General features: G+C 40.4%; 13 protein-coding genes and 2 long non-coding RNA genes across 38 annotated transcripts; 10 read left to right on the top strand and 5 right to left on the bottom strand.

Moving 5' to 3' along the window:
- Positions 1-3,959: 3,959 nt before the first annotated feature.
- LOC139471786 (uncharacterized) lies at positions 3,960-6,262 on the bottom strand. Its single transcript, XR_011653865.1, has 3 exons — positions 6,060-6,262; positions 5,300-5,390; positions 3,960-4,615 (listed from the first exon to the last, which is right to left on the bottom strand). It is a non-coding gene; the product is annotated as an uncharacterized lncRNA (long non-coding RNA).
- An 803-nt stretch (positions 6,263-7,065) lies between these two features.
- Positions 7,066-12,199, top strand: LOC139471768 (uncharacterized). Its single transcript, XR_011653864.1, has 3 exons — positions 7,066-7,187; positions 7,487-7,570; positions 11,101-12,199. It is a non-coding gene; the product is annotated as an uncharacterized lncRNA (long non-coding RNA).
- Positions 12,200-14,294: 2,095 nt separating this feature from the next.
- LOC139471615 (flavin-containing monooxygenase 5-like) lies at positions 14,295-61,120 on the top strand. 5 transcript variants are annotated; one of them, XM_071253994.1, is made up of 9 exons: positions 14,295-14,462; positions 16,163-16,228; positions 21,658-21,798; positions 51,538-51,660; positions 53,266-53,721; positions 54,742-54,797; positions 58,159-58,549; positions 60,174-60,412; positions 60,650-61,120. In XM_071253994.1, the coding sequence occupies exons 1-9, from the start codon at positions 14,360-14,362 to the stop codon at positions 60,965-60,967; spliced, it is 1,893 nt and encodes a 630-aa protein (XP_071110095.1). In that variant the 5' UTR covers positions 14,295-14,359; the 3' UTR covers positions 60,968-61,120. The 5 variants fall into 5 exon arrangements, with proteins under 5 accessions (XP_071110095.1, XP_071110094.1, XP_071110099.1 ...); XM_071253993.1 differs by having other exon boundaries at positions 21,655-21,798; XM_071253998.1 differs by lacking the exon at positions 14,295-14,462 and adding an exon at positions 16,021-16,040 and having other exon boundaries at positions 21,655-21,798.
- Positions 34,409-38,739, top strand: LOC139471616 (dimethylaniline monooxygenase [N-oxide-forming] 2-like). The gene is made up of 5 exons (XM_071253999.1): positions 34,409-34,864; positions 35,364-35,419; positions 37,092-37,488; positions 37,676-37,914; positions 38,160-38,739. The coding sequence occupies exons 1-5, from the start codon at positions 34,495-34,497 to the stop codon at positions 38,475-38,477; spliced, it is 1,380 nt and encodes a 459-aa protein (XP_071110100.1). The 5' UTR covers positions 34,409-34,494; the 3' UTR covers positions 38,478-38,739.
- Positions 61,121-68,843: 7,723 nt separating the features above from the next.
- Positions 68,844-74,643, top strand: LOC139471790 (flavin-containing monooxygenase 5-like). Its single transcript, XM_071254282.1, has 6 exons — positions 68,844-68,961; positions 70,100-70,555; positions 71,453-71,508; positions 73,091-73,481; positions 73,837-74,075; positions 74,326-74,643. Exons 1-6 carry the CDS (start codon positions 68,844-68,846, stop codon positions 74,641-74,643), a joined length of 1,578 nt encoding a protein of 525 aa, XP_071110383.1.
- A 5,559-nt stretch (positions 74,644-80,202) lies between these two features.
- LOC139471763 (putative ankyrin repeat protein RF_0381) lies at positions 80,203-84,709 on the top strand. Its single transcript, XM_071254249.1, has 3 exons — positions 80,203-80,371; positions 82,037-82,178; positions 83,156-84,709. Exons 2-3 carry the CDS (start codon positions 82,064-82,066, stop codon positions 84,622-84,624), a joined length of 1,584 nt encoding a protein of 527 aa, XP_071110350.1. The 5' UTR covers positions 80,203-80,371; positions 82,037-82,063; the 3' UTR covers positions 84,625-84,709.
- A 10,939-nt stretch (positions 84,710-95,648) lies between these two features.
- Positions 95,649-102,278, top strand: LOC139471583 (dimethylaniline monooxygenase [N-oxide-forming] 2-like). Its single transcript, XM_071253961.1, has 6 exons — positions 95,649-95,766; positions 97,343-97,798; positions 98,784-98,839; positions 99,303-99,693; positions 100,566-100,807; positions 102,024-102,278. The coding sequence occupies exons 1-6, from the start codon at positions 95,649-95,651 to the stop codon at positions 102,276-102,278; spliced, it is 1,518 nt and encodes a 505-aa protein (XP_071110062.1).
- Positions 102,279-107,365: 5,087 nt separating this feature from the next.
- On the top strand, positions 107,366-113,408 carry LOC139471829 (flavin-containing monooxygenase 5-like). The gene is made up of 6 exons (XM_071254330.1): positions 107,366-107,483; positions 108,854-109,312; positions 110,118-110,173; positions 110,755-111,145; positions 111,748-111,989; positions 113,076-113,408. The coding sequence occupies exons 1-6, from the start codon at positions 107,366-107,368 to the stop codon at positions 113,406-113,408; spliced, it is 1,599 nt and encodes a 532-aa protein (XP_071110431.1).
- A 4,394-nt stretch (positions 113,409-117,802) lies between these two features.
- On the top strand, positions 117,803-124,555 carry LOC139471897 (flavin-containing monooxygenase 5-like). Its single transcript, XM_071254409.1, has 6 exons — positions 117,803-117,920; positions 119,242-119,697; positions 120,906-120,961; positions 121,573-121,963; positions 122,525-122,766; positions 124,208-124,555. The coding sequence occupies exons 1-6, from the start codon at positions 117,803-117,805 to the stop codon at positions 124,553-124,555; spliced, it is 1,611 nt and encodes a 536-aa protein (XP_071110510.1).
- Positions 124,556-126,803: 2,248 nt separating this feature from the next.
- LOC139471765 (flavin-containing monooxygenase 5-like) lies at positions 126,804-141,912 on the bottom strand. 3 transcript variants are annotated; one of them, XM_071254252.1, is made up of 8 exons: positions 141,866-141,912; positions 141,050-141,282; positions 136,290-136,458; positions 134,644-135,099; positions 132,555-132,610; positions 131,465-131,861; positions 130,697-130,938; positions 126,804-129,500 (listed from the first exon to the last, which is right to left on the bottom strand). In XM_071254252.1, exons 3-8 carry the CDS (start codon positions 136,402-136,404, stop codon positions 129,192-129,194), a joined length of 1,575 nt encoding a protein of 524 aa, XP_071110353.1. In that variant the 5' UTR covers positions 136,405-136,458; positions 141,050-141,282; positions 141,866-141,912; the 3' UTR covers positions 126,804-129,191. The 3 variants fall into 3 exon arrangements, with proteins under 3 accessions (XP_071110353.1, XP_071110354.1, XP_071110355.1); XM_071254253.1 differs by having other exon boundaries at positions 141,803-141,866; XM_071254254.1 differs by lacking the exons at positions 141,050-141,282; positions 141,866-141,912 and adding an exon at positions 138,509-138,572.
- A 5,343-nt stretch (positions 141,913-147,255) lies between these two features.
- LOC139471642 (activated Cdc42 kinase-like) lies at positions 147,256-309,237 on the top strand. 10 transcript variants are annotated; one of them, XM_071254046.1, is made up of 19 exons: positions 147,256-147,406; positions 252,050-252,288; positions 275,289-275,492; positions 277,288-277,440; positions 281,114-281,305; positions 282,423-282,520; positions 283,264-283,390; positions 285,083-285,097; positions 288,502-288,651; positions 289,255-289,361; positions 290,460-290,605; positions 292,178-292,330; positions 293,017-293,122; positions 293,877-293,979; positions 294,860-295,075; positions 297,201-298,407; positions 302,142-302,173; positions 307,943-307,994; positions 309,126-309,237. In XM_071254046.1, the coding sequence occupies exons 1-19, from the start codon at positions 147,334-147,336 to the stop codon at positions 309,137-309,139; spliced, it is 3,387 nt and encodes a 1,128-aa protein (XP_071110147.1). In that variant the 5' UTR covers positions 147,256-147,333; the 3' UTR covers positions 309,140-309,237. The 10 variants fall into 10 exon arrangements, 9 of the variants coding, with proteins under 9 accessions (XP_071110147.1, XP_071110152.1, XP_071110153.1 ...); XM_071254051.1 differs by lacking the exon at positions 147,256-147,406 and adding an exon at positions 148,289-148,301; XM_071254052.1 differs by lacking the exon at positions 147,256-147,406 and adding an exon at positions 187,584-187,708.
- A 4,923-nt stretch (positions 309,238-314,160) lies between these two features.
- LOC139471896 (laminin subunit alpha-3-like) lies at positions 314,161-316,866 on the bottom strand. Its single transcript, XM_071254408.1, has 2 exons — positions 316,799-316,866; positions 314,161-315,256 (listed from the first exon to the last, which is right to left on the bottom strand). Exons 1-2 carry the CDS (start codon positions 316,864-316,866, stop codon positions 314,161-314,163), a joined length of 1,164 nt encoding a protein of 387 aa, XP_071110509.1.
- LOC139471618 (echinoderm microtubule-associated protein-like CG42247) lies at positions 316,595-412,541 on the bottom strand. 6 transcript variants are annotated; one of them, XM_071254006.1, is made up of 31 exons: positions 412,370-412,541; positions 385,102-386,367; positions 366,761-366,790; positions 363,798-363,827; positions 362,133-362,168; positions 361,407-361,436; positions 358,631-358,660; positions 357,711-357,731; positions 357,306-357,335; positions 356,937-356,966; positions 338,011-338,730; positions 337,712-337,874; positions 336,973-337,137; positions 335,820-335,892; positions 334,916-335,065; positions 333,712-333,781; positions 333,186-333,287; positions 332,520-332,627; positions 331,481-331,495; positions 329,891-330,052; positions 327,813-327,830; positions 325,915-326,067; positions 325,119-325,232; positions 324,280-324,414; positions 323,764-323,919; positions 323,101-323,263; positions 322,165-322,259; positions 321,342-321,429; positions 320,851-320,946; positions 319,861-319,997; positions 316,595-319,095 (listed from the first exon to the last, which is right to left on the bottom strand). In XM_071254006.1, the coding sequence occupies exons 1-31, from the start codon at positions 412,391-412,393 to the stop codon at positions 318,802-318,804; spliced, it is 4,704 nt and encodes a 1,567-aa protein (XP_071110107.1). In that variant the 5' UTR covers positions 412,394-412,541; the 3' UTR covers positions 316,595-318,801. The 6 variants fall into 6 exon arrangements, with proteins under 6 accessions (XP_071110107.1, XP_071110106.1, XP_071110102.1 ...); XM_071254005.1 differs by lacking the exons at positions 356,937-356,966; positions 357,306-357,335; positions 357,711-357,731; ... (3 more) ...; positions 363,798-363,827; positions 366,761-366,790; XM_071254001.1 differs by lacking the exons at positions 356,937-356,966; positions 357,306-357,335; positions 357,711-357,731; ... (5 more) ...; positions 385,102-386,367; positions 412,370-412,541 and adding an exon at positions 342,699-344,282.
- Positions 412,542-418,260: 5,719 nt separating this feature from the next.
- On the top strand, positions 418,261-471,441 carry LOC139471655 (pleckstrin homology domain-containing family M member 1-like). Of its 4 annotated transcripts, XM_071254081.1 has the most exons (18): positions 418,261-418,351; positions 419,785-419,911; positions 421,132-421,252; positions 422,496-422,549; positions 423,137-423,232; positions 423,979-424,058; positions 434,116-434,186; positions 434,402-434,536; positions 435,387-436,529; positions 439,182-439,342; positions 440,928-440,999; positions 445,079-445,181; positions 446,906-447,028; positions 448,000-448,112; positions 450,920-451,051; positions 452,846-453,016; positions 460,818-460,855; positions 468,572-468,699. In XM_071254081.1, the coding sequence occupies exons 1-18, from the start codon at positions 418,318-418,320 to the stop codon at positions 468,609-468,611; spliced, it is 2,814 nt and encodes a 937-aa protein (XP_071110182.1). In that variant the 5' UTR covers positions 418,261-418,317; the 3' UTR covers positions 468,612-468,699. The 4 variants fall into 4 exon arrangements, with proteins under 4 accessions (XP_071110182.1, XP_071110181.1, XP_071110180.1 ...); XM_071254080.1 differs by lacking the exon at positions 460,818-460,855 and having other exon boundaries at positions 421,132-421,210; positions 468,572-471,441; XM_071254079.1 differs by lacking the exon at positions 460,818-460,855 and having other exon boundaries at positions 468,572-471,441.
- LOC139471731 (golgin subfamily A member 6-like protein 22) lies at positions 455,408-458,333 on the bottom strand. The gene is made up of 3 exons (XM_071254212.1): positions 458,229-458,333; positions 456,672-456,926; positions 455,408-456,601 (listed from the first exon to the last, which is right to left on the bottom strand). The coding sequence occupies exons 1-3, from the start codon at positions 458,331-458,333 to the stop codon at positions 455,408-455,410; spliced, it is 1,554 nt and encodes a 517-aa protein (XP_071110313.1).
- Positions 471,442-528,174: the final 56,733 nt, after the last annotated feature.

Below are 528,174 nucleotides of genomic sequence, written 5' to 3'. Positions count from 1 at the left end.
CTCTCCCGACAAACGTAGACGCCTTTTGCGGCAAGCATGGATCTTCAGAAAGAAACTGGAATGTTGGGAATACCTTGGTTGGGATGTAACTATTTTTGGATTAAATTGTCGTTGCTCGACTTTTGAGTGAATGAGTTAAAGTTTAGGTCACATCGGCAATTTTTCAGCCATATCGTGACGAGACAAAATTTGACATTAACATTATATATTTAAACTGAATAAAATTCTGTCGTCCAAGGACATTATAATAACTAGTTTGAGAGCATGTATGAAAAAATACGCATTCAACAACACAAAAAAAACGGGCTGTAGATCGCCAGCATTTGAAAGTAGATCACCACACAAGGGACCATGGGCTAGACTTTTGAACCATTGGTTTCACAACGCAAACTTAGCGCTACAGTTTGTTTGTTTGTTTGTTTGTTTAACCATGCCACGCTCTCACTTGCGGAACGTCACTCGGGCGTATATGTCACAACAGTACTTTGTAGCCGGTGTCGCTGTGACTTTCGATGAAAATATCGCGCCTTTTGACCGAAACTGGACTTACAGAACTTTAACAAGATTAATCGTGAAATTTACGTGATGACGACACCAGAACAAAATGGATATTTTGAGATTGCCGACTGTTGACATAACTCATGGACCGCAATGCATCACGGGAGTTTAACGAACAAATGAAGCTTTTATTGGGTTCAGTGCGTTTCTTGAAATTAGTTGGCATATTCACAGATATGGCATTGTGCGTTCACAGCTTTCTGCCATTGGAGCCATGCCAATCTACACTTGTCGGAGGGGCTTGTGATCTAGACTACCAGTTGTCGGACTTTCATTTCTATGGTAGCCTCGGTGGCTAAGTTGGTTAGATCGCTGACTTTGTGTGCGGGCGTTTAGGTGCCTCACTCTGGCAGCGTGAGTTCGAATCTCGGACTGAACTCAAACTTCAGCATTGTGGTGTGCTCGCTCTATGATTGTTTCGTTTCAGTGATTTAAGAGTGCACAAGCGAGTGAATTCGTGAGTATGGTTTTACGCCGCTTTTTAGCAATATTTCAGCAATATCACGGCGGGGGACATCAGAAATGGGCTTCACACATTGTTCCCACGTCGGGATTTGAACCCGGATCTTCGACGTGACGAGCGAATGCTTTAACCACCAGGCTACCCGATAGACATTAGAAGTCCACTCGGTTTCACACATTTAGCAAAAAAGTTCAACTACCGAACAAGTGCCGTTCAGATGCCTTACGTTGACCTGACCAATCACTCGGTTCCACCTGAAGGTTATGTCAGCGTTGAGCGGTAACCTCAAAATGCCCATCTACTACTATACCAAGAAATATCATTTTTGTGGTGGGAGTCACCACTTTGGTCCCAAGATTCTACAATGCCTTGTTCATTAAATGTCTCAGCCTATCAAAAGCCTTCCAAGCTAGGCCAGGTTTCTCAACACCGCCAATATCAATGACATTCACAACTATAAAGTAGTCCTGCTCCTGTTGGTTGGTTTGTTGTTTCACGCCGCACTCAGCAATAGTTCAGCTGTATGACGGCGGTCTGTAATTAATCGAGTCTGGACCAGACAATCCAGTGCAAACCCATCGGCTGTTGGGTACTGTAAACCATAGTCCTCCTTTAAATAAATGTAATTAAGACTTGACTGAATATTTAGCCGAAAAGAACCAAATCAATAACAGTGCTTATACATGCGGTTTACTCTCCTTTTTCGGAACACTCTGGTGAAATAATCATTTTGCCAGGAAATGGGTCCCTCAGAAAATGTGCCTCAAACTTCCTTCTCAATATGGTGTCATGTGTCTTGAGAAAACAACAGGGCTGGTGTGGGGTTCTGTAAAGTTTGTTTGTTTGTTTCATAATCCTAAGTAAGAAGGCATCTTTTTCAGGTACATGTTTGTTTGTTGTTTAACACCGCACTCAGTAATATTCCAGCCATATGACGGCGGTCTATAAATAATCGAGTCTGGACCAGACAATCCAGAGATGGACATCATGAGCATCGATCCACGCATTTTGGATACGATGACATGCATCAACCAAGTCAGAGAGCCTGACCCCCCGATACCGTTAGTCGCTCCTTACAACAAGATTGAACAAGACCTACTATCCACAGCAAAAAAAATGCAGTTTCCGGTATCCGGATACCTGCCGGATACCACCGGACACTTACCCAAAACGCGTCCGGGTATCCGGTGGCAGATACCAAGCCGGATACCAGATCCGTGGTATCCGGCATGGACACCTCACCTGAAAGTATGCCACCTGGAATCCGGGTATCCGGCAGCGGATACCTCACCGGATACCTCAATCTGGGTGTCCAAGGATCCGGCACCGGATACCAAGGATCCGGCACCGGATACCTCATTCTGAGTTTCCAAAAACGTGTCACAATTTGGGGGTGCATTTTGTTCAATTAAGTGTGAAACACCTAAATATATATTGGAAACTAGCCATGAAAATTGAACATTGCTGAAGGAATCCGGCAGGTATCCGGATGCAATCCTGGTAAATGATGTTAGCCTGGGCATATCAGATAGCTGTAGTAACATTCTGTGTCATTTTAGTTGTAAATATCCCCTTAAAGTTGAGATCTATGGGCATGTACTTTTGGAGAAGACAATTTTTTCAATCTTTTTAGATGTTAAGCTGTTTAATGAACAAACATCAGTTCTAATACGTGTATGATGATATCCTTAAATTTCATGTTCAGACTTCCAGATTGTTCTGAGTGAAAGTATAAACTCATCGACTGTGTGCTCACTTGGGCCTTTGGTCCTAGTGAGATGATAATATGATTATTTGTAAAGGTACAAGTACTTGTTACGAGCATACCAGCTTCATTTAAGTTTGAAACACAATATGCCTCACTCTGAGGGTGACATGTACCAGATTTCATCACACTACAGAGAGCTGTTCCTCAGTTACTGTGAACATTTTTACTGAAAGACATTGAAAGCTAATCTGACCTTCAATATCAGTTGCGACTATTTCAAAAACAATTGTAAATTGCTTCATTCAGTATAACATTGACAAACATATGACAATGATATACAACTATATGAGTAAGAGTTATTTAGACTTCTGCAGGAAAAGGCACATTAGAGAACAAGAGTCATCAGAAAGATGACATAACCCCCCGGCAGATGTCTGTAAAGTAACCACTAGTAAATGTGCATTTCTGTATGTAATGAGTCAACAGTTTAAAGTTCTTTAAGAAGCATACATTGTTTATCCACAAAAGATCCACCATGGTCGCATCCATATGAATGCCAAGTTTTGATCAAATACATTGAATGGTTTTCGAATTCTGCCCCAGAAACGAACCTCATCCCCAATTGAGTCTATGTCCAACTTCATTCCATAAAAATTTAAAAAAATAAAAATTAGAAAAATCCCAAAATATCAAAAGGCAACACTTCAGTATGTGCCTGATAGCTTTGCCAAGTTTCGATCAAATACACTGAATGGTTTTTGAATTCTGCCCCGGAAACGAACCCCATCCCCAATTGAGTCTATGTCCAACGTCATTCCATAAAAAAAAAATTATTTTTTTTTTAGAAAAATCCCAAAATACCAAAAGGCACCACTTCAGTATGTGCCTGATAGATTTGCCAAGTTTCGATCAAATACACTGAATGGTTTGGGAATCCTTCCCCTGGAAAAGGAAATGATTACGGATGGACAGACAGACTGGCTGATCGCTATATCACCCCGTATTATATGCCGGTGGGGGGGGGGGGGGGGGGGGGGGTAAAAAGTAAGTGTATGACCTGTTGCCAACTTCTATCCCTGCCCTAAGGAAGAGTTTGGCCATTAACAATTTTTTTGTCTGGCTATGACATTGACCTTTGACATAGCAGATCAATGTGTTATTCCAAAGATGTCCAAGCAATGCATGGTTTCATCCGATAACTGTGGCTATCAAACTGAGGCAAAATATTGGAAAATCCCCATTTACACACCTGGCTAAAGAAACATAAACAACAAACAAATTATCAATTTCTTTTATTTATATGCCTATATCACACACTGAACATTGTTCACATGATGGTTCCTGATGCAGTATGCAATTTCCTCCTATTCTTCAATACTCATAACAGAGTGGGATAACTGTTCGCTTGAAAGCATAAGCAGACCATGCTCACCAGTTCAGAGTTACTTGCCCTCAAATATCCTTTCCCTTCTATATTGCCATGGAAAAACAGGAACCAGGATGAGGGGAGGCCAGATCGGCTCTATCCCTGTTGCATTGTGTTAGTAGAATTGTGAACATTCTATTTGGTGTTTGGGTCCACATTTATAGACAAGTAGTCGCAAACATCATTCCTTTCAAGTGATTACCACATGGCCAAAGACAATAATTTCTTCAACGTCCTTGAAGGGTCCCACTCCGACTTGGCATTGGTTGGTCTTCTCACATTAGCCAGACCAGCCTTTGTGAGTGTGTCCCAGTGTCAATTGGGATATAACTTCTTGGTAGGCCCCCATTGAAATAACAGGATTCTCCTCATCACTGTCTGCCTATCACTTCTGATATCTGGAAGGGTCCTTCCAGACTGTCAACCAGTCATCCGGGTATCTCAAGCTGGACTTCAGTTTCTGCAAAATTATGTATAAAGATTGTAGCAATAGAAAAGAATTGTTGCAACATGTACTTACAGATAAAAGGCAGCAAATTCACTTAATTTATCATCTTTGAGTTTTGTTATATACCAAACATTTGAGATATATATTGTTCCATGCTGATGAGTTGAAACAATCATTAACTGACATCTCTTAAAAATGCTTCCCATACAAGCCAAAGTAATAGATGAGGTAGCAAGTGGGCTCATTGATCGCTCGTAATCGTACCCAATAACGTGGGATGTTGTCCATAACAGTCATCATCGGTGCGTCTGGATCGAGCTCATAACATTACTCACTGGTTTGCCTAGTTGGGATTTGAGATTTGATTATTTATAATCCTTGTCATTTAGCTGAAGTATTGTTGGATGTGGTGTTAAATGAGTGAAATGGGAAGAGAGCCCGAAGTGATGCAGGTCTTACATGTTTACCACTTTGATGAAACCCACAAGCAAGTGTATGATGCTACCCTCGATTCAAACCCACGACCATTGGTTTCTGTCAAGCCCAAGAGATGCAACTATGCACAGCAAGTTGTGGTGCCTTTGATAATTAGGCCATCCATGCCAACAGGTGATAAAGAACAAGCAAACTGAAAAAATATTTGCAGAATAGCTACATGAACATGATGAACCAAACAGAATAATTTCAAATATTTACCACTCACTGCTACTCTTCTCTTGTTCCTCATTGCTTCCCTTTTTCCATTGATGCTGTGCAGATGACTGACTCATTCATTCATCCAGACATTCTGCAAAAATAAGTAGCATTCACATTACAGAATTATCCAAACTGTACATGCTGTACATTGAATTCAATTGAAAAGGCCCCAGTTGAGTTTCCAACTTAGAACTGTCCTTATTAAAATATTTCATCCCAAACATTCAGAGATAAAACATAATCCCATATTTAACAACTGTCAAACAATTATTGGGTCATTCAACATACACTTTACATAGGGAATCACTTGTTGCAAAAAAGATCCTCGCCAAGGTCAGAGTCATTCCATGAAATATTGAATTATTTAGTTATGAAGCTTATACAAAACAAGGACATAACAGTGTAATTATAAAAATATGTTAAGCGTAAAAAAAGTAAAGTCTTTGGTGGCCATTATTGTAAATTATAGTCTGTATTAGCATCCCACAAAAGTTTAGAGTTAATAATCGTTCCTAGATCTTTGTACATTTCTTCATTATCTATAAAAAGCGGATCTAATTTGGATCATCTTGTTTTGACCACAAATCCATTACGCCCCTTATGCAAATCCTTGTCGTCATAACAAACAGTTGACCATAATACTAAAAAAAGGACCCTTGGCGTTTACGGTAAAGCATGTAGAGCAGGAAAATATCAAAATCAATCCGTTCCATAAGATCTCTGCACGGAAATCATAAGGTCACGAAGCCCTGCTACGTACCTGGCATCCGCATTTGCTGCCAATCGCCTTTCCAAATACTGTTGACTTCCGCGTTGTGGATGGCTCAGAGGAACTTCGGCCGGCATTTCCGTGGTGGAGGTGAATGAGAACAATGTATCGATACACGAGGTAAGCTTATCGTAATCAAGCATGACAGTGTATATCGATACACGAGGTTTGTTTACGTCCATGTTCTAAAATGGCGCCCTGGACCGCAGGGGAATATGGGTAAATTGGCTTGTTCCGGAGGCGTGTTCAGGAGGGCGGGCGCTCGTGATAACACGCGAGCGCGCGCTGTTGAACACGGCTTACCGCGCGAGCGCACGGGAGTACTCGCGATCGAGCCCGAGAGGTAGCTCCCTCGAAATCCAAGATGGCGTCGCACATTCAACAAATGTTTGCCTTTGGCGAGAATGGAACCGATGTCAATAGAATAATCTTTTAGACTAGATCTACCATCAAAAAGTTATTTTTGCATTTTCAATATATTGACCCGTGATGATCAGGGAAGACAATAGGTCTTCCGCAACCCATATGTTTGCCGTAAGGATCGAGTAATAAGACTCGCTGACTTGAGTGATGCATGTCATCGTATCCCCATTGCACAGACCGATGCTCATGTCGATTGCTGGATTGTCTGGTCCAGCACAGGGACATGTAACTAATAATCAAAGTATGAAGCCATCAAACTTGTGATGAAATTAAATGTGTGAATCTATGACACTTGTGGACAGGGCTGTTTTGATTCCCGGTGACGCCATTTTGGATGCTGTGCCGCGAGAGCGAGTACGCGCCTCTCGTTCAGAAAGGCATGATATTGCCTCACTGTACTCTCCCGCGGTCGCTCGCCCTCCTGAACACGCCTCTGGTTAACACAAAGCTGGGCCCCCGTCTCTAATATCACAATATTGTTTGGCGCAAGTTGGCGATGCGCATAGGGAGCCCGGAACCAGTTTAACACGACATAAGCTGGTTCCCGGCTCTCTATGCGCGTCGTCAACTTGCGCCAAGTTATATTAAAGACGAGGCCCAGCTTATACACTGAAAACGATCGGTCATTTCGTCAAAATTGGCCAAATATTGAGATTGCAGCTGAGGTAATGCTGGCAGCTGAAGTGACACATTAAGGTAAGGAATATGTGAATATTACAATGATCACGTATTAAAGTAATTTACCACATGTAAGCCTGTCACATGTGACACATTAACTTTCATAGCCAACATGTAAGTAAATGTATCAGGATATAATTATATTTTTTAATATAACAAGTAGCCTGTCTATCATATGTTAGTATTTGCTTATGTATATAATGAAGACATATGTTTACTTTAACTGGATAATTTGTATGCTAATGTGACTCACTGTCTTATTTCATATACTCCCTTTACTCTGTGAGATGATTAATAGCCTCAACATATTTTTCCAGATGTGAAGAATCAAGAACAGCTTTAATGACAGGGAAGTTTTGCATCAGAGATCATCGTGATGTGGAAGATAAGACATTTTAAGGGTATGAACATTTTCACTTGAACTAGCTGAACAATAACCATGATGACAACTTTATCATGGGGGAATTTTGGGTGGTGGGGTAGCCTAGTGGTTGAAGCGTTCACTCTTCGTGCTGAAGACCCATGCAGGTTTGATTCCTGCCACATAGCTGCGATATTGCTGAGTGTGGCGTTAAACATCAAACAAAGCTAACAGCCGCATACATACTCACATGGGGATTCCAGGTTGAAGTTAGTCCCCATCAACATGATCAACCTATGCTAGTTGTAAGAGATAACTTAATGGATCGGCTGATCAGGCTCGCTGACTTGGTTGATCCATGTCATTGTATCCCAATTGTGTGGATGGATGCTCATGATGTCAATCACTGGATAGTCTGGTCCAGACTTGATTATTTACAGACCACCGTCATTTAGCTGGAATATGGCTGAGTGCAGAGTTAAACAACAAACACCAACATGATTCTACAACCTGCTCTTGTGGATACCATTTTGAGGATCCTACACATAACTTCTTTTCGGGTCTTAACTATTGCAATATGTTCTACTACATGTGTTTTAAACATATATTTTTTTCATTGGCTTATCTAAATGATGCTCAAATACAAAATAATTAATAATATAATACTAATTCTATACTATTGCAAACTATCAGTTGAGCAATAATGTAATCATCTGATTATAATTAGATAATGAAGGAGAAGTCCATATTGATTAAATCTATTCTGAGATAAATGCATGTATTGATTGATTTATTTCAATGTTTTCCTGTACATAATTTTCAACAATTCCATATAAAGCTTTCTTATATCCATGCTGTATAGGTGCCACACATGCGGGATAGGTCATTTCACATGAATCATTTTTATGTGAATTTAAATCACTAATATCCATGCTGTATAATAATAATACCTATTATTTCTAATAATAGCATAATTTGTCACACACATATAAGTAATGAATGGTATTTTTATAACAGGTGCCACACATGCGGGATAGGTCATTTCACATGAATCATTTTTATGTGAATTTAAATCACTACAAGCTGATCTGAGTCCTGAAAGGATATGCCTTCGATTCTGTGAAAATGGAAATGCTTAAACATCTCCCAATATTAACCATGCTATTACAGAATCTGTTCACTTGTTTGTGTATGTAAAATATTTTTGAACCATTACATCCATCTAATGATTGTTTGTATGTGTGATGTGCCAGTAGAGGTATATATGTACAAGCATGTGCATACGCGTATAAAAAATATGTATGTTTGGCTAGGTACCAGTATAGGAATTAGTTGTTTTGTGCGACTTGTATATTAGCATCATCATAGTTTCAACAGACAGTTTATGTATATCAAATGTTAAATGTCTTTGAAGGGAGAATTGCATATCAAAACTGACATTATTTTATTACTTATGAGTAGAACTTTTTAAGTATCTGGCAAGATACATTTCCTTGGTCCACAGAAACATGTTACTAGTAAACTGTAAACTGACTTGTCAGTGTGGTTGGAAACTAACTAAGCTGTCACTACTCAATTAAGTAATTAACAGATAATTGCAAGTGATAATACCCACCTGACACTAATTGCCCTGTTAATCCCTAATCCACCATGAGTTGACATTGAGTTCATCTTGCTAATGAGCTGTTGTGAGCGTAACAAGATGATAAACATCAAAGGTGGGGCAGGCTTTGATCAAGTGTTCTGTAGAAGAGATTATGTCATTTGTTTAATGTTTATTTAGGATTAGCTACATCCCTTGATCCTACCAAGACCATACTTGAGATTATCAGACAGTTTTTCTGGATACAACCTGATGTCTCAACTGTATTGGATTCTGCCTTGTAGCAAACTATGTGTGTGACAAGGACTTTGACCACTCTGTGCAGATGCATAACAATGCACTTGGGGTATGATTCAATTGGGGTATGATTCAATTATGTCACACAAGTCAAAGATGGGTTCCACTGTATTTAGAAACAGACGATAGATGCAATACTGTGTAACTTTATAACAATCAAACGAGTATTCAAATAGGAATACACATATTTTTACAATGACCCTTGAAAAGTTCCAAAACCAAATAGAACTACTTAAATAATGATTACACTTGACCAATATATTTGGCAGTTTTTCCCGTTATTGTTAATCTTAATTAAAGATAGGATAAATGATAAAAATATGATAATGATTTTACTCATGACTAATCATGGGCAGATACAGCTTTTTTTACAGCTACAGTATTTATTGTCTTTGGTGGTAATTTATACAGAAATAAAGATTTATTTTCGAAATAAAAAGGGGGGTGCGCACCACAGCACCCCCCCTCTGTATCCGCCCATGCTATTGCCAGCAAGGTCCCCAAAATGTAATATACATAGTTTTTAGTCGATTGTTCAGGTGGTTCTTTTCAGTTGATTTTTTTGCATCAGTGTCTATTTTGGCCTACCAATTAATGGTAGATATTAATTATCAATAATAAGTGAGATAATTATTTTCAATGTGGCTCCCATTGCAACTGAAGCAAGGAACGATTCAAATTAAGCCTGATTCAGCTGCTACATTTATATGTTCTTGCTTCTCTAATCAGTAATTCAATCAGTTGTATAGTGACTTGATATTTGGTGAAAATATCTGTTGTATGAAATCCTAATGTTACTTACTTTTGTATTTGAGATGATATTTGTATTTGGTAGCCTAGTGGGTAATGCGTTCTCCCAAGCACTGGGTTCTGTTCCCCACATGGGTACTGTGTGAAAAGCCCATTTCTGGTGTCCCCGCAGATATATTGCTGGAATATTGCTAAAAGCTGTGTGAAACTATACTAACTTGCACACTCATTATATAATATTTTGAGATCACTTACATGACTTGTGTGATTGAAAGTTTTGATAATTATGAATACCGTATTCGACAGAATAAGCGCCCAGGCGCTCTCAAAATTTTGTGCTTTATGCTGGCAGCCTGAAATGTTAATGTACGACAAATATATTTTTCCAGAATGAAATTCCCCATAATTAAGGGTGCATATCACACACGAATGTGTATTATATGCAAATAAATAAGCGTTGTATACATTGATCAATTGGAAAGGGTGCTAATTGGGATTGTTAACTAGCCAATATATTAGCAAATATTCCCGTGGGCGCTTATTAGAGCGAGGCACTTATTACATCAAATACGGTAGTTCTGTTTTTATGTATAAGAACCTATTTTATGCAATTTGCATTGCCTTGTTTACCCTTCCTTATGTTTTGATGTAATGCAAACATTTGAGAAAAATTCAGGGGAGCCTGCCTTATGGCACTACAGGAATTGTTTTCAGAAGATCAATTACAATTTTGTATTTTCTGTAAAATTTACTGTTTGCTATGGCTTTTTTACATTGGTTAACATGGTTTGGTTAACAGTTGCTTGATAAACTGTCATTACCTTACTCATTGAGAAACCAACTTTTTACCCTTTGTCAATATATGTGTGTTTCTTATATTTTTAATAACAAGATTTTAAAGATGTTATAAATTGTTTCAGGCACCTGGATTTCACAATGACACCAAATCAGACAAGTCATACAAAGGACTCTCAGGGTGATGAATAATCCTCCCCAGAACAACTAGCAGGTTCACCTCAGAAAGTGATGATTCTGAATGAATAATGCCACATCAGTGTGATTCTGTAGGTTGTTTTATTACGACATTAATCAAGTCTAAAGGAATTAATACCACAGCAGTGAGACTATGTTTATGTGGTGTACACTGACGCTGACTATACACATCTGAATGACTTTTGTGGTTTACTGCACAAACATAATTGACTTTAGATATTCTTCTCCCTTGAAATTCTTCTGAGATTTGACCGATTTGTTTATTTAGAAAATGGCATTGAAGCATCTGTTTCTGTTTTTGAATGTTCTTGCAAACACCTTTGGTTACTGAACCAATGAAATGTCATAAAATCAATAAATATGATTTGTTATCTTAACAACTTTTTTTGTTTTGCTTCTTTAAAGAAATATGATATTGATCATTCATAACATAGGTGCTAACATATATCAAATATACTAATGCCCTGAATGTTTTCCTACAATTAATACAGCTCACTGAATGAAGTTTTTAGTTCCATGTCAGTAGAAAAATTACATTGATATTTTTATGTACCGGTACTTTATTAGGTGTTTTCTGTGGATGCACCCATTTGGGTTAATGATATTCTGTTTCAAACTTCAATGAAACTCGTCTGTCAAGATGTAACAAGTACTGATACAGTTCCAAAATAATCTTTTAATCTCACCAGGAACAAATGCCCAAGTGAGCACATAGCCAATGACTTTCATTTGTTTTGTCAGAGTGAATATGGTGTTATGTCACTTTATGAGCAAAATTCCAACAATATAATGATGGGTGACACCAAGCAATGTACCGATGTGGTGAATCGAGCGCTTCAACCACGAGAAGCTAGAACAAACTGGGAATATGAAGATGAAATGTAAGGATACCATCATACCAGGACTGAATGCTTTTCATTTAATACGCTGAACATCTAAAATGAAATATATATGAATTTGAAAAATGTTTTCACCAAAAGTACCTGCCCATAGATCTCAACTTTAAGGGGATATTTACAACCCAAATAACACAGAATATACACTACAGCTATCTACTATGCCCAGGCTAACATTATTTACTAGGAGAAAGACATCTCGAAAAATTGCATCCGGATACCTGCCGGATACCTGCCGGATACCTTCAGCAATGTTCAATTTTCATGGTTAGTTTCCAATATATTTTTAGGTGTTTCACACTTAATTGAACAAAATGCACCCCCCAAATTGTGACATGTTTTGGGAAACTCAGAATGAGGTATCCGGTGCCGGATCCCTCGACACCCAGATTGAGGTATCCGGTGAGGTATCCGGTGCCGGATACCCGGATTCCAGGTGACATACTTTCAGGTGAGGTGTCCATGCCGGATACCACAGATCTGGTATCCGGCAAGGTTTCTGCCACCGGATACCCGGACGCGTTTTGGGTGAGTGTCCGGTGGTATCCGGCAGGTATCCGGATACCGGAAACTGCATTTTTTTTGCTGTGATCACCTGTATAATTCACTGGCCAACCAAATACTAGCTAATCACAAATAACCTTATCCTGATAGTTACATAAATAATCATGCCACAGCATAATATTCGGTCTGACAGGTACGGGTATTTTCTGTTCCCCAAACTTACACCTTCCTGATTCCAGGACCAAAATGTGCATATTAATAAGTGAAAGTCATTAGATAAGATCACACTTGAAGTATGTTTCATAACATTCATACACAACAGTCTAGCATCTTGTCTGGTCTTCGAACACTCGAACTTAGCCTTTTGCATGTGAAAGAACCCGCTCCTCGCACAAGACGCACAAGTATGCAGTTTCTCGCAAACCATGCCCCCTTTGAAAACCTGCTATGTCCCCGTCCACTCTCATTGTTGTGAGTATTATCTGTTCCAAGTTCCGGAATCTGGGACTTGAATCCTTCCTGAATGGATGACATCAGCATCTTTCTCCTCGCCATATGATATTGACCCACTTCCGGTACCCTTCTGTAATGCTGCCCACGCCATACCTTCTATGACAGGTTTATCGTCCTAACTCAAGTACCCTTTTCCAATGGCACGTAAGGCAGAGTGATAATAATCTCTAGCCTTGCGGAAACCATGTGAAACATTGAATCTCATCAGGCTCTGTGAGTAAAAAGGTCTGTACTCCACATGTTGTGTGAGGGGGCACGGGTGGCCCAGTCGGCTAAGGCGCCGCCATTCGCTGGGCAGAGTTGCGTCCCTTGGGCAGGCCAGAAACCTATGATTGTGGGTTCGAATTCCGATTCGCCACGATTATGTTTCTAGGTTCGTCAGCACCATACCCGTGCTCGTGGGTTTCAACGAAGTGGTAAACGTCTGAGACCTGCATCACTTCGGGCTTTCCTTCCACATTAAGCTGACACGCCGTGATATAACTGGAATGCTGTTAAAAGCGGCGTTAACCCCGCTCACTCACCCATGGTGTGTGATCTTGCACAGTACAATCCTTGCAAATCAAGTACAAATGCAAATACAAGTACAAATGATTCCAGTGAAAGTTTGTCTGGGTGAATGCAAGTCCAAATACCACATCAGAAACAAATGCATGTGTCCAAAATGTCTCATTCATGATGATTTAGTTTCTCTTGCTCCAGTTCAGCAATAATAAGGTTCGTTTTCGGGTTTTCCTGTTGTTGACGCCGACGCCGACAGTGCACATGATTCTGATGCCAAATCTTCCCCACGTTTGTCAGGAGAATTCCCATTCATCCTGGTACTAACAGTGGGTGGAATGTGGATATCTGCACGAAGTAAACAAGAGTATGTCAAAAGGCATATTGTCGAATGCAGATTGTAAACTTCTGCGTGTTGAACTAACTAATGTCAACACTGACCGGTAAGCGATACCGTCCAAAACGCAATGTAGATATCCTTTGAAAGTGTTCTGTCACAAATATCTTGCAATAAGCACATCGTCAAGGCATACTGTATCATATAACTGCCCATTGGCCAGAAGAAGCACACAACCCGACATGGGGTCATGTGACACTTAATTATGACGTCAACATAAATTGTGCAATGAAGTTTTTGTGCAACAGAACAAGCGGAGCGGGAGGCTGGGTGGTTTTAATAATGCGTAGCCACGAGTGAAAATGTCTCCTTTCCTCCGTCACGAGATGAGAGAAACATGATATCTCACTTGACACTTTCTGTGGCTTACTTTGCATGGAAGACGGAGTACACAAAAAGTCTTCTTGCAGGTTACGGAAAGGGGCGAGTGGTGACGAATGCACTCTTCCCGTCAACACGGTGACATCAGCATTACCTGGTGAGTGTTCGAAAGTTCACAGTAGTTAGTTATGTTGATAACACAGCTATGTTCTTGGTTACTTACTTACTTATATTGGAGATTTAACGTGCGCTTTCCGACTGCAAGCGTATGTCGCACACGAGCCCGGCCAGGCCATTTAATGTGTTTCCAAAAAGGGGAAAAGTGAGTTTGTGCAACCCAGGAGGGGGGCTTTAGGGGTTGCTTATATAGTAATTTTGAAATTTTGAGATTTGGAAAGAATGCCAAGAGTGGGTGGGGGACGAACTAAGGGAGCTGTGTGTGTTGGGTGGTTATCAAATAAGGTAGTTTTGGATTTAATATTTTATTTGGGGTTTAAATGCGGCTAATTAGTCCTGTTTTTATTAGGTATATGCCTAAGGCTTTGAATTTTTCTAATTTATTTTGTGGATTTAGGATTGATTCTAGTGTAAGTCCGGTTTTAAGATTTAGGGTAGTCTGTAGTGTTGTTCGGTGTGTTTGGTAGTGTGTGCAGTGAATGAGTACGTGTTCTGGTGTTTCTTGTTGTTTGCAATGTGGGCAGTTTCCTGTTGTGTGTAGTTTAGCTATTTTACGGTGATTATTTAGTTTGGTATGGCCTGTTTGTAGTTTGGTAATTATTCTGTCGATTTTTTTGGATGGGTGTAGTATTTTGGGTTTATTTAGGATTTTTTTGAGTACTTTCCTGATTTGGCTATTTGAGTTTTGGTATATATTTTGCCATTTTTGGTTGATTTTTTGTTTAGTGACACTTTTGATTTCTAATTTTGAGCTGGGTAAGTTTAAGCTTATTTCTGGGAGTTTAAGGGATAATTTTGCTGCTTTATCTGCCTTTTCATTTCCAAAGATTCCTACGTGGGCGGGGATCCAAATGAACTTGGTCCCTGTCCCGAGCTATTTAAGATGTTGAACGTTACAGTTACGATATACTCTACACTTTATTGTATAGCGAGTGACTGTGACCTAGATAGATAAATATGTATTGTAAAGAGGTAAATGTTCATTATGTCGGGGCTAATTATGTAGCTGGCTTCCATGTGCCTATTGCTATTTCTGTTCTTTAACCTTTTATCAGTGCTAATTATCCCCGGCCTCCCCTTTGCCCATTGTCAATCATTAATAATTTAATTCCTGGCTTCAAGTTGTCCATAACTATCAGCGCTAATGACTGTAAAGTGTTGGCTTCCATTGTCTATTGCTAATCACCCATCAGCGCCAATTACCTGTTGGCTTCCTTTGTTAAGTTTCCACCTTTTGTTATCTTATTACTTGTGTTGTTCTTACATGTACATATACATGCTATCTGCCTAAAAGCATTCATTCACCTGATGGAGTAAGTTAATACTCCGAAACGTTATGTTCCTCATAATAAAGAAGTTGACATCCATAAATTATGTTCCTTACGTGTATCGCTTCTAAATGTCTTACAAAGACTTGATTATCTACGTACGTTTGGGAAAATGCTTTGAATAAAATATATCCTATCAGAGAGGAGATGCACTTTTCCTGTGCGGCGTATCACGTAAACTTCAGTTGGTGTCCATTTTCACGATCAGTGGTGGGGGGTTTGTATAACCTGTGAGTATCGTCGGTTGAGACGCTGGGATATTTTTAGCATACAAACTGTCGTAGATATTTCAACAGTCCTTGTTCGTTTTTATTCAATGTTTGTTTTTTTCATCTTTCGGGTGTAATCTCAGTTTTGACGATCCCTGAAGATATTGTTCACTCTTCCCGAGTCAACACGGTGACATCAGCACAACCTGGTGAGTGTTGGAAAGTTCATAGTAGTTAGTTATGTTGATAACACAGCTATGTTCTTGGTCCCTGTCCCGAGCTATTTGAGATGTCGAACGTTAGTTGAGCGTTACAGTTACGCTATACATTACACGTTATTATACAGCGAGTGACTGTGACCTAGATAGATATGTGATGTTAACAGATAAATGTTCATTAATCTGGCATTGTGTTACCGAATGTTTATGTGCATTATCATGTCAGTTTATCTCTAGTTTTGATCACATCTCATCGTACTTCACGGGGATTAGGTCAAGGGTAAGGTGTCATGGTGGTTGTGGTGTTATTTGTTTCAGTGTTGTGAAAGACGGATCAACCTGAATATAACAGTATTTACAAATTATCATGCATGTGGTGTAGGGAAATACCTTCTTTGTATAGTTGCAGTTATTATGGGGAAAAAACTGTGGAATGTATGAATATAACCATCGGTTATGCTGTGTTTCAATATTGTGTATGTCAAGTTAACCCGCAGTGACACATATTGTCAGTCATGCATGGAAACACACTGCTGATTCAAAGTTATTCAGGCTAGAAAAGAAGTTTTTTTGCTTGATCTGCGATTTTACTTCAGAAATTTGATACAAGGCAGGCGGCGCTGTGTGGAGTGTCTGGCCTTGTGTGAAGGTGCATTTCAGACACTCGTGGAATTAATGGATCTAGACATATTAAGGGAACGACACGAGGGGATGTGCTGATGAATGGGTTACCGGATCATCGAGGTTAAATCGTAATGTTCGGATGGTATTTTACAACATGCACGACCATCCAGTCAACCTACACACAAAGAAAACTACAAGAAGTCATTACTTACTTACTTACTTATATTGGAGATTTAACGTGCGCTTTCCGACTGCAAGCGTATGTCGCACACGGGCCCGGCCAGGCCATTTAATGTGTTTCCAAAACGGGGAAAAGTGAGTTTGTGCAACCCAGGAGGGGGCTTTAGGGGTTACTTATATAGTAATTTTGAAATTTTGAGATTTGGAAAAAATGCCAAGTCATTGACATCAGGACCGTGATAAGGGAACCTATCTGCCCAGTGCTTGGGACTTATTGCTTTGATCTTTGTCGGGGCTAATTATGTAGCTGGCTTCCATGTGCCTATTGCTATTTCTGTTCTTTAACCTTTTATCAGTGCTAATTATCCCCGACCTCCCCTTTGCCCATTGTCAATCATTAATAATTTAATTCCTGGCTTCAAGTTGTCCATAACTATCAGCGCTAATGACTGTAAAGTGTTGGCTTCCATTGTCTATTGCTAATCACCCATCAGCGCCAATTACCTGTTGGCTTCCTTTGTTAAGTTTCCACCTTTTATCTTATTACTTTGTTGTTCTTACATGTACATATATATGCTATCTGCCTAAAAGCATACCGAAAACAAGAAGAGCCGCAGGAGGACTAATCATATTTATCAGGGAAGATATAAATTACGAAGAAATAAAAATAGACACGCCAAACCTAGAAGCCAACGGCATTAAAATCACATTAAATAACCGAAACATAAACATCATAAATATTTACCACTGGGCGGAACAAAAAGTCCAACCTGAGGATCTAAACAAACTACTCAAAATAAGCGATAAATCTACCATATTCCTAGGAGACTTTAACGCTCACCATCCTACATGGAGCATAGATGATAAAATAGATAATCATGGCAAATTAATCTCCGAATGGATAGAAACAAATGACCTAGTACTCCTTAATAGCAACCAACCCACGAGGTACGATAAGATAAACCAAAAAATGTCGGCTATCGACCTAACCATATGCACCGCAGATCTAGCCCAAAGCACTCAATGGGAAGTGCACGACGTCCCGCTAGGTAGCGACCACTTCCCCATAAACATAACCATAGGAAATACAAACGTACCAATCCAAACAGAAAACCAAGAACCAAAATTCCATTACAACAAAGCTAACTGGGACCAATTCCAAGATATCTGCAACGAAGCTAACTTAAACGAAATAGAAAATAATGATCCAGAAACCTATTGTAAAAACCTAACAGACTATATAATAAACGCAGCCAAAACCTCCATCCCCTTCAAAGTAACTAAGACAGGCAAACCGACGGTACCATGGTGGAATGAGGAAATAGAACAGACTAGACGAAAACGTAAATCAGCCTTCAATAAAGCAAAACGCGACTACAAATATTTAAACATAGCCCACGAACTAAACCACCAGGTTAAAAAACTAGTCCAAATAGCCAAAAGTAGAGACTGGAAAAAATTCTGCGAAGGTATAAATAATCCACGCGCAAAATCCACGCCATTAGAGGCTTAAAACGACATAAAAAAAACCCCTAACATTAACAACTCAACCAACCCCGCCCAAAAAGCAAATAATCTCGCCAACCACTTTTCGGCCGTTAGCAGTAACAGCAACTTCAGCCAAAAATTCCAAGATAAACTTAAAACAGAAAACAAACCCACAAAAGAACCAAACAATAACAATCTAGAAATAAATCAACCCTACACAATGGAGGAGCTCCTCTACGTAATCCAAAACAGGAAAAAGGGCACAGCCCCAGGATTAGACCTAACCTCTTACCAAATAATTAAAAAACTCCCCCTAAAACTGCTCCAGGCACTACTCAAACTATACAATCTCATCTACCTAAACGGACAGGTTCCTACACCCTGGAAACAGGCCCTAGTCATACCAATCCCTAAACCTAATAAACCAGCTAATCAAGCTAACTCATATAGACCAATATCCCTAACTTCAAACTTATGTAAAGTAATGGAATCAATGGCTAAAAATAGATTACAACATTACTTAACCCAAAATAACACCATAAACCCAGATCAAAGCGGTTTCACTCCTGGCCGCTCAACCCTAGATAACCTCGCCCGACTAGAACAAGATATTAAGACAGGACAACTAAATAAACAATATACCACAGGCATCTTCTTAGACTTCTCTAAAGCTTTCGACATGGTATGGCACGATGGGCTAATACAAAAACTTAAAAAAATAGGACTCAAAGGTCAGATAATAAACTACATCCAGGACTTCTTAAACAATCGTAAAATAACCGTGGGTATAGACCAAACTCTATCGGACCAATGTCCCCTAGAAAATGGCACTCCACAGGGCAGTATCCTCAGCCCCACCCTCTTCAATATAATGATAAACGATCTATTCGAGGGTCTATCCCCTAAAGTAAACACATCAAAATTCGCGGATGATGGAGCCATCTGGATCCGCACTAAAAGCATGAAAATGGCCACAAATCTACTCCAAAAATCTCTTAATAAAATACAACAATGGGCTGACAAATGGGGCTTCTCCCTTAACTCAGAAAAAACAACAGGAATAGTATTCAAACATAAAAACATGAAACCCGCCTCCCCAATCCTCCAGCTAAACAACCAAACAATCAAATTTCAAAAACAAACCAAATTCTTAGGACTTATTTTCGATGAACATCTCACCTGGGATGCTCACATCCAAAACCTAACAACTAAATGCAGTAAAGACCTAAACACCCTAAGATGCCTAACTGGCTCTAACTGGGGAGCCTCCAAAGATACTCTCCTCTCTCTCTACATATCCCTAATTAGATCAAAACTAGACTACGGCTGCGCCATATACAACACCCTAAACAACTCTCTATCCAAAAAACTTGACTCAATACAATATCAGGCTCTCAAACTCATTACACGCACCCAACATGGCACCTCCTACACCTCACTTCAGGCCTTAACAGGAGAAATGCCACTAAGTCTACGCAGGGAACAGCTAAGCTTAAATTTCTGGGCCGCGTCCCAATCAAACCCTCTCATCCAAAACTTAATAAACCAAAACATCAGCCCTAAAAACCAAGCTCTAGCTCGTAAACACCCCTTACTTACCCCAATATCCCAAAGAATAACAAACTACCTAAATGAACACCAAATTAAAAATCTTAAACAAAACTGCAAACAATCAAATATCTTCACCCCTAAACTTAAAATACCCAAAATAGACACAACACTAGCTAGCCAAATAAATAAACAAACCGACCCAAACATAGCTAAAACTACCACACTAGCATACATACACAAAAATTGGCCAAATTGGTGTCACATTTACACGGACGGATCCTCAGATCCGACCTCCAAACACACGGGTTTCGGAGTCCATACCACACAACCAACTAAAACCACACAATCCTTCCGACTCCCAAATAACCAATCAATATTCACGGCCGAACTAATGGGCATGGCCTCAGCCCTCCACAATCAAGAATCCAAAAACAACCAAAAAATCCTAATACTTACTGACTCCCTAAGTGGACTACAAGCCCTCCAAAACAAAAATACCAAAAACCGACCTAAATTAATAAATCAAATACTTAAAAGCTCCAACGACCTAACAAAAGCAGGCAAACAAATAACCTTCTTGTGGATACCCGCCCACGTAGGAATATACGGTAATGAAAACGCCGATAAAGCAGCTAAACTATCCCTTAAAATCCCAGAAATAAGCTTAAACTTACCCATCTCAAAATCAGAAATTAAAAGTGTAAACAAACAAAAAATCACAAAAAAATGGCATAACCTATATCTAAACTCAAATAGCCAAATCAAAAGAGTGCTCAGCAAACCACTAACCAAACCAAAAATTCTCCATCCATCAAAAAAAATCGACAGAGTAATCACTAAACTCCAAACAGGACACACCAACCTAAATAACCACCTAAAAATTTTTAAAAAACACACTACAGGTAACTGCCCACACTGCAAACAACCAGAAACCCCAGAACACGCACTCATCCACTGCACACACTACCTAACACATCGAACCGCATTACAAACCACCCTCAATCTAAACAAGGCTCTCACTCTAGAAGCAATACTAAACCCACAAAATAAACTAGAAAACTTCAAGGCCTTAGGCGTATTCTTAATAAAAACGGAACTAATAAAACGCATCTAAAACCATAATAACCTACCAAATCAAAATCACATAAACAAACAATCATCCACCATACCCAGCTCCCTTAGTTCTCCTCCCCAACCCCATCAGCATCTATTCCAAATCTCAAAATTCCCAAATTCTATATAAGCAACCCCTAAAGCCCCCTCTTGGGTTGCACAGACCACCCTCGCCCCTTTCGGAAACACATTAAATGGCCTGGCCGGGCCCGTGTGCGAAATACGCATCAGTCGGAAAGCGCACGTTAAATCTCCAAAGTAAGTAAGTAAGTAAGTAAGCATTCGGTTGCAGTTTGTACCCCAAGCGAGCAACACCTCCCAAGCCAGCACAGAGCATTGCCTGATAGCCAGCCAAGGAGAACTCCAACATCGGTAATTATCACGTCATCCTTTCAGCCTTATTCACATACTCTTACAATCACTCTCACCGTTTGTTTGTTTGTTGTTTAACGCCAACCTAGCAGTGTTCCAGCTACAGGACAGCGGTTTGAAAATAAACGAGTCTTGGCCAGACAATCAGTTGCAGTTTGTACTCCCAGCGAGCAACACTCCCCAAGCCAGCACAGAGCATTGCCTGATAGCCAGCCAAGGAAACTCCATCATCGGTAATTATCACGTTATCCTTATTCACATACTCTTAAAATCACTCTCACCGAATTAATCATAAAACCCCTAAATCCTTAAAAAACAACAACACTAAATAACCAACACCTTATCCTACCCAATCTCCCTAACACAGCTCGCACTCATTTCTACTCACACCAACGCCCACCACTCAAACACACCCTTTGACCCAACTCCTAAAAACAAAAAACACCTAATCCCCCCTTCTCCTAAACACAACGCTCGCTCTTTCCTACTCACCACCCACGCCCACCACTCACATACCTCCACTCCTTCGACTAAATATCTCTTAATCCCCGCTTTCCACTTGTCTCACCTTATCCCAGCCTTCCAGAATCAAACTTAATCTTCAATAAATAATCCATTTCCCAAACCCTCCTACTAAAACCAACAACAAATAACCACCGCAACCTCCTCCGCCTCCTAAACACAACTCACCAAGTAAAAACAACAAACCAACTCACCTCCCCAAAAAACTCCACCACCGCTCACCACTACACACGCTCTCCAACACAACACCCAAACAATATGACTGACACCCGCAACGCCACACTCGCAGACATTCCAGCTCCTTACTCACCCACGCCTGCGGAAGCGCACAACACTTCTGGGAGGTCACTCGAAAACATCGTCCCGACCGAGTATGGCGAAAACACGACATACACCACCCCAACCAAACCAGCTAACTCGCCACCACAAAACACCAAAAAACGCAAACTCGACACATCCACTCCACCTCCATCGCCAACACCCTCCCCGGCCGCCTTCCTCACCACCTTCGCCCTCTACTTCTTCTCAGCAGGCTCAGGCACCACTCTCTCACTAGAACTTTCGGCAGACAAAATAGGACTTTGGTTCAAAAGACAAAAAATAAATTACAACAATATTAAAAAAGCCAACAAAGGATACCAGATAATCTTCCCTAACCGAGAATCTTACAACGCAGCAAATAAAATAACTCAAATATTCCACGTCACGGTAATCAAACAAACACCTAATTGGCAACAATATACACGAGGCGTAATTAGGGTTAACCCCAGGGAAACAACTGAGGACTTACAATTATACTCTCTAGAAGCTAACATAAACCAAGACCAAAACCCTCAACCCCTCATCACCAGCACGCGCAGAATAACCTCAACTAGAAACGGAAAAACGGTCCCAACCTCCATTGTCATAATCAACTTTAAAAAAACCGCTAAATTCCCTGAAGCCCCCAAACACATATCCTTCGGAGCCCACACCAACTTAGAAGTCAAACCCTATATAAAGCAGGTTAAGCAATGTTCAAAGTGCCTCAAATACAACCACACTGCTTCCCAATGCACCTACCCTAAAACTAAATGTAAAAAATGCGCACAAACAGACTGCCCAGGCACATGCACACCCTGGTGCATCCACTGCAAATCCACCCAACACACCTCACTTTCAAACCAATGCCCACACAGACACACACTCACCCAGCAGGCCAACAAACACATAAACATAGAAACGGCTAAAATCCAAACACGAAAATTTGCTACACCTGCATCTAAACCACTCCTCCCTACACCACACCCAAACACCATCCCACAAACAAACACCACACCCATAACCGACAGCTCTGTCTGGGACCCCTACCGAGAAACCGCACCCACCTCACACACACAAGCAGCCACTCAACCAACCACGAACCCTCCCAAAACATCAACCCCCGCATGCAAAACAAACCTCAAAATGACCACCACAACACGACCCTCATCCAAGCACCCTACAGCCCATATGGCAACAACGCTCTCCCACAAGCAAGCACAACAACAAAACACAAACACTAAGAAAACATCAGCTACACCCATCCCGCCAACACCTTCACAACCCTCCACATCACATGCCTCCCCCATGGAAACTCAACCATCTAAACCTAATCCAACCCATGACGAAGATTTCTCCACTACTGAGGAAACAATAGACACTACTCCAACTAAAACAAACCAAACTTCCCAACCAGCCAACACCCCAAACCTAAATAACCTCACCTTACTCCTAGCATATATGCATAGTCAAAACTCACCAAAAGCTAGTATGGAATCCTTCCACAAAGTAGCTTTCAATCTAAAATTAACCGATCTTCCCTTCTTCCTCTTTAACCTCCATCTAAAAGAACTCACCGAATAAAATAAAAACTAAAAACTAAATCACCAATCACCCGAAACCAATAATGGAAGGACTAAATATTTTTCAGTGGAACGCCAACGGACTCACCTCCCACGGCCATGAACTAAAAACTAAATTTAAACTAAATAAAGGCCCTCACATTGCTTGTATACAGGAAACCAAATTCTAAAAAAAATCGAAATTCACACTACCTAACTACAACTCAGTTAGAACTGACAGAGCTAAACCGAAAACAAGAAGAGCCGCAGGAGGACTAATCATATTTATCAGGGAAGATATAAATTACGAAGAAATAAAAATAGACACGCCAAACCTAGAAGCCAACGGCATTAAAATCACATTAAATAACCGAAACATAAACATCATAAATATTTACCACTGGGCGGAACAAAAAGTCCAACCTGAGGATCTAAACAAACTACTCAAAATAAGCGATAAATCTACTATATTCCTAGGAGACTTTAACGCTCACCATCCTACATGGAGCATAGATGATAAAATAGATAATCATGGCAAATTAATCTCCGAATGGATAGAAACAAACGACCTAGTACTCCTTAATAGCAACCAACCCACGAGGTACGATAAGATAAACCAAAAAATGTCGGCTATCGACCTAACCATATGCACCGCAGATCTAGCCCAAAGCACTCAATGGGAAGTGCACGACGTCCCGCTAGGTAGCGACCACTTCCCCATAAACATAACCATAGGAAATACAAACGTACCAAACCAAACAGAAAACCAAGAACCAAAATTCCATTACAATAAAGCTAACTGGGACCAATTCCAAGATATCTGCAACGAAGCTAACTTAAACGAAATAGAAAATAATGATCCAGAAACCTATTGTAAAAACCTAACAGACTATATAATAAACGCAGCCAAAACCTCCATCCCCTTCAAAACATCTAAGACAGGCAAACCGACGGTACCATGGTGGAATGAGGAAATAGAACAGACCAGACGAAAACGTAAATCAGCCTTCAATAAAGCAAAACGCGACTACAAATATTTAAACATAGCCCACGAACTAAACCACCAGGTTCAAAAACTAGTCCAAATAGCCAAAAGTAGAGAATGGAAAAAATTCTGCGAAGGTATAAATAACCGTACAGATGCCAGAACGGTCTGGCGCAAAATCCACGCCATTAGAGGCTTAAAACGACATAAAAAAAACCCTAACATTAACAACTCAACCAACCCCGCCCAAAAAGCAAATAATCTCGCCAACCACTTTTCGGCCGTTAGCAGTAACAGCAACTTCAGCCTAAAATTCCAAGATAAACTTAAAACAGAAAACAAACCCACAAAAGAACCAAACAATAACAATCTAGAAATAAATCAACCCTACACAATGGAGGAGCTCCTCTACGTAATCCAAAACAGGAAAAAGGGCACAGCCCCAGGATTAGACCTAACCTCTTACCAAATAATTAAAAAACTCCCCCTAAAACTACTCCAGGCACTACTCAAACTATACAATCTCATCTACCTAAACGGACAGGTTCCTACTCCCTGGAAACAGGCCCTAGTCATACCAATCCCTAAACCTAATAAACCAGCTAATCAAGCTAACTCATATAGACCAATATCCCTAACTTCAAACTTATGTAAAGTAATGGAATCAATGGCTAAAAATAGATTACAACATTACCTAACCCAAAATAAAATCATAAACCCAGATCAAAGCGGTTTCACTCCTGGCCGCTCAACCCTAGATAACCTCGCCCGACTAGAACAAGATATTAAGACAGGACAACTAAATAAACAATATACCACAGGCATCTTCTTAGACTTCTCTAAAGCTTTCGACATGGTATGGCACGATGGGCTAATACAAAAACTTAAAAAAATAGGACTCAAAGGTCAGATAATAAACTACATCCAGGACTTCTTAAACAATCGTAAAATAACCGTGGGTATAGACCAAACTCTATCGGACCAATGTCCCCTAGAAAATGGCACTCCACAGGGCAGTATCCTCAGCCCCACCCTCTTCAATATAATGATAAACGATCTATTCGAGGGTCTATCCCCTAAAGTAAACACATCAAAATTCGCGGATGATGGAGCCATCTGGATCCGCACTAAAAGCATGAAAATGGCCAAAAATCTACTCCAAAAATCACTTAATAAAATACAACAATGGGCTGACAAATGGGGCTTCTCCCTTAACACAGAAAAAACAACAGGAATAGTATTCAAACATAAAAACATGAAACCCGCCTCCCCAATCCTCCAGCTAAACAATCAAACAATCAAATTTCAAAAACAAACCAAATTCTTAGGACTTATTTTCGATGAACATCTCACCTGGGATGCTCACATCCAAAACCTAACAACTAAATGCAGTAAAGACCTAAACACCCTAAGATGCCTAACTGGCTCTAACTGGGGAGCCTCCAAAGATACTCTCCTCTCTCTCTACATATCCCTAATTAGATCAAAACTAGACTACGGCTGCGCCATATACAACACCCTAAACAACTCTCTATCCAAAAAACTTGACTCAATACAATATCAGGCTCTCAAACTCATTACACGCACCCAACATGGCACCTCCTACACCTCACTTCAGGCCTTAACAGGAGAAATGCCACTAAGTCTACGCAGGGAACAGCTAAGCTTAAATTTCTGGGCCGCGTCCCAATCAAACCCTCTCATCCAAAACTTAATAAACCAAAACATCAGCCCTAAAAACCAAGCTCTAGCTCGTAAACACCCCTTACTTACCCCAATATCCCAAAGAATAACAAACTACCTAAATGAACACCAAATTAAAAATCTTAAACAAAACTGCAAACAATCAAATATCTTCACCCCTAAACTTAAAATACCCAAAATAGACACAACACTAGCTAGCCAAATAAATAAACAAACCGACCCAAACATAGCTAAAACTACCACACTAGCATACATACACAAAAATTGGCCAAATTGGTGTCACATTTACACGGACGGATCCTCAGATCCGACCTCCAAACAGACGGGTTTCGGAGTCCATACCACACAACCAACTAAAACCACACAATCCTTCCGACTCCCAAATAACCAATCAATATTCATGGCCGAACTAATGGGCATGGCCTCAGCCCTCCACAATCAAGAATCCAAAAACAACCAAAAAATCCTAATACTTACTGACTCCCTAAGTGGACTACAAGCCCTCCAAAACATAAATACCAAAAACCGACCTAAATTAATAAATCAAATACTTAAAAGCTCCAACGACCTAACAAAAGCAGGCAAACAAATAACCTTCTTGTGGATACCCGCCCACGTAGGAATATACGGTAATGAAAACGCCGATAAAGCAGCTAAACTATCCCTTAAAATCCCAGAAATAAGCTTAAACTTACCCATCTCAAAATCAGAAATTAAAAGTGTAAACAAACAAAAAATCACAAAAAAATGGCATAACCTATATCTAAACTCAAATAGCCAAATCAAAAGAGTGCTCAGCAAACCACTAACCAAACCAAAAATTCTCCATCCATCAAAAAAAATCGACAGAGTAATCACTAAACTCCAAACAGGACACACCAACCTAAATAACCACCTAAAAAAACTTAAAAAACACACTACAGGTAACTGCCCACACTGCAAACAACCAGAAACCCGAGAACACGCACTCATCCACTGCACACACTACCTAACACATCGAACCGCATTACAAACCACCCTCAATCTAAACAAGGCTCTCACTCTAGAAGCAATACTAAACCCACAAAATAAACTAGAAAACTTCAAGGCCTTAGGCGTATTCTTAATAAAAACGGAACTAATAAAACGCATCTAAAACCATAATAACCTACCAAATCAAAATCACATAAACAAACAAACATCCACCATACCCAGCTCCCTTAGTTCTCCTCCCCAACCCCATCGGCATCTATTCCAAATCTCAAAATTCCCAAATTCTATATAAGCAACCCCTAAAGCCCCCTCTTGGGTTGCACAGACCACCCTCGCCCCTCTCGGAAACACATTAAATGGCCTGGCCGGGCCCGTGTGCGAAATACGCATCAGTCGGAAAGCGCACGTTAAATCTCCAAAGTAAGTAAGTAAGTAAGTAAAAGCATTCATTCACCTGATGAAGGAGTAAGTATATACTCGGTTGTGTTCCTCACAAGAAAGAAGTTGACATCTATAAATTCTGTTCCTTATGTGTATCGCTTCTAAATGCCTTTCGGGGCGGTCTGGTAGCCTAATGGTTAAAGCGTTCGCTCGTCACGCCGAAGACCCGGGTTCGATTCCCGACATGGGTACAATGTGTTAAGCCCATTTCTGGTGTCCCGCGACGTGATATTGCTGGAATATTGCTAAAAGCGGCGTAAAACCATACTCATTCACTCACTCACTAAATGCCTTTCAAAGACTTGATTATCTACGTACGTTTTGGAAAGTGCTTTGAATAAAATATCATATCAGAGGGGAGATGCGCTTTTCCTGTGCATAACTTCAACTTGTTTCAATTTTCACGATCAGTGGTGGCAGGTTTGTATAACCTGTGAGTATCGATGGTTGAGACACAGGGGTATTTTTAACATACAAACTATCGCAGATATATCAACAGCCGAGTAACGTGACAATATAAGGCATCCCCAAATTGGATTGAAATTACCATCACGGTGTATAATTTCATGATTGCTAGATGACATGTAAGAAAAAATGAATAACCTGGGATGCTTAAATTTCAGAATTGCTAGGTTTGGGCTCAACACAAGCTAAAATATACCAATGTGTAAACACTATGACATCAGTGTTTCATGTACGATTAAAGATCAATCACATTTCATAACGACTAGAACCTGTGAATATAAGTTGATTCTTTTTATTTTTCTCTCTTAATTCAACGCCCACAGAAGTAAAACGTATGTGTATAATCGACAAATATATTCTTGAAATTTACCTTTCACAGTAAACATGGACGCAAAGAAGAGAGTCGCCATTGTTGGGGCAGGCATTTCCGGTTTGGCAGCCATCAAGTCATGTTTGGAAGAAGGATTGGAGCCTGTGTGTTTCGAACAATATGACAACCTTGGTAAGTTGGTGCAAGTATGTGAATATGGATTCAAGTGTGGATATGGAAATGTGGGTTCAAGTTTGTTTTAACCCCCTGGATGACACAGGGACCTATATGTCTTCAACCCTCACTTTGAAGCCGAAAACATTCAAAATATACTGGCGGAAAAAGGTAACTGTGCTTCATGTGAAGTGTTGTGAATGTTATGTTATTCGTCTGATCAATGTTTTATGATAACAAATACCTGGTAGTAGGAGACAGAACGCCCTGAAAGAGGGGGCTGGTGTGACAACTCAATCAACAATGTCAACAAGTGAGATTGTTCTATGGATGACGCCGTTATTGAGCAAGTTAGCCTCTACACCGAAACGTAACATTCATTGTAATACAGAAGTTGTATATCCAGAGAACTATCGCCCTTGTTCAACATACCAACTTGTAATATAAATGGCACTTAAAGAAGTTAACAATATCAATATCGGATGAGATCACCATTTGCGTTAACACATACGAAGCTGCGGCGGTGCATTTAAGACACCAGAATGTGACCAGATTGTTGAGCGTTGGATGATCATTACCGTAGTCCATGAATTGTAATGCCACCCCAAGCCATTACACTTCCACCCTCAAACTGACGAACTAAACGTTCTCCTGGACGCCTGTAGACCGTGCACGGCCATCAGAGCTGTTCAGGTGAACCTGGACTCTATGGAATAACTGGGCGTGTAGCTGGGTTTTGGGCCGAATGTTGTGCTCCCTCAACCGGTTGTGTACGGTTCTGTCACTAACCGGTCTGAAAACAGGAAACATTCGAGCTGTTAATGTGGCTGTTTGGTATCAATTCCGTAGATGCACCAACCGAATGTGGTTGTCTTGTTGACGTGATGTCTCATGTGCACGACCGGCCCGTGGCAAGTCACGAATGTTCCCTGCTGTAGACGTTGTATTTAAGCAAATCGTAGCATTGTGTATTCGTGCTTAATGGTTTTAAAAACATCTCATTTCCTCCGTCACGAGATGAGAGAAAAATTATATCTCACGAGACACTTCCTGTGGTCTACCTATCACACAAGGACTCAACACCCGAAAACTCTAACGCATGCGCAAATTTATACTCGTTCCGTACGCAAAATAACAGCGATAACCACATTCGGCTGATAATACTTGCTCGTTTTGTTTTGTACTGTCGGTTTCTTGAAGAAATATAATTGATGACTTTTTGGTTCGAAGGAAATTAAACATATCTTTTCGTTTATTGTCATATGTTTGGTGGCCCCGAGCATTCATTGACAAAATTGTAAAATCAGACATTGATGTTAATTCTTTCATACACGTTTTTACATGTCAATGGGTCTAGTGTGAGTGCATATGTTTGTGAGGTGAGGTGAAATGGGGTTTAGCGTCGCGTCCAAGATTATTGCACTTATATAGCGACGTGCATGCACGTGTGTGTGTGGCTGCTTGTACTATTCCGGACTGATGCTGATTTATAGTGCTAGCTCACTGAGATATCATGCCGCAGTTTAACATGAATACCCTACTCAGACACAGTATACTGACTCCGAGCCGACCAGTCCTTGCTTTAGCCCCTTTATGCCGAGCGCCAGACAGGGTAACAACAAGTACCATCTTTTGACGTCTTTTGGTATGACGCGGCTTGGGATCGAACCCCGGACCTTCCGCTCTCCGGGCGGACGCTCTAGACCACGGAGGCGGTGCATTTGTAGGAAAGTTGTGAATAGATGAAGAGAGATTGGAAAAAAGATTGAGGATAGAAAGACTAAAATATACATGTAAGGGATGGAGAGAGAAAAGAGGAGAGAGAGATAAAAGTAAAATAAATACCTGAATAATCGTGAATGTCCGCAAATCGCATTATGTAGTCACGACCACAATACATAGATACATTTGTAAACCTTCACATTACAAACAAGAAAATGTTGATGCAGATCATCAAAGTTCCCCACCATATATGATGCCTCACAAACGCATAATTATGATGTTACTGAAAGGCACGAAGGAGCATAATAATATTAACCACAAATAAGACAGCGCTGGAAAGAAATATTATTTATTTTGAGTATTGGGCAATACAGTTGATACATTTGCATAGGGTAGGTCTATTTAAAACAGTTAACATGTTTAACGCCCAATCAGCATTATTCAAGCTATTTGACGGTGGACTGTAAATAATCGAGTCTGGACCAGACAATCCAGTGATTGACATCAAGAGCATCGAACTACGCAATTGGAATATGATGTCATGCATCAACCAAATCAGCGACCCTAACTACCCAATCCTGTCCGTGGCCTCTTACGGCAAGCATGGCTCCGGGTTGCTGAACCTGGGTCTTTATTAAAAAAAGTAGATCTAAGGAAATGAAAGCAATTTCTGGCACAAATGTAAACATGTGGAAACAGTCTCAATCTGTCAATAATACATACTCAAATAAAAGATTATTTTTTTACTCTAGGCAAAATGAAGCATTTGGTTATAATAACGAAAATGGAAATAATAAGGACTCCATATGGCAAAAAAGTCATACTAGACGAGATCTTTTTGTCACAACCACAGATGCATTCACTCAAATATGATCACGAAGTTGGAGAAATTTCAGTACCAGAACTAATCAATAACAGAGATTCCTCGTCTCTTGTTTTACGTTTTTTGGTCAGTTTCCTTTTTGTATTTCTTTCCTTCAAAGAATAGTAAATATGATCTTGATGAGTTACTTGTTTTTTTTCTATGTACTGTTTTTTGTCCAGTGTCAGTTACTGTTGTGGAATGTGATTTACTTGTAACAATGACTGGTGTGAGTTCATGTGATGATGATATATATACTGTTAAGATGATACATAACAATTCATCCATTCTACTGAACAGAAGTGACACTGCTTGTCCATTCGGATCAATCTCACCCAAACCATTCCGCTGATGAGAGTCAAATGATGCATACGAATCAAAATCCGTTAAAATTACAATGGAGACATCATTAAAAGTTACCAAATGTGACTGGTATATCAATATTGCTTGTTGAAATAATTGCAGGAAATTTGTTTCCCCTGCTTCAATACTTGGAGCACCTGTGACGGGGCCATAAAACTGATCTGTTTTGTCGACAATATCGCTTGAGGCACAGGCTGCTGGGAGCTGATTATGACCTAAATACCCCTCATAGACCGTAGAGAGCTGTGCATTCATGCAACAGATTGTCGAGGTCAGTGGAACACGGTACAGACGCAAATAGATTTGAGGCCCGGGACACATAATATATGATAGCGACCAGAGCTACGGCTGTACATTGAATTCCATTAAACGGTTGAAAAATACTATAGCCTTGATGCAAATTTGCCGATACACTAGTCACTATTTTGCTTTGACTTTGCAACCAAACGTTTCACACGTGGCGTTGTGCGGTGCACTGATAAAGAAAAATACGGGGGACTGGGAATACGGAATATAACTATTCCAAATATTTCCAGTGAACATGAGCATCTAAACAAAATAACTTCAGATGTCGTCGTTCACGAATAAGCATATTCAGAACATATTTTATATAATGCTGTTATTTACGATGTCCGGAGTACACTTCTTCATTCGTATACACCGTGCACATCACAAAATTAGTCCTTGAGGAAAAAAGGACATCGGATTATATATGGGTGGTTTAAGCATTTCAGCTTCTGACAAGAAAAGGTCAGATGCATCAATTAATTGCATAAAGACGATTTTGAAGAAACTCTTAGTGCTGGAAAAGAATAGCATCACCATTTTAAGCACATGATTTGTATGTTTCGTTTCGGTAACTGCGTGGCTTGAATTCCAAAATAAACAAACATGTCGACATACATGCTATAAAACTAACCTTTCCCGTATACTTCCCCGCCCTGAAGAATAACAGTGCCAAAAGAATCATTGTTACATCAGTAGATGGTGGATGAAAACAAACCAAGGGAGGTAAGCGTGCAGTTCACTCAAAGTATTTTATGATATATTACGGCGCTTCAACTGTTACAGTTACTGGTGCTCCTCTGAGAGAAACTGTGCATTGTGATTCTGTTATTTCAGCCTTTTTTTCGGACCCATACTTTTTGAATACAGTTCTGTGCAAAGTCAGAAGTTTCGAAAATAGTTCACAGGATGCACGGGCTAACCTTTGACCTCCGTTGATTACACTACAGGTGTTTTGAAATTGTTGAGGCAAGAGTCACACAAATATCACATATGTGCAAACAGTTTTAACACAGCACAATGCTGATGCAATAAACGTAAAGCATACCCGGAAAGAAAGTCCTTATGTGTTGTTTGGGAAGTGTTTTTTTTCTTCAGGAAAACCTGTTTCACACCTGCCTTACCATACCTGATCAAGGGAGGCAATCTAAACAAGATATTTGAGGTTAATAAAATTATTTGTCATATATTTAGATATGATTAAATATAAAATCAACTTCAACCAAAATACACATTAAATCTACGAGACCGTTGTTGGAGGTGGAAGAATACACGCTGGTCAAGTAAATAAATATGCGCTTTGCGAAACGAAGTCTCGATTTAGGAGTTAAATGTGAAATTTACAGTTCATAACGAAACATTTTCAAGAAAATAGCAAACGCCAAGAAGCGGTACAAATGACCGTCTGACATTATTTACCGATAATGGGGAGATAATTTGTGGGGAGGAATAGTTAAGTTAATAGTTCCGTCAAGGCATGTTCATTGCAGTGAAATATCAAGTGTTATGTTCATCGCAGTGAAAATATCCCCTTTCACAACTTCAGAAAAGTCAGTGTTTCACGCTTATGTTCATTGTTTATAATAAAAGTGTATTTTACACTGGCGATAAACATTATGTTTTAACATTTTCAGATATTTGGATGTTATTGAGTATTTTATGCGCGAAAAAGGTGAGCGCTTTTGAACCTCTGACTAACGCCAGACACATGCACATCTGACAGGTGTATAATAAGTTTCTCCAAAATAGAAAATGTTATAAAGATGAGAAATTGACAGTTAATAACGAAACATTTTCAACAGAATAACGAACAGCAAGAAGCCATATTAACTCTATTATTGACCATCTGTCATTATTTGGCGATACAGGGAAGACAATTTGCGGGGAGGTATCTCTTGTAAGACAACAGTTCCATCAAAGTTTTCTGTTCACTACAGAGAAATATCAAGTGTTGTGTTCACAACTTCACGCTTGCACGCTCAAGTATATACTAAAAGTGTATCATGTAACATTTTCAGATATGAGGATGTTATTTAGTATTTGATGAGCATTTGAACCTCTGTCTGATGCTGCACAGAGAATACTCAATGACACCCGCATATATGACATACTAAGTGGTATATATAATTTGTGTCTCCTAAATAGAAAATGTTTATAAACGCATTGAATTGTTTAGGAGGTATTTGGCACTACACGGAGGAATACAGGGAAGGTCAGGGCGCAAGAGCCTTTGACAATCTGACAACCAATGTCAGCAAGGAGATGTTCAGCTTCAGTGACTTCCCCTTCCCTTCCCACTTTCCGCCATTTCTGACGTGCAGTATGGTCCACGACTACCTCCAGAGCTACTGTGAGAATTTTGGACTCGGCAAACACATCCACCTCAACACCAAAATCATCAACATCAGGCAGTCACCTGACTACAACGTTACCGGAAGATGGGAGGTAGAAACGGAGGATCCCCAGAAGACTCAAAGGGATATCTTTGATTTTGTCATGATCTGCTCAGGTTTCTACAAGAAGCCTCGATTCCCTGACGTTGAAGGAATGGATACTTTCAGAGGAAGCATTGAGCACTCCATGAAGTTCAAAGATGCTGCGAGATACAAGGGCATGAACGTACTTGTTGTTGGTGAGGAATGTGTGTTGCAATTGTAGAGCATGATCAATCTAAGGGTCAATTGAAATATCCCCACCTATGGAATCTTAGAAGGGATATTGTCCCACTGTCACCCTTTACAAAAACGCGCAAAAAGTGTTAAAATTAACAAAGCATGACAATGCAGGAATGTGACATGTTGACCAATTGTAGCACTTTTACACATTTTGCTTGTCTTTCTAAAGGCAACAAAGTGACAATGCGACAATGTCCCTTCTAGGTGATTCAGTGGTGCCCCCAGCACAGCATTCCTATTGCTAGAGCAATCTGATCAGGTTACATTCACTCTCACACATAAACAGAGTTGTTCCAAGCTCTTTTACGCGTTACTGTAATTCATTATGATAGAAATGTAGATTGGTTCACATAAATGTGATCACTCAAGACCTTTGAAGGGAAGCACATAATGGTTACAGTTATCGAAACCTTTGAAAATAGTTATTCTGTCTTAATGTATATTTTAAATTTTCAGGAAACTCAAATTCCTCTGGAGATTTGGCTGCCGAGTCTGCTCGCTTCGCACATCAGGTATGTTGCATTCAAACGTAATGTAGTTAGTTATCCGCATGTGAAAATAGGGTTCCGTAAGTTGTCAAGGTCAAATATGTTATCATTTCACCACTTTGTAATGCTCAGACTACATGTATAATTCCCAAATATCTAAAAGTATACTTGAGTTGCCATTTGTAATACTGTCCCTGAATCACAGCAATATGCCACCAAAAGCAAAGCAGTAAAGATGGAAACCGTGGTCTGACGATGCAACCATGTGTCTATTTGGAATTTGGTCAGAGTTACATATCCACACACAGCTGGACAGTCTGCCCAAAGAAGACACTGCCGTTTATGATAAAGTCAGCAAATGAATGAAATGCAAGGGCTAGGATAAAACGGCTATTCAATGCAAAGAACATACCAAGATGGAGTGCAGCGATAAACGTAAAACTAGTGGCCAGTCTTGGAAACTATGCAAGTTTAATACTGAGCTGAATGCTTATTTATTGGAAATGATGACCAACACTTCCAACATTACCAGGAAGAAGATGATGATGGACTGGATGTGGAAACCTTCCACGATAACACTGCGTCTTGCAGTGGAAATGATGCTGCTGACAATATGACGATGCTGATAACCAAATAACAATAACACGTTATGATGACGACTTATCATCACACAATTACGATTTACCCGGTTCTAGATCCAAAGCCCTATTTCTATGCAACCATTTATCCTTGACTGACAGCACCAAAATGTCACCGAAACCAAAGTGGCAAAGGGGAAATTTATGGTCAGATGATCCAAACATGTGCCTGCTTAGCATTTGGCCAGGGTTATATATCCACGCACAGCTGTAAAGTCCGTCCTAAGCAGACAATTATGATGATTTTCTGTTGCTGTGTGGTTTCAGAGCCAAGTAGACATCAGATAGCTTTGATCACCGATCATCACAATAGGCATATCGACTTCGCTATCAGGGATACCAACTGGTACATTCCACTTGTAGGATTGTGGGAGAACATGTTCAGTGTCTGCAGCAGCCCGTAAAGCAACTACATATCTGTAAAAAATATATTTTGTAATGACACACAGGCTGGAGTATAATTGAATGCCATCCTTTTCCGTTCACAATCAGAGTGATAATGGTGTGGCACAATCATTAGGACATGATCCGCATCTATTGCCCCAACACAGTTAGGGAGTGAGTGAATATAGTTTTACGCCACTTTTAGCAATATTCCAGAAATATCATGGTGGGGGACACCAGAAATGGGCAATCGAACCCGGGTCTTAGGCGTGACGAGCGAACACTTTAACCACTAGGCTACTCGACCGCCCCTAACACAGGTAGGAAAATTCCATTTGTTCTGAAAGTCTTCACAATGACCGGACGTTTTATTCCTTTTGAATATTTGGAGGACAAAGACGATCGAATATGGCTCTGGACATTCGATCGTGCTCTCTCCACAGAGAATCATCGAAATTTGCAAAACAATTACACCAATTCCTACTTCTATGTTTTGTCCATAGGATACGTTTTCGCAACAATGAGCATCCAACACGAAAAATCGTAAAATGAGTCGACGTCTTTGGCCTATCTGAAAAGACGTCTGTATTTGGTCATTACTTATTTGAAAATGGAGCTCAGCTCTCCATATTACAGGATATTTAATCTGTACCTCTTTTTTAATATTCATGTAGGTGTATTACAGTGTAGGAGAAGGTATGTGGATGGTACCATCGATTGTGAAAAACGGGATGCCATACGATTTAGTTCTTCTCAAGAGGTCCAACATGTGGAATACTTCAAAGCTTTCAAAGGTGGTGGCAAACATGTGCAACGACCGACTTGATCATGTTCTTGGCGGAATAGGCCCGTCTACTCCCCCTTCAAGGAGCAGAATAATGGTGAACGATAAAGTCCAGTATAATATCATGAATGGAAGGATTAAAGTTGTCAAAACACTCACTCGTCTTGGACCCCATGAAGCTGAATTTGACGATGGCACTATCCTCAAGAACTTGGATGCCATTTTATTTGCAACCGGATATGAGCTCTCAGTTGACTTCCTTGATCACGAGGAACCATATAAAGGGGGTAAGAACGATAATATGCTATGTAAATCATATATTTTACCACTTGCGCGTAATTAAAGATACAAAGTCTGGAAAGTGGTTTTAATAGAAAACCTTAATATGTCGATACAATGTTTCAATCTGTTAATACCTGACGATATTTTGTGCAAATGTTACAAGCTACTACTATGTTACACTCCTATCTGCAGATAATGGCAAGCTGAATCTCTACAAGATGATGTTCCCATTATGGCACCATCACACATTGTCGCTGGTAGGCTGTGTTGACACCAATGGTTCCTTTCCACCATTAACTGAGCTGCAAGGTCGTCTCGCTGCCAGAGTATTTGCTGGCTATCACAGACTGCCTTCTATTGAAGTCATGGCGGATGATGTGGAAAAGACAAATTCATTTGTTCTTCAGAGATTTGGACGCTACAAATATCTGGTTGGTATTATATTGACGTCACATTAGCCAGACAAAAAAGTCCCTGAAACAGTTTTAAAATAATATTATCGTGAGTAATAAAGATAATACAAAATATGTTCCCCTCATACAAATTCTGACTGCTCACTACGCACCTTACCATGGCTTTGCCAATTGAAAGACTGGATTTTTTACACCTGGCTGTTTTTCGAACCTGTCTGTACATTGAAATAATTGTACAGTAAAACATATATTCTACCTTCCAGATGCCAGCTATTATCTATTGGGATGAACTGGCAGCGGAACTGGGTGTGGCCCCCTCCTGGTGGGACCTGTTCAAGGCCGGACCCCGACTCGCCTACCTGTACTACTATGGGCCTGCCTTCCCCTATTACTACCGACTGTGGGGGCCTCATCCGTGGCGTGGTGCTAGGGATGCCATCGACCATGCACTAGAACATGGTCACTATGCCAAGCAAGTGAGGCATGTCCAAGGACCGGACCTCGAGGGTTCGAGCTTCATGCTTAGATTCATTATTGTGTCTGTCCTCGCGGTCTTGCTGACTATGATGTACAATGGCTGAACGTATTCCTTTTAATCATCACTGTCAGATGCTAAACATCATGACAAAGTACAACAAGAATTTAAAACATTTATTCCAGATAGTACTGAATATGTGCGCTCCATTTGATGGTAACCTGACAAGATTTGGCTTACAGACAAAACGGCGACCCTTCGTTGAGCTACCATGATAAATATTAACTCACAGTTCCGTATATCAGGTGATATCTCGATATGTGTATGAACTTTACATCGGCCAAGTACCTGCTTGTGACAGAATGGGGGTTAGGATAGTGTGTCCTGCATCCCGTTACTAGCTAGTAAAGAGAGAAATATTATATGCATGTGTGTATAGCCACCAATCTTAACTGTGGTACAATAATCTGTCAAATAGCTGTAAGATAATTTGTTATTCATGCCATCTATATGTCGAAGCATATATCACTACCTTATTAGGACAGCATCCTTAAATACTTGGAGGTTATGATGAAAACATGTGGAATACTTTGTTGAATAGTTTCAGCATGGAAGGATTTTCTGTAGATTCAACTATAAATAGATTTGGTAAATGCTTCTTAGATATTTGCATATCTTTTCGATATCCTAACGTCCAGGTTGTGAATGGGGGATGTGGATCAGACGCATATGTTGGGGATTTCGCTTTTATGGGGGATTAAGGCACTAGCGTGTATTATAATATATTATGTTCATCTGAGTTATTTGATAAATGATGTAGTTTTGACATTGAGTCGCCACATCTTCCTCTCACAATGGATTGACCTACGTTGATGCAACTGGACAGGATAAAAGTGATCCAACTATTAATGAATCGTTCAATGTGTTAACTTGTTTCTTGTTTAATGCCGCACTTAGCAATATGGCAGCGGTCTGTCAATAATCGACTCTGCATCAACCAAGTCTTCCAGCCTGACCACCTGATCACCTGAATCTTTCAGATTTGCATGGACCAGCGATGGAGATGATAACTTGAGATACAATTTGTCATCAGATGAAGAATCTTATTTACTTGAAAAGGCAACAGATGCAGCATTCGTTAACATCAATGCTAGTGTTAAAAATATAACTGAAGCCTTATGTGTGGCTGCATTAGATATGAAGATAAAAGTCTGTTTTAACAAAATGTATCGTCAGTGGTATGATAGTTCCTGTGAGTTATTAAAGAAAGTAAGATGCAAATGTTTGAATCTTTTTAGAGGGAGAAAAGACTTGGTTTCATTGGGAAATTGTCGCCTGATCCGGAATCAGTATAATGTAACATGTAGACAAAAGAAAGTTGAATACTATGACATGAAACAAGAGTTTCATGAGTAAAACATTGCTGTTTCAAAAGTCTTTCAAATTTCAAAAATCCGGAGACAACTCCACGCAGTCAGAAAAGTATTAGTGAGTGAGTGAGTTGGGTTTAACGACGCTTTTAACAGTATTCCAGTTTTTTCACGGCGTGTCAGCTTAATGTGGGAGGAAAGCCTGAAGTGATACAGGTCTCAGACGTTTACCACTTCGGTGAAACCCACGAGCACGGGTATGGTGCTGAAAAACCTAGAATATAATCGGGGCGAACCGGGATTCGAACCCACAATCATAGGTTTCTGGCGTGCCCAAGGGACGCAACTCTGCACAGCGAATTGCGGCGCCATAGACGACTGGGCCACCCGTGCTCCCCAGAAAAGTATTAATATCGAATATTTGTCTGATCATTTCAAAAACAAGTTATATACATCCAATGTTGACAAAGATGATGACTTTTCCTTGGATTTGAAGATGATCCTATATTGCATATACTGATACCCAATTATGATGAGATATACACGAGTCTCCGATTACAAGTGATAAAATAAGGGAAAGCATTTCTCATCTCAACGTAAATCAGCTGCATATGACAAAATAATTTTAGAGTTTTGAAACATTTTATAAATATCCTTGTACTATTTCTACAGTTAAATTTTAATTTTATGCTGGAAGCATCATACTATCCTTAAAACTGATAATTTCAAAAACAAGTTACCGCCTATGATTTAACGGATTTGAAGAAGATCACGTAGGAAGACTACGTGCAGCATGCACGCAACTGAAGTCCATGACATGCAAAATTGAACAACCTTTCATCAACCTGCCCTGGTGGCTCATTAGGAAAACGGTGGGTTTCAAAATTCAACATGATGTTGCAGGTTCGATTCACGTCATGTTCATGTGAAAAAACATTTGTGACTTTTAACCAATCTAAAATCAACAATATATTCACATCAAAATGACAGTTAATAAAACTTCAATCGTAAGACTCTGAGCAGCTCAATTGGCAATAGTGGCAGTATTATTAAAATAAACTGAAACTCTGTTCAACAACAGTCATATACCAAATCAATTAAATTAACAGGTAAAACTATTAATGCTTCTGAAAATGGTGCTGAAAAGATTCAGCTGTTTTAGCAAAGACACGTTCCATCTCAAAATTAATATAATCGGAACATATAAGTAAGGTACCACGACACCTATACCAAATGTTGATACATCTTTAAATGAAAATGAGACAATTGATAGTCATTAAAGAGTTTCTAAATGCTGCTGTACTGGTCATGTTTGAAATTAAAATTAGATCGGATTTCTGTGAGTAAAATCATAGACATAACAAGTAGAATCATTCATACAAAATTTCAGCTAAATATTATCTCAATACATTTCTTGTCAAAGTTAATTTAAATCCACCAACACAGGTATGTTGTTGACAAACAATAACAAGAGCAAGGCTCATCAGTGCCTCAGGGATGCATACCATATGGCAACAGCAAACCCCCCACACGCATCTACAACCAACATCTAATTATTTAAGCCGTGACCTGATATTGATCAATTTGGTGAGGAACAATAGTCAATGAATGTTTGTACTTCATGTGTCAATAAACTGAATTTGGCTGAAATCTTTCAAATTCAACAACTATGGAAGAACATGTGTTTTAATAATTAAATGAAACCATAATGACATAATTGACAGAACAGGACAGATATACCAGATCATTTCGTACATGTTTTTTACTCATATCAAGTAATTCCAACCTTTCTGAAGAGAGACATATGTATTTGATGTAACACTAAAACATTATGGAATAGAACTTGCAAGATTAAGACAAGAACTTGCGATTTAACAAGAAAATGAATATATCATTCTTTACCAATATTAATACGTCCGTTGTATGATAATGTATAAAAACAGTTCATTGATTAATATGATATTCATTTCCCTAGTTTACTGACATTTGTTTCATTAATGTCAAGTAACAATGTAGTAATAATGAAACAACTGTCAATGCTGTGAATCTAAGAAATTTCAAATATGTCACTTTATAATTACTGTACAACTTGTACACGACCCATGGCCCTTTCAGTATAATACTGGCAGTGAGTGAGTAAGTATGGATTTACGCCGCTTTTAGCAACATTCCAGCAATATCACGGCGGGGGACACCAGATTGTGAGTATCTGTGATCAGACACCTTTCACAAATGCAATGACGACAGTATTGAATTCATACGTGACTTGTGTGTCTACACCTGTTCACTGCAGGCGCCAGGTAACACGGATGAATAAAGGGCTTGTCTTGCTATGGTTAAACTTCTGAAGCGTCGAGGGAATGTGTTCCTGTAACCTATACCAATAATGTTCTTCAACGTTGTATCTATTTGGGGAATCGAACCGAGGTATCTGTCGTGACGAGCGAGTTCGTATTGTTGTACAATAGGTTTCGGCATATTCTTGAAAGATCATATATTGTACAAATTTGGAGAATCGAAACCTGGTCATCCAAGTGACACGCGAACACTTTAACCACTATGCTACCCAACCCGTAACCGTTCAGGGTGTCGAAGGTCAAGGACAAGTAGGCAGGCTCGGGCTAAAACGGCGAAAAGGTTTGCTGCAAACTTTTATTACGCTATTGAGTATTGGGAGTTACGGGAGAGACGATAAGAAATCATCTACATCTCACCTTCTTGCTCAACGGCCACATGTGTTGCCTCTGACAAACAGTCATATTGCCAACAGACGTCAAATGTTTACACAACATCGAAACTGGGGTAATCGGAGCTGGCCTCTGGTAAATCAAGCTTAAACGACGGATCAAATTGCTGTTGACTTTCATGAGGGTCAGTTAGAAATCGTCCACATGCAGTTCATCTCCATGCTCGACGGCCATACGTTGTGCCACCCGTTACAAATCGTCCTAATGTCAAGTGAACAGACGTCAATGGTGTACACAACGTCTAAACGGTCGCTGGTCAAGTGTCCTGTTTTCAGATGAGTCTCGATTCGCCTTGCACTTCCGTATTTGGTGACATCAAAATGAACGTCAAGCCAATGTCAACCTGAGACCTCATGACAGATTTGGTAGTGGATCGGTAATGGAGGTGGTCCTTCCCTCCATTTAACACGTATGGGGCATGATCGAGAGACGTGTGCGTCAACGTCAAAGGCCGCCGACTACTTCCGCCGAACTCGGCAAGGCGCTGCAGGATTAAAGGGACAGACAGCCTCAAATCGCCATTTGGAAACTCTACCGTAGTATGATGCGTGGAGTGGATGAATGTTTGATGTATCGTGGTGGTATTTTGCGCTACTGATGCTGTCACTTCTGGTTGCTATGTGTTCCTAATTTGTTGATTATCATCATACAACTATCACTTGAAACCAATAACTCTTACATTATTTGTTTTATATCTAAAGGTATTTCCGAGTATTCCCTACTTATTTTCGGTATACTATTTTTCATAATCTGGATTTAGCAATAGTTAACACAATTTCTTTTAACTGGGTGTGTGGGAGAGTGAGTTGGGTTTAAGCCGCTTTGAACATCATTCCAGTTATTTAACGGGGCGTGTCAGTTTGATGTGGGATGAAAGTGATGCAGGTCTTCGACGTTTCCCATTTGGTGAAACCGAGTCATAAAGACATGTCGTGTTGGGCAAGTGTTACAAGTACGTCACATCGGATTTTGCGTATGGCAAAATAAAGTATCTTACACGTGTTTCAAGGATCATTCATACAAAGTGTCTCTCTACCTAGGCATTCCACTAAAAGACTGTCCACATCGCATCTATGACGTAGATGTAGTGGAGCAGCAGACCCCACCCTGCATTGTGTTATCATACCACGCCATGCCGTATGCCGTCACCAAGCCCAAGTCAAATACCAGGACCATACTCGACTGAAGGGACACAAGGGAAAACGAATGCGTGAGGAGCCTGGAGCGGCAGGAACAGTCTCTGATTCCGAACACCACTTTCTGAAACACGCTGTGGCTGCGTCTAATGATCGTCCTATTCTCATTCTTTACGATGAACATAGGCCTCATGAATCTCTACCATTTATTAACTGCGCGTATCAACATGATATTATTCTGTTTGTCTTGCTAGCACATACATCCCACTTGTAACCTATGGATGTAGGATATTTCAGTCCGCTTTGCAGGGTTTACAACAACCATAGACACAAGTTCATGCGGCCATGCTAGTGGATCTATAAGCAGATATTCAGTGTGTCATTTGGCCTGTCAAGCCTATTCAGTGTAACTGACTCCAACGAATCTACACGCCTCTCTCATGACACGCTGGCTGCTATGACCAGAATTAACTTTGCCCTTTCAATTGTTTTTCAAGATGACAAATGTCAGTTATATAAGACCACAGTGTGGCATTTTTTAGCAGAAAACCATATGTTCTAATGGAGAAACCACAAAGAAACAAAAAAAGAAAAACCCACAAAGAAAAGAAAAGTCTTCAGAGCAATGGTTGGGGACAAGGAGAAGTTGACTCTTGAGAAACCAGGTAAACCACCCTCCATTCAAAAATGGAAAGGTTGGAAAGAGGCAGAATAAACGTGAGCACATCGAAGTTACTCTTGCATCGTCCCGACATCGAATCGTCTGATTCAAATGACGAAGTCGACTCAGACGAACTTTGCTGCCAGTGCCACAAATTCCATCCCGGGGAACTCCGAGTATTTGCGTCCATGGTGTTTGTGCGGTGGGCCCAGTGCACTTCTTGTGATCATTGGGTACATTTAAAAGTGTGTACCCCTGCGAGGGTAGTACGTGTGCACGTGTGCACAGTCGCTTCGTTGTTACAAAAGAATAAAACGACCACGATTTGTGCAAAATATAAATAGTGAGTGAGTATGGTTTTACGCCGCTTTTAGCAATATTCCAGCAATATCACGGCGGCAAAATATAAATAAATGTCGGGGACCGCCTGAATCGTCAGTATACTGTGTCAGAGTGTGGATAAGTACAAACAGCCATTCTCACACGCGCACGCGAATACACACACGTGTACGCAAGTGCAATAATCTTCTTGGACGCGACGTTAAACCCCATTTCACCTCACCTAACATCAATAAAAGTAAAGTTAGCAGGTGACGTAACACTGAGTTCCATCTTTATTCATGTATTGGGTGCGGCAATTGCGGTGTTTCTCATTTGACCGAAAGCCGATTACACAAGGATAATTGCGTTTAACTGCGCCAGAACCAGCAGTGACATTATAAAGCCGTGACATTTCGATGAGTGACTCACTGTTGATTTTTACCAAGAAAGTGCAGCTCAAGGTATGTACATGGTACTGTTCCTTCAACCGTGTGATAAACGGGAATACTTGGGTTTCATTTCTGTTCAGCTGTTTCGACTGTTGCGTACATGTGAATATCACATCCAATGTGTTTTGAGTTACGCTTCTGTAGGACTGTACATTCAATTGTTCAGTTTGTTTCCTGTACCCTTAGGCATTCTATGTGTTAGTGAGTGAGTATGATTTTACGCCGCTTTTAGCAATATTCCAGCAATATCACGGCGGGGAACACCAGAAATGGGCTTCACACATTGTACCCATGTCGGGAATCGAACCCGGGTCTTCGGCGTGACGAGCGAACGCTTTAACCACGAGGCTACCCGACCGCCCCTTCTATGTGTTAACTTCAACCACAAAGGCGCGGCAATCTTAGTCTATTTAGCATCGATGTGAAGACATTTTGGGGAGATATGTCCTTTTCTGTGTTGTGTATTTGCAGGAACGGCACATTTAGATACCCTAGTTTTATACACTTAATACAACCAAGGAAGGTAGTGTTGAGGTTCTCACGACGTAATGTCATCATGATAATTCCGGTCGACGTATATTATGACCAGACAGGAGCTCACCGACACTGTAGCAACAGATGGATTTTGATAAATACCAATAATCTTTGTTTGGTTTATTTCGTGGTGACGAAAAATTAGGAAATAATAATACACGTTGTATAATTACATATATGGAATCATAATGTCTTTTTTGCCTGATATGTACATTTTTATTTTATATTTTGAACTAAGAACACACATGCTCCCAAAATATTATAGTATGCATCCTGTGTGTCATAAATTTAAAAGTTCCTTGCATCACAGGATGTGGGTTCAGTTGTGGCAGGTGTGTGTTAAATCACCAGGACATTGTCGTACTGAGATCAACAATGTTAAGCGGGAGTACCACACGTTGAGAGAATATGCCATGTGTTCAGACATGTGACTTTCATGTTTCAGTGACGTGGTTTATCAGTACAAAGCTATAAATACAAAATGTTTCGTGGAGTTGATTATGTCTCTAGGCTTGATAAATCTCTTATTTATTGTTATTATGTAATAGCTGAGGACAGTACTTGAAGCAAAAAAAGCAAACTAGCTGCATTCAAAAAATGATATGAAACATTATATACAAAAGTTTAGTTTGCATTGTTGAGGACACACAAATGAAGAGAAACGAAATAAACATTGAACTATTTTAAACAAAATACTTTTAATTCAGAGACTGCTTGCAGTCTACACCAATCTCTATCTCCGTGCCACATTTACAGACGTGCACCTGTCACATTCCTCCAACACTCCAACACTGCAACGGTGAGTTGTTGCACTTTAGATAGAGAACCATGGTTAAAACGCGCTCAGACTTTTAACAATATCTTCATGTCTCCACTGCTCAAAATAATTCTGCAACAATAAAGCTATTACTTTGTAAAGATAAATTAAGAAAACCTATGGATAACTTTACCACTGTAGATATATCAATGTCAACAGTATCATGTATACAACAATGTTTGTGTCCACCTAATACCTCTTGTTCCTTGAAACAATAACAAATGTTTCAGGAAATCATTAATGTGAAAACATATTACCAGTTTTGTTTTCATAATATGTTTGTTTTCTCCTTTTATATTACGTAAATATTTAAACCGAAATGTGCCATATTCTCATTCAAGATTCGACTTATTTCGATAGAACCACATGCAAATGCTAATTTGTTTTACGAGTTACACGTGCGCTTTATCACAGTTCAGGTTACTTACTTCAATAGGTAGTGGGCACGGGTGGCCCAGTAGTCTGAAGCGCCGTTCCGTCCCTTGGGCACACCAGAAACCTATGATTGTGGGTTCGAATCCCGGTTCGCCTCGATTATGTTTCTAGGTTTGTCAGCACCATACCCGTGATCGTGGGTTTCACCGAAGTGGTAAACATCTGAGACCTACATCACTTCGGGCTTTCCTCCCACATTAAGCTGACACGCCCTGATATAACTGGAATAATGTTAAAAGCGGCGTTAAACCCAACTCACTCACTCACTACAAACTTTCCTTGCGCCGTGTTGATCCACTGGATCGATCATAATGGCTACATAATGATGTAAGAAAAATCTATTCCGTTTTTATTATACTTTAGTTGCTTCATTTTTCGGGTGTAATCTCCGGTCCAAGTTTTCGACGATACCCAAGGACATTGTTTACTCTTCCCGCGTCACCATACCCTCCTGAGTGTTCTAAAGTTCATAGTAGTTAGTTATGTTGATAACATAGCTATGTTCTTCGTCCCTGTTCAGAGCTATTTGAGATGTTGAACGTTAGTTGAGCGTTACAGTTAGGACAGATGTGAACAAAGTGAGAAATTTCCTGTCGAGCGTACAAACGTTTCCGGATGGTTATAATTAATGTTGTTGATTATGACACGCATTGTAAAAATAGATCTACTGTCACTGTGTGATTACTCGTGTAAACATAGCATACACTACAAGTTGTCTAGCCACATAATTGACAACTTACTTCCGTGTTGTCAGAACATGAGGTACACGGTATTGTATAGCCAGTGACTGTGACCTAGATAGCGAAGAAATGTTTGGAGATAAATGTTCATTCATCTGGCATTTTGCGACCGAATGTTGATGTGGATTATCTTGCGAGAATACTCATGCCAGTTTATCTCTAGTTTTGATCATATCACATCGTATTTCATGGGAATTATAGGCCTAAATTGCCATGTTGTTTGGAGCGGTTGGAGGTCAAGGGTAAGGTTTCGTCAAAGTTATGTCATTATGTTGTGTTTCAATGTTGTGCGAGCCAAATAAGCCTGTATGTAACAGAACTTGCCAATTTTCATGCTTGGATACCTTGTTTGTATTGTTACAGTTATTTAAGGAAATAACTGTGGAATGAATAAATCTTAACAATGGTTATGCTCTGTTTCAATATTGTGTTAGTCAAGTTAACCCACAGTTAACACATATTGTGAGTTATGTATGGAAACACACTGTTGTGTTAAAGTTGTTCAGGGAAATAAAATAGAATATGTAGAATAGAATATAGATACAGGTATTTCATCCGTTAAAGTCTGCTTAAAAATTGTCATGTATCATGTTTGCGGGTGGGTGGTGGGTGGTGTTGTAACAAGTACAAGGTCAATAACAGTTGCATGAACGGATGGTATGATATAAGTTGTACAGGAGCACGACGGGTACATGGAGCTTTATGTGTCCCGCGTAAGAGTTTATACCACGAGCCGGAGGTTTCATACCACGATCCAGAGAATCAACACGGGGCACGAGAAATGTTATAGCATGCCTCCTGGATCCTGCATCGTCGGCTGCGACGTCAATGGTGTCAAGGTCCCAGAGTATGGCCACAACCGCGAGCCACAACTGCGTAGAGGACGTCGTGTTTACAGGCATCGCGGATGGAGGACGTCGTGTTTACAGGCATCGCGGATGGAGGACGTCGTGTTTACAGGCATCGCGGATGCAGGACGTCCTGTTTACAGGCATCGCGGGGAACGTTATGCAACGTTGTTCTACCATAACGACAACTGATATTTAATTCCTATCACACACCTTTGTTGTCATTACAATTTAAGTTGACTTATTCAGTATTTTAAAGAATACAATATGTGAATCTGTGTCAGATGTTGTTATTCTAGACCCGTGAATATCTGGTTTAGAAATGATCTTCAGCAATCAATGATTGTCGTAAGCAGTGATAATCGGGAGCGGGTGGTCAGGGAAGGTGACATCGTATCCCAATTGAGATAGATAGATGCTCATGAGATCAGTCACTGAATTGACGGGTCCAGACTCGTTTAATAAGAGACCGCCGTCGTGTAGCTGGAATAGTGCTGATTGCGGTGTTAAACAACAAACAAACAAATGTTATTAAGCAGAGACTTGAATTTCTTCATACATAAACTTGTCCGTTTTGAAAAATGCTTTGAATAAAATATCATATCAGAGAGGAGATGCGCTTTTCCTGTACATGACGACTTGAAATAAAAAGAGACTTGAAATTCTTCATACAGAATCTAGTCCGTTTTGGAAAATGCTTTGAATAAAATATCATATCAGAGAGGAGATGCGCTTTTCCTGTACATGACGACTTGAAATAAAAAGAGACTTGAAATTCTTCATACAGAATCTAGTCCGTTTTGGAAAATGCTTTGAATAAAATATCATATCAGAGGGGAGATGCGCTTTTCCTGGGCATAACTTCAGCTTTTTTCAATTTTCACGATCAGTGGTGGCAGGTTTGTATAACCTGTGAGTGTCGTCGGTTGAGACACAGGGGTACTTTTAACATACAAACTATCGTAGATATATCAACAGCCGAGTAACGTGACAATATAAGTGAGTGTGTGAGGTGGGTTTAACGCCGCTTTTAACAGTATTCAAGTTATATAACGGCGTGTCAGCTTAATGTGGGAGGAAAGCCCGAAGTGATGCAGATCTCAGACGTTTACCACTTCGGTGAAACCCACGAGCACGGGTATGGTGCTGACAAACCTAGAAACATAATCGGGGCGAACCGGGATTCGAACCCACAATCATAGATTTCTGTCGTGTCCAAGGGACGCAACTCTGCACAGCGAATCGCGGGGCCTTAGACGACTGGGCCACCCGTGCCCCCTGGCAATATAAGGCATCCCCAAATTGAATTGGAATTACCATAACGGTGTATGATTTTATGATTGCTAGATGATATGTAAGAAAAAATGAATAACCTGGGATGCTTAAATTTCAAAATTGCTAGGTTTGGGCTAAACACAAGCTAAAATATACCAACGTGTAAATGAACTGACGTCCAAAAGAAACTTTACCAGAGTTTGAAATCACTCTTGCTCAAAAACAAGAAAACATACATGCATGAAGTAAAGTGTATTGAGAAGATCAATATATCAACATAATCAACTCTGAAAATGACAATCATACCGCGAACGAAAATGACGTCAGAGCCCCCCAAAGTTGGGTGTGGTACAAAACTCGAGCTTTCAGAATAATGGACAATAGGCAGAGTACATAAACAATCGCTCACGTTCAATAACAAGTCATTAGTAGCGTGTGTGACCACCAAATGCCTCAATACACGCAAAAACTCTTCGACGCACAGAAAAAGTCAGTCGTCTGATGAGGTCACGTGGGATTTGACGCCATTTTTCTTGGAGGGACAAGATCAGTTCTTGCCGGTTGGCTGGAGAGTGTGGTCGTTGTCGAACACGACGATCCATCAAGTCCCAGGGGTGTTCTATGGGGGACATGTCGGGTGAGCGTGCAGGCCACGGCAGGTCGTTGACGTTGTTGGCTGCGAGGAAGTTAGTGGGAAGTATGGGCTCTAGCGTTGTCATGCTGATAAATGACACCACGTGGCTGCTGTTGGAGAATTGGTAGGACAACTGGACGAAGAATGTTATCCATGTAACGCTGAGCTGTCAAGTTTCCGTCAACGATGACCAGCGGTGTCCTCTCCTGCCCACAGATCCCTCCCCACACCATGACACTCCCTCCACCACATGGTACGACCTCCTGCACGCAACACGCCGCCGTTCGTTCACCCCTACGGCGGCGGAAAACACGTCTTCCATCAGCCCTAAACATACAGAATCGACTTTCGTCAGTGAAGACAACCCTCTGCCAGTCACGTCGTTGCCAACGTCGTACAGTCCGGGCCCATCTAACTCGTAGACGACGATGTTGCGCTCTCAATAGCTGTCGTCTGTATGGTCTTAAAGCCCTGATTCCATGAGCCCTGGATCTCCTGGCCACTGTCTGTCGACTAACCCTGTGACCTAAGGCATTTGTCGCCGATGACGTCACTGTCAGGAAGCGATTTCGGAGGTGCAAGGTACGCAAGTACCGGTCATCATGGGGCGTGTTCACCCTGGGTCTGCCTGTTCTTGGCGGTCAGCGGTCCGCCCTGTCTGTCTGTAACGTTGCATCAAGTTGGTAACGGCAACACGGGAGCAACCGAAGGTTCGTGCAATATGGGCGTGGGTGGCTCCCATCTGTACCATACCCAAGGCTCGTTCACGTTGTTCGACTGTGAGTCGTGGCATTTCTTTTGTGTTTTTTTTATCACTGTGGATATCTGACTTGCCGTTGCAATCGTTTTATCCCCTTTTGCCCACACGTGCATTTGCAGTTGTCCGTGGTGCACGTGTTTTTCACTTTTTCGCGTGTTATCGTTTTTCGCAAACATGTAACAGACGATTAACATTTTCTGCATACACTATTTTCATCGAATTTTTTTTTATATTTTCAGTTGGTAAAGTTTCTTTTGGACGTCTGTTTACTATGACATCAGTGTTTCCTCTACGATTAAAGATCATTCATATTTCATAACGACTAGAACCTGTGAATAGCAGTTGATTTTTTAAATTTTTCTCTCTTAATTCAACGCCAACAGAAGTAAAACGTATGTGTATAATCGACAAATATATTCTTGAAATTTACCTTTCACAGTAAACATGGACGCAAAGAAGAGAGTCGCCATTGTTGGGGCAGGCATTTCCGGTTTGGCAGCCATCAAGTCATGTTTGGAAGAAGGATTGGAGCCTGTGTGTTTCGAACAATATGACAACCTTGGTAAGTTAGTGCAAGTATGTGAATGTGGATTCAAGTGTGGATATGGGAATGTGAGAATATGGGTTCAAATTTTGTGACTTTGAAGACAAAAACATTCAAAATATACTGGCGGCTAAAGTTGCAAAACTGTGCTTCACGTGAAGTGTTGTAAATGTTATGTTATTCGTCTGATCAATGTTTTATCATGACAAATTGACTGACAAACCCCATCCTTGATTTTGGGAGACAGAGCGACACGCCCTGAAAGATAGGTGGTGTAACAACTCAATTAACAATGTCTACTTAGGATAGAGTTCCATAGATATATCTCCCTTGTTCATCAGACAACTTTTAAATGCCACTTAAAAGAAATTATCAATATCAATATCGTGTGACCATCATTTGCGTTGATACACGCGAGGCAGCAGTGGTGCATTGAAGACACCCGAATGTGACTAGATGGTTGGGCCTTGGAGGAGTGTTAACAACTGACTTTGGACCATGAGTCGTGCTGCCACCCCATATCATTAAACATCCACCCTCAAACTAACGAACTAAACTGTTCTCCTGGACGCCCGTTGACCCTTTAACGACCATCAGAGCTGTTCAGATGAAACCTTGACTCATCTGTGAACAATTGGGCGTGAGCTGGACTTCGGGGCCGAATACTATGCTCCCTCAACCGGTTCCTAAGGTTCTGCCACTTACTGGTCTCAACAAAGTAATTGTCCGAGCTGTTAATGAGGCTGTTTGGTATTAATTCCTCAGATGCCACAACCGAATATGGTTGTCTTGTTCACGCGATGTGTACGACCGGCCCGTGGCAAGTCATGAGTGTTTCCTACGGTAAATAACGTCTCCTGTTTTGAGCACACCAAAGGGGTGCATGGAGGTTGATTTTCAGCTAACTGTATCATTGCGTAATCGTTAATTGCGGTTTAAGTGCAGCCACGAGTGAAAATATCTCACGAGATGAGAGAAACATGATATTTCACAAGACACATGAAATATCCAGTTTATTATATACTTTCTGTATAGTTGTCAACCGGAAAATAAAATTATTTCATGACAAATGTAAAACCATGAAATGTAAATTCTTCCTACCTATTACGTAAAGACGATTCATCACACCCTGTAATTGCAGCTTAAACAAAATCTCGATTGACGAGTTAAATATGAAATTTACAGTTCATAACGAAACATTTTCAAGAGAATAGAACATGTATTTAAGCCATAAACGACCATTTGAAATTATTTTTCGATAATGGGCAGATAATTTGCGGAGAAGAAACTCTGGTAAGACAATAGTTCCGTCAAAGTGTTATGTTCGCTGCAGTGAAATATTAAGTGTTATGTTCACTGCAGTGATTATATCACTTTTCACAACTTCAGAAAAGTCAGTGTTTCATGCTTATGTACATTGTATATAATAAAAGTGTAATTTACTCTGGCGATAAACATTATCTTTTAACATATTCAGACATGTGGATGTTATTGTGTATTTGACGAGTGCAAAAGGTAAGCGCATTTGAATATCTGTCTGACCCCGGACACCCTCACATCTGACCGGTATATAATGTGTATCTCCAAATTAGAAAATGTTTATAAACGCATTGAATTGTTTAGGAGGTGTTTGGTACTACACGGAGGAATACAGGGAAGGTCAGGGCGCAAGAGCCTTTGACAATCTGACAACAAATATCAGCAAGGAGATGTTCAGCTTCAGTGACTTCCCCTACCCTTCCCACTTCCCGCCATTTCTGACGTGCAGTATGGTTCACGACTACCTCCAGAGCTACTGTGAGAATTTTGGACTCGGCAAACACATCCACCTCAACACCAAAATCATCAACATCAGGAAGTCACCTGACTACAACGTTACCGGAAGATGGGAGGTAGAAACGGAGGATCCCCAGAAGACTCAAAGGGATATCTTTGATTTTGTCATGATCTGCTCAGGTTTCTACAAGAAGCCTCGATTCCCTGACGTTGAAGGAATGGATACTTTCAGAGGAAGCATTGAGCACTCCATGAAGTTCAAAGATGCTGCGAAATACAAGGGCATGAACGTACTTGTTGTTGGTGAGGAATGTGTGTTGCAATTGTAAAGCATATATATCAGTATGATCTTAACACAAGATGATCAATCTGAACTATTCCCCGTCTATGGGATCATTGTCGTACTGCCACTCTGTCCCCCTTTACAAAAACAAGCAAGAGGAGTCAAAATTAACCAAAGCATGACAATGCAACAACGCAACATTTTGACCATTTGTCGCATTGTCCTTGCTTTGGTTAATATTGACCCATTTTTGGCTGTTTTTTTATGGCAACAATGCTAAAATGTGACAATGTCCCTTCCAGGATTCCGTACCCATCGGTGATTCAGGGGTGTCCCCAGTACATCATGACTATCGCTAGAGCCATCTTATTAGGTTCTGGTGGTTACACTGTGTGAGCACGTTGTTTTGGCTTCTAAAGCATACCAGCACGATCTTAACCTACCAGATAATCAATCTTGAAATACTAGTATCCCCATCTATGATATTTCAGAAGGGACATTGTTGCATTGTTGCATTGTGTCTCGCTCTCACAAAATCAAGCAATAAGTATCAAAATTAACCAAAGCGTCACAATGCAAGAGCGTGATATTTTCACCTTTTGTCGCATTGTTCTGATTTGATTAATTATGACCCATTTTGATTGCTTTTGTGAGGGCGATGACAAAACAATTTTCCTTCTAGGATTCCAAACCCATCGGCTATTCCAGGGTGTGACCAGTACATCATGCCTGTTGCTGGAGCCATTTTATGAGGTTCTGGTTGTTACACTGTGTGAGCAAGATGATGTACCACTGTGTTGGTTTGCCTGGGCAAGATTTGATCACTATGACCGACTTTGGTTTAAAACAACATGTCCTCTCTCAAAAACAAATCTTCATAACATGTTACTGTGAATGTAGTTTGTTTGTCTATAGAAATGCCGATTGGTTCACGTACATGAGATCATTCTTGGAAAAAGAAGGGGAAGCATGTAATGGCTATAGTTATCGAAACCTTTGAAAATAGTTATTCTGTCTTTTTCCATGTTTTAAATTTTAAGGAAACTCCAATTCCTCTGGAGATTTGGCCGCTGAGTCTGCACGCTACGCAAATCAGGTACGCTGTGTTCCAACGTAATGTAGTTAGTTATCCCCATGTGAAAATAAGGTTCCGTAAATTATATTGTAATTATGGCTTTGCAATCTCATAAGGAATTCAAATGTATTGTGTAATTAAGACTAAAGTATCTCATTATCATGACATAACATGTATTATTAGTATCTTTGACTGAAATATCTGCAATTAACATTTAGCCTTCATAATTACGTCTTTGCTTTCTCGTAATTATCACATACAACATTAGAATTACAATAGTATTTCCTAGAAACGAGTTATCATCGCACAATTCCGATTAAACACATGTAATGTAACCCTTCACTCCAGGGCGAAAATTTGCCCTTGAGAGTAAAATTACCTGTGGAGCTTTGCCCACTACGACATTTATACCCCTGGGTAGAAATTTTCCCAAGTTTACCCATCAGGGCAAAGATACCACAGTGGGCAGTGGATGAAAGCTTATTTCTTAAATTGTACACCAAGGCTATTTTATGATATCGTTTCACCACTTTTTAACAATGAGACTGTCCTGCCAAGATATCTAAATCTATACTTTACGCAAGATCTTGACTTGGCATTACTGTCCCTGACTGACTGCAGCCAAATGCCATCAAAACAAAAGCAGCAAAGAGGGAATATGTGGTCTGATGATGGAACCATGTGTCTACTTTGGAAATGAAACTCTGACCAAATCCGGAAACAGCTGGAAAGTGCATCCGAACCAGACATGGCTGATGGAAAAGTCAACATGACAGTGAAAGACAAGCGCTATGATAGAACAGCTATTCAATGCAAAGAACGTACAAATATTGGATTCGAGACCTGCAACATCAGCTTGAAAGCTCATTTAAAGTCTGATCAGGCAACAGGGGCCATCAACCATTGATAATTCATCTGATAATGAGGATCAGGCCAACATTGAAGAAGATGACCATCAACATGACCAGGAAGAAGATGACGATGGGCTGGATGTTCCCTGATAACACTGCTTCTCGAAGTGAGTGAGTGAGTGAGTGAGTGAGTGAGTACGGTTTATTGCCGCGTTAAGCAATATTCCAGCAATATCACGGCGTGGCACACCAGAAATGGGCTTCACACATTGTACCCATGTCGGGGAAACAAACCAGGGTCTTCGGCATGACGAGTGAATGCTTTAACCACTTGGCTACCCGACCACACCTGCTTCTCGAAGTTGAAATGATGAGCATACTATTGATGCTGACTATGATTGAACATGAGTACAGATAGGCTTGGACCAGGGAACTTTAAGAAACTGAAACAAAGGAAAGAAAAGAAAAAAATCGTTTAGAGAGATAAGACTCAAGTTGGTGATGGATTAATTGAGTTAAATCAGAATTGGAGAGAAAATGCTTCCAACATGAAGCGAGCAATAGGGATGACGATTGTGAGAACTTGACAAAAAAGAAAAATAGCACTGCTGACAGAGAACACCTGTTGCTAATGTTGGAGATGTTTATGAACAGTCTACAGGATATTTACTCCAATGTCATCACGACTATGTCAACTCCCGTAAAATTGATCCAGGGCATTGTGCATATCCCAACACTACTCACAGTACAAATGCGGGAATCTCTTCACAGGACATCACCAAGGATAGGTGACATAACGTCTAGGGATCAGTCACACGATGTATTTGTTTTAATGAGGTAAGGGTACCACAATCTTCAAATAATTGAGCATCTTTAATGATTTCAAGAGTACACTGGATTTTTCATCGTTTATGGATGTACTAGACTTTTATATGTCAATTCAAGACATATGCGACGATGTCATTCTATTGTTTGAACCTCTATTACTTTTCAGGAATGGACAATTTGCTTGTTAAACCAACATTTCAATCAATTTACACTTCACAGACGGAAGTATATTTTTCTAGGTGACATGTAAATGATTTTAAATTTTCTCAGAACATGTGTCGCCAATGGGGTTTGAACCCATATTTAATTGTCAACATCAGATAAGCTGACACTTTGCAGTACGATGTGAAATAAAGAATTAAATATTTTCAAACACTTGCCTAATTCTTCATGAATGCTTACAAAATAATTTGTATGTAATGTTCTGTTGCAGCTAGTTACCTGTAAACAATGATTATATATAAAGTAATGAAATAACCTGTTGACGAAAAATACACAGATAAGACACATATTCTCGATCAGGGCAATATATTTCCTATTATCCACGTCAGCATGTATTTTCCACGTGCAAGCAATTGATAAAATACCAGTTTAGGACGCCACGAAAATATGAAGAGTCGTGTACCATGTATTGAAAAATATGAAGGGAAATATCCTCGTCACTCCATTTCTTGAAAATAATGGTCTTCGGATCCATTACTTTTAAGGAATGTAGGGTTACTTGGACATTCCTCTTTACAGGAAACAGTTGACTTCATAAAAAAAAATCAGAATGCGCGGCAACACCGATGTACACTGACCCTTTTCACTAGATACTATTGGCAGCAAACTGGAGAGTAAGTGCTTTAAGTGTAGCTGCTCCACTGGTACCACAACGTCTGTGAAGCTCGCATGGTTGATCAACAAGCAATGCAAGGACTTCTTTCAGCCAGTTGGCATCAAATACTTAATTCACAGTTTCGTGAAAATATGCTCAGTGCTCCAGCAGGTGTAGTTAGTTTCAGGACAATGTTGACATCAAATCAATAGAGACGTCTCCATCACCCTTTGAAACGGTCAAATTTGTTCTCACTGTCATATGTGCCCTGCTCAGCCTGTAATTGAAGTAAACTTGATCAGCTGACAGGCTCTAAGGATGTCTGGACAGTCTGGTTCACCTAAGACCACAACAGGCATATCAACTTCCCCGACAGGATTATCAACTGGTATTGTTCGAATCGTGGGACTGTGGGAGAACATGTCGTATTGTCGCGCTTTGATTGATCAACCTTGCATCTTGACCAGGCAACCCAACATCTATTGTCCTGTCTGAAAAGACGTCAATATTTTCCCCCTTACTGTAGGATGTAAAATGCAACATCGTTTTCTCCCTTCGCCCCCATTGGAAACTTTATCGCCACAAGGAAAGGTGTGAATATAAACATGGCTTTAGATTGACAATTTAATACATTACATTATGGGGTGGTGGGATAGCGTAGTGGTTAAAGCATTCGCTCATCGCGCTGAAGATGCGGGTTCGATTTCCCACATGGGCACAAAGTGTGAAGTGCATTTCTGGTGACCCCATCACAATGTTGCTGGAATAAAGCTAAAAGTGGTGTGAAACCATACTCACTCACCTACACTCATGTTCGTAACGTTTAATTACACGTGAACAATATTCAGTGACTCAAATCTGTATCTCTTGTTTAATCTTTATGTAGGTGTACTACAGTGTAGGAGAAGGTATGTGGATGGTACCATCGTGTGTGAAAAACGGGATTCCATACGATTTAGTTCTTCTCAAGAGGTCCAACATGTGGAATGCTTCAAAGCTTTCAAGGATGACGGCAAACATGTGCAACGACCGACTTGATCATGTTCTTGGCGGACTAGGCCCGTCTACTCCCCCTTCAAGGAGCAGAGTAATGGTGAACGATAAAGTCCAGTATAACATCATGAGTGGAAGGATTAAAGTTGTCAAAAAACTCACTCGTCTTGGACCCCATGAAGCTGAATTTGACGATGGCACTATCCTCAAGAACTTGGATGCCATTTTATTTGCAACCGGATATCACCTTGCCATGGACTTCCTTCAGGAATCGTATAAAGAGGGTAAGAACAGTACAATTATAACACGTATGTTAATACTTGAACCTGTGTACATGTCATCATAACTATAGCCAGCTTGTTGTCCTGTTTACCATGATCCTGGGTTGAAAAAGACATTGCCTCTCCTCCAAGAATAAAAAAGTATGTCTTGAAGCAGAGACAGTAAATTTCCTTCCATCTTTAATATTTCATCCCCTTTAGACGCGGATTATATATGCTATGTAAATCAAACATTTTGTTATTTTCACTTAATCACAGCTACAAAATATGGTAAGTGTTTTTAATAGAAGAATAGTAACATATATACTGAACCGCAAAAGAAACGTCACCATGGATAGATATATGAGAAACCTTTTTTGTCCAAACACTGTAAACATACTTTGAGACATATTAGAAAGATGAAACTTGGCAAAACTGATCATCAAGGTTGAAATGAATGTGTCAAATGTTCTATAAGTGAAACACAACACTAGTCTCTGAGAAAATGGCATCACAAGTCAGTATCTCATGTGTCCGCCATGTGCATTGATGACTGCCGTGCAACGTCGATACATGGAATTGATGAGGCGGTTGATGAAGGCCATAGGCACTTGAGCCCACACTCTGAGGAACGTTTGACGCAGTTCAGCTGCAGTTGTCTGCCTTGGTCGGACGTCATTCAGCCGTCTTTGAATCTCGTCCCACAGGTGCTCAATGGGATTTAAATCGGGACTGAGGGCATCGTTCTGATGTCATTCTGCTGGAGGAAGTCTCTTTTTGCTCTCGCAGTGTGGGCACGGGCGTTATCATGCTGAAACTCGTGGTAGTGGCGACGTGCCAATGTCGTCTCAAGACTTGATCAATACTGGTGCCAATACTGGTGCTGTGTTGCCCACTGAAGATGGTCCCGGTGATGACGTGGTGTCAAAATGAGTCCTCAGTCTGGCCTGTGACAGTGGAGGTGTCTGCTCATCAATCGTCGACGCACAGTGTCCGCACTAATGTGTCGCTGGTGTGTCCCGATGGTCTGTCGAGCAGTTTCCGCAGCAGTAACAAAGCGATCTTGAAGATGCTGTCGCACAATCTGACGATCCTGACGTCGGGGGTGACCCTTGGTCTTCCACTACATGGTCGGTCATCTGTAGTGTTGGTGGTCGGGAGCCTGTATATGGTCCTTACGTGGACTTAAAATGCATTGGCTACTTGCCGGGCGGTTTGTCCAGCTTGCAATCTCCAAGGGCTTGGTGTCGCTGATTTGGCATGTGGTAGCAATTCAAAAACGAATGAATGTTATACGATCTGAGTGGAAAGAAATGGGGGAACGGAAGAGCATTTCAATTTGCAAGGAACTCACGTCCAACGGGTTACCATGGACGTTGCTGTGATGCGTTTGGGCGATCGGTTTTATTGTTATTTGCTTTGTTTGTTTATCATCAAATTTCATTTTTCAGGGTCAAGGTAATGTTTAATTTTAGAAACTTTGACAAAAATTAACCAGATATTTCAATGACAACTTCTCATGCAATGTTACTTGAGGTGACGTTTCTTTTGCGGCTCATCATATATGCAATGTTTAAATCTATTAATCATTGACAAAACTTTTGTGCTAATATTACAAGCCACCACTATGGTATACTCCCATCTGCAGACAATGGCAAGCTGAATCTGTACAAGATGATGTTCCCATTATGGCAACATCACACATTGTCGCTGGTCGGCTGTTTTGACAATGATGGTTCCTTTCCGCCAATAACTGAGCTACAGGGTCGTCTGGTCGCCAGGGTATTTGCTGGCTCTCACAGACTGCCTTCCTTGGAAGTCATGGCGGATGATGTGGAAAAGACAAATTCATTTGTTCTTCAGAGATTTGGGCGCTACAAATATCTGGTAGGTAATATATGTAAGTGATGTCACATTAACCAGGCAAAAAAAAGACCTAAAACGGTTATTTTAAAAATATCCTGGTCGTGAGTAATTGAGTTAATACAACATATGTTCCTTTGTATAACCTGTTCACTGCACACATAACCATGACTTTGCCAATTGAACGATGTCTGTAATTTCGAACCTGTCCTCACATTGAATTTTTTTATGACCCAGTAAAATATATATTCTACCTTCCAGATGCCATGTATTATCTATAGGGATGAACTGGCAGCGGAACTGGGTGTGGCCCCATCCTGGTGGGACCTGGTCAAGGCCGGACCCCGACTCGCCTACCTGTACTACTATGGGCCTGCCTTCCCCTATTACCACCGTCTGTGGGGGCCTCATCCGTGGCATGGTGCTAGGGATGCCATCAATAATGCACTAGAACATGGTCACTATGCCAAGCAAGTGAGGCATGTCCAAGGACCGGACCTTGAGGGTTCCAGCTTCATGCTAAGATTCATTATTGTGTCTGTCCTCGCTGTCTTGCTGGCTATGATGTACAATGGTTGAACTTATTCCTTTTAAAGATGCTCAACGTCACGACAAAGGACACCAAGAACTTAACACATTTATTCCAGATGATACTGAATATTTGCGCTCCATTCAGTGATCAGCTCACAAGGTTAGACGAAAGGACAAAATGACCATCCATTGAGGTTAAGCTGTCTGCTTCAGAATGGAGATCATTTTGAGGATAGTGTGTCCTGTGTGTCATGATTAGCAGCTGTCTGTTCCCTTTTACCGGGTATGTATTTTAAAGAAAGCCTGGTATATGGTATAACCTGGTGTATAGTCATCATATCTTCTTTTCACAATATATTTACGTACGTTTCATGCAACTGAAAATATTGAAAGTCATCAAATTATCACTGAATCTTTCAAATTGTTTGTTTCTTGTTTAACACTACACTCAGCAATATTCCAGCTGAATGGCCGTGGTCTGTAAATGTTAATTTGGGCCGGACAATGCAGTGATTGAGCATCGATCGACGCAATTGGAATACCATGGCATGCGTCAACCAATTCAGCGAGCCTGCAATTGAGCCACTTTCTCTGACAGCCAGTCTTGACCATTCGACCGCTAATTCTTCTAATAACGTCTTATTTCAAAATGATATAGATGACCATCTGAAAAATTTGGACAATTTTCGCAACGTTTATGATTTACTGTTATTAAATAAATACATATTTTGGTTTCCTTAATGAAGTGGATGTACATTTTGTTTATTGTGGTTCGAAATATTCGCAGATGAACAGTTAACTGTAACCAGTATCATACAGGTCACATATTGGTCGATTCCTAATTCTACTTATTCCATATGGAAGCATACCTTTAGAGATACAATTTCCGCATGCAATATATTTGGTTCTTGTGTTGATTTAAATAAGTTTTCAAATGTCATTCAAATTCAAATGGTAGTTCGTGACTGATGTCGCCAAATATGTCCTTTTTATCTTTACTTTCTGATACAAATTCAGTTTTAACAATGTTGAAGAATATACCTTTAATATAGCTGTCACCGTATCAAGTTTATATTTGTTGAATCAGCTAGTTGCAATAACATTCCAGTTCAAGAACTGGGTTGTTTTATATTCTGCAACAAAAGTAGGGGCTACTCGGAAAAATTTAAGAGATATTAGTTCCAAGTATCAGTTGGTTTGTTGTTTAACGCCGCACTCAGCAATATTCCAGCTATATGACGGCGGTCTGTAAATAATCGAGTCTGGACCAGCCAATCCAGTGATTAATATCATGAGCATCGATCCACGCAATTGGGATCGATGGCATGCATCAACCAAGTCAGCGAGCCTGACCACCCGATCCCGTTAGTCGCCTTTTACGACAAGCATAGTCGCCTTTTACGGCAAGCGTTGGTTGCTGAAGACCTATTCTACCCCGGAATCTTCATGGGTCTCCCAGTATTAGTTGTATGATAATTTGGAACACATTGCAACCGATAGTGAAGTACAGCAGTAGATTTTATGACCGCCAACGATCTTAAAGGACGATAGGGGTCAGATGAGAAATTTCAAAGTTGACGTTTTAGGATCAGAAGCTCACAGTCCTTCACCCAACGAAGTATATGCGTATGATGAGTCTCCCAATGGCGATTTGAGGGATGCGTGGTCGGTGGCCTATGACGTTGATGCACACGTCTGTATCATTTCCCACACGTTTTCAATCACGGAAAGGTTTGGGCTCATTGCTGGCCATCAAATTCTTTGTATGTTGTGCTGCTGCCGTTAAGCATTGATGATTTGTGCACGGTAAGCACGGGAATTGTCGTCCTGAAAGACAAAACGTCGACCCACGTGGCTTGCAATATGAACAACAAAGGGTGTCCGTATGTTGCCCCGATAGTACATTCCAGTGACCCTTCCTATATGGAGAGGGGTTCGCTCAGTCATCCTGATGCCACCCAACACTATAACCATCCACTGCTAAATCTGTCATGAGGTCTCGGGATGACATTGGCTCACCGTTCATTTCGACATTGCCAAACACGAGCACGCCTATCAAGGAAGTGCAATGTGACTCAGGACTTATCTGAAAACATGACACATGACCAGCGACCGTTTATACGTTGTGAACACCATTGACGTCTGTTCACTTGGCATTATGACGATTTGGAAGGATGGCACAACGTATGGCCATCGAGTATGTAGGTGAACGGCTTGAAGACGACCGTTAGCAGCAATTTGATTCGCCGTTTAAGCTTGATTTCGTAGAGCCTGGTTTCGGATCAATCGATCCTGTGCTCTTGTCACTGACCTGGGACGCACTGAACGGGCTCGATCGTCCACATTTTTGGGTTTGGCACCTGTCCAATAATTTGCTGACCATAGACTGTGTAACATTGGACGTATTGGTCACTGCACGCTGACTTCTGCCAGTTTTCAGCATACCAGTAGCCCATAGACGCTGCTCATTTTAGATGTAACTTTGTTAACATGAATAAATTGTGTATATATCAAGGTCGCTATATTGCTGAAATAATGCTGATGGACGTAAATTATAACTCACTCACTGCTCACTGCTGCATCGCTAGTTCATACACTGAATGAAATCAAGTAAATCACAACTGTATGATAAGCAGAATCAATCAGATTGACAGAAATAATTAATCGACCTTCCTTAAAAGTGTCGATATCAGGAATGACATCCTTCGCACGTCTGTGCTACTGCGTGCGTCACTTGTAAACTGTCGGTTGTGTTTTGTTGTTATGTTTTACAGACATGAACGTTCTTGGACATGATTTGGAATTAACATTTATATTTCATGATCCTCTACTTTTCAAAGATAACATATATTATGTTCATGCTTTCCGCATGTGTTTATGCTTACATGCATATGAATAGCTATTAGATTACAGAATTCATAAACAAACGACATCCAATGTAGCGGTTGTATTCGAATAATACCCGTTTTCTAGAGGTTTCTTGACTCATTATACATGCACTTATTTTGCTTACCAGTTCCGACTAAAACAGTTTCTGCATCCAGGAACATGCACATCTTATAAATTCTGCTTTCCTGTCTGTCCTACACCAATCCAGGAACATGCATATGCATATTTTATGAATTCTGCTTCGCTGCTTTTCACTCCCACACCAATCAAGGAACATTCACACTTTATAAATTCTTCTTACCCGCTTCCCTATCCCACACCAATCAGGAACATGCATTTTGAAAAAATTCTGCAACCCTTCATCCCTGTCCAACACCAATCAGGAACATGCATTTTGAAAAATTTCTGCTTTCCCGCTTCCCTGTCCCACACCAATCAGGAACATGCATTTTGAACTGTCCAACATCTCCAATGACGCCTGCCATTATGGAAAAGCACTGACTGTATTCACGTATAGAAAGTTTTATCCTCGTCGCCACTGTTGTGTATGTATTATGTTATTTGTCCGACCCGCACATTGGAGGAACATCAAATCTTCAGTACATAACAAAATCGCAGTTGGCTCAATCACTGTTTAATGTGGAACTGGCACTGCCTCACACAGCTGCCCAGGTTACAACAACATAATGACGTCACACCTAAAGTGACGTCACTGCACGTGCGCATTGGCGCACTTACAATGTAAACATACCTAACATGCACAACACCCTTCATCCCTGTCCAACACCAATCAGGAACATGCATTTTGAAAAATTTCTGCTTTCCCGCTTCCCTGTCCCACACCAATCAGGAACATGCATTTTGAAAAAATTCTGCTTCCCCTCATCTCTGTCCAACACCAATCGAGGTTCATGTGCATTTTATGAATTCTACTGTCAAAACATGCACATTTAATAAATTCTTCTTTCCTGTCCGACACCAATCCAGGAACACGTACGTTTGATCAATACTGCTTCCCGGCTTCTATGCTTCCATGTATTGTATAATTTTCATTTTCAAAATCTTCCTTTATCAAACAACAACAGGTGCGCAGGTTGTTGTCACAACAACATTCCCAGAGGAAACGAAAACGTATAACGGGAAAATATATTAACTGGCAATGGGCGATCTTTTTGTTCCAAAGTGAGATATAACCGACGTTCTAACCTGTAGCGTCTGGTCTCGTTCCCGGATCAATGTCCACTGAGACAACTTGTGACATGTGGAGAAGGCGCCAAACTTAAACGTTACCCGGTTGAACTGCACCTTCATTCGAATACGGTCGTTTACAACTGAATAGTTTTCAAACACATATTTTTTTAGTGATTATTAGTTTAGAATATCAACATTTGTTCAGTCGTCAAATGAAACGCGAATTGACACGAAGGGACATAGCGGAAAAAAACACCATGAAAAACTGAACATTTACACCGCATTTTCTAGGTAAAAAAAGCAAGGCATTCCGTCAGTCTGGGGTTACATATCACATAGATGTAATATTAAATACATTCATTACATTTATCAGCCTTTGTGTTATTTTCCACGACAAGTCCTGAACTATTACAGAAAGGAAATCTTAAAAAATAGTTTTCAAACTACCACGGACTTCATTGTAATACGACTGGAGATGTGCCTACAGTTGCAGCACACGGATATCTTTGGCAGGCCTACCATTGATCTATAAGTATTCTGCATCCGTGCCTTTACAAATACTTGAAGAAGAAATAACATACAAATAAAACAACTGATTTTAAATGTTATTACCATATTAACATTTCCTCTTACATCTGTGGGGCGGTCGGGTAGCCTAGTGGTTAAAGCGTTCGCTCGTCACGCCGAAGACCCGGCTTCGATTCCCGACATGGGTACAATGTGTGAAGCCCATTTCTGGAATATTGCTAAAAGCGGCGTAAAAACCATACTTACTTACTCACTCACTCACTCACTCACTCACTGTTACATCTGCTGTCATTTTGTCTTATTCGGATATATTGTTTAGAAATCTACCACGTAGAAATCTACCAAGCATTTTTCAACCAATCAGTTACTCGGATGCAATTTACAAACCAGTCATCACAGTTTGAAATTAAATATTCACTCATATTTTTCGGCCCCTTATAAATGTGTCATGACAGATGTTAATTTATTGATCAATTTCTTCAAAATTCTGATATACAACCACGAAAAATAGTAATAAATACAACAAAAAGTGAGCAAGGATCACTTATACCCCGACCTCGACTTCAACATATCAAAGTTCAAAACATGACAAAAAGCAATATTTGCTCATAAAATCCACTTATCGAAATCACTCATTGATTGGCAGGAAATAGAATCCGTTTATGGTTTTCTTGAGACAGCTGCAGCAAAGGTGATAGCAGAGAGCCCAGAGAGAGCGCACAATGAGTCTCGGTAATTATATCCTTTTTCAGCTTCAAGGAAAGAAATATTGTTTTCATGTTTTAATTTGATGACTTCTTCTTTTATCTGGCAGTCAAGGCAAAATCTTGAGGACTACAGATGGGCACCATCACCATTTGCACATTAACGACACGCCAGAAACCTATGGTCGTGGGTTCCAATCCCGGTTCGCCCCAATCATGTTTGTAGGGTTGTCAGCATGATACTGTACTCGTTTGTTTCACCATTGTTGTAGACGTCTGAGGCATGCATCATGTCGGGCTTTCCACCCTCAGTGAGCTATGATGACCTGACATAACTGAAATACTGTTCAAAGAGGCGTTTAACCAAACACATTCACAGGCATACATTTAGTTCCAAGTAAATCACATTAACATATCCCATGATCGTGTTGGAGCACTTTGAATTGATTCATGACAACTCCTTTTACGGGTTTCTGCATAAGCTATCATGCAGACTTTGGTCGCAATCTACGGAAAATGTATTACACTGAATTTCATAACAAATAAACTACAGACTCGCATGGCCCTTATGGCACGACTTCTATGAGCTGATAGTATCATGGTGCCTATTAAAAGGTGGCTTTCCTGTTAAATGCAGATGTTTCTAAATGGGCCATTTTTTAATCTGCATCTCACCCTTTCTCATAATCGATGTCGGAGACAGCTGTGCACTTTATCATCAGATCACAATAAAGAGAACAGTATATGGTCGCATCATCATCTACGAATATTGATTATATGCAACCCTATAACAAGCGACGTTTGTTTTCAACGTTGAATTCAGATAATGTGCAAATTTACGTGAGCAATAAATAAATTACTACACTCTTCCCAATTATATCTCGTTTCTATTACAACTCGTAATTTCAGATCTACTGACAGTGTGAATTTACAGTCTTGCATGGCACAATGCAAATATTCATTTTAATGGAATCGGTCCTACTTTTAGATTTAGGCGTGTATCTTTGGAACATTAGCATCAGCCACTGTCAGCACTGAAACCTGAGGCCTACAGTACATGTTACATAGTAATGGGTGTATATATATTTATTAGGTAACACTTTTGGAGCTTCTTAGCTTCATAGCATACAATATGTACATTGACAGCTTTTTCGTTTTTACTACATTCTTACTTGACATTAATGAAACAAATTTCTGTAGACTTGGATAACAGTTATAATATTTATCAATGAACTGTTTTCTCAGTTCAGCATACAACGGACAAAGTAGTAAGAATGAGTGAGTATGGTTTTACGCCGCTTTAAGCAATATTCCAGCAATATCACGGCGGGGGACACCAGAAATGGGCTTCACACATTGTACCTATGTCGGGAATCGAACCCGGGTCTTCGCCGTTACGAGCAAACGCTTTACTACTGGGTTACGCGACCGCCCCCCAAAGTGGTAAGAAGTGGTATTCATTTTTTACAGAGTTTAAATCACAAAACTGACAAATTCTGTGCTCTCTCACGATCCCATATATCTTCCCGTCTCGATAAAGAGTTCGTGCGAACCACATCTGAATCTTGCAAGTGCAATTCGAAATGTTTTTAGAGTCACATCTAATAAGTATTGCTCTCCACAGAAGCTGTTTTTAAAGAGGGAATAATTTGATAGTTTCTTTGATACTAATAAGGAAAAATGCATATTTTGAATGTACATATCTTTGTTCCTCAAACAGCTTGGGTCGTCAAGGAGGCACCGTTGTCAAACTGTTGCATTGCTAATGGTGGTGTTACCTGATACTCACTTGTGAACTGACTCCACGCCACTTTCAGCCTGAGATGACGTATACAGATGATATGTGTTGGCACTGTCATAAAAATCTCGTTGACATCAAAATACTGTTCTGTTTTAAAATAGTTCTTTTGTTTGCTCTTATTTATCATAGTGATGCACAGGAACATTTTTCCCGCTAGTATCCATGGACTTTTGTCCTCACGAGCGGGCACACACGTTGTGGTACGTCTCATCCATCTGAACAGCTTTGTCCAGTTACCTCATATGTATTCTGATAATTAACATCGCTACATATCGGTCAACAATGACTAATACAAGTGTTCTGCCTTTCAATATTGTATTTACAAATCCCCATCATGTAGTGGAATATTGCTGAGTGCGGCGTTAAACAACACACAATCAAATGTTATTGCTGCAACGATTTCAAATTTTCCATACATTAACTAGTATGTTGAGACGCAGGGACAATTCAAACATAAAAAAACTATCAAGTTCGATCCCTGCAATCGTAGATACATCGACAGTCGATTGTGATGTCAATACAAGGTATCCCCCACATTATATTTCAAAATTGCTATGTTTGGGCCCAAATTATAACACAACAGGCTAAAACAACATTATCCATTAACGTTCAAATACATCTGTGTTTCCCGTATGATTAATGATCCATCACATAAAACATGCTGCAGCCACATTCAAGCTGCAATCCAAGTAGCATCTGTGACTATCAATTGATTCTGTGTATATATTTATTTATTCACCACCCATGGAAATTGAATATATGTGTGAGCTCGACTGATTCATTCTCTAAACCTATCTTTCCCAGTACAGACATGGGCGTAAAAAAGAGAGTCGCCATTGTTGGGGCAGGCATATCCGGTTTGGCGGCCATCAAGTCGTGTTTAGAAGAAGGGTTGGAGCCTATGTGTTTCGAACAATATGACAACATTGGTAAGATGGTGCAAGTATGTGAATGTGGATTTAAGCGTGGATATGGCTTTGAGTTCAACTGTGAGCATATGTTTTTGGGTTCAAGAGTGATTTAGTGAATTTCGGATCAAGGTATGTTTGTTGTTTCAAGCCACACTCATCAATTTTCCAGCGATATGTCGGCGGTCTGTAAATAATCGAGCCAGTGATTGGCATCATGAGCATCGACCCACGCAATTGGGATACGATGACATGCATCAACCAAGTCAGCGAGCCTCACCACCCGATCCCGTTAGTCGTGAATGTGGGTGCAAGTGTGAGTATGCGAAATGGATTCAAGTGTGTCTTCAGCACGACATGCAGGGTGGCTTTACGTCATGGTGCCCGTGTTGATTCTTATGATCTGTGGTCTGCCAGTACCATACTCATGCTTACGACTAAGATCTGCCTCATTCGGGTGTTTTCTTAAAAAATTTAAGCTGACGTGCCGTTATCAATTAATTACAGTTCAAAGCAGCGTTAGCCAAACTTGTGTATACAATTGGTTTTGAAAATGTTTGTTTCTATCTGATTTGTACCAAAAAGCTGTTTGCCCATTAAAATAAAATGGCCGACTGTTTAAAAGAAGGATCAGATGAAAAAAAAATTTTTTATTCGTCTAATGGGTAGGAGAGTGGATTTGGAACTTACGCTGTTCCCTATGCGCATTGTCAACATGCGGCAAAACATATATAATCCGAACTTGGAATATTAATAAGTTTATTGAATCAAGGCATTTGAAAGGCAAAAAGTATCCAACATTTATGACATATTAAAGTTGGTCAATATTGATTGAGAGCAACGTCGATGTTGTTCTCCTCCACATTCTGTTAAACAGTCGAGTGTAGTTGTTGCGGAAGCATATGACGTCATATTATTGTGATGTGACGTCATGTCTTTGCAATATGAGTGTGTGTTCAGGAAGAAAGAGCTCAAGACAATCTGAATCTTTTTACAATGTTGATAAACAGTATGTGTTTTAAGATATGCGGTTGTTATTACATATTTGATGCGCACAATGTCCTTCCGCAAACATGGAATACTCAACAGCACCTGCACATCTGGAATACATATACCTTTCTCCTAAATAGAAAACATTTACAAAAGTATTCACTTTTAGGAGGTGTTTGGTACTACACGGAGGAATACAGGGAAGGTCAGGGCGCAAGAGCCTTTGACAATCTGACAACAAATATCAGCAGGGAGATGTTCAGCTTCAGTGACTTCCCCTTCCCTTCCCACTTTCCGCCATTTCTGACGTGCAGTATGGTCCACGACTACCTCCAGAGCTACTGTGAGAAGTTTGGACTCGGCAAACACATCCACCTCAACACCAAAGTCATCAACATCAGCAAGTCACCTGACTACAACGTTACCGGAAGATGGGAGGTAGAAACGGAGGATCCCCAGAAGACTCAAAGGGATATCTTTGATTTTGTCATGATCTGCTCAGGTTTCTACAAGAAGCCTCGATTCCCTGACATTGAAGGAATGGATACTTTCAGAGGAAGCATTGAGCACTCCATGAAGTTCAAAGATGCTGTGAAATACAAGGGCATGAACGTACTTGTTGTTGGTGAGGAATGTGTGTTGCAATTGTAAAGCATATATATATAAATCAGTACGACCTTAACACAAAATAATCAATCTGAAATATCCCCCGTCTGTGGGATCTTGGAAGGGTCATTGTCGTACTGTCGTGCTGTCCCCCTTTACAAAAACAAGCGAGAGGTGTCAAAATTAACCAAAGCATTACAATACAATCATGCAACATTTTGACCATTTGTTGCATTGTCCTTGCTTTGGTAAATAATGACACATTTTTGGCGTTTTTTATGAAGGCAACAATGCGAAAACGCGACAATGTCCCTTTCAGGATTCCGTACCTATCGGTGATTCAGGGATGTCTCCCGTACATCATGACCATCGCTAGGGCCATCTTATTAGGTTCTGGAGGTTACACTGTGTGAGCATGTTGTTTGTGTGCCATCGTTTTGGCTTGCCTGGGCCAGACTCGATCATTTGCAGGTCAGCGTGATGTAGCACTAATACCACTGAACATAGACTCTCACAAAAAGCACATAATGGTTTAGTTATCGAAATTCTGTCTTACTCTATATTTTGAATTTTAAGGAAACCCAATTCCTCTGGAGATTTGGAGTCTTCTGGTGGTTACACTGTGTGAACATGTTGTTTGTGTGCCGTTGTGTTGGTTTGCCTGGGTCAGACTCGATCATTTACAGGCCAGCGTGATGTAGCATTACTATGACTGACTTTGGTTTAAAACAACATGCACCCTCACAAAAACAAATCTACATAACATGTTACTGTGAAGGTAGTTTGTTTGAAGAATTAAATGGTTCACGTACATGAGATCATTCGTGGAAAAAAGAAGGGGAAGCATGTAATGGCTATAGTTATCGAAACCTTTGAAAATAGTTATTCTATCTTATTTCTTGTTTTAAATTTCAAGGAAACTCAAATTCCTCTGGAGATTTGGCCGCTGAGTCTGCTCGCTTCGCACATCAGGTACGTTGCATTCCAACCTTATGTAGTTAGTTATCCGCATGTGAAAATAGGGTTCCCTAAATTGTCATTATGGCAATCTCGTGATAACGAAATATTTATTGTGTAATTAAGGCTTAAATATCTGATTATAATGACATGTATTTGTAATATTTTTGACTGAACTATCTGGAATTAACATTTATGCTGCGAAATTAGGTCTTTGCTTTCTCGTAATTATTACATAGGAATACTTTATAATAACTACTATTCATCGCAGGATTAGGATGAAATACAGCTTTAGATCCAAGGCACTGTTTCGATGCAACCATTTACTCAAGCGGCTAAATATAATACAGGAGGTAAATGTCATCATGTAAGCACTTTTGCCCCCTTGGTGTGTTCACCCCTGGTAAGTTTGCCCCATATCTTGAGGTTGGGCAAATCATTTTACCAATTAGGGCAAAGATAAGAAAGTGGGCAAATATATCAAGGTTAAATATGTTATCATTTCACCACTTCGGGACTATAATGCCCGGATATATAAAAATATACTTGAGTTGCCATTTGTAAAACTGTCCCTGAACCACAACAATATGCCACCAAAACCAAAGCAGTTAAGAGGGAAGTCGTGGTCTGACGATGCAACCATGTGTCTACTTGGAACCTGGTCAGAGTTACATGTCTACACACAGCTGGACAGTGTGCCCAAAGAAGACACTGCCGTTTATGATAAAGTCAGTAAATGAATGAAATGCAAGGCCTGGGATAAAACTTCTAGAACATATCAAGACATCAATTCCCTTGAAAGGGTCAAACGTTTTCTCCTATGTCCTATTGGCACTGCTGAGTCTTTAATTGAAGTAAGCCTGATCAGCTGACAGGGTCACCCTGTTGCTGTATTGTTTCAAGACAATCGGACATGGCTCTTGACATTCTAAAGTAATCTCTCCTTCAGATTCATCAACGTTACAATACAATAACATTCCGCCAATTTCTACTTTCATGTGTTGTCCACAGGATACGTTTCATCAAGAAAGAGAAGGCAACACGAGAATTCAATCTTTGAATGAATCAACGATTTGTGTCACTGATGAAAAACGTCTGCATTCGCCCATGATATATGAAACCCAAATGAAACCCATCTCCCCACACTGCAGGATATTTAAACGCTCCATCGTCTTTGCCCTTAGGCCCCAGTTGTAATTTTACCCCCAAATTAAGAGTTCAGAGTGAAACCTTTACATAGTAACGTTAACAACGTCCAACTGCACGTGAAGAAAGACACCATGATTTATAAATGGGGACTGCCGGCGAGAATAGGTCTCAGCTACTTCAAGCATGGCAAAAGGTTTGAGAAAACATCGGAAAAAGTTGATCAGGCTAAGTGACTTGGGAGACGCCATCATCGTACCCCAGTAGAATGGATCATTGCCCATACTTTCAGTAGAAGATGCCTATTCACAACTTGATTATCTATCGATTGATGTGATATGGCATGACTATTGTTGTCTACAAGGTAAAACAACATTCACTGTACATGTATTCAAAACTAAGTGTCGGTTTACAGGCTCAAAACTGTACCTCTTCTTTAATGTTTATGTAGGTGTATTACAGTGTAGGAGAAGGTATGTGGATGATGCCATCGTGTTCGAAAAACGGGATGCCATATGATTTAGTTCTCCTCAAGAGGTCAAATTTGTGGAATACTTCAAGGCTTTCAAAGATGGTTGCACGCATGTGCAACGCCAGACTTGATCATGTTCTTGGCGGAATAGGCCCGTCTACTCCCCCTTCAAAGAGCAGAGTAATGGTGAACGATAAAGTCCAGTATAACATCATGAGTGGAAGGATTAGAGTTGTCAAAACACTCACTCGTCTTGGTCCCCATGAAGCTGAATTTGACGATGGCACTATCCTCAAGAACTTGGATGCCATTTTATTTGCAACCGGATATCACCTCGCCATAGACTCCCTTCAGGAATCGTATAAAGATGGTAAGAACAGTACAATTATAACACGTATGTTAATACTTATTGAACCTGTGAACATGTCATCATAACTATAGCCAGCTTGTTGTCCTGTTGACCATGATCCTGGGTTGAAAAAGACATTGCCTCTACTCAAGGAATTAAATGGTATGTAAGAGTGATCGTTAAATCTCCTCCTTCTTTTCGCGCCCTCTTCAGCCACTAATTATATATGCAGTGTTAATTATCTACTTTGCTATTGTACCACAGATACCAAATATGGAAAGTGTTCAAATGGAAAAATATTTTCAATCGATTGATAAATTATGATACTCTTATGCAAATGTTACCAGCTACTTCTATGTTACATTCCTATCTCTAGATGATGGCAAGCTGAATCTGTACAAGATGACGTTCCCTTTATGGCAACATCCCACATTGTCGCTGGTGGGCTGTGTTAACATCAGTGAATCCTTTCCGCCAATAACTGAGCTACAATGTCGTCTGGTCGCCAGGGTATTTGCTGGCTCCCACAAACTGCCTTCCATGGAAGTCATGGCAAATGATGTCAAAAAGAAAAATTCATTTTTTCTTAAGAAATTTGGACGATACAAATATCTGGTTGGTAATATATCAGTGATGTCACATTAGCTAGACAAAATAATTGACCTAAAACATTTATTTTTAAGATATCCTGATCGTGAGTAAATGAGTTGATACAACATATGTTCTCTCGTGTGACCTGGTCACTGCGCACCAGGACTTTGCCAATTGAATTATATGTTGTTTCAGAATCGTCTGTAACTTCGAACATGATGTTCCCACATTGAATTTATTTATGACCCAGTAAAGTATATATTCTACCTTCCAGATGCCAGCTATTATCTATTGGGATGAACTGGCAGCGGATCTGGGTGTGGCCCCCTCCTGGTGGGACCTGATCAAGGCCGGACCCCGACTCGCCTACCTGTACTACTATGGGCCTGCCTTCCCCTATTACTACCGCCTGTGGGGGCCTCATCCGTGGCGTGGTGCTAGGGATGCCATCAACAATGCACTAGAACATGGTCACTATGCCAAGCAAGTGAGGCATGTCCAGGGACCGGACCTTGAGGGTTCCAGCTTCATGCTAAGATTCATTATTGTGTCTGTCCTCGCTCTCTTGCTGACTATGATGTTCACTGGCTGAACGTATTCTTTTTAATCGCCACTGTCAGATGCTAAACATCATGACAGAGGACACCAAGAATTTAAAACATTTATTCCAGATAAAACTGAATATCTGGGCTCCATTTGGTGATCCATCGCCTGACAAGAATGGGCTAACGGACAAAACGGCGACCCTTTGTTGAGCTACCAAGATAAATATTAACTCACAGTTCCGTATATCAGGTAACATCTCGATAAGTGTAGAAAGTTTTATCAAGACCGATTACCTGCTTGTTACAGAATGAGGTTAAGCTGTCTGCTTCAGAATGAAGGACATTTTGTTAGGATACTGTGTCCTGTATCGTGTATCGATCTCGTGTACCGGATATATTTGGTTTAAAGAAAGCATGTGTGTATATTCAGCAAGTCTTCAACCTGGCATTATAATCTGTTAAATCCATGAAAACACGGTATACTATTGTCATACAAGGGGATCTGCTGTACGTACCACTTAAATGTGACTGTGCATATAATCATCGGAAGCACACTGCCTGATTGAGGACGCCATCCTTGAATACTTGGAAGGTTATGATAACAGCATGTGGGATTTATTGGTGGGTAGTTTTAGCAGGAAACGATTTTCTGTAGATTCAGCTGAACCCAGATTTGGTAAATGCTTTTCAGATGTGTGCCGTGTTCTTAACACCCATGTTGTGAATGCGTGTGTGTGTGTGAGTTGGGTTTAACCCGCTTTTAACAATATTCCAGTTGTATCGCGACGTGTCAGCTTAATGTGGGAGGAAAGCCCGAAGTGATGCAGGTCTCAGACGTTTACCACTTCGGTGAAACCCACGAGCACGGGTATGGTGCTGACACCATGTTGTGAATGAAAGACGGGGATCAGACGCAGGTGTTGGGGATATCACTTCAAATGGAAACCAATCTTGGGTGGTCGATTAAAAAATATGTTCATTTGAGTAACTTGACATATGTAGTAGCTTTCACAGCGAGACCCCCCTTCTTCCTCTCAGTGGATTTACGTACGTTTCTTGCAACTGAAAAGATTGAAAGTGATCCAATTATTAATGAATCTTTCAATTTGATTGTTTGTTTCTTGTTTAACGCCGCACTCAGCAATATCCCAGCGATATGACGACGGTCTGTAAATACGCAAGTTTGGACCAGAAGCCAATCCACTGATTGACATCATGAGCATCGATCTACGCAAATGGGGTACGATGACATGCATCAACCAAGTCAGCGAGCCTGACCACCCGATCTCTGATAGTCCCCTCTTACGACAAGCATGGGTTTCTGAAGAATGAATCTTTCAGATTTGCATGGACCCACGACAGAGATGAAGAATCTTGTTTTCTTGAAAAGGCAAAGGATACAGCATTCGTTAACATCGATGGTAGTGTTAAATAGATAACTGAAGCCATGTGTATGGCTGCATCAGATATAAAGAGAACAGTTTGCATTAACGGACCATGTCGTTAGTGGTATGAGATCTGCAGTGAGATATTAATGAAAGAAAGATGTGGATGTTTGAATATATTTAGTTGGAGAAAAGTCTTGGTTTCATTGGAAAATTATCACCTGATCTGGAATCACTATAATGCAACATGCAGAAAAAGAAAGTTAAATACGAGTTGAGCGACACATTCATATATCAAAAGTCTTTCAACTTTTAATAATCTAGAGACAAGTAAAAAATAAGTATTAATATCGAATATTTGTCTGATAATTCCCAAAAAGTTTTAAACATACCATGATGACAAGGATGATGACTTTTCCTTGGATTTGAAGATGCTCATTTATTGCATATGCAGATATCACGCGACAATTGACTCTGATTAAGAGTGATAAAATAAGGGAAGGCATTTCTCATCTCAAGAAGGTAAATCAGCTGCATATGACAAAATTATTTAATTTAATTAGTTTTTGAAACATTCTATAGATATCCTTGTACTATTTCTACATGCAATTTGATATTATGCTGGAAACATCAAACTTTCCTGAAGACTGGGCACATAGTATTATCGTCCGTCTCCACAAACAAGGTACAGCGAATGATAACAAATCACTACAGAGGCATTGCATTATCGAGCATTGTTAGCAAAGTGTTCATATTTATCATTAACAAGATATAATTATTCTGGGATTAGAGAGGCACAATCTAGCTGCAGGCAAGGACAGGGTTGTACATTATATGCAATTGTTGTAGATTCTTACAAGGCCTTTGATTCTGTGACAATACATAATTGTCATGTTTCAAAACACATAGTCTTTGAAGTGCAATTGGAAAGTTCATGCGCAGTATGTATCAGAATTTAAACGTGTGTGTGCGAAATAACTGTGAAAGCGATATTGGCGTTAAACAAGGATGAATGTTAAGTCAATTTCTTTTTTTCTTCTTGGTCAAAGAGTTAGCTCAACAAATTCAGCAAAACTGTTCTTATGCCATCCAAATTCACACGGAAACTATAAGCTTAATTCTTCATTTGTTTGCCGATGATACAGGAATGTTTTGAAGTTCAGTATCTGGACTACAAAACCAAATTAATCAGTTTGAATGTTATTGTAGACAATCGAATTTGTCTGACAACAAGAATAAGACAAATGTTACTGTTTTATAAAATGATGGAACACTTGCTAGAATAGAGAAATGACTTTATCAAGAGCATTCATAAGATGTTGTGTCATTCTTTATCCACGTAGGTTCATAATTGGGAGTCATGGAAGATGTATGCTAACCAAACTGTTGTACAAGCTAAGAAGATCTTAATAGGAATTCTTCAAAATATGAAAGTCCTTGGAAATATATCCTATAATACATTCCTTAAGATTTACGATGCCAAAATAAGTCGCATTTTGTTATATGGTGTGGTCGTTTGGGGATTAGAAAAAGGTTAATGAATAGAAAAGTAATAGATGATAAGACACTGGATTAAATTAGTCAAATAATTGTAACAAGATATCCAGAGCAATGTTATAACAAGCTATCACACTATGATCAACAACCACTGACTTACTGGGCATGATATGTTGAACAACAGCTTTTTGGTAAAGGTAATAATTAGGAAGAACAGGACACGGATATTCCAGGAAATTTCCTAGGTGCTTTTCGAACCGGGTATTTGTCGTGAAGAGCGGGGTCGTATTGTTTTACGGTACGTTTAGGCATATTCTAGAAAAATCACAGCACGACGTTCCAAGAAGGTTCTTCATATATTGTACACTTTTTGGGAATTGAAACCTGGTCTTCCAAGTGACGCGTGAACACTTTAACCACAAGGCTACCCCCATCATCGCATGATCAGATAGGCACAATAGACCTTTCAACGTGTCAAATGTCAGATTGTGGAGTTTTAAACACAACATTACAATATTCTGAAATAGTCCCTGGCCTCTGTTCGTTATTATTTTGTCAATAAAGTGAGGGATTGATGAACACCATTTCAATAGAATTTCAATATCACGTGACAGGGAATAGAACACGGGTGTGGTGATGACAAATCATAAGCAGGCCGAATGTTGTACAATTGTAACGTATCAAGGCATCGGAACTGGGATGCTCATGTGCTCCTTCACTTCCCTTCACTCATCCTCAGCAGAGGATTAACGGAAAATACATTCATTAATTTAATCACTGTTATCTGGCACAGTGAATTTATAAGAAGTAAGTGTTTTCCATTTTTTGGTTCACAAAAGCAGACGGAAGATAACCTTGTTAAAGTGCTTATGTAAAACAACATACTTTGTTCAAAGGTTTAGCCGATAATACGTTGATTACTCGTTGTTTCTAGTATCTAACTTTTTTTTAAGAACCGTGGACATCATGAAAACAGTTTTCACGTGTGCTATCTCAGCCGACCTATGAGACTTGACACCTATGTGAAACACCTGAAACCTGAAACAAACTAACGATATCAGTAGAGAAACCATGTTTCAGTAATAACGAGTTATAATATCCCGAAACGCTATAAATATTCTAAAATATTAGATTGTTACAGACACGTGACATCGAACGAGTTTCTTTGCACAGCTGCAGATGTATAGGATATTGTGTCTTTATGTTGACAGTTACAGACACTTTCCTCGAACAAGGTAACTGCCTAATTTTACACATATAATTTTGGTCGGTTGTAATTAGGATATGTTTGTTTTCATACATTTGCTGCGAGATAGACTACACGAAATCGTTGTTTTTACTAGTCTTTTCGATTGTAGACGTATATATGTTACAGTCAATGTGATTCACTTGGGCAATTAATAAAATGTCTGACATTTTACAAATTGACTGAAAAGTCGGTCCATATATAACAGATTGACTTAAAATTATTAAGAAGTTCAAAAACTTAAAACGTCACAATAGACTAATAATGTTAGTATTAGAAGCCAAAAATATAGAAATGTATTTTAACTTTCCTTTTCTTTCTGTGCCAAACTAAGTGTATCAAACTAAGTGTATCAAATACCGTATAGTGCAAAGTTTGCCGACGACGCACCGGTGAATCGCGACATCACTTGTCCGCTTCTAATTGCTAAGGAAGTGTACTTAAATGACGTATACACTTTGTTTACAGTTGTTCACTGTCAGTTAACAGTTTCATGTTGTCTAACGCCGCACTCTACAATATTCCAGCTGTATGCCTGCGGTCTGTAAATAATCGAGTTTGGATCGATGATATGAATTCTTACAGATTTCTGGGTCAACTAATTATTTCAATTTGGAAGTCGTGACATTAGATCCAACATGACTGGAGATACAGCACGTACATGTTCATACAGGTGTCGGCCCGGGGGTGGCATATTTGCAGAGCTCAAGATAACTTTTTGAGCAATTGAGTTTTTTACTCTAGGATTTCTGTTTTAATGACTAAAACAATCTTGTTTCCAACGTTAAATCGCAGCTACAAGTCAGGTTTTAGATACATAATATGTATAAGAATAAAGATCAGGCCAAGATGTATTTATTACCTTAGTCTTTCGGGGCATACAAGTACTGGTCGGCTCGGAGTCAAGCAAGCACTATAAAAGCGCCGGACTCGTACAAGCAGTCGCATACCCGTGTGGAGGCACGCGATATGTAACTGCAATAATCTTGAACGCGACGATAAACCCCATTTTACGTCACCTCATTGAACATAGAAGTAAAGAGTTTCAAGAACTGCGTTCGCTCGGTGCAAGCAGGCCTGGTGCAGCTAAGGGACACAACTCTGCAAAGCGCATTCATGAGTTTCCCGCCTGAGGCCAGTGATCGACCAATGTCCTCTGCCCTACTGACAAACCGCAAAGCTCCACCCTTTGTAAACAAAACACATTCACCCAATTTCAACTAATCCTTTTGAGTAGCATAGCAAAACATAACGAACGAGTTAAGCTTGTTTCCATAATGCACACAGCCACGTAACCCGATTGGCATACTGACAAAACCTGCCAACACAAGAGTCTCATCCATATATATATATATATATATATATATATATATATATATATATATCACGTCACAAGTGTCTCGCTACTGTCTTCAACCTGCACACGCCTAACCTCGGGTCCGCGAGGAGAGCACGTTTCATTCAAGAGCACAAATACATTGTGGCTGTTTCACCTGACAGAACACACCCAATGAGGACGCCTTTGAAGCGGCTATGTTTAGCCTGGTAACACGTTGTGTACTGCACACAGCCACGCACAACCGACCGGTATAATGTTGCCCCACATCTTCTCCCAGTGCTGACGTCAGGACGTTCACAGTCCAGGAGGTATTTATTTGAGAGAATTGCAACGTTTTAACATTATGTTCACCATTTTCGTCTACATCGTATTCAGTTGTCGGATGTATGTGGCCACAGCTGTCATGGCGTGTCGCCGATCGAAGTCCATGTCAAGTCGATGTGTAAAACTGTCATGAGTGGTAGTTGTCAGCTCGTTGTAATTGCGTAATGCATGTTTGAAGAGTAGAGTTCAGGGGTACACCAAGTCAGTTACACTACCCAGGCCATATTTATGGAGGGAGTCAAAATCTGCATTGAATTATGCTTCTAATGTGTAGCTTCCGGGTCTATCTATATGTCAATACAGGTCTACCAGCCGCTGCATACTGTGTCGCTGGTCGGACACGTACGTCACTGCAGGTGACTGATCTTCAAGGGCTGTTTGTGACATAGATTAATTACACGGGGACGAACGAGGACCCATTACATCCAACCTGTTTTACCTTTTCGCATGTGATGTATGTGTATGTTTTGTCCTTGATCAATCTCACACGCTGTTTTTCACCACACTGCACGCCACAACGACTCATTAAAATCTGTACATCTATCTGATCGCATTCAACTGTTGATGTGTGTTCATAACTATATCAGTGTGTATTTGTGGTCTCTTTGGACCCGTGAAGATCCGGGTTGACCCATGTTTGCCGTAAGAGGCGACTAAGGGATAAGGTTGATGCATGTCATCGTATCCCAATTGAGTGGGTTCATGATGTCAATCACTGGATTGTCTGGCCCAGACTCTATTATTTACACACCGCCGTCATACAGCTCGAATATTGCCGAGTGCTGGCGTTAAAACACCTAACAAACAAATGTGTGGTCTTTGGCTGGTTTGATTTATGAATATAGCTAATGATCCTAATATGGCTAACCTGGCCATGTGTTGGTCACAAGTTGTCCTGAGGTCCCTGACTGCAAGTATTTAGAAATGTCCCTTTTTAACACGCTCTACTTAATGTTTGTCGTCATGTGCGAGTGAAAGAGGATGTCAGTCTTTCTTTGTTCGGTCAGCCAAAGCGAATACACCAGGACACGCATCGATGGACAAAAGCTCCGGACAAACAGCAAGGTCAAGCGTGGACATGATTCTGCTTTGATGTCAGTGTCGGATGTTAATTATTATAATATAGATAATAATCATTTTGCACCGTGGGTAATTTGATAGACGCCGGTCTGTTATTAAATAGTAACCAAATGAAAAGCTCAAGCGACTTCCAAACTAGTGCATTCCAATGTGTGCAAGAAGGAATGTCATGTATGCATTGCTGGTATTTGGGGTATTAGGTCATTTTAATGCCCCTCGGTTATGGAGTGAGTGAGTGAGTGAGTTGGGTTTAACGCCGCTTTTAACAGTATTCCAGTTATATCGCGGCGTGTCAGCTTAATGTGGGAGGAAAGCCCGAAGTGATGCAGGTCCCAGACGTTTACCACTTCGGTGTAACCCTCGAGAACGGGTATGGTGCTGACAAACCTAGAAACATAATCGGGGCGAACCGGGATTCGAACCCACAATCATAGGTTTCTGGTGTGCCCAAGGGACGCAACTCTGCCCAGCGAATCGCGACGCCTTAGACGACTGCTGTTTGTTTATCAACTCGAGGTGGGGTAGGATTCTGCTCAACTGTGTTAACTGACATATTTCTACCTACCCAGGTGCACAGTGCCACAACAGTAATCGCCATGCACCACCACGACATCCCCTTCATCGACGATGACCCTTCACAGACCGGGCCAACCGAGAACCACGTCCACCAAAACAATTCCTCTCAAACTAACAGTACGCAACCACGCACAAGTAAGTTCAGGAAAGATGACAGTTATTCTATTGTATGACTCAACAATGCTAGTGGCGGAGTGGTTTTACTACTTATAGACACGAAAATGGCTGACGATAATGAGGACGTATTTGTTCCGAATTTCCAATATTTGGTCCATTGAAATGGCAATCGTAGTTTGTTTGTTCGTTTGTTGCCGCAATCAGCAATATTCCAGCTATATGACGGCGGTCTGTAAATAATCGACTCTGGAACAGACAATCCAGTGATTGACATCAGTAATCCCGTCAGTCGCCTCTAACGGCGAGCATGGGTTGTCGAAGACCCATTCGTTTACTCACAGGTGGGCAATAGTAGTTGTGCGACTCGGGGAACAGGAGTACCCAAGAAGAAGTTCCATAACATATTCGATGAGTGAGTGAGTGAGTTTGGCTTTACGCCGCTTTTAGCAATATTCCAGCAATGTCACGGATTTGGACACCAGAGTGAGTGAGTGAGTTAATGCTTTACGTCACATCGGCAATATTTCAGCTATATCGTGACGAGTTGGACACCAGAAATGGGCTTCACACATTGTACCCATGAGGGGAATCGCACCCGGGTCTTCGGTGTGACGAGCCTTAACGCCTTAACCCCTAAACTACACCACCGCCCCCATATATGAATTCATTCATTGTTATGTTCAATGTGTCTGCATACGATACGTACTGTGTTTGATATAGTTTATAGCAGGGAGATGCGTTTAAACCATCAGTTCACCCTTGCATCATAAAATAATTGGAATTAGATACGACATGCACATATCAACTTTTCTTGATCGTTTCTAGTTTTTTTGCTGTTCATCAACCTTGACAAATAATTGATAAATATGTAGTTATTAGCGATACAATTCGAAATTAGTTTTATCTTGTCAGGGGTAACCAGAGTAGGTGTTGGGGGTCATCCTTCACATGGCAGGACTGGTCATCGTCGCTAATGTGTGTATGTTTTCTAACAGATGATGTGCCCCCCTGCTCTGAGAATTGCCTACAAATCGTGCCTTACGTTCGGCCGAGGACGCGGGGCTTCACCAATCTTCAATACGCTGCAAAAGAGGGGAACTTGCAACTCGTGAAGAAATTGTTATCAGAGGGTCGAACTGACATAGAAAGCATAGGTGAATATGGGCGAACTGCAGTGATGCTGGCAGCGGAGAAGGGGCATAGAATCGTGTTTGACGTCCTTGTTAACGCAGGAGGTGACATGACAGTGGTGGACGATGACGGCAACAACATCCTTCACTTAGCTTGTCTTGGAGGTAATGTGGACATGGTGAGGGGTGTTCTCTCGAGAAACGCTGTTGACATTAACAGCAGAGGCCAGTTTGGACGGACGCCTGTGATGGTTGCAGCAGAGAAGGGTTGTAAAGGAATGTATAACATGCTGGTCAGTTTCGGTGGAAATGAAACACTGGTTGATGAGGATGGTAACAACATCCTTCACGTCGCCTGTCTTGGAGGTAAAGACGACATGGTGAGATATATCATTGCAAAGAACATTGTGGATGTCAACAGTAGAGGCCAGTGTGGGAGCACTCCTCTGATGCTGGCCTCGGAGAAAGGTCATAAAGGAATATTTGAATTAATTGTGAAGAGGGGCGGCAATGTGCGGGCACTGGATGACTATGGAAACACCATTCTCCACATGGCCTGTTGTGGAGGCAATGTGAGGATGGTGCGGTATTTGATTTCTAAACGTTTCATTGACATCAACAGTAAAGGACAGGATGGAGGAACGCCTTTGATGTGTGCTGCAGAGATGGGACACAGAGTAGTATTTGACATACTTGTTAGAAAAGGAGGCAATGTTTCATTGTTGGACGATAAGGGAGATGATATCCTCCATGCGGCCTGTTTAGGAGGTAACATTGACATGGTCAGGTACATCCTGTCGAAATATAGGATTCCTGTTAACACTAGGGGACAGTTCGGGAGAAACCCTGTCATGGCGGCAACGCAGCAGGGTTGTAAAGAACTGTTTGACTATCTTGTACGAAAAGGAGGCAATGTGACGCATATAGACAATGACGGTAACAACATTCTTCATGTGGCATGCATAGGAGGCCACGTTCAGATGGTACAACATGTCCTCTCGATGGGGTTTGGCATTGACATCAACAGTAGGGGCCAACAGGGGAAGACACCGGTATGGGTTGCAGCACAGATGGGACCCAGAGATGTGTTTGACTTTCTGGTAGGTGAAGGGGCCGACATTTCTCAAGCGGATGATGACGGAAACAATATACTACATGCTGCATGTCTTGGGGGTAATATAGAGATGGTGAGGCACATACTCGCTAGGAACATTATGGATATCAATGCCAGGAATAAATTCAACTCGACGGCAGCAATGCTCGCCAACACAGATGGGCAACGGTTAATATTCGATATTCTTGTTGCACACGGATGTACAGTAGATCTAGAGTAATACATAGCGTGTCCCAAGCGGGTTTGAATGTTTACATGTTGTAATATTAAATAACATGATATATGTAATACCAACATATGACACATGGAACGTATTTGTGCAGCCGAGATGGAGCGATCGGTTATGGTCGTTAAGCAAAAGTAAGCAACACTCCAGCAATGTCAGGGCAGCCTGCCTATATTCTTCATTCTAACCTGGTGATGCAAATCGCAAGTATCGATCTGTCTGGATGGATATTGTACGACTGGTAAACACAAGTGACTCACATATAATTACAAACTCTGTGGCTTTTAGTGACAAAACGCCATCTGTTGTTTGAAACACTCTACATTCTACATGGCAAAACTATATCCATGGCTAAAGAATATCCATCGGAGACTGATACTCCGCTTGGCGAAGAATATGTCTTGTGATGTGTAAAAAAAATAGTAACGATTAGCCATCGGGAAATATAAACTGACAGATCCAAAAATCAACAAAAACATTCAGTACCCAATCAGGTATCTACAAATAGAATTAAGCATTAGTCCGGTGTTGAACCGTGATTCAAAGTAAAGCGCATGCGATGTCTCCTTAGGCAAGTGACCTTATTCGAATCATGCCTCTGTTCACCCAGCAGTGAATCGGAACCCGGTAGGATGAGATGGTAATGAGTGAGTGAGTGAATGAGTGACTTTGGTTTAACGCCACTTTTAACAGTATTCCAGTTATATCACGACGTGTCAGCTTAATATGGGAGGAAAGCCCGAAGTGATGCAGGTCTCAGACGTTTACCACTCCGGTGAAACCCACGAGCACGGGTATGGTGCTGACAAACCTAGAAACATAATCGGGGCGAACCGGGATTCGAACCCACAATCACAGGTTTCAGGCCTGCGCATGGGACGCAACTCTGCCCAGCGAATCGCGGCGCCTTAGAAGTCTGGGCAACCCGTGCCCCCAGATGGTAATGTGTTAAGCTTACTTCGCCTCACAGACAGCGTGGGTTGTATACTCCCCAGGGAGCTGAGAATGAGTGCAGACTGATCAACTGGCTGGGGAAATAATAACGTAGTGCCATGAACATTCACTTGGTGAATGAAATGAATTCGAAGGTTGGACTAAGGTAAAAAACAAACATTCCTCAATTAATACAAAAAAGCGTCTCGCCATTTGGGCCAAGCCAGGATGTCACTCGTGATGCTAATGCGTGCACTCCAGAGACTGGGTCACTCCCGCCAGCTCTGACAAACCTACAGAACGACGTCCAAGCAACATAGTGAGAAATGAATTAAACCTGTCCCCGACACTGACATTGTGATTTATACCCTTGACTACCAAAGGCCATGAAGAGCACACGGTCGGATCTTCTCCGTTCACTTAGCACATTCCTAACCGTCAACGACAGCTGTGCATATTGAAAACGTCGTATCATACCAGAGTATAATGTCATGTAGTGTCAACGCTGTATGCATAATGCGCTTGTCACAGGTGAATCGTATCTATTCATACCACACATTAATGTTCATCTATAGACAGGTGTGATAAGAGCGTATATTATACCATCACTAGACTAACATCTAGTCTCTGAAAATAATACATTGTACAGAAAAAAACGTTGTTAAATTATCTTCATAATATATAATATAAAAAGGAGCCCGAGACTCTTCATAAACTGCAGTAATCTAGACTTGACCACTATTATAGACTTGCATAGGCTTTATTGGATATATTTGTTTAAGGGTCTGTATGACAGAATACGCCATCACAAATATGGGTAAATGTATCATATACTGCTCAAAGGAAATTCAAGATGACTTGACAGATTAACCATTGTAATATGAAAGAATTTGGTGTTCTTAACTTCTTTTGAGTAGTATATATATTATGACTAACAACTTAGGATACGTGGGTGGGGGTCACCTCAAATGTAATACCGATTCAAACGGGTCAATGCTTATCAAAGATAGGTTAGAGAGGAACGTTACAATCATGTGTTAAATAACAGAGCAAGCATGGCCAACTCGAGGTGTTGTATTCTCAACTCTGTATACCTAGAGCGCCATATCATATTAGGCAATGGGAGTCGTATATAATTTAGAGGTGAGGGATTTTATGCCGCTTTGTTCAATGACAAGTGATATTATAATACAAGAGATTGTTTCCAATGTTTACTGTTTTTCTTATTTTAAGCCAATAACGATTTTAAGTGTGTACCGAAATTGAAATGAGAGACGATTTTTTAATCATTTCTTGGAGTATGATACGAGAAAGTATCGAAAAGGCAAACGAGTTTTGTACACAGAAGCTGACGAACAGATAGTCTCCCTGCATGAAAGCTGTGATTAATATCTTTGTTTTCCGTAAAGTACCCACGACCCGTGATATCGACCTATTTATTAAAAATAAAAAAAAATGATTTTGGCGTTTTGCTGTTTGTTTTTTTACCGCCGCACTCAGTAATATTTTTGCCATATGACGGCGGTCGGTAAAAAATCGAGTTTGGAACAGACATTCCAGTGATTGATATCATGAGCATCGATATCTACGCAGTTGGGATACATTGACATGCATCAACCAAGTCGGCTGAAGACCCATTCTCACACACACACACACACACGTGCATGCACGTCGGTACATAAGTGCAATAATCTTGAACGCGACGTTAAACCCCATTTCACGTCATAGTGTTACTAAGAAGTTTCTTAACGGAAATAACGATTCTCCTGGCGTCAACGTGTTAAAGTGGGCCTTTGGCACAATGCGACAACACACTACACGTCTTCATTTGACCGGATGTTTTTAGTTCTTTTGTATCGTAATACTCTCGGCATCTAGTACTACATAGTCTTTTTCAAACAACAACTGGCTAACAGGTGCATCCTGTGGTCTGTCCTCTGCGACTCCTGTCACAGAGCTGCCTAGCCAATGAAAATGATATTACCAATCAGCCGTTGATGTAATTCATTATCATAATTACACGGCCTGGGTGAGGAAAAATCGATCCGTAAATTCACACCCTTGTTATACTACTACAGCTTCAAAATGTCCAACATTTATGCCTAATACTCTATTGATGAACAATTCTAACACACCACCATGTACGTCTTGTCGGGTTTGCTCCAAAACGACTCCATAAATCAGTTACAGGTTAATGGGACCAGTGAAGATCCAGGGTAAATAGGTCTCCAGCAACCCATGCTTGCCGTAAAAAGGCGACTATGCCTGTTGTCAGCGGCGATTAACGGGATCGGGTGATCAGGTTCGCTGACTTGCTTGATGTATGTCATCGTATCCCGTGGACCCGTGAAGATCCGGGGTAGAATAGGTCTTCAGCAACCCATGCTTGCCGTAAAAAGGCTACTATGTTTGTTGTCAGAGGCGACTAACGGGATCGTGTGGTCGGGCTCGCTGACTTGGTTGATGCATGTCATCGATCCCAATTGCGTGGCTCGATGCTCATGATATCAGTCACTGGATTGTCTGGTCCAGACTCGATTATTTACAGACCGCCGTCATACAGCTGGAATATTGCTGAGCGCGGCGTTAAACAACAAACAAACAAAGCAAACAAAACAGTTTAATGGGTGTGCATCAGCGGGTGGTAAGGCATTGGATTCTTGTCTTATTCTATAATAGATGGGTTTCCACTTACCTGAAACGCCAGATCTTTTATTCCAATTTGAATATCCTCAGTTATAGTTTGGATAAACACAGTCTCTCTGTCGAGGGGTAAATTATCCCATTCTTTGCTCGATCGTCTGTCTGTTTGTAAACATGCACTTCACTATCTACTGTTACTTTTCGCTGTAATATCCATCCAAATCCTGGCTCAAAAGACTAACAGAACACAAATTCTAATGTTTCCATATTCCATTTGAATATCATAATTAAGTTTTGGCCATAAACTCTCACACATAATGATATATCTGGCTTTGGTGTTCAATGTTCCACCGAATCACATCTTGACAACATTTTGAGTGTGCCCTTGTCGAATGACCTCTTGGATCACTGCGATGAACCACTGGAGGGGGTGGGTGTGGGGGTGTTGGGAGGGGGGGGGGGGGGGGGGGGGGGTGTGTGAGGTGGTTTGCTTTAGGGGGGGGGGGGGGGGGGTTGCTTTAGGGGTGGTCTGATAGTATGCGTCTCTGATATACTCAGTTCCAAACGTTGATCTGACCTAAAAGTTACTGATTCAGAAAACCATGGGGTTCGTCGACGGCACACAGGCACATTTGGAAAATCCCAATACTTTCAACAGATCGCTAGCTTTGCACGCAGAGCACGTGCCTAAAATACCCGCCTGGATGTCACGTGCAGCAGTTTACCCAGGTGACCGTGCTACTCACAGAGTGAGTTGGGTTTAACGCCGCTTTTAACAGTATTCCAGTTATATCACGGCGTGTCAGCTTAATGTGGGAGGAAAGCCCGAAGTGATGCAGGTCTCAGACGTTTAACACTTGGTTAAAACCCACGAGGTGCTGACAAACCTAGAAACAAAATCGGGGCGACTGGGCCATCCGTTATTTTTCGAGATGACACCATGACAAATGGAACTGTCGGTAGATACACATTGATCTTTGACCTGTACAGGTCACACGACGAATGTCATGAGGTGAGGTGAAATGCGAGGTTGAACCCCATTTCGAGGCGGCGGAGAAGCCTTGTGCTTAAAATTTTCGCTCGTCACGCCGAAGACCTGGGTTCGATTCCCCACATGGGTACAATGTGTGGATTCCATTTCTGGTGTCCCCCGCCGTGATATTGCTGTAATATTGCTAAAAGTGGCGTAAAACCATACTCACTCACTCAAAGTGAAACCTGATTAGTTCGATCCAGAAGGCCGCTCTCCAAACGATTCTTTTAAGGTGCGTCTAAATACATTTATATTCTTTATAAACCATGTAAGCTTACAACACAAAGACGTGTTTGTCACTGGTGCTCGTTCACAAACAACGGACTAACATGGGTTTCTTTTGAAGAGTGGACCTTTTTATTCTTTTTGCGCGAAGTTTCGGGACAGATGTTCGTTGTTTTGTCAAGCAAAGTATGAACTAGTCCAGGATTCGAATCCGGATTTATGATGTTTTGATATTTGATAGTCATCTGCGACACAAAGCATTACGTAGATGTAAATACGAAATAACAAAACAACTGGAAAAGTACTAGTCTGGATTTGCTCTTTTTATCTCAGTGCGCAATACAAAATGTACTTTACAGGAGGTAATTTGTAGGCACTTTCAACATTCAAAAATAAAAATAAGTCCAAATTGACATGGCAGAAACAGGCTACAGGCATTGTGCAAATTAGCCCTGGAAAAAAGTTATCAAAACAACAATAAAAATAACAGCTTTGTTTATGTACATAATAATAATGACATGTAAGTTGTTGTTTGAGAAGGGAATATGTTACTTTTACGTTCTGATATTTTGACGATGATTCACTATCCCACAATGCCACTCACAAATCACTAACCACTGACAAATCACATGCACGTGGGTTTCAAGCACCTGTTTTCACCTGTCGTCAAGGTGTCATAGGTCATGGACATTCACCTTGATCTACTAACACCTGGTTATGCTCAGTTTCACAATAGTCTGTTTTGTTCATATTTTTACACACTTTTACGTGTAAAAAGACATAAAAACCTTTGATACGCTGTATTTGTGCCAAGGCCCAATTAGTACTAATTGAGTCGTTTGAATATTTATATATTTTGTATATCAACTGCATTTATGTAAAATCTGAGATCGAAAAAACAGTTTTTTTCAAGCCCCGAGCGTGGTTAAACCACGCCCACATTGCAAGAGACTTATTACCCCTCAATGACACATTGATCAAAGGTTTCTATGTATTGAAATTATCAAAGGATCAAGGGCTGAATGTTTGTTTTAGAAAATATACTTTGTTGAATGCGCATAGATAGTTTACCGTTAGTCTTATCCCTTGGCATAATTTTTTCGATTATTCTTCCCCTTCAAACGCGCTATTCGCATTCAATTAGATATACCATTACATCAGGCTGGTTAAATTTTTCATGAAAACGGATAATACTCTCATTATAATGAACATTTTTCTTTGGAAATATAATAAAATACATTTCTGTTCAAATTTATATTTCTCATCGGATATATAACGTTCTTCAGTGAAACAGTGTAACGGCGTTTTATTTCAGTGAGGGCAGTTATGCGCTCAGATTTTCAGTCATTTCCTACCATCCATAAATTGGGTGCAGCACGAACAGTGAGTTATAGACCCAGGAAGTTCCAGGTAGAGAATAGGTCTTCAGCAACACATGCTTGCCGTAAGAGGCGACTATGTTGTCGTAAGAGGCAACTAACGGTACGGGTGGTCAGGCTTGGTTGATGCATGTCATCGTATCGAAATTGCGTTGATCGATGCTCATGATGTCTGTGCTGTTACAGCGTAACAGTTTCCCGCTATGTATGCTCCCTGACTGTCGGAACTCTCCTGTGCGCGAGTCAAATTTGTCGTTGTGGAAAGGTAAGCGAGACAAACCACGCCGTTCGTTCTCGCAATTAGGAAAATTAGGTTTTGACCACTTGTGACACACCAGTTTATTTATGATAGTATGGTTAAGATTGTTTGTGTACAGAGTTTAATTGGGCTGTCATAGGATAATATGTCGTGAATTCGCTTTGACAAGCCTTGTAATGCGACTAAGTTTTCGCGCGTATTTTGAATATGCTGACGCATTCAATTTATGTGTTTGATTTCCCTTATAATTTATTGTCGCATAAGGTTATACGTAAATGGATATTTCTTACGTTGTTTAGGTGTGTCTTTAAACTCTGTTTAAGGCATTTTGGACTAAAAGTTGTTATTTTTGTTGTATAGCAAATTACCGTAATGATCTGAAGATATGGACACTTTTTGTTAAACACATGATATTATATGCTAGCGACCAGGTTAAGTAATAATTTGTGTTTGTATTTCTTACAGCTTTTTAGCCTTTATGAGAACCTCCATCTACAGAATAAACACCTTCAAATCTGATGACACTTGTACCATCATTTCTTGAATGGAAGAGGTTCGGGGTTATCTGACTTGTAGCTCGCAAGGGTGATGCAAGTACAATGTCAATTTCGGGATTGACTGGTGCAGACTCGATTATTAATATTCCGTCACATAGCTGTGATATTTATGCAAGAGGCGTTAAACAACAAATAATTTCATTGAAGAGAACGAACGATGGAGTGTTACATTCCGACCCGTAAGTGCACAGCAATGAAATAAGCATCTCATTTGGGAACGTTAAACGATAGTAACATTATCGGAAGCGCCAGTAAAATATCTATTTTAAAAATTACGGGGAATATTCCTTTTTCTTCAGTGTAGATAGATTACGATGCTACGTTCGCAATAAACGTCATGCAACAAGTATGACAATTAAGATTTGACATTTGTGAACATATCTGAGTATTGTTTTACAAAGTTATATTTCAGTATTAGTGTAAGTAAAGGTCATCTTGTCGCCGACTGCTAAATTCTATTCCCCCATCCCTTCCTAACGTATGACTGGAAGATGTGGGGTACCTCACTTGTGCAGGTTACACCGACTGAGGGCATTTAAATAGACTCGTATCGCGTAGCCATCGCTCCACATTATAGAACATGTTGTTTGGTGTTTTACGCCGCACGCAGCAATATTCCAGCTATATGACAACGTTTTGGGAACAATCAAGTCTGAACCAAATAATTCCGTGATTGACATCATGAGCATCGACCTACGCAATTGGCATACGATGACATGCATCAACCAAGTCTTACCCCTCGATCCCGTTAGTCGCCTCATATAATCTTGGGTTGCCGTAGACCAAATCTAACCCGGATCTCCACAGAACAATTAGAACAGAATGTCTATACACGGTAAAGGGATATTATCTGAAACCGATGTTAGTTTAATTAGTGCAAGTTTGTTTGCGAATGTTTTGATATGGACTCTAAACTTTATGGTGAGTTCAAGCGACTTCAAAACAAGGAATGTGTGATTTGGTTGGATTGTGAAATGCAACCTCACTGTCGACATTAACACCGTAAACTTCATAACAGTACTAAAACTGGCGTCACTAGTTTCATTGTGTGTTTGTGTGTGTGTGTGTGTGTGTGGGGGGGGGGGTTATTCGATTCGATAAAATGTGTGAAGATCATTTCTTGTGTTCCCCGACGTGATATTGCTGAAATATTGATAAAAGCTGCGTAAAACCATACGCACTGACTCACACAGTAAATGCAGAGATTAGTAATCTGATGTAATTTATGCATGGATTTTTTTTATTCTTATACGTTTAATGGAAAGCACCGCGGGCGGTGATTTCAATTGTCATGGCGACACAATATGCTGACCTGAGGACCAGTAGATATACAGACAGATACAACAATACTGTAACACATCGTGAAAACGGCATCCAACTCATAACATTGACAAGCTTATCAACATTTGGCAAAAAAAAAAGTGAATAGAAAATATTTTTTCAAATAATATAATAATATAAATTTCTCTTCGTCGCTTAGATATATTCACCATTCATACAACGGACAGCAAAACAGAAATCATACAGAATAAATATTATGTCAATCAAGCCAGTTGCAATCGCTATATCAATATGCCTTTCGGTTTAAAATGGTTATTGCGACTGTAAATAGCATGTGGTATTGTGCAGATATTTTAAGAGTCAATCATTTCTACCAGAATCATGACTTGATATTATGGTATGTAGGTGAATTGAGTTTAACACCGCTTTGAACAGTATTCCAGTGATATCACGATGTGCCAACTGACCAGGGGGGGGGGGGAAACAGGAGATGATGGAGGAATTATTAACCACTTCGGGGAAACCCACGAGCAGGATATGGTGCTGGAAGAACTAGAAACATAATCGGAGCACACCGGGATTCGAACTCATGATCATAGGTTTCTTGCGTGCCAAAGGGACACCACTCTGCACAGCGGGTTGTGGCCCCTTGGACGACCGGGCCACCCGTGTCCCTGTGTGGTACGCCCAGACGTTCAATTGTTAAATTACTAAAGACAGGGAGCGCGAAAGTTGTCATGTATACCCGATATTTCACAACTACACACAGGGGCATCCACTCGTCGGAGGCGCAGGTGTTCACTATACAGAGTTACATCCCTTGTTCGTGCATTGGTTATTGATTATTGAATTATGTTTTATTCGCGCGTTTCATAACCCCTGTTAATCCATGCATCCATGCTCCAATGTTTTATTAAAGTGGTAATTTCTACGACCTGTGTCACTTTGTGCTGAAAAATATTGTTCAAAGCGGCGTAAGCCCCAACTAGTGTGAGTGAGTGAGTGAGTGAGTGAGTATGGCTTTACGCCGCTTTTTGCAATATTCCAGCAATATCACGGCGGGGGACACCAGTAATGGTCTTCATACATTGAACCCATGTCGGGAATCGAACCCGGGTCCTCGGCGCGACGGACGAACGCTTCAACCACTAGGCTACCCGACCGCCCCTAAGCCCAATCTAACTCAATGTGTTCATGTCGTCAGATGAGCGGTGGTTGGAGCATGTACATTTGGTTGACGCACGCTCCAGATGACTCCTGACTTCCCTGACGAACCCGCCGAAATAATCTATATCACCACACATTGATTTCCGATACATTGATGGATGCGTCTTCTTAATAACTGTAAATAATATTTCGGTGTAAATTCTTAATTGTACCATCAACGACGTGTGGGGGTTGTTTTTATATAAAACGTCAATGACAGAGAATAACCAGTCTCGATTGTCCACCAAAACAGATTCCGTTCGCCGTAAAAGGCTAAATAGCGGTGAAATATATGAAGGGTCATTGAAAATCATTGACACCAGGTGTTCGCGAAAACGGTAAGCATGTCCTGCACCCTCCGGTCACAATTTGCATAAAGATAGCCAATCTACGCAAAACGTCGCTTCTTGGTATTATTATGTATATGTTTTGGCCAGTCCAAGTGACAGATTCTGCATCGTTATCAGTATCTGACATTGTCACATTTGTGACAACCAATACAAGTGTTTAATCTTCTGGCTTATCAACCGTTCATTGTTAATATGCATAAAGCACTGGCAACATCCAGTCCCCGAGTGAGCTGAATACTCTGCAGGCACCTGTTGTTGACGATAATAGATGCAATCAGGTGTGGTGGTGATAGATGCAACATTGCGTGGAAGCCGGGTGTTTGTTTACTTACTTGCAGTTATTATGGACACATAGATTTATTTATTTACTGCAGATTTTACAGTTATTATATGTTAAAATAAACTGCAAAAACAGTGGGATATCCTCGGAAATAACTTAAAATTTCCAACATGCATTTTATTTAATTTTAATCTGCAAATAATAACAATGGGTGGGTTCGACTAGGCAGCGCTTCCTTCGAGAAGTCCCATCCGCTGTCTTGTCTGTGTGGAGAGGGGGCAAGGGCCCTGAGCTGATGATAGCCAAACCAACCTGACTGAGCCAGGATCACCCACAATGAGCCTTATTTCTCTTGGAAGAAAATCACCTTGCAACAATGTAATTTTTGCTGCAAACAATTTTCCTTTTTTTCCAACAATCTGAAGCATAAATAATTTTTCAAAGAATTTTCGGGGGCAATTTTTTTTTTCGAAAAATTACCCCCGACCCCTCCCCACTCCTAAGAAACTCTCAGGAGCCAAGCTCTCGAGGGAGATACTTTGTTTTTGTTGTTTCTGGACAGAGTCCTACAATTGCTGTATAAACCTTTCGTTGCAAGAATTCTACTCATTTGTTAATTGACAAGCACCAAAGTGTCACCCCTCACTGATACTAATTGTTCCACATTGTTCCCACTGTTAAGAAACAGCAGAGCATTAGTTAAAGGTTTTATTTGACTTAGACAGGATTTATTATCGACCTTTTATCGACTTCGTGACATCTCTTTCTAATTTACATCTGATAACAACCTTACAGTGTTGGATTTTGTATAAAATGATCCCTCGGACTCGATCCTCCTTCATTCAACATTGGTTTTAGACGCCTGATCCGAGATGGGCCCGGGGACGAAGGTTGCCATCATTGGTGCAGGTGTATCAGGTCTCGTTGCGGTGAAGTCTTGCCTGGAGGGAGACCTCCAACCCTTTTGCTATGAACAGTTTGACAACATCGGTGAGAATACACGTTACGGTGTCTGCAGTGAGTGGGTATGGTTACACCCGGCATTTAGCAATATTCCAGTAATAGCACGGCGGGACACACCGGAAATTGGCTTCACATTGTAGCCATATGGGGAATCGAACCCGGGGCTTCGGCGTGACGAGGGAACGTTATATTTGGTTGGTTGGTTTGTTGTTTAACGCCGCATCAGCAATATTCCAGCTATATGACGGCGGTCTGTAAATAATCGAGTATGGACCAGACAACCCAGTGATTAATATCATGAGCATCGATCCACGCAATTGGGATCGATGATATGCATCAACCAAGTCAGCGAGCCCGACAACCCGATCCTGTTAGTCGCCTCTTACGACAAGCATGGGTTGCTGAAGATCTATTCTACCCCGGATCTTCACGGGTCAGGGAACCACTTAGCTACCCCACCGCCCCCCAGGGAACCACTTAGCTACCCCACCGCCCCATACGGAGTCCGTAAACTCGATAAATTCAGATAAGGAGTAACGCAACCTGCAAGACACTCAAAAAATATTACTTGACAAACAAATTTAAAGCGTGAGACCTTTCAGTATACCGCTCAAAAGAAGTTAAAGAACACGCATCTGTAGTTAAGCTTTACCGAATTTTGAATTATGTACCACTGATCAAACATCTTTTGAGCAAGAGTCTTGTGATGCTCTTGGTAGAAAGAGCATGCCCGATTGAACCTCAGAAGTTGTGAAATGTCATTATCAATACAATTGAACATAAATATATATATATGTAACAAAACTGTATCCACGCATGGCAGTGCTGACTAGATTAACAGTGAATCATGTGTCTCCCTGCTTCTTTTGACCCTTGAGGATCCGAGGTAGAATAGGTCTACAGCAACCTATGCTTGCAGTAAAAGGTGACTATTTTTGTCGTGAGACGCGGCTAACGGGATCGGGTGTTGATTCATGTCATCGTATCCAAATTGCGTGGATCGATGCTCATGATGTCAAAAACCGTCGTCATATAGGTGGAATATTGCTGAGTGCGGCTTTAAACAAACAAACTTGTTTCGACAAATTGTCGCTTCCAAAAACTTTGGATACTTTTCTTTCCCTCGTGACAAGCTACGAATTTGGATATTCGTTTGAAAGCATTATGTGCTAACTATTTAAAATATGGTGTGAATATCACTTTAAAGTCACACGTAAAGTGTCTAACTGTCTTAAAAAAATGTTACAGACAGAGAACAATACTAATTTCTCAGATTATAAACTGCCGGACAAAAGAAAGTATAAACTTGAAAATCGAATTTGACCAAGACATTAGAAATGTTATCAAAAAGTTACTAGGCTTGAAACAGTCGCCGAAACGCTGCAAACTTAAGGTTCAAAACATATCTCTGATACCCGCATCAAATACATCACCATCAAAAAAGAATTTCTTTTTTAGCCACAATCAAACATGGGTGTGTAGTTTCTTTTCCCGGCAATATATAATGCACCTTCTTTTAAAGTTTAAAGACTCGACGTCATGTTCTTGTGTTACTGTTGAGGACTTACAAATTCAATAATGGCGATCGATCATTTTTTCAAAGGAGGTTTATGGAGCCCCACAGAAAAGTACAGAGAAGGCCAGGGTGCAAGGGCCTATGAGAACCTCGTCTCCATCTTCTCCAAGGACATGTTCGCCTTCAGTGACTTTCCATTCTCCCAGGACACACCTCCTTGTCTAACAAACGCCACAATATTCAAATACCTCCAACGTTACTGTGATGAAAACAACCTCAGAAAGCATATAAGACTTGGAACGAAAGTTAAGAAAATCCGAAGGTCTGGTGATTATGAGTTAAGCGGAAAATGGGTAGTGGAGGCGGAAGATAGTGAAGGGGTGGACACTTCTACCTATGACTACCTGTTAATCTGTTCTGGCTTCTTCAAGAATGGCCGAATACCAGATATTGATGGACTAGCTACCTTTCTTGGACCCATAGATCATTCCAAGACATTTTGGAACGGTCAGAAGTACAGAGAGAAAACTGTGCTGGTTGTTGGTAGGTAATGTTTCTTTCCGTGATCATAGAGATTATCATCATATTCTAATGACAAAACGTTATTTGGATATTTTTGAAAATATTAACCTAACACTATCAAACAAATGAGTGAGTATTTTTTACGCCGCATTTAGCAATGTTCCATCACTATCTCGGCGGGGGACACCAGAAATGTGCTTCACACATTGTACCCACGTGGGGGCGCGAACCCGTGTCTTCGGCGTAACCCACCGCTCCAATCAAACTGGTGACGCCAGTTTTAGTACTGTAATGAAGTTTGTCGCAATACGGTGTGAATCTCGAAAGTGAGGTTGCATTACACAATACAACCACATCACACATGCCTTGTTTTGAGTTCGCTTGAACTCACCACAAAGATTAGAGTCCATATCAAAACATTCGAAAACAAACTTGCACCAATTAAACTAACACTGGTTTCAGATAATATCCCTTTATCATATAATGGGCAGGTTTATCGGCAGGATAATGCCAACGGATATCCGTTGGGGTCATACGCGGATGGAGATGCAAATATCAAAGGTCAAGTAGGGACTACTTTCACTGTTTACAAACAAACATGGCGTCGCCCTTGTCATTCGGCGATTGAGTCAGAATTAACCATCGGGAATCTGGAGAAACGACTGGGATAATTGCTATCATTATCAAAGAGGGAGAGACGGGTAGCCCAGTGGTTAAAGCGTTCGCGCTTCATCCCGAAGACCCGGGTTCGATTCCCGACATGGGTACAATATGTGAAGCCAATTTTTGGTGTCCCCCGCCGTGATATTGCTGGAATATTGCTAAAAGCGGCGTAAAACTATACTCACTGACACTGTATTAGTCCAGTTTAGCTGCTGTTATGCACTAACTAAAAAACATCAAAATAACATTAAATATTACACGTTGAGGGTTGGGCAGATGGATCAAGGGGATCCATACATTCTCTTCTTTATGTATTAATGTGATATTTCTTACTTCCTATCAGGTAACTCTAACTCAGCAGGAGAAATTGCAGTAGAAATATCAAAGTACGCAAAAAAAGTGAGTAGACCACCCACACCCGCCACCATCACCCATCCCTACCCCCACCCCCCACAAACAATTGTGTGTAAATATGGAAACCTATGATTGTGGGTTCGAATCCCGGTTCGCTCCGATTATGTTCCTAGGTTTGTCAGCACCGTGCTCGTGGGTTTCACCGAAGTGGAAAACGTCTGAGACCTGCATCACTTTGGGTTTGCCTCCCACATTAAGCTGACACGCCGAGATATAACTGGAATACTGTAAAAAGCGGTGTTAAACCCAAATCAGTCACTCACTGTCTTTCTGAATACTGACTCCGTTCACCGTGGGTACTGCCTGTATTTTAAAGTATCGATATTTCTATCAAGTAGTATCTTTGATCGTACTTGAAGACCGCAATTACGTCAAAGGCGCTGCCATTTTATGGTTACGGGAGTTATATATCTGATACAGTTACATTGAGTAATAATACTATCTACAGGTGTACCTGAGCGTTGGACAAGGGACATGGGTATTGCCCCGTGTGGCAACAGGAGGCAGGCCTCTAGACCAGCTGCTGTACCGAAGGTCCAACTACAAGAGTCTGGCAAAACTGGACGGTCTTATGTGTAGCATCGCCAACTCCCGCATCAACCACAACACATCTGGGCTGGCCCCACCCCGACCGCCATCTCAGGGCAGAACCATGATCAATGATGATATCCAGCTGCACATCTTATGTGGTAAAATCGTCATTGTTGGACAGTTAATACGCCTTGGTGAACAAGAGGCTGAATTTGATGACAGAGCTCTGGTAAAGAGCGTGGATGCCATTTTGTTTGCGACCGGATACGACTGGAACTTAGAGTTTCTGGATGAGAACATTGATGGGGGTAAGAATACTTTCTACAACCACTGCTACTGCTGCTACTACTACTGCTGCTTCTACTCAGGAACCGTTTATTGTGGTTTCGCTTTGATTTTGTTTCTAGGCTTGTCAGCACCATACCCGTGCTCGTGGGTTTCACCGAAGTGGTAAACGTCTGAGACCTGCACCACTTCGGGCTTTCCTCCCACATTAAGCTGACGCGCCGCGATATAACTGGGATACTGTTAAAAGCGACGTTAAACCCAACTCACTCACTCATGATCACTCTCTACTACTTCTCCTGCTGCTTGTACTCCTGATGCTTATACCCGTTCTGCTACAACTATTTCTACGACTACTACTACGACTACATCTACAGATGATGCTGCTACTCCTTATACGGCGACTTCTTCTACTACTACTACTACTACTACTACGACTACTACTGCTACTGCAAATACTACTGCGACTGCTACCGCTGCTAAACTATAGCTGATACGACCTTTGATATTAACTCACCAACAAACGCAACGACAACTAATATTCTGCGACTTCGACATTTTCTACTAATACTACAACTACTATCGCTGTTATTACTTTCATTCCACCAAGCATATACCTTTCCCATAGTGTTCATCTACACTTCTGTCGTCGTCTCCTTCGTCGTGTTGCTAGGCAACGTCACACATTCCCAATCCCCGTGAAGATCTGGGTTAAAATTAGTCTCCAGCAACCCATGCTTGTCAAGTCATAATCAATCTCCACACTCCCAACTGCAACCAATCATAACAATACTGTGAGTGGAAGTCTAATTAAAAGTATGTTTTAAACACCTTCGATAGTTCTACATGCATTTAATCAAACTGACGTGGATTGTATTATTCTTTTTCATTTCAGACAAAGGAAACCTTCCATTTTATAAGATGATGTTCCCCGTTTCGTTGCCCAAACAGAGCCTTGCGGTGATTGGGTGCGTGGACCCAGAGGGACCCATCCCCCCGGTAACAGAGCTGCAGTGCCGACTGGCTGTCCGAGTGTTCAACGGGAAACACAAGCTGCCCCGCCTCAAGGTCATGCTGAAAGATATCAAAAAGTGGGATGACTACGTTCTGGAGAAATTTGGCCGTTTTAAATACAGGGTATGTACTTTGATGTCCATCTCCCCGAGGCAAGAGAGTTAACTGACTATGAAAGTCCAGTTTCCACCCTTGCCGAACTAGGCAAGAATTATGGAGTTACAGTTTGGCTGGACTAACGAGTCTATGCATAGTCCAATCAAAATCGCGCACCGATTTCGAATTTCCGGTTCGTAAACTGTCGTGCAGATTTCGGTCGATTGCAGGATTTGCAAAGCATGTGCACCGCCAACTCGTTGTCAGCAGATATTTTCCCAATCTTATCATGTTTTTAATCAAGGTGCTCACGTGATTTGATGCATTTCGCGATGTAAGACCCGTGTTATCACAATATAGATCTTGATAATCGATCAGATCGTCCTGACTCGGCGGCACCATTTTGTGTGAAGCAAACGCAAGTGATACGAGAGGTGGAATCTGATTGATCCATAGGAGAGGCTCAGAAGGGACATAACTGGTAATAGCCACTAGTGGCGCTACGATCGAGCCCAGTAATTCCAGCCTAGTTCGGCAAGGGTGGAAACTGGACTTTTAAAGTCAGTTTACTCTCTTGCCTCGGGAAGATGCTTGATGTCCTGTCTGTTAACAAACCTCCTATCGTTTGGCACAGGGTTGAGCCAGTCGTGTGATTGGAGGGTGCAGGGGTGGTTTAATGTGACATAATTTGATGTGCAGAGTTGTGTCCCTTACGCGTGGCAGGGGCCGATGAAAGTGGTAAACGACTACGACTTGAATTATATCTTTCCACATTATGCCGAAAACCATCAATACTGAGTGTTTCTAAAATATTGCTACTGCGTCGTAAAATATACTACTCCACTTTAGATAGGGATATTTTATTATCTGTCCATGATACGCAAACTGATTCTCATAATATTTCATGCGCATGTTTAAATTATCTGATATAACTGATTATCCCTATCAAACGGTGAACAGTATATGCCATGACGGTCTTCAGCAACCCATGCTTGACCTATGCTTGTCGTAAGAGGCGACTCGCGTGATCGGGTGGTCAGGCTCGCTGACTTTGTTGATGTCATCGTATCCCAGTTGCGTAGATCGATGCTCATTATGTCAATCATTGATTGTCTGGTCCAGACACGATTACTTACAGCCCGCCGTCATATAGCTGGAATATTGCTGAGTGCGGCGTTAAACAACAAACAAACAAACTGTTAAAACAACAAATATTACAAGATCAATGTATTTTGTGTTGTAGCTTCCCCATATTCCCTACCGTGACGAGTTGGCCCAGGAACTGGGCGTCACCCCTTCCTGGGGGGATCTGATAAGGGCCGGGCCCTGGCTGGCCTACCAGTACTTCTTTGGTCCTGCCTTCTCTTATTTCCACCGTATCTGGGGTCCAAACACATGGCCGGGCGCAAAATCAGCGATCTTCAGCGCTTTAGATAACGGACTTAACACTCGACAAACCGTGAAGGTGCAAAGTCAAACAGACAGAAACAGACTTTAGCTTACATTTTTATGGATGTTCACATAAAAATCTTTTTGTTTTTCTCTGATGAATGGCGGGGAGTCGAACCCAGGTCTTCCACGTGGCAAGCGAGCTGCCAGGCTTCAACAACCGCAAACTGTTTAACTGCAGTATATTTAATGAATCAATAAATATTTGCCGAGTATTCGTGTTCAAAGTTTCCACGTAATAAACTTGACTCCGTAATAAGATTCGCCATCAATAACATTTCGTTATACAAGATGCAGATTATTTCGTTTACGTGAGGAAGGTCGGGTAGCCTAGTGGTCAAAGCGTTCGCTCGTCACGCCCAAGACCCGGGTTCGATTCTCCACATGGCAACAATGTGTGAAACCCGTTTATCTTGTCCCCTGCCTTGATATTGTTGGAATATTGCTAAAAGCAATTCACTCACTGATGCAACTGGAGCATCGCGGAGTGTAAGACGCCTCTTCATATTTTCTGCAGGTAGGGATGCCTTCATTTGAAACATACATTTCGCAAGGACGTTTTTATCCATAAATGTTGCAGTTGGGACAGCAGAGTGTCTCTTTAAATGTGCTACTTTTCGTGGACCATTATATAACTAAATCTTATTTAAACCACTAATCTTACTTAATTATCTACACCTTTTTTGTTTGTTTGTTTGTTGTTTTACGCCGCAATCAGCAATATTCCAGCTATATGACGGCGGTCTGTAAAATAATCGAGTCTGGACCAGACAATCCAGTGATTGACATCATGAACACCGATCCAGGCAATTGGGATCGATGACATGTATCAACCAAGTCAGCGAGCCTGACCACCCGATCCCGTTAGTCGCCTTTTACGACAAGCATAGTCGCCTTTTACGGCAAGTATGGGTTGCTGAAGACCTATTCTACCCCGCAATCTTCACGGGTCCTGTTTGAGTGTTGAGCTTTGACGTTGTTCACCTGCAGTGTTCCACAAAGAGTTGTGTCTTTACGGTTTGTGTGGTCTTCTTCTTTTTTATTTTGTTTGATTTCATGCACCTTCTGTTTGAGGCAACGAGATCGGGCACAAGTGGGGACAACTCTTATGAACTTTGCTCCCCACCCTGAAAAGACGTTGCCAAGGTTACCATACTTCTCCAGATTGAGCACGTGTCGTTTGTTTCAGCGTCAAGTGCACGAGGAGTGCGTGCACGTGTTAATGTCACTAAGTTGATAGTTGAGGCTGCTAGTTTGACAACGGTTTATACTGCGTTTTAAATGCACTATGAGCGTCTGTTTGTATGTCACAAACGAACCTAATAAACAAAGCGTTATCCTTCCGTCTTTTCACGGATGCAAAGGTATAAGATGTAATTTGAAAAGACACCCTTATCACAGGCCAACCTACTTCCTATGTTTACAAAAGAATCGCACAATGAGAGCAATATTGGTTGCAGACACTCACTCACGGAAACACGGCGTCACGCATGTCAGAAAGAGCGGTCCCAGTATTTATTTATAGGTACAGTAGAACACGTTCAAACGAACAGTTTGCAGTTTCCTGTAGAGCACGTGCGCGATGTTCAAAGCACCGTGCGCGGTTCTGTCACAGGCGTCAGCGCTGCTTTCGGGTGAGGACTGCAACTGTACAAATTGTTCCAGGTTAGTATCACTGTTTCTGCATCCATAATACTGATGGCCGCGTTCACGCTCGTTCTTCATAAGCATTGCGAGAGCATCATACTCCTAGAGTTCAACGACATACATTCACAATCCCCGCAAACATGTTGACAGTTCCACCCATGCAAATTGATTCAGTCCCAGAGCAGGTCTCGTCTCGTTTCGTGTGTAAAAGTAGTCGTACAGGTAACAGCTTTTGATCGGTGCGGTCTGAAATGTTGTGCTGTTGTCTCAAGTATCAACAAGGAGAGAACTATTGGAGAAGTCAAACTTGAACGTATATCTAAATCTGGTTTTGCGCTTATGATGGATTCGGAATTGGAGAGGGCGACAATAGTTTGTTGTTACAAAGGGGGGAAGGGCATCGCAAATGTTAAAAGTATTTTTGCTCTGTCGTAAAATGACTATTTACTATGTCAATAACATGAGGTATCTGATTACTTACAAATTCAAAGCATTTGACAGACGTGTGAGTGGAATCAACCCTGTTTTGGCCACTTTGAAGATTTCAGTTATAGGGTCGTCATCGCAGGGAAACCGAGTATCACCTGACACACGTGTAGGAACAATACTGTTCCCGTGAAGACCAGTGTTGCAATTGGTCAGCACCATGCTTGTCGTAATGGGCGTCTAACGGCATCAGGTGGTCAGGCTCCTGACTTGGTTGAAGCATGTCATCTATCCCAATTGCGTGGATCGATGCTCATGATATCAATCACTGGATTGTCTGGTCCAGACTCGATTATTTACAGACCGCCGTCATATACCTAGAATATTGCTGAGTGCGGCGTTAAATAACAAAGGAACAACTACCACGAGCAGGAACAATAACATATGTAAGAAAGACACTGCCACACGTGCAGGAACAATAGATTACTGAGTCATGACTTATGATGAGGATTACTGTTGATCATTGACAGGATCGTCAGTACTTTATACATGAATTGCTTATTTCAGTTCATGCAAAACACGACCGCCCTCGTGGTCTTGTGGCAGAGCGTTCGCCCGGAGAGCGGAAGGTCCGGGGTCCGACCCTACGTCATACAAAAACACGTGAAAAGATGGTACTTCTTGGTACCTTTGCTAGCGTTCTGCATTAAGGGGCTAAAACAAGGAATGGTCAGCTCGGAGTGGGGTATTCATGTTAAACTGTAGCATGGTATCTCAGTGGGCTAGCACCGTAAAATCAGGATTAGTCTGGACAAGTTAAAGCAGCCACACACACACACGTGCATGCACGTTGCTATACAAGTGCCATAATCTTCATTTCATTTCACCTCACCTCACCTCACCTCACCTCACCTCATGTAAAACACTCCGGACACAATGAACGTAAGCTCAAATCACACTCCTTTTTTTAAGTTTATATGTTCCTCCCCGGCAACTAGGCTGCAGGGACCTCGTCCCCGCGTTATTCCGCAGACAAAAAATATAAATTCTGCGATCAATTTGTGTAAATTCTGCAACCACATTTTGATAATTCTGCACACAATTTTACAAACTTTAAAGCGTCGGTTTTGTAAATTTCGTAGTTTTGTACCTGTTTGACTTGTGGTAGGTGTTTCAATGATGAACACATCCACGGCTAGAATATCTAGTTGATGTGAATCTGGAGATCACGAGTGTAAGTACACCGATACGCACTTGCGATAATAATACAAAAGTCAACTTCACTACAAAACGATATAAATATCCGGTTTCACGTTTAAAACCAGCATTTTCTCACATGTTAAAACTCTGCAGTGTATTTGATGACGAATTCTGCGGAAGATAAATGTGAAATTCTACACGAGTTCTGCACAAAATGTGGTTTTCTGCGAGATATAGACATTTCTGCACTGAGTGGTCATTTCCGCAAAATACTCCGCGATTCTGCGGGATCGCAGAAAACAGCAGGGTCTGGTTCTATTGTTCCCCGAGACAGACATATCTATTCAGTAATTATCCGCAATACATGAGCATCCATATAGTTGTATCAGAGCTTCGTGCATATAATATATAATATAGCGATACGAACCTTTATTAAATTTATGATATATTGTAATAATATTACATTATTAAATTTCTTCTCTCAGCTTTTAACTCTGACTAAAAAATCCTTATGACATGATACGTTTTGTTGTGTTGATGATATTATTCGGATTCTGTTTTCAGAATTTAAGTTATTTGTGATATATTGTGTAAAATACTCACGCCTATTGGTCATGCATCGTTCGCAAATAAAATCATGATATTCGTATTCAACAAAATATCTGTCGTGATCGAGAGTGACTGTATGCAAAGTCTGTTTTTATATGGAATGTTTAAATGTTCACAGTTTTAACAGCCAAACTAATGCTGTTACAACAGTTAGTGAAGTACTTCAAAACAGCTGGCTAAATAAACAGGTACATATGTCAAGTGACACTGCCAGTGTCTGTGGGAGATGAATTTCACTATTTATTTCGATGTGAAGCTTTTCACCAACAGCGATATGAACTCTAAAATAAGCAACATCTGAAGTTTCCAAACCAGTCCCAATTTAAGAAACTGATGACCGCTGATATTGTTAGAGATCGAAAAAGGCCTATCTCAATTCCTTAACAATGTGTGCAATACAATTGGTAAATTGTGTTAGTATCCAGTCATCAATTCTATGAAGTGATTTGACGCGGAAAGACATGGAATGTTTGCGAACCCCCGCGCGCTCACCCCTGTTCGTTGATAATGACGCTTTGTTATTTGGCCGTGTGCGCGGAGTCAGTATACTGTGTCTGAGTGGGGTATTCATGTTAAACTGCGGTATTGTATCTCAGTGTGCTAGCACTATAAATCGGCATCGGGCCAGACGAACTGAATCGTTTGATCGTTTCCTTCGACCAGCACAGGTTACTGGAGACCAAACCCAATGGGGTTTCTCCAATGGGTACAGCAGATCTCGTTCTTGGGCGTGCCGGACAGGCAAACCGGCTTTAAACCCCAACTCACTCGTTCACTCATTCGTCACTAACCCTTTATTTTTCTGGATAATTCAACAGTATCTCACCCCCTGCTGACACAGCCAGCTATCAGATCTTTATCGATATTATCATTGAAACAGCAGTACCTTGAGTTTTTATTTCTAACGATCTCCATTTTAGACAAACGAAATCTCGCATGTTGCTGTTTTCGGTCCGGTAAATCGATATTACATTAACATAGTAATGACAGTACTTTTTGACACATTCGCATGGTTTTCGGATTTATATAAATATTTGATGCGTTGCCGGGAATATAGTATCACTCTGACGAGACTCCAGCATGAACACACCTGCTGTTTGAGAAGTCGTGTGTTCACTATAATAGATTTACATTGTGTGTGATGTAAAACATCAACGTTTGTACGACAATATTCTGACACGTTTCTGAATTATATGTTGTAATTGCAACAATATTATTTGTAGTTTGTAAAAACCGATTGGAGCCAAGGCGAAAATGGAGCCAAAGAAGCGAGCAGCGATTATTGGAGCCGGGATCTCGGGTTTAGCGGCCATCAAGTCCTGTTTAGAAGAAGGATTGGAGCCGGTGTGTCTGGAACAGTTCGATGATATCGGTAAGAAAATAGTTCATCAACTTGTCTTACTTGGTGTAAACAATCAGAATTGTTTATGACATGTCTTTTTCTCACATACATATAATTATTCAACAACAGTGAAGTCATTCATTAAGAGATGGAATTAGGCTTACAAATCGACACAGTGTTCATTTTCAAAACAATTCATAAACATGTTAAAGTTTAAAGATTTCATGAGCAAATGATAGTAATAATTAGAGAAACTGACTGGCTTTTTAGGCTCATTAGGCTCATAAATATATGGGCGGAGGGGTATCCAAGTGGTTAAAGCGTTCGCTCGTCACGTCGAAGACCCGGGTTCAATTCCCCTTGTGGGTACAATGTGTGAAGCCCATTTCTGGTGTCTGGATGTTGCCGGAATAATGCTAAATGTGGCGTAAAACCATACTAACTCACTCATTATGTATAACTTTTATAAGAACGTCAATCGATCATATATAAATATTGGATGGGACGTCAATTGAAACAGTTGGTATGTTGAAGATTGATAAAGCTCTCCCTTTATCTATAACTAAACATCAGCAAGGGCGGGCACAGCATTTTTAAAAGGGAGGGGTCCAAAATATCAGAATCCTCTCTCATATAATTTACTGCCTGCAACATACTACATTTGGTTTTTAAAAGGGGGGGGGGGGGGGGGTCCGGATCCCTCTCACATCTTACGATTCTTCACATCTCTTCTGCTTCGTTCAGATATGGTACAGTGAACAGTGAACACCAGTGCAACAAATATTATTTATTCTGCTGATATATAACTGCGAAGTGTTGAAAACGAACCATCTCACATCATTGGTCTACTATAAAACTCACCAAATTGTGTGTGTCTCTCCTTGAGTTTGTGTGTGTGTATGTCAGTGTGTGTGTCTCAGGGGGTGGGGGCGGGTAGATAGGTCCCAAGTAAGGATAAAAAAGGGTCGCGTTTCTCTGGATTCGGCGGCTCACCGCGAGTATTTACATGAATCAGAAACTGCAGGCCACGCTTGACCACTGACATTGTATTTAAGAGCCGTGGTCACTGTCTGTCCAGTTATGTTTGTTGGAATTATTGGGAGAAGAAACATTTAATTTATTTATGCAGCCTAGCCCACACCAAAATGGATCGGGTGATCAGGCTCGGTTCCCGTACGAAGTATGTTTACATGTTCCCCTTCAAGAGACTGCCTCCGTGGACTAGTGGATAGGGTGTCTGCTCAGAGGCATGCACACGCACGCACGCACGCACACGCACACGCACACGCACTCGCACTCGCATACACACAAATAATCATAAACCCCATTTCACCTCACCTCCTACTCGACATGGAACGGTACTGTTCTGTTCTTATCATTAGTTATAATTGCTTTTGTAGGTGGATTTTGGTCCCACTCTGGGGCCTTCCAAGATGGACAGGGAGCTATGGCTTTCGACAACTTAACAGCCAACACACCTAAAGACATGTTCTGCTACAGCGACTTCCCGTACGAGGATGATGTCCCGCCCTACCCGACACGCCCCTATGTGCACGAGTACCTCAACAGTTACTGCGACAAATTTGACCTCCGGAAGTACATCCATTTTAAAACTGTAACCCGGGACATCCGGGAGTCTGAAGACTATGACGTCACGGGGAAATGGGAAGTTGAGACAACAGATGGTTCCGAGGCCGTTCACATCCACATCTATGATTTTGTTTTTGTCTGTTCGGGGTATTGTTCAGATGCAAAGTTTCCCCTCATCAATGGACTTGAAACCTTTAGGGGATCAACTGAACACTCGAAGACCTTTAAGGATGGATCGAAATATGCTGACAAACGGGTTCTCGTAATTGGTAAGTAGCATTGAGTTTGCTTATGCACTTCATAGCAGAGTGAGAGAGAGAGAGAGACCTAAATTCTCTCCACATTTTAAAAGGAACACCAACCCTCGTTTTTTGTTATCACCCTGGCTGTCATTTTTATATTTTTGTTGCGTTTTGTATAGACATTTCCAGTTTGTTTATACAATTTAACAATACAAGTTGAGTTTACAACAATATCAATAGGACAAAGTGAATAAATTAAACAATAAATGGCAATAAAAGCATATCTCAAACGAGTCTATAAATGTTGCACATTTTGTAATGATAAAGTGATGATACAATTTCCGCTGTAGGAACTGGAAAGTTTGAATTCTGTGTATTTAATATTTGAATATCAGTTGCGTGAAGAGTATAAGGCCCATAGTTAAAGGGTCGGTGTTTCTTTCGGGGAATCCAAGCATTGTGTTGTTTGGTGTGTTGTACTTGCTGTCTTCAACCTTGGCAATGTGGTTGAATGGTTGAATTGGGGGTGAATGTTTTCTCTGATGTTTGTTTTCAGTTTGGATGAGTTGCGTCCCTTGGGCACGCCAGAAACCTATGATTGTGGGTTCGAATCCCGGTTTGCCCCGATTATGTTTCTAGGTTTGTCAGCACCATACCCGTGCTCGCGGATTTCACCGAAGTGGTAAACGTCTGAGACCTGCATCACTTTGCTCCCACATTGAGCTGACACGCCGTGATATAACTGTAATACTGTTAAAAGCGGCGTAAAACCCAACTCACTGACTCACTCACTCTAACATGGGAATATAATTGCTCATTGTCCACGTCACAGGTACTGGTAATTCAGCCGGAGATCTGGCAGTGACGGTATCTCACGTAGCAAAACAGGTGAGCGACAGTGTGTGGTTATTATAATATAGACTTGAAGGGGATGTGTGATGTACATTCACAGCATATCAAACAATTTTCAATTTTGAGAGTTGCAGTTTTTTGTGGGATGAAATGCTTCAGTCACGGACCAATAAATATTCAGTGATGCGTGCGTGCGTGCGTGCGTGGGAGAGTGTAAAAGATTTTTTTCTTATTATTTTATTAATTAGTATTAATTAAGTATATTTCGTGAAGAAATGACAGTAACAGACACTTAATTCAACTGACTTGTCTGTGTTCATGGGTTGATTGCAAATTCCTAAAGTTTGTCCATTTCCAAAGGATGACTGACTTGTCACAGTGAAACAGTTTGCTAAATTGATTCACGTTGTTGTGGATATGCCGCCATGACATATTGTGATATCCACAACAAAATATGTCACTCTGACGCAATTCCCTCCATGTACGACATAGAACTTATCAATCAACACTCGTATACGTGCTTAATGCCATAAGAATGTGTAGATCTAATTCTGATTCAAATTGTGTCAGATGCACGATGCTCTTCTAGTTATGACACGTGACTGTATATGTTCCAGGTTTATATGACTGTGGGGAGAGGATCCTTCATAGTGCCCCGATTGGTGGAAGGTGGCATCCCATGGAGTTATGCGACACAACGGAGAGCATTGTTACAAAATAAAAATAATTTTGCCAACATTGTTCGCGCCACAGCTAATTCCCGATTGAATCACGTCGCAACAGGAATCAACCTCACTAATTCTCTTAAGTCCTCTGCGTTGATAATTAACGATTTCTTACACATTCAAATTGTCTGTGGTCGCGTGAAGATCGTTGGCAATTTGATCCGTGTTGGTGACCATGAAGCGCAGTTTAAAGACGGCACAGTTCTGAGGGATCTTGACGCCATCTTGTTTGCAACAGGATATTTGCCTGGGTTGAAGTTTCTTTCAGACAAAGCAAAGGGAGGTAAGTGCTAAAGAACAAAACACATGTTGATATTGAATTTATGTGTGTGCAAAGACGTATTTATGCGTCTTTTGTTTGTGTGGGTGAGTTTGGTTTAAGGTATATAAAGGCTTTTGCAAACTTAATGTGGGAGGAAAGCCCGAAGTGGTGCAGACGTTAAGCAGTTTGTGAGTGGGTGAGTTGGGTTTAACGCCGCTTTTAACAGTATTCCAGTTATATCACGGCGTGTCAGCTTAAAGTGGGAGGGAAGCCGGAAGTGATGCAGGTCTCAGACGTTTACCACGGTGAAACCCACGAGCGCGTGTATGGTGCTTACAAACCTAGAAACATAATCGGGGCGAACCGGGATTCGAACCCACAATCATAGGTTTCCGGCGTGCCCAAGGGACGCAACTCTGGACAGCGAATCGCGGCGACTGGGTCACCGGTGCCCCCAGTTTGGTGAAACCAACGAACGCTGGTATGGTTCTGACAAATCTAGATACAAAATTAGGGAAAATCCCACATGCCTAAGAGACGCAACTCTGCACAGCGAATTTCAGCATTTCAGAAGAAGGTCGAGCTCCGCTTGTATCGTTCATTATGTTTTATACTTTATAAAGGGACAGACAAGCAGTACCGGTACAAGATGACCTTCCCCCTCACCTTGACGCACAACACCCTGGCCCTGATCGGCTGTTTTGAGTCCGGGTCCACAGTTATCGCGGTGACGGAGATGCAGGCGAGATGGGCGGCCAGGGTCTTTTCCGGAAGATGTCAACTTCCGGCACGAGAAACAATGATGGCGGACGTGGACAAGTGGAACAAGTTCGTCGTCAGAAAGTTTGGACGCTACAAATACAAGGTAACCCGGTATGCTTGGGTAATGACCCCCATGGACACTATTTGTCTTGTCGAATAAAACTCAAAATTGAATATTTGGAAGACCGTTTGGTCGTGGGTTGGAAAGGAATTGTCATCTAGGAAATTGAGCACAAATCAAGCGCGAATGCACCTGTTTGGGATTGGGGCTGGTGTACTTCACATGACACGCCAGAGAATAGCAATTCCAATTGTCGTAAATGGTAAAATAACGGTAAAATATATATGAATTGATCACTAAAAATCAATGATGTCACCAGGTGTTCGAGAAAAACGGGAATCATGTTCGCTCCAAGAAGTACCTGTCACCAACACAATTTGCATACAGTGCAAAAGTACAGTAAACTTCGTTTACAACGAACACGCGTATAGCGAACCGACCAATTTCGGTATATATGATGTATATGTGCTTATTACGAACTTCGACCGCCTCCGTGGTCTATTGGAAGAGCGTCCGCCCGGAGAGCGGAAGGTCCGGGGTTCGATCCCCGACCGCGTCATACCAAAAGACGTTAAAAGATGGTACTTGTTGTAACCCTGTCTGGCGCTCGGCATTAAGGGGCTAAAACAAGGACTGGTCGGCTCGGAGTCAGTATACTGTGTCTGAGTGGGGTATTCATGTTGAACTGCGGCATGGTATCTCAGTGAGCTAGCACTATAAATCGGCATCAGTCCGGACTAGTACAATAGTGCAATAATCTTGGACGCGACGTTAAACCCAAGTTCACCTCACCTCACATATTACGAACAAACATAAGTGGTCCCTTTGAGTTCGTTATAACCGTAGTTTACTGTATGTGTTTATTGTCAGACGCAGCACATCAGTTCGCCCCTTAATGGACGTGCTTATTAGTCCCTCCTTGGCCGTGTGAACCTCAAAGAGATGCGATCGTCAATGTTCTAAATGACACTACACATCAGTTTTCAGATCTGTCCAAACGGAGTTGGAATTAATCTTTTCCTTTAACCATGGATCATTTAAACTCCAGATTTGTCTTTACATGTAATAAGAAAATATATCGCTGTTATTTTGCATAATATAACGGTATCAGATGTTTATCGTCAACAGGTCCCGAATCTCATAATCCGAGACGAGATGGCAGCAGAACTGGGTGTGGCCCCCTCTTGGTGGGACCTGATCAAGGCCGGACCCCGACTCGCCTACCAGTACTACTATGGGCCTGCCTTCCCCTATTACTACCGTCTGTGGGGGCCTCATTCGTGGTGTGGAGCTGAGAAGGCCATCTACAATGCACTGGAACATGGCTACATTCCCAAACCTGTCATGACATTGAAGCCAGCCGTTTCTCAGAAGTCGAGTTCGGTTAATTTAGCGTTGACTGGCGCCGCTTTGGCGGGTGCTGTGATGTTTGGATCCTACCAGTGGAAACTTCTACAATGAAAGTCAAGATGTGAAATCCAGGTTCATATCTGTATGCTCAAAACTGTGTCTGTAAATACCTTGTTATCCACATCAAAGAAGGAACTGTTCGAAAGATGTTAATTGTACTGGCGTTGATCTATGTACTAGCTGTAGGAAATATTTTGTGAATATTTGTCCCTTTTTCTTGTGACATATATCTTGCATATTTCCTGATGGATATTTTTCTATGCTAATCCTGATGGATATGTTTCTATGAAAATCCTGATGTACAGGCGAACCTACTGACAACAAATTTGGATGTGTCGAATTCCCTATTGTCTCGAACTAATTTGGGAGACCGAAATATCCAAATTAAGCATAAAATTCCCCTGATGTATCAAGCAACGGAAAAGTCGAAATTTCTGCCAGGTCTCCACGAGTTCGAAGTATATGTTGCTAATCGTGATGGATATGTTTCTATGACAATCCTAATGAATGTGTTTCCATGATAATCCTTTTGGAGTTGCTTGTATGATTGAATATCCTTGCGGATATGCTTCTGTGATAATCCTGATTGATGTGTTTCTACGATAATCCTTATGGATATGTTTCTTGGCAATTCCTGGTGGGTGTGTTTCTATGATAACCATTGTGACAACATTTATGTATCTGGTGGCCATGTTCCACTTCAAATCTGGAAAGTGAAACTTGGCAATATAAAACAAACGAAAGGCCATACAACAACCAGTCGTCAATATCTCCCGGGTTTGAATTAACTATGTTTCTCCTTCACCCGAAAATACATATGGCTGAAATGAGGTGTAATACTGACATGTTTCAATTGTAAGTCGTGGAATGAAATGAAAAACACACGGAAGTCAAATGTGCCCAACTCCGTGCATGGATTTGTGGGAACCCTGCTGTTGTCTGATATTGTTTGTTTGTTTATTTGTTGTTTAACGCCGCACTTAGCAATATTCCAGCTATATGACGGCGGCCTGTAAATAATGGAGTGTGGACCAGACAATCAAGTGACTGATATCATGAGCATCGATCCACGAAATTAGGATACGATGAAATGAATCAACCAAGTCAGTGAGCCAGAATCCGTAAGTCTCTTAAGAGACGCATAGCCGCCTCTTACGACCAGCCTCGCCGACGCTTACGACCAACATAGCCGCCCCTTACGACCAGCATAGCTGCCTCTTACGACCAGCATAGCCGCCTCTTACGACCGGCATAGCAGCCTAGCCGCCTCTTACGACCAGCATAGCCGCCTCTTACGACCAGCATAGCAGCCTAGCCGCCTCTTACGACCAGCATAGCCGCTTCTTACGACCAGCATAACCGCCTCCTACGACCAGCATAGCCGCCTCATACGACCAGCATAGCCGCCTAGCCGCCTGTTACGACCAGCACAGCTGCCTCTTACGACCGGCATAGCCGCCTCTTACGACCAGCATAGCCGCCTCTTACGACCAGCATAGCCGCCTCTTACGACCAGCATAGCCGCCTCTTACGACCAGCATAGCCGCCTCTTACGACCAACATAGCCGCCCCTTACGACCAGCATAGCCGCCTCTTACGACCAGCATAGCCGCCTCTTACGACCAGCATAGCCAGCATGGGTTGTTGTAGGCCTATTCTAACCCGAATCCTCACGGGTCTTGTCTGATATTAAAGAAAGAACGATGGAGGAACGTATAAAATGCAGACCAAGCAAGTACTGACAAAGAAATACGACTACCAATAATATCTTCATGGAAGCAGTATTAACATTTTGTCAATGCTAGCGATCCAGAAACTGTTCAAGAGCTATACATGTGGTAATATACCCAATTGGAACAGCTGATGCTATTGGAAATGTATCGTTGATTCGTCTTTTGGCCCAAGCGAATGCATCCCTCCACCCATCCCAAATTGTGAAGAGAGCGTAGGTATCTGTTACGTCCTTTGAAGCTGTACTACAGTAATGGTCCACAAAATGGTATCTGGACGATCTATATGTGTTCAGAAGGTCATGGCTGAACGTTCTGGAACTCACCTTTTCCTGCATTTTTGGTGTTCCTGTGTTTTTGTGACAGGATGATAAGTACATATGACGGGTTGGTGTTTTGAATTTACTTCTTTCGAACTTCAGTAAGTTTAAAATACCCATATATGTGAGCTACATATTATATGGATCTTTTTGCGCGATGAATATTGTTGACTCACAGTACCAGCTGTTGCACAGTGTCAGACAGCGACAGAGTTGATGTCACATGTGGCAATGGTAGTTTGACATGACGTGTGTGTCAGACAGCTGCTGTCGTCTCTACCTCATGATATACGCTCCATACAGTGTACTGCCAACTTATATCGCACTTTATATTTATTTATAGAGTGTATTAATATATTATTAAAAGAATATATTCATCATTGTCGTTCTTATCACCATGGTCATCGCATGACACAGGAACTATCACACAGATATAACCTCAACTAAATGGCCATTATGCATGCACATATTTTGTCGCTGTTGATATGTTTCACTTTGATGGAAATTATTTCTTATCTGTTCTGCAGATACCACAGCATGGGTTGTTGGTATGTCCTAGACTTGAAGCAACCTGTTTCCAATATCAGTTTTCAAAAATAAAACATATGTTTCCCTCTCTTCACAAGTATGTTTCGAATGCTTAAACCAACCACATGTACTTCATATTGTTTTCAAATGAATATTTTGTTGCCGTGATTGTGTCCTTGTTTAGTGTTATGTTAAGGGCATTATGTATAATAGTCAAATGGAGATTGTTCCAGTCTAGTGTGTAGGACAAAAAGAGGTTACGTAATAGGCAATGGCGGGTTGGCAATAATTGCAAACACATCACCTCAAGTCCATCTGTACACAAAGTTGTTGATACCCTGCCTGGCGCTCGGCATTAAGGGGCTAAAACAAGGACTGGTCGGCTCATAGTCGGTATCCTTTGTCTGAGTGAGGTATTCATGTTAAACTGCGGCATGGTATCTATGTGTGCCTATAAATCGGCATCAGTCCGGACTAGTACACGCAGCCACATACACGTCGCTATATAAGTGCAATCATCTTGGACGCGACAATGACTGGCAGAGGTAATATTGAAATTGTGACAGAGGATCTGTTTCTATAAATAAGACAATCACTTGTAAATATAATGATATTTGTAATTCATCCCTCACGCTGCTTCATTAATACATTAATAATTCCTTCTTAAAGACACATGTTTTCTGTCTCAATTCGGGGCGGTCGGGTAGCCTATTGGTTAAAGCGTTCGCTCGTCACGCAGAAGACCCGGGTTCGGTTCCCGACATGGGTACAATGTGTGAAGCCCATTTCTGATGTCCCCCGCCGTGATATTGCTAAAAGCGGCGTAAAACCATACTCACTCGCTCACTTTAAAGTTTGTAGAATTGTGTGCAGAATTATCAAAATGTGGTTGCAGAATTTACACAAATTGATCGCAGAATTTATATTTTTTGTCTGCGGAATAACGCGGGGACGAGGTCCCTGCAGCCGCGTTGCCGGGTAGGAATATATAAACTTAAAAAAAGGAGTGTGATTTGAGCTAACGTTCATTGAGTCACTCACTGTCTCAATCCCTCGAAACGCCTATATTAGGCAGACCTCGATCCTACCGTGGAGTAAACATGGGTTGTTTTTGACTGACCATACCATCGCGCAGTTGGAGTGTGGCTTGCATGAATGGTTGTTTTTTGTACTTTTAATGATACACACAGCATTATTACTTTTACAGTGGATGTATTTGATGTTTGATTTCACAATCAGTGGGTAAGGTTGAATGAAGTTGTTGATGTTTGGGATCACTGTATATTAAGACTATATTCTTCGACCCGGGCTACAAACTTTGTTGTTGGTGGATTAATATAGACTGCTATATCTATCAATAATACACTCTCGTATGATACACATGCCATTTATGCTGATTTGAGATAGACACGTCATTTAGCAGTCCCATCATACAATAACAATTCAGATTTCTGTTCATATTGTGTTCAAAATCATATATTTTTTATTGTTTTCTGATGACTTCGCTAAGGACCAGGTAACACGTCTGGTATCAAAGAGGATATTAGATGAAAATCCTATACATTTATTAAAATATGTTCATTACGAAGAGTTTCTAAAACATATAATCTCACATTTAGTATACACGCTTATGAAGTTTAGATATTAAAAATAACTATTCTGCATTTAAGGTATACAATGTGTTATTACTATATGTACATCGATATGTTTGTTTATATACCATATGTTGAAACAACACACAAAACACATGAACATACATTTTAGTCATATCTTTTCATAGAGACAGAATAGTGTTCGGGATAGATTTAATGAAAACATCGCACGGTTCATATAAAGCTACGGACATGAAAATAGTTCAGTCATAACTATGGGCTCCAGGAAGAGAGTGGTTATCCTTGGAGCCGGGATCTCGGGTTTAGCGGCCATCAAGTCCTGTTTAGAAGAAGGCTTGGAGCCGGTGTGTCTGGAACAGTTCGATGATATCGGTAAGAAAAAAGTTCATCAACTTGTCTCAGTTGGTGTAAACAATCATAAATTGTTTATGAAATGTCTTTTTCTCAAATATATATAATAATTCAACAACAGTGATGTCATTCATTTAGGGATGAAATTGACACAATGTTTCTTTTTGAAAACAATTCATAAACATTTAACCCACCTGTTCGTAAAATGGACTTTTCCGAGGTAGGATTCTATTTAGGGAGTCATCATTATTAAAATGTGGGTAATTATTATTAAAGCGCATTTTAGCAGCATCCTTAATGCTGTCATCAAATATAAGAAATAAACAACTCGTGGTCGTTGTTTTTCGTAGAATACAATGTCGCTGAGCCCCTCATGGTTTATTCTCCCAGCAGTGTTTTAGTGTACGATAAACAACGACCACGAGTCGTTTATTACCTAAATAAACCACGTTTCGTTCTTCATTGTTCTAACGCTTCGTTCTTCATTCTCTTTATATTTACATGGGAACAATATGCGGTGTCCCCCGCCGTGATATTGTTGGAATATTGCTAAAGCGGCGTAAAACAATACTCAATCACTATTTCGCACTATAGTTGTAGGGGTATGAATAAACCCAAAGCCATACTTCCTACTTCTATTCAAAACCACATTTCCTTTCATCCCTTAGAATGCGACGTTAAACCTCCTTTCACCTCGCCACCCTTTTAATTCTCTGGACCAAGACATTAAATTGTCCTCAAAAGTTGGTAATTGTGTATAGTTGTAAGCTTGAATAGCAATTTTATCCTTTTGGCAACATCACGGCGACGAGACATCCGAACCCGGGCCTTCGGCGTGACGGGCAAACACCTTCGCCACTCCACTACCCTTGTCCTTGAGACCGAAGCTTGGGTGTATGGTGTATAGACGTAAACATTCTTACAACCGGTTTATTGTCCGATATTAATTTCCCACAAAATGTCATGTGTTTCCATAAAGATATAGAAAGTAATTTATATGTAAGACCCGTGAAGATCCGGGTTCTTTTAAGTCTTCCGCAACCCATGCTTGCCGTAAAAAGCGACCATACTTGTAGTAAGAGGTGACAAACTGGATCGGGTGGTGAGGCTCGCTGACTTGGTTTGATGCATGTCATCGTATCGCGTGGATCGATGCTGGATTGTCTGGTCCAGACTCGATTATTTACAGACCGCCATCATACGGCTGGAATATTGCTGAGTGCGGCGTTAAAACACAAACAAACAAACAAACAAATCATATAGCTAGAATATTGCTGTGTGCGGCGTTAAACAACAAACAAACAAAACGCTTACATCCAAAACTACTGTTGTGATGTTGTAGGCGGAATATGGTACTACACAGAGAGATACAGAGATGGCCAGGGTGCGCGGGCATTCGACACTCTGACCACCAACTCACCCAAAGACCTGTTCTGCTTCAGTGACTTTCCATACCCAAGAGACTTCCCGCCCTTTCCGACCCACGAAATGGTTCACAAATATCTCAACCTCTACTGCGAGAAGTTTCATCTCCGGAAGTACATCCATTTTAAAACCAAAGTTCTCCACATCCGGAAGTCCGGTGACTATGAGGTCACAGGTAGATGGGAAGTTGAAATGACAGATGCATCAAAGGCGATTTATCGGGATGTTTATGACTGTGTGATCGTGTGCTCCGGGTTCTGTGAAGCATGGATACCTGAAGTTAAAGGACTCGAGACATTTAAAGGATCCAAAGAACACTCAAAAACATTCAAGGATGGGGCAAAATACAAGGCCAAGCGAGTGCTGGTTGTTGGTATGTTACACAGTGAGAGGCTGATTTAGATTGGATGCCGTTTGACCAATACTCAGTAGAATCATTGTGTTAAGCATAAAATAGGGGGTGAAGACAACGCGACCAAGTTTGCCCCTTTGGTGAAACCCATGACCACGCCTATGGTGCTGACAGCCAAAGGGTCATTATCGGGGCGAATCTCACCACAAACAGTTCCAAGGTCGACAATGGGTCGCAACTTAACGCAGAGATTTGCATCGTAATACTTCAAATGAGCGCTACACCGTGCATGAATATTTGAGAACCCTTCCATTATAGGTTGTAGCAGTATCACTCGGAGTATATGTGGTTTTATGGGTCCCTCGTCAGGTTTTATATCACTCGCCTCGACTGATAAAACCTACACAAAACCACATATACCCCGAGTGATACTGCTACAACGAATTTATCTTATCTACCTTAATGTGCCATTGTTAAAGAATTAAAATAAATCAAAATTGATGGAAAACATATGTTCGATTGAGCTGAGGTTAACTTGTGCTTCGTCACTTGAATTTCACCGAGTCAGAAAAAGCGTGCGGCCTTTTGCCTCGAAGCGGGTATAAGGGATTCATTCTCCCGCTCAGAAATCCACGTGGAGCCTGTCTTCTTCGTGGCGGTGTATACGGTATTTTATTCTCCCGGAATTATATTAATGGTATTGTATCTAGATCACGTGAACCAATCAGATCTCATCACTCTGACATGGAGGTATGATAATGCCTTAGATTGCAGTAATGTGGGGTGTAGATGGCGGCACGGCTGTAGCACGTGTTGCACGAGGAATATTTGAAGTTTGTAACCTGTGCGTTCGTTGGTCATCGCGCTCGCTGGAACCAAACCGTTGCTAGATATGTCGGTTCAAAATAGCCGTTAACACCGCAAAGAAGGGCGAACGTTTTCACGGATGATAGAGAAACGTATTGTATTATTCCGTGACGTAATGCTCAAAGTAACGCAACTTTCCGCTTATAACTGTCTCCTGGAGCCATGTGAGCCCTTTAAGGTGTCCTAATAAAGGCTGACCTCCGTGATCTGGGCCTTTGTCAGGACCATGTTTAATAAATGATCTCAGACATTGGCAGTAAAATATGAAAATAAGCAGAAGAGTATAATCCGTGGGGTTGTTTATTTTGTGACACCGAGTCCCTGTTGAAAGATACAGGCCCATATCTTATGTCTCTTTTTAGGCACTGGGAATTCTGCGGGTGATATGGCTGTGATAGTTTCCCAAGTAGCAAAACAGGTATGCTGAAAGTGAATGATATGCGTTGACAAACGCATGGTAGCTAAGAGACAATTTGAAATGAGTATCATTATGCAGTGTTAATCACTTGTTTTGAAAAAAAGGTTACCCATGAAGGTTTCAGACACTGCATGAGATCAAACAAAAAGGAGTCAGACACAGTTTCCAAAATCATAAGAAACATCAGTTGTAAGATTCAGACCATTTTACATGCATGCCAAATATTGATAATGATTTTTTTTAGGGTATTGGGATCTCCTTGGAAGAATTCTGGAAAAAATCAATATGACCTCAGAATTTACACCGTAAATAAATGTGTTCACTGGACATGAAATGAGAAAAAATGTGCTCATCAAAAATGATTGACTGCCTCGCAAATTCGACAGTTTCTCCTCACGGCTACTCCAGCGTCATTTCTAAAATGTCCCCGTACAGTTCCTCTTTATCATGAACTGTTGCTGTCACGTCGTTGTTTTCTGTTCGACATAACCACGACAAACTCGGATTTTAAAGGTTTCCAAATTCGTGGATTCGATTCTTCTAAAATATTTACATTTGAAATACAAAACTGTCCCCCATGTGCCTGTGCTGTTCTCTTCTTTCTCTTGCAGGTCTACTTGAGTGTCGGTAAAGGAACCTACATAGTCCCTCGCCTGCTGGAAGGAGGTCAGCCCCTTGGATACGTCACACAAAGGAGGTCTAATATCAGGAATAAAAAAACGTTAGGCAACGTTGTTTGTGCAATAGCTAATTCACGCTTAAATCACTCAGCCGCTGGTATAACCAGCGCTGACAAAGTCCCAGATCTTACACAGATGATAAATGATCTAATATACCATCAAATTGCTTGTGGTCGTGTGAAGATAGCAGGCAGGTTGGTGAGTGTGGGTGAAAACGAGGCTGAGTTAGAGGACGGTACAGTTCTCAAGGACATTGATGCCATTTTGTTTGCAACGGGTTATCGACGAGGACAAAGCTTCCTGTCCGACGAAGCAAGAGGAGGTAAGTGAGTGAGGCACTTGAGAACAACATAAAACTATGAAACACAGTTATGGAGCTTTGTAGACCTGCGACACCAGCGAGTCCGGGTATATGCTAAGGGACGCAACTCTGCATAAGAAGTTTATACCTCTGGGTACCTGTGCCCTAGTAGAGTGAGTGACACATCTGTTTCACATGGGCAAAGCAGGATCTGACCCAACAATACTTTAACAGCACCTTTTGCAGAAGAGATCTTGCCGCTTTATAAACTACCGTTAGAACATTTTTAACATAGATTTCGCTGAGATCGCTTTGTAAAAGTAGGCCAAGAAATAGGACGAATGGGCAAATAAACAGGAACTCTGGTAATTGGAAATTAAAGTGCTCAGAAAGGAAGACAAATTCTGATTTAGGGCTGCCTGGTTGTAAGATATCATCCACATCGATGGCAAGGATATCAGGTATTCCAAACTACAGACCACTGTTGTCGACATAGCTGCATCAGTATAATTGTTCATATTTACAAGGAAAATATACATTTTGCTGATGACCTTCACCTTGACCCTAAATGCATGTTGCCAGGTAAAGACAAGCTGTACCTGTATAAGATGACGTTTCCACTGACGCTGCCTCATCAAACCCTTGCACTGATCGGATGCTTTCAATCAGCTGCCACAGTTTCGGCCTTGGTCGAAGTTCAAGGCCGACTAGCAGCGCGAGTGTTCTCGGGAAGACACAAACTCCCGCCCTACAACGTCATGATGAAGGATGTGGAACGATGGAACCAAAGCATCTTGCAGAACTTTGGATGTTATAAATATAAGGCAAGAATCAATTGTCACGCATCTCAAGGTTACGACTTGCGTCATACGACGTCATGCTGTAATGTAACGTTGTTCAAAGTGGCGTTACGACCAAAGTAGTTACTTCAATATGACCATAGGATTCCGAAGATCTGATTAAAATAATTAATGTTATGTCAACTCCATTGCTCCTTCTTGTCTTCGTGGCATTGCTTATAGTGAAGAACACTTATGTAAAGGCACATACATGTATGCGGTATGGAGTGCGTTTAAACCAACAACTACAAGTCAAATTTAAACTGAGACTGTATCACCCTAAAATTCCAGATTGTTTTGATTTTTTTTTATGGGTGACACGATATTGGCGATTCGGTTGCAATTTTCGTGATCGCTTTTCACTCCTGGTGTTTTTATATTGTGAGTGTTAGATGGTAAAAACACAATATTTTCATAATATTAATCTGAACTTCGGGTTCCTGTGGTATATCTTCAGCCTCTTCGTTGTTCCGTAGCCACATAATCCACAATTGGATGGCTGTCATAGTCGAGCTTGTGCCTTTCTCTAAAGTCGTTGTCATCTATAACATGCGATTATCTATGTACCTCTTAAACATCTGAACGTCATTAAGCTAAAACAATCCTTTGTGTCGAATATATGTATCGCAATAAGGTTTCTTGGAATAGGTTAAGAAATCTAAGATGCTTCGATGGGTGTGTAGTGTTCAGCTTCATCGTAATACCCGCTACATCAGGTGGGGCTATAGCAGATTCTTCGAGACATTTGAGGCTGGACCAGACAAGCCAGTCGATGGTGGGGACCAGTTAAACCATATCTCCTCTTTACAATAATTAATATCCAAGCTTTCTCATTCAACTGACACACAGCTATCATACATCGAATGTAAATTGGCTTAAATTGGAAATCGCGACATTGATTGAAACGTCTGAAACTGGGTTCCTGTCTACAGATGTCTGTAAAATCGCACAGCGGCACCACGTGACAACAGTAGAGACAGTTAGATACCACAGCCCTTCGTCGCACCTTGAGTAATATACACAGGGTTGCAATACAATTACAGGAAAATATTTGTGTGATGTTTGGTAACGTTTGATTATACATTCCAAATGAATTCAATTATCAAAGTACATACAAAATATGCTCGCTGTAACACGTAACAGAAATGCATGCCTTTATAGTTGGACGGTATACGTTCGGGTCAACCATTGAACACAACTGCGAGTGTGGGCGAGTTATTTCTCTTAACTCTTTTCCAATAGCCAAGCCTTATCACGGGGACATTTAGCGAATCGGATCCTGTTCTTCCTCGTGTCAACGCTTTAACCACGCTTTAACCACTAGGATCCCCTACCACCCCATGCAGAACCCTGACATATACCAGATTTTTGTAAAACTTAATACAGCGTCTAATTACTTTAATATTATCATTATTTTTTTAAATAGATCCCAAATCTCGTCATCCGAGACGAGATGGCAGCGGAACTGGGTGTGGCCCCGTCCTGGTGGGACCTGATCAAGGCCGGACCCCGACTCGCCTACCTGTACTACTATGGGCCTGCCTTCCCCTATTACTACCGTCTGTGGGGGCCTCATACCTGGTGTGGAGCTAAAAAGGCCATTGATGCGGCTCTGGGAGATGGGTACATGCCTACACCTGTTGGGAGGAATAAACCCCTTTCCCCCAAATCTGTGTCTTCATATGCGAATGTTGGATTGTCTTTTTTGGTTGTCATGGTGATTGCAGCCCTTGGGAAATACCTTGGAATGAATTTTTGGTTGTCGAGTTTCTAACGAGTTGACTACATCAAGAGACCGACAATTTGTTTTGTATGGAAACTAGATTTTTTTCAGCTATATTTGCAAATGAGAGATATGTTCTTAATTAAACTATGAACCAAATTTTTTTTTTAAATAAATCATTTTGAAACGAAATTTTGGAAGCACACAATTTCTTCTTTTTTCAATAATCTGAAACATAATTATTTTTTTCAAGCATTTTCTGGGACAATTTATGTTTTTCGATAAAATCACCCCCTCTCCTAAATCGGTCCCAAAGAGGTATCTTATACGTCCATTTATGAAACCGTGAACGTGTTTAATTTGCTTGTTGGTTATTAAAGACATATATATATTTTGAAAGTATTTTATATTTTCAGGTGACCAAGTTTTATTTACATCTTATTTGTGTTCTTTAAGGTTGATACGCCATCCATTGACATGTCAAACACTATTGTCGTTTGTGAAAACAGAGTTATGATTAAGAATTTGTGAATAAATTACATCATATATCACGAGCCCACAGTTAATACACTATGTGTAGTTCTGTCGGAGTATTTTTGCATGTGCCTGTTTTTCCACCATAAAGATACGGGGTAGACTACGTCTTCAACAACCCATGTTTGACGTAAAAGGTGACTATGCGTGTCGTAAAAGGCGGCTAACGGGATCGGGCGGTCAGGCTCGCTGACTTGGTTGGTGCATGTCATCGTATCCCAATTGCGTGGATCGATGCTCATGATGTCAATCACTGGATGGTCTAGTCCAGATTCGATTATTTACAAAGCTGGAATATTTCTGAGTGGGGCGTTTAACAACAAACAGAAATTTCACATTCTAGTCCATGAAAACATAAAGGGTCACAACGGTCCGACCATTCCATGCACCCGTCACAGACACGAGCTTCTCACAAGATAAAACAATTTACTGCATTACCCATCATTGGCTCAGTCCTCACTACAGAACATATCCCCACAAATATTCCTGATCCTTAACTTCTTTTGTTCAGTATACATCTCATGCTCACACCATGCATGATAAAGCGCCTGTTAATCAAACATACCAACACAACAAATATATATTAATAAAAATATCCTGACAACACAAATGTATCTGCCAGCTGTTCCTATTGGTTAGTCTTTAGCATCCCGCTACATCGTGTACAGCGTAATGCAATTATGTCGTACAATTTAGTCTGGCACTATAGGAATGATAATAATCATAGAAAGTGTCATTTTAAATATTAAAAATGTTATTGAAATATATCACGCTATGTATTGCTTTCAGTGCTATGAAGGACATCGGAGATACATACAACTAAACCCATGGCTGTCAGCAAACTAAAGCATGGATTTTCGAAAATGTTACAATCGATGGTTTTCTCGTTCTGTTTTTAGCATTCGTCTGTAGCTTCCTGTCGTGTGAAATACATGTATCAAACATTCAATAAACATGGGCATTTTGTCATGAATATTTATTATTTGTTATTTCATGATTACAATCTCATACAAATATGATAAATTAATATGATTGACACAGGTGACAAGTGTATTACGTATTTAAACCATAAACAGCCCCAAGGTGGTAACCATCTCAGACCTGCATTACTTGGGCTTTCCTCCCACATTAAGCTGAGACGCCGTGTATATAACCGGAATACTGTTCAAAGCGGCGTTAAACCCAACTCACTCACTCACTCACGACCAGAGATCCCGTCCAAAGTATGTCACTCACAAACATCACTTATATAGAAGGCTTTGCACGTGAAGAATCTATCTGTATGAATAACATAATAAAAAATGTTCACAATATACACGTTATATGACATATAGTATTGGCTGATCTGGTTGGGTTGAAATCGATTGTTCCTCAATCGTCGAACACGAGTCTTTACGTATTAACTATGTAGTCAATCAAAGCACGAAATGTACCTATTTCCCTGCCTGTTTCAGAGTGTCATTCACGTATGAAACCTGTGGGACATGCGAATACCCAAAATTCTTTATTGACACTCTTTATGTTTTTCATGAATGTACAACACAACCTAGAACACAAGATTCTTGATCTTCGGATGTATCAGCTTAAACCGTTTATTTTGACAAAAGTACACAAAAGGATTGGATAAAGTGATCCAATTCGTGACCCTCTCCTGATTGAAATATTAAAATATTGACATCGATGAAACGTTCACGCTCCGCTTTATAACATCAATATCAATGTGCAAATATGTAACAAGGTGATAGCTACAGCAGTGATAGTTTGACGAACAAACACTAAATGAATAAATAAATACTTTATCTGTTGAAAATGTTAATAAACACGTACGTAGAAACAGAAACATTGGAGTTCAACTTTGTTATTACAGTATACGAAATGATTATTGGAATCGTTCGGTTGCTTGAATGCATTTCTGAACAGAACTAAAAATCGAAATGATATGAAAAAATCTAAGAGCATGAAATATGATCAGATTAGTGTACAAATCAGCACGGAGGTTACCACAGATAGCGTCTGAGCCTTGTCTGTAGTACATGTCTGTTGTTAACTGCTAATTCATCACAGTCGAAGTAGTCAGGCGCTTTTACTGGTTTTATTTATTAAGTTTTTAAAATGCGACTTCACTTCATTATCAGGAACGAAAAACAGTTGGAATAAAGGAGTCTTGAAAAGTGGTTGTGCGTACTAAAGGAACAACAATATTGTTTCTTGACGCAAATTATCGTCAGTAACAGAAGAAGTGTCTGGAGATAATAAGTCTTTGATGGACATTGATTGTGGGCAACTTAATGCAGCAATAGCTGTTTTTAAGGAAAAAAAGAAACTTATTTTATCAAGTCTACACCTTTCCAGGTCGTGCCCAGTTTCGATTTATACTCTCGCGGGATGTGTAGGGTCAGTCACTTCCTTGCTGCTTCTGGTAGAAATCGTTCAAGTCGGTTATTTTATTAAGGGGGTACCGTTATCCAAGACTAATATTCTAGTATTGGTCTTGTGAAGGAAGTACTGATTCTTGATAGTGTTGACTTCTTCACTTCAAGTAACCCTAATTGAGGCTGATTGTAAAATATCAATAATTTGTTGAGACCATGAGTGTTAGGGATTAGAACAGGATCTGTGTCACACTCTGTCGAAAGTTTTTGACACGCCGCAAAAAATCACGCAAACAAACATTTATGATCATCAAGCGATTAACATATTTGGTGAAATATTTGAACCAAATGGTAAGTTGTGGAACAGCTCGCCACACAGCTGGTACTTATTTAATATATCCATGAAATAGTTGTACATTCTTTTAAAAACTAGGCATCTTTCCAAAATAAGAACATGACAATTGCTGTTTCCAGTTCGATGGGTACCTGTCGGTGCCTAATGACATATTGAGAATAAAAACAGTGATGCTGAAATTGATAACCCAATGGGTTTTAGTAGCCTGTGCTAAACATTACCTGGTTCACTACTTTTATTTCTAGATAATGACTTTATGAGATTTCATCCCTGCATATAATTAAACGTCCTTTTTCATTATTACAGCTTTTATCAAATCGTGGTAGAAATGCCCATTCCGGAGCAACGTGTGAAACTGATACAAAATAACCGTGGATAATGGTCTGAAAATGTACTTGGAATACCCGCATCATAAGTGACCAAAGGGGGAATAGAGTTGATGAACTTTAGGAACTCTCCAGTAGGCATGTGGCTCACCTTGTGTGCTCAGTAACCCCTTAAAGTTCGTATAAAAATATAATTAGCCGTTTTCTGTTTTTGTTATCTTATTTCTGGATTTTTTACTGTATCAAATCATTTTTTCCTGAATTTTTATATGAAACGATTTACATTCGGGTATATTCTTTTATACTATTACAGTAATCGTCATTGCACTCTGACGCCAAGTGTTTCCGCCACAATGAAAACGCCAACAGAGCATCACGTACATCAATATGAAAATGGTTAGAACGACATATCTATAGTGAGTGAGTGAGTTTGATTTTACACCCCTTTTAGCAATATTCCAGCAATACCACGGCGGGGTCACCAGAAATGGGCTTCACACATTGTAACTATGTGGAGCATCGAACCCGGGACTTCAGCGTGACGACGCTTTCAACACTGACTACCCCACCACCCACATAGTATTAGGAATAGAACCGAATCTCATATTCAGGAGGTGTTCAACAGCTGTGAACAGCGAGACCCCTATATAGAGTCAAGTGAATGCGACTAGTCACTCACTGTGTAGGGGCGGTCGGGTAGCCTAGTGGTTAAAGCGTTCCCTCGTCACGCCGAAGACCCGGGTTCGATTCCCGACATGGGTACAATGTGTGAAGCACATTTGTGGTGTCCCCCGTCGTGATATTGCTGGAATATTTCTAAAAGCGGCGTAAAACCTCACTCACTCACTCACTCACTCACTGTCTAATATTTAGTGAGGGGGTGAATCATGTCAAACGCTGTTTCAGCAACCCAACATCTATTTGAGGTGAGCTTTGATGAGGATTTATGAGTATCACGTCACGTGAAAGCTGTCATTGTATATGATGCATAAATACTGAATACTGTCTCTCTTTGAAGAAATGTCAAAATCTCAGGCTAAAAATACTGTGCGGTAAAACAGAAACACGTACTGTCTCTCTTTGAAGAAACACTATGTTCCCTACAAGATAAATGCCCACAATATTCCAAACAAAACAGGTAAAATAATTAGTCCCAACAGAAAATGCTTATTTGTTTTAATCTCCGGCACTTTACGAGGCTGTTTTGCAAAGCCGCCAAGCTGTGCCTCTGCGCATGCTCGTGTTGCTCCGTCCCAAGCTCCGGGGCCAGTGAGGCGATGCTGCACGGTGAAGGCAGGGCCGAAGTAATACTGAAATGCAACAGTTGGTCCAAGCCTCAAGACCTCCAACAATGATGGCTTCACCCCAAGTTCCGCAGCTATTTCGTCCCTTAACTGAACATTCGGAAACTGGAAAAGAGGAGGGAAAAATGAGGGTTAACGGTGCAAGGTTGTTTCAGTTGCATCACGACGTGACAAAAAGTGACACTGATCGGAGACCTTTACTATTTTTGGTGACGCGGGAATGCGTCAGTAATTCCTTCAATAAGGACACATACATAGATTGTGTTTTTGGCCGTCAAAAGCCTATGGCCAAAGGTGATACTTTCTATATTTTTCGTGACATTTCTTCGCCAAAAAAAGCTTCACAAAAGTTTCAGTTTGTAGAAATATTCCAGCTATATCAAAGGCGAGGTTGGGGTGGGGGTCACCAAGATTAATGCCTTATATCTATGTGGGAATCGAACCCAAGGTCTACTGGGTGACGAGCCAACGCCATAATCACTGGGTTGATCCACCACCCCTGAGTGAGTGAGTTTGGTTTAACGCCGCTTTTAACAGTATTCCAGTTATATCACGGCGTGTCAGCTTAATGTGGGAGGAAAGCCCGAAGTGATGCAGGTCACAGACGTTTACCACTTCGGTGAAACCAACGAGCACGGGTATGGTGCTGACAAACCTAGAAACATAATCGGGACGAACCGGGATTCGAACCCACAATCCTAGGTTTCTGGCGTGCCCAAGGGACGCAACTCTGCACAGCAAATCGCGGTGCCTCAGACGACTGGGCCCGTGCCCCGTCACGAAAAGAAATCAGTTCCTTACATCAAAATTATTTTTATGCTTTCAGTTGATATCAATATACTCAAACCCCGTCCTGCACCATGACTGTGGAATATATGTATTTTATGAAAACAACCCAATCTAGATTTATATAAAAGCAAGTGTAGCCAGCTAAGTTAGCTCTATTCAACAAATCGTCATCAGGAAAATTAATTGTTTTAATTTAAGAGGAGAGAAATGTGTTGTGTGATACAAGATTTCATAGACGATACGTTTGTTTAACCTGGTGTGGATCCCAGGACCCCAGTAACCTTTGTCTTAAAAGGGTTAAAAAAGAATTGGTTGTCAGGCTCGGTGACTTGGTTGATCGCATATCACCGTAGGCCGATGGCGAGTGACGTTGCCTTTAACATCAATCACTGGTGAGTCCTGACGAATATTTACAACCCGTCGTCACACAGCTGGAATATTGCTGGACGCGGCTTGAAACAACTTACAAATAAACAACATACGGACTGAGCATAACGTAACGCGTAACCTACCGAATATTTGTAGTATCCATATGTTCGCAGGAAGCTATTATTCCATCGATCAATATTTTTCAGCATCACAGATTTAGTTGGAAGTTTGTGTTTCTTGGAGACCACTCTCGCCGCGAGCCGTGCTTGAAGCTCAGCAACAGGTACCAAGGAGCCATGGGTTCTGAGAAATCCAATCATGGCCAAAGTCGCGTGTGGAAGATGAACTGGAAACACCATCTGGTACCATTCCAGTTTCTCCTCACCTGAAAGAAGTCAGTCACTCAGTTTGGTTTGATGCTGAATTGTAAACCTATAGAAAGTGTGTTCTGTGTTGTTATTGGCTATTTTGGGTCACATGACCAAATGTCAAAGGGTGAAAATATGATTTGCATTCCCTGAAGCAAGACACCGAATCACTGTGTAGGAATTCATACATAATTTTCATTCGAGCCCCTCAAGCTAACGCTTTCGGGTCTCGAGATGAATTTCCAAGATGCAAATACTCGATAAAATCCCGGAAATAGACACACACATAGTATTTATTTTCTAATTCAACAGTAGATCAATTTTATCTTGGCGTGCCATGTGAGTGGAAAGCCCGAAGTCTTAGACGCTTAGGACTTCGGTGACACCATCCAGCATAGGAATGGTGCTAACATACATCGAATATAATCAATAACGAATCTCGAATCTGAACCAACGATCACATGTTTCTGTCACGCCTTAAGGACGCAACTCTGCACCTACTACAAGATATGGTATACTACTACCAGGGTATTATCTACGTACTTGCTCCCACGACAGGGTCGAGAAATGGTAGATTCCGTTGCAATCCTGTTGCAAATATTACACCATCAAGGTCCGAGACCGTTGTCCCATCGTCGAATTCCGCATGTCTCTCACCAAGTCTTGCGAGATTTCCCACGATTTTAACTTTCCCGCAAACAATCCTCATTTGAAGTTCATCATTAATCATGACAGCGCCGACAGGGGCGGGTATCCCCGAGAACAGCTTGTATTTCACATGATCAAGTCTTGCGTTAGCTTTTCTCATGATGGCCTGGCCAAATAAGGATTCCGGAAGTGGTAATATAGTGAAAATACGCCTAAGCATAAAGTCCAACGGAACACCACCGTCCTGACATCGACTCAGTATCCACGTTCCTCCCCCAACAGATAAATAGACCTGTTGGACAGATGGGTACATATCGACATGAAATATGGAATACAATGTTAACATTGTACATAGAACATAGATTGGTCATTTTCAAATATCGTCAAATATATAAAGATAATCTGGCACTTGAGCAAACAAGCCGGTAGCAAACAGAAATTAGCTTATACAGCGCAAAAGTTTCTTTGCTATTTTTGATGGACAATATGAAGCTGTTTATGAAAGCGTTCGCTCGTCAGACTCAGTCGAGATATTGCTGAAATTTGCTAAAACCAGTTCCAAGAGCAATCAATCATTGAGAATATTTTACTCCAATTCGATACTCAAGATCAGTCAAGCCTCCTCATGGAGGTAACCTCGCGTAGTCTTGGAAATGGAATCACGTGGAGGTTTCTAAATTCTACAGTTAGAGAGAGAGAAGCATTCGAAGCAATATATCTGATTTTTCAAAAAACGAACGTTAACGGGCGGTTCCGAAAGGAGATTAATAAAACAAATCAAAATTCTGTGAGATGTTTTTCTGAGATCTCAATGTTGAGAGGTATCGAATTTGAGTGTAAGATCTGATTTTAATGAGATCGACCAATCAATCAGATTGTCTGATACACCTTCAGAACCTGAGATTAGGAAGCCATACTTGATATGGAAAGCCCTTGTAAATTTACGTGCGTTAACACTAAGGGGACTACAATCACAATAACGTACTTGCTGAGCGTGTCTACTGGTATCGGTGGCCACGTCCCCAGCTGAGTGGGCATTACCTGTAGACAAAGGAAACCTAGATAGGGCAGTAGTCAGTAGTGCGTTGTTAGTTAGTACGGAATAGCCGCGGCTGGGAAGGTGAGGTGAGGTGAAATGGGGTTTAACGTCGCGTCCAAGATTATTGCACTTATATAGCGACGTGCATGCACGTGTATGTATGTGTGAGGCTGCTTCTACTAGTCCGGACTGATGCCGATTTATGGTGTTAGCTCACTGAGATACCATGCCGCAGTTTAACATGAATACCCCACTCAGACACAGTATACTGACTCCGAGCCGACCAGTCCTTGTTTTAGCCCCTTAATGCCGAGCGCCAGACAGGGTAACAACAAGTACCACCTTTTAACGTCTTTTGGTATGACGCGGCCGGGGATCGAACCTCGGACCTTCCGCTCTCCGGCGGCTGGGAAGGGATGGTGACACATTGTTTGTAGTGGTTATCGGCCACAGTGGTAGTGAGTAAATGGTGGGTGGTTATTGCAACAGTTATTAAACAAGTGGGGACATGGGTGGCCCAGTCGTCTAAGGCGCCGTAATCCGCTGTGCAAAGTTGCATTCCTTTGGCGCGCCAGAATCCCATGATTGTGGGTTCGAATCCCTGGTCGCCAACATTATGTTTCTAGGTTTGTCAGCATTATACCCAGGCTCGTGGGTTTCACCAAAGTGGTAAACGTCCGCATCACTTCAGGCTTTCCTCCCACAGGAAGCTGACACGCCATGATATAACAGGAATATTGTTATCAGCGGCGTCAAACCCAACTCATATATAGTTTAGTGTATTTGTCAAAGCTGTGTTTTGACTGATGAAGCAGTGCCAAGGGATGAACTGTAGGAGCGACGAGGAGCCTGTTCTAAGAATCGGGGTTCAGTTACCCACATGTGTCCATGTGTGAAGCCCTTTCTTTTGCGTGTTTGTTTGTTGTTAAACGCCGCATTCAGCAATATTCCAGAGTTATATGACGACAGTCTGTAAATAATCGAGTCTGCACCATACAATCCAGTGACTGACATCATGAGCATCGATCCACGCAATTGGAATACGATGACATGCATCAACCACGTCAGCAAGTCTGACCATCCGATCCAGTTAATCGCCTCTTACGACAAGCACAGTCGCCTTTTAAGGCAAGCATGGGTTGCTGAAGACGTATTCTACCCCGGATCTTCACGGGTTGAATCCCTTTCTTGATGACCCCTGCCATGATGCTGGTGGAATATTGTTCAAAGCGACGTATAACCCAAATCACTCACTGAACGTAATGATTTTAGAGCCTGTAGCTGCAGGTGTGGAAACAGCAATAGATGTAGTGTTAGTGCAAGAATTAGTGCAGCTGTAGATGCACGATAATGCAGCAGGAGAAGAAGCAGTAAATAGTGGTTAATTATGATTATTAATATTGAGTGTAATTTGCATTATATCCAAAAGATAAAAAGCAAACTGGTACTTACCTCCTTATAATAATCACTTTAAGATTATACTTAATTAATTTACATAATATAATCATTTATCCAAACAGACAAAAATATAAAGTATAACACATATCTATGTCGAGGTCCTTCTCATCCATGTCATTACAGTTAGAGAGCAATATCAATTTATGTTAATGATGTCACCTGAAGTGAAAACTATCATCATATTAATCCCAATTCGTTCAGTAATGGTGAGGAGTATGCATATATTTAAGTAACAGAATGTTGACAAACTTCCACAGAGGTGGTCTGATGCTGCACAGGTGGAATTGCCAGCTTGGGATAGAGGTAGATTCTTCCAGGACTAACCCTGTGTGCGTTCAACAGTATAATAGATACCCAGTGTTTGTCGTTAGAGCTGACTAAAATGAGGGTCGGGTGTTGCAGTTTCTGACATGAGTGACTTGGGAGTTTTCAACCATCGTGCCCTGACAGTGTGGACCGTTGCTCATACTATCAATCTTCGGTTTATCAGTCCAGGATCGATTACCAATAGGTGAGACGAAATTGTTTTAAACATTGCGTTTAAACTATTAAGGAAGGATATTAACGACTGTCTTACCTACAACAAGTAGCCTCTGGTTCTGATATTTGGACCCTGATTTGAATGTCTGAGAATGTTCAACAGTTCCTGCAAACTTCTCAACTCCTTCGATGTTGGGAGTATAAGCCTGGGCGTTGACACCAGTGCAGACAAACACCGCAGCGAATGTCGTCCACTTCCGGTCGCCATTTACTTCCGTCTCAACGTCCCAACTTCCGGTGGTTTCATAATCGTTGCTTCTAGTTACAGTATGGATCTTTGTATTAAACTGAATGTATTTCTCCAGCCCAAATTTCTCCGCGTAGCTTTTCAGGTACGGATACATATGTTGTCCTGTTGGGAATGGCGGAGCATCCTCAGGAAAAGGGAAGTCACTGTAACACGTCAGTCCCTTGTTCGTGTTGAGTATAAGCGAATCGTACGCCCTTGCACCCTGACCTGGCCTGAACTCTTCAGTGACGTACCATGTTCCGCCTGCAAAATATGGACAGTTAATGTTCAACAGTATTTTGGTTATAAAACGGAAGTGATGCAGGTCTCAGACCAATCTCATTAAACTCTGATCTTAGTTCTCGCTATCGCTGAACAAAGATCTGAGGATATCCCATTATGGGTCAAGTCAGAACGACCTTTCATCCAACCAATCAGAGCGTCGCTTACCAGATCATGAAAGTGACAGTCGGTATGTGTTTTCTAATCATGAAACGACGAAATATTAAACACGGGGTATTCCGAACAACAGTAACGGGTTTTACAATTATATCCATACAATCTAGGCCATCTATAAGCCATTCCAGAACGTTCTTCGTATCAGTTTTAATTTTTTTTAATCGAGAATACGACAAATATGTTTCGAAGCGTAGTCGCCAGTCTGAAACTAGTGTCGTAAAGCTCGAGAAAGCTGCCTTCTGATTGGCTAATGTCGATTTCTTGTCAGTCATTTCATTGGTCGGTCAAAATTCGCGAAAGGTCGTTCTGACATGACCCGTAATGGGATGTCCTCAGATCTTTGTTTAGCGGTAGCGAAAACTAAAATCTGATTTTAATGAGATTGGTCTCAGACATTAACCACTTTGGTGAAAACACCAAGCACAGGTATGGTGATAACAAACCTTGAAACATAATCAGGGCGAATCTGTGTTTCGAACCAATGGTCAAAGGTTTCTGGCACGCCAAGGGGACGCGACTCAGCACAGCGAAATGCGGCCCTTGAGATTGGGCCACCCGCGCACCCGAACAACAAAGTGCTATATCAGTTCGTTGCATCCGAAATAGTCATTGCCCGGAGTAGTAATGTTCATGAAATATCCAACGGGAATTGTTGTGTGTTCGTAATATCCGATAGTTTTTCGCTACATCCAACTTCGACTTAATGATACATGAAAGTATTATATGAGTGCACAGTATTTCTATCCATCATTATTCAATATGTGTTTGCACATTTAGGACATGGATATCTATCTATGCACTAAACAAAGATCGATCGCAGACGGGTTTTGGTTTCAGGTACCAGCAGTAAACCTCGAGTTCCCCGAATTTCGAGACAAGCGGAGTGCCTTAACAAGTACCCGTGGCCCACTGCATGGGGATCCGCCGAACCATTCATTAAATGAGTGTAGGCGTGTCGGCGTTACTTCAGGGCGGACAGAGTAAGGACTACTCACCAATGTCACTGTGTTGTTCAAAACAGACAGGTTCCAGTCCCTCCTCCAGACAGGACTTGACAGACGCCAGACCCGCAACCCCGGAACCGATTACAGCCACACGTAGACCCGCCATGTCAGGGATCCCTGTTCGTCAAGACACCTCTACTTCTCGACTTCTTAATGTCACCTGAAAAGAAATATAGAATTTCTAGATATCCAACCGACTTGACGCCATTTCCCAGAGTCTAATCTGTTTCTGCTGACCTTGAGTTTTTGTGCAGGATGCTTAATTTGACTAAGTTACAACTATGCATCCAACAGAAGTTGTGTCGTTTTAGTTTATACAGGTGTCCTGTTTTCAAGCATTAGCCTCTGTTTAAGAAACATCACTACAGACAAGGGGGATAACTGGAACCCTTCCTTCAGTCAACAGGGGGGATAACTTGAAATGTCCCATACACTGAACGATCATGAAAACATATAGAACAGAAAAATAGTAGATCTTTTATTGAAGATGAATCCCATGTACTGCGTGTATGTGAACGTATCAAGTCTCAAATTGTAACAGCTTTTGAAAACTTTGGAAACTTTGATGTTGTATATAACACATGTTAATATTTCTATAAACCCTCACGGCTAAGAGAAACTAAATTGATGACTTCATTGTCACGCTGCTGTTCATGCAATCAATAGAGGTTATCACGCGAGTGTGTTTGGGGATGGTAAATATCCTGCATTTGGAATAAATATTGTATTTAGCGAGCCCTGGCGACCTAAAAACATAGTGTTTATTCCTAAAACAGGATATTTACCATCCCCGAACACACAAGCGTGATAACCTCTTTATCATATAATGTCATTCTTTAATTCTGTGCTTTAAAATCGCTTTCCCTCTCTCACAAACATTACCGAAATATTGCGAGTTTTCCTGGAATGCGCGCATTAATATTTATTACGTCACAGGGTAAGTGATGTGACAGTGACAGTAGCCAATATAGTTCCAACTGAAATTTGTTTCTTATACAGTGGCGAAGCAACATATACGCAAAACAACAGTTGTTTTTAATTGTCTTTCGCGGCAATCCATCAGTCTGTCCAGTAGAGTAACTGCCCTTTGTCAAAGGAAAGCTACTCTAACCCTAGTCTATGAGACGTCACGGCCACGGTCAGACGTTGTTGACAGTCGGTCTGTCCTGTCATAACGTTAGAAGTGTAGTCAGATGTACACACAGCGACAAAACGAAACAAAGGTAACGATTCAAACATATTTCGGCCAAATCCAACTATTTTTATTTGTGGAGAAGGTTTCAAGCCGCAGAGGTCTACAAGCCCAGATATGGCTACTGATCCCCCTTGGCTAGGCCTCGTGGCCTCGCAAAATTGTTTCGAAATTTATATCTCCAAAGTTGCCCAAACTTATAAAATGCCTTAGCTACGTCACAGTTAGACACTGATTCTCAGTATATTAGACTGTTCTTTTGATAATGATAGCAATTATCCCTGTAGTTTATCCAGATTCCCGATGGTTAATTCGGACTCGATCACCGAATGACGAGGGCGTAGCCATGTTTGTTTATAAACACTGAAAGTAGTCCCTACTTGACCTTTGATATTTGCATCTCTATCCGCATATGACCCCAACGGATATCGTTTTTATCCGTTGGCTTTATCCTGCCGAGAAACCTATCCATTATATGATAAACTGTTTTATATTCGGTATTTCGGTAATGTTTGTGAGAGAGGGGAAGCGATTTTAAAGCACAGAATTAAAGAATGACATTTTATGATAAAGAGGTTATCACGCCAAGGCTCGCTAAATACAATGTTTATTCCTAATGCAGGATATTTACCATCCCCTAACACACTCGCGTGATAACCTCTATCTATCTGTATTATGGGCCTATGGCCTTTTTACTGAAAAAACTCTTCACTTCTGAAGCCGAATTACTTACATCATCAATACTTTTTATGAAATAACGTACGAATTAATGAATGAAAGATATTTCGTTTAGATTCATATTCCCGTTATTATTTTATTTGAAATTCCATCAGTATACCACAGCGACAATTTAATTAAGTATTATATCAACATGTCCTTTTAGCTCTGCCTGTGAGCCTGTGTGAGCCTGTGTGGACCTGTGTGAGCCTGTGGGCCTCTGCAACACGGGTACTTGACCAGGGACAAGTTGTTAGATCATATCAGATGTATTGACAATCGGATTAAATGGCAAACGTACCTCCCAAATTACCGACTTCGAATCGACTGTACTTGCACCTTGACGCGAAGGACTTCAATCATTGGCATATAGCTTTATATGAACCTGCGACGACACGACGATCAACAGAAAGCCCTGTTCCTCGAAAATATCCTGAACCGAGACGCGGAAGGAAGACGTCGTTGTGCTGACGCCTCGACCAATATTTTTCTGTTGACCTAACATGACACCATATACGGCAACTAAAGACAGACTGACGAATTTATTATGCCGAAAAGTTTACACTTCCTGGTACCCAGATCGCACATTTCATGTCAAAATAAAAACATGACACTGACAACCGTTGACTTCATGGGTCAAAGGGAGACTACTCTTCACACCTTAGAAGGGAAACCGAGTTGATAATTTTAACTATAATCTATTTCAATAAAGTCACGAACTAGATCTAAAAAATATTAATTTCCTTGCATGTCAAAACTAACGATATTAAAACACAAAACAGTGTCGAATAACGAATTTCTGTTCCAGAATTTGCAAGGGAAATATGTGAGGTGGCTGTTGGAAAATCCAAAATGTCTGTTGCTGAAGGTATACGGTCTCATATTAGGGGAGTAACAACCATCTCGTTTTTTTGACTGACGGTAAACGGGCTCATGTGGGGTTAGTAGTTCTGCTCTGATTGGTCAATCTCTCTTTGAGGCATATCAATTTTAGCTATGGTGTCTTTTGTTACCGTATACGGTGCTACATTAGGTTAGCAGAAAGATATTGGGCGCGGCCTAACATGACAGCGTACACGGCAACGAAAGACACCATAACGAATTTATTGTGCCGGCAAGTTTACACTATTTGGTATCTCTATCACACATGTCATGTCAAAATGAAAATTTGACACTTACAACCGTAATTTACAGTAAATGATAGTGCATATGTTTCCGATACAACGCTTAAATAGACCCGTAAAGATTCCGGGATAGAATAGGTCTTCGGCAACCCATACTTGCCGTAAAAGGTGACTATGCTTGTCATAAAAGGCGACTAACGGGATCAGGTGGTCAGGCTCGCTGACTTGGTTGATGCATGTCATCGATCCCAATTGCGTGGATGGATGCTCATGATATTAATCACTGGATTGTCTGGTCCAGATTCGATTATTTACAGACCGCCGTCATATAGCTGGAATATTGCTGAGTGCGGCGTTAAAACAACAAACCAACCAACCAACCAACCAACCAACGCTTTAATATAAACACAAACGTTAACAATGTAATATATAATGTACGAAATGTGAACGTTTAAACAAGTATTACAACTAAAATTGATAAAATTATCATAAAAATGCCCGCTCAATAGATAGATAGATAGATAGATAGATAGATAGATATACTTGTGACGTGGCCCGAAAACAATTGTAGTTATAAGTTTACATCTAAGAGATACTATCCACCATGTGATTCAAGATAAGCTTGTTAATTACCGCAGATATCGCTTATCATCCGTTACACGATACCACTTGTCACTCAGGAATTTATGGTCAGTGGTCCGTACATATTCGCCGTCACGCAAAAAATGATTTTCAATCAGGGTACTTATGTCCTGTGGACAGTACATTCGTAGTCACGCAGATACCGCTTGTCGACCCGTGAAGATCGGGATAGAATATGTCTTCAGCAACCCATGCTTGTCGTAAGAGGCGACTAACGGGATCGGGTGATCAGGCTCGCTGACTTGGTTGATGCATGTCATCGTATTCCAATTGCGTGGATCGATGCTCATGATGTCAATCACTGGATTGTCTGGTCCAGACTCGATTATTTACAGACCGCCGTCATACAGCTGGAATATTGCTGAGTGCAGCGTTAAACAACAAACAGACAAACAAAAAGATACCGCTTGTCAATGAAGGTACTAATGTCCAGTTGTCAGCATATTCGTAGTCACGCAGATACCGCTTGTCAATCAGGGTACTTATGTCCAGTGGTCAACATATCGTAGTCACGCAGATACCGCTTGTCAATCAGGGTACTTTTGTCCAGTGGTCAACATATCGTAGTCACGCAGATACCGCTTGTCAATCAGGGTACTTTTGTCCAGTGGTCAACATATCGTAGTCACGCAGATACCGCTTGTCAATCAGGGTACTTATGTCCAGTGGTCAACATATCGTAGTCACGCAGATACCGCTTGTCAATCAGGTCACTTATGTCCAGTAGTCAGCATATCGTAGTCACGCAGATACCGCTTGTCAATCAGGGTACTTATGTCCAGTGGTCAACATATCGTAGTCACGAAGATACCGCTTGTCAATCAGGGTACTTATGTCCAGTGGTCAGCATATTCGTAGTCATGCAGAAACCGCTTGTCAATCAGGGTACTTTTGTCCAGTGATCAGTACATTCGTAGTCGTGCAGGTGCCGTCTTGTCAATCATCTAAGCTGTGACGCAGGTAACTTTTTAAACGAAAAAAGTTCCTCATTGGTCTTTGTGGAACGGAAAATAACCCTTATCTGCAGTTAAATACACAACGTTTACATAAACATGTATAAACATGACAAACGTTACCTGTATAGCAGCCACTGCGTCTTCCAAGTGTTGATGTTGCACCGTCAACCCTCATTAGATCATGAGTGAATGTGTCTTATGAGGCTGTCTGATTAGAGCCAACTCGAGGTCGGTCACGCGCTCGTCCCGTGATGATCCGAGAACACATGCAAATGGCCCCATGCAACTCTTTGAACTGATGCCCTAAATGTGTGCATCAGCTTTGTAGATGTCCTCGGATTTTTCAAGCGTATCTGCAAATTTAAGAAGTATATCCGCAGATGACACGATATTTATCCTCAGATAATCCACAACTGAAACGCGAAACCAACTATTTTGATTGTTTGTAATACAAGATTCAACTTCATACATGAAATTTAATTCATTGAAATATTGCAATCAGTGAATGTTTGATCAAACCTTGAGTTCCCTGTCACACCTGCTTTTTCGTCGAGTTTTCTTATTTTTATCCGTAATCATCATGACACACAATAAAGTAATGTAGACACAATAATGTATCTTTTTCACCCGCAAATCTGTACTCCTGTGAAATTAAGTAAAGACGACATTGTTGTTATCAACATAAAAATGGGACGAACTCCCAATCATAAGTGACTCGAAATGTGGGGTAAAGTACAGATAAATGACCTCGCTCCGTCTCGGTCTACTTAATTGCGCCGTACTGCGCCATCAAGTGCCTGAAATTAAGACATCTGCTACGTTAGTTCGATGTAGCCAGCTGCATTAGCAGCATCCGACAGCAGGACACTTTACCCATATTGTCATGTGAGGAAGAATCTGCAAAACGTAAACACTATTCCATGACAACAAACTCACCACGCCCACTCAACTCGATGAGCACACCGGAGGAAGAGGAGATTTAGTCAAAGGGAAGTAACTCACATCTCTTGTTGAAATTCACGATTTGGTTATTGAGTTTGCAAAGCCAGTTCGATTCTGAACGTCATATTTATCATGAATTATTTTACAATTTTAATGTTTGAAGTGTTTTGACGTTCTCTGTTTACTATGGGATAATGCTGTCGATATTAAGTATTCTAGTAAGAAATATGAACTTAAGCTATGAAAATACAAAACAAATTATTGATGTTTTACACTTTCTGACACTAAGGCTATTACTGTAACAATATTACACATATGTGTCTTAATAACACCAGAAGTTGATATGATTTTACATTATAAAATAAAATAGTCAAGGGGAGGGTCGGGATGCAACAACCGCCTGAACAGCTATCACAGGAAGCGGACATAAAAGAACTATTACACGACCTTCACTCTTTCACTGCGCTTCAATTGTAGTGTCCAGTTTTGTCTCAATTTTGTAATGATTGAGTGACGTGTGTGTGTGTGTTAGACTAACATATAGTCTCCGAAATGAACTAATTTTACAGAAAAAACAGTTGTTAAACTCTCTCTCTCTCTCTCTCTCTCTCTCTCTCTCTCTCTCTCTCTCTCTCTCTCTCTCTCTCTCTCTCTCTCTCTCTCTCTCTCTCTCTCTCTCTCTCTCTGAGTGAGTTTAGTTTAACGCCGCATTGAACAGTATGCCAGTTGTGACATAGCATGTCATCGGGCATTTAGAATAGGAAAACAATATTTCTTTACACAATTAACAATTAATGACTGTTCCGTACATAAGAATGTGTCCTTGCTATCGACCACTGGTTACTCTATTGGCGCAATGCTACAGTTGCTACAGTGACGCAACATTTTAACTTAACAACAAACACAATGTACTATAAACGTTTAAGATTTGTTTGTTTGTTGTTTAACGCACCACTCAGCAATATAACAGCTGTATGACGGCGGTCTGTGAATAATCGAGTCTGGACCAGACAATCCAGTGATTGACATCATGAGCATCGATCCACGCATTTGGGATACGATGACATGCATCAACCAAGTCAGCGAGCCTGACCATCAGATCCTGTAAGTCGCCTCTTTCGACAAGCATATTCGCCTTTTAGGGCAAGCATGGGTTGCTGAAGACCTGTTCTCGTTTCAGAGGCTATGCCGGGCGTTTTGGGTGTAACGGGATATCATATTGGAACGACAAATAACATTGATCATCTACGCGATCTCCAACAAGCAGCGTGCTGATTTCTCCCATACATATTTCCCTTGACAGGCTGACTTCTTCACACGTGAACGCTCCTTGCTTCACCCGTGTGAAACATAAACACCATTTTTCACAAACCGTTCTTTCATAAAGGCTTTTTTTAACTGGTCATTCAATCTTTATTCAATGAAAAGGAAAGGAGAGCCGACGGCTGTTGTGTTTGTACAGTCAGGCGACTGATTGTTATCAGACTTGGCGTGACGACGTAAGACATTTTCTTTCCCTGGGATATGAGCCAGAAGTCGAGAGGCGCAACAAGTTAGTGTGACCGGCGCTGATTCACTGACGTAATTTGTCCCCTTATGAAAACAGGCGTGTCAGTGTAAAGAATCAGTTCGTGGTTGATGGATGGAAAATCATGCAGTGCACACGTGAAGTTGTACTTATACCGAGAGTACATTCACACACAAAAGAATCCGATGTTATTTGAACACAAATACTGCACACAGACACATATTGACTTTCTCTGGAACTTATAATGATATACTTATTAACATAAAGCAATATGAATAGATGCAGTAATAATAGCAGCAGTATTTATAACAGTAATAGCATCAGTTGTAGTGGAAGTAGTTCAATCAATAGTAGTAGTAGTAGTGGTGGTGGCGGCGGCGGTAGCACAAGCAGTGGCAGCGGTGGTGGTAGTTGTAGCGGTAGCGGTGGCGGTGGTAGCACAAGCAGTGGTAGCGGTAGCAGTGCCAGCGGTGGTGGTAGTGGGAGCGGTGGCGGAAGCAGCAGTGGTGGTGATGATGTTGCTGATGATGATGATGCATTATAAATACTACACCAGCTGATATTTAAACAAATGTATATCCTTTACTGACGTAGGCATAGGTCCTACATCAGCTGATACTAAAACAATATATCCATGTGTATATACTTCCTGCTGACAGAGACAGATGGATACTAAAACAATATATCCTTGTGTATATACTTCCTGCTGACAGAGACAGATGGATACTAAAACAATATATCCATGTGTATATACTTCCTGCTGACAGAGACAGATGGATACTAAAACAATATATCCATGTGTATATACTTCCTGCTGACAGAGACAGATGGATACTAAAACAATATATCCATGTGTATATACTTCCTGCTGACAGAGACAGATGGATACTAAAACAATATATCCATGTGTATATACTTCCTGCTGACAGAGACAGATGGATACTAAAACAATATATCCATGTGTATATACTTCCTGCTGACAGAGACAGATGGGTACAAAAACAATATATCCATGTGTATATACTTCCTGCTGACAGAGACAGATGGATACTAAAACAATATATCCATGTGTATATACTTCCTGCTGACAGAGACAGATGGATACTAAAACAATATATCCATGTGTATATACTTCCTGCTGACAGAGACAGATGGATACTAAAACAATATATCCTTGTGTATATACTTCCTGCTGACAGAGACAGATGGATACTAAAACAATATATCCATGTGTATATACTTCCTGCTGACAGAGACAGATGGGTACAAAAACAATATACCCATGTGTATATACTTCCTGCTGACAGAGACAGATGGGTACTAAAACAATATATCCATGTGTATATACTTCCTGCTGACAGAGACAGATGGATACTAAAACAATATATCCATGTGTATATACTTCCTGCTGACAGAGACAGATGGGTACTAAAACAATATATCCATGTGTATATACTTCCTGCTGACAGAGACAGATGGATACTAAAACAATATATCCATGTGTATATACTTCCTGCTGACAGAGACAGATGGGTACTAAAACAATATATCCATGTGTATATACTTCCTGCTGACAGAGACAGATGGATACTAAAACAATATACCCATGTGTATATACTTCCTGCTGACAGAGACAGATGGGTACTAAAACAATATATCCATGTGTATATACTTCCTGCTGACAGAGACAGATGGGTGATACCCCACTGGATGATGTTAAACCATGGATGCTGAAACTTGTATACAACTGCACGTCTGTATATATGCATCTACAAGTTTAAGTACCATTGTCCTTTAACACAATCATACACTTGAACCCTCTCTAGCCAGCGTACTGTCACGAGATCGTTCTCTTTGTCAACAAACGAAACCGAATGTGTTTCTTTTCACGTTCTGCAAGGTAGTTGAAACTCGGTATCAGGTTACTTGGTGTAGGGCGCTTGGTAACAACGATGTTATTATCTGAAAGATAACTACTCGGGTTTTATAGGTAGTGTAAGTACCCAAACTACTAACCCGTCAAGTGAAGGCAAACCTACATCAGATGAACCACGGAATACGTACCTTTAAATACAATAAAACATATTAACTCATGTATCTACGGAACCATTTTAGGGCCGCTTGATTTTTTTTCTTGAAATTTATTGATAATAAGTTTAATTTCAATATTCTATTTTAAAATCTCAAGATACATAGGTGATTTTTAAAGATACAATCTTTGAAATTTCAAGTTAAAATCTTAAAATGTCAATTTTGTTTGTTTGAAATTTCAACTTATATTTTGAAATTTTAATCAAGTATCTTGAAATAGTTGAAAATGTTAAAAACAAATGGTCCTAAAAGGCTTCTTCCGTATGTATATCGGCCTCGGAGGATACATGGGTCAGTATCGTTTTATATTATTTTAAAGTTACGAATTCCTGCAGCTGAACCAATGTCGACAAAATCAGCTGGAGACACCCTTCGTTGTTGATTTGTTATTCTCGTTAAGGGCTCGAAGTTTGGTTTTGCCAACTTTGAAACTGGATGGATAAACGCGCCTTGGATGAGTTTGGTGAAGCTGGTAGATAGGTTTAGCTACAGTAATTGCATGAACAGGGAGCGGAGAGGCTTTGCATCTGCTGACTTACTTTGAGTATTCTGGTCAAATCTCCAGAGATTAAGAATGATGAATGTGTGTCAAATGAAGATTATTGTCTGGAATATTAACAGAGTTCCGACGCCTCTAAGATATACATGCTAAGAAAGGTATGCATCAAGAAAATGTCATTAGCGCCTGTGCGATAGATGAGGGTTTCTCTGTTGTTATTTTAGGTGAATGCTGTATGTCGCTAATGGAAGGATACTCACGAAAACAGTTGTGTAGTTTCGTGTAATCGAAACACAAATTGGAAAGAAAACTCATTTTTTGGGTACAATGAGTGAAGCTCATTTCTGGTGTCCCCCCCCCCCCCCCCCCCCCCCCCCCGTGATAAACGTCTGAGACCTGCATCACTTCCGGCTTCCGCCCCCCCCCCCCCCTTTCACACACACACTTTAAGCTGACACGACGTGATAACACGTTAAAAGCGGTATTAAACACAACTCACTCACTCACTCACAACAGTAGCCTGTCTCACAGTCCCTGAACAATATTAATTTCGTTTTCGCCCAACCCTTACTGTACTTCTATATCCCTTAATGAAGCAAGTCTAGATTTTCAACAGGTTCACATTCAATTTAATGTAGTTGCTTGTTTCTGTCAAAATTATATATTTTAAGAGACTAAGCGTTAGCGTTAAGCCGTGTAGTTGTGTAGACTAAAATTTGAAATGAGAAATGATTTGAGGTTTATCACAGATTATCTTGTAGTTCTGCAAGAGTTTAATGAAACTGTTCATTAACTCTAGCTGTGCGGGTGTTTTAAGAGGTCTATATTTCCTCTCACGTCCTAATCTTGTTCTACAAGAGGCTCCATGGTTGCCCCCCAACTACCGTCCCCCCAAAAACAATCTGGTATCTATCTCCAAATATAACTTTATACCCACCATTCACGTCACACCAAAATAAAACGTTAGCCCTTTAAAATTTATCATGCACAAGAAAGCTCCACCAATCGACGGCTTGATCAACTCGATCTACTTATCTTTAGTGTAAATATAACGGATTCGCGACCCGATTACCAGAATGCACCATTCTTGTTATAACACAGCCATGTAAGCAAATACTATTCCACTGTTGGTATAACACGGCGGCGTTAAAATTAGCGATAACTATCAAGAAAATTAGCAGTGTGTTGAGAAGTGTGTTATGTCGGGGGAGTTTGTCGTATACGACTATGCGCGTTAAAGCGAAGTACATGTCGCCTGGTTGATTGTGGGAGGAATGGAAGTTGGTGGGTTGTTGTGAAAAAGTTAGTCAAGTCAATATCGGACTAAATACTCAATCAACAACGATGTCGCTGGATAGAAGAGAAGTAAGGAGAAGAAGGTCTTCGTCCTTCCGTCTGTCATTCAGAAAGAAAAACAGTGAGTGATTACCAAGTGTTATAATTGAGATAAAGGTTCACGTCAGTCGATTTGCTGTTGCGACTTGCCATTCAGACCAGCATGCTATTTTATCAGTGCACTGAGCGACTACTGTGGGTCAGTTGTTATGCCTAGCAGCTGATTTGTCATATTGATGGAGAGTCATGAAATCAACAACTTGTCGATTGCATACATGTACATTCGCTAACTGTGCCACGTTCACGTCACAGGAATACGTGTTATTACATCGGATTTAAAGGTGATTTCTGCTCATCGATACCACTAAAACTTCCAATCCGCCTTACCCAATACATATATTATGTGAAAAACATTTTTTTTTAAATAATATCCTATTTAGCTGTGTATTTTAGTGCAAAATGTACACCACAGTTAGGAAATTTGTTTTTGTCATCGTACCCTTGCACTAAATGAAACTGTCAAATTTAAAAATGCGCCACTTAAATTTGAGACAGTTACGCATCACCTATTTGATTTAATTTCACACCAGCTTAAGGCATGGGAGTGGTATAATGGTAGGATATCAAATGTACTTGACATCGCTAAATTCACGCTCGTTATAATGGCTTGTCGATATTAGTCATGTGTAAGTGAGATACGTCAATAATGAGCAATAGACATGGTAACTGAACACACACCACGTGGGTGGCGGGACAGCTGTTGGATTCAAGACGACACAATGGGTATTGAATTTAAATGTCGAAACGATCTGGTTGAATTTTTTAAACACGAATTTATATCAGTTTTGACAAGGAAATCATGAAGGTGTAATCTGGTTTGAGTGTTGTGATATCAACAAGGTTGACAGCATTTGTGAGGAAAGCACTAATGATGTAATCCAAGGTCTAGTGATGATGAAAGGTATTTGTGATGACAGGTAAATATAAGGAGTTCTGACATGATTATGCTTGTGATCATGATTAATACAATGATGATGACCCGGTGATGATCCTCAAGTAATCATGGTGAGTGAGTGAGTGAGTTGGGTTTAACGCCGCTTTTTACAGTATTCCATTTATATCGCGGCGTTATCATGATGAGGAAGTTATGCTATGTGATGAGTTTGAAGACGAGAAGATGGTGATGACATGAAGAAGGTAATGACGAAATGACAGTGATGACGTAAAGACGTTGATGATGTTATGATGGTGTTGACGTGAAGGTGGTGATGACGTAAAGGTGGTGACGTTATGATGGTGCTGATGACGTAAAGGTGATTACGTTATGATGGTGCTGACGTAATGTGATCACGGTTTGGTTTTTATGGTTTGTTGTTTAACGCCGCAATCAGCAATATTCCAGCTATATGACGGCGGTCTGTAAATAATCGGGTCTGGACCAGACAATCCAGTGATAAATATCATGAACATCGATCCACGCAATTGGGATCGATGACATGCATCAACCTAGTCAGCGAGTCTGACCACCCGATCCCGTTAGTCGCCTCTTACGACAAGCATAGTCGCCTTTTACGGCAAGCATGAGTTGCTGAAAACCTATTCTACCCCGGATCTTCACGGGTCATGTGATCACGTAAAGAAGCTGATGACGGGAAGGTCGTACTGACGTAAAGGTGATGACGTTAAAAAGGTGATGACGTGAAGGTGGTGATGACGTGAAGGCGGTGATGACGTATAGGTGGTGATGACGTGAAGAAGGTTATGATGGTGCTGACGTAATGTTTTCACGTAAAGAAGGTGATGACGTAATGATGGTGATGAAGGGAAGGCGGTGGTGACGTCGTGAGGGTAATGGCGTGATGAAGGTGGCTACGTGATGATGGTGTTGAAGGTGATGAGGATGGAGGGGATTATGATGATTCTGTTAAGCTGACGCATTTGACGACGATGATGTAGAGGTGAAGGGAGTGATGACGATGACAACGATTATAACGATGCTGCTACTGCTGATGATGATGTATTATGATGATGTCATTGGACGATGATCATGGAAATGATGGTGGGGATGATGATGTACATGGAGTGATGGTGATGACAATTAATGTGGATGTTGATGATGATGAAGATTAAGATGGTGACTGAAGTGCTCGGCGTTGTAAGGCCAGGGCGGTTCCAGTGTATACAATGCTAACTCGACAAGACTGACACAACAATACATCAAGGACGGGATGTCTGACTTTAATTATATTTTGTATGGTATGAAAGGTTCACTGGTGGGCGTTGTCGACTTAGAAAGGAAATCAATTAACTGCAGGCACGATCGCGACCACCGGAGAGGGGATGCATAAGTTAAATCAGTCGCGGCGGTTTGATGTTGTTAACATGCCGGACGCTGATACACCTGCTGCGTCTACTACTTCTACTATTTGTTTTCCATGTCTACTACAACCACTGATACATGTACTACTGCTTCTTGATATTCATCATCATCATCATCATCATCATCATCATCATCATCATCATCATAATAATAATAATAATAATAATAATAATAATAAATAGAAATTATGTGAATTCATTCACAAATGCATAACATCATTAATTTACCATTTTAAACAAATACGCCAGAAATATCTTATATTTCCAAAATATAATTTGTAGGATCACAGCATTGTTTGCATCAGTATAACAGTGCGCGTTATCCATCGCCACTTGAGTGTCAGAAGTCGCTCTGGCTGACTCTATGTTTAGCGCTAGTTGTATCCTGGTAAAGTGTGTCGGCGGATTTCCTTCATCGCTGCTAGATGACCCTGACTACAGGCCGACAGTCAGCATGGAACCGAACCTAAACACGTGTACACTGTACAGTGAAGGCGTGACAGTGACCGCCGATAGCATGTCATATTGTTTGGCTTTTTGGCATCCTACAATTAGTTAAGATAAAATTGTGTTTCATGTTTGTAGGATCAAATTTAATCGATGAAGGCTCCCCTAGCCATGGACATGTTGTTTTTTGTATTAGTGATCTTTAGCACGCCGAAATACACATCAATACTATATGATGATGATGATGACGACGACGACGACGACGACGATGATGATGATGATGATGAGAATGACGATGAAGACGACGATATTGATGATTGATGATGAGGATGAGGATTGATGAAGATATGATTGATATCGTGTACCTTTAAATGAATGAGTGAGGGAAATGTTAATATCGGGTCTTCTGAGCCTTATATTTGTGTGTTTGTTTGTTGTTTAACGCCGCAATCAGCAATATTCCAGCTATATGAAATAATCTGTAAATAATCGAGTCTGGACCAGACAATCCGGTGATTGACATCATGAGCATCGATCATTGCATTTGGGATACGATGACATGCATCAACCAAGACAGTGAGCCTGACTACCCGATCCCGTCAGTCGCCGCTTACGACAAGCTAAGCCTAATAAAGGAAGAGCATTTAACAGAAACACAACGTCAGTCTCAAAATAATACAACCCGTCAGTCTCTCATACCGACACAGATAATTCTAGAATACAATGCAGTTTGGCAAGTCTAAATGTCTTCACTTTGTATAAAGATATATTGTGGGCTCCTTTCTATTATATATTAACAGACAAAATAAACATAAAAAATATTTTCATTTCCGAAACTAAATGACAGTCAACCAACCCACCTCCGTCCCATGTTGTGGCTACTGGGGCCACCGACAACGGCCGAATCCCCCATCCATGCACTCGTCAAATAAACACTCGTCCCTGGCCAAATACCGCGAAGTTAGGGACCTACGTGTCCATCCTCGGTATACATCCTTGTCCCCCGACTAAATCCTTTCGGGGCTGCTCCACGTGTGCTCGCTTTGTAAACACTTCTGTCGTTGAACGTTTACACCGACCAAACAGATGATCCACAGCCACAGACAGCTGATCGGTCAGTTGTCCAGTGAGTTGACTTCAGTGTGTGGTCACTTTGATCTCACAACCTTAACAAAAACACAGGAGGAAACAGCTTTGGGCTATTCTGAAACCCATCCAGCGCTCCCTTCGGTTACATTTCTTATGGGACAATTCCCTTTCTTATGGTGAGTTGAGGTGAAATTGGATTTACGTCGCGTCCAAGATTATTGCACCTATAAAGCGACGTGCATGCACGTATATGTGTATGTGTTTTTGTCTACTTGTCCTAGTCCGGGCAAATGCCAGTTTTATAGTGCTATCCCACTGAGATACCATGCCACAGTTTAACATGAATACCCCACTCATACACAGTATACTGACTGAGCCGACCAGTCCTTATTTTAGCCCCTTAATGCCGAGCACCAGACAGGGTAACAACAATTACCATCTTTTAATATGACGCAGCCGGGGATCGGAACCCGGACCTTACGGTCTCCAGGCGGACGCTCTACCACTAGACCACGGAGGCGGTCCCATGTCTCATGTAACATTTACTTTTTTAACCACACGCGTTATTCAGGACACCTAGCATGATCAAAGAAGAATGTTGTTTTGTAAAACCGAAGGCCAATTTAATCGTATACATTATATTCTGGAACACGTTATTTTCAAATAGAAGTATTTTCTCCTATTGTTATGCCATTTTGGAATAACAAAATTGCATGGCGAACGTATCTGTAAAGATATACTGGTGGTTTTGACATGAGGTGTATAACGTATCACGATAAGCGGAGTGATTATAGCCCAGAAATTGCTGGTGCTGCGTTAAGCAATAATCTCTCCCTAACGAGGCGATTATTGTTTGCAACCAAAAATATAGGGACTAGAGATCAAACTTGTTTAACTTCACACGCCAGAAAGGCAGTTTTGTATGTTAACCGTTTTCAACGGAGATTTGGTTACATCAGTTATTGAGACTTGTTTAAGATACATGATTCAGTTATAACACCAAACTATACGCTCTGTTTAATAAATCATGTGAACCTCCCATAAGAAATTTATTGAATCTGAACTTTCTTCTTTTATCCCCCTAATGCTGAGCGGCAAAGAGGGTAACAACAAGTACCATCTTTTCAACGCATTTTGATATGACGCGAAAAAGCTGACCTATCGTTCTCTCTGGGCAGACGCTCTGCCCTCCAGACTACGGGGCCTTCGTTTGACCTCCCTGGGCATTTGAAAGCTGTTCTCTCTCGATTTAGATTAGTAATTTTAAAATAGTTGAAAACGGCAGGTTTGGCAAGGTGGAGTATAACCATCGCCTGTGTATACGTTGTGAATTAAAAGACTATACTGTGTTGAAAATGAAATGCATGATTTTATTACTTGTTGGTGATTAGTGCTGACATCAGGACAAAGTATATCTCTATGTTCGATGGAGTGATCTTTCTGTAGAAAGCACAACCAAGATGCCAAGAATGCATCAATAACCACGTCATCATTATCAAATTAAAATACTGGATTAACCAGGCACATTTCCCGAACTTTCGGTCGGTTCTACACTTTGAACTGAATCATGTCACAGCCCTCAGCATTCGTGACCACTTGGGTCATTCCGGAACAAACCGAATGCCGTCTCGGGGTTTACGGAGAAAAACGATTGGTAACGAAGGTTCAGTTACGTGAACATCTGCAGCTCTCTGTCAAACATCTCGATCAGCGTAAATTCTGACTACCAGCAAAGAGTGCGTCTTATCTTCAAAAGTTTTCCGTCATACACGAACCATGTGCCCCTTACTGATAAAGTGTCCTCAGTGTTTTCATGAAGTACGACTTCAGCTGTAAACCACGACAGTTGAGATTTGGCCAATCTCGATAAACTGTAATAAAGATATGTTTAATCGCTCGACCGCCACATCCATGTCGCCCTGCCAAGATGTTATTTCTCTGCTTATGTTAATATTTGTTAATATTGCGTCTTGATAGATACACGGGATATGAGTAAAGGACTTAGCTTGTAAGAACCTGCCACACACACCACAATTCTGTTGGTTTTCTCCCGCGGCGTTAAAGCTAAAACAACATAATGACAGTTTAAAAGTCGTCGGGAGATAAAGTTTGTGTATATTGCTCTGGAATTTCATATACGAAGTATATTTATTTAGTGACAGAAATATTAATGCTGTGAAAAACGTCCATGGTATTGTCGTGTGAAATGAGTTTTATCTATCTATGCAGAACGGCACATTCCACTGATCCTTGGCAAACGTCTCTGAACATGTGTTACACAGCACAAGGATTCCACATTCCGTAAGCAGTCCCACAATTAGCAAAAAGACCCTTATTTCATTGGAGATCCACATTCCGCAAGCAGTTCCACATTTAGCAAAGAGACCCTTATTTCATTGGAGATCCACATTCCGCAAGCAGTCCCACATTTAGCAAAAAGACCCTTATTTCATTGGAGATCCACATTCCGCAAGCAGTTCCACATTTAGCAAAGAGACCCTTATTTCATTGGAGATCCACATTCCGCAAGCACTTCCACATTTAGCAAAGAGACCCTTATTTCATTGGAGATCAACATTTCACAAGGAGATCCACATTTAATGTGCATATTTATTATGCGCCAAATCCACACCCAAAAGCATGCTCAACACTCTACACTATTACCCGGGCAACTAGCTCAGTTTGCACTCGATTTCATTCTCAGCTCCCTGGAGAGTATACAACTCAAGCTGCCCTTGAGGCGCTAGACGTATAGTATTCACACTACTATCTCATCCTACCGGGTACCACTTCACTGCTGGGTGAACAGAAACACATTTTAAACGAGGTCACTAGCCAACGGAGACACTACATGTGCTACAGTGTTGGACAGAACCGAATCACTAGAAACTCTGAAGCTACCGAATGCGGTCACCTATCCACCAAGTGACAGGACCACGTGCCACCACATTTCACAAAGAGACATTTCATTGTTTCACGTTTCACAGCGTTGGCCACAATTCACAGGCAGACCCACATTTCATTGTTTCACATTTCACAGCGTTGGCCACAATTCACAGGCAGACCCACATTTCATTGTTTCACATTTCACAGCGTTGGCCACAATTCACAGGCAGACCCACATTTCATTGTTTCACATTTCACAGCGTTGGCCACAATTCACAGGCAGACCCACATTTCATTGTTTCACATTTCACAGCGTTGGCCACAATTCACAGGCAGACCCACATTTCATTGTTTCACATTTCACAGCGTTACCCACAATTCACAGGCAGACCCACATTTCATTGTTTCACATTTCACAGCGTTGGCCACAATTCACAGGCAGACCCACATTTCATTGTTTCACATTTCACAGCGTTGGCCACAATTCACAGGCAGACCCACATTTCATTGTGTCACATTTCACAGCGTTACCCACAATTCACAGGCAGACCCACATTTCATTGTTTCACATTTCACAGCGTTACCCACAATTCACAGGCAGACCCACATTTCATTGTTTCACATTTCACAGCGTTACCCACAATTCACAGGCAGACCCACATTTCATTGTTTCACATTTCACAGCGTTGGCCACAATTCACAGGCAGACCCACATTTCATTGTTTCACATTTCACAGCGTTACCCACAATTCACAGGCAGACCCACATTTCATTGTTTCACATTTCACAGCGTTGGCCACAATTCACAGGCAGACCCACATTTCATTGTTTCACATTTCACAGCGTTACCCACAATTCACAGGCAGACCCACATTTCATTGTTTCACATTTCACAGCGTTGGCCACAATTCACAGGCAGACCCACATTTCATTGTTTCACATTTCACAGCGTTGGCCACAATTCACAGGCAGACCCACATTTCATTGTTTCACATTTCACAGCGTTGGCCACAATTCACAGGCAGACCCACATTTCATTGTTTCACATTTCACAGCGTTGGCCACAATTCACAGGCAGACCCACATTTCATTGTTTCACATTTCACAGCGTTGGCCACAATTCACAGGCAGACCCACATTTCATTGTTTCACATTTCACAGCGTTGGCCACAATTCACAGGCAGACCCACATTTCATTGTTTCACATTTCACAGCGTTGGCCACAATTCACAGGCAGACCCACATTTCATTGTTTCACATTTCACAGCGTAGGCCACAATTCACAGGCAGACCCACATTTCATTGTTTCACATTTCACAGCGTTGGCCACAATTCACAGGCAGACCCACATTTCATTGTTTCACATTTCACAGCGTTGGCCACAATTCACAGGCAGACCCACATTTCATTGTTTCACATTTCACAGCGTTACCCACAATTCACAGGCAGACCCACATTTCATTGTTTCACATTTCACAGCGTTGGCCACAATTCACAGGCAGACCCACATTTCATTGTTTCACATTTCACAGCGTTGGCCACAATTCACAGGCAGACCCACATTTCATTGTGTCACATTTCACAGCGTTACCCACAATTCACAGGCAGACCCACATTTCATTGTTTCACATTTCACAGCGTTACCCACAATTCACAGGCAGACCCACATTTCATTGTTTCACATTTCACAGCGTTACCCACAATTCACAGGCAGACCCACATTTCATTGTTTCACATTTCACAGCGTTGGCCACAATTCACAGGCAGACCCACATTTCATTGTTTCACATTTCACAGCGTTACCCACAATTCACAGGCAGACCCACATTTCATTGTTTCACATTTCACAGCGTTGGCCACTATTCACAGGCAGACCCACATTTCATTGTTTCACATTTCACAGCGTTACCCACAATTCACAGGCAGACCCACATTTCATTGTTTCACATTTCACAGCGTTGGCCACAATTCACAGGCAGACCCACATTTCATTGTTTCACATTTCACAGCGTTGGCCACAATTCACAGGCAGACCCACATTTCATTGTTTCACATTTCACAGCGTTGGCCACAATTCACAGGCAGACCCACATTTCATTGTTTCACATTTCACAGCGTTGGCCACAATTCACAGGCAGACCCACATTTCATTGTTTCACATTTCACAGCGTTGGCCACAATTCACAGGCAGACCCACATTTCATTGTTTCACATTTCACAGCGTTGGCCACAATTCACAGGCAGACCCACATTTCATTGTTTCACATTTCACAGCGTTGGCCACTATTCACAGGCAGACCCACATTTCATTGTTTCACATTTCACAGCGTTGGCCACAATTCACAGGCAGACCCACATTTCATTGTTTCACATTTCACAGCGTTGGCCACTATTCACAGGCAGACCCACATTTCATTGTTTCACATTTCACAGCGTTACCCACAATTCACAGGCAGACCCACATTTCATTGTTTCACATTTCACAGCGTTGGCCACAATTCACAGGCAGACCCACATTTCATTGTTTCACATTTCACAGCGTAGGCCACAATTCACAGGCAGACCCACATTTCATTGTTTCACATTTCACAGCGTTGGCCACAATTCACAGGCAGACCCACATTTCATTGTTTCACATTTCACAGCGTTGGCCACAATTCACAGGCAGACCCACATTTCATTGTTTCACATTTCACAGCGTTACCCACAATTCACAGGCAGACCCACATTTCATTGTTTCACATTTCACAGCGTTGGCCACAATTCACAGGCAGACCCACATTTCATTGTTTCACATTTCACAGCGTTACCCACAATTCACAGGCAGACCCACATTTCATTGTTTCACATTTCACAGCGTTGGCCACAATTCACAGGCAGACCCACATTTCATTGTTTCACATTTCACAGCGTTACCCACAATTCACAGGCAGACCCACATTTCATTGTTTCACATTTCACAGCGTTGGCCACAATTCACAGGCAGACCCACATTTCATTGTTTCACATTTCACAGCGTTACCCACAATTCACAGGCAGACCCACATTTCATTGTTTCACATTTCACAGCGTTGGCCACAATTCACAGGCAGACCCACATTTCATTGTTTCACATTTCACAGCGTTGGCCACAATTCACAGGCAGACCCACATTTCATTGTTTCACATTTCACAGCGTTGGCCACAATTCACAGGCAGATCCACATTTCATTGTTTCACATTTCACAGCGTTACCCACAATTCACAGGCAGACCCACATTTCATTGTTTCACATTTCACAGCGTTACCCACAATTCACAGGCAGACCCACATTTCATTGTTTCACATTTCACAGCGTTACCCACAATTCACAGGCAGACCCACATTTCATTGTCTCACATTTCACAGCGTTGGCCACAATTCACAGGCAGACCCACATTTCATTGTTTCACATTTCACAGCGTTACCCACAATTCACAGGCAGACCCACATTTCATTGTTTCACATTTCACAGCGTTACCCACAATTCACAGGCAGACCCACATTTCATTGTTTCACATTTCACAGCGTTGGCCACTATTCACAGGCAGACCCACATTTCATTGTTTCACATTTCACAGCGTTACCCACAATTCACAGGCAGACCCACATTTCATTGTTTCACATTTCACAGCGTTGGCCACAATTCACAGGCAGACCCACATTTCATTGTTTCACATTTCACAGCGTTACCCACAATTCACAGGCAGACCCACATTTCATTGTTTCACATTTCACAGCGTTGGCCACAATTCACAGGCAGACCCACATTTCATTGTTTCACATTTCACAGCGTTACCCACAATTCACAGGCAGACCCACATTTCATTGTTTCACATTTCACAGCGTTGGCCACAATTCACAGGCAGACCCACATTTCATTGTTTCACATTTCACAGCGTTACCCACAATTCACAGGCAGACCCACATTTCATTGTTTCACATTTCACAGCGTTGGCCACAATTCACAGGCAGACCCACATTTCATTGTTTCACATTTCACAGCGTTACCCACAATTCACAGGCAGACCCACATTTCATTGTTTCACATTACACAGCGTTGGCCACAATTCACAGGCAGACCCACATTTCATTGTTTCACATTTCACAGCGTTGGCCACAATTCACAGGCAGACCCACATTTCATTGTTTCACATTTCACAGCGTTGGCCACTATTCACAGGCAGACCCACATTTCATTGTTTCACATTTCACAGCGTTACCCACAATTCACAGGCAGACCCACATTTCATTGTTTCACATTTCACAGCGTTGGCCACAATTCACAGGCAGACCCACATTTCATTGTTTCACATTTCACAGCGTTACCCACAATTCACAGGCAGACCCACATTTCATTGTTTCACATTTCACAGCGTTGGCCACAATTCACAGGCAGACCCACATTTCATTGTTTCACATTTCACAGCGTTGGCCACAATTCACAGGCAGACCCACATTTCATTGTTTCACATTTCACAGCGTTGGCCACAATTCACAGGCAGACCCACATTTCATTGTTTCACATTTCACAGCGTTGGCCACAATTCACAGGCAGACCCACATTTCATTGTTTCACATTTCACAGCGTTGGCCACAATTCACAGGCAGACCCACATTTCATTGTTTCACATTTCACAGCGTTGGCCACAATTCACAGGCAGACCCACATTTCATTGTTTCACATTTCACAGCGTTGGCCACAATTCACAGGCAGACCCACATTTCATTGTTTCACATTTCACAGCGTTGGCCACTATTCACAGGCAGACCCACATTTCATTGTTTCACATTTCACAGCGTTGGCCACAATTCACAGGCAGACCCACATTTCATTGTTTCACATTTCACAGCGTTACCCACAATTCACAGGCAGACCCACATTTCATTGTTTCACATTTCACAGCGTTGGCCACAATTCACAGGCAGACCCACATTTCATTGTTTCACATTTCACAGCGTTACCCACAATTCACAGGCAGACCCACATTTCATTGTTTCACATTTCACAGCGTTGGCCACAATTCACAGGCAGACCCACACGGTTATTATCTATCGTGAAGACGTCCCATTTTCGATCACAGATCACTTAATTTCGTTTATCCGACATACTCGTTAATCCGACACAATCATGTGCAACCAACGATGCCGGATTAACGAGACTTGACTGTATATTAATTACTACGATCATGTCAATCTGGATAACAGTTGAAAATACCTAGAACTGCTTGTGTATTTTGCCTGCATGTTCCTGACCAGACTAACATTTAGTCTATGAAATCTTATATTACACAATACCCTTCTCGACTCGAATAGAGCTAACAAGAGCTGGCTAGGCTTGATTTTGTAAGCGTTTCTAGAATTATTTTTTTTACAAAATAAATATATTCCACAGTCATGGTGCAGGAATAGTTCCTATAACAGTTGTCAGTAAATAGTTGTTTACATATTTCTTCCACGTGTACATATTACAAACATATGGCGCCAACTCTTCTGCAATCATGTGTAGTAAAATGAGTTGAACTACTATAATTATAAAGTTTTATGATCGAGATGGTCCGGCAATAGATGTTTAACCCTAGTACAGAGTGACACTTTCAATTCCACACAATGCACGTAACTGCAACATTAAATTGGAGATATGTGTGGGGGATTCTACAGAGAACCCTGACTCTTAAAAGACAAACATGTATTGACGAATTTAAATCAATTTGCTGGTATACTAACTAATGCGCGACTTATTAAGTTGATGCCAACTTGTACAATGACAATTTCGTTGTTGCCTGACAGCATATCGATATAATTCTTAAATGAATGGTGGTCGTGTGCTTTACCGATATACAAACACATTGTTCACATGGTAATTAGAGTTGCCTCCCTTACACCACACTTGTTTCCGCCGCTGGAATGGCATTTGTTTCCATCACATACGCACGCGAGGAAATGTTTGCATTTGACATTACGAGATTGATTATGACTCATTAATCGATTATCTGCTGATGCCACGTTGACAGTGACGACATTCAATACGTCTTTTCAGGTGAGTCGATATTTTTAATTCATTCACACTGCGTCTTTCAAGATTGGTGTCAGTAAAGACCACTTTGTAACGTGCAGATACACAGACAGGTAGGACTATGCGTCTTATCGATTTTGCTTTAGGCCTATATTTTTTACGATGCCTTCGAATTTACGCGCGCAGATGATGGTAAAACTTTCGCCCGTAAACCTCGAATTGTTATTCACCACAACTCCTGGCTAGGAGTATTAAATACGCTGTTGAACAGGCTCTGGACATATTTAACTAAATTATTGATTATTGTTAAAATTTGAAGTATGCGTTAGGGACGGAAATCTTTCTGATGATATTTCAGCCAACAGTTGTAGTTGCTGAATGTATCAATTAATGACGGTATAAGAAGATACATGATACCATAAGCCTTGGCTGTCATGTCCCCCCCCCCCCCCAAACACACACACACACAGACGCTATGTATGTTACAGTTTTCACACAAATACACACACAAAGTAACACATTTTTCACATCCCCATCCCCAAATATACACAGATTATTAAAAAACATTCAAATTTATGATAATTGTACTGTCATTTCTTCGTTGAGAGAATTTTATGATCATTATAAGACACATGACACAGCTCATGTTTGAGAAATGTTAGATAGGCCTTATTGAATGGATTAATGCAAGACTTTGTAAACATGTTCTTTTTGGGATTTTATACTGTAGCTAAATACTGTTGCCAGTAGCGAGACATAAATAAATCCATGCACAGTTTTATGTCACCTGAACAGCTCCACCATGTTGTCTACATTGGCTACTACTGGATATCCATTTTGGCTTAAATTGAGCCTTTCACTTGATGGACTATTTTTTATTTTTATCTTTGGTACACATGCATTATACTGGATACCTATCCGCTATGTTTGTTTGACGCTACTGATAAAGCAGCACGCGACAGTATCACTATTTGTAAAATAGGCTTCACTTACGAAAGCTTTTAATTCAAGCCGTTGAGTGGGGGGAAGGGCCCCTTGACTTTCATTTTTGAGCACTGCATGTTCAGGGGATGCTGTAGTGAAACTGGATGAAATACTGATTACCGTATTTGACATAATAAGCGCCCAGGGCGCTCTCAAAATTTCGTGGTTTATGCTGACAGCCTGAAATGTTTATGTACGACAAATCTATTTTTCCAGAATTAAATTCCCCATAATTGAGGGTGCATATCACACACGAGTGTGTATTATACGCGAATAAATAAGTCTTGTATACATTGATCAATTGGAAAGGGTGCTAATTGGGATGTTCACTAGCCAATATATTAGCAAATATTCCCGTGGGCGCTTATTAGAGCGGGGCGCTTATTACGTCGAATATGGTATTCATTTGTTCAGTTCGGTAAACTTATGCAGGGTTTGCTTTGACCTTAAAAACTAAGGGTCAAGAGGACCCCCATTTACTAATTCCAAGGGGTTTTACAGGAAATATGAGGGCACTGTAAAGTAATGAAATGGTGTAGTGTACTGCATGTACTGTAAGATTTAGTGTTTTCTTTAATCACCATTGTAATTCTTGTCAAGAATTTGTTACAATACATATTCTTGTGCATCTTTCGAGATGCAATATATATTTTTTTGCGTCCATTCCATACATTTGTACATACTGGACGTTTCTGCTTCGCGTACAATCCTGCTTATGAATTCATCAGGTGTTGCAGAGCTCCAACATTAAAATACGAATGGTTCAGGATGATGTTGTAGCTAATGAAGTTGCATTCCTTATCTTCATGTACCCGGTAGTAACTGAACAGATCAACATACACAAATGTTCCACATTTTAAGGCAATATTGATTATGGCTTTTCCTCAACTGATTCCAATAAAACCTCTGGGATGGAGAAGGATAAGGGAGACAACTCTACCAGGACTGCATCATCTGAAAAAGCAGTGATAAGTACTACATCAGTATGGAGATAGAAATTGACAACGGTAATGAATCACACGATGATACCATCTTATTACCTTATAACGAAGAAATCAATCTTTTCCACATGCCAAGATAAAGTGAAAAACATCCCTTTGAGTATCTAAGTACCTCATCTTTGGTAGATCGACCAGTAATATTTCTTTTGCTGAACTGTTCTTTTATTTGAGTGTGTTTTTGTGGCTTTGTTTTGCAGTCACATGATGATCCAACTTTATTTTTTTATATAAGCGATATACCTCGACTTATGCTTAGTCTCTGAAAATATATGATTTTGCTAGAAACAAACAACATTTAAACTGAAAAGGAGCCCCGGTGAGATGGTGTGAACTTCTGGCAAATCTAGACTTGCTTCATTTAGGGCTATAGCATTACCAGTTAGGGGTGGGCGAAAGTGAAAATAACATGGTTCAGTGACTGAGAGACAGACTACAAAATACCCTCCTATGCAGGGATTCAAACAGCACCCTATGATCTGATATTGGATGACTTGTCATTAAACAGATCTCAAGATGGACACATGCCCTGCTACACATTCCTACTGTATTCCTTAGTGTATATAATGAGTGAAAGGGAGTGACAGTTGAACCTTTGAGTCGACATTAGGTTCAGCTGTATATATATATACATTTTGAAATACACAAGTTGAAACACTGTGGTTTCTGATGGGGACGAGTGTTGTAATGTCTAGGTTACAAGATGCTGCACATTAGTGTATCATTCACTGCAGTGGAGGTCATGTCTATACATTGATGCCTACATTCACTGCAGTGGAGGTCATGTCTGTACATTGATGCCTACATTCACTGCAGTGGAGGTCATGTCTGTACATTGATGCCTACATTCACTGCAGTGGAGGTCATGTCTATACATTGATGCCTACATTCACTGCAGCGGAGGTCATGTCTATACATTGATGCCTACATTCACTGCAGCGGAGGTCATGTCTATACATTGATGCCTACATTCACTGCAGTGGAGGTCATGTCTGTACATTGATGCCTACATTCACTGCAGTGGAGGTCATGTCTATACATTGATGCCTACATTCACTGCAGCGGAGGTCATGTCTATACATTGATGCCTACATTCACTGCAGCGGAGGTCATGTCTATACATTGATGCTGCATTCACTGCAGTGGAGGTCATGTCTATACATTGATGCCTACATTCACTGCAGCGGAGGTCATGTCTGTACATTGATGCTGCATTCACTGCAGTGGAGGTCATGTCTATACATTGATGCCTACATTCACTGCAGCGGAGGTCATGTCTATACATTGATGCCTACATTCACTGCAGCGGAGGTCATGTCTATACATTGATGCCTACATTCACTGCAGCGGAGGTCATGTCTATACATCGATGCCTGCATTCACTGCAGCGGAAGTCATGTCTATACATCGATGCCTGCATTCACTGCAGTGGAGGTCATGTCTATACATTGATGCTGCATTCACTGCAGTGGAGGTCATGTCTATACATTGATGCCTACATTCACTGCAGCGGAGGTCATGTCTATACATTGATGCTGCATTCACTGCAGTGGAGGTCATGTCTATACATTGATGCCTACATTCACTGCAGCGGAGGTCATGTCTATACATTGATGCTGCATTCAGTCAGTAAGAAAAGATCTGTCAACACATTCGTATGCAAGCTGAAAAAAACAGAGTGTTATTGTTGGGTTGTCAAATTTCTTCATGCATATTTGTATGCAAGCAACTCAAAATTGATTTGGTTATGGGGATTAGTTCGTGCATTTTATGCAAATACTGTATTTATCTGCAGCTCATGGTATTTGCTGAGTTAAGCGTCCTGCTCCAAAAAGCTCCCGAAACTGACACGACAGCTCTGTTTTCTTATAAAAATTACTTATTTTTTTCAACAAAGTGACATATCAGTGTAGAAGGGGTGTACTTATTGCATTGTGACTTTTATAAAAATGTTTTAGTTTCATTAAAACGCTAGTTTTAATAAGTGTCCTTCTTTGGAATGTTTGTTTCCCAAGTGCCCACTGTGCTTATTGCAATGAATACGGTAGATACCATGTCTGTGATTTATTCACAAATCCTTGTTCACATATCTTTATAAATTATGTGAATGGAGAACTAGAGAATAGACAGTCAGCTATACCTTCATTAAAACAACCGAAATGCTGAAGTTGTAACTGACCAAATCTAAGTAACCATGGTAACGGATATCTGTGATGCGGCTGGTGGGGCATGTTTGTTTTTTGTGACTCATTTGCCATTCTACATCTACTTGAGCTTGACCGCCATCAGGCACGCCCTTGCCTTAATCACGTGATGGGATGGGCTTAATGAGGGGAATGTATTGTTTACATCCGTTGATACCTCTTGTTTTGTCTTTTGAAATTAGCGTTAATATATACTACTCAAAAGAAGTTAAAGAACCCCAGATTATTTAAAATTGCCTTGACAGATTAATTATAGTAATGTTGGGGCAGATTAACTATAGAAATATGAAAGAATTGGGTGTTATTTAACCTCTTTTTGTACTGTGTCTGTCTATATATATTAGACTTTTTCTTTTTCCATATTGACATGAAGCCGATTTGAGATGTATGAGAGTTTGAGTATCATGCTGAGGTTTAGTTCTTCCATGTTTGTTTTAAATCTTGTCAATTTCATAATAACCTTCGTTACTTTCAGTGGTGGTGAAATTGACAAGCACCTGTCAACAGACATGTCAGTGCTGTATGGCTAGTTATCATGTACTTGTCAAGACCAATCACTTACACTGCTAATTTATCAGCTTTATAGGATTCCGCTCCTGTTTACATAGTGGGACTGGTAATCAAGGCAGATCCCTGAAGAGAGAGGCTACGCATAGATCTGTATTCCCCCCAGGCCAACACAGGACAGCGGCTATTTCAGGGCTAATCACTGGATACTTTGATAGTGGTGGCTATATCCAGGTAGAGATCCGATTGTTGAGAGAAAATTCTGCATATTCAGGTTCGTGTGGTGAAGATATTCATGATTCTGGCATATGTAGTGATTAACCCATTTCTGGGACAATTGCTTCCAAAACATAATGCTAAGTATATCATTGTTACTAATGATTGTCTTCAAATATGTGAGACAAAGTTAGTATATTGAGTATAGACAAAATTCCTTCAGGGATAGTTCACCTGATCATATCAGTTTAAGATGAATGATAAATCTTAACAAGGAAAATGTAATTCCTAAAACACCTGGTGATTCTGAATCTTCTACAAATTTTAAAAGATGATTTTCAGCGATCCAGTCATATTAGTTTCACCACCGTTTTGACTTTTGCACAAGGTGGAATCGGTTTCGACAGATAATCGAGACTGATTATTCTCTGGTGTTGACATGTTATGTTTATGCCTCCATTTAAACTTCATCTGATAGTGAATCATTGTCCTTGTGAATAGATGTATATAGTCTTTTGAGCAACTAAATAGGATACAATAGTTAATAATTTAGTGACTTTAGCTTGTTTTGTGTTGTCGGGGTTTCAGATCAGTTCATGTTTTAGAACGTCGACTGATAGTTATCTAAAATATCCTGATATTTTTCTATTTTGGTGATGGCATATAACATGTGTAATGCTAAAATCATAAAAATTGTCCAAAGGGCATTTGTGTCTAGAAAAGTCACAGTAAGCAATGGTAAGTTTCATGTCAAAATAAATGTTTACATCTCAATTGATAGCAATGTTTGAAAAACATTTTTTGTTTTGGTGATAATCAAACCTGGGGTGTGTTCAACATGTCTGCTGCTGCATCCTCCAGCATGTCCAGAAAGTAGAAACCTGTTTTTATAAAGATCCAGGGTTGGCCAGAATTATGTGTGGGATGTGACTCATGCCCCCCTACAATCTTATAGTAGCCATACGGAAATAACATAAACTATATTTTCCATTATCAGCATGTATACATATTGTTTTTTGCAATTTATGTATACATGACATATTTGAGAAAACATCTTTTTTTCAGTTGTTTTCAAGTTCCTTCAATGTTGGTCTTCATTAAATTTTTGCTGTAATTTTGGAAATGTTAAGTTTGAAAAAAACCATGTTAATGGTATGATGATCTGTCGATATTTCATTATCTGAAAATGTTTCAAAAAGTAAGTTGTAGAACATTCTTGATTAGTTTCTTCATTGCTACATTCCATGTTTATTGTCAATTTTATCATCCCCCCTGTTTCTTATTGAGAATAAACCTGCAATTTCCCCAAGTTGACTAGGAACATATCTCTTAATCAAGACAGTATTCAGGAATAAATCTTGTCCTTATCTGCAAATGTGAGCACATGAAAGAAGTGCCTTCCATGTTGGTATCAGTTGTTATTGATTGTATTGATTAAGACAAAGACGTTGATTGCAGTCATACTCGTCTATTCCGCTATATTAGTTTGCTTGATGGGGCGGTGATGGGGTCGTACGGGACACTTCAATCATACTTCGACTGGTCAGTTGCTATGATTAAAGGACTATTGATCAGCTGACCACAGATAATGAGATACTTCGTCCTTTCAATGACCATTGCTGACCGCTGTCCAGGAAACATCTTCTGTGTCCAGTTTGCTGGGTTGTGGCTTCACTGTGAAATGATTGAGTTGTTGTGACAGATTGTACCTCAAGCAATGTTTGGTTTTCATACCGTGGAACTAATTCAAATTGTTCGATTGGGAAAGTCTTTGAGGAAGAAAGTGTTCCATGTTCTGAAGAGAAAAATGATACAAGTTGAACTGGGTGGTGGGGTGGCCGAGCGGTTACAGTGTCCGCTTGTCCTGCCGAAGGCCTGGGTTCGAATCCCGAATCCTGGGTGCGAAAAGGTGCATAAAACCTTATTCTCTCAATACAAATTGAGCATTTCATTGCCCATAAACATGATAATTGTAGGAATAAGGATAGGAATAAGAATTCTTTTTTCTTTCAGATTGGGAAATAAAATTTTAGAAATATTTCAATATATGTCCCTTGTCAAACAGGTAAAATCTTGTATGTATTTTGTGATTTAAAAACATTAAGTTTCAGTATGGGTTTCTGTAAAACATGTGTTTTCTGTGTCAAAAAAAACATTTCTGTAAGCATTGGTATGTTGTATTGCCGCCAATACTTTTGACATTGGAAAAGCATTGAAGATTGGACCTCCAGCACAATCTGGACAGTTCAAGTGTTAGAAGAGATCTCAGTTATTTGAAAAATGTCCATTAACATGATTAAGAAACCTTTTGAGAATGTATTTTTTTAGTCAGAGTTACACAGGGCCTTTTGCTGAACACCTGGTGCCGTGACTGATTATGAACGATCTATTGATATCATTGTCACCACTATTTTGCCCAAATGGAATCTGTTTTGGCAGATAATCGAGACTGAGTATTCTCTTGCGTTGATGCTTTGTATTTTCGTGTATCATGGTTCACGGAACCTTCAACAATGAAATATCTCATTACAGTACAATCTTGTTCTCATCTCAAGTGAAGGGGAAATTAAGTTTTTCTGTCCTTAATGACTTTTCAAAACTGATGATTTTTTTTGTTCTGTATTGTTTTGTATTTAGCGAATTCGTTGAGGTGGTCCATCGTCATTTTGGTTCAAAATGTTTTCAAACACTTTTGACCTTTCAAACCTGGTGAAACTGCATTTAAAAGGTTATATTTGTCTCATGGTGTTTAATGACAACAGAACTTTCCTTGTGTATTCTGTTACTTGATAAAATGAACATTAAACCACACCCTTAAATGTTCCCAGCAGTTGGTGGTTGTGTCACTGCTTGCGATCATGTACATATTGGACATTGCCGCCAATACTTTACAACACTCCACCAAACATGCCGAATCAGAATAATAAAGTGAAACTCAACCTTCGTGTTTGAGGTGGTTTCCTTTGACCAAAGACTCAAACATAAATCGTCATGACAAGATTTTCTATCAAAGTACCCTTTTTTTTTTGTAGCTTTTTAATTTTGAAACTTATCCAATCTTATACTATGCATTTCTCATTCGTGAGCGGAAACGTGCCTAAACAAAGGTTTCCAGCTTCTGAGCAAAACAATCCACCCGAACACACCTAGCATCACCATGGCCAACAACAACCATTGTAGCTTTGATGTTCTCAATTCAGTTTTGAAACCTTTGCCCTTTGTCATTTTTTTTAAAACTTGAAACCACACAAGCAAACTTATTTTTTTAAATTGTAGTTGCCAAATAGATTTCCCCCAAATTCTCCCCTATTTTGAACATTGCTGAAATCATTTGTGTAATTTTTGGTGGACAAGTTTGGCTGAAGGAAAGCACACGTTCCTTGGGCATCAGTGATGCAGTGTTTGAAATAACACAAATTACCAGACTGCCATCGGAACCCTCCACCATGGGCCCGACACAAGATCTACCTGTCACTGGCCTACGGGCAGGTTCTTATTTCCAACACTGCATCGGTGCATCGCCTGACAACTGGCATTGTATTGAAGAGCTGAGTTGAGTGGGTGGCAAGCTGTTTGTTGGTATTCTTGTAGGGCAGAAAAAACATGTCTTCCTCCCTCATCACTTGTTTTCAAGAAAAAATGAAAACATGTTACACCTCCCTATATCACGTTTTGAGAAAAATGTGTTATAGATTATTTTCCTTGTTTATTGTGACTTAGGTGATCACTGCCATGTAAAACCCAAGATGATTTATGAAATTGGATTATTAAATCTGATGCTAAAAGTCCTCAATAACTCCTAGCGAAGATAAGCAATAATTCTGACAAATTAATAGTATTTGAGGAGATTTCAACATAATCCCAACCTGTAGTGGTTGTAGGACGATACAGACTTCCGATGCTGTGAGGCACACGTGTGTGTGTGTGTGTGTGTGGTGATTGACAGGGCAATGTATCATTGATCTGCTTGAGGAAGGAACTTGTGACCAGACATTACACTTCTTCCTGATTTGGCATCCGTCAAAGTCAGACCCCGGTATTGACTATATTTGACATGGTCTGTGGGAATTCACTGCAGGTCTGGCTGACTCTGGTCTGACCAAGGTGAAGGTTGTCAACAGGCCTTGTTTTTGAGATTTGTTTAAAAAAAAATTCATTATCAAGATGGAAATTGTTCGGATATGACTGAATGCAAAATGCTGCACAGTATGAAATGTTCTTTGCAGCATGAGATAAACCTGATGTAGATTTGAAACCTGTATATAATATTTGTTACCAAACATACGAGGGCTGAAGTTTCACAGTAACGGGAATTGGTAAGAGCCTTTTTTAATTTGAAAAAAATATTGTTTTGAAAATTAAAAGACATATTCACTAGCAACACGTCATTCAATCAAAGGAGACATTATTTCACAGTTTTTGAAAGCAATATTTAGAAAATGAGATACCTTTAAATATTTCTCAAGACAAATGTATCGAATAGGAACAAGTATATATATCACTTCTGAAATTATTTTTAAGATGAACAGTGAAATTTAGAATCTGTGTTTCTATGATTTGTTTTGTTGTTTAACGCCGCACTCAGCAATATTCAAGCTATATGTCAGCGGTCTGTAAATAATCGTGTCTGGACCAGACAGTCCAGTGATTAATATCAAAAGCATTGATCCACGTAAGCAGGATCGATGGCATACATTAACCAAGTCAGCGAGCCTGACCACCTGATCCCGTTAGTCAGACGCCTCTTACGACAAGCGTAGTCACCTTTTAGACAGAAGGATTGACTAAGTAATCCTACTGTCTTCATAGATACACAGACTCTTAGTTCAGTTACTGTTTGAGAATATGTCCCAGTTCTCCATTACTAATTACTCCTGCTGTGATTTTGAGATTCTGAAATTGACATTATCGTACATACAAGTGGTTGACAGCTGAGAAGCTAGGGCCATTATTTGTCCTTAATACCAATAAATGTCAAGCCGATAAGGTGAAACCAGGCTGAAATTGATCCTCACCTCTCAGTCAGCTGTCATCGGGGACCCTGTGTTCATTTCATGTACATTTCATGCTTGTTGATTGCACAGAATAGGCTTTGTGCCCGCACTGTGTACATTAACCTTGGGTTGCAGGGGTGTTCATGGTGGCAATTTCAAATATCAACATCGTCTGAAGTGAACATCATGATGCTGATGACTGATTCGGTGGCTGGATGCAGAGGCTGTAGGTGCTTCGAAATATGATCGCTGTCAAAACTGAGACTATTGCGTTATTAGGAGATGATTTGGCTGGTTGGTTGGTTGCTTTGTTGTTTAACGCCACACTCAGCAATATTCCAGCTATATGACGGCTGTCTGTAAATAATCGAGAGACAAGACAATCCAGTGATTGATATCTTGAGCATCGATCCACGCAATTGGGATCGATGACATGAGTCAACCAAGTCAGTGAGCCTGACCACCCCATCCCGTTAGTCGCCTTTTACGACAAGCAGAGTCACCCTTTACGGCAAGCATGGGTTGCTGAAGACCTATTCTACCCCGGAATCTTCACAGGTTTATTAGGAGATGATGTTACAATATTTGAATCTGTCTTTTATCCTCTGTTGCAACTCTGGTCAGGTTAATTTGTAAGATGCGACTAATGGGAATCGCGTGGTCGTACTCACTGACTGTTGATGCATGTCATCGTGTTCAAATTGTGTGGATTGATGATCATGATGTCAATCACTGGATTGTCTGGTCCAGACTATTTACCCCGGTAAGACTGCCGTCATCGAGTTGAAATTTTGCTCAAAACGGAGTTAAAAACAAACAAACAGGTTAACTAACTAGAATTTGTCGGATTCAGAATGGAAAGTGCAGTGTCTTGAGATATGATTATCATGTTTATTAACATTTAAGTCATATTGGATAAAAAAAAGAGTAGTTATCAATTCTTTTTAGATAAACATGGTTAAAACCAATTCATTTTCATCTATAATGGACAAGACCTATATATTTTGCAAGTGTCACAAAAAAAGATAAATCTGAAACAATGCTTAACTTCGGTATTTGAACAACCCTGCTTAATGTTTATTAAGCTCTCTTTGGAACATTTGTTGTGTTTAACATGTTTAATACACATTAACATGATAAATCTTAAGTCAGCCCTGACATACTTTTTATTTTTGTTTATCCTTCTCCTGGGCACAGTGTCAAAGAAGACGTGTAAAACAACTCAATAAATTGGTCTGGCCTTATTAGGGTATTTCCGGTATTACAATTGTTCATTTCCATGTTTATCTGAGGTCATACAAACCCACCCTTCTTGTAGTAGACTCCTTTGTTCTTCGCCAGCCATCTGGTGGCCATGGCAATAAATTATTTATAAAGATGGATGAGTGCTGCAGACCCCTCCTTACTAATAGCCAGTCAAACCAGGGAAAAAACATTTTGTTTTATCTTGTTCAAGGAATTATTTAGAAACCACCCAGTATATGGCGACACTGGGATAATTAAACATGATGAAAGTGTTGGATCTGGGGAGAACAGAGGGGGAATATATTAAAAAACAAATAATTTAATCTTATAAAAATAAACCTTTTTCTTGTAGTTGTGACTTGTCCTTGTGGAATTTCCAGTACAATTTCTAAGATGCAGTTGGGATGAGGCAGAAATCAGTTTAACATCTGTGTGTGAGAGATTGAAATCTGTTAATCCACCGATGTCAAGCATGGGCACATTCTGTAAACAGTATTGACAGGGGTCTGTGTTGTGTTTCATGTCTCGAGTGTGGTCAGTGTCCCAGGTGTGGGCAGCTTGTCCAGCATCAGGCTCACATTTCACTCCGGATTCACTGGCTGATGCATTTGTCATCCTCTTTATCATGAAGATAATTGACCGAAGAAGACATAAAAAATTAAAACGCTTGACAGAGTTATGCTATTTAAGTCCAACTAATCTCCAGCTTGTTTTAGACAAGTGGTACATGTAGCAGGGTTAGATTTGAGGAGGAAACAAGTACTCCCTCAGATTTTCACTAGTATCAGGACTAGCCAACTAGTTTCTGTGTATTAACCCAGCAAAATGTCCACAAAGAAACCAAGGTTGGAGTAGTGACTAGATTTACAGGTTTCAGATGAATGAGGTTCTGTACTAATGATTTTCCAGTTTAGAATCAGACAGCCTAACGACTGAAAGGAGGGTATGAGATGAGGTTAAGAAAAATGAATGGTCTTCGTAGTCATTGAAAAACACAATCAGCATGTTTCTGGCATGTTTCCATCGATCTTATTATCAATGACGTTATTCATTTTCATTATTAATTGAATGTCACCATGTCAGCCTCTGTCACTAAATATCGAGGCTCAACCTAAAAGCTAATCACAATACCTGCTCATGTCCAAGATCTTATTTCAGTCTCCTTCAAATAACAATAACTACAGCCATCTCAAATGTCTATTGATTCTCCTGGAGAGTTTACGGTACTTGATAAAACTCGCATGCGTGTGTGTGCTATCACACAGACCTGTTCACTGCTCTGTCACAGCCTTGAGGTTCCTTAGTCTCTCTGGAGCTTCATATTTGACCACTGATCTACCAGCCATCAGTGTCCAAAGTCCTTGACCACTGGTCAGTGGAGATTTGAGGAGAGATTTGGATACTGTTGCCAGTCTTGTTCTATCTGTGAATGTGTCACGCTGACCATGGCCGGAGTTAACAGGTATTGTCCTTTGTTTGTCCGCCAAACTGACCACTGTCCTTGTTGTTTGGGCAGAGATCATCAGGTGTTGATACCAAGAATGTCGGGTGAAAGGATGGACATTTCCATACAGATCCATGCACCCAGCTTGTGGGATATATTTTTAGGAACATGTATGTTAATGATCAGTATGCTTCAGACATCTTTGTGTCATCGGCATTTTATATTCTTCGAGTCTGTTGTACATAGTAGAAATGTAGATTTGACCAGTGGAGTTTACATGACAATAATGATAAAGGATTAAGGTCAAAATCACAGGTACATTTCAAATTTGATAAAAGTCAAAATTAACTGGGTAATGTCACATGACATATGGTCTGAAGCACGTCCATGTTCTTAGAATAGAATTTATAGACACAATTTGTGTTTCTCTTAAAACAATGAAACTGCAATATGATTCCTAAATTAAAATATTTTCCACATTTTCCCAGTGATTTCACAAACTTAAGTGTATCAAATAATCAGTGATTAGTGAGATTTAGAAATCATGCGAGGTTTTTTATACAAAATTTGGACAACCCTATCAATAATTAGTTTCTCATACAGACACCAGAGCATATAGTTGATGAAACAATAACCCCTTTTCAGCTCTGGAGTTCCTTAAAACTTAAGTGTTCCTTAATAGAACTGTTTTATTTGACCTCATGCATAACATTATTTTGGGGACTATGGGTTAATGTATTCCACTGTCTGCTTCACAAGCATGACCCGAGGCGACCAGACCCTCTGTTAGGCTGGTAAGTAACATAAGTAACACACAATGCTGAACAGCCATGCTTACCGATATGGTCTACTCATAAAGGATTAAATCATGTGAATAGGAGACAAATTGGGGTGGCTGAGGGACCAACAATTTGATATTCTTATGGTGGCGGGCTGGGACTTTATCTAAAAAATAATCCCAGAAGTATCTTGAAAAAAATAATTATGCTTCAGAATGTTGAAAAAAAGAAATTATCTGCCTCAAAAATAACAAAAATAAAATATTCCGGCTCGTAGGTTTGATTAAACGAATATCTAATCACCAGACCAGGTCCCCGGCCTCCAGAATATGAGATGGCTGGTCCCATAGGGTTTCCCCAGACTGACCTGCTGGAATATGTCATTAGACAAGGCATGTATAGCATTTATTCATGTAGATATTCCTAAAATTCCTACTTAAAATGTTCGAGGTATTCTCTGCATCAAGCAGGAGAGGTGGAATGGGGTGTAATGCAATTATATAGCAATGTGTGTGTGTGTGTATGTGTGTGTGTGTGTGTGTGTGTGTGTGTGTGTTGTGTGTGTTGTGTGTGTGTGGGGAGGGGTGCTTGTACTAGTCCGGACTAATGCCAGTTTAATGTGCTAGCCCACTGAGATACCATGCCACAGTTTAACATGAATACCTCACTCAGACACAGTATACTGACTCCGAGCCGACCAGTCTTTGTTTTAGCCCCTTAATGCCGAACGCCAGACAGGGTAACAACAAGGACCATCTTTTAACATCTTTTCGTATGACACGGTTAGGCATGAACCCCACACCTTCCACATTCTTGGCAGATGCTCTATCCATTATGGGGCCGTCGGGTAGCCTAGTAGTTAAAGCTTTTCCTTTTCACACCAAAGACCCGGGTTCGAATTCCGACATAGGTAAAATGTGTGAAGCCCATTTCTGGTGTCCCCCGCTCGTTCACAGTGGAAGACTAAACTAAACTAAACTACACATGAACTTACCTTGCAATCAACTAAACGTGAAATCCCCTTGTAATCAACTAAACATGAAATCCCCTTGCAATCAACTAAACATGAAATCCCCTTGCAATCAACTAAATGTGAAATCCCCTTGCAATCAACTAAACATGAAATCCCCTTGTAATCAACTAAACGTGAAATCCACTTGCAATCAACTAGACGTGAAATCCCCTTGTAATCAACTAAACGTGAAATTCCCTTGTAATCAACTAAACGTGAAATCCCCTTGTAATGTAATGAACAATGAAAATGTGATCAAATGAAATGGATTTGAAACTTAAAGTGAAGTTGCCGTATAGTAACAATGTAAATGGGTAACTTTCTCAACTATTTCTATTCTATTCTATTTCTACTATTCTAATTCACTAATTGGTAACTTAGAGAGAGATATCCATTTACTCCTTGCCCATATGAATGCCAGAAGCCAACTGAAATAAACTGTGTCTAGAGCATGCGCATTTTGCGCTCATCCAGGAAGAAGCACGTGCTGCATGCAAACTTTAACGCTTTCCGCGAAACTTTTGTGTAACCATGAGTCAATCACTGTGTCCAGGAACACGAGACTTGTTCCCGGACAATTGTTCCCAGACACTTCAGAACACCCGCCGTGATATTGCTGCAATATTGCTAATACTCACTCACTCACTCTATCCACTTGACCATGGAGGTTGTCTCAAGCAGGAGAGGAAGGTTAAAAGTTAATATCTGATAATACTGTCTTGAAATACTGTGAAAGATAAAAATTAATTGGGATTCTTGGAATGTTTAAAGTTTTCTGCTCCGTACCTTAAAAGGGACTGCTAAAATTTTGAATTGGCATCTTTCATGGTTAAGTCGCTCTTAACTTGCAGCTTAATCTGTTTAACCTTTGGTATCATTTCAGTGGATTTCAGTGTTAATATATGGGCTGTCATGTTCAGAGCCCAGCGTACCAGGCAATCTGTACAATACTCATTCTTCGGACAAGTGGCCAAAGTCACAGTGTGTCATGAAGTATTTTGTTGAGAATGTGTAGCTTGACCGTGGTGACAGAGTGACCCACACAGCAGGTGTACTTTGCGGTCGTCCCCCTTGGTTTTGTTGAGTTAGCTCTTTGTATGGGCACAGCTAATTCGGGGTTATCAGCAATATCAGTATCAACATCATTATATTGCGATTGTGAGCTATACACAAGTCAATCCTTTCTTCCAAAATAGTGACCCAGATCCTATCAGAAAATTGTTTTCTTTGAAATTTCGTTGAGCCCTGTTGAATTGTGAAGTGAACTTGACAAGGCAGGTGTTTGGGGATCTTCTCATAAATTTTGGGGTTATTTTTCGAATTTGTTTTTTATAAAAAAAACTTTGAACATAAATAAATGTGATTGATAAATCTAATTCATGAGAACATGTGATGATTAACTAGTACTGGTACTTCAGGAAATTAGGTTTCATGAATTGGGAACTAATGTATGTCAGCATATATCTGCATGATAGGGGATATACTGAAATAGACCAGGGACATGGTTACAGTAGCTCCAACATGAGCTGTATTAAAGTAGGTCATTAAATGTTAAACTATGCCACAATTAAACAAGATCTGGCGGTGACCATGAATGCATGAATGGCTGCTGCCACTACTGACATACAGGGAAACTACAGCAACTTGTGTGGTTGCAGTACTGGCTACTGCATGTCTGCTCTCGGTACTGAATGATGGGTGAAGGTCATTACTGCTGGAATACTGCTGAAGGCTGTGTAAAACCGTACTCACTCACTCACTCACTCTCATGGCTGACACAACTACTACAACAATTCAGTTTCTTTGCTGCTGCTATATTCGCTACTACTGCTACTACAACTACTACAACTACTGCTGCTACTACTGTTGTTGTGACTACTACCACTGTGAAAAAAATTGCGCCACTGTTCCATTCACTACCATCATTACGTAATGTGAACCTCAGCAATGACTATCTGTACAACGCTCTTTCCTAGAACACGGGTCGGTTTCTTGGACCCTGATGACAATGGTATAGTTAGGGATCACTGTACTACTGCTACCACTAAAACTACATTTACTACTACTACTACTACTACTACTACTACTTTTACCACTGCTACTTCTACCACTACTGTATACTAATGTTGCTGTTCCTGCTGTTGCGGGATGCGGTTACTATGGCTACTTCTACAGCAACATGCTGTTACATATATCTAAATATATAGGTAAAATGTAAAGAAAATATAAGTCAGTCCATCTATCTTCACTCGAGCTTAATATTAAAATTCCTTCACATGGCTCTACAAATATACTGCCTATGTCCTGAGTACACAACCACATCTGCTGCAACTGCAGTTACATCCCCACGTCGACTGCATCAACCTAACTGCAGCAAGCATGGTACAAACTTTAACAAACATCTTGTACATAAAAAAAACAAAAAAAACAAACAAACTGTATACTAATAGTTTGTGTTCCCTAAAAGGAAGTGATGACATTTGTTGAGCCAGCTTGCAAACTCTTAACTAAGAATACACCTCCCTTGTGATTTTACCTTCTACCTGACAGTGAGCAATGAAAGAAGCCTAGAACACAAGATCCCTATCACAGCGCAGTGATGACTATCTGGTTACTTAAGCCACTGATTACTGCTGGTTAGTTGAGCAAATATTCTCACTGTGTCGTCAAGATGGTTTATTTATGGCTTTTTTCCCTGTTGATGAATTCAAACAAGGGTCTTGTAATTCAACCATGCAATGTCACGTTCATGTGTATATATAGTTTAGAAGCCTTGGGCACAACAGTTATTGTGATGAAATTTATGTTTGGTTACATATATTCATGGTTTATTTATCTTACACTGACATTTAGTCCCAGAAATAATGTTATCTTATTTCATAATGTATATCTTCTAAAAATATAATAAAATCCAAATGGAGCCCCAAACGATGTGTAATTTCATTACTACAGCTGAGGCACTTTAGACTTGCTAAATCAGTCTAGACTTGAGTTGGATTTATTTATGAATTTATTCTCTGGGAGACAAACTATATTTATCTTAGTTCATTTCTTTGTGGTGGCAAGGTTCTTTATAGACATACCTCAGGAAGGGAAAGTGGAAATAATGATAAACGAAAATATTGTCACATAGCCAAAAGCCAGCCACTCCCAAATCAGGCAATCAATAAATCTAAGAGTGAGTGAGTGAGTATGGTTTTACGCCGCTTTTAGCAATATTCCAGCAATATCACGGCGGGGGACACCAGAAATGGGCTTCACACATTGTACCCATGTCGGGAATCAAACCCGGGTCTTCGGCGTGACGAGCGAACGCTTTAACCACTATGCTACCCAACCGCCCAAGTAAATCTAAGAGGTATTACCTGTTTAATGTTGGGGGATTCTAAAAACTATGAGTACCCACTCTCGACAAGAACCAAACAATCAGTTAAACATATAATTAAGATTTCTGCCTGATTATTGACTATTCAAGCTGAAAAGGTTTTGATAAATCGCAATGGTATTGACATTTAATTGTAGGTTTTGGCACACTTCCTTGTGATTATTGTCCAACACTTCCTCCTGTAAGGTAATAAAACTATTGAAATACTGATTCTGTAGGAATGTCAGGTAGATCTTGCACCCGATACATGTCAACAAGGAAGGAGCTGTTGTGTACCTGTGTCATCAAGGAACTTGGTGCAAATGGCAGCTTTGTTATACTAAGGACGTATTTTGAATGTAGTGTTGTTTACCTTTGTTGACTATGATATATGCTTCCTCAAATACGTCAACATGTTTTAAGAAGGCCATTATATCTGTTGGAGGAAGTAAGTTGGAAATATTGATGGATGACATACAGTTTTGTCTCTGTCCATGTGTTCATCCAGTGTTAACCGCCTCCGTGGTCTAGTGGTAGAGCGTCCGCCCGGAGAGCGGAAGGTCCGGGGTTCAATCCCCGACCGTGTCATACCAAAAGACGTTAAAAGATGGTACTTGTTGTTAGCCGGTCTGGCGCTCGGCATTAAGGGGCCAAAACAAGGACTGGACGGCTCGGAGTCAGTATACTGTGTCTGAGTGGGCCTATTCATGTTAAACTGTGGCATGGTATCTCAGTGAGCTAGCACTATAAATCGGCATCAGTCCGGACTAGTACAAGCAGCCACACAAACACACACACGTACATGCACGTCGCTATATAAGTGCAATAATCTTGGACGCGACGTTAACCCCATTTCACCTCACCTCACCTCACCTCATCCAGTGTTAAGTGGTAAAACCTCTTGATATGTACGTTCAGAAGACAAACACTTAGTCCCCAATATGAAGTTGTGTAAGAGGTTAGATGAAAATAGTTCAATAAGGGAACCATCAAGCAGTAAGGAACCTTAATTCTCTGGACTCCTGTGAATATCCGGGTTAAAATAGGTCCTCAGCAACCTATGCTTGCTGTAAAAGGTGATTGTGCTTGTTGTAAGAGGTGACTATTCTCATGATGCTTGTTGTAAGAGTCGACTAACGGGATCGGGTGGTCAGATTGACTTGGTTAATGCATGTAATTGTATCGTATTGTGTGGATCCATGCTCATGATATTAATCACTAGATTGTCTGGTCCTGACTCGATTATTTTACAGACCACTGTCATGTAGCTGGAATATTGCAGAGTAAGGCATGAAAAAACAAACAAACAACACAAATAGTTCTCTGAAGTTCAGAGCTGAAAAGGAGATGAGACTGCTTGAGCTGAGAATGGAACAAGGGTATGGAATGAGCTGTGAATTCAACTGCTTGATTTGACATTGTTTGAACAGGTACAAGAGATACTTGTTAATTTGTCTAAAAGAAGCAGAATGTCCATCAGAACTACAATGATTCTGAACCCAGATGTGGGGATGATTTGAAACGAACCCTTACCAACCTGGAATGGCATATTCTTTCACCTAGTGAGATGTTGTGATGACCTCACGTTGTTGTCGGGGCAACAGATTTACCAGTATTTTCAGCTCAGACTCCTTCTGACATTCCACTATTAAATTTATTTTGCGAGTTGAATGAGAATCTGTCAGAATGAAAAATACCAGGCTTAAACAAAGGCGTCTGTCCACCAGTTTCTCCCGCATGCATGCCAAGGATGCATCTATTATTGTTGTCTAATGGATGTGTCTTGTTTGTTGGTGTGCAATTGACGTACATAGCAGGGTAATTAATTGGTAATTTATTATTTACAGTGTACAGTCTGTGTACATGATAAAAGAGATTTGTCTTGGATAAATCTGAAAAATGATGGAAATTGTTGGAGTGTTAGTCTCTGTCGGTCATTTTGGAAGTGTCGTAAGATTTGATGGCCTTCGTTGATTTTCGCTGTTTTGAAGTAAAAAGCTGTATTAGATATGTCGCACTTTGTTTAAATTTATATTCATTTTATCCCATATTATTATATTACATTTATGATGTTTACCAAGACTAGAAATGTAGGTATACAAAGATCAGGAAACTCAGGGAGAAACTCATGTGGTGTCAGTACAGAGTTGTCTCCCTTCAACTGCAAAGCTTGGGAAGAATTGTGTCAAGCTCAACGCCTGCATGACAGTGCTGTAAGTGGAAAAACATTCCCTTCATGATCAAAAATAGGCAAGAAATTATTATATATTTCTTTAAAGTCATTTGTTTCTGCTTAAACAATGTATCTACATCAAATTAATTGATAAGTCATATACACTTGCATGGTGAGTGGTGTCTCATGCTGCAGTAAGTATATTCCCGCTTGTTTGTTTGTTTGTTTGTTTGTTTTATGCCACTCTCAGCATTATTTCAGTTATATAACAGAATCTAGTGATTGATATCATGAGCATCGATCCATGCAATTGGGATATGATGACATGCATCAACCCAGTCAGTGAGTCTGATCACCCGATCCCATTAGTCACCTCTTATGACAAACGTAGTTGACTCTTACGACAAGCGTGGGTTGCTGAAGACCTATTCTAACCTGGATCTTCACGGGTCTCAGCCTGTAAGCCTTGACCAGACCAGTGAATGAAGGAATGAGCAATTATTCTTAGCTTCAGAGCGGCGATCAATCAGCAAATTCACCAAGCCCGAAGCCCTGTGAAGATCTGTATTATACCACTCAACATTGACAGGGATACTGAAATACTTCATTCTGGTTACGTAACATGACAACTCATGGAACTCTGTATTTATGTTTAATCTACTTGAAAGGAAGGTGCACATGCTTCATATCCATGGCAATATAGAATACTATTTGTATGCCCTACCAGACCCCACCAGGATCTTCCCTGTTCCTATTGACCACCTCCGTGGTCTAGTGGGAGAGCGTCCGACTGGGTAGTGGAAGGTCCGGGGTTCGATCATGCACGTCGCTATATAAGTGCAATAATCTTGGATGCTACGTTAAACCCCATTTCACCTCACCTCAACTCGCCCTATTCCTGTGTAGGCCAAGCTGTGGCCAGAGCTCCTCCACAATCTAATGACTTCAGCTAGATTTACGCAAGACATCAACAATGATTAGTTTAAATCATAATTTCTTGATTATATAAATAAAATGAACAAGTTGCTCCCATTAGACTTGCCTATTATAAGGATAGAATTACTATACATCCATGCACTTATCATTCAATACAGCGCTGGAGCAAGTCTAGACTTTAGCTAACAATGGTGTTTGAAGTAGACTCTGTGCACCACGCATGTATAATATACCATAAAGTCCAGAGCAGAAACAGCCAGGCTGTTGGTGTGTGCGGCCAGGGTCTGTCCCTGTTCAGGGAGTGTTGGGCAGTAGGAATCCTGTTACCAGGGTCCATCCGTGTTCAGGGAGTGTTTGGCAGTAGGAATCCTGTTACGAGGGGCAGTCTGTGTGTGGTCACTGCTGGACAGCCTCTGACCTCTCTCAGCCCAGGCTAATAGTCCCACTGAAATCAGAGGCCATACTATCTATTTGCCCTGTTTGCATAACTAATTGCCTCCAGCACGTTGGGAATTTTGGCTTCTGTCTATATGCATTCCCAGGACGGAGAGGTATAGGGGCACTATTAAAACAGATCCTTTAATTTATGTTTTCATTTCTTGTAGCTACTTGCACATACAAGCAAACATTATCAAGAAGCTTGTCGGCAGATATTTTTTCAAATCTTTTTAATATAGAACTTGGGGAAATGTTTACAGTTTAATGTTGCTTATCAGGTGAATGTCTCTGTATGAAAACTCTAGAAATATTCTGAACCCATTCACCAACATACCATTTTTCCTTGATTAAACATTGACCCCTTAATAGATGCAGGGGTATGGATTAAATGATGGTACTTTTTATGCACGGAATTCGCCCCATTAATTTCTTTGCGATTAAACCTGGAGTCTATAGAATGTCTGAATCACAAGGGGCAAGGGGCCTTGTGGTCTATGGCGCCGCGATTCGCTGTGCAGAGTTGTGTCCCTTGGGCAAGCCAGAAACCTATGATTGTGGGTTTGAATTCCGGTTCGCCCCGATAATGTTTCTAGGTTTGTCAGCACCATACCCGTGCTCCTGGGTTTCACTGAAGTGGTACACGTCTGAGACATGCATCACTTTGGGCTTTCCTCAGCCGCGATATAACTGTAATACTGTAAAAAGCGGCGGTAAACCCAACTCACTCACTCACTTAATATCACAAAATTTTAGACCATTATCTGTTCATGCATTGTCTATTTTCAAGTTCTATGTAGGAACTCCATTTAAATTCCTTGTTGTGCAAAAAAACTCCAGAGAAGTTTCACCGATTCCTGACCCCGCGCTGTGGTTCTGTAAGCTGGTACTCATTGTCAGCATCAGAGACTAATTTCCTGGAAGGAGAAGTAAACACCAATGGGCCATAGATAAATTGTTTATATCAATCTTGCCTGCCACGGGCCAAGGATGTTCCGATACTCACAGTCTGATCATAGCTTGTACATACCGTGTAGATTCAGATGTCCTACTCAGGGCCTTGGTTGATGTTTCAGAGGAAATTTCCTGGCAGGTTTTTGTCATTTGTATATTGGAAATGTAAAATGATAATTTGTGTATTCAATTATTTTTCTGGGGCAGTAGTTGGTAAATTGTTACAATTTACAGTATTTCTATGTCACTAATATCTTGGTGTATTGGTTAGAAGTTTGTTTTTTAAATGGGCAAGTAAAGTGAAAAAAATGATTGTGATTTTTTTGCGAATATTAATTTTCCCAGGTACATTTAGTCAATTCCTGAGAGAGAAAACTTCATAATATTCATTAAAAGTACTTAAATGTCCATGTGAAAGTGAGGAAATCTAACATGCTACGAAATCGGGGCCGTGGCTTAAGCTACCGGTGCAGCGGTTACAACTATTATCATTAGCTGTTACGTTAGTCCTACTGAAATAACAACATTGCATACTTCGGTGATTGTTAAATGACCCTTGATCTTGACATTGTGAATAATTAAGATAACAATTAAAGATCAGTAATTAGAGTTTTATTACGAACACCAGCTGCCCTTAGCCCTTTTCCACACATATATCATGATGGTACTGAAGAATGGGTCACATGGGGTGTTTTTTGGGGCAAGTGACTTTGTTCGAAATATGGCTCTGTTAACCCAGCAGTGAATGGGTACCCGGTAGGATAAGATGATAATGTGATTGTTAACCTTCTAGCTCCTCACAGGCAGCTTGGGGTGTAATACTCCCCAGGGAGCTGAGAATGACGTTCAAATGTACATTGATCCATTGACCGGGGTAATATTAATACAGAGCTTTGGGCATGCATTATATATGTATTGCATCATATTATATGACTTCAGATATTAAGAGGTGAGAACTTGTCTCCTGCAAGATAATTATCATGATTATTGGACATGTTAACTATTCTATACCCACTCTGAGAGATGGCAAAGAATGTTCTCAAGAACCAGATAATTCCCCACCTCCAGCTACAGACCAATCAATGCCCAATTTCATCATGTAACCATTTTATTGCCAACGAAGCGCCATCTCAATACAACAAAAAATAAGTGCCATCGCATGACAGAAGCATTCAAAGATAACTGAGTTACTGTAATCTCAATATTTGCCTGCCAAAGACCAATACTTCTGGCCACGGCCTGGCAAGCATCACCATCCAAGTATGGCTTGTTTTCTGGCTGATCTACTGTCTATTGTGTAGGGGGATTGTGCTTATGTCAGGCTGTCTGGAAACAGGATCTTGATACAGTTCTGGGACCTGTTTGCCTCCTCAAGCTGGTGCAACTTATCTGGGTTTAATGAGACCCTGTCCAAGGTTCTTGTTTTAGTTATGGGGAGTGTTGGGTACTTCGTGCCGTGAGGTAATCGAGAAGCTACTTTAATATGGTTATTGAGTTAAATTTGTTAAAGTTGGCCTCGTGCAAGTTTGTCTGTATAAGGCGCTGGTCTAGGTGTAGTATGGGGTTTAAAAGGGATTGTGTTGTTGACGGACTGTATGACGGATTCAAAATGCTTTAATAGGCATTAATTGTTTATTGTTAAGCAAGTTTATCTCTGCAGCCGTTGTAATATGCAGCTAGTAGCTGACTCGTCTTGCATCAAAACATGGGCTGTGTACTCGTGGGCTGTACGGAGTACGCTGATCACAGTGTCTGAATAACGAGACTGATTAATGAGTGATTTCGGTAATTTGTTGCAAAGTTGGTATGTCGGAGTCGGAGTGCGAGACTGTTGGATTAATGGGTCTAAATAGCACTGATTTAATCGGTTCCCATCCTTAGTGTCGGATAAGCCGAATGTCGGATTAACGAGTGTCTGATTAACAAGACTTGACTGTATTTACTTTTCAGTTATCGAGTCATTTCAAATGGTGTGTTTGATGAAAAAAATTCTTTTTAAAAATCTTTTTGTTTGTAGTTTTGTTTAAAGATTTTTCATATTTACAGCAAAATCAACCCAGGTAACTTTTTTATCTTTTTTATTTTGCCTCCTGATTCTTTAAATATTCTTGGCATATTGTCAAAAAAATATTTTTGACCTTGAAAATCCATGACGTAGGAAAGAGTTCTTATTTTTGGGTGCAACTAGTATTGTCCCATGATAATTTGTGAGTTTCAACCTCATTGCAATCACTCTCTTGTTGATGTTAAAAGTCACGAAATGATTTTAGTAAGGTTGAATGCTTAAAGAGGTTTAGAGTGCTTTGTTCTCAAGACATAGTGCTATGCTTTCATAACATGCTGAAAGGACAGGGGTTACGACAAAGGACTGTATGCAGGTATGTCGTGATCACTGCCTGGCTGTCCTTGTGTGAAATGGAACCCGTACAACAAGGATGGATCCTCGATTATTTCGTTTGCTGCAGTATTTGTATTTGTTCTTTTGTTTGTTTTAATGCCACACTCAGCAATAGTCCAGCTTTATGATGGCGGTCTGTAAACAATTGAGGTTGGCCCAGACAGTCCAGTGATTGATATCATGGGCATGGATCTAGGCAATTGGGATACGATGACATGCATCAACCAAGTCAACGAGCCTGACCAATGGATCCCATTTGTCGCTTCTTACGATAACATGGGTTGCTAAAGACCCAGATCCTCGTGGATCGTTTATTCGTTTGCGATCACTTCATGGTCCATTTTGATGTTGCATTAATATTGTTCGAAAATATGTAAAACCTCAATTCCAGTAAGAAGCAAGCGGTTCACTATATTGGATGTTCCTTGTATTGATCGAGCGTCAGAAAGTCCCCCGATCATACAGGTCTGAGATAAATGTTGTTAGCACAAAGGCAGAAAGAAATGATCAATATTTAAAAGTCTTTGATGTCTTCTTTATGCTTGCTAGACTTGATCAGTTTGAAATTTCACAGGGACACGAATTTACCCACACAACATGACAGGCTACTACAAGGAAAATAATTATTAAAAAACTGCCTGAGAAGAAAATATTGTTTGATAAGAGATAGTCTTTAAAGTGTCCATTTTTAGATTCTTTACCAGAAATTGCAATTTTTACATGTGGGAAGTTACAGTTCTCATTTTTATCATGTTTATCAAGTTTATATGATGATATGTAAGAAAACATACCACATATGTTTTATTAGCTCCAAAAAACATTTCTTGGCAAAGTGTTCAGGCTCATGTTCCTGTTTTCTGCCTGCATATGTCAACCAGTTTCACAAACAGGTCGCCCAGATTCCCTGACACCACGTTAAACCCAACTCACTCACTCACTCACAAACAGGTTGCCCAGATTCCCTGACACCACGTTAAACCCAACTCACTCACTCACTCACTCACAAACAGGTCGCCCAGATTCCCGGACACCACGTTAAACCCAACTCACTCACTCACTCACTCACAAACAGGTCGCCCAGATTCCCTGACACCACGTTAAACCCAACTCACTCACTCACTCACTCACAAACAGGTCGCCCAGATTCCCTGACACCACGTTAAACCCAACTCACTCACTCACTCACTCACAAACAGGTCGCCCAGATTCCCTGACACCACGTTAAACCCAACTCACTCACTCACTCACAAACAGGTCGCCCAGATTCCCTGACACCACGTTAAACCCAACTCACTCACTCACTCACAAACAGGTCGCCCAGATTCCCTGACACCACGTTAAACCCAACTCACTCACTCACTCACAAACAGGTCGCCCAGATTTCCAGACACCATGTTAAACCCAACTCACTCACTCACTCACAAACAGGTCGCCCAGATTCCCGGACACCATGTTAAACCCAACTCACTCACTCACTCACAAACAGGTCGCCCAGATTTCCGGACACCACGTTAAACCCAACTCACTCACTCTCTCACAAACAGGTCGCCCAGATTCCCGGACACCATGTTAAACCCAATTCACTCACTCACTCACAATCAGGTCGCCCAGATTCCCGGACACCATGTTAAACCCAATTCACTCACTCACTCACAAACAGGTCGCCCAGATTCCCTGACACCACGTTAAACCCAACTCACTCACTCACTCACAAACAGGTCGCCCAGATTTCCAGACACCATGTTAAACCCAACTCACTCACTCACTCACAAACAGGTCGCCCAGATTCCCAGACACCATGTTAAACCCAACTCACTCACTCACTCACAAACAGGTCGCCCAGATTTCCGGACACCATGTTAAACCCAATTCACTCACTCACTCACTCACAATCAGGTCGCCCAGATTCCCGGACACCATGTTAAACCCAATTCACTCACTCACTCACAAACAGGTCGCCCAGATTCCCGGACACCATGTTAAACCCAACTCACTCACTCACTCACAAACAGGTTGCCCAGATTCCCGGACACCACGTTAAACCCAACTCACTCACTCACTCACAAACAGGTCGCCCAGATTCCTGGACACCATGTTAAACCCAACTCACTCACTCACTCACAAACAGGTCACCCAGATTCCCGGACACCACGTTAAACCCAACTCACTCACTCACTCACTCACAAACAGGTCGCCCAGATTCCCGGACACCACGTTAAACCCAACTCACTCACTCACTCACTCACTCACTCACTCACTCACAAACAGGTCGCCCAGATTCCCGGACACCATGTTAAACCCAACTCACTCACTCACTCACAATCAGGTCGCCCAGATTCCTGGACACTCAATCAATCTTAATTCATGGCACTGATGAGGCCAAAGGCACTCAGTGATGCAGTGTATTTTTATTGCAACAAAACTTATGGATCAAGAATTCCAACATACAGAAACCAATTGTCAGTGATACAAAAGAAATGAATACCATTGATATGAAGCGATTCACCAGCGAGATTCAAAGATCTCAGGGTTGCAGAACAGCAAATACCATGAAAGTTCAGAACTTGGGTGGATAGTTTTTTTCCCCGACATCTGAGAATTTCACAAATCTGTCCCGAGATGTATAGCTACCTCTCTTCCACTGCAGACCATGCCCCTTGCTTTGATTGTAAATACACCTTGGGCTAAAGGTCCTTAGTGCATTCTCCAACTCCTAGTTCGAAGTAAACCAGCCATCACATATTGTAGGTATTCCCAGATGCGGGTCTATAAATAGCATCTTTACACTGCATTCTAGCTTCAAGAACACATTTTGCTCAAGGTGAACGTAAAATATCTTCCAAAAGGAAACAATCCCATTTCGACCGTTCATGTGGACTAAGTAAGGAAATTGCTGTGAATTCGAGGTAAGCAGATGTTGATTTCTTTACCATATGATATCTGTCCATCATGCCATGTCCCACTGCATGCTGCGAACTCCTTCCTCTGTGGAAGTCAAGGTAATGAGTTTCGGAGAAATGGTGTACATTTCGTTGCATGTATCTTTACTGGGCAGCTCAGCTGAGAGGTTGAAAGTGTAAAACTGTCATTTGCAACAGATGAGGTTTCAACATTTGTGTCGTTTGATTTGCGGGGATTGTTTTTTTGGAGGGAGGAGTATGGAAGATGCACTGAGTCGGGGAACCAGTGGCGCTGGTGATAAGACAGACTTATGGGGGTTGAAATGGGTTTGAAAAGAGCAGCTTGTTGAACTGATGTGTGTCAGGCTCTATGGGGAATATTGAAATGTACATGTATTTTGTGTCATGTTTCATGTTTGTTTGTAGACAAAGAGTGAAATAGACAACACTTCTGTTGTAAGCACAGGCTGTTCTGTGTTCCTGTTTGAAAACAACCAGATGACGTACAGTGATACAATTCGTATGTGAGGAACAGAAACACTGAATTTTTGCATGCTAAAAATGTGGAAAGTTCACGAACTTTGTGAAGATTAATTGAAGTCATGCCGAAATATTAAAAATACTTGTTCTTTTCAAAAATAGAAACCTGCAGTTTATAATGTACAGGGAATAAGCTGTCAATATATAGAAAACAGGGGTAGGGAAACCTGACAGAGGACAATGATGTTGTCAAAAATGTGCACTGGAAATTCAGGTTCATTACAAATTACAGATGAAAGAACTCATACAACATATTGTGGTACGTATCGCAGTACATGAATAATTATTGCAATGTATAAGACAGGCCAGTACCCATCACTACTAGTTGGGAGGATGCAGGTAATGAAGTTTCTGATGCTGGGTAGTAGACTAACCTCTAGTCTCTGAAATGAACACATCTTACATAAAAAAACAGTTGTTCAGTTATCTTAATAAAAATATAATAAAAAGGAGCCCAGAGACTCTCTTCATTTTCAGATACTGTAGTGATCTAGACTTGCCAAACATTATAGACTTGCATGGGCTGTATTTGATATATATTTGTATCAGGGTCTGTAAGACAGACTAGCTGGGTAGATACAAGTGATGATGTGGGGATGCATGTTGCTGTGGAGGCCTTGGAAGGGAGGATGTTGCATGATGTCGTCAGCTGTATCTCCTCCCTCACATCCCCTGTGAGATGTTCAGCTCCGGTGGCAGGTTGTTGCACGTAGGTATAATGTATTTATAGCTTGGTTGTTTGCCAGGTAGTCAGAGTGCAGTATTTACTACCGTATTCTCTATAATCAATGATAGTCCATGATACTTAGGTTGAGTAAAGGGGGTGTGGGGTAGTCTAGTGGTTCAAGCGTTCGCTCATCACGCGGAAAAACCTGGGTTTGATTCCCGACATGGGTACCATATGTAAGGCCTATTTCTAGTGTCCCCCTTCTGTGATATTCCATGGGTCCAAAAGAAGAGTTCCACTTGTCTGGAGTTCTGTCAGAACATAAGTGCTTGTTGTATCTGTGCCTGTCTTAGGCTGATAATTGGCTGATGTTATTTCTCAAAAACATGGAACGTAAACGTTTCACTATGAGATACAGCAAGTGTTTCTTTCCTTCAAAATTCCATTTAATGCATCGGCACTACTTTACACTTTTTTAACCTTCACTTACGACCTCAAATTTAACAGCAATAACATCAACACTGAAGTCTTTGTTTGCATTAGGAAGTTGGAAGAACATGAAAACACTTCTATCGATAGCCACTTCTTTATTCTTTGTCTGACATGATGCTTCAGAGCTACGGCATCAGGAATTCTGAGTAAGTGCATAAAGTTAATAGATATATATATATATACATGATATGTTTACAAATATCAAGGTGGGATGAATGTATAAAATTAACAACATAATGACAAAACTTCATCCGCTTACTCAGTCTTCACCTGATGAAGGAGCAAGAAGCAGCTCATGGCAAAGAGCATAAACTATGTATTCAAGTATCAACACTGTCCCACCAGTTTCAGAATGTTGTGTGTGAGAAAGTATGCCTGGTTCTAGTGGAATCTCCTGCATCTCTATAGGATGTCCTCCTCCTCAGCAGCAAGTGTAGTTCTTCCACTGGTTCATCACCCCCGGCCCTCCTTCCCACGCAAGCCGGAGTTCTTATATCAGCAGGCATGTATGACAGTACGTGGTGCTACAACACTGGATTGTATCGCGATACGAGGCCAACGATACAATACATTGATTTACAAACTCTGTATCGCCATTTGAACGATACATTACGTTACAAGTTATATTGGCGTAAAAACACATGAACAATAACAGAAATATTTCAACAACAGCTTATGCAGGTTCTCTAGTATTTCCTGTTTGGCTATAAATGGCACAATATTTACATTGTCCTCTAGCCTGTATGTTTCTGCCTATAAATATCTCATTTTGATCTCTGAAATATTAATACATATGATTCCGGGTTGTGATTCACCTGCAAAAAGAAGGAATACCAACTTATGAAATAAAAGTGCTGTATCGGGATGCGAATCATATTGCACCCTTAGCATGCTTAATATGGGGATATGTATGATATCACGACCTCAAAATATCATTGCACCTCTAATGTATGTATCTTGATTCAAACAATTTCCTTTTACTGAGATTAAGTCTTGCTATTACTGAGAATGCTTATTTTCGATGAATTGACTATTTTTGATGATGATGATGATGATGATGATGATGATTGATGATGATATATAAATATTTTTTTGTGTTCATTCACATAGCAGAATTCAAATATATATACCGTTTTCGACGTAAAAAGTGCCCAGGGCGCTCTCAAAATTAGAAATAAGGGGCTCTTATTAGAATATTATTTTGTCGAAAATAACCCAGATATATTTTTCCAGAATTTAATTGCCCATAATTAAGAGTGCATATAACACACGAGTGCGTATTATACGCAAATAAATAAGTATTGTGTACATTGATCAATCGGAAAGGGTGCTAATTGGGATTGTTCACTAGCCAATATATTAGCAAATATTGCCATGGGCGCTTATTAGAGCGAGGCGCTTATTACGTCGAATACAGTACATAAATATTCATGATCTCTGAGCTTCGGGCCTCCCTCCCGTCATCATGCAAACTCTTTTGGTTCGCACTCTATTACATAATAATAATAGTAATGTTGTTATTGCTATTATCATTAAAAACACCTTGCCAAAGTAGCACATGTAGCACATGTATTCTTATTTGAATCTCGGTCACAAGAAAGTGTTATGCTGGTATTCTGCATGATTTCCCTTGTACAGTCAAGTGCTGGGCTGGTGATAGGACAGACTTAGCCCTGCCAATCCTCTGTTTGGTATAACACTTGGCATAGTGTTGATTCCTTACTTGTTAAACTCATGTTTCTTGATACTGCTGCTAAGATTTTGATGTTGACTGTTGCTTCTTTGATTCACAGAAATGGCATGAGGACATTTTAATTATTTAGGAACTTTTGACATTCATCCATATCATCACCAAATTGGAAAACAGACTCTTTTGGACTTTTTGCATGACAAGCATTCAGTGTTGTAGACATAAACTGATCTGAAATCCTGGATTTATGATGACGACATACTGTGAACGTGTATGTCCAATTTAAGTTTAGTCTTTATTGGTGAGAACGTCTATGCCCAATTTAAGTTTAGTCTTTATTGGTGAGAACGTCTATGCCAATTTAAGTTTAGTCTTTATCGGTGAGAACGTCTATGCCCAATTTAAGTTTAGTCTTTATCGGTGAGAACGTCTATGCCCAATTTAAGTTTAGTCTTTATTGGTGAGAACGTCTGTGCCCAATTAAAGTTTGGTCTTTATTGGTGAGAACGTCTATGGCCATTTGAAGTTTGGTCTTTATTGGGGAGAACGTCTATGCCCAATTTAAGTTTGGTCTTTATTGGTGAGAACGTCTATGCCCAATTTAAGTTTAGTCTTTATCGATGAGAACGTCTATGCCCAATTAAAGTTTGGTCTTTATTGGTGACAACGTCTATGGCCATTTGAAGTTTAGTCTTTATTGGTGAGAAGTCTATGCCCAATTTAAGTTTAGTCTTTATCAGTTCCGTCATTATCAGTGAGAAAGTCTATGCTGGTTTGTTCAGGACGCTACTTTGTCTCTCTGTTGTTGTAGGTCTGCAGTCTCACCTATAATAGCTGGAGTAATCTGTCTAAGCAAATTATCCTTAGGCAGTTTCTTTGAAACATACACATGAAACCGCCCAACCAGTCTTTGAGATGAGCTTGCAGTTTGCGATGAATTTGTCAGCGTCTACACAACTTACATCAAACCCTTCTGACATTTAAACGACAAGCCACAATTTTTTCTGTCTCGAGATAACAAAGTTTGACCTGTGTCAATATCCTACCAAATCAAGAAGGTTTTACCCCACATGGAGAATCTGGTGTTTATTTTCCTCATGGGATTGGATGGACTGTACAATTTGAAATTTGACGCATGCTGATATATGATTATTAAGAAGGTACGTGAAACTGATGTCAAATGACTGTATCGAGTTCACCTGCAGATGTACAATGAAGTGAAATAGATTGATGTTAGTAACACCCACTGAGATAGAATCAGATGTCAGCATGCACAAGAGATCCATGTGAATATTCAACTTTGAGGTATGGTCAGGCTTAAATTCTGTATCTGATCAGCTGTTTGTGTGTAGTCATGTTGATATGAGTATAGAGAAATGTAGATGGTTGTGTGTGATCTGGGATAGGAGAATTTGTATTTGGTATGTTTACATTCGGATTAGTTTTATCAAGACATGAGAAGATGTGCGTTGATTTGAATTAGGGAGACTTTTATTGGAGTATAGACATGGGCATGTATTTGTTTTTGTAGTTCATGGAAGATTGTTTATGTAGTTGGTGAATATGTTGGTGAGATGAGATTATGATAATGTTTGGCTACTGTTTTGAAGAAGCAATCCTGTAATGTTTTTGTTGATGCATGTGTGCATGCGTGCATGCGTGTTTGTGTGTATGTGCGTGTACATGTGTTGATGCATATGTATGCATGACTGTACATATGTGTCCTGTGCTTATATGTAGACATAACAGCAATCCTTCAGAAAGTGAGGGTTTAATTTTGCCTGTGCTTGTTGTAAGAGGCAAACAATTAGATCGAGTGGCCAGGCTGTATGACGTGGTCTTTTGTGAGTCTTTGTACTCGGTGTGGAACATTGATCACGATGTCCATCACTGATTTGTCTGGACCAAACTCAATTATTTACAGGCTGTTATGTATTTATTTATTTCGGGTGATGCAAACTAGGAGTATTAGTTCAAATTTTAAAACTTTTCTAAAAATTTAATTGTTCAGAACCGACTGTGCAGTGAGTGAGAGACGTGAGATGATGTACGTGTTTCCAAGATGCTACAGTCTTTGATTGGTTTAAATGTAAAATAAGCAACTGCTTTCTTCTATTACAAATCAATCCGCTTTAGAACAGATATCAGACTTTTAATATCACTAACACTGACATGATCCTACCACATATGCAATTGTCCAAAGTTCTTTTTACCTTGATGGGGACTGAGGATCAGAGAAGGTCCCAGCCATTGAGGAGTGTTCAAAAGGGTTTAGAGTTATCTCCCTTTTACGTATTTTAGTGAGTTATTACCAATCACAAATATATCACTCAGCTATAACCTTTCCTCGGTCACCCTTGAGTTCATTACAAAAACTAAGGGTTATTTTCAGCCTTTTCCAAGACAGCTTTTCTGGCGGTAGATAATTTTAGCCATTTATCTTGTCACAGCAAGTATTTCCAAATGACTCGGGCAGATAAAGTGCCCAGATTGCCTGGTACAGATCTAAGGGAAATAAAGTCAGGTTGGTCTTCTTTAGATAAAGACAAGGGGAGCTGGTTCCTGCTTTTGTGAGGAGAGGAAGGGGCAGAGGTTGTTTATCCCTGCCATGAAGCATCTTGTTTCAATCACACAGCAATCAATGTTAGCTTTCATGTGCATCGCTTACCTGGTTTTAAAATGTTTTCGTTTTGGACGTTTTTCCCCCATTACATCTGACGCCCCCAAAATAACAAGTTTGTCAGCTTGAGTTATCTTCTCCATCAGTGAGGGCTGTCTGTGTAAATTGTTCCTCTGTGTTAGATGGGAGATGGGAGGTGAAGGGATGGGGTGGGGATCTTATGGCTTCTAGAACATGATCAGGAAGAGGGCTGTCAAAGGTTACAGACACTTTTGGGTCATGGAAATTTTTTTAAATCTTTGAAAAAATGTCAGTTGGTTTTGTGTTTTTAATAAGAAACAATATGAGCTACCCAAAAGAAGTCAAAGAACACCACAATTCAGTGTTAGAAATTAACACTAGTCCTTAGTCCTTGCCAAACTGCCCAATGGTAAAGGTATCATAAAGAAATTTGCCCTTTTTTGCTATGATATTATAAGGGGCCGCCTCCATGGTCTTGTGGTAGAGCGTCCGCCCAGAGAGCGGAAGGTCCGGGATTCGATCCCCGTCCGCGTCATACCAAAAGACGTTAAAAGATGGTACTTGTTGTTACCCTGTCTGGCGCTCGGGATAAAGGGGCTAAAACAAGGACTGGTCGACTCGGAGTCAGTATACTGTGTCTGAGTGGGATATTCATGTTAAACTGCGGCATGGTATCTATGTGAGCTAGCACTATAAATCGGCATCAGTCCAGACTAGTACAAGCAGCCACGCAAACAAGTCCATGCACGTCGTTATATAAGTGCAATAATCTTGGACGCAACGTTAAACCCAATTTCACCTCACCTTATTATAAGGACTAGTGGACGAAAACTGTTAGTTTCTGACAATGCATATTGGAAGAATGTGTGTTGCAATACCCACCAGCCAGGACAGATTAACGATTGTCATTTAGAAAGATCGGATGATCTTTAACTTCTTTTGAGTAGTATATTACGCATCACAGGAAGGGTCATGAAAAAAACTAACAGGTATTTGGAGAGGATCACACCCCAAAACTGTCAAAAATTGGAGAATGTCAGGCAATACAGAAAAGGAAATAACAAAACAGATCTCTGGCGTGGTAGAGGACATTAGCTGAGTTACATAATGAGGGTGATGATGTCAGCTATAGAGTTAACTGACTGGTAATCACGGTGATCTGAGACTGAAGCAGGAGACGGATACAAATCTGTACAACAAACATGTGACATGCTGAGTGCATTTGTAGGCATTTTTTTGTCAAATTTCCTTATAATTATCTTTGCCTGGTGACTGCAAGCGCCATGTGCTTCATACATAGAGTGAAACAAACCCTTCTAGACAATGACAGGTATCCTTTGTCCTCTCGGTGTAATCATGGGAAAAAATGAACCCCATGGAGTCATTTACAGTGCAGCCGATTACAGCCTCAATGCACCAGTGGGATCTCAGTCAGGGTCTTCTAGTTTACACATCTCATAGACACACATCACACATAGAGTCTTTTTTCAAAACGGAATGATTTTCTCATCAGCTGCGTGAATTAACCCTTCAAATTATAACTGGAATAATGTTAAAAGCGGCGTTAAACCCAACTCACTCACTAATCCTTCAAATTCCAAATTTATTGCAATGTCATTTTGTAAGATCTAATCACATTCACTTTTGCCAAGTTTGGGTTTAATGAAATATGTGTTTGAGAATTTATTTATTTTAATCATTTATGTAATATTTTGAGTAAAAACACAAATATTAAATTGCAGCGTTGGTTACTTTCATGTCTGCTGTTGGTGAAGCACTGTTTGGCTCAATGTTTAACCTGGCAAGATCAATTTCAACCAAGTGTGATTTCCTACTCATTTGCTGTAGGCGGGCACGGGTGTCCAAGTCGTCTAAGGCACTGCAATTTGCTGTACAGGGTTGCGTCCTTTTGGGACACCAGAAACCTATGATTGTGGTTTTGAATCCTGGTTTGCCCCGATTATGTTTCTAGGTTTGTCAGCACCATACCCGTGCTGAAGTGGTAAACGTCTGAGATCTGCATCACTTCGGGATTTCCTCCCACATAAGCTAACACGCCGTGATATAACTGGAATACTGTTAAAAGCGGTGTTAAACCAAACTCACTCACACACTCGTTTCCTGCAGCATTGTCTTTTTGTCGAACACAATAGGCTTTTCAATTACTGATCATAACCAACATCCTTTTCACTATAATAATCACCACCATAACTTGAATCATAATAGATTAGTCCTCTTGTTGTCTAGTTTAACTTTCCATAAAATGTTAAGGAACTACCTTTCAATCTAGAATCGGTTTTCAGCAACCCAAACTTATCCTGAGAGGTGACTAGCAGGATCGGGTGTCAGGCTCTGTGACTTGTTGATAATGACATGCATCAAGCAATTGTGTGGATTGATGCTCATGATGTCGATCACTGGATTGTCTGGTCCTCACTCGATTATTTACAGACCGCCATCATATAGCTTGAATATTGCTGAGTGTTGTGTTAAACAACAAACAAACAAACAGACAAAAGCCTTTCAATCTGGTTACACTTAGGGTTAACAGTGTTGTATCGGTCTGTGGATGCACAGGAGAGCCTCACTCTGGAGCAGCATCATAGGCCCTCTCTTGGCAACTACCAAGTTTATTTACAGCTCCGGGCAGTTCCAGAGTGGCTGTTGATTTTAAACTAACCAGTACAATTGCAAGTTAATCAAACTGCTAAAAAAACAACAAAGATAAGTAGGACTGACATGGCTGATTGACTTGGTATTTGCCTCACTGAACTGTGGCCGATGCATTTGTGTGAGAAGCCATTTCATTTTTTTAGTTTCTTCTTTTCCTCTACTGCGCCAGGTGTTGAAGGATTAGTCATTGAGTCAATATTGACACGCTTTTTTCTTTTGTGGTTTTCAGATTAATGCAAACCAATTGGGTTAGTCGAAATGAAAGTACAAATTTCTGATGCTCAATATATTTTAGTTTGTTTGGCATTGAAAAATTTGGGTTGATGGATTTTGTGTGACAAAATAAACAGGTTTTGGGCTATGGCTGCGATCTGTCCATAAACTGAAAAATACTAAAGTGTTGCCTGACCTTGATGGGAGTCAGTTGTGTGATCAACAGCCTCAAGCCATGACATACAAATAAGTAAATTTATGGTGGCAATCATAGGCAACAAGATCTTTAGCATAAACCCAAGGCCTTGGTCTTTTCCCACTTCAGATACTGTTATCAAAATGATCAGTCAGTAATTTAATGCTTATAAGGGATTTTTAATCAAGGTTAGTGAGCCAATGAGGTTGTTTGTATTTCGGTGAGTGAGGTATTTAGGTGAGTGAGCGGGTGAGTGAGTGAGTGATGCCACTTTTAGCGATATCCCAGCAATATCAGAATGAGACCTGTTCGACACATTTACCTTTAACATTTTCACAGAGGAATCTTAAGCAGAAAAAATATTTGTATGAAATATTTGTTTATGATTTACAAAAAAATATCTTTTCAGCTGAATGTGGGTCAATTGAATAAAGCCTGCATCCAATGATACTGATTGAAATACAGTTATCTCCAAGTGGAATGAGTCATTGTAGATGAGTGACAGGTTTGTCATATCTGTTACCAATGACTGTTAGGACATCATTTGACCTCACCATTCCCGCACACACACCTGGACTGTTTGATTGTTACGTCCAGACAAACCTACCTGGGAAATGGTCGATGGAAGGTCCTGTTGGAATCATGGCTATGATTGCAGTACCTCATTTTATCAACTGACATAGACAAGATCCCTGCAGTTATGTTGTGGGTGTTTTGAAATCATATTGAAATCTCTTAGGTGGGGTAGCCTTGTGGTTACTCGTCACACCAAAGTCCTGGGTTCAGTTCCCTACTGCTGGTATAATGGGTAAAAGCAGTGTAAAACCTCACACACTCACTCACTCACTCACTCACTCACTCACTCACTCACTCACTCACTCACTCACTCACTCACTCTAACAAAACCCACCCACTCACTCACTCACTCCCCACTCACTCACTCACTCACTCACTCACTCCCCACTCACTCACTCACTCACTCACTCACTCACTCACTCACTCCCCACTCACTCACTCACTCACTCTAACAAAACCCACCCACCCACTCACTCACTTAGTTTGGGTGAGTAAAGTTTGGGTTTTTAGTTGACGTTACCTGTTACCTGATTGTGGGTGGAATAGAGCTGGTAGAGAGCTGTCGTACAGTAGAATGTTGCTGAGTGCAGCGTTTAACAGCAAACAAACAAACAAACAAACGTTAAATTCATGAAGCAGGCCTAATGTGATGTTGTTATGATCATGCTGATTATAATATTCTTATGGATTATGCATGTTGTCGCAAGGGGTGATATGGGCTGGATTTAGCCATATAAAACATGCACAAGTGCAAACTATTATTGAAAAATGCAACCTAATATTTATGTCCACATGCTCCAAGGGAATGTCAAAAATACCCGTAGAATAGATCTTCAGCAACCCATGTTTGCTGTAAAAGGGGACTCTGCTTGTTGTAAGAGGTGACTAATGGGATCAGGTGGTTAAGCTCGGTGACTTGGTTGATGCATGTTATTGGTAGATGGATACTCATGATGTCAGTCACCTGATTGTCTGGTCCAAACACGATTATTTACAGACCGCCGTCATATAGATAGAATGTTGCTGAGTGCGTTGTTAAACAAACAAGAAAGGCATGTTAAAAAAAATTTAAAAAATTGTCAAACCCAATCTCGGCCAAACAAAATCGATCTTTGAAAACACTCAGTACCTCTAAAGTTTATTGACCATAATGCGTCACTTATCTCTGTTAAAAATTCCTTGTTTACAAATTCGAGTCTTGCTTTATTACCCAAGAGGGACTTTGCCTTACATCAGACAGAGTTCACAGGTACATAAAATATGTGATGTGTAGCACGCACAGATGCACATACAATCACAAGTACGTAAAATAAGAAAGAAATAGCAATGCATATGTGGAAGTGTACTGCATACCTCATACATATGAATAGATATGACGTCAGTGCAACAGATTGCCAAGAAATACTTTCTTTCTACCATAAGTATTCATATACCGTATTCGATGTAATAAGCGCCCCACACTAATAAGTGCCCACAGTCCTAATTAGCACCTCTTCTGATTGGTCAATGTACACATGTATTTATCAGTGTATAATACGCACTCGTGTCTTATATGCACCCTTAACTTTGTGCATTTAAATTCTGAAATTGTGAATACGTATGCACAAACTTTTCTTTTGTATCATTTCAGGTACATATATGTACCTAGAAATTTACGATGTTTCAACTCTTTATTTTTTTCAACAAAATTATATTTGAATAAGAGCCCCCTATTTCTAATTTTGAGAGTCCCCTGGGCGCTTATTACGTCGAATACAGTAGTTGTCTGACTTTGATTGTGGTTGTGTGGTTGCTTGTCAGAGAAAACAGACAGAACTTTGTGGAAAGGATTCCTTGAAACTAGACCTGGTTCTTTAGAAATATGAAACTATTGTTGGTGTAAATGCCTGATTGTTTTGGTCAAGCATGCTTCCCTTCAGACAGATTGCTCGAAGTCTGTGTGGGGAGTCCAGGATAGCCACAGGGTGTCAAGCCACACATGTTGACTGATTAATTTAGCGCCAAGGAATTATTTGGATGGGGAATTTTCTCCTCGATTGCATGCATTATTCATCGCATAGGGATAGGTCAGCCCTGCATTTAACCTTTCATTATTGAAACCGACATGCACAGACTATTAAGATCTCATGACAGTGACAAGTCCTTTATTCGTTTATTCGGCAACTATCCAGACCCTAACCCTGGGTGAATAAAAATTGTCTTTTATCTGCCTTTTCCTCTCTGTAGGTTTTGTCAGGTGATAAAGATGCAGGGGACTGCCATGTTTGTAGCTACCTGTGATGGATTAGCGGGTGTCTGGTCCTGATAAAACCAGCTCACCCTTGCTCGCACATAGCCCAGCCCTGGTGAGATTGACGTGTTGACATGGTCACACTCGGCGAAATTGACATGTAATTGACGATGCAGGGGAAAAAAGGTAACGGCACCTATCTGAGACTGCTTGTGGTATTGATCTGTATATGTCGTGTTTTACTGCTGGAATTTGTAGTATTTTCTTGACATTGTCAGCTGGTTATTGTGACAGGTGGTAGCTGAAGGTTATCAGACATACCTGAGGTAGATACCTGGTACATCACAGCTACCTGCATCAACAATGTGGAGACTATACCTGCATTGTATATAGTTACAAATATTGATGACTTTACGAAATTTATGTAGAGTTACCTAATACAAGGGCTGGAACAGGTAACTCGGGTACCCGGGTCGGTTGGATACTGAGTAGGAGCCAGGTACCCACAGGACTAACCGGACCCGTGGTTAGACACGTGATATATTGTTCAATGACAAAAATTATCTAGAACTCAATGGATACACTACAAGTCACTATTGTTCACATTTCTTTCTGACTATACACCCATTATTTCTGATTTGTCATATGGCTGAATAAAGATCTAACTTAATTCAACTTCACTGTATGAATGACCAGATTAATTAATACATGTATCTACATACGTTATCCCAGGGCTCTGCTGAAAATGTCAATTTTACTGAAGAAAGTTTACACCCATGTTTGATGGTGGCTAAAAATGAAGCAAATATGGAATAGTTATTCGATGGTGATGTATTCGATAAGGGTATCATGGCTGTGTTTTTGGAATTCTCTCAAGTTTGCATTGTTTCAGCGACTCTTTTCTGTGTATTTATGTTTTGATCATGTTCGTATAGTTTTTTTTAAATTCAATTTTAAAATGTGTACTATCTTTTGCCTGGCAATTTATTACATACCTGCAGCTACAGAGATTTCCATTTAATTTATGATCAGATAAACAAGCATCTGTTACATTGCAACTATTATAATATTCTCTCATTTCCATGTTGTCTCGGTGTTAATGATGGCCTGGTTTTTAAGACCTTACTGTAATTTCTCAATCAACATATATATTGTATGAATCAACTCGACAAGTAGTTCAGGTTTGGAGCAGAGATTAGAAAGGCAAGTAGCTGATATTGAAATAAAGTACACCTCACATGTTCATCTCCGCAGTCCGTGACTTTAGTCGCATGTCTGAAGCCTGACTCTAGTCTAATATTTTTCTGTTTATTAAGCTCAGCTAATAACTGTCCTTTTGTTAAGACTAATATCTGATGAAATGTCTCCCAAAACATGTCCAGGCTTGTTATAGGCTACTCAAAGTTGTTTGGCACAGGTTGACAAACTTCCTGGGTAGAAAAAGAATCTTTTCCAAACATCAAGCTGAATTATTTCCCAATATTTTTAATGTTCCGAGCAGTAATTTCATGCTTAATTTAATGAGTTATCTTGGAAGTTATCACAGTTCAGTGGAACAAGTGATTGCGTTTTGATCTGTATCTTACAGTTTTGTTTCCATTTATCTTTTTTACGTTCTTGATAGACAGATTACTTGTGCAGGGTTGCACCCCTTTGCCATACCAGGATCTGCTGTTTGTACATTCATATCCTAGATTCATCTTGATTATGATCCTTGATGTGTTACCTGTGTTCGAGGAATGCTTGTCTGTGTCTACGATTTGCCATACTGCATCACTGATCCCTATGTTAATTTGTATTGCTTGACGTGACTTTGGGTACTTCAAGATTATGCGCACATGTTCCTATGATTTTTACAATAATGCGTCATTAATTTATGTGACACTGGTAGCACACCTGCCTGTGTTTCAAATTGGCTATATTTAAGGGACCAAGGTGCAACTTGCTTTTCATGTCAACATGCAACTGGTGCAGGTTAAATAAAATTCCTTAAATTGAGCCCTGATTGTGGTGCTTGGTTTCTTTCGAGGAATGAAAGGGGTCATGGGTGTTCCGGCGGTCCAAGGTGGTGCCATTCATTGTGCAGACCTGCACATGAGCCTTCCTTCCATATCAAGTTAAAGGGTCAGTACATCGACAACTGTGTGTTTTTAAATCATGCATGAAATAATTTTCGAGTGTGCGGTTACATGCCAGATACAATTCTCAAACGAGAGCTCTGCACAGTGAAGCCGACAACGCAGGCACTGCACAGAGTAATCTGGCTTGATTCTTGTTTTTTTAGCGGCAAATTGAAGAAACAGATTGTATGTTTTTCGTTTGTTTACAAACAAGAGAAATGTATGGTCACATGGTAAGCCGACACCCGTGGTGTGGTCACTGGAGCAGCATTGTGTTCGCAGAATAAGAGGAGCAGAGCCAAGTGGGGGGGGGGGGGGGGGGGGGTTATTGGCTATTGTTGTACGGTCTGTCCTGTCCCTTTAACTGAAATACTATTGAAAGAAGAATATGAAACCCAACTCACTCAGTTTTTAGGTGACTGCTGTGAACTGCCTCCCTTCTCGTAAGGATCTTCTTAGATCGAAATTAAGATTTGATGAAAGAAAGTAAACACACATGCTCTTAATTTTCTATATTTTTTTTAAATTTTGGGTTAACAGATGCAGAACCCAAGTAATAAAGAATCACGTCTCAGTCTCTTGAGTGCTCATTCCTTGAGCATAGTTTTAGGAGCCTGTAACAAATAAGCATTATTCTGTCAGAGGAAGCATTACAGTGTATTCAGTCAGGTGGATCTTACAGTCTTCACAGACTCCTGGTTTGGGGGAAAATGCTGACTTGACATAATCACTAAATGTTGCAAGTTGGAAAATATGGTTGTTAGATTGAATGATTTATTTTGTGTCATAAAACTGTCCCATATTTTAAGACTTGTGTCCATTATGTTTCTAAAATAGCACATGAATCTCAACTTGAATGTCAAATCATGGTAGCAGTCCATTTGTCAAATTTGGTGTCAAATGTATTGAAGATAATTGACTTTTGTTTCTTGCGTCATACTTGGTAAAGCTAGGTCTTCTGTGGTTGTTTTCATCCAGGAATGGATTGAGGAAAGGTGTTCCTTAGAAATTGGAACGGACATTTATGGACATTTCTAATGTACTGAAGGGAAATATATATTTCCATATCACTGCCTATATTGCTGATAGTGTATTAACGTGGTCACCCACTTTATTAGGCTCTGAAAATATTACAATACATTTGTTAAAAGGGATGTTAAATGTGATGGAAGTCTGCTGCATGTCATCAGGGGTTGATTGAACTACAGTTTTTTAACCCATGCCCAGTAAAAATGAGTACAAAGGGGCGCTGGTATTTATCATGCTAATAACGAAGTCAGTTGAAACCGTTGATAGCCTGTTGTTAAAGATATAGTTTAATATTGAAGTGTGTTGATATGCACTTTAATATTCATGTATATGTCATTCCACATGTACAATAACAGCACTAAGTATGGAAGGTTGACCATAAATTGGCTTGTGAATATTTTTAAGGGTCAGTGTCTCACCTTGGCTGACCACACTGGCCTGTAGATTGTCTCAAATCATATCCTGCATAGTGAGTTATTACTACTAAGGCAACACTTTATATTTTTAGAACCAAAAGCCATAATCAGAAAATGAAGAAAAACTGGTTGTATTGATTGAAAATGAAAAGAAAATAACAACAAAAATCGAAAAAGAAGAAACTGTTTATTTTTTAATAATATTTGATCAAATGCACAGTATATAGTCTTTCCACTGCAAATGCCATTTTATCAGGACAAAGCCTTCTGCAACAGAACTTGTCCATGTCATTGTAAACAATATTACATCCTTAACTTTAAATAGCATCACCTACTGGCGATGCCCCCCTCCAAAATAAAAATGGTCACATTTGTCGGAACGGTTCTCATGTCTACACCTGATTCTAATCAGTCTATGAAAGGATACACTTATTTGTTCTGTTCAGATGACTACTTAAAGCATGTCTGATGTTCTTTCAAATATATCATTCATTTGAAAGTAATGTGTTTCACGGGCTTTAATCCCAAATGGGAAGTGCATTCAAGTAAGTCCTGATTATGTTAAGAGGACTGTGATGAAGAAAGCTGGAAGGTGGGACGGGACAGTGATTACATGATGGTTCAGGTGCTGCTTCTGTATCTCCATGAAGGCACCTGTTGGGATGCTAGTGTAGAATAGATCCACAGTCGACTGATGCTTAGTCTCTGAAATATGGCATTTTGATAGAAACATTTAAATTGAAAAGGAGGCCCAAGGGATTAGAGATTCAGAAACTTGTAAAAAATCTAGACTTGCTTCATTTTGCATTTTTAGGGCTATAGTATTACAGTAAGATCAAGGCGGAAGGAAAGATAGTATAATTCAGGGATTGAGATAGACTTAACATCTAGTCTCTGAACCGAACATATCGTACAGAAAAAAAAAGTTGTTCAATTATCTTAACAAAAATATAATAAAAGGGAGCCCAGAGACTCTTTTCCTGATACTGCAGTAATCTAAACTTGCCAAACATTATAGACTTGCATGGGCGGTATTTGATATATTTGTATCAGAGTCTGAGACAGAGGCTAAGATCCACAGCATCCCATGCATGTAATGTGAGCCAGCTAAGGATGAGTATCTGTTGGCAGTGTTCAAAATTAAGGAATGTCCTGTGGTTCTCGAGTCTTGCTGACATCGTATTTGAATCTGGGGACCCCATAATCTTCTAGTTGTTGAAATTCTGGTCATGACAAGGACCCATTGAATTGAAGGCTTAATGTTGGTTACAATGTGTGATCTGGGCTACATTCCAGAAAAGATCTTAGCGCTACGTTGTGACTACCATAGTTTAACACAGACACAGGTAAGTATACAGCTGCAGAGCCAGGGTTGCTTCTGGAACAAGGCTAACGATGATGTGTGTCATTGTTCTCCAACAGTGTGGGTCATTGCCATTTGTTATCAACTACTGGTTTACTTAACCCACTGTTGATAATGTTTAGACTTCCATGAATATTGATGACTTGTTTAAAACAACATTCATTCATTTTCAATCATTCATCCATCCAAGAAAATGATGAGAAACTACTGAAATCTGAATCTGATTAGTACTATAAAGTATAATGGAGACACACATGTGAACATGATCCATGCACTCCGACCAGATGGGAGCAGAGAAGCAGCTAGGGCAAGAGAAGGGTGTAAAACAACATTCATTCACTGATTCAGGGAACTGATGAGAACCTTCTGCAATCTGAAGCTGATGAGTACCATAAAGTGTACATGAGACACACATGTGAACCTGATCTGTGCACACCTCCCAGATGGGTCTTGAGAACCATCCAAGGAAGTGATGGAGAAACCTCTGCAACTGTAAGCTGACAATAGTACACTGAAGTAAACATGCAGACCAGACATGTGACCATGATCCGTGCACACCTACCAGATGGACCTTGAGATCCAACCAGGTCTAGAGAAGGGGTGAACTTTGGGAAAAACAGAAAAACCTAGGTGGTGAGCAGCTGTCTGCTGCAGCATTCCTGATGGAGAGTGTATACTCATACACGGCTGACTTCAATTACCTGAGTTTCCCATGTTTACTCCTGTCTGAGAGGGAAAGCAGAAGGCAGCATCGTGTCCATAGGTAGTGCAACATACCATGCTTGTCACATGCTAGTTCATGTTTAATATACCCGCCTGCTCAGCAGTCGGAGAGGGTCTATTTCGCTGACGGGACAGTAAGTTTTGAAAAGAGGCACACCCGATGGTTCAGTTATTATTATTTTCCCTGAATTACCAAAGCATTCTAGTTTTAATTCAATGTAAGAGTTAAATTAACTGTAAACATGAAACACATTATTCAGTTACTTCAAGTTTCTGTCAGACAGCCTCCATGGTCTAGTGGTAGAGCATCCGCCAGGAGAGCGGAAGGTTCCGGGGATTCGATCACCGGCCGTATCATACCAAAAGACGTTAAAAGATGGTACTTGTTGTTACCCTGTCTGGCGCTTGGCATTAAGGGGCTAAAACAAGGACTGGTTGGCTCGGAGTCAGTATACTGTGTCTGATTGGGGTATTCATGTTAAACTGCGGCATGGTATCTCAGTGAGCTAGCACTATAAATCGGCATCAGTCCGGACTAGTACAAGCAGCCACACAAACACACTCACGTACATGCACGTTGCTATATAAGTGCAATCATCTTGGACGCGATGTTAAACCCCATTTCACCTCACCACCTCAAGTTTCTGTCCTTATTTTCATCTGGGCAAATGCTTGACAGTAACATTTAATCTGCACTTAATACAGACTATGGATCTGAGTGTTCAGGTTGAATGACTTGGAATTTGATGAATGAAATGAGTTTAAAGTTACTAAGCTGACAATCTACCAGTGTATTGTTATTTTCTGAGATCTGAGATTAATCAGTACTATTCGTATGTTTACACTTTTATAACTTTTGTTCGTTAGTCTAGAAAATTCTGGACTGGTAACATTTTATTTGGTCTGGAAACTTTGCAAACTGGCTAGGCCGGTTGTCTGACTGAAATTTGGGGGAATTTTATACGCTGTTAACACCAATGCATTGTGTTGTATTATGGAAAAATGATCATCTCTGGGATAAGTGTAGATTATGGTTATGGTTGTTTGTTGTTTAACGCTGCACTCAGCAATATTCCAGCTAAATGACAGTGGTCTGTAAATAGTCAAGTCTACCAATTGGGATACTAACATGCATCAACCAAGTCACCGAGCTTGACCAACCGATCCCGTCAGTTGCCTCTTTTGACAAGCATATAGTTGCCTTTAACTGCAAGCATGGGTTGCTGAAGACCTGTTCTACTCCAGATCTTCACGGGTCGCCTTTAACTGCAAGCATGGTTTGCTGAAGACCTGTTCTACTCCAGATCTTCACGGATCGCCTTTTACAGCAAGCATGGGTTGCTGAAGACCTGTTCTACCCCCAATCTTCACGGGTCGCCTTTAACTGCAAGCATGGTTTGCTGAAGACCTGTTTTACCCCCGATCTTCACGGGACGCCTTTTACAGCAAGCATGGTTTGCTGAAGACCTGTTCTACCCCCAATCTTCACGGGTCGCCTTTAACTGCAAGCATGGTTTGCTGAAGACCTGTTTTACCCCCGATCTTCACGGGACGCCTTTTACAGCAAGCATGGTTTGCTGAAGACCTGTTCTACCCCGGATCTTCACGGGTCGCCTTTTACAGCAAGCATGGGTTCCTGAAGACCTGTTCTACCCTGGATCTTCATGGGTCGCCTTTTACAGCAAGCATGGGTTGCTGAAGACCTATTCTACCCTGGATCTGCATTGGTATGGTTAGGTAGAACGTGGGGATGATTGTATGCTGATTTTGTTAATATTACTGCAACATCCTTAGCAGAATGACAAGAATGGTCATGGCATCACTTTGTACCATTGTACAGAGTTAGAACCTGGCACTAGTCCTATAGTCTTTGCCAAACTGCCCAAAAGTTAAGGTATTAAGGGGTTTGCTATATGTTATTATTATATGAAGGACTAGGGGACTAAAACGGTTAGTTTCTACCACTGCATGTAGGGATTCGAACCCAGGTGTGCATACATGTGAGGAGTGGATGCTTTGACTGCTGGACTACCTCATCATCAATGAGGCAGAAATGCACCTATTCTACTCGAAAGAAGTTAAGGACCACCCGATATTTTCATATCACTATAGTTAGTCTGTCCTTAGCTTCTTTTGAGTAAATATAGTTTTGTTTGGGCACTGTCTTTCACTGTCTGGAGATTTTCTGTATGAGTGAGTGAGTATGGTTTTACGCCACTTTTAGCAATATTCCAGCAATATCACGGCGGGGAACACCAGAAATGGGCTTCACACATTGTACCAATGCCGGGAAACAAACCTGGGTCTTCGGCGTGATGAGTGAACGCTTTAACCACGAGGCTACCCGACCGCCCCTTGTCAGTGTGATTTTATGGCAAAGTTCTTGAGCCACTATGCTTGCATTTGATGTGATCAACAAATTTGACTTGTTGACATCTGGACATACAGAAAAGAAGTGATGGCTTCCCGCCACGCGCATGTGAAGTTACATATCTGTGGAGGACAGGGTTTTCCTCACAGCTATTAGTTATGGTGACAGTAAAGAGGACGTCTGTTTAAAAACTTTACAAAAATTATAGCATGATTGACAGCCTGACAGGATATTTGGCTCTGATGTAATAAAGGTAGTGTTCTTCAAATTATACACAGTGATAACTCATGTTTAATTTTTCTGCCACGATGTGGACTTTATATTTTGTCAGCAGATTGATCTCAAACCTCATTCTCATTCATGATTTGCCAACACACAAACCACTGCCAGTAAAAGATTATTGGCTCATTTGTAAATCCCCTGAAATACAACAGAGTCTAGTTTAGGATGAGTATATATGAGGTCAGACTCCATCACCAGATGCTGGTTTCAAGTTAGTATTAATTAGAATGTACATCCAACTGCTCTGCTCCCCTGACTGAGATTACCATGTCAATCATGGCGGGGACAGAGTGTACATTGACGCCATCTGATAACGATTAAATGGTGCAATTACTGGGATAATTAAAGCAAGATCCTGCAGCATGTGATTAGATTGATGAAATAAACATTTGTTTGTGGATGCAGGGGGCACAAAGGCGTAGCTTCCTTGCTTGTGGAACTGGAGAGGATGTGTTCTCCCAACTGGACGTCCCGGAGATGAGGGTGATTGGACTGTTTGTTTGGGCTTGTAGCCAAGACACAGGACACAGCAACCTGTGTTTGGAAGTGAAATATTCCAGCTCACATTGCAGTTGTTTATTTTTAATTCAAAGATTTTGAGTAAATTTGAGTAGCATTAAAACTTGTGTGCTAGCACTGTGTCTTAAAGGACAGGGTGAGACCAGGGCATGTATAGAGTTAATGTGTGTTGTATGTGTGTTGTATGAGTGTTGTATGTGTGTTGTATGTGTAACAAGATTGTTATTGTGGCAGCTTGTTTCAGTTGTGATGTGATAGTGACACAAGTTTTCGATAAGGCCTTTGATGCCATTGCACTGTTTATTGTTTGGGTAAATTCATGGACATATCTTGTTTCGGATGCTGGTGACGGAAATGTAGAAGTAATCTCACTTTGAAGGTGATGAAATTATATCATACCATTGCAGTCTCATTCTCACAAGGATAGTGTCTCATGCACAGGAATACATAGCTGTACAAAAAAAATAATAAAATATTAATCTTTGTATCCTATGTATTGGGTTAATATCTTTTACATATTTTTGGGCACAGTTATGTATTCATGTGCTTTATGTAAGTGATTGTTTCCTTATCTGGACCCTGACATACAACTGCACAGTAAAGAGCAAGGGCACTTTAAGTTGTTGAATCCAGAGTCTGTTTCAGTTCTTGATGGTTCTTGTGGCACGTTATCTCACTGTTCTCATATATAATACGTGTCAAATGTCTAGCAACTGCACAAGAGGAATTCTATGCTTGTTGTCGGTTCCAGTTTACCAGGTATATTCTGGGTTGGTAGACTGACCTTTGCAATAACTTGTCTGTCTGATTTAAGGGAAATTAACCCAGAAAACTGAAAGAGTTACATGTTCGCTCATATGGGATATTTGATTATAATAAAATGATCATCTTGATTGGCACAGTTCAAGACTGTACAAACTTGTCGATATGTAAAGAGAAAAATCTGCTGAAAAGATGGTTGAAAATGAGGTTAAGTTGGTAGGGGTTGACGTTTTTATCACAGAATGCAGTTGATAACAAAATGTTGAAAATTGTCTTTTTAACTTTACAGGAAGAACTTTTGTGTGTGTGTGTGTGTGTGTGTTTAAGACACTGGTATGTCCAAGACAAAATGCCCATTTGTTTACTTCCAGACCTGCTGAACCCTATACTTAGCTGAATGTGTCATGGAATAATCCAAAGTCCCAAAACTAATAATACTTTCCCCACAACTCAGCTGCCCCTCATCATGAAACAGGACACTTCATGTTTATAAAACATGTCATAATTCCCAAAGAATCACAGTTGACATGTGATACCTAAGAGCAAGAGGGGCAACTTTGGGTAATATTCATGTCAGCATTGCATGATTGTCCTCAGATGACCTCACAGCATCCTTACAGCACTTCAAAGGGATCGGTGATCCAAGACACAATTGGTCTCCTCCATTTGGGCTCATCAGCATTCAAGTCATGCAAACAGCTGCAAATTTGTCTGTCACAGTGCTCTGTGATCAGGCCATTCCGAAGGGCAGAAATTAAGTAGAAGTCCCAACTCCACCTTCAGCTTACATAGTTGGAGCAAGATGAGGAAATTCCTTCCATACCTCACACCCACCCTGGCAAGCCTAATGGCACGCCAAGCAGAAAATTGACCCTGGCACCCGTCTCCGTAGGGCCATCAGCACACTGACTCTGGCAGCAGGCTGGCACGATGAATAGCCTGGGTTGCAGGGTTTTGTTTAGGGTTATCAGCTGGTCTGTTGTAAAAAAACTCATCGGGTTACTACTGTGAAGATTGGGGGCAGATACATGGGGAACCCAAGGAGAGGTGTTGGTGGCCAGATCGCTTGTTGTATCTTGTGTGGAAAGAAACTATTTTCTTTGTACTTGTAGATTGGCAGTAAATGATGTTTCTGTAGACTGACAAGTATTGTAGTCTTCAAACTTTGGAGGGTATTTATTTCATGATGTGGGTAAAGTGAGTGGTCTTTATAATGAATTGAGACATTCCAGGGAGGGCCTGGCCTAGTCATATAAGGCCCTGCAATTCACTGTACAGGGTTGTGTCCCTTAGGCACACCAGGAACCTGTAATTGTGGGTTTGAATCCTGGTTGCCTCGAATATATTTCTGGGTTTGTCCGAACCATATCTCTACTCATGGGTTTCACCAAAGTGGTAAAAATCAGGACTTTTCCCAACATGAAGCTTACACAGCGTGATATAACTGGAATACTGGTAAAAGGGGTTAAACCTGAGTCACTCACTCATCCATGTAAGACCAAATGAAAACACTTTATTGAGATATATCATGAATAGTTTAAAGAAATATTCAGAGACTAGGTGTTAGTCTAGTTGTAGCTGCAATTTTGTGTCCCTGTTGCCTCCATCCTCACTCTGACATCACCACAGGCTCTTGTAGAGAGTAGTTGGGTAGCCTATAGTAATAAGTGTAGGCCTATCACACCCAAGGAAGTGGTTGATTCCCCTGCTGTCCCCTGCTGAGATATTGCTGGGCCCACTTGCACAAAGCGGGGCGGTTGGGTAACCTAGTGGTTTAAGCGTTCGCTCGTCAAGCCGAAGACCCGGGTTCGATTCCCGATTTGGGTACAATGTGTGAAGTCCATTTCTGGTGTCCCCCGCCGTGATATTGCTGGAATATTGCTAAAAGCGGCGTAAAACCATACTCACTCACTCACTTGCACAAAGCGGTCTTAGTAAGCACTAAGACTATTGTAAGCCTATGATAGAGCATGTAAAGTATGGGAGTTACAATCACCTTTGATCGCTTTGTGCAAGTGGGCCCTGGAATATTGTTAGAATATTGCTAACAGCTCCGTCGAAGCATGCTCACTCACTTTTAGCCCTTGTATGACTTGGGTAAGATTACTCTGTTGATGTGTAAGAGGTGATCATGGGATTTAAGGTCCTGGTAATGATGAAGTTGATCTTCAACAACATTTTACAAACATTACCAAATCTTTCATCAACATTTACTTCCTGTTATCAATTGATAAAACAATAAACATGAAACATGGTAATATCATGATATAACATTTATACTAAGTTTTCCTATAATAATTAGACCATGATAACTCATAAAAGCACTTGATGTGGGTCTAATTATTATAGGAAAACTTAGTATAAATGTTATATCATGATAGTAAGATCAATCAAAAACAGCAAGCTTGCAATTTGTTAATTATTGTAGTTCCATATATATGTTGACCTGTGTTTAGCATATTCACAAAGAACCTGATTTGTTTCATGTTTGACCAGCCTTGACCATGTGTGTATCATGTGATGTACTCCATCATCTACCTACAGTAACATATCTACCTCGACACATTAAAAATCTCATTTGTTTACTTTGAGGTTGCCAGCCTGTTTACAGGTTGGACAAACTGTTTATGACTGGCATATTTAGAACAGTGTCTATGGTGTCAAGGCTGAAGGATGTGTTTTGGTGGCATGAACATGTTACCTTGTCATCTTATGTTAGTCAGAAATCCTACTTTACCTACTGAGCAGAATGGTGTCATCTTCTAGACATAACATATTAGGAACAGATGCCCAAAATAGCCAGAAAGCAAGTTTGTTCACCTCACATTTCATTCTTTAGGTTGGGTTTTCCATAACATGTATGATGGAAGAGATTCAGGAGATATTATCTCAAAATGTTTGTTCTTGTGTAGATAAAGTACACTCACAAAGTTAGATGTAAATGAGCATAATATCCTCACACTTGCCTAGAATGTAGTCTCTGAAATGAAAATATTTTTTAGATTTGTTGTTAAATTGTGTTAAAATAGAGAATCTCTTCATTTCCTGAAACTGAAGAAATTTAGACTAGGTAAAGTAGTATTGATCTTTTGTGACAACTAGTGTCATCACTGATTTTCAGTGATATATTCAGATAATTGTCATCACTATTTTGTCTTTTACACTCACTAGAATCTGTTTTGTCTGGTTGTTCTTTTGTGTTTATATATATGCTTGGGTGTTTTGGTATATTTGTGTTTCAGGGTCTGTCTAAGAAATTATCCTCACACTCTCAAGTCCAAATTTAGTTACAAATGTAGCCATATTTTCCCTGAAACTATGTTATCTATGAGCAGTGTTATAAGTCTGTACGAAAATTTTCACTTTTGACCCCAGAAGAAACCCATGGCTATAGCCTTAGGGGATTTTCCGACCAAAAAAAAAAAAAATTCAGATGGGTCTCGGACCTTGCCAAACGATGCTTTAGGTCCTTGCTAAAGTGCCCAATAGTTGAGGTATCTAGTAGAAGTTTATACTTTTTAGGGTTTTGCTATATGTTATCATTATAAGGACTGGTGGACTAAAACTGTTAGTTTCTATTGCTGCTGTTAGGTTACTTAATCCAATAAGGGGGAACTCAAGTCTCTTAACTTAAGAGCTGAGAATGGAAAGAGTGCAGCAAAGATGTATATACATCTATATATGTCTTTGAGTGCAGGCTTCAAGAACTGAGAGGGGGCACGGGGGGCCCAGTCGTCTAAGGCGCAGCAATTTACTGTGTGATTAATGTTTTATCAAATATGTGTTCAGGTCTGTAAGAGAGGCTATTTCAGGGTCTGCATGAGAAACCATCCTTACACTCTTTCGTCCAAATTCGGCTCTGTAACATATACATATATATAAAGAATAACTCCAACTACCAGCCTAGGTCAGTACTCCTTTACTGTTTATTATCTAATCCAGTCCCCACTGAGTTCCTGATTCTACAATAACAAATTGCCAACTCCATCCCTCACACCTGTTAGGCCCCACCGAGTGTCAGTCTGATTTGTCAGATCCCTACATAGAAACAAATGGGCAGAGGTACCACCTTTGGCACAGTCCCCTCACCTCTAGGATTGATGAGGAGTTGGGTTAAAGTTTCTTACTCTTGAGATTATCAAGAGCACACACCTTCCTGGCTGGAAATATAATCATGATGTTGAGAAAATACAGAAGAACAGCCAAAGTTGTTCTCATTGATTTAGTAAAACAAATATGTAGTTGGAGAAATGTTTTAGTTATGCCCCAGAAATATCATTTGTGTGTGGATGTACTCAATATTATGAAGACATTTTTTGTCCTGAGTATATTTAACAAAATAAAATAAAATTGCCAGCTAGAAATCAATTAAGATGTTGAGAAAAATAGATAAGAAAAAAGTTCTTATCCTTGTTTTATTAGTTGTTGCAACTAGAAAATAATTATATGAATTTCTTTTTCTCAAGAAATGATTCAGATAAATCTTGTTTACAAAGTGGAATTATGCTGAATGTTATGAAGACATATTTAACCAATGCATACTGTCTTGTAAATCAACCAACTACTTGAAAACGTGAGATTTCAAGTGACTGAAAATGAGATACAACTATCAGTTGGCAATTGAGGGTCTCAAAAACTTCCTTGAACACATGCAGCATTATTTGCAGCTTTAGAACTTAACACTTGCCTGAGGCTTGTACCAATTTCTGCGGGCAAATACAAATTTCCTAATTTCCCTATTGTTTCAACATAACAATGGCATTTTATCTTTACCCAGGCCAGAAAGGCTTTGAGTTTATTTCTAACCCAATATTTATGATGCTGCTGATGAGGCTGAATAAACTACTACCTGGAGAGCATGGCATCCCCCTTTCTTCAGACACTTAACATGTGAACATGTCAGCCTGTATGAGGAGGCCCTCCACGTGTTTCTGTTTTCTTTGTGACTTAGGTAGTGCCACACCCCCTTGCAAAATCCTGGATCTGCCTCAGGGCTAGACTAACCTTTAGTCTCTGAGTTCTTATATTACACAATATCCTTCTTGACTCTAGTCTGAAAAAAAAGATAATTCCCTATGCTGATTTCAGTGTGGAATAGAGCTAGCTAGAGCTGGCTAGACTTGCTTTTGTATGCATTTCTAGATTTATTTGTTTTCATAAAATAAATATATTCCATGGTTATGGTGCAGGACTACCTCAGGGTGTACATATACACAATCCGAGCACAAAGCTCAAAGCTCTTGTCTCAGTCTCTGAACTGTATTTTTCCCTTTTACCCAGCCCTTACTGTAATATGATAGCCCTAACTAAAGCAAGTCTACCTTTTCCACAGGAATCTCCCATCTCACAGGGGCTCCTTTTCAATTTAAATGGAGTTGTTTGTTTCCATAAAAAACATGTACTTTCAGATACTTGGCATCGGCCTAACCTTTCCCCTACATTTACCGAGATATAACAATCCAATCATGGAAATGTTTGGTCCAGTCTTGTAATTCAACACCACTTGTACATGTTGAAGCCACACAGAGAGATGTTAATTTACACCTGATAGTGTCATCCTATAAGTCAACAGTATTTTATTAACTGCGTTGTTTATAAGTGTGACCACTTAATGTACACAGGATTCCAGTGGATTTGAAGTGCGACCGACCGTTCCTCCATTTGTATGTTGATTTATAACCACAATGGATTTACGTTGGTCAACAGAATAAATCTTCTTGACAGCTTAAGTATTTCCTACCTGGAGTAGCCCACATTATTTCCAAATACTTCAATTATCTACCTGAACATAACAATGGGTTCCTGGTGTGTGTTGTAATATAGACATGTAGAAAGAACTGTGTGGTATTTTGTAGCCTGCCCAGCCCCCCTGCTTGTGCCCCTCCCCCCTCCCCCTCCCCCCTGCTAGAGTTCACCCCCTGATTGTGCCCAGCCACCCTTGTAGTGTGATGAAACATTTACTTCTTTGAGTGAGGAGACAGTGAGTGACCCAGGGTCATTTGGCCATCTTGACAAGCAATGCATTGTCCACCAGAGCAAGGCTGGATTTGAGATTGGCTTGAGGCAATGGTGAAATGTCACAAGTTGAATTTAGGGATTTAGTTTTTCCTCCTAATGGGATGTGATGTAGATTGCGAGAAGTGGCTGACATTTGTTGAGGAGCTCAGGTATGTGTTGGTTGACAAATGGTGCAGTTGTGCTTCAGATGTGTGGGAAATATTTTTGGATGTTTGCAGGTACGTAGACAACAGAAGCCTTGTTTTTTACCATTTTGTTCAAGTTGTCCACTTATATTACCATGGTTGCATTAAAAAAAATAATAATAATAATTTTTGGTGATTTAGGGAAGTTTTTTGTATGTTCAAGGAATTATCACATGTGAAACATGATATGATAATTTTAGTTTTCTGTTTGTTCCCAGAAAATGCAATTTGTATATAGTATTTGAATTTATTTGTAAATGTAATACATGTAGCACCCCTTGAATACTATCTTATGGTATTTGGTTTCATTATCATTATGAGAAACAGTTTTTGTAATTTGAAAAAAAAATTGGACGTGTTAAAAGGGCAGAGTTTTGAACAAACATTTTATTTCTTTTTGCCTTTTCATTATGACTTATTATTATGAAAATAAGTTAAAGAAATCCTGAAAATACTTCAAGAACCATAACATGTTTTCTATATTTCATTTTAATGTATTTTGGACAAAGAAGTTTTAAGTTAAATTATTTACTATTAATTATTTACTGTTATAATCTAATACTGTATCATTAAAACTAAAAGCCACCTTTCATCATTAAACAGTTGGTTTCTTGCATGTCAACTATGTTGATGTTGAATACTCCCTGAAGACAATCTACTGGTACTTATCCATTTCAAGATGGCTACTTCCCACAATTCTAACTATTGAATTTGTTCAATGATAATTGAGTTAGTGGAAGGAGAACTGAAGCCACTGAGGCTGGTGTGGCTGATTTGAGTGAACACAAATGTAATTCAGCCAGTTTCCTAGAAAGACTGAGTCCCCACGGTCCCCAGTAAGGTGGCCTAACTTTGGTTGCTGGCGATCTCTAGCCCGTTTTTATAATGTATTGTTGAATAATAGGTTATTCTTTTAATTGTTCTAAACTAGTTTTACTTATAAATTGTGATATGCTAGTTGTTATACTGTCTGTTGATGACAGGTTTTTTATTTTAATGTCAGTATTATAAATGTTCTCGTCACGATATGGCTGAAATATTGCCGATATGACGTAAAGCTTTAACTCACTCACTCACTCAGTCACCTAGAAAGACTGATGTGCTTGCTAATTCATTCTACTCATTCATGCAAAAGAATTGTCCACGAACAATCGACCTTGGACAGACCTGCTCCAAATGTGACCGCTATGTGTAGGGGGATGTGTCACCATCTCATTGGTTGAAAGTGTTGCGAAAATATGTAAATCCATCTTCTCGTGTTGCCGGGTATGTTGGTTGTCATGGCAGCATGTGATGTCATCAGTTGTATCATGATTTCATCCATAACAGTGTGATGTTCCATGTGACCGTGTCTTCCTCACAACTGTCTGACTTCTTTTGACAAAATAATAACTTTTTGCATTATATCAGTGAGTGAGTGAGTATGGTTTTACGCCGCTTTTAGCAATATTCCAGGAATATCACGGCGGGGGACACCAGAAGTGGGCTTCACACATTGTACCCATGTCGGGAATCAAACCCGGGCTTTCGGTGTGACGAATGAATTGTTTAACCACTAGGCTACCCCACCACCCCTGTATTTCACCAACAAACATTGTTTGAGATCCGAATAAAGTGTCTTATTGATACTTGATATTTAACATTTGAAACCAGCTAGGTTAACCTATACTCATACATACAGCAAATCTTCTTCAATCAAAATAGAAGTATCAATATTTCAAGTGTGCTGGATCCAACTGCCTTGATCACGTGATCTTTAGTATCTTGTATCTCTTTGAACTACTTTTCATCATATCTGGGTGTCATATCTAGCCAATAACCATAAACTTTTCAACCACTTCTGACCTCCCTAAAGCCTACATCACAACTATCAGGCCACCTGTCTGTAAATGGATACTTCAGATAGTGGCCATGTTGATAGTCCTGAGGGACATGTGGCTAGAGTTACCTCCCTTGGTGGTAATAATCTCCTCTGGTCAGTGAGTTCATATGAGGTGAACAGGAACTGTTTGCCTCATTTAGAAACTTGAAATGATTGATTTAATAGTTAACCAAAAGAAAATATCTTCCTTTGACTTAAGTCTAAGAGTGCCAGTAAGCCGCTGACAATAGTTGAAGTATTCAACTTAGAGGAAAGACCCCCTGTTGCTTTAAGTGGGGATAAGTTAGGTTGGATATATGGTGTATGAAGTATAGTTTAGTGAAAATTTATATTTATTTGGGGAATTGTTTCATTGATATTTTTGTCTGTTATAAATTGGGGCGGTCTTGTAGCCTAGTGGTTAAAGCGTTCGCTCATCACGCCGAAGACCCAGGTTCGATTCCCAACATGGGTACAATGTGTGAAGCCCATTTCTGGTGTCCCCCGCCGTGATATCGCTGGAATATTGCTAAAAGCCGCGTATAATCAAACTCACTCACTCACTGTTATAAATTGGAGTGGAACAAATAATAATATGTCATAAGAAATCAACTGTATCCTGCTGATAATGTGAAGTAATCAAGTGTGCAGTGTTTCACCTTGACCTACAAAACTAGGGTTCCAGGGGACCCACAATTACTCATTTCCTGTAAAGTAAAGAAATGGTATACTGCACAGTAAGATTACGTTATTTCTTTACTTACAGGAACTTCATATTTCTGGTCAGTTGAAAAACAACCCTAAGCGTACCATAGCCACATTTACAATAACCTGTACCTTTACATCAACTGAAAACCAATGGGTGATGCAAATAGTCCTGCTCTGTCATGGATGCCATTAAGGTGAACAATGTGAGACCTCTCTTGCTGGTAGTTCCTTGACGGAAAGAGACAAACAATTTATATTTTGCCTCAAAATGATTTTTCAGAATGTCAAGCACATCAACAGAGCTATTAATTTATTTTTGGACAACCTGAGGACAATAATGATGGATTTTGAAAAGATTGAGTTGGTGAAAGAAAATTCACAAGCATCCTTCACCCCACTCTCACCGCATCCTATAATATGAAATGGTTGTCCTTTAACTAGTCTTTTAATCATGAAACACAACTCACTTACGTACGTACAAATGTCAATGAGTCATAATGATGTGATGTATTGACTACATCTATATTAGAGATGTAATGATACAGGAGTCACACAATATGATACATCTCATTATACAGAAGCCACGAAACAATACATATCTCGATACAGAAGCCAAGAAACAATACATCTCTCGATACAGAAGCCACGATACAATACATATCTCGATACTGCATATACAACATCTTTTGCAAAAAACAACCAGTCATTCGACTGAGAATAGAATCCACAGACCCGCTCATAAAGGTAAAGGACAACTGATTAATACTCATAACATGACACTGAGTCAAGCCATCTGTTCTGTATGAGAAAATAATAAGAAACAAGGTTTATGTGCTGTATTAGACAGGCAGCAAGGAAAAGCTTAGTCCTGAACCATGACTGGAATATATTTTTTTATGAAAAAAACCCCAAACAATCTAGAAATGTATACAAAAGCAAGTCTAGCCAGCTCTAGCTATCTATTCCACATGAGCAGCATAGGGACATTTTTTATTTTTTTATTTTTAGAGTTGAGAATGGTATTGTGTAATATAAGATTGGATAAGACTAAATGTTTGTCTTGGGAAAGCTGGTCAGGCTTGTTATCGGATAGGTTTTGTATCCGAAAGATGAACACGAAAGTTATGAGGAATTGAAGAAATAGTTTGTACTTGCTTATTGATATCGATGCAAGATCAACAAGGACAATTGATATGGGGTGAAATGTGAATCGATGCCAAATTAATTCTATCAGGTATGTTATTGTGCAAAGTTTGCCCACGATGCACGGGTGTACCGTGAATCATGACGTAACTAATGTATATGTCATAAATATTTCAACAGACAGGTTACTGATAGGTGGCAGTTTCATGAAATGTTCGTATTTTACTTGGGGAGGCATCTCTCTGCATGATGTCATGTGTATTTATCATGTGCGCTGGTTGTTGGAGATTGCGATGGTGTTCATTGGCTTGTATCTCTGGTTGGGAAGACGTCCCAGTGTGTTCCCTCCAGACAAGCAGCTCTCCTCATGTCTGTTCAGCATTACAGGATGTTGATGTCTGTGTTTGTAGATGTGATGTGGACGTCCGGGTGATTGAAGTAATGCTTCTTTAATTCAGGTCTGAAGTGACCTGATGGTTCAATGGACGGAGCACTATGGGGGTTGTGAGGTTGAAATAGTCCATGCAGGGCCCCATGATGACTTTGACTGCAGCTGGGTTGAGAGTCAGGTGTACGCTGCACAGTTAAGGTGGCCTTAGTGTGGTGCTTAGATTGGTGACCTCTCTGAACTGGTGATGCATCATCGTGGATTGATGTTCAAAATATCAACAACGGTGACAGCTACACACATACAGCTGGTCTTGGCTGTAATAATGCTGAATACTTGTTCATCCTCGCACACACTGAATGAGTCTTTGTGTCAGCATAAACATAGATGATACTTAAAACAAAATTCAGATTCCACCGAACCTTATAAACAAAAAGTGGACAAAGATTATAATCTAAAAAGCGGTTGTTTTGTTATGTCGGAAGCAAACTTTCAAAATTTCCCCTACCTTTGACCTATTCTAACCCAGAATCCCCACTGAGGATTTTCCCCGTCTGCACCCTACTGACTGTGAATATTAAAAAAAATCTGAAAGACAAGTAAAAATAAATGGGTAGTGCAGTGCCTAGATTTGCCACTGACTGGTTTCCAGTTGCTACAGGGGGCGGTCAGGTAGCCTAGTGGTTAAAGTGTTCGCTCGTCATGCCGTTGACCCGGGTTTGATTCCCGACATGGGTACAATATGTGAAGCTCATTTCTGGTGTCCCCCTGTCGTGATATTGCTGGAACATTGCAAAAACCGGGGTAAAACCATACTCACTCACTCACTCACTCACTCACTCACTCACTCACTCTGAGTATATTGGTAGGTGAGTGGTCAGCCTGAGTATGTGTTAATGGTTCATGCCCATTTAATGTTGTGAGTTTGAGTCTTATGTTAAAAGTAATTAATATAAAGCCTCCTTTGTACTACTCGTCTGAAAATATTTCAGTTGTGCTTAACTTTTACATACAAATTTTCACATGTAATAGAATGTGAAATTGAAGTCTGACATTATCAGTGTGAGTGCTTAATAATACAATCATGTGATGCAGAATGCAGTGATGGGTTATTCAGGTGGAGAGTAGGATGAGGGTGACAGAAGACTGTGGATTATGCAACGGTGGATGAAGTATACCAGGTGTGAGATATCATGGCTTCATGATGGGCTACATCTGGGGTTAGCACATGCTGCTCTTATGTTGGGAACAATTAACTTTTGTTGATGTTATGCAAAGTCAGAGAGAATACTGTGTTTGTGCATATCAGGGACAAAGCTGGCCCACTTAACCAGGCTGAAAGTTGCTGATACAGCGTAAATTACTTGAACTCACATGAACTCTATTATATTTTGTGATACAGGCTGCTAAAAGTAGGGTTATTGTAAATGATCCAACGGAATAATGGTACATGATTAGACCCTCAGAATACTCATGAAATCAAATGTAGATGCAATCAGTAAAATCCCATAACTTTGATCTGTTAATTTGTTAGAATAGGTCTTGCTGTAAAAGGTAACTATGCTTGTCTTAAGAGGCGACTCATGGGATCTGGGGGTCAGGCTCACTGACTTGGTTGATGCATGTCATTGTATCTCAATTGCATGGATCAATACTGATGATATGAATCACTGGATTGTCCGGTCAGGAATTGATTACTTACAGACCGCCGTCATACAGCTGGAATATGCTGAGTATGGCGTTAAACAACAAACAAACAAAACAAACATAAGTTTGATTGCATGTTATTGGCCTGAATTAAATGGATTGTTGCTCATGTTTTCAATCACTGGTTTGTCTGGTCCATATTCGATACAAGGCCTCTGTGATGCATCTAAAAAATTGCTGACTTCAAAACTTCCCTTTCTTTAATGTGAAGATCCTTGTTAGAATGGATCAAAGCAACGCATGCTTGTCCTGAGAGATGACTAGGAAAACGCTGAATTGGTTGATGCATGTCATGGTATCCCAGCTGCATAGATCAGTGACGTCAATCACTGGATTGTCTGTTCCAGACCGTCACATTGCTTGAATATTGCTGAGTGCATCGTTGAACAATAAACAAATAAAACAACCATTTCACTCACAATTGCTACAGGTTTGTGCTTGTTTTGTAGTTTACTTATCAATTTCACCATGTCATATTGCCAAAAGAAATTTGTTAAAAGCATGCTAAGAAACGTGCATCCTCTGACACAGTTAATCTTCAGTCTACTGTTTGGGACAGGCTTGTATGTGATGATGTAAGTGTTGCTCTGGATTTGTGGTTGTTGCAGGCTGTCATACTGACATTCTCATGGCTCTGAATATGTGCTGGCAGAGATTTCACATGCATGGACTGCAAAGCGATATGTATTTTGATGATTGTGTGACCACTTCATGACTGTAAATGAATTATGTAAATCCTAATTGAAACACCATCTGCCTAGGAACAGGAAGAGGATGGTTGAGGCAGGAGTGGAGGGTTAAGGCAGGCGTGGGGGCATGAGGGACAGGAGTGGGGTTAGCATGCAGAGGGGAGATTAGGCAGACGGGGGAGGGGGGAGGAAATTCTGTTCTACAATGTATTTAAATAAATTGGATCTGAGGGTGGAGATGGGTCCCTCTTCATGCATCATTTAAAGAACGAAATATACTGCTTCAAATTTAAAAATGAAAATAATCTTATCAACATCAACATTTTCTGACGTTGTGGAAAGTTATTATGAACAGAACTGTGTCTCATACTTCTTTTGTTTCCATAAAATGTTTACAAGTTCAGCATTGTAACATTTACATTACTATAATTTTGATTGCATGCTATGTAGTTCATCTCCTTTATCTAACTGTACACACTCAGTTATGATTAACTTTAGAAACCCCTTCATATTGTCTACTGATTGACCTGATTGTTTCACCAAACTGGTAAACGTCTGAGATCTGCATCACTTTGTGCTTACCCCCCCACATTAAGCTGACACGCTGGGATGTAAATGGAATACTGTAAAAAGTGAACACGACTAACTCCCTCAAATGAATTTTGAAGTCCACGTAACCACTCTACCACAACACCTATATTTTAAAGCTGATAAAGAATTCAGAAGATGTTGACATGTGATTAACCACACTTCACCGGGGACATTTATTGGGTGTAAAACTGACAAAACAAAATGTCCACACACTGGCGAGACCATAAAGACAGCAATTACTTAGAGCAGTGTGTTCAGTTGAATGAAGGACATTGAAACGTGTCGTCTGCAAGGTAGAGATGAAAGACGATGCCCCTGTCAGGTATCTCAGCATGACAAACATGTCCATCAGACAAAGGATCTGTCCTGAGTCATGTCACTTCATGACTGATCCGTATGTTCTAACACTGGAGAAAAACTCACACTTTAACCTGTTAACCACGAACTCTTTGACCGGACTGTCATATATCAGATTTGATTGACCATCCATTTTTATTTTTTGTAAACTTGATTATTCTTTCACATCTTGCCTATATCCTGAACTTGTCAGAGTCATGGGAGGACATAAAGACATTTAAGGCGCCACTAATCACTGTAGAGTTGCATCCCTAAGCCATGCAAGGATCTGCTGAATATTTGTTTGAATTCATTCTTTGGATCTTTCGGCAATCATATCCACACCATTTTCACGAAATTGATAAAAATGTCTAGGTTTTCCTCCCCTTTTTATGTGGACACACCATGATATAACTGAAATACTGATATAGCAGTATTAATCCAACCCTCTCATTCATGTAACAGACCCGTGAAGACCCGCGAAGATCCGGGTTAGAATAGGTCTTTAAGCTGCATGTCGTCCATTGATTATTCCACCCTTCAAGACCCTCAGCCCCTCTGCCAACTGATGCCACTCTGGGCTTGAACATACACCAATCTTAATGCAAGAAGTGGCTGAAGCAACTACAACCGTTATCAAGTAACAGATAGGCTTACAACAGCAACCGAGGTGCCAAAGTGTGCATACTGTTGTATCGGAGGGAGATAAGCACGGCCACTTGTCTTATCAAGGCCCGTGTGTTTATTTTGAGTTTACGACTCCCATATATCTTGAAAGTGATAATTGGTTCGAATTATCATAAAATCAGGAAGTAACTGCCTTTGAAATCATGTTTATTTGTTTATTTTCATGTCACTGTTGTATTTTCTAATTTGCTTCATGATGAGGTTTATTTTAGCCTCAGTTGAAAGCATTTGTAATTGAATTTATTTTTAAGGAAACCAAAAATAAAGAAATATTTATTAAAGCATTGTTTGGAATTGTATTTAAATGAAACATTTGTACTTGTAAATACATAAGGTATTTTTAATAGAAAAGACATGACAACTTATTGTTTGATATAATTCAGGAATGGGAGACTTGTTCATGGGATCAGCGCAATGTATTGTGTGTATTTTAAAATAGTTGAATTTTTTTTGAAAATTTAAAGTGATAGAAAATGCCTTGATTACTCCAGAAACATCCATTCAATATTTTATAGATACACATACATGTATATCATTCACTACAAACATTCAACATTGTAAGAAATTTGCAGATTCTTTACAAAATCCTGCATGGGCTGCCCAAAATGACAATGAACGGCTAATCGTATGAATTGGTTGTCTTCATTTGGACGATGCCTTGTGTTGTTATAAAGAATATTGATTTTCCGAGCTTTGTTTTGGCCAAGTAGGTCATTCTTTAACCAACATTCCAATAAAATCTCTGCCATGCTGCACTGGCTTAATTGTCAGTTAGGGACCTAATTGCTCATAGTAATATTATTACTGTAGCATTGTATTAAATAATGTCAGCAATGTGTAACTAGGCCAGCACGCTACTGCTCACGGCAGGCTTCTTGTTATGTCTGTCAAATAGTTTGAAATTAGCTATCATCCAATCAGAGGCAAGAACCGGTCTTTCCAGGGAGATTCACATTTTCAATTTCAGGATTTTCTTGAAGGAGTTCTTTGTTGCTCAATTCAGCATTTCCCAATAACTGAGTAAACAGCATTGACAGTGTTGGTGACAGGCAGCTCCTGTGGTGAGCTGCAACTTGGCATATAGATTTCCTGGAACATTGGAGGTCAGAAGTTTGGATTATCAATTGACAACCCCACACATGATCAGCCGAAAACCTGGTCTAAAGGAGAGCTCCACTGTCAGGAGAGCTCGGACTCAGAGCGTTCAATCAGACAGCTGTGGGGAGCTTGGAAGTGTTAGAGGCCAATGTCTTGCCTGATGGGCATCCAAAGCTGACGGATTTAGTTTGACAGTTCTCACTTTGGATATATTTTCCTGGATTTTACTTGCAACAATGGATCGCTTGGATTTATCTCGGATTAAGAACCTTTCTCTCAGCATGCCCTCGATGAAGAATTTAAAATTGATGTCGTGGATTACTCGAGAGGGTAGGTATAGACTAGATGGAGGTGTTTCTTTTAGTCGTGATCACTCACATACATTAACTGTGCTTGTCTGACACCTCCGTGGACATGGTTCAATGCATGTATGTATTTTCACACAAAAGTGCCACAGTTGGCTGCTCAGAGGTGTTCTGTCAGATTGGGTTGTCATTCTAACTTGGTGACTGGAGTTAGTGTTACAAATCTGCAACGTGAAATGTGGTGCTGTAAATCGATTGGTTTTACAGCCCATAAACGCCGCCGCTGCATTTAAATCCTCCTGAGATACCCCTCTCCCTTCATGACTACTAATGCAGTTAAGATATTATAAGTTCTCTGACGCCTGCCTGGGCAAACAACACACACTTACTGTAGCTATAGAATGAAAAAAAGTTTTAAACGTTTGAGAGATATAGAGTTACTGAGCTGGCTGTCATTGTTTTTACATCTGCTGAGCTGGTTTTGGGCTAGAAATGAGGCCTTTGCTTCTGTAATTTGAACGAACATTACATGATTTAACAAATACAACAACTTTGAGGATGTTACCAGATGAAACTGCATTGCAGTAAAGCTCAGGAATGAATGTCACTGTCTGCAGTTTTAAGAAATTTAATATTTTGAGGACCTTGAATAGATTATGATAAATTGAGCTGTAAGTATTACAAATGGGCTGTTTGTGGCAGCTGGGCCTGATACTGTTATCCATTTGTGATTATTGGGGTAAATGTCCGGATTGCTAGCTGCTGTTATGTGCACAAATAAACAAGAATAAGTGTAATCTAAATATAGACTTGCGGTAATCCATCATCAAAGAGGCCCGTAGTTTTGCTGTAGAGTCTTATCAGAAATATCTACCCCCTGCTGGTGAGAGGAAATGGACAACTAGCTTTCATCTACACCTCATGTCAAATAAGAGCACATTGAAACCAGCATCCGATCTGTAGCAGATACTTTGCAGGAAATGCACATGATGAGCCTGAAATTGACATAAAATCTGTGAAATGGGCAACTGGTGCAACACACTGCCTTGTCGCTGTTAAGAGTTGATGGAAAGAAATGGGGCTGCTTTGATAGGAACTGATGTGAAATGTACATAATCTTCCTGAAATTGACTGCATGTTTGTGGAATGGATGAGTTATGAAAATTGCTTTTCTGTGTTCAGTTTTAGTATTTCAGAAGGACTGATATTTGTCAGTTTGATTAATTATGACAATCAAGATCTGAAAAAACATGCACTATTTAATCAAAAAGTTAAAACCATACTATTAAATAAAGACATTGTGCATTGATGGCTCGGAGTTTTCAATTTGATCTCAAAAGTTGTATGCTTGATCCATGCATAATCTTGGATTTGAATCTTGAAACATTAACTACACTTTCAGTTGTGTACGCTTTGATTACAGAAGCAATTAATATGAGATTGTAACAGTTTGAAAAATGTTTTCTTTTAACAAAGCAGACATATAGTTAAAGAAATGAGAACGGCATCCATGAGTCACTGATTGAAGCACCAGATGTGGATATAAGTGAAGATGTTTTATGTTGATATAGATGTAAGAAGGAGAAATGTGAGAGCATGTTTGATGCGCATGCTTCTGAGTAATAATTTGGTCACTTTGGTTTCCTGAATTAAATTACATCAACTTTGTTAAATGAGAAAAGTTTAAAGATTTTCATCTTTTGCCTTGAGAAGGATTAAGTAACCAGTCTTGCGTGCAGTTACTGTTTGAAACACGCTCCCACGCCCACTCAGATTAAAACTCACTGTGATCACATTATATCATTTGACATTTGGAAGAACTTAGAAAAGGTCATTTTATTCTGCACGACTGACGTCATTGTTTTTTTCTTGTGGATAGAAATTAAATGTGGCAGATAGAAATCAAACAATAGTTATCATCGTGTATAATTCCAAGAATTCAAACTCTATTTTATCAATTTTGGCCTGTTGTCACGAACACACACAAGAAGGAAGTGATGTTCTTCACCTCGCACATGCACTGATGCATTAAATTGACCGTAAGAATAGGGTTTTCCTCAAAACTAATTAGATAGTTGGCAGTGAAGAAAATGTCTGTTGAAAAATCTACCGTAAAGATTTTATGGCGTGATGAAAGGCTAAACAAGAATATATGTCTTTGATGTAATCGTGGTAGGATATTCAAGGGAAGTATATATGTTGTTATTTTGGAGGTGCTGGTGGTGAAGAGAAGTGGTTAGTTGGGTCAAACTCGCATACACAAACATGTCAACATATAGTTGCAGAAATAGTCTTCTTCAAAGGATCATAGCATTAAATGTGATGACTGTAACTTGGAGACAAACACTCGGAGAGCTGTTTATATTGTTTCTCACTGTTTTAAGTTCCCCAGAACAGTATATTGAGTCAGAATGATTTGTATTCATTTCCTCCTATGTTCTGGTAGAACTGAGTTGAGAAACATGACTGGGCACATTTTGCTGACCAGGAAGTTGCATCAAACTTCTAGGCTTATGAGAAACATTTTTTTTATAAAAAGTGAGTGAGTGAGTTGGGTTTAATGCCGCTTTTAACAGTATTCCAGTTATATCGCGGTGTGTTAGCTTAATGTGGGAGGAAAGCCCGAAGTGATGCAGGTCTCAGACATTTACCACTTCGGTGAAACCCACAAGCACGGGTATGGTGCTGACAAACCTAGAAACATAATCGGGGCGAAGTGGGATTCGAACCCACGATCATAGGTTTCTGGTGTGCCCAAGGGACGCAACTCTGCACAGCAATTTGCACCCAAGACGACTGGGCCACCCTGTGATAAAAAGGGTTTTGTATCTTATATCTGTATCATCTCTCACATTGCTATGATTAAATTGATGAAATGACGGTCTACATAATATACTGTGTAACGTGAAATGTATGAAGGATTACATGCTTGTATCTGTGGAAGAGCTGTTGTCTGTGGAGTCTGATGTGCAGTCGTAGTTCTCTTGTGCAGACCAAACTGAGTGCTGTGTCTGTCAGTGGGAACATAGCATATAAACACACACTACTTTTTGCGAACTGATCCAAGGTGTTCTGCATACTGAACTACATACTACTTTTTCTTGAACAGGACCTTGTTCCACCAGTGATCTTAGCATCTTTTCTTCCATGCCTTAACACAGACTGAGATCCAAACATCAGGAACTAGATCAGGATCTTTAGTGTTCTGTGAACTGCTCAAGACATTGTAATTTTCGATAACAAATCCCGGCTTTCTTATATTGGTCATGGGTTCCCAGTTTCTGTGAAGAGCACAATCTAGAATAACTCTTGTGTGAGTAGTCCTCCCACCAAAAAAACGAACAAACAAAAAATGTTGAGCAGCCTTGAAATGTTGTCAGCTGAGACATACTATTGACATAAGTGACATTCTGATTGATGGCACGGACATCATAACAGCAATATAACCTGAAGTTAGGGCAACATGTGTGTGACATATTTGTTTTGTCAATATCTGGTAGATTGTCACACAGAGCTGGTCCTGAATCAGGAACACCTTCACAAATACAGTGAACTCTGGGAAGACTATGTTCTCCTCCCGCATCACAATTTGTCTGAAATACAGGCTTGTCCCTGTATGTAGGTCAGCGCCAGAGAAGATCAATATTCTGACATACTTGCTCACTTATTCCAGACGGTCAAGCCATGGATGTGGTCGCCAGTAATTATGGGTCTTCAATGGTTGTTGTGACTTGTCAACAGATTTCCTTCTATCTTCTGCTGATTTCCCAACTTGATACAATCTGCAGTCAGCAATGTGTATCTGGGACTCAAGACTAATGCTTAGTCTCTAATTTTTTTTTATATATTTGACAGAATCAAGGTACTAGATTTACGTTGAAAAGGAGCCTCAGTGAGATGATCTGAATCTGAATCTGATCCTGTCGAAAATCTAGGCTTGCTTCATTTAGAGCTATAGCCCTTCAGTAAAGGCTGAGTAGAAAATAAAATAATATAGTTCAGGGACTGTGAATTAAAACAGACTGCTTGAACTCCTTCAAAGTACATGTGGACTTTTTTAAAATAAAGAGCACCTGTTATATTAGGGCAGCATGTTAAGTTGCTGTTGTCACGCCAGGACCTTCTGGTTATGGGTTTGAATCCCAGTCACCTCAATTTTCCCCTCTCTTCATGTTTTCATTTCCCATTTTATTAGTGTCACCCTAATTATGATCCTGACTGCCTCTGTGGTCCAGCGGACAGAGTGTCTTCCCTGAGAGCAGAATGTCTGTGGTTCAATACCTGGCCGCGTCAGACCAAAAGAGGTTAAAACATTGTACTTGTTGTTACCCTGCCTCTACTATGCATGAAGGGGATAAAACAAGGGCTGGACGGCTGGGAGTCTGTTTAATGTGTCTGATTGGTGTATCCATGTGTACAAGCAGACACACACACGTGCATGCACATCGCCATATAGGTGCAATAATCTTAAATGCAACGTTAAACCCCATTTCACTTCATCTCACCCAATTATGATCCCTGGTTGTTATCAGGCCACCCTTGTGTCTTCACCAAAGTGGTTATGTGTGAGACGTGTGTTACTCAGCTTAATGTCCACCAACGCCATGGTATGATTGAAAAATTGTTCAAGGTTCAACGAACCAAACTGACTTATTAAGTGTATTTGTCTAGACAGTTGACTTGAAATAACTTCTCAGTTATGTTTTTAAGTAGATGATAAGTATTTCATATTTGTTACAACTTTTGGCTTATTTACATTAAATTGCAATGTCTGTGTCATATGTGCTTGTGTATGTAGAAGTTATTATTAGAGTGTCCTGTGCAATTCCATGTGCAATTACACTGTGTTGACATTTCGTTGTTGATATCACATCACCCTGCACACAAAGCTAATTTGAATTCCACGAGTTAGGCCAGTGGTGCTCACAGGGAATAAATAGATACACATTTGGGAGAAGGTTTGTTATTTGCAGTGAGTGAGTGAATGTTGTTTACCACCCAGTTAGCAGTATTAATTCTATTTCACAGCGATGTGTAAGTAACAGAGGCAAGTCCAGGCATGTCAGCAGTTATCAGGGCACATAATATTACCAACAGTCCTCATTCTTTGGTCAGACTTACAACAAACATGAATCAATGCTAGTCCTGACAGGGGGCATGGGTGGCCCAGTCGTCTTAGGCTACACAATTTGCTGTGCATCCCATGGACATGCCCCAAACCTATGACCATGGGTTCGAATCCTGGTTCACCCAGATTGTGTTTCTAGGTTTGTCAGCATATTACATGTGCTTGTGGGTTTCAGCGAAGTGGTAAACGTCTGAGACGTGCATACCTTCAGGCTTTCCTCCCACACTAAGCTGACACGCCATGATATAAGTGGAATACTGTTCAAAGCGTTAAACCCAATTCACGCACTAGTCAAGACAAACCAATGGGTGATAGCATGAACAAAGATCCATGCCATGGATGACAGACAATCAGCCTGAGCACAGATTTTAACCACTCAATCTTTGTCAGATGGATCTCTATTCATCTGAGCTTCTGCCTGAGCCTGTTTCATGAGTGAGTGAGTGAATATGGTTTTACGCCGCTTTTAGCAATATTCCAACAATATCACGGCGGGGAACACCAGAATTGGACTTCACACATTGTACCCATGTCGGGAATCGAACCCGAGTCTTCGGCGTGACAAGTGAACGCTTTAACCACCAGGCTACCGGACAGCCCCTAGCTGCCTGTGAAGCAATCCCAAAAGACTTCACTGGCACCAGAACATTTACTTCTACTTTTCACTTGGTGCAGTGTCGTCTTCTATTGCCAGGAAGCAACTGTCAAAAATTCATCCTTAACCGGGATGCATGTTTCATATAATGTTCATTGCATCTATGTGAATATGATGATTGTAGTTGTCACTTTACTGGTGAAAAAGTCCTTCTGGAAAAGCCTTGATTTTTAGTGTCCACCTTGAAAAGCCTTGAAAATCACCAAAATAGCTTGAAAAGCCTTGAATTTGTACAAAATGACATATATTTGTTAATCAAAGTATTAAAGCACACAAAAATATGTTCCAAAGATGTTTAAGTGAGATTTTTCACAGTGATAGATTTGTGAACCAAAGACCCTAAAGAATTCATTACTGACTTAAATTATTTTTTTGTTGGGTGAAAAATACATTTATGGAAAAATGTATTGCTTTTAGGTCTTATGACTAATTCAATATAATATTGACAGACTAGGGCTTATAACTGAAATAGAAAAGCCTCGAAAATGACAGTTGGGAGCCTTGAAGGGCCTTGAAAAGGCTTTGAATTTTAGTGTTCCATATTTGTACGAACCTTGCCGTCCTTGGTCACCACTGCAATGTCATGTAAACCTTTGCAACAGTGATTCCTTCTTCAAAGTAGCAAGACTTGAAGTCATCTAGTTACTCTGTTGCAAGATTCTAGAAATATATCTTTTTATCATAATACAACTGGTTTTGTTTGGAGCTTTGTGCAATCTGTGTACACACCAAATGGTAACATGATGATTGCTGGCACAACTGAATCTGGGGGTGTGGTCTGAATTTTATATACAATGCGGCCTTAATGAAAACCCTGTGGAAATTGCTGGTTAGAATAGTTCCCAGGAACCTTTGCTTGTGTTGTGAGGGGATGAGACTTGGTGACTTGGCTGATGACGTACCATCGTACCCTCATGACCTGGGACATTGCTTGTTTGTCTGGTCCTGACTGAAATCATTATGAACAGCCATCATTTTCCTGGAATATTACTGAGTGCAGCACTAGAATTTTAAAAAGTCTTTATTTGTTTGTGCCATAAAGGTCATAAAAATGAAATGTAAAGCTGTTGTGTGCAGGGTTAGAACAAAACTCAAAAGGTTGATCAGCTCGGGTAAAGGTAAAATGCCCTTGTAATGTTAAAACAAAGGGCAAATTGGGAAATTTGTACTTGCCTGCAGGAGTTTTTACTAGCCCCGGGCCAGCTGGCTGGTGTTAAGTTCTTACTCTGTAACAGTAAACAGAACAGCTTCCCTGTTCCTCCAGTCACGGAGTACATTGTACTGATAGGGACCCTTTCATGTCTTTGTTAACGACCATTAAGTGCGTCAATAGCTTGTTCATTTCAGTACTGTGTCCTAATAGAATTACCTGAGGATATTGTCCGCCATGTTGATATTGATTACTACTTGTGTAGGTGTAATCTATTATTGAAATGTACAACAGCTGACACTGTTGCGGTCATATCATAAACTAGGATTTGATATTGCCAACACAAGCAGGTGAGTCCTTAGGCTGGGAATGGGAAATATGAAATGTTGTTTTTGATGTGTGATGTGTGATCTGTTATGTGAGATGTGTGATGTTCACATCCTTCTTTGTCTGAAGGGATTATGTTGATAGCAATTTGACATGGTTACCTGTGACTCAAGTCCTGGAGATCTGTGTTATGACTGGCTTTTACATCTGTAGCATATGATTAAGGACAGAAATGTTTTAATTACTGTTATCCATTGCAACAAAGTAGGCCAGTGGATATTGGTATTGGCTGTTAGGGTTAAACATGGTCACTTGTCCATTAGTCTGACACTAGAGAAAAACTAGCGGGACTTGTGTTGCCCCCAAATCTAATTATTTTACATGAACCACTCGTCCGAAATAAGCTGTGGACGAGTTGGATGTGACCAAAGGCTACCCATGGCTGTGTCTGTTTTCTTCCATCAGAACAATTGTTTTGTGAAACACTGTGGAAACAAGGATGACATTAGGCATGCATTATTAAGGATTATGTGGACTGTGTTCGAAAACCATCATTGTTAGGGCGTTTGTTTCCATTATCAAGCATTGTTTGTCTGTCCTAACTAATTTTACATGTAAGCTTGATGTGGGTGTTTCACTGCGGACTATGGCGTAATGTTGCTTTTATTTCTTCATCTGTTCATTGTGTTGTCAATGACTCTTCAATCAACTCCTTGTAACCACTCCTCCAATTCTATTGAAAACCTGAAGAACAACTTGTTTCCTCTCAAACTTTAGTTCAGTTACATCAGCCGTGTGTAACTTTGGACAAGCTGGCAATATCATTGTGATCTCATGGGGATTCTTGGTTAGATTAGGTATTTAGTAAACTATGCTGTTTGTGAGAGGCAACCAAATGGATTGGGTGGTCAGGGGTGTGGTTGATTAGAGTTTCATTGTGCTTCAACATCTGGTATCATTGCTCCTAACATCAATCACTGAATTGTCTGGTTCAGACTCAGTTATTTACAAACTGCTGTCATATTGCTGGAATATTGCCAAGTGCTGTTACTCAACAAAAACACACAGAATGAAGAGACTGCGTTTGCTGAGCAACTGTTTCCCACCATGTAGATAACATAAAATGGATGTGTGGACAGTTTGCCTTGGGCAACGGAACAAGATCCTTTTGATATTTTCGACAAAGGCTTTGTGGAGACTGATCTGTACATGGTGTCAAGGGCTTGATTATTTCCTCAGATTCTTGTAGACATGGGGACCACATCTTCCTGGCCAAACCTCCCAGACCAGTGAATTATTGATCAGTCTCCCATGTTTAAAATCCCCATGATAAACCATCTTGCAGAACGGTTCAAATAGATGTTATTTATCACAAGGGATGAACCATGCCAATTTCTATAATACCGAAAGGTACAGCATTGACAGACTCTAACTATCTTGGACATGAAAACCTAGATCTTTTTGAAGGTGGTAGGGTAAGACCAGGGGACCTCAGCACACCCCAGACATGCACTGACTGATGGATGCTTTGTGCTAGGCTGCTTGCTTCCAGGTCTTCAAGGTCGTTGTTGTTTTCACAATTCTGTTTTGCCTATACTTTGGTTTTGAGCTTGTTTTACTTTGGCATCCTTTCAAACGATGCAGTAATGGGAATAGTTGTCTGGTTTGACTGTTGAAAATTGCAGCAAAACAAGCAGAATGTCTGCATATTTTGTCAAGACTTGAACGAGTGAACAGTGGTTGGTATAGAGTTACATCATTTTGGATTCTACCACAAAGTCAGTCCTTTTCGGAAAGGTTCTGGTGGTGTTTTTCCAGGCTTTATGTAAGTACCTATTTCATAGAAGAGGTTTCAACCTCTAAGTTGACCTTCGTCTTAATTTGGTCAAAGTATGTAGTAGTTATATTTTAGTTATTGTTTTGCTGTTAAACGTCAGTACTGAAGACCTTGTTGAGATTCCACGTTAGAATTGGTCCCTGTTCAACAAAACGATCGTAACGTTAAGGTGGTTGTAACTCCATTCCTTAACGTAGACTCACGACTTCCGTTGCTTTGTCGAAAGAAGCCCAGATCCAAGGAACCTAAGCTGATTGCAGGAGGTGACTTGGTGGACTGGGTCGGTTGGTCAGACTCGGTAACTTTGAATGTCATTGTACCCTGATAGTATGAGGCATTGCTCATAATATCAATCACAGGTTTGTCTGGTCAAGATTTGATTATTTGCAGACTGTTATCATATAGTTGGAATATTTCTAAGTGCAGCGTGAAAAAAAATAAAATATCATGAACAAAAATGTGAGGGATCATGCATATTTGGGGGATTTATTTTTGTACTGAAGACTAAGCACACAATTTCATAAAAATATCCCCAAAATATTCATGATCCCTAACTTGTTTTGTTCAGTATAGACCCGATAGTTCCTGAAACATGTTCTAATGCTTTTTGTACATGATATGCATGTGTTTTTCTATCTGCCTTAGATTCAACCCGACCTTCAGGTGTTGGGGAAGCCTGGTTGAGTTAGGGGCATGTAGTCTCGAATAACCTGATAAGTTGAAGAGGTTGCTGATGATAAACAAGTTCCCATGAACATCCCCTCCAGATGATGTTACAGCACACACATATACGCCATGACACATTCAAGATTGGAAAATCAACACTTCAGTGAAAGTAGACATTTTAGACTTGTTGCAATGTATCTTGTTTTATCTGAGAGAAATATGAACTAATTGTTGAGGTGTATTTTATTTTTTAACATAGTTTAAGCACACCTGAAGAAAAGGATTTGAATTGTTACCTGTTTCAAGAATCGCTGAAAATACTCATCTTCATAATAATAATATTAACTGACATTGGGAGAGGACCCCTGTTTGGTGCCAGGAATACAGCCCTCCTGACAATCTGGGTAATGCAGAAGGCTGCGCTGTTTGGGAGTCTTCACATTCTCCGAAAAGTTATTGGTGGGTTCGACTAGGCAGCACTTCCTGGGAAAAGTCCCCTGCCTGGGCTGCGTGTAGAGGGGGCAATGGCCCTAAGGTGATGATGAGCCTAACCAGCCCGACTGTACCAGGATCACCCAAACCCTCTTTGCTGCATTTTTTATTTTGTGCTTAACTTTCTGAGACAATCTAGACTTGCCAAATCATTCTAGACTTGAGATGGATTCCTTTTTTAATTTATTGTCTCTGGTCTGGCAGACAAACTGTCTCCATGCTTTCTGCTAAAGAGTAAGAGTGTATCAACAAACAAAGGGACACAAGAAGATGATAATTTGTAAATCAAATGAAAGGAGTTGTGTGTATGTTTGTCTGACTTATCGCCTACTTGAAGTTAATCATCGGCTGTTGATGTTTCATCATAGAAAAACTTGTGTTTCGCTGATGAATTTTCCCAGCCATGAAAGGTTATGGAGTTAATTGGTTAAATATTCCCGCTCTGCCCATTCAGGTGGCGGGTGCGTTAACTCAGCTGATAGGATTATTCTGCTGCTGGTGCCCATACCTCGTCCCGACATTAATGAGGATTTTATGTGATTAGTGGTTATTCCTTGCAGCTCAGATTAACATGCCGGTGGATTAGTTTTGATATTTAGTTCAAATTTCCCGAGCCTGGGAAAGTCTGAAAAACTTCGATACTTCTCTTGAAAAGTTTTCAAAATGAACTGTGAAACAAATGAGATATGCTTGAATATTCAAAAAGCAATTAAAAAAAAAATAATTTAAAAAAAAGGCATGGTAATTTTTTTTATATCAAATATTAAAACCTACTTTTAGTTACCTTTTGGCTGTTGTCATGACAATACTTTGAAAGTCAAGTTCAGGGGTTTGGATATTCCATTGTTTGGCAAGTGAACCTCCAGATTTAAATTTGACCCCTACAATGTATTGGTACTTAAGCTGCATCTTGCTGGTGTGATCACTTCTATGGGTAATGTTTTGGGCATCACAGAGCATTTTTTGTGCAGGCATTTTATGATAATCTTCGTCTCATGGTGCATCATCTCCTGTAAAATACAAATGAATCATCATATAGTTTTTTACCTTACTCTCGGATGTTCAAAAATATCTTTTGATATCTCTTTAGCATAAGTTTTTTGCATCAGCCAAGATACAGTAGAAATGTTTATTCAGAAAGTAGACCTTCCGTAGAAACATATATATCTTTCTTATTTATTACTTCATGAAATGTCACGAACATGTTTGTGCAATTGATGTTACTCTAACAGACTCCTAATGTGCCAGTTTTCCATTGTCTGCATCACCTTCCTAGCATTTCCTTCATGCTCCCTGAGATTCACGAGGGAGACGTGATGTAAACAGATGGCGCTGTGTTGGAAACTGGAAACGTTTCATCTCAGCAGCTTGTTTTTTAACTGTCTCGGCCCATGCAACTTGCCCCTAATTTGCGGCGGCACAGTTTCTGTTTTTGCTGCCTCAACTAAAAATAAATTCGGTTTAGATGCATGTACATGCTGCTCTGGAACTTACGGATGAAATTTCACACAACTGAATCTAATATTGGAGAACAGTTGCACACAGCTGTGACTCAGTGAGTGTATTTCTCTAGGCAATACATGTGATCATAATGTCGATGCAATAATATTTCTAAATGCACATTTAAATCAAATCTGAAAGTTATGTTTAAGTAGAAATGCATCAATGTAAATATCAAAAAAAAAATAACCAGTCTCAATTATTCAACGAAACAGATTCCATTGAAAATTATTTGAATAGATCACTGAAAGTTCGAGAACAGAGTCAGCATGAAAAACATACTTGAAAAGGGAATACAAAAATGTTTGTAAGTTGTCAAAATATCTTAACTGTCACACATTTGACCTGCTGATTTCGACGAACAGTTCAGAGTACATTTTGGGTTCATGAAAATTATGTCCATCTCTTGTAACGTTAGACATCACACTGTCAGAGATGCCAGTTATGGTGTCAGTAACATACTTTGTTCTTAAGTAATAACTTTTCAAGAGACCACATGATCAATAGCAGTCCTTCTGATGTGTGTTCACTGGGCCCTGATATACAAAATGATCTTAGCGCTAAGATGATTGTAACTCCCATCCTTCAATGGAGTATAGGCTTGTGATGGTTGTAACGCTTAGATCACTTTGGGCAGGGCTCTTGGTCTTGTTCTACAAGCTTGTGATCCGTCTATGTTAAAGTGTAGAAGTTGCAGTAGCTGCAGCAGATTGCTTCATTGAACAATGACCCAGGCAAAATTCAGTGTCGCTTTTAGAAATAATAAACATGTTTTTCATACATGTCCAGTTTCCCCTCCAGAATATGTAGAATCTACTCTTCACTGTAATATTTGCCAAAGGGGCCGTTGGGTAGCCTAGTGGTTAGAGTGTTCGCTCGTCACGCCGAAGACCCGGGTTCGATACCCAACATGGGTACAATGTGTGAAGCCCATTTCTGGTGTCCCCTGCCGTGATATTGCTAGGATATTGCTAAAAGCGGCGTAAAACCATACACACTCACTATTTTTGCCATGCTACCAAATTACAGAACAGTTTTTAATATTCCAAATACCTCATTGCTTTTATTCACCATTAGACAATTCTTGAGGGATTTATCCCACTGACTCCTCCTTGTCTGTGAACCAAGAAGGGTTTCTCAATGACTCTGGTACTTGTTCTGCCAAACATGCTGTTCTGGTCATTGGATCCTCTGGCTGCTCATCTGCAAGTTAAGATCACTGAATAGTTTGATGCATGAAACTGGTCTGGAATATCAATAAGAGTGAATCATAGCTCCGACCCCATTATATCTGCATCGCTGTTCTGTAATGAGATGCAGTACAAAGTTTGTGTCGAAATACATGTAGATGTAGCTTTGATCCCTTTTGGAGGAGACTTTAAGATTGTTGTAGACTTTGACGTCATCAAGTGAGTTAGCATGCCACATATATCATTGTAGCCTGTGTATAAGTTGAACTGGACCAGACACACTAGTGCCGCATGGGTACGACAGATATCTACCCGAGGTGTGTTTCTGCATACAGAGGTAAACCCCACCTAAAATCAGAATACTGACAGGTACCCTACGATGAGTCCGTTCTGCCGTGGGCCTTATTGCTCAGTGTGCTGAACAAGTTCCTTGAACGCATCCTGGATGACAAAGCGCAGTAAAATTCAACATGGCAGTACACATATTTTTTCTCTTGGTATTTCCTTACCATAAATGGAACGGAACTGTCATGTTGTATGACAAGCATTGCAGCATGCACTCAACATCAGGCGAACCAGAACAAGAACATGAACCGGTTTCAGTGTTGGGTTGAGGAATTTGGACTTGTCTGCCATTTAGGGCACCGCGGGTACCTTTCTGTATTCTGGTTTTGGCTTGGGTAAATTTCTGTATACAGAAACGTATTTGGGGTACATATCTGTAGTACCTCTGCTGACAATGACCCCTTCAGTCAAACTAATGGTTGATAGCATGAGCAGTGATGACACAGAGTTAGGTCACACATTTCAAACACCCAATCCCCATGATAGCCAGGAGGAACTACAATCATTGTGCAGTTCTGGTGCCATCGTACACAGCGATCTTAGCGCTAAGGTGATTGTCACTCCCATCCCTTAACAGACTTACGACAATAGTAGAAAATGTTGTTTTATATGGCATTCTGGTACTGAAGAACTTTTCATGATATCACATATTATCCAGACAGTTGCTTTGTGTTTTCATCACAAATGAAAGGCTTCAGTGACTAGTACTATAATGAAACTTCAGTTGTCAGGAGTTACAGTTACCTGTCAGATTGTTTCCTTACTGGACTGAACAAGCATCTCCATATGGTTTTGTTGTTGTTGCAAGACTGCAGTTAAAACCAAATCCATCTTATCTTGGGTAATCACCCGGCAGATGAGACTCAAGCTCTGTGTAAATGGTGAAGGGAGATAACTCTGTGTGACTCGTCATGGGATGAAGCCAGTGAGTATAAGGATGGAGCACCTGCCTCCTTGCCTCTCCTCTGTAGCTGGGATGTGTATATTTAGTGTGTAATCAGGACTGGAAATGCTGCTCTAAGATTAGCTTATTGAGATGCCCTGGGAAGAAAATAAACTTTAATCTTCATCTGTCTGTTCTGATAGCCAGATGTTTTAGAAAGTCGTTCTCTTAAAACATATGTTCAGATGTAAGATTCATTCAGGGTGTTCTGTGTATTAGAGAGTTACAGGAGAACTTTAAATGTGCTGAATGATTGTATCAGCAGTGAATGATTGTATCAGACAACCTTGTATGTACAATATGTGTTTGTGTTACCAAATGAATTGTTACTTTGACTTTGTATCTTTTAAAGTGTGTTTTGTAATATGGGCTGTGGCTTAAAATAAAGAATTTAGATGAAATGAATGATTGTATGAGGAGTTGGGGATTGCATTAGGAATGAATGGTTGTATCTGGAGTGAATGATTGTATAAGGAGTGAATGATTTTACCTGGAGTGAATGATTGTACAAGGAGTGAATGATTGTATAAGGAATGAATGATTGTACAAAGAGTGAATGATTGTACAAAGAATGAATGATTGTACAAAGAGTGAATGATTGTACAAGGAGTGAATGATTGTACAAAGAGTGAATGATTGTACAAAGAGTGAATGATTGTACAAGGAATGAATGATTGTACAAAGAGTGAATGATTGTACAAAGAGTGAATGATTGTACAAGGAATGAATGATTGTACAAAGAGTGAATGATTGTACTAAGAGTGAATGATTGTACAAAGAATGAATGATTGTACAAAGAGTGAATGATTGTATAAGGAATGAATGATTGTTCAAAGAGTGAATGATTGTACAAAGAATGAATGATTGTACAAGGAATGAATGATTGTACAAAGAGTGAATGAATGTACAAAGAATAATGATTGTACAAAGAGTGAATGATTGTACAAGGAGTGAATGATTGTACAAAGATTGAATGATTGTACAAAGAGTGAATGATTGTACAAGGAATGAATGATTGTACAAAGAGTGAATGATTGTACAAGGATTGAATGATTGTACAAGGAATGAATGATTGTACAAAGAGTGAATGATTGTACAAGGAGTGAATGATTGTACAAGGATTGAATGATTGTACAAGGAATGAATGATTGTACAAGGAGTGAATGATTGTACAAAGAGTGAATGATTGTACAAAGAGTGAATGATTGTACAAGGAGTGAATGATTGTACAAAGATTGAATGATTGTACAAGGAATGAATGATTGTACAAGGAGTGAATGATTGTACAAAGAGTGAATGATTGTACAAAGAGTGAATGATTGTACAAGGAGTGAATGATTGTACAAAGATTGAATGATTGTACAAGGAGTGAATGATTGTACAAAGAGTGAATGCTTGTATGAGTGAATGGTTGGTTCCTGAGCACCGTCTGCACTTTACCATTCAGTGAAGTTATGCAGTTTATATTCAGTAAAAACTGAAACTGGTATCTTTAAATATCTCATTGTAGTATATGGCTGAGATATTGCTTATGTGTTATATTTAGAGTCACTCTTTGTAATACATTTTTTTATGATTTCTAAGATTTGGATGAAAGCTATCATCTGATAGTGGTGTTACTTCCTGGTGTCCATCACTGGGACCATTTGTTAGTTTTATAATTACTTGGTTACTGTATGTTTACAAACTTAAAGTAAATACAGTCCATCAACATAAACAACTGTGTCAAATCAGTAAACAATGTTGACATTCAGGGCTTTTGACACCACCACTTGTCCATTAGACCCCAAACTCATTAATATTCCTCAGAACTAGGCTGCTTTCTCCCATAATCTAGTTTCTGATATAATGATACATGAACCACGAGGTCAGACACCATGACTGTTAAAGCGGTCACTCAGACTGTCCAGTGCATGGAGGTCAGTTAGGCATTACTGTCCACTCTTCCGTGATAGACCTGTCCACTCAGATTGTGTATGTGTCATATTTAGCCTGTTGACAGATCAGTGTTGCTGCAGGAAATAAACAGGCTATTTATAAGACATTTCATGATCCTGTAACATATTTAGGCAGATGTAGGTCACAGCCATTAACCAAATTATCCTCTGTACACAGTACAGTCATTGTTTAATAATTTCCTGATTGGACTTCAAATTACCTGGTCAAATATGAACTGATGTGAGAAGTCAGTAAATACAGTAGTTGTTTCAAATGTATAGCTTCTTGTTCCTTATTTTTTTATGAAGGTGTGTCAAATTTGACAGATAGAATGTATATTATTTGCTGTTTGAATCGTTCCACTGATATTAACATTTTTCAAATCAGTATGCATTCATACGACCTAAAACAGAAGAAAGATTGTCAGCAGGGGATGGCACAAGTCCAAATATATTTCCAGGGTCCTTGACTCCCTATTACCAGCCCCTACCCAGGTACCCCGCTGTGGGTCTCAAGAGTTACGTATGAAATGTCCGATTGGGAATTGTTTTACAAGAACCCTGGCAAATAGTACGTAAATACAAATGACATATATATATATATATAAATGATGTAATTTAACACTGAAGTTGTCTCATGGTTTTCTCTGGCATATCAAACTAAGTGCCCAAGGCAGGCAAATTGTGGGATAAGTGTGATATTTTTCAAATTTGATTTTTTTAATATTCTTAATTTCATAATATCTGAGCACAGGAAAAATTGTAATTCAATTTGGGACTGTCCTTTCATTTGATGCAGGCTTGGTGTCGAATATCTACCTCTGAGTAGGTCTAGATAAACCCTTATGACTGAAGCTTTATCTGTATTCAAATATACAAAAGTCGGAAGGAATGTGTGCATGGACATAAAGAAATAAGAACACTTGTGACTTATAGTGTTACCATGGAGTTGTGAATTTTGTTATTAAACAATATATTACATGACTAACCATGGGTCCAGGGTGGTCCTGTGGGTACCCGGGTCCTACTCAGTACCCACCCGACCCGGGTACCCGAGTTACCTGTCCCAGCCCTAGTTGTTTGTTAATTTTGTATGTATGTTTAGACCTTGTGTCATTACCAAGCATGAATGCATACTGAAGTTAACTTGTCTAACTGGGGACGGATGCCACTTGTTCAGATCTGTAGTTACACATTCATGTGCTATGTATATTTCAAAGGAATACTTTTCACCTTAAAAATGACAACCTCATTGGCACTGGAACACCTCAGTAATCACTACATCAAAACTCACAACTATACTGACCCGTGAAGACCCATGCTTGCTGCAAAAGGTGACTATGCATGTCGTAAGAGGCGACTAACGGGATCAGGTGGTCAGGCTTGCTGACTTGGTTGATGCATGTCATCTTATCAATACTCATGACATCAATCACTGGATTGTCTGGTCCAAACTCGATTATTGACAGACCGCCATCATATAGCTGTAATATTGCTGTGTGCAGAGTTAAACAACAAACAAACAGAGATGTCATTCTGTATATTAAATATACACTTCACAGTTTTGTGCGTCATGGAAAGATAAAAACATCCCTATCAAACGTGGAGTGGTGTATACTGAAATGTTAACATTGGGTTAATCATTTCAAGAGGTTTTTTAACACATCACTGTACAGATGTAACATTTTAAGTCCAAACTCTATGGGATTAAATATTTCACCTGAAAATGACAATTCCCACAGGTAAATGGCATATCTGTGTGACCTGAACATGACCCAGTTTAGTTCTGTATTATGATTTGTTGAGATAGCATTGCATCTCCGTGAAATACTTGGCATATCTCTCTTGCTTTACAGCAATATTTAGCATTCAGGCACATGCAGCCAGACTCTGTCCTTTATATTTATGGCGGAGTTTGAATTAAACCTATAAACTGTATTAAACAAAGCACCTGAAAAGGCAGCAGCCTGCCCTTTGAGACAGACAAATGTTGTGTACAGCAAGTCAGTGATGTGTGTATGCCAATAGGTATATAACCTTTAATCAGATTTCCCTGCTCCGCTGAGCAAGCGTTTGCCTTTCATCTGGACTTGTCAAGTAGAGAAATAGTTAGCTGTTGTTGTATTGGAAGACACATGTGCTTCTGTGGGGGCTGTCTGTTATGGTTGAATATTTATTCAAGAGATTTTCATTTTATTTGAGTAGCGAGGTCATTTGTACTTGGGTTGCTGTGAGCTGTACAGTATCTTATTCAACAAACAAGAACACATTTGTGCAAACACTTGTCAAGGTTGTCCGTGTGCATCACACATCCCCCTTTGTTGTGAAGGATGAAGAATATATATTGATGCACTTGTATTATATTCAAATTTGTTATGATTAACATAATGCATAAATGAGATCCAAGATTTATTTTTTTTATTGTTTTCAAGGCCACTTGACACATGTTACAAATAAGCATCACACATGCAAATGATGATTACACATCACCTATTTGCTGTGAAATACATGAAGGATTTGTCTGTGTTATCATTATTTGAAATAAATAAAGGCTTGAATTTGATACACAGTATGTGTGTGTGTTAGGAGGAGGGGTCATGAAATAATGTTACAAAAATAGGGAGGTCCTAAGACCGACCTTATAAGACCAATCACATGGCCATCCACCCCTATGATAAATGGCCAGTCCTGAGTATTAAGCAAGGGTCCAATTTATTTTTCTGGGTATTCAAATATGTTGCGGCAGCTGTTTTAAGGAACAATGAATCTCTCCGAGAAAGTGACACCTTATGATCTTGTTATTCAGTTTCGTCCAAAACATGAAACGGCTCCTGCATAACTTTACGAATAAGGGAAGCAACTCGCAAAATTATGTTCATCAAATTAGAATTCTCACATTATCGTTTATTACAATGTTGAACTTAAATAGCCATCTTGTCTTTCATGACACAAATACACGCATCATTCTTACTCCTCCTCAATGGGCTTGTACAAAACATTGACAAATAAAAACAGCCCCAAATCGTTTCTTTTCCCACAAAGGCTGAATGAGGCGGTGTAACAAAGAGATCCGTAGCTATCGACTGTCAATGCTCCAAATCACAACCAGCGTTGATGTTGCTGGTCAGCGGTGTGTGTAATCTTTCTCGGGCATGACGATGTGTTCTGAGGAAGATGGTATATCAGAGTATGAGTTTATAAACACCAGATACACAGATAGTCTTTGCCCTTGATATTTTGGGCTGATTGAATGCCCAGGAGAAAAAGATAGCAGTGACTCACATCGCCATGCTGTGCAGTAGCGGTAAGATATTTCATTTTTCCGGCAGTTTTCCTTGACAGTGATATCATATTTATTGGTGAAATTTGAAGGGATGGATGTGCCTTGGCATAACCTTTATTGATTATTTGTCACTCTTATCAATTTTGTTTATTTAATGCTGCAAGGTAGACCTTGACAACCAGAATGGCTGGTTTCATGCCATGGGGCTGTGGTGCAATTTTGCAATTATGTTGAGGGTTGCAACGGTGATGCGTCATTGTGCGCTGTGCATAGTTTTGCAGACAGATGTCTGTAACAGAATGCATGTGTGAATGGTTCCAAATCCCATTGCATTGTTCTCTTCACTGAAATGTAGGAATGGATTGCGGTCAGTTTTAAAGCAGTTGGACTATGTATTACAACATGAATATTAGAATTTATGACATAAAAAATTTATGATGGAGAATTTCATGACCTTTTCACCTGACTTGACATGGTGATATGGGAAATTGTTTCTGTTGGTCGTTCTTGGAGTCAGTAAACTGCATGGAATAGAAATATCTCTATTAAAATTACTTTTTTATATTTCATTTTTTTTAAATTGTACTTTTTGGATATTCAGTCCATGATGTCATTTGTATTGGGGCCGAGGAATAGAAAACTTTCAAAGAAGGATCATAGGTCTAACACTCGTTCATGAATAATTAAAATTTAATTTAAATTTTAATGTCCTTAATTGCCCCTGATCACTATCTATACTCTTTACCAAGATACCCCATTAAATATAAATGCAAAATGTCCCAAATCATCTTGGTTGTGTGGTATTGAAAACAGCTTGTGATGGAATATACAATAACAACTATCTTTGTTCAGTAACCAGACGATAACTGTTTGAACTTATCCCACATGTATTTCTTCAGAGTGGTTATGAAATGTGTTTCTTCTGGTTGTTCAATAATGTCAATATTTCCTTTAAAATATGTCTCCCTACCCTCTGCCTTACACCTTCCCTCTCTCCATTCCTCTATCACCCATACCTTCCTCCCCCCACCCTTTTCCAACCCCGTCTTCCACTCCCTTTTTCCATCTCCCCATCCCCTTCCATCTCCCAACCCCCTCATATCTCCTCTACCCCCTCATATCTCCTCCACCCCCTCATATCTCCTCCACCACCTCAAATCTCCTACACCACACTCATATCTCCCCACCCCCTCATATCTCCTACACCACACTCATATCTCCCCACCCCCTCATATCTCCCCACCCCCTCATATCTCCTGCACCTCCCTCATATGTCCTCCACCCCCTCATATCTCCCCACCCCTCATTATCCTCACCTCAGTTTCCTCTCCCACAGGCTATCCCTCTCGGCACCCACTTCCCTGTTTTCCACCCCAATTCATCTCCCCGCATCTTTCCTTGTTATCCATTTCCTCTCTCCCAATCTTACCCTCTCCCCACCTCTTCCCTCACCCCACCCCTCTCCTGTCCCCACCTCTTTCCTCTCTCCCAATCTTACCTTCTCCCCACCTCTTCCCTCACACCACCCCTCTCCTGTCCCCACCTCTTTCCTCTCCCCAATATTACCTTCTCCCCACCCCTTCCCTTTCCGCACCCCCTTCCTGTCCCCGAGTTTTATCTTCCCCCCACCCCTTCCCTCTCCCCACACCTTTCCTGTCCCCACCTCTTTCCTCTCCCCAATATTACCTTCTCCCCACCCCTTCCCTTTCCGCACCCCCTTCCTGTCCCCCAATCTTATCTTCTCCCCACCTCTTCCCTCACCCCACCCCTCTCCTGTCCCCACCCCCTCTCCCAATCTTACCTTCCCCCCACCCCTTCCCTCTCCCCACACCTTTCCTGTCCCCACCCCCTCCCTGTCCCCACCCCATCCTTTTCCTGTCCCCCACCCCTTCGCTCTCCCCCAATCTTACCTTCTCCTCATCCATTTCCTCTCTCCCAATCTTACCTTCTCTCCACCCCTTCCCTCACCCATCCCTTTTCTGTCCCCCACCCCCTTTCCTGTCCCCATCCTTCCCTTTCCCCATCCCCCTCCTGTCCCCCAATCTTACCTTCTCCCCGCCCCCTTCCCTCTCCCCACACCTTTCCTGTCCCACCCTTCCCTCTCCCCCAATCTTACCTTCTCCCCACCCCTTCCCTTTCTCCACCCCTGTCCATCTTCCCAGCATCACAGTCACTGTATCCTCTTATACTGATAGCGTCTTCAAGGTGTTGCTGCCTAATTGTTGTAATTAATGACATCATCAGCTGCCAGTCAAGGAGATAAGCCGACACATCCCAGGTGTCCTGCAATGTACACCATTGTACATTACACACCAGCAGATGTCAATCACAAGCTGGAAGCTGTTACCAATTAACAGTGTCTGTTTCTGATTAAAGTAGGTCACCAATTAGCAAGTGGGGAGCAATTTACACAATCACTGAGTACTTGTGTGTCTCCAGCTGTATAAACCAGTGTATCATAGAGCCGACATCACTTTGTTCGTAGTTTGAAGAACTGTTGGGTACACCTCGCTGATGACAATGATTATCAAGTATTGGAAATGTATTCTGGAACGTTTGTCAGTCGGTGACATAATAAGAGGTATAGAAAAAAGCTATGTATGCTCTGAATGTATTTATCATTTGTATGTATTCTTCATTTCACATGTCAACCGGTGAAGATCCGTGGAAGAATAGGTCTTCAGCAACCCATGCTTGCCATAAAAGGCGACTTGTCATAAGGGGCGACTATAATGACATTCTCGCTGCATGTCATCGTATCCCATTTGCGTGGATTGATGCTCATGATGACAATCACTGGATTGTCTGGTCCAGACTCGATTATTTACAGACTGACGTCATATAGCTGGAATATTGCAGAGTGCGGCGTTAAACAACAAACATTTCTCATCATAATGTAGCCTTGAACTGGTTGGTTGTGGTTGTTTCTGAACTTATTTTACATTTATTTTTTTTAACTTTCTTAAGTTATTCCAAAAATGTTTTGGTACTGGCTACTGATGTGATACCAAGGAGGGATTAAGCTGTGGGGTCTTTCAGCAATTTGCAGCATAGACATTGTAATGAATGCCTTGTGTGAGTTACCAGACAGAGTAGCAGACATGTATTGAATCAGTCTTGCTAGGTCTGTACATTTGCCTGATCCAAGCTCCTCTGTAACGACTTGCCTTGTGTCCACCATCATCAAAGTTGTGAATTTTACAATATGTTGGGGAAGAAAAGAGTTATAGGGATATCTTTGTCTCTTTTTCAAACACTTGAAAATATTTTCTATAAAACAATCACCCCTAATCCATTCTCATCCCTTTCTCACCTCCACAAGCAGCCTGTTCTTATCCCTTTCTCACCTCCACAAGCAGCCTGTTCTCATCCCTTTCTCACCTCCACAAGCAGCCTGTTGTCATCCCTTTCTCACCTCCACAAGCAGCCTGTTCTTATCCCTTTCTCACCTCCACAAGCAGCCTGTTGTCATCCCTTTCTCACCTCCACAAGCAGCCTGTTCTTATCCCTTTCTCACCTCCACAAGCAGCCTGTTGTCATCCCTTTCTCACCTCCACAAGCAGCCTGTTGTCATCCCTTTCTCACCTCCACAAGCAGCCTGTTCTTATCCCTTTCTCACCTCCACAAGCAGCCTGTTGTCATCCCTTTCTCACCTCCACAAGCAGCCTGTTGTCATCCCTTTCTCACCTCCACAAGCAGCCTGTTGTCATCCCTTTCTCACCTCCACAAGCAGCCTGTTGTCATCCCTTTCTCACCTCCACAAGCAGCCTGTTGTCATCCCTTTCTCACCTCCACAAGCAGCCTGTTGTCATCCCTTTCTCACCTCCACAAGCAGCCTGTTGTCATCCCTTTCTCACCTCCCCAAGCAGCCTGTTGTCATCCCTTTCTCACCTCCACAAGCAGCCTGTTGTCATCCCTTTCTCACCTCCACAAGCAGCCTGTTCTTATCCCTTTCTCACCTCCACAAGCAGCCTGTTGTCATCCCTTTCTCACCTCCACAAGCAGCCTGTTGTCATCCCTTTCTCACCTCCACAAGCAGCCTGTTGTCATCCCTTTCTCACCTCCTCAAGCAGCCTGTTCTCATCCCTTTCCGTCACGCCGAAGACCCAGGTTCGATTCCCGACATGGGTACAATGTGTGAAGCCCATTTCTGGTGTCCCCCTCCTTGATATTGCTGGAATATTGCTAAAACTCACTCACTCACTCACTCTCATCCCTTTCTCACCTCCACAAGCAGCCTGTTCTCATCCTGAAATACATTGAGAGACTTGGGGGTTCCTTGGTTCCATGAAAGCTGGGTACTCAATACATTTCTGAAAACTGGAAGTATTGACAGTCTCAGAAAGTCTGTTTTTTCTAGACTATTCGGGAGGACTAGCGTTAACTTTATGTCACTGGCCCTGAGGGTTTGAAGCTAGTCCTGCTTGAACAAGACAAACATGTTTACTAAATGTTTTAGTTTTATTCAGTTCCAATGTGTAGCTAAATTGAAGCACTTAACTGGTTCAGAATTGTAGTCCTTCAATGCAACAAGTCAATGAGGACTACCAAAATTGGATTTTCACTTGTCCTCAGCACATTTGAGAAGCCTCAGACATGCAGACTAGCATGAATTTCGGAGGCTGCATCAGGAGCTCGGGTGCAGCCAGCGGGATGCCGCGCTTCATTTCTAGGTTATGTCCTTTGTAGAATGGGGGTATACAGCTCTGATGGTCTGCAAGCTGGATATCTTTATGAGCTGTATACAAGTATCGAGGTGTTGGTGTGAGGCCAACCTTTGAATGTAACTTCATGTCGATACAGAAACAGCACTTGTGTGACTTGTCAGCTATTCCTACATCCAACGTGTGTATTGTCCTGTGAAAGATCAAATCAAAGAAATCATTCTGTGATTGTCCTTGGGACAGAGGAAGTTTCTTTAGAATATCCCCAGGACAGATGTTCTGGAGAAAATCCTTGCTGATAGAATACTCTATGAAATGAAGGCCTATGAGAGCAATAGGATGACGTCACGAGAAGTTTATAAGCTGGAATGTTTGTGACAGCAACATTAAACAACATTCATAGCGGTAGAAATTGGTGCTCGTCCTCTCATCCTTGCCAAACTGCCCAATAGTGAAGGTATCATAGGGACAAGTAGATATTTGCTATTTTTAAGGATTTTGCTGTATGTTATCAGTATGAGGAGTAGTGGACTAAAAGTGTTAGTTTCCATCACTGATTCACTCACTCACTTCAAGAGTGAGTCCATCTAGCCGTATCATCCATCAGCATCCATGCACAAAAGATGGTCTCTGCATCCTGGAGCAGGCCCCGATGCAGCTCCCGGTGCAGCTGGGATGGAGATGGACTGATTGCGATGGCACTACCAGGAGGTACAGCCCATGGTCCCAGGAATCACTGTTCTCTGTCTGTGATGGCCGGCTCTCCCTTGTCAGGTCAAGGTGACCTCACCCAGTTATTGAGTTGGGGCACCAAGCCTTTCTTAAATTACATGGTCTCATTATCAGATCGTCTTTGTGGAAACGCTAATGTTATCCAATCTTCAATCAGTTATATTCGTTTTCACTCATGCGCTTTAGTGACAGCCTTGAGGTGTAAGTTCATATTGATTTTTGTTATTATTTTTAATAATTTGATTTTGTACAGAGTGTTATTATTTATGTATTATTTAATGTTTGGTATTGAATGGTCTGAACAGATTTAAGGTTAAATCAGTATATGACTTGTTATGTTCCACTGTTTGTACAGTATAGTAGGGCTGTGAACATTGTATTGCAATAGAGATATCTGCATTGTGATATGTATTGTGGACTTTGAAGATCCGGGGTAGAATAGGTCTTCAGCAACCCATGCTTGCGATAAAAAGCGGCTGTGTTTGTCGTAAGAGGCGACTAACGGGATCGGGTGATCAGGCTCGCTGACTTGGTTGCTGCATGTCATCATATCCCAAATGCGTAGATTGAAGTTCATGATGTCAATCACTGGATTGTCTGGTTCAGATTGTTTATTTACAGCTGTCATATGGTTTGATTATTGCTGAGTGGGGCTTTAAAAAACAAAAAAAACAAAATGATACATATTGCGATATATTGGAGCGAAAGAGTTTGACACTGATTGACACTGATTGTACAAGCAACTCCTATTTTCTAATGACTTACCAAAGTAAATATTACTATGTCAAAGTCAGCATGGTCAATCACTGCCATTTTGTAGTCATCGATACAGGGGAGATAACATAATTCTTCTGTGTAGAATTTAGGTTAAACGATACAAATAATAACAAAACTTGTCATATAGTTTTTACCTAAGATACCTGAACACAGAAAAAAATTGCAATATGTAACGTTTGAATGGCTTATTGCTGTATGTCAGTAATGCCATGCAGTCCTACAGATTATAATTATCCCTAGTTTTAGGATGGTTTGTTTTCTATTGTTTTTGAAAGGCAATTCTCAATTGACCATGTTCTGACTCTTAACTGGGCGTCGGGGTAGCCTAGTGGTTTAAGCGTTTGCTCATCATTCTGAAGAGCCTGGTTTGATCCTCCACATAGGTACAATGTGTGAAGCCCATTTCTAGTGTCCTCTGCCGTGATATTGCTGGAATATTCCTGAAAGCGGCGTAAAACCATATTCTCTCATTCTGACTCTTATCAATTTTTTATCATTTGCTTGATAACGGTGTTAGAATCTACACCGAAACGTCGCCCAATTGTAATAAAGAAGTTGCTCATCCATAACAATTTTGTCTTAATATTTTGTTCTTGAAGACCAGGTGGACATTATGCTGCTATTCTCATCATTATTATGGGTTAGACAGAGCATACCTTGGTTGTGTAGATTTTTTTGTGTTTGGTTATTTGCAATATGAGATCACAAGCAGTTCTTGAATGGGTACCCGGTAGAAACTAACTGTTAGGTACATATGCACTGTGCAGGTATCTATAGCTGAGGTAGGGTATCAGAAATACAGTACAGCTTGTTGTATTGTCGGTGTAGTCAAGAATCTGGCTGTTCATGTGAATGTAAAGTGGACAATTTGTTGAACTGAGTTAGAAAAGCATTTGGAAGGTCCCGGTCAAATCCAGGGCTTGACTCAGATAGTCACACATAGCAAAGTTCAGATGACATCATTCCTGCTATGTCACAGCAGCATGTAGATGATAAAGTCTGGGCTAGAAAAAACAGTGGTTGATATTTTGAGCAAAGATGTCTGTCATTGGGGTACAATGACATGCAATCAACCAAGTCATTAGACTTGACCACTTGGTCAGGTTCAGTCACAATTTTGACAAGCAATAGAGTGCTGGAGTCCTATACCGTGACCATGTCCCCACAGGACATTTCAGCAACTGACAGATGAGATGTACCTCCAGTTCTGTTATTAGAACTACAGGTATCAGCCTCTCAGACTAAATTAAATGTTTCAGCAATGATTCCAATATTAACCGGGGCGATCGGGTAGGCTCGTGGTTAAAGCGTTCGCTCGTCAGGCCGAAGTCCCGGGTTCGAATCCCGACATGGGTGTCCCCCGCCGTGATATTGCTGGAATATTGCTAAAAGTGGCGTAAAACCAAACTCACTCACTCACTCACTCACTCACTCCAATATTAACCCTTCCATGTTGTATATCAGTACTGAGCTCTTTTCTAACCTTCCACATTGTGTTTCAGGAACTGAGGAGGAAGCGATGTCGTCTCCGCGGGACCTCCAGGATTTCCTGGCGGAAGCGCAGTTGGAGCATTACCTCAGTGGGCTCCGCAATGAGCTGAAGATCACGTGCGTGGACCACCTGAAATATGTGAAGGAGGAAGACCTGGAGGCCATCGGCATGGCCAAGCCGGAGATGAGGAGGCTGAAGAAGTTCTACAAGAGGGAATGTCCACAAGGAACCTTTGGAAAACTCAAGAAGGTACAGTGAGCTTTACCTTTACTCACTAATGATTTGGGGGACAGGCTGGCTTAGTGCTCTCAGGTGCTGTGATTCAATGTGCAGAGTTGCGGTCCTTAGTTGTGCCAGGATCCATGATTGTGGTTCAATTCCCAGATTTGTCTCTTGGGCTTGGTTCAGCAATGTAAACATTTATGATATCCACTACTTTGGGATTTCCTCCCTCATTATGCTGAGGCCGGACTTTTAATCATATTAAAGTTTGATTTGGATTGTAAAGAGATGAAAATAATTTAAATCTTTGGCTTAGTTTGGGTTGTAAAAATATTATAAATCTAAAATCTAACAGGATTTCATTGGCATTTTTATTCTCAAAGATATATTTACTGTAGGCTGTGAAAAAAAACCTTGTCATTCTGATTTTGTTTTTCTTCTAAATATACTTTTTTATGTTGGCGAATCCATAGACCAAGCCAAAAATATGGATGGTCTAACAGACCATGTTACATGAAATACTGTCGAAAGCAGTCTTAATCCCAGCTCAACTACCTTAGATTATGCATAATGTTAGAAGTGTATAGGCCAGGGCTGAGGTATAGGCATTGCATATGTTGTAGCATCAGGGTGAATCTAATCAAGTTCAGAGATGATTCTGGCTGGACCTGTGGTGGTGTTTCTCTGAAACATTAAAGTAAACACAAGGCATCACATCAAAGATTCACAAATAGAAATGGAAACGTGAATACACTGTAGCACACACCTGCAGATGGACCTCCACAGTATCTGCCTTGTCAGCACTTTATGTTATGAATCATATCTAAAGTGAATCTGGTTAAAAATATATTTTTTCATATTTTGAACTCGAACAATGGGATAGTATATTTGCTTCAGGTTATCATCTTCATCTGATATAAGGATGACCCAAGGGGTCCCAGCTTTCACACGCTAGATTGGCATTGTACGTCAGATTCCCCCAGGCCTGGTTGTAGGAACTAAGTAATGAGGTCATCTTCAAAGCTATCGAACTGATTCTATCGTTGTAAGGCGGATGGATAAGGTAACATATTAATAGGAGGAACATATGTAGGGATGTTTACAACTTGCTTAGAAAGGGATTTCCTGTTTTGGTTATGCAGAAATATTTTAAGCTAAAGTAAGGGCTATTCTTGTGCAGCTGAAGTTTAACTGAGTATGAATCATCAAACTGAAAGAGGAATATTCGTGAAGATTTTGACCCTAGAAATACAGAAAAAGACAATTTAAGCAATAATAACAACAATTTATGTTGTTTGGTATTTTTTTCAGAGATATATAACGATAAATAATTTTATCGAGTAGCTTTTGATGGATGTCAATGTTTTTGTTGTTCTTAAGACTATTTTTTCTACAAAATAATAGAGAAGAAGTTGTGGCATGGTTTAATATGTTATTATGGTTGCAAATTATTGTACATCAAGATTTAGGTTTAGGTTCCTTACATTTTGGAATAAAGTTTGTTGAGAAATTATTTCAGTAACAAAACATGTATCTTTCCACAAGTCTCTGTGTCCAGGCCCTGTGGCGGCCTGAATAACAAACGGACATCGATATCCCACCAACCTATGCATGTTGTCCAGGGAGAGTGATTGCCTCTCCTCGTATCCTGATGGCGTGGGATGTTGCTCATAATATCGATCGAGCCGTGAAGATTCGGGGTAGAATAGGTCTTCAGCAACCCATACTTGCCATAAAAAGGCGACTATGCTTGTTGTAAGAGGCGACTAACGGGCTCACTGTCTTGGTTGATGTATGTCATCGATCCCAATTGCGTGGATCGATGCTCATGTTGTCAATCACTGGATTGTCTGGTCCAGACTCGATTACTTACAGACCACCATCATATAGCTGGAATATTGCTGAGTTCAGCGTTAAATAACAAATCAAACCAAACCAAAACATAATATTGATCACTGGATTGTCTTGTTAACTCAATTAATTTCATTCCGCCAAATTTGTTGAAGATTACAGAGTGTGACATTATCTATATAATTTGTTACACAGTGGTTTTTGCTTAGTAATATGATCTCTGTTATCTGTCTTCAAGATGAATCCTCCCCAACCCTTTCCACATCAGGACTAGACTTGCACAAGTCTCTAAGGCAGTAATTATTAGTTTAAATCATAATTTCTAGATTATGTAAATTTTAAGAATAACGTGTCCCGTTAAGAGACTTGCGTCCTTAGTACCGTCTACATATCTAGACTTGCTATTATATCTAATAAGAAGATAGAATTACTACACATCCATGGACTTTCTTTTAGTACAGCCTTGGAGCAAGGCTACGTAAGGACCAGCACTGAGCCTGTTAATGGAATGTAATTTTGTAAATTGAAACTCCACAATCTCTGCTGAGATCCGGGCAAATTCTGGCCACCTGAAGATATAGTAAATTAACAAACAAATAAACAATAAATAATGTGCAATAAATAGAATTTCCACCTTATCTGATATGACTAACTGAATACCACAACCTGGTACAATGATATGTTTATGAGATTGTGCACATATTGCATTCAAGTAAATGGGTAGACCTGTCCCCGATGGTTTAGTGTATATGAGTCACAGGATAGTGTGATGTGTGGCACCTGCAAAGTGTGGTATGGTGTGACCCGTCCCCATGGTTTAGTGTACCGGTATATGAGTCACAGGATAGAGTGATGTGTGGCACCTGTAAAGTGTGGTATGGTGAGACCTGTCCCCATGGTTTAGTGTATATGAGTCACAGGATAGTGTGATGTGTGGCACCTGTAAAGTGTGGTGTGGTGTGACCTGTCCCCATGGTTTAGTGTATATGAGTCACAGGATAGTGTGATGTGTGGCACCTGTAAAGTGTGGTGTGGTGTGACCTGTCCCCATGGTTTAGTGTATATGAGTCACAGGATAGTGTGATGTGTGGCACCTGTAAAGTGTGGTATGGTGTGACCTGTCCCCATGGTTTAGTGTATATGAGTAACAGGATAGTGTGATGTGTGGCACCTGCAAAGTGTGGTATGGTGTGACCTGTCCCCATGGTTTAGTGTATATGAGTCACAGGATAGTGTGATGTGTGGCACCTGCAAAGTGTGGTATGGTGTGACCTATCCCCATGGTTTAGTGTACTGGTATATGAGTCACAGGATAGTGTGATGTGTGGCACCTGCAAAGTGTGGTATGGTGTGACCTGTCCCCATGGTTTAGTGTATATGAGTCACAGGATAGTGTGATGTGTGGCACCTGCAAAGTGTGGTGTGGTAAGACCTGTCCCCATGGTTTAGTGTATATGAGTCACAGGATAGTGTGATGTGTGGCACCTGCAAAGTGTGGTGTGGTGAGACCTGTCCCCATGGTTTAGTGTATATGAGTCACAGGATAGTGTGATGTGTGGCACCTGTAAAGTGTGGTATGGTGTGACCCGTCCCCATGGTTTAGTGTACTGGTATATGAGTCACAGGATAGTGTGATGTGTGGCACCTGTAAAGTGTGGTATGGTGTGACCTGTCCCCATGGTTTAGTGTATATGAGTCACAGGATAGTGTGATGTGTGGCACCTGCAAAGTGTGGTATGGTGTGACCTGTCCCCATGGTTTAGTGTATATGAGTCACAGGATAGTGTGATGTGTGGCACCTGCAAAGTGTGGTATGGTGTGACCTGTCCCCATGGTTTAGTGTATATGAGTCACAGGATAGTGTGATGTGTGGCACCTGCAAAGTGTGGTATGGTGTGATGGGTAAACAGGTAATAATTATCTTAATTCAGCATTAGAAGCTCTGTGAAGAATCCATTCCCAATGTTTATTTGACAGTTAAGGGGAAACTACTGTTGTATGGTGAAGAAATACAATCTTACAAGAGTCTGCCACATTTTAGTGAAGCTATATATTATTTTGGTTTTTGTTGTTGTTGTTTTTTCACATAATCGTCAATATGTTTTGGAAGGAATACACATTTTCAATACATGTTCATCTTTGGGATATAAAAAATAACATCTTCTCTAGTAAGGGGCTCGATTGAACACTATACCCAGATATATAAGATTATAGATTATCATGTTGACTACCATTTAACAGACCGCCTCCATGGTCTAGTGGTAGAACATCCGACGGGAGAGCGGAAGGTCCGGGGTTTGATCCCTGGCCGTGTCATTCCAAAAGTCGTTAAAAGATGGTACTTGTTGCTACCCTGTCTGGCGCTCGGCATTAAGGGGCTAAAACAAGGACTGGTCGGCTTGGAGTCAGTATACTGTGTCTGAGTGGGGTATTCATGTTAAACTGGGGCATGGTATCTCAGTTAGCTAGCACTATAAATCGGCATCAGTCCGGACTAGTACAAGCAGCCACACAAACACACACGTACATGCACGTCGCTATATAAGTGCAATAATCTTGGACGCGACGTTAAACCTCATCCCACCTGACCTCACCTCACCTCACCTCACCATTTAATATTTGTAATGATTATTTTGGAAAATAATTACGAACCAAGGCCAGGCTAAGTGGTTTCTGATGATGACAGGGGTTCTGTAAGCCGCTGTAGTATTGTTCATCATGATATTTAGGTTCAGTGTGTGGTCTCATTGTTCATTGAAAGCCCCCCGGGTTCAGAATATGTCAACAGCACCCTATTGCTGGCTATAGAGAGAGGACTCGATTGGGTTGGCTGGTCAGACTTAGGGTCAGGGTTGACTGAGTATTATTGTACCACATCAATATGAGATGTTGGTCATAATATCAACCACTGGTTTGTCTGGCCTAGATACAGGCTGACATGATACAGGTGGAATATTGCTGACTCATGACAACAAACAAACAAACAAATGCACAAGGCCTGCTGTGTTCTGTTGAGACGTTGCTGGAGGTTCAAGGTTCTCAGTGGGATTGAGTGGTTCTGCTTTTGCCTTGAATGATTTGATGTCATCGCATCATGACAGAGGGGATTGTTTTTCGTGTTTTTTGTTGTTCAGATTATTTACACATCACTGTGATGTGTCTGGAATATTGTTGACTGTGGCATAAAACAATACTCACTCACTCATTTATTGCATAGTGGTTGTCAATTCAGGATAGTTAATGGATGCAGATTTGTCGGGGTCTATCTATTCCAAGGGACAATGTGGTGGTCCATAGCACCCTTCACTTGATTTCCACGAAATATTTTGGAGTCACATCAGTGCACAAGCTCAGTCTTAGGCCTAATATAGATGGATATTTCAAAATCACCCATTGACACCTGAACTTTACCAGCATTAGAGAAATGTCTGCAATATATAACATGCAGTTTACTATCTACAACTTTGACAAATTTATTGATTCAAACAGCCTTGTTTTGCATCCGACAGGACTTATTAGGTGCGGCAGGGTAGCCTAGTGGTTAAAGCGTTCGCTCGTCACGCCGAAGACCCGGGTTCGATTCCCGACATGGGTACAATGTGTGAAGCCCATTTCTGGTGTCCCCCGCCGTGATATTGCTGGAATAATGCTAAAAGCGGCGTAAAATCAAAACTCACTCACTCACAGGACTTATTGGCGTCCACTATCAGTTTGTGTACATGTTGGATGTAATATTTTGTATATGACAACGTATTCATTTATGTAGATTGATCATGTGATTGCTCTTTCAATCTTTTTATTAACTCAAAATCATACAAGAACTTCTTGGTCTGTGGGAACAAGTAGACATTCAGTAACTTACCCAAGTAAACTTGGCTTTTGTCAGTCATGGATGATGAATGTTGTGAGGGACTATAGGTTCTTTTATAAAGATATAGTTATGCTGTAGGAGTGTTCCTGAAAATAGAAAATAATTGTGATCTATTGTTATCAAAGAGCATGATAATGAGCACTAAAATACATAGTAATATGTAAATTTAAGGTGAATGTATATCATGTGCTTGTCAACATTGTGCATGGCTGACCCGTTCAACTGAACAGTGTAAGGGAAGTAACTCTGTCTGCTCTGTAGATGTAATTTATCACCAATGTTATTTGTGGATTGAAAATATATGCCGGTTTTGTGGATCCTATTTCTTTCGATTCAACTATTACGCCACAGTGTCTGTATCATGATATCTTTCATGATGTCTGAAGTTTTGTTACATTTGCATTCATTTTTGAGGTAACCATGGAAACTATTGATTTGCAATTACCATTAGTCATGGAGTCCTTGAGGGAATCGGGAGCAACGGACAGCAATTTGAGCATTTACAGTCTCGGACAGACGATTGTTTAAAACCTCTCTGAGCAGGAAATCCATTCGATTAGATTTTGTTGAGTTTGAATGGAATGATAATTCCTTTGTCGTGGATTAAGGTTAGTGTTCTGTGGCAATTAAAGGTTGGGGATGAAATATGTTTGCATGCTAATTTTTGTTTAATTTGGTTGTGAGTTTGTTCAAATGGTCTGGAAAATTCAGAAGTGATCTTCTTGAAAATGTTTAAAATATTACAAAACTGATACTGTCTGGATAAAACAAAAATTAGTTGTCAATATTGACGGTATGAATTTAAAAAAATGAATGTCAACATAGATGGTTTTGTGATGAATGGTCTTGACCTGATATTTGGCTTTGTTAAATTTTTAACTTTCAATAAATAATCTTTGAATTAACAAATGTTCAGTGGGCTGATAATGATAGAGTCTGAATCAGACAATCCAATGATTGATATCAGTGATTATGGAGCCTAACCACCCGATCAGTTAATCAATTAGGCCACCTTTCTAACCCCAATTCTCTCTAACCCTCCCTCCCTCCCCCCCTCTCGCTCTCCACCACAGCCAAAAAAAGAAGTAAAAAAACACATAGGTAAACAGCAAACGAGCAAGAAACCAATTCTTCTTTAAAAAAAAAGACAAAAAAAGTTAAAAAGGTGACAGGTAAAAACAAGCAAGGTAAATAAATGGCCCTAATTCTTACACCTCATACTTTATATATTTGCATGGACCTAATTACAAATGAAGTTTCACGTTAATGTTTCCAAGTGACAACAGGTGTCACATTTCATCCCCTGTTAACTTCCTGCTTCCCTGCACGGTTCCTGAGTTTTCTCACCGATCACACAGACCCTGTCCCCTAAACTGAAAACTTTGTGTTGGCACACGACCGATTCGCCTGATGGTATAGTGCCACGGTAGGGTGGTACTGAGTGTCGGGGGACAGTCCAAGACAGAGAAATGTTGCCTCTTCCGCTTGTGCCCACAGACTCTCTTGTTTGTTCGAAAGAGAAACACCCTCATGAATTAGCAAATTTCGAAACCAAAATATTTGCAGAGTCACACTGTGCCGATTACTGAAACATGGCTTACCCAGGTCAGGGGAGTGAGAGAATATTTGGAAAAGACTTTGTGAAAAAGTTAAGGGCAGAACTTTTGTTTGATTGTGTCCTTGTTTGGAAAAATAGATCATTGGGTCACTGAGTTGAAGCTTTTTTGTTCGTGGATAAAGAGAATCATTCTGTGACCTTGAATCATTGTTACCTTGGTGAATCAATATTTCATGGATATTCTCAGCGTCAGGTATGTAGGTTTTAACAATGCAAGGGGAGGGAAACAGGAAACTGTGAAAGTAATTTTGATATTACATCTTAATTAAATCATTCTTGGTTGATGGCACACCATTCCTCTGTAGTATTGACAGGATCATGATGTCTGCTTCTGAGTGGAACGACACCTTCTGGTGAGAGAGTTAAGAAATATGAGATCATAGTATTAATGTCATGCAAAGACATTGATATTCATAGATGAGACTGATGGTTTGATTCCATTGTGAACTTACTGTGGCTGTAAAATATGATCTTTACTCCCAGGTTGACAAGACAATAAAGATATTAGTTACACATGTTTACAGTTTGTTTTTCTTCAAAGTTTGAAGACAAATGTGGAAATTGTTACAACCATAGTAGGTAGATTTTGCCTCTAATATGAATTCCTCCATTTTGTCAACTATTTATACACCCTTAAGTATATTTCTATCAGTGATGATGATGATGATAAATGATATATATACAGTCCATACCACATCCTTCATTTGGATACCACGTGGGCATTGACCTGTGCCCTCAATACATCAGAAAACCCGTGAAGATCCAGGTAAGAAATGGTCTTCCACAACTCTTGCTTGTCGTAAGAGGCGACTAAGTGGCTGAGATGAATTTAAGGGCAGCTAGTCTTATCACAGTACAGCAGATTCAAACACACGTATCTTTCTAAGATATTCAACCATTACGCCTGACACAACTTCTAAATAAGCAGTATTGGGCATTTCTTATCATGGTAGAGAGGGCATATTGAAGCAGATATCTGCAGTTACACTGACATCAGTCACTAAGACAGGACACATGCAGCGTTATGTTCAAGACGTTTGAATGCCTCTGGCTGAGTCAAATAAGGCTCTGTCAAAGCACCTTTTTGCTGCTTGTGCATTGAACAAAAAACCTGGTCTGGTACATTATGATAAGGGAGCTCTGCAGCGGTTTTGTATTTCACTGAATCGCCCCCTTCTATTTATAAAGCCCCTCCAGGAAGGCCAGGATAGTGAGAACTAGACTCTGATAACTGACGATACACTTTTCCTTGTTAGAGTTTTGTTTTGCCCCTTACAAAGTTTGAAAGAGACGTGCTGGAATTCAGTTGTCCATGTTAAGTTTTCCACTTTAACCCCATTCCTCAGTGATGTCACATCCAGCTTACATATTTGCAGTAGCCATACACACTGGTCTCAAGCCTACTCTTCTTAAGTACAATTAACCCCCCTAAAATTAATACATCTGTAGAATATTGGTTTTTAGATATTTAACTCCATCAGGGCTTGCTAATATTTGAATAATGCCTTATAAGGGTTCAGTCTTTTCACTGTATTGCAGTTTGTGTTTGGTTATTGTAGATTTTAAACTGGGGCCATTTCAAGAAGGGTCTTTTTGATCCCAAAGGGTGCATTAGTTTATGTTACAGACATAGAGTTTTTTGTCCAGTGTCAAGACAAGTACTGCTGATAATTTATGTAAGCTCAGTGACTAGCAACATATTTGTGAATTGTCTGATGTCACAGCTATAGACTCTTTTGTCCAGTGTTAGGAATGAAGTACTGCTGATATTTTATGAGCTCATTGATTGCAGCAATCAGTGTTGATTTATGAGCACTGGAAATTAGTACAACATGGATAAATGCAGGGAGAGGTCGGAGGTTTAGGCATCAGGCTAGCCTTGTTTAGATCCTAGTGGAGTGGACAGCCTTAGATATAACCCCAGGCTAATCAGTGAGTCCAGTGAATTATAAAGGAAATCCCTGTGTCAAATCCACAGGTTAAAGCTTGAGCCAGGACCGTGTCATTCCAAGCATTATTGTGAGGGGGACTCCGTAGCTAGCACGGCTGTAGCAAGTCAAGCGGAGCCCTTGTTTGTCACTTGGCCAAACTATGTTAAATTTAACAGTGGATGAAGTAAGGACCGTGACGTCATAACGAGATAGAGGGATCGGCTGAAAGCATCGCAACCTTCTGTCACTCTAGACGAGTAATGATTTATTCAGAGGTGAAGGTCGTTTGATAGCAGTTGTGAAGTTACAATGGCAGGCATTCTGGCTGTTGCTTCCTAATGGTGATGTTGGGGTCCTCGCGCATCAGGACGGACTGGATTAGCTGAACTGTGTTTGGATTACCTAATCTGCGATTATGAACTTCATAAAACGGGTTGGTAGATTAACATTGGTTTAACCAAGCTTGCTGCCTTAGTCTTTTGTTTGTGAACTCCCCACATGGCTTTTAAAGGGAGACTTCTTAGTTCCCCATTACATATTTAACATAACGGCCAATATTCAGGTGGAGACCTGTGCAAATTCCTCCCCGATTTCTTCAAATATACCATATTAGGGTTTGTTTGTGCGTCCCTCAGTCTGCTAGGATACAACCTGTCATTCAAGCATGGTGGCTACCTGTTTTTTTATTTCCTTTCTCACACAAGTCAATGTTTACACAGAGGCCAGTCAGCTTTTGCTTTTGTGGGAGAAGTCTTCTAACTCATGGACAGGCTGTTTTTCTCATTCACTATGTCTATGGAAATTTCTACCAGTTTCATTTCTGTTGGATAACATGGGCTCAAAGCTAGTTACATGCGTAAGTTGGTATTTGATAACATTGTCAGCTCCAATCCGGAATTTTGGTCATGTGTTTGAACGGAGTGAATCATCGTCCCCCTGCTTACATGCTTCAGTCCTGATTAATGCTAGAGTATGATGAAACGGAAGCATGTGTGTTTCTATGTAACTGATAGGCTAGTCAATACTGTCATGTCCTGAAGCGGTGTGGAGAGCAGACCCACTTGAAATACACGATGGGGAATTTGGTTTGGATGGTTTCTAAATTAATTAATGAATTATACGATGCTTTGTTCTTTAATTTGTGATGCTGATGATGTCGATGATTTCAGTGATGTAGATGTTATTTTGACGTTCCATTTCTGATTTCTAGCTGTTGAAAATGGCAGTTGTATCAGTCATGGTCAAAATTTTCATTGTGATGTGTGCTCTGTGAGCTGGCAGTTAGGAATTTGTTAAACATGATGTTGTTCACAAGTAAGCAGATCTCCCTGGTCAAGAACACTCAAAGGTTGCACACCGGATTTATGATTTTAGGTGACATTCTTGCCAACTCTGCGTTGAGTTTGTTGAATATCTGCCTCATTTTTATTACCGTCTGTTATTCAGTTAAGATTTTGTCATGCCCATGTACTTTGAAATGTTTTGTCATGATATTTTGAGGGAAAGTTTTCTTTATTATCCCCCTTAACCTGTTGGTTTGGAAAGCATAGACAAGGAAATATTTTTTGTCCAATTTTGTCTGATTGTGAAATTGACCTATTTATTTCTGATCCATATAGTTGATATTGACATTTGTTAAGAATACAATAATGAAACATATAAATGATTAGCTGCTTGTCAAGTATTTTGAGGTAAAAAATACTGAAAATGTGAAACAAAAAGTATGTCATAATATTTTAAGTTTATTTTACTGGTATGTCATTGATATCCTGGTCATGTGGGAGTGAAACTCTGATCGATAAGATTGGACTTATCTGGTGTGTGGTAACTGCATTTTATACTGGTAGTTTATGCATATTATTTATTAAATAGAGTATGTTTTAGAGAAAGTGCAGCATTTGGATATATTTATGTTTATAGTGATATAAATTTATCACCATGGATACGTCACATTCAACATGGCCACTTCTCTGTCTTGACCCGAGTAGTTTCTATATTCCCAATTGCAAGGCAAATCCTGTTTTCATGAACGATGCGGTGTGATTTCCACCCTGTATTCAGTTGTCCGTAGCCCTTTAAGATTTGATCCATCAGACCCTGATATCAGAGGGAGTAGAAGCGCTGGTATTTTAGTATGGCAGAAACATCTGTGACATCAATGTCCAAAATAAAATGTTCATAGAAGATGTGTCACACCAGAACTTCTCTAACACATTAACACTCCATGAAAGTATTAACTGTTACATGAAATTTGGAACTGATGTTTTTATTAAGCAGGTTCAGTTGTAGACTGAGCCTGTCACCTCCAGTGTGTCCCCTGCCTTATATAATGTTCCTTTTTCTCCCAAACAAAGGAAAACAAGAAAATATTTGGCTAAAGAATGTAAAGAGTGACATGAGATTTTTCTGTTAGAGTGATATTCTGTCAGAACTGGCCGTATAACTGCATCCATGAGATTAATGTATAATTTATAATACATTGCCCACTGGTGTTCTATGTGCTGGTTGAAGTGATGTTTGTTTGTTATTGCAACCATTTCTTTGCCTTTGAATGCTTCTTTCAGTTTCCGTTCATGTGGCTCTAAAATTTATTCATAATTTCTGGAGATGAGTTATGATTTTGACTTTCTTACCCCTTTTAAATTAGGTCAAACTGTGACATGATTAATGGCAGGAGTTAGTTTTACTTACCAACTGACAGGGTGTCAGCTTTGATGTATGTGTTGGTGTCATGTGTAGCACAATTATAGGACATGGGTTAGTAGTTTATTGGATTGTCATATTCGAAGTAGGGGTATATGTAATTCAGTCAGGTTGAGTAGGATTTAATGCATTATAGATGTTCAAATGTGTATTCATTAAGCAATATGGTCATCATCATCATCATCATCATCATCATCATTGACTGTGACAATACGTTTGAGATAAAACAGTATGTACTGATCTCTTCTCCAGCTTGCCTTTATGTATTTTGCTGGAAAGAAAATATTGAGCAAGTCCAGATTTTGAATCAATGAACCGGTATTATTAAGTTATTCAAATATTTGAAAAGGAGTCCCTTATTATTAATATCCCATGATCGACCATGTTTTTATTTCACTTGGTTGGTGTCCACAAATATTGACTATTTATATGATTGCAACATTCCCTGACCACAGCAAACAGATTCCCCGATGACGTGTGGGCCGCGGCCACGCCGGGCTTGGTTCAGGAAGTCCTTGTTTCCTCCACTTCACAGGCTCGGGATCAGCTTACAACACACCAAATATGTTAGTGTATATCCAGGGCTTGTCCTCAATGTCACCCCACGATCTACAAGCATTTGTGTTGTCTTATACAGGAGTTTGAAGCTCACACTGTTATAATGGATGGTGGCACAAGAATGTTTTTCCTATGGGAGGGTGACACTAGCATTGTGTTCTATAGGAGGGTGTCACTAGCATTGTGTTCTAAAGGAGGTTGTCACTAGCATTGTGTTCTATAGGAGGGTGTCACTAGCATTGTGTTCTATAGGAGGGTGTCACAAGCATTGTGTTCTATGGGAGGGTGTCACTAGCATTTTGTTCTATGGGAGGGTGTCACTAGCATTGTGTTCTATGGGAGGGTCTCACTAGCATTGTGTTCTGTGGGAGGGTGTCACCAGCATTGTGTTTTATAGGAGGGTGTTACTAGCATTGTATTGTGTTCTGTAGGAGGGTGACACTAGCAGTGTGTTCTATAGGAAGGTGTCACTAGCATTGTGTTCTAAAGGAGGTTGTCACTAGCATTGTGTTCTATGGGAGGGTGTCACTAGCATTGTGTTCTAAAGGAGGTTGTCACTAGCATTGTGTTCTATGGGAGGGTGTCACTAGCATTGTGTTCTATGGGAGGGTGTCACTAGCATTGTGTTCTATGGAAGGGTCTCACTAGCATTGTGTTCTATGGGAGGGTCTCACCAGCATTGTGTTTTATAGAAGGGTGTTACTAGCATTGTATTGTGTTCTGTAGGAGGGTGACACTAGCAGTGTGTTCTATAGGAGGGTGTCACAAGAATGTTTTTCCTATGGGAGGGTGTCAATAGCATTGTGTTCTGTAGGAGGGTGTCACTAGCATTGTGTTCTATAGGAGGGTGTCACTAGCATTGTGTTCTATGGGAGGGTGTCACTAGCATTGTGTTCTATGGGAGGGTGTCACTAGCATTGTGTTCTATGGGAGGGTGTCAATAGCATTATGTTCTATAGGAGGGTGTCACTAGCATTGTGTTCTGTAGGAGGGTGTCACTAGCATTGTGTTCTATGGGAGGGTGTCACTGGCATTGTGTTTTATAGGAGGGTGTCACTGGCATTGCGTTCTATAGGAGGGTGTCACGGGCATTGTGTTCTATGGGAGGGTGTCACTAGCATTGTGTTTTATAGGAGGGTGTCACTGGCATTGTGTTTTATGGGAGGGTGTCACTAGCATTGTGTTTTATAGGAGGGTGTCACTGGCATTGTGTTCTATAGGAGGGTGTCACTGGCATTGTGTTTTGTGGGAGGGGGTCCCCAGCATTGCATTCTATAGGTGGGTGTCACTAGCATTGTGTTCTATGGGAGGGGGTCACTAGCATTATGTTTTATAGGAGGTTGTCACTAGCATTGTGTTCTATAGGAGGGTGTCACTAGCATTGTGTTCTATAGGAGGGTGTCACTAGCATTGTGTTTTATAGGAGGGTGTCACTAGCATTGTGTTCTGTAGGAGGGTGTCACTAGCATTGTGTTTTATAGGAGGGTGTCACTAGCATTGTGTTCTACAGGAGGGTTTCTCAGAAGGAGGGTGACACATACACTTGCATTGTCTCTTTAGGAAGGTGTAGCTGGTATTGTGCCTAAATGAAGGGAGTGCCAAGTACAGGCCTGTGACTGTGACCAATCACTTAGGTTTAATATTTAACAAAACTAAACAAAAAACGAAATCGTTTGCAATATTGCCCTGAACTGGCCCTGTCTATAAGAAAATTGTACTTTATATTTCATATGATAATTGGTATTGAGACTGTGTACGTTGCATGTGTAGAGATTATTCATTTTGGAGTGTCTTATTCCTGGAGTTGAATATCACAGCTTTGTTGATTGTTGAGTAGGAAGTGGACTTCCTGACAGACAGCCTAGCTACATTTGATTGTTCTGCTGTGTAGTGTGTGGCCAGGAAATTATTCAATAACTCAACCCATGTGATATGACTGGGCAGATGAATGGGACGTGAGTGCATGTTGTTTACTGTCTCAGTCTGATAATTGTGACAGGCAAACCAGTGGTTGATAGCATGAGCAATGATCCATGCCATCAGGATACGGTGACTCGTTTTAATCAACTCTTATCAGCATGAGTGCCAACGGGGAACTTACAGTCATCACATGGAATCCCCACAGGGTCAGACAGATGGAGAGTCACTTTACAACTGACCAGTAGTTAAGGGAACTGACCAGTAGTAAGGGTATTTCGTTTATATAATCGTACATAATGTGAAGAAACAAACTGGGCCCTACCTCTACTGGAATATAAACAGTTTTAGTGTTAGCTACACTTGCAGGAAATGTATGACCTCATTACTCTCAACGATGCTTGATAAAAAATAAATATCCCACACACTGCATAGTAATGACCTCATTTACTCCAGTAGTGACCTGGTGAGTTAATAAGCCACTTATTAGGCTAATTACTCTCAATAGGAGAGTTAAGTAATTGCAGTCAGTACAAAATTGCAGCTGTACAAAATGTCGGTACAGTTCTCATGTTGGTGTAACAATACTATGACGTATGGTTGTGGATGATGAACAAATACAGCTGTATATCTAGCCTTGCCCCTAGTCTCTACTGAGTGAGTGAGCTTTTAACAATATTCCAGTTATATTGAGGCATGTCAGCTTAATGTGTGAGGAAAGCCCGAAGTGATGCAGGTCTCAGAGGTTTACCACTTCGGTGAAACCCACGGGCACGGGTATGGTGCTGACAAACCTAGAAACATAATTGGGGTGAACCGGGATTCGAACCCACAATCATAGGTTTCTGGCGTGCCCAAGGGACGTAACTGTGCACAGCGAATCGCAGTGCCTTAGACAACTGCCCCCTAGTCTCTACTGAAGGATAATCTGAGATGTATGGTCATTCTATCCTTATAATCGGCAAGTCTAAATAATCTAAGGACACCTTTAATAGGCTTACAACTTGTTCTTATTGTTAATAATATAGGAATTATGAACTGAACAAATAATACTTTAATTAGGGACTTGTGCAAGTCTACAGTATGCCATACAACCACTCAGCTATTATTTGTGTGTTCATCAGATTCTCAAATTACAGAGCAGTTTATATGTAAATACGTCAATTTCCATACAGATGAAATTGACACCTTGTCGTGGCTGTTGACCACACAGTTTTAGTCAGTATGATGCTGTGTCTCACCAGCTGTCTTCAGTAATACATGACAGTGTTTTGTTGTTGATGTGTAGAGGAAGGATATGTAATTCAAGACAGGCATGCACCTATCAATATGGGAGCAGCCTGACCCAGATTAGTCAATAAAGATGTTTACACGCTGTGATTGTTACTGGGTGTCAGGGTAGGGCTTCCCCACCTAGACAGTGTCACTGGGTGCAGACCTGACTGGAGCTAGTGTTATAATCTATGACAGCCTGACTCGGAAAGTCTTGCAGGTCTGCCGACATGTCGAGTACCTTGATAGTTGTTTACTCAGCAGTTGCTTGGTGGTATTTGACTGAAGAATATGGAGATAGACTTAGGGACTGGTCATTGGTCATTTAGTATGGGTGGGTGTTTGGGCTGGGTGAGCCAGAAGGATTGGATTGATCTTATGCCTGTAATAGATTTGGCTAATACCATTTTTACATGCCTCTCCCTCCTATAACAATGACCAATCCCTAAATAATGCTAAAATTTCTTTGAAAAAATATAACTGTCATGTTTTCATAGACTGCATGGCTGTCTCCTTATAAGCCTCACAATGACTGACAGGTTGACTTGTGAAGCCACTGCTTCATGCCCCTATTATGCTGTTTTTTAAATATAAGGCCTATGTTAGTTAATGCTGCATGGAGAAAGGGTGGTCGGGTGGCCAAGTGGCGTTCGCTCATCATGACGAAGATCCGGGTTCGATTCCCGACATGGGTATATATAGAATGTGTGAGGCCAATTTCTGGTGTCCCGCTCCGTTATATTCCGGGAATATTGCTAAAAGTGGCGCAAAACCATACTCACTCACTCACTCACTCACTCACTCACTCACTCACTCACTCACTCACTCACTCACTCACTCACTCACTCACTCACTCACTCACTGCATGAAGATTTTGGTCAAAGTTGTTTGTGGAATGTTTTCAACAATTATTTATTTTTCATGATTAGCAGTTTATGCTACTGCCATAACCGTTATGTCTCAGTTGTGAATTGGATGGCCAAAATGGCCATTTTCATATCTATGGAAGATCAGCTTGGGTAGAAATCTGATTCACACCCCAGGCTGAGCCAGTGGGGTTGTGTTATACTTAAGTTCAGTGATGGTAAATAGTGCTCATACATATGCTATATATAGATGGATTTCTCTGACCTTGACCTTGACCCAGTTCTCACAGTATACTTGGTGCAACTTGCCGTGACACAGCCAGGAAAGTGCTGACTGTGACAGATCAGGTATTCACTTCATCACTGCTGGTATTGCCCTTACATCTGTCTGTCGTAGCAGTCTGTGTCAGAACACACAGACTGTTGCCATGGTGATGTTTAGATATCCCTGATACCACAATAATACCTTTTCTTTTTAGAACATACTTTTTCATATCTCCAACAGCGACATTAATATGTTACACACTCTATTTACTGTAACAATTTACTTGTATTGTATAGAAATACTGTATTTCCTCTATTAAACGCCAGGGCGTATGTTTCTTTCAGACACTCCTTACACTCTGGGTTTAATGGGGCGATCGGGTAGCGTAGTGGTTAAAGCGTTTGTTCGTCATTCCGAAAACCTGGGTTCGATTCCTGACATGGGTACAATGTGTGAAGCCCATTTCTGGTGTCCCCTGCCGTGATATTGCTGGAATATTGCTAAAAAGCGGCGTAAAACCTCACTCACTCACTCACTCACTCACTCACTCACTCACTCTGGGTTTAATTGCAAAGATAATAACGTGGTGAATTCTGTGCATTAAAAAAACCCGGCGTTAAATCAGGGTCTGGGTGCCGATCTTAGCGCTAAGGTAATCGTAACTGCCATACCTTAACATAGACTTTTGACAATCGTAGCGCTAAGGTTGTTTTGTACAACGGCACCCTGGTATTTGATCGAGACCTGGTGTTTATTTCAGGCCTGGTGTTTCATGAAGGAAATACTGTAATGCTTTGTTGAGTGAGTGAATGAGTGAGCGAGCGAGTGAGCATGGTTTTACACCCCTTTTAGCAATATTCCAGCAATATCATAGCGGGGAACACCAGATATGGGCTTCACACATTGTACCCATGTTGGGAATCGAACCTTGGTCTTCGGTGTGACGAGCGAGCGCTTTAACCACTAGGCTACCCCACCGCCCCTAGTAATACTTTGAATAAAGACTATGATTTGAGACAGAAAATAAATCAATGTTACACTATATTCATTGTGATGATATGTATATGACTTGATAGTAAGACCGTGTTAGTGAGTGAGTTGGGTTCAACGCTGCTTTGGAGATTGTGAAAGGATGCTGGATAGGAACTATGAAATGTTGCTTGAGAAGTCTTGTACAAACCTCAGAACATGATGTTCTTTGAGGAATTTTTGCACTTTTACTCATGGTTTCTTGTATACTTGTATGGTATTGTTTCCAATCAGGGCCTTGCAATGGAACACTCACATTGTAACCCAAAACTTGTGACGCTCTGAACATTAGGAAATCTTGACATCAATAGAGAATACTACACTCATTCTCGTTAGATACCATTTTTACGAAACGAGTGGACTTTCTATGGTATCTGACCGAGCGAAAGCGAGGTCAGATACCATAGAAAGTTCACGAGTTTCGTAAAAATGGTATCTAACGAGAATGAGTGTGGTATTTTATTTATTACCCACGTTAAATATATATTTAAGTGTAAATACATAACAACTTTCGTTCGTTGACACACCAAACTGAAACCGGTTGCAAAATGTGGTTGCGCATGAATATTGATACATGACCAAATATGGGCATTGTTGACATGTTTATGCATACGCATTAATTAACAACATGCGCCTGCTGTTCTGTTTGCAAACAAACCAGCACCGACGCTCAAGATCCTTTTGGAAGAAAGTCTTCAACTTATGGTAATTCAAGCGCCATGTTGTTAGTACGCAGGACACCGATAAGAAAATTTGAAATGTCACACTAGCGCCGCGCTTTGAATATCGGACCAACAGTCGGTCACACTGCCGGGGTCCTGTCTGTGCAATCAAAATGGTTCGGTTTCCTTGATCTATCAGCTGAATTTATATCATGTCCGTACCATTTTGGAAGAGGGAAATCAGACTGTTCGCCAAAGACATTCATGTTAACTGTACCACCCTTTACTGAAGACGTGAAAATCAACAAACTCAAGTCTGCTTGCATGTCAGTGACAGCTTCGAACGATCGAAGGGCAAGGTCGCCACTGGAATAAGAAAAGACAACCGCGATCCACTCACAGCGTTTTACGCTAGAGATAGGGAATGTTACTGTTCACATTTGGGATGTTTGGGGCCACAAAATCAGAAGTCAGGCACACTTCCACGGAGTTTTCGAATGATTTTTATCGGAACTGTGAACTTTAAGTGATCTGGTCGTGCTGTCGTGTTCGTTCATTCATGAACAACAACACCTACCGAAACGCTTCAAAGGGGACACCGATGGCACAACCGGATCATCCCAAGTAAGTCTAGATATCTGTCCAGATAGTTTAAACAGGCTTCATTTCACCACGCTTATCCTTTTACGTTAAATCAAGTTGAAAGTTGCGAAAATGGTCGGGTGCGTCACGCTCAAGGGACGCGCTCGATCGGCAGTCGTACATTGTAAATCGATTTATAGATCTAGCTCGATTATACGTCTGTAGGAGCTCTATGCATAACTTATATTGAATGCAAACCTAATTTGATGCGTGTTACTATCTTGTTTGGTTTAATAAAGTGTTTGTAAATATCTCTCGTTCTCATGAATTTCTTCAGTTCTGCCTTGTAATCGCAAAATGAATGACGTCTCGCGATTTTTTATGAATGAAAAAAGTAGTCCCGGTGTGACAGAGGTCACGGTTATCCAATCAAAACGAATAAAACAAGGTCAACCTTGTACGACACACGTGTGACGTACGGATTTAGTATCTTACCACCTGTATCTTCACCACGTGGGTAATAATAATGAATACTTCGTTGCCAAAATGTGCAATGTCAGTAACCATGGAGTTATCTCCCTTTTGTGAGAGTCAAAATGAATATACCTGAACTGGTAATAATAACAAACTGACCTAAAATATATATATTGAATACTCATGCCCTTAAAATGCATTGAATAGACATTTTGGGACTGACGTTCCGTGCAACCCCTGTAGACTATGTATCGGGACAATAACACCAAGTCTGGATTAAAGGCCTCAGTGCCGAGGTATTGAAAGGCATGTATTCTTATGATATACATACAGTTGTGAACCATTTACACTGCGATGTAAAGGTAACAGTTATGTGTTGAAATGCCAGCTGAGACTCCATACAACTGATGTGGGTTTTGTGCACAGCCCAAGGTGACCGACTGTACCTGGTGTCTGGTGCAAGGCTTTACTGAGGCTACAGGTGGCCCACTCGGCTAAGGCGCCGCTATTCACTGTGCAGAGTTATGTCCCTTGGGCACACCAGGAACCGATGGTTGTGGGTTCTAATCCTGGTTTGCTCTGATTATGTTTCCAGGTTTGTCAGCACCATACCCGTGCTCGTGGGTTTCCCCAAAGTGGTAAATGTCTGAGACCTTCATCACTTTGGGCTTTCTTCCCATGTGAAGCTAACACGCTGTGATATAAAGTAGGGCTGGAATGAGTTCAAATTTACTACCTGAGTTCCTATCCTCCTAATCCCACCCTACCCAGGTACCCACTGAAGGTCTCACGAAACAGGTACAAAATGTCTGATTGGAAATAGTTTGACTGTAGCCCTGGCAAAAATGTAATTAGATACACATATTAAACAATCTGGTCATGCATACACTGAAGTTAACTGAAGTTTCCACTTTGTTCTAACATATGAAAGTCAAAAGGAATGCGTGGATAGTCAAAAAGAAATGAACATTAGTGACTTGTAGTATAACCATGGAGTTTTAGATAATTTTGCCATTAAACAATCACGTGACTAACCACGGGTCCGGGTGGTCCAGTGGGTACCCTGGTCCTACTCAGTACCCACAAGCCCCAAGTACCCGAGTTACCCGTCCCAGCCCTAATATAAAGCAATGTTAAAACCCAACTCACTCATTGACAGGGGTCTCTCTCTGATACTACTTGCATAAACCAGCTGTTTAAACCTTGGTACAAGAACACATCAAAATATGACACAGTTTCTGTTGTGCTTGGTATTAATGTTTCTAAAAAAGTGTGGGAAAGTGCACTTAGTACATTAAATCCAATAGACAAGACTAACACTATTCGTGTATGTATATGCATAGCCATGCCAAGACTGGCCCCGTCGATGTTGGTTACATCATCCAGACATGAGGCGATAGACCTCTGTTTACACAAGCTGAAATTAACACAAACTTTTTTTATTCAACAGCTGTCAGAACAAAGTATTTAGAACCTCCTTGCTATTCACCCTACATCCAGTGAATCAACATGTTCGTTATGTTATCCAGTGGTGGGGGGGTCGCAATGTGGAAGTCTGCAGGTACGACATGATACATGTCTGTGTGGAGCAGATGGCGGCTTGATTAGTGTTTTGTGGCCAACACCTAAATGTCAGGCTGGGTTCCCACAACTCACAACGCAGATCACTCTGGCTACACATGCACTTTCATTGTAGTCACTTCGTGTAGGGAGAATAAATTTACTTGCATCTGCCAGGGTGGCGTATGCATCAGCGATAACTTTGTCAGCAGAACATGCTTTTGTGCATGTGGCTGTTACAGTTTTTGGACTTTTGCTGGATTTGAGGATAATACATTGTTTGAATCAGTTCTGAAGCTCTTTTTCCAACAAAAGGCCTATTTTATGTCAGTGGAATAATATATGCTTTCTTTATCGAGTAAGATGGTGTTTGATAATATGATGCCTGTAAGGACTGGATGCATATTCTATTGTGTGAGTAAAATTATACAGGGTACTTTGGGTAATAAAAGATTCAAACCTGGATATAAATGTTAAACATTTTCATTTTTTGTGAAAGGTAAAATTTCTACATTTTGTGTGAAACAGGAAATTTGTACAAGCTTTTGTCAGAACTGGATAATACGTATTCCAACAAGTAAATGAGTTTATATCACAGCTGTCTATTGTTGTGAGTGGGGAGGTAATTTAGGACCATAGGGAGACGACAGGGGCGGTCGGGTAGCCTAGTGGTTAAAGTGTTCCCTCGTCACGCCAAAGACCCGGGTTCGATTCCCGACATGGGTACAATGTGTGAAGCCCATTTCTGGTGTCCCCCGCTGTGATATTGCTGGGATATTGCTAAAAGCGGCGTAAAACCATTCTCACTCACTCTCCATAGGGAGACGAGATACACTTTACTCTGAAATGTAAGTGGTAACCTGATAATGCCGGAAGCTTGCTTAAAGCGGTGAAAAAAACACTCATTCACTCACTCACTCACTGATTTAACAGAAATACTGGTGAATGTGGCTTTAAACACAACCCACTCACTCTCTGAATTAGTTGGTGGAAGTAGAATTTGGAATTCTCTCCTTTGAGCTTTAGCCCTTGTGTGGTTGGGGTTATCATTGTTTGTGCAATATAAGTACATATGTAAGTGTGTTATTTGTAGACCAGGCCATTCAACGGTCACCGAGATCTGTTGAGTTCTATAGCCCTCATTGTATGGGTCTGTGCTGGGGCTGGGGCTGGGGCTGGGACGAGTCCAAATGTACTACCCGGGTACCCGACCCCCCATTGTCCGACCCTTCCTGGGTACTCACTGTAGCACCAAGAGTTGGGTACAAAATATCTGATAAGGATTTGTTTTACCGGACACCTGGCAAAAAGTATGAAGGTACATCTATAAAACTATCTAGTCATGCATACACTGAAGTTGACCGTACCTGTCCTTACTCAAAACATCTTAAAGTCAGAAGGAATATGTATATAGTCAGAAAGATATGCAAACATTAGCGACTTGTAGGTAACCATGGAGTTGCAGCAGTGAATTTTTCTCATTAAACAATATATCAATTGACTAACCACAGGTCAGGGTAGTCCTGAGGGTACATGGGTCTTACTCAGTACCCACCCAACCCGAGTACCCGAGTTACCCATTCAGCCTTAGTCCGTGCTCAGTACCTGCTTTGCGTACCACAAGACTCTGAGATTCGCCAAGATTATGATTCTAAGTTAGTCAGCGCCATACCTATGCTCAAAGGTTTCACCAAAGTGGCATCCGTCTGAGGCAAGCTTTAGCGTCATCACCATCTCAACATCTGAATGACCACCAGCTTCCCTGCTCCAGACAGAAATGAATAAAGCACTATATATTTTTGAAATGTCAGTTCATTTAATTATGTTTTTTTATGCACATATCTCACAATGTATTTAATGCATTTCAGGCAATAATGAGGGGGTCCGATGGACCTGGCCGCTCCCTCAGCCCCTCCCCTCCAGAACACAGAATCTCCCGCCCTACCTCGGTGATACGCCCCCCAGGGAAACAGATCATACCCCAGGAGTCAATAGCAGTCAACAAAACCCTTGGGGAGGGGGAGTTCGGGGTCGTGCAGCAGGGTGTGTGGACCACAGAGGATGGAGATAAGGTAGAATGGGATTTAGTATTCTACATTTTGTATTCCACACTAGATATGTTGTGTATGTTGTCATTATGATTATGATTGTCATTGTCATTTTGATTGTCGTATTGATTGTCATATTGATTGCCTTTATGATTGTCATTTTGATCGTCATTTTTGATTGTCATTTTGATTGTCATTATGATTATCATTTTTATTGTCATATTGATTGTCATTTTGATTGTCATATTGATTGCCATTATGATTGTCATTTTGATTGTCATTTTTATTGCTATTATGATTGTCATATTGATTGTCATATTGATTGCCATTATGATTGTCATTTTTGATTGTCATTATGATTGTCATTTTGATTGTCATATTGATTGTCATTTTGATTGTCATTTTCATTGCCATTATGACTGTCATTTTTATTGCCATTATGATTGTCATATTGATTGTCATTATGATTGTCATTTTGATTGTCATTTTTGATTGTCATATTGATTGCCATTATGATTGTCATTATGATTGTCATTTTGATTGTCATATTGATTGCCATTATAATCGTCATTATGATTGTCATATTGATTGCCATTATTATTGTCATATTGATTGCCATTATGATTGTCATTATGATTGTCATTATGATTGTCATATTGATTGTCATTTTGATTGTCATATTGATTGCCATTATGATTATCATATTGACTGCCATTATGATCGTCATTGTGATTATGATTTTCATTTGATTGTGATTATGATTGAATTTGATTGTTATTTTGATTGTCATTATGATTGTCAGTTCCATTCTTATTTTGATTGTCAGTTCCATTCTTATTTTGATTGTCATTTCCATTTTCAATATGATTATCATTTTCATTTTCATTATTATTATCATTATTAACATGGATGTAAAGGAGGAGCGTAATTCTATGTTTATGTCAACACTCCTCTGACTATTCCGGTCAGGTCTCCAGCAACCTGCGCTGGTCGTAAGAGGAGACTAAAGTGATTGGATGGTCAGATTCGGTGACTTGGTTGATTGCAAGTGATCTACCCTGATGGCATGGAGTGTTGCTCACAATATCAGTCACTGGATTTACTGGTCTAGACTTGATTATTGACAGGTTGCTGGCATATAGCTGGAATATTGCTTACTGCTGTGTTAAGCAAGAAACAAAGAAACAATATATGTCAAAACTATTTACTTACTTAAAGGTACCGAAGATGAAAGTAACATGATATTTGTGTTTTAGGCTAGAAACTGTGATCATTAGATCAGTGTTGTACTTCAAAGTCTTCATCAGTAAGACACTCAGTATAGAGGCATTATGTGACACTGGATACAATGCCTTCTTCAGAAGGACCATACAGCTTACCTGCATTAATCTGTCATCGGTCATACCTGAGAACGGGGCGGTCGGGTAGCCTAGTGGTTAAAGCGTCCGCTCGTCACGTTGAAGACCCGGGTTCCATTCCCGACGTGGGTACAATGTGTGAAGCCTATTTCTGGTGTCCCCCCGCCGTGATATTGCTGGAATATTGCTAAAAGCAGCGCAAAACCATACTCACTCACTCACTCATACCTGAGAACACTTGAATGTTATGAAAACTATTTAGTTGAAATATGTATCTGATAAAGATCCTGGTTTCAAATTAGTGCACAAGTATTCTGCACATGTAGTCTCTCCGGCTATCTGAAATATCTGGGAGCCACATATTTGTGATGGAGGGAGCTGGTGGTGGCAGATAGAGCCCTATCTGTGCAGGCTAATTCGGGAGCTGTTCACCATAGTAACCTTGATCCCTTTGGTTTCAGGTGCAAGTTGCTATCAAGTGTCTGAGCAAAGACAGACTTCAAAATGGAACTCAGGAATTTTTAAAAGAAGCCTCTGTTCAACAGAGTATAGACAATGAAAACATTGTTCGACTTTACGGGGTTGTTATCAACAAAGACAACGCATTGATGTTGGTAAGTTGGATACGAAAATACACATTCATTGGTAAAACAATGATAAAACTTCAAATGGGTGCTGATGAAAATTATCAGTGGTGGAATATAATTTGTTTTTGTTTGAAATACTGAAGTTGAAAAGAAATGACTGTCAGGAAGGTTATGAGATACAAAACACCAATAAGAGATATCAATATGGGAAGAAGTTGAGTGGAAAAGTGGAACATTTATTTGAGATCTGTTTCTGGAAAATGGGTTTGAACAAATTAGGTTATAATTAACAATGCAAGAGAACAATCATTTCCACCATTTTGTCAATTAAATACGCAGGGAAGCATCATTTGTGAATAAAACTCTGTGTAGATCTTAGGTTAAACAATACAAATGATAACAAAACTTCCTTTTTTGTACCCAATATGCGAAACACAAAAAATATATTGCAATATGTTTTGTTTGAAAAGGGTATTGTGGTTTACCTGTAATACCGTGCAGTTGTAGTTTAGTGATCACAAATTACTTGTCTATTTGCAGTAGAAAACAACTGTGCATGTATATGTTATTAAAATATTTTATGGAAAAAATATACTGTATTTTAAGGATATGTAATTGATTTTAGGGTGTCTGCATGTAAGTCAGAGATCCAATTTCAACAGGTGGTGGTTGAATAAATTGCAGATGGGAAAGAATTAATGTTGTTAAGACTTCACAGCACAGGCTGCCTGGTCAACTGGGGCATTGCTGTATCTTCAATTATGACCAAATTTATAGGCTTTGTGTTAAAGAGCCTTCTTTTATATATGTTCTGCATCCTGTAAGAAGAACTTTCTTTGTTTCGCAACCTTACTGGTGCATTTCACATGTTCTTTATGAGATGAGTTGGAAGTGAAAGTCAGTCTACGGCCTGCAGTTAGCTTTTATTGCATTTCAGAAATATTTACCGACTCATTAAACAGCGATATTTGTCAGGGCTGTTTTGCCATCATGCAAACAATTATTGTTTAGAATTTTTCTTCCAACAAGGTCAGATCCAATCCTAGTTGCGGGACGGTCTCTTCCAAAACACTGTCACTCCTGTTCCAAAACACTGTCACTCAAAGATGACCTTTGTGAAATAAGTCAGCCCTTGCCTAAGGGTTACTGAAGGACTTTAATCATCTGTTTGGCCTATTTAAGACACTTTATGAAGACATTTTCTTTACATAAATGCCTTTATTATGAAATAAGCCTTCGGGTATTGTGTTGAGTCAGACTTGTGTGAAAGTTAATGGTGAGTCGGCTTATTTACCTCCAACTAAACTGTGGAATTAGTCAACAGATGTAATGTACGCCTCCAGTTAGGTTGGGAAATGTATGGCAGGTTAGCAATAGCTTCTCACTTTGTCTTTAGAATCTACTGCTCCCAGAAAATCATTTCAAACTTTGCTGTCATTTCTGAAAAGGGATTTTACTTCATTAAATTTATCTGAACACACCTTCAGCACCAAATGGGGTTACCTCTTCCCAGACCCAATAAGTATTTAACTGGGGACTATTTCGTTGTTTACTTTCCTGATTTTCAACAGCATAGTTGTTGTCAGCATCTCTTGGTATTGTGGGTACGGGTGGCCCAGTTGTCTAAGCAGCCACAATTCGCTATACTAAAAACCTGACATTCACACACTCGCACATTGTGCAGAGTTCCATCCCTTAGCTGCACCAGAATCCTTCTCCTACAAACTCCCTTCCTAGAAAATCGATAATAACAATAAATTTGTATGCAATACAAAAGGTTAAGTACAGTTGACAATTATGAAATATATTTCACTTTTTCATGCTGTGGAAACAACTGTGTTCATGTTTCTACTTGACGATGAGGTCAAGTGAGGAGGATGTGAACTGACAAGTAGAGGTGCGAGGTGTCACCGGTATAACACAATTCAGAGTACAAATAAATATGTGAATATATATCACAATACGTTTCGAAAATACCAGTATATTACGTTTTTCAAAATCAATCATATTTCAACTTGTTGGCAAAGTTTAGAAATGTGACAAGTCAAAGTGAAGTTATGGAATTCAGAAATTAGCAACTTGATTCCTGTGATCGAAAAAGCCGACTTCCTGAAAAAATGTGTCTATGACATATGCATTGTGATCATTCCAACGTCCAACAAAACGGCGGATGACTACGAAGTTGTCAAAAATGAGCTCGGGAAGTCCAATGTATGGGTTCATAAAAAATTACAGATGAGAGAATGCAGCAATACACTGTGGTCGTTTTGCAATACCTGTATCATTATTGCAATAAATTGCTATACGAAAGTCCGGCAATCTGACACTATTGGCCAGCGCATGACGGTAAGGATAGCTGAGGCGTGGCTCCACACAGTGTACATGTGTATGACCTGTAAGGAGTGCCACTTACATGAAAAACAGATATCTTTGAAGCCCCATGCTCACAACCTGTGTGAGTCATAGTTTGTAACAGTACTCAAAGTCTAAGTCCGCTCTTCCTGGTTCATCAAGCTCCACATCCACTCCGTGCTGCCAAGGACTGCAGACATACTGGAGTACACTGCTGAGAATCTTTTCGCGGACGCCTAGTGTCGTCCCTGATTTTCAGTGATCCATTCATATAATCTTCCACCACGACTTTGCCTTTAACACCCAGGGGAATCTGTTTCGGCAATACCCCATGTTATTCCCTGGCGTTAACATTGCATATTTACTTCACACTTTCAGCTGTACATCAATATTCTGACAGAACTCTCAAGTTTTTGGACGTTCGGAACTACTTTCACAATAGATAAAGATGTCAGAACTAAAATTCATGGCTATTTGCCAGTAACCATATGATTTTTGGAGATTGAACAGTTTTTTCCTCAAATTTTCCCCTTAAAATGCTTTTAGCTTAAACAGACTGTCTCTGTGATCCAGTGGTAGAGTGTCTCCCCAGAGAGTAGAAGGTCAGAGGTTTGATCCCTGGCCATGTCATATGAAAAGATGTTAAAAGATGATACTTGTCACCCTGCCTGGGGCTTGGGGCTGAAACAAGGACTGGTCGGCTCAGAGTCAGTATGCTGTGTCTGAGTGGGGTATTCATGTTAAACTGCGCCATGGTATCTCAGTTGGCGGGCTCAGTAAAATGGGCATTAGTCTGGACAAGTGCAAGCAGCCCCCCCCCCCCCCCCCCCCACACACACACGTGGATGCACGCCACTATATAAGTGCAATAATCTTGAACATGACATTAAGCCCCAATTCACCTCACCCACTTTTAATTTAAGGTATCTGCATATGAACCAAGTACTGAAGCATTGTGATTTTGCTATTTATCATATGTACAAACCCTTCAGCTGCGAGACCCATGAAGGTGCGGGGTAGAATAAGTCTTCAGCTACCCATGCTTGCCGTGGAAAGCAACTATTCTTGTCGTAAGGGGCAAGTATCAGGATTGGGTGGTCAGGCTCGCTGACTTGGTTGATGCATGTCATCGAATTCCAACTGTGTGGATCGATGCTCATGATGTCATTAACTGGATTGTCTGGTCCAGACTCTATGACTTACAGACTGCTGTCACATAGCTTGAATATTGCTGAGTGTGGCATTTAACAACAAACAAACAAATATTACCTGCGACTCACCTCACGCCATTTAAAATATTATCAAGAATCGGTTTCCATTTAATGATGAGGAATATTTTGTATTGCAGGTGACAGAGCTAGCACCGATGAGGTCCCTGTTGGAGTGTTTGAAGGAGACATCATTAAGATTAGACTTTCCTATTCCCCGATTGTGTGATTTTGCTCAACAAATTTGTGATGGAATGTCTTATCTTGAGTCTAAGCGATTAATACACAGAGACCTGGCTGCAAGGAATATCCTAGTGTTCAGTAAGAATAAGGTAAGTCGTTCTGATATCTTACATGTCAGCCTGTTTATCAGAACTGTATCAGTGTGAGAGCAGATTAGAGGAAGTCACATTCCAGAACCGATGCTTGAACTAATATGGTAGCCTGATGGTTAAAGTGTTGGTTTGTCATCATGAAGACCTGGGAATTGCAGGGATTATCAACACCTTCTCAGAGGATGATATTCGGACCCAAGTTTGCAGAGAGTATCAGTAAAAATTCCCAAATTGGAATTATACATTTCCCAATTTGTGTTATATTTGTGACAAATATGATGACTTGTAGAGGTGACTTGTCTTTCACTCATAACAGGACCAATAAGGAGCAAAAGGCTTTTATCGTCAGTTTAACATTATTGCATTGAATGCAATGTTACAATTCTATGTTAAAATACCTTTGAATTTAATAAATTGCGAATTTCAAAAATAACAATTTTGAACAAAATAACCACTTTTCGTATTTTCCATGTTTTGATTCCCACCTAAGTTTCTAAGGCTGTAGGGGCGGTTGGGTAGCCTAGTAGTTAAAGCGTTTGCTTGTAACGGCAAAGACCCGCGTTCGATTCCCGACATGGGTACAATGTGTGAAGCCCATTTCTGGTGTCCCTTGCCGTGATATTGCTTGAGAGCTGTGTGTCCCTGCCATCATGTGACTGGGATCAAACCCCACTCACTCTCGGTAAAGGGAAGGAACTTGTGGCATTGGTTTGTGAAGGACCTGGCCTTACTGGTGTGTGTTCTTACCAAGACCACCAGGTTCAATGTGCAAAGCTCACTGCTGGTGCTGCTGGAATATTGCTTGAAGCGGCATAAAATCATACCCCCTCACTCCCACCCCGATGGTGTGGGGTAAGGCTCTCCTATCTGCCACTGGTGGACGTCCGTTCCAGGCTTGTTTCCAAGAACAGGTGGCAGAGACAGGCTGTGTGTAAAAGAAGTTTGCTCTTATGCCAAGGATGCGTTTTGGTTTTTGATTCAGCTTGTAAATGTAAATGTAAATGTAAACAAATAATTATGGTTTTTTTAACTAAATGGCCAGGACAGACGTTGTATTAATCACATTCATGTTTTAAACTTGCAGTGCTTGACTTGGATGTGTTGCTGATTTCAGGTTAAAATAAGTGACTTTGGGCTATCACGTGCACTGGGTGTGGGGAAGGATTACTATCAGAGCAACTTTAGTATAAATCTCAAGTTGCCAATAGCATGGTGAGTAGCAATGTTTGTCATTTCCTTTGTGGAAGAGAAAATCAAAAACATATATCATTTCAGTGTTTAAAAAGTTAAAAGTTAAAAAAAATATTTAAAAAATAACACTGATTATTGATTTAATCGTCAGTGTGTAATCATGACATACAATGTGAAAATGGCTGTCAAGTGTTTTTCAAAATCATTTGATTGGAAATATGAGAATGACCCACTTCACAGCCCTGAGGTTGGAGTCTTCAAACATCTTTATGTTTGTTAATAACAGGAGGGACTAAAGTGGAACAAGGCATAACAATTGCTGTCCAGAGTCATGTCCCTTGGTCATGCCAGGATCATGTTTTCAAATTCCAGGTTCACCCTGATTTTGCTTCTTGGTTTGTCCATACCTGTGATTGTGGTTTTGCAAAAGTTGTAAATGTTTGGCGCCAACATCATTTTGGCTTTCGTCCCACATTAAGCTGACACCCCATGATGTAACTGAGAATCCTTTGGAATTCTGGGTTAGAATAGGTCCCCAGAAACCTTTGCTGATCATAAGAGATGACGAAATGGGTTGAGTGCCAGACTTGGAAGATTGATTTTCATCATATCTAATGATTCTTTTTAGCAGACTTGATTATTTACTTGCTGCCATCATTTAGCTGAAATATTGCTGAGTTTGGTGTTAAACAACAAACAAAGGAATGTAATTGAGAGAAGCATCATCAGTTGCCAGGTAACATCAGTTGGTCCTCTGTATCCAGGTGTGCTCCGGAGTGTATCAACTACCTGAAGTTCACCTCGTACAGCGACGTGTGGGCGTACGCCGTCACGCTTTGGGAGCTGTTCACATACGGCTTCCAGCCCTGGGCTGGCATGAGTGGACAACAGGTGAGTGACGACATGTCGGACAGACGGACATGGCATGAGGGTGAAAGTGGCATGACAGTCATCGATGTCATGTTGTATTCCGTGTGTTCATTTCATCCTGACCTAGCTCGGTGTGATGACGACATTGTTAGTTTAACTTGCTGTAGTAATGTAATGTCTTGGTGTGTACTTCAACGTAATGTTTTCTATCATTCTCAATTATCCATTTATTAAATCTCCATTCTATTAGGATAAATACTCCAGACCTATTCACCACCATACCTTTCGTTTGAGTTCTATTCAAATGTCACAACCCTAGAATTACACGTCAGATCAAATTACAAGGTTATGATAAGGAATATTATAGATAGTTCTTGAGTATACATACACCTGAATTCTCCTGATGAAGGGGCAAGAAGAAGCCCTTAAACATGTATAATAATGAAGATGTTATCAATGAAACTCCTTGTCATAGTTGTATCCAGCTTCAAAATTTTCAGGACTCTCAAATTACATGGTTTGTTATTGATTGAAACAAGTGGTTATGTCACAAGTACTGGACTTTCTGTGTTCCCCCGAGCAACGTCTACAGCATAAGGACTTCCTGTCCCTTTCGGAGTACACAAAAGAAAACATCTTTTCAAGCTGAAGTTTGAGTAATAACTGTCTTCATTTTCACTTGGTTATAGTGAGGGCTCACTTGGACAAGGCTGCGAATTTGATGTAGATCTATGCCAAACTTGCTTTTAATTCAGGCATTTTGTTTTTCGATTTTATGTCTATGAGGGAGATAATTCTGTGCCATGTCAGTGAAAAGAAATTGAGCTGTTGACATCACTTCTGAAATGATGCTATGGTGGGGAATGGTCAGGGATTATAATCGAATGGAAATAAAATACCCTGGATACCCAAGAATGGCATTCTTTGTGAATGGCATTTACTTAAACCAATGGCATCAACAATATCACCTGTTTTAATGCTGAGTGTATATAACAGTATGTATATGTTACAGTCAGTGAGTAAACTTTTCAGAATGCCAAAACATATTCCAGTCACAATGTACAATTGTGTCCTGATCATGCCATTTTCAAAATACCATGAATTAAGTAAATATTTATATATATCCTTGGAGCTGTATAGCAAGCTGCGCTTATGTTCATTCATTAATTACCACTCATGATCATTGGAACTTAATACGCAGTGTAATTGCTTGCACATACTCAATGTAGATTAACAAACTGGTGTTGTGGCCCTCATCAAGTGTTATCACCAACAGTCTGTTATGGTTTTGCTGGCATGTGTCGACATGAAGCTTCAGTGAAATGAACTTCATTTGCTAAGATAATTTCTTTGATTTCATTGTCAATTTAAAAAATTCAACAAAATTTAAAATCCCTTGCAGAATCAATCTCATTACTAAGAATCTTAATTGAATACAAAAAGAGATTTTTATATAATTAATTTTATCAGCTTTTATTTGTTTTATTTAAGCTGCACTCAGTAATATATTGCAGCTATTTGACATCCGTCTGTAACTAATCAAGTCTGGGCCAGACAATCCAGTGATTGCCTAAAAGCAAAACAGTAACAGAACATATGCTTTTCTTCATGTTCATTCGTCATGCTCTGCATTCATTATTCCAAGCAGATATGCCAATGTTCATATATCATCCTCACAGAATAAATTGTCATGTTGATTGTCTGCTTCCACAGGACCCCGCTAAGGCTGTAAGTAAACATTTCTGTGGTTAAAGAATGAAACTCTTTGAAAATAAAGGTCATCAAAGATTCCCAATAACCATTACTAGCTGCCGAAGCGCACTCTGGAGACCGTGCCATTGTTGTACTTGGTGTAGGTTTGCATCCGTAACAATTTTATGTTTCGTGTATTAAAACTCATGATCTGAATTCTTTGTTTTCTGCACTTTGCTGTTGTGTTTATTGCCAGCCATCATGCCCATCAAACACTAATTGCAGTCATCATTTAGTTGTATTTAATGATAAATAGTTTTCTCTGCATTTTATTTATAATTGCACCTTTCTGTCTGTTTCATCAATGTCATGTAATGTATTGTAACTCCATTAACCTGCACATCACATCAAAGAGAACATCTCTATGTTACATATAGTGCTCAAAGGAGGTTAAGGAATACCTTAATTATTTCATACGACTGTAGTTAATGTGTCATGCCATGACAGATTTACAGTAGTGACGTAAATAAATAAGGCATAGTCGATGTGGTCAAAATCAGACTTTTTATTCAAATTTGGGTCCGGTTTGGACAGCTTCCAATATTTCTGATAATCCTGTAAGAGTTATGCCCCTTTGGTAAATCATGTTCTGGTCAGACACACGAACCAAAGCTCAGTTTCAATGATAACATAATTATAATCACGGATATGAATTGCAAATGGCCCTTGCTTTAGATAAACCAGTTCAAACCAGTTCAAACCAGGAGTTGCAACCTCAGAGACGTATGGAAATGAAATATACATTTTGTTGCTCAAATTCAAAGGGAAAATGTGGTCTTGCTGTACTAAAAAATAAAATCTACGTCAGTTCTCAACTATCTGGAGAAGACATTGAAAGATTAACTTGTCAATGCCACTTCTGTCTACTGCATAAGGACCCCGGGCTTGCTAAATGGACCTGTTGTTTCACAGAGGTTTTGAATCTATACAAGACAGATGTTTCAATGATTAAGTTGGCCCGTAAAACTAGGACCAAATCATTATTTGAAAGGTTCATCCCAAAGCAAGATTTGAATCCTCTGTAAATATAAAATGTCTGCGCCAGAGAATAACTTGTCTGGATTATCCCCCAAAACAGGTTCCGATGGGGTTAAAAGACAAAGTAGCAGTATAGATTATTTGGATGGATCACGGAAACTCAGTGATGATGCCAGGTATTCACAAAACGATGTGATCCATGAAGTTCTACAGATGATGATGATGATGATGATGATGATGATTAGCTTTGTTGTGGCGTGATGGTGGCTTGTATTCACTCCAGACTTCACCCAAATGGACATTTAACAATCATTTCACTTAACACATCCGTCAATTTCAGCTTCCTGCTAGAATCAGCTTAACATTCCTGAATCCTTGTGCTGAGCTAGTACCTTTCCCTTGTGTGTTAACCAACTTAAAATGGAACATTCAAATACCGTATTTCCTCAATTGTACACCTGGGCGTATTTTTCTTTCAGACACTCTTTAATCACATAATAATGGGGAGAATTCTGTGCATTAAAAGTAATCAGCATTTAAACGAGACTCCAGCTATTATTAGCCAGGGGGGTTTGTGTTTAATCGAGGAAATACAGTACAGGGATTCGGTTCACAGACACAAATCAAACCTGACATTGAGTTTGCTTTGTGAAGATCCATGTGCAGCTGTATAAATGTGCTTTGAATGAGAATTGTTTGGTGTGTGCTCGTTCATGCGTCTTATGAGCTAAGAGAAAACAATTTTGACTTATGATTGAATATTTGACTGTGCTTTGTATCAAAGATCAAAATTGCAAAAAGCTTTAACGCATTATTTGTTTTTCATTAACTCTGCATTTAATCTCAAGGATTACATTATTTTCAGTGTGTTTGGTTATTTTATCATTGTGTTTCCATGCATACATGTATTCCACTTTCTTTGCATTGAACGTAATCTTTGTTCTATATAATGGTATTTTAATGCCTGAATGATAATTTTTTTGGTTATGAAATTTCATTCCTTGGTACTGAGGGCCATTTTTCGGAAATTTTGCCTAAAATATTTCATGTTCTGTTCATACTAACTGCTTGCATGTGAATTCTTTTTGTGACTTATACATTATACTGTTACTCGGAGGGGGAGGACATTGTTTGACTTTATTCTCTGTGAGTGAGTGAGTGAGTTGGTTGGTTGGTTTTAATGCTGATCTGAACAGTTTCCCTGTCACATCATGGAATGTCAGCTTAATGTGGAAGGAAATCCAGAAGTGATGCAGACCTTATATTCATACCGCTTTGGTGAAACCCATGAGCATGGGTATGGTGCTGACAAACCTAGAAACATAATTGGGGCAAACCGGGATTCGAACCCATGATGACAGATTTTATAGGGATGCAACTCTGCCCAACAAATTGCGGCGTCTTCTTCTCAGACAAACAGGTCAACGGGATTCAAACCAACAATCATAGGTTTCTGGCGTGCCTAAGGGACGCAACTCTGCACAGTGTATGGCTGAGCCATAGACGCTTGGGCCACCCGTGCCCCCAGTAATGTTGAGGGGACATTGTGGTGTTATTGATGGGATATTTCCATAATATTTATGGGATATTGCAGGGATATTGCTTTGATATTGGGTGGATTTTGCTGGTATATTGTAGGGATATTGCTTTGATATTGAGGGGATATTGTTTATGGAGCTGACAACTACTCAATAACAATGAAAACTGAATCCAGGCCTCAAAGTGGCGACTAAAACTGTCGCCAATGCGACCTAAATTTCAGTCTACTGTCTAAACTTCAGAGGTAGCCAAATGACTACCTTGAAAAATATCTTGTGGCAGCTAAATTCTATTGCTACACATCTATAGACACAAAATTAATTAACAGCTGATCAATGAAAACATGTCTGTTAATAATTGTACTCACACATAATTCCTCCTAAAGTTGACAATGAACTGAAATACATAAGTATTAATGTAATTAGTACATTAATTTAGTTGACAATGCTAAAGTGATAAGCAAGGATCTGCCTATATTATCTAGTAACATAAATTGTGTCATTGTTCGAGTCACAAGTTACAAAAATCAGGTACTGTTTTCACTAATATGCAATTCCAAGACTAGTGCTATATGTACACATTATAATAGATATTTGATAAAAGATAATTTCAAATGCTTTTGGCTACCAACTATATTGGCTTGACTTCTTGATTTTACCACTGGCTACCAGGAAAAAAATATGTCTACTTGGTAAAAATTTAAACTTTGAGGCCTGGAATCGTGAAAATGTTTTTGCATTTAGTGCAAAGTTCCTAGATTAGAAATGCTGAGTGAGTCCACTGCCAGGGTGTGAGGCAGATGGAGAGGTGGTTCTCTACCCTGCTTTGTAACAGGAGATGACCACGTGGATTGTCTGCTTCAGATACTGGAGGCCATCGACATGCCCAACAACCAGCGTCTGGAGAAGCCGGACCTGTGTCCAGTGGAGTACTACGATCTCATGATGAAGTGTTGGGAGCACGAACCGGAGGAGAGGCCGACGTTCAGTCAGATCTTCCTCAAGCTACCACAGGTAAGATGGAGGCAGACTCGCCTGCCAGGGTGTCAGCTCTGTGGAGAGTTAGTTAATACACCCCCACTTCCCTATGTTTGTCATAACTCATGAGGATGGAGTGACATTGAAGAATGCTTGATTCTGATAGGTTAAAAAGACCTTTCCTTTTTGCAACAGAAACCTCTTATAAATATATTAAGCCTTTTCACACACATCCCTTGCGTATGAATACATCAGTAGCCAACATATCGATCCATAAAATATGGTTGCTGATCGATCACCGAAAAGAACTATATGCCATATTGTTCTTTCCTTTAGATGCTGTGTCTGCCAGATCTCTAATACACGCCAGGTCAACGTTTCTTGTGAAATTGATAGACTCCCCGTGTCTAATAGAGGGAATATACTGTATGTTTCATATCGGGTGTTTTTGGCGACTAACTCGCCAAGGCGCTTGGTTCCAAATTAAAATACAAGGTATCTACTCTACTGTGGGACTACATGAAATTTTGATGTTTATCTTCACAATGTGTGACATGGTAGTCTGTATCTTTGACTGAATTATTAACTTTAGGGCGCAGCACGAAACTTGTCGTCTGATCTGCTGTGATTGTGTTGCAGATCCGGCCGGTCCAGGTGAAGGCAGTCAAGGACTACCCGCAGGTCACCCTAGAGAAGGACCATCTCTATTACAAGTCTTTTGATGTCATTATCACAATTGATAAGAAGTGAGTTGCAGGCAAATATTGACTTGAACAAATTACGATGAAGTACAAGTGAAGGTCTGACCTTCTCAGGACCTGATCCAAACTGCTGTCTTTGCACTGAGTTAATGTGACAGTTGTAGCGCTAAGTTCGCTCTGAGGAACAGGCCGCAGATTGGCATTGTACCCGGTATTTGCAGGTTGATTATGTTGGTGTTCAGCATGGAATGTTCGTTGTGGAGTGAGTGAGTATGGTTTTACGCCGCTTTTAGCAATATTCCAGCAATATCACGGCAGGGGACACAAGAAATGGGCTTCACACATTGTACCCGTGTCGGGAATCGAACCCGGGTCTTCGGCGTGACGAGCAAACACTTTAACCTCTAGGCTACCCGACCGCCCAATGTTCCATGTGGAGTCCCGCCTTATACGTTCAGGGATTATCTAGATTTGCTCAGAGGCCCCAAGCCTGCAGCAAAATTCAGTAAAAGTTCCCAAATTGGAATTTATTATGTCCCAATTCATGTTGAATTTAATAACTCGTGTTATGGCCTTGTGGAAGCGACATGTATTTCACTGACGAATTGGAGTTGAATAAAGATTTATTGTCAAATAGGGGTGAGATGATACATCGTTATGAACATGTGTCTACCGCTAGCAGGGGGCATGGGTGGCCCAGTCGTCTAAGGCGCCGCGATTCGCTGTGCAGAGATGCGTCCCTTGGGCACGTCAGAAACCTATGATTGTGGGTTCGAATCCCGGTTCGCCCTGATTATGTTTCCAGGTTTGTCAGCACCATACCTGTGCTGGTGGGTTTCAGCGAAGTGGTAAACATCTGAGACCTGCATCACTTCGGGCTTTCCTCCCACATTAAGCTGACACGCCATGATATAACTGGAATACTGTTAAAAGCGGCGTCAAACCCAACTCACTCACTCACTGTATCATTTCACCCATATTCCCAAATTGCCATCCAAAGAAACTTGTCTCGAATCCAGGATAACTCCTAGACTTTCAATCTTCACCAGCCTTGTGGGACGTGATGTTGAATCTGAAATTTTGGATTGCTGTTTTGTCTAAGGTTAAGTTTGATGCTGATGTTGAATAATGTTGTGTTTTCAGACCTTCTAATGCCCCCAGCATTGGGTTGTGGAAAGGGGCTCTCAACAATGGCAAAAGTGGTTTCTTTGATCCAACAAATACAGTCCCCTTCATTGAACCCAAGACAAGCCCCATCTCTCTACCCAAGACAAATCTCACACGGAAGGGTGAGTCTCCAATCTGTGTTATATTCCACTGGCATTTCCAATTCCTATTACAAAATGAAACTGACCCCCATTTTGCGTCACCCAGACGACTGTCATGTAGAAAAACAAGCTGGGTGGGTGGTGGAGACATGGTGTTTACCGTGTTGGGAACCCAGGTTGGAATACGCACCTCTGTCCTGCTTGCTGTGTTAGCTGTCTGGTAGCAATGTGGGACCGATCTTCTCAAGGCAATGGCTATTACGAGTTATGTCCCTTCTATGTCCCTCCTACTGACCAATCAGATTCCATCTCTCATATCACTTGCATTTGCCTCAACAAAATGATGGCACCCAGTCAAGACGATCTGATCAATAATCAGGGTCTAAGATGGGTCTTAGCTTTTCAGATCACCTTGATGAAAATATGAAATCCACAAATCCTGCAGTAGACCAAGATATGCATGGCAGTCTCCATGTTCTTTACGAACAGGATGTCAATTTTATTACACGATTTTGTTTTACTCAGTAGGCGAGCAGACCCGTGAAGATTCCGGGGTAGAATAGGTCTTCAGCAACCCATACTTGTCGTGAAAGGTGACTTTGCTTGTCGTAAGAGGCGACTAACGGGATCGGGTGGTCAGGCTCGCTGACTTTGTTGTTACATGTCAATCACTGGATTGTCTGGTCCAGACTTGATTATTTTACAGACCACCGTCATATAGCTTGAATATTACTGAGTGCGGCGTTAAACAAACAAACAAACAGTGGGTGAGCACAATAAAGCCAGCATTAAGCTGGGCTAGTTCAAGCAGTATCACATCGCTGTATAAGTGCAACAATCTCTAGCACGACGATAAGCCCCTTTTCACCTCACCTCCAGTAGAATCATGATAAGATTCCTGATTTGTAGACCTCTCTGATCAGCATGACATACCAACTATTCATAGGCAATCTTCTTTTGTGTTCATGTTTAAACCAAAAGGTGTGCCTGCATGATGCTGTCCGGGAGGGTGAAAGCTTGAGGCTATGTGCATTTATGTACTCAAAGGCAGTTGTTGAGTTATCTCAAAATATTAATGTATTTATATCAGAAGGTATTTTCATATGTAGAGATTATGTTTATACCTTAGCTTACGTTCTCAAATGACAAGATAAATCAAAGTTCAAGGTCAAATTTCCAAAAGGAAAACCTTGATATGTCTGCTGTTAATTAAAAATTTATTCAACAGAACTGATTGGAACTAAAACCTATCTCTGCACAATGACACAACACATAACATCACAACACATCATACCACAACACAATCTATCAGGAACCAGTTCCTATGAATAGGAAGTGCTCCTTGAAACTCCTTACGCATGAATACCACTGCAAACACACACTACTTCAGCATCATTGCTGGGGCACGTCAGTGGATGAGGATGGTGGGTGAGTGACTTTCATCTGATATAACCTTGCAGTCATACATTGGAAATGTCAATCATAATATCATTCTGGGCACAATGCAAGTTCTATATCAGTATTTCAATTACGTGTGTCGATCACACTTATCATGAGCAAACAAATGTGAGTAAACTTTGTTTCTACTTGCAGAATCCAGCAGGAAGTCCAGCCGCAAGCTGAGAGTAGACATGATCAGTGGACCCCAGAACGACCTCAGACACACGGGTCATATTGGCTATGACGGTGCTGTGTTTGGGGATGTTGGCTTCATTGGGGAGGCCTACGACAAACTGCCTGCAAGAGGTACCAGTGCCTGTCTCTTGTACTGTCTGACAAACCATGCATAAGTTAAGAGTTAATATTAAGGAAAAGAAAGGTCTGAGCTCTTTCAGTTTCTGTTGTAATTCTATTCTAATTCTATTCATAATTCCTGCAAATACCTTACTTCTATTACATCATTGCCATTATCCTGTATTTTAGCTATCATTACACTGTCAAAATCTTTAGATTTTCAACAGAATACTTCTTCATTGTCAGATATCCATAATCGGTGTTAAGGATAATAGTCTTCCATTGTTTTCTCATCTTGAGTAGATCATTTCTAAAGGGTAGCATAACAATAAATTATGTAATATACACACTGAATTGTTAAATGCATGAAAATGATGATAAGGCTTAAAGATAATAATAATTAATAATTGAGCCTAACCCGTGTGAATATTCACTATGTTCTGTGTTTGATTTATTTTCAATCATAACATGATAGTAAAGAGTGAGTGAGTGAGTTTGGTTTTATGTCGCTTTTGGCAATATTCCAGCAATATCACGACATCAGAAATGGGCTTCACACTTTGTACCTATGTCGGGAATCGAACCCAGGTCTTCAGTGTGTAGAGAGAACGGTTTAACCACTAGGCTACCCAACCGCCCCCATAATAGTAAAGAAATAATATTTCATTTTAACAGACATGATTGTGATATTTTTTCAGGCAAAGCTGGTGATGAGAGTGTGCGATCATCTATGACCTCAATTGATCACCGGGATAGTCCTGACAGAGAAGGGTACAGAGGAACCAATGGCTATGGACATTCTTGGTGAGTAAACTCTCCTACCTACCCACAGTAGTATGTGGTGGGTAGCTTCACTTGGCTGTTGTCAGTGTATTTATCAAACAACTATTTATCCACATGTGACAAATGTTATATTTGGGATAACACTTTCTTTGAAAGTACAGATTCTCGTACTATTTGGGGTCAGGTGCCTAACTCTGGCAGTGTGGGTTAACAATTGTATGTTCAGTAGTGCGAATGTCACTAATACTTCAGTCTATTGTTACTGTCATACAGGCGGTATTGTTGACGCCATTCGAATCTTATTGTGACATAAGGTTGAAATGATGTCACACCAGAAACAGTTGAAGATTATTGACCTCGTTCCACATTTTGTGTTTCTAAGACAGCATTTGAGATCAGTTTATTTTTCTAAAGGGGAGCTTAAGAGGATTAAGAATAAAGGTTAGAAATAAATTATTAAACTCGCATGACTTATTTTGTAATATTATTATGACACACATGTGAGTATAATAATCTCTATATATTAATGGGAAATACCTTGTTAAAAATGAATCCAAATATTATCACAATTTTAATATTTCCATCCACACGTGACATGATTAATTAATCACAGGGGCAGGTTTCTTTCCATTTCTTGACATAGCTTGTGTGGAGTGTTGCAACAATTGAAAAAAGTTGTTTGTAGCATAGAGTGACCCTCCCCACCATAACTTTTGATAAAAAAAATAGCTTGTGTTTATTGTGATGATGATGCAACCATTTTTTCTGGTTGCAGGATGAGCTCGGAGTCCCTGGACAGTCATCATGGTGAAGACAGACAATATCAGGATATTGATGATGACGGAATTCTGTCCGACTTCAAGATTCCCGATCTCACGGTGAGGACCCAGCACTGTTATTTTATGTTTCCGAGGTTTAGGTTAGTTGAGGGTTTGGTAGATGAAGCCTGGAAGCTGGGTAAGTAACTCATGAATGGTTTACCTGGTACGGATCCAATCCTTCGCTTAACAGTTGTAGGATCTTTTACAGTTGATAGAGTAATTTAGACAGACATTGAACTACTTACAGATTTTTGTTCATAATTTTCATGAAAAAAGTTGACATTGGAAGCTGAGATTGCTCAACAAATCATTTATGAATTGTTCAAAAACTTTGCATTTTATATGTATATCTTTTTAGATTTACTTGAGTGTGCTACTGTGGCACATCGTGACAGAATCTCATTTCGATTTCCCAAATGGGTATAATGTGTGAAGCCCATTATATTATTTTTGGTGCCCTTTGCTATGATATTGCTGGAATAATTCGAACAGCAATGTGAAACCTTACTCACTCTCTCACTTATGCTGTAAACCACTAGTTCACCATATCAAGATTATTACCATGTTGTGTGTATAGCTGGAATGATATGCAGAATAAGATAATATTCACGCACTACCTTGTTATTGAAAGAAGCCACCATGCACGCTATTGTAAGTCGTAAGAGGCGACTAACAGGATCGGGTGGTCAGACTCGCTGACTTGGTTGATGCATGACATCATATCCCAATTGTGTGGTTCAATGCTCATGATGTCAGTCACTGGACTGGCTGGCCCAGACTCAATTTTTTGCAGACTGCCATCATATAGCTGGAATATTGCTGAGTGCTGCATTAAACAACAAACAAACAAACAAAACACAGACATTGCTGTCGTGTGTCTGACGTGAAGGCCTCCCAGCATGGTGTGTGATGTCACTTCCTGTTCTTCCTCCCACAGAGCTCCTTGGACCTGGGCCCGTCGTTCATGGATGAAGTGCTTCGGGCTCTGGATGAGAAGGAGAAGAAACTGGAAGGATGTTCCACAGAGCCATCGCCTAGCAACGGAGGTAGCAAACTGGATGATCTGACGCTAACCGACTTCGACCGCAGTCGATCTGTATCACCAGGAGGCGACGGCAGACCTCCGCCCTTGCCGACATCACCACCTCGTGTGGTAAGGGTGTGCTTTAGCTTGCAGAGCTTTCTCCAAACTCACATGACAAGTTTGTTCTGTTTTTGACTCTTCCTCATCTCTAAAATAATCACATTGATCTTGTTTTGGTATTCACTTCCCTGTCCAACTGTCTCCCTCTCTCTCTGCCCTGTACATTTGATTCCAGATACATAGCCCAACCTACTCAAATCAGAATCATAGACTTGTCAAAGTTTCAGGACACCATCTTGTCTCTTATGATGCTGGGGCACTGGTGGCCCAGTCCTCTAAGGCGCCGCAATTCGCTGTGCAGATTTGTGTCCCTTGTGCACGCCAGAAACCTATGATTGTGGGTTCGAATCCCAGTTCGCCCTCATTATGTTTCTAGGTTTGTCAACACCATACCCGTGCTCGTGGGTTTCACCGAACGACTAACACCTGCATCACTTTGGGCTTTCCTCCCACATTAAGCTGACATGCCGCGATATAACTGGAATACTGTTAAAAGCGGCCTTAAACACAACTCGCTCACTCTTATGATGCCAAAGGTCTAGTTTTGAAACTTGTTTTGAGTTTTTGGTATACAATAATAGCTGTAACCAATTATCATCCATGTTAGGCAGTGTGACACCCCTATATACATGGCATTATCATACACCACACATTGGGTGTGGCAACAAGAATATGTGATTATACTTGAGGAAAGATCAAAGGAAATGTGTTGTTATTGGTTATTTTTATATTCAACATCCCCAATATGTGATAATGCTGACAATTAAAAATCTGGACATCTCTAAAATATAGCTGACATTTCTGTTCATGTCATTAAGCATCGGACAATACACTGATGGCAGGCTTTGGACTGTATTAGAACTCTTCTCTGTGGTATTGGCAGTGGTTCTCTATACCTCAGTCCCCGCTGTATTCCGCGGCAATTTTTTTTCTAAATTCTGAAGTTATTTTTTTGTATATTCGGCAAATTTTGCAAACATTTAAGCAAAGTTTAAGTGACCTTTCTAGTTTTGCTGTAAGACTTGTGGCAGGTGTATTTCTGACAAACTTATCCATGGCTAGAATAGTTAATTAAAGTGAATCTGGCGATCACTAGTGTAATCATGCAGACATGCACTGCCGGTGAGCAATTATACAAAAGTCCACTTCACTTCAAAACAAAATGAGGATACTGATTTCTGTTCTATTTCTATAACTATTTCTCAAACCATAAAATGTTTAAAAAGATCACTTATAAATTGTTTTTTCTTATTTCTATAAAAACAAACAACTCAATAATTATGTGGAATGATTTTTTTAATACAAAGCACAATTCAAATAATGATTGTCAGTAAACTTATGCAACTTCTACACCTTTGGAACCAGTTTTTGACTCACTTGTTAAAATTCTGCAGTGCACTAAACATTCGGCAGCAGAAATATGCAAAATTCTGCACGAGTTCTGCTAAAAAAGTGATTTTCTGCAAGATAGGTACATTTCTGCACTGTTTGGAGATTTCTGCAAGATATTCTGCAGAATACAGCGTGGACAAATAGCTGCATGTGGGGGACATCAAGCACTGGGAAGCTATTCTGCATGTTACATCAAGATCCACATGGTTTCAATTCACATCAAAGTATGCTATGGCAAGTGTAACCACAGTTACAAATTTAAATGACCATATTTTGGGTACCTATCACTGAGATGGAATTATGAAAAAAATTACATATTTTCAGGAAATAATTGAATTTTAGCTACTGGTGTCGGGAACTGCATTTTCAAATCTTCCAGATGCGATAATTGAATTCCAGCATTTCTTGATATCTGCGCAAACTGCTAATTTTGAAGCAAAATTATGTTTGGTGTCTATCTATGCTGACTGACCATGTAATTCTGTGAACAGCAAAACTGGACACACAAAAATCTCACTTAGATACTCCTTTGTTTGTGTCTTATCATTGTGTGATTAGATTATTCACTTTTCTAACCATTCATATTAACATTTTTTTCAATTCTTCAATAACATTTCATTGGTGAATTTGCGTTTTTCAGCGAGTTCTGGTCCTAGGTGATCCATTGTGCTTATCTTCTCTGCAGTATGTTCTATTCTGCTTGCTGTGTTCAACAGTCACCAGAAAACTGCTATCATTTCAGGAACCTCGGCGCTCCGATAGTCGTTCGGAACCTAAAAAACAAGCCAAGGTGAAACCAATGTCGGCTTCGGATGAAAAAATGATGGAATCAGCCATTGCACTTGCAAACGAATTTGCTTCTCAGAATCAGATGAGAGACAGCCAGAGTCCACCAACATCCCCGACAACTAAGACAGAAAAGAAACGCACAGAGTCCGAGAGTAGTAGTGACTCTCCAAATCTCATGTCAAAGTTGAAAAAGATTTCAATTAAGCGTAGCCCTAAACAAGAACGCAAAAGGACGTTTTCTGATGACATGAACAATAAGAGTGACTTAGATGGAGAACTGCCCCCTGAGGCTCAGGAGGCCTACAACATGTTGGTAGTTCGTGGATCATGCAAAGATAATGATGAAAGCTCAGATAATAGTCGACAGTCGTCTGAGAGAGCATCGCCAGCAAGTGATGCAGTGTTTTCTAATTCCTCCGAGATCCACTTAAGTCAACCTAAGCCTTCTCCAATTGCATCATCTGTTAACTTCCGACCCCCTCTTCCAGCGACAGAACCCAGACCCCCTCCTCCTAAACCTACCCCAAGACCACGAATTGATCCGAAAAAGTCTGAAATCCCTGTTCCTCGACCTCGACCCGAGGTTGTGCAGAGAGTAGAACCAACACAAATAAATCGAGTGGAGCCCACGCCCAGGATTGGGCTCTCCATGTCTGTTGATGTCCCTGATACAAAGACTGAAACGAAGGCAGAAAGCAGTCTTTCTCTTTCTGTTCAGAGGCAACAAAGTTTACCCGAATCAAAAAGTCGGGAGAGGGAGGAACTGAAAAAAACAATTGAAATCGTACGTGTAGATTCCCCGCGGAGGGAGGAGAAAGTTGAGGTTAGTGCAAGTAGTTCAGAGGACTTGCCATCTAAATCAGACAGTGAAAGAGAACCACCAAAGTCTTTCTTTGATGAGGATTTCAGTGAACCATCTCCACGGGAAATTATGTCCAAGTTGCGCGAAAAGCGAGTGACAAGGTCACTGGATCACCAGCGAGGTGTGTCAGGAGATGGTGAACCCGCCCCAACACGGAGTCTGCGGGAACCTCAAGGTATTCCTGGGAAAGGACCTTCAGCACCAAGCACGCCAGCAGAAGAGGAAGAAGTGGATACAAATCCGTTACGCATGCTTAGAGGAGGTGCGATACCAATTCGCACAGGACGTGGTGCTCCAGGTACAAATACAAAGCATTCTCTCAGATATCCTAAGTTACAATTTTCCAATCCACAGTTTCAGCGGATGATCAGCGATCCTGGAGATAGGTGGAGACAGCGTCATTTTAACCCTGACCCAGCTGATGTTGCTCCGGCTGTGCCGCCCCGGACGTACAGCTGCAGCGACAGCAACAACAACAACACTGTTCCTCTGCCACCCAGAGACCCCCTGAGACCATCAAGTCTCCATACTAGGCCGCGGGAGAGAAAATACCCGCTTTTGCTCAGCCCCCAAAGCCCAGGTCGCACTTCTTTCTCATACTCTGTATCGTATCGCCAGCCCTCCTCGTCATCCCATGTGCATGAGCCGCCCCCTGACCTCCCCCCAGCCCCACCCACTCCTCTCCATCAGGAGTTTGATGCAGATGATGATAATGTATTCAGTTCATCGAGTCCACCTAGGTCACCGTTGCTAAAACCAGTTCAACGGCCAGTAAGAAAGTATTATGTCGGTAATGTCCAGTGCAGTCTAGATCAGTTGGGATTTTACAACAAGCTGGATCCATTTTGGGTGCAGACAGTGGTATTACCAGAAAGGAGCTACTCTGATAATGAGAGTTCTGAGGATGTCTCCCCTCTTCTACTAGTTAACTACAAGAACTCTGAAAATGTCAGCTACGAAGATTTACTCGACTTTGCGCTTGATAGGTAATTTGACGTAGATATATAACTTAGCACATATTAATCGCCTGAGCAGTAAGAGATACAGGATGTTATGTACCAACATGGCAATTACATTCAGGAACATTACAAATGACCAGCATCTCTTATGAACTAAAAAACAGACAAATATAATTTTTGCCATATTGATACATTTACTGACATGAGTAGGGAACAAGATTGAAAAACTTACTGGCTAAAACTTGCTGTATTTATTGCTTCTGCATCTGCAAGATGGTTTCGGCCTGTAGATTTAATACCTAGTTGAGGGGTTGGCAACTGAGAGCTTTATATAATCCCTTGCATGAAACAGCTAAATAGGTCTCAGTAATAACTCGCTTGTTAGTTCTAATTCTTCAAATCCTTTGCTTTTGATATTTATTCAATGTGGTTTACGAAATGCTTACAGGATGATCCGATGTCATGGAACCAGTAGTTGTTTAAAGCCGACTTACAGAAGTGATGGTGTATTGGTTCCTGTTGATGCTTTGTGGACCATTTTGGTGTAGATTGTGTCCAGGACTTATCTGGGGTAGAATAGGTCTTCAACAACCCATGCTTGCTGTAAAAGGCGACTATGCTTGTCGTAAGTGGCGACTAATGGGATTGGGTGGTCAGACTCTGACTTGGTTGATGCATGTCATCGATCCCAATTGCATGGATTGATGCTCATGATATCAATCACTGGATTGTCTGGTCCAGACTCGATTATTTACAGACCGCCGTCATACAGCTGGAATATTGCTTAGTGCGGTGTTAAACAACAAACTAACCAACCAAATCCTAAGCACTCCTGGGCCTAGACTGTCATAACGTCTATACTTTAACATAGACCTACGATATTCGTACGTTAAGACACCTTTCTAAACAAGGACATGGATCTGGGCCCTGTTACACAAAGCGATCTTAGCACTAAGATGGCCGTAACTCTTACTCTTTAACATAGGCTTACGACAATCGTAGCACTAAGATCGCTTCGCGTCCAGGGTCCCTGGACCCAATCTATTGTACATGTTCCCTTGTTAGTGAAACTGAAACTGATGATTTTTAGTATTAATGCAAATGAAATACCACCGGAGGCCATGGGAGAGGCAGTTCATTACAATTTGAAACGAAAATAAGGTGATACATATGTTTGATTTCGACAATTTATCATCTGTAATAATTTGCATGAGCATGTAAGTTTTAGCCAGTAACAGTTCTTTTTAAGCACTGTTTAATATTTATTTCTGTCTGATCAAATATTTGTTTTGAAACAATAGCCATAAATTTGAAATAGCCATAAATCCGAACAAGGTACTGTAATATTTTCATCACGTCTGAAATATTCTCATTACAAGTTAATTAATCTCATGATACGTAACCTCATTCCTTGTTTGTTTACTAAACATAGGAGACCAGTCATATAATACCCCTAAATTAACATTGGGATCTTTGGGTTATTCAAATAGGATTCAACAATTCCCTTTACTAATCTTAATAAATCAGAATTGCAGAATTACACTGACTCATTAAAACAGTATTAATTGGGTGAAGTTTATTTTTTAAATATACTTGTCTAAGAAATGTTTACTAATCTTCAATTGACATTGAAATGTTAAGTAAATGGTAAACAGGAAATCTCTGTCATACTAAACCCACCATCACTGCTGCCAGGGGTGAACGATATCCTAGCCTCATGTCACAGACTCAATAGTATTACACTTTGACATTCCATGTTATGTGCCTTTCTGTGCTGCCTTTTTCCCAATGGACAAACTGGTATGCCACAGTAATAGTAATAGTAGTAGTAACAGAGTCCCCAGTATTCACTGACTTTGACTGTGATTGTATCCTTAAAATATATACAAAAAATTCTAATAAAATGAAATTGTGACAAGGTTTATACAGGTTTGAAAATCACTTGGATGTCAAGTTCCTTCTTGAAAAGCCCTAAAATTGATAGTGTCAGCCTTGAAAAGCCTTTAAAATTACCAAAATAACTTGAAATGCCTTGAATGTGTACAAAATTACATGACCTTGTTAATATAAGTATTAAAACACACAAACATAATAGTTTTGTACCAAGGTTGTTAAGTGTGATTTACCACAGGGATAGATTTGACACTGTGCCAAAGACCTTGAAGGAGTCATCACAGATTTAATTTAATCTCCTTGTTGGTTGTAAAAATCAATTTTGTTGGAAAATTTGTGATATTTATATTGCTGTTTTGATCTTACAACTAATATATAGTATGCTGGATTCAAAAAAGTATTGACAGTCTGAGGCCAATAAGATTAAAAAAGCCTTGAAAAGGCCTTGAATTCTAGTGTTCCGTATCTGTATGAACCTTGGACAAAGACCATGATAAATAGGATACACAACTCTCTTGAAAATAGTAGTTTTGGAAATCTCTGCTAAATATAAAATGTCAGTGACAGAGAATAATCTGTCTTGATTATCTGGCAGAACAGATTCCATTGAGCATGAAAGGCAAGTTAGTGGTGACAATTAGATGAAAGAACACTGACCATCAGTGCTGACTCCTGGTGTTTGTGGCAAGGGTAACATGCGCTGATCTGCTGCCAGCACCCACCATGTACACAGTGTGCATAGTGGAGTAAGTGAGTGTGCGGAAAACAAACGATATTGCGTGTTTACTGTTTATAAGTAAAATTGCATCAGTTGAATGTTCAGTTTAAATTTCAAAGTTTTGAGGATAGTTTCCATAATAATTTTCATGAAAATATAATCACTGATCCTGTTTTGGGGGTCACTAACATAAAAAAAGATTTTTTTCACCCCTGGCAAAACATGTGAATTGGTTTACTTTGTTCTCTGTATTTCTTTTCAAAGCAAATAATGTTTGTTATGTTAAGTTTAATGTACTATTGTAAAGCAAGCGCCATCTTAAGGATGTCCAAATCTTGATAAGACTAAAGCAAGTGAAGCTGCTCCTTGTTGTGACCATACGGTTAAGACTATCTGTGCTGGTAGCCAGGATACCGATGTACTGTTATTACCTCATGAACTGTACGTGGTAATTTCTGTCAGTTTCCTCGAGAATGATAAACCATGATGGAGAGGTGAGGACAGCATGTTGATGTTGTTTTGTTGAACGTCTTGTTTTCTTTTTCATGATGCATCAACCTGTATTGCTTGTTTTAGAGGACTCACAAAACATATTTTTCGTGTTACTGACCTGATGAGATTAATTCATTATAAGTTTACTTTTCTTGATTCTGATAGGAATCTCAACAAAGTGATCTTATCGCTATGGTGATTGTAAGCCTGTTTTTAAGTATGGGAGTTGCAATCACTTTTGTGCTAAGATCATTTTGTGGAATGGGTCCGTTTCACAAGGCAACCATAGCTATGGCTGTGGTAAATCTGTTTTAAGCTGTTAAAGTTACACAGTTATTGCAGACCTGTGAAGATCCGGGGTAGAAAAGGTCTTCAGCAACCCATGCTTGCCTTAAAGGGTAACTATGCTTGTCGTAAGAGGTGACTAACAGGATCAGGTGGTCAGGCTCACTGACTTGGTTTGATGCATGTCATCGTATCCCAATTGCATAGATCGATGCTCATGCTGTCAATCACTGGATTGTCTGGTCCAGACTTGATTAGCAGATATCAGATAGCTGTAATATTGCTGAGTTCGGCTTTAAACAAGAAACAAAACACAGTCACTGCTCTGGGATTGCCTTGTAAACAGGGTTCGGGTCAGATCAGGTAGTCAAGAAAATCACACAGCTTTAAGATTAAGGAAACTTTAGATCTGACTCTGAAGCAAGCTATACACACAGCATGTAATCTGATGTTTCTTTTGGTTGGCATGGAAACTAGTTGATGTTAATAGGGATTGTTTAGTTTTGGGTTTAGCAGTACTAGTAAGCACACCTTCTGTTTCTAGCCTTGTTGCTAATTTCACATTGCATAGAATTTTCTTCTGCACATTGTCTTTTATTTTTCTGACATTCTGTGGGATTACAGCTGAGAATTTGTTTGAAACAGGTTATTGATAAAATAGATATGTACAGAGTGCATGTGAAAATATGCTTTAATTCAAAAGGAAATTTAGATGAGTATTTTGAAACAAATTTCTTCTTCTGATCCCACAATGGACTGGTTTACACTCACAAGAACATAGAAGTTTCTGACCTGTACAAACAATCTGATAAATATGTTTATATGTGGCGACAATTTGTTCACAAAAAGAGAATTTCACCCCCCAACTTGGTAGTGGTAATGAGGGGGCCAATTGTTTCTTGCCTCATAATTCAAATGGCATTGGGACAAATTCTCAGCTGTGGGCGATGGTAGATATTTGTTGTTTACTTCTCAGAGCTATTACCCCATGTGGCTATCATCACTCATGTCATGCATCGTCATGTGACCTTCCACCATGTCATGCATCGTCATGTGACCTTCCACCATGTCATGCATCGCCATGTGACCACCACCATGTCACTATCATCACTCATGTCATGCATCTGTCATGGTACCTATCTTCACTCATGTCATGCATGCATCTTTCATGGTACTTATCTTCACTCATGTCATGCATGTATCTTTCATGGTACCTATCTTCACTCATGTCATGCGTCTATCATGTGTCTGTCGTGTGACCTCCCACATGTCATTCTCCTCACTCATGCAATGCAACTGGTCATGTGATCTACCACCATGCATTTCATTGGCTGGCAACGTTCGAGGCACTTGAAGACTGGGTTTGTTTTGGGCAACAAGTTCTTGTCAACTTTTGTGCAAATGTATCTTAGTTGTTATGTCTGATTTGACTTTCAAAGTTTTCTTGAAAGTGTTGAACTTTATTCAGTGATGTCAAGTCTCGATTGTAAATACTGATGCTATTTCCAGGGACAATGTGCTGAATGAGTTTTAATGGATACTTTGTTTTTTCTCTTGTACATGGACCTGCAGAAGATTCTTTTGTGGTTATTGTCATTGAGATAATCACTTTGATGTACATTACTCATTTCATTTGTACGTTTGACATGTTGGATATGTCTTGGTTTAAAGGTTGTTTCCATAACGAAAAGGTCAGAGACCAAAACAAAATACAAACTAAAAATATCTTCTCTTCTTTTGATGACTATCGGAGTAATACCCGGAACATATAAAAAATGTTTTTTCAAATATTGATTGAAATAGAAACTTTTGGTGCTTTGAATATTATTTGTGAATGTCTTTTTACCATATTTCAAAATTGTGAGATCAGTAATCTCTAAACCAAGAAATAATCAGTCTCTCATTTCCATGACCATGTACTAGACACATTAAGATCATTGCAAATCAGTTTTTGTATCTGCTCAAGCAGTGTGGCATGTCAACAAAAAAGGGGAATTATTACATGTTAAGATTCCTCTCTCGATACCAATAACAAAATGGAACAAATATTTCTATGAAGAAGCTTCATTCAAGCAAATTTATTTTCAGGAAAAGAATAGTTCATAGGACAGAAAGATATACTTACTTCACACAGGTTATATTATTGTATTATCATTCATAACATGGTTATTGAAACAGATTCTTTCCACCCTTTTCAACTCTTGTAAATTCCAACTTGTGTATATTGAAGCTGTAGATGTTTCAGGCTAACAAAGCTATGCATGATATACCTATATTTATATATATATACCAATATATATTACTAATCATTATTATTCATGAATTTATGTATTTATCATTTTCTCATATTCATATTTTCATGTTTACAATCTGTTGGTTGAAGTGTTGGATTTTCTGTGGGAGGTTGTTAACTTGGAACTTTAGGTATTGGATCACAGTGATTTTCTGAGTGAATGAGTTAAATTTAACATATGACTTCGAATCGGCATTATTTCAGCCATGTAGCGAATTTTCTGAATTCATACACCATATGGAACAGCTTCTGACTATTTTGTATTCGTTGTTTCTGAACATGTGGCAATTATTGATTGGTGATCAAACCTTCCGGTCCTTCTTGGAGATAAGGGTTCTGTTGACATCCTTTCTACATAATGAAACCACGTCCGTGGTCGATTGGATAGCAGAAGGTCCCGGGTTTGATCCCCGGCCGCGTTATACCAAAAGACGTGATCTTGGATGTGACATTATTCCCCATTTCACTCACCTGTCAAGATTTGAACTAGTTTCTTGATATCTTTTCTGATTAACAATACACCATCATTTCACACACTCATTGTCATTGCAAACACATTTCATATCATATTTCACCTGAATGAGTGAGGGGCACGACATTGTGAGACACTGGCAGCAATATGCTTGCTATAGGTTATTGGTATAATTTGTGCTGATTCTGAACAAACGTGAAGTCGAACACAGAGAAAACAAAGTTGACCAGCACCCTGCAGGCTGTGTCACTCAGTAGTCAACACTGTACACCAGTTGTCACTTGCATATTGGGGGGCACGGGTGGCCCAGTCATCATGATTCGCTGTGCAGAGTTGCGTCCCTTGGGCACGCCAGAAACCTATGATTGTGGGTTCGAGTCCCATTTCGCCCCGATTATGTTTCTAGGTTTGTCAGCACCATACCCGTGCTCGTGGGTTTCACCGAAGTGGTAAACGTCTGAAACCTGCATCACTTCGGGCTTTCCTCCCACATTAAGCTGACACGCCGCGATATAACTGGAATAATGTTACAAGCGGCGTTAAACCTAACTCACTCACTCACTCACTCACTCACTTGCATACTGTATTAAGTGCTCTGCTCCTTAACTGCTCTGCTCCAATAAGAGCTCCCTGATAATCTTCCACCAATCTGTAAGCTATCTTTAAGAGCACTCCTGTATAAGACCGAAAATGTACATGAAAGTCCATGTTTAATTACAAACAAAAAAATACATTGAAGAAGGGGTGTATGATTTCCTAGGAACTATTATTAAAAAACTTAGTTTCATTGTTTTTTTAACTAAGATTGTTTACAACCGCTCAATCTCAGAAAACAAATTCATCTCTTTGTATAGCTTTTCATTAAGCACCCCTTTGTCAATTTTTCTCGTTACGGTGTATGCGGTATGTAGTAGTAATGCTGCGGGGTCTGGTCAAAGCTGAACGGCCTTTTGTCTCACTAAGTTTATCTTCAGTAGCCATTGTCACTACCTAATCCCCATTTTGACAAGGGTCTCAAGTCTCGGTACCCTTAAAAAACTCTGTTTCACCATCATCAAGTAATCTGGATATATTTGAATCATGCATGAACTTTATGCCAGATGTAATCATCTTCATCACACAATATGCATCATCGACATCTTTTAGACGTAGTAGCATCACGTAGTTGCAACCAATCTGCACAGGTCCGACTTGTCTGACTACTTCTTGACATGGTCGACACTGCGGCATGCAAGTCCCCTACTGTGCTAGAAGATGTATCTTATATTATATCTATGTCAATCAAGGTTGCATTGTTTTGACTGATCGACATGAAACATGACAGGTTTCTCTCTGCTGAATAATTTACCAACTGTCATGTTGTCAGTCTGAAGGCCTCCCTGTGAAAATGGCCTACATCCTCCTCCGTGAAATGTTCCAAATTGTCAAACCTCACACCCGTCCACAGATGGTTACATTGTCTGAATGTAATGCATTACTAATGCAGAGGACAGTGTCTGCACTAGTCTCAAATTAGATAAGTTTACGGATTCAAACGTTTGGTAAAATGTCAACCCAACAAAACAAATTATCATGCAAATTCAAATAATGCAACTTGAAATCTTCAGCTGGCTTGTTCCAAGGGAGACAATCCAAATAATCCAAGGGAGATAATACAAATGTCCCAAGGGAGATAATATAAATGTTCCAAGGGAGATAACCCTTTCCTTTCCTTCCTTGCCCTATCCCGAAGATTCAGTCAGACAAACATACTCGCAACACCATCTCCGCACACAAAGTCATAATACAAGATATAAACTTAACCTTTTTTCCTGGCTTGGTAAAAGTCAGTATACTTCTTGTACGGATGGCAGTGAGTATGTGGTAATGTGCTCTCAGTGGCTGTTTGTACATCAGGATTACAACATGGTCATAATGATGTTATCATCCTAATATGAAGGTCATTTCCCATTCTCAAATAACACCATGCTTTGAGAATGCTGTTGAATGGAGCCCTGTGGCAACAGCGCTGTTTTGATGACATTAATCAGCAGTTTATACTAAGTGTTGACAGCTTTACCAAATGTTGGGCCTGCTACTTGAGCTCTAGTTCAAATAGTTTCTTGAAGATAATGTTGAACTTTCTTGTGATGCAAAATATCAAGGATGATTCAGTAAATGGGAATTTTGAAGAAAAGGGAATTCCACAATGTTTCATAGATTTATTTCGCCTTTCATTCTTTCACACAAAGACATCCTTGATATTTTTGTAGTGATTGTATTTTTTTAAATTGTTTTTTTTTAGATGATTCTGAGATTAGGATTGATAACTAAGAATCTAAACTGTATTGTTAAATGTTCATATGAGCTTTTTATTCAAACATCTGATTATGATGTAAGAGCATGATTAATGTTTTAGAAGTAAACGCAGTACTAGGAGTAAATTAGATAGAACTTTCATAGCATGGTAAACTCAGCTAACCTGGTAAAATATTTTAAATATTATTTTCTTTCTGCATCAAGGCACCAGCTAGTTGATCACACTTCATAAACATGCTTAGGTTGTATGTTAGTTTCATGGAGTAAGTTCCACAACAAATAAGATCTTCACATAATTGTCAACTCTTGAAGCTGGTGTCTGTCTTGATTCTCAATATGATAAATTAATGAGTCCGATGTCTGTTTAACTTCATGAGATCTCATTTTGGTGTTTAATCAAAATCTTGTGGGTTTTTTCTCCAGGGAGAAGAATTGCGAAGAGATAGAGATGCTGCAGAGGATATTTTCAACAGAGGTAACTATGACAACATAATTTAGTCCATTGAAGATTCATTTTTGGAGTATTCTGTTAAGGCTGTAAAGGATACCTGAAGATTTGGTGTATAGCAGTACTTTATGACAAAAATAAATATATTGTGAAGTCATGTTCAGGTAATTAGTGCAAGTACTTAAACTTTGTGTAAAAATGAATATACTTTCTGGACCTTACAAGAGTTCCTAAGTTACAATTTCACTGTAGTTTACTAAAAACATGTTTGTTGGGCATCTGTTCCTATTGATAATGGAGTATGTTCCCTTAATATGATAAGTGTCAAGTTTTGTGTACATTGCTTTACTGTCAGGATGCATATAATATCACAATAAGTGGTATTATTACTGTATAATAGCATATGCAAAACTATCTAGATTGTTAGTCCTATGACACAAATATTTTTTAAAATATGACAAATTTTCAACACAAACATCAGAAGTTTGTTCACTGGACCAACTGTTGAACTAGAGACATTTGGGCAGAGTTGCATCCCTTAGTTGTGCCAAGATCAGCTGATCATAAACTTAGTTTTCTTTCAATTATGATCCCTGGTTTATCAGCACTATACTCATGTGTTTTTTGTTCTCCAAAGTGGTAATGTCAAAGTCCTGCATAAATTTTGGCTTTTTGTCTGTCCTGCCGAAGGGCTGTGATATAACTAAAAAACAGTTTAAGTCGATTTTGCTCACTCACTTAAATATGTCAAACATTATGCCACTATTGTACTAAATTTGCTTCATCTTATATTGCTGTCAGTTATCAAAATTACAGCAACAAGACCCTTCCATAAATCTCTGCTGAAAGGAGAGTCCATTGAAGGATTCCAACTGTATGTGTTTTGTGAATCGCTACCATATAGTGATGACACCTGGGCCTACTTGCACAAAGCGACCTTAGCGCTAAGATGATCCTTACTCCCATACTTTAGCATAGGCTTACAATAGTCTCAGCGCTAAGATCGCTTTGTGCAAGTGGGCCCAGGTGTTCACAAAGAAGGTGCGCGTATGCTGCCCAACCGTTGCACTCATCACAAACACATTCAATGGCAAGTCAATTGTTCACCCTGATTGTCACTAGTTTTCCATTTCTGCCAACTTTGTATTCTATCTTCAGGTGAGTGTGGCTGAGTGTATGAAGGCATTAGAACTGACCAAGTGGGACATGCAGAAAACCATCAAGTATATCAAGATGAAGCAGCTGCTGAGCCTGCAGTTAGCAGACATACATCGATGTAAAGTTGCGTTGATGATCTCATCGTGGGATGTCTCACATGCTGCAGACTACCTGCTGACTCACCCAATACCTAGTCCTGAGAGTCTCGACGTTTGACCTTCACCCTGTGTCGGAGTTAACAAGTTAATAAATGTTGCAATCTTGTGTTGGATTAAAGGGGTTAATTACGTGTGACTTGCAACAGATGATCACACCAACTGTTGCTATACGTGTCGTAAGTGATCTGATCGATGCGATGGCGATTCCTTTCGGATGGAGAATTTTCAGGATGATCGTTCTACCATAGTGCTGCACAGATCATGCATCATGAATATCACAGTTAATCCTTCTATTTCGAGTAGAATAAAGTATTCCTTTGAAGGATAAACACAAAGTGGATGTTGTCAAGGGCGTTGCATCCCCAGAGGTATTAGGGACGGAAGTATCAGGAATAGGGGGACGTACAGAACCATCTAATGATGCGAAAGATCACCAAGACTTAGTGATGAGGGGATGCTCACAGAAATACTTCAACTCCTTCAGTGCTGAATTTGAGATCAGATACACTATTATCAATCAGATTGTCAAATATGTGACTGGTTTGAGGCATTAACAAACTTGAATTTGTGAATGGTTTTGAATATTTCTGATTAACAGTTTTATCAAATTTGACATTACTGCAACAGCAGATGTTAGACTTTTCATGAACTGTTTATTAATATGTGAGAGAAAAAAACATAGTGCTTATAAATAGTTCTTGTGCACTTACATCAGAAAGTTCTGAATATGGAACTTCACCTTCCCAGTCTGCAACATACAGAATTGTACAGGAAATGGATTACCATCAACACCTTTTATCAAAATGCTTGCTTCATATTTTCTGTGAAATCAGTATCACAGATGATGCCACGACACACAAGCAAACTGCATTCAAAGTGCTTGTGTCTGTAAGAGATGGTATGGCATCATCACAAAGGCACAGTTCCATCTTCGGCATCTTCTGCCGACATCATCCCAAGAACCGATGTCTAAGACAATGTCAACTGTATTACATCATTATTTCATATCATGGTTAAAGTTTGTATAAATACTAACAAGATTGGAATATATAGTCGGTTTCTAGAAAGCTTTGTCTTTCAGACTTTCTCAATTAACTTATACATCAAGGGAATCCCTGCTTGTGTTCCGAACACATTTTGACTTCAAAAAGCAAGTACTGAAAAGATTCCTAGATGAGGATGTAAGGTGTTCCTAAACCCTTTCTTATGACCTTTTTCAAAACAGCCTTTCAAATATTATGCAATATATTGAATTGAAAAAATTGAACACATGCATTGATTAGTTTTTTCTCAATTTACAAACTCCTTGCACTCTTTCTAAAACTTGTTTAAGTTCCCCAATACCTATTCGTGCCAAACATATAAATGGCATTACACATTAAAAGTATGTTCTTTCACATCCTGACTACGGTAAATGTTTTGCTTGTTTTAAGAAAAGTACTGGATTTCAAGTAGATTGATGTTTACCACTCATTCAGAGAAGAAAAAGCAAACAAAATATCCAAGGTATTAAGAAACCATTCTGGCTTGTGTTGTAGATATGAAAGAAGTAAGGTTTCCTCTCCTGTAATCTCCCAACATTTTTGTAAAATTTCTGTGCAGAGCTGTATTTTATGTATATATAATTTGAATCGGTTTTCAAAACATGTATATTTCTCCCTATACCATAGACAATACCGAGCTGCATGTACAGTTATTTATAACGGTAAATATTCAGTGTAAACACGTTCGCTACGTATTTTGTAATATTGTTTATTAGAAATATAGCCTAGATTTTTAATACCAGGCATGAAATGCCTGTTTGTTTTGTTTGGTGCTAACAAATGGTGAACTGTCACCACTTTCCTTATCTCTGTATGCTCATTATTGTCTCTCCAAATTTCTTTGATTTGCTAAATTTCAGTTTGATTATCTGTGTTGTTTGTCAGAAGTACTTATCAACATGTATTTTGGTTGTCTTAATTAAGAGCGACAAAACCTTATCCATATTCTTAAGAAATTTGAATTTAATTAATAAATTTTGAATTTTCAAAAAAATTAAAAATTAGTTTTGAATTTTCAAAGTCTTTGAGAATGTCTTACGATTGTTAATAGCTAAGATGAATATATAAACCAGGTTGTCTTGTTTGTAATAATGCCCCTTTAAACAGCCTTTCATAATTGTTAGTATTGATTCTAATCTGTTCAAACACTTTGGCTTTTAGAAACAGCTTCTTAGGGTTTGGTTTAGTAGGTGTTTAGATCTCTCTAAAGCCAGCTCTTAGATCTCAACAAAAAGTTATTCATTGTCCAGCATCTTCAACTCTTCCTTGTTATTATTAATAAATCAGTAGACAAAGTAAAACTAAGGTCATTACTTCAAAACAACATTTTTACATTCTAAAAATTCCATTTTCACAATCCGGTGCCATCAGTGAGGTAGCCTTGTAGTTAAAGTGTTTGCTCAGCAGGCTGAAGACCTGGTTTGATTCCTCACGTGTACATTTTTGGTTTCCTAGCTGTGATATGACTGGAATATTGCTAAACTCACTGTGAGCTCATAAAGCTGGTTAACCAATCTGATGATCTCTCTCCATTTCCATCTCTTGCCTTTTAAGTTAAGTGTGCAATATCTCTAGGGACTGGTCATTTGTTATTGGGGGTCAGGGAATGAGAGACTGGTCTTAGGTCTGTATCATTTATTGCTGAGACCCCCATCCCCCCCCCCCCCCCCCCCCCCCCCCCCACACACACACACTTTTATGTAACATTTCTTCATGGCCTCCCCAAATACATGTAACATAGTTACATGACCCTACTCCCATCCCAATAATAAATGGTTCAAAATTAATATGTAAATTATTTATTCTGAAAAAAAATAGAGCTGCATCATTTTTTCATGCCCACTTCTTCTTCCTATTGTAGTATTGTAGTGATAACTGTGGCAACCTACCCTCTTTTGCTGTCATTATTTCATGACACCCCCAATCTCCTCTTTCTCTCAACTCCTCTTCCCCCCCATCCCTCCTTTTGTAATAAATGACGAGTCCCTCAACTCCCAATAGTGATGGATGTGATAAGGTAAAAAATAAATATAAATATATATAAATATTTGGGTAAATCGTTCTATATTCCTCCTGTGTGACCCAGGGATAGAAGTGATGGAGACAGTATGAAGTGATCCTTCTGAATACTAAAACAACTTTTATATGTTAACAGCTGTTGTATCTAGTCAGTTTTTTATACTTTTTCCCCCTGTTGTTTCATTTGCTATGAGTATTTTCGTTCTTTAAAGTTTATGTTATTTTGATCTCTTTCTCAATCTGTAGGACTTTAACAAACACAAATCAACAGATGTCTTGTATCAGCATAATATTAAAAGCGCCATTCCTAAAACTAATTGACATTAAGGTCAATATGGTAGTGTTTTTGTTTTACACAAACTAATAACCCCTAAAATTGTCTTTGCCCCTCCAAGTACATTTTAGGTACCCTTAAACTTGGATTTTTGTAATTCCTATTTCAAAATCTCACATAGAATAACAAATACTTTAAAAACATTAGCTTAAACAAAGAGGACATTTTTTTGAGATGGTAAAGAAAATATACTAAATCTTCAATGAGAGCTAGAAGAAAAAAAATTACTTTGTGGGAAAGCTTTTTATCAAAGATTATAGTTAATGTTCAAGGTTCTGCTGTAAGTGTGTTTTTACTGTGATGATAAGAATTAGTACTAAAATTTTGCTATAATCATTCATAGCAGTTTATTCAATGTAAGTTGTTATAATCATTTGTCTCGTATCAATTATTGCTCTGATGATCTTCCAACTTTTTAATAACTGTTTATTTTGTAACAATCAGCTGTGGTATTCATGTAACTTTTGTTAATTGTTATTTACATTTTTACTCTAAGTCACAGCATATCGGTATGTACTGCACTCGTTACTGTATCGTAGCCGACCCTGCATTCTGGTTCAGTGTCATGCTTTACTGAAGGGCTCAGATCTGAAGTGTCGTCTATATCATGTACATTATCTAGAAACTGACAGCTTCTAACGGATGCTCAAAACAGTTCTATGAGGACATAATTTTGCAATTTTACCATAAAATACTGCCCTGATTGCATCTGAACATTCTTGTCTGGCTTTGAGAACATCATGTCATATTCTCAGAAGTATAAGTTAAGGTGTTGGTTATCAAATGAATATTACATTAATTATTATCATTAAAAATCACAACACTCATCAGTGTATTAGGAACTCAGCATCTGAAATATAATCAGTCACATACATGATAATAACTGTTATTTTCCTTCAAGGCATTCATACAGCATTCATGTTTGTTCAAAATGTTTTTAGTTTAAATGTTAATGGTTACATTTGGAATCTTTTTGGATTTTTTTCAAGAGTGTAAGAACTTTTTCCTTATCTTATCTACTATCTTCCAAATAAGACTCGAAATAAGAAAGTGATATATAACTCTTTATGAGAGTTACGGTATTTGTATATTGATACTTCAAATAAACAATTCATATTGATTTCATATCTGAAATTAGAAAACTTTTTGTAATATTCAGCCATATTGATTAAGATTGGCTAAGTTATTAATGATGGTTTTAACTTTTTGAATGTTCCAGACTAGTTTCAATTAAAGTGTTTGAATTTGTGAGGTCAGTTTCTCATAATTTGTGTGATTTAATAGTGATCTGAGCCACACCCCTGCTCAAATCTGCAATCAAGAAACTCATGAACGCTGTTGTATGAATGGTTTCCACAATGTCGCTGCTTTGTAAATACTTCCGCCAACTAGGTTCAGATCCTGCTGATAATAAAACACATTTACTACTGACTGGACTTTGTGTTGGTTTGCTTGTGTTGTATTCCAGTTTAAATAGTGTTTCAGGTACTGTCAGGGCATGTCAGCTTAATGTGTGAGAAAATCCCACAGGAACACAGGTAGTCGATGTTACCATTTGGGTGAAGCCCACAGGAACATGGGAAGTCGATGTTACCACTTGGGTGAAGATCCCATGAACACAGGTTGTTGATGTTACCACTTAGATGAAGGTCACAGGAACACAGGTAGTCGATGTTACCACTTAGATGAAGGTCACAGGAACACAGGTTGTCGATGTTACCACTTAGATGAAGGTCACAGGAACACAGGTAGTCGATGTTACCACTTAGATGAAGGTCACAGGAACACAGGTAGTTGATGTTACCACTTAGATGAAGGTCACAGGAACACAGGTTGTTGATGTTACCACTTAGATGAAGGTCACAGGAACACAGGTAGTTGATGTTACCACTTAGATGAAGGTCACAGGAACACATGTAGTTGATGTTACCACTTAGATGAAGGTCACAGGAACACAGGTAGTTGATGTTACCACTTGGATGAAGGTCACAGGAACACAGGTTGTCGATGTTACCACTTGGGTGAAGGTCACAGGAACACAGGTAGTCGATGTTACCACTTAGATGAAGGTCACAGGAACACAGGTAGTCGATGTTACCACTTAGATGAAGGTCACAGGAACACAGGTTGTCGATGTTACCACTTGGGTGAAGGTCACAGGAACACAGGTTGTCGATGTTACCACTTAGATGAAGGTCACAGGTACACAGGTTGTCGATGTCACCACTTAGATGAAGGTCACAGGAACACAGGTAGTTGATGTTAACACTTAGATGAAGGTCACAGGAACACAGGTAGTTGATGTTACCACTTAGATGAAGGTCACAGGAACACAGGTAGTTGATGTTACCACTTAGATGAAGGTCACAGGAACACAGGTAGTTGATGTTACCACTTAGATGAAGGTCACAGGAACACAGGTAGTTGATGTTACCACTTGGGTGAAGGTCACAGGAACACAGGTTGTCGATGTTACCACTTGGGTGAAGGTCACAGGAACACAGGTTGTCGATGTTACCACTTGGGTGAAGCCCACAGGTAGTTAGTGTTACCAAAGCAAGGATCTTATTGAAGAATCTGGGATATTTATCCAATGATCATCATATCCTGGCTTTACTAAGGGACGCAACTATGCACAACATTTGGGCAACTAATGCCCCTATTTTGTTTGGAAGAAGTGACACTTGTGATGCATTTCTTTTAGTTCAGAACAAGCTCCAGGACAAAAACCACCGCTTGTTGTTCCATGCAGCTCTCGGCAATATTCTAGCTATATGATATTGCCGCAGTGGCATATTGACAGACCGCCGTCATAGAGCTGGACTGTTGCTGAGTGGCGTAAAACAACAACCAAACACTCTAATGCCTTTAAATAAAAGGGCAGTTAGGCGTGTTCTCACTCACTCACTCTGGGAAGTCCAACAGGGAGTCTATATAAGGAAGTGATGAGAACAGACAATATAAATTCTAATATTTTATTAAAATATCACAGTCATAGTATTGAGATGTAACAATATATTATTTATACTATCACAGATTTTCTAAACGCACAATGTTTGTTGAGGAGTGATATTGCTAATAACATTTGATTTGTCGAAAATACTCGTATGCTGCAATTCTACAGCTTTGAAACATCACACAATGAAGTCGGGAAAAGCATTGGCAAGAAAATAAGTGCTCAAAACAAAACGGAATTGCACATGCTGTGTTCTGTAAGGCGAGATACCTGACATTGGGTCATATTTAATATATACGAATCATGCATTTATTATACGAGTGTGAGGCGTCACATAATTACAAACTTTGATGCCGAAAATATTGAGTAATACATTTAACAGAACATGAATAAACAAAAATAATAAGCGAGAAAAGCTTTTGTTCACTTTGGAGCTTCGTTTCAAGAGCACTGTCTTTAATAAGACAAGATTTGAGATCAGTAATATCAAGCGTGGCTACAAATAATTAAATAAATGAATAGATAAATAAAAACATAGTCCACGTAAACATGTGAAGAAATTTGAATAAATAACCACAAGGTAGAGATGACGATACACACACATTTGTACACATATATGCAGGATGAGGCACGGAAAACATTACTGATCCAAATGATTAGTTTTCAATCAAATATAAAGTTGGTTCCTTTGTATACATATAAAGCGAGTGGTCGACATATTTCAAACCTAGTGTTAATTGAAAATAATTGCAAATCATGTTTATCGCACATTTGTTGTCAAAGAGGCATTATTAACTTCGCGAATGATAGCTCTTTACCCCTTTGGTGAAACACATGAGCGCGGATGGGTGCTGACAAACCTAGTAATCATAATCGGGGCGAACCGGGACTCGAGCCCAAGATCATAGGTTTCTGGCGTGCCCAAGGGACGCAACTCTGCACAGCGAATTGCGGCGAATTGCGGCGACTTAAGGACAGAACTAATAAACTCATATACAACTGCTGACATGTTAACAACCTAGGATTCATTACTGAGCATGCGTGAGATTAAACGTGCTATCGCACAGGCATATACATATTACATACATTAATCACTGAAACACATATATACAAACACTTTGATAACAGTATATTACACTTCTAAGAAAACATTAATTTCCCACAATGCGATGACTTCTATACAGCAGTAGACAAGGTAGGCACGAGGAATGAAGTATTCTCTGTAAGGCATGTTTCACGCATATATGAACGAACTCATACAAATTACATTAGCTAAATAGAATGTGTTCCTGAAAATATCAGTTTCGTCGGGAAAACGGAATATAATAACCGCCGACGAAGAGCGGGAATCAAGGAGTCTTTGTCAGGAACATATTGGATGGAAGGGACGTAAAATCTCCACTTCTGACTTTCTGTATATGTGAGAGATCTGTCCTGCGACAAAGCCGACTGCACATACCGTAAATTCTTGAATAGTCGCCTGCCTTGAATACACACTTGCGAAATGAATAAGCGCCTGCTTTGAATAGACGGGTCAAAGTCTTAACATCTTCCTTTAGGTACCCAATGAAGTAATAGTAATAGTGAAACGAAAGCTGTTATACAAACTGCACAAAAATGACACGTTTTATAAAAAAAATACAAGTCCGGTCTTCTTGGAAATTAAAAGGATTTACCACAATTGACAAAACAGACGCCAGTCTTTAATAGGCGCCGGGTGTAAGACGTCTCTGAAATAGATTCCCGGGCGACTATTCAATGATTTACGGTTGGTTAAGAAAACGATTCCTGCTTAAATTTGACAGACTTATACACGTGCATTACGACAAAGCGAAAGTCCCCACTGCAGCAAGGCACATTACTATATACAAAATCTAAGGCACCAGTTGGCTTCGACTGACTCATTTGTATGCAAAGAATAATACAGTGCTGAAAAAAATGTTAAACTCCTTAACATTTGGTGTACGAACGAGATTAAAAATTCCGATCACAGAATAAGAACACTGTGCATCCCCAGGACGGATTTTGTTACGGTAATTCTAATAATAAAATTCTTGGTTTCAATTGTCAGATCTGTTTTCCTTTGGGATCTTTGGTATTCTAAAAACTCAAGACGGTATGACTTCGTTTTGACTTCGAGGTGGGATTAACTATCATGGCGATATGAAGGAACAGTTGTGTCAATTGTGGCTAGTCGTAGCCGAAAGGGTGTTGCTGTATACTGTCAAGTTGGACATAGCTGCGTGTTGCGAACTCCCTATACAAGCTGACACGATGAAAGGGATGCTATAAGTCTACCCGATGAACAAACACACTGAAGCTGTGAGATTTAACACTGTATTGATATGTTTTGTGTGGTGATCTGCAGAAGCGAAATAACACTCATAAATCGAAACAATTAAAGCAAACAATTAACAGCATTGCGATTTTCACAATCATCATAGTCACGAGAGTAACCCTAGGCCCTGCCGCACAAAACATATTTAGCGCCGAGCCAAGCCAACACTAAAAAATGCCTGAGGTTAGTTGTAGGGCCTAGATCATTTTATGGCACGGGTCCTGTGGGTTTGTTTAAGCAAAATGGTACAAGTGGAACTCTTTTACACTGTTGTTCGCAACAGAGCCGAGAGCATCCCCTGTCAGGGAAGTTATGTTTTGAAACATTTGTAGGACATGTCCCGACACACCATGACACTAAGGATCCCGCACAGTCATGGAGTGATGACGTCTGACGTGGAGTTCGTCATGGCATGTCAAGAATGTCCTAGAAATTTCGGCTGACATCGATGATTGGGATTGAGATCTCTGGACGAGGTTTCAAGGTGGTCGGTAATTAAGGCAACCGCAGAAACTGAACATATGTTAAAAAATTGGTCGCAAATTCCCTATTTGCAAATGCCCTCGAAAATATTTTCTGTATCATTTTATCAATATAGTGACCTCTATATCCTTTTGCCTTGCCTAGGAGGAATATATTAATGATTTATATATGTGTATGTGTGTTGGTTATATATTAAGTATGAAGGTAAGGATCGCCATTTGTGTAGAGATACGGACTGGCATTGTCCCATGGAGCAATATCTCGTATAGATCGCTCGTAAGAAGAGTAAACACACTTATGCTGACATACTATGTGTGTACGATCTTGGAGAAACTGCCAGTGTTCTCACTGGTATCTCTTGAAGTATGGGTTGTGTTGATTGTAGTAATGGGGGTTGGGGTAGTGCGGGTGTTGTGGGTAGTAGTGATGGGGGTGGTGGTGGGGGTAGTAGTTGGGCTGGTAGTATTTGGGGTGGACCTGGGCGTCGGCTTCTACTATAGCCCACTGCATGATGCCCAGGTGGTTCTTCAGGTCGTTGTTGACGACGCTGGACGCCGAGCTGAAGACGAAGTAGTCATCCCCAGAAAACATGACCGAGTTGATGGCGCCAGAGTAGGCCTTGGTGCCTCGGTACTCGCTCTGTAAATATAGCATAGCCACATTTAAATATAGTCAATACGTCATCGAACAGATACCATTGGGCGTGAAATCCAAAATAACCGTGGACATTATGTGAATGGATCACTTCAAATCAGTGATGACACGAGATGTTCACGAGAGGGTAGGCATGTCTTTCTCTACCGGGAACACCTGCCACTCACCCAATGTGATTAAAATAATAAAAACGAGAGTGTTGCCTGACACCGCACAAGAAAAATAGTAGCGTTGCTAGACGCACGGACAACTCGCTCAGGCAATACAGCGATACAGCTCATGGGCCATGATCAAGGCATTTCTGAAGTGATGACCCTTTCTTAAATATGTATTAATTTTATAAAATGCTTGTTACAAGATAGAGACAAACTTTAGCATTCGGCCAACGATTCCAGCTCATGAGAATTGCAAATAGGCATTTGATGCTCAGGTTGTCAACACCATGTAAACATCAGTCGTTAAACAAAAAAGAAAACAGCTTCAATTATCTACCGAAAGAGATTGGGCGTAAAACGCAAAATAACCGTGAAAATTATTAAAATGGATCACTGAAAATCAGTGATGACACCAGGTGTTCGCGAAAAGGGTATCCATGTCCCGCCATACCTAATCATGCATAGTTTGTCCTGACCACTGTAGGTGTTAGTTGAGAATACACTCAACAGACAAGAGAGCTTAGTATATGCTGTGTTATAGAAGCTGCATCACCGTATAGCACCGCAACTACAGCCGTGCATTCGTGTCTCCTACCTCGGAGCTTGAACAGGGGTATTTATACAGCCGTAGTCTCCCCATACTGTCTCCTGTCACGAGGAGGTCCTTCTGGGGGCCGTTTGAGCGATCAACTGCTTTGATTGTCTCCCCTGCATCCAGATGCTGCCACGGCCCTGCAACAGACGTAGTTTGTTTATTTGTTTGTTTGTTTGTTGTTTAACGCCGCACTCCAGCTATATGACGGCGATCTGTAAATAATCGAGTCTGGACCAGACAATCCAGTGACTGACAGCATGAGTATCGATCCACGCATTTGGGATCGATGACATGTATCAACCAAGTCAGCAGCCTGACCATCCGATCCCGTTAGTCGCCTTTTACGACAAGCATATTCACCTTTTACGGCAAGTATGGGTTGCTTAAGACCTATTCTACCCCGGGGTCTTCACGGGTAACAGACGTAGTGGTGCCTCCTTATTTAAACTGATAGAAAATCACTCGTGGCTCAGTGATTTGGGAATTGCAATGTTTTGTGTAGAGTTGTGCCCCTCTAGCATGCGAGGATTCGCATATTCGCCCCCCATTATTACTATTGGTTTGTCCGCACTATTACCGTAATCGTTGGTTTGGGTTTTTATCCCACCCTAGATACCAGTGACCTACTGCCCCAACAGATGTTGAACTCAACTCACAAACTCAGAATGATACACAAATATATCAGACACACATGTGTCTGAAAAACGCAAGAAAAGATATTTAAATGTCAACGCCAGAGAATAGCCTGAATTAATTATCCGCCGAAATATATTTCAATTGGGTGTAAAAGGCAAAATATCACAAGAAATGTCTGTTGGAGTTTGAAATCTATCATTAAAAAATAGCTGCCTATTGACATCGGCACACACACACACACACACACACGCACGCACGCACGCACGCACGCACACATGCACAGACACACACGCACACGCATACAAAGACACACACACGCACACGCACACGCACACCTCAGAGGGGGAAGCTCACCTAGTATAGAGTGAGAGACCAGAGCTTTATGGGTGGTCCAGTCAGCATCCCTCAGTTTGTGGCCTGGTATCAACTTAGGCTTCTTGTCTGCATTCCCTGAGACCAACAACAAGGAAATCATAGTAATCCAAGTCTCAGGGATTCATGTTACTACGGAATCCAAGACTTTCGTTTAACTGAATTAAAAGGTCGAAACATTGTCGTACAAAGGTTTATTTATCTTAGAACTACGTCTATTTTCACAGGAAATAAACGGTCATCTGTCAATAGGAACAAAAGCTACCCATCATGTTAAACGATTAGTAGAAAGGAAACTAAAACATTTAATTGAATTCGAGAACAATTTAAATATGTCATACAATTCACCTCATACCATTTAAACTATTCATTTCGTCAGAACGCTGCATCCATCATAGGACCCCTCTTAGATGTTGACCTTGTTTATAATATGCTGTTGTGAATATACTTAACCAACACCGTCTTCTACTTACAGAAGAACACCTGGAAGTCTGTGGAGGAGGTCTGGAGGAACCTGCAGTCACGTGACCAGTCGATGTTCGTCATGGACAGACCGTGCACCTGCAATAGTTGAAATAGACGATGACGTACTTACAACGAATTTTGTCCTCAATTAAATTTAGGATTATTGATAAATAACGAAATATCTGTTACATTCGTGTGTTTTTTAATTCAAATGCTTACAGATTATTCTCAATTCACTGAAGAAATGTGACATACTTGAGTCTGTAAATTACGGTGTGTTAGAAATGAACTAGTTTGTCTTTGAAACATCTTTGCTTTCTTAATTAACCCGTTAATCAACCAACCCGTGAAGATCTGGGTTAGAATAAGTATTCAGCAACCCATGCTTGCCGTAACAGAACGGGATCAGGGGTGAGGCTCGCTGACTTGGTTGATGCATGTCATCTTATCATAATTGCCCAGATCGATGCTCATGATATCAACCACTGGATTGAAGACTCGATTATATACAGATCGCCGTCATAAAGCTTGAATATTTTTGACTGCAGCGTTAAAAAACAAACAAACAAACGTTAATCAACCATCCATTCTAGGTCAAATACTGGTGAAGCTTCATAAAATACTACTTCTATACTTGAGGAGGAAATCAGTTTAGATCATAGCCCCTCTGACATTCCAACAGGTTTAAGGTTTATTCAAAGTATTCTAGTTATACATGTCAGCTTGAGGTTGGAGGAAACCCGGAAGTGATGCCGACGTTTACCAGTGAGGTGAAACCCACGATCATGGTTTCATGGTGCTGACAAACAAAGAAACATTACATGCACTTACGTTTGACGTTGCATGGACACGCCCCAGGGCTCCCTTGTCCACGGAGCAGATGTGTAGGTAGCCATCATCAACAGCAACAGCCAACCGCATCCCGTCTGCAATAACAACATCGTCATTTGTAATATGTTCGTGAACATTAAAGATTTCAAACTGTATTTTTACTTTTTAATTAATTATGAAAATAACATCCACACAAAGACCACCATCAACTTTGAACAAATGTTTTAAAACAATAATATGACCAAAACGGGCATCCTATATGTTTTCGTTGTTGTTGTTGTTGTTATAAAAGTGTGTAATTGCCCCTTTAAGGACAATCATACTTCTGTTACTGGGGCGGTCGGGTAGCCAAGTGGTTAAAGCATTCGCTCGTCACACCGAAAACCCGGGTTCGATTCCCGACACGTGGGGTCAATGGGTAAAGCTTAGTTCTGGTGTCCCCCGCCGTGATATTGCCAAAACCACACTCACTCACTCACTCACCCTCACTACTACTGTCACGACTATTTCTCTGCATGATCTTTGTATGACATGTCACGTATTTATATAGTAAGTGTCAACACACGGTATCGTCACTATTTGATTCTGAATCATAAACTCATGTTCATAATATAGTCGAAAGCATACAATCGACTCAGCTTTTAAAGATATCTTTTATGAATATTGAAAGGGTTGTGCCGCTTTTATTTTAATAATTAGTATAATTTTGTTGAGATGTTTTCGTTCCGTGCAGGCATCTATACAGAACTCGGAAGTGTAAATACAAAAGCTATTGTACAAATCATTACTTATTATTAATTGTATGTAAGACAGCAATTTTAACCGGAAGATGGATTAATTATTCATTTCCAATCAGAATAAATGGACAAGGAAGCTAACTGATAAATAGGTCGACAGGCAAGAATTGAAACTCGATGTAATGCCAACTGGACGTACTCGGAGAGAAAGCCACAGTGTTGATCTTCTTAGCGCCTATCACAATAGTGTTTTCTTCACGGCCTCTGTTAGTGTCGTTCAGAATGATGACTTTGCCAGACTTCGTTCCCAAGGCAACCATTCGATCATGATGATCAACAGCTACTGCGGTGCATTTCTCCCCCTGTGACAAGAAAATCAACCAAGTGAACATCAGCTGTAACTATAATTAATATCGTGCGGGATAGTTTTAAATATTAATATAGGTTCAGAGGTTGTTGATAAAAGATTCACCAGATTCACTAACTACTGGGCCATGTAAAAGATACTTTGCATCGCCGTGTCGGTTTTGTAAATTGATCGTGAGATATGGGTTTATTTGGCTAGTAAAACATCGGTTTAATGTTACTAATATGATTGCCGCGACTGTTGGGATTTTCAAGGACGACTTAGCGGAAACACACGTACTGATCACAAATACATTTGTGATAAATATGATCACCAAAGTACAGATCTAAAGCACCAAGGTACACAACCATTAGACCATTCAGTACCCACTGGAAATATTCCTAATAAGCAACGGAGACAGTTCGCTGTTACAGTATACGGGAACAATGCTTTTAATGTGCAGGGCCATTTCTTTAATCTACAGTGGCCAGTGGGACGGACTGGATGCTGTGTTACCTCTATCTTGGTCTTCCAGATCGGTATTCGTTGTGAAGCAGACCACTTGATGACCAGATCCTTCCCTGCAGTGACGAAGCAGTACTCTCTGGCCTTGACATGAGTGGTGTATTCCTTGGGGTGGACGGCAATGGACACACTGTCGCCGCTGTGACCCTGTTGGAAGGAGGACGAAACTATAAAACGGGACAGCTGCACAAACATATCTCCAAAAACTTGAGCTTTGTCAAGGTATCCGTACAACCCTTCTTTGCATCTAACGCAGGACGAGACACATCCTGCAGGATCATTGGTAAAGGGAGTCGCCACCACAGAGTGTTGAAACCGGAACCTTTTCCACTCAAAGTGACTGCTGTAAAACCAGAATTCTTCCAGCTCAGACGGAAACGACACCCGGTGTCCGAGGGTCAAGAACACCAGGCCACCCAGCTAGATGATACAATGTGTCTATCAAGATCGACTACAATATCGGCTGGTGTATTTATTGCTCTGTGAAGCTGCGACACTGGACCTTACCTGTACAATGGTTGAGAACTTTTGGTGCAGGTGTCCCTGAAGGATGCAGTTCTTGTCGGTGCCCAGGAAGATGACGCCATCCTCAAAGTGGGCGTGGTTGGGAGCTATAGCCTGGATGTTCCCACTGATGTTAACCTGTTAACAAGTTAGTTAACCTCTAAACTATTACCCCATGAAGCACTATCAAATAGTAATGATACCAGGTGTTCGCAAAAAGACGAGCGTATCCTGCCCCACCGGTGCGCCCATCACAAACACATGCAAAGGCAAGAAAGGGTGTTCAGATGGTACAAATGTAGCGGTAATGTTCCTTGTGTCAGAGTGAAACACCAACAGTAGCAGTTATTTGCTCATATATCCTAGTCATCGGATCATATTTACCTCACAGTAGTAACAAAATGCAAACATCTCGCGACATTTAGAAACAAATAACAAAAAGTCCCTCTTATAGTAAGGTGCCTCGATGGCAGGTGTCACGCTGCTTCAAGGCTCTTGGCTTGAAGGCATTGCTCCAGACGGGTCATGCCGACCTAAATATTGGTAATGTTTGCTTGTTTGTTGTTTAACGACGCAATCAGCAATATTCCAGCTACATGATGTATATGATGGCGGTCTGTAAATAATCGAGTCTGGACAAGACAATCAAGCGCTTGACATCATGAGCATCAATCCACGCAATTGGGATACGATGACATGCATCAACCAAGTCAGTGAGCCTGACCACCCGATCCCGTTAGTCACCTCTTATGACAAACATGGGTTGCTGAAGACCTATTCTAACCCGGATTTTCACGGGTACACACAGGTGATGCTCCTGAGTGATACTTAGTTGAACGTACCTGTATCCTTTGTGGGTTCTTGTATCTGTTCATGGTGTCCCAGAGGAACATCTCACTCCCGCCCCCAGACAGCAGCATGCCATCCGCCAACACTGCCAGGTAGGTGATTGCGGACTGAAACACGAGATGCGTACACAAATCACACGTTCATGCGTTAATAGAACTAATAATGTTTGGCTCTTTCATGGGGCCTGATGCTAAGCGGGTCATCTCGATTTCATGCTTACTTTATAACTTCATAGACCATGTCCCAATAGGGGAGTCAATGACTTAGAAAGGTGAACATCGCTCAGCAATGTCACGTCATAGGAAATTTGAATTTGTTTCATACCGGTCCCATTTTGGGAATCGAACGCTCCATCAGTTTCAGAAGCGAGCACCGTCACATCAAGCTTATCATGTCGTTCAGGTGGAAGTAAAGGACCGGATTTTACCGAAAAAAATACATCGCCCCAGAAATTGCTCGAAAAAAGTCATCATGCTTCAGACTGTTAAAAAAACCAAAATGTCTGCCGCACACAAAATATAAAAAATATATACTTTGGCTCATAGTTTTAATAAATAAAATATCTGGTTTGCAGCTGTAGCTGAATTTTTTTTCAAGTCTTCATACAAATCCTAGCCACCACCCATCCCAAACCCACTCCACCAGCCCCATAATATCAAATGGGCGTTCCTTTTGACCTTGTTCCTTATCATAGTGCCTCTTTCCACATTCCAATAAAGAATGTGACATTATCATCACAAAGCCAAGTTAAAGGTACAATTTGAAAGAAAAGCATAGTTTTCTGTATACCTGGTGTATGTTTATCTCCGAGTCAGACCGACTGAGACTAAAGACGTTGTCGTTGTCGCGGCTCCAGATCATGATGGAGCCGTTGGAGTCGCCAGTGATCACCTCGCCAGTCGACGAGAACGCTAATGCCGTGAAATGGGTTGGGATGTCGTCCTGTAAATATTTGAGATGGTCAGAGATGGTCATACATAAGAACATCGCCTCTTCCAAACTGTAAGATTTAATTATCATCTTTACTTTTTGAACATCACTTCAAACCGGAGTGAGAGAATTTTTTACCTCATAAGACACGATATTATGCAGTCTTTCTAACAAATATATGTGTGTCTGAACTTTGAACTCTTACAACGAATACATGCCAAATATGGCAATAAATGAAAACATCAGTTTTGAAAAACAACAACTGCATAGTCAGACTGCTATAAATATCAGGTATCGACATGGCAGTGTTTTATACGACCCATGGTCATACATGCCGACTTAAACATCGGCAATGTTTGCTTGTTCGTTGTTTAATGCCGCAATCGGCAATATTCCAGCGAACCTGACCACCCGATTCCGTTAGTCGCCTCTTATGACAAACATGGGTTGCTGAAGACCACTTCTAACCCGGACCTTCACGGGTGCACATGGCAATGGTCCTAAGTGATACTTATTTTGAACTTAAACTACATGGTAATTGACAGGTCATTTGTCAAACAAATATGAACAAAATGACGCGCCAAGTGAAAAACAAATATATTTTTTATATGCTCACAGATAAAGATACTGCCTTCTGAAAGATTGATTATTGATCGTGGTTCATTGCATTCAGTGATACGTCATGCACGTCAATCAATATGCATGCAGATCAGCTAGTTAATGTGGAAGTATAAGTATTATTATAGACATAAAGCGTTTGTTTGTTTGGGGATATTTGCACACATGGGTTATGCGTACTAATAAAACGTTTGTGTATCAGACAGTTATGGGATGTTTGCATACATGGGTTATGCGTACAAATCAATAAAAAAATAAGTAAACAGCTTCAAAGTCAAATTTAAAAATCATATGATTTCGAGTTGGTGATCATAATAATATGTCATATCCAGAAGGCATTTTGGGTAAAACACTACAAACCGAACATTTTATATGCCTTAAAATTATCCATTTCCTGGCCATCCAAATATCATGTCCAAATGTCTCTCTTTATTAATAGCATCATCAGTAGTAGTAGAAGTAGTGGTGGTGGTAGTAGTAACATTAGTAGTAGTAGTGGTGGTGGTAGTAGCAGCAGCAGTAGTAATTGTAGTAGTAGTAGTAGTAGTAGTAGTAGTAGTAGTAGTAGCAGTAGTGTCCATTTACACATGCACACTACTTACAGTCTCATTGAACAAACACTGTGCATGATGTATGCTATAAATGCTATATAATATGACTCCAATTATGGAGAGATCGTATCAGCCAATAATTCACGCACGACCCCAGTGTCCATACGGAAGGATCAGATAAAAATTGTTGAAAAGGTTTCACTTTGACGAGTGACGATATGATAAAAGTATTAAAGCAAGGCAAGTCGCTTGTCCGAAACAGACACCGGCTCCGATACCACATGTTCGTGTTTACTGCTCCAGTAACGTTTGTAAATCATCAAAATACTGTTTATTTTTTAGAAGAGCCCGCACGCATGTAATCCAATATTTGCTCAACTAAATTCCATTTGCATATCAATTAAAGGAGAATAAATCAAATATTTGCTTTCAATAAACCCTTCAAATATGCAACCCCCCAGCTAGTTACCCCTCGAACTCCTCTCACTACTTAAAGGACTCGATATTCACAAATATGAAAACAAACCAAGCATATAAATGTTAGGATAATTAGTTTAAATAGACTATTGTTATTTGTATGTTTCTTACCTTCGTCTTATCTTGGGGCTATAACAGTTTAAAATATCAGTGGTAAAAAATATTGCATACTGTCAATAACGTCGTCTTGAAAGTAAAGTGTCGTTACACATGATGGAGTTCTGCATGCACAAACATGCACACACATGCACGCTGAACATCACGGACCTGTCACACATGCACACATTAGCGCCACTACATGCATGCTTCTGCATCAAAGAATACCCTGTCGTGGCGCATAAAGGGAGTTTAGCATTCGTTTGATTGTGCATGCAGTAGGGAAATGTAGAGGGCGTGGTTTATTGTGAAGTGGAGCCCCGATAGTTTTGTGGTTCATTGCGGTTCATTGTGCAGATGCCTTAGCTATGTACATGCATGCTGTAAAACACATCACACACAAGTGCTGTGGGAATTTCACTCATTTCAGGTGTATCATGTTGAAGAACAATCCTGACATTCTTTCATTCTATGGGCTATAAATGGAACAATTTGACGAATTCTGGCATACAATTGTACACGTGTGTACCAGGAAACATACGACACGAATAAACAAATCAAGACAGAATAGTTAATACTGTTGTATTGTGGCTAGAAATGTATTCAAAGTCTTGTATGATGCCGTGATCCATTGTTACGAGCCCCAGCTATACAAGGCTTTGTGAATACCAGCTGATAACGCCGGCACTGTGAGGGAGCTGACGACTATTCATTACTCCACACAATATAGAATGAAAGAATGGACGTGGCATTTTCATATTAATGTTGTTTCCCTTACCTTTTTCAAAGCCCGAAGCTATAATAATATATTTAAATATATTGAAAACTATCTAATTTTTAGAATGACTGACTGGATATAATAATAGGTTTGTTGTCCCAACAAACAACCAAACCAAGCAACCCAACAAAACAACCAGGTATTAACGAATAATAAAGTTAACTCCAAATATGCCGATTCCATCTCGGCAGGTCCAAGTATTCCCTGTGTAATGTAGACATATCATCAATCTAGGTACAGTTTATAAGAATTCACCGCCCACAATACCATGTGAGATGGTCGGGTATCGCGCCAGTCAGGGGACATAAGCTTGCATCATGACACTGACATGAAGGTATTACGTGTGGATGACAGATGTCGATATATTTCTACACAAATTGTCCAACCTGATGACAGTTATTGTATCGTTTTTTAAAGTATTTTTAACTTAAACACAATGCTACAGTTTCTCATAACACATTTTAGATTATCATTTTATATTAATACTTAAAAGATTTTAAAGAACACCCGATATTATTCATATAACGAAAGTTAATATGTTATTGCATGAGAGATTAACTATAGTAATATGACAGAATCGGGTGTTCTTATTAGTAGTATATTAAACGTTGGCTGAATAGATATACGTTCGCACAGGAACCACGCTGCATACAGAGATTTGTTCAACCGTGAAAGAACATTGGTCTAATTGTGTTTGCAAAAGTGTTGTTTCACATCCCAGTTTCAAACGTAAAGCTCAAATGACATCTAATTATCACTGTCAATACACTGGCAATGCACTGTCAATACACTGTCAATAAGTCTCTGAGGGGCATTTAGAAGTTGAAACCATTACATTGTTTACGGATAACAACTTCTTTTATTCCGTGTTATTTTCTTACAAAGAATAAAAGAAGTTGTTGTCCATTAAAATGTGTCTTACCTGATTGGTTCAATATAAAACACATTCCCAATCTATTTGATTCTTGTTTAACGCCACTCTAAGCAACATTCCAGCTACATGAAGGCGGACTGTGAATAGTCGACCAAATAATCCAGTGATTGAGCAACGATCCGTGCCGTCGGGGTACGATATCATCGATCCTGACAAGTCGATCCTGACAAGTCGATCCTGACAAGCCGATCCTGACAAGTCGATCCTGACAAGTCGATCCATCAGGGTCGCCTTTAATGACCATATTGGTTGTTGAGGACCAAATCTGTACCGGAAACCCATGGGGGCCATTCTTTATGTAACCAATCAAACTCAGAACGTTCAGTTATGTGGACTAGAAGCCAAGCGAACCATGTGGAACTCCCCCTTTAAGTTACGTACCTCTGAAAACCCACTGAGCTTGTCCCTGAGTATTCTTGCGTATGGAGTTCGGTCGTGTTCCCAGTCGAGTCTCCAGAAGTAGAGGTGTTGCCGTCCATATGTGATGAGGATGTCATCTTCACTGGGGTAGAAGCACCCCCCTGTCACCGTTTCTGTGTTGGTCTGGAGGGAAACATTACACTTTGTAACCTTCTTGTCTTTTATAGGCATTTCCAAGTTGGAAGAACGTGAATGCAGGAAGTATTTATGGATAACAATTTTTTGTTCTTTGAAACAACGTTTCAGGGCTACTATTTCTCCCTCAATCATGTGAATGATGATCTTTGTAACGTTTCAGGGCTACTGCTCACCCCTTCTAAAGGGGATGAAGGGGGAAGATATTCACCCGATGAAGGGACAAGAATTAACCCTGAAACGTCGTTACAAAAAAATCAAGAAGTTGTTATCCATTTAAAGTTTAATGTCTTCTTGTTACCTTTCTTGTTATTGCATTTACAAAGAGGGTGTCTATGCGTACTTTGAGAAATACTTTTGTTTCGAGGAAACATTGTGACATTCCGTTATATGTATAGAACACCAATTATAAGTTTCCTTATGGAAACAGTTAGTTCGTGTTACCTTTAGAAAATATTTCAAATCCGATTTCGTTTTTATAGGAATTTAAAGCATAAATATCAGATGGCGTTTAATTGATTGTTCCTTTCAGACTACATCAAACAGACCATAACATAAATTGTTTAACATCACCAAACAAATCAATATTGCTCCACTATCATCAAACTTTAAAAGCAATCCCAGAACAAATGTTTCTATTTACTCAAATGTTATGTATTATTCATCATGGCGTTCATCATTTTCAATCTCTTCAGGACCAACTACAATTGACAGAAGGGACATGCACAGCGACTCCCCAATGCCAACTTCAGCTATTCAATAACACTGTGCATATATACGTGCGCAATCAGAATACAGGAACTTCAAATAGCACAGACCAAACAAAACAACACAACTCAAATAACTGATTCGTGTGATAATTGGAATTTGAACAGAATATTGTAACCATGAAAACAGCAGAGTGTAATATTATTTACATGAGGAAATGTGTACTGGAAATAAATCACACAATATAACATTGTAATGAATGTGTGTGTGGCGTATCCTAAAACTGAACTTAAACCATGCTAAGTCCTTCAATTCTCCAACAGTTGGGGATAAAACCACGGTGTCGACATGTGCAGTCTGTTAAATACGTCCGTACCCTTAACAACTCAAACATCACTAGAAATGAGCCGAAGGACAAACATCGACCTTCTTTAATGGGTTATTTTCTAGTTGGAAGACAAATCATCAGTTGATGATCAGGAGCACGTTCTCATCCCAATGCAAGTGCTATGACTACATCATGGCAAATCGTCTTGGCACTGAGCTCGTTGTGAAACGAGAAAGATTTGAATACATTCTTGTATGTGGGAGATGAACCTCCTGAATCCCAATCACATGATTGAAAATATTTCACTTTTATAGCTGTATTTTCTGGCATGAAAGTTCAGTTTTAGGGTACATTACGCATGCAACATGACGCCATCTTACCTTTGCTGCTAACACCTGGTAGCAAATACATGGAGATATTCTTTAGTTTGAACGACAGGAAGTTGAACTCACGACTTTCATTGTTTCCTATCATACTATAACACAACAACTGCAAAATACTAATGTCTGGTAATATGTCCACTATATCTTGACACATTTTTGACGTAACACTGTTTCGTATTTGTGTTGCAATCCACAGCATTTAAACTTAATCTGGATCAGAACACATCGTAATTCAAATCAGGGGTATACCGAAATATCATCATTCTGGATATTTTAAAACATTCACACTCTATGACACATAACTATTATACAGGATATGTTGGTAGCACTCGGACTGCACAAAATACAGAGGCGTTAATTTGCTCTGATGTAGTTCTCATCTTCCGAATGTTTAAGAAACAATACAGTTGAACCTATGATACATGAGCTCGATTTTAAGCCCGAATTTCTTGATAAATGTGGCGGGGAGGACTAAACTCCCAGGTAGCATGCCATCACCGGCCCTGCATCGGCCCAACGTCGGCTACACCATCGGCCCAACGTCGGCAAACTGCATCGGGCCGATGAAGTTTGCCGATGCCGATATTGCAGGCGGTTGCCGATGTAAAGCCAACGTCGGCCCGATGTAGGTGTGCTAGCTGGGCTGGTTCATCTGTCAACCGGGGGCACGGGTGGCCCAGTCGTCTAAGGCGCCGCGGTTCGCTGTGCAGAGTTGCAGAGTGCAGAAACCTATGGTTGTGGGTTCGTATCCCGGTTCGCCCCGATTATGTTTCTAGGTTTGTCGGCACCATACCCGTGCTCGTGGGTTTCACCGAAGTGGTAATAGTCTAAGACCTGCATCACTTCGGGCTTTCCTCCCACATTAAGCTGACACGCCGTGATATAACTGGAATAATGTTAAAAGCGGCGTTAACCCCAACTCACTCACTCATCTGTCAACCATAGTTATGGCATGCTATCTTGAAGATATTCTAAACAGTTTATATTCTGTACTAAACCCGACCGGTTCGTGTCCAGCACTGGAGGTGGTACTTACAGTGGTCTTGGTGAGCATGCGCTCCGTCTGCACGTCCCAGATAGTCATTGTGTGTCGAAAACTATCGTCAATCACCATCATCAGGTCATTGTCGATATGCTGCAGCGTCTGAGAACAGAATATAAGACGTCAACGCCAGAGAATCACCAGTCTCCATTATCCACCAAAACAGATTGGCAGTGAAAGGCAAGATACATTAAATGATAAACATTAAATGAATGGATCATTGAAAACCAGTGATGACACCAGGTGTTCGCGAAATGAGAAGCATGTCCAGCCCCACAGGTAGAACCCGCGACTCACACTTTGCATACAAATAGTGAGTGTTCGTTGCCTGATGCCGACTCGAGAAAATACTCGACTGAGCTGTATATTGAAAGTATGGTCAGATCACTGTAATAAATGGCCTTTACCTATATTTTGATCTGAACGTTTACAAATTACTAATATGTCTCGATTTTGTTCAACATTATTTATCAATCATAACAATCTCTCAATCATTTTTACCTTTCATTTGTTCTGTTTTATGAGAAATGCACCTGAGACTTAATACTTAATACATAACTAACAGACTGCTGTAAAACAGTGGGGGATGTACATAGTCCCTGTGACAAATATGAGGCATCTTCTCCCGACTCTCATGGTCAGTGTTGTGTAAATACTTACATAATCCGAAAACGAAATGGACGTGATTCCGTTTTGAAAGACCCCAAGCCCAATCAATGCAATTGTGGATAGACTGTCCACGTCCCAGATCCGAATATGAGCCTGAAAAAATAATAACATTAAACAATGAAATTTAAACTAAACGCGTGACTTGATGACTGACAAAGAAATGCTACGCTTGTCACTGTCTATCAGGACGCACTATGGTTATGGTGGAAGGTTAAGTTCTTCCTTTTAAATTTGAAGAAAAACATCTTTCTTGAATCGTATTGGTGTGGTTAGTTCTCATGTAATGTCCTTCTTATGCTTCAGTGTGTAGGTTTGTCAGCACCAGACCTCTGCTCGTGGGTTTCACCAAAGTGATAAACGTCTTTGGCCTGCATCACTTCGGGCTTTCCCCCCACATTAAACTAACACGCCGTGATACAACTTGAATACTGTTCAAAGCGGCGTTCAACCCAACTCACTCAGTCAATTTACATTGTAATTGTTATGCTTCACAAAGAGAATGTTCTTAATAACTCACCCCATGGTCCGACCCTCGTCCTTGCAACTGACCGGTGGCCACTCTGTTTTGCTGTGGATGTATAGTCAGACTGAAACAAAATATATATGATATATACATCAGTGTGATGCGCTTTGTAGTTAGCTGGCCCCAACTCTGTACAGACAATTACGGCGCTTTAGACGACTGTGCTGCCCGCAGCCCCATTGATGCAAAGGACAATAAGGAAGGTATAGGTGGGTATGCGTTTTTAGTACATTGGTATATGAGTCAGTTGGTATGTGGGTATGTGGGTCTAGCTATGTGGGTATGTGGGTGCGGGTATATGTGTATGTGGATGGGTATGTGTACATGGGTATAGGTATGTTGGTATAGGTACATCTGGGTATGGGTATATGTTGGTATAGGTACATCTGGGTATAGGTATGTTGGTATAGGTACATCTGGGTATGGGTATATGTTGGTATAGGTACATCTGGGTATAGGTATGTTGGTATAGGTACATCTGGGTATGGGTATATGTTGGTATAGGTACATCTGGGTATAGGTATGTTGGTATAGGTACATCTGGGTATGGGTATATGTTGGTATAGGTACATCTGGGTATAGGTATGTTGGTATAGGTACATCTGGGTATAGGTATGTTGGTATAGGTACATCTGGGTATGGGTATGTTGGTATAGGTACATCTGGGTATAGGTATGTTGGTATAGGTACATCTGGGTATGGGTATATGTTGGCATGTGAGAATGGGTATGTGGGATGTGGGGATGTGGGCATGTATTTCAGATGACTAGCTGACATCCCGAATATGACCTGGGATCATCAGAGAATATATTGACACACCAGATACCACACGTTTCACACACGCGTCTTGTTTGGTTGTTTTTTTCGTTTGTTGTTTAACGCCGCACTCAGCAATATTCCAGCTATATGACGGCGGTCTGTAAATTATCGAGTCTGGACCAGACAATCCAGTGATTGACATCCTGAACATCGATCTACGCAATTGGGATACGATGACATGCATCAAGCAAGTCAGTGAGCCTGACCACCCGATCCCGTTAGTCGCCTCATATGACAAGCACAGTGGCCTTTTACGGCAAGCATGGGTTGCTGAAGACAAATTCTAACTCTATCGTCTTGTAATTATGTGAAGGCTCTTTATTGAACACGACAGTAAACCTTCAACACTGCTCAACGTTCAGAGGAGTAGGGTACGTACCACGTGATGTCTTCGTTGTGGCCAGTGTAGAAGCGTTGAGTGTGGTTGTGCCAGTCGAAGATGACGACGACTGCGGCCACGTAGTACACCAACTCGGACGTGTCCAGTATGTCCAGGTTCCGGTGTCGGTCACTTCCTCGATAGCCGTAACTTAGGACGTCAAGGATTTTACTTTTTGTTGTATACAAATTAAATCGACTTAGATACGTGATGACTAAGAGTACTTGTTTTGCGCCGCAATCAGCAATATTTCAGCAATACTCGAGTCAGACAAACCAGTGGTTGATATCATGAGCGAGGTGTGATATCACGTCGTCGGGTACAACTACCGCGATCAAAAGAACCTGCACTGGGTATTAACCGTTTCGTAGATAGGCATATGAGATGGGGATTGAACTCTATGCCAGCATCCTCATGGGGATATCAATTGATACAAGCATGTTGCTTCAGTGACACAATGTGCTTCCTACTGCTTCCTTGATCCAGCGGACATCCGGGTTAGAAATGGTCTTCAGCAACCCATGCGTCTAACGGGATCGGTTCGCCAGGCTTGGTTGATGCATGTCATCGTATCCCGATTGTGCTCATGATATCAATCACTGGATTGTCTGGTCCAGACTCTATTATTTACAGCCAGCCATCATATAACTGGAATATTCCTGAGTCCGGCATTGAAAATGTAAAAGAAGTTCCTTGAGAAACATTAGACACCTACGTATTCTATTATTTAACGAAGGGCGGTGGGTGTTGCCTAGTGGTTGGCATATTGCTAAAAGCGGCGTAAAACCAGACTCACTCACTATCATTTCACGTCTCGTCGCGCAATCTTGTTTATGTATGACTATAACGGACCAATGGCCCCTTTTCCTAACAAAGCATTAATTCTTTCATACTGCAAGGATACACCCAGTCCAGGATGAGCTTTCTGTCCGGTTTGCCCAGTTCGTCCTCCATATCCTGGTACGACGCGTAGAACTCTGAATGCAGAACCACACAGGAATAAAACATCTCTTGCCAGCATGGTAATCAACTAGAAGTACTCCATTCGCGAATGTCAAATTGTAAACAAGGAACATCTTTTGAAACAATGAGTCGCTTTTGAAGCGCAGTAATCTGGAACGCGACGTTAAACCTCCTGTCACCCCACTTCTGAAGCATTTACATCACACTTAATGTGAAATTAAAAATCATGTAATTCAGTCCACAATACCGTGTACGTGCTTATACAAAATTGAAATGTTTCAATGACAACAAAGGTGCGAGGTGTTTGAGTGATTGACATCAACTGCTTTCATGCAGTGCTAAAAAGGGGGCTTGAGCTGATAGAGAACGAAACATATTTACATGATCATATCTGTTGTATGAAGATTCACTACCGTAAAACTATACACTGAAAAACACGGCTATAACGAACTCAAAGGGATAAGTGATTTTAGTTCGCTATAACTGACGTTTGTTATAACCGACGTTTGTTATACGCATACATACAGAAAATGACAAGGACAAAAATTAATTTCTTTATAGCCGTCAATTCGTTATAAGCGTGTTCGTTATAAACGTAGTATTCTGTGTTATGAAACAATGAAACCAATCAGTTCAAACCCTCTTTACCTCACATTCAGTAAGCACACACAATCTTTAACCATGAAATCTCTAGCTGTAGTGTTTGTCTCTATTAAATTAAATATCAAATTTAAAAAAAAGAGGTTTTGTATCTTCAACGTCTTTAACGATCATCCAGTTTTTTAACGGACGTTATGTCAAGGTACTCCATATATACACTTTTCATTTTGAGAATGAATTAAACAACAACATTATGTGTGACTCAAATACGTTTTATACAAACACGTCGACTTATTCGATGTATCGACTCATCCGACCAAGGTCGAATTATGACGAAAACATAAGTTGCCTGGATTATGACGTCACATTTATCCTATAGGGGTACATCGACTGATTGAAATTCGAGGTACCAGCTATCCACCTATAGAGACAGCCTGGTTTATAAGATTATGTGCGTGAACTCTCTGCAGTGCCAACGTGACGTGCTCGTGTACCATTTTGCTGTGCCTTTTCCATACCTCGTCGACGGCCATTTATTTTAACTTTGACAGTGTCATATCTGTTCAAGGCTGGGATACCGTTTTGGACACCGCTGGTGCGGGGGGAACTGTTGCCGTTCATCTGTATCATATCCACCCGGGGTGGGGCGGAGTCGGCACCTGAGGGAACAAAACAGTTCAGATGTCATCACGTGCAGGCAATCGGGCCCCCTCCGTGCTCTTGTGCTTCAGCCTGCCCGACCAAAAGACGTTATAAGATATGGTACTTGTTGTTACCCTGCTTGTGCTCGGCATTGAGGGGCTAAAACAAGGACTTGTCGGCTCGGAGTCAGTATACTGTATACAAGTTCAAGCAGCCACACACACATGCACGTCGCTATGTAAGTGCAATAATGTTGAACGCGACGTTAAACTCCATTTACCTCATCTCGGTTAAGACACGGCCTCATTGAATGTAACAGTAATTTGAAACATATTTTGTGTCTGCTAAATTAAAAACTAAACTATCTTGCATTTTAACATTAAGAAGGCATATAAAGTGCAATAAGGGACTGTCATTCTCTTGTGTCCCTTGCCGCATCAGGATCCGCTGATCGTACTAGAGTAGTGTCCAGATTTTTTCTAGGTTTGTCAGCACCATATATCTGCTTTTCTAAAAGAGGTATTTTCTTAAATTATTAATTTATCTCAATAATAATTTGAAAGTCTAGAATTTAAAACAACCATGTCTAACCTATGACGTATTTTGGCCTTGGTCTGAGAGGAGGTCGGTATGAATCGCTGGAGTAAGGCGGAGATCCTCGATAAGCCCAGTCGGCGGGGACCTTCTCCCTTCCACACACTAGCACTGTGTAATCTTTCCGGTACTGACGAACAAGCTGACTTAGACTGCCTATCTATAACAATGACAATAAACGTACAATGATAACAATGATACAAACATGCTTAAGTTGCTGTGTGGAACATTCAGAATTGTTTGGGTTTATTTGTAACAATTTCAATTGACGAATTACCATCTAAAACAGGACCTACCTCTTTCCCCACTCTGTCATTATTGAAGGCGTACAAGGCACAGGCAGGTGGAAGTTCCAAGTTCACTGCATCGGTAATCTCTCCAGCCATCAAGTCTTCAAAATACCTGGACGGTTTGAGGAACACCTTGGTCCTTTTCTGCGTTGAATTACAAACCAACCAGACTACGAGAGGCTTCTTGTTGTCGGAATAGTGTTGGCCAACTGCCGGACTTCGCTCCTCGGGCGGCGGGTTCCGGACCAAGGGCGAATCATTATGCTTGACTTTCCCAATATGCCAATGTTTGGGACCAAGTTTCCCGTACACCGCTTCAAGCTGCCCCTTTCTCATTGCTGTGCTAGCTACAATGTACGTCCCATGAGACTTAAAGTCACTAATGTATCGTATTTGGGTTGTACTTGGCCAATGATACACAAAATTAGCACCCTTGTCTATTTGAAACTTTATCGTGAGCTCATTCAGCAAGGTTTCAAAATTTGGAAACCTTTTGGAACTCACTGATTCGATGACCGCAGGACTGCCTTGTTCTTTGAAATTGTAGAAATAAGCCCTCTTGCCCTGATGAGATCCTTGGAGTTCTTTTATATCGGTGTTGACAGAGCTCGCACCATCGGCGTCCTCATACCGCCGCATGCCCTTACCCCCCTTCCTGAGTGTGACGTCCCCCTCCGTCGTTGTTGGGTCATCATCTCCTTCACTCACTTGCTGTGAAGGTTCGCTCTGAAAAACATAAAAGAAGATGCAACTCTGGTTTTCCGTCTCTTTTTGGCGATATCCAGCAATGCCACAACGGAGTATACCACGAATCGGCTTCACATTTTCCCCCTGCGGGTATCGAGCCCTGTCAGGACACGGTTAACAGGACACCCAACCTGTCCCGCAACAAAACGATACGACCAATGTACATGAGCAATGGATTGGTCATCGTATTGGGTGGTACCTTTCAGATGAATCGAACATTGAAAACAACGAATAAGAAGATCGTGTAAGAACTAACATGGTGAGGTAAAATGGGATTTAACGTAGTTCAAGATTACTGCACTGCCAAAACTTAAAAAGCGTAGCAGTTACAGTCATTCACGTACATTTCACGTCGGTAACTAAGTAGAGTATGGTTTTACGCCGCTTTTAGCAATATTCCAGCAATATCACGGCGGGGGACACCGAAATGGGTTTCACACTTTGTACCTATGTGGGGAATCGAACCCTGGTCTTCGGCGTGACGAGCGAACGTTTATACCACTAGGCTACCCGGCCGCCCCTCAACTTAGTACAAGGGTACAAAGTACCAAAGCTTCTAAGCTCCTTGAAGCTACTTTGAGCTAGGCGTGGAGTTCGAGTCCTGATTCGCCACGACTATGAATATTGATTAGTTTACAATACACTGTTTGCACCATTGCTCGTAGTGTTCACCAAAATGGTCTTCTTACGCATTCAACTGAAACACTGCTCAAAGTGGCGCTCAACCAAACACCCGTATTTGCATGTTAGATTGAGCACGACCCCGGGCAGAAAGGGTTTCATTTCAGTCTGTTTTGGTATTCGATCCTATGTCATGTGTTGTTATCTGGCGATCGGTTTAGACCTATTCAATAACTGCTCTTGATATCAGAGTACGGATGACCTTCTGAAATGCGGCAGATATTTACTTCTCTGAAGCGATGTTATCGCAAATACACACATCCTCCGAGGATCAGATGCAGCTCTTCATCCTAAGACTCCGAGATAGAGATACGTGCATGATAAAGCGTTGGGTTTTTATCTAATTACATTTATAACAGATCCTATCTCGGCAAGTCATTGGGAACACTGTGGTTACTATAGTTACGAATTGTTGAACGTAGAAGACCCTTTTGACAAGTAAATAATGTCTTATCGATTCCAATGTAAAAGTATAGACGACAACTTACGTCTGTGTGGTTGAACAGATACATTGTATGGACATACAGACAAACCATTACATTATAGGTGCAGCAAATGAAACAATAGGTGGGTAAGTTTATAACTTATGGAAAATGAGCTTTTGGAATCAAGTTTAATGGAGCGGAAAGGACGAAGTTTTGAACACAAAATATTTATCCTGACACCATAGTAACCTTGTAAAAAGGATAGCTGATAAATTATTTGCATAAATAAAAGGAATATGACGTAGGGAAACGCTTGAACTAGTAGCTCCGGCATAGCCACATCGCTATCAAAGTGTTTGTTCGTGTCTCGGTGGACAGTTCGTTGTAAGACTGAACGCCTTCAACTGTGCAGAGACGTACATCAAATGGACACTGAATCCCTTGAATCATTCACGAGTCGATAGATGTCCAGATCTCCATGTCCCTGAGCTGGGAAAGACGTCTTGGCAACAGTTCTGCTCGATGACCATCAAAGAATACATGTTTTTATTTATAGCAGGATACAGTGGGTATGGAAAGTCGGGGTTCAGGTAGCAAGAGGAATTTTTGATGTCGCTATTTGTTGCTAATGAGAATGGTAACACAAACAATGATATGACGGATAGAGCAAAACAAGCACGAAGTAAATGAAGGCGAAAGAACATTGAAATGTCATTCTGTTTACGCATAGAGTTTATATTAACCTAAAATATAGTTTGTTTTTTTAATTTAGGGAATACTATCAACATAGGGCGTCTCACCCGAATGTATTTTATATAGCAAATATAGCTGGGTACAATGTGTGAAGCCAATTTCTGGTGTCCCCCGCCTTGATATTTCTTGAATATTGCTAAAAGCGGTGTAAAACCATAATCATTCACTCACTCAAATATAACAAATTACACCTAAATTTGCTACCTACATTTAGCATGTTCCTGTATTTGATAATTCAAAACAAAATGTTCTGCTTTTGTTAAAACGGTGAACAGTATTAGTCAAGAGTTTTTGAGCTGTTAATAAATACCGAAAAGCTAAAATTCTCCAGCTGTGGCGACGTTCTGTACTAACGGAGGCGTTTGTAGTATCCCCATTACTTTACTGTCCATCATTGCTCATACAAAGCGAGATCGGAAACATTAAGTTCATTCCTAGCTATATAGGTAATATTCCCCGCACAATAGATTACGTGAACAACAACGAAGAGTTAAGTAATGGAATCATGGATTTGTGCAGTCCATTTGTGAAGGTGGGAATTTAGGGGGATCAAATCATGTATAAACCTGCAGTTGAGTTTGCCTGGTACCTGACAGTGGAGTTAACGAATGTTAGATTACTATTTCGAATTTACCATAGGCATCACACATGGTACTGCCACGGAAAATAAGCTTTACCATCGTCGCAAGGGCATAGAAGGAACTATTGAGTCAGAGTGTTAAGCTTTGTTTTGGAAGCATTTCGTTGAATTTGTCAAGCCGAGAACTTCAGTGCATTAGAGGTATCCGCTCGTATCTCTGCCACAATGAAATAGAAACAATCCAAACACAAGGAGGGATATTAATCCCTGACCCTAAACTTTCGCATCACTGCATGGGGGATGGCTCCAGGAATTCGGGAATCACTATTGGGCATACAGATCAGACGTTGTCAAGCCGTGTGTCTAAATCTTGGAAGGTTCAATGAGGTATTGGACATTAAATTGATTATCCAATGTTCTCTGGTTGAAATATAATTATTGTAACACTAATGGACGAACTACATTAGGAATGTAATTTGGAAATTAGTTTAAGAATGGTATTGTTGGGAAACACATTCAGATAATATCTGAGAAAATGTTAGTAATAGAGTCCTAGTGCAGTCTTCTTGGACGTCATGATCTTCATGACAGTTTCAGAGTGTGTGGGAGAGAAGCAGAAACATTCACGAATAAAAAGAACTTCAGGACATGTTTTCATGTGTTACTACAAGCAGGAGAGTTAATAGGATTCAACTTTTTGGCAATATTTACACAATTAATCATTTGTTTTATGCTGAGCCTTAAAGTTTACTCTCCATAAGTTCTTTGAGCCCACATTTACTTTGTGTTCTTCTCCTTGCTCACCGTACAATCAGGCCCTTTGTGTCGACAAATTACATAGACATAGCTAGTAAGGGAAATCCAACAAAACTTGATGAATTTGAAAGGTACGTTTTTGCAGTGAAATGTCAATATGTTTGCAATTCTGTCAGTACAGTCGACCTTTTACATTTGTCAATTAGTCTGTAATGTGAACAGAGAGGTTCCACAAGCACAAACTACCTAATTTAATCTCTTAGTTAAGTGAAGTGTCCATTAATGAGTGACTTCTGAAAAAGTTATGGCCTGATGAGATTCGTACGTGGTACGAGTTGAAAGCGCTAGCCTATTAAAACTGTGTTCAATCTTACTCCACTTATTTAATTATTACTATATTGTGCCTGAGAGTTAGCTTTTTATATATATGTTAATGTGAAAAATTGATATTTGTATATACATGAAAAGTCCCATTTAAAAGTCAATCCATTTACCAGTCTCCCACGCATTTCATAACAGTAAAATACAAATTAACATCCTTACCGCAGGATCGCTCATTGTTAAGAATGTGCCTGTTAGAACTCTTCTTTATGAACCCACTACAATGCGTTCCGCTTGGACTATAAAACATCTTCCCGTACAGCATTCCGCGTCAGTTTACCCAAACAAAGCAGTGGATTCCATTAAACATTAACTGCTGTTTAATATCATGGAGATGGAATTTAGTTCACCAAGGCAACGTGTAAACAAACCTCCGAGCTTGAGTACGAGTCCTCTTCTGACGAGGAATCGACCGATCCAGAATCCCCTGTTGTGTCATCCTCTTCTTCATCTGTTGTGCCATCACTGGAGCGAGACGGGATTCTCTCTCGCCTTTTGTTATGTTCACTGTTGTACACTGAACGTACTTTGTTTACGTAACTGGATCCCTTTTCATGTTTACTTGGCTTGGCAGAAGTTCCATTGTTTCTCTGCCCATTTCTGGAGCCTTTCGTGGATCGCCTGGACTCTCTCGAAGAAAGTGCCACATAGCGAGTGGGGTCTATCGGCTTTTGGGCTTTTTTGGTAAATGTCTTGCCCCTTCTTTTTGAAGAATCCTTCAAACGAATGTCTCTTGGAGCACGATTGTCTCTGTTTCCGGAATGACTAGATGACCTTTGGCGAGATTCGTGACGACGACCTGAAAGTTCTCGTTTACCGCTGCGTTTACGTCTGTCATTACGATCAGGTGTCTGATCAGAATCTATTGACACATCGCTGTCCGTTGGACGCGATCTGCCCCTTCTGGTTTTATTGACAAGGGGACGGGATTTATGCTTCCGGTCCCTTCTGTAATCTCTTGGCGGCTTATTGTACACACGTTTAGGTCTTTCCTCCGGCGTATCCGGTTCCGACCTTTCTGAAGCCTCTCTTATTGCCTCCTCCCGTGGAGGTATATAGACATACTGTCGCTTCCTAGTTCTAACATGGCGCCTTCTGTGAGCTTTGGTGCCAGGATAAGGTTCCGAATAGGGCAAAGAAATGTCACTATGTGCCAGCGACCCTTCCCGGGAAATGATGGGAACGGATCTGTTGCCATCTGAATCCGATCCTCGTCCTCTGTACTGCTTGTAATCCCTTAAGTACATGTACGGCACAGGCTCCGAATAGGTCCGTTGACCTTTTAAAGGGTCAAGGTCAAGGGCACGACCTTTGCCTTCCCAAGGAGCCTTGACAGCATCGTTATATTCACTAACAGGCATGGCAACACTTCCTGATCGTGTAGAGGAAGTCGGGCCATAGGTCGCTGGGTTACTGGTCGAATTCACTCGACCTTCCAAATCAGGAAACTCGGCGAGATATCCTCTATCCAACTTCACAAAGTCATTGTACCGAAAGCCATTCAGCGGTTGGTCAGCATTTTTAGGATCTACCAATCGCAATGGTACTTTACCGTTCGCGTCTCTCGGAGTAACAGTTTCAGTTTTCGGGGGCTCGTTGTATTCCTCAAAGAAACTAAAATCTCCTTTCTTTGGCTCAAACGTTTTCGGTGGCTTGTAGACTGGCACATTTGCAGGTGTGGGAGGTTTTTCTGGCTGTGGATTTTGCTCGTCGAAGAGCAATAAAGCCTTCCACAATTCCATAGTGGAATTCTCCTAGAAATATGTCAGTCCGCCATCTTGAATTTTACACTCATTGTCAATGTGGACTGGCTTCAAGGGCCGTGATAAACACACGTAACGCGGACCATGATCTGACCATGGTCAGGACATCCTTGGTATCAACCCACTTTTGACCGCAACTGAAGGAAAGTATCCTCTCTACCTCCACAACTACATACATCCAAGATCGCCAGACGAGGCCGTGAACTGTCAGAATAGTATATTTCCAAGGGCGGCATTTTTCGCAAGCACCCGAAGCAAACAAAACACAATACCGACTTTTATTCGCCTCACAAAGACAGGTTTTACAATGTTATTGAAAGGACAGTGCATTGAATAGACCATCATCATAATGTAAACATTTCGACATTATTCGGCAGGGACTTGTAAAATCCAGTACAGTACCAGCCAGAAACAAGTGGTGGTTGTCAGCAGACATGGCTAGAAGAAATATATAGTTTTATTCCTCCATTGGGGAGTTGCAATGTGTGTGTGTGTGTGTGTGTGTGGGGGGGGGGGGGGGGGGGGGGAGAGACTGGGGGGGGGGGGGGGGGGAATCTGTCCCAGTAAAATGTTGGAAAAGATAAGTATGACTCAGACACACAAAATTGTCTGCCGCAAACAAATCATTTTTGTAAGGTGTTTTCTTATAATACTATTCAGGCTCAGTTTCAATTTAAAATATATATCTGGCTTTGCAGCAGTTGTCTTCATACAAAATCCTTGTGGCCTCTTACGACAAGCATGGGTTGCTTAACGGCAATTCTAACCCGGATCTTCACGGGTAGATATATGAAAGACTGACACCACGTCTTTCATTGAAGCATTTATATATGCGCAGTACTGTACAGGGACGCTCCTCCTTCAACGGCTTTCAGACTCAACCAATAAAAACTTGACTCCCTCACCCTACATTGATCAACGCCAAATCTCACTTCTCTCTAGCGTCCGCTGAATACGGATATGATTGATGATTTCAATGCCGGGAGATTACATGTTCAACAAACTCGCGCCTCAATTGCTATCTGAGCATGTATTTGTATGAACACAGGGTGTTGATCTATTCTGGAGGCCGCGTTTCTAAGGCGGTGGACATCAATGGGTGGAGGTGTGTTTGTGGTTGCTAACCACGCTTTTCGCCTGGGGAAAGGGGTGATTCAGGGCGAGCTCATCCGCGGCCTACTATTATGTAACTCGTTGTCAATCACAGGTTATTCAGGCAAACAAAATCCGATTTTGTTAGATTGAAATGATTTAATGACACGGGTGTATTGTATTTTGCATGTGTAGAGATTGTCGATTTTCTCCTAATGTACAGTTAGAATAGACTCATGCTTGGGTTCTGTTACTCGTGTAAAAGCCTTAATGTAAAGTTGGAATAGCGTATTGTTTGCTTCTGGTAACATGGTAACTTTAATCTTCAGGTTGTCCGTTGAATTAATCACCTGAATTCCTAAAGTGAAAATCAATCAAAAAAGCTGTTATTTCAGTTAAACCTTTCATACATCTGAAATTTACATTTGTTGTCATAATTATTACATAGCTTATTTAAATTTGTTTAAGCAATTTTTTAAATTTTGTACTTATTTTATTTTAAGTAAATTCTTTGTCAAGAAAAAGAGTGTTTTATAAATAACGTTTACACAAATACATAGCATGTTAGTATCTTCATATACGCTAGGAGAAACACAAAAGATAATATTTTAAATGGTAACTATGTTTATGAACATGTGTAGAAAAAACTACCTGATTTGAATAAACCTCAAGGCAAGCAGGAGTAGACTACAAATCTCTCGTAAATGCGAGAGTGAGGCGACAATTATAACAGTGAGTGAGAATGTTTTTACGCCGCTTTTAGCAATATTCCAGCAATATCACGGCGAGGGACACCAGAAATGGGCTTCACACATTGTGTCCATGTGGGGAATCGAACCCGGGTCTTCAGCGTGACGAGCGACCCTTTAACCACTAGGCTACCCCACCGCCCCTCCATTATAACAGAACATCGTACCTCGATGTGACAATCTGACCACAATCGACCCTACGTCCCAAATGACTGAACTAGATTGCTAGACCAAAACTCGACTATCCGAACCCACAGGTAAATATAAACATATTTTCATGACATGTCAAGATGAGAATGTGCAGGAACTTTGTTCTTTTTATTAAATAGCGTTACAGAAAACGTCTTCTTCAAGTTCATGTGTATGATTAAAAGATTTAAGGAGTCCAGATTCAGACACAAATCTATGCCGACCTCTGTGTACTCCGAATATTAGCGTGTGAGTCACAATGAGATCGGAACCTACAGGTCTTTCTGTCAGACCACAAATATGCCGGACGTTCGTTAAAGCTGTGTTAGTTAATTCATTGTGGAGCATTTGTACAGGGGCACACACATTGACCGCTTGTAGATTGTTACCGTATTTAAATATTCTTCAATGATATTATTGTAAGCAATGGGCTCTTGTTTCTCTCCAAGGCATAAATCAACTACATAACAGCACACTCCCTTCTCGTACCTTGTCATAACATCCAAAGCGTTCAAAAGCCGAAATTTCAATTAACGGTGAAGGAAATTGGTTCAATTAACTCTCTTCTCACAAAGTATATACATGTAATATTCATCAGTTGTCTTGTAATGGAGACGTGTCTTTGTCACGGAAGAGTTCGTGAGACATTTCCGCTCTGCGCCCGTGTCATTTCCGGTTACCGTGTTCCTTTTGCTCAATATGTGTATGTCGCGTAGAATAGAAAGTATAGAAAATAGCAGCTGCACGACTTTTGTTCATGAAATATTCACTTCTAAAGGGGAGCAATACAAAAGGTTAAAGGTAATACAAAAATACACAAAACTTGACAAAATCCCCTGGCTCCGTCTTACTGAGTGCAGTAAAGGTTATCCGTGTACATGCTGTTGTTTATCACAGAGGTAGGGACAAGGATTTTCAGTAAATAAACGCGACAACGTCTGTCTATCTGAGTACATGTACGATTTCGACTATATCCAAAGTGCTCAAACAACCCATCCAGGAGAAATCCAAAGATACTTTACAATCAATCAAGAAATGTTTATTTTTTAGTGGTCAACTGACCCACACTCCGTAGAGACATAATAGTACAATTTTGTAGTGCATTTCAACTTTGGTTAAAGGGTTTAGCTCAATCAATCCTAACGTTTTCAAACATGCGTGAATATTGTTCTCCTTTTGTTAGCTGTTAGTTCCATTAAAGGTTCCCTGGCACTAACTAAGTTCACGTTTACAACAAAAGAATCCTTTATTTGTAAGTGAAAATCGAAGTATACAACGATGACAAATCATTTTCACAGTTATGCAGCAAAATATCATCACCTTTAGGTTATATTCGTTTTGAAAAGATTATAACAATGTGAATATTGATATTATTAATGATAATACATCTTGTATTCTTTGGCCTCAGGCGAGATGGTATCTGTATTGACAATAAATGAACTGTGTTGACAATAAATGAACAGTCTTCGTTGTTATATTGATCGAGATAATGGTTTTCTTCAATATTTACCATAGGGTGTCCTATGGTACTTGTCAGTAGTCCCTGCCAACAAAACCCCGTCACACTTCAATTGGTTAAGAGCAATGATCATTACCTTCTCAAAGCCCTTGTGATAATGTTTTATGTGATTATTTGTATACACTTTTTCATCTTTGAAACTTAGAGTCGAATAATAGTTTTAAACTCACAATAGTCTTTTTTTCATAACATACGGCCATGAGAAGTCAATATTATCCCCCATCACCTTCGGACAGACTTATTCCTCTGGATAACACCGAGTATTTGATATTCTGGTGTATGTGTGTGTGTGTGTGTGTGTGTGTGTGTGTGTGTGTGTGTGTGTATGTGTGTGTGTGTGTGTGTGTGTGAGAGAGAGAGAGAGAGAGAGAGAGAGAGAGAGAGAGAGAGAGAGAGAGAGAGAGAGAGAGAGAGGGGGGGAGGGGGGGGGGGGTTATCGAAAATATAAATTGTCCAAAAAACTGCCCGAAATTAAATTATTACTGATTATTTTGAAACCAACGAACCATTTATAAAACAGGGTGTCATCATTGATTTTCAATGATCCATTCATGTAATTCTGTATATAAACTAATAAAGGATACATAGAAAAACCCATCACAGTTCCCCTTTCATTTCAATCAAAAATCCATTTAAACTGACGGTAGTTTGTGAGGCAGATATGAAATTAGGGGTGATCAATGGTTATCAGAAAAATAATAAACACTGATGACAAATAACAAGTTAATTGTGATTCTACTGTCGGCAGGTTCTTATTTATTTACTTTACGTTTTATCTTCATACTCACAGTGTCAATTTGTAGCTGCTTATTTACATAAAAAAACAAATATGTTATGTGTGCGACATTAGTAATTTAGTGATAAAGATTATGCTTAAATGGTTTGATCGTGAAACGGAGAACATGACGACCAAACCGTAACGGTCGCCTTCAACAATGAATTAGATTTTAGTAGACCCAGTCCCAAGGGAAATTCTGTGCCTTTTATTCCTTCTTCTTTTTATTTATTTTAAAGGCCAGATGGTTTTATTCTAATAAGGATCTGCTACTCTGATCAATACTCCACCCATGCCGACATATTTTATCAACAAAATGATCACTTTGGAAACAACATACTTTCTAATACTCCTTGTGTCGGAAACACGAGTTATAATGGCCAATTGTACACATTGTAGGCAAGTTATTCCACATTTCATGCCATATGTAGATATAGGTACAAGTTTCATGTCATATGTAGATATAGGTACAAGTTTCATGTCATATGTAGATATAGGTACAAGTTTCATGTCATATGTAGATATAGGTACAAGTTTCATGTCATATGTAGATATAGGTACAAGTTTCATGTCATATGTAGATATAGGTACAAGTTTCATGTCATATGTAGATAGAGGTACAAGTTTCATGTCATATGTAGATAGAGGTACAAGTTTCATGTCATATATAGATAGAGGTACAAGTTTCATGTCATATGTAGATGTAGGTACAAGTTTCATGTCATATGTAGATGTAGGTACAAGTTTCATGTCATATGTAGATATAGGTACAAGTTTCATGTCATATGTAGATATAGGTACAAGTTTCATGTCATATGTAGATAGAGGTACAAGTTTCATGTCATATGTAGATGTAGGTACAAGTTTCATGTCATATGTAGATATAGGTACAAGTTTCATGTCATATGTAGATAGAGGTACAAGTTTCATGTCATATGTAGATATAGGTACAAGTTTCATGTCATATATAGATAGAGGTACAAGTTTCATGTCATATGTAGATGTAGGTACAAGTTTCATGTCATATGTAGATGTAGGTACACATCTACTCATGACTGTAACACTAAACATTTGGGATAGCGTGGGGAAGGTCTGGTAGAGTCATCACAAGTCAAGTACAGGCAGGGCGTACCTTCAAGTCACATGTCATGGTATCTCGTGGATGTTGGTTCCTTATAAAGGATGTAGAGGAAAGTGTTGCCGGTTAATTGCAGCTACAGTTGTCAACAGGGTTCAGAATATGTTTGATTAACTAATGAATTTCCTATAATTCCCGCTCAAACCTTAAATTTAATTAATTTAAAGCTGTTTATCTGCGTCTCTTGAGATAATTGTCTGATCCCCACCACCCCCTAAGGTTACAAATATCATAGGTGATTTGAAAATAACATCACCATTGTATAACTTAGTTCACAAAATACGACGTAACATGCCTACGAAGAAAATTAGGTGAGGTGAAATGGGGTTTAACGTCGCGTCCAAGATGATTGCACTTATATAGCGACGTGCATGTACGTGTGTGTGTTTGTGTGGCTGCTTGTACTAGTCCGGACTGATGCCTATTTATAGTGCTAGCTCACTGAGATACCATGCCGCAGTTTAAAATGAATACCCAACTCGGACACAGTATACTGACTCCAAGCCGACCAGTCCTTGTTTTAGCCCCTTAATGCCGAGCGCCAGACAGGGTAACAACAAGTACCATCTTTTAAAGTCTTTTGGTATGACGCGGTCGGGGATCGAACCCCGGACCTTCCGCTCTCCGGGCGGACGATCTACCACGGAGGCGGTCCGAAGAAAATTACCACAAGATAACGCCTTCGTCAACTTGTAGGCTCTGGCTGTCGTAAACGTGCCCATAATGTTCATAAAAGCTGACAACCGTTTTATTTCAAATGCATTCACCTATCCACGCGTCTGTCTCGTTCATTGTACAAGTAATCGGCAATGCTTTAGCAGCCATCATTTCCCATAATAAAACAGTTATCTGCCAATCTGAATAAACTTCATTAGACAGACGCTGTTAAACTCTGTCCATGATTCCTCTCTCCAGCTCTGTTTAAGTCAATCAGTGTAATCTAATGGACATTCAAAAGATCTTGACATCGTTTGGACAAGTTATTCCCACGGTAAAGGTACTACATGCACTTGATGGCGTAATATTCTCTGTGGGCGAAACGTGTTTTTGCGATTCTGTTGACTGTCAAATCGATAACAGTAAATATAAAAGGATCTGAAGGCGGCTTGTGGTTCCTGCTGGTTTTATTCTGGTGTTCTTTACGAGTGGGAAAAGGTGGCAGCTGGGTCAGAATTACAATGTTTAGTGGACAATATTCGAATATCCATCTTCACGTGCTCTACAAATGCCCCATTTGAAATAATTATAATTGTATTCTAGAGTTGTAATTGAGGATAACCCTTTCGGCGGGTAGGGAAACTGTATAAAGTGAACAAAACCAAGACATTCGTCTCAGCCACGGAAATAATATTCAAGTATTATCACAGCGGCATGTCAATAATTGCGTCTGGACCAACCACGACTGAAAGTATGAGGCATTATACATACTATAGGGAAACGGTGACACCCCCTCAGCCAATCCCCCGAGTCTTACCACCCGGTCCTCAGTCCTCAACATGAATAAATGAGTATGGTTTTAGCAACATTCTAACAATATCACGACCGGGGAATACCCGAAATTGACTTCACATTGTACCTATGTTGGGAATCGAACCCGGGCCTTCGGCGTGACGAGCAAACCCTTTAACAACTGACCTACCCCACCGCCCCTCGACGCAAATAAAGGCACAGGAGATGTGTTCTTCCCCGGAATTCCAACGTGGCTGATTCAGTGCAGCTCAGTGTCGCCATCCTCAAAAAAGCAGAAACCCCTACTTGAAAAGGCACTTAGCGGATTAGTCTGAGCGCATTAGAAGTGAACAATGGGAGTTAATGCTTTGTAAAGATATAAAACATGGTTCTTCAGACAGTCTTATCAGATATCAATAGAAAGTAAGGTTGGTAGACAATGCTTCATTAAGACAAAGTTGCACTCATGAACCCTGTTACGACTTAACATAAACAGGAGGCCAATAATAAACAATATCACTTTCTCATACTTCATTCACGTGAGGTAAATCAAGATTACACATACGTGATTGCTTAAATGGCCAGGTCTACACATATGTTTGTTTGCTTGTTTCTTGTTTAACGCCATACTCAGCAATATTCCAGCTGTATGACGGCGGTATGCAAATATTCGAGTCCGGACCAGACAATCCAGTGATTGACATCATGAGCATCGATCCACACAATTGGAATACGATGACATGAATCAACCAAGTCAACGAGCCTGACCACCTGTTCCCGTTAGTCGTCTTTTACGACAAGCATGGGTTCTACAACTATGTGACCGCCTCCGTGGTCTAGTGGTAGAGCGTCCGCCCGGAGAACGGAAGGTCCGGGGTTCGATCTCCGGTCGCGTCATACCAAAATACTTTAAAAGATGGTACTTGTTGTTACCCTGTCTGGCGCTCGGCATTAAGGGGCTAAAACAAGGACTGGTCGGTCAGTAAACTGTGTCTGAGTGGGGTATTCATGTTAAACTGCGGCATGGTATCTCAGTGAGCTAGCACTATAAATAGGCATCAGTTCGGACTAGTACAAGCAGCCACACACACACGCGTGCATGCACGTCGCTATATAAGTGCAATCATCTTGGACGCGACGTTAAACCCCATTTCACCTCCCCTCCCCTCTTCACCTGTGTGGTGACTGGGGAAGAATTGACAAATTGTAAGACCTTGAAAACATCACCCATGACTGTAACCGTGGTCTAATTGGGCTCTAGTATCATGACGTTTTGCATAACAGACCTACAGAACTCCTGACAAGATCGGTCAATTAATGCGTAACTGGTGTCAGTCGTTTCACAGGCCGCTTCTATAAGAACAGAAACCCTTTTATGATGAATCCACAAACCTGGCCCCAGAATAGACCATTCATAATCTACAGACAAGATCCTTCAATTAGCGTCTAATTTAGGACGATCGTTTAATCCTGGTTTCTATATGAAACAAATGCCTTCATTCATATATTTGCCTTTTCGAGTCAGTGGATACTAAATGAACTCTAAATAGGAAGGCACAATATTGACCTTTTCGGGGAACATGTCCACCATTATAAATCAATACCTACGGGTGATAGTGACGGTTGGCCATTGAGGGCTATCAAGAGATAAAGGGGTACACAGAAACGCGATATCTTGATGTGTATCGAAATGAGGGATGGACTGAAAAGGCAGACATATCTAATAATTGGCCCATGATTTAAAAAAAGTTGAGTTAATGATTCCTATACATAAATATATAAATAGGAAAAATGATTGAAAATGATTTATTATTCATAAACACATGCTCCTGATATAGACGGAAACAAACTTCTGCTCCTGAACATGTAAATGGTTTTGTCGTATTTATATATTCATCTGCACGATTTTTCCATTTCATGCGAGTATCTGCACCGAACGTCACGGAAGTGTAAATTAGAAGCTATTATACAAATCATTCACAAATTCCACGGTTTGTATATGGTTGTAACGTTTTGATTAATATTTGTAAAATAAAAACTTGAATTGTCGATACCTTTGCTGATATAATGGAACATCTTCATATCAACACAAAAAGTGGTTTTCTACCTTAGAAATCTACTTTACAAATCAGATTGATAGCAGCCCTGTGAAAATAAACCTGCTGATAAACAGCAAGGAGTGTCTACAACTGAGGGAATAACACCTTGTTTGTGTGTTACCAGAAACGTGAGTTGGGTTTAACGCCGCTTTTAACATTATTCCAGTTATATCACGGCGGTTACCAGAAACGAACGTTGGTGCAAAACGGGGATGGCTATGATATTTCCTCACCTTGTTCTTTTTCCTGAACGTCTTTTGTCCCTCCTTGAGGCTCATAGTGACTCTCTATTTCATTAGATAACTTCTCGTTATACTTTAAAATATATACTTCAGACAGTTCCTTCGAGGCTTCTTGTTCCAATGTCAAAATTCAAATTAGGCGAAGGCAGCTGTGTATCTTTATAAAGAACGTTCGGAAGCACGTCAATAATCGTCTTCCAGAAACTCCATGAAAGACGAACACTTGTAACTCCTCAACGCTGGGACGAAATTGTACCAGGAATATATCAAAGATGCTGCTCGGATTAAACGGTCGTGTAATGATAAAGCACCGCCATCCAGACACAGCGCTCTACACACCAATCTGCATCTCATTCAGCGTGAGGACCATGAATTAAGTGAACACTTTCCAAGTCATTATCTGTCATAAGGATGAAGCAAACAAAACTTCTGTCACCACCAACAACGACAGAACAATTGTAACTTGAGAGATAGTGGTGGCTGCCCCCACACATATAACGATGTCCAAGTCTTTTGAGGAGTGACTATCATAGTTATGGTCGTGCTTGACACGGAGAAACATATTGATTTGCCCGACCCGATTGGGGACCAGCCATGTGATGTCGCTTAGGTTACCCACCTTGGGATGCCAAGTAAGGAGACAGATCGTTAAGTTTTTCCACTGAGGACAGTGCACTACCACGGAAACTAGATGTTTACTGGTGACTGTTGATCGTCATAACAAAATATGCACGATTGCCTTTTTGTCCAAAAGAACGTTGAAGGTATCTCATCGGACGCAAATACACCTAGGTTCGTTACTCGAGAGGAAAGTGTCAAACACACCTTCTTATCCCATCTCGCATGACGTAGTTTGTTTCTTGAATTAATTATTAAATAAAGACATAATAAAGAATATTTCTAGAGTAGAGCTTTAGGTGTTATAGTTTCAACAAATGTGTTTTTCACTTCAAAATAGGATTCGACAAAATATAGAAATAGAATGTATTTTTAGAGCATTTAACATGTGCCGTTCAATGCAATGTTCGGATAAAGCATAACGTGCGTCATATTCTGTGTATGCTGTTGATAACTGTCACGCGCAATGACTATCATCTGCTCATTTACCATGTGAAAATGTTCATTGTTTCTTTAACACATTTAGGAAAAGCATGGTTCTAAGTAACCTCAACGCAGTCTATTTCATAAACAATAATTATTTTATTATTCAGTTATCGATAAATAATCAACTTTTTTGCAAACTGGTGATACAATTTCGCATATATACAAATTACACTTTAATATGTTTACTGTTGTATCCATGGCAACGATTGATTTCTGACTTTCACCTATAACTGAGATGATAATTGAAAACGGTAACAAGAACATTAATTGCACTTCAGAATATTTTTTTGTAAAAGTTCGATTGCAGGGATATGGTTGGCTGCTAGCATACAATCCTACCTGGACAATCTCCTTAGTAAGCTATTATAATCAATAGCATACCGTTCACATTATATGTTAGAACTAGATATGCTTCAGGAGTTGTCAGTTTGAAATGAAGCTGGTATCATGAAAGATGCGAGGTGAAATTTATCGACTTTACCACTCTTTTAGCTGTGTGATAACGTAACACAATTCAATAAATTGAATATTGAAATATTTGAAAGTTTACTTCTGCAGGAACAAAAAATTGGATGGCGGACGCAATGGTCGTATCACATCCATTATGTATCAAATCAATGGAGCAATGATGACTGTCTAATCTTAGTCATTAGGTACGGCAATTCCGCGCGTGACAAAAAGCCACAGTGGATGGGAAAGAAGTGTTAATGGTCATCAACAGTTATCCCAATCATATGTCCGGCGTCAAGCAACAAACAAGCTCTTGCCTTTTTGTGCCAATTGTGTGAGTGGCGGGTGCTGTGGGTGGGTTGGGGGGTGCTGCGGGTGGGTTGGGGTATGCTTACCCTTATCCCCCACACCCTGTGTCATCACTGATTTCCATCACTTTTCTCCGCTATTTCGCCTTTTACCCTCATTGAATCTGTTTCGGTGGATAATCGAGACAGGTTTTTCTCTGACGTTGACGTTTATATTTACAAAGGATGGCTAGAATACATACAACGCATCGCTGGATTGATCCAATTCAGCTTCACAAAGAACAACAGGTAGACCAAGTCGAACAAAGTTGCGTCTAATTGAAATATTCATTCACATTTCCTTTATGAAGGTCTGCCGAGAAACACAAGCTTTTGATGAAAAAAAATACAGAAAAGCAATCAAAGTTTCAATTGATTTCACTGTCTGTCAAAAGACACATTGCTGTAAACGATGACTTTAAGGAGTGATGCCTGATTCACAAATAATGAAGTATGTTTACAGATGCTTTCATCAGTGGACTGTGGGGTTTCAGTTTAATCTGTTAAGTGGAAAAGTCTGCCATCCAGTGTTTTGTAAGGAAAGACTGCGACGGGTTAAGGTGTGTTGCCAAGGCTTCTGTGTGGGTGTCGACTTTGTACAAATCAATAGTTCAAGTAAACACTTGCAGTTTGCATCCGATCAATGACAGAAGTTCATACAACATATTTTATACCAGAAGAATCCGTCCAAATGGTTCAATGTAATTCAAATACTTCAAATCCACTGTTGTATTTAATGAACAACTATGTAGGCTAAATAATAGAAATTAATTTGTAATGTCATATACTAGTATTTGGACATTGTCCGCAAATGAAAATCAATGGAAAAAGAGATAACATCTTTAGTCATTCTGAAATGATTAATTCAGTTTACTGGTATGTCACACACTGTTGACTTTGTCGATCCGTGGATCATTATTGTGAAATTCATTACCTGCAAAACGAGATGATGACTTTATGTACCAGATGATCGTCATAAAGCACATGTAAAGATAATACTCAGCATTCCAGATCATGATTGTAAATGAAATCAATCATTTATCTCCCAGACAGGAGATACCCCTTGTGATGTCTGTAATGGAGAAATCACTCGAAGAAGTTGATTCTACTTCTGGCATCAACACATTCGAGTGATTTTTTCTGATTTAAACCAAATCATGGTTGATATATAATTTCTTGATTATTTTGCATAATAACCTTTAGTTAGGTCAGTTTTACTTGTTAAAACGAACTCTCAGAATAGCCGGTGAATTCCTGGCTCAGAATCAACTGCAACAATAGCACGACGTCAGAATGGTTTAACCAAGGAAATAGCCCTTCAATGAAATAGCATCACACCGCTTGCAGTCCTCGAAACTTTTAACGTTATTGACTGCTGTTGATATATGTGTTCTCAACAGAGATACGATGGGATCCTCTATGTAACCATGCAACACATAGACGGTAGAGAAAACACACACAGATAAGGCAGGGCCACACGGATTACCATACGTATCTAAACTATGGTTATGAACACACAATGCCATTTAGAAAGTGGTCAAATGTAACAAATGTTATCCCAAATAAAATTTGTTGCTAAACTATGGTTGTCATGCATATTTATAGGGCTACGAACATGGGCATGCACTAGTCGTGGGATAGGGCATGCACTAGTCGTGGGATAGGGGATGGATAAAGCAGGGCATGTACTTACAAGTTTTGTTGTTTCCTTCTTTCTCTCAACCTTAAATATCAAATATATCACCCTGAAAATGACCATCAATCAATCAATCTTCTTACAAGTATACAGTGCAACCCAATACAGTTCACACAACATCCGGCATTGACTGTTAGATGTTTGTTTTCGATTTCCCTTTCCCTCTATGTGGCTACGTCATATGATATTAGTAACATGTTTGACGTGTATATTCAGTATAGAGGTGATGTTTTCCTCCTCACAATACCGAAAAGAAGATTGTTCAGATGCACATGTTCTCGTCAGTGTGTACGTTGTATATATAAGCTACGACAGGTTTCCTTATGACACACACATGCATGATATCACTAATTAAGGTATACTCACAGCTCGAGAGCTGTATCTCTTCCTTTCTGGCTGCAGGGCACGAGTGAAGAAGATGAGAATATTGATACATTTGAAACAAACCAAGCATATCTTCCTTAGTCACGTGATGTTCAGCTTTGGTATGAGGTTGGATTGATTGTGTCTAAGTGTAATGACTATTGCAAGGATTAACGGCCGGAGTGGCGATGACACAGTATTGATATATAATATATATATTGATATATTGATATTTCTTCGTCATGTTTTGCAAGAATACCTACTTGAAAATAATCGTTAATGTGGAATAATTTGCATTTAATTGTTAAACAACTCTACATCGTTTAAATAAATCTATACAGCTAGGTAAATAGAGGCGACATTTAGGAACGATATGACTTTCTGTAGTACGTAAATAGGATTACTTACGATTTTGGACTTGCCAAGGTTCTTTTCCAGATTTTGGAAGAGAAGGAACAGTTAGAATATGTTCAACCCTTGTTATGGAACATTGCACAACTTTCTAATTAACGAGTTGAGCATATTTTGACGTCAGATCATAAGACAGGTACAAAACCTATGGATCATTATGAATTTATAATGAAAGTGAATTAAAAATACATTTCAGCCGACACTCAGTGATGTGCGGGTCTGAGCTATCTGAAACATTTCTCCAATGAGCATGGCGTTTGTTTTGCATCAGATACTATTTCGCTGCATGTATGTATTCTCACGTAGATATACCATGTTTTGGAAGGCGTCTGGGCATAAGCCTAGCTTTTATAACCGGATTTTCATGACATTTATACTTTCATATATGTTTGCAAATGACGTCCTTAAACTTAAGTGCCAGTTTCTAAATAGAATAGCAGGGTTTAGTGCCACGTTAAGAAGTTTCCACATCATTTGACGTCACAACGACAGAGATTGTTTGTTACAATTTGGTAACAAGCAATATCGTGTCGGAATACATAGGGTTCTAACAATCTGTCAGTGAACGTGTACCACAGAGTGAGTGAGTATGGTTTTACACCGCCTGAATCAATATTCCACTGATATCACAGCGGGAGACATCAGAAATGGGCTTCACACATTGTACCCATGTGGGGAATCGAACCCGGGTCTTCAGCGTGACCAGCGAACGATTTAACCATCAGGCTACCCTACCGCCCGTTTACCACACAACGGTTCACACTTGTAACTGTTAACATGGGTAGAAGATGGGGAATATGGGGATGAGTGAAAACATTGGCCACGGCTGTGTACAGAATCAAAATGGATACATCAAAGAGACCATTTTAATGATATACAACAAAGGATAACATTGGATTTTTCACAATTATACTTACAGATGTCGTACGCTGTTTCTTCTCTCTTGTCTAGAAGGGGGAACACACAACATTATATTCATAATTACTTGTTCACATATTCAGCTGCTAACGCAAAAAGGCAACATTAATTTTGTGTCATGAAGTTCTTTCTTAAAAGCTGATGAACTAACAGTATGATCGCTTCCTGCTTACTCAAAACCTGCCCTTGACTGCTCCGCAGACAGACGCTGATGTCGGAGTGAAACACTGCACCCTCTCCTGTTTGTTATAAACACCTCCATGCACGAGTTTATCATAGTAACTCTAAGTAATCTCAATTATATCATCCAGATCCAGTTGTTAGGCAAACACTTTTGTGCAGCGTCAATCATCTCCAGCGGACTACGAAATAATCATAACAAAGGCATGGCATATTAAGAAGTTGACGTGTTATTCCATGATCATAATACATGTATAACTAATATTTAATGTGTTCGCATAAATCACCAAATGATGCGATTCTATGACTGATTAATTTCTGATCAACACAAAGAAAGAATGGGCCATCTTTGTCAAACTTCCTACATTTGGTCTAAGGAAAATAATATACCTTGGAAGAAAATGATGCCATTATTCATTATTTGTCAAGTGTGGCTTTGGCAATGTTACAAAGAAACAGAAACCAGACGCAATGAACTTAGTTGGGCAGGACATGTTTATCCTTTTCGAGAACACCTAGTGTCATAAGTGATTTTCAGAGATCGATTCAGGTAATATTTGCCGCTACTTTAACGCCAGGTGGATAATCGAGACTGGTTATTCTCTGGCGTTCATGTCAGATATTTGCAAAGGATGACTGAAGTACACACGATGCATGACAGGATGCTCTGCGCTATGACTTTAACAACACTGAAAACCTTGTACAATGTAGCTACTGTGTAGCCATACCAACCCGCTGATTCTTCTCCATAAAGTTTAAAGATTACTGAAGCCACTACGGTTTAAACTAACTCTGACGCGCGATGAAAGTAATCTCTATGTAGGACTCAGATCTGTGGTAGGTCTATTCTGTAACAGGTTGTATTGTCGTAATACAAATGTACATCACATTGTTTATGACATCACACCAAAGATAACGTCATTCCCACTTTGACGTCATCAGTAGAAGATTCATTGTTCTGGTTCTTAGTTGCTGTACCTTAAACTATCTTAAACCGTAACATTTTAATATTCTCCGATCTAGTTTTATAGTTCACTAAGAAAGTTAACGACTACTCAAGTGTTCAAGAGGTTTTATTGTACTACTCGATTCTTTCAGATTGCTGCAGATGCCATGACAGATCCACTGTTATAGTAGTAATATGAAAGAATCCGGTGTTCCTTAACATTACATGTAGATTTGTTTATTATATTACAATCTACCATTCATATGCCACATACAACTACAAAGTCCTACCAAGAAGACCTACCACGTGTATGTTCTATGAGACGTATACTATATATGAAATGGAAACGTTTGATGCACGTTCGTCACTGAGTGAGTTGGGTTGGGTTTAACGCCGCTTTTAACAGTATTCCAGTTATATCACGGCTTGTTAGCTTAATGTGGGAGGAAAGCCCGAAGTTATGCAGGTCTCAGACGTTTACCACTTCGGTGAAACCCACGAGCACGGCTATGGTGCTGACAAACCTAGAAACATAATCGAGGCGAATCGGGATTCGAACCCACAATCATAGGTTTCTGGCGTGCCCAAGGGACGCAACTCAACACAGCGAATCCCGGCGCTTTAGACGACTGGGCCGCCCGTGCCCCCTCGTCCGTCGCTATCATCTCTGTGGATGACACCTGTTCATTGATCAAGTACCTTCTTGTTTCGATCTTGTGGTCTACAGGGTAGGAAAGCTATAACGTGAGATACATTTTACATTCTACGTGATAATACTTACAGATTTGGTATTTTCCTTCTCAGCTGTCTGATACCACGAATAGAGAGAAATGAAAGATCAGAAAATGTAAAGACAATATCGATGTACTATATTTTGCGGGAAGCCTTCGTAGGTCCTCATAATCACCTTTTATATTCAAGTTCAGAGCTGAAATAACCATTGATGATGCTAGATCCCTTTCAAACTTCACAGAAATTATTTATATCCGTTGACAGTATTCATTCCAAACACAATAAAAAACTACTGCTTTTAACGTGGATGCTTCTCACTGTGAATATCTTATATGGACTAATAGCAAGTGTCTGGAATGAACCCTTTCAATGTAAGTGTGTTTACGTCTTTCCCCACAGACCGCATGTCAGAATAGCATTGTCACATTTTTGCATTGTACGCCTGAAGTCCCCTAAATATCAATATTTTGTCCATTTCCTTTTCAACACACCACTAAAGAAATAAATTGACATGGACGGGAATATTTGATGTCACCTTTTAATACATTGTTTATCAAGTATACTAACCAATACACCAGATGTAATGATGATAGTAAGCAACTTATTACACAACGTATTAGTGTGTAATCCATCTCATTCTCAGCTCCCTAGGGAATATACAGACTAAGCTGCATGTCCTACACTTGGAAGTTTGTATTCACAGCTCATACTACCGGGTACCCATTTCCTACTCTGCTATAACAGAGACAAATATAGTAGGAAGTCACGGAGCATGACCGAAGGTCTAGAAACTCTCATGAGTGACGAAACCAATCCACCTACTCTACCCCGCCAGCTTTCAATTGAGTTGTGACCTGTCCGCTACTGTACGCTGTGGCCACCATTGCTTTCCCTTTATTTCATCAAAGTATACTTACATATGCAGACTGTCGTTTTTCCTCGAAAGTCTAGATTAATAGGTTAAGAAAAAGGAGAAACAGTGAGAGAATGTCGCATGACGTTCACATCAAGGACAGAAATACATTTTGATGCCAATGTAGTTTTTACAAATTGAGAAAAAATAACTATTTACACACTTCAATACAGTAAAATACATTTATAACGAACACGCTTATAACAAACTGACGGATATAACGAACTTAATTTTTGGTCCCTGTCATTTACTGTATAGTTGTTGGATATATGCTTATAACGAACTACGCTTATAACGAACTAAATTTAGTGGTCCATTTGAGTTCGTTGGAACCGTAGTTTACTGTAGTCATATTCCCGGGGTACGATGACAGACAAGTCTCCGAACCCGGCCACCCGATCCACCAACTCGCCTCCTTGCAGGGAGCCATTCTAACCAGGAACCCCATTGTGGTTGTACGTGTAAAACATGCATGACCTTGTAGGTGTGAGTAACCTTCAGAACACATGGTCTCTGCTCGGGTAGTACGTTATGTTTGATTTACGAACATTAAATGGCAATAGTGAAGGATTGGACTGACTTAAAGTGATACACATTCCTCTGTAATTGAGGTCACGCAAACAATGTCGAAGAACATCAAAGTGATGATATTCTATATTCAGATATTACAATAAGAATCAGTATAATGAATCCCGAACTGCGTACAATATTATGTAATTGAAGAACTCACATCTTCTAGACGTTCCAGCTCTTTCTCCGTTGAATCCTTAAAGAAAGCAGTAATACTGTGTACTTAATAGAAAATCAATGTGTGATAATTAGACACTACCTTACTGTAGATCTCTGTGTTAATGGGCAACAAAAGATTTGTATCGTTTATTCGGGTTCAACGTTTGACACGATGGAGCTTCGATATGCAACATCAGGAACATCAGTTTGAACATATGCAAACCGACGGGCGAACGAAACGATACCACATTATCGTCAAATGTCAAATCTTTCAATAAATTGCTGTATTTTATATAGAGGTGTTTATTAAAATATGTTTTAACCAAACGCAGCCAACATGGCCGTTTGTGAAATTGTCAAATGTTATTGCTCAAATACCGAAAAAAATAGTGTAAACGATAAAAATGTAATTCACGCGCAGACCGATCTCCAATTGGTATAAGGGCATAAAAGAACCGTAACATCGACATTTAGCATCGGGAACTGCAAAAAATGACAACAATCACAACACTGCCAAGATTATGACACGAGAGAGAGAGGGGCATTGTGTCAAACAGATGGGGCTATCAATAGCCATGTGGCAACAATCTTAGGCGCGCACACAATCAGCAAGATTGAAGACGCGTTTCCGACAAACTAGCAATACAAGGGACAGGCTTAGGAGCGGTAGATCGCCTGTGGGGCCCGACGAGGACCACTACCTTCGGGTTTTGCACCTTAGCAACAGATTCTTGACGGCAACGTCATCATCTGCAACGGCCCTTGGTCGTCCAGTCAGCAGACTGACCGTGTCAAAGAGATTGAGTGCATGAATGCATGGCATTCGGACGCAGAGCCGGAATGACACTGCTCAGACACTGGTTGAGTAATGACACTGCTCAGACACTGGTTGAGGAATGACACTGCTAAGACACTGGTTGAGGAATGACACTGCTCAGACACTGGTTGAGGAATGACACTGCTCAGACACTGGTTGAGGGATGACACTGCTCAGACACTGGTTGAGGGATGACACTGCTCAGGCACTGGTTGAGGAATGACACTACTCAGACACTGGTTGAGGAATGACACTGCTCAGACACTGGTTGAGGAATGACACTGCTCAGGCACTGGTTGAGGAATGACACTACTCAGACACTGGTTGAGGAATGACACTGCTCAGACACTGGTTGAGGAATGACGCTTGATTTCAGCAGCCCTCATCCGACGTCGGACGTTCTCAGTTCGACGTCCACTCATTGCATGTTTACGTTCCAATAGAGGACGTACGCGTTATTGGCTCGTCTGTGTGATTTCTCTCCTTCAATGTAATTTCATTGTGTATCAGAACACTAACTACTTTCTAGAATACTGAACACTTAACCCCACTGTCTAACTGTGCCCGTGACGTCATAAACCGTCAAATCACATGATGACGGAACTTCAAAATCAAAAGATTTCGTTTGGAATAACTTAGTAATTTGTTTTCACCCGTCAGTTTATGTCCACGCTGCCAACAAATGAAACATTTAGGGTGGCAACAATTACCATCTTTTGACGTCTTTTGGTATGACGCGACCGGGGTTCCGCTCTCCGGGTGGACGCTCCACCACTAGACCACGGAGGCGATCGCGATTACACGACGCATAACCTCTCAAAAAACAGATACAATACAACTTGTACTTACTTGTCGTTGAATGTCCTCGTACAGATTTTCCTTGGTGAATCGGGAGACAGTAAAAGACATTAATAAAATCCAAATAGGCAGTTGTTTTAATATACTATGATATACTTTCTGATCACTTCTAAGAACAAAAGCAATACAAATCTGTTCAAAGCTGTATAAATATAAAAATAATCCATGCAATTTGACAAAAATATATTAAAAAGTAGAACGGCCAGTTAGATTTTACATACGGAATACCTATGTGTGGACAAGACCGTATAAGAGACGTGCATGTATTCTTGGTTACAGACATCCACCATCATGTCATAAATCTGGTTAGCTTTCTCCTCATGGGTAAACCACCAAATAATAGTTGTTGTACATTGTTACTGACTCTATAAAGCGTCATTTGTTTTGTATTCCTCGATTACAATTCGAATTTGATTCAATTTTATACACTCCGTGAAATTGTTTCATTGTTCTGAATCTGGTGAAACAACACCTTCGTGATGCAAAGTGAACTTCTTTTCTTTTCTTGGGATAATGGCGTTGTTCATGTCGTACCCAAAAGCAAATCAACAAATATGTACAGAACAACATAAATGAGGATAAAATAGCAAGCATATTTAGTTCATATATAAATAGCTAACCAGTACGCTTTTGTTAACTTTTGAATTTCCTTTTAATCTTTTGAAAAAAAACTACTGATAAAAAGACTATCACGAAACGCAATCTACATTCACCTAACATAATCAGGATACCTATAACACAATAAAGTTAATATACTTTACACAATACTCGCTGTTTTGTGCCATACCAGTTGTCTAATAAATAACTGTTGTTGATTGATGCATCGTTTTCGGGTCAGCAGTGGATTCTGTGCCTTTGCCCACACAACCCGCTCAATAAAATACAACTACCACCTGTACTTAACGTATGTTTCCTATTCACACTGTTAACATTGTATATAAATAATACATGTCATGCATCTTATAGGTTACCGTAAACAAACATACTACGATATAAGCTGTCGTGTCTTGAGAAATCAATATATCTGTAACCTTGACACAAACTTCTGAAGATGGGATACAGTTTACTTCTGAATACTAAATCATGCACTAAAACTAAGCAAGCTATACTAGTCAAAAGGGTAAGGACTACGGATTCTTCTATACTATCATAGTTAATCTGTCTTACCTTAACAGATAAACTATTGTAACATGAAGCAATCGGATGATCCTTAACCTTTTTTGAGTAGTATATGTCTACACTAGGTCGAAATCAAGCCAAGCTGGCATGCAGGATATCTATAAAGATGGCAGTGGGTTAGGAATAGCATCATCACTTGTATGAACCACCTTGCTCGTCACATACTGAACAAAAACGTTAGGGATCATGAATAATTTTGGGTAAAGACTGAGGGCACAACTTAAAAGATTGTATCCGCAATATATTCATGATCTCTAACTTGTTTTGAACTGTGCATTACGATGTGTTTTATACATGTGTAAAAGCCTTAACACCATAACCATGCATGCATTTGTGTCATGTAGCATTCTGTGCATGCATACATGTGCATGGTTTGGTTGCATGCAGTTTCCCGATGTCACAGTATCATGCAGACGCATGCAGTCTGTACAACAGCTAGTTAATGATGCATGTGTTAAGGTAAGTCTGACCTCACCTCTCCTGGAGTAGTGACATCTTGACTCTGGGCACGTAAAACAATTGAAGGCTCATTAAATGGTAGATTTTACACAATTTGTATCTATGACTGTCTGCCGCGCCTGTAGATGTGTCGGCCATGCACCACATCGTTAAATCTAAAGCACTGCCAACGATGAGCGTTATTATAAATTACTTTGATGCTTTAGTTCTTTGCTCTTCTCAGCACATAAGGACTTTCCTTACAGCTATGCGATTGCAAAGAAAATAGCCATACAATTATGAAAGCCATTTGAAAGGTTGTGGAATATCAAGATTTTTAGTTTCATTTTCTCGATTACGTCAGAAATACACAATGGATGTAATACATGCCTCTATTTCACATGTATGTATGACACGAGCAAGGCAACCATGTTCACTTACTATAAATTTACAATATAATAAAAGTGTAAAATGCAAACCGGAACTGAAATCTGTCTGAACCGGATTCTGATCTTGATTTCTGTCAATACCGGATCAAATTCACCGTCCTCAGTTTACTACTTTAATTATTCAGCAAGTTCAGTCTGTCTAATCCGGACCTTCATTCTGGATTTTGGTGTGAAATTGTTGGACATAGGACGCTCCCTTTTCCGGATGAACTTTTCACACATCTCACTTGCACGTCCCAAGAGCTGTTCTCAACAACGCGTTTGCAATGAAGATTGATGTCAATATTGGACACGGATCAGAGCTATATAGCTTTGATTACAGTATAAACCCATTCTATAAGCAATTATACTGATTGAAACGTGTCGCTATTTCATTGCGAGGCATATGTATCATTGAGAAATAAGTACATACCGAATTGGGATTTTTCATCAAATATTTGTAAATTAAAAAATTATTAATGTATCAATCCTTAATAAATGTGCTAAATTCGTTAAAGAAGCTCTGGCATGTAAATCCGCTCTTGATAGTATCATGCGTCATCTACCGCCATTTATATATAATTGTAACAACTTTGTTTACAAAACTAAATTAAACTTACTAACTCATCAATACTGAATGTTTTAATTCAGTATTGTTTCTTCAGTACTTTGAACATGTTCTTACTAGCACATCACAGTATCCTATATTTCAGGTATATTCTTTCGTTTCAAGGAAAGACACGCATGAAGAAAGAGGAACATGAGCATTGCATACTGCATAGGACACATGGCATACTGGGACACATGTCATACTGGGACACGTGGCATACTGGGACACATGGCATACTGGGACACATGGCATACTGGGACACATGCAACATCAACATGCAGGGTGTGGCCAGTACTTACATTTGATGGCTGTTCATAGAACTCCTCCTCCTGAAGATATATATGTCAATCAGATGCTATTGTGGTGGGATAATGAAGTAAAACCAACAAAAACTGTTTCCATTTGAAACCATCATCAGAAATATCTGCTAAAACTAGAGTCAGTTGTCCGATTCCGACTTTATTAAGGACATGTGTGTATTAATCAACATCAACTACAACTATATTATACTAAATCAAGAAACTGTTTGAAGTGTTTAATACGTTTTATATACCTCTTACAGACAACGGTAAGTAAAAGCATTGTTCAAGGCCCGAGTTAACACATTAGCTGTAATACTGTGCTGATACAAGTAATATATTTGCTGAGACAAAGTACATCATTCCTTTCAAGACGGGTCGACATTATTTTTCCCTTGAGGCTATCCATCGTAGTCATTGATGAAACACACAGATCATCCTATGAAACCAGTTGAGAGAAAAGGCCATTGCTTTCACTATGCCTGTCAGCGAGGTTCTGTGATGGGCGACTCGTGTAAGGCTTTAAGTGGCTCTTATTCAAAGTAGTTTTACAATGTGTTTATCCTTATCGAGAAGTTAATGTAATTATCAAGGACTGGGCTTCTGTTTATGAACATAACTCAGGTATGAATGAAGTCCTCAAATCGACATTGGAACGTAAAATTAAGATTAAATTATCACGAGTATCTTGTAAATATTAAGAGTCAGTTTTTTTAAGAAATGCTTAAGTAAATGGCCTACCTTTCCGAGATAAAAAACAAACAAACAAACATATATGAATGAGGGCCTCAATTACTGCATGAAGGAAACGATGTGGCATCAGTATCAATTCTACCATGCAGTTCTTTGTGTTTCCAAGGGATAGTCTAATCAATGTAGGCGCATGAAATATTGACAGTATATTGACTGTAAGCTCAAGGCACCCAATGGAAACGTCAAGGTAGCTGGGCAGTATGGCTAAGGTCACGATGTAACCGACACATTTCATTTCCCCAATAAACCGTGGCTGCTACCGGTAGAACGGGATATGCATTGCCTTTTCGAGAACGGCATTCGTCATCACTGATTTTCAGTGAGCCATTCATAAACTTTTCACCAATTTTGCCTTTTACACCCAACGGCGGAGAATCGAGACTTTTTATCTCTGATATTTTATATTATTTTGAATTAAAGTATTTGTGTTCTCCACGTGTAAGAATACGTTCTTCGTTATATATCTATCGTCCAAGGTATTATCATCAAATAGCCAATGTCCTTCCACTGGTTTACTCACCTAAAATAGAAATACAGGAGACCAGTGAGGCCACCTCATCTGTTTCATGTGTGGATCAGAGTGACAAAACACGCTCCACAAGACTGTATGGCACAAAGGATGTCTTCCACTTTCCAATAGTGACTTTTCCCTTTATGTCGAGCACTAGTCCTGCAGTTTCAGTACAATCGAGCATGCTCTTTCTACCACGATTTTAAATAGCGTCTTACTCATCTAGCCCAAATGTTGTTTGATCAAGGTTACAGCCTTGCTAAAGCTTTCAAAGGGTTTTATGGTAGACATGTTGAGGACATTTCCAAATCTGACGCATTAGTGTCGAATATGATGTCCGTTGCAATTCCCTTTTTTGACTTGTACCTCATGGTCCCGTGTGGTTTTTCAGGTGAACAATTGTCTTTCCTTTGCATGTGTTGGTGACTGGTGCCACAGATGGGGCAAGATTTGCTCACTTTTTCGCGAGCACCTGGTATCATGTTTTTTTGCCAGTGCTTCATAAACACATGCTCCTGATATTGTCGGAGTCTACAATCGACTCTGCTTTCGGCAGAGATTTCTTGTGAATGTGGGAAGTGTTGTGAGACGCAGGGTGGAGGCCGCCATCCGGGTATGTGGAGGGTTTACTCACTAATGAACCGTCAAACTGCGGGTGTCAAGTTGCGACCCCAAATGATATGTACTGGTATATCCAGACATTGTCACCTGAAATCGTCGTAGGAACTCTGCAGCTCCATACTTAAAATTATTGTTTTGGGATGAAAACATCACTGGCGGTTGCGAATAAAATCAAATTTCAACTGGAAATGACTTCTTATTGTCAGCGACCCGTGAAGATCCAGGGTAGAAAAGGTCTTCAGCAACCCATGCAGACTCGATTATTTACATACCGCCGTCATATAGCTGGAATATTGCTGAGTACGGCGTCAAACAACAAACAAACAAAATCTAATTGTCAGATGGTTGTTCCAGCAGATTTTATTCGTTAATCTGAGTTTGTTTGTAATTTCATTCCAGCACTTGTTTCCAAGGCCAGTGACATAATGTGGAAGTGCTTGAGTTCTTCCAGTAGTAGCATTGTATTTAGAACACGTCAATGTGCTTGAGAATGACGTTATTAGACAAGTAGGTAAGTTGGCACTATTAAATATATCAAAAACATTACATGTTCAAAAAGAAACATGCTGTTAATTTAGACCACATATCAGAGAGAATTTCTTTTCACGGATCGTGAAATATAAAACTACGATCAGTCACGGAAAACCAAATGAAGTTGAGATGATATTTCGATAGATGACAAACCATGTGCTACATGTCAGTACATAGTTTGTGAAGTCACGTACGTGTTTGTCCGAACTTCCCCTTTAAACAAATGTTAATATTTGATGAAAACGATGGCGGAGATTGATTAAGTGTGTCGTTAATTGCCTCAACTAAACAACAAGCTGTGCTAATCTAATGAAGCGGGGCTATTTTGAAAGTAAATAGGTTTCTCCGTCCGTGTTTTCACCTTCACAAAAACCAACAATTTGTCTGTTCATTTAGTATTGTGAACAATCTGTGTCGGTGATTATTATCGGAAAATCACACAATAAGGTAAATACTGAAGGAACTTATCATGATCATATCTGTGCTTTAACCTGACATATCATAACGTATAATTAACAGCTTTCTAAACATAAGAAACTACGTTATAATATCATGAACAGCTATCTTGTACCTAGATATATCAATGATAATTTCCTCCGTTAAAAGAAAAGAAAAAAATCTGTTATCTTTTGTCTGTATATACTACTTTCGTTCGGTAAGAATGTTTACCTGCATAAATACTAATAATTGTATTATCACAAAACGGTAAATAAGAGAGGGTATCGGTTAACTTGAAATTAAAAGTGAAAATGATGAAAATACATACGGTCAATATGAATCATAAGAGTGTTTTGAATTAAATTGACGTTAGTATCTGATCATATTTGTTAAGTAACAATTATTTTCAATACGTTATTAGACGTGAAAGTACATAAAAAACAATAACAGTATTGTTCCATGGACAAATAATCGATTGGGTTACTTACATTTGGCTCTATCTTAAACGTCTTGGCAGAATTCTGGGCCATGACTCTGTTCCTCCACCGCCTGGCAACAAGACGTGCACGTGCAAGGCGTGCAATTCGTGGTCTGAGATAAAACCCTGGCTCGGACATTGACGGGAATTAATGACGCCGAAAGTGCTTGCCGACCAACTTAAAATTCCATTCAATAATAATTAAAGCCAACGCGATACAGGGCGAGATGTGTGTGTTCCAAATGATATTTCCGGCGTTAGCAACGAAGGTACCTTTATTACGAATTCATGACAGTGCGTGACAACGGTTATCATGCGTAAAAGAAACTGTTCTTACTATTCGCAGTTACCTCCCTTTTCGAAAGAAATTATCGCAAACAGGTTGTCTTTGAACGGGTACTATTCGTGTTACCAAAAGTGATGAGCATGATTTGAGATTAACTAACAGTTATCTCCCTTCGTTGTTTTGCGGACATGAAAGGGTATCTGGTCGCAAATTAAAGTGGCATTATTCAGGATGCTTCTAAACAAAAACAGCTTACGTTTAACAATGTCCCCCTTGAGTTTTACATGAATATGTATCTCGATATATTTGCAACAAAATGTTGTATTGTGTTCAAGAACTATTGATTAATACTTATCATAACTGGGGCATGGAATCAATAATGGCAGAAACATGATCAATATTGATGTGAGAGTGGCTTCGACTGCTCTTTTGTGTCTTTCAGTCTCTGTTTGCGTTTGACTTAATTCTCTGGTCCCGCGAGATCTTCTTTGAGAATATCCTGACTAGACGTTGTTTGATGTTGATGCAGTGTTGTGAACACTTCCAGCACAGGTGGTTTGTTTAAACAGTTAATCTATATCCATCTTTATTCTGTGACAAAAAATTCATTTAGTGCAGAAATCCATGATAGATTTAACAATATTTGTGAAAGGAAGCATAAAACAAAGAAATTCTTATGTATCATATTTCATTCATAACATTTATCTTGTATGGCTTAATTGAAATATATTTAAGTACAAAGTACATCCATGCATCAATATATTTTTCTTTAATCGCGGATATTTCTTATTGTTATAGAAATGTTTTTCCTCGCTTTTGTTTTTAATTAATTACACCTACTTGCCAGTGTATCATATTTCATACATTATATTTATCTAGTATGGATTAATTGAAATATATTTAAGTACAAAGAACATCCATACATCAATATATTTTTCTTTAATCGCGTATATTTCTTATTGTTATAGAAATGTTTTTTCTCGCTTTTGTTTTTAATAAATTACACCTACTTGCCAGTGATGTGACACTTACATAAAATTAGGTTTATAGGGATTCTGTGGATATGTAATATACTACTCAAAAGAAGTAAGGACCACCAGACTTTTCCATGTGTCTGACAGATTAACGATTGTAATATAAAAGAATCGGGTGGCTCTTTACTTCTTTTGAGTGGAACATGTACGCAATATAATAAATTCAACAGTTTCAAAATTTCGTATTTGATATTGGTAAAGGGGATGATTTCCCGAAACTAAAATCACTGGAGATGTTTTAAATAGTGTTTATCTTACATGTACTCATTGTGTGAGTTTGTTTGTGAATGTTATTTTACGATGCTGTCAACAATGACACAGCTGTAATCAAATCATTAAAAATAATGTTTGTTTGTTGTTTAACGCTGCAAATATTCCAGCTATATGACGGCGGTCTGTAAATAATCGAGTATGGACCAGACAATCCAGTGATTGATGTCATGAGCATCGATCCACGCAATTGGGATACGATGACATGAATCAACCAAGGGTGTCGAACGGGTAACGCGAAAATCAGAATCCAGTACATGCGGATCCATGGAACAGTGTGTTAATCCACGCCTGGGGCGAACTGCTGAAATTGATCAGAGCATACCCCGGATTGTGTTTATATTGTGTTTATACCTGGCAATAACGCAATCCGGCCATTATACCGTTTGTGAAGAAGAACCACGCGAAGGTCCTTTGTACACAATCATTCGCACATTCTCAATCTTTAGTATTCTGATCATAATTCATGTTCTATTGTGACCCGATCGTTTCCGTGGTCTGGTGAAAAAGCGTCCGCCCGAAGAGCGGAAGGTCCGGGGTTCGATCCCTGGCCGCGTTATACCATATGACTTTAAAAGATGGTAATTGTTGATACCCTGCCTGGTGCTTGGCATTAGGGGGCTAAAACAAGGACTGGTCGCTCGGAGTCAGTGTTCTGTGTCTGAGTGGGGTATTCATGTTAAACTATGGCATGGTATCTCAGTGAGCTAGCACTATAAAATCGGCATTTGTCCGAACTAGTACAAGTAGACACACACACACACACACACGTGCATGCACGTCGCTATATAAGTGCAATAATCTCGAACGCAACGTTAAACCCCATTTCCCCTCACATCTGTGTTTTCCAAGTGATATAACTGTCAGTCGAAACGGATCATGAGGTAAATCAGTAAAGTTCTCCATCAGTTCAGTAAATTTGAAGCTGATCCTGCGTCTGAATCTGTTGTACGTCAGTCCTGAATCTTTAAGGAGTGTTTTTTTAGTTTTGTAAAAAATACACTAACGCGAATGGTGTGTCAGTAAAATAATACGTGATACTTATTTAGATATTTTACCCACTTTATTAACAATTTAAAGTTTATATTGTCATTTAAGACCTTGTGTATCTTGTCCTTATGTTTTTGAAATACATCATGTAAAAACATCATGTAACACACCCTTAAAGTGAAGGCCAGAAGACAGTCCATTTCAGAGATTTCAGTGACAGATTTGACGGCACCAAATTGAATTTACAACCGCACGTGCTGCGCTGTATATACTGTTACACATAGTTTGAATACTGTAAGAGTCTGACATCTCCTTTTCATAACCTATAATTGTACATATCATAATTTCTTGCTCATATTTAGATAGAAAGTAAAAACTACAGTAAACTACGTTTATGCAGAACACGCATAAAACGAACTGACGGATATTACGAACTGTTTTTTGGTCCCGACCATTTGCTGTATACGTGTATGTGCTGTATATATGCTTATAACGAACTACAGCAATATCGACTTAAAATTTATGGTCCCTTTGAGTTCGTAATAGCCGTAGTTTACTGCATATATATACAGTATATTTATCATAGTATACTCCGATTATTCATGTGCAATATATATATATATATATATATATATATATATATATATATATATATATATATATATATATATATATATATATATATATATATATATATATATATTGTGAATGTGTATAATATTCCGTCATTTCAGCTGTTTAATCAGAGGTTATTATCATTAATTGAACCTCTGATTGATCATTTAGGATCGACTATTTTTCAAAGTCATGGTGGGATATCGATTGCGAAATATTTACCCACTGTAAATTAACGGTTTTTAACATTTAACCAACACTATCTTTGTCATTATATCGAATGTCAGCTATGTTTGCATTATGAGGCTGATAATGAGAAACCAGGTAAAATAACACGTGTTATTGATCTGTAACTGTTCAAATGTCAGTGTCAAGATGTGCGTGTCATTGCTCATAACAGATAATATTATTGTTGGTTCAGTTGTTAATAAATTTACATAACATGCCGTGCTGTGAGTCTGTGTTCTGCGACAAACCACGTACTGAAAACACTCGGGCCAGTTTGGTTGTCATAATAATTTTCATAATCGTTATTGTTTCACAATGTTGACATTTATCGCTGAATCGTGCTTCAATCTACGTATTTCATTCCATATGTTGGTGTCCATTACTTAATTTTACAATCAACACATCCCGTGCGATCTTGGTACCATATCCAAACTGAATTGCACCTTAAGTTCCTATGAACAATTGACTTGCCTTTGTATGTGTTTGTGACATGTGCCACCGGTGGGGTAATACATGCTCACCTCTTCTATTTGATAGTGATACATAATCATGTACTCATGACATAGTCGGAATCACACAATAGATTCGGCTGTCAGCAGAGATGTCTTATTAATATAGACAGGGTTTGGGGTTTCTAGAATTCAGTAACGCATACTTTCCATCAGTACACCATATTTTTCTCACAGTAGGTTACATAGTATAATCCGATAATTCTTCTGCAATTTCTGTTGATCGTCTTGTGAACTTTACAATGTTATATACGTATATGCATGTACGTTGTTGCATCTCTCTCGCCGTCCGACGAAGGGCGGCTGACAGGTTCTAAGTCTGGTTGCTAATTCTTGTTCAGTGTAATCATCCCCCCTCCAACCCCCCCCCCCCCCCCCATGGTGCCTGGATTACTGCATCATCTTCAAACAGCATCATCAACGACTCTTTCTGTACGGAGATAATCGCATGGATGTTTTTCGACTCGATGAAGACAGAATACCATTAGTTTGGCGTCACACAACGATGTATCAAACATTAAAGATTCAGTAGCATTACGTCACACAAAGTTGTTCCTTAGTACGCCTGAACGCTATGGATTGCTGAAGTCATGATGTACTTCTCGCAGATATTCCTTATTGTTACAGAAAGGGGTTTGCCACTTTTATGTCTGGTATACAATGAATGCAACGATGTATTCGATGCGGAACATAAGTCTTCCATATAATTAATCTCTTTGTGTTGTGGGTGGCAGTGGTGGTATGTATGGCAGCCTGTCTGGTATATAACAACGTTAACATTAAGGGGCTTAACACAGTCACCAATCCTAACCTGCATTATCAAGCATAACAAAATGGATGTGGTCAATATATCACACAAAGACAAAAAGTTATGTACACCGTGTAGGACCATCTCTCAGTGCATCCTTAACATCCGTAGCTTCATGGGACCACCGGGGGCACGGATGGCCCAGACGTCTAAGGCGCCGCGATTCGCTGTGCAGAGTAGCGTCCCTTGGGCACGCCACAAACCTATGTTTGTGGGTTCGAATCCCGATTCGCCCCGATTATGTTTCTAGGTTTGTCAGCACCATACCCGTGCTCGTGGGTTTCACTGAAGTGGTAGACGTCTGAGACCTGCATCACTTCGGGCTTTCCTCCCACATTAAGCTGACATGCCCTGATATAACTGGAATACTGTTAAAAGCGGCGTAAAACCCAACTCACTCACTCACTCATGGGACCACCTGTAGTGCCCCATTGCGCCAAGACCCTATCGTTCCATCTACACCAGCTTTCCTCCACCAGAGTAACGCTGTCATGACATTCACACTGCCTGCCGTGAGTTCGAGTTTAAACCCACTGGAGCAGTTATGAGACATCCTTGGCCGGCATTAAGAAAATAGATCCTCCAGTACCCACCATCTACCCAAGGCAAGGGCGTTAACTGACTAGTAAAGACCAGTTGACCAGTAAAGACCAGGCTGGAATTCCGGAGTTACATTTTGCCTGGACTTACGAGTCTATGCATAGTTCAATCAAATTCGCGTAACGAACTGGACATCCGGTTCGAAAGCAACATTGATTTCAGTCAACTGAAGGATTTGCAAGGCATGTGTACCGCTAACTGGGCATCGAAAGATATTTTGCAAATCTTTTCATGTTTTTAATCAAGGTGCTCAAGTAATTTATGTTCTCCTCGGAGTAAGGTCCTTTTCATTACAATATAGATCTTGATTATCGATAAAATCGTCTTGACATGGCGCCGCCATTTTGTTTGAAGCAATTGCAAGTGATATGAGCGGTGGAATCTGGTTGGTCAATAGGAGGGACAAAGAAGGGACATAACTCGAAATAGCCACTGTCGGCGATACGATCGAGCATTGAAAAACCAGCCTAGTTCGGCAAGGGTGGAAACTGGACTTTTATGATCAGTCATCGCCCTTGCCTCGGGAGGATGGTACATACTCGGGTATATTTGGCTGCAGCTTTTCATTGGGACAACAATTGCCCCGTCAGCTCACCAGGCGCCTTACATGGGACAGCCCTCAGGGCTGTGATGTTTATACACGTTATTTACAGGTTGGTATCTTCTGACTCAAAATGACATTGTTCTTCATCAGCGATAACCGTGCATTGTTTTCTGGACTCGTTAGTTTCATCCATGTCGTGCTTATTGTTTTTGGTCAAATACAGTACCACCCTTTGTGCGATTAAAGTCTCAACTTTACTGTCGTCTATTTTTTTCTTTTTCCCGTTAACGTTAATTTCATGCAGATAACATCCATTCATCCGATTTCATGACGTCACTGTTTGAATGTCAGCACTGGTTTCTTCATTGTAAAATATACGGGAGTGCTCAACTTTTTTCTTTGTGTATATATCCGGCAACGTTTAAAAATCATTCGGGAATGAATGTGAAGAGATTTTGTAAATCTTTAACGAGTTCCTCTTTGATATTATAACGTACATGTACACATAATGTGCAACATTCTTAGCTGCTTGTTTAGCTTCAGGAAACTTTTTTTAAGGTTGTTTAAGATGTATACCATTGTTTCATTCGCTCTTTCGTTCGTTCGTTCGTTCGTTCTCTAACTGGCAGCTTGGTTTGTATACTCCCCAGGGAGCTGAGAATGAGTGTTGAGAGCACACCGGGATCCATTGTACCGGGATAATAAATGTCTTAGAGCATGTTTATGCATAGAGAACAGCGCCATTTAAACGGACTATTATTATTATTATTATTATCATCATCATCATCATCATCATCATCATCATCATCATTATTATTATTATTATTATTATTATTATTGACTACCAGTTGGAACAACACCCACACACTTATGTATGGTTGACGAACAGATAAATGTCTAGCCTCGGGGCACTGGTACTTCCCGTGGACGACGGTTAGCTTATTAACAATTAAGTACCCCCCTGTCGAGGTGAGACTAGTTTGATGTACGACTCCCCGGGATCTAACGTGTCTCCACGGATCACGACGTTTGACGGTACATCCAACCAACACAACAACGGACAGCCGCGGGTCGATATACCCGCGTCACTGTACATTGCATCACTGACGGACGCATATGGATTTTGACCAAGTCATTGATTGACGGTATTTGATTGGTCGTCAGTCATTGATTGACATGTACAGGTATTGATTGTTGCTAGGTATAAACAACACGATGATCAGTGTATTGATGACAGGCGGGGTGGGGATTTGTTTTGTATTTAATATCGAACTCCTTTTCGAAGATCAGTACTTTACAATAAACGACAAAGGCGGAACTCTTACACCGAACATTATCGATATTTTCATTGTCTCCCTTTGAGGAATGGAGCACGTCCAAGTCTTTGACAAACGCTTAAGTGCCATCATTTAAACTTTTCATATCCAGAAATAAATGTATTTGAAGGCTTCTCAGTTCGATGTATGTAACGTCTCAAGTTAACGACATGACGCCAATAGCGTTGGAGAGTCTAACGAAGTGTTGAAACATGACTCTGAGATGTTCATGAACAGAACGTGTCAGCCCGTGCTTGTGAACGTGGTACCACGTGAGTCACGTTTTATTTTCAGCAACTGACGGACTGTGACATAACTGATTACATACGATTCATCTATAGGGTCTTCATTTTTAAACTGTATACCTCTAAAATGCCACTTAATAATATGTTTCTCTGGACCACATCATGATTTGTAAAGTGAGGCCGTGGCGTACTCTGTTGCTAGGGTAAGTGAGGATGGTTTTACGCCGCTTTTAGCAATAATCCAGCAATATCACTTCGGTGATTCCAGAAATGGGCTTCAGACACTGTACCCATATGGGGAATCGAACCCGGCGTGACGAGCGAACGCTTTAACCACTAGGCTACCCCACCGACCCTCTGTGGCTAGAAACATGGATAGAAAGAAACATGGCCACGGTTGGCATGACAAAAACAACACACACCGGTGGAGCAGGACACGCCCACCTGTTCACGAACACCTGGTATCATCGCTATTTGATAGTGATTGATGAATACATTCTCATTATATAGTAGGAATCGTACAATCGAAAGGGTTTTGTCGCTTTTATTTGTATAAATAAATGGAATATATCCAAAAATTAAAACTGGTTTAAACCTATCTGATGATAATAAGATTAGTTGTTTTTTACTACAACGAACAAAGAGTGAGTGATCATGAATATTTTGGGGAATTTTTATGACATTATAACATATTCACGATCCCTGGCAGCAACCATAATCAAGCTAGCACACAACACTCAACTTTGTGTGGATTGCACCGTGAGTAGAATTGAAGTTGATATTGTGATTGTTCATATTTACACAAATATGTTTAGCGAGTGTGTACAGGACATCGTACATTGACTGGTAAATGAACGCATTCCGTTTGATCTGCCTCGGCCATAGATTATTAGATTCAGTTGGTTTCGCTGACTCAGCACGTTTTCGCTGTGGTACAATGACCTTAAAAGTCTACGGCTGGCGCATGCATTGTGTGTTGCTTGCAAAGTTGCGGTTACTACAATTTACAAAGGTTGTGTGGCAATAAATTTCGTGCAGAAAACACGATAGAAATCTACAAAGGGAATTGTTGTTTAACGCCGCACTCAACAATATTCACCTTTCCAAATTCAAATTTAGCGCAGTTAAATCTATAGGTAATCTAGCTTTACATTGAAAACACAGTATATGTGTCTCCTAAAAAACCAAACAAACAACCCACCATCCACGGTAACAACACGCATTCTGCTTATGACTGACACGACATTTTACAGACGCTTCATGGAAATACGAATCGTAATAATTTTTTGTTGCTTCTTTTAATGACCCTGCCATAACAATACGGGAGCTGAAACCCACATTTGCTCTTTAAATCAATCCCGCGGCATCAAAGAAAATGTAAAACGTCACCGCCAGAGAATAACCTGTCTCGATTTTCCACCGAAACAGGCTCCAGTGGGCGTGAAAAGCAAAATAACGGTGACAATTATATGAATGGATCACAGGAAATCAGTGACGACACCAAGTGAGAAGAATACAACAGTCATACAATTGCCACAATATAATGTCAAAGCCGTTATGGGAAAATGTACAAGGCAAATATAAAGCCATCAATCACCACCATAAGTAGCGTTCACTGCACAGAAAGACGACCTCAGCATTTCTGTTGTTGTTTCAAGTGTTTAAGAGGTCGCCTTCTGCCTCAGTGATTTCGGCTGACCTGTCCCTCTTTGAGACACTCTCACGATTGAGTAGGGTACACATATCTTGTGTAAGTTTTAGAATTGATAAGAATTATGCTTTTGCATTGATGAGATTTCTATTTTCGTATTGATATGATTTATTTTTGATTTTTGGAAATTGATAGAATATCTTTGGCTGGTCTGTTTATCTAGAGATCTTGACCATCCTTCAGAAACAGAGTAAGTTTGGCCTTCACTATTTGATCTCTTGGCTTTAGAAGATTCTTGTTTCAACTGAGCCCGCGCTGGGGCATGGTCTTGTCATTCTTGCACAAGTGAGCAATGGATTCAGGCTGATTGCAAGACGGGCATGGCACTTTGTGTGACAGTGTCTGAGGCGTGAGATGGCTACTTCAACTTTCTATTCGTTTCAACAAGAGTATGATTTTTGTGGATTTTGGGTTGAATTTGGTTGTGCCATGTCGATCTTCCTTGAATTTCCATTTTGGGCTATGGAGACTGATTTTTTTATCTCTAGTTTGCTGAACAATGAATTGAATAGGCTGTATCTCCATTATGTCCGGAGCTCGCATCACCAGTCTTCCCGCCCAGCGTTTCACACTCCAGATAACTTACATACACATTGAGAGCCAATTAACGGACGACAGAAGTCGGGGATCTTAACGACTATCACTACAAAGCAGGACAGTCAACAGACGCGACTCTGAACGAACCGACTGGAGTGATTAATCAAATTAGATAAACGCTGTCAAACACGACCGGCACCCTGGACAGTACCGCGCGCTATAAACTGTTTGGTCGGACCGCATATATACATATATACAAACACGAGTACACTACACGACTTGTCAATGCGGATCAAGTGTCACTTGAATGAGCTTTACATTCAAATTGATAATGTTCTATTCGCCTAAACCCTCTTTACAATTTATATATTCACAATTCTTCGTGGTTATTCGTGAGAGAATACATAAGTACACTTTCCATCTGATATATAAAAAAATCGCAAACAATTAAAATGCATATCTTGGGGTGTTTCATTCACTGTCTTATTTGACAAAAAAACCTAGCATCAGAGCTACATATATATATATACAATGTATTTTAAAGTCGATGAGAGAAATTCCGTTCGATACTCACATACTTTTATGCCACTTTCTAATTTGTCAAGTAGATTCTATCAGTACATACAAACATAAAGAGTGAGTGGGCATGTTTTTACGCCGCTTTTAAAACTTCTAGCAATATCTCTGCGAGGGGACACCTGAAATGGGCTTCACGCAAAGTGCCCTTGTTGAGAATCGAACCCGGGTCTTAGGCGTGACGGGCGAACGTTTTAACCACTAGACTACCCGACACATGTCAACATCCAAACCGACAGAGAAACAGCCAATGGAAGCATCCATATTTCATTCCATATTCCATATAAGCATCTCAATATTTTAAAACCTAAAAGCAATATTCTCCAACTAAGGTGTATACACGTAATAAAGATAACTAAGACAGGATCTCAGGCAGATTACAAGCCCAAAGATACAAGATACATGTAGTTAGCGAATATCAGAGAAGAGTCCTATGAATCTCAAATAAACTGTTTGACTAAAATCTACAGACCAAGTCAGCGAGCCTGACCACCCGCCTCTAACGACAAGCGTGGATTGCTCAAAATCAGTTCTAACTCTGGTCTTCACGGGTATCTGGACAAATGAATTAATGTACATGGTATTTAGGATATATGAGTGTACATGCTGAATGAACACGACTTAACTACATGTCTGTCCTTCTTCTATCCAAAATAATATACACGTGTATGCAACATGCAATACCTACCGATACTTGGCCTGTGATGTCCCGTCTTCTCACAGTTCCAACATATAACATTGAATGACCCAAAGATACCATTTGGCTTTGTGAATTGATTGATTATGCTGTCTTTGTTCTGTATCGATGCCTTTTTGCTTCAGTGATTGCAATGATCATTGCATGACTAATTTATATCTTAGAAACAGTTACCATAAAACACGTGTTCAAAGCAACAGTTGAATCAACGTGTTCTTCTGGAACGCTGGTGAGTGAGTGACTTGAATAATGTTGCGCACAACGTGTGAAAAATCAGACGTGGGATCAGATTCAAATTAACAGCTCAGTTAACTAAACTAACGGAGTCACAAGCGACACAATAGTTTTATGGTGAAATGGGATTATTGCACTGATAATGCGACGTGCATGCACGTTTGTGTGTGTGTGTGGGGGGGAGGGGGGGCTAGTATTTCATATGGCACCATTGAACAAAACAACCTTAGCTAGCCTTAGTTAACCTCACCCAATTGGGTTAGTATTAATTATATCTGAAGTTAAGCACGAGTTAAGCAACTGTATCTCGATCTCAAATAAAATATAGTTAATTCTGAGGTTTCGCGCAAATAATTGTTTTCCATGCAACCTGTCAGTAATTGGCAAGTTTCGTCAAGACACATGTCTCTAACATTGTGTACAGATGAACAATTAGCATACTCAAGTATTTCATGATTGATACTGACCACGTTTTGATGCTCCTTTGGTGAATTTGTGGACCAAACAACTAAACTGACTCCGAGCCGACCTGTCCTTGTTTTGAGCGTCAGGAAGGGTAACAACAAGTACCATCTCTTAACGTCTTTTGGTATGACGCGGCCGAGGATGGAGTCCCGAACATTCAGCTCTCCGGTTTGGCTCGACGACCAATTTCATTAAAATCAGATCTTAGTTCTCGCTGCCTCTAAACAACGATCTGAGGACATCCAATTGCGGGTCAAGTCAGAACGACCTCTCGCGAACTTTGACTGACCACTGAAATGACCAACAAGAAGTCGACATCAGCCAATTGGAAAGCAGCTTTCTCGAGCTTTACGGCACTCGTTTCAACCTGGCGACTTCCATTTCAGACTACGCTTGAAAAATATGTTGACACAGTTCTCGATTAAAATTTTGAAAACTAAACAAACGAACATTCCGGAATGTCTTATATATGGTTGAGATTGTGTGGCAGTGCTTTCCACGTACTGTGCAACGCCTCCTCCGTTCAAATGTTTATCCCACACAAGCGAGAGATAGACGATAATTTTGACGGAATCAGTCGTTCGGACTGTAACTGTCGTTCTGAATACCCCGTATTTACGTTTTCGAAGTTGCACGACCAGAAAACACATTACGACTGTCACTTTCATGATCTGGTAAGCGAGGCTCTGATTGGTCGGATGAAAGGTCGTTCTGACGTGACCCGCAATGGGATGTCCTCAGATTTTTGTTAAGCAATAGCGAGAACTAAGATCTGATATTAATGAGATTGGCTCGACCACAAGACCACGGAGGCAATGCCGATTTTATAGTGCTAGCCCACTGAGATACCATGCCGCAGTTTAACAGGAATACCCCCACTTAGCCACTGTACACTGACTCCTTAATGCCGAGACCCGTGAAGATCCGGGGTAGAATAGGTCTTCAGCAACCCATACTTAAAAGGTGACTATGCTTGTCGTAGGAGGCGACTAACGGGATCGTGTGGTCAGGCTCGCTGACTTGGTTGATGCATGTCATCGATCCCAAATGAGTGGATCGATGCTCATGATATTAATCACCGGGTTGTCTGGTCCCAGGCTCGATTACTTACAGACCGCCTTCATATAGCTGGAATGTTGCTGAGTGGGGCGTTAAACACAAACCATCTGTACAACATCCGGACCAGTACAAGCAGCCACACACATGCACGTCGTTATACAAGGGCAACCATGTTGAACACGACGTTAAACAATTTCACCTAACCTCCCATGACAAGTACACATACGGTCACCATGATTGTAAATCTTGTTTATCCTCATTATAATGTCACGACAGATGCGCTCTGGGTAACACAATGCAATAACCCAACATAAACCATCCTGCTTCATCTTCAACAACCAGGTTACTCTCTGGCGCCTGGTGAGTAGAAAACCACCCTGGTGAAACACCTGTTTATATTGCCGGGCAACCTTATCTGGAACAGCGTTTGGAAATGTTTTAGAGCGTCTCATAATGGATTGGGGGGGGGGGGATCTGACGGCTGTACGTTGGAGAGTTAGTGGAGGGATGTCACATTCACACGAGACTTGATGAAAACACCGGTGACTACTGCAAAGCAAAGGGAAGTCATTGGAGCAATGACTTGGTATCAATGTGATACTACTTGACCAAAGTGATGTTGAACATATTTTTTTTACGATGGTGTGCCCTTTTCATCTTGTTTGAAGTACTGATATAAAACATCACGAACACAAGAACGCATGACAGGTCATTCTTTCCAAAGCAACCAGTACCTTCAGATAATTCAGTTAAAGTTACAAGACTGAGTTGAAAGTTGTTTCTTCACACGGGTGAACCTGTCACGTGAACATCAACACCTGGTGTTATCACTGATTTTTAGTGATCCATTCATATAATTGTCACGTACACGAACATCTAGTCCAGACACTCTCTTCGATTTCAGAAACTGCAGTAATCTTGCCCACGATTATAGACTTGCACGGGCTGTATTGGTAATATTGTCATCGCTGTTTTGCCCTTTACGCTCAATGGAATCTGTTTTGGCGGATAATCGAGACTGGTTATTCTCTGGTGTTGACGTGGTAATGGTTCAACGTATGTATTGTGCGTGTGAGTCAAGAATTAAGAGTGGGTTAATTGGGTTTGAACAGTGTTCCGGTGATATCACGGGGTGTCAGCTTAATGTGGGAAGAAAGCGCGAAATGATGCAAGTCTAAGATGTTTACCACTTTGGTGAAACCCACAAACCATGGCGAATCGCAGCGCCTCAGACGACTGGGTCTCCCAGGCCACATGAATTAAGAATCAACATGTGTATAGTGAAGCTTAAAACGAACAGCTGAGGTTGGTTCGTTATATTCGTTGTTTGTCACGAACACTTTTTTACTAACCTGTATTTTGAAACTCGAACGAATACACGTCGACCCGATAACTCTTTGTGCATCAGAACAATAAAACATGCAATGATTGTTAATCTGATCATCATTTGAATCACAGTTGTCTCGTGAGATCCCGTCCCGCTGTCCCAGTATTCACTACTTATGGTGATTGTAACTAACTGGGGTTCGCGAAGTGTAAGTGAGTGAGTGGGGTTTTTTTTACGTCATGGCGGGATACCCCACCGCCCCAATCCATGTCTTGTAGTGACACATATATTAATTCACAACTGTTGATGATTGAGACACATTGTGTTTTGATAGGTACATGAATAAATTCCTGTGGAAAAAATAAAAATGGTCGCAAAAGGAGTGACCAGGAACAGTTCACGCTGTGGTCACATTCAACCTCCTAAGAACCATTTCCTGTTGAATGTAATTTACATTCAACGTCATTCAATACAGGTAGGACATGCTGGCAGGACATTTGTGATGTACATTTGGACGTCGTGTGCCCAAAAGTCCTGTGGCACCAAGCAATCTGGCCCGACTCTACATCTCTGCAAGGATGGTGACTCCAGATCCCCAGGGCTACCATCAGAACCCGCACCCAGAGCAGATGACGTCAAGCACTTGACCGGGTTCCGGGGTTACTGTCCATGGCACAAGTCATGACCAATGTAATGCCATTCATTTCTTACGATCCGTTATATTCTCCCATAAGTATAAATGTTTTATTTAGATCTCTTGGAGATGTGCTGATATGGGTAAATTGGGGTAATCGGCGCGATGAGCGAACGCTTTAAGCACTAAATTGCCCCATCGCCCATTTATCTTCAGGGTCAAGGTCAGAGTGAAGTTATGGCACGTACTCTCAACACAACACACCCTCACTACTAAAAGATACGTTTTTCAATGATTCAACATCTTATAGTTAAAATCACTTACCCTTTTCTTGATCGGTCGTTTAACAGCGTTGACCTTACGCTTTGGGGCGTTGTTTAGACGAGAAAGTACGTGTTTCGGCAGCGTTCGCTTGACCTTTAGAGATCTCGGCGTGATATCAGTCTCAACTTCCGGTGACGTTAACGTCTTTTCTCGGTGTTTGGCTTTAAGCGTGACCTCAGTGTCTGTCGCATGACCTCCTCGTTTAAAAGGAGAGTTTCGTCGTCGCGGTTTAGTCCTTGACGGAAATTTGATCTCGTCATCACTTGAGTAGTCATTAGTTCCAGACGTACGTCTGTCGTTCAGCAAAGACTCTGCTTTATTGAGAATGGAAGCTCTGGTCGCACGTTTTTCATCTTGAAAACGCCTTGGATCTACTTTTCTGCCTTTCGGCTGGTCGAAATTGTAATAGTCTTGTAACTTCCTACCGTAAACACTTGTTGGAAGACTCTTGTGAGATCTACCTGTATCGAGGTGAATAGTTCTCTCCGAAAAAGCACCCCCAAGATCTTCCTGTAGAATGCCGCTGAATGATTTCAACACAATTCCTGTTTCATTGGATAACAGAATTTGGTCCCTATCAATCACACTTTGACCTTGATTCTCAATGCTTTCACCGTTAACCCAGTTTTGATGATGGGTGCCTTCGGTGCCATACCCATCGTCTCTGATGGTCGAAACGGGGTTCTGTACTTTCACATCCCAGCTTACCTTGCGCTGTCGTCCATCATATTCACGAATATGTAATGTCTGGGACTCACTGTTAGGAACCGTCAAATACGGGGTCGACTCGGTACCATATCCATCGTCCTTGACCGGACTGACCTGACCTACACTGTTGACCTGACCTAAATTGTACGCCTGACCATGCTGATTGCCTGGACCAAGGCGGTTGACCTGAGCATATTGCTTGTCTGAATCACGGTTGCCCTGAGAGACCTGTACGTCAGGGCCAACCTGACTGACCTGACTAACGTTGCCTGTCTGACTGATGACCCGAACATCTCTGCTGATTTTTCTACCGGGGGTCTCATATTCCCTTATATGAAAGGTCTGGGGTTCATCCGACTTCTCCTCCATCTCCACCTCGCCCTCGGATGCCTCCAGATCGGCGTCCCCGCCCCCGTCGTAGATCAGTCGCCCATTGACGTCAACCACCGCCATGCCCGGTGGACGCCAGTACTGCTCCTCTAGCATGTAATCATCGGGGTTGAGAAGTTGACGCTTGAACACAACGTTGATATCCTTCTTAGGGACATCCGGGCCATTCTGGGAACAGAGGAATCAATATATAAAGGTGTCACTTTTTATGCTAGTATTCCAAGAACATGTTAATCATGATTATATGAGAGTATATAGACTGAGAGACAACGTTTTCTATGACGTCATTGTCCTTCATCAAGTAAATGGGGTTTGTTTGTTTGTTGTTTGACGCCGCACTCAGCAATATTCCAGGTATATGGCGGCGGTCTGTAAATAATCGAGTCTGGACCAGATAATTTAATGATTGACATCATGTGCATCGATCCACGCAATTGGGATATTGTTGAAATATTGTTAAAAGTGGTGTAAAACCATATTCGCTGAGGCAGAGGGGCACGCGAGGTCGATATCACAAGGTTCGCTATGAAGATTTCCATTCATCAAATGTGAATGCCTGATTGTACAACATTTCGAATAAAAATTATTCAGTTTTAATAGTGATCTTTTCAAGAATTATATTTTCTTCCATTGTCAATTCTAAACGCAGCATTTCCAACTCGTATGGAGCAACGTCCCTTGTTAACGTCCTGAGAGACGAGTCCACTGAACATGTTGGAGGTTATTTAACATATCCTACAGTCGCCACAGCGCGCATGCGTGCAATTGTCGCACACTACTGTTGCGGGCGTATATCTACTATAAACGCCGGTGAAAATACGTTCTACAAGGTTTTAGAGCTGTTAGCATCTTGAAAAATGTCTGCACCACATGTAAAGGAAGAAATTTTACATTGCTTAACCAACTGTGTCTCTTCGGAGACTAAGTTATATAACACTTCGTCATGCTAAACGTAGTTATCTTGTCAGAGGCAAAGGCAGCTTTAATGAAACAAATACTGCATTTTACTGCTTTATTCAGAAATAGCAGGAAGCAACCATATTCTCCCACGGCTGTCACATTTAGTGTTCTCACACCTGCACCAATGCCAGTGTATAAGTGAGTGAGTGAGTGAGTGAGTTGGGTTTTGCGCGGCTTTGAACAGTATTCCAGTATTCCAGCTTTAAGTGATTCATGTCTCAGACGTTTACCACTTTGGTAAAACCCACGAGTACGGGTCACAGAAACATAAGCGGAAAAACCTAGATTCGAACGCACAATCATAGGTTTCTGGCGTCCGCACAGCGAATTACGGCGCCTTAGACGACTTGACCACCCGTGCTCCCAGAAATATGAAGCAGTTTCGTTTTATGGGAATAGTTTAAAAGTACACAGGGAACAAGGTCTCTCTGAAATTAATATTTTGGTTCCTGCAATATCAAGAATAGCCAATTGGTTTTCTGATCACAAAATATGAACATTGTGACAATTTAAAAATATCAAATATCCTTATAACCTGGCAACGCCAGGCACATAAAGTTGCCGCGACTCTTCACAATCCAGAATATTAAAGAAGTCAAGTTATTAAATATCCTTCCCGTACGGTAGCTATGCTACATAAGGTACACACTGATCATGAGTCACCGGCTGAGTCTGCCTGCATTAATTGTACACAGAAAACGTCTATGGGAGACCACTTGAACACTCGGTGTGGCTTCTTGCTCATATTACTGTGGTGTTAAGGAAAGCATGATATTATCCATTAATCTCGAGTGTCTATACACATAATGCTTGTCATACGACGGCCTACCCTGACACTCTTTATGTCGACGCATTTTCGTGGACTGTGAACGGGAAAGGTCGGGATCGATTTAGAATTTACAATCGTTATACACTGGGAAAGGAACTTTATGTCGTATGTTCTTATTTCACGCATGGCGCGATGAGGTAAACACGTTTTAAACTATATGTTTTCGTGAGATTGAGAATATATCGATTTCATTTATCATTTGTGTGATATAAAGTAGTTAGGATCAAACAACTATTCACGATATATGGGGAAACAAGCCCGCCTGTATCATCCTGCATTTATGTCAAGTTTTTAGTGCTTTCCCACTGAGATACCACATCGCAGTTTAACATGGACAAGTACAGTAAACTACGGTTAAAACGAACTCAAAGGGACCACAGACTTTAGTTCGTTATAACCGAAGTTCGTTATAAGCATATGTACAGCACATATACATCAAATGGCCAGAAAAACAGTTCGTTATATCCGCCAGGGGCCAGAAAAACAGTTCGTTATATCCGCTAGGGGCCAGAAAAGCAGTTCGTTATAAGCGTGTTCGTTATAAACGTAGTTTACTGTATACTGACTCAGGGCCTACCGGTCCTTGTGATATCCACTTAATGCCGAGCGCCAGGCAGGGTCACAAAAACTACCATATTTTAAAGTCTTATGGTTAGAGACGGAAAGGGATCGAACCCCATACGTGCTGTTCTCCGGTCAAACACTCTATCCACTTCACTGCGGCGGCCAGGGGATCTTTTGAAGCAGTTCCTGATCGCCCGATTTCCCCCTCTACACGACGGATATATTTCCTATGCAACGACAATTACTACTCACTAGCTAATCGGCTGAGACTGAAAGTGGTTCAGCTGAGATAATTAAGGCACCACCTCAATGGCCTAGTGGTTGAGCGTCCCCCGGAGAACGGAAGGTCGCCTTTCGATCCCCGGCCGCGTCAAAGCAAAATGTGTTAAAAGATGGTACTTGTTCATACCGTGCCTGGTGCGCGGCATTAATAAATGGTCGGCTCGGCTATAACTAGGACTGGTCAGCTCGCTGTCAGCATACTTTATCTGAGTTGAGTTTATTCATGTTAAACATCGGCGTGGTATCTCAGTAGGCTACCATCATCAAATAGGCATTAGTCAGGACTAGAGCAAGCATCCACACATACCTACATGCACGTCACAATATAAGTGCAAAAATCTGTAACGACGTTTTGCCCCATTTCACCTCATCTCACCCCCTAAAATACCGCAGTTGTTCTCGGCAACCGCCCAAACAGTCCGCATACCATGAATATGCATGAATTCGGGTTCTTGAAGAGGTATTTGTAATAATGGACAACCTGTTAAATTCTGCTTGGGTAATACATTACGGAACAAGATTGCTTGCATATTGCATGGAGAGAAATGGAAAAAGGACAACGGATAACGCCAATGATATGCATAATAATATCCTGTTACAACCCTCCCGTCAAGATGATCGATTGCATACTGTATTGCGAAATGGTTTTGTAATACGCTGTTGATGCAGTTGTCGGGTGAACAACATGATATGGAAGGCGCCGTGAATGAGTCTTTGCACCGGATCCTGTTTTGAACTCGAGTGGAAGTTTTCAAAATTGAATTATCATGTGACTCTCTGGTAATATCTGGTCTCCGTTATATTCTTTGTTGTTTTTCGCAACATCCGGCCAGCACCCAGCTGTATGATGTAGAGTTGTATATTGTCGAGGCGGATCGGGTGTGTGTGTGTGTGTGTGTGTGTGTGGTGGGGGTAGGGGGGGGGGGGGGGGGACATGCATGCCATGGGGCTACGATGACGCGCATTAAACCCTTCCTACAAACCTGATCCATTTACCCGCAGCTTGCGACCATGACCTCTGTTTGGGTAGTAAAACATGTTTTACTGATTAATGTTAAATAACCTTTCCTCCATATACGTGTATATCAAAGTACACATTCTTGAACGAAAGGACTGGTTCTAAGTGGAGTTCATCCTTCTGTATTTGAGGTCATCCAAATAGTATCGAAGAACCCGGAGTACCGATATTCTGTATCCAGATATGACAATATGAATAATCATATTGAATACTGAACAGCGGAAAATAGTGCATAGTTCGCAGAAACCTAACGCCACAAAACACAAGATATATGTATTTTGGTTCTGCTATGGTGGCATTGCATCAGCGAGCTTGGCTCTGTTCTCTAGTATCCGTGTGTTTTTCCCTACCTTAAAATCCAACAAATCAACCATGTTCATTGGAAAACCATGACTTGGAACATTTGAAGAGAGGCTATACTACAAGGCATCCATCAAACTCCGTGTGCTGTAAAATGTCCATGTGATCTGCGGTGTCAGTTTCAAACTTATGAATACTTTATGTTACCAAAGACACTTGGTTGCGTTGTTGCGAATGTTGCGAATGTCGATGTCTCCATGCAATGCCGTCAAAGGTTGAAGGGTGTTTGCCAGTGACGGTATGTACTCAATGTAGACTTTCCACGCAGTCACAGTGATGGAATAACGCTTGCCAGTGACGGCATGTACACACTATTTATTTGCCATGCAGTTTCAGTGATGAAATGTGTTTGCCAGTAACGGTATGTACTCAATACAGACTTGCCACGTAGTCACAGTGATGGAATAATGCTTCAAAGTGACGTCATGTACTCAATAAACACTTCCCCGATGCAGTCATAGTGATGAAATATGCATGACAGTGAACCGATTCAATTCTATTAATAAAAATACTGTAGACTATAATATTCTTCTTAATGTCTAAATGTCATTTGATGAAACTTCTATACTGTTGTTAAAGTTCAAATTGGTACAAAAACAACAGTCACAGAGCTTGCAATATCAAAATCTTGTTAATAAAAGTTAGGCAAAGTCATGCACTCGTGACAACATTTATCAAAATGTCAATAAATGGATTTGTTCAGCTATCGTACCTTTCACTGATCGAATCGTAATAACACACGTAATAACACACGTTATAACACACGTAATAACACACGTTATAACACACGTAATAACACACGTTATAACACACGTAATAACACACGTTATAACACACGTAATAACACACGTTATAACACACGTAATAACACACGTAATAACATAAACGCTGGAAACACGGCACCGTCGTTGTTGTTGACCTTGACCTTGATCTTACACAGAGAAAGCGCAAATTTTAATTACACATACACATTGTTTTTAATATGCTCAAATTATAAGTATCAGCTGAATATATAATTAGTTTGCTTTTGGTTTATTTTCCTTCGTCATAATAATCATATATATAGTGAAGTGTTCATCATAAATAGAGTATTTTTATTACATACGTGTCAAAGTATCTTATCTCGGATATTGATGCAAATACATGCAACAGTAATCAGTATTATGAACTGACTGACAGTTGCACGGGGGTAACATACGAGTCGTGTTATTGTATTCATTTATGTACGTCAAGTATTGCGAACTCCGCGTGAGAGAATCGATATAGGAACTACAGTCACTTACAGACGGCAGTCCGCCGTCTGGGGGTCCAGTGGATAGAACGTCGGCCCGGAGAGCAGAAGGTCGGTGGTTCTGTCACCGTTCTCGACACATACCAATAGATGTTAAAATATGGTACTTGTTGTTTCCCTGCCTGGCGATCGCCTTTAAGGGAAGGAATCAAGGACTTGTCGGAGTCAGTATACTGTGTCTGAGTAGGGTATCCATGTTAAATGCGAATTGGTATCTCAGTAGGCTGGCACTACAAAACCGACATTCATCCAGGCTAGTCATACACACACGTGCACACAACACGCTATAATATTGAGTGCAATAATCTTGAACGCGTCATCACTCCTCACATACAGACTTCATGGGAGTCCCTGGTTGAAGCCAATCAATGATAAGGAATGCTCGTATACCTCCAAAGAGAGTCACATCTCTTTATTATGACAAGTTTATCCTTACTTAGTGTTTATATTTGTAGTGGCATTATCGTCGTATTAGGTTTTGACAGCAATAACAGCCAGGCATCCAGTAAGAAACAATAAACAGAAACAGACCCGACCTTGATTCGATAATCGATCCGATATTGTGATGGGAATACTAACAAGCTTTGATCGTTATCAATGATGAACAAACTACGTATCGGTTAAAGGCTGGGCGTATTTCATTGCATCTGCATTTTATGTAACTGTGTATATGTAAAGTTAACAATGAAAGCACGGGCTTAAATGAAAAACAAAATCAAACTATTTCGTTGAATCCTTGAGTTTGGTGTATCACGCTTTGAAAAAATATTTTTAGATCTATCCCGACAGTGAGCTTGGTGTGGGAGAAAAGCCCGAAGTGACGCAGGTCTCAGACGTCGGTCACTTTGGTCAAACCCATGAGCTCGAGTATGGTGCTGGCAAACCTAGAAACATAATCGGGGCGAGCCGAGATTCGAACCCATTTTTATACTATCGCAGCACCTCTTCACAGCCAAAGGCGACGCCTCACTGGGACAACCGTTGCCCCTAAATCTTTGAAGAAGTGATCATCATTGGTGTAGCCATCATGACGTAAGGAGCTGATTGAGCGATTAACAATGTGTGACTAAACATTACAACATTGAATGAACTCATTAACTCGCTAACCAAATGAGTCCAATTCAGTCCAGTGTCATACTACCTTGTGTCAGCTGCAGCAGTGAATCGTAGAGGGCAGACTCAATATACCAGGACATGCGTCTGCCGTCAGGCTGTGATTGACAACAACGCCTCAGGCTTAAACAGTCCAATACTCGTCGCTATGTGGCTGAAATAATGCCGATGCTATGTTAAATTTTAACTCACTCACTAAACAGTCCAATCTCTTTCATAATGTCGGACAATGTTGTTCACTGTTGTTTATAAAGTCTGGCTGCTACCAAGGAACTACATTCCCTTGCTAGGTCCAATATATCCAAAACTGGAGATCTGACATAGATTCTTCATCCAAGGGTAAATTCTATAATATAATCAAGGATACTATTGAAAATGAAGTTTATTTACAAAATCTGTCCAATAAATTTATTTGACAAAAATACATTCAGATTTTGAAAGCACCGAAAACCAGCTGAGCTAGGTCTGTGGTACCATAACCTCTGATAGAGAGAAAATATTTCTTATGCTAATCTAATTAATATTGGAGATGAGTATCACTATTTATTTGTTTGTGAATAATTTGTAGATGTGAGAAAGACATTATTGCCATTATACTGTCTAAAGAGCCCTTCTATTTTTAATTTGAAAATGTTTTTAAAAGTAAGATTACCATCATATTAAAGACATTTTTAAAGACATATGAAAGTGTTTTCCGTCAAATAATCAGTAAGTTGAAGTAGTATATAATCTGCCGCCATATACTTGCATATTGATCTCCAATAACTACCTATGTAGCCTTGAGTGAATAAAGTTATGTTCTGTCGTTCAGTTCTTGTTTGACGCCGTCGCGGTCCGATGACGCGCGACCAGCCAGGTCATTGAGTCATGCCACCAGGTGAATGTAGTCACCTCGTGTGATAAGTATAGGTTACCGGGGACCTATTCTGACCCGACGCTTGGACATATCTAAGATGGCATGCGGTGGATTGCACGAGCAACGGTTAAGACAAACGGGTATCATGACACGCAATCAGACATGAGGCAACTTGTGCTGATTTGAAATCTGTGAGGAACCTGGGAGCCATTCTGCTTCGGAATCCTCGCGGGCTGGTTGCACGCCAGCAACGTTGACTTCAACCTCAACCTCAATACAGTTGCATCTTTGTGCAAATGGACCCAGTGCACCGATATTATTGCGATACGGATCGCAACAAGACCTTCTGAACATTGCATTTAATATGACAAAATAGCATATTAATCATTTTTTTGTTTTGTTTGTTGTTTAACGCCATACTCAGCAATATGCCAGCTATATGACGGCGGTCTGTAAATAATCGAGTCTGGGACCAGACAGTGCAGTGATTGATACCATGAGCATCAATCCACACAATTGGGATACGATGACATGCAACCAAGTCAGCGAGCCTGACCATCCGATCCCGTTAGTAGCCTCTTACGACAAGCATAGACGCCTTTAACGGGAAGCATGGGTTGCTGAAGACCTATTCTATCCCGGATCTTCCCGGGTCCATACTCATTTAATAGATATGGGTGTGCCGATATAATATGTTGTTTTCAGCGATTATTTAAATGGTTAAAAGGCATGCACTCATTTGAACTGTTTACAACATATTGGATACCATTAGTAAAAGTCTTTGTCGACTGGTTTGATATTTGTACATAGGTATCAACTCAACAAAAATGGTTACCAAACTTTTCAACGCATACTTTCATCTTATACTATATCCGAAGTATTATTTAAAGTAGCGCCCACTCTACATACACATTCTCATACCCTCTAACATGACATTTTGACAAGAAGATTCAAAACAATACACAAGACACTCACCTAGTTATGTGAACCCTCACAATTGAGGTAACAACACGTTTAACCGACATGTGTAGAGTTTGTTCCCTGCATGAACGTATTTCCTGGCATTGTAATCCATACGAGGAATTCCATTGTTGAAGTTTAGCCTTCGAAGACGCCTACTTTACAAGCCCAGTGGATCCGGAATCACTAATTTATCACGACGAAAGTACGGCTTCTTGCTCCGACTATAAATCGACAGTAAACACAAACAGTCAATAAGTTACTGCAGAACCCTCGTATATTGGGACGGACAATACGGCATAATCGCCAAATCTGCCGTGCTTTTGCGATAGTGTTGTTCATCAGGGGAACACACTTTGTCCCGCTATTTTCAGTGAATTGGTGGGGAATAATCTTTATTGGTGTACGTAATGGCTTCTGGTGGTTATTACATGAAAGGTTGGACTTTTCATGGATGAACTGACGGCATGAAAACGAGGTATTTATAATTCATGGCTCAATCACCTTCAAGCTTAAACATCCTCATATGTCTGAACCAGTGCCGAGGCCATGCTCGGTTCACTCACTAACTCAAACTGTAACGCAGGGATTCTGTAAAATTCTTTGAACGTCGTAAACAAGTATATCCGATATTTTGCAATGATTACACTGAGGCAACTACAGAAGTTTAAAAACACATTTTCATTATGTATTTCCTTGTATGTAAATGAATGTTATTCGCATGATCATTTCGACTTAAGCGCATGCAACGTAATGTACTTAAACATGTGCCTTTTCGTAAAATCGTGTCCTACCTTAAAATAAATAAAGAGCACACGGACGTCACTAACGTAGGTGATTATTTAATGTAGTTAACTATTTAAACTGGTATATTTGATATACCAGGTCGAGAATGCTGAAATACAGCATGCACTCAAAACGAAATCTGTTATCATGATGGACAATCCCAATCATCAAATTTTCTGAAATTATTCAATAATGATTTTGTTTAGAAGAGTGAGAATGGTTTTAAGTGGCTTTTAGTAATATCACGACGGGAGACAGCAGAAAATTGGCATCACAGAATTAACCATGTGGGGAAGTGTACCTGTGCCTTCCAGTTATATCCAGCTTCACATGGGAGGAGAGCACGAAGTGATACGGCTCTTTGCTGAAACCCACGAGCAGGGATATGGTGCTGACAAATCTGGAAACATGATCGGGGCAAACCGGGCATCTGTATGTCAAAAGTCCATGAATCGTAACAGGGTTCAAACATTGTACCCAAGTGGGAAATCAAACATCGACAGGGCGAGAGAACGGGACACAGCTCAACGCAGCCTTGAACAGTTTGTCAAGTATTTCACTAGTTAATGTGGGTGGACGTACAAAAGTGTGTCAGACGTTGACCACTTTCGTGAAATCTTCCTCGACAGGTATGGCGTGGCTTGTTTGTTTGTTGTTTAACGCCGCACTCAGCAATATTCCAGCTATATGACGGCGGTCTGTGAATAATCGAGTTTGGACAAACATGGTTTGATGAAGACCAATTCTAACCCGGATCTTCACATGTGGGGTATGGTGTTGACAAGCCACGAACCATTATCAGGAAATCTGGGGACTCGAACCTGCGATCATAGGGTGCTGGCACTCCCAAGGAACGCAACTCTGCACAGCCAATCTCAGGCGATCGGGCCACCCGCGCGCGGTACTTTGTATTTTGTGATACCCTTAAAACATTAAATAGTCACAAACGTTACAAATCCGAGTTGTTTTATGAAGTGTTCAGCCACAGGTGAACACACACAAAACATCAATGGTCACCCATGCAGTGCTTGGGCTTAACTACCCTTGTTTCAATAATTATGAAAAATAAAAACTAATACATTTCACTAATCGATTTCATTTTACGATTACTTGGACAATGAAATCTCACTAGGAACATATCGTCATAGGTGAAAATAGCTTTGTCGGGAAGCTCCTTGACAAACTGTTTTTGTCAATATTGTGGGCAGAAGGCGGATATGAGATGTCATCACCTAGCTAGTATCCGATATTTCTTTGTTTTGTTTGTTGTTTTACGCCGCACCCATCCATGAAGAGAATTTCAGTTCTATCCTGTGTAAATACGTTGACTGTACATGCAGTTAAGTGTGCACTGTACGAAAACACTCAATACATTTATTCACATTGCCTCACGTGGAGACCCCCTTGAAGATCCGGGAAGAGAATAGGTTTTCAGCAGCCCATGCTTGTCGTAAGGGGCGACTATGCTTGTCGTAAGAGGCGACTAATGGGATCGAGTGGTCGGGCTCTCTGACTTGGTTGATGAATGTCATCATATCCCAATTGCGTGGATCGATGTTCATGATGTCAATCACTGGATTGTCTGGTCTAGACTCGATTATTTACAGACGGCCGTCATACAGCTGGAATATTGGTGAGTGCGGCGTTAAACAACAAACAAACAAACTAATATACAGATACTATTTACGTGATGTGTGTGTGCGTGTGAGTATGTGTCTGTGTACCTGTCCGGACTACTGCTGATTGTATTGTGCTAGCTCTCTGAGATACCATGCCGCAGTGTAACATGAATACCCCACTCAGACACAGGATACTGACTCGAACCGACCAGTCCTTGTTTTAGCACCTAAATGCCGATCGCCAGGCTGGGTAGCAACAAGTACCATCTTTTAACGTCTTTTGGCATGACACGGTCTACTACCATTAAAAATATATAACATGACGAATTTCCTTCAGGTATACATTTACTCTTAATTTAAGAAATGAAGTGTCTTTTTTATTTAAACTATCTGTATAAATTTGCCATAATGAATATTTTACTATTCTCCAAAGGAAATATGTATATGCTGCAGTGTGTTACATTCACAAAGCATCTTATAGGAAGGACAACACGTTGAATGCCAATTTCTATTTTAAAACAATTAATTCTATGACATTTAGTCAATATTAGTAACAGTACAACATACATGTACCCATTTTGCAGCAGTGCATTATTTTACTTGGTTAAAAAAATATTCAAATTATAATTCAAGATTGAAACAGTAAACTACTTCATGAACCGAATTCGTTGTGTACTGATTCACCCGCACCTCAAAGAAAATAACAAATATGTACAACGATGCGACGTTGTTGATGTTGACGTATACTAATATATTACTACCGATAACCTCCCTGCATAACAAAGCGAGTTCAATGATACGCAGAAGATTAGGTAGGTTTTACCGTGATGCAGGGATCGCATAAACATATCGTCGAGTACCCTAATTTCGAACGACACCTATTTTCAAACAGCCGTGTTTGATATTGATTTGTCGCATTATAGGGAGAGGTGTGACGTCATCAAAGCTGCCGACTTGAGAATGCCTGTCAACATTGAGTTTGTGAAGTACTGTACACCTGTCAGAAGAGTCCGTCGTTGTTCAGACTTTTGGTTCCCGTGTGATGACGAAAAGGAAGAGTAGGACAGGGTGAACACAATCATGTGACAACTATTCATATTTTGTTTCAAACTATCAATTACTTTTTGAGTTGTAATGCCGACCTGCAAGAATTGTGTTGAGAACTGAAATAGGGTAAATGGGTAATGTGATGGGGCCTTCACACAGGACGGTGACCTTTGTGCCTCCTGTGTGCGACCATAAACTTTGCCAGGTCATCGTTGGAAGCTCAAAGGAGGCAGAATGGTTGCCTAGGTCGTTCCAAGGTGGTACACAGGAGGTTCAGACATCGCCATGTACGCCATCAATTTTTGAACAGTCGCATAAAGGTCGCCGAGGAGGTTGGTTGCTCAAAGGTGGCTCAACGGAGGCAGAAGGGAAGGCACGAGCATTGCCGTTGTTGCAGAATGAAGGCACAGTGGTCGCTCAATGGTCTCCAGGTAACGGATGTGTTCTGCTGAAATATTTTCCCGTCAATCTGGGCGATTGAGCTGGAGCAGTTACATAGAAACATGATTTTCTGGGTTTAGGCGACCATTGAGCGACCTGGCCAGTTTATGATCGCTCAAAGGTGGCACAAAGGTCGCAGCCTTGTGTAAAGGGGCCTTAAGTTAAGTGATCAGACTCAACCTGAAATCAACACATTATATTTGTTTTCATGTTCCAATTCTAGCCCTGATACTACGTGGAAAGGCAGACCAATACCATCGTCAGTGTGAGTGATTTGCGTCAATCATGGCGTCATGTGGAACGATTTCTGTTGACTTATCCAAATAAGTATCTAATTATTAATTCCTCAATTCTTGCAACGTTTGTCGATCCATGCATATTCGTAATAATCTGAGCTAATGTATGCATCAAATTGACGACCGAATCTCGGAATAGTAGAAAATATTAACATGTAAAACCAGAAGTTTGCTTTGTTTACATTTTCAGACTGGTGGAGTCTTGGTTTCAGAGCACAGGGTTTGGTTTCAGGGTCGTATGACACGTGAATATTTCGGTTGATTTCATTTGGGCCGTGTGTGTTAGTGACTTCGACAATGTGTCAAATGATTATTATTATTGTTATGATGAATTCAGGGACGTATGTATCGTAGCTGAGTGTGAAATGCATGTGATGTGACAGGCATCTCGACTGACGCGAAACGAATCGGGATTTTGCAACACTATCCAACATGGAGTTTTTACGAATATGGAGTAATTGGAGTCTTTTTAGAATGATAATTAGTGTTTGGACAAAGAGCAGACACCCGATACTTTTTGTAATTACACTTCTCATGTAGTTATACGTTATTTGAATAAATAATCACACACACAATTTATACTTTCCCACAGAATCCAAAACTGTGACGTGTATTTGTGTGTATGATGTATTTTAAGTTTTAGAAACGTAATTGGACCTAATCTCATCACTCCAGTGTACAGTCACATAGCCGGTCGTTTCAAATAGTTGAACAGTTTAACCTGTAGAATAAGACTGACCCAAATGTCAAAATATATAATGTGTTACAGTGTTATTCTACGTTCCTAGTTTTCATAGGTCCTTTATTGAGTGGTGACACTTAGAATACCGAAAAGCAGAACTTATCGACGTGAATCGGTGTCGCTTTTCTTTTTACAAATTGACGGGTAAATATCACGTGATTTTCATACGCGTTTAGACTTGTCGCATGAAAATAGAGCATGTTCTATTTCGTACAACTCACGTCCAACCAGTTGCATACGTCAAACGTTTTACCGTCTTGCCTGTTCACACGATGCAATGTGTTGCATGCACCAAATTGTATACAACTAGTTGTCCCGTGTGAATTGGAACATAGAGGTAAAAAGTGAATGAAACGCTCAGAATTTGGTTCACACATTGTACCCATGTAGAGAATCGAACCCATCGTAGGGAGCGAACGCTTTAACCGCTGGACCACCAACCCTTCCTGGATTGAGTGAGTGAGTTGGGTTTAACGTCGCTTTGAACAATATTCCAGTTATATAACGGCGTAGCAACTGTATGTGGGAGAAGCCCGAAGTATGCAGGTCTCAGACGTTTACTACTTCGGTGAAACCCACGAACACGTGTATAGAGCTGACAAACCTAGAAACATAATAGGACGAATCGTATTTCGAACCCACAATCATAGGTCTCGGTGTGCCGAAGGGACGCAACTCTGCACAGCGAATTGCGGCGCCCAAGACGACTGGGCAACTCGCGCCCCGACCTTCCTGGAAGCTCAAAGACGCTGATATCAAAGTGACCATAATTCTGCAGTAACTTGTCACCAGCCTACGGTCTATAGCATTGATTTCACCCGTCCAAGCATCCATTTGAGTATCGATGACAACGATGTATCAATTTCCTGGTAGTCGATACTTTGTGATTACTCTGCTATACATTGACAGTGATTGATCGACACTGTCACCAATGTCACAAATATGCACGAACCTGTACGTACGCTACACGTTGAAGCAGTCGACAGAATACATTTTTTGTGGAATGATGAATTATGAAAAGGGAGGTGTTCGATTTGTTTTCTGATTAATTGCAGCAACTTCCTGTTCTTGAATTATTCCTTTGGATTACAAAATTGCTCGAGGATGCAAAGCAGATGTTATGGCAGCTTAAGTGAAATGAGACATTTTGTTTGTTGACTATTATTATAATGCCTCGTGTGTCAACATCACCAAGTTTCCGGGTTGGAAGAACAGTTTGTCGATGGGAGTGATCCAACGTGTTTTGTGCCTGTTCGAGAGAAAACAGAGTCCTTGTGTGCATTTAGAATCAATGAAACTGAATAATTCGTAAGTCACATGATGTGTGCATTTACTTTCCATCAAATCCCCGGAGATGTTAACGAAAATCTTTAAAAACTGTTTTACTTGACTGCCATAATGTCACGATACATAAATAACAAAATAAATGTGAGGCGGGAAACATTTTGTATATTTTAAAATTGTTCAGGGCGTCCGTGATAACTGCTGTGGTTCACATGAAGCTTTAATGATTGGTTGTTATACCGAGGGGCGGTCGGGTAGCTTAGTGGTTAAAGCGTTCGCTCGTCACATCGAAGACCCGGGTTCGATTCCCGCCGTGGGTTCAATGTGTGAAGCCCATTTCTGGTGTCCCCCGCCGTGATATTGCTGGAATATTGCTGAAAAGTGGCGTAAAATCATTCTCATTCACTGTATTACTGACAGGGTGTATTTCATCAAATCAAGAGGTGTGGGGAGGTGAAATGGGGTTTAACGTCGCGTCCAAGATTTTTTCACTTATATAGTGACGTGCGTGTACGTGTGTTTGTGTGGCTGCTTGTACTAGTCCGGACTGATGCCGATTTATAGTGCTAGCTCACTGAGATACCATGGCACAATTTAACATTAATACCCCACTCAGACAAAGTATACTGACTCCGAGCCGACCAGTTCTTTTTTTAGCCCCTTAATGCCGAGCGCCAGGCAGGGTAACAACAAGTACCATCTATTAACGTCTTTTGGTATGACGCGGTCGGGGATCGAACCCCGGACCTTCCGCTCTCCGGGCGGACGCTCTACCACTAGACCACGGAGGCGGTCGTAAAGAAGGCAACACATGGAACTATTTAAGTGGTTTGTAGGTAACCTGCGAAAAAACGATGCAAGGTTTGACTTCCGTATTGAGGCCGTAGGGCATGAAAATCTAATGGTTAATTTTTCATGGCCTTATAAAGATATATAATATTTAACCGCTTATCAAATGTATGTAGTTAAGACCATATGTTCTTCCAATGTAAAACACGAATAAACGAATCTAAAAGAGAATAAACGAATCTAAAAGAAAATAAACATTTTATCCAATAACTATAAATCACAAATGATGAACAATCTCATAAAATAGCTACCGCTACAGGTAGATCCTTTGTTTAGCGGTAGCGAGAACTAAGATCTCATTTCAATCAGATTGTGTTACGAAACAGGGAACAGCATCGCGTTATATACCATAACATTTGCAGTGATGATAAAATTTTGTTTATGAACCTAACCATGTATGTTTTCTTTCTTTCTCTCTTTTTTAGCGTTTTAATTATACCATGATACCACGTTTTTTACAACACTGTACAATACCACGTGGACATTGACTGAATCTGGTTTTACGCGGCTTCCGGCAACATTCCTGCAATAGCACGGCGGGGGACACTAAAGGTGAGATGGCGTATCAGGGGATGTTGTCTCCATGTGAAAAGTAAATAATTTGAAACTATTTATTAATTTACATCAAGAACAGTTTTTTAGCTTGGATGCAGTGGGTGACTTGACATTCTTCAGTAATTTGTAATTAGTAACAAATATTTTGGGAATATATTAAAGTGACTGTCATTTACAGTTACTTTACATCTGTGTATATTAAATCTAGCTAACAAGAAAGAATTCACAGCTTTTGAAATCATCGTTTGAGAAACCTAGTAAACATTATTTAAAATACACGCGTATATTCCATCTCTAACACATATGTCTGCAACTTTTGACAAAGTTCTTGACAATATGCACTCACTATCCATCTGAACAACATATCTATCAAACTACGACAATTGACATTATGTATGTATTATTATTTTTGTGGGGTAAATTGACACTATTTAGGGATTATTATCCGAGCACGTGTGTCATACTAGTTTATCAGAATTCTTGTATTTCCCGAGCGAGGATAATAGAGGAGATCTTACACGAGTTTCATAAAACCAGTATGACACACATGCGAGTGTAATAATTGCTCTATCACCCATTATTTCTTAACCTTTGTGAGCTCCCCTTTTTAAAAAAGCACTGATCACGACCGCCATCTTAGAAAACCACAATTGTGAAACGACGTCAGCAATTTGGAGCTATGACGTCATTTTTAGTCTGACATTAATCCGACCTTACGTCATAATGAGATTCTAGTGAAGTCAACAATGTCGTCCGGATGATGTGAAGAATACATCGGTGCGCGTGTGGTGGTACATGCACTCGTGCACATGTCATCATCAACATTTATTTCTAACCCTGTGGGTAATATAGCTGCACATAATTCATCACTGACAATAATTCCAACAGACGTTATTGACAAACAACACGCCTAATCTACCTCGATCCACAGTCCAGCAGCGTAATGCCATTTCGTGTATTGATTAGCTTTGCTCAACATTCCTCCATCGGCAATATTGACGTGACATTTTGTATCACAGACACAATGGCGATATCTCTCAGGGTTCACAATGGCTGGCTGACTTATTCATTGTCAGCAAACATTGCGTCTACACTCAAATAATGCTATCTGTCAAATGAAATTGGTATTGAAGAAAACATTGAAACGTTTCTTGTTTATTTCTTGAACTTGCAGACCTCATTGCCACGTTTTGCTTGTAAAATAATAAACTTTTCTAATGGCATTTGTTTGTTATTTTGTACCTCTGATTTGTAAATTGATATGGTTTACATGAAAACATGGTTATTGAAAGACTTTTACCTTCGTGTCTTACAATATCTGACGATTGCCGGGGATAGTTTTTCTTTTATCAACGAGTCTTGATATATTTAGGTGAGATTTTATTTATCATTCCAAATCATTCTTCATCTTGTTCAGTTTGTAATTAGTAATAAGTGTCTTGAGTGTAAGGTACAGCTAACCAGCATCAGTGACAGAGTATAGTGACGTCATTTGATTCTGACGTCATGACAACCGATGATCTGCCAAGCATTGTTACAATTTTTTTGTAGCGATATATCCTAGCGCCTGACCTCACGCAAGCGATATATCCCTTGGGAGCCATTTTTGGATGTTTTCAGTTGTTTCTTTTTAAACTAAACAATATTTGGAACAACCATTATCACAGATGTTTCTCTTAAATGACCGTATTATAAACCGCCATTATCATTGATATTTCAGGACGGTGCGAAATTTTGTGCTTTTTTAATTCAAAATGACCTGACACGCTTTGTAATCAGTAACGCCAAGAGTGAGTGAGTATTGTTTAACGCCGCTTTCAGCAATATTCCAGCTATATCACGGCGGGGGAGTCACCAGAAATGGGCTTCACACATTGTACCCATGTGGGGAATCAGTCTGGGTCTTCGGCGTGACGAGCGTACGCTTTAAACACAAGACTACCCCACCGCCCCAAGTAACGGCAAGGATTTAATAATCAACGTAAATATTATTTGATACAATCAGAACCATTTTAGAACATTATTTCGGTCACTGAATGTTGTAACCCTTCATAATCCTTATTCTTTACGATCAATACACAGCTTTGTTGACATGTCAGTATCGATATTGTTAAAACATTTAATGTTTATCACGGTACAAGTGGTATTTTATTTCTCTGAATTGTTAAATAAATAAATCCGAACGAATCACTTACACACACGCCATGGTCAGGTGAAGGGGCGTAGTGTCTCGGGGATGTGAAGCATTAGCCTGTATTGTGACCATGAATACAAGTCCCGGTCATAAACATGTGTACATATGCTGGTGTGTGGTTAGAAAGTGCGCTTATAACGCTAGACGCGTACGGTATAAACAATGTCTCTCCATTGTCTCCACGGAGTTCTTTATGTGGCGTACAGATGTATTTGAGAAAAGATGACTGTTTATGTGGTTGTGAATGTTTGTACATGAAACTATGAAAATATTAAGCTTCCTTGGATGTTTTTTCATCCTGTATTGACCTACAGACGGTCGTTAAGGTCGTACCGCCCTTGACCTTCATAAAGATACATGCGCATTGGCGACAACGTTAACTGTCACATGACCATTCCTTTAGCAACAGCGTGAGGACGTATATGAAATTCATGTTGCAACGTTGCCAGTAAATTGATACCACTCTGTGCTGACATCCTATCGACAACCCATCGACAACACTGATAGCTTTGAACGAATGAACACACTTTATGACAACCACTATCTTAACAATAATACATTTCCCACTTGTTTTGATAAACAAATAGTTCTGAAATTCAGAGATGTATGTGCGTTTAGACCAGATGGTCTAAAATACACAATACAGAGATTTATTAGATGTCATCCAACGCGTAGGCATTTGCAATGATTGTTTTTTTAAATTACACTTCCACTTAACTTTAGGTGTAAGTGAGGATACGACATAGGGATGAACAACTTATTTATTACAATTAGGAGCGACATTTCGGTGTAGGTTCTAACACCGTTATATTGCTTGATAAAGGTGTCAGAACCTTCACCGAAACGTAGCTCCTAATTGTTAAGAAGTTGTTCATCCATATATCCTGTCCTTACTCAGTACTCCAACTTCTAAACGTCTCTCAACGACGTTTACTGCAGGTGACATCTAATTTGCATATGTCCTTGTGCCACTCCAACGCTGCCACAACAGTAATGTATACATGTGTTTCTGTGTTATCCTTTGTGCGTTATTCCCTACTGAGGTCATGTCTTTGATGCCTGCATTCGATCAGCGTGAGATACGCATTTCACCTGAGAATTGTGTTATAGAGTCAATGACACTGAACATAAATCTGACTAATATGCTGCAAGCTGACGGGTTTCTTACGCCATCAAAGTAGGAAGGTGTTTGTGTGAGATGACCAATGGGGCATCACCAGATCCGTTTGTTGGAATCTCATATATCCTTAAGCCGAATTTAAAAAAAATATATTCCAACATAGCAAAAGGCTCTAGTTCATGGCTTGACGAATATCTGTGGAGTCATCTTCCCGAGGGAAGATCGCGCAAAATGAAACAAAAAATATTGAATGGTCTTTGATTTATGCCCCTGCACTCTAAAGCAAACCTAAGCGTCCCATAATTGTGACGCGTTAAATGTTTAGGATCTTCACATGTTTAGGGCTGTGTTTCACAGCTAAACGTGTTTGGTTCTAAACCCGTTTCCTCGATAATATACAATGTTTATACATGTAAACATATTTAAATTCTAAACATGTTTAGATGATGTGGATGTTGTGTTTAGGTGGTGTTTAGGCTGTGAACTATGTGCTTAGACCAAAAACGTGTTTAGATGAACGACCAAATGTGCATTCCGATTAGCATTTAAAAACATTCCTAAACATGTTCAGATCTTGTTTAGGCTTTCCTCTAGTGTGTTATCATATGACACAGGAACATAGCAAGGTTTCTATTTCTGCGACAGAATATGTCATGTATGTACCACAGGGAGAGAGAATAAATTTCATTTCCTTCTTAAATGTCCACGGTATGATATCCTAATGAAACTGGATTTAAAACCATACTAGGGAAAATACTCGTACCCTCAACGTTTTACAGTAATTCAATTTTATCAATGTATAGTAGATGCTTTGCATTTGCAAATGTCTTTATAGAGCATGTCAATGAGTGAGTGAGTGAGTTGGGTTTGACGCCGCTTAAAACATTATTCCAGTTATATCGCAGTGTGTCAGCTTAATGTGGGAGGAAAGCCCGAAGTGATGCAGGTCTTATACGTTTACCACTTCGGTGAAACCCACGAGCATAGGTATGGTGCTTACAAACCTAGAAACATAATCGGGGCGAACCGGGATTCGAACCCACAATCATAATCGAATCGCGTCGCCTTAGACGACTGGGCCACCCGTGCCCTCGCATGTCAATAAAGAAATTAATGAATTAATTAAAGTCTTGTGTGTTCTCCATATGTGAATTTTCAAAAAGATATATCATAAAAAACACCCTCCTATATGAGAAGGCTAGCTTGGGACAGATTACTATTCACGTGGTGAACAAGATATCGCTTCGCGGAATGTGACGTCAGCGATCGAGCGTGCATTCCGCCTTTAACTGATTACAGTCGTGAACGTGAAACGTAGGCTGAGACATTTCTTATCAGAATATGATATATCTGGGCCAATGAAAAACGCCTGATAAACTGCAATATTGAGACTTACATCATTCCTGTTTCCTTTAGCTGGTAACATGATGATAATGCATCATCATCAATATTCGGGATATTGACTATTGACATATATCAAATGGTGAGTCACATATTCGTCCAAAGTTTACATAGTCATTTTGTCAAATTAATTCGCTATAATCAATAACATATCTGTCCACCACGAAAATGCAATTACACAACCAGACATGCACATCGATTCAATATAACCCTCCTGACTGCATTGATATTTGCGCTATGATAGTAGGAACCTGCTTTATAGTAACATATACTTGTACTTTTGTAGATGGATTATATTCTCCAGAAGGAGGCATAATTCATATTCATATCAATGAGTCTTTACAACAAGAATTTACACTTTCACAAAACAGATTTCGCCTGAGGATTGGTATTGGTATTTTACATTGTGGTAAAAAAATCACTGTTTTTGTGAATAAATGTGCACGTGCTTATGTTAATAATGCCATTCTGGTGAGTAAATATCTGAGCAGAGACAATCAATACAGGGGAAAAACAATGTGAATATTGCACTCTAGGTTACCTTAATTCCAGAAGTAAAATACAGTAAACGTGTTCTATAGCAAAGATATTGTCCAAACATCTATGGCAAAACGCCAATTGTTGAAATGCTCCGTTAATTGCTCTGGTTACGAAATGAGTCCGTGGTCCTAACTCTTAAACCATGTTACTTGTTCAGCTATATCACGGCGACAATAGCCAACTCCTCGAAGTCAATTATATCCTTCTCCCATACAAATATCGGAATAAATATTTGACTTCTAACTATTGATCATGATTGTATTATTCACGAAGAAAGTATCTTCCTTCATTCGAGTTTCCATTCTTTACAGTTAATCGATTTGTCCCGTACATAACACGAAGTCCGTGTTGCCTGTTGGCCTTCCATCGACCCAGACACTCCTGTGGTTTTTAGTAAACTACAAACTCCAAAAAGAAAGCAAAATAGGCCATAAGTGATGAATTGCTATCAGTTCAGATTTGGCACTGGGAGTATATCATTTAAACATTTCATTTCAAAGATCTACATTCGTGTTTTGGTAACTCTTCATTTCAAAGATCTACATTCGTGTTTTGGTAACTCGTCATTTCAAAGATCTACATTCGTGTTTTGGTAACTCTTCATCTCAAAGATCTACATTCGTGTTTTGGTAACTCTTCATCTCAAAGATCTACATTCGTGTTTTGGTAACTCTTCATTTCAAAGATCTACATTCGTGTTTTGGTAACTCTTCATTTCAAAGATCTACATTCGTGTTTTGGTAACTAACAAGACATGTATACATATCATGAACATTCTGTTCTAACTACAGCGTTTGGCTGTGTAATATACAGTAAACTACGATTATAACGAACTCAAATGGACCACTAATTTTAGTTCGTTATAACCGTAGTTCGTTAAAAGCATATATACAGCATAACTACAGCAAATAGTCTGGACAAAAAAGTAAGTTCGTTATAAGCGTGTTCGATATGAACGTAGTTTACTGTAATGTTAAACAGTGTTGTTATTGTACTAATGTTTCTGTTGAGATTCAGTAGAAGCTCGTAGCATTGTTTTGACCATTATTAGATGTCAGGAATGTAGTACTATCTAATGTAAGCAGTAGTGTGGAAGTTACTGTATTTATCTGGAATGTTTTCAGAACAGAGAGACTAATCCAGCAGTGTATAAAACCTTCTGGAAGATATTTAGACTATACAATGGGGCAAGAGCATGCCTCTGTGATCTCACATTATATCTCACATTACATCCAGACCAGAGGTTGTGTGAAGATTACATTTCACCCTGGATATCCAGCCTAGGCCTAATTTGGAAGCTTGACCAACCTTGCTGCTAGGTGAATATTATTATCACTGACTGTATTGCCATCACCACTGCCAATGTAATTGTAATTGCTGCGCAGTAATTTGTATTGATTTGTAAACCTAGTGCAATTTATAATAAAATGTTGGACTAATAGACATAAACATTTAAACTTTAAAATATAACACCATATTTATCCCTCGAATGAAATCACCTGTTGTATCACATGTGGACCTTAATCACATAGGGATCTGTCATCTGACACATTACATCTATAAAATGTTGTTCGAGCGCGTATTTGCGTGTCTAATTGCAAGTTTGCTTGGCTTGTGGTCGTTAATTAATTTCCGTTCCATATTAACGACACTTTCATTGGGTTTTGACAGATCGTTTGTTTGCTTTAATGCATGTTTGGTCAATTGCCAAGATCAACACATTTGTTAACATCATGGTAGCGCACATTGACAGTTTGACAAATGAGTAAGTCGGATTGCTTTGGTAAAATATTGATGCCCCATAGAAACGATATATTTCGTCCAATGATAAAAGACAAAGAATGATGAGGTTATTGTCGTACTCTCGGACAGCCAAATAGATACAATGTGGTAAACATCTGAAAAGAATTATTAAGACATCAAAAGTGTCCATAGCATTGGTAGCTATTCAGTGAGCTTGTGAGTAAATGATGTGGGTTGTGAACAGTATTGCAGTTATATCACGCCATGTCAGCTTAATGTTGGGGGAGGGCCGGTCGGGTAGCCTACTGGTTAAAGCGTTCGCTCGTCACGTCGAAGACCCGGGTTTGATTCCCGGCATGGGTACAATGTGTGAAGCCCATTTCTTGTGTCCCCCGTCGTGATATTGCTGGAATATTGCTAAAAGCGGCGTAAAACCATACTCACTCACTCACAAATGTTGGGGGAGAGTGATGAAGGTCTCAGACGTTTGCTACTTCGGTGAAACCCACGAACACTGGTATAATGTAACTTGCACTTTCTTCCTTTAAAATCCAAAGAAAAGCTACCATTGGACAAACAGGTTCAGAAGATTTCAAGGATCGTTTAATGAAAGTGTGAGGATCGTCTTCATAAATTTAAGTCTGGAAACAACTGTTAAAGACTTTTAAAGATAAGGTCGAACACGTATCATGTTCATGGTTTTGCACATGGGTAGACTTTATCCAGATGTTCAGAAATCCCCAATGTCAGTCATATTGTGTCACAAATGTTCAGAAACGAAGACATCCAACTCACCAGCTAGTGCTTAAACAGAGAAAGGGCACGTCACTGTACGGTGTCAGAGCTCTACAAGCTATCTAGTTAGTATGAGCTAATCAATTAATGTCCTTGTGTAAAAACTGCGAAGTACATTTGAATTAACATTTAAACGTAATTATATGAGTAAGATATGAAGCATTGAAGCGATGTTTTCTTGAGACGATGAAGCATAGTGATATGTTACTGAAACAGAGGTGAGAGGTGAGGGAGGGTGGGTAGGAGTCACAAGAAGGGCGAGGTCGAGATGGTGGGTGGAAGTGGAAGTGGAAGTTCGGGGTGATTGGAGGAGAAAATGATGATGCGGTAAAGGTCGATATTTGATGGATAATTTCGAGGTGTTGATGATGGCGGTAAAGGTCGTGATGTTGATGAGGATGGATAAGTTCGAGATTTTGATGAGGGTGGATATAAGTTTGAGATTTTGATGAGGGTGGATAAGTTCGAGATTTTGATGAGAGTGGATAAGTTCGAGATTTTGATGAGGATGGATAAGGTAGAGATTTTGATGAGGGTGGGGTTGATAAGGTAGAGATTTTGATGAGGGTGGATAATTTCGAGATTTTGATGAGGGTGGATAAGGTAGAGATTTTGATAAGGGTGGATAAGTTCGAGATTTTGATGAGGGTGGATAAGGTAGAGATTTTAATGAGGATGGATAAGGTCGATATGTTGATGAAGGCGGATAAGGTAGAGATGGTGTTGATTGATGGAAGATGTCGAGATGTATATGAGGGTGGATAAGGTCGAGATGTTAATGATGGCGGTAAAGGTCGGATGTTGATGAGGATACACAAGGTCGAGTTGTTGATGAGGATACTTAAGGTCGAGATGTTGATGAGGGTGGATAAGGTCGAGATGTTGATGATGGCGGTAAAGGTCGAGATGTTGATGAGGATACATAAGGTCGAGTATGTTGATGGTCACGGTAAAGGTTGAGGTGTTGATGATGCTGGTGAAGGTCGAGATGTTGATGGTGACGGTAAAGGTCGAGATGTTTATGAGGATACACAAGGTCGAGATGTTGATGAGGATACTTAAGGTCGAGATGTTGATGAGGGTGGATAAGGTCGAGATGTTGATGATGGCGGTAAAGGTCGAGATGTTGATGAGGATACATAAGGTCGAGATGTTGATGAGGATACATAAGGTCGAGATGTTGATGAGGATACTTAAGGTCGAGATGTTGATGGGGGTGGATAAGGCAGATATTTTGATGGTGACGGTAAAGGTCGAGGTGTTGATGGTGACGGTAAAGGTCGAGATGTTGATGAGGATGGATAAGGTCGAGATATTGATGATGATGGATAAGGTCGAGATATTGATGAGGATGGATAACGTTGAGACATTGATGATTGATGGGAGATGTCGAGATGTAGATTGGGATGCTTAAGGTAGAGATACTGACGAGGATGGGAGATGTCGAGATGTAGATTGGGATGCTTAAGGTAGAGATACTGACGAGGATGGGAGATGTCAAGATGTAGATTAGGATGGATAAGGTCGAGATATTGATGAGGATGGATAACGTTGAGACATTGATGATTGATGGGAGATGTCGAGATGTAGATTGGGATGGATAAGGTCGAGATATTGAAGATTGATGGGAGGGGTCGAGACTTTGATGAGGGTGGATAAAGTTCTGATGTTGATAAGTATTCAAAGGAATCGACATGAGAGTAGGGCAAGCAAGGTGTTCGTATTAACTGAGAGCAGGACAGTAGGGATGGTGGGTGATGTCTAGTTGCGAGAGTGGAACATCAAACAAAGAAAATAGTTTTGTCAGTGACGTTTGTAAACATTATTTACCCCTGTACTTATTGCAGTTACTGCCACACACATCAAATAACGACAGACATTCACATGCCTCTACACGAATCTTGAAAACACAACGCTTCAGATTGAACGTGAAGAACACGTGTCGTCTCAGTGTACAAGCTGACTGGAGCGGACGTAAGTATGACATCGTGTTTACTAGAACGCACATGGGGGTCACCCTGAAAACGGGGTGAATATGATTACTTTGGTGAAGTGGGGACTGTTTATGAAAACAATGACAGCCGCAATGAAGATGAAATATTGCAATAAGACAAGTATCAAAGAATTTATGTAAACAGTCGAGTCATTTATGTGGGTTATCCTTTGAAGTGTGCAAGTATCAAAATAAACCTACCAGCGAATATTTAAAATGTTCTCGATCAAATTAAGGCAGAAAAGGCTTGCCGGACACACCTTCGCACCTTGTTCATAATATAACAAAATAGCACACAGTATAAAGACTTACCTTCTGGCGTAACCATAACTTTTTACTCCTCACTTTCAACTGGAATATTCTTAGTGGTTAAAACGTCTATAAAGGTATCTGGTTGATAAAAACAAACACCACAAAACAGAGAAAAAACATCCTTCTCAACATAGGTTAATCGTCCTATTCAGGAATAAAACGTTTATCACTTGACGTTATGTTTGTCTAGGGGCTGGAGTATTGACATAGGTATACTTACGTTTGTGGATCTTGCCGCGGGCATTTTGTCGTTGTGATGAGTCACGCATTGAATATATATCCCCACTGTAGACACAGCCACACGTATAAGGGATTATCCAACATCAACACAGATAATCCAAAATCAACACGGATTAACGAACAAAAAATTCACACAAAAAATGAAACATCGAATCCGCGGTATACTCCATTTGCGTCTCATGGTTGGGGGGTATTTCTCGCTGTTATTCGCTGAAGTAAATGCCTGCCCTCATACCAAAGGTTTAAAACGTACGCCTTTGGCAACCATTGTCAGGTCCTGTGTCGAAACGACTTACTCGGCCAACAAGGAATCTCGCCCATAGCCTTTCGCTGGGACTCTCGACAATAGGGGACAGTGTAAGTTTGGCTTCATTCTGTTCAGCATATCGGCTTGTGTAAAAGCTAGGACGGTCGGTTTTCAATATCTCCAGCCAAACAAACTGAATTCATTCACAGGACGCACAACGAGGGACAATGCCTCTGAAGTTTTCTTTCTTGGTTCGCGCTTGGAAAATTACAGACAATTTGCTACTCGTCACGGATCAAAGGGAAGAGACCATATCATTTATCCTTATTTATTTCAAGTTTGGTTTATGTATTTATATGCAAATAACCTGCTTTGGATAAAGAACATACACGTATATAGCAGCTCTATATAAATCTTTGTGAGAGCGGTTATCACGAAAACTTACATGAAAATACAATGAATATGAACATGTACACGTATTTGTATAGTTAAGATTCATAAAATTACTTCGATTAAATTAATAACCGATTAAAATAGTTCGATTTCATATCTTTAATCAGCAACTAGTTATTTGGTGTTATTGGAATCTTAAAATACTTACATATAATATTTCAGTATCCATGCAGATTTTCCAATGTGTATACACGAATGTGTTTTCATATTATGAATTTCAACTTGAACATCTACACATACGTATGTATACTCTTATATGCATTGCCATGCATGTAAATGTATACAAATATTGATTTTGTTAAAATTAGCAATATGTACCGAAACATTCTCGTAAGTCAGTCAATCAATCAATCAATCAATCAATCAATCAATCAATCAATCAATGAACAAATACAACTTTGATACAGATACACCGAGGCCGACTTGTTGTTAATAGTCTACTGTACAAACTGTTTGTATTGTTCTATCATCGATTTCTTTGCCTGCGGAGTGGGTGGTCACACAGAAGCCTTAAGTCGGGAGTTACTAACGGAACTAATTACCAATATATATTTTTTATTGATATCACAATTTTCTTGTTTGGTGTTAATGAAGTCTTATGATTTGAACGTCCCTGTTTCAATATTCCATTGAACTCATGCAATATTGTCAACAGAGAGTCGGGTAGGAATTTGCCGAATCAGATAAATATTTTATGTGTATGATAACGTCAAAGCAACCCCCCAAAAAACACAAAACACCCACGGAAATGTACATTTAAGGATTTTCTATTCCAAGAAAATTGGTATGTATTGATTTCGCTGTGGTAGTAAAGTAGTGAGTGAGTTGGGTGTAACACCACTTTTAACAGTGTTCCAGTTATATCACGGCGTGTCAGCTTAATGTGGGAGGAAAGCCCCAAGTGATGCAGGTCTCAGACGTTTATCACTTCGGTGAAACCCACGAGCTCGGATATGGTGCTGACAAACCTAGAAACATATTCGGGGCGAACCAGGATTCGAACCAACAACCATAGGTTTCTGGCATGCCCAAGGGACGCAACTCTGACTCTGAACAGCGAATCTCGGCGCCTTACCCTTGCCGCCCCCATCAATGTCCTTTCTTTTATATCAATGACGTGAGGTGGAATATGCGGCCGTCGGCAATATTCCAGCTATATCACGGCAGCCTGCAAATTATCGAGTCTGGACCCGACAAACCGATGGTTGAAGGTATGAGCATCGATCCTCGCAAAGTAGGATGCGGTGACAGCAGCCAGGTGACGTACTGTAAGCATCCGACCATTGATGTACTTGGGCGATGGGGTAGCATAGTGATTCGCCAGTCAGTCTGTAGTAATGTACATGTGATCGAGTTAACAAGCAGACATTTCTCGACGCTGTACAGTAACCTAAATTATACACAATAAAGAACGCGTTAATCCGTCTGGGTGTGATATCAACATCACAAAATCGTTCCAGAATCAGACATTATTCTATCCCTCGTTTGTTAAATATAGGTATGGAACACATTCGTGTATAATAATCTCTTTTACCGTACAAAGATATGGCGGATTCCACCCAATCTCACGTTCGACTATTTCCGTCAAGCCTGGCAGCGCCCTCTGTTGGCAGATTGGAATTTCCCAACAAATGCTGAATGTCATTACCATGTCTCTCCTGCTACGAAGTGCACCATCATCGATCGGAACACAAAAATCAGTAAAAATAATTATATCATCGGACTAATAATTACCTATGAAACGACAGGCCAGGTAATTACTGTGAACTGTAAATGGAATTTCTAATGACATAGGTCCTCCTTATACGAATTATTTCTATAATTGCTTTGCAAATAAGCATCTGGATATTCTTAAGATCGAGATACGCCTAGAGGCTTGACAGCCTTAACTAATGTGTTGAGAGACGGTTAAATGGACTGAACAGTGGTAGGTGTTCCTAGATACTTCGTATAACATATCCTAAATTGAATAAAATCTTTCACAATATTTACATTCTTATTTCTTCATAATATGCATCAATCTGTTTTAACTATATAATAATGAGTTCACGTTTCACTATTATAACCGCCCTTGCGTTCTAAAAAAACCCTAGCATTACAGACTGTGTTTGTTTGTTGGTTAACGCCGTCTCAATCAGGGTGGTCTGAACATAATCCAGTCTGGACCAGACAATCCAGTGATTAATGTTATGAGTCGTCGAGGTACGATGACACGTTATCAACTGAGTCATTGAGTCTAACCACCGATCCATTAAGTCGCCACTTACGAACAGCATATGCATGGGGACTTGAACTAACCGGGATCTGGTTCTTACACATGCAGCTTGGAGTAGACAACGCCATCGTCAATCTGGACAGTCCTGTGTCTATTAAAGTCGATAGTGCCACAATGTCAGTATTTATAGATTTACGTCAGTACTTTATTGTCTGTGTGGATCATTTACGCCAAATCACAATGTCCACTTGCACAATGTGATGTTATCGCTAAGACTACCATAAGTCAATGCTAAGGTATGCAAGTTACGACCATCATTGCACTAAGATTACTTTGTGAAAGATCCGGTTAGAAGATGTTTTCAGCAACCAATGCTTGTGCTCAGAGGCGATCGGATAGTCAGGCTCGCTGACTTGGTTAATGAATGTCATCGTATCCCAACTGCGCGAATCGATGCTCATGATATCAATCACTGGATTGTCTGGTCCAGGCGCGATTATTTACAGACTTACCTCATATAGATTTAATATTGTTGAGTGCGACGTTAAACCTGTATCTGCACAAGCAAACAAACAAAACTTCGCTTCGGATGCATGTTCTGAACACTCAACACCACTGGCTGGGCTAAAGCTGGGGCAAAAGGTAAACGTCATTTTTTTAAAACACAATTAACCTATTCTTGCTGGCTGCTATTCATGGTTGATAATCGATTCTTGACCTGCGAACAAATGGTTGATATAATGAGCACCTTCCCAAACCTTTTAGAATATGATCACACGCATGCAATCGGCCAGTCTAAAAAAGATATGTCTTATGACACGCATAGGTTGGTACAGTCCTATTCTAGCCCGGTCCCTGAGGGATAGAACCTAACGGGGTTCGCGATGTGGGTTAACTTTATTGAGTACTCAACAAACCGTTAATGATAACCAGGATTCCAGATGTGCAAAACTAATTTTGGTACTGGATAAAGATATATTGGTTTAAAGCATGTCGGATGAGGCAGTTAAGGTAAATAAATTGTATTTGTATTTTAAGTTGTTCACGGCGCTGCAAATCTGTTGTGCACAGTTGCGTCCCTTGGGCACGCCAGGAACCTATTATTCCGATTATGTTCCGAGGTTTCACCAAATTGGTAGACGTCTGACAATAATAGACTGTTCCAGGTCCGTGTTTCTTTGTTATGAGGGCGTTCACGTCTTTGATCGTGTTACCACATACCAATAGGATACAAAGAAGGGTCGTTTGAATAAAACAAAAGTATGTATTTCTGAAAACCTTACGCTTGGCGCCCTCGTATATATCATTCTTAAATATACCATTGTTCGTTCTGTCATAACACGTCGTCGCTGTATGGCTGAAATAATGCTGATGCGACGTTCAATTTTAACTCACTCGCTGTCAAAACCCGCAAGTGCAGGAAATGGTTTATATTTTATGAACGCTTCAGTCATTATGTTCGTCTCCGTATGTGTAGATAATCGCTTTAAGTGGTACGCAACCTTCATTTTGGTTTTTACTTCAAGTTCGCTGTGTGTACACATATCACTTTTCGGGGTCCCATAGAGAAAACATCCGGTTTCATTAACCTCGAATTTAAAAAAATGAAATATGAAATGAAATCTAACTATTTTAATATTCGTGTCCAAACTTTGATTTTTCACCATGTATTTTATCTACATCTATGCTATGATTGGCTGAAGGGGTGGGGTGCAATTCGTGGTATCTTACCTTACACACGAATGCCAGATTCTGAGTAGCTGAGGCCCATTTTGCTTTTTCAATGTAACGCCCTTACACGAAAGGTACATTTCTTATGTTCCCAGCTCGAATTGCCGAACTATTGGCAGTACATTTGCAACATACCAACCGCAATTTTGTAACTGGAATGAATCATGTAAGACGCCTTTCTGCTGATATTTACGATATTTTCCGTATGAAATAGATCCAGGGGGGAATAACTCCAAAAGTTTGTTTTATGTCGTCTGCTATTTTTCGATGAATGTAAAACATGAACGACATGGATGAATGCCTAACTGTGGTATTCTTACAGATTCGGATAAAAGCATGCACAGGACATTCCTGTATATAATAAGGTGTGCGATATTCCTTGAATGAATTCCTTGTCCATCGGCCCCTCAGCTATAGCGTTTATGTACCTTCTATGTAGGCGGAGTAGTCAAGTTGAAAAAGCGTTCGCTGGTCACGCCGAAGACCCGGGTTCGATTCCCCATATTGTTCCACTGTGTGAAGCCTATTTTTGGTGTCTATTGGTGTTGTATTGCTGGAATATTGCTGAAGGCGGCGTAATGAGGTAAAATGGGGTTTAACGTCGCGTCGAAGATTATTGCACTTATGTATAGCGACGTGCATGCACGTGTATGTGTGTAGCTGCTTGTAGTAGTCAGGACTAATGGCGATTTTTTTTTTAAATTCAGATCTGTGTCCTTTTCAAGAAGAGAACAACAAAATCGTTTTTTTTAAATTAATAAAACACCAAACAGCTATTTCAAGTAATATTTTGAAATTGGATGGTTCATGATCAGTTCTTTCATAAAAAGTGTAGTTCAAGCCCAACAAAGAAAACATTACTTCCTTGTCTTATTTAATTACTAGCAGCATGTATTGACAAATGTCCTTTTGAATGCACTGATGAAATAACCAAATTACTTACATAATATACATATTGAGTGACACATAAAAGTCGCGCAAGTAAGACACGCGTTTTTAGTGATTTATTGCAATATTAATTAAATAAGTCCCCATATATGGCATGAAGTTATTTTGGACCAACACGTAATATTGGAACTATTTGCTACACTTCTTGTCCCGTTATTGGAAATGTGTTTTTCAAGTCTACATAAATAGCAATATTTGCAACAGCAGAAGAAAATGCGAAACGAAGGCTATCCCAACCGGAAGAATGACACAGCTCAGCATTACAACGCCATCTATACTGTTTACAAACACATGATGGAAATAACATAACACCCACTGGATAAGGGGCAGTCTCATGTTATCCCAAATGAATATGTTCAAGAAGAAAGGTACGACTAATTACAGCAATATTTAAACGTTTCATCCAGTCAACTCAAGCGATTATACGAGTCTCGTTGTTTTAACACAGTCTGAACAGTGAACGGGAAGTTGAAACATTCAGATTCAGAAGCATGATCGATCAGCTGACTGACTGAATCTAAGAATGACGCACGAAGTAGACCAGAGGTCAGATGGTGTCACTTGTCATTGTTCTCGATGGTTTCAGTTTTGTTTGTATATTTTTTAGGAGTTATTAATAGCAATCTGAGCAGCTTGATAATTTAACTTCAAACTTTTAGCCTAGTTCAGTTGACCATATTTACGTTTCAGTTGTGGAAACTATAGATTAAACAAATGCATCATAAAGTTCACTTCTTTGTGTATGGGGAGAAACGATAATCATGATAATAAAAGGATTTACAAAAGTCAACAAATGTCACATCGTAACAATGCCATTTGTAACGTGTGTATGCAGTCCTGTGTATTCCACTTTCCAGTCACTAACGTCAACCACAGGCTCTAGTATCACTGCTCTGATAGGAATTACCACACCTGCTTATGTCTTTATGTATTGATAGTCGAAGCATATATACATGATATCTGGACAGATATAGTCTGTGTAATGTCATTATCATCATTATAAAGAAGCAGTGATACAAGGATTGTGCCTGCAGTGTGATTGTCTGAGCTTGGGTTTTAGATTGTTTTTTTGCATGATTGATGAGGGTGCATGTGGTCAGCTGCCCAGTAAGACAAGTTTTTTAAAAAAAAACATGGACATGAGTCACATGACAAATCGGGTTAAAGCTAAAACGGCACCTCAGCAAGATGGCACCGATTGGCGAAAACATCACCTCGCCTCAAGCGAAAACGGCACCCTATTTTTTTTTTACCTTGGTAAAATAAATGAAACTCACATCGTCTCTTCCAAACACCAATAATAGTGAAATGTTAAAACATGTTTACATTAGAAATTAGCCCCCTGAGTCAGCTACTATCACAATGCTCGGTGGGCCAATATTGTAAACTGTGATGAAGATGAAAACTGTGACCATGGTGAAGAACTGTATATGAGTGAATGTATGTAGTTATCTGTGAACAACTGGAAAACAGGAAATAACATGTAAATACATCAAATAATATGTAACAAATAACATAAATCAGATCATGCAGATATACTACTACATAAATCGTTCTTATCGTTATTAAATATAGAGGGGCCGTTTTCGCCGGTCACATAGTTGCTGTTTTCACCAAATGCGGTGACGTTTTCGCCAGAGAAATCAGTGCTGTTTTGCTGTGGTGCTGTTTTTGCCTGCACGCGACAAATCCCAATATTATGCTGAATGCTGATGCACTGTTTCAAATCAGTCTTTGTTCCACGAAAAAACAGTGTTACATGGATAGACAATATACATGTGCCATCTTACACGTTCTTCAGGGCCCTCTCAGCAGGAAGTCATCCACGAGACCAAACTCAAACGCAACATCAGCAAGGAGTTCTCTAAAGTTCTCAAAGTCCTCCAGCACAGACATACCAATGATGAAAATGAAGTTCCCATCTACAGGTTTGTTTCTTTACTTTTTCAGTAAATCCACATTTGTAAACATGGATAACAAAGCCAAACTTTATATATTTCATGTTTTTCATTGTTTGGTAAACCATTTTAACCAATTCGTATTTGAACATTGTGAAAATAAATATATATTTGTGTCAGCCAATAACATGAATAAGGCTGTGTTGACTCAATACTTTTATCAGCATAGTATACTATAGACTTAAAAAGAATTTTCTCCAAATTTGACAAATGCTGGAAATTCCTGCAAAGAAACTAATTACAGAGGGGTATTTCTGAGAATGAATATTAAATTTCATGTTTTGTGTTGGAATGTATATTGCAATATTGCCACATTTATTGTTGTGATACAGACCTCAGTATATTGAATTTTTTAATTTCTTTTGACGCCGCATGCACCAATAGTCCAGCTAATATGTATGGCTGCAGTCTGTGAATAATCATGTCTGGACCAGACAATCCAGTGACTGATATTATGAACAACGATCCACCCTGTCAGTGTATGATGACATGCATTATGAATCATGTAACTGAACCCGACCACCCAATCCATTTGGTCACCTCTTACGGCAAACATAGGTTGCTGGGCATTCTGACACGGAGTGCCTACAGGTTCTACACTGTAACCAGGAATGGAAATTGGCTCTCCTCCAGAGCTCCAAATAACTTTTTGAGCAATTGAGTTTTTACTTGAAGGTTTCTATTTTAATTGGGTTATTACATTTTTCATTGGGTAACCAATATTTTTTCACTCATCTGTTCATCACTCTATTGGGTTTTTCCCAAAATGAGTAAGCATTTTGAGATTCTTAAAAAAAATGAAATTAGATTTAGATGTATTCATGGTGTATAACGGTTCTAAATATAGGCTTGACTTGGAAAGTAAATTAGCTCGTAATTGTGTTTCTGAAATGAGCTCCGTTGCACATGTTAAACGCATGCTGAAAAAGCTTCATTTTTATTTTTTACTCGTAACCATGTCATCAAGTGCTTCTACTTTGCCTACAATTTTGGATGAAAGATGTGTAAACATGGTAAACAAAGTGGTTGAAAAAGCCAAATGGTAAGAACAGTTTTGCAAATATTATGCCTCTCATGGTCTAAAATATTTACATGATTGAAACACATTATCATGCTCGTTTTTCATTGAAAGTGAAACGGGAAGTGTCTGTCATCACCTCTCAGCCTCATATCTATCGTCAATGTTTCAGTGATGACGAGGCCAACTCCCTCTGCAACATCCTGGAGGCTGTGTTCCTGCATGGCCTCAAGGACTCCGTGGCCAGCAAGGTCAGTGCAGTGATGGTAGTGCTAAATGGAACTATGTTTAAAGTGAGTGAGTGAGTATGGTTTTACGCCGCTTTTAGCAATATTCCAGCAATATCCCAGCGGGGGACACCAGAAATGGGCTTCACGCATTGTACCCATGTCGGGAATCGAACTCAGGTCTTCGGCGTGACGAGCGAACGCTTTAACCACTAGGCTACCCGACCGCCCCACTATGTGGTTTGCATAATGAATTGTTTAATTGAGAGAAAGGTGTATCCTGGACTGAAATAGTCTCCTTTTTATTAAAATCAAATGCAACAAAACATGTTTAATGAAAAATATTTTTGTATAATGGCCTCAAGATGTTTTTCGTGCATTCTGTACAGACCAGAGTTGGGGAAAATATGCATCTCAGATATGCATGTATGTTATTCTATTTAAGTACTCATTAAATTCATATTTGAAACAGAGACTGCTTCGAGTCTATGTGAATCCTATGAATCACCGACAGTGACTGATAGTGACAAGTGATTCAGATTTGAGCATTGTCATTATTAACAGCTGGACTTTTTTCCTGACACATCACCATGTCTTAATCATCATGATCTGTGTTAATCATATCTAATTTAATCATTTTCATCATGACACCAGACAAACAAGCAATAATGTTGTTTCTATTCATGTTATGGTGTAAAGTAAACTTCTCTTTCTTTAATATATCATCATGATCATGTTGAGACTAAGATGTCTGACTTTCTTGATCACTGTTGAAATGTATCCTTTTGCAAATGTGAATGCCAGTGCTTGTTTCTGCTGGACACAGAGTCCTGTTTATGTATTATACTTGTCACTGACAGACTTTTCTGGCGACAAGAAAAACCTGTTTTGAACGTGAATCATGATTTAGCTGTAATAATGCTGACTGCACTAATTCTATTTACTCTTTCACTGATCAGCTAGTCTGATCTGACCCGTGAAGATCCGGCTTGAAACATTTCTTCAGCAAGCCATGCTTGCCGTAAAAGGCGACTTTGCTTGTAGTAAGAGGCGACGAATGGGAGCGGGTGGTCAGGCTCGCTGATGGTTGATGCATGTCATCGTATCCCAATTGCATGCCTCGATGCTCATGATGTCAATCACTGGATTGTCTGGTCCAGACACGATTATTTACAGACCACCCTTATATAGCTAGAATATTGCTGAGTGTGGCGTTAAACAACAAACAGACAAACATGATTTCTTTGTATGAATGTAGTAAATGTTTACTGGTCATCCTTGTCATCCTGGTCATCCTGTCCACTTGCAGCTGGTCAGTTACATGAACTTCTCAACACCAGCAGCAGACAGTGCAGTCACCGTAGTGAGTATAGGACCACCGGTCACTCAGGATATATATTCAGGGATTGACTGCAATATTATTTGCATTTATGGAGATGTTAACTTTTATAACTGTGTGATTTTGTGTAAATCCATGTAAAAATATTCACAAACAGATTTCCTCGAGATATTTCCCACCCACCCCCTGCAACGCCTGTTCATGTTCAATTGTAGAATTCACATTAACAAGCAATTTACTTTCGGCAGTCCAAAATTTGTACATGTTGGGATAAGCTGAGGTTTTACAGAACTATCAAATCCCAGAACTCCTATGTAACATGCTTGAAGGTGAATGATCAACTTTCATTATTTGTGATTTGTGTTGCCTAGTTTGTGCATGTTTTGAAGGAGATAACTTCATCGGCCAGCTTTTTTAATGACTTACAAATATTTCTTATCAACATTTATCAACTCATTCACCAATCAATTCACCAATGTGCACTTCCATTTGTGACATCACAGGTTTTTGTGTACATGATAAGCCCGAGCTCCATGCAGCAACACATTGTTGCCTACAGAAACCTGTAGGAGTATCCCATGCACTGCAGTGAAGTCTTTGTATATTTTCAGAACTTCTGGAACTTTGTTGTGAAGTTCACACACAAAGATGTGATCTCGCAGCTGAAGAAACTTCCACAGATCTCAACAGACATAGGACTCTGCAGGGTAATGCTGTCGTTATCTAAAAGTTGACCTACTATCTTCCTCATAATGGACTAATGGACCATGTATTTATTACTTAATTTGTTCACATCATCAAAGTGAGTATGCAGTGATTTTAGAATTATGATAATTCCAAAATGAATTTTTGGAAATCAGGAGGCCTTGAACATGTTGAAGCCACTGGTGGCACTATGACTGAGTCTGGAAATTCTAGCCTAGTTCTGCAAGGGTGGAAACTGGACTTTAATAGTCAGTTAACGCCTTTGCCTCGGGAGGATGTCGATATGTTATCCTCGGATGACCCTGTTTATATACAGGTTGATAACAAATTACAGATGAAAGAATGCATGCAGTATATTGCGACACATATCACAATACATGAATGCAGTAAACTATGTTTATAACGAACATGCTTACAACTAACTGACGGATATAATGAACCTAGTTTTTTGTCCCAACTATTTGCTGTCGTTATGCTGTATATATGCTTATAACGAACTACGGTTACAACAAACTAAAATTAGTGGTCCCTTTGAGTTCGTCATAACCGTAGTTTACTGTACCTCAATCATTATTGCAATACATTGCAATATAAAGTCTGGTCAGTACCATCACTATTCATTATAAACATAGTTCACTGTATTTCAGTTTTCGGTATTGTATGTTGACATCTTAGATACAAGGGTTGTGCAAGGGGTGTTATCTTCACTGGAGGGATGGGGTTTAATGTCTGTATTTGTGCATCACAGGCGTGGGTGAGGCTGGCACTCAATGATGGGCTGATGGAGAGCTACGTCGACTCCGTGGTTGCTGATGCCAAGACCTTGCAGTAAGTAGTTGCCCACACAACCCTCAGCTCTGCATGTGGTCAGAAGGTACGGTTGCCCAGTCGTCTTAGGCGCCGCAATTAGCTGTGCAGAGTTGCGTCCCTTGGGCACGCCAGAAACCTATGATTGTGGTTTCGAATCCCGGTTCGCCCTGATTATGTTCCTAGGTTTGTGAGCACCATGGTTACTTTAGAATCAAGAGTTAGTTTTTATCCCCCTGGTTTGAAAAACAGGGGGATATACACGTAGCAATCAGCATGTCTGTCTAGCAGTCGTCTGTTTTACATTTCTAGAGCAGAACTCCTAAACTGTTGAATATTTCTTGTTGAAACTTGCTATACAAATCAGTCTATTGGTGAATTGGTGCCTTTTGACAATTTGGATTTTATATATTTTTTATATTTTTTATATTTTTTATATTTTTTTTATCATGAAGAGTTTTACTGCAAATGAAGGTAGTGCTTGGAGTGCGTGTTTCCGGAGGAGAACTCCTTAACTGTTGAATATTTCTGGATGAAACTCGCTATACAGATCAGTCTAGTGGTTAACTGGTGCTTTTGTGGATTTGGGACTTGAGAAATACTAAACAGCATTGTTATTTTCTTCACTGAACGGAAGGTATTCAATGGCAGAGACCCAAAAGTTTGGTAGAAGTACCCAAACTCCATTTCCGAATTGCACCAGATAGGATTAGAACTAAACTCAAAGCTTTACTGCCACGGGTAAAGATATAATGCCCATGCATTGTTATAACAATGGTGAAAGTTGTACCAGCCCGCTGGAATTTGTACTTGCCCTTGGCTAGTATATGTCATCTGATGACTCTTGTTTCTTGTCTGTTATTTGTAATATTCAGGAAACAAGGCCATGAGTTTATCAATTTTCAAAGAAAATGTAGCCTTTTCTTGCCAAACTCATGTATTATTGAGCATATTTTTTAAGCTCATCAGTCAGTGTCCTGAAGTTGGAACTTTACAGGACATTTATTGATAGGGTTACCAGCATTCTGTTGGTAGATGCCAGCCTTCTGTAAGTAGTGAGTTGAGTGCTAGCTGACAAGTGTGATCTGTCTGCAGGTATTTCTACAACACTACAGCCTATCTGTATGTAGTGAGTTGAGTGCTAGCTGACAAGTGTGATCTGTCTGCAGGTATTTCTACAACACTACAGCCTATCTGTATGTAGTGAGTTGAGTGCTAGCTGACAAGTGTGATCTGTCTGCAGGTATTTCTACAACACTACAGCCTATCTGTATGTAGTGAGTTGAGTGCTAGCTGACAAGTGTGATCTGTCTGCAGGTATTTCTACAACACTACAGCCTATCTGTATGTAGTGAGTTGAGTGCTAGCTGACAAGTGTGATCTGTCTGCAGGTATTTCTACAACACTACAGCCTATCTGTATGTAGTGAGTTGAGTGCTAGCTGACAAGTGTGATCTGTCTGCAGGTATTTCTACAACACTACAGCCTATCTGTATGTAGTGAGTTGAGTGCAAGCTGACAAGTGTGATCTGTCTGCAGGTATTTCTACAACACTACAGCCTATCTGTAAGTAGTGAGTTGAGTGCTAGCTGACAAGTGTGATCTGTCTGCAGGTATTTCTACAACACTACAGCCTATCTGTATGTAGTGAGTTGAGTGCTAGCTGACAAGTGTGATCTGTCTGCAGGTATTTCTACAACACTACAGCCTATCTGTAAGTAGTGAGTTGAGTGCAAGCTGACAAGTGTGATCTGTCTGCAGGTATTTCTACAACACTACAGCCTATCTGTATGTAGTGAGTTGAGTGCTAGCTGACAAGTGTGATCTGTCTGCAGGTATTTCTACAACACTACAGCCTATCTGTAAGTAGTGAGTTGAGTGCTAGCTGACAAGTGTGATCTGTCTGCAGGTATTTCTACAACACTACAGCCTATCTGTATGTAGTGAGTTGAGTGCTAGCTGACAAGTGTGATCTGTCTGCAGGTATTTCTACAACACTACAGCCTATCTGTAAGTAGTGAGTTGAGTGGTAGCTGACAAGTTTGATCTGTCTGCAGGTATTTCTACAACACTACAGCCTATCTGTAAGTAGTGAGTTGAGTGCTAGCTGACAAGTGTGATCTGTCTGCAGGTATTTCTACAACACTACAGCCTATCTGTAAGTAGTGAGTTGAGTGCTAGCTGACAAGTGTGATCTGTCTGCAGGTATTTCTACAACACTACAGCCTATCTGTATGTAGTGAGTTGAGTGCAAGCTGACAAGTGTGATCTGTCTGCAGGTATTTCTACAACACTACAGCCTATCTGTAAGTAGTGAGTTGAGTGCTAGCTGACAAGTGTGATCTGTCTGCAGGTATTTCTACAACACTACAGCCTATCTGTAAGTAGTGAGTTGAGTGTGATCTGTCTGCAGGTATTTCTACAACACTACAGCCTATCTGTATGTAGTGACTTGAGTGCTAGCTGACAAGTGTGATCTGTCTGCAGGTATTTCTACAACACTACAGCCTATCTGTAAGTAGTGAGTTGAGTGTGATCTGTCTGCAGGTATTTCTACAACACTACAGCCTATCTGTATGTAGTGAGTTGAGTGGTAGCTGACAAGTGTGATTGTCTGCAGGTATTTCTACAACACTACAGCCTATCTGTAAGTAGTGTGATCTGTCTGCAGGTATTTCTACAACACTACAGCCTATCTGTAAGTAGTGTGATCTGTCTGCAGGTATTTCTACAACACTACAGCCTATCTGTAAGTAGTGAGTTGAGTGTGATCTGTCTGCAGGTATTTCTACAACACTACAGCCTATCTGTATGTAGTGAGTTGAGTGTGATCTGTCTGCAGGTATTTCTACAACACTACAGCCTATCTGTATGTAGTGAGTTGAGTGCTAGCTGACAAGTGTGATCTGTCGACAGGTATTTCTACAACACTACAGCCTATCTGTATGTAGTGAGTTGAGTGTGATCTGTCTGCAGGTATTTCTACAACACTACAGCCTATCTGTAAGTAGTGAGTTGAGTGCTAGCTGACAAGTGTGATCTGTCTGCAGGTATTTCTACAACACTACAGCCTATCTGTAAGTAGTGAGTTGAGTGCTAGCTGACAAGTGTGATCTGTCTGCAGGTATTTCTACAACACTACAGCCTATCTGTATGTAGTGAGTTGAGTGTGATCTGTCTGCAGGTATTTCTACAACACTACAGCCTATCTGTATGTAGTGAGTTGAGTGGTAGCTGACAAGTTTGATCTGTCTGCAGGTATTTCTACAACACTACAGCCTATCTGTAAGTAGTGAGTTGAGTGCTAGCTGACAAGTGTGATCTGTCTGCAGGTATTTCTACAACACTACAGCCTATCTGTAAGTAGTGAGTTGAGTGTGATCTGTCTGCAGGTATTTCTACAACACTACAGCCTATCTGTAAGTAGTGAGTTGAGTGTGATCTGTCTGCAGGTATTTCTACAACACTACAGCCTATCTGTATGTAGTGAGTTGAGTGGTAGCTGACAAGTGTGATCTGTCTGCAGGTATTTCTACAACACTACAGCCTATCTGTAAGTAGTGTGATCTGTCTGCAGGTATTTCTACAACACTACAGCCTATCTGTAAGTAGTGTGATCTGTCTGCAGGTATTTCTACAACACTACAGCCTATCTGTAAGTAGTGAGTTGAGTGTGATCTGTCTGCAGGTATTTCTACAACACTACAGCCTATCTGTATGTAGTGAGTTGAGTGTGATCTGTCTGCAGGTATTTCTACAACACTACAGCCTATCTGTATGTAGTGAGTTGAGTGCTAGCTGACAAGTGTGATCTGTCGACAGGTATTTCTACAACACTACAGCCTATCTGTATGTAGTGAGTTGAGTGTGATCTGTCTGCAGGTATTTCTACAACACTACAGCCTATCTGTAAGTAGTGAGTTGAGTGCTAGCTGACAAGTGTGATCTGTCTGCAGGTATTTCTACAACACTACAGCCTATCTGTAAGTAGTGAGTTGAGTGCTAGCTGACAAGTGTGATCTGTCTGCAGGTATTTCTACAACACTACAGCCTATCTGTATGTAGTGAGTTGAGTGTGATCTGTCTGCAGGTATTTCTACAACACTACAGCCTATCTGTATGTAGTGAGTTGAGTGGTAGCTGACAAGTTTGATCTGTCTGCAGGTATTTCTACAACACTACAGCCTATCTGTAAGTAGTGAGTTGAGTGCTAGCTGACAAGTGTGATCTGTCTGCAGGTATTTCTACAACACTACAGCCTATCTGTAAGTAGTGAGTTGAGTGCTAGCTGACAAGTGTGATCTGTCTGCAGGTATTTCTACAACACTACAGCCTATCTGTATGTAGTGAGTTGAGTGCAAGCTGACAAGTGTGATCTGTCTGCAGGTATTTCTACAACACTACAGCCTATCTGTAAGTAGTGAGTTGAGTGCTAGCTGACAAGTGTGATCTGTCTGCAGGTATTTCTACAACACTACAGCCTATCTGTATGTAGTGAGTTGAGTGCTAGCTGACAAGTGTGATCTGTCTGCAGGTATTTCTACAACACTACAGCCTATCTGTATGTAGTGAGTTGAGTGCTAGCTGACAAGTGTGATCTGTCTGCAGGTATTTCTACAACACTACAGCCTATCTGTATGTAGTGAGTTGAGTGCTAGCTGACAAGTGTGATCTGTCTGCAGGTATTTCTACAACACTACAGCCTATCTGTATGTAGTGAGTTGAGTGCTAGCTGACAAGTGTGATCTGTCTGCAGGTATTTCTACAACACTACAGCCTATCTGTAAGTAGTGAGTTGAGTGCTAGCTGACAAGTGTGATCTGTCTGCAGGTATTTCTACAACACTACAGCCTATCTGTATGTAGTGAGTTGAGTGCTAGCTGACAAGTGTGATCTGTCTGCAGGTATTTCTACAACACTACAGCCTATCTGTATGTAGTGAGTTGAGTGCTAGCTGACAAGTGTGATCTGTCTGCAGGTATTTCTACAACACTACAGCCTATCTGTATGTAGTGAGTTGAGTGCTAGCTGACAAGTGTGATCTGTCTGCAGGTATTTCTACAACACTACAGCCTATCTGTAAGTAGTGAGTTGAGTGCTAGCTGACAAGTGTGATCTGTCTGCAGGTATTTCTACAACACTACAGCCTATCTGTATGTAGTGAGTTGAGTGGTAGCTGACAAGTGTGATCTGTCTGCAGGTATTTCTACAACACTACAGCCTATCTGTAAGTAGTGTGATCTGTCTGCAGGTATTTCTACAACACTACAGCCTATCTGTAAGTAGTGAGTTGAGTGTGATCTGTCTGCAGGTATTTCTACAACACTACAGCCTATCTGTATGTAGTGAGTTGAGTGTGATCTGTCTGCAGGTATTTCTACAACACTACAGCCTATCTGTATGTAGTGAGTTGAGTGCTAGCTGACAAGTGTGATCTGTCGACAGGTATTTCTACAACACTACAGCCTATCTGTATGTAGTGAGTTGAGTGTGATCTGTCTGCAGGTATTTCTACAACACTACAGCCTATCTGTAAGTAGTGAGTTGAGTGCTAGCTGACAAGTGTGATCTGTCTGCAGGTATTTCTACAACACTACAGCCTATCTGTAAGTAGTGAGTTGAGTGCTAGCTGACAAGTGTGATCTGTCTGCAGGTATTTCTACAACACTACAGCCTATCTGTATGTAGTGAGTTGAGTGTGATCTGTCTGCAGGTATTTCTACAACACTACAGCCTATCTGTATGTAGTGAGTTGAGTGGTAGCTGACAAGTTTGATCTGTCTGCAGGTATTTCTACAACACTACAGCCTATCTGTAAGTAGTGAGTTGAGTGCTAGCTGACAAGTGTGATCTGTCTGCAGGTATTTCTACAACACTACAGCCTATCTGTAAGTAGTGAGTTGAGTGCTAGCTGACAAGTGTGATCTGTCTGCAGGTATTTCTACAACACTACAGCCTATCTGTATGTAGTGAGTTGAGTGCAAGCTGACAAGTGTGATCTGTCTGCAGGTATTTCTACAACACTACAGCCTATCTGTAAGTAGTGAGTTGAGTGCTAGCTGACAAGTGTGATCTGTCTGCAGGTATTTCTACAACACTACAGCCTATCTGTATGTAGTGAGTTGAGTGCTAGCTGACAAGTGTGATCTGTCTGCAGGTATTTCTACAACACTACAGCCTATCTGTATGTAGTGAGTTGAGTGCTAGCTGACAAGTGTGATCTGTCTGCAGGTATTTCTACAACACTACAGCCTATCTGTATGTAGTGAGTTGAGTGCTAGCTGACAAGTGTGATCTGTCTGCAGGTATTTCTACAACACTACAGCCTATCTGTATGTAGTGAGTTGAGTGCTAGCTGACAAGTGTGATCTGTCTGCAGGTATTTCTACAACACTACAGCCTATCTGTAAGTAGTGAGTTGAGTGCTAGCTGACAAGTGTGATCTGTCTGCAGGTATTTCTACAACACTACAGCCTATCTGTATGTAGTGAGTTGAGTGCTAGCTGACAAGTGTGATCTGTCTGCAGGTATTTCTACAACACTACAGCCTATCTGTATGTAGTGAGTTGAGTGCAAGCTGACAAGTGTGATCTGTCTGCCGGTATTTCTACAACACTACAGCCTATCTGTAAGTAGTGAGTTGAGTGCTAGCTGACAAGTGTGATCTGTCTGCAGGTATTTCTACAACACTACAGCCTATCTGTAAGTAGTGAGTTGAGTGCTAGCTGACAAGTGTGATCTGTCTACAGGTATTTCTACAACACTACAGCCTATCTGTAAGTAGTGAGTTGAGTGCTAGCTGACAAGTGTGATCTGTCTGCAGGTATTTCTACAACACTACAGCCTATCTGTAAGTAGTGAGTTGGGTGCTAGCTGACAAGTGTGATCTGTCTGCAGGTATTTCTACAACACTACAGCCTATCTGTAAGTAGTGAGTTGAGTGCTAGCTGACAAGTGTGATCTGTCTGCAGGTATTTCTTCAACACTACAGCCTATCTGTATGTAGTGAGTTGAGTGCTAGCTGACAAGTGTGATCTGTCTGCAGGTATTTCTACAACACTACAGCCTATCTGTATGTAGTGAGTTGAGTGCTAGCTGACAAGTGTGATCTGTCTGCAGGTATTTCTACAACACTACAGCCTATCTGTAAGTAGTGAGTTGAGTGTGATCTGTCTGCAGGTATTTCTACAACACTACAGCCTATCTGTAAGTAGTGAGTTGAGTGTGATCTGTCTGCAGGTATTTCTACAACACTACAGCCTATCTGTATGTAGTGAGTTGAGTGCAAGCTGACAAGTGTGATCTGTCTGCAGGTATTTCTACAACACTACAGCCTATCTGTATGTAGTGAGTTGAGTGCTAGCTGACAAGTGTGATCTGTCTGCAGGTATTTCTACAACACTACAGCCTATCTGTATGTAGTGAGTTGAGTGCTAGCTGACAAGTGTGATCTGTCTGCAGGTATTTCTACAACACTACAGCCTATCTGTATGTAGTGAGTTGAGTGCTAGCTGACAAGTGTGATCTGTCTGCAGGTATTTCTACAACACTACAGCCTATCTGTAAGTAGTGAGTTGAGTGCTAGCTGACAAGTGTGATCTGTCTACAGGTATTTCTACAACACTACAGCCTATCTGTAAGTAGTGAGTTGAGTGCTAGCTGACAAGTGTGATCTGTCTGCAGGTATTTCTACAACACTACAGCCTATCTGTAAGTAGTGAGTTGGGTGCTAGCTGACAAGTGTGATCTGTCTGCAGGTATTTCTACAACACTACAGCCTATCTGTAAGTAGTGAGTTGAGTGCTAGCTGACAAGTGTGATCTGTCTGCAGGTATTTCTTCAACACTACAGCCTATCTGTATGTAGTGAGTTGAGTGCTAGCTGACAAGTGTGATCTGTCTGCAGGTATTTCTACAACACTACAGCCTATCTGTATGTAGTGAGTTGAGTGCTAGCTGACAAGTGTGATCTGTCTGCAGGTATTTCTACAACACTACAGCCTATCTGTAAGTAGTGAGTTGAGTGTGATCTGTCTGCAGGTATTTCTACAACACTACAGCCTATCTGTAAGTAGTGAGTTGAGTGTGATCTGTCTGCAGGTATTTCTACAACACTACAGCCTATCTGTATGTAGTGAGTTGAGTGCAAGCTGACAAGTGTGATCTGTCTGCAGGTATTTCTACAACACTACAGCCTATCTGTATGTAGTGAGTTGAGTGCTAGCTGACAAGTGTGATCTGTCTGCAGGTATTTCTACAACACTACAGCCTATCTGTATGTAGTGAGTTGAGTGCTAGCTGACAAGTGTGATCTGTCTGCAGGTATTTCTACAACACTACAGCCTATCTGTATGTAGTGAGTTGAGTGCTAGCTGACAAGTGTGATCTGTCTGCAGGTATTTCTACAACACTACAGCCTATCTGTATGTAGTGAGTTGAGTGCTAGCTGACAAGTGTGATCTGTCTGCAGGTATTTCTACAACACTACAGCCTATCTGTATGTAGTGAGTTGAGTGTGATCTGTCTGCAGGTATTTCTACAACACTACAGCCTATCTGTATGTAGTGAGTTGAGTGCTAGCTGACAAGTGTGATCTGTCTGCAGGTATTTCTACAACACTACAGCCTATCTGTATGTAGTGAGTTGAGTGCTAGCTGACAAGTGTGATCTGTCTGCGGGTATTTCTACAACACTACAGCCTATCTGTATGTAGTGAGTTGAGTGCTAGCTGACAAGTGTGATCTGTCTGCAGGTATTTCTACAACACTACAGCCTATCTGTATGTAGTGAGTTGAGTGCTAGCTGACAAGTGTGATCTGTCTGCAGGTATTTCTACAACACTACAGCCTATCTGTATGTAGTGAGTTGAGTGCTAGCTGACAAGTGTGATCTGTCTGCAGGTATTTCTACAACACTACAGCCTATCTGTATGTAGTGAGTTGAGTGCTAGCTGACAAGTGTGATCTGTCTGCAGGTATTTCTACTACACTACAGCCTATCTGTATGTAGTGAGTTGAGTGCTAGCTGACAAGTGTGATCTGTCTGCAGGTATTTCTACAACACTACAGCCTATCTGTAAGTAGTGTGATCTGTCTGCAGGTATTTCTACAACACTACAGCCTATCTGTAAGTAGTGTGATCTGTCTGCAGGTATTTCTACAACACTACAGCCTATCTGTAAGTAGTGAGTTGAGTGTGATCTGTCTGCAGGTATTTCTACAACACTACAGCCTATCTGTAAGTAGTGAGTTGAGTGTGATCTGTCTGCAGGTATTTCTACAACACTACAGCCTATCTGTATGTAGTGACTTGAGTGCTAGCTGACAAGTGTGATCTGTCTGCAGGTATTTCTACAACACTACAGCCTATCTGTAAGTAGTGTGATCTGTCTGCAGGTATTTCTACAACACTACAGCCTATCTGTAAGTATTGAGTTGAGTGTGATCTGTCTGCAGGTATTTCTACAACACTACAGCCTATCTGTATGTAGTGAGTTGAGTGTGATCTGTCTGCAGGTATTTCTACAACACTACAGCCTATCTGTATGTAGTGAGTTGAGTGCTAGCTGACAAGTGTGATCTGTCGACAGGTATTTCTACAACACTACAGCCTATCTGTATGTAGTGAGTTGAGTGTGATCTGTCTGCAGGTATTTCTACAACACTACAGCCTATCTGTAAGTAGTGAGTTGAGTGCTAGCTGACAAGTGTGATCTGTCTGCAGGTATTTCTACAACACTACAGCCTATCTGTAAGTAGTGAGTTGAGTGCTAGCTGACAAGTGTGATCTGTCTGCAGGTATTTCTACAACACTACAGCCTATCTGTATGTAGTGAGTTGAGTGTGATCTGTCTGCAGGTATTTCTACAACACTACAGCCTATCTGTATGTAGTGAGTTGAGTGCTAGCTGACAAGTGTGATCTGTCTGCAGGTATTTCTACAACACCACAGCCTATCTGTATGTAGTGAGTTGAGTGCTAGCTGACAAGTGTGATCTGTCTGCAGGTATTTCTACAACACCACAGCCTATCTGTATGTAGTGAGTTGAGTGCTAGCTGACAAGTGTGATCTGTCTGCAGGTATTTCTACAACACCACAGCCTATCTGAGGGACCATGAACATCCAGGCATTTTAAAAAGTTACCTCTCTGGTAAGCTTTTGGTCGTTGTTGCTTCAAATAGGTAGAACAATTTTATGCTACCTGATTGTCAATACCCAATAACAGTAGCTACTTGTGAAGAATTAGTAACAAAATGAATGCATAATCTTACATTTAATCATTGCTATTACGTTTCACATCAATATTCATTTTGGGTATGCATGTACAAGACATATGGTGATGTCATTTATGTTTCTTCGTGTCAGGTCTGATGACCTTGACCTTCCAACTGTCCTTCAACTCGAGTGTCCTGAATGACTGGATGTCCACTCCACTCGTCTTGGCCGGTTTTGTTGACTCTCAGACTCCGACCCCCATCTTCACGGTCAAGCCAGGGGCAGGTAACTGCAAATCATACTGCTGTTACTGCTTTGTTCACTTGTACCGTTAGAATCTTCCACAGGCTATTGCAACCATTAAAAATATTTATGATAAAACATATATTTTTTACGGAAGCCTTTTAGCAATGTTTAGCATGTTTAGGGCCATTTTTTGTTTTGTTTTTTTGATACTATCTTGAAATTTCAAGATACAGAAGTTGAAATTTTAAGATAGTGTCGAAAAAAAAAGAAAAAAAATAGCCCTAAAAGGCTTCCATAATTTTTTCATGAAGTTGAATTAAGGTTTTGATTTTCATTTGAAAAGAGTTCAGAAGATAAAAACGTGTCTGACCACATAATTGCTGGTAGATCTTTGTTGTATGACCACCTGCTAACATTGGTAAGATTCTGTCATTTGAACTTGTTGACCTGTCATCACCATGTGATCATAACGTCAACCACAGGTTTTTCTACGTTTGTGTGTAATCGCTCATCTTTGACTGCCATGGCATGACTAATGTTGGCGGAAGTAAAACCCTGCTCAGCTCCATATTTGAAGTTATTCATCAATCAATTCATGTCCCAGTGATGTTAGGCCCTGCAATTCAGTGTGCAGAGTTGTGTCCCTTAGGAATACCAGAAACCAATGGTTTCCCGGTTCCAAGTTTTTAGGTTTGTCAGCACACGTAAACGTCAGAAACCTGCATCACTTCGGGCTTTCCTTCTTCATTAGACTGACATGCTGTGATGTAACTGGAATACCGCTCAAAACAGCATTAAACCCAACTCTGCTCACTCACTCACTCACTCACTCACTCACTCACTCACTCACTCACTCACTCACTCAGTCTTATGGCTTTGCAATTTTCAGGAAAGAAGCCAATTTCAGAGGACAAATCGTCTTTACAGCTGCCTCCCAGGACTGCACGCTCTAAGTCACATGATCGAGATCGCCTTGACAACTCACAGATTGTTTCCAGTCCACTTGATGGTTTGCGCACTCCACCCAACACACCGTATGACATGCAAGGTTTTACTAGGGCTGACGTGGAAGCAATTAAGAAAATGGCAATGGCATCTTCTCCATACGCTGCATCAGAGTGTTCTACATCAAGTCACATCTCCTGCCCAGATCCCAGCAATGGCAATGCCCCGAGTTTAGATCCTTCTCTAATCGAGGATCAGATTTTGCAAGAAATCATGGCACAAAATGCAGCTGATTTAAGAAACGTAAAAGATGGGACGGTATTGAGGAAATCAGCAGAAAAAGAAGTCTTTGAAAGATCTCCAAAGACTGAAAGAAAACCAGATGCAAATGATGTTCAAAAATCTCCAAAAGTCAAACGAAAAACAGATCAAGATTGTGTAAAGGATGTTGAAAACAGTGTTCCAGCAGCCCCAACTGAAGAACTAATGTCATCAGAAACCACAAACGTTGATCTTAATTCAAAAAGCTGTGATACTCTTGTAGGAGAAAGTGAGGAGCTGTGTGATACAGATCGAGATGGTCAAACTGATGGAGCTGTTTCGGAGCTAACAATTCCTCAACCGGATGTGCTCGATATTTATGCTCAAGCAAATTCCTCCACAGAAAAACTACCTCCATTGAGAGCAAGTTCTGAGTTACCTCCCCTTCACCACTTCACACCACCGGTGAGTCCGAGCAGACGAAAGAGTGGGCCTGTAGAACCAGTGCTTTCGTCTGTGGTTGCCAGTGAGATTGTTACGGCTCCTATCATGGAAAGACGGAGGTCATCATTATCAGCTATTCAGGAACTGATCTCGAAGAATGCTGGACGCTCGGCACCATCGAGCTCTGATGTTCATGTGTATGATTCCGCAACCGGCGCCAATGTGCCCATGGAACTAGCAGGAAGTCCAAAAACGTATGGGAACAGGCTGAGTGACATGACAGGGTGGTCCTCCGAGTTTGAACACAGTGGCGAATATTTATCAGAAAGGAACTTGGCACGGTTTGAAGCTTCCACAGAAGAAATCTCACGACGTAAAAAAAGTAAGGCACTTCGGTAAATAGTTCTACTTTTTAATGATCTTTATTTTTAAATTTGATTTCTGTTGACAGTAGTGGTGTAACGATACAGCGATACAGTATTGTATCCCGATGCACAGCCCACGATACGATGCATCGATTTGGAAAGCACGTATCGCAATACATACGATATTTTCATAACACAGTTTTACCTACGGTATTTTCTTGAGTATAGTGCGCACTTTTTTTCCAAAAAACACAGCTGTGTAGAAGGGGTTGCGCATTATACACGAATTAATGAGTTTTGATGTTTTTCCCCCATGGAAAGACATTACTGTGAGCACGTAACACCGGAAATACCATGTCAACAAATCCATACTGAAGTTCGCAAATTATTCATGTAATTACAATGTCTGGCTATAAAAAAAAATTTCTTTGTATATCTGGACTTGTTTGTAACTTATCTCAATAATTTTATTCAAAATTCCTTTTAATATTGTTTTAATTAATTTTGGCAAAATCGTGTGTGAAGCGATGCACGGGCGCTTGACGGTGACTGGTCGAACTGGTTCCATGTAAAAAATATTACCCGGCAATATCGATCAGCTGCTTCGCTTAGGGTTATTATTATTTTAAATATGTTTAGTAAAAGCTGCATCTAAATGTACAATATATTGGAATATATTATTCCTGATAAAAAAATAGTTTCAGATACAACTTTTGCCGATCCTTGCCTTAAAATACTGTAAAGTTATATCATTGGGTGTGTCTTGACCGAATCACGGGTAGATTCCAAGAAAACGTGTGGACATGTACAGCTGATTGCTGTGTCCGGCTTAGTTTACGAGAAAATACACAAGGTAATCTTAATCCCTGGATATAAAACAATGCCTAGCTGAACAAAAAATACAATTTAAACGGTAAATCAACATGTCTGGTGATTTTTTATCTCAAATTTCGAATTTGTACTGACAGTTTCTCATCACCCGTTCGTTTGCCGGACTTCGCTGAAGGGGTACGGTGTAATTTTTTTCTGCGCATAATATTCAAATTTCTTTTTTTCCAAAATATTGAACCCGCTAGAGGGGCGTGCGCATTATACATTGGTGCGCATTATACTCAAGAAAATACATGAAATACATGGGCGGATACTGCTTTTTTTAAAAGGGGGGGTGCACAATTAAGTTCTATTTATTGTCTTTGGTGGTAATTTATACAGAAATAAAGATTTTTTTCGAAATAAGAAGGGGGGGGCGGGGGTGGGGGTGGTGCGCCCATGAAATATGTTTAACAGTTTCAAAGCCAGTTTGTTGTTTCAGTTAAACATACTGTATTGCTGACAATTTGCCATAACAGTAAATAAACACCTCATATCTTCTTCAGCTGTACTTGTCACATCTTTTAGATAGCAGAAAGACATCAACTTGGCTTAGCTTGTACCAGTAAACACTGTATCGTGATACATATCGTATCGCGACCCCTGTATCGTGATACGTATCGTATCGTGACCCTCCCTTATCGTTACACCTCTAGTTGACAGTAGTATTTTTGAGTAGGTGTCGGGGAGGGAAATGTACGATGTGAATGACCTTGTATCCATTATCATGATTATCATGATTATCCACCATGAACTAACTTGATGTCCACTGGTCATTGATGTTCTTGTTTAAGTTTTACATGTATAATTGGAGACAAGAAGATGCAGATGGGCAAGCACTTTAACCATGTTAACATGGTTAACCTGTTGTCTGTCTCCCAAACCCAGAGAAAAATTTAAAACAGTAGTCTAACTTAAGTCTAGAATGATTTCCTAAATCTAGGTTGCCTCAGCTCTAGGCTGAAACTAAGGATTTTTCTGGGCCCCATTTGGATTTTTATATTTTATTTTGAAGATATATATATATTTGTAAATTTTTTAAAGATATCTCTATTTCTGGGACTAAATGTCTTTCTATATAACCTGTACTTCACGCATTTGACAGTCACAGGCATTGAGGGAAACATCTAATCTGCTGTTTTGGTCCCTACACTCAAAACCCTGTGAAAAAAAGTGCTTACATTTGCATGCTTCAGTCAAAACATACTTTTTTTATGTTTGTTCCCGTTTATAACCATCCCTTTGGCTTCATGGACCCGAAACAAAATATGTTGAGAGTAAACTTCTTTCATCATGTTCATCGTGTTCATAAACTGGTGCTTGCTATAAAATGTGAAATATGTTTAGTGAACAAATATTGAAAACTCTCAACGCCACTTGGCTTATTCAAAGACATTGTGTGTAGAGATGATAAATCCCTGAGAGGAGCTTATGTTCAAGCAATGAAGCCAGCAACCCTGTTGGTATGCTGCCGTCTCAGGACATTGTTTCGACGGTATATATTGCAACAAAATTTCACAAATAACATCATTGGGTATTGTGACATGTTTGTAAACATTGTGGTGCTGAATTCTAAAGGTAGGGGCTAATTGCTTGTGATATCATCAACCAGGAGATGTGTTTATTAACAGACCACCCTGATATAGCTGGGATATGTGGAATTCACTTTTGAAAAACATGAGCTTGTGTCAAAAGCAGGACACTAAGTGCGGTGTATGTAACCTCCTCCTCTTCTTCCATAGTGAACCGTGCCATGCCATGCCAATGAAATCTATTGTAGAAAAAGTTTTTGTTGACAGCTGAGAGTTTCCGAACCCTGTTGAAGAACTATGCCCCATCAAGCTCCCATTCCCCCGGCCCCTCTCTGGACCAGGTGATACAGAACCTGCCCATCTCCTCTGTGTCAGAGCTCGACTCTGTGGATGGTGAGGAGCCTCCCAGGAGGGTCATGAAGACACAGGTGAGATAACAGATAGTGGGAGGGGGTCATGAAGACACAGGTGAGATAACAGATAGTGGGAGGGGGTCATGAAGACACAGGTGAGATAACAGATAGTGGGAGGGGGTCATGAAGACACAGGTGAGATAACAGATAGTGAGAGGGGGTCATGAAGACACAGGTGAGATAACAGATAGTGGGAGGGGGTCATGAAGACACAGGTGAGATAACAGATAGTGAGAGGGGGTCATGAAGACACAGGTGAAATAACAGATAGTGAGAGGGGGTCATGAACACACAGGTGAGATGTCAGATAGTGGGATGGGGTCATGAAGACACAGGTGAGATGTCAGATAGTGGGAGGGGGTCATGAAGACACAGGTGAGATGTCAGATAGTGGGAGGGGGTCATGAAGACACAGGTGAGATAACAGATAGTGGGATGGGGTCATGAAGACACAGGTGAGATGTCAGATAGTGGGAGGGGGTCATGAAGACACAGGTGAGATGTCAGATAGTGGGAGGGGGCCATGAAGACACAGGTGAGATAACAGATAGTGGGATGGGGTCATGAAGACACAGGTGAGATGTCAGATAGTGGGAGGAGGTCATGAAGACACAGGTGAGATGTCAGATAGTGGGAGGGGGTCATGAAGACACAGGTGAGATGTCAGATAGTGGGAGGGGGTCATGAAGACACAGGTGAGATAACAGATAGTGGGATGGGGTCATGAAGACACAGGTGAGATGTCAGATAGTGGGAGGAGGTCATGAAGACACAGGTGAGATAACAGATAGTGGGAGGGGGTCATGAAGACACAGGTGAGATGTCATATAGTGGGAGGGGGTCATGAAGACACTAGTGACACATCATATACTTGGCGGGAGTGATGAAGACACGGGTGAGATGGAAATTGTGTCTCAGTATATCATGTTGGCATACTCTGGAAGAGGTGAGAGAACAAAGCAATGACACAGTTATCTCCCTTCCACCCTTATGTGTATTAGTTGGCTGTTGAGGAACTTTAAGAAGGTGTATGATTGTTTCATCAGAGTATCCTGTCCTGCTAATATTAGCATCAGCAACAAGTGGTTATGAATGGTGCTTTATCATGTTTGTTATGCCAAATTTAGGTGATCAATCATATATATTAAACAGCTGTATAATTATATTGTATGACAAGATTCTTAATCAATAACTCTTTTGGTTTGTGGTTTCAGTGTGATTTGACATAATTGTTTCTCACCACTAAACCACAGATTTAGTAAAACGTTTTGTTTTCATCACATATCAGTTTCATGGTTGAGTTAAGCTGTGTTTTTCCTGTCATTTGTAAACATGGTGACTGTTGCTTATATAACCAATGAACTGACTACCCCAGCTAGAGAATAGTCTGCAATCTGACACCTTCAGGTTAGCTCTCTAATGCTATTGGGGTTCATGTGGTTCTGAATCGTAATACTTGCGCTTTTTGAGATGTCTGTATTGATTTTTGATCAAATTATCAATTGTTTGTAACAGTTTCAGGGCTTCTTCTTGCCCCTTCATCAGGTGAAATGTTCATGTATTGTCTCAAACTGTAGAATGTGACAACTTTGAATTTCAGTCCAGCGAAGATCCCGAGGACCACGATTTTGAAATAGTTGAATGTGGGCGTGTGTCTTTGTTGGACACTGCAGTGAGTGTAGATATTGTGTGGTGTCGGTGTACTACGTTCTTACTAACCTATCAGTTGTGTGCCTGTTGAAGTGTCCTTCACAGCATGTGGTTTTCTCTTGTGGTTTCTGTCACATTGATGTTTAAGACAATTTTATCAAGATGGGAATGCTTGGTCAGCATCACCTACATCCTCAGAGATGTACAGGGTATTTGTGCAGGGGAAAGCTGCATGCCTATTGGCATGTGTAGGTAGAAACTAATGAAAAAACATTCGCACCCTCAGGGGCCATTTGTAACTTCAGTGTGCCCCACACCATTCCTGAATTCCTCAACAGAGAATTTGCTGTCACTGCCGTACACATGCAGGTTTTTTAGATATATTCAGAATGATATATTTTACAAATTCTTCTGTAGGTCTTCTGTATAACTAATGGCAATTGCAATGGAACTGAGCCTATCCTCGGCGAAACTTATTTACTTAAAAAGAATTTATATAAGGCTCCTCAAAGAAAGATGTTTTAGAACCACCATGCAAGTTTTGTTCACGACCTCCATCATTTCAATCGTATCATAAAATCTGTTATAAAACTATCAATAGACTGTATCTGCTGTTTTCCCCAAATTTCACCAAAACATCCCCTATACAAAAAATATGCTTTCCACAGGGTTTTTGGTCCTATACTCCCCCCAGAGCCCCACCTCCGGATCTGCCATTGATTGCTATGATGCCTATTTGATGGATGGATGTATGTCTTTCCTTGAAATGATCAATGATAAATTATTATGTTTAGCGCACATAGAAGACTCTGGGTATTGATGATATGGAAATATGTGATACATTCTTTCCATTTAATATTTTCCTATCTGCTAATGCTGGTTGTCTTGCCTCTATGCTTCTAATTGCCGACACTTGGGTATTAGACTGATAGGTTTTGGCGTCATCTTTTGTTTGCTGATATAAAATTGAGCTATGCATAAAAACTGATTTTACTCCATTTTCTGGCATAATTCAATCATATCACATCAGTGGATACCAGTTCTCTTCACATATTGTACCCATTCAAAGAGTTGCTTGTTTGAATTTGCAGCCAGAACCCAATGATGTGATGTGGGTCCGAATCCTCGTTCACCCCAATTATGATTCTAGGGGCTGCCTCCATGGTCTAGTGGTAGAGCGTCCGCCTGGAGAGCGGAAGGCCCGGGGTTCAATCTCCCGCCGCGTGATACCAAAAGACGTTAAAAAATGGTACTTGTTGTTACCCTGTCTGGCACTCGGCATTAAGGGGCTAAAACAAGGACTGGTCGGCTCGGAGTCAGTATACTGTGTCTGAGTGGGGTATTCATGTTAAACTGCGGCATGGTATCTCAGTGAGCTAGCACTATAAATTGGCATCAGTCCGGACTAGTACAAGCAGCCACACAAACACACATGCATGCACGTCGGTATATAAGTGCAATTATCTTGGACGCGACGTTAAACCTCATTTCACCTCACCTCACCTCATCTATGTTTCTAGATTTGTCAGCACCATCCAATTGTTCTTGGATTTCAAAGTGGTAAACGTCTGAGACTTGCTTCAAATCAGGCTGTCCTCCCACATTAAGCTGACATGTCATGATATACAATGTAACTGGAATACTGTTCAAAGCGGCGTTAAAACCAACTCACTTGTTAGAATTTTGGCAATTTCTGTGTGTGCAGTATCAGAAGTATTGTCATTGATAACAGGAGAAAGCTAACTTCTTTAACATGTTTGAATTTGCTTTTTCGAAGTTGGTATGAAGAATTGTTGTAAAGAAGTTGTACATCAATATAACTAGCTCCCTTTGTCAAGAGAAAGCTGCATCTGATTTAAGCCAGTTATACAAAAATGTTCTTTTCTCAAAAACAATGAATACTGACTAGCATTAGAAACTAACATGTTTAGTCCACTGGTCTTTATGATGATAAGAAAACTCTTAAAAAGGGCCAATTTCTCCTAGTTCTCAGGATACCTTAACTATTGGGCGGCTTGGCAAGGACTTGTGCCAGTTTGTGCTGCTGACTGGGTGGAGCAGGGGTGTGTGCAAAAAGTTGGAATCTGGTCCAAAAATGAAACTTGACTTGAAAAATAGATGTTTCTTTGATAAATGTATACATTGTAATATTAGTGAAGGGACAATTTGACAAGAGTCAGGTGGTTCAGGAAAAGGAGTATATTGTTTTAAAGGCCTTACATTTGTCCACATCCGGGGGGTTGTTTTCTCAGTTTTGTATCAGGTGCATGCAATGGGATGTTATTAGTTTCAGTAGATTAGCCGTAGTATGTGTTTTGTTTGTATTCTGTCTGTATGGGCTGGTTCAGTGTGTGCATATTCCACTCTTCATTGTTCATGTGGCTGTCTATGTCTGCCTTCCTTTCATTATTCCATTTCAAGATGAATTATTTGTTGTACTCCTGAACTGTGATCCTCTTGTATTCCTCCCTCAGTGCAGACTTAGAGCTGAAACTGTCTTTACTCCCATACTTTAACATAAACATTTGATACCCTCATGCTAAGATGTCTTTATGGAAAGGGGGGCTGGAATCTGTTTGTCTGCTTGAGACACACATACTGGCTAGACAATAAGATTTTTTGTCTGCCAGAAACACACATATATTGGCTAGGCAATCTGTCTGCTAGACACACACATATTAGCTAGACAATCTGTCTGCTAGACACACACATATTAGCTAGACAATCTGTTTGTCTGCCAGATACACACATATATTGGCTAGACAATGAATACATTTAGGAAATGATACCGATATGTGGTATGTCTGTTTGCTGCCTACTAATTTCATTGCTTTAAAAGCTTGTAATAATAGAGAGTAGATAATACAGAGATTGTAGAAAAGATGCACAGAGGAATATTTGTCAACATTTCTAAATATGTTTTCTAGAAGTAGAATGTGAAAGGTGTATTGTGACCGTAGCTTGAAAGTTGCAGATTCAGCCACAGGCAATATCTTGTTTGTGTTTATCATGTCCATAACGTTGCAGTTGAACAAATGTTTCCATCAGCAATAAAACTACTCATTGAAATTGTTAAGTGTAATAATGATGATGATAACTTCTTTGATAGGCATTTAGAAGTTTGAGTACTAAGTAAGGATAAGAATTTATGGATGAACAACTTCTTTAATACAATTAAGTAGCCATGTTTCGGTGTAGGTTCTAACACCGTTATCAACTCTTCATCTATAAATTCTTATCCTTACCTAATGATGATGATGATTCTACATCACAAGGGACATGCTCAGTGCACATAGATCATGAATGCTGTCAATTTCTTGGAATTAAGCATGATAATGTTTGAGATTTGAATAGGCTTGGTGCCAAATTTTTGGGACAGAATTTTCATTTGACATTTGAAGCTACTATTCATGCTATTAACCTGATTGATCCAAACACTATTGCATGAATTTATCATGCTTCTTTTTGTACTATTTTATATGACGCATGCTGCTTAATTAACCCAAAAAGTTTATTGTATGTTGCCTTGTTTTAATTATTTTTTCAATTTTTAAAATCTTGTCATGCTTGTGGCCGGTTTAGTTATTAAGGTGACAGACATACAGCAGGTTACTGTGTAATGAATCATGAACAGAACCCAGTTATAAACTGCACCAAAATTCTTGGAAAGTTAAACTTCTCATTCAGCTTTGTCCATTTCACAGTCAACAGCACCAGCAATTTAGCCAGCCCTTTCACACTTGATATTATCAATCTGTCATATAACTGCCACATGTGTTTGACATGAGTACCACGATTATATATATTTAGATCATGCACAAACTATATGTAACACTTGTTAACAAACTGAAGGATGTGTAATGGTATTAGATATTTGATATATGTACACAGTAAACTATGTTAAGGAACCGCATATCACTTACTGACCGATATAACTTATTTTTTAGTCCCGCTATTTTTTTTATGGTATATATGCTGTATATATGCTTATAAGAAACTACGGTTATTACAAACTAAGATTAGTGGTTCCTTTGAGTTTGTTGTAACCTTAGTTTACCGTATGTAACAGACTAAAGTATAATGTTTGTGTTGGTATTTCAGAACCCCAACTCCCGCCTGACCCATTTCAAAGAGATTGCCGTGGAGAAGGGGCTGGACTCCCAGAACTACCAGTGTAAAGGATGTTCACGACCAGTCGGACTCAGTAAGTCCATGTCTGCACATCAGTCAGTGACTTGGATTTGTAATGTGGCTTTGAACAGTAGAAAACCTAGAAACATGATCATCGTGAATCTAGGATTCAAACTCAGAATCATAGGTTTCTGGCATGCCTGTTTGATTCATGAACTGCTGCACCTCGTACAACTGGGCCACATCTCCTGATAAGAATAACACCTAATTCTCTGGTATCAGTGCAAGCTGATGCTTCTTGTAGTTAGTGTACACGTGTTGGGTCCATGTATTGCCAGTGTCATAGGTTGTCTTATATGGGAACATGGTGCTTATATAATATATATGTGTCATGCTTCTGTCATGTATACCATATTTTCTTGAGTATAGTGCGCACCCATGTATAATGCGCACCCCCCTCTAGCGGGTTCAACATTTTGGAAAAAAAGAAATTTGAATATTATGCGCAGAAAAAATTTACACCGTACCCTTTCAACGAAGTCCGGCAAACGGCTGAGAAACTTCGTCAGTACAAATTCGAAATTTGAGATAAAAAATCACCAGACATGTTTATTTACCGTTTAAATAGTATTTATTGTTCTGCTAGGCATTGTTTTATATCTAGGGATTAAGATTACCTTGTGTATTTTCTCGTAAACTAAGCCGGAAACAGCAATCAGCTGTACACACGTTTTCTTGGAATCGACCGGTGATTCGGTCAAGACACACCCAATGATATAACTTTATAGGATTTTTAATGCAAGGATCGGCAACCATTGTATCTGAAACTATTTTATTTATCAGGAATAATATATTCCATTATTTTCTTAATTATATGCAGCCTTTACTAAACATATTTAAAATAATAATAACCCTAAGCGAAGCAGCTGATCGCTATTCCCGGGTATTATTTTTTACATGGAACATGTTTGACCAGTCACCATCAAGGCTCACGCGCACGTGAGCACGAGAATTTCATGTTGACATAGAATCGTCAAACAAAAACAAATATGACTTTTAACGAGTCAAAGTATGTCATTTATGATATATGTATCCATTCTCTGTCAACTAAAGTTCGTTTCAAGGCGTCAATAGCGGTATTCTGACTGTGGTTGCTGTTAATAACGGTGAGTTGTGCGATCTTCCGATCGCTTCACACACGATTTCGCCGAAATTAATAAAAACAGTATTATAAGGAATTTTGAATAAAATTAATGAAGTATGTTACAAACATAAGTCCAGAAATACAAAGAACACTTTTTATAGCCTGACAGTGTAATTACATAATTATTTTGCGTACTTCAGTATGGATTTGTTGACATGGTATTTCCGGTGTTACGTGCTCACGGTAATGTCTTTCCATGGGGGGAAAACAACATCCAAACTCATAATTCGTGTATAATGTGCACCCCCTTCTACACAGCTGTGTTTTTTCGAAAAAAAGTGTGCACTATACTCAAGAAAATACGGTATGTCATGCTTATGTTATGTATGTGCTCATACTTAGGGAACATGGTGCTAATTTCATGAATGTGATCGTACTTGGGGAACATGGTGTTTATGTCATGTACATGATGTATGTGATCTTAAATGGAAACACAGTGCTTATTTCATGAAAGTGGTCTTGTATGGGAACAAGGTGCTTATGTCATACAAATGGACATGCTTAGGAAACTGAGAAAAGGTATTTTGTTAGCCAGGTTATGTTTCCAAGACAATTCCAGGCATCTCAAGAAGAATGGTTGATATGTGTTGCAGTTTATGGCAACCCCCGAGTGTGTTCCTTTGATGGTGGCTACTACTGTTTTGAGTGCCATGAGAACGACGAGTACTACATCCCAGCACACATCATCTTCAACTGGGACTTCCGCAAACAGAAAGGTAAAACAAGTCCGAGATTCATCTGCCATGTCTACCTTCAAAGAATGTGATACTTCTGATACATGTGATAATGTGAAACAATACTTCAGTGTCCACACTTTGCCATGAGTAAATCCACTATGCTACAAGAGATGACCTCTGTCTCTCTCGCAGTGCAGTATCCATGTTGAGCCAGGATAGATGACCTCTGTCTTTCTCTTTGTCGTAGTGTTCAAGTTGGTCCAGGAAAGATGACCTCTGTCTTTCTCTTTGTTGCAGTGTCCAAGTTGATCCAGGATAGATGACCTCTGTCTTTCTCTTTGTCGCAGTGTCCAAGTTGATCCAGGATAGATGACCTCTGTCTTTCTCTTTGTTTCAGTGTCCAAGTTGATCCAGGATAGATGACCGTCTTTCTCTTTGTTGCAGTGTCCAAGCGGATCCAGGATAGATGACCTCTGTCTTTCTCTTTGTTGCAGTGTCCAAGATGAGCATGTTGAGCCAGGATTGATGACCTCTGTCTTTCTCTTTGTTACAGTGTCCAAGATGAGCCAGGATAGATGACCTCTGTCTTTCTCTTTGTTACAGTGTCCAAGTTGATCCAGGATAGATGACCTCTGTCTTTCTCTTTGTTGCAGTGTCCAAGATGAGCAAAGATAGATGACCTCTGTCTTTCTCTTTGTTGCAGTGTCCAAGTTGATCCAGGATAGATGACCTCTGTCTTTCTCTTTGTTGCAGTGTCCAAGTTGATCCAGGATAGATGACCTGTGTCTTTCTCTTTGTCGCAGTGTCTAAGATGAGCCATGATAGATGACCTCTGTCTTTCTCTTTGTTCAGGTTGAGTACATCCAAAATGCTACAATAGATGACCTCTGACTCTCTGGTGCAATGTCCAAGTTGAGCCAGGCTAGATGACCTGTCTTTCTCTTTGTCCAGGTTGAGCTAGGAGTAAATCAAAAATGCTACAATAAATGACCTCTGACTTTCTGTTGCAGTGTCCAAGTTGAGCCAGGAGTACGTCCAACAGATGGAAGACCAGCCAGTGTTGGACCTGGAGGAGCTCAACCCTAAGATCTATGATCACATCCAGGAGATGGAGGACGTCAGAGTAAGGACACCAGAATGTTGAGCACCATCAGTTGCTACTTGAAAGTAATCTCTGCCCCAAATGGGAATTGATTTGGGTTTCATTTAATAATGACAGCTACTATAAATTGTTTGGTGTTTGAAAGTATTTGTTCATGATTGGATCTTTTTCAGTTGAAAATGTTTAAGTTCAAAATGTTAAACAAGAATGTTAAGGTACAAGGATATTTTCCTCACAAACTTAGTTTTAAAATTCTTCTTGCAACAACTTTGGACGGTTGTGTCAGTGTTGGGTGCTACTGGTAGGGCACAGACGGTTGTGTCAGTGGTGGGTGCTACTGGTAGGGCACGGACGGTTGTGTCAGTGGTGGGTGCTACTGGTAGGGCACGGACCGTTGTGTCAGTGGTGGGTGCTACTGGTAGGGTACGGACGGTTGTGTCAGTGTTGGGTGCTACTGGTAGGGCACGGACGGTTGTGTCAGTGGTGGGTGCTACTGGTAGGGCACGGACGGTTGTGTCAGTGGTGGGTGCTACTGGTAGGGCACGGACCGTTGTGTCAGTGGTGGGTGCTACTGGTAGGGTACGGACGGTTGTGTCAGTGTTGGGTGCTACTGGTAGGGCACGGACAGTTGTGTCAGTGTTGGGTGCTACTGGTAGGGCATGGACGGTTGTGTCACTGGTGGGTGCTACTGGTAGGGCATGGACGGTTGTGTCAGTGGTGGGTGCTACTGGTAGGGCACGGACAGTTGTGTCAGTGTTGGGTGCTACTGGTAGGGCATGGACGGTTGTGTCAGTGGTGGGTGCTACTGGTAGGGCACAGACGGTTGTGTCAGTGGTGGGTGCTACTGGTAGGGCACGGACGGTTGTGTCAGTGTTGGGTGCTACTGGTAGGGCACGGACGGTTGTGTCAGTGGTGGGTGCTACTGGTAGGGCACAGACGGTTGTGTCAGTGTTGGGTGCTACTGGTAGGGCACGGACGGTTGTGTCAGTGTTGGGTGCTACTGGTAGGGCACGGACGGTTGTGTCAGTGGTGGGTGCTACTGGTAGGGCACAGACGGTTGTGTCAGTGTTGGGTGCTACTGGTAGGGCACGGACAGTTGTGTCAGTGTTGGGTGCTACTGGTAGGGCATGCACGGTTGTGTCAGTGGTGGGTGCTACTGGTAGGGCACGGACCGTTGTGTCAGTGGTGGGTGCTACTGGTAGGGCACGGACGGTTGTGTCAGTGTTGGGTGCTACTGGTAGGGCACGGACCGTTGTGTCAGTGGTGGGTGCTACTGGTAGGGCATGGACGGTTGTGTCAGTGGTGGGTGCTACTGGTAGGGCACGGACCGTTGTGTCAGTGTTGGGTGCTACTGGTAGGGTACGGACGGTTGTGTCAGTGTTGGGTGCTACTGGTAGGGCACGGACGGTTGTGTCAGTGGTGGGTGCTACTGGTAGGGCACGGACGGTTGTGTCAGTGTTGGGTGCTACTGGTAGGGCACGGACAGTTGTGTCAGTGTTGGGTGCTACTGGTAGGGCACGGACGGTTGTGTCAGTGTTGGGTGCTACTGGTAGGGCACGGACGGTTGTGTCAGTGTTGGGTGCTACTGGTAGGGCACGGACAGTTGTGTCAGTGTTGGGTGCTACTGGTAGGGCATGGACGGTTGTGTCAGTGGTGGGTGCTACTGGTAGGGCACGGACAGTTGTGTCAGTGTTGGGTGCTACTGGTAGGGCATGGACGGTTGTGTCAGTGGTGGGTGCTACTGGTAGGGCACGGACGGTTGTGTCAGTGGTGGGTGCTACTGGTAGGGCACAGACGGTTGTGTCACTGGTGGGTGCTACTGGTAGGGCACAGACGGTTGTGTCAGTGGTGGCTGCTACTGGTAGGGCACAGACGGTTGTGTCAGTGGTGGGTGTTACTGGTAGGGCACGGACGGTTGTGTCAGTGGTGGCTGCTACTGGTAGGGCACGGACGGTTGTGTCACTGGTGGGTGCTACTGGTAGGGCACGGACGGTTGTGTCAGTGTTGGGTGCTACTGGTAGGGCACGGACGGTTGTGTCACTGGTGGGTGCTACTGGTAGGGCACGGACGGTTGTGTCACTGGTGGGTGCTACTGGTAGGGCACAGACGGTTGTGTCAGTGTTGGGTGCTACTGGTAGGGCACGGACCGTTGTGTCAGTGGTGGGTGCTACTGGTAGGGCACGGACGGTTGTGTCAGTGGTGGGTGCTACTGGTAGGGCATGGACGGTTGTGTCACTGGTGGGTGCTACTGGTAGGGCACGGACGGTTGTGTCAGTGTTGGGTGCTACTGGTAGGGCACGGACGGTTGTGTCAGTGTTGGGTGTTACTGGTAGGGCATGGACGGTTGTGTCAGTGTTGGGTGTTACTGGTAGGGCATGGACGGTTGTGTCAGTGTTGGGTGTTACTGGTAGGGCACAGACGGTTGTGTCACTGGTGGGTGCTACAGGTAGGGCACGGCATGCTTACTCTTTTTGGTGAACACCTAGTGTCATCACTGATTTTCAGTGATTCATTCATTTAATTTTCACAGATATTTAGCCTTTTACACTGAATGGAATCTATTTCGTCAGATAATCAAGACTAGTCATTCTGTGACATTTTATAGTTTCTAGGATACTTCAGTGATACTTATATCATTTCATTTTTGGTACAATTATTTTTGTCATAATCTTTAGCATTCATCCTTTTTTTCCAAGATTTGTCAGATTTTCTTTTAGAATTACAAAAATGCAATATGTTTTGGGTGTTGCCAGAGGCAGTAGGAAGGTATTTATAACTCTGCTAAGGGGCCGATAATCCCAGACATATACTGTATATTTCCTATTTAGCTTCTACGTCAGCAGCTGTGTTCTTTGAAGACGTATCTCTTCACCTGTCATCAGTCGGTGGCTGTCGATCTGAGGAAGAAGGTGTGGCCTCGAGAACACCTGTATGACAGCAGACACCTCTGTTCTCTCTCAGTAAGTACTTATGGCAAGGCTGCCTCCGTGGTCTTGTGGTAGAGCGTCCGCCCAGAGAGCGGAAGGTCCGGGGTTCGATCCCCGGCAGCGTCATACAAAAAGAAGTTAAAAGATGGTACTTGTTGTTACCCTGTCTGGCACTCGGCATTAAGGGGCTAAAACAAGGACTGGTCGGCTCGGATTCAGTATACTGTGTCTGAGTGGGGTATTCATGTTAAACTGCGGCATGGTATCTCAGTGGGCTAGCACTATAAATCGGCATCAGACTAGTACAAGCAGCCACACACACACACACACGTGCATGCACGTCGCCATATAAGTGCAATAATCTTGGACGCGACGTTAAACCTCATTTCACCTCACCTCACTTATGGCAAGGAGTACACAGGTGGTCATATGGTTGTCATGTATGTCTGTCATGTACAAAGCCAAAGTAATCATGGTAATAACATACAGTTATTGCATGTATTTTCACCTCTAATTAAGGCTGGTCAGGTAATGAAAAACACACCAAGTCTTCAGGTATAATAAATAGTGTAGCAAGACTGAAAATGAAAACATCAGGGCTCCTTTCTCTTTTGTGTTAAAAGACAAATTAATCATGCTAAATAAACCCTTTTTTTAAATTTTGATGACAGTGCCCTGGTGTCTGTTTAAATGACCATATGTTTAAGAGTCCAGGGGAAGCCACTCAGACTGTTAATTTGTTGACTATGCTGTAACTTGTCCTGCATTACATATTGCACATTCCTCTTACCACTGAAGTCCAAACTGGAGATCCTTGCTTCTTGTTTGCTAGTTTGTTGTTTAAAGCTGCACTCAGAAATATATCAGCTATGTGACGCCAGTCGTCTGGATCAGACAATTCAGTGATTGACATCATGAACATCGATATATGCAATTGGGATACAATAACATGCATGAAGCAAGTCATTGATCCTTACCACCCGATCCTGTTAATCGCCTCTTCAGCAAGCATAGTTGCCTCTTACGGCAAAGCATGGGTTGCTGAAGACCTATTCTAACTTGGATAGAGCGGTGGGGTAGCCGAGTGCTAAATCGTTGGCTCGTAATGCCGAAGACACAGGTTTGATTCCCCACATGTGTGCAATGTTTGAAGCCTATTTCTGGTGTCCCCCTCCATGATATGGCTGGAATGTTGCTCGTTCAGTCGTTCAGGAAGTTTTCCTTGTTTAAAGCATTTTGTCATTTGTCATTATTAAATTACCTTTGGTCCCGAGAGGAACAGTTAGTTTTCCTTTGAGGCCACCATGGCACTGGCGCTAGTCTAAGTTGCAGGTTTGATAGAAAATCCTGGTGGTTGGCTCAACAGAGTTTGGATGCTACTCACCCATCATCCAAGGATTAAGTGATGGAGTTTGAAAAGAAATAATCTTAAAAATGTTCATTTCAGAGATTAAGTGTAAGTCTATGTGCGGGGAAGCACTTTATTCATTTGGTCCTTATTCAAGAGAACTATAAATCCTGCTGTGTTTTAGACATTTGTACAACCCGTGAAGATCCCGGTAAGAATAGGTCTTCAGCAACCCATGCTTGCGATAAAAGGCAACTCTGCTTGTCGTAAGAGGTGACTGATGATCAGGTGGTCAGGCTCACTGATTTGGTTGGTTGTGGTATCCCAGTTGTGTAGATCGATGCTCTTGATATCACTGGATTGTCTGGTCCAGACTCTATTATTTCCAGACCACCGTCAAAAAGCTGGAATATTGCTGAATGTGGCGCTAAACAACAAACAAACAAACATTTGTACATATCAGGTCTCCCTCTTCACAGGACTTGCTGCAGATTCCATCCGGCCAGCTGGCAAGGTTCCTGAAGGAGGTTGTAAAGTTTGCCAGTAAGCATGTGTATGACTGTTCCCTGTGCTCCCAGAAAGGATTCATCTGTGAGGTGTGCAACAACCCCAAGGTCATTTACCCCTTCGAAGTGGAATCTACCTACAGGGTGAGTGTTACCTTTGTTCACAATAGACTCAACCATGTAGTTGTAATTAAGTAAATTAGTAAGTGTTTGTGTGTACAATTGCCAATACACCTTTATCTGTGGGAGTATCACAGCTGACAGAAGTCACTGAAACTGACATCAAATATTCTCAAAGACTCTTCTTAAAACATAAATAGTTTATAAATGCTTCCTCTGTATAAAAGAGTGTGGTTTTATGAGGCTTTTAGCAATATTCCAGCAATATCACATCCGGGAACAAAAATAAGCTGCACACTTTTTATCCATTTGGGGAATTAAACCTGGGTCGTCTGTTGACTAGCAAACGCTTTATCCACTCGGCCACCCACCACCCCCTGTATGCAGAACTGTTCATGGCTTGACAATCGCAAGGTTTAAAGTTTGTATCCAAGGGTGGATATAACATCACATTTGATTTTTATTCATGTCTGGAATTGTGAGAACTTCTTTACTTACATTATCTGAATGTGACATTTAAGTGTGCAGTGCTCCCAAAATTTATGGCTGAACAGCTTTGAATACAAGGTTTATGATGAGATGTTTACAAAAGTTTCAGTTTCTTTATTCTGTTTAAAAACTCTTTAGTTCCAACAAAATTGTATTTCAAGGCAAGACTGAACCATATCTTATACCCCTGACTGAAAAGGGCGGGGATATATATTTATACCAAGGAATTCCATCCATCCGTCTGTCCGTCCGAGCACAGACTGCTGCATAGATTCTTTTCAACCTTAGTGAACCCTTTTTATACCAATAGGAGAGGTGCAGTGTTAAGTTTGATTTCAATACAATGTATTTGGATTTGGAAAAAATACAGCTATTTCTCATTTTTTTACTTAGAATCTTTTTACTTTTGTGCGACCTATAACTTGAGAACTACTTTATGGATTCCTTTCAAATTTAAGAAACACTTTCTACACTAATAGGAGAGGTGCAGTGCAAAGTTTGATCTTTTGTTAAGTGTATTTTCTGAAAAAATCGAAGTCGAAGTTGGAGGTATGAGTGAGCCCTGCTCACTTTTTGCCTTATTTTACCATACTACCAACACAAATTTAACAACTAAACTGGGGTATGTGTGATGTTACAAAATAAAATACATTTTATTTGAATATATACCTTCAAACTTTATTCTTATGACTTTTGATAATCTTAGATCCTGAGACATTGCCACATATATATCAGTCAACAAACTTCCTGACAGAAATATCTTCCATTAGATACCAAAGTCTGTAAGGCAGCTGACTCATCATTTGAATTAGTGCAGGTTCAGAGGCAGAAGAGGAACGTAGTGCCAAAAGCTTGTTGTAAGTGCCCTCTATATCATCCTGGATGGCCTGGCCGATTGTTTCTCAATGGTCTGTTGCTCATACTATCCACCACTGGGTTCTTGCTGGATGTGCTGTAACAATGCATACACTCACAATCATTGAAATACCACAGGATCTGGACACATGTTATCCATCAACCAGGAAAACAGATCAGGATAAGTCCTGCCATTTGTGTCCAAGTTATGGAGCTTTTTACACATTTCACAATAAAGTGGCTTTCTTGTTTTCATCGAAAAAAGGTTAAACTTGTACCCCTCTTTGTTCTTGAGGTATTCAATATAAGCAGTGTTATTTTTGTCAAGATACTGTAGATAATTCCCCAACTCCTCAATCGAGGAAAAGTCGTTGGCATCAATGTAGGAATTTCTGGGTGCAAAGTCATCATAATTCCCCAAACCTCGAACCACAGGTACGATGTCATGTTGCAATAAGTAACAAAACTGGGTGGACATAAAATCCTGGCAAAATATCCTTTCATGGGCAAGACCAAATTTATACCTTTCAAAAAATACATTACAGCCAGTGTAGCATCCAAGGTCAATTTCACTTCCACACTGTCCCAGTATGTCAACATCAACATATGTTTTGAGACGCTTCACAAACTCAACACGTTTTGCGGTCCCTCCACACAGGTCATGGACAGACAGTGCCTTCTTGTCCTTCAAGGACATGATCTTTCCATAGTCCTTTTCAGCATCTGCATCTATTTTTTCAGTGCTCATCGAGGATAAAATGAGATCCGAATCTCTGCGATATGTTATTGTCCAGTTGAAAATGCTTCTCCATGAGTTTTTTCCCCAAAGAGATCGATGAATGTAAGATGGTGGATGAATGGAAAAGAAAGCCCAGATCTGATTAGCTGAAGGCCGTGGAGGTGGATTTGGGGTTATGTGGTCAGTAGAGAATAACACAAGGTCAAGGTCAAGAAGACTTTTGTGAACGGAGGTTTCTTTAACTGTACAGCAGCTGTACTCACAGCCTTCAAACATTTCCTGTCCTGGAAAGTCAGAGAGCCAGTCTGGCTTTTTGAACCAGGCAATCTGCTTCAAGTCAGAGGATGTACATGAACTGGAAGAAGATTCTTTGTCAGTCTGAATTTGTTCAGCAGGTGTTTGGCTACTTTCTTCCACTGCCTCTGATTGTCCTCCTGTTGTTTCAAGACTTTCTTCCACTGCCTCTGATTGTCCTCCTGTTGTTTCAAGACTTTCTTCTCCTGCCTCTGATTGTCCTCCTGTTGTTTTAAGACTTTCTTCTCCTGCTTCCGATAGTCCTCCTGTTGTTTCAAGACTTTCTTCTCCTGCCTCTGATTGTCCTCCTGTTGTTTCAAGACTTTCTTCCACTGTCTCTGATTGTCCTCCTGTTGTTTCAAGACTTTCTTCTCCTGCCTCTGATTGTCCTCCTGTTGTTTCAAGACTTTCTTCTTCTGCCTCTGATTGTCCTCCTGTTGTTTCAAGACTTTCTTCCACTGTCTCTGATTGTCCTCCTGTTGTTTCAAGACTTTCTTCTCCTGCCTCTGATTGTCCTCCTGTTGTTTCAAGACTTTCTTCCACTGTCTCTGGTTGTCCTGCTGTTGTTTCAAGACTTTCTTCCACTGCCTCTGATTGTCCTCCTGTTGTTTCAAGACTTTCTTCCACTGCCTCTGATTGTCCTCCTGTTGTTTCAAGACTTTCTTCTCCTGCCTCTGATTGTCCTCCTGTTGTTTTAAGACTTTCTTCTCCTGCTTCCGATAGTCCTCCTGTTGTTTCAAGACTTTCTTCTCCTGCCTCTGATTGTCCTCCTGTTGTTTCAAGACTTTCTTCCACTGTCTCTGATTGTCCTCCTGTTGTTTCAAGACTTTCTTCTCCTGCCTCTGATTGTCCTCCTGTTGTTTCAAGACTTTCTTCTTCTGCCTCTGATTGTCCTCCTGTTGTTTCAAGACTTTCTTCCACTGTCTCTGATTGTCCTCCTGTTGTTTCAAGACTTTCTTCTCCTGCTTCCGATAGTCCTCCTGTTGTTTCAAGACTTTCTTCTTCTGCCTCTGATTGTCCTCCTGTTGTTTCAAGACTTTCTTCCACTGTCTCTGATTGTCCTCCTGTTGTTTCAAGACTTTCTTCTCCTGCCTCTGATTGTCCTCCTGTTGTTTCAAGACTTTCTTCCACTGCCTCTGGTTGTCCTGCTGTTGTTTCAAGACTTTCTTCCACTGCCTCTGATTGTCCTCCTGTTGTTTCAAGACTTTCTTCTCCTGCCTCTGATTGTCCTCCTGTTGTTTCAAGACTTTCTTCCACTGTCTCTAATTGTCCTCCTGTTGTTTCAAGACTTTCTTCCACTACCTCTGATTGTCCTCCTGTTGTTTCAAGACTTTCTTCCACTGTCTCTGATTGTCTAGTTGTTTCCATACTTGCTTTCACAGTGATATCTTGTGATTGTGTTGTGGCAATGGTCATTGTCAATCCTGAGGAAGCAGACTGTAATCCTGTGTTGAGGATGTGCTTCAAGCCAGCTGTTGTTTGTGTCCCCATGCTGTGTCGAGGGACAGGCAGTGTCAGGAACAGGAGGAACAAGAACAACACTCCTCCCAGCACTGTCTGACAACAGGAACAGTTCTTGCCCAATCTGAAATTTAATAATTAGAATTCATCATGTTAGCGACATCTTTCATGACAGAAACACTCAGGCAGATACAGACGCTGGCACAGATGGTACAGATGGTACAGATACATGTCAACTTGTGTTGTTAGATTCAAGCAAAGCCTTAACATCCTTAAGTAATTCGGTCGAAAGTTTATGTCCTCTCTGCATGATATCAAAAGATGTTAAAAGATGGTACTTGTTGTTACTGTGCCTGGTGTACTGCATTATTGGGATAAAACAAGGACTGGTCAGCTCAGAGTCAGTATAATGAGTCTGAAGGGGGTATCCATGTCGAAACTGTGGCATGGTGTCACTCACTCACTCACTCACTCACTCACTCACCTCTCATCACCTGTTTATGTGCTTGTGGTTTTCTGCTCACAGTGAGCTGACATGGTGTAGTATAAGTGAAGTACTATTGAAAGTGGTATTACAGCCAATCAACCTTTGGCGCAAAACCAATAACAGCTCATTGGAATTTAGGGTGACGATCAAATAGTCATAGTTTTGCCAGCAGTGGGACAGATCAGTATAACATGCTACTCCAACCACTAGAGATAAGTCTTAATCTGGTTAAATGTATTTTTGTCTTCATTGTCTGGTTTCTTAAGTTAATAATTGTCCTTATTTTGATATCAAAAATTGAGCACAACCTGGGCATTTGACATTTAATTTTTGCACAAAAGTCTTCAAATGTGTAGTTTCATTATTATAGAAAACATGAACCATTTCCACTTGTGAATAGAAAAAAGAAGAATTATGTAATCACTAAATATACCAAACATCAGTATATTCTAGACATACATTACTTATTAATGTATTCCAAATTTATTCTCACTGATAAAAAGTATTCAAGAAACAATGTCCAGAGCCAGAGCTGTTCCACAAAGCAATCTTAGGGCTAAGATGATGGTAGTTCACATGCTTTAACATCGGCTTACGATAATCTCAACACTAAGATTGCTTTGTGGAACAAGGCCTGCTGGTATATTGCCGGCAGATACTGATAATAAGATGGATCATATTGGCCACTTGTTATTTGGATAGGCATGAGTACACAAAAAACAAATAAGTCACCAAGTCTGCATGGCGGCTCCTCTAATAGTTATTGCTTGTCCACTTTTTTTCAAAGTAAGTTCACACACAAGAAAACAAACACAAATATTTTTACAGTCAAATGTCCTTCAAAATTTGCTTTTTCACAACTTTTCCTATTACTGAAAGGTATATACTGGTAATGTGATATGAAGTCTTACCTGATCACTGAGCGTGTTCCCATGATGGCTGGTCCAGGAGAGTGGGATGCAGGAGGGGCTCGTGACAGATGCTGCTGCTGCTGGTGCTGCCAGCTGGTGCAGCATCTTGGTATTAACACATTCATGTCATCTCAGTCTGGCTATCTGGAGTATCTCGAAGCCTAGAGTGTCAAATCCAATATTGTGCTTCTGATTACTAAACTCAAATGTGGTTATTTATACAATTTATTCAGAGACTTTCCTCAGCCTCTACATTTGTATGTCCAAGGGATTCTCCCAAACACAGTTTGTGGGTTGTACACATTCAATGGGGGTGTTTATGTGAAAACTGTACCAACAAATAAAACAAAACGTGTGCATGATGCCTTATGCCTATTATTAATGGGGATTCCTTGTTTGAATGGAAACTTGAATAAGGGAAGAAATTTTCAGGACTGTTCAGACATTGTATTTCTTATAAAGCGGCGAAGATTCGGGTTACAAAAGGTCTTGAGGCACCTATGCTTGCTGCGAAAGGCATCTTTGCTTGTCGTAAGAGGCGTCTAACAGAATCGAGTGGTCAGGCTTGCTGACTTGTTTGATGCATGTCATCGTATCCCAATTGCGTGGATTGATGCTCATGTTATCAATCACTGGACTTTCTGGTCAGGATTCCATTAACAGGCCACTGTCATATAGATGGAATATTGTTGAGTGTGGCAAACAACAAACAAACAATATGTATTTCTTATCAGAACAGAAATCAAATAAATCTTACACTTGCTTAAGTGAGGCCCAGGCACCGCCCGCATCATCAAAACGTTCGCCACACGTTTCGTTTTTATTTCTATTTAATTTTTTTTTTTTTTAAATCTTTAGATATTCCAAGTCCAACGGTATTCAAATACTGTATTACAGTATTTTACTCATAAAGGAATACATTTATGTTGGGAGGCCCTTTCCCAGGTTCATTGTACACAATTGTTTATTGATTACACAGCTGTTTATTGGTTACATACTAGTTTGAACAACACCCCCCCAAAAAAAAAGACACCGCCTGCCTGAACTATATTTTCAAAAAACATTGCCTGAGAACCAATTCTTTTATTTTTTTAAGCATTAATTAAGTTCCAGTGTATCATTCCGTACTTTCAATACGACTCGCAGAAGACAGTGTTTGTTTCAATTCTTCAAACCCATCACAGTATGACATACGTTTAGTTCAGTCTGAATATATTGGGATAATTGTTAAAACCAGAAGTGTTTCAGCTGATACTTTTATTTTATTTACTTAGAATTGAATTATTTACACTTACCTGGCATGCTAAGTCATTGCAATCCCCGGTTTAATGGAAGTGGAATCATGTGTTGTAGGCAGAACCCTACTGTTCACAAATAGTAGTGTTCATTATGACGTTTCTTAATTATTTGACAGCACATGTATAACAGTATTTCACATGAAGTAGACCCGTGAAGATCCGGGGAAGAGACCCATGAAGATCCGGGGAAGAGACCCGTGAAGATCCGGGGTAGAATAGGTCTTCAGCAACCCATGCTTGCCGTTAAAGGCGACTGTGCTTGTCGTAAAAGGTGACTAACGGGATCGGGTGGTCAGGCTCGCTGACTTGTTTGATGCATGTCATCGATGTTCATGATGTAAATCACTGGATTGTCTGGTCCAGACTCGATTATTTACAGACCGCCGTCATATAGCTGGAATATTGCTGAGTGCGGCGTAAAACAACAAACCAAACCACATGAAGTAAGTTTGTAGCAGATAACTATGTCTGTCTGTCTGTTCATTAACTAACCACTCTGTAAAAATCCCATTGAGAATTGGTCTTCACCCATGCTTGTCATAAGAGGCGACTTACAGCATTTCATGGTCAGGCTCCATGACTTGGTTGATGCATGTCATTGTATCCCAAATGCGTATATCGATGCTCATGACGTCAATCACTGGATTGTCTCGTCCAGACCTGATTATTTACAAACCGGCATTACATATAGGGGTGTAACGATACAGCGATACAGAACTGTATTGCGATATGAGGCCCACAATACAATATATCGATATACAACCCCTGTATTATGATACATACGATACATGACATTACAAGTTATATTGGTGTAAAACACATGAATAATAACAGAAACTGTTCAACTAACAATGTACGCAGATTCTCCAGTATTTCATGGTTGGACATAAATACCATAACATTCAAAGAACCCTCCAGCAAATATGTCTGCCCTCAATATCCAATCTTTGATCATTGAAATGATAATTCAGGGTTTGACTCACCAGCAAAAAGAGAGAATATCTACTTCTAAAATGAAAGTACGGAATCGGAATACAAAATGCATCTCACCCATAGTATTGGGACAAGAATCGTATCGCAACCCCACCATATTGTTACAACTCTAGTCACATAGATGGAATATTGCTGTGGGCGGAGTTGAACAACATACAAACAAAATCGTTCATCATCCATCTGTCACACCTGCCATTACAATTATTTACATCATTCTCCAAAGTCGAGAAAATGATGGTTGTCAAATGATCACAGACTTCATGCTCCAAATGTCTCATCTCATCTTGTTTTCATTTAGATGTCACCACAAGAGATTCCTCAAGATGCGATGAAATGGTACAGAGTTTGATAATCTCCACACTGACCATGCGCTTGTATATCCCACTACTTACCCTACTAGAGTATATATCCCTGGGGTATTCCACTAAAAAAACACTTGTTCCCCAAGAGATGGGTTCCACTTCGGGATTAAAAATTATCTTGCCAGATGAAAGCAAGGATAACTTCTTTGATGTATATGCTATGTTTGTCTTGACATAATGGGTGGCCCAGTCATCTAAGGCGCTGCAATTTGCTGTGCACAGTTGCGTTCCTTGGGCACGCCAGAAACCTATGACTGTGAGTTCGAATCCCGTTTGTCCTGATTATGTTTTTTGGTTTGTCAGCACCAGACACATACATTTCACCAAACTGGTAAAAGTCTAAGACCTGCACCACTTCGGGATTTCCTCCCACATCAAGGTGACACGCCGTGATATAACTGGAATACTGTTCAAAGCGGTGTTAAACCCAACTCACTCACTCTACCCTGACCACAGATGTTTGTATACAGCAACAGGTTGATTTGCTGTTTGGTTTGACCACACTCCTGGAGGGGGACCTCGGTTCGAGTAGCACCCAGCAACCTGTGCTTGTTGTATGAGACAACTTGATGCATCGGGTGGTCAGGTTCAGGTTCAGTGACTTGGTTGATTTCATGTCATCGTGACCCAACATAGTGGGCTGTTCCTCAGAATGTCAACCACTAATTTGTAAAGTTGAGACTTGATTATTTCCAGACCGCTATCATTCAGCTTGACAAACAAAGCAAGCATGAAATGTAGGACAAGGGTGGACGCATGGAACTTGAGAGAAATGTGATTCATGGTTGCTGTGGCAGTCATAATGAATAAAATGTGTGAAGATCCAGGTTAGAATAGGTCTTCAGCAACCCATGCTTGCAATAAAAGACTACTATGCTTGTCGTAAGAGGCGACCAACGGGATCGGGTGGTAAGGCTCGCTGACTTGGTTGATGCATGTCATTGTATCCCAATTGCTTAGATTGATGCTCATGATGTCAATCACTGGATTGTCTAGTCCAGATTATTTACAGACCACTAGCATACAGCTGGAATATTGCTGAGTGCGGTGTTAAACAACAAACAAATAAATAAAACAAACAAACATCATGAAAAGGTTAATAATATGTCCCATATATCAGCTGGTTATTTATGTATAGTGAGTGATTTGAATTATGATATTTTAAATTATGAAGACAAAATTTGTCATGATTTCATACCCTAACCTACACATTGATCATGAATAAATTTGAAAACTGAGTGGTAGTTGAAACCAGGTACATGTGATGTCATAAATAATTCTCACAGGATTTTGATGAGCTTCTCAACATGGCTGCCATAGTAGCCACATTGTATATCAGTCTGACGTCTTTAGTTGTCAGTGACCACTTACACACAGTGATAAATAGAAATAAACAGTACATTCACACTCTCCTGCTAACAACATTATCATGTATTCATTTTATCCACCCACCCATCCACAATACCATCCCACCTACCCCAGGGCATTACTGTATCAACTGCTTTGTGTTCTCTCCATATATATATTTATATATATTATATATACTTTTACCTGTCTACCACATTACAAATAATGATGTCATTTCAACAGGCAAAGATTTGTGTATGCTTTTACTGTACTTGCTACATAAGGGAGAATATAGAGATTGGCAGCAAGGAAATCCCCTCTGTCCTTTCGGTACAAAATAAGTCTTTTTTCATGTTTTCGCCTCAGACTTTGGAATTTATACTTAAACAGCTGTTAAAAGGAGTTGTCAAATGTCATTTTGAACACGTAGAAAAGTATGTGGTATATTTAGTAGGAAAGAATTAATGTCCTAATTTTCTGTATTCTGTCTATTCGGGTTCAAAATATTTCTGTTGTGCTAATTGCACATAAAAAGTTTATTTTGTATAACTATCATAATTACTGTTCAGGACTTTAAGCCAGTGAGCAAGCATCCTTAACAGTAAAGTGGACCCGTGAAGATCCGGGTTAGAATAGGTCTTCAGCAACCCATGCTTGCCGTAAAAGGCGACTATGCTTGTCGTAAAAGGCGACTGATGGGATTGGGTGGTCAGGCTCACTGACTTGGTTGATGCATGTCATCGATCCCAATTGCGTGGATCGATGCTCATGATATTAATCACTGGACTGTCTGGTCCAGACTCGATTATTTACAGACCGCCCTCATATAGCTGGAATACTGTTGAGTGCGGCATTAAACAATCAACCCACCAACCAACTTAACAGTAAAGTAACATTTAATAATCATTGTTGAACATTTTGAGTTTTCCTTTTTCATCTTTTATGAACAATGATTATGACTAATTATTATACATATCCAGATATTCGTGCTTGTCAAAACTCCTATATGCACACAAGATCTTTCACCTTTCAACAGCTCTTCTGACAGGTATAATGAAAAGTTAATGTCCATTGTAGTCATTGGCGACGCACAACAGTACTATTTGTGGTGTCATAGTGCCTATGACGTAACAGTGACAATAGAGGGAGAAGTAAAACATAGTCATAGGCGACGCCCAACCTGATGTATTTGACATAAAGCCTATGACATCATAGTTAGTCTTATAGTCGGGTGCATAAATCACATTGAGCTACATCTGCACATGCGGACATTTTGAAAGTTACACTTTTGAATTAAGTTTAGGTTTCTTTTTCCATTTGTAAATGTTTGTCATTGTTAAACAATTTATTAAATGGAAAGACAATAATCATGGTAATATATAACATCAAATTGTATGTCCCTCAAGCATACTCAAAACCTATTCACTTGGTGAATGGGTAATGTCCTTGAGTCTACTGCATTTCATTTTCTCTGAAAGCCGGGACATTATGTGGATTTGATCCACAAAGTGTTGTTATAAACCAGAAGTGAGCATCGATGAGTGTTCTTTTGGGAGCCACATATATTTATAGTTTGATATAAAATAATTTTGCAAGAATATAAAAAAATCTGGTGAGCTGCAGTGCATCATATTTCTGTTTTTATCCTTGCATCTTAGCATACTGGTAAAAGCCCATGACCTGAAACTGTTCTGGATTCAGTTTGTTTATAATCAATGCTTTGTGTCATCTTGATCATCATTATGATCATCATCCATCTTGGCCATTTTGTGTTCCGATATCACAATGTCTTTGTCACATTTGTCCAGCCAGTTAGCCATATCTGGGATCATGTTTCCATACTTGTCCAAGTTATGCAGCTTCTTGCACAGTTGACAGTAGGATGCTTTCTTCGTCTTTATGGAGAAACGATGAAACGTGTACCCTTCCTTGTTCTTCAGATATTGCAGGTAGGCAGTGTCATTAGACTCAAGGTAATTCAGATGGTCCCCAAGTTCTTCCACGGAGTTAAACTCTGCTGCATCGATGTAGGTTCCTGGAGGAAAGAGTTGGCTATGGTTCCCAGCTCCACGCACTATGGGCACAATATCATGCATCAGACCACTGCCTGCCTTCTCAGAGATGTAGTCAAGACAAAAGGAATTCTCAAAAGCAATTAAAAATTTGTACCTTTCATACATGGCCTGGCAATCCTGGCAGCGTAGAGTACCACACTTGCCAAATATATCCACACTGTATGTCTTGTTCAACATGCGGATGTACTCGTCCCTCCGAGACACTGCTTTACAGTGAGACACAGTCCACATAGCTGTCTTTGTTTTCTTAGCCAGAATTGAATCATATTGTTTCCTATGTGGTTCCTTGGCCTTCTCAATGGTGATGTAAGGCAGGAGAATGTCTGAATCATGTCTGTAAGTCATCGTCCAGTTGAACAGACCCTTCCAGCTATCTCTTGTCCATGCAGACCTGGAGGTGTAGGGTGGTGGTTCTATGCTTAGGAAGATCCAAATTTGATCTTGTTTTGGCCTTATAGGAGGTTGGTCAGCCCTGAGGAGGTAAGGATTGAAAAAGAGGGCATCAAGGTGTTCGGTGTTCTTCTTGAAGGCCACAGTTGTGTTTATGCTGCAACATGAGTACTCACATCCCAGAAACATCTCTTGACCGGGGTAATCCTTCAACCATACAGTCAAGTCGTAAAATCCTATATGTTTGATAGCAGTTGTACTGCATGTGTCAATACCATTAACATCATCTCCCTTTGGAATAATTGGTAAGGAATCATTCCTGTGGTGAAAATTATTGTTTTCAGACTTTTTCTGTGATTGTGAATCAGAGGTCAAGTTTTGTTCTTGAGGAGAGAGATCAGGAAATGATGCCCATTTGGTGTGTTGTTCAGTGTCAACCGTTTGGTTGGGTGACACTAAGTTTGATGTTTGGTCCTGTGGAAATAGGTCAGGCTTGTTGGTAGATGCAGTCAAGTCAGACCTGTCGGTAGAATGTTTCTCAGTTTTGTCTGATACAGTTCCATCAAGTTTTTGTTGAGATTCATCTTGGGGTTGAGATTGTCTGTCGTTCTGAAAGAATGGCTTTAATATGGCTACTGGATCATATGCACCTTCCAGGTTGTCATCATGATCTTGCTTTGAAAGAGTCCTTGGGTGTACTTCTGCTGCTGAACCCTCAATGGTATGTTTGATATCTGTGTTTTTATCTTGGAACAAACCTGTCCTGTACATTAGGAAATTTGTTGTCAAGCATGTCACCACAAGGATCCCGAGCGTGGGGACGAAGTGTCTCAGCATCCTCAGGCAGTATCTAAAAAGACATGCATACCTGTATAAAGTAGAATTGCATTGCTCTAGAAGTTCACAACTATACAGCCACAGTGAACTCCATCTTGAGAATCGGAATGAACAGGCTTTTGTGTGAATGAAGGAATCAGCATTTCTTGCTTACTTTGGTCAATTTGAGGTAATTTTGTGTGTCATATAGTAAATCACTTGCATGACAAGTGTCCCTTCTGTGATTGAAGGGATCAGCATTTCTTGCTTACTTTGGTCAATTTGAGGTAATTTTGTATGTCATATAGTAAATCACTTGCATGACAAGTGTCCCTTCTGTGATTGAAGGAATCAGCATTTCTTGCTTACTCTGGTCAATTTGAGGTAATTTTGTATGTCATATAGTAAATCACTTGCATGACAAGTGTCCCTTCTGTGAATAAAGGAATCAGCATTTCTTGCTTTCTTTGGTCAATTTGAGGTAATTTTGTATGTCATATAGTAAATCACTTGCATGACAAGTGTCCCTTCTGTGATTGAAGGAATCAGCATTTCTTGCTTACTCTGGTCAATTTGAGGTAATTTTGTATGTCATATAGTAAATCACTTGCATGACAAGTGTCCCTTCTGTGATTGAAGGAATCAGCATTTCTTGCTTACTCTGGTCAATTTGAGGTAATTTTGTATGTCATATAGTAAATCACTTGCATGACAAGTGTCCCTTCTGTGAATAAAGGAATCAGCATTTCTTGCTTTCTTTGGTCAATTTGAGGTAATTTTGTATGTCATATAGTAAATCACTTGCATGACAAGTGTACCTTCTGTATTGTAGATGAGACTGAGCTACATTTAGTTGAATATTCTTAAACATACAAGAAAAACAAATAAATTGTGTTGTTTTTAGTATTGTTCTTGTTCGAACGCCTGCTTTTTTGTAAATTGACTTTCATTTCAAGCATTTAAAAAATTAAGTCCCCAAATTTGGAAGAATCTGAAAAAAATAATAATTTGAAAATGATGCTGTGTTAGAAGGATGCCAAATTGTTCACTTTCAAGCCATGTGCTTTTATGCAGTGTTGTAAGTTTAGAAAGCAGGGCTTACCTTGTCCAGGTTGTTTGTGTTGTGGTTGTGCAGTGACTCAGGATCTCCCTGTTTGTGTGGAATGACCACAACAGCTGGATGTAATCGGGCCATCTGCTCACCAGTAAGTGGACAGTGGGCAATTATTCAGCTAAAGGTGGCTGGGATCAGAAATGTCTTCTTCACCTTGATCTTGATGAAGAAATTATCATGATTAAGCAACAGATGGATATAAATATACTTTGGGTCTGTTCCACAAATGAGTTTAGTGCTACGATTGTTGGGAATCTAGGTCGACGTATGGCAGGCCTAGATCTAAGATGGCTTCATAAAGCTCATTATGCAGATCCATGCACATGATATCAATCACTGTATTGGTCCAGACTTGATTATTCACAGACTGCCGTCACATAACTGGAATATTGCTGAGTACGGCGTTGAGCAGCAAACAAACAAACAAAGTACTCATAAATGCCCAGATCATGTCATTACAGAGTTGTCTATAATGATGAGTATATATGATGACACTTAAGGGTTTTTTTTAAATAAAAAATATTTTTTGCCCCGTAATCCCTTGCCAGCATTAAATTTTCATCTTGTGAAAAAAATACAAAATAACATAAAATATAACAAATGACAAGTTTATGATGAAGTGTGAATATGGCTGGTGTGAGTAAGTTTGGTTTAACGTTTTTATCAAAATTCCAGCAATATCATGAAGGGTGACTACAGAAATAAGTGTCACAGATTCAGTTAAACAAGGTTTAGTATTCTTCCAGTGATATCTTTGACTGATGCAGTCATTGTGACCATGTCTGGTGGTGAAACAGTTAAAATGCTGAGACTGGTGGAAATCTAGGTACATTTACTGAGTCACAAGTGAGTGAGTTGGATTTTACGCAGCCTTTGGCAATATTCCAGCAATATCCTGGCGGGGGACACCAGAAATGGGCTTCACACATTGTACCCATTTCGGGAATCGAACCCAGGCGTTCATTTTGACAAGCGAACGCTTTTACCACCAGGCTACCCCACGATCCCTTGTATGTAGTACTGTCCATGGTCTGACTAAGAGCCGAAATCACACACTCCGTAATCGGCTTCCAATAGAAACCTAATTGTGGGGGCGGCTTAAAGCTACCAATGCAGCATTGACAGCTGTTTTCATTGGCTGCTATGTTTGCTGCACTTATCTGTCTTGTGATTCTTAGCTGTTATACATGTACTATTCCGGATATTTCTATTAATCCAACAGAAATAACATTGCATACATTGTTGAATGTGTGAAACGACCCTTGATCATGGCTTTGTGAATAATTAAAGTATTTAACAATTGGTAACTTTTGTTTCATTACTAACTTCCTGATTGTGTAATAAAACTTGACCCTATTCCACACAATAGATGTCTGTCAGGCATTAATCCCCAGAGTGAACAAGTGGAGGCATCTTCAGTGCTGTTACTGAGGTGACATAAGTTATGGATACAGTAATCAAATGGATGAAAAACTCTGAGGCAGAAGCAGGCAGACTGGGCATCAGCCCAACTGTCATGAATGTTGAAATTGTGCTGCGTGTCAAACACTGGGAACATGTTTTAACCACAGAAAGGGGAATCCCCTCAGTGGCGAAATTTTCGTTTGGGGGATGATTTCGCATGTCGCTTTTTATCTTCTGTTTTACGCTATTTCTGTTTTTCAAATTCAATTTTGGTCAGTTTTTTGAGTTTCGGTATGCCCTAAAGTATCAACATCTGCAAAGTTGCTATGTTAACTTTCCTTGTCCTTTAAGACTTTCTCCATAAATGATATACAATTCATCCAGAACAGTTATCAAATGTTTTGGTGCCAGAAAGCCAGATAGTTTCTTTTTTTTTGTTCAATCCCAAGACTCCAGTTTGCCACAAAATCTATGATTTGAACTTATGATTCATAAACATACTTATATAGGAAACTTGTATCTAAGGTTAAATTTTGTGTTTCAGTGCATGTTGTGCAAAGCAGTGTACCACAAGACCTGTATGACGGAGAACCTGCCCTGCCCCAAGTGTTTGCGCTGGAGACTCCGCAAGTCCAGTTTCGGGGCAAGTCCAGCTGACTCCGAGGACTACGCCTTTACCCCACCTTGACCTGCTCCACATGTCCTTCACACAGGAGTGTCTTCACCTGTCCTCCGACCCGAGCATAGTTTTAGTGTCAGTCAGTCAGTGCCATATCTTCACCCTCGTCCTTTAAGGTTGTATGCAAGTGTCATTATTACATGAGAAATGACTGGGAAACCTTCAGGGAATATAGGCATGTAGAGAACAGACCCTGCCTTACAGAGGATGATGTTTGTGGTGTAGTGCAGAAACCCATTGAGCTTCCTTGTTTCGTTGTCTAGTTGACCAGCCACTTCGTACTGATAATGCTTTGTGTGGGTATCCTGAACAGGTGTATGTATTTTCATTATGTGAAATCACTGCCTTTGAGTTCTAGACCAGAGGTGCTTCTTTTGAGTCCTTAAGCACAAGTACTCCAAAGATTATGATTGAACTTTTAATTTTCAAACCAGTGACATGGTATTTATGTTTGTCCAAAACCAGTAACTTTAACACAGCTTTTATCGTCTGTAGGCAAACCATTCTTTAATGTGATGAAGTAACCGGGCATCAGTGATGTTGGTTTTTTCTCTGCAAACTGCTGTATGGAATATTTTGTACGTCAACTACATTCAGAGTGAGTTTTTCTCATACTCATTCCATTGTTATAGGGTTGTGATATCTGCTAGCTTGAGGTTTGATGTTGCTTTGGTGAATCGGAAACACTGGAAACCAAGCTTAAAGGCCAAAGTTGGAATTCTTAGTGGCCCATCCGTATTGATCAGCCCAAATTAAACAGACTTGCCAACACAATGAAGGGACTGGTCATTCATGGGGGAGGGGGGGCGGCAGTGGGATTGGTCTTTGGACTGTATTCAATTTTGCCGACACCTCAAATATTTTATGTAAGATTTTTTCATGGCCTTCCTTTACTACATGACCAGTCCCTGACCATGGGAGTGGCGGTCATGGATCCTAGTTGATATTTCTGATACTGACTCTGCTTGAAAGAAATGGGGGCACGGGTGGCCCAGTCGTCTAAGGCGCAGCGATTCGCTGTGCAGAGTTGCGTCCCTTAGGCACGCCAGAAACCTATGATCGTGGGTTCGAATCCCGGTTTGCCCTGATTTTGTTTCTAGGTTTGTCAGCACCATACCCGTGCTCGTGGGTTTCACCGAAGTGGTAAACGTCTGAGACCTGCATCACTTCGGCTTTCCTCCCATATTAAGCTGACACGCGGTGATGTAACTGGAATACTATTAAAAGCGATGTTAAACCAAACTCACTCACTCACTCAAAGAAATGGCATCAGAACAGATACTTGTCATCAACTTGTGGGGCCAGTGGTATCTCTACAGCATCCATAGATTTGTGTGGCAATGAGTTTGTCAGTATTGATGGTACAGTTATTAATAATAAAACTAGATGTATTGAACGTTTTCTTCAAGATCATTTGTAAATTTTGTTCACAGGGATATGTAAGAATGGTGCCATCAATACTCCCCATTAACACTGCCATATGCACTCTAAAACAAATGTGATTTTACCATAATGCACAGTTTACAGGTACATACTCTTAGCCAGGATAGGAAATCCTTTCTTGTATCTGCCAAATTCCAAATAGATTTAAATGTTGGAAAGAAGTGTCCAAAAGAAATTAAAATTATGATGTGTCACTGAGTACCTTGTTTTGTCGATCTGTACACAAAGCATGTCCTGTTATAAAAAGTTAGATTCAATAGTTCATACTGGAAGTATGAGTAACCATAGAAGCAGTTAAGATTTCACAAAAACCATTTGTTTTCGTCAAGGTTTTGTTATATATTCATATATATATATAACTAACTGATCTTCAACTATATGGGCAATTTGTCTGTTGATGTCTTAAGGGAAAGTGTTTGCAAGAGACTGGTGCTTCATAAAGATGTACAGAAACTGTTTGTAAACCCCATTGTTTCATAGAAGCTGAGATAGTCTTTGTATCACTGTTGCCTTGGGAAAACTGATAACATCTTTATTGAGAATCATTTCACTCTGTTATTTCTTTTATAGCTTTTAAACCCTTTGTCCTGCTATGGTATTGTGGGGATGTTTTATTCAAGGAAATAGGAGGTCCATGGACTGTATGCCTATTATTTATTTATTACGTACTGACATATTTTATCCTATTGTTGGTCAGCTAACACTTGTGTGATATCCTGGATTCAGAACAAAGTTGGTGTTATCTGTATATCAATTGACATTGAGCAAATTTCAAAAAATGTTTTAATTTCTTTATTTTCTTGTTATTAATTTGGCCATAAAGTACCCATGCATTTTCAGAAGTACATACATATATGTATATATATATCAAATATGACTTTTAACATCATTAAAAAAATATTGAATTGACTTCTTTTATTTTCTGTTTGTGCACCTGTGAAATGCGCAATAATAAATACATGATATTATAAATATAGTCCTCATCCATCTACAGCTGATATTTGACACACCCGAGTTTAATTCAGTGAGGTTCCACTGAGTGTTGAGATGTGACGACACCTCTTGTAGTTCATCATCAGCTGGCGTCACAGCTTCTTCCGTGTCCTCATCTTCTTAACAATATATGCTTTGATTTTACCTGATGTGTTTAACTTGTAACTGGCAACACAAGCTGTGAGTTTTGTTGTGTGTACATAATCATGACTGTCTTTCACCTGTTGCAGAGTAAGTGGGCTTCTGTCTGTAAATAACCCCTTCTGGCTTTGCAGCATTAATAAATATATTTATATCTAGACTTGGTGTTGTTTTTTCTTTTAGTTGTAGGTTGTATGAATGTCAGAGTTGTTTTTTTTTTGTATTGGATCAATCAATCAATCAATCAATCCAAGACAAAGCACTGAAAAAAGAAAAAATACCCAAACAAAAACCAATTCAAGACAAGAACATTTCTTTTCATCTCAATTTTAGTAAAATATAAATGTTAACAGGACATCAACAGATCTGAGACAGCTTTTGTATTGTCAATCAAATTGGGGCCTCAATGGGACTCTCTAAAAGATATGTACTTCCAACATGTCAGCAATCACAGAATGAAATTTGGTTGCTATTTAAGAGTTTATCTTTCTATTCGTCCTTGCCAAGATATTACACAATGCTGGGATTAGAGTTGGTCCTGATATTTCAAAGAGAGGAGCGCTCCTAAAGTGTTATTGCTCTATGCTCTATGCTAACGGGATCGGGTGGTCAGGCTCGCTGACTTGGTTGATACATGTCATCGATCCCAATTGTGTGGATCGCTCCTCATGATGTCAATCACTGGATTGTCTGGTCAAGACTTGATTATCTTACAGACCGCCGTCATATAGCTGGAATATTGCTGAGTGTGGCGTTAAACAACAAGCAAGCAATCAATCAATCAAGAGGGCCATTCTGTCTGTTTTGGGGCACTTCATCCCCAACTGTCTGCAGGTCAAACTAGACATTGTTATACAGATATTTTTAGGGTGCTTCACGCACTATCTACATATTCCGTTGCAGGTGGAGCAGGATTCGCTCACCTTTTTGCGAACACCTGGTGTGTCATCACTATTTGAGAGTCATCCATTAATACATGCTCATGATATGTAGGATATGGTCTGAAAAATCACGATTGGTTTTGCACGTGGGGTTCGTCCGAGGCCGTTTGGGCCAGTACGAGCCGCACGAGCTGCACATGCAAAACTTATGCTGACTTTTAGGAACATATCCAACTTAAAACAAAGTCGCTGTTAAGTGCGGGGTTGACTCTTTGAGGTTAGTTATTTAAACATCGAAAAGATCGGAACTGAGCGCGCAAACACAACTATGTTCGGACTAAACTTGTTGGAGTTTCATCTGTTTGAAAGTGCCGGAGATTCACGTGCATTTGTCATTGTGAGCGAAAAATTCGAACGATAAGATGAAACTTGTTTGTGATAATGTTCCTTTTGAAGAAGCATATTATCCGATCTTGTATTTAACTAAGAGCCATCTGTTGAACGTTGATTTCTGTGGAAGTGATTCAGAACGTCTTGAGGCATCACAAAGAGTTGAATCTTTAGATTAAGAGATTCGAAAAATGCTCTCCTGAGGTACGTTGTCTGTCATTGTATCTATCGGAGCAACGCCCAGTCGTCAATGGCGCCGCAATTCGCTGAGCAAAGTTACGTCCCTTGGGCACACCAGAAACCTATGACCGTGGGTTCGAATCCTGGTTCGCCCCAATTGTGTTTTATAGGTTTGTGAGCACCATACCTGTGTAAAGTAATCAAAGTATCAAAGTAATAAACGTCTAAGACCTGCATCACTTCGGGCTTTCCTACGACATTAAGCTAACACGCCGCGATATAACTGGAATAGTGTTAAACCCAACTCACTAATGCCTGTATCTGTCGATGTGCCTGGCGCTCGGTCATTCGTATATATCTGCCTTGACATTGTCTCGCATGGAATTGAATAAATCAGTTTATGACATTTAATAATTATAGGCAATACAATGGTTGATACTGTACATATGCGATATAGAGCTTATTATACAAGCATGACTTTTGTGTGTGTCATATTGATTTTAGGAAACAGATCGCAGAATTCTTGTATATTCCCAACCGAGAGCGAGTGTAATCAATACATGAATTCTTACGTGAATTTCGCAAAATCAGTGTGACACACATCGGGGTGTAATAATATTACCCACTATTTCTTCATGCTTTTGAGCTCCCGTCTTTAGATATGACGTCACTTTTTGTGAGACGTCATTCCGACCTTACGTCACAATAAGATTCAAATGACGTCAACAATGCCGTCCGGATGACGTAAACAATACACTGGGGCACCGGAAGTGATATTTGCATCAGTGCACATACGGTTATTGTGAACTCGGTTATTTGAAGCCAATGTGTAGTAAACTGAGTTATTATTCACATAGTTATATTTCTGAAATACTCAGTTATATTTCCATATTTCCTCCAAAATACCGATACTTAATATATATAACGTAATTTTCTTCAGGCAAAGGAAAGGTAAGTCAATACAAGCCATTCTAACAGTGCCCCTCCAGTACACGGTGTGCTGAGACTGCTGTAGGAAAACAGTCTGAGATTATCTGTATCTGAGCTCTGCAAGAAAGGTGATGATCTTTTTCAAGGTTTCTTCAGTTACCATTTGTTGCGGGCTACGGTAGACGAACGTTTAGTCACAGAAATAAAGTTTTTTCCATTTAAATATATATAATATACAAAAAATGAATGGAGCCCATGCCAATGCTTAATTTCCGAGCTAAGGCCATCTGAACTTGCTTTATCATTATAGACTCGAGTTCATGTCTTCATTTATTTATCTCTTAGGCCTGGGCGACAGACTCAAACGACGGCGGCAACCAGGATTATGAAAGTCCGCCTTTGACGAACATTTAATAGCAGAACGAACTGACCACAGCTATTTGTAGCTACAAGGTAGATATATAATATTAACTGATCGAAGCATTATTAATTTGAAAGCAAAAAATATTTTCTTGTTTTTTATTTCGAAAAAAAAATTAAAATTGATATCAGTTCAAATTGCATTGTTGTATGCAGCTTATTTAGTAGTGAAATATATTAATTTAATTCATAGCGTGACGATGTTGTTGTTCCAAATTGTTTATTTGCCGTTTTTATGTCATATGATCATATGAAGTTTTCCTGGCGCACCTGCTATATTGGTTGCTGTGTCTCTGTAGATGAGGACCGCCTCCGTGGTCTAGTGGTAGAGCGTCCGCGCGGAGAGTGGAAGGTCCGGGGTTCGATCCCCGACCGCGTCATACCAAAAGACGTTAAAAGAAGGTACTTGTTGTTACCCTGTCTGGCGCTCGGCATTAAGGGGCTAAAACAAGGACTGGTCGGCTCGGAGTCAGTATACGGTGTCTGAGTGGGATATTCATGTTAAACTGCGGCATGGTATCTCAGTGAGCTAGCACTATAAATCGGCATCAGTCCGGACTAGTACAAGCAGCCACACACACACGTACATATAGGTCGCTATATAAGTGCAATAATCTTGGACGCGACGTTAAACCCCATTTCACCTCACCTCTGTAGATGAGAGCAGTATATTCGGTTTAATGCACTGTTTCCTTTTTCAGTGTCTGAGTAGCGCCAATAACTACGTTTTTAAAGATGTCCTGCAAAAGTTTGTACAGTTTTCTTGTATTTGATAGGCAATAAATCAATATGAAAAATGCAGAAAAAGAATATTGAAATTTTTCTTGTTTACACTTTATTTGCGAGAACATCTGCTGACCGCGTGAGCAGTGTTATCCGTGGAAAGTCCTTGAAATGCGCCACTGGATTTGCCAAAAGTTTCATCTAGAATCGAAGGTAACAGTACCTGCTTCAACGGGAGACTCAAAATGTGGAATGGTAGACATGGCTGCCCAATCAACGTCAACATCGACATCGGAGAAGAAGGAATCGGAAGTTCATCTGCCTGATGGAACAGTTGTCTTTTTCCTTCTTGAATAAACTGCTTAATAGTTTGTTGTTTGTTTTATTTTACTTGTTAACAATTCGAAAGTGTTTTATTTTCATTTCACTCCTTTGAAAATGAATGCGTTGCGTTTTGACTCTTCTACGATGATTTAACTGCATGCGTTCCTGTACTATTGGATGCCCGTGAAGATCCGGGATAGAATAGATCTTCATCAACCCATTCTTGCCATAAATAGAAATATACAGTACATTCACACACTCCTGCTAACAACATTATCATGTATTCATTTTATCCACCCACCCATCCACAATACCATCCCACCTACCCCAGGGCATTACTGTATCAACTGCTTTGTGTTCTTTCCATATATATATATATATATATTATATATACTTTTACCACATTACAAATAATGATGTCATTTCAACAGGCAAAGATTTGTGTTTGCTTTTACTGTACCTGCTACATAAGGGAGAATATAGAGATTGGCAGCAAGGAAATCCCCTCTGTCCTTTCGGTACAAAATAAGTCTTTTTTCATGTTTTCGCCTCAGACTTTGGAATTTATACTTAAACAGCTGTTAAAAGGAGTTGTCAAATGTCATTTTGAACATGTAGAAAAGTATGTGGTATATTTTGTAGGAAGGAATTAATGTCCTAATTTTCTGTATTCTGTCTATTCGGGTTCCAAATATTTCTGTTGTGCTAATTGCACATAAAAAGTTTATTTTATATAACTATCATAATTACTGTTCAGGACTTTAAGCCAGTGAGCAAGCATCCTTAACAGTAAAGTGAACCCGTGAAGATCCGGGGTAGAATAGGTCTTCAGCAACCCATGCTTGCCGTAAAAGGAGAATATGATTGTCGTAAGAGGCCACTAATGGGATCGGGTGGTCAGGCTCGCTGACTTGGTTGATGAATGTCATCGTATCCCAATTGCGTGGATCGATGCGAATGATATTAATCACTGGACTGTCTGGTCGAGACTCGATTATTTACAGACCGCCGTCATATAGCTGGAATATTGCTGATTGCGGCGTTTAACAACAAACCAACCAACCAACTCGATTGGTTCCTAGTAATATGTTTATGTATTTGTCAATAGACAATATTTGATTCCACATTGTTCCATACAAAATTCATGTAAAATCTACTCATCATTTTTGCATGTATAGGTATACATATGGGCTGAACTTTTACGTCCGAAATGATTTCAAATGATATGCTATCCCTCAAAGTATGTCAGTTTTTGGCGGACTGTTCCCATATGCTTGGTTAGGTGTAATAAAGCCCACAGTGACAAATGACTGCAGAGAATAATAGCAACAGAGTATGTTGTTTTAGTGCTGTGGCTGTTACCCTGCCCTGAACACCACGCCGAAGACCCGGGTTCGATTCCCGACATGGGTACAATGTGTGAAGCCCATTTCTGGTGTCCCCCGTCGTGATATTGCTGGAGTATTGCTAAAAGCGGCGTAAAACCATACTCACTCACTCACTCACTCACTCACTGTTACCCTGCCCTGAACACAGGTGGGTGGCTCAACGCGTTGGGAGGTCACTGATGCGACACTGTTTTAGATAACTGACCACCCTGTTAGCTTCTGCTGTTGCATCTCCAGTGTTTTCATGATAATTCAGGAACTGGTTTGAACAGAAATTTGGTAAGAATGTTGTTTTATTTGGTTAAACCAAAGTGAAGAGTGAAATGTATACCTTTATAAAATGCCTAATATGGATTGTTTTAATAATCAACCTATGGCGATTGCTCGAAGTCAAATACTTCGCGTCACAGAAAAGTGGTCAATAGGTCTTGTTAGATAGCCACAGGTAGAGGCTCGATCTCATTTGAACAAGGTGATAGCGAGGTAGTCTGTCTCACTGTCATCGAACCATACTATTTTCCCTTCCGCCCGTCCCTTACTGTAACGTGTAGCACTAAATGAAGCAAGTCTAGATTTTCCACAGTGATCTCCCATCTCACTGGGCTTCTTTTCAATTCAAGTGTAGTTGTTTGTTTCTTTCAAACTTATATATTAATCATTCAGGGACGAAGCGTTAGTCTAGTGACAATGGCACATCCTAACGTATTTGCTCTTGTCAAGGTGCTGCAGAGCTGGGAGGAACAGAAAGAGGTTTGGCCAGATGATCCGTGGTTCCGCTCCACCCCGCAAGAGGACGTACAGTGAGACTGACCAGAGGCCTCAAGACCAGTTCCGTGCAGGAATGAAGACCCCCTTGAGTTTCTGACTGTTGCAAGACATGGAGTCAATTGGACTAGTTCTCTTAATGACTGAGATTCCGGGGTAGAATAGGTCTTCAGCAACAAATGCTTGCCGTAAAAGGCGACTATGCTTGTCGTAAAAAGCGACTGTGCTTGTCGTAAAAGGCGACTAACGGGATCGGGTGGTCAGGCTCGCTGACTTGGTTGATGCATGTCATTGATCCCAATTGCGTGGATCGATGGTCATGATATCAATCACTGGATTGTCTGGTCCAGACTCAATTATTTACAGACCGCCGTCATATAGCTGGAATATTGCTGAGTGCGGCGTTAAACAACAAACCAACCAACCAACCAACCAAATTTTAATGACTGACTCTGTTATGACTGAAAATGTCACGTGAATAATTAAACAAATATCACACAACAGCCGTTTGGTGTAGTAGCCTGCAACCACGGGGTATCGCGGTACTTGTCATGTACGCTAAACGGAACAAAATGCACTCACTAACCTATATGATTATTCGTGTTCTCTGTGTCAGATATCATTCATTTTATCAAACAATGCATATTTTACTGATAAAAGTTCATTATTTACATTAGTAGCTCCGAGTAAAAGCCGGGCCTCGCGCTCAGTTTGACAAGGGAGAGACCTCCATCGTATCGCGGTACAGAGAAAAGTTGTGTATGGAGGTCCGAATTGGACAAAAAGAGGACATAATTCTACCAACCACTTGGTATGATCATGCCAGGAATCAGTGATTTGTCCAGACAAGTGCAAAGACAGCACAAGTAAAATTCTAAATGTGTTATCAGCAATAGGTATTCAATGCATATTTACCGAAAAGTAAGGGAAAAATATTTGTATAAGTCAACATCAAAATATCAGAAATGATATTTTAAGATTGTTTAAAAAAAAATTGGATGACAATAATTTGTCACAAAATGCAAAAATGTTAAAAGTCAAAAATAAATATATAAAAAGCACTCCTAGTATGCCCAAAGTATGTATTTATCTTTTGGTTATTAGTGAAGAACGTATTTCTAAGTTTGGCATTATGGCCCTTATGATCTCCCAATAGATTATGGGCACAGAGCGGGAAAAAATGTGCTGACTACGTAACTTCCGTTTCCTCATTAGTCGCCATGAATAGGCAGATGATCTAGTTCAGGTCGATAGAGAAAGTTTACGTGGGGAACTGCGGGTTATATCGTTGGCCATTGATAGATGGAGGTAAGGCAATATTACAACAGATGCCAGAAATATGTATCAACGGATTAATAACTCCTTACTTACAGCAGACGGAACATTCCGAGGAAATTGAAATTGTTTACGAAGTGAGCACTTCCTGGTTACTGATTTGCATTAATAGACAGCCGCTAAGAGGCGTGTCCCGCGTGAACTATCGGAAATCACAAATGCCGCGATACGATGAATGCCGCGGTACCATGGGGTCCGAGTAAACTGCCACTTATTTTAAGGTTGAAGATAGGAATTGAGAAACAACGAGTGCATAAATTTGTTTATCATATAATTGGTAGGTTTCTCGGCAGGATAAAGCCAACGGATAAAAACGATATCCGTTGGGGTCATATGCGGATAGAGATGCAAATATCAAAGGTCAAGTAGGGACTATTTTCAGTGTTTATAAACAAACATGGCGCCGCACTTGTCATTCGGCGATCGAGTCATAATTAACCATCGTGAATGTGGATAAACTACAGGGATAATTGCTATAATTACATAAAAAAAACAGTCTGATCTACTGAAAATCAGTGTCTATCTACGACGTAACTAAGGCATTTTATAAGTTTTGGCAACTTTGGAGACATAAATTTCGAAACAATTTTGCGAGGGCACTAGGCCTAGTCAAGCGGGATCAGCAGCCATATCTGTGCTTGTAGACCTCTGCGGCTTGAAACCTTTTCCACAAATACAAATAGTTGGATTTAGGCGAAATATGTATGAATTGTTACCTCGTTTCGTTTTGGCGCTGTGTGTACATCTGACTGAACTTCTTAACGTTTTGACAGAACAGGCCGACTGTCAACAACGTCTGAACGCGTACCTGATGTCTCATAGACTAGGGTTAGAGTAGCTTCCCTTTGACAAAGGGCAGTAACTCTAGCGGACAGACCGATGGATTGCCGCGAAAGGCAAGTAAAAACAATTGTTGTTTTGCGTATATGTTGCTTCGCCAATGTATAAGAAACAGATTTCACTTGGAACTATATTGGCTACTGTCATTGTACGACTGACACATCATTTACCCTGTGACGTAATAAATATTAATGCGCGCATTCCAGGAAAACTCGCAATGTTCGGTAATGTTTGTGATTGAGGGGAAGCGATTTTCAAGCACAGAATTGAAGAATGACATTATATGATAAAGAGGTTATCACGCTTGTGTTTAGGAATGGTAAATATCCAAGGCTCGCTAAATACAATGTTTATTCCTAATGCAGGATATTTACCATCCCCAAACACACTCGCGTGATAACCTCTATTTATTAACATTGTAGGCAATAATAGAATCCATCCAATGCTTTACTGTGATCGTCCACGGGTGACACTAAATTGTGTTATTTTGACCATGCGTTTTTGTTGGTAAAAATTGGCCCCCTACTGAACTGGTTCCATTTAGCTCAGCGCTTCTCGTTTTGATGGACATGATCCCAGTCCACCCCTGTGACCCATGTAGTTTGGACTCGTTTCGATAACATCCATTTTAGGCCTGCTTTGCTGGCTTTAGTTCTGCAAAATCCTAACAAGAGTTATCCCCCTTACACTATCGATACACACACACACACACACACACACACACACACACACATATATATATATATATATATATATATATATATATATATATATATATATTAAATTTGACCTTGAAATAAGACTGCTAAGGCAAGGCTTGAAGGAAGTGATAAATATCTAAAAGAAATTAATTGAATTTCCTGAACTGCCATATTTCTAAAGCTGTAGTTCTAGAACTTGGAGAGAGATGAAAAAGGACTCATTGAAAAGACATAACTGCATATTATTTAATACCCGATTAAAAGCATTGGGGCTTGATGATAATAATACGAAGCCTATTATTTTACATATAACACGATAGTAAAGAAGTAAAGTTATTTTTTGTAAAAAAATTGTATTTTCAAAGATAACCGCTGCTAGTATGTTCGTATCGGCTTTTCCTCCATACCCAAAGCAATCAGCTCGGGGCACATAAAGCTTTACACTCACCAATTTCACCCCACCTTGGGTGTTTTTACGAGTCCAATATGGAAAAGAAACATCCCAAGTTCTCTTATGAACACTTCTGGTAGCAATGTCTCTCAGTAGACCTCATGTCATGAAAGGGACATTGTACACTTCTGATAGCAATGTCTCTCAGTAGACCTCATGTCATGAAAGGGACAGTGTGCACAGTTCCCGTAAGCTTTGCCCTGTGTGTTATGTGGGTTGTGTACAATTGCAAGATAAATCACAACCAAAGGACGTGGAAAACAAGTCAAACCCCCTTCATAGTTGTGACCCTCTTGAAGACCCGGTGACTATAGAATATACACGGGGCAGAGTATACTCTGTAGAAAGTCCTTGGTGAGAGGTTAGTCAACAAGGCCCCGTAAAAACAATAGGATGAATAGAGGTTTATAACTCTTTACATTGGGCAGGTTTGGTGCGGCCAAAAAAGACATCTCCCACGTCGTCAATGGCAAGATAGAGATTTCGGAGAAGAATTATTCTTTGAGAAGTGCATGTCTAATTTTCAAAAGGGAGGATTGTCAAAGCCCCCCCCCCCCCCCCCCCCATGGAACACATAGAAGATGTTGAACTCGGGGTGTTTCTATCAACAGCACTACTGTGAAAGAGTTGTTTAACAGATAGCATGCCATGCCCTGTAATGGACGGTAGGAGTTGAATATTGCTTGTGTCTACCGTCCACTATAAATGGATAATGATAATGCTTCCCTTGGCTGCAAGGATCCTTTGGGCATATTAGCGGCCTGATAATGATCCTCGGTCTGTCAGCATTTTCCTATCGTTGGTGTCCCATAGTCAGGGTGATGAACTAGAAGCATGAACTGCAGTTATTTGTCCCGTGAAGATCCCGGGTAGAATAGGTCTCCAGCATCCCATGCTTGCCCTAAAAGGCGACTATGCTTGTCGTAGGCGGCGACTTACGGGACCGGGTGGTCAGGCTTGCTGACTTAGTTGATGCATGTCATCGTATCCCAATCGCGTGGATCGATGCTCATGATGTCAATCACAGGATTGCCTGGTCCAGACTCGATTATTTACAGACCGCCGTCATATAGTTGAACTATTGCTGACTGCGGCTTTGAACAACTAACAAACAAATGTATGTATTTATTTATTCGGTATATCCTTACCAATGTGTAAGTTGCGAGTTGCTATCATTCCCTATTCAGCTGCCACGTGTTGATATAATACTCCACTCTTGATAGGGATTTGTGTCTTTGCATGACATCATATGTCAAGACGTAGTGTATATGCGGTGTATTTCAATGCTGGGCCCTAGTTGTCATGTCAACTAAAAGGTATATGCACCCTTTTACTTTTGCCATGTCCATATTTATATAACAGCTCTCCACAAAATGACTTTAAACAGAAAGGAAGAATATTTCTGACACTTTTGGTTTATCAGCTGGACAAACTGATACAGTGTAAAATTGCGTAAGTTGCGGTGCCCACGAAACATGTCGCCCCTTGTTTTCTCCTTTGGTATGTGACAAGTTACTTTACGTATGAATTATAATGAAACGGTTGTCTCTATGGCAAACATATGCTCATGTAGGCAAATCAGTTATGTGTGGTGTACAAAATGCCCCGTTGTCTGTGAACATCTTAACTACTTTTTGTGCAAATTTCACAGTTAGATGAATGCATATATAGGCTTGACCAGAGCAGCTTTAAAGAGCCTTTCTATACACTTTTATTTCGGGATAACATTGTCACACGTTTATTGCCTGTTCTTGAAATAGTGCAGATATTTAAATAGAATGGCATATGGTATTAGCCCTAGCGTGGGTTGAACAGAAGATAATGAAACTGACATTCTGATCACTCTGATCACAGCAATTTTGTTGAAAGTTGGAACGTCGAGAGGCGCATGTAGCGCGATGCTGATATCTTATATCTCATAGAATTCTATCCCTTCTTTAGTCGATTTATCACTTACAGCACGCAACACACATGTAACTGCATGACAAAAAGTGTTGGTGGTTTAGTTTTCTTCTCAACTCGTGTTCGTAATAAACACATATCGGAGCTGACACCGGATCTTCCATGAAGACATAACCAGCAGATCAAAACTGAGAGCTGATCTATCATGGACACGATGACAATAACCAGCAGACAACATCTGAGAGTTGATCTGTCATGGACACGATGACAATAACCAGCAGACAACAGCTGAGAGTTGATCTGTCATGGACACGATGACATAACAACAGACAACACCTGAGAGTTGATCTGTCATGGACACGATGACAATAACCAGCAGACAACAGCTGAGAGTTGATCTGTCATGGACACGATGACAGTAACCAGCAGACAACATCTGAGAATTGTTCTGTCATGGACACGATGACATAACAACAGACAACACCTGAGAGTTGATCTGTCATGGACACGATGACATAACAACAGACAACACCTGAGAGTTGATCTGTCATGGACACGATAACACAACAACAGACAACACCTGAGAGTTGATCTGTCATGGACACGATGACATAACAACAGACAACACCTGAGAGTTGATCTGTCATGGACACGATGACATAACAACAGACAACAGCTGAGAGTGGATCTGTCATGGACACGATAACATAACAACAGACAACACCTGAGAGTTGATCTGTCATGGACACGTTGACATAACCATCAGAACACACCTGTGGCCATGACGTGTGTGAAGCCTAATTGTGGTGTTTCTTTATTACGGAAAGCTGAGTAAAACTCACTCATCTACATGATATTTATATCCATCCAGTTGCCACAAGCCTCGCGACAGAGTTCCGCGAATACGTGACGATAAACGTACATGGATAACCAAGATGAATGAAGGCAAAACCAAGATGAATGAGGCCACAGTGTCAGCTCCATTTGCGAGTCGCCTTAACGTTTTGTCACTGTAGTTTTTATTTGCATTTGTACAAAGAAATAATCTGCAGCAGATGAGCAGACTTTATGTATAACTCATCTGAAATTGAATTTCCATCACATACTGTGAGCATTACGAAATTAGCGAGAGTATGTGTACAAGTTCTTCCAAATAGCAGGAAGCAGTGCGATAAGAAACAAACACTCCCTTCGATTCGGTTGTCTTGAACAGTGGTGAAGGGCCAGGCCATCTTTTCAAGGTTTGTCCGTCCAGCATCAAATTTGCTTCGTAATCAAACAACCAACCCAGAAATGTTTGTCTGTAACCGAAATTGGGAATGGCTTGTAAAAATGATTGTGCTAGAAAATGACCAAGCGATGAGTACTTGTGTACTTACGGAACAAGTGTAACATCACATCGTGTATGGATTAGACTAAACTAACAGTTTGTGAACTGGTGTGTGTTGGGAGGTGTGCAGATTGCAAAGAAATTAGATCTTCATTCTATTCCAGCATTGCGTGAAACACATGACGGTCCGGTTACGTCCCTTATTAACATGCCAAAGCATTGGTCGATGGTTCGAATTCCACCAAACCCTTGTTCGTGGGTTTCAGCAAAGCGGTAAACGCTTATGGACCTGCATAACTTTGGGCTTTCCTCCCACATGTCTGTATAAATTACCACCAAAGACAATGAATAGATCTTAATTGTGCACACACACCCCCCCCCCCCCACCCCCCCCCCCCTTTTCAATAAAGCTGTATCCGCCCATGCTCTTTCGGCAATTTCATTCTCTCATTTGCATAAGGAAAGACGGGCTATTGCGGTGGGGTGGGGTACCCGTGTGCCTGCTTGACCAGGGAATACAGTGAGGAGCAGCGACACACAGACAGACTTCATCATCCTTTCATTGAGGGAAGGGAATACCTATGCCAAATAACTGTTCACGTGTCTTTCAGAGCACATTTCTGACAGACCACAGGTAATTTGTCCACCCATTTTACAATCACGGATGATTATCATGTAAATTAGTTCATATTTCAATGGGGGCGGTCGGGTAGCCTAGTGGTTAAAGCGTTGGCTCGTCACGCCGAGGACCCATCCGATTCCCAATTTTGGTACAATGTGTGAAACCCATTTCTGGTGTCACCCGCCGGAATATTGCTGAAAGCGGCGTAAAACCATACTCACTCACGTAGTGTTTCTGAAAGAAAGACAATCGAGATGAGAGAGCATTACCTTTAAACAATTGGCCCATAAGGCGAGAAAGTGAATGCTCTTTTACACCCCTTTACACAATATTAATGCTGAATCTAGGTACTACAACTGCATGTCTAACCAATCAATCAATCAACCAATCAATCAACCAATCAATCAATCAAGTTTGTTCTGTCAAAGGACAATGAGCCCAAAATAAAAGACACATGTCCACACAGTGCGAGGCAGTACTATTCAACACCGTATCAATATCAATGACCTACTATTATTATTATTATTATCATCATCATCAATCATCATAATTATTATTGTTATTATCATAGAGATACATATTCAGCTGGAACGGTTTAGCATGTATGTTTACCTGGGCGTTTAGGGTATGGACTTACGAACACCTCACTTCAACACAGGCGAGGTTGTTAAACCTCAAATATTTGGTAGTTTGCAAACACGAGAATACAGTAGATGCTTTCGCCCTAGTTTCAAACCAATCAGAATACAGCGTGTCATGGTTGTTTTGTTCCAATGACCGAATTCGCCCCGCCGATTGCATCAGCAGACGTGTCACGTGACTTAAGGTCCGCGTTTTCTCGGGGGAGTATATGTAATCAGTCGGAACGCAAGTCGTGTTCAGACTCATCTCGGTGGTTAACCAAGGTGAATAGGGTAATGGCGTAGGTCTACGATGTCTGCCGAGTGTCAGCTGGCTGCCAGTTCACGTGTCCTCAATGCAGAAGTTGTGTATGCGATACGTCGCACACCTGTTCGCTGATCGTTCTTTGTGATAGTGATACACGCAATGTACTTTTTGGAGTGGTTTTATTGAGTCATGCGTGAACATCGTGCTGCACGCATAAATCGGTTACGAAAGCTGTTTACCGCATATGATATAGATTAATGACCGTTCGTCAGCAGGTGCTGCCAATAACGTTGTTGTGCAGGTATTTCGGTATATACAGACACGTAAATCTAGATCAGGTGTTTACGTACAGGTGATACTTATGGAAGTCTTTTAGGGCCATTTTTTTCGTTTTTTTTTTTCTTGAAATTTCTAGATACTGACTTTAAATTTTAAGTTATATCTTGTTTGTTTGCTTGTTGTTTAACGCTGCACTCAGCAATATTCCAGCTTTATGACGGCGGTCTCTAAATAATCGAGTCTGGACCAGACAATCCAGTGATTGACATCATGAGCATCGATCCACGCAATCGGTGACATGCATCAACCAAGTCAGCGAGCCTGACCACCCGATCCCTTGGATCAGTTATATCTTGAAATAACGTTTCTTGAAATGTCTTAACATTTCAACAATTTCAACAATTTCCGCACAGCATCTTCATATTTCCACTTGTTATCTTCAGATTTCAAGATACTAAATTGAAATTTCAAGTAATAATCTTAATATTTCAACTTATTATCTTGAAATTTCAAGATCGTTATCTTGAAATTTCAACTCAGTATGTAACTTGAAATTTCAACTACATATATTGAAATTATAACATAACATCTTGAAATTTCAAGAAGAAAAAAAAAAAAAGCACAAATGGCCCTAAAAGGCTTCCGTAGATACAAACCCACGTGAAACACGAAGACGATCCACGTTTAAAGCTAAAAACACTCAATACAAGGACAATCTTGTCACTCAGCCCGGATCGACAGAGCTTGTTCTCAATACACAACGTGAAGGGAAGTGGGTTTATGTTGTGTTTGCGTATGAAACCAGGTCAGGTATTGTTCCGCTGACCTTGACATTCATAGTATTACGAAGTTCCATGCATCCTTTACGTACATCCACAGAGCTGCGTAAGCAAAATAATCAAGAAATCTAGCGTTTCATATGCTGTAAATTTACTTTTGTTAAAAAATGATTATTAAACAAAATCTAATGTTAAGTGGTTCAATTTTAGTGTAATGCCATTATTGATACAGATAATCTATAAACTGGCATTGCAAAGCGTATTTTTCAAGTCGGTCAAATCTAACGTTTAAAAATACTGTAAAACTATATTCAGTGGCATTATGGAAGGGTCACCAAGGCTTGGCAAACATGAACATATGCCAACTACCATACATCTGAGTATGTTGACAATGTGAATAACATTGGAAGTACATGTTGTTTATGCCCATGTCGGCACGCCAGAAACCTACGATTGTGGGTTCGAATCCCGGTTAGCCCCCATTATGTTTCTAGGTTTGTCAACACCATACCCGTGCTCGTGGGTTTCACCGAAGTGGTAAACGTCTGAGACCTGCATCACTTCGGGCTTTCCTCCCACATTAAGCTGACACGCCGCGATATAACTGGGATAGTGTTAAAAGCGGCGTTAAACCCAACTCACTCACTCACTTATGCCCATGTCACACAGACGGATGCTTTTCGGAGATATATGATACATTATATTACATTACATATATAAACTAACTAATCATTCCACAAGCAATGTGTTTCACTCCTAATGTTTCGTTGTCATGACAATATTGTAGTACTTTTCATCTTGTGTTGGAAATTACCGAACCAGTCATCATAGTTCTGAAAGGTGTCTTGTCGCTGTGCGTTGTATGTTATTTCGATTAGCGTTACGCAAGCTCATACGGTTAACCCATTTGGTGTGGATTGTTTTTCCGTCTAACATCCTTTATCACATCATACTTGTGTTTACAAATGCCTGTTTACATACTTCCAGAGATAAAAAATAAATTATTTAACCGGTAATTAACTTTCATTGCAGGGACATGTTACGTTGCCGGATTGCGATGTTTGTTTGTTTGTTTGTTGTTTAAAGCCGCACTCAGCAATATTCCAGCTATATGACAGCGGTCTGTAGATAATCGAGTCTGGACCAGACAATCCAGTGATTGATATCATGACCATCGATCCACGCAACTGGGATACGATGACATGCATTCACCAAGTAAGCGAGCCTGACCACCCGATCCCGTTAGTCGCCTCTTACGACAAGCATAGTCGCCTTTCATTGCCAGCCTGGGTTGCTGAAAACCTATTCTACCCCGGATCTTCACGGGTCTCTGTTGCGATGTTAACATGTGAGGCCGCTGAAAGGTTCTGAGCACAGTACACCCTTTTACAGTTTGCATGTATTTACTTCAGGATTTCATTCTGCATTTGAACCAAATACACAACCAGGCTGCAGCAAATATGTAACTGAGTATTCTCTGTCGATGAAAATGGACAACTGTGCCTACTGCGGCGTCATCAGGCATTCCCAAGAGCCATCAAGGCGGAGATGGTGTCAACTTAAGCGGTTGATGCACCTCCCTTTGGCGCAGTTAAGAGGGGGGCCGCGGAGTTCAAGAGAGTGAGTGAGTGAGTTGAGATTAACGCCGCTTTTAACAGTATTCCAGTTATATCGCTGCGTGTCAGCTCCATGTGGGAGGAAAGCCGGAAGTGTGCAGGTCTCAGACGTTTACCACTTCGGTGAAACCCACGAGTACGGGTATGGTGCTGACAAACCTAGAAACATAATGGGGGCGAACCGTGATTCGAACCCACAATCATAGGTTTCTGTCCAATTCTGCACAGCGAATCGCGGCGCCTAAGACGACTGGGCCACCCGTGCCCCCTACTTCAAGAGATAGACTCGAAGATGATCCCAGATCAGGAAGACCTTCCCCTACCAGCACAGAGGGAAATGATAAAATACATGATATTATTAAACATGTAGATGATGGACGACTCAGAACACATCGCATAGCCAATACAGTTGGTGTCCCTCATGAAATGAACTGGGCTTGACAAAGGTTGCAGCACGCTGGGGTTCTGATCAGAAGCGCTCCAGGTTCATCGTCACGCGTGCGAGTTAACGTCCTTTTGAAGTAGACCCAGGTGATTTTGTTGAGCTATTTGTAACCAAGGACGAGTCTTGGGTTCACGACTATCAGTCAGAGGCTGCTCAACATTCAAAGCAGTGGAAACATCTGACGTCTCCTCCGAAGAAGACAGCAAAGTCTGTTCCATCAGCTGATAAGGCGATGGCTTCGGTTGTCTTGGAATCCAAAAGAATCCTACAGCTACTGATTGACAACCTCCCGAAAGGTCAGGCCATTAATGAGTGTGAACCTTCGTAGAGTGAGGGCCAAACTCTGTGAACGTCGGAGCTTGTTCCTCGGCAAACTTGACTAGTCGAGTGGTCAGGCTCAGTAACTTAGTTCACTGTGTGTCCCCTCACCACTACGGCGTCAGTTTGCTCATATTGTCAACCACTGGTTTCTCTAGTCCAAACTCGACCATTTACAGGCCGCCGTAATATAACTGGAATATTGCTTAGATCGGGGTTACACAACAAACAAATCAAAACATCTTAGCAACTGTAGGTTTTTGTGTGCGGTTTATTCGGTACGAGTGACTGAGTGAGTTATGTTTAACGCTGCTATTATTTTGTAGGAAAGAGCCAGTGGTCAGAGCGAAAGTGAAAATGTTTCGACGAATGTAATCATTCACAATATAGCTACATCATGAGTGAGACGCTGTAAGCATTATTCCACCTACTTCACGGATGCCTGAACATACCCGTGTGCCTGCTTGACCAGGGGATACAGTGACTTCATCATCCTTTTATTGAGGGAAGGGAATACCAATGCCAAATAACTGTTCACATGTCTTTCAGAGCACATATCTGACAGACCACAGGTAATTTGTCTACCCATTTTACAATAACTGATGATTATCATGTAAATTAGTTCATATTTCAATGGGGGCGGTCGGGTAGCCTAGTGGTTAAAGCGTTCGATCGTCACGCCGAAGACCCGGGTTAGATTCCCGACATGGGTACAATGTGTGAAGCCGATTTCTGGTGTCCCCCGCCGTGATATTGCTGGAATATTACTAACAGCGGCGTAAAACCAAACTCACTCACTCATATTTCAATGAGATAAGGAATAATACATTTTACTTATCACTATGATATTGACTTAAACTATATTATAATCACGTTAATGTTGTTGCATGTATTAACTTGGACTGCAGCACCTATTGTTGTAACATAGTAACATGGTGACAACTTACCAGAGGGACCATCTTGAGCGTTTATTGATACTTTCAGGCAACTGTCCCCCAAATTCACTACATGGTATTCCCGCTTTGGACATAAAATACGGTAACGAATAATAGCAATTCACAAGAGAGAAAAAAGACATTTCACAGAAAACGTGTTATTTTTTTGCAAATACACGCTAACAGGACTTTCTAGAAATAACGTATCACTGCTGAATAAGCATTGACTCGTTATTCCAGCCAAAACAGGACACCGAAATATCAGCCTAGTTCGGCAAGGGTGGAAACTGGACTTTTATCGTCAGATGCCACACCATAGGACTCAGTTGCACCAACAATGACCGAAAGAACTGCTTGCCTGTTAGACCTTTGCTGGGAATATTGCTTTTGGGATAGGTGAATTATATTCCTACCTGAGCGACTATCAGAACACTAACACTGGATCAGACAGTGATTTGTGATTCACGCACCTGAGAACAAGCGCAACCTTTGTTAATATTATGAAACTATAAATGTTAACGGCATAATGGAAATCAAAGAAAGTTGATAATATCTACTCTAGCATGTACAAATACATGCAACTTTGAGGTGCCAGTGACCAACCCGTCTGGCTTGTTGGAGTACCATTTATACGGACTTCGTGCACGCGTGTTCCAAGTGAAATGTGACATTTTGCAGTACTTTGAGAGTTAGTGAGTGAGTGAGTTTGGTTTAACGCCGCTTTTAACAGTATTCCAGTTATATCGCGGCGTGTCAGCTTAATGTGGGAGGAAAGCCCGAAGTGATGCAGGTCTCAGACGTTTACCACTTCGGTGAAACCCACGAGCACGGGTATGGTGCTGACAAACCTAGAAACATAATCGGGGCTAACCGGGATTCGAACCCACAATCATAGGTTTCTGGCGTGCCCAAGGGACGCAACTCTGCACAGCGAATCGCGGCGCCTTAGACGACTGGGCCACCCGTGCCCCCCAGTACTTTGAGAAGGTAGATAGCTCGTTACATAACATCTGTACATACAGGGTCACAACACTGCTACATCAGTAAGCCCGCAGTGAGGGCCCCAGACGCTCTGGTACGACCAAATTGGCACGATTTAGATGTTTCTAAAATGTGCATTCTCACCAAGGTTTTCAATAGCTAGTCCTGTATATTTAGGCGATAAACCTACTGAATTTTGAATTGTGAGATAAATATGACCGTAGACTGCATGGGCACATCTTATTTTTATTTAGAACCTAGCGCTTTGGCTATTTTGATAACCGCATATGTGCAGTTTATGACGTAATTAAAGCATTGTTCTTTACATATTTGCTTCCGCGGTTAAACGGTCGTCAAATCGGCTGTTTCAATCAATTGACTGATCAGAATTGAGTTATTATCAAAGTAGTATCCAAGTAATGTATTTCACTCGTTTTGATGAAGTTCATCTAGCTTTTATTTAAACACAATTAATCTCTGAATGCCGCAATACACATAATTATCTTGCAGCATAGTGTTGCAATGTCATGTAATAAAGTAACACAATTAACTGTATACATGGTATTACATTGGCATGTCGTGTTTATAATAATTACTCAATAATTTTCAAGGCATCCTGTTATTAAAGAATAATGAGCCTCAGAGGAGTCCAAAAAGAGACATAGAAAATCACATCTCGCCGCAGGCGGTTTATCTGTGTTCAAGCTTGTGTGTGATATGAGGCCTTGTCTGTAATTCGGAAAGGACCCTGCCTGAGATTCTGTAATCACCTTGTCTTTCTGACAAATGTTTAGAGGCGTTTGCTAATTATGAACGTGAATAATTCAGTCAATAACATAGTCAATTAAGGGAATAGCCCCTTTGGTATTTCTAGTGTTACGCTAAAACACGATGTGCACGAGTCGTGTCCCTTCCCTTTCAGAATACAGGGCTCAGACGTTTGCCCCTTCTGTGAAACCCACGAACACGGGTATGATGCTGACAAACCTAGAAACATAATCGGGGCGAACCGGAATTCGAACCCACAATCATAGGTTTCTGGCGTGCCCAAGGGATGCAACTCTTCACAGCGAATCGCGGCGCCTTAGACAACAGGGCCACCCCCAACCCCCCACCTTTTGTTCAGGGGGGCGTGAAACACAATGAGGTTTACAGGATGTTCTTCAATTCACTCACCAAATGAGTCTAACAGGATATTCTGAAACTCGGCGACACAGTGACGTGGACACATTTCGTATTCCTTTCAGCTGATTTAAAGACAGAACTTGGAACATGAAAACGGAATTGAAAATTATCAAAAAAATGTCTGATTATCATAAAATCCGAAGATATTGTCCAACGCAAGACAGTACCCTGGAGTATTGTCTTAACGGATCAATCATATAATCCTCAACCTGGACCGCTCATAACAGACGCAGGTTGTGTTCGCAAGCAGCATGTGCTCACCAAGAAGACGCGATGATCAGGGCAAATGCATTTTGGTGAATCTCTCCTTCCTTTAATTGCCCCATTGAGAATAGACAGACTGTCTTGAAAGCAGAAATAATTTGGCAGTGACGTTAAACAGTCATCACCTCCGCCCGGGTTGAAAGAAAATTGATTTCATTGCTGTAGCTTCCAAGAGGACGTTATAGATGCTTTGGTAATAAGAAAGTTTGGTATTGAAATGAAGTCATCTGTTTAAATTAAAGTTCGCCAAGTGAATGTAGTGTTTCGTTGCTCCGAGTATGATGAAGCTCGGAATCTGAATTTATTGGAGTGCCAATTTTGGGATTATTTGACCTATTTCGAAATCAGTTCCACGTGAAGGGTTAAATTGGATATTCTCCCTCGGGTTTTGAAATTTATATCATACTACAACTTGAGCAAAATGAACATCGGAAAAAGTGAAGGAAGACGAAGCAGCTGAAGGTGATGTTTTTCTTCAGGCCCCAGATAGTTTATGGCGTACAATGAGATGAGTCAGGCTGTCATCACGATTTGTCTTTTGTTCGAGAAATGACATTTCCTATTAATAACATGTGACTCGGCATATCTGTAAGACTCTCCAACTCATCAACGGAGAAGACTTTAAAGATGATTGCAGTTAAACACGACTAACCCTTCACCAAACCGTTAGCTCACCTTGATCCCCGTGTTTTAGTGGTATGCTCGAAACCCAGAAGCAAATGGGTACCCGGTAGGATGGTAATGTGAATGCAAACATCTTAACCAGTAATATGTACATTTTGTGGCATATAGACTCCCTCGGGAGCTGCCAATACACCTGAACGCAAACTGATACATTGACAGGGTAAACTCATCGCATGAGCTTTCGTCGGGGAACGGGTGACCAAGTCGTCTTAAGGGTCGCAATTCGCCATGAAGAGTTGTTTCCTTTAGGCGTGTCAGGATCCGCTGCTCCTGGATCGAGTCCCACGGAAGCATATTATTACTTGGGTTCAAAGACAGTACATGCGTGAGTACAATTCCATGACACGGACCCACTAAATACACTGCTGGTCCTAATTGGTCCTGGAAGAACATGTCCTGGCAATAGGCACTGGAACACGTATAGTTTGTCCGAGATCAGCCTTCTGAAGAACGGTAGACCAATTGTGTTTCCATCCTATATTCCAATAGACTTCACAATTACTGAAATTCTTATTCAAATATGCATTAATATTTTTGGTATCATAGTCTGCGTTTTGGACCTAAAGTTTGCAGTGCTTCGGCGAGTGTTTTCAGTGTAGTAACGTCTTGACTACCTTTCGTAATTTGCAATTGTTTACTTTCTCTTCTCCGGCAGTCTACATTAACGTAAGTATGATCAGTAAATGTTAAGTATATATTCATAATTCCTACAGTACCAGATGCTTCTCTTTGTGGTTGGGATCTGTTGGTCGTAGGTTCGAATCCCAGTATCATCCCTGTTATGATTATGTTTCGGCATCGTATGTCGGCATCATGCCAACGGTCGCTGTATCACCAGATGTCTTCATCCTTGCAGGTTCCACTTAGTGCTTAGTGCAGTCTGGGTGCAGTCTTAGTGCACTCAGTGCAGTCGACAGGTTGACACGTTCACACGACTAGTTTCTTACTAGGTGCCTGTCTATGAATCGTATATATCTAAAAGAGCATATCTAGGTACTCGTACCAGCAGTGGAACCAGTCAATCGTAAGTCGACAGTCACTATGGCCAAGGGTGGCACAGTCGTCTGAGGCGCCGCACATCGTATGGTCATGAGTTCGAATCTCAGCCTCGTCTGATCATGTTTCTAGGTTTGTCAGTACCCGTACTCGTGGGTTTCGCCAAAGTGGTAAAAGTCTCAGACCTGAATCACTTCAGCGTTTCCTCCCACAGTAAGCTGGCATGCCGTGATCACTGAAATACTGTCAACCGGGACGTCAAACCCAACTCACTCACTCACTCTTGGTAGCCGAACAGCACTTGGTTTCACCTGCCATGCAAGTGTTCGATTCCCAATATATCCCATGATTACGTGTCAAATTCGTCAGGCGATCCGATAACAAGGTGATAAAGCCAGCGAAACCGCCTCCATGTTCACGCAAAGCATGACATTACCCCCAGGCAAATACCTATAATGACCAAAGCGGATTGACACAGTCAGAATAACCTTTGTTACCAACTGTAAGGGGATAGGAAGAACATGTCTTGGATACGACATGTAACTCTTAGCTGACATGTCGGGTACCTATACATTACAGGGAACTGGACACCAGAAATAATCTGCCGACAGTAATGGCATCAAGCCATCTTCAACCTTCAAGTTTTTTCATCTTTTTTTTCTCTCTCTCAATTCTTCTAAATTCTATACTTTCGGAGACAGGAGATTGATCCGCGCAGAGTCTTGCGAGATTAGAAGCCAGATCCGAGACTCTCATTTTAACATTAGCGTCTAAAACACGACAGAGCCGAAGGCATCTCCCACAGTTGGCATATGGGCTGTGGTTTTGGCAGATACATCAAATCCGGCGAACGGCAGACAGACAGCTTGAAGTTTTAAGTCTCCCCACGACCAGGCTCTGCTTTCTGGTAATCACCCCAACGAGTAATGGCAGTCATTTCCCTGCAAAATCGATATTAGCCAAGACCTCGTAACAAGCACAGTGGAAAGAGGATAGCTTCTGTGAAATTTACGTCTTTGGCTATCGATTAAACTGAAAGTGCGTCTACAGTCCAATTATTCAAACTTTAACTACGTGTTTTAATAGGGCTTTAGTGAAAGGTGTTTTTAGATGGGTGGTGTTGTATGATGAATTAGGGAAGCTCAGCTGAACGTTTCCATATTTTTTTCAAATTACGAAATATGATGAAGGTAATTTTGTAAATAATTTAATCATATGCCCTGACTTTGTCTTGAAATAAACTTAACATATAATCACGTTGTCTTGAATGTATTTCTAAAGAGAGGAAAAGAATGAAAAATGTAATCGAATGGCTGTCACCCATGCAAACCGATAACATCAGCTTCAAGACCCTGAAGATTCGGGTCAGCAACCAATGCTTGTAAAATGCGTCTATGCTTGACATAAGAGGCGACAAACGGAATCGGGTGGTCAGACTCGCTGACTTGGTGATGCATGTCATCGATCCAAATTGCGTGACACGATATCAATCACTGGATTGTCTGGTCCAGACTCAATTATTTACAGACCGCCGTCATATAGGTGGAATATTGCTGAATGCGGCGTTGAACAACACACAAACAACATTAGCTTCACACACGCCCGGACCCGGTCAGCAGTTTTCGGTAAATCACTGCTAACTAAAGCAAATTCGATTTTTTAAAAGTACCCCCTGACCTTTCTATTCTTGAATATTGTATTTCAGAAACTCGTCTTCTAGTTTTCTGATTTGACTCCGTGTTTCGTGTTGCGGAAAAACGGCAATAAGAAATAGAAGAAGACATTTAAGAATAATACATATATCGGCTCGCTGACTTGGTTGATGCATGTCATCGAATCTCAATTGCTTGGATCGATGCTCATGATGTGTGTCTGGTCCAGACTCGATTATGTACAGACCGCCGTCCAATAGCTGGAATGTTGCTGAGTGCGGCGTTAAACAATAAACAAACAAACTAACAAACATGTAGGTGGCTGACTTTGTATGCATGGAACCATATATTTATTTCTATCTTTGAATGTGTCTTTATCACGATCCGATAAAAAAGGCTTAGCTAATGAGAGCACCTTGCAGGAACTACTTTCAATCTCCATATATTGATTCAATGTATGTTTGCTTAATAAACTGTTGACTAACGTTCCAAGTAAGTTAAGATGGGGTTTTTTTTCCAAGAAAAAAGGGTGGTTATGTAGGCAAACATGGCTGCAAATCATTTGGCACTATTTGATAAATGGGGAGGTGCACCCACGCACAACATTCATACGCGGTTAATAAAGTTACTTCATTGAGAGATATTACGATTTAAAGATCGATTACTTTAAGCATGACATTAGGATAAATAGATTTTGATAATCGTATGGTTCCATAACGTAAATGTCAAATAGGAGCAATAAACAGATGTATTATTCACGCCATGTGATAATAGTTTTATACCTCCTACTTAATACTCACGATACGGAAACACAAATGTTAATAATCTCTATTGTATTGCTGCCTGAGATGTACCACGATGAACTATTGTATATTATGTGTTTTCGTCATGTATTTCTAAGCGTTCCAACCTGGGAAGATTCGGGGTAGAAAAGGTCTTCAGCAACCCATTCTTCCCGAAACAGGCGACTAACGGGATCGTATCCCAATTGCGTGGATCGATGCTCATGATGTCAATCACTGGATTGTCTGGTCCAGAATCGATTACTTACAAACCGCCATCATATAGCTGGAATATTCAGAGTGCGGCGTTTAACAAACAAACAAACAAACAAGAAAATGTGTTCCTTGAGCACGATTGATCCCGTCGCCTCAGGCACCGTGCAGAATTGCCTGCTTTTGGCGGTATGGTCGGTTTGAATCCCGGTTCGTCCTGTTTATGTTTCCAGGGTTACCAGCACCATACCCATGCTCAGCGGTAGCTTTCTCTTATGTGGTAAACGTCTAAGACCTGCATCACTTCGGGCTTTGCTCCCCCATCAAGCTAACACGCCATGATATGACTGAAATACTGCGGCGTTTAACCCAATTCCCTCTCTCAATGTGTCGCGAAAAACCAACGTACTGTAAGCACACTCAGATCGAATTTAAGATATTTCTGTCGAACGCCTTTGAAATATGATTCCTCATTTGGACGCATATCAGGAGATATCACATGAGCGTTTCTTCTTCTCCTGGCGTCATCATTTGCTCATGTGTACAGGGGCTTTTCCATGAGAAGTATTTGATAATACGTATACTGTTTTATATAATGTATATAATGTAATATCATTATATAATGTACAGTATATTTATTAAGCGTTGCTTTCGGGACGTTGAAAAATTATTTTGATGGAAAGTGTTATTTTAAAAGCAGATGCCCATATGCCCAATCCTGGTCAACAAAAGCTGAGTGCGGGGCATTTAGTCAGAATATGGTTGTGGTATATGATCCGCTGCTTGTGGTATATGATCCGCTGATTGTGGTATATGACCCCGCTGCTTGTCTTATGTGTCCCCGCTGTTTGTCACCGATGCCGCCTCTGGAAGGTCGGTGGCAAATATTCGTGACCAAGCTTAGTGTCTGCCATCGTACCTCTACAACTTGGATTGAAGCTCATGATATGAACCTCTGGTTTACCAGGTCTAGAATCGGTGACGTACATGTCACCATGAAATAGCTTGAATAGTTCCGACTGTGGCATCATACGACGAAACGCAATCAGAAAGTCATCCGAGCCATTTAGTCGCCTCTTAGAACAAGCAAAGGTTACTGGGGCCTGTTCTAACCAGGAATCCTCATAAAGTCTTTCCTTCCTGTGATTGCCTTTTCCATTCAGGTTTCCTGTTTAAAGTAGCTTTTTTTAAAAAGGCAAACGCGATCTCAATTAAACATTTCGATCCTCTCACATTGTTTTGGAATCAATCGTCTTCACTATCTCAGTTCATTAGCCAGGCAATGCCACCCCCTTGGGGCCCTGTATCCACTGAATGATTCAGAACCTAACCCATCTTCATCAGTCTTCATCTTGTACTCTCGCATTGAGAAGAACACGACGAACCTACTTAACTGCCGGGGACTAGAAATTGTACACTTGAAAATTACAATCATCACCCGTGAAGATCCGGGGTAGAATAGGTCTTTAGCAACCCATGCTTGTCGTCGGAGGCGACTAACGGGATGGTTGATTTGGCTCGCTGATGCACGTCATGGTATCCCAATTGCGATGATCTGTGCTCATGATATCAATCACTGGATTGTCTGGTCCAGACTTGATTTTTCCAGACGGCCGTCATATTGCTGATTGCAGTATAAATTGTCATTTGCCCGGCGATTTTAATTCAGAAGTCTTAAATGCGAACACTATCTATTCACTTATAATTAGCTTTGCTTTATTTGGATTTATTTTTGCCCCCCTGTCGAGTCAAGACAATCTCGTCGTTAGTACCTGTCAGGGAATGAATGGCAGCAGTGGTGCCCGGCAGTCTATCGTGGTGTTGCTTTCGTGTTCGGTAACCATGACAGATTGCACGCGGGCCGGAGTTCATGATTTTAGTCACTTCCGGGCGGAGACTTGATTATTAACAGGGATACCGCCCAGAGATACCTGACATGCATCTATTTATTTATTCACTCACTCACTGACTCACTCACTCATTGAAATCCGAAGTTACATATAACCTTTTATAGAATGCCATCTTTCACTCGTCAACAATCACTTCAATAACGCCGTGGGCAAGAAGCCTTTCTCGTCAAGATATGTTTCTCGAGTTACTAAGGAATTTTTAAAAGAGATTCACCATATGTACCTGAAGTCATAGTTATCAGATAATGAAATCGAATGAAATCGGAATCATATAACTGATAAAATAGTGTTGTTGACATGAAAGAAATAGCTTTACAGATTGACGGGTGTGCCATCTGTTCACGCAAAAAACAACAAAATTAATAGTCTTTCCATTTCAAAATTCTTAACATCTCTGATTGGGAATAAAATAACAAGACATTTTACTAAAAACCTAGGTAGGCAGAATGTTTTAAAGAAGTCCACGCGGTCGATCTTTGTCTCAAAAACAAATAAGCGAGTGAGTGAGTGAGTTGGGATTAACGTCGTTTTGAACAGTATTCCAATTATATCGCGGCGTGTCCGCTTGATGTGGTAATAAAGCCCCAAGGGATGCAGGTGTCAGACGTTTACCGCTTTGGCAAAACCCACGATCACCGGTATGGTGCTGACAAACCTAGAAACATAATCGGCATGAACCTGGATTCGAACCCACAATCATAGATTTCTGTCGTGTCCAAGGGACGTAACTCTGCACAGCGAATGGGGCGCCTTAGACGTTTGGGCCACCCGTGTCCCCCACAAAGAGGAAGATAAAGTTACATGTTCCCACATGATAAGTTATGGAATGATCATAGTTAACTTTTAACCTTACTACTTAACCTTTGAATATATGTTAGTCGTTTGATGGATCAGTCAAGGCTTGGGTCTACACTTGTGTATGAAGGTAGTGATGCGGAATGGCGTCGGCTAATCGTAATCCAATTTCTTAAAAATCTCGTTAGGAATTGTGATATGATTGCCTGGTCTTCGCAATACTGTGCCAGACCAATCGACTCAGTCTTGCAGTCATCAATATGATTGTTCATTTAGCGGAACAGGCTTCGTGCGACTGTTGATTGACCGGAACATACTTGACCACTCATCTGAATGCCAGTACAGCTCCAACACGTGCATACTCCATTGTGTCCACGCTGGCAGACCTAGTGTATCATGTTCTGTAAAAAAAATTAAAGTAAAATGTAATTGTTATCATTTGTATCAAACTGCTTTGTATACTTCCTTGGAGCACCCCCTCCCCTCTCTTTAAAGTAGAGGGGCGGTCGGTAGCCTAGTGGTTAAAGCGTTCGCTCGACACGCCGAAGACCCGGGTTCGATTCCCGACATGGGTACAATGTGTGAAGCCCATTTCTGGTGTCCCCCGTCGTGATATTGCTGGAATATTGCTAAAAGCGGCGTAAAACCAAACTCACTCACTCACTTTAAAGTAGAAAATAAATATATTCTCTCTCTCGTACCCAGCCCCATCGGTGGTACCCGTCACAAATACATGCAAAGGAGAGTCAAGTCTTCACCTGAAGAAAAACGAGAATATATGTTATAAGTCAAAATATTGCATTGGACATCATTTTTGTCACTGATGCCTCCGATTTGGAAATGTCGTCCACGTGTCTACCAGAAAACGTTTTGAAAGCTTTACTGAGGCCTTGCATGTTGTTACCTTGATGAAACAACCTTTGCGCTAGAGACGTTTGATGATCTTTGAAAACGTATAATGAGCGTAGTCGATTGTACCTCAATGTAGACACCAAAGGCTGGAGCTGATGGAATATTACTCAACAAAAAGTGAGTTTACTTTTGGTAAGTTGAAATCTTCCCTCTTGTTATACAGAATTGTGAGAGTGATAGGTCACTGAAGAACGTGCAAAGCATTGCGATAATGCCACGTTTGTGCTGAGCAAAATGTGTCATTTTGTGTGTTGCTTCTTGTTGAAGAGGGCGCAGTTCGCAATTCGCTTTTGGGGGTAGTGGCCAGGAAGGTATGGGTACGGGTTCGAAGCCCTGATTATGCTTCTTAGTTTGTCAGCACCTCACTCGTCCTTGTGAGTTTCACCAAAGTAAAACATCCGGCTTTCCTCCAACATTAAGCTGACACGCCGTGGCATCACTGAACAGTGTAAAAAGCGTCGTTCAGCCAAACTCACTCTTGTTAAATAAAAGTCATTAGGAAATTACATTTCTCTCCCGTTCAGTGAAATCTTTCATGAAGAAACGCTGCATGGTTTTGAGATTCTAAATCCTACTTGTTGCCATGGAAATGACAAAACTTCAGCACCATGGCACTAAGCGCTCGATATACGAGTGATGTTTCATGAAATCCTTTTGCATGTTTTTGTTCTGTTTTTAAAACTCTGCTTCGGAAACGAACCCCACTGTCCAATGAGATTCGATGCCATAAAAACACAACACACAACAAAAATATATATAAAAAACAAATAACAGTCTTCAATAGCAACCTGCGCCACCGCCATCATGGTTGATATGTTTTATGAAGAATTACTGAAAGGATTTTAAGGTCTGTCCGGAAATGAAATGATTCCAGACAAACAGGCACTCACATTCCTGCATCTCACATCCACATCGGGGGGATAAATGGAATTCAGATGACAATTTGCAATACAATTTCCCCGCATCATGACGACAACGGTCTTGATGCGAGTGTTCACGTCTTCCAGAATATACCTTTTCAAATAATCAGTATCAGTGTGGCTCCTTTAGAACTACAGCCTTCAGCTCTACACGTTGTCGGACAAGGAGAAAGCATATCATGGTGTTTCAATGGCATGCATTCAATTGCAGGTTAACGTTCTATTGATTAGTGCGAATGAAAGCTTCTGAGTTTTTTCTCTGAATAAGACTTTGAGTGGTGACACAACGACAGTTTGGTTTAAAAAAGAATGTTTGATAATGAAACTTGACACTATGCATTGATGTATTTTTAGTGCAAACCATCTTCAAAATGGTACCTTCGTACAAGTTTTTACTTTAAACAACAGATGCACATGCGAAGAGTGCCCGTGTCCTTCAGAGATATATGTTTGTTAAGTTAATAACAAGCGTATTTCCTCGATGTAATTTCGGAATCTCAAAGTCCACTTTTTGTGTGTTCAAGGTATGCTTTTCTGTAGTTTCACGATTGTCTTGCAAATTGTGGTGTTTACGTCTCGATATACACATTGCCTGGTTCCTGAAGTGCTTAGAAAATGGCTGTATAATCCTCGAAGCGATTTCGGAGAAATGAAGTGGACAAAAAGACGAAAAAATGTTATTCTGGTGAGGTGAGGTGAAAGGGGGTTTAACGTAGCGGGCAAGATTGTGACGTGTGCGTGTGCGCGTGCGCGTGCGCGTGTGTGTCTGATTGTGTGTGTGTGTGTGTGTCTGTCTGTGTGTGTGTGTGTGTCTGTCTGTCTGTCTGCTTGTACTTGTCCGGAATGATACCGAGTTATAGTGCCAGCCCACTGAGATACCATGCAGCAGTTTAACATGAATACCTCACTCAGACACAGACACTCAGACACTCAGACACAGACACTGACTCCTTAATGCCGAGCGCCAGACAGTGTAACAACAAGTAACGTCTTTTGGTATGACGCGGCCGGGGATCAAACCCCGGACCTTCCTCTCTCCGGGCGGACGCTCTACCACTACGTTCACACATCCCTCTATCATCCATGATGTAGTGACGGTCTTAACCGCTCTTGGACAGCTTGCTGCACATTAACGACTTATCACCAATGATTTATGCCGGATTGAACCAAACACGCCATCTAACACAAAATTAATATTATTTTCCGTTTTGACAACATCTTGACATAAGGGAGAGGCCATGTATTTATGGTGTTGGGGTTGGCGTTCGGAGTGATACATAAGAAGGGGTCATGATAATATGACGCTGAAAGATGGGGATTGGCAAAATGTATCACAACTATATGGTGGTGAGGGGCATGAAAGAATGAGTTCTATTTTTCATATATATATATTTTAAATTTAATTTGAACATTATTCAAGGACTTGTCATTTATCATAGGATGTCTTGAAAAAAGGCTGCAGATGGATGTGCCGTTTGTCGCTGCACAAACATGGACGCGTGTGTAAAACGTTATAACGAAATGTTGAAGATAACTCTTTTACTTTGATTCCTGGAATTCAAGACTGAGAGATGTGACAGACAAGAATCTTACCAATTTACTCATCGAAATAAACCCATGCATCAGCATTATACCTTTTAACTCCAGTTAGCGTCTTGACCAGTATGTTAATAAAGATAATTAACTTGGGACACGGCTTAAATCTCACACGAGGCACAAATGTCACTGTCTAGACTCCACACGATTGTGGAGCCGACGCTCTTTAAGACTTCCAAATTAGTAGACACGTTAAACCATGTCTGATGTTGATTGGTTTTGTCTACGGTTTGACCAGGAGAGGTCAGTATATCTACTATGTTGTCCTTTACATTGGCCAAGGAGTGTCCCGTCTTTGGAGGTAGTAAATGTGATGAGGGGGTGATGGGAGAGGGGGTGGGATGGAGGGCGGGTGGTGGTGGTGGGGTGGGGGTGGGGGTTGAATGTAAGACCTTGTGAGCGCCAGTTACGTGCAGTTATATAACCCTGACTGGTCTGTACGGAGTCCATATATTGTGTCTGATTGGGGTAATTATGTTAAACTAGGGCATGGCACACACGCACACACACACGCACGCACGCACGCACGCACGCACGCACGCATGAACGGCGCATAATCTTGGCATTCTTTACAGAGTATGAAATTCCCTGTGTCTTTATACAACCTCTATTTGTCCAAAAGCATCGCATGTATTGATTTTTCGCACCCTGTAATTTTCCTTTCGTTCCAGGAGTCGCTCACCTGCAGATGCATGCGTTGTGGATTGCCATGATGCTGATCGATGCGAGGAGCTCGTGTGGTGCTCATAGGGAGACGTAATTGACAGACAAGAGGATATGATGGAGTTACTTCATGACTCAATGAAGCTATGTCACCTCTCCTGTCAGGAGGGTTCGATAGACTTAAACCTAATCTTCTCACCCACTTGTCTCTTGAACCAAACCCATTTGTCACCACCACGACGCATGCGTGCGGGCCCGGTTAACCCGCGCCATCAATTTTCCGCTTTTTAACCTTTACCATTACGTGGTCGTCGAAGCCTTGACATGATGAAGAATTACATCATTCTGCTTGCATCACACTCTGTAATTAAAGAAACAGTTTAATTGGTTTTCGAGAAAGTACCAGTAAACCAATGAAGCTCGCTTCGACAAAATCCCATTAATGTCACCCTGACCAGAATTTCCATTTAGGTTAAAATCAGGTGAACGACACTGCAGTCTAATGACCGACCAGTGCCACGTTATGGCTAATCGATGGTTAAATTGGGTAAAATGTTGAATCAGCAATAGCCTGACTGACTGTGACAGTGACTTAGGGGATTTAGGTGATTTCAATCTGCATCGATCCATGGTGATATTAGGTAAATGTCATTGTATTTACTCCTGCTGCCGGTAACACAACAACTACCATGCCGGTAACACAACAACTACCATGCCGGTATCAGTCACATGGTTCACAGGACACACACCGTATCAGTTTTTGTGAATACGGGCAGGCAAAGGAATAGGTTTGATGCGTGTTTGACATCTGTGTTTTGTTTGACAAATAAGATACATGCTTAATATTCACATCTATTGTTTTCCTGACAAGTGAGGTACATTTTTCACATCTGTTTTTCCTGACAAGTGAGCTATGTTTGCCATCTCAGTTTTGCTTGACAAGTAAGGTACATGTTTGCCATCTCTGTTTTGCTTGACTAGTGAGTTACGTGTTTCGCATCTGTTTTGCTTGATAAGTGAGATACGTGTTTCGCATCTGATTTGCTTGACAAGTGAGGTACATGTTTGCCATCTCTATTTTGCTAGACAAGTGAGGTACGTGTTTCACATCTGTTTGCTTGACAAGGATACACGTTTCACATCTGTTTGCTTGAAAAGTGAGGTACATGTTTCACATCTGTTTGCTTTACAAGGGGACATGTTTCACATCTGTTTGCTTGACAAGTGACGTACGTGTTTCACATCTGTTTTGCTTGACAAGTGACGTACGCGTTTCACATCTGTTTGCTTGAAAAGTGAGGTACGTGTTTCAAATCTGTTTGCTTGACCAGGGTACATGTTTCACATCTGTTTGCTTGACAAGTGAGGTACGTGTTCCACATATTTTTTCCTGACAAGTGAGGTACATGTTTCACATCTGTTTTGCTTGACAAGGGTACAAGACATAGTAACAAGACATAGTAACAAGTCACAGTTTCAAGACATAACAAGGTACCAAAAACGGAATATTGACTTCAAATAAATTCCAACCACATTCTGCAAACAAATCTATTTTGGTTCTACGTATCCTGCACTGTGAAATTACTGTCGTTATGCATCCTTTCAGATCCCCGTTTCGTTATATAATCTTTTCAAGAAAAAATCTACAACGGGTATGGTGATTTCCTACGATTTGAAGTACCTCTCAATACCAACATCGCATAAAGTAGTCGCACCCAGACATTTTTATTCCAACCATAACTCCTGTGCTCCTCCGCTGGGGTGTGATTACCGCCGGTTCAATACGACTACAGCCATGCCTCTCGAGAAATCAATTCATTTATTTCTCCAGTCGAAAACAAATTCATCAATCAAAGCTTTTAAAAAGCTTTTTTGGGGCCGTCTCTAGTATGCTTGAAATGACCGCATGAGGCCACACAATGTCAGCTTTCGCAACAAAACTGGTGAAAAAACTGTTAAATCTGCAAGGAAAATTTCCGCTAGCCGCAGTTTCATTAGATCTCGCGCGTTAAACCTCGGTCGGAGCACCTCACTCTTAACAGTTAAAAACGACACCGGTCGGAAACATGGTCTTTTCTCATGAAATTAACCCCTCTGTGGTTAAAACACCCTTTCTATGCTTTACATGTCCATATTAACCTCAAAGCTAATTGAAAATATGTGTAACATTGTGTGGTTTGAAAATTGGGTTTGACATATGTGGTAAATACTTATTTATTATGATATCAGTTGCTGTCTCATACTGATTTAAAAGGTTAACATATACTTAGGAAAATGAAATGATTCTCCGGATTTGTCCAAAGTAAATCTTTATTTTTGACATCATACATTACTGTTTTTCTTTCCCTATTTTACGTACGGACCTCGTAATTTTGGGCATATATAAATCATTCATGTAAATGTCGCGCTGCCTTACTTGATGAGGTAGGTTAAAATGGAGGTTATATAGTTTCTCGAAGCGGTTGGAAATTAGATCAAGTCGCTGATAATTAAACTTCAGAAAAGTAATAAAGTACGATGAAAATTCCCTTTTTGACAAATTGAAGAAGTGACGTGTTGCGCACATCGAGTAAAATTGATTAAACAATATAAACATCGAGTCATGCAATGGTTACACAATATACACATCGAGTTATGCAATGGTTGCCCACAATGAACATCGTGTCAGATAATGGTTGCACACAATAAACATTGGGTCATACAATAGTTACACAATATAAACATTGGTCATACACTGGCTATATACAATATAACATAAACATCGACAAAACGTTAAAGAAGATAAATACATGTTCATTACACACAACTAATACCTTAGAAAAGATAAATGTATGTTCATAATGTACGTTACACATTCCAGATAAATGCATGTTTGTTATATGTGGCAAATGCATTATAGAAGATAAATGCATGTTCATTATATGTGGCAAATACATTATAGAAGATAAATGCATGTTCATATATAATATTAGATTATCAATATATAGGTTCACTATTCTGGACAAATACATCGAAGAAGATACAAACATATTCGTTATATATAAGCAAATACATCAAAGAAGATACATTCATGGTTTTTTATACACGACAAATGCATTATAGATGATATATAGAGCACATGTTAAACAATATGACATACATTATAGAAGATAAATACATGTTCACTGTATATGACAACCACATTCTTTAACGCCGCACTCAGCAATATTCCAGCTATTTGATTGCGATCTGTAAATAATCGAGTCTGGACCAGAGAATGCAGTGAATGACATCATCAGCATCGATCTACTCAATTGGGATACGATGACATTCCTCAAGCAAAACAGCAAGTCTGACCAACCGGTCCCGTTAGTCGCCTCTTACGACAAATACTGTCGCCTCAGCATGGGTTGCTGAAGACCAATTTTTATCCGGATCTTCATGGGATATGACAAATATAACAAATACAGTATAGAAGGTAAATATATGCTAATTACCTGACAAATACGTTTTAGAAAATATATAATTCATCATGCATGCCAAATAGATTATAGAAGATAAATTTGAGTAGTATATCCATGACCTATTACCAGAAGTGTTTCCAATATTAAATGCAATGTACGCCTGTATAGGAAGAGATTAAATAACGACTTCGTGTTCTACAACACAAGAGCTAGTAATGATATATTAATTTATTATAGACTCTGTTCCAGCTTTGCAAAGGAAAGGATAAAACGTATCACATTCTTACGAATTGCTATTCCGGACCTTCAGACCCTATTACGTATCCTAGAACAACAACAACAACAACAACAACAACAACAACAACAACAACGGATGTGACAAGGCGTTTCAACTTCTATATGAGGTCAAGTCGATGATGTGTTTTGTCAGAGGAAACTCTGAAACAAGTGATACAAGCAGTGGCTGGTACAGAGACTACTTTCCCGAGGCAGAGAGCAATGCCGTGCCAATGACCTACGTTGCCAAGGGGCATAACTCTAAGCTACTGATCTCTGCAGATCAAGCTGGTTTGTTGTTGAGACGTGGGCGTTCTCCCTAATTGGAGACACTAATAAACAGTGAACATTTTTTCCGAAAGGAAGACGTATCTGCCTAGGGAGCGCTACTCTGTCCACTTCATAAAATATAAAAAGAAACGCTTTTCCTCAGACGGTAATTTGTATAGCGATGCGTAGGTGTGGCTCGCGTTATAACAATGTTACATCCTTGTAGATCCACAAATATACATCACTGGACTATTTCTATAAAGGGCATAAAGTGTGAGGTGAAACATGTTTGTAGCAGGATCGGGCTCCATATACAGGGATGGTGTCGGGGGCGGTTTGTGGCCATGACATCAGGGGGTGTCGGCCCGGGAGCGCCAAATTTGATATTTCAGGAGGAAAACACCCCTTGGCTTTCCCGGGACCAGTAAGGGCTCAGACACGGTTCACTGACACGGGATTGACGCGGTTACCGGCACATAAGTCATCAGGGAAGTATGTGCCCGTATGGTTTTCTGCTGTTTGGCCACAAACTGCAGAGAACAATTCATGGCGTTTTATTCATACAGGGAATCGAACCAGGATTCAATGCATACCGGGTGAACACCTTAATCCTCTGGCTTACCCATCTTCCAAACAAGAGAATGGTTTGTCCTGAAGCGGCTAAGCCTTGTCTGAGTTGCCTGGAATGCTGTTCGCGAAAACACAAAACACAACGTTGCGAATAATTGCACAGCACGTGATGCGTCAAGTGGGTTCGATTAAAGATCCAGATACAATTAGGAAGGTTTTGCACCAGCCTCGAATTTGACACGTCTTCACTTAGAGAGACACATATCGCCGCTGCCACTTACAGTAATTTCGGAGGGCAATGTCTTTTTAGATTTTTTATAAATAAAAACAGGTGAAATGATCAGCTATCTATTTCACCCTCCAATCAATCACCCATGGAATATCTGCGAAAACGTCGAACATAATACCACGCAATTTCTTTTTTTACTAAAATCACTTTTATTACAATCTCAAATTCTCAATATAATTTAATTGTAGCCTTAAGGGTTAATCCTTCTTCGTGCGGATGTCGACCTTAGTCGCCTGAAAAGTGGCTCAGATCGATGCCACCTACATCTTATAGCCCGACAAAAGCTTCTCGAATATGAGCGAATTTAATCCGAGTCCGTCGTGCATCGATTCGTCTAAGCACTGGCTAGTGTCTGACTCGACTGCTCCCAGAGAGACAAGGCGTTCGACGTATGACACCAAGGGGTCAGCGCGCTATTTATCACGCTGTCCGCGCGGTCTCCGCTGTTTCATCAACGTGCGACTAAGTGGCATATTGCTAGACACACGGTAATACAGGAGATAATATATATGTAAAACTGTAGCATAATGCTCCCATTCGGCAGACAAGAAGGGATGTTATGTTATAGCACTGGATAAACACTCAAACTCATTCGGTATGTAGTTTTTGGAACTGCCTCGTAGGATTTTCATCCAGATCGTTTGGATGAATGTATCTCTAACATGACCATGTATACAGAGTAGATACCTGCATGGATCTTTATTTATTGATCATCTTACGAATTTCAGGAGAAGCGAATCTAGAACATTCCAGACTAGTATGAACTTCAAAACACTTGCAAAAAAATCTGATTTACAATGGGAATAATATTTCTCCTCGTCTTGCTTTTTCGCATATTTGGATGATGATCGTTCGTATTTCTTATTTTTTTTTATTGCAAACGGTGAGCAAGCAGTTAACACTAGGCCATCATTAGCCATTGGTGCGCCAGCAAATGTACAGGGATTCCGCGTTGGATCCCCAGCAACGATGGATCGAGTGGTCAGGTTCTGTGACATGGTTAAAGGTCATCGTACCACGAGGGACGTTGTTCATAATACGAATCACTAGTTTGTCAGGTCCAGATTTGATTATTTACCGGCCGCCGTCATATAACTGGAATATTGCTGATTGCGGGTATCCTTTGTTTGTTTGGAACTTAAATAAATGAAAGTATGCAATTAAGTACAGTAGCTATTATATTCTTGCACTTTACTGTTCATATGAAAACGTCTTATTTTGCAAAGAAATAAAATAAAAATAAAAATACCAGACGGGCAAATATATCAGGGAACACATGGTACGACTCAAGGAATAGTTTCTAAAAAAATGTTTCCGGCCATCGTGTGTAATTCGAAACATTTGAAAACGAATTTTAGTTCCTGAATTTGTACGTTCGGATTTTGTACGGTAAAAACCTGGGCTTTTCGTTCTGTAAGATTGAAAAACGTCCGGATTTTAAGTGAAGAGTTGTCTTTCCTTCTCTAAATTATGCTGTCATGTGTGCTTGCGAGTTGGAATATAGTGTTCTGCCTTACGTGCAAAAAGGTTAAACATTTGACCTTGACAAGTTTGTTTGAGATCGAAAACATATTTTTAACATCAACTGGTAAATGTATTCCAGATTCATGAATATAGGCATTTATGATGTCATAAATCTCTGAAATAAATATGATTTGAAAATTGTGAATTGTATTTTTGTTCCGAAGATGCTGTAGTTTTAAATATGAAGAAAAGTCAACATGTGATTTTCACCCATAAGGTCCCCAATCTCATGTTTGGTCACAAATAAGTTTGGACTGGGAGGCTGAAATCCCTCGTTTTTCCCAAGCTGAAGACTTAATCAGTGAGATTCTCCCGAATCCGTTGTAATATCTGTAGATGTCAGGCTGAGAAGCAGCAGTGACAGGCGTGGAATCAACACTCCTTCCACACAACAGGCAGCTAACAGGCTCCCCTTTCAAGACAATTGACAGCTAGTATCCCGAATGAACCAGAAAATCCAAGTAGGTTTAACATTGATCAAGTTATGTTTACGATTATATTAGTAAATAAGGGTTATTCACCCACACTCCACTTTAAAGCTTATAGATGGTTATGTGAGAACTTGGAAGCCGTGGGCGCCACGTCAGGTGAGGGTCATGTATTGGTGAGCCCTTCACGGCCCCTTCATTGTGATTCTGATTGAAAGAGTCTCAGATTTAGCATTCGGTTTGGCGTGGGGTAAAACCGTTCAGTACAAAGCACGTAGAACTCTATTTTTTGTTTGTTTGTTTGTTGTTTAACGCCGCACTCAGTAATATTCCAGCTATATGACGGGGGTTTGTAAAGTTTCGAGTCTGGACCAGACAATCCAGTGATCAGCATCAGCATCGATCCACACAATTGGGATACGATGACATGCATCATCCATGTCAGCGAGCCTGATCACCCATTCCGTTAGTCGCCTCTTTCGACAAGCACATTCGCCTTTTACGATAAGCATTTTCGCCTTTTACGGCAAGTATGGGTTGCTGAAGACCTATTCTACACCGGATCTTCACAGGTCGAAGAGTTTGTTGATATGTTGAAACAAATGTTATCGTTGTGTTGTGGGATCTGTATCATCTGATTACAAGTTTTCCAGATTTTGGAATTCGACTCCGCTGAAATGGAACTGTCAACAAATGCATTCTTTTCGTTTATTTAAGTTACAGGGTGAATGCCGCTAAAATAGCTCGAATTCGAGACAAGCGTTTTTGGATGTAGTATCACGAAATTGCAGCCTAGTTCGGCAAGGGTGGAAAATGGACTTTTACAGTCAGTTAATTCCCTTGCCTCAGGAGGATGACCGCAGCGTTGACAGTATTATCTTATTTTACAAACACTCTTACTCGGCGTAAGCAGTTCCTGATGGCGTTGTTTGAATAAAAAGTAAATAGAAACGCGATTCCTGTCGCAAGAAGCAACGATGCATGCGACAAAGGATTACATATAGTTGCAGGTCCAATTTAAATTGCCAACTGACGTGATTATAGTGGGATAAACTCCTGCCTCTGAGTAAGACACAGAGCTGCTGAAAAAGTACGCGTTGCCTCAAATTCTATACATGATGCCACGGGCAGGTTTCTTCGTCTTCTTCATCCCCGCTTCCAGTAATTAGATATTAAGTAATAAAAACCTTACTGGAGCTTCTTTGTCATTCAATACTGACTTGACAATAATCTGATGTTGGGTTCTACATTGATAATGCACTTGCGTAAGTACTACTAGTATTTGCAAATTGTTCTGTGGCATGTGTTGTACAAAAAGTGTGCGTTTCCGCGAGCATAATCACACATTTGTTTTCTGAACATGAGTTTCGTTCTTTTATTGACTTTCTTTCAACATCTGAACATGCTTGATCTCTTGGTTTAAGATATTCGAAACGTGATTAGGTTTTTGAATGTTGATTAAATGGCAACAAGATATCTCATGTTTTTTGTATTAAAATGATTGGTGAGATGAAAGAACTGTTTCCTATTATATGATTACACGTTTGTGATCGATTGATTGGTTTGTAGTTTTAGTTTACACTAATCCAGTGTCTGATACGAACGAAGGCATTACAAATGTGTAACTCAATTTCTAATGCTTAAATAAAAAGTAAAATATATTTTCAAGGCGGTATAAGAGGAAGAAAATGTAATGATATCAAAGTTTCAGGGTAAACGAATAGTCAGGTCGTTAAAGGCGCCGTAATTATCTGTGCAACCTGAGTCGCCTCCCTTATGCGTGTCAGTATCCGATCAACCCAATAACAATTAGATATAGAACTCAATACAACTCTGTGCGTGAAGATGTGGCATCGAAGTAAAAGATCCTTTTTCAGGGGGAGGACCGCCTCCGTGGTCTTGTGGTAGAGCGTCCGCCAGGAGAGCGGAAGGTCGGGGGTTCGGTCCCCGGCGCGTCATATAAAAAACCGTCAAAAGATGTTCTTGTTGTTACCCTGCCTGGCGCTTGAATTAAGGGGATGAACAAGGACTGGTCGGCTCAGAGTCAGTATACTGTTTGAGTGGGGTACTCATGTTAAACTGCGACATGGTATCTCAGTGAGCTAGCACTATAAAATCGCCATTAGTCCGGACCGGTATAAGCAGCCACACACAAACGTGCATTCACGTCGCTTTTTAAGTGCAATAATCTTGAGCGTGACGTTACGGCCTATTTCCCCTCACCTTTTTAATGAGATGGACGATCTGATAAGTCAGGGTTATAATCCAAGATTCATCGTGATGGTTATTATTGGTTTGCCAACACCATACCTGCCCTTGTAGGTTTCGCTTACCTCACCCACTTATTCAGAGATATTTCTATTGGATTTTGTTCTTATTCTGCTGCAATATTAAATAATGACAGCTGATTTATAAGTGTGTTCGTCGGTTCACTGTTTTAAAGAAATTCATTTTGCAGAGTTTCGTTCCTTAGGCCTGCAACAATGCTACGATCGTTGGTTCCACTCCCGGCTTCGCTCTGGTATTGTTTCTGGGCTTGTCACAGCCGTACTCGTGGGTTTCAAATGGCAAACGTCTGAGACGCGCATCACTTTGATCTGTCCTCCTGCATAAAGCTGACACGCCGTGATATAACTGAAATATTGTTCAAAGCGGCGTTAAACTCACTCACTCGCTAGGACATCTTCACTATTGTCTTGAAAGTTCCATATTCTCATCGAAGGGTCTTGCTGTGTTTCTACTAAGAAAATAGATTATCCCCGAAAATTCTTCAGAAAAACAATTATGCGTCATAAGATGGAAAAAAATAGAAATTGTAAGCCACAAAAATGACATTGTTGCGATGTGTTTTTTAGAAGAAAAAATATTTTGGCTCAGTAATAATAAAAAAAGGTTTCAAAATATAGCATGCTCAAAGAGCACAATTATAACCCCGCCAATGTATCAGTCTGGACTCGATTTTCATTCTCAGCTCCCCGTTAGGCACATTGACATCTCTTCATACCGGGTACCCATTCACTGCTTGGCGACACGTGCTTCAGAGTGGGGTAGGACTGAAGCCGTAGAATCCTAAAGGAGTCAAGTTGCCGAACACGGCACATCCAACGACTCTCCGCCACCAACGTTGCTTAACTTCAACTAGATTTGTGACCTGCGACCTGTGCACAGGGCCACGTGGTACCAAATACATGGAACAGGCATATAAACAACTTGCCAAAACGCAACTTAGGGAAGATCCCGTCTGTTATCAGTTTCCTGACGTGAGTAATTAGTCGGCTTTACTGCAGTCAAATCTAAACGACGCCTGGGGGCCGGATTACAACGCCGCCTAAAATTTCAGTTCATTTGGTAAAGTCTGAACCAATATTTAAAGCCCATGGGAGGTAAGGCAAAGAAGATGTCATTTGGTGCGGCGAAACAATGGACACACCACTGAGGCCCACCGATAAATGTCAATTCAATGCCTTCCAAATGAAGGAACATTTGTCTAATTAAGATTAAAGAAAACTGGTTTTTCTGCGTTTCGTGCGAGTCCGTTCAAGATGAGATTTTGTTAATAAATCTAATTGGACATGATTGCATAAGACACGTGAAAACAGGCGCTCGTGGTCCATGATCAATAGACTATGTTTGAAGGGCAGTTTCAATGACGTCATGATCAGATCTATTATGCATTACTTAATTTTCCAACCTAAATGGACCTTATGTTGGGATTACTCACTGCTGGGGAAATGAAAAAACGACCACATGGCGTTAACAAGTCAGTTTCAGTAGGTCAAGAGATGCAGGCATCCTATAATGAAGAATCCCATACTAAGAAGGATTCCCAATATGCTCTTAAAGCCAATTCCCAAACCTCTCCAAAATGTGTTTGCGTGTTTGTTAAAATTCTTCTTTTCCAATGGCGCAATTAAAGCAGACCCAGGCTCGCATGAAATCGATCGTTCTCGTCTTTGGTTGGTAGCCATTAGAGTTTTGTAGAAATGATCTTTGACCTTTCTGTAAACACATGCAGCCCTTAACTTCGCGATTAATTCCCATCTTTCAAGTTTTTGTCAAGTTTCCGTTTTGGAATTATAGACTTTGTCGAGTTTGCTTTCTGTTGGCATGTTGTAATATGTACCTTTTCGCCTCTCAGGGTTTGCCCGCTCTGGGATAAGGTAATCATCTCCACAATGCGCAGCTCCAGATTCCATCAGAGGTTGTAACGTAATGCAAGGAGTTACTTCCCTTGAAAGATGCTTCTTTCTCAAGAAAATGCTGCAATAAATAATTTGACCTCAGGATTAACACACACAAGTAAGTGTTCATTGGACCTGACTGGCGTCCTAAAAGTGTGTTATTGTCCACTCCCACAATGCCCGGCTTCTCCTTTCGGACTAAAAATGGTGCATTGAAGAAAAAATGGTATGCCTCCAACAAGAATCCCAATAGTATGTTGTCAGTCGATGAGTCATTCGTCATGGATCTGTTTACATAGAATATACACGCGAAAAGGGTGAATGGATGAATGAATGAATGAACGCAGTCAGCTGTATCACTGCGGCCTTCGTTGAGCGACGGCATGATCTACGATCCGCGCCGTAAAAGTACGATGAGATGCAACAGAGCCAGGCCAACCTACCTATCTTTGTCGATTCTGACGACAGAAATGGGTTCTTGTGGACCAATTCTTCATATGGTCCTAACACGAGAACCCATGAAGATCCCATTTAGAATAGGTCTTAAACAACCCTTGCTTGCGGTAAAAAGGCGACCAATGGGATCGGGTTGTCAGGCTCGTTGACCTGGTTAATGCATGCCATCGTGTCCCAAACACTGGATTGTCTGGTCCAGACCTTATTATTTACAGACCGCTGACATAAAGCTGGAATACGTCGGAGCAAGACGTTACAAAATAAAACAAAAACAAAAAACAAATCTTGAACACTAACTTCCGGGACTCAGTAAGTGATTTGTGTCAGATGACAAAAGTCTGCTCGTCCAGTGTGCCATGCCGGTTTGGGTGGCACATTGGTTGACCGTTCGCCCACCTGACAGCAGATCTGTGCCCGATTCTCTACCGCTACAACATCCTTAGGCTCCATCCCCGACATATTAGGTCCCCACTACAGCATTAATAACCGTGTGATGCAGATGAGGTGGTGATAAATGATTGTCTACCATCTTGCATTTTGGAATGATATTACATTTATTTTAAAGAAAAATATTCATAACCTAAATGTTAGTCAATGCTTTTTGATGATGCCATACTCACTAACTCTTCTAAGAATATGAAAAGAAATAACATCAGCAAGCCGAGAAGAGGAGGAACGCCGTGTTCGCATGGGCTGATTTAAGTGTGTCTCCCGTTATTGAAAATAAAGTAAATTCAAAACCTCATTAAACTTCGCAAGACTTATCTGTCGTCCTTCCCAGCCTACGGCAGGACATCATCATGCTCACGGTGTCGGAATCAAGAAATCCTAAAAAGCGCCAATCTGAAGGGGCGGAATCGATCGGTGAGCCAGCAAATGTGCTGAAACGGCAGAACGTCGTGGATTCATCGCCAACACGACTCCCGACAAATATGTCACCAAGGATTTTAAAAATTTTGCTCTCAATTCCATTTTCAAGTTTTGAAGAGATTCGTAGCTGATGGCCGGGGACTGTTTGTTCGGTAACCCTTCCATCAAACCAATCGGGAGGGATTAGGACTACGGTTTCACATATGTGATCCTCGTGTTGGGTCTGTAAATATTTTGTCAAAACGAAAATTTCTCTAGGCAATTGTTTAAAGTGTGATATCGACGTTTCGTCTTGGTTTTTATTCAAACAACGACTAATTACTATCGCTGTGTTGAAATTTGACCAGTGATTGTAAATACTCAATTATTTTTTAAGCCCACTGGTCAGTGTAAAGTTTAACGGAGCCAAACGGTTTTGAATTAATTTCCTCTACACATGTTGTTATTGTGAATGTAGGTCCTTTAGGGGTGTGAGTAATTCAGCGCGAATAGAGCAGACGTTAGGTGTCTGTTACTTCTGACCCACACAAAGCCAATCTCATTGATGTCTGAGACCGAGGTGGATTTTATCCGAGTTGACCCGTGGCAAAACAGAACAATTTTCCTCATTGTGTTGACAAACCCCAAAGTATTAGTGTAAGAAATAAAGGGAAATTGCTTACCTTTTTCAGCTGAAAAGACACATTGCCTTGTTGCTGGGCTGGGGTACTCTACGTATCGTGATGCATGGATGACAATCCGAAACTGTCTCGACACGCAGTAACATTAAAAGTACCTTAGCGAGTATTTGAGTTTACTGCCGCAATGAACAGTATTTCAGTAATATCACGGCGTGTCAGCTTGACATGGTAGGAAACCAAAAGGTGATGCAGGTCTGAAACGTTAACCACTCTGGTGAAACCCGCTATCACGGATTGGTTCTGACAAACCTAGAAACAGGAGGGCAAAAGTGGGATTCGAACCCTCTATCATTGGTTGTGGCACGCCAAAGGGACGCAATTCTGCACAGCCACCTTGGCCATGGTTCTTCCCCTGATAGCATGATATTGCGTCACGCGGCTTTGATTAATTAAATCCGACTTTGATTAGCCCTTTTATTATGAAACCAGAAAGTGCCATCATATTTTCACCGGTCAACTTACAATGTTTCATATCTTCACAGATATCTACTAACAATGTTTGATATTTGCACTGATGTCAACTTACAATGTTTCATATCTTCACTGATGTCTACTTACAATGTTTGATATTTGCACTGATGTCAACTTAAAATGTATCATATTTTCACTGATGTCTTCTTACAATGTTTGATATTTGCACTGATGTCTACTTACAATGTATCATATTTTCACTGATGTCTACTTACAATGTATCATATTTTCACTGATGTCTACTTACAATGTATCATATATTCACTGATGTCTTCTTACAATGTATCATATTTTCACTGATGTCTACTTAAAATGTATCATATTTTCACTGATGTCTACTTACAATGTATCATATTTTCACTGATGTCTACTTACAATGTATCATATTTTCACTGATGTCAACTTAAAATGTATCATATTTTCACTTATGTCTACTTACAATGTATCATATTTTCACTGATGTCTACTTACAATGTATCATATTTTCACTGATGTCTTCTTACAATGTATCATATTTTCACTGATGTCTTCTTACAATGTATCATATTTTCACTGATGTCTACTTACAATGTATCATATTTTCACTGATGTCTTCTTACAATGTATCATATTTTCACTGATGTCTACTTACAATGTTTGATATTTGCACTGATGTCAACTTAAAATGTATCATATTTTCACTTATGTCTACTTACAATGTATCATATTTTCACTGATGTCTACTTACAATGTATCATATTTTCACTGATGTCTACTTACAATGTTTGATATTTGCACTGATGTCAACTTAAAATGTATCATATTTTCACTTATGTCTACTTACAATGTATCATATTTTCACTGATGTCTTCTTACAATGTATCATATTTTCACTGATGTCTACTTACAATGTATCATATTTTCACTGATGTCTACTTACAATGTATCATATTTTCACTGATGTCTTCTTACAATGTATCATATTTTCACTTATGTCTTCTTACAATGAATCATATTTTCACTGATGTCTACTTACAATGTATCATATTTTCACTGATGTCTTCTTACAATGTATCATATTTTCACTTATGTCTTCTTACAATGTATCATATTTTCACTTATGTCTTCTTACAATGTATCATATTTTCACTGATGTCTTCTTACAATGTACCATATTTTCACTGATGTCTACTTACAATGTATCATATTTTCACTGATGTCTTCTTACAATGTATCATATTTTCACTGATGTCTTCTTACAATGTATCATATTTTCACTGATGTCTTCTTACAATGTATCATATATTCACTGATGTCTTCTTACAATGTATCATATTTTCACTGATGTCTACTTACAATGTATCATATTTTCACTGATGTCTACTTACAATGTTTTATTTGTCAGTAACGATTACCATTGCAATTGGATGACAAGATAAATGTACGAATGGTACAACAATGGTTTGAATTGCACTGTACTTTTCCAAGGATGTCAGATATGTGGACAAATACCAGTTTCGAGATGAAGGTAGTAAAGTCAAAGTTGGGCCCGAGTCCAAGGTTCGAGATACCGCGATTTCTATCTCGAATATGGGAAAAGCGGACACATTTATATATTATTATATTTTGAGGCGGTCGGGACCGGGGAATAGATTCTGGATATCGGTTCATTCGAGACATCGAGGTTCGGCTGAGAGTAAGTAAGTTGGATCTTACGTCACATGGAACTGAAAATATTTCGCGTCTTGTTTGTTTCCGAACATAATTGTGCTTCAGTTAATCAGTTAAAATTCTTTAAAAAACACCTTTTTACATCGCAGAGGTGTTTGCGTCGTAGGTGTAGAAACAGTGTCAAGATGTATCTTATAAAACATTTATGTATCCCAATCTATGGCATAAATCGATTTTTATAATGGCATGCATTAGTGTCTTGACACATGAAAGCAACATGTGCCACGATAACGCTAGGACATATTGACGTTAGCGTCTGTGAGCGGAAGCTCTCGTCTCTTGCATGTCTTCGGTCTTCAAGTTATTCAACATTTGATTCAATTTCAAAGCTGAGACTTAACAGGACGTTATCAAACCGAGTCATCAAATTTAACCGTCATTAATGCAAAGTGTGCTTTTCATTTAAAATTCACGTCACAACCAACGTGTCCATTTTTGGACTATTGCTTTCACAAAGCCATCACCCACTCTCATCTCAAACCCAACAGATAAACCTTCCTCACAATCTCAGGCTCTATGATTACGTTCAGTTTGGTGTATGTTACACTGAACACCGTTAACTTCCGTTAACTTAACATGTCAAAAGACGGGTCCATGATCTTCCGTTAACTTCCTCTCCCTGAACTTGACATGTCAAGAGACGGGACAATGATCTTCCGTTAACTTCCGCTCCCTGAACTTGACATGTCAAGAAACGGGACTATGTTCTTCCGTTAACTTCCGCTCCCTAAAATTGACATGGTAAGAGACGGGACTATGTTCTTCCGTTCCCTGAACTTAACATGTTAAGAGACGGGACAATGATCTTCCGTTAACTTCCTCTCCCTGAACTTGACATGTCAAGGGACGAGACAATGATCTTCCATTGACTTCCACTCCCTGAACTTGACATGGTAAAAGACTACAACACTGTGATCTGACAACGGATTATTTCATAGTGGTCAGTCATACAGTCTATATATTGATTTAATATCTACTACTATTACAACAATGCTAGTGCTGTTATATGAAAATGATCTCAGTTCAGTGAGCAAGCCTATCAATAAATAAACCGACAAAACCCTTTCCATGTGCATAAGAAACCTTTGCTAAAAGCTGAGTCGATTCTACGATTCCAACTGTACTATGAGCATGTGTTTATGGTTCACTATCAAATAGTGATGATACCAGAAGTTCACGAAAAGGTGAGCGTATCCTGCCTCACGGGTGGCACCCGTCACAAACACATGCAAAGGCAAGTAAATTGTTCACCTAAAAAAACCACAGGGACATATTGTACACGTTTTTGTTCTTCGAAACTTCTTGTGAGGCCTTGAATGATGTCATTGAGTGAGTGTGTTAAAATTTACCGTCGCATCAGCATTATTTCAGCCATACAGCCACCTTGAATGATGTAACATGTGACTGATCAAACGACTTTTGAGCGATATTCGAATATCGCTCTTTAAAATCTTGGTAGACAAAGCATTTTATATTGTATCTCAGAGGTTGTGAAATGTAGACACCAAACACTGCAGCTGCTGGAATATTGCTCGACATGAAGGGAGATCTAGAGCTAACTATTGGAAATACACGTTAGGTTCTGAAAAAAATGCTTCCAGTCACCTTATAGGTCGTTTAGAACATGACGTCTTAATTCATCTTTTTGGTTTTGTCCTGTAAATAAAAACGGTTACAATATCAGTTAATATTCAGATTGTCCGGGCTTTCAAGTATGAGATGTCTTCCCTTTCCTAAACCGTACCGCCATTTTGGCTTGCACGTTTATTGGAATTACTGCGTACAGATGTATTTCAGTAAAAAGACCTGGTAACTTGCAAGCTAAACAATATTTTCATGGTCTAATACTGACTGTAACTAACAGGATCCAATTTGTCGATTAAAAAGCAATGAAAGTTCGTTTTTCATCATTTTAAACGTGATACTATTACCACAATTAACATTCAAGGACACTTAAGAAAATAAAACGAATATATCTAATGATCCCTAAAATGCCCCATAACCAGAGTCACGCCCGAGATGAAGATCATGGTCACATAATCAAATAAAAAGGAAAATTGGATACTGCTGTTTAAACCGATACGAAAGTATAACACACATCCCCACTGGCGATTTAACGTTGAATTGATCATGTTTCGGAACGGGGATGTTCTTTGTTCCTGTTCTGGGACACGTTCCCGACCATTGTTCTCCACGGGGGCTGTGTGCTCACGTCTCTCCTATTAAATAATTTCTTGACCCATTGCACGCAAATAAAGACCGTTTTCAGTGTAAGCCTGCCCACCAGGATACAGAGGCTCTATTGTGTGGGTCGCTGTAACCGCCACCCATCTTACAGAACCCCCGTACGTCATGGAACGCGGGAGGGAGTGAAAGGGGGCGAAAGATAAGAGTGTTCGGGCGACTTGAACGTGTTCTGGGAACTTCAGCTGTTTTCTGTGTTTTCCTGTTTTTGATAATCCACTGCTCCGATTTGCTGCGTAAGAATCGAAGATTTAGTGAAACTACTAACAATGGAGAATTATTTTAATTTGTAAATGTCAGTTACATTGTTGGAATGTATTTACGTTCTCGTGTGTGCACGAGGCAAAAGATAGCATATGTAAACGAAATTGAGACCAACCTTGCACTTACAATTGTATACTAGATTCACATGTACTTGGATGAGGCCGCACTTACACCTTTATATGTATTTCTGCTTATAAATCAATCGTAAGCGATTCCACGGCAAATGCCTTGCTTAGGCCACGCCAATAAGCAGAATACTATTTTCTGATTGGTTTATAATAGGGTGGACTGGGTCTTGGGTGCATTATTGAAATTCATTGATTTAGTATTGATTTTTTTAGTTAATGATGTGTAATCACGTGTGTCTGAGAACACAGATATATGTGAGACCCAGCTACACCTACATATGTACACGTCATACAGATATATGTGAGACCCAGCTACACCTATACATGTACACGTCATACAGATATATGTGAGACCCAGCTACACCTACATATGTACACGTCATACAGATATATGTGAGACACAGCTACACCTATACATGTACACGTCATACAGATATATGTGAGACACAGCTACACATGTACACGTCATACAGATATATGTGAGACCCAGCTACACCTACACATGTACACGTCATACAGATATATGTGAGACCCAGCTACACCTACACGTCATACAGATATATGTGAGACATAGCTACATATGTACACGTCATACAGATATATGTGAGACACAGCTACACCTACACATGTACGTGTCATACAGATATATGTGAGACCCAGCTACACCTACATATGTACATGTCATACAGATATATGTGAGACCCAGCTACACCTACATATGTACACGTCATACAGATATATGTGAGACACAGCTACACCTATACATGTACACGTCATACAGATACATGTGAGACACAGCTACACCTACACATGTACACGTCATACAGATATATGTGAGACACAGCTACACATGTACACGTCATACAGATATATGTGAGACACAGCTACACCTACACATGTACACGTCATACAGATATATGTGAGACCCAGCTACACCTACACGTCATACAGATATATGTGAGACACAGCTACACCTACACATGTACACGTCATACAGATATATGTGAGACCCAGCTACACCTACACGTCATACAGATATATGTGAGACACAGCTACATATGTACACGTCATACAGATATATGAGACCCAGCTACACCTACACATGTACACGTCATACAGATATATGTGAGACCCAGCTACACCTACACGTCATACAGATATATGTGAGACACAGCTACATATGTACACGTCATACAGATATATGTGAGACACAGCTACATATGTACACGTCATACAGACATATGTGAGACCCAGCTACACCTACACATGTACACGTCATACAGATATATGTGAGACACAGCTACACCTACACATGTACACGTCATACAGATATATGTGAGAGCCAGCTACACCTACACGTCATACAGATATATGTGAGACACAGCTACATATGTACACGTCATACAGATATATGTGAGACCCAGCTACACCTACACATGTACACGTCATACAGATATATGTGAGACACATCTACACCTACACGTCATACAGATATATGTGAGACACAGCTACAGCTATACATGTACACGTCATACAGATATATGTGAGACCCAGCTACACCTACACGTCATACAGATATATGTGAGACACAGCTACATATGTACACGTCATACAGATATATGTGAGACCCAGCTACACCTACACGTCATACAGATATATGTCAGACCCAGCTACAGCAATACATGTACACGTCATACAGATATATGTGAGACACAGCTACACCTACACGTCATACAGATATCTGTTTTACCGAGCCACACCTACACATGTACACGTCATACAGATATATGTGAGACCTAGCTACACTTACATATGTACACGTCATACAGATATATGTGAGACCCAGCTACACCTACACATGTACACGTCATACAGATATATGTGAGACCTAGCTACACCTACATATGTACACGTCATACAGATATATGTGAGACCCAGCTACACCTACACATGTACACGTCATACAGATATATGTGAGACACAGCTACACCTACATATGTACACGTCATACAGATATATGTGAGACCCAGCTACACCTACACATGTACACGTCATACAGATATATGTGAGACCCAGCTACACCTACATATGTACACGTCATACAGATATATGTGAGACCCAGCTACACCTACACATGTACACGTCATACAGATACATGTGAGACCCAGCTACACATGAACACGTCATACAGATACATGCGAGACACAGCTACACCTACACATGTACACGTCATACAGATACATGTGAGACACAGCTACACCTACACGTCATACATATATGTGAGACCCAGCTACACCTACACATGTACACGTCATACAGATATATGTGAGACCCAGCTACACCTACATATGTACACGTCATACAGATACATGTGAGACACAGCTACACCTACACATGTACACGTCATACAGATATATGTGAGACACAGCTACACTTACATATGTACACGTCATACAGATATATGTGAGACACAGCTACACCTACACATGTACACGTCATACAGATACATGTGAGACACAGCTACACGTACACATGTACGTGTCATACAGATACATGTGAGACCTAGCTACACTTACATATGTACACGTCATACAGATACATGTGAGACACAGCTACACGTACACATGTACGTGTCATACAGATACATGTGAGACCTAGCTACACTTACATATGTACACGTCATACAGATATATGTGAGACCCAGCTACACTTATACATGTACACGTCATACAGATATATGTGAGACCTAGCTACACTTACATATGTACACGTCATACAGATATATGTGAGACACAGCTACAGCTACATATGTACACGTCATACAGATATATGTGAGACACAGCTACACCTACACATGTACACGTCATACAGATATATGTAAGACCCAGCTACACCTACACATGTACGTGTCATACTGATACATGTGAGACACAGCTACACCTACACGTCATACAGATATATGTGAGACCCAGCTACACCTACATATGTACGTGTCATACTGATACATGTGAGACCCAGCTACACCTACACGTCATACAGATATATGTGAGACCCAGCTACACCTACATATGTACACGTCATACAGATATATGTGAGACCCAGCTACACCTACACATGTACACGTCATACAGATATATGTGAGACCCAGCTACACCTACATATGTACACGTCATACAGATATATGTGAGACCCAGCTACACCTACACATGTACACGTCATACAGATACATGTGAGACCCAGCTACACCTACACATGTACACGTCATACAGATACATGCGAGACACAGCTTCACCTACACATGTACACGTCATACAGATACATGTGAGACACAGCTACACCTACACGTCATACAGATATATGTGAGACCCAGCTACACCTACACATGTACACGTCATACAGATATATGTGAGACCCAGCTACACCTACATATGTACACGTCATACAGATACATGTGAGACACAGCTACACCTACACATGTACACGTCATACAGATACATGTGAGACACAGCTACACCTACACGTCATACAGATATATGTGAGACACAGCTACAGCTATACATGTACACGTCATACAGATACATGTGAGACACAGCTACACCTACACATGTACACGTCATACAGATACATGTGAGACACAGCTACACCTACACGTCATACAGATATATGTGAGACCCAGCTACACTTACATATGTACACGTCATACAGATATATGTGAGACCCAGCTACACTTACATATGTACACGTCATACAGATATATGTGAGACCCAGCTACACCTACATATGTACACGTCATACAGATATATGTGAGACCCAGCTACACATGTACACGTCATACAGATATCTGTTAGACCCAGCTACACCTACACATGTACACGTCATACAGATATATGTGAGACCCAGCTACACCTACACATGTACACGTCATACAGATATATGTGAGACCCAGCTACACCTACACATGTTCACGTCATACAGATATATGTGAGACCCAGCTACACCTATACATGTACACGTCATACAGATATATGTGAGACCCAGCTACACCTATACATGTACACGTCATACAGATATATGTGAGACACAGCTACACCTACACATGTACACGTCATACAGATATATGTGAGACACAGCTACACCTACACATGTACACGTCATACAGATATATGCGAGACCTAGCTACACTCGCATGTGTACTTCCTAGAGTTTCGCCTATAACCATCACAGAGAGGTACGTCTCAATGAGCGCAGTATGACTTTAAAAGTTCCTGACTGCGTCCCAATCGCCTGAACGCGGCTTTCCATAACGCCTGCAGGTGTCTGTGGCCCTGTTCCAATGTCAGGGTGGCTCGCCCTGTCCCCATTTATACTAGGCCATGGCTCTTGGGGGCTCATATATAACACCCGTTTCCTTTTGATAGTCAACGGAGCTTAGATCATCGTTAACATTCCTCGAACCATGTGATAATGAAGGCTGTCCCTGACGTTGGTTTCAGCTGGTGGTCGGTCAACCCCTGTGTCAGAAGGATTCATTCGTCACGACATCCTGTGAAAATAACTGGGTTGACGAAGATAATTAAAGGATGCAGCTTGCAGTGGGTGCATTAAGTCATTGCGTAATGACGGCACGGAGAAACTAACGAGACCAACCACGCCGAAGAGCGTGTTAGCAGGGATTCTCGGCTCAGCGATACATTCGATTACCGACTTGTGAAAATAGATTTGCACCCAGAGATGGATTTAGTCCCGAGTATGGCTCCACTGGGCTGAAGTCTGATATTGTCTGCTAAATAGTTACAGACATCACCGAGGTCTGTGTCTGGCAGTGCTAGAGAGAGAGTCGATTTCTCGTGTGATTTGCTTTAAGGACATCTGTAGCATAACATATTGGATAGGTATTTCTTTAACACACAGAGTTACAAGAGAAAGAATTATAAACCTACTGATCTTTTCAGCTGGGTATTTTGGATACGGGGTCGATGGGATGGTCTAGTGGTGAAGTGTTTGCTCGTCACGCGGTAGATCCTTGTTCGATTCTCCACAAGGGTACATTCTGCGAAGCCCATTCCTGGCACCCGTCCCCCGCCCTGATATTGCAAGAATATTGGTAAAGGCGCGTAAAACCATACTAACTCCCTTTTGAAAATGTTCAATATTTTTTCAATATTTATGCAGATTAGAATCGGTGCGTGGGGTTTGTTTGTTTAACGTCAGTCCGACGTCATATAGCTGGAATATTGCTGAGTGCGACGTTAAACAAACAAACACATATATTTTAACGCGTCTGATCATTCAAGTAAAAATTCGAGGTGAGTTGTTTGTGGGTCCGCTAGAAAATCCTGACAGAACCCTTGGTGAAATAAGACATCCCATTCAATACACACTAATCAAAGCCTAGAAGCTCGTAGACACGGAAGTTTGACATTTCTATCAAGTTTCATCTTAAGTGAATTACTCTTAAGTCGGAGATACGTCCGAATTACTCTATTGAAGTATAAATGTCCAGACTGTGGCATAAAGGGATTCACATTCTTTTAGTAATCTTGTTTTAGTCCTTTATACGTCCTCTGAAAATCAATACTTTAGTGGTTGTTACGACTACACGAGAATTATCTCCCTTGGTACAAGAATAACGTTTGAACTGCACCGAAGAAGCCCTCGTTTGACAACACACGCGGGGTGTGTTAATCTCGTATATTCTCGCCCAAATCAGAGATAAAACATGTCTATCGCGGCCGCGAATACAAGATAGCTATAATTAGGGGTCTCTAAAAGGTTCTCGAGATGAAATCTCATAAAAACCGTATAAACGTCAAGACTAGACAAACCACGCGGAGACCGCCGCCGACGGTGCACGAGCTGATACAGAGGGTGGAGAGGAGGCGGTCTACACATAAAAAAAGAGATTGTTTCTCTTAAGATAAAAGCTAGGTTTCTAGTTTAGAGCATCAAAGGGTTATCGGCGTGGCAAATATTTCCTGAGGGGCAGCCTGCTCGGCGATAGCTGTTTGTGTTATTATGGTGCTTTTGGAAGGCTGATTGTGTGTCAGGAATTCCTACTGCGGTCATTATCAACATATAACAGCCCAGTGAAACTAGCCGCATCCAGACACCTGGCCCTCCAAATGATTAAAGATGAAAATCAAATTCAAATCTGTACTCCAGTCAGTTATTACTGACGTCGCGAAACCCAGATTAAATAAACCTGCAAAGTCCACATGCAGGAGATGTCATTGTTATGGTATTCCCCACGCAGTCTGCAACTGACGCCTCTTCTCTCACCGCTGGTACTCTTACCATTGATTCGTTGTTATTCAAGAGTATGGCCATGATGCAGTAGTATCACTCAACCACAACCATTGTCAGCACTTCCTGTAACTACACTTTCTGCACAACAACTAACAATGGTCTGCACAACAACTAACAATGATCTCACAACCACTCACCATTGTCTGCACAACATCTAACAATGGTCTGCACAACATCTAACAATGGTCTGCACAACAACTAACAATGGTCTACACAACCACTAACAATGATCTCACAACCACTCACCATTATCTGCACAACATCTAACAATGGTCTGCACAACATCTAACATTGGTCTGCACAACAACTAACAATGGTCTGCACAACAACTAACAATGGTCTGCACAACCACTCAGCATTGTCTGCACAACCACTAACAATGGTCGGCATAAACACTAACCATTGTCTGCACAACAACTAACAATGGTCTGCACAACCACTAACAATGGTCGGCATAACCACTTACTATTGTCTGCACAACCGCTAACAATGGTCGGCATAAACACTTACCATTATCTGCACAACAACTAACAATGGTCTGCACAATCACTCAGCATTGTCTGCACAACCACTAACAATGGTCGGCATAAACACTTACCATTATCTGCACAACTAACAATGGTCTGCATAAACACTTACTATTGTCTGCACAACCGCTAACAATGGTCGGCATAAACACTTACCATTGCCTGCACAACCTCTCACTATTGTCTGCACAACAACTAACAATGGTCTACACAACCAATCACCATTGTCTACACAACTAACAATGGTCTGCACAGCCAC

The sequence above is a fragment of the Haliotis cracherodii genome, unplaced genomic scaffold (assembly GCF_022045235.1).
Source record: "Haliotis cracherodii isolate W230 unplaced genomic scaffold, xgHalCrac1.p SCAF_23, whole genome shotgun sequence".
Classification (NCBI taxonomy): Eukaryota; Metazoa; Mollusca; class Gastropoda; order Lepetellida; family Haliotidae; genus Haliotis; species Haliotis cracherodii.
Note: the sequence above shows the minus strand (reverse complement) of the source record. Positions and strands in the feature narration are given on the sequence as shown.

What these genes read in the sequence shown, in the direction of transcription:
- LOC139471615 (XM_071253993.1), top strand. Translation starts at nt 14,360, where the DNA reads ATGGAAGACGGAGTACACAAAAAGTCTTCTTGCAGGTTACGGAAAGGG. An exon ending in GGTGACATCAGCACAACCTG is followed by an intron (nt 16,229 to 21,654) that starts GTGAGTGTTGGA and finishes ACGCCAACCTAG; the next exon opens with CAGTGTTCCAGCTACAGGAC. An exon ending in CATGAACGTACTTGTTGTTG is followed by an intron (nt 53,722 to 54,741) that starts GTGAGGAATGTG and finishes TTAAATTTTAAG; the next exon opens with GAAACTCCAATTCCTCTGGA.
- LOC139471616 (XM_071253999.1), top strand. Translation starts at nt 34,495, where the DNA reads ATGTTCAGCTTCAGTGACTTCCCCTTCCCTTCCCACTTTCCGCCATTT. An exon ending in CATGAACGTACTTGTTGTTG is followed by an intron (nt 34,865 to 35,363) that starts GTGAGGAATGTG and finishes TTAAATTTTCAG; the next exon opens with GAAACTCAAATTCCTCTGGA. An exon ending in TTGGACGCTACAAATATCTG is followed by an intron (nt 37,915 to 38,159) that starts GTTGGTATTATA and finishes TCTACCTTCCAG; the next exon opens with ATGCCAGCTATTATCTATTG.
- LOC139471790 (XM_071254282.1), top strand. Translation starts at nt 68,844, where the DNA reads ATGGGCGTAAAAAAGAGAGTCGCCATTGTTGGGGCAGGCATATCCGGT. An exon ending in TCAGGAATCGTATAAAGATG is followed by an intron (nt 73,482 to 73,836) that starts GTAAGAACAGTA and finishes TCCTATCTCTAG; the next exon opens with ATGATGGCAAGCTGAATCTG. An exon ending in TTGGACGATACAAATATCTG is followed by an intron (nt 74,076 to 74,325) that starts GTTGGTAATATA and finishes TCTACCTTCCAG; the next exon opens with ATGCCAGCTATTATCTATTG.
- LOC139471763 (XM_071254249.1), top strand. Translation starts at nt 82,064, where the DNA reads ATGCACCACCACGACATCCCCTTCATCGACGATGACCCTTCACAGACC. An exon ending in CAGTACGCAACCACGCACAA is followed by an intron (nt 82,179 to 83,155) that starts GTAAGTTCAGGA and finishes GTTTTCTAACAG; the next exon opens with ATGATGTGCCCCCCTGCTCT.
- LOC139471583 (XM_071253961.1), top strand. Translation starts at nt 95,649, where the DNA reads ATGGGCCCGGGGACGAAGGTTGCCATCATTGGTGCAGGTGTATCAGGT. An exon ending in GAAAACTGTGCTGGTTGTTG is followed by an intron (nt 97,799 to 98,783) that starts GTAGGTAATGTT and finishes ACTTCCTATCAG; the next exon opens with GTAACTCTAACTCAGCAGGA. An exon ending in TTGGCCGTTTTAAATACAGG is followed by an intron (nt 100,808 to 102,023) that starts GTATGTACTTTG and finishes TTTGTGTTGTAG; the next exon opens with CTTCCCCATATTCCCTACCG.
- LOC139471829 (XM_071254330.1), top strand. Translation starts at nt 107,366, where the DNA reads ATGGAGCCAAAGAAGCGAGCAGCGATTATTGGAGCCGGGATCTCGGGT. An exon ending in TATCTCACGTAGCAAAACAG is followed by an intron (nt 110,174 to 110,754) that starts GTGAGCGACAGT and finishes TATATGTTCCAG; the next exon opens with GTTTATATGACTGTGGGGAG. An exon ending in TTGGACGCTACAAATACAAG is followed by an intron (nt 111,990 to 113,075) that starts GTAACCCGGTAT and finishes TATCGTCAACAG; the next exon opens with GTCCCGAATCTCATAATCCG.
- LOC139471897 (XM_071254409.1), top strand. Translation starts at nt 117,803, where the DNA reads ATGGGCTCCAGGAAGAGAGTGGTTATCCTTGGAGCCGGGATCTCGGGT. An exon ending in GTCCGACGAAGCAAGAGGAG is followed by an intron (nt 121,964 to 122,524) that starts GTAAGTGAGTGA and finishes GCATGTTGCCAG; the next exon opens with GTAAAGACAAGCTGTACCTG. An exon ending in TTGGATGTTATAAATATAAG is followed by an intron (nt 122,767 to 124,207) that starts GCAAGAATCAAT and finishes TTTTTTAAATAG; the next exon opens with ATCCCAAATCTCGTCATCCG.
- LOC139471765 (XM_071254252.1), bottom strand. Translation starts at nt 136,404, where the DNA reads ATGGCGGGTCTACGTGTGGCTGTAATCGGTTCCGGGGTTGCGGGTCTG. An exon ending in CCAGTAGACACGCTCAGCAA is followed by an intron (nt 131,862 to 132,554) that starts GTACGTTATTGT and finishes TCTGTCCAACAG; the next exon opens with GTCTATTTATCTGTTGGGGG. An exon ending in ATGGATACTACAAATATTCG is followed by an intron (nt 129,501 to 130,696) that starts GTAGGTTACGCG and finishes CCTCTTTTCCAG; the next exon opens with TTTCCGAATGTTCAGTTAAG.
- LOC139471642 (XM_071254044.1), top strand. Translation starts at nt 224,853, where the DNA reads ATGGATCGCTTGGATTTATCTCGGATTAAGAACCTTTCTCTCAGCATG. An exon ending in GTCGTGGATTACTCGAGAGG is followed by an intron (nt 224,947 to 252,049) that starts GTAGGTATAGAC and finishes ATTGTGTTTCAG; the next exon opens with GAACTGAGGAGGAAGCGATG. An exon ending in CGACAAACTGCCTGCAAGAG is followed by an intron (nt 292,331 to 293,016) that starts GTACCAGTGCCT and finishes ATATTTTTTCAG; the next exon opens with GCAAAGCTGGTGATGAGAGT.
- LOC139471896 (XM_071254408.1), bottom strand. Translation starts at nt 316,866, where the DNA reads ATGCCTTACAGAGAATACTTCATTCCTCGTGCCTACCTTGTCTACTGC. An exon ending in TGTATAGAAGTCATCGCATT is followed by an intron (nt 315,257 to 316,798) that starts GTGGGAAATTAA and finishes TAAATATCCCAG; the next exon opens with ATTCTTCAATAAGATCCTTG.
- LOC139471618 (XM_071254006.1), bottom strand. Translation starts at nt 412,393, where the DNA reads ATGCCCGCGGCAAGATCCACAAAC. An exon ending in TCTATGAACAGCCATCAAAT is followed by an intron (nt 363,828 to 366,760) that starts GTAAGTACTGGC and finishes CGATTCACCAAG; the next exon opens with GAAAATCTGTACGAGGACAT. An exon ending in CACAACGAAGACATCACGTG is followed by an intron (nt 333,782 to 334,915) that starts GTACGTACCCTA and finishes ATTTTGTTTCAG; the next exon opens with TCTGACTATACATCCACAGC.
- LOC139471655 (XM_071254079.1), top strand. Translation starts at nt 418,318, where the DNA reads ATGTTATCCCAAATGAATATGTTCAAGAAGAAAG. An exon ending in TAAATGGAACTATGTTTAAA is followed by an intron (nt 421,253 to 422,495) that starts GTGAGTGAGTGA and finishes GTCCACTTGCAG; the next exon opens with CTGGTCAGTTACATGAACTT. An exon ending in GCTGATGCCAAGACCTTGCA is followed by an intron (nt 424,059 to 434,115) that starts GTAAGTAGTTGC and finishes ATCTGTCTGCAG; the next exon opens with GTATTTCTACAACACCACAG.
- LOC139471731 (XM_071254212.1), bottom strand. Translation starts at nt 458,333, where the DNA reads ATGCTGCACCAGCTGGCAGCACCAGCAGCAGCAGCATCTGTCACGAGC. An exon ending in GGAACACGCTCAGTGATCAG is followed by an intron (nt 456,927 to 458,228) that starts GTAAGACTTCAT and finishes TCCTGTTGTCAG; the next exon opens with ACAGTGCTGGGAGGAGTGTT. An exon ending in CAACAGGAGGACAATCAGAG is followed by an intron (nt 456,602 to 456,671) that starts GTAGTGGAAGAA and finishes TTGAAACAACAG; the next exon opens with GAGGACAATCAGAGGCAGGA.